Source organism: Triturus cristatus, chromosome 1_2 (assembly GCF_964204655.1).
Source record: "Triturus cristatus chromosome 1_2, aTriCri1.1, whole genome shotgun sequence".
NCBI classification, from domain to species: domain Eukaryota; kingdom Metazoa; phylum Chordata; class Amphibia; order Caudata; family Salamandridae; genus Triturus; species Triturus cristatus.
Genome location: NC_140580.1, coordinates 1045629553 through 1046167983, shown reverse-complemented (window position 1 = coordinate 1046167983; position 538431 = coordinate 1045629553). Strand labels below are relative to the sequence as shown.

At 45.2% G+C, this 538431-nt stretch overlaps 3 protein-coding genes across 4 annotated transcripts; 2 read left to right on the top strand and 1 right to left on the bottom strand.

The window, feature by feature from the left end:
- Positions 1-56262: 56262 nt before the first annotated feature.
- Positions 56263-257157, bottom strand: RBM18 (RNA binding motif protein 18). The gene is made up of 6 exons (XM_085612214.1): positions 257036-257157; positions 247119-247237; positions 172364-172490; positions 155859-155945; positions 107413-107498; positions 56263-57718 (listed from the first exon to the last, which is right to left on the bottom strand). Exons 2-6 carry the CDS (start codon positions 247229-247231, stop codon positions 57559-57561), a joined length of 573 nt encoding a protein of 190 aa, XP_085468340.1. The 5' UTR covers positions 247232-247237; positions 257036-257157; the 3' UTR covers positions 56263-57558.
- On the top strand, positions 156569-158430 carry LOC146868632 (transmembrane protein 238-like). The gene is made up of 2 exons (XM_085614218.1): positions 156569-156587; positions 157970-158430. The coding sequence occupies exons 1-2, from the start codon at positions 156569-156571 to the stop codon at positions 158428-158430; spliced, it is 480 nt and encodes a 159-aa protein (XP_085470344.1).
- A 69-nt stretch (positions 257158-257226) lies between the features above and the next one.
- Positions 257227-399016, top strand: MRRF (mitochondrial ribosome recycling factor). Of its 2 annotated transcripts, none has more exons than XM_085612193.1 (8): positions 257227-257363; positions 317174-317242; positions 329318-329518; positions 334675-334830; positions 335760-335878; positions 385876-385967; positions 388507-388666; positions 398711-399016. In XM_085612193.1, the coding sequence occupies exons 3-8, from the start codon at positions 329341-329343 to the stop codon at positions 398786-398788; spliced, it is 783 nt and encodes a 260-aa protein (XP_085468319.1). In that variant the 5' UTR covers positions 257227-257363; positions 317174-317242; positions 329318-329340; the 3' UTR covers positions 398789-399016. The 2 variants fall into 2 exon arrangements, with proteins under 2 accessions (XP_085468319.1, XP_085468328.1); XM_085612202.1 differs by lacking the exon at positions 257227-257363 and adding an exon at positions 309243-309294.
- Positions 399017-538431: the final 139415 nt, after the last annotated feature.

Genomic DNA, 538431 nt, shown 5'->3' with positions numbered 1-538431 from the left:
AGCATTTAAGGGCAATTAGAAATAAGGATAAAAGTTATCCGGTAGCACGTCACATACATGAGCATCACAATGGGCGAAGTGAAGATTTGCAGTATTTTGTCATCAATTCTGTACCGAAGAATAGGAGGGAGAAACAGAAAGTTAAACTTAACACAGCTTGAATCAAAGTATATCATCATTTTAAACTCCAAAATTCCCTCAGGCCTAAATTCGGATGAAGAACTGTACATGCATACTGAAAGAAGGATCATAATTGAATACACGCTCTGAGTCCTGTTAACAGGACACCAAGTTTGAGTATGAGACATGAGGAAAAAAAGTTATCATATAGTTGAATATTTAGATGCACATTGGGCACTTTAATTGAAGCAAAAATATGGAGAAGGAAAAAACAGCTAATACTGTTAGATTCTATTCTTGATTTTCTTCTTTTTTACAATTCTTTTAATCTCACATATTTAGAAAAGACTAACATCTTAACAAACAAACAAGTATTATCAGGTTCTTGTTAGTATGATCTGTTGGGCTCCACTGTGGACTTTATGGCTAATGAATTTTGACATGTGAGCAATGTATACATAAGTAAAGATGATCTGTATATTGTAAGAATTGCATAGGAACAAATATCAATAAGCACTAGCATTGTATTCTCATTGAATATAATCAACTTCTTGTGAATGTTGAATTAGGTACAAGCATTTGCTACAAGCTTTGTTTGATCTTTTATTGTTGATTCCTATTTTACAGGCTTTACAGCTTTGGCACTTTTTTTGAACCCAGTTTGTTGTTTTTCAAGCCAATTTAGTGTTTTAATGGTGTTTGTTTGGAAATGGCTTTTTATTATTGCATCCTAAAGTGATGGAGCTTTTCTAAATGTGATTGATGGCTGATTACCAACAGTTTTTGCAATGTCCTTGTCTTGTAGGAGCAACGGCCAGGAGTTTTGGGTTATTTGTCGGATTTTGTGTGCCTCCTTGCTGTAGGTTAGCACAAGTCTTGGAGCTGCCTGTTCTGAATGGGGTAATTTCTCTTCTTTGGACTTTTGTTTTGCTGTTTTTTTCACTAGAATTTCAGTTCGAGTTAGTTTCTGAATTTTCTTAAATTTGCATTTAAGTCTCTTTCTCTATATCCCCTTCTTTTGAGTCTTTCCGTACAATTTGCTATTTCTTTTTCAGCTTTATTGTCTTGGGAACAATTACGGCGCATTCTAATGAATTCTCCAAAAGGAATACTTCTCAAAAGAGGTTTCGGATGGAAGCTGTTGGCATGTAGAATGCTACTTGTTGCTGTCTTTTTTCTGTGTAGTGTGGTTTGTATTTGAGACTTCTCAATATAGACTGTGATATCTAAGAAGTCTATTTTGCTCTTGCTTACTGTACAAGTGAATGATAGACCAACATTGTTGTTGTTGAGTTTGTTTAAGTATTCGATGAATTCCTCTTTTTTGCTGTTCCAAATGAGAAAGAGATCATCCATGTAGCGTGTCCAACGTATGATTTTGTCCAGGGCTTGATGATTTTCTAAGCCCCAGGCAATTTCCTTCTCCCACCAGCCCATAGTGATGTTAGCATAGTTTGGGGAGAAGGAAATGCCCATGGCACAACTACATAGTTGATATAGTTCATGATCGAAGAAAAAGATGTTATTTGACAGACAGGTTTCAATCATGGATAATAGCATGGCTGAATGTTCTAGTACGCTAACGTTCCGTTGTTTGAGAAAGTATGCACACGCCTGCAATCCTATTGTATGATCAATGGAAGTATATAGAGATACTACATCGATTGTAGCCATTATATATGATGGATTTCATGCTATGTCTGATAGTATACGCAAGAAATCCCCTGTATCTTGAATATAGGAGGTCAAATTTTGAACAATTGGAGCGAGGTAATGATCTACATAAGATGAGATATTTTCATACAATGAGTCACATGAGGATACTATTGGTCTTCCTGGTGGATTAATTAGTGTTTTATGAATTTTAGGTAGGAAATATATTGTTGGAATTGTGGGATTCTCTTTTAGTAGAAAGGAATGTTCTTCATCGTCAATCAATTTGTGTTTGTGCCAGTTATCCAAATCTTTTTTGATGTTGTTAATCATTTTGTTGATGGGATTGTATGACAGTTTTTGGTATTTCTCTGGATCTTGAAGTTGGCGATATGCTTCTTTCTTGTAGTCTGTTGGATTTTGGATTACAATGTTTCCGCCTTCGTCAGCAGGTTTTATTATTATTTTTGAATTTGTGGCCAGGTCTTGTATCGCATTGATTTCTTGTGTAGTCAAATTTTCTCTTTGTTTATGGTTCCTGATCTTGTTCATTTTGTCAATTTCATTCATTACAGCTTCAGAATATGTATCTATTTTTTTTCCGGGTGATAGCTGTGGACAATAGCGGGATTTGTTCTTAAAGCCGCTTGCTTTGGTTTTTTTTTTGTTTCCATATCCAAATCCTGCAGCATCTCTAGCTCAGTTGTTGTCTCTTCTTGGAATTCATTGGCTGGATCATACAAAGTTTTTAAATGTGGGATTTCTGCTATGGTGAGCTCCTCATTTATGTTTTGATCATGTTCCGTGTCTTTTTCTTGTGTTGTCTTATTTTCATTGTTTATCGATGTTTTGGCTGCATGTATTTTTTTAAGTTTTAGTTTGCGCACATATTTATAGATATCAATTTTCGTATCAGTGTAATTGAAATGTTTTTCTGGACTGAATGAAAGGCCTTTATTTAGTACCTTATGTTCAACAGGTGTTAGAGTGTAATCAGAGAGATTAATGATCAAGTTTTCCTCCATTAATTTTTCTTGGTTCTGTTTCTCAGGGGATATTGCCTTTTTGTGCCTGGATCTTCGTGTTTGCCTTGTGCTTCGGAAGACTTTGAACTGTTTCTTCCATACCCTCTGCCTCGACCCTGGCCTTGGTTCTGATTTCGTGACAGGTTCTGGTCCAGGTTCACGAGGCGCATTTCATCTAAAAAAGAAATAGTGTTTGGTACAGCGTTACGGGCAGTTGACTCCGGTTCATTGCCACTAACGTCTGATTCGCTTTCTGTTTCACATGTTGGTTTCAAAATTTTGGTTGCATAGCTCGTCTTGAGTGCATCAAAGCGCTTTGCAAATGTTAGGATTTGACCTTGATTATAATCTGTTTCATCTCTAATATATTTTCTGTGCTTACGTTGTTGGATTTCGTCCTCATATTTTTTTAGGCGATCATCCGTTTCCTTGCGTAATTTTGATGTTTCTTCTTTGTCACAGAGACCAATTTTGGCCCCAAGATCTTTTATGGTGGAATGAATAACCACTAAATCCATTTCTGTATATTTAATGAGGATCCGCATCACATTTTTGCTGCATTCCATGTTATTTGTTCCCCATTCTTCTAGCATGTCAGTGCGTGTATCAGGGTGTGTTTGGCATAGTGAATATTCTGAGTCCACGTGGAACTCTGTCTACTTCCAGATATTTTTGGAGTGCCAGAATCTCCAAACTTTTGCTTATTTCTTTTTTGTATTTCTTTTCCACCTGAAAGATTAGCTGTTTCAATGTGGGATTTAGTTCCTCTGAAGGCATGTTTTTGGTTTGTCCGGACGCTGTTGCTTGGCTGCCGGTTTGGAACATTGTTGCTATTTTTTGGGCACGTTTGGCTTTGCGTTGTTCCATTTCCTCTGCTGGATGGCGCTGTATTAGTAACCCTTTTCTTTTTTTCTTTTTTATGGGGGCAGCTTGCACTGACCTGGTGCAGTGCTTAGTAGATTCTTATTCTTGTAGAATTTCTTTCATAATATTTGGTTGATCCTTATGATTTTTCCTTTGTTCCCCTTGATTTGTAAGCGTGATTCAGCAGGAATTTGATTTTAAAAAATCTGTTCATCCTTGTTATGATGTTTTTATCTTATTGGTTTCTAGCAGTGACACCTATTAGCGGAAATGTAGTAGAACGTTTCTATTCCGTTTGTAGTTGGTGTTTTGCTTTGCACTTCAAAGTATTTGCTTTAATCTTTATTCATTGGTGTTCGTGCTAATTATTTGAGAGTTTGCTTAATTTTTTCCCGATGGAGACAGTGTTGAGCTTTTTCCTCCAGAGTCAAATGGATTTTATGCGAATTGCAACTTCCTTTCCATTTACCGATGTTTTTTTCGTCCTGTTTTATTTTTAGGTATTTGAGTAAAGCATCGGTGCTTTAACTTGCATTGCCGAATGTAGTTTATGTATGCCGTCCTCAAGTAGTTTTTGTTTGCTCTTGACAATGTTGTGGGTCACGTTTTATTTAGGCTGTTTTACGTAACGCATCGATAATTCGACTCGCGTTGTTGCTGTGACGTGTGTTGTTTATGCCGTAACTCTCCTTGCACAATGTAAGTGGTTCACGTCTAATTTTTTCTTAGTTTGAGCTTTTTAAAAAAAATGAATGCCAACAATGTTTGTTTGTGAATCAATCTGATTTTACATCGCTAGATTATACTGTTCATTTGTCTTAGTTTTTGAGCAACCGATTTTCACGAGGGACAGATGGCGTTGGGCTTTTTACTTAATTGGTTGACGTTGATTGTAATTTAAACTCGATACTTGGATATTGTCTGTTGCCTTGAATAAAGAGAACAGTATCACGTAGGGTTACTTCACAACGTGTTATTTCGTTTCTATATGGTGTATTCGGCTGTGATACAGTTCATCTGTTTCTTAAACAATACTCCCCCTTTGAACGGTATTCGGAAGCGGCACTAAGCTGATAGATAATTTAGCGGTGCCGGTTTCTATTTTTGACCGCTTTACAAGTCGCTTCGCGATAGAGAATTAGTGCACGTATTCTTATGCCCAAGGGCAAAACTACTCACATTTGGGGAGACTCCTGTACAGCCGGGGCTCTCTACTCCGTCCTTCAGCGCTCTACCCTCGTGAGTCTTGTGATTTCACGGTGTTCTCTCAATCGGTTGCTTCCAGCCTATATTCAATTTTCAACAATGTGGTCCCAGCTGGAGCACGCAGCAGCGGGTGCAGGCGTTGGGCCGAACCAGTAGCCAAAATTGTTTTTTTTTTTAAGCAAAAGACGCCGCACTCTGGAGTATTGTACTGTATCTGTTTAATTTGAATACAGAGCCAGTCTGTCTCACCGACGCGTTTCGGCCAACCCGGCCTTTTTCACGGTAGGGGGCACTACTTTCATCTCTGTATATATGTCATTTCCTGTGAGCCCAACTCCCATAGACTTCTGGGAGTTGTAGTTAAATTAAAAAGAAAAATGCTCAATCCCTATTTGACAGACTAAATACATGTAGTTTTTGAATTTTAAACGTAACTCAAACTTAATGTTCAAAGTGAAAACAACATTGAAAGTAAAAATTACATTCTTGCTAAGTAGCCATTGTTATTATGCCATGTCCTTATTTTCTAAGACAATTTTTTGCAACAAAGCGAAGATGACGGTGGACTAGAAATCCTGCACCTCTGTACCAATATTCTCTGCTGTGTTGTCCCGCGCGACAGACCCAGACACCAACCGTCCTATGGTGCCACTGTGCTCCAGATCCTTAACAGATAATTAGTGGTGTGTGCAGGAAAGAATTTAAATGTCCAGAAGTTAGCCGTAGAATTTTCAATGTTCTTTATTAGTCAATTTTGATTCAAAAAGGAAAAGATTCAGCCAACGCGTTTCATTCTCGAAGAGACCTTCGTCAGGGCTTCTCAGGGAAATATCCCCTCTGAAGGAAAAATAACATCAGATTGTATGCGTCATAAGTATTCACATACACCATGGACAGGATGGGCACCGTACATCCATAAGGAATTCTTAAAGTAACGAAGATTATAGGATTATCACGGTTCCACAAATACCAACATCCACTAGGGTTCCTTATAGTGACGAAAATCATACAGTGGTTACGGTCCCACGCTCAATGAAATTATATCCAATAAGATTCTCTGTTGAAATTGAAAAGAAACACACTCCCAAGAAAGGAAGTTCAATATAGCTCCTAGGCAATGTACGTATAGGATGAATCTGTGTAATAAATTCACAGGCAAGTAATGTATTTGGAGCTCCCGGCAATAACACAGGAGTCAGAGGGGAATTAACCCAAGGCCAAGATAAGGGCCTAAGGGACGGAGGTTCCGTGTCCAAAATGCTGATATAGATATAGATATATTCCATATGTATTATACTTTGGTTATATAGTAGTTTTGTGTAGAGGCAGACTAATAGTTGGATAATCGGGTATTTGTACCCAGTATTTTAGACTTTCAGTCATCGTAAATATGACTAGAATTTTTTCATTTTTTCATTTTTTTATTCTCTATTAGTGTCTTTACACCAACCATAGAAGTTTCTTGGTGTTTTACACCCATTGACCGATTAAATCCATGTATATTGCAAATATATTTATCGTCAAGTAGATGACCATTGAGCCTATTATTCTTGTACAATGATGTGTTTGGTAATTTAATTTCAATTCTGAGATGTCATAACATTGTCCTCCATGATTCTGTTGAGATTATGATATTTAATGTATATATTATGAGTTTGCACGCAATAGTATTTTTTCTATTTCTGTTGCAATGCCATCTAATTGTTTACAGGTGCTGGGTGTTGTTTTCTATTTATATGCACTGTTATGCACGTAACACAGTCATGTGAGCAAGGGCCAAGTGGCTCGAAACGCGTCATGGACTAGGCACGAAATTTAATTTCAATAAATACCTTTTTCCAGCATTGGCGACTGAAGTTGTCCGTTCCTGTTGTTGTGCGTGACGGCACAATTTGGGAAGTTTCTTTGATATATATATATATATATATATATTTATATACACACACATATATATATATTACCTACTGGCGGTCGCCAGTAGGTAGTTATAGTTAGGACCCCTTTTCCATAGGAAATCCGCAACATTCTATTTTGAATAACTTTGGCGCCGGTCGACGAATCCTCGCGAATTTCTCAAAATAGGTGGGGCGCTACGCTCCGCTCCTACCCTGAAAGTCTCGGGGGGATACGTCAAGCGGGGGCTGAGATAAAAGGGGGGTCCCAAAACGCGTTTTTCCCATGCATTTTTCCATAGGACCTTTAGAACGAGCTACAGCCCGAACGGCTGAACAGAATTACTAGAAATTTGGCAGAGAGGTAGTCCCTATGTCAAGGAAGTGCCTTTTGTAGGTTTGGTGTAAATCTGTTCAGTAGATTCTGAGAAAATAGCCTTTAAATCAATATATATATCTGAGCCCGCTTACGGTACGCTTACCGTACGCTTACGGTAAGCTTACGGTACGCGTACGGTGGCGTGCGCGAGCGCGAATCTGATTGGCTCTTAGATCTTAGTAAACATTCGAATCGGCCAAAACCAGGAAGCGGCGTCCGCCATTTTGTCTCTCGCACTGAGTGTTATTTATCAAACATGATGCCAAAAAACATGTTACGGGGCTGTTTTGACAACTCCCTCCCACATAGTCATGTTGAGGGAGTCCCCAAACATCCCCCAAGAGCAAAAACGGTTTTATTTTTTTTTCGGCAATTTCGCCGAGTACGCTTACCGTACGCTTACGGTAAGCGTACGGTAAAAAATAGAAATAAAAAAAACACTATCCACACTTACCCCACCCCCTGTGCTTTTGGTGGCCGTAGGCCACCAAATGTACAGGGCTTATTAAATCAGTAAAAAAACTATATTTTGGCAACATGAAATTATAAAATCGAAATAAAAAAAACACTATCCACATTGACCCCACCCCCTGTGCTTTTGGTGGCCGAAGGCCACCAAATGTACAGGGCTTATTAAAGTTGATAAAAACCGTGCACGGAGCGCACTGCGTTAAGTGGGCGCGCACGCCTCGAATGGCGTAAAGTAACTTAGCATTTAAAAAACCGTACAAATTCACTGAAAAAACCATAGGTTTCACACACGTTATAGTTAGGAATTAGCATTTAAAAAACCTTGCAAATTCACTGAAAAAACCATAGGTTTCACACATGTTATAGTTAGCGGAAATTTTACTGATAAAAAACCAATGAAATTCCCCCGTTATAGTTAGTGCAGGCAACTATAACTCACGCGACCGCAATCTTCTGCTGATGACATATGTGTCTTTATGAAAAAAAAATATTTGTAATATATGTATAGCTAAAAATGTATGGAAGAAGACATGGGCAAATAAGTGTCTAAATACAGTATTAGCATCAGCAGAGGATTGCGGTCGCGTGAGTTATAGTTGCCTGCACTAACTATAACGGGGGAATTTCATTGGTTTTTTATCAGTAAAATTTCCGCTAACTATAACATGTGTGAAACCTATGGTTTTTTCAGTGAATATATATATATATATATATTAGTTCTCATAGGGGTTTTTGATTCCAATACAGAAAAAACAGCAGAACTGAATCACACCAAGCTTGGCATGACGGTCAAACTTTAATCAAGGAAGTTACTTTTTTGTTTGGTGTACATTAGTTCGGTTGTTTTTGAAATGTTAGCATTTAATAAACTATATTAAGTTGGGCATGAAGCTTACATTTTAGAGATATCTGGACTGGTCTCTGTGGGGTTCTGCAAACCCGGGTTCGTAGAATGATGCAAATCAAATTTAAAAAAGGGCTTACATCTGAATACTAGAAGGAGTATTTCCTTTTATTGTCCATTTTGGCTCCATGAACCTATAGTAGGGATTGGTGAACGGAAGTCATCTGATTGGCTTGCTGCAAAATTAAAAGAAAATGTTGCAGTCCTCATTAAAGGACGTGGGGACTCGGTTTACGCATTCTGAAAAATAAACTTGAAGGTCATATAAGGGGTCAGGGAGAACACACCCTGACTGCCAGATCCATGTGGCTTGGGACCCTAACTGGACCTCCCCCCGTTATTTAAAATAATTAAAAAATTTAGATTTTGCAGCTGTGTTCATGAATCTCAGATTCATAGACCACGGATAGGGTCTGCAAACCCAGCACAAGATTCATGGGCATTGACTTCAAACCTAGGGCAAGATTCAAAGCCCAAGAGTGGTCACAGACCTCTGAATTCTAAAAATAAATAAAATAATAAAAACAGACCTTGTTCTAAGACCAGGATATCTAGGCAACCTCTGTGTTCAGTGGCCGTTGGGTGCAGGGCCTGGTTGGAGGCAAAGCTATATATGCAACCCGGACTTTGCTCAGCCCGCAGCTGGCCAATACCACTGCACACACTCTCCCTCTCTCAGGTTGATGGCCCTGCAGAGTGCGAGTTAGTTGCCAGCAGAAGGATGAATGCAGGATCTGGCCAGTGTGCACATTAAAGGTTGGCTGCCAGCAGCAGGTTGAATGCAGGGCCTGACTGAAAGCTAGACCCTGCAAAACACCACTGCTGCATACTATCTGCAGCTGGCCAATATCCGCTACATCCACTCTCCTAATTAGGCCAAAGGCCATGTGCAGTTGGTGTGGCTACTCACAGAGGTTTGGGTGCACGTACTGGACGGAAGCCATCAGTGGTGGTTGTGAGGAACTGGCCATCAGTTATTCATTAGATACAAGGCCTGGTCAGAGGTCAGACCCCAAGCCCATGCTGGCTATGCATGACTGCAGGCCAAACACCATGGGGAGCGATTGCCCAAAGAAGGTTGGGTGCAGGGTCAGGCCTCCAGCCAGGCCGAGCAACCAAATCCCACTGTGCACTGCTCTCAGTTGGCCAGACTGTCACGAAGTCCAAAGGCCATGCTCAATGAGTGTTGGGCACTCACAGGAGTTGGGTGCAAGGCCTTTTTAGAGGCCAAGTACTACTCCCATCCCACTGTGTAGGGCCTGCAGTTGGCCTATACCTACTTCACACACTCTCAACCTCAGGCAAAAGCCCATGTGCAGCAGGGGTTGGGGGCCCACGGATAGTTGGGCCTGGTGAACAACCCTGCCCTATGGCCTGCTCCCAATATGCAAAGCCAAAGCCATGCACATCAGGAGACAGTAGCCTATGGAATTTGGTCGAAGGGTCCCGCTATAAGTAGGCCAGCTGTGCACAGTGGGTTTGGCTGTCAGCATCAGGTTGTGCACAGGCTCTGGTCAGAAACTGGGCTCAGCAGCCCTCCACACGCTGCTCATAGGCCACAGCTGGATAATACCTGCTTTACTACAGAAAATACTCTCTGTCAGGCTGAAGTCCATATGCAGAAGGGGCTGCAGCCTGTGGATAGTTGGGTACTGAGCCTAGCAGAAGACCATGCCCTGTGGCTGACTCTGCTGTGCATAGCCAAAGCAATTGTACAGCAGGAGCTGGCCACCTGTGGAGCAGTGGGCACAGATTCCGGACAGAAACTAAACCCTGCGAGCAACTCCCACTGCACCTAGCCTACAAGCTGGACAATACCTGCTCTATACACTCTCATACACAGGCCAAAGGCAGAGGGAGCTGGCCACCAGAGGTGGGCTCGGCCTAGGGCCTGGTTTGAAGCCAAGTCCAACAGCCAACCTTTTCTACACCCCGCTGACAGCCATGTGCAGAAGAATTTGCAGGCCACAGAGGGTTGGGGACTGGGCCCATCCTAGGGCTAGGCCAACTCCCATAGTGCATGACCCACAGACCTACTACACACACTCTCTAACTCGGGCTGAGGCCTGTGCACAGTGGGAGTTGGTCACCTGTGGACTGTTAAGTGCAGGTCTTGGCTGGAAATCAGGCCATCTAGCTAACGTCTATTGTGCATGGCCAAAGACCTGCACAACAGGATTTCGCTTCCTGTAGAAGGTTGGACACAGGGCCTGGCCGGAGGCAGACCCAGGGTGACCACCTCACTCCCTGTCATCACTGGCAATATTTCTAGGCCTGAGCTTTCATGTGACAGCCTGTCGCATTCTGGTTGTTGCAAGTCTTGGTTTGTCCCAATTGACACACCGAATAATTGATGTCTAAGGTAAAAGAAATAGTGACATTGATAACATGGAGTGAGGTAGACTTCCTAGGCAGTCTGAGGCCAGACCCTGCAGCCAAACTCTAGTGCACACAGCCCACAGCTGGCCAGTACCCACTGCATATGCTCTCTCACTTTCTCACTCATCCATTATCCCACTTACTCCCTCTTCCTGACACCCTACTTCACTTTCATTTGCACTCTCTGAGTCGCTCTCAATTTCACACACCCACTCATTCTCTCTTCCTCACTTCTTCACTTTCACATACTCTTGTTCACTTTAACTCACGCACTCTCCTTGTATTCATCACTTTGACTCACACACACAACAATTAACATATATTTAAATTTATTAAACCATTAAAGTTGGTTCAGGGTGCATCCCAAAATATCCAGTCTGACCATATTCCAGTTTTTCACTTCCTTCTGCTTCTTGTTTGGATGTCCTCTATCCTGTGTGTCTTGTTCAGAATACATCAGAATAGCAGATATTATTTTGCTTCACTAAAGAAATCAAAATTACAGTCCCCTTTGCTGTAGAGCTCTCCTATTGCAAGGAGTACAATTAAGTGCACAAGAAAGCCAAGAACTATTCAAATGTGGAACAAGAGTCTCAAGAACCAATCAAACATCTGCAGTTGTGCATGAGGATTCAAAGATTCTATGCAGATCCTGGGAAAAGGCATGGTTGAATCCCTTACCAGTTCCAGGAACCACAAATTTCACATTAAGTAAAACGTGGAAAAATTTAAATTCAAGACTACACCTGTGACTTTATTTTGCTTGTGCCTAGATAAACCCTATTTCCAAGCATCATATTATAATTTGTGTTTATATCAAACCAAATTTTAAAATGTTGCTGCACAACTTATAATTTGCTCAGGTAACTATAATTGCAGAATTTCTATGGTTTTGTGAATGTACAATCTGATCCTAACTATAACGCTCCTGTAAATTTCGTTTTTTGCAGTGAATTTCTATGTTTTTTTAAATTCTGTTTCATAACTATAACATCCCTGTAACCTTTTTTTCCAGTGAATTTCTATGGTGTTTTGGAAATATTTCCGAATGGGCCTGTACCAAGATTTAACAATATTTGACAGGAGACCTGAACCTGCGGGTCCCCATGGAAGCAAGGAGGCGCACAAACACCAAAAAACATAGCTTATTTTGGCATCTGGGGTTGACAAAGAGAAATATAGCGAGGACTTTGGGGGCAGTCAAATCTACCATAGTGGCCGATTGGGTGACAGATCTGGATTAGTGTCAGCAGGCCGAGAAAGTGATTTATCAGAGTCGAGCATGCCCTAGAAAATGGGATAAGGTATGGGGACCCTGGGTCAAGTATAGGAATCAATATTGCCACACCTAGAGGATAGCTGAAACGGACAGGGTATCTGAAACAGTAACCAGGAACGGTATTGAAATGTGTCTCTCCTGTGGGGCTGTGGCATGTCGACAAGATTTACCTACCTTGTATCGGTCTCGGTGTTGTACTTCTGTCCTAACGTTACCATCATGCTCTCTGACTATCTATTGTTGATGTTATGTTGAGTAACTGTTCAATAAAAAGAAGTTTACAAAAATATATATTTCCTAACTATAAAGTCCCTGTGACCTTTGTTATTTCAGTAAATTTCACTCTTTAAAAAAAAAATATATATAAATTGTACTACAATTTCACCTATATTTAGTAATACTAATTCTTACAACTTTAAAAATAACATTTTATTCTCTGGTTTATTATTATTATGTTACATTTTAAACGCCACAATTCAAGGTAATTTAACATTTAGGGGCCTATTAGGATGGCGGGCGGACTTTAGTACTAGTATAGAGCGATGTTACATCAAGTGTCATCATCACTATGTCTTTCTCCCATGTTACATCAAAGATTTTTTAAAGAAAATTTGTCATGTCCTGGGAGTATGACGGAAACGTTTGTACTAATGGCTGTAAGGAATGGTCAACATATATTGAAGCCCTTTCAAAGAAGCCGACTATTGCTGCCAATATTGGTCTCCCTGGTGGTTCCTGGCTTTCTTTGTGGATTTTGGGAATTAAATAAAATGCAGGGGATTTGGGGTCGGTGTTTTTGATAAAACTTAATTCATCCTAATTCAACAACCCCATATCTCTCCACCCAAGGTGTTCATGAAAATCTTTTTTCGCTGTCTCTAGTTTGCTCTGCCCAACATTTGTGTAGCACTCTCTGTCATTTAACTGTGAATATGCTTCCTCCATGTATAGTTTCTTGTCCCATGGGACTACATTGCCACCTTTATCAGATCCTCTCACTATACAATTTTAATTTTTATTCCATTATTTCGCTACTTTTTTATACATTTTATTCTGTTTAAACGTTTTCTCATTTTCGAATCATTACTACATTGCAATTTTTTCAATTCTCCAACCATCAACTCTAAAAATTCTTCAATACTGTCATGTGAGGTCGGCGGAATGGAATTTAAATTTTACCTCAAATTCAGTATACCCCCCTTAATTTATGCTTATACTGGCCAAACCAAGTATTTGAGTACTATCCATTTGTAATTTCTCTTCAAGGGTCACCAAATGTACAAGGGAATCAATGTCTGAAACTTGTAGTGTGTCATGGGTACCAGTCTCATCTGTCCTTGTTTGTCTCGGGTTTGATTTGTTGAAAAAAAAAAAATTTAAGTCTTCATTTCAGTATAAACTTAAACGAGTCCAACCTTGCTTGGGCATAATCGAAACTTGAGACTGGAATAAATGAGAGGCCAAGCAATAGGATTTCTTCATCTACTTTAGTTAAGAGAATATTAGTAAGGTTAATTACCGTATTCCGTTGCTGTATTATTTCTTGTTGTTGCGTGTTATTATCACTTTGTTGTCGCTTCCTTTTCCCTTGGCCCCCTCTTTGGAATTTCCTCCTCCTTTTTCTTGAGTTTGTTTTCGGGGATTGTGGTTTGTTCTCCAGTCCTCGACTAAAAAACGATAAATAAATAAACTGATTCCCATTCAGACCCCATATCGGAGCTGAAGTCGCTTAGGAAGGCTTCCTTTCTTATCTGGCTCACTTCATTATAACGTTGTCTTCTCATTGTTTCAAACCGTCTTGCAAAGGTGAATATTTGTCCCCTTTGATAGTCTAGTCTGTCTCTCAGAAACTCAAGGGATTTCCTTTGTTTAACACCGTCTTCATGCTTTCTTAACTGCACTTAAATGTCTTTATTTTTTCTTGATTTGTGTCTTTTCTAATGTTTCATTGAGTTCCTTGATTTGGTCTAGTAGCATTTTTCTTAATCCTTAAACCTCTCTGGGATTCTCTCTATTTCCAAGTACTTTTTCAACGATGTCACATCCCACCACTTTGAGATTTCCAATCTAGTTAGTCTTTCTAGGTTGTAAAGTTTACTTTGTAGGTTCCCTTCACCTCGTTGATTGACATCATTTGTTCCGCTTTGTTCTGCTGCCTGTTTGCTGCTTGTGAACAGAGTTTCAGCTTCTCATGTCCTTGCAGCTACTTCCTCTCCCTCTACTGCCATTGTTTGATGTTTCTGCTAATCAGCACTCGCTCTTCGTTACCACTTAGTAACCCGCTTCGGCTCCAGCAAAAACTCTACTTTCTTCCCAATTTCCGGTAAAGAACATGTGCGACTTTCTTCGTGTACCTGGCTTACCGAGTGTTCTTGCGGGGTGCCCGATGGCTTGAATTTCACTTAAAGTTCGGCGTGTTGCCTTCTGGGCATCCAGAATGCCGACAGCCCACGTTGGCAGCACTTCGCCACGTGCTGCAATTGCAAACTTAAGTTTGGCTCACTCGTTATCTGAACAAACCCACGGCACTCCAGTGCTGATTCTTCATCAATTTTTAATATTCACACCCTCAAAAGACACATCAACGCGTTTCGGTGTATATACACCTTGGTCATGACGCTGATCGCAAATCATGAAAGGTTATTTAAATACTTCTTGTGTTTGTGCTTGTGGCAGTAACATAAACAATCAATCAGTTGTTTGTTAAGCACAACTACACACACATAAGGGTCTCAAGGCACTGAGGGTAGAGAGGGTGCAGGTTCCAGTCCATCAGGGAGGGGGTCTTTGGAAGAGCCAGGTTTTGAGGTTTCTGGCGAAGATGGGGAGCGAGGTTATCTGTCGGAGGTGGAGCGGAAGGGCGTTCCAGGCTCTGGCTCCGAGGAAGGAGAAGGACTGGCCTCCTGATCTTGTCTTTCTGGTGTGGGGTACCACGGTGTAGGAGAGCTAAGCAGATCGTAGGGTCCTTTGGGGTGCGTGGAAATTGAGTCGGCTGTTCAGGTATGCTGGTCCGGTGTCGTGGAGGGCCTTGTCTGTGTGGGTGAGCATCTTGAAGGTGACTCTGGCCTCGACGGGGAGCCAGTGGAGTGTGCGCAGGTGCTGGGAGATGTGGCAGTGTCTTGGCAGGTTGAGGACCAGTCTTGCGGCGGCGTTCTGGATGTTCTGTAACTTGCGGGTGAGATTTTTGTTTATTCTGGCGTAGAGTGCGTTGCCGTAGTTAAGTCTGCTGGTGACCAGGGCGTGAGTGATGGTCTTTCTGTGTTCGAGGGGTATCCATTTGAAGGTCTTACGTAGGAGGTGGAGGGTGTGGAAGCAGGAGGACGAGACGGAGTTGATCTGGTGGTCTATTTTGAACTCAGAGTCCAGGATGATTCCCAGGTTGTGTGCGTGGTCCGTGGGGGTGGGTGGGTTTCCGAGGGTGGGGGGCCACCAGGTGTCATTCCAGGCATCGGGATTTGGGCCAATGATGAGTACTTCTGTCTTGTTGGTGTTGAGTTGTAGGCAGCTGTTTTTCATCCATTTGGCGACGGCTTCCATGCCTTCTCGAAAGTTATGTCTGGCATTCTTGGGTTCATTGGATATGGAGAGGATGAGTTGGGTGGTGTCTGCGTATGATACAATACGTAGATTCTGACGATGGGGGGAGTGGAGCCATGTAGACGTCGAAGAGCGTAGGGCTGAGGGAGGACCCCTGAGAGACTCCGCAGGTGGTTGGTGTAGGGTCCGAGAGCAAAGGGGGGGGGGAGGGAGTCTGACCCACTGCGTTCTGCCAGAGAGGAAGGAGCGGATCCATTCGAGGGCCTTGTCCTGGATCCCTGATTCGAGGAGTCTGTGTATTAGGGTGTGGTGAGAGACTGTGTCGAACGGCACTGAGAGGTCAAGGAGGATGAGGGCTACCATTTCTCCTTTGTCCATTAGGGTGCGAATGTCTGTTGCGGCGAGGAGGGCGGTTTCCGTACTGTTGTTTTTTCTGAAACTGGATTGGGAGGAGTCGAGGATGTTGTGCTCTTCGATGAATGTGGCGAGTTGGCTGTTGATGGCTTTCTTGATGACTTTCGTTGGGAACGAGAGCAGGGAGATAGGACTACTAACATTTTGTTGAACATCTCCTCCATCTTGGAGTGTATTTTTCAATATATGCTTGCATTTACAAGTTTAACTGTAATTAAACTTGTATAAATTCATGTCACTCTCGGTCCTAAATGAACTTATATATACAATTGTATGTACATTTAAAATTCATAGGTATATACATCATATCATAATCCATTTAACATAGACTAATTTTGCCCAAGTGGGCTTTTTCATTCAAGCCAGTTGCTTCCCCCATGTGCCATTCCCTTGCCCTTTTTTGAACTGGTAATTTTTGTTCCCCTCCCAAAATATATATCTACATATATAGTCATTCCAAAAATCTATAGAAAAAAAACTAACAGTGCTTGTTATAACTACTTCATCTGGTCATAGAAAGATCAAACTACATGTTTTATGTTTTTGTGCAATTGTGTGTTTAAGTGTTTCTGAGTTTTTGTGCACTTATATGCATCACACCCCGCATAAGAGAATTTAAAGTATTACATGTGACTACTTTAATATTCACCAGGGAAATAAATGTATAAAGCATTAAAGTAGACAATAGCAAATGTTTTGTATGGGTGTGTGAGTGGATATGTCAGTGGCTGTATGGGTGTATCACTGCTTCTGTAAGTGGGTATGTGAGGAGGTATGGTCTATTAGTGGGTGTGCGAGTAGATGTCTGCATGTGTAAATGGGTGTGTCAATGACAGTATGGAAGCGTGAATTGATGTGTAACTATCTGTGTGGCTGTGCCAGTACCTCTGTGAGTGACGGTATGGGTGTGCAAGTAGGGTTGTAAATGCCTGTGTGGGTGTGTAAGCAGATGAATCACTGTGTGTGTGACTGGTTGTATGGGCCTGTGACAGTGACAGCATGAGTGCATGAGTTGGTGGTTCTGATGGATGTGATAGTAGCTATGTGCCTGACTGTATGGATGTGTTAGTGGGAATGTGAATGTATAAATAGGTGTGTACTTAGGTGTGTGACTGAGCGGGTGTGTGACTGGGTGTGTGATTGGCTGTATGGGTGCATGAGTGAGTGTGTGAGTATCTGTATGGGTCTATGAGTCTATGTGATTAAGTGTCTCCATCTGTAAACCGCTGTATGACTAACAATATGGGAGTGCGAGTGGGTGTTTGGTTGTGTCAGAACCTGTGTCACTAATGTATGGGTGTGCTAGTGCAAACATACATTTCTGAATAGGTGTGTAAATTGGTGCATGATTGTTTGACTGGGTGTGCGAGTGGGTGTAATGACGGCTGTATGGGAATGTAAGTGGCTGTGACTGTGTAAGTGGGTGTTTTTTTTAATGTACTCTGAAACACCGTCACAATATAAAGTAATACGCAAACACTGTAAGAACTAATTTGTAAACCAAATTACTCCAATAAACGGTGACATTCATCTGTAAACAAAACCAAAAAAAACCAAATATGGATTAGTATTAGAATTTATAAAATTATAACGTAAACTTAGAACTTTTAACAATGCATAACTTCATAACAGCAACAAATCACTACACATTAACCAATGCTGTAATGCAATGTTACAATAAGAATCAGCATTTCATATTCCCTTTTTACTGTTCTCAGATTTCATACTTGTTCAAGATAAATGATTTATTGTATAAAGAATCTTCCTTGGACAGTGGAGAAAAACAATCATATAGACTGTATAAAACCCACAAAAGTGCACAGTTGGTCACTACAAATAAGCAACACTGCGCTTAGCATTTACTGCATTTTTTTAAATGATCATTTTACCCATACTTGCTCTACTAATCCAAAGAAACATAAGCTGAAAATGGGAACGTCATCATTACAAGTACTCTACATATATAAGGCTCACCAGCATAGTCAAAACCTTGTAAAGACATCACTCTTTTTTGGCAGCATGATGTCATAAATCCTAATCATGCATCTATAATGACAAGACTATTCAATTTTTACAACTGTAATCCTCCTTAGAACTTTGGTTCTAGAAACAAAATGTAGGAATTTGATAGCTTCCAAGGCAATCTTTGCTTGAATTTAAGGTTCCTTTCATTACATTCTGTCCATCCATTTCTACTATTTAGCTAGACCGTGTAATAACCAGATCAAATATCTAACTCCTTCATGAAAAATGATAATGATAGTACTACATGTTTTACAAGAAATAGATATTTGTCCTGTTTTAAAGTTAGTAATCTCAGTTTCTAATTTTGTCCGAGCTGATCTGCATCATTGTAGCATTAAAATAACATACTTGACACTTCTTGGTACACGTAAAGTTAACCCAAGGGCTGTTCGACAATTTGGGCATAATTGTTTTCTGTAGCTTGTCTCAGCAATCTGTCAAAAGTCACACTTTTGATGTCTGGTAATGTTAAATAAAATAAAATAGAATAAAACACTCAAAATCAATTTCTGTAGTTAATCTGTGTGTGCAATCGTCACATTCATAGTTCCATGAATAACTAAGTCCAAAGAAGTCATCGATAGGTATTTTCTCTTCCTCTAAAACAGCAAACATCACCATTAAAAACTCCTGTGCATCCTCTTGAGTGTTTGGAGTAAACTGTACAGATCCACTACATATATCTATAAGGTCTCAAATGTGTGATGCACAATGTGTTTTAGTACTGTTACTACGCTGATATTGCAACAAAAAAAGGACACAGTGTAGAACACAATGCCTCTGTTGTTTGTTCAATTGCATCTAGAACATGAGGTAATGCAAACAATACGTTTAGCACAACATTAATATAGCAGTTCATACCAGAGGGGTTTGACAATTGATAAACAATATCTCCCTCATTCAAATGTTCTTTTTCTCGACAACGTCTTTGTTTCTTTCATTTCTTTCTTTGCAACACAATCACTACACCGCTTTGAACAGATGGAGTTTTTTTTTTTAATTGGAAACTGTCCTAAATGAGGAGTATAAAGACCTCCTAATCAGTTGCATTCTTTTACACAACTTGAATCTGCATTTACTCTGCTGTCATCAAATGCAACTAGATACAAACCAGACAATGTCCTAACTTGAAACAAGGATACAGATGACATACTTTCCTTAAACACTGTACTACTAATATCAATAAACACTGCATCTACACTTAAACCTTTTGATTTATGAATAGTAACAGCATATGCTAGAAAAACTAGAAACTGTTTCCGTCAAACATATACATTTTTCACAAGCAAAAAATTTGCAATACATAAAAGACAAGGTATATCACCTCATTTCTATTGGTAAAATTAACAAAATCAACATTACCCGTAGCACCATTAACCAAACCTTTTCAACTTTTAAATTTCGGTGCAAAATCACTCTACAGTTTTTGCATAGACAAACATTTCTCCAATAAGGCAGTTCATGAAACAGATTTTTCTAATGAATATAGTTTTGTTTGTAACTTTTCATTTAGCCGTACAATTACACCCTGGTGTTCAATTTTATCTATTCCCTCAAGTTGCTAAATTATTTCTTCTTTCTCCAATTTCAGCAAGCCATTGTTAAATGATGCACATTCCTCCAATGTAGGAATTAAACACACTATCAGTTTTCCTTCTTGTATAAAACTGAACTCTAGATCTGCTGCTGTCTCTGTTTTTGGATAAAGTTTAAAGAAAACGACTTTCTAAAACATGCCCTACCTGCTTTGATAGAATACCTACTAAAATATCTTTCAGAATATTACCATATTTAATGTCAGATGTTTTTCGCATATTCCTAATTAATTCTTTGTTTTCTAAATTTAATCAAATATTTACATTTCCAATTTTTTCCAAAGAATTCCCAGTTTCATCATGGGGCAGTGTTTTGAAAACAGGCTGACCCTTCACAGGTGTAAGTTGTAGCAGATCGCCACAAACAATCAAATGTTTTCCTTCAAATAGCACATCAGAATCTGTTCACAATTTCATGTATTCTCAAATGCACAAAGACAAGCATTAAATTTGAGACCATGCTCACCTCATCGATGATTACACGTTTTAACTATTTTAACACTCTTGACACTTCATGACAAGCTTAACCAGATAACATTTAGTGTTCCAGTTTGTTGTAATGTTCCACAGACCACATGAGCAGATTCTGTAAAGTAATACCTTTGATACTGGGCGTAGCTAATCCAGTAGGTGGTGTAACCACTCATGATAATACAGTCTGTAGTCTTATGTAGAAAAGCAGCAAGAACTTGTATTAAACAAGCATTGGCATAGCCAATAGGTCTTGCCTTTGGGACCTTATAAGTGTTCAGCCACGCAGCACCTCTCCTGACATCAATGTTTGTGGCAAATCATCTATGATATTACCTATTACCTAATACTAGCAGGCATTAAAGTCCTTCAACAGTGTTGGCATGTGTGGGAGCTTACAAACCATTAGCCCTCGTAAACCTGGACTACAAAATACTAGCAAAACTATTAGCAGATAAACTTACACCAATAATACCCTTACTAGTTCATTCAGACCAGAATGGCTTCATACCCTCCGGGAGTACCTCTTCAAACCTAAGGCCATACTTTAGGTTAGCCACCTACTCACAAAGTCATTGGCCACAAGTGGGGTGCCCGTTTCTAGACCTGGAGAAGGCCTTTGATTCACTGGAGTGGGGTTTTCTCCTTGTGGTTTTAAACAAATATAATCTAGGAAACTACTTTACCCGCATGGTCTGATTACTGTACGACCTGCCAACGATAAGGGTAAAAAAGGCCCTTACATATAAAGATATGCAGAGGGACGAGGCAGGGGTGCCCACTCTCCTCACTCTTGTTCGCCCTGGCAATTGAGCCGCTAGCAGAGGCCCTCAGAGTGAAGGTGAGAGATGGGATCACACTAGGAGATGGCATGCATGTTTTGTCATTATATGCAGATGACCTCCTACTGTACAGAAGGGACATACGCGTCTTCCACACTCGAAAGATTTGCCAATATATCAGGACTTGAGGCGAATGTCCCTAAATCCGGCCTGTATTTCTTTAGCGAACACAACACAGATCCTGGCTACACACTCACAGGAGAACAGGTTCAGTGGCATGAAACCACATTCCGCTATTTAGAGATACGGATATACCGCAACCTACCAGACCTGCTGGACGACAATCTGGGCAAGGCCATATCAGTAATCAGGTCCCAGATGATCTTCTGGAAGACACTGCTGCTATCAATTACGGGAACTGTGGCACTGACATAGATGATAATTTTCCCTCTGGTCTTTTATTACTTCACTAACCTCCCATTCTATGTCCCCCCATATTATTTTTGCCCTTAGAAGCCCTGGTCTGAGACTTTATAAGGGGAATCTCAAGGCATCGAGTAGCAATCAGAAAGCTATACTTACCCACGGATCAAGTGGGCCTGGCCATCCCGAATGTAGAGCAGTACTACTTGGCTACTCAGCTGCAGTGGATAGCCAGGTGGCTACCGGATCGGCACAGGGAAGACACAGCAACCACACTCCCTCTCATGCAGCTTTCAGAACTGTTGAGGCTATTTCATCCATGTACTAAAGCCAGTACCCCAAGCCCGTTGTTATTAGGTGTGGTGCATAAATGCTTCAGCAGAGCACTGGACATAACCCGAACGACCACACCATAAGCCCCCGCCCTCCCCGTGGAAGGAACACCCCAGGGCCCCAGTGTAACATCTGCAGCAGAACTGCAACAATGGTGAGATCTATACCTAGACGGGACGCTACGCCCATACACAACACTCGTAGCAGAGTAGGAACTGGCCCCTGGGCAGTCCCTACTACACCGTTCTCTCATAGCAGCGTTAACCACCAAATGGGGGGATTTATCCAAAGAACTAAGCATGCATCAGACAATACAATATATAAACATCATGGGTCGGGGGACACTTAACAAAATGGTTTGCGGCTTCGCTGCAACACCACACAGCTGCTGACTTGTCACCCCTTAGGCAGCATTGGGATGCTGAGATAGACCGACAACTCTCAAACGCGGAATGGAATTCGGTGTTGCAGAGTCCCATTTATATTCCCCGAAACGCATGCCTCCGACTGATCCAATTCTTCATCATGCATAAAGCATACTTGACGCCCGCAAAGATCAACAAATACTTTAGTCGCCAAGATGCAAAATGCCCCAGATGCACTCTCACAGATGCAGATCTACTGCATATGCTATGGAGATGCCCGCACTAACTGAGTATTGGACAGCAGTAACAGAAGACGTAGCACGCTGCACAAATATAAACCTCCTTCCAGACTGGTCCATGTATATACTGCATTTATATCACAGGAATCATAATAATAAATATTATATAAATAGTAGTGGCAAAGAGACTAATTACCAAGAAATGGAAGGCTCCCCTTCCCCCTAACATCAAAATGTGGAGAGATTCGATGCGCACCTGGGCAAAAGCAGAAAGTGTGGCACTTCATAGATAGAACACACTGGAGCTCCGAAAGACCCCGATTGCATACAGCTGGGATGAACTCCTAACAAGCCTCTAGAGCATCAATAATAACGACAAACCCCCCTCACCGCGCCAGCAGCAAGGACGGGATGAATAAAGACGCATGGCCAGGCAGGATTAGGCCGCCGAGCTGGTCAAAAAAGTAGGCAAACAACCAGCAACGCAGGGCAGAAAAAGCTCCCGCTCTTATAGTTCAACAAACGTTATGAAGTGCAAGCCAGACATGCACACCCGTGCAACCTGCGACACACAGCTAGGGCATTACAGCTACAATGTTCATGACCCAGTTACAAAGAAAACCATCATGTATCACCAGTCCTTGTTCTTTTATGACCTTTTCCCACAGTTCATTCTGTTAGCAAACACATATATGATAAAGCAATGGCAAAGATGTGCAAGCCAAGCCCATTTTAAGAAAACCTGGATCGAGCCCCAAATGTCACGAGTAGCAGCAGGAAGATAACAACGATGACACTGCAAGCAGCACAGTGGCAAAGTAGCGTCAAAAGTGTGACATTAATGGGTCAATACGAGTAGTGCTACCCCACTACACAGCTCCTTCAATGACACAGCCACACTTTGTGTTACTAATGTTATTGAACAGTCTAACCAATGTATGTACTGAAGCAATCCTAGCTAGCTCCAATTGAGTATGCATGTGAAATTTATGTACAACTTGTCATAATGCAAAATTTAAAAAACAGATTTAAAAAGAAATAACTGTGTTGGCATGTGTATTAGTTTGAGAGGAAAGAGATGGAACTAACTTGAAGAACACGCTGCCAGCCTGGGTAAAATATTTGAGCCTTTAGAGGAAAAGGTTCCAAGAACAAAAAGTAAACTCTTGTTGTACAGCTTCATGCTATCACGATGCACATTGCGACTGGTGTTTCTCCAGTACTGCTGCACTTGTGCCATGTTAGTACCAAAAAGGCTCCTACAGTGGAATCAGAAGTCAGATGGCTGTTAATTGGCGGTAAATAATAGCCAGATAACCTTGATAACTACAGGCTGTGTGAATATTTAGGGACCATCTGTCGCATACCTCAGTTGGAGATCCAAATTCTACATGTATTTTTATTATTTTAAACTGGACAAACTGACCATGTCTAACTAGAGGAACGTAGAGGTCAAATAATTAAAACCACCCCCACCCAACACCTTTGATATGGATGAGTGGATTCACCTCTCTGAATAGGCGTGAAACAAGCCCCCTCCTTATATTCATTCACATGAAGGGGGCAGAGGAATGTTGGAAAGCATGGTGTTAGGGGAGGAAAGAACTTGGCTGCCCTTTGGAGGCTTTAGAATTAATTACTCAGGTGAGATAAAATTAGGGTTAGGTTGCTATCTCCCTTAGCAACCACGAGTACCCAGATGAGGACCTAGAACTGGAGGGAGGCATGCGAAGGGATGCAGTGTACAGGTGAGATGCTGCACTGGACATATTGTGCAGTTGTGAGAAGGGTGGCAATTAAATGCTTTGGGATAGTGAAGTGTGCAGGTAAAAACAGGGGGAGAGTAGTGTGCAGAGAGAGAGCTCAACACAGGAAAAAAGTGGGGATAAGTTCTGGCTTGAGAGTTACAGCTGCTGCTTTTGGAACCAGTGAACTGGGTTGGAGTCCCAGCGTCAGTTCAAAACCCTGTGATTCTGGGCAAGTCACTTAATCTCCCCGTGCATAAATCAAAATTAACATGGCCTTGTATAATGTAAGTGTTGCTCTTGTAAAACGCAATGCTTCTGGTAGAGTTCAGGCTATATAGAAACTTTGGAAAGTAAACATCACATGAAAATGGACTAGAACACATAATAGTTTAACATACAGATGTCACTTGCCTCGAAAAGCTGGTCCTCTGGTCAGGTACGCATTGAACCTACCTGTATGTGACTAAGAAGTTGCCTCGGATAAGCGTGGAACAAGTTGCTCCAGCTCTAGGATAACAATATAACACAAGTATGATCCAATTTTGGGAATGCACTGACCCTTCAATTCCTAATCACATGCTGCACTCCTGCTGACAATGATTATCAAGCACCCATCGAGCCACCCTGCACAGCGTATTTGCATGCGGCAGAGTAAATGTGGTGTGTGGCTCCTTGCAGTGCGTTGTTGTAGTTTCCTTAAGACAGCTGCCCATAGCATGCTAACCTGGGCTGGAGCTGCAGGGGTCCAGGATGAGGAAGAGTGCTCTGGAGAAGCCTGAAACCATTCAAACTTTCTGGGGAAAGAACTACCTTTGGAGGTAGGGGACTCTGAATGCTCAGTCTCTGGAGTCAGGGCTTTACCAGGTAGGGGGCAAGGAAGTTTGCTGGTCTGCTTTCCTTGCGGTGTTTTTGGAGAAGTGTTTTTGGGAGTGGCTTGGATGGGTGTTTAGTTTATGTTGGCTGCGGATCCAGGTTGGGGAGTAGAGACCAGGATAGGGTGGGGTGTCATGCTGCTGACAAGCTGGTAATCTGGAGCAAATGAGGCTGGAAGAAGAGGAGCACAGAAGGGGAGGCTGATGCTAGCGGGTGAGAAATGAAAGCTGTTGCAACGTCCAGTGGCAACGGGGTGTGGGTGGGTTCTCGGCATTGGCTCTCCCCATGTATTTATTGTTAATAAAAAGGAAGAATGCTGTATGTGTTTAAAAAAAAATAGTAATAATGCCGTCAGCGGAGCACGTTTGTTTTGGAGCCAAGTCAAGTATCCAGTGCGTTTCTCACCCAAAAAATAGAACGTCAGACATGTGTTTTTTCTTTTTTTTTTAAGTAATGCCATCAGCATAGTGTTTTTGATTTGGAGCCAGGGCAATCAAACTAACCAGTGTGAACAAAGGAAGCCATCAGCTGAGTGAGAGCCGATGCAAATTACAATATTTACATGAGGGTAAGTCTCAACTCTGCCTACCTATTCCAAATCGCTTTTGTACGCATTGATTGCTTGGTCCTCAACGTGTCGATTGTTTGTGTATTATAAATGTACACTAACCTGATAGTCTCCTCAAAAAGCTGCACTTGGGAGTGGAGAAGGAGCGAGCATTGGCATATGTGAACGGATAAACTAAACAAGCAGGAGAGAGGAAAAGGCAGCTACTGTCCGAGGAGAGGGTTAAGAAATATCAAGTACGGCAAATGAGGTGGCTGCGAAGCTTTCATTAAGCCATCGCATGAAGTAAACAAAACACGGCCACTTTCCAAGAGTAGAGGCAGGCCAACATAAAAAAGACTGCTCTCAAATTATACTAAATAACCTGAAGAGTAAGAGCACATGTAACAGGGGCTGTCCTCATGGGAGGATACAAAAGTCCAGAAGGCGGGACTTCTAAGCATATTTGCCAAACAAAAGTCGGCATTTACAATAGATAATATGAGGAACCAAAGAAAAAGATGGGCGGTGCTTGAAGGCCATCTAGTAGATACAGCATGTCTTGAAGAGACAGTGCACATGCGCTGCCTAGGTGAGACCTAAAACCTTTTAACAGTACCAGCTTGACTGCTGAGGTACAACCGTAATGGCTTAAATATTAAACATGCACACTCTTTTCTGTCAAGAAACGATCCATGCTCAACTGTAGTTTTACTTCTATATATATGTCCATTTGCTCATCATTTAATTGTCCAACTAAATCTGCCAAATAAATAGTTTCCTGTCTTGTTTGTTCCTTTGCGGTCTCCACCTCATTCCTTTCAATAGCAGCCATATTTCAATGATTGGTTGTCCCACTGGGTATTGACTTTAAGGACCTGAACTTTGGCTGCTCTGTGAACTCTCCTTAGCTACCTCAGCCGCAATTATGTGTTCCGGCTGAAATTCCTCATTTGCAAGCAGTTTGAAAATACTGAGCACTCAATGCTATCCTTTGCAGCACTGAAAGAGAATACATAGCAGTCCAACTCTCTCAGTAATTCTGTTTCAGAATGTGCAGGTTTAAACAGTTGCAAGAAAAACAAATAGAAACATTCTCTTTCATCAGCAGTCTCGCAACTCAGTTTTCTTTGGTTAATTAGACTGGCCTTGCCATGTCATACCAAACACTCTTTACAACTAACTACTTCAAATTTACCTTCATCTACATTTTCTGTCACATTGTTTCTATATGTGTAGCACGGAGTACTTCATATAGACATATTTTGTAGATGTACACTCCTTTTTGGACAGTAAGCGTCACAGGTTTGTTTTCACAATGTCTGTACTATCTGGGTCAAATTCTGCGAGATATTCAATTTCTGGAAAATATTTTAAAACTCTATTTTGACTTGCTGCTAGTCCTTGACTCACCCAAACAAATATTTATAATATAAACTAGCAGAACTCAACCAATCATAGCATTCATAGGATCCAATTTCTCTTTGAGAAAGTATCTTCATACTGAAGATGTACAATTTTTTTAAGAGACTTTTCAGCAGAAATCTCTTTACACACATCATTCATCTGTGTCTTCTAAGATATTGTTATGTATGAAGTAACATAACGAGCAACAGCTATAGAGTTGTCTGTCACAAACTGAATATCCATATTGGCATTCCACATTTTCAAACTCACAGGATTGTAGTCATTAATATATTTTGAAGCCTCTGTTCCCCTGAGGTTTTATGTGTTTTTGGTGATTTCTGAGTAGGTGTATATCTCACTGCAGACATACAACTGTGCTCTTTTCATTTTGAGATAACGGGTCTTGAAAATCCAAAATAAAATTTGTATAACATTTTCCTTTTGCTCTGTACTTCTGCTGACAGTAGTTTCCACATCTATTTGATTGGAAACGCAGACCTTGCTGCTTTAAGCCTCTTTCCTCAGTCTCTTTTGGAATACTACATGTAATATATTCCACTATGAAAGAACACACAAACTCATCTGTGTCTGTTCCAACTCTAGTTTCATCTTTTACCCACAATAGCATGTGAATATGAGGAGCACCTCTTACTTGGTACTCTTTTCACCAAAAGAAATAAGCAACTTCTCAAAGAGGTGGATTTTTTTGTTGCAGATGAAGGACATCATACCTTGAAATCTGTGGTAAAATACCTTCAAACATTTCCAGGATCCGAACAGCAAAGTTCTCCTGGTGTCTTCAATTTGATGCCTTTAATGTTAGAGTTTGCTTCTCTCAAAAAGTCATGTAAATCATCCGATGCATACTCTGCATAACTCAGGGTTACTAACTAAGTTGGTGCACCTACATTTCCCAACATACACTTCAACTGACCATGACGACGATACCAATACTTATTAGACCCACACGTTAGCATGCCATCAAATTTATCAAATTATACTCCAGCTTCACATCTTTTCCAAGAATTTTGTTAATAAGGTCTTTTGCAGACATATTTTGTAAATTAGCTCCAGTCTTAAGAATATGACAGTCCAGACAAATCACTTTCAGGTAAGAGATGGAATATATTTGGAATACTTTGTCAAAATCTGGGATCCTCTCAATAGAACAGCTGAAGGTACTTGCACAGGACAGTCATCATACCATCTACCTATTCCAGTTGGAAATAGTTGAGGAAAACATTGAGTTTTTAATTTTCTCCCACACATTCATTAGAACTCCTTTAGCTTGTTTTATCTGATACACTTCAATAGCATCCCCCATAACCTCTTTTGAATGAAGTGGACGGATATTGTAATGCTCAGATATTTTTTCAGATCTACTTCTATCCACTTTTTCAAACTGTCCACTTGAAGGCAACATTTCTTCCTTAATGCAACTTACATGTGTGACAAGATCTATATCTTTATAGTACACCTTCATCTTTTTTAAGATAGAAAGTAGCTTTCTTCACCCTATTTACGTCCACAGTTCCTGACAGATTTTCTTTTTCTTTTTTTGTGGGCACACCATTTACTACAAAAACAAGTGGTTCTTACAAATCACTTTTTATTACCGCAGTGTCAATAGTGTGCTTAAAATCTAAAGGTAAATACACAACTCTACCTTTAAAACATTTCTGAAGCTTAGTCTGTGGTAGTTTCCCAGTCTTTGGTTCCATATGAACTATTACTTGATAAGCGGTGTATAGATTGTATGAGTATTGTTTCCTAAACATTTGGATGTCGAAGTTCCTCTGGAATTTCAACAACCTTTAACTTATTGTGCATTGCTCTGGCAGGCATTTTGTCGTCCTCTAATTTGTCATAGAAATACTTGCAGATGATCTGGTGTACTGACAAATCAAATCGTTCTTCCACAAATAAATACACTGCACATTCTAGTCACTTTTTTCTGCTTTCTTCTTCATTTTTCAAAGACATATCAACATTTTGAATTAGGCCTTTTGTAGTGGGTGTACTGACAATACAGACACAGTTTGGTTTCTCTTAGAAACTGCATTAAACTTAGCTATTTATCATCTGAACTTATCAGTACTAGTATCTTCAATTAACTAAATTCTTTCCAGCATATTGTGCCTTAGAAGCGCCGTGAAGCCAACCGGTGTACGTGTGCTGTATAAATTATTATTAACATTAACATCTGTGTTTTGTTCCCCTATACCTGAGCATACCAAGGCCTCACCTTGGCCAGACTTCACTTCAGGATCAAAGAAATGTAAATGAATATCTTCACAAGCTTTTTCAACCTCTGTTACTTTACTGTACAAAAGTGCTTTGTTCATTTCTCCTAAAAACAATGCAGGAATTTTTACAAAGTAAAGTCTCCTAACTGAATTTCTCTTCTTGGAATGATGAACAGCCAAGATTTGAAAATTACGAAAAGTACTTTGTCACACTTTCCTCAATAAACACGCCAATGAATGTCCTACATTAGTGTATTTCTTCACTTTGCATGGATCTAATCCTTGCAACACTGAAATTTTCTGCTACACATTTTTAGATGAAAATTCATGTAGCAAAGTTGTTAATGTTTCCATTTATTCCTGAAATATACCACAAATACTACTGCAGTTCAATTTATAGACGGGGACATGTCAACACTTTTCTTGTACCTCGTCAGCTACCTCTTCATCTACATTTCTAGGAACCATCTCCCCCTTTGCAATGGGAGTGCGTCTTTCACCTCCTAGCATCGGCCAGTTGTTTCAAGTGCATGCACTAATTCAACCTGTTGTAAATAGCTTTCTTCATTAAAGAAAGGCTCAGTACTAGACATATGCATCCATCCTCCTTTAAAAGTTTTGCAAAAGTTACTTTTATCAATAAGCCTTTTTTTAAAGGTTTTTTTCATCATAGACAACACTATTTTATCCAGTGTTCTCACTCGGTTTAGTACCAAAAGAAATAGTTTACGCTTCAGAGTAAATGCTTCATCACCCACACCCTCAATAAACAGTTTTTGCTTTGGTGCTGCTCTTCTCCTCTTACTCTCATTTCATTGCAAATTCTATATTACTCTACTTCTAAACATTCTTAATCGTATTTTTTTATTCCTTCAGCCTCCTTGTCAAATTAGGTGTTTTTTATAACATGTTTAACTTTTAATTTCACTTACTCTATCGAGTTTGTCGTTCGATTTTAAACGTCACATTTTATTCAAAACATTTTCCACATTTTTCATTTTCCTGTACACCACTTTAACAAATTCCTTAGTTCTCTCACCAGCAGCTCTTTTTTTCCAGCATATTCACCACATCATGTCTTTTAACTCTCCCTTTTAAGGAGATAGTACTCTTTCTTCAGTTCTTTTCTCCTCCGTGTATTGTTCGGCATTGTAAATCCTCCTCTTTAAACAGAAGTAGATCGCTAAAAAGCAAATATAGAAGACATTTAACTTTACGTTACATACTATTAGTTTACATACTATATGCCAGTACCTACAAAAATGGTTATGTCACTATGCAAGACCTATGTAAGTTTCTGACTATGCATGTATAAATGATTTCAGCTGGATCTGCTGGCTTAGTGTACTAATGTGTCCACTGTAGGGCCTGTGTTTGAACGCATGGTCACAGGTTCAAATCCCGGAACATGCCTTTCATCCTTCTAGGGTCAATAAAGTCAGTACCGTTGAGTTGGGTAACAATAAATATCTCTTACTCAGCACCAAGATACCCTTGTAGGCGAGCATTTGCTTTACAAAAACATGTCATATTAGTTCATATAAATATTTTAACGGGCGGGTGACTGAGTGTGTGAGTGGTTGAGTATATATGTGAGTGAGTATCAGTGACTCTGTGGGGATCTCACTGGATGTGTAAGTATCTCTGTGGGTGTATCACTGGGTATGTTAGTGACTGTATAAGTGTCTAAATGGGTATGGACACAGCTGTATGTATTGGTAACTAGCTGTGTTAGTGGGTCTTTGGTGTGTAACTGTTTGTTCAAGTGGCTCTATTAGCAGTGGATACATAAGTGCTGTGTGGGTATGCAAATGTATATGCAACACCTCTCTCACTGTTTGACTGGGTGTTTGAGTGGCTGTATGGTTTTGTATATAGGTATGTGAGTTGCTGTATAAGTGGGTGACTAGGTGTATAACTGGGTGTATGGGTACATGCATGTGATATTGCCTGATTTATGGGTATATAAATCACTGTATAGATGTGTGAGTGGGATTGACAGCATCTGTATCGATGTGTCAATCACTATGCAAGTAGATGTATAGGTGAGGGAATGTGAATAGTTTTATGGGTGTGCAACTGAGTGTGTCAGTCACTGTTTCGCTATATCAGTGGTGGGTATAAAAGTGCTTTTGTTGGAGTGTAACTGGGTGTGTAAGTGCCTGCCTGACTGTGAATGGGTGCAAATTACATACTATTAAATTACAAACTACAACTAAGCGCCCATTTCCAGTTTCTAACACATTCATTCATACTGGCTTAATAAAATAACTATACTTTCACTATAGCAATTCCTCGTCCTCCTTTGCTGCTCACTATGGGCCTCATGTAGGTAGCCATATACCGGTCGGTAACGGCCGATTTTCGGTAATTATACCGTTACCGACCGGTATATTGGCTATTGGTATGTAGGGGGTCAATTTCTGAAATCGGAATTTACCGAATCGGTAAAACTACCGAATCGGTAAAATTACCGAATCGGTAACGTTACCGATGTGGTAATTTTACCGATTCGGTAGTTTTACCGAATCGGTAAATTCCGATTTCAGAAATGATATGTAGGGGGAGTGTGTGTGTGTGTTTATGAGTCGGTATTTACCACCAACTTTTAGTTGGTGGTAAATAATTAATGTATGTGTGTATGCATTTGGAAGCGCGTAGCAGTGTGCAATGTGGCATACATACATGTCCTTAGGGCATGTATGTGTGCCACATGTGCACACATGGCCGAATCAGGGGTGCAACAGGGTGTCAATGTGACACCCTGCCACCCTTGCATTTTCTCCACCATTACCGAATCGGTATTTACCGATTCGGTAATGAGGCATACCTTCCCCTCAATGGGAAGGTATGCCTCATTACCGAATCGGTAAATACCGATTCGGTAATTACCGAATTGTAACGAATCGGTAAAAAATACCGACTCATTACCTACATACGAGTTACCACTTCTAAAATACCGATTCGGTATCGTTCGGTATTTTAGAAGTGGTAACTGGTATGCTACCTACATGAGGCCCTATGTGTTTAGGTAATATTCTCATGTAAGTTCCCATATATTTTGCCGATTACTGTAGTGTCTAGAAGCTACAGATTTTCTTTGCCCATATATAAACTCAGCTTCTTTTTTTTAAATATGCATTTTTATAGTACAACCTAAAAAAAATACCTGCAAAATCTCTTTGCTGTCGCGAAGTTTTATTATAATATATGTTAAAATCTGTTTTCCACTGTAATCTCTCAATTCTCTACCACTCTCAGTACAAAGGTACCTATAATGGCTACCCTTCCCACTGTGCTTTCACTGTACACCCATACTTAACAAATCACAGAGTCCCTTTCATCTTTTACTATTGTTATACCACTCCTAAAAGGTCATTATTTTTAAACCCTTTCCAGGTTTCCTATAAAGAAGCCCAATTTGGTAGTCTTTTTGGACGGATCTACCGCAGTGCTCAGTGCGACGCCTCGTGCAAAGCCACAATGGATCCGCGGATCCACACAGAATCCCTGTAAAGCATTCAACAATCTATTCTTAATGTTTTTCATTTATGTTTAATTTTTATAAATATTCTCAATTAGAAGAGATAAACTCCTTACTGAGCAGTTCTTCTACACCAGTCTACTTTCAAATGCCACACTTCAGTCTCTTTTGTTCCCTCCCCCCACACACTTTTAGCTTCGTTTCCTTAGTAACCATGTTTGGAAAACACTCCACTAGCACTAGGTCAAAAGTACACAAGACGTTCTCTAAGCAGTATAGTAGCTTCAAATTAAACTGTAGCAGTTGTGGTTGACTGTTAGCAGTTCCAAGCATATCCCAAACAACATAACTTCTAGCGTATTTTTCTGAGTCAATCACACAGGTAGTTACTTTTTGTGTTAGTCACTACCTAAATGTAGTTCCCTACACTTCTCCACCACCCAATTAAATATGTTCTTTTATATTTTACTTGCTATATTTCATTTTAGCTGTCTTTTATGTTCAAACCTGCCTCATTTTGCTGCAGCCGGTTCCTATGTGCTACTCCTGCTCGTCTCCAAAAAGGTCAGAGTCTCGATTGTGGGCCATAGTTTTGTGTTTTGGGCCACAGAGAGTGCAAGAAAGACTGGCATTGGCAGGGACCTAGGTTTACCTAATGCAGACATTACTTGGGTTGGCTTGAGAGGGTTAAAGTGGCATCAATTGCTGCCTTTGGTTGAAAGTATTATAGATTGCGAACATCCAGACCTCATGATTGGGCATTATGGTGGCAATGACATAAGCACAATTACTGGGGTAGGACTAGAAATCCTAATGAAGGATGCCTTTAGAAAATTAATATCACTTTTCCCATTTACAGCCTTGGTATTCTCCAACATTTGCCACAGACAGAAATGACCGTGTTCAACCAAATTTTGTCCACAATTAGAGAAATCCAGGAAACATGTCAATAAAACAGTTTCAGCATTCCTCCGAGACCACAGCATGGGCTCTTTATACCATAACAAATTACGCTTTGATAGGAATGTAATATATAGAAAAAACAGGGTCCATTTCACAGACTGAGACAACAGGGTGTTCCTCAACAACTTAAAAGACTGCAACTTGTTCTTTGTTTAATTATCATCTACAAATCATAAACACAAAGTCTATTTTGCCAGCCAAACTTTTTCCCAAACACTGGTTCATTTTGTTTTCAAATCCTTTTTTTTTTTTTTGTTTCTCACTCAGATCCACTGCGGATCCCCAATCAAAAGCACACATTAAACAACAAAACATTTAGGCCCAGCACCAGATCCATGGACACATTCCCAACCAAAAGCACACATTCAGTACAAAACAACACATTTTATATAGTGGGTGTGACTGAGTGGTTCTGTGAGTGGGTATTGGAGTGTAGAATTGGGTCCATGTGTGGATGTGGGAGTGGCTGTATGGGCGAGTGAATGCCTGTGGGATCTATGAGTGAGTATGTGAGTGTGTAAGTGGCTATGTTGGTGGGTTTATAAGTGGCTGTATGGGTGTCTCATTGGCTGTCTGAGTCTGTCTGAAAGCATGTCTGAGTGGCTGTATGAGTAGCTGTGAGATCTGTGAGCGGGTTTGTGGGTCTGTAAGTGGTGTGCGAGTAGGTTTGTGGGTCTGTGAGTGGGTGGATTTATAGCTATATGGGTGTTTTTTGTGTTTGTGAGCTGGTATGTGATTGATTGTGTGGGTTTATGAGTGGTTTTGTGACTGAGTGCGTGTGTCAGTGGCTGGATGGGTGTGTGAGTGAGGGTGCAAGAGCCTGGATGGGTGTGTTAGTGGCTGTGTGAGTGCTTGTGTGGATGTGTGATTATGTGAGTGGGAATGTGAGTGGTTGTGTGAGTGGGTGTGTATGCAGCTGTGTCTGAGTGGGTGTGTGAGTGGCTGTATGGACATGTAAGAGCCTGGATGAGTATGTGAGTGGCTATGTGAGTGTTTGTATGGATGTGTAAGTGGGTGTGAGTGTGTAGCTGTGTGGGTTTGTACATGGGTGTGCAAGTGGCTGCATGGGTGTGGGAGTGTATCTGAGGGATATTTGAGTTGGTGTATGAGTGCTTGTGTAGGTCTGTGGTTGGTATATGAGTGCTTGTGTAGGTCTGTGAGAGGGTATGTGATTGGTTGTTTGAGTCTCTGAGTATGTGAGTGGTTTTGTGAATCTGTGAGTGGGTGTGTCAGTGACTGGATGGGTGTCTTAGTGGGTGTGTGAGAGCCTGGATGGGTGTGTGAGTGTGAGGTTGTGAGGCTGGTTGGGTGTGTGAGTAGCTGAATGTGTGTCTTTCTGACTGGCTGTCTGAGTGGGCAAGTGAGTGGCTGTGAGGTCTGTGAGTGGATGTGTAACTGGTTTTGTGGGTCTGTAAGTGGGTGAGTAGTTTAATGGGTAAGTGAGTAGGTGTGTAAGTGGCTGTATGGGTGTGTGTGTGTGTGTGTGGTGTGGCTGTGTGTGTGGCTGTATGAGTGTGAGAGTGGGTCTGTGAGTGAGTGTATGAACACGTGTGTAGGTCTGTGAGTAGGCATGTGATTGTGTGGGTCTGTGAGTGATTGGTTTTGTGAGTCTGTCAGTGGCGGTATCAGTGGCTGGATAGGTGTTTCAGTGGGTGTGAGAGTGTGTGAATGGGTGTGAGAGAGGCCGGTTGGGTATGTGAGTGGGTGTGTGAGTTGCTGTGTGTGTGAGTGGCTGTATGGGTATGTGAGGGGGTGTGCAAGTGTCTGCAGGGTCTATGAGTCAGAATGTAATTAGTTATGTGAGTCTGTGAGTGCCCTTGTGAGAGTCTCAATGGGTGTGAGAGTGTTTATGTGAATGTCTAAGAGGATGTGTGAGTGGTTGACTGGACGGGAGTGGCTGGGTGGGTCTGTCCATGGGTGTGCGAGTGCTTATGTGGGTAAGGAAGTGGGTTTGTGAGTGGCCGTGTGGGTGTAGGAGTGGCTATGTGAGTGGCTGTATGGGTGTGTGAATGATTGTGTGAGTCTGTGAGTGGGTGTTTGAGTGCTTATGTGGGTGTGTAAGGGGTGTCTGGGCATGTGAGTGGTTATGTGGGCCTGTTCGTGGGTGTGTGATTGCTTATGTGGGTTTGTAAGTGACCGTGTGGGTCTGTGTGTGGGTGTATTCTTTTTAATTGGATCTGGATCCGTTGCAGATTCACACAGGGCCATGCAAAGAGCACAATAGATCAGCAGGGCTTCGCATGTGAAAGAAAGCATTTTTTGGCAATTTCTTGCCCATCATGGGTCCTTCAGCGATCCATTTATCACACCCATGAGGTCAGTGTACCTCTACCCACCCTGACCCCTTTTATGAGTTTTCACTATTCTTTTCAGGCCCCAGGACCATGTCCCAATATATAAAATGGCAGCTGCAACCTTCCCCACCGTTGCAACCAGTCAATTCAGGCATTGCTGGTGGTGAGTAGATCTGTGATGGGTCCGCATCCCTAGATTCTATAAATATTTTTTCTTTATTAACTCCAAAACTACTGAATGGATTTACACCAAATTACAAAAATTGCTCTTTCTGGAACAAGATCTAGCTTTCTGCCAAATTTGCTGTAATTCCATTCAGTGGTTTGGTCTGTAGTCGTGTCTAAAATCGCTATGCCAAATTGCAAGCGCAAAACCATTTTGGGACCCCCTTTTTTTCTTAGCCCCCGCTTCATGAATCACCCGACAGCTTTCCAGACAGCTCTAAAGTTATTAGCAAAACAAAAAACTGTTTGTCAATAGAAACTAGGTCCTAACTATAACTACCTACTGGCGACCACCAGTAGGTTATATATATATATATATATATATATATATATATATATATATAAATCACTTTAAAAACCATAGGTTTCACACAGGTTATAGTTAGGTGGATATTTCTCTCATAAAAAACCAATGAAATTCCCCCGTTATAGTTAGTTCAGATAACTACAACTCGCGCGCCCGCAATCCACTGCTGATGACGTCACATATTACATCACTCAAGACATGGTCAGTGGCATCACTCATGACATCACTGATGACGTCATCCTTGTGATAGAGTGGCGGTCGCGCGAGTTATAGTTATCTGAACTAACTATAACGGGGGAATTTCATTGTTTTTTTTATGAGAGAAATATCCACCTAACTATAACCTGTGTGAAACCTATGGTTTTTTAAGTGAATTTGCAAGGTTTTTTAAATGCTAATTCCTAACTATAACGTGTGTGAAACCTATGGTTTTTAAGTGAATTTGTACGTTTTTTTAAATGCTAAGTTATGTATTTCTTAATATATATTTTTTTGTAATTTACCTTGCGCGCACCCCGCGATTTGTTAAAAAAAAAAATGAAATGTTTTTTTCCCCCTGGGTGGTCCTTCTGTGACCCCCTGACAAAGGCTAGGGGGGCAGGAACTCTCTTCCCTGCCCCCTTTTCACGTTTTCCACCTTTTTTCCCCCTTTTCCTTTTCAGTGCGAGAGACAAAATGGCGGCCGACACTTCCTGATTTCGACCGATTCGAATGTTGACTGACATCTAACAACCAATCAGAATTTCGCTTGCGCACGGCACCGTGCGCGCACGTGCGCGCATATAGATATTTATATGCTTTTAAATGCTATTTTCTCAGGAAATACTGAACAGATTGACACCAGACCTGCAAAAGACACTTCCCTGACCTGAGGACTACCTCTCTGCCAAATTTCAAGTAATTCTGTTCAGCCGTTCGGGCTGTACCTTCGACTAAAGGTCCTATGGAAAAATGCATGGGGAAAACGCGTTTTGGGACCCCCCTTTTTTCTCGGCCCCCGCTTGATAAATCACCCCGAGACTTTCAGGGTAGGAGCTGAGCGGAGCGCCCCATTAGTTTTGAAAATTTCGCAAAGATTCGTCAACCGGCGCCAAAGTTATTCAAAATAGAATTTTGAGATTTCCTATGGAAACACGGTCCTAACTATAACTATCTACTGGCGACCGCCAGTAGATAATATATATCAAAAAACAAAGGCTAAAGTAACATTACAGTGAGGTAGAACTTTAGTGACAATGCAATATTTTAAACATACAAAACTACTGATATTCACCAGTATCTATAACTTGTACCCTAAAGGAACTATAACTCACAGCCCAACCATGAACAGTTTCCTCCTCAGTAATTAATTGCAAATGTTGCAGTGATATTATCAATGTTATCATAGAAGATGCCAGGACTGATGTAATATGTGGGGTAATTAGCAGTGCATGGCAAGGGCACAGGTAATAGTTACCTTAGAGCACGAGTTATAGTTACTTGAGATAAATGTAACTGGTGAATTGCAGTGGTTTTATACATTAAAAAGAAGGTTATTTTGTCATTGAAATTCTAATTTAACTATAACATTATTTTAACCATTCATGTTTTCTGTAAAAAAAAAATTTTTTTATTATTAAAGTAATATATTGTTACCGTACATAAAACCAACACCTATCAGGCCTTTGCCCGGCATCTACCCCTCGCAGGTAGCCAATTCCACACTGCACACAGCCTTTGGACGAAGAACCCAACCTGCGGCCATGGACTGCATCCAACTTATTATTGCTGCCCCCTTTCAAATCCACTTTAAGTGCCAGGGACGCCATCCCCTAATGTATTTGTTTTTTAAAGGGGATGGGGCGTATGCCGCTCCTGAGCATCTTTGAGTTCCGGGGTCCCCATCCCCTATTGCCACAAAGATATTTGTAAAGGGTAGGGAGTGCATGGCTTCCCTCGCCAAACACAAGGAGCCCCTGTGACCCCCAACCCCAGAGGCATTTGAGGAGACAGGGGAACACAGATCCCCCTCCCCAAGCCAATAGTGGCCTCAGTGAGCCCATTCCTTCGGCCCTTATGTTAATATAGGTGAGGTGGCGTGCACCCCCCTTTACCCAAGTCTTAATAGGTCAGAGGATACCATCCACCGAGGGAAAACACCATTAAAAAAGGGTCCCTCCCTCCCCCGAGTATCAATAGGCCCTGGGGACCCACCCCCGGGACAGATTGCCATAATATAAGAGAGCCCCTCCTTTATAAGTTTATTGGGCCCTAGAGACCCATCTTCCGAGGGCCTGTCCTAATTATAGGTGGGTGGCTTAGACCCCACCCGGATCACCACCTAGCAGCAAGCTGGGGGCTGCAGGAGGAACTCCAGCATCCCCGTGGCCCCAGTCGGCTCCTTGCGTACTGCTGGAGCCAGCATTGCTCCTGCCATTGGAACAGCTATTTTTCGATGCTTGTGCCGGGTGAAACCGATCTGTGTTTCACTGACTGCAGGAGCGCAAGCTGGGAAATTGAAGTCTGCTCCCATCTGGCCAGATCATTTTCAAATCTCCCGCTGAGTGGGAGCAGACTTGCCTCCCCTGCAGGCAGGGAAAGCATGTTTGCTCTCACCCAGCAGGAGAATTAAAAATGCTCCTGCTGGGTGAGAGCAAACACATACTGTGTCCCAGGGATCGGTTCCCTCAGACAACTCAGTCTGTGAGTTGGCCCCAGGGAATGGGGTTCCTCTTGCCTTAAGTGGCTCAGGGAGAGGTCCCGCTCCCAATTTTTGTACAATCCAGCTCTGAAGGATGGAGTCCCTGGGGTCTTTTAAGGCTCGTGGATGTTTTTTTTTTACCTCACCACCAAGCCTAGGGAGTCACGCTATCCCTACTCTGCCCCCTCATGTTTTTTTTAACCATTTTTGTTAGGACTTGGGAGTAAATCCCAGGTCCTAAGATGGCTGCTGCCACATTGTTGTTGATGGGGTGGCAGTCACTTGGATCTCTCCATGACATCTGTCGGGTCTGCAGATAGTCTGCAGCATTATATAAACACAACATTTTCTAGCATTAATTGCTAAAAGAATAACTGAACTGTTTTACACCAAATCACAAAAAGCATTCTTTCTGGACCGAGATCTAGCATTCTATCAAATTTGGTGTAAATCTTTTCAGCGGCTTGAATTGTAGCTATGTCTAAAGTTCCTATGGTAAAATGAATGGGGAAAATGTGTTTTGGGACCCATCCTTTTTCTCTGCCCCCACTTCATAGACCACCCATGGACAGGGGGGGGGGGGGAGGGGATTTATGTATGGTAATAAAATATTACTTTACAAAAAAAAAAACTAGAAATTCACTTAAAAAAAGGTTAAAGTAACATTATAGTTAGGTGAAATGTTTTGAAATGTTTAGTAACAATATTACGTTTTAAACTTTAAAAACCACAGACATTCACCAGTTAAAGTAATCTCACGTAACTATAACTCGTGCCCTAAGGTAACTATAACTTGCACACTTGCCATACAATGCTAATTACCCCACATATGGGGTGTGTGTGTGTGTGTGTGTGTGGGGGGGGGTGTGTATATATATATATATATATATATATATATATATATATATATTTATAGATTGTGTTTCCATAGGAAATACCTTTTGTGTGGTGCCATGAAACGTTTTATTATTTTTATTTAAAGTGCTACTTGCTTTGCACATGGAAAGTTTGGGGGTGATCTGTCAAACACAGGCTGAGGAAAAATGGGGGCGTCCCAAGATGCAGTTTCCCCATTTATTATTCCATAGGAAATTTAGACACAGCTACAGCCCAAACTGCTGAACAGGATGGTAGCCCCAAGGACTAATGAAGCTCAGGGAGGGGAGCTGCGTGGCCCCCTCCCCTTTTACATTGGTTTTGTGCCCAGGGAAATGGGTCCCTGGGGTCTGATAAGGCTCGGGAGGGTGCCACATGCCCCTCCCCTTTATATTCGGCCCCAGGGGATGGGGTCCCTGTGGCCTATTAAGGTTGGAGAGGTGGGTTGAATGCCACCCTCCTCTTAAGATGTATAGGTTTTGACCCTTGGGGATGGAGTCTTCAGGGCCCAAAGGCCAAACCAGAGGCTGGTTGTGGGTTGGCTCCCTGCGGGGGGGGGGGGCTTGACTACATGTGGGTGGGTTGGCTACAGAGCCTGGCCACAGGCTAGGACCTGCGGCCATCCTCCTGCCGCACATGGCTGGCTGGCTGCCTGCCGGGGTTTGGCAAGGGTGCAATTATAGTTACCTTAGGGTATAATTCTATATTTTTGTGAGTAAGTTCTGAATTTAACTATAGCGTCCTTGTAACCTTTGTTTTTTTGTCAATTTATAATGTTTTTTAAGCTTTTCTTATCTATAACGTCCCTGCAACCTTTCGTTTTTCAGTGAATTTCTTCTGCTTTTTAAATGCAGCAGGGGTTGGCCAAAGCGCCTGGCAGCTAACCTCGGAGGGAGGCAGGCAGCCCCCCTCCGTGGCCTGATTTTGGCCCAGTGGAGACCATAACCTGGGGCCTGACATTTTATTAGGGGAGTAGGGTACGTGCCTCCTCCCTGGGCCATATTTCAGCTCCGGGAACCCAATCTCCCGGGGCCCGGCCTTATTGTAAATAGGGAGGGGGCACACAGACCCTCTACCTGGGCTGATTTCTGGTCCCAGGAACCCAATCTCCTGGGCACAGCCAAATTTAGAAGGGGCACCTGCCCCCCCTTCCCTGGCCCATATTTCGGGCCCACAGACCCCATCTCCTGGGGCCTGGCCTTACTGTAAATGGAGAGGGGGGTCGCAGCCAATTTCTGGCTCCAGGGACCCCATATCCCAGGGCCCGGGCATATTTATAAGAGAAAGGGGGGCATGCAGCCCTCCTCCCGGGCCAATATTGGGCCTGGGACCCCGTCATCCAGGGCTTGTGCAATTAATATTAGGGGAGGGGCTGTGCAGCACCCCACTGACCCTGGGCTTGTGCAATTAATAATGGGGAGGGGGCTGAGCAGCCCCCCTTCCTGGGCCGATTTCTTGCCCAGGGACCACAACCCCTGGGGCCAAGCCAATGATTAATGGGAAGGGGGACACTTGGGCACCCCTTTCCAGGCTGATTTGGGGCCTGGAGAACCCATCCCCAGGGGCCCAGCCAAGAATTAATGGGAGAGGGGGGCCGCACAACCCCCCTTCACGGGCCGTTTTAGATCTCTCTATAAAAAGTCAAAATTAGCCAATTAACAATGAGAACCCGTTCACCGTGAACAACACTACAACAGTCAAAACGTGCTGGTGGTGTTCGGTGCGATGCAGATGATATTTGCCAATAAATAATTTAGAGACTAGAAGCCTTTGGGAGTGGAGCGTATATATATATATATATAGATATATTCCAAAAGAAAAACAAGCCCTTCTCTGTTCGTGCAATAAGGCCCATCCAAGCCTGCATCCCTAATAATCCTTTATTCAGGTATATCTCTTGGCAGAACGCGTTTCGACTTTTACAAGCCTTAATCATATGCAGCTGATAATATGCGTATGCATCCGTTTGGTCTGTTAAACGTAGCTTAACACAGCAATGAAGGACTACGGTTTTACAATACTGCCCATGATGTTTATAGTGGCACTGGGTAAATGATTAAAGTATTACTCACAAATTTCACCATGAAAACAGTGCTAATTCTGAGCATTTTTATGCAGATGTTAATTAATTTGAAATATAAAACTTTTCTTTCAACAATGTTCTTACCTGTTTTCACTTTTTTTCTCATAAATGTCCTATTGATAGTTACAGGACCACACCAACCATAGTGCTTTGCAATAGTGGTTCTCAAATGCCCATGTCCTTCAATGTCTTTTAGTTGTTTTGTTGATCTTTTTTCAATTCCATACACCAAACTCCCAGATCATGTCTTCAGAGGATCCAATCCCGTTTGCGGCATAGTCATTTATAATCCATGTAAAATCCAAGATAAAATCACTCATATTAGCAATAGGGGTTTGCCTGTATTTGGACTCATCACCACCTTATGTAAGGGTATACTACCCCCACAGACCCAGATTGTTCCATCAAGTTTCCCAAGTCAGGGCAGGCCTCTCGAAAGTTGTCCTGCCAACCTCACTCCATTTGCGTCATAGATCCAGCCGGTGGGCATCCCTTTCAAATATAATCCATAAGCAAGTGACATTGGGGACACCCACCCTCTCGGGTCAGGGCCTGTATGGCGCGTCACCACCCATATATTCCAAAACAAAAACATTTCCTTCTCTGTTCGTGCAATAAGGCCCATCCAATCCTGCACCCGTAATAATCCTTTATTCAGGTCAATCTCTTGGCATAACGCGTTTCGACTTTTACAAGCCTTAATCATATGCAGCTGATAATATGTGTATGCATCCATTTGGTCTTTTAAACGTAGCTTAAAACAGCAATGAAGGACTACGGTTTTACAATACTTCCCATGTTTAAAGTGGCAGTAGGTAAGTTAAAGTATTACTCACGAAATTCACCAGTGAAAACAGCTAAGAACATTGATGAAAGAAAAGTTTTATATTTTAAATTAATTAACATCTGCATAAAACGCTCAGAATTAGCACTATTTTCATGGTGAAATTCGTGAGTAATTAAACTAAGGTCAGTTAAAAACACACAATTTCAAACTAACAAGACAGCTGAAATTCACCAGTTATACTTGTCTCAAGTAGCTAATACTCGCACCCCATCCATGCACAGTGCTGTCATCAATGATGGAATTTCAGATGTTGCAGTGATGTTATCAATCCATGTCATGAAACCTGCCATAAGTGATGTGATAATGGAGGTAATTAGCAGTGCATGCTAAGGGTGGCACCATTCTCCTTTGGTCCCATCCGGCGGGAGCAAACTTGTGTTTCCTGACAGAAAACTTCTGTGTCCCAGAGGATGGGGTCCCCAAGAGACTGCTTGGATTAGGCCCTGGGCAATTGGGACCCCAGGCCTAATATAGGCCTAGGGAGGGGGGCTTGATGCTCCCTTCCCTGCAATGAACACTGACCCTGTGGGATGTGGCCCCAGTGCCCCTAATATGGCTTGGGGAGGAGGGTTACATGTCACTATGCTTAAATTGATAACACCCCAGGGGATGGGGTCCTCTGTGCCTTATGGAGGCTTGGGCGCATGCGTCCTTCCTCTTATTTTGTATACAACCCTGGAGGATGGGGACCCCTTAGCCTCTCAGAGACTTCAGAGGGGAACAGCATGCCCTCACCGCATAATTGTAAACATGGCCTTGGGGAATGGGGTCCTCAAGGCCTCTAGGAGGCTCAAGGATGGGGGCCATACGCCCCACATCCCCAAAAATGTAAATGCACCGCCGCAGCCCGGGATCTGGCCCACCTCAGGTTTTTTTTAATAAAGAGCTGTGGATTAACCACGGCATCAATAAACAAGCATTTGCAATGCAATAGGTCTCGCATTTACACGAGTTTAAGCAATTGGCAATGTAAATGACAATGCCTTTTATTTATGTTAAAAAAACAAAAATAAAAGGCATTGTCATTTGCAATGTCAATAGCTCAAACTCGCGTAAATGCGAGACCTATTGCATTGCAAATGCTTGTGGTGTTTTTCTTTTCTGTTCCCTAGAGACCGCACTGGTGGATCGCACACCTTCTAAAAAGTACAGAAGCTGTAGCTGTCTGTGAAAGGATTTGCTGATAGCCAGCCCCTGTGCCTCCTATACACTTTTAGTTCTGTTATTTTTTTTCTCGACAGAGTAAAGAAACGGCATCAAAGTGTTTAGAATGTGCACGCAGTGTGTTCTTAAGCATACTAAAAGCGTGAACGAAATCTGAACACTGTAAACAGAGTACATACAAAATTGTTAGCAATATATTTTTCACGTGACTTACTAATGCGCAGTGTTTTGTGAATTGCGAGCCATATAACGCAGCAGTAAAAAAACACTTAAATGTATCTGTGTTATACATTGCAAGAGATGTAATTATATTTGCAATGCGTGGTGCGCTCCGCGCTGTGTGCAGTAAGTTACTTTCATTATAGGAAGGGACAGGGGTTTTTTAAGGAATAACGCTACCCCCTTCCTCGCGCCGGGCCCCGGTGCAGAGAGCAGAGAGAGAGCTGTGCCCTTCCGGTAAAACTGTAATGCACTGACTCGTGTGCGAAGATGAACGTCTGTAGTCAGTATTGTAGTGCCGAATTATGATAAGTTGATGAAAGTTAGAGCAACCCTGCGTGCCCGTGTGCAGATTTTCTGTGAATAATGATATTGAGTAGAGTACATGACCAGCCTCACTGACTCACGAAGGATGATGAGATAGAGCAGTCCTGCCTGCAGATGCTAACTTTTATCATAAGAATAGACAGGTGGCCTTTTGCGGAATGACGGTACCCCTTGTTCCCCAGCTTTCTCACTCCCACTCAGCTCCAGTGCCGAGAGCAGAGAGAGCCTGCCTGGTAAAAATGTCAGGCACTGACCTGTGAAGATAAGCTTACTACAGTGATGCCCGTAAGATAAGACTGACACAGAGCAGCCCTGCACCGACAGGAAACAATACACCCTCCTGAGCATATGCATGCTGTTTTGAGAAGGTGTGAAATGCTTAACTGCGGCTCCAACGAGACTGCCATGGCTACGCAACTACTTTGAAGCGCTTTGTGTTCTTCTGCTTGTAAAGCACACAATGTGAAGAAGAACTGTGACAAGCGCGAAATATAATGAAGCGCGCACTTAGGACTCGGCCCCCCGGGCACCCAGGCACGCCCCCCCCTTGTTTGGGGATCGTGAGTAACAGGACGGCAACACGAAGAACTTCCGGGTCAACGTCGTGACGTCACTTCCGGCCGGGGTCGGCGCCCCGAGGGGAGGAGGGGGCGAGGGCCTATTTAGGGCAATTTGCCCGTGTCTTCGCCCTCTCTTATCTTGCTGCGCCGGCCCCGGGATGTAGGGGTCTCCTTTGAATCTCCCACCCACCCGTCCCTAAAGATAGAGATTGGGGAGGGATTGGATATGGAATAGTGTGTGGCGGTAAAGAGGCCACATAAATTGCCTTTACATTGATAAGGGGAGTCCTCTGGCATACCCCGTAGGCCAGCACTGAGGTGGAGAGACGGTAAGCTCACCCCAGAGAGAATGGGACACCGGCTGGGGGCAAGGGCGCCAGTTTAAAAATAGGGCATGGGGCTTCCGCCCCTGGGTATTCCCTACGAGCCCCGATGAGCAGTCTGGTGGTGGAGGGGTGGGCCCCTCAGGTGGCGGACCTAGACCAGATGACAGGGGCTCACCCCTCAAGGACGCAGGTGGGTTGCGCCTTGCGTGGTTCTCAGTTGGTTGGGTGAAGCGAGCCAGAAGGCCCCTTAGTGCTGGAGCAATAGACAACGTTTTCCTGGTGAATAAATTGAGTTCTGCCCGACTAGCGGAGGGAGCACGAAGCTAGGGGCAACTTGAATATAAATATTGTTTAAACGATTGAATTTGATAAATCCATATCGTATCAAATTGTATGATTTATATACTGTCATGTTTGTGTGATTTGTAATAAACATGGCCTTTTTAACTCACAGCTCGGGTCGTCAAGCATTGATTTGTGGGTTTGGTTGGGGGCTGGGCTGGGAGCCATCCTGGGGGGTACGAGTCCTATGAATGACTGGAGTGCGGCTTTAACACGAACCTAAGCAGCAAGTTTAAATGACGTGTTCGTTTGTAGTAGAAAAGCACACACTTCAATGAGACCAGCGAACTCGTTGGCTGCGGCTACTATTAAACAAGCGCGAAACCATACATTGAGTTATTAAACTAAGAAGAAAGAATGAGTGCGTAGGAAGCATACTATAGGAAGGAGCTGAAACATTTAGATTTTTCTTCAGATTAAACGCTGGGCTCAAAAACAACAGAACACATAAATAAGTCAGAAAGCAGTATGCGTGTGAGAATAGTTGTGGTCATTTCAGTGATAGCGCTGCCATATGAATCTATGAAAATTATTTGTGTTCTACTGTGTGCATACTGTAAACGTTACTACTTAGTACTGTGGCACTGTGTTTTTGTTTTGTACAGGGCACACTAATAGCACCTGCTGTAATTTTGGAGAGATAGCACTGCTGTCTCAGTCTCTGCACATTACTTGTGTTATTAGTACTATGGTTCCCAATTATGATAACTTCATGAAACTTTAATCAATCAACCCTCCGGCCCCGTGTGCAGAGTTACTGTAAATACAATGCTATTGGTCTGAGTGCATCTAAACCCGACTCACGAAGGATGATAAGACAGAGCAGCCCTGCGTGCAGAAGTAAACTTTTGTATGAGAATTGCCAGGTGGCCTCTGAGGAATGACGGTACCCCCTTGTTTGTACAAGGCATACTGATAGCACATGCTGCAATTTTGGAGAGCTAGCACTGCTGTCTCAGTCTTTGCACATTACTTGTGGTATTAAAAAGGATAGTGCTGCTGTCTTTGTGCTGAGATATTACTCTGCATGTCATAATAGTTATGGTATTATGAGCGATAGCGCAGCTATATTAATCTTTGTGCATCACTTGTGGTATACTGTGTGCAGCAGCACAAACAGGGAAATGAGAGTCCCACAGGTCTTTTGCAGCAGCCAGCCCCTTTGATTATAAAATTACATCTTAGATGTTGCAGATGTAAACCTGACCTTAAGGATAACAAGACACAGCCCCGCACCTTCATATTTAAGGTGCCTGTGTCTTGAATTAGGAGAGTTTGCATTTTATCTGCAATGCGTTGTGCGCTCCGCGCTGTGTGCAGTAAGTTACTTTCATTATGGGAAGGGACAGGGTTTTTTTAAGGAATAACGCTACCCCCTTCCTCGCGCCGGGCCCCAGTGCAGAGAGCAGAGAGAGAGCTGTGCCCTTCCGGTAAAACTGTTATGCACTGACTCGTGTGCGATGATGAACCTTACCAGTTAGTATCATGGTGCCAATTATGATAACTTCATGAAACTTAAATCAAGCAACCCTGCGGCCCCGTGTTCAGATTTACTGTGAATACAATGATATTGGTCCGAGTGCATATAAACCCGACTCACGAAGGATGATGAGACAGAGCAACCCTGCGTGCAGATGTAAACTTTTGTATGAGAATGGACAGGTGGCCTCTGAGGAATGACGGTACCCCCTTGTTTGTACAAGGCACACTAAAAGCACATGCTGTAATTTTCACTGTAGCAGTGACCTGGTTTGTTTTTAAAAAAAATAAGACCTTTGGCCTCACGCTGTTTGTTCATTTGCATCTCACTGATGCTGGGAACAAAGAGATTGCAATCTTTACTGCCGATCTTTACTGCCGTGCGGCCCGCGAAAGTGAAAGCAAACGAGTGCTTTCAGGCCTCCAAATGGTGCGCGCGCCCCGCCGGCGCACATGCACTGTATTTGGAGGCCTGAAAGCACTCGTTTGCACTTCCAGATCCCCCATCTACAAAAGCTCTTGCGAGAGCAGCGCTAAAGCGCCGTCTCAGGCGAGACCTAAAAAACTGGTGCATTTTTTTACGCAAGAGGGAATTCCTCTAAGACTCCCCACCAGACCTGAGGGGGCAGGATATATCTATGCTTGTATTCCTCTCATCAATACCGCCTCACCAAAAATCGGCTGGAAAGCGCTCTGGATTATTGTTAAGCACTTCATCATCGTGGTAAAAGGCGGGAAGACCTTTGCATACTACTAATGAAAACGTGGAATTTCGGCCCATGGGACACAATCCCTTGGGGCCTGGCCTACATTTAATGGGGGAGGGAGGTCTGTGTGACCCCCTCCCTATGCCGCTTTTGGCCTCGGGGAGCCCATCCCCAGGTCCTGGCCTAAATTTGATTGGGGGGAAGCGCAGCCCCCACCTTGGGCTGATTTTGGTCATGGGGACCGCAGCCCCCAGGGCCTCGACAAATTGAATGGGGGAGGGTCCAGCGTGGCCCCCTCCCCTAGCCAAATTCAGCCCCAGGGACCCCATCCCCTGGGTTCCAGCCACGACTCTCTGGGTGCCCTGGAGCCCTCCCAGGGCAACCAGCGTTCTGTGGGACTGTGGGGTGAGCCTCAAGGCCCCTGTGATCCCAGTGGACTCCCCGTCTCCTTTGGGAGCTTGCATTGCTCTCACACACAGGGAGCTGCTGGAAATGTAGCTCCCTACATGTGAGAGCAATACTGGCATCTCTTTCCCTGCCTGCAGAAAACTCTGCTTCCAACAAGCGGGAGTGGTGGTGGTTCCCCAGGGCCATATATGGCTCCAGGAGGGGGTCCACGATGCCCGCTCCTGTCTGATACATGGACCAGCCAGGGGGAGGTGGCTGTCACTGGGGCTGTATATGGCACAGGAGGTGGGGCACACAGCCCCGCTCTTTCATTTTTTAAAGTAATTGGCTCCCTCTGATTATTGTAGCGCTGGGGAGGTGGTGGTCCCTGGGGTGGGTCCGCACAGCACGCCCTATCTATTTTTCCATTTAAAGCACTGGGGAGGTGGTGGTGGTGGTTCCCCCCTGGGCCTAGGGGGTCCACGCGGCTCCCCCTGCATTAATATTAAAATGAACCCTGGGGAGGTGGTGGTCCCTGGGGCATAAATAAGCTCTTGGAGCCCCGTGCTCCCCCTCCATTTTGTTTTTAATTCTCTGCATGTACCGGGGTCCAGGCACACCTGGGGTGACATTAAAAACATAGCATGGGAGACCACGCTTGTTTTTTTTTTTCACAGCAATACTCGCAGATTTTGCTGTGAATTTTTTTAAAAACTTGATTTTTTTGCCCTTCCAGGGTCCCTCTGGGACCTCAGGACTAAAGCTAGGGGATTTTTACCCTGCCCCTTTTCTTTTGCATTTTTTTGGGGCACTTGGCTGAAGCAGAGTTCCAAGATGGCTGGCCACACTTCCTGGTTAAAATGTTGGCAGCCAATCAGAGCTCTGCAGATGTCTGCACAAGCTCGTCGATATTTGCGAAGGCTTCATGATTGCAGTTACACAAATGTGGATTTCCTTTAATTTCTCGCAAGCTACTGAACGGATATACACCACATAACTAAAAGCGTATTCTGCCGACCAAAAGCTATCTTTCTGACAAATTTGTTGTCATTCTGTCCAGTGGTTCGTGCTGACAGCATGTCTAAAGACTCTATGGGAATTAACATTGGGAAATGCACTTTTTATTGGCCCCCACTTGACGGATCACTCTGAGACTTGCTACGCACAACTAGAATTACCGACACACATTTTTGGGAGAAATTTCGCTAAGATTCCTCAAACGGCACCAAAGTTATAGGCAAGTCAAAAAACACATTTCATATGGAAACATGGTCCTAACTATAACTACCTACTGGCGACTGCCAGTATGTAATACACACACACACTTATGAAAAAGCTGCATGGAAAACCATAAACGCAGATTATATATGTATGTATTTGATTATATCTTAAATTTAGAGCCTGATTATGATGTTGGCGGTCTCAACGTCGACCCGCAGCGGCAGGGGGGACAGAGTGCTTTTCTAAACAAGCGGCCTCGCCACCTGCCGCATTTCAACTTTCCTGCGGGGCTGGCGGTTTCAGTGCGGCGGAGTGAAGACAGCAGTACGTGTCACTACGAGCCAGAATGCAATGCTGGCCAGACTGCTGGACACACCCACAACGTGATTCTTGCCAGTCAACTTTATGTGTACAATGTTGCAAGAGCTGTGGAATACATGGTGACAACGAACAAAAGGTATTAGAGTCCTTAACATGTGTACCTGTGGCAGTACACATGGCCACAGAATCATCCTCAGCACATTTTTGGGCACATTTACTGCCTTTCTGCCGACTCACGCATGGCAGTATTCTCGCCATGGAAAGGTTGGCGGAAAGGCAGTTCATTATACACTGCCATTAAAAAGGCTGGCGCCCCCTTCATGGGCCGCCTCTGCCTCTTCCGCCACAGTAGCAGGAATTTCGGTGTTCTTGAGGTTGTTTTCCTGTTGTGTTCCTAATCGAGCATTCACACTGCCAGGGAAACAGGCAACAACAGTTCTATTACTGCCATCATGGTAATAAGGCCCGGAGTCTGTAGATGGTCTCCGAACCTGTACTGGTGGAATATCAGCAGAAAAAGGGTCCAGTTATCTTTTACTTTTTAACCGTTTGAAGGTTCCCTCAAAGTATTTTTAAACACTTATTTGCTTAAAAATACTCAAATAATTTACACCAAAGAAAGTAAAGGCACTTTCTTGAGAAAATTTCTACTTTGCCAAGTCCGATGTAATTCCTTTAAAAATATATTTTTCTGGAACGGACAGCAAAGATTTCTAAGGGAGTTACAAAGGGTAAAGCCTCTTTTTTGATACCCCTACACACGCACACATCAGCATATCTCCTTTTTCCAGCGGTTATCTATGGTTGGAAGCAGTGTATTCCCAGCTCTGGGCAGTGAGAAGAGACTGGCTAATTGTGTAGTGAGCACCTCTCTCTTTTCCTGGGGGTTTTCGTAGTCACCGATTGTGGAATTTGCACATCTCCCTTTATTCTGGACTATGTCTTAAGGCTGGGAAAGAGCAGATGTTATTGACATCGTGTCAGGGCTGGTGTGGGGGTGAGATGGCGGGCTAGTAAGCATTAGCCTCTCTGCTATGGCCCCACCACCTTGTTTTTACCGGTCATGCGCCAGGACGCCCCTTAGCTGGGGCAGCTGTGCGCAATATAAATGCTCCTAACATAACATAACATAACTTATGCTGTAGAGTCCTGTGAGGGTATAGCGATGACTGAGGGTGTGGCCTCAGGTTACTGCCACTAAGGTGCGGCAAAGGTTGGGCTCAGCTTTTGGCGATGCCCTTTGTGCCGGATTGAGTGGCAAGTCTGATGAGTGTTCTGCCATGGGTATCCAAGGTGGGTGAGGGGTTGTCACCGATCCTTGCACCGATCCTTGCAGAGGGGGTGGTCGCCTTCAAGGGTTCCTGAGAAGACTAGCTTGGCAAAAACCAACAGATTGGCGAGTCTAATGGGGACTGGGGAGCAGGGACAATGGTCAGGAGTGAAACATGTTCCCCAGTCGAGCCCATGCCAGGGATTGGGTCCCCACATACTTTCAAGGTGTCAGTGGCAGGCGTCAAACCAATTCCTAATTCCCAAATGTCCTTGGAGGTGGCTGCAGTTCAGAAGACTTTGGCCAATAAGAGGGGTTCAAAAGATACTGAAACTCCCTGGTCTAGAGTGGGTCTAGATTCTGACCAGTCTGAGCATCTTTCTATGGAAATCTGGGAAAAGATTATCGAGGTTTCTTTTGTGGAAATCTTTGATTTGATTAAAAAATCCCCAACGGGGGATGAGGCGAGACACTGTAAGAAGTACTCACAATCTAATGATTGCTTGCGCAAGCAAAGGAAACCCAAAATAGATGGAACTTTAGCAAACCAAGTGATAAGTTTCACAATTTTTCAGGTGGTATTGGTTGAGGTTCTGAGGATTAGGATCACAGCTATCGTATCAGAACAAAATTGTCAGTGCGCAAGAAGAGTTTAAGGGTCATTGTTGAAGGAGTACAACAGGTCCTTTAGGAGGAAGAAGGCTATATGTGCAACTTTATTTTGGGATCCGACTAGTGTGGATACATGGCTGCTCCATAAGATGCTGAAGAAATCGCTGATTGAGTAATGAACAAATCCCCCTGTCCATTGGGCAATACCGGGTTGTGAGCGGAGTATTTGCAACACAGTTGTACAGGGGAGAGTAGATGACTGGGTAGACATCTTTCTCTTCATGGGTTATTTCTCGCTGGAAGCAATGTATTCTCATCCTTGGACAGCCAGGGGGAGTAACTGATTGAGTAATCAGCAACTCTCTCTTCTTGCGGATATTCATAGTTGGGGGATCAAGGGAGAATCACTGATTGTGAATTTAGCACCTCTCTCTTTTCTTGCGCTTATTCACAGTTGGACAGTCAGGGGACAGACGATGATTGTGTAATCAGCACTTCTCTCTGTGTAATCAGCACCTCTCTCTTTTCTTGCGATTATTCACAGTTGGACAGTCAGGGGACAGACGATGATTGCGTAATCAGCCCTTCCCTCTTGTGGTTATTCAGAGTTGGGCAGTCAGGGGATAATCACTGATTGTGTAATCAGCACCTCTCTCTGTGTAATCAGCAACTCTAAATTCTTGCACATATTGATAGTTGGGTGATCAGGGGAGAGTTGCGGATTGTGAAATCAGCACCTCGTAAGCAGCACTTCTCTCTGTGTAATCAGCACCTCTCTTGTGGTTATTCAGAGTTGGGTAGTCAGGGGACAATCGCTGATTGTGTAATCAGCACCTCTCTGTGTAATCAGCAACTCTCTCTTCTTGCAGATATTGATAGTTGGGGATCATGGGAGAGTCGCAGATTGTGAAAACAGCACCTCTCTCTTGTTTTGCGGTAATTCAGTTGGGCAGTCAGGGGACAGACGCTGATTGCGTAATCAGCACCTCTCTCTGTGTAATCAGCACCTCTCTCTCTTTTTGCGTTTATTTCCAGTCGGACTGGCAGGGGATAGAGTCTCTGATGGTTAATCAGCACATGTCCCTTTTCTCTTTGTTATTCCTGGCTGGAAGCGGTGCATTCCCAGCTCAGGCCTACTCGCGAGAGTCGCTGGTTGTGTAATGAACACGTCATCCTGTGCACCAGGTTATTCTCAACTGATTCGGTGTAATGAGCACACCCCTCTGCCCAGGCATTCCCTGAATTGTGTACCACACACAGAGAGCACCATTACTAGCAAAGCAGCCCACCAGTATCAGACCCCACTCAAGGAAGGCTACAAATGCCTTACACAGCAGAGCAGCAATCTGCATGTAAATGTATATGATATGACGCGCAAGGCCCCCCCCCCCCACCTCCCCCCCCCCCCGATTCTAATTAATATAAGCAGAGTTTATGATAAGACCGGTTATAGACAACAAAACGTTAGTAGCTGCAAACTATAAACCTAAATAAGCATAGCCCCCCCTAACCTCCCCCCCCCCCTTGTGAGGTGACGCTTCAGTGCCCTCGAGACCAGGAAGCGCGTATTAAAAGGTACAGATTTCACTTATATGTGAACTTGAGCCAGATCGCTGCAGAGTAGGGGCTGACCCGCATCCTAACTTAAATCTCACCGGACCGAAGGCACCTCTCGTGCCTCGAGCTAAGCCCTCCAAGGGACATTTAAAAATCATAGTTCCAAGACAAGCTCCCACGTCCGGACAGAGCCCCTGTCACTGATCGCAGGATCCTCGGTGACCTGCGAGTGTGACAGAACAGCGAGGGGGTTTAGAGAGGGCGCCGCACGATAAATGATTCATACTTCCTGCACCGAGAAACGGCGACATCTTCAAGGGCAATGGCATGTCGGAAGAAAGCTCAGTGAAACGTATGTTCACCTTGAAAGTAAAAGATCATTAGAGTAAAACAAAGTCATAGAAAGAGCAGATACAAAAAAGGAGAGGGGCAGACTCAAGACCAGACCTTTGGATAAAGATACAAGATTAACAATTACGACAATAAAAACGATAAAGCAGAACTAATGTATACCATAGAGATGTATTATAAAATAAATATATAAAGAAGAAATGCAACTAACGCAAGGAAAGAAAATGTATGCGCTAATTATTTTGCCCTGGTTATTTTTTGCAATAACGGAAACATATACGTCCAAGAGTAATACAACTTATTGAAGTTGGTATATTTATGTAATTTATTGTAATATCAGAATGCTATACAATGTACAAAATAAAAGCAAATAGCGCCTTCCTCCTCTGAGCTATGGTCGATGGGAGTACTGCAGACCCGGAGAGCACAAGGGTAGTCCTGGCGCCCCCTCCACAGTGGCTTCCGTATGGTGCCACAAAATAGCCCCCGCCACCTGAGTACCACTTCGACTTCTAGCCGCACAGCACGTCGGCTGCACCCGGCACGCGTACTATGAACAAGGCACCGGTTCATCGGTAACCCGATCAGTCGGACGCAGCCTGCTCCCCGCCCACCGCCGCCCCCACCTAATCCCCAATCAGTAAAGCGAGAGGCCCGGAGCGCCCCAACAGGGCTCGGCTGTTGATTCCTTCTGACAGTCTAATTGGGCCCGTTGACAGAACCAGGCGAGAGCCTTTCTGTCGGACACAAGTTCGGACTGTGTCCGGACCTTGAGAGTAAACAGCATCCCATGCCTACGGGGGACCCTCGACCCCGAGTTTATTGCGAAATCCGAAACACTCCATCGCCTTTAGAGCGCTGCGAAGGGATCCCGGCACGTGCTTGGTTAGAAGGATCCCAGCACACACAGACTTTGGTGAATGTCGAGTACTACGTGGGCCGAAACTGCGAATGTCAAAATATTTCAAATTTAATCTGCAAGTGCCGACATCTGAGAACACCGAATGCTTAAATTGCCAGGATGCGCACGACGAAATGCACTTGCACATATTTTATAGAATGTGTTGATATTTCATGAAGGTGTGCATTCTGGTTTATTTAGAGTGCATTGTAAGCTATATGTAAAACCACGCATTAAACAGTAGACGGTACCGGGCAACATTCCTTGGGGGGCGAAAGGCATTATAAAAGAACCGCCCCGGTCTTGGTAAGGCTCGCGCCAGACCTAGTGAGGTTTATAGTAAACATGGTGTATATATAATATATGTGTCAGGTAGAAGTTTACAAAGACAGCCATGTTATTCTCAAACATAACCCACGCTAATGAAACACATTACAAATAAAACAAGCGCCCAATTGCCCGAAACTCCAAAATATGTCAACACATTTGTAATTTCCAATTTCGGATGAGTACCGTCAAAACACGTGTCATATACAAGTGCTCCTCTGTCATCCAAATGCGCCCTGAGCTGCAGAACGCACTAACGTACCACCGTGAAAAGGAAAGTCCATCAGGCATAGTGTTAGATCAGAGCGGAAGAGACAGTCCTGAAGCCTGCAAAAGGCAGCTCCCCTATTCGAAACAATACGGCGCTTTCCTTTTCATCCCAAACTATGCTGGAGAGCAACAGACAACAAATCACAAATTAGGAAACATCACCATTTATTCTATTCAAAGAACACTCAAAACACAGTAAAATGTCGGGGGATTTCACACTTCAGAAGAAACATGTTTGATGCTTATGAACGTCACGTTCTCCCAACACCCCTGACGCAACCGTTTCTGGAACGCCGTGCTCCGGGAGGATGAACACACAGTGACAGCAACCGGTCAACAGACGGCCTGGCACCCTCTGCCCCCACGCACACTCCCCGCTCGCGCCTCTTTGGGGCCGGGTCAGAGCGTGGCAGAGGTGGGTAGCTGTGGCCCGCAGCGAGGATGGCACTGAGATGGTCTCACACAGGGGCTGGTTCAACAGACTGCGCGCGCACGTACACGCGCACACTGCTGGGATTCGTGGACACTGTGGTGTGCGCACCCTGCATAAACCACGCACACAAACTCCAGGATATTAAATGACTGCATTTTAATGTGTATTAAAAAATGCGCAACGTAGGACGCAAAAGGGTTACTGAGTCTTTGTCGTTCAAGATCATGGAAGTTTTTTTTTTTTTTTTTACATATTTGGGAGTGAGATAGATGGGGGGGGGGGGGGGCTTTTCACGTTCACAAAGTATTACCATCCGCCCCCCTCACTACGGACATGCGAAATGCTTGTGCCCGGCGCAGAGATCGCTCTTTTTAGGCACCCAAGAAAGGTGCACTGCATTTAAATACGGAGGCCCTTTCCCCTCGTGCGCGCTCGGCCCTATTGACAAGAGCTGGGGGGGGGGGGGGGGGGGGGGGTGTTATAACACGTGTTTAGGCCGAGGGGCGCAGTCAAACTCCACACAAATACCCGTCAATAGAAAACACACTTAACTACAAAAGAAAACCGAGTTTATTTCAATTACACATAATAATAAAAAGGGCAGTCAGGCAAGCTCAGCCACAAAGAGGTCCTGCAGGGTTGGTACCTCGAGGTATCCCTTTCATTAGCTCTGGTGCCACAGAGAGCAGCGTGCACGCAGAGAAGCTTCAGTCGGATCTGTCCGGAGGCCAAAGTTACAGAACCTCTGCTCTGGTCCGAAAAACGAACAGGGGCAAAACCATTTGCTATTCTTTTACCTGTGACGGGCAATGGACTAAACGCAGCAAACACCGATGGGAAAATGGACCATGGAACCTACGGTGCATGCTTTCTGCTCATAAATCATTTGACACGATGTAGGGATTTAAAAAAGAAACCTTACTTAGTGCGCGAACATGCCTGTTACTTTACAAACAGAAGTGAGTGAGCATGTGCAGCTTTTGCTACAAATAAAACTAGAACAAACTCTTTTTGTTTGAAACCTAGCCCACTCAATCATTCACATTTAAAAGGCGGAGACGAGTAGTTTCTCCACTTTGTAATGTTTAAAGACAACAAACCAATATGGATGATTAATTTGCGCCGCAATTACTCTGGCGCAAATGCTCTTGCGCCATTCCTTTTTCCACAAGTAACAAAAATGAATCAAATTGACTTACCCTGTATTTTATTTTAGCCCCACTCGGATAAACGGATAAAACGGATAAAACTGAGCAGCCAGTAGCCAGTGTAAGTAAGATCGGCACATCACGGAATCGTTTTGGGATGATCATTAAGGCCGTGATTTTATTGCCAACAACCTACAAAATGGCGGCTTGGAAGCACTCACTTGGGAGCAGCAGCATCTAGAAAAGACACACATCACCCGAATATAAGCTCCTGACCCTGGACCTAATAAATACTGAACTGAAAGACATGACTTGCCTTGCACTGAAACACACACCAGCATGCTCTGACACTAGTCACAGGTTTTTTTCTCCTACAAGTCTGCTTTCAGATCTGCGGTGACCAGAAGTGTATTTTCTTAACTCTTTCCGGCCCAATCTAGATTTCAGGCATTCTACTCTCCCATGTCCCAGCCCCAGCTGCTAACAGCTATTTCAGAAACACAATTTGTCTTTCTGTACACACAATACCAGAAAAGAAAACGTGTAAAAATATTAACATTTTGGTACAAAACAAAGTAACGGGAAACGGTTGTGCTGTCTGGGTAGATTCTTCCACCCCATGTGCAAAGGCGGCCCGGCGTCGGGGCAGGTCCAACGAGTCTGTTTTTATTATTACTATGTTGTTGGAGTGTCTTCCTGCTCATCTTCGTGACTTGCAGCCGCTCCTGGAGTACGGGCCAGCCCTCCTCTTCTCCGGCGGCTTGAAGTATGAATGGGTGGGCGGGCCAGGCTGCTCCACGTCCGGGTTTTCTGCCATCATTTTCAGCTTTGCCTCGATGGCTTTAATTTTTGCACTGACACTAGAAAGCAAAACAAGGTCAATTAGGGAGGAGTTGTGCACTTCTTGCATTCTGCGGTCACTCGGCTCAACAGCGATAGCACAATTTTGCAGCTGCCCTTTGACTACACTCTGCGTGTTTTACAAAGGCACGTTTGAGGGCCGCCAAGGCAGCACTTGGTATATTGTCATTTTATTCGCCTTCAGAAATATGACAGTCTGCCAGTTGAAAGCTATCTGCACGGAGAGGTGGTCTGGTACCGCACAGCCCACTGAGTGATCAGGGGACCAGAGTCCGAAACCTGCCTTCTCCAATCACTTACCCTCAAAGCAGCTCCGTTTCTTCAATTGGCAAAAAGGGTGTGCACTTAGAAAGCAGCTGAAATCAAATATTATGTACAAGGCTTTCATTTTTCCAATGGAGTCCAATTATACGGTGAAATCCACAATTTTGGCGTGCTACAGTGCGCCAGCATACGCAGATGGACACACTTCTTTAATGAAAAAATAAAACAAAGCTGGGTCTTTTTTTATTTAAACATGCTTAACACACCTGAAACTGGTAGAACAAAATTACTTATGTTACAGAAAATCACATCAGACTTTTTTCCAGGTTAGAAGTACTGTTCGCATATAAACATTCCATAGGTCAGTGGAGTATTGCTTTTGGACCGCCCCTATAGAAAAAGCGAATATTTGCTTCCATGCCTAAGTGCCTTAAAACATCCTAAAGCAGCCATTCTGGGAGAAAGTTAAGGGCGAAAATAAAAAAGTTGTGCGCACCCTGGCCTGCATGCCACTAGAAAAGTTTTGGGGACCCTGGCCTGCATGCCACTAGTGAAGTTTTGGGGACCCTGGCCTGCATGCCACTAGTCAATCAAGTATCTTTATTCGATTGTATTCTTTACAATCATAAAAGTTCATATCACAAATATACATACATAAAACAAATTTCACAAATAGACAATTAAAAAAGTTCATATCATAAACATACAATCATGGGCAAGATTACACAAATAAAAAGGTAAGTCCTCCAGTTCCCTTTTTTTTGAGCAGCAAGGTTATGAGACAAAATAAGTTGCGAAACTATTATAAAACCAGAACAGCAGACAAAACGAACCAGTTAAAAATATAAATAAAAATGCAAGATTAAAATAAAGGAGAAGTACAATATTAAGTACAGCATAATTAACCCTCCATACTATTCCTGAAAGTGATGGCTAGTTTCAGGAAGCTGCATATATATAAAGTGCAGTCACTATTTAAAAGTTGAAGGTAAAAAAGAGCTGGTTTAATCTGTGTAAAATTTAATTTTTTTAAACAAGGCTTTAGGTATAACTTCCGCGGTACTGTATAGTAAGGACAAATAAATAAAAAGTGCACCAAATCTTGCGGAGACTTCCCGTCGCAGCCGCAAGCAGGAAGCACTTGACCTCGGTGTGCCCCTTTCGGAGTTGCTAACAGGAGGTGGAATAAATCAAAGCGGAACCTTGTCAATAAAAAGCGCTCAAAGCCGGACATAGGCCATGTTAGATATGGTTCCATACTTAGGCTTGTTTGAAGTAAAGCATGTTTCCTAATACTAGCTTTCAGCAATTCACCCTCCTCCCGGGCAAAGTACCTAGTGAGTAAGAATGTTTTTTTCACAAAGGTTACATCGGCTCTAGTTATAGTCTCTGGGGCTGAGAACAAGTCAGGTCGTCCCAATTCCGTGAGACGGTCATTTATATACCTCAACCATGGTACCTTAAACCTGCCGTCCCAGGTTAAGGCTTCTTTTAAGATGTCATGAGTAAGTGGTATATCTTTATTTAGCCAGGAGGTCAGCCAACATGCCACTAGTGAAGTTTTGGGGACCCTGGCCTGAATGCCCTCACCCCACCTCCCCACCCCCTTTCTGGCTTCACGGGAAGTTGTGGATATCCTGACCAGACCCCACCGTGCCAGACCCTCCTCACCCCTTACTCATTGCTGTCCAGGAGTGCACTTTTCGGCACCCTCTCAGCCCCCCTCACCAAACCACGTCCCTCCTGCAGGTCATAAATGCAGGTCTGGACACCTCGCCTACTTCCTTTCTCACTCTAGCGGGATATGAGCCAGCTTTGGTACAACCTGGCCGGATCTCTCCACCCTCCCTGTAGCCCACACGTCGTGCATCTGGAGTATGAAACCAGTGACACTCGCCGAAGGGCCCTAACCAGACAGACAGACACACACACCCCCCACGGGCTACTTAGGCGCTGTCAAACGGATACATTTATGCCATTGCAAATGTTAGGAGTAAAATCCTGTATCTTGGGTCTACAGGTCTCTCCGTTTGTGAAAAGCCAGCATTCAAGCAGCACGACTCCAAGCTCTCAAGTTTTGCTTGGTACATTCACGGGTCGCAGAATATACATGGGAGGCAGGAGAGCACATGAAAGAGTTGTTGCCACCTGGAGTACATGGCAAGGGGTGGAGCCCGAGACCACAAATGCAAGCTGGAAAGTCACATTTGAAGGAGCAATAATGAGGTAGCTCTCTATAACCACAACAACCAGGCCCAGTAAACAACAGCAGGAGGGCTGCAAAAGAATGTCGGTCAAGCAGAGGCAGTACATTAAACTACATAAAGCAGGCGTCCAGTTTGGTTTCGGCTGTTTCCCGATTCACCAGAAAGACTCTTTTGTAGCAATAGCAAATATATGGATGTTGATGTGGTTACGATTTAGTAGTCACATTTGTTAGACTTTTGGGAAGTAGGTGCCAGGCATGGGTGGTGCAGCACCTCAGCCAATAACGGGTCCAGAGTACAGATGGTGCTGTTCCAAGATGGAGTTCGGTAGACTGTAGATGGGGCTGCTTCCAGATCCACAAGAGGACTGCTTGGTAGGGATGGCACCCCTGTAGGATCAATCGAATGGTTTCTGAGTATAGATGGATCAAAATAAGACTGCCGAATACAGAGGGTGCTGTTCCTGTATCATTAAAAAGGAAGGCCTCCAAGTATTGATGGGCAAGCTCCTGGATCAATAACAGATCTAGCTCAGCCTAGATGGTGCAGCTCCTGGATCAATAACAGATCTAGATTAGCCTAGATGGGGCAGCTCTGTGATCAATAACAGATCTAGCTTAGCACACATGGCGCAGCTCCTGGATCAATAACAGCAAGCTGAACACAGAGGGTGCAGCTCCAAAACCAAAGGTAGCTAAGCAAACATGGTGCTGTTCCTTGATCAATTACAGGGATCCTATTATAGATGGTGTAACTCTGACCAATAACAGAGCTAGCTTAGCAAAAATGGTGCAGCTCCTGGATTAATAACATAGCTAGATTAGCACACATGGAGCAGCTTCTGCGTCTATAAAAACAAGCTCAATACAGATGGTGCAGCTCCAATACCACAGCTAGCTTAGTATAGAGGGTGCTGTTCCTGGATCAGTTACAGGGCAACCTAGCATAGATAGTGCTGCTGAGTAAATAACAAAGCTAGCTTAGCATAGCTATCATAGCATCAATAACAGAGCAAGCTTAGCATAGATGATGCATGTTAGACCTGGCACCAATGGCGTGGGTCTCGCCTGCATATTTTGCCTTTGCCACCTGTGATTTTGCTGTGTGCTCGACTCCGTTTTGCTGGTCTAAATGCTTTGGGCACTTTGCCACTGCTGTTCAGCGCCAAAGTGAAAGTGCTCGATTTGTAAATTGTTGTTATGGATTAGTGATTCTATGATTGGCATATTTGATTTACTTGTCAGACCCTAGTATAGTGCACTGTGTGCGCCCAGGGCCTGTAAATCAAATGCTGCTAGTGGGCTGTAGCACCGATTGTGTCACCCACAGAAGCAGCCTGTAAAATGTAACTCTGGCCTGCCATTGCAGAGCCTGTGTGCAGTCTGGGACTGCAATGTCGACTTGGCAAGTGCACACACTTTCCAGTCCCTAAACCTTCCCTTTTCTACATATTAGCCACCCCTAAGGTAGGCCCAAGGTACCCCTGTGGGCAGGGTGCATTGTATGTGAATGGTAGTACATGCCCTGATGTGTGTGTCATGTCCTGATAGTGAACTACTGCCAATATTGTTTTTCACTATTGCAAGAATACCTGTTCCCATAGGAGAGAATGGGGAGTTTGTTTATAACATCTTATAAACAACTGGCCCTGGGAACAAGGTAGAAAAATAAAGTTTAGTATGCCTGAACTCAGAATGTTAAACTGCATCTTTTAGAGTGGGTGATTTTTACTTTGTGCTTGAAAATACCACTTTTAGAAAGTAGGTATTTTCTTGCCTAACCATACAGTGTGCCTCTGCTAGGTTTGTGTATTGCATGTCTGGATTTTGGATGACAGGGGCGGGAGAGGGGCAGCAGCTCCAGAAGTCTGATGAGTCAGGACTGGGCTGAATAGACCTGGGCTGCATTTAAAGTAGGGGGTGGAGATTTCCTTTCACCTGAATGGGCCTACTATGCCTTCAACAATGTTGTTTCCACCACCTGCCAGGAAGCTGCACCAGTGAGAACAGAATTGGTTTTGGATGGGTACAGACACTCTCTGCCTTCAGAGAACAAATGATTTTTGTGTATAAAAAGAGGGACCCAGACTTTTAGATCACTTCTGGTAAATCAAAAGGAACCTTTGTCAAGGACAACAGCCAGATAAGCTGAGGAGGAATACTGCCCCTGTGCTGTTTGGGGTTGGCCTGCAGTGGCTGCTTGCTGCCAAGGAAAGGAGAAAAAGGACTTTGCTGTTTGCTTTGTCACCTGCTTGAAGAAAAGATCTCCAAGGGCTTGAACTGAGCTTGCCTTCTGAAGTCTCAGGGACAAAAAGACTTCACCACCAGCTCCCCTGAATTTCCTTGCTGGGAATTCCAACTTGCAAAGAGGTGACTGCTCCTGCTTAGGACCTCTAGATATGGTTTGTCGCTGGGAGCTGGAAAATCGACGCAACATCGAAGAAGCGTGTCACATCCACACCGGTTTCTGATGCATCGCCGAAGAAACCGTTGCAGCACCTGCTGCGGCACGAGAAATCAACACACCGGGTGCAACGATCTCTGTAGTCAGAGATCACCGCACCGATCCCAACGCAAGCTAGCTGTGAGGCTGCACGTAACCACGCATCGTACCGGACTGAAGCATCGCGGCGCCAAGACTGTCGCATCACTGGGGGATGCAGTAAGAAACCGACACATCACCTCTCTACGCAGTAAGAAACCGACGCATCACCTCATTTCCGGTAAGGAACTGTCGCACCATCTCCCCTGAGCTGCAGTAAGGAACCGACGCATCACCTCCCCCGAAGCAAGGAACTGACTCATCACCTTCCCTGAGTGTATGGAATTGCCTCATCACCTTTCCTACGGCCATTTGGTCTATTTTGCATCTAAGGTACTTGGTGAGTAAAGTGTCACATTTACAACTTACATTGAACGGAACTATTTCTACCATTTGAAAGCCTTATTTTTAATACTGTATTGTGGATTTTTGTCATTTAGTCTTGTTTTGGTTTAGATAAAGATTACTTATTTTTCTTAACTGGTGTGGTGTCCATTTGTAGTGTTTTCACTGTATTACTGTAGGTGTTAACAAATGCTTCACACACTGCCTCTGAGATAAGTCTGTCGGCTCGTGCCAAGCTATCACGGGGGTGAGCAGGGGTTATTTCAGGAGTGTTTCCCCTCCTTACCCGGACTAGAAGCAAGGGTCCCTATTTGGACAAAGGTACCTACCTTTTCCAACTGGAGACACCCATTTCTAACAGTGCAGCTTCTGGATGAATACGAAAGCCAGCTTAGCATAGATGATTCAGCTCTTTAATCAATAACAGAACTAGCCTAATGCAGATGGTGCAGCACCTGGATCAATACCAAAGCTAACTTAGCCTAGATGGTGCTGTTCCTGGATCAATAACAGTGGTTCTTAGAGGTGGCAAGGCTCCTAGCCAAGGATCCGGGTTGCCTAGTAGGGAGGTGTGTTTCCAGGATCAATAGCAGGTCTGCCTAGTGTAGGTGTTGCTTTAGATGAATAACAGCGGCTTAGTATAGATTTTTCTACTCTTGGTTCAATAACCGGGCTGCCTAGTAGAGATGCTGCTGCTCCAAGGTCAACGACACAGTAGTCTAGCATAGATGATGGCGATCAGAGATCAAAAACATAAAAGGTGGAAGGAGTTTACAACCTATTCTCTTCCTCAACCACCATTTCAGATAATATCATGGCTTCCACCATTACATGCAAGAAAGGATCGAATCTCTGTAAATTTATACCACCTACTCTAGAACAGGTAACTAACTCACTGAGAGTAACTTCGTCTGGCTCTCCACATAATCCGTTCCCTCCAAAGATAGCAGGATCAGTGGCTGAGGCTATTGTGCCCCACTTACAACCATCTTCCAGATCATTACTTCGACTGGCCATTTTCCATCTATCTGGAAGAAAGCCTCAAATCTTTCACTTAAAAAAAAAGCAACTCTGGACCCTAGAAAATCACAACATATCATGGCTCCCTCTTCCTTCCAAGATTATCAAGACGTTTATAAACATTTAACTGAAGGACAATATTCGATCTAATGACCATCTTGACACCACACAGTTCGGTTTCCGCAGCAGCCATAGCACGGAAACAGGCTAGATCAAAGCAACCAAAGAGATCAGGCAGGTGCTCGATCAGAGCCGTGGGGCAGCAGTTATACTACTTGATCTCTCGGCCGCTTTTGATACGGTAGATCACAGAGTGCTATTACACCATTTATCCAAAATCAATGTCTGCGGCACTGCATGGGACCTATTGAAATCTTTTCTTTCTAACAGAGAACAGTCCGTCAGACTTGGTGAGTTCGAATCTCAAGCTTTCTTCTTTCCCTGTGGTGTTCCTCAGGGTTCTTCACTCAGTTCCACCTTATTTAATATTTATATCACACCCCTGGCAATCTAATTAAAAGCTTTGGCTTTTCCTGGACGTCCAGTGCAGACGACACTCAGACTGTCGTATCACTGGCCAAAAATGATTCAGGAGTAAGCGCCAGATTTTGTGACTGCATGCAGGTAGTAAACTCTTGGATGAGCAGGAATTGCCTCAAATTAAATGCAGACATAACCAAAGTAATACTCTTTGGAGCACAAAAATCCTTCTGGACACCATCATGCTGGCCAGCAGAAATGGGCCCTATGCCGGCTTCTGTTACCAAGGACTGAAATCTGGGCTTTCTGACTGAACACAAACTAACCTATACAAATCACGTCAGCGCCCTATCATACTCAGTATTTCTCACTTTGAGAATGCTATAAAAGATCCTGCCTTTTATCCCCTTGCACTTGCAAAAAACTATTATTGCATAACTAGTTGTGTCTAAGCTGGATTATTGTAATGTCCTGTTACTCACTGCGCATCAATAAATTATGAATAGGCTACAAGAACAAAATGCGGCAGCAAGGCTCGTGCTGAAGACACCTAAATATCAATCCGTAGCCATAGCCATCAAAAATCTGCACTGGCTCTCTATCAGACAGAGGTGCACTTTTAAGGCACTCTGCATTGCCTACAAGGTACTTCATGGCCTAGGTCCCACTTGTCTTCAACTAAGTTTTAACTGGTACATCCCAGCTAGAACTCTACGATCTACCTCTGCGAAACACATTGTTGTACCCAGATTTAAACAATCCACCTGCGGCGGCAGGAGCTTCTTTCTAGGCACTGCCAAAGCTTGGATTGCTTTACCATTACACATTAAAAATGTGCCCAACCTGCTGAGCTTTAGGAAACAGCTGAAGACTTGGCTTCTTAGCACTTGTTAGTGGATACATATCTGTTTAATCTCTCTCCATTATTAAAGCCAGCGCCAAGACACCTTTGAGTAATTGGGCGCTTTAGAAGACTTATTAACATAACAATAATGCACCCAATATAACCCAATTCTAGTTATAAAGGCCCATACTACTTTACACATTGACTTTACTTTCTTCCATTCACAGACTCACTCACAGAGCCACCTGTTCGACACCATAGTCCTAATATATCCAGGAAGTATTTGTAAAGTGGAGGGTCTGCAAACTGTATGGATCCATGATGCTGACAGACCAAAGGAGTAATGCTTATTCTCCCAATAACTGATCACCTTCCCAGTGCTTGTGTTCCACTGGCAGTGCCCACATGTCTGTCTGAATGCCCGGGTCCCAAAGGACCAACCTCCATGTAGAAGTGTCAGTGTCTGCTTTCCGAGGTTTCCTTGAGAGCCAACACTCCAATGTTGGAGTCCCAGAGGCCTGCTTCTCAATGTCCATCTGCAAATACACTTGCCTAGGTCTGCATGCCCTCGTGTCAGCATCTGACCTTCTCCCCAGTTTTACTTTCCTTCTTCCTTGGTACCAATACAATCAGAAAGAATAAAGGTTCTGTGGTGCATTGCATATGATGGCTTTAATCACAACGAGCTCCAGAGAACAGGAAGGGGTCTACTCTCATCAGCCTCGAAAATTACACCCAGCAGCTTCTGCTGGACTCGGTTAAAGGATTCCGTTGTTTTTCAATATTGTTTATACAAAATGTAGCTCCAGGCTGCAAGCAAGACGGCATGAACGATCCCACTTGTAGGCAGGCATTTCCAGAATAAAATTGCAGTGTTCAGTGTTTATGCCAGCGAACGAAAACATCATGTTATATTGCACTATCCAAAGGGCACTTAAGAATTCATCCTTAGTTCTTAACTTTGGCAATTTTAGACCAAATACAAAAAAAAACATGGATTTTAAATGTGCTCATCTATGCGCAGTATGGTGAACGCTGGGGAATACTTAAAACAAATTAAATACAATTTTAAAAAAAACTGTTTTTGCAGATATGGTTTGTAACACCCGATTCTACAAAGCACACACACAAGCACTGGTAATGCTACTACTAGCTCTAGCTTAATATTCAAAGTACTTCTTCAGTCATTGGTGAGTTTAGGCACTGAATAACCCACGATGCATGCCCTGTATCACTTATCCATAACATGCACTCTATCACTCATCCAAAACTCATGCTGCCATTCATCCACCAGCTCCTGTATCCACCAACTCCCCTATACACAAAAAAACAGAAGCTCATCAAAAGTGAAAAACAAATACTAAAGAAAAACGGCACCATCTAAACATAGTGGGCATATACACAAGCAACAGCAATGCAAACCGGTCTCACATTTACACAAGTTTAAGCTATTGGCATTGTAAATGACAATGCCTTTTATTTATGTTTTATAAACCAAAATATAAATAAAAGTCATTGTCATTTACAATGCCAATAGCTCAAACTCGCGTAAATGCGAGACCTATTGCATTGCAATTGCTTGTTTTAAAGGGGGAACTAGCACGGTGAAGGATAGCTTAAACGACGCGAAGTGTAAGTGTACTTTTTGGTACCGTTTAAGATTAAGGGACATTTAACAAAACAAATGATTCGCTGTGCCCAGCCAGACAGCGCTTGCTAGCAATACAAACGCCAAATAAACAAGAAGCACGATCGGGCCACTGAGACCAGACTCAAAACACAGACTTTATTGCAAATTTTAAAAGATTATCTGAAAGAGAAAGGGGACAATCCTGGAAGCCATGGCAAAAGCTGATTAAAAAGGATTAAGGTTTCCAGATGGTAAAAGCATTATAGTGCACAACTGTAGGGAATGCTGTGAGGAAGGAAACTCCTGCGAGAACTAACCAAGCAGGAGCTGCTCAACAGTTACCGAAGAAACCAAGCATTCCGCTGTGCCCGGGCGCAGACACCAGCACTGTCCCGTGCTAGACACTGCGGGCACTCGGGCCTCGCGGTACAAGACGCCCCTGCCAAGTGGGCTAAGCCATTGACCACTACAGTTGGATTCAGTAGTCATTCTTCTCTACAAAGAATCTTAAATAGTTTCGTGAATGTTTGCTGGGCACAATGCGCAGCTGTCAGTTAACACGACTGGACCCCGAGAGCACAAACATCAATCTGTTATTATGTGTCAGCAGAGCCTGTTGTGACGCGGCACCCCATGCACAAGAGACACACCCATCTCGTGAAGATCCCCCGCCACAAAAAAACAAGACAGCTCACACTAGCCATCTAGTTACACAGCACAAAGCCCTAGAATCCACCACATGCTAAGTGTTCTCTGCGGCTAAACCCCCTGAACAGCTATTCCTATTCCACCACCAACTAGCTAAAAGACACACCCCCAGGCTTCTCTTCCCTCATTCTAAGCCGTAACCTCCTGCACACTCCGCCCACTACCCCCATTGGGGGAGCAGGTGGCACAGTAGTTATAACCCTGCAAAGTGCACTCAAACATTTTGTAGCTAATATCCACAGCAGACCATGCAACAGTCACCTTCTGCAGTGGGAACATTCAATGCACTGCATGCTCTTGAACAGGGCCCACGACTACCCGCGGAAACCAGCTACTCCAAGCACAGCTCTGTGCAACTCCAATACGCACGGCTCAGCAGCCACCGACACCACACCAGCAACACTATGCCTCCAGACAAACGCAAGCCAACTTAAGTACCATCATAGACAACGAAAACATACATTAACCCCTTCGATGCTGCGCAGATTCCGCCGCTGTGCTGGCGGAATCTTGCGCGGGTGTGGTCATGACGGAATGGTTCCGTCATGAGCACAGCTCAACCGTGGGTCATGACGGAACCATTCCGTCATGAGCACCGAAGGGGTTAACGTGACAAAAACAAGTGCACACAAAGCATTTGAGAACCCCTTGCACACAGAGGCGTACATGCATGTGTAGAGACATGATCCCTTTAGATGTCAAGGATATCGATGCAGAGTATCCAATCTTCCCCAATACAGATTGTAAACAGTTGGGTAAGTGATTCTTACCACACACGCAGCAGGCTAGAGAGTGGCGGAAGAAGGGCAGTAGTTTGTTTATGTCAGAGAAGTGCTGTGGGTCCCCGGACTCATAGTGGAGCACCAGGCGGTTCGCGGAAATGTAGAGAGCAGTGGCATTCACCGGGTTCACTGCAGACGCTGCGGCTAATAGGAGATCCAGGGGAAGAAGAAATTCCATCTGGCGGAGAGCACCGGGCCCCGAGGGAAGCCTGGGTGGCGGCGCCCCATGCAGCAGAGGGCGGCGGCTCAGCGCCCTCGGGGCGGCGGGTCTGCTCGGTCTCTGGTCATGGCAGACCCACGCATCCATGGTCCACAACACCAGAGGTGGAGGCTCTTCGGCCCGGAGAGTTGGGGAGTGGCCTCTAGCCACGCATCCTCTGGGAGCAGGGGCCGATCTTCGGTAGGGAGACGCGCAGGCCGGCAAGGCAAGCCGAGCCATCCCCCATGGTCCTCAGCGTCAGGCGCCCGTCATATGAGCCCCAAGGGAGGAACCGCCCGCTTCCTTTTCCCGTCTCCTCAGTGGCAGCCATTGGCCTTGGCGGAGCAATCCGTTTCCCGTTCTTTTCCCGCTCCTCTCGAACAACTGATGGCCTGTGGGAATAAATATTTTTACATCCCAAATGATGAGGGGAAACAAAACTGAAAAAGAGCCCGTGCGGTGGTTAAACAAGAAAACCAAGCGCTCGCCATTCCCGCTGTTTATTTTTGCATCGCGCTTCCACTTTAAAGTGAAAGCCCGATGCAAAAATAAACATGCGGCGCCCTGTCTCCTTTTGAGACGGCCCATCCGGACTGGATCGCATGGCTTGTTTATACAACACGCCTCCTTGCGATAAGAAACTGCTTCACAACAGCCGTGAAACAGGCGATCCAGTCCGGGTGGGCCGGAACAAAAAGCCAAAGGAAGGCAACCCAGAAAGCTCATTTCCAATGGCAGGCCACCGTTTAGCATAAACTGTGACGCCAGCCAATGCAAATGAGGGGTGGGCTTCAAGCCCTCTTCTGAAAGTCCTCTCTTGCAAAATCTCTCACGGAGGCAGAGCAGCGCTTTGCACTGCAACGCCACGTGAGACCTAAACAAATAAGAAAAAATAAATGAAACAGTAGTGGTTGGCCATTTTGAAACGGCATTATCCATAGTTATATATATTTTTTAATTTCCAAACTGTTGGTTTGTGTTAGATGTAACACGTAGGTCATTTTGGAACTGTAAAACAATGGTGCACTAATCGCAGTCACTTTCCAAGATGGCTGCCTAGTAGTCATCACTTTCCAAGATGGCTGCCTAGTAGTTATCACACAGGAAGCAATCTTTAAACCAATTACCACAGTAACTGGCCTATTGCAGTTAACATATGCTTCACACAATAATTAAGCAATTAAGTGAGACCTACTGCCTTTGTCTGAACTTTTCATAACAAACAGATCAGACCCAGAACATCTGGCATAGAAATATCTCAGTGAACCACCCAGCTCTACAGGCTTTATCATCACTGGCTTGATACCATAACCAACTCAGGCTTATTAAATTGCACATTAGATTTCGCACAAGGCAGAAATAAGGCATAAGGCTATAAAATTAGAAATATGTACCAAATTGCTGTCATACAATGACAAATCTGTACAAAATATTAGGTGTCAAAACAATATACAACTGCTCCTAGAAGGCCTAATAGGGGTTTGCCCAGTGAAAACCTTCTACTCCTAGGATTTGTCAAAGGTGGTAACAAAAACAAAATCCTTTCCTACCATACTGAATTTTGAGAATGTAACAAAATTCCTCTCCAGAGGCTTTCACCATAGTGTAATAACAATCTACCCTTAACGGCCTGTTGGCTTCAGCATATGTGTTTCACAATAAATCAGGAGTACTGTCTTCGCCCTAACATTTTAATATAAACAGACCAAACTTAACAACGTTTTGTAATGAACCAATCAAGCCAACAGTCTTCATTATTGGTTTGTTACTATACCAAATTCAGACCTACACAAGGCAACATCCGGCTTACACTCAAAACTACAATTATGCACAAAATTAACTTTGCAAAGCAACGTACAACCCCATACTAAGCAAGCCTACAAAGGATTACCACAGTGCACACCTTCAAACCCAACACAAAAAACGTTAACACAGTGTAATAACAACCCCTTATTGGCTTTAAACACACGATTTGCTACTGCCTTTGTAGTAATGGTTCACAATAACCAAATTAGGCAAATGGCATCCGAATGATTCCCAGTTAACCAATCAGGCCTATAGCCCTTATTTGTGTCACATCACAACTATCAGTTAAGGCCCACTGTATTGAGCATAAGATTTCTCAATACACAAACATCAGGCTCAAAGTCATGACATTATAAATAGGTGCAAAATTACAGTTGGCAAAACAATATACAATTCCTTAAGAAGGCCCAAAACTATCAAAGTACAGTCTACCCCTGGGGTTTGCCACAGATGGGAACTAGCACCTGAACCTTGCCTATACTAGTAATCTGTGAGATTCTATGTAAAAAACAAAAACATACCCTTTGACTACCTTTAAAAGTGAAATACCGGGGGGCGTGGCTAGGCGCCCGAAGGAGATGGCGGCGCTGGCGTAGGGGCTCCGTCCGCGCCAGGGCTCCTCGGCGTTTCGCGTTCACCACACGAGCCATGAAAGGTAGCGTGTACCTTATGAAGGTATCAGGCATGCTTTAAACCCTTTTTTCACACCATGGCGGACCTCCTCTGACTTTGCTGCCTATTTTCCTTCCCGGTGGCGGCTCTGAATCGGCCGCGACCGCCATTTTGGATTCCCTCCTTCTGAACTGCCTCAGCAGCGCGTTTTATCGTGCTTTGTTTCTCTGGCTGTTACATGGTTCCTACGTTACTCCCAGCATTCTCAACGCCAGGGATGTTGTAAAACTACTCTTTTTCACCATCCACGCAGCTGTTCCATGGATTTAATTTACATTTTCTGCTCTCCTCAACTTTGGCAGCCATTTTGATTATTCATTTCTATTTCCTGGCAGTGCTTTTTTCTATTCTCTACGCCCAGCGGAACCTGCATAATACTTGTTTTTGTCTTTAAATTTGCACTTTTTGGATGCTTTGATGGCTGAAAGTTCTGGCAAGTTTCAAAAGCGCAACTATATTAAAAATTCTAAGCTCTTCACGGAATTGGCTCGTTTAGAAGCGTCTCAGTCTTCTACCAGTGAAACGACGTCGAATATGGAATCCTCTTCACAGTCCTCAGTAAAAATGACGCCTAAAAGGTTAAAAAAGGATCCGCCTTCGCCTCCTAAATCTTCTTCGACCATTTCAATGGAGCTACTCCTTGAAGAGATACGGGCCTTGCGTCCTTTTATGGAGGAAACCAATGCTAAGCTGCAGGTTCTTACTGACAATTGGGTTGTGATGGATGAAAGAATGTCTTCGGTGGAACGTGATGTCTCCTCTCTTCAAGATTCTGCAGCCAAGGTCACCTACATGCATACGCAGTTATCCTCTCTCCAGAAGCAGGTGGAGGACTTGAAAAACCGAAATAGACGCAATAATCTTCACCTTTACGGCCTGGTGGAGGGCTGTGGGGAGTGATCCCATCACTTTCTTCAAGTCTTTTCTTCCCAAGCCCTTGCACTTGCCTGAGGATACCCCACTCAATATCCAGCGTGCCCACAGGCTTGGTCGAGCATCCACATCTCTCTCCACACCAGCGAAGCCTAGAGGTGTAATAATGTATTTCTTGGAATACACAGATCTACTGAAAGTTCTTTCCGCGGCCAGAGCTTCTCCTCGCCTCACATGGTCGGGTTTCACCCTGTTCTTTGCGCAAGATTATGCCAGAGCTACGGCGAATCGTCGTAAGGCCTTTTTAGACATGAGACCTGAGCTTCGTTCCATCGGTGCTCGATATGGCCTTTTCCATCCTTGTTTATTCAAAGTCACTTATAATAATAAGACTACGACATATGAGGAGCCCACACGCCTTCGAAGTTTCCTGAATTCTTGTGGCCAGTCTGAGATGGAGCTTTCTGGTCCTTCTTCCTCTTCTCGTCCACCATGACTCTTTCCGAAGCTCTATTATGTTGCTTTTGTTTGCAGATTCTTCTAATCCAATTGTTCTTACGCATGCATGTTCTTATGATGATTGTATCTTTTTTACTGCAGTATTTGTTACTGAAGTTGAGATTTCTTGGTTTGTTCTATTTATTGCATGTTTTAAGCCCCTGTCGTCCGCCGTTGCCTAACTATGTTACCTTTCTTCCTCCCCTACAGATCACTGTTTGTGCGTTTCATCCTGTTTCCCTGGTTGGACGTCCCACTGACCCCGAGTGCCCTGCCTTCTTCAGTTGGCCCTACCTCCCTCCCCTTACCTCCACGTACGTCCTTGCTTATCCCTGCTCCTGATCGTATCTTCCTTGAGTTACCCCTTGTAAGTACCCCTTACTCCTTTATTGATATGTCTGTTCTTGTTCTGTCTCTCCCTATTCTGTTTTTTTTCTTCATCTTCTCAGGTTTATTGGTGTCAATACCTTTTATGTGCTTATTCTCTGCTTCCCTCTTTTTCTCCTTCCTTATCCTTGTAGTTTACTGGCTTTTTCGGTCATGCCTCTCTCTCTTTATACATCTCATTGTCGTTTCACTGATCTCAGTCACACCTTGGTTTTCCTCTATCTTTATGGTATCTCTAGATCTTCTCTTCCTCTTCCTGCTCTTGTCCATTCCACTTCTTTTCTATTCTTCTTCTTTCTTTCTTTTTCTTACGTCTTTTATTTTTCACGAGGCTTTCTCTCAATGTTTTACTCCCTCCTTGCATTATTCTTTTAATTATCTTTAATGTCAGTACGTATTGTATCCTGGAATGTTAAAGGTCTTCACTCTCCCATTAAGAGGCAAAAAATTATTTCGCATTTAGCCAAATTGAATGTAGACATTGCCTTCTTGCAAGAAACACATTTGTCTGATGTTGAAGCAGCTAAGCTCAAGAGGGGTTTGGTTGGTGATGTTTTCTCTGCCCCTGGGGATGGTAAACGAAATGGTGTGGCGGTGTTAGTTCGCAAATCTCTCTCTCACTCTCTCTTGTCTTCTGAGTCAGATCCCGAGGGCAGATGGTTGTATGTCAAACTTTCCTCGAAGGGTATTCCCATCTCCCTCTTCAACATTTACGCACCTACTGGTGGTGACCCCGCCTTTTGGAGTACAATGGCTTCTCGTATTTCTGAATACGTTGATGATAATTTTATTATGGCTGGAGACTGCAACTTACCTCATGACCCCTTTTTGGATAGGCATTCCAAAGCATCCTATGTCCCTAATAAATCTCATAAATTGTTTGTTCAGGCAGTGGCCCAGCACAAACTCGTTGATGCCTGGCGTTTATGCAATCCTACTACTAAAGAGTTTACCTTTTACTCCCCATCCCACCAATCCCAGTCCCGCATTGATTATATTTTTCTTTCCCATCATATCTCTCAGTCCCTCACTCACGCCGATATTGGCCCCATTTTGTTCTCTGATCATGCCCCTGTTTTGGTTAATATTGATGTTTTACCCAAGTCCACTGGGCCAAAGCGTTGGCGCTTTAATAACACTCTCCTCCTTGATCCCAAATTCACAACCTCCTTTGTTGAATTTACCACAGAATTTTTTGTCATCAATGATACGCCCAAGCATGTTATTTGGGACGCTTACAAAGCTGCAGCCAGAGGTTTCATCATTGATTTTGTAGCTAAAAAGCGTAAAATCGCTCGTAAGCGTACCAGTGATCTCCTCCTTGCGATAAAAAAACTGGAGCACTCCTTTTATACCTCCCATTCGCAGAAAAGTTTGACTACTCTTATTGAAGCTAAGATGCAATTTAACAAACAATCCACTGATGATGCTTCGTTATTTCTGTTGAAATCTAGTTCAAAATTTTATGGGGGTAAGAACAGAGCGGGGAAGGTTTTAGCCAACTATTTAAAAGTTAAGCAACACAAACTGAATATTGAGTCTGTTTTTGATGCTAATTCTGTTTTAAAACATACGGATGCTGATATTTTAGAGGAATTTTCCCGCTTTTATGCTACGCTCTACTCTTCTGAGACTCACCCTACTCCCCAATCCCTTGCTACCTTCTTTTCCAGCATTTAGGCTCCCCCCAATTTTCCTGTTGACTTATCAACTCTTGAAACACCCATTTCCAGCTCCGAACTACACACTGCACTACAGTCGCTTAAGAAGGATAAGGCTCTGGGTCCGGATGGATTTACAGTTGAATTTTATTTGCACTTCTCTAAATTACTACTACCCAGGTTACATTCTCTTATTGATTCTTTTGTCCTTAGTGGTACTTCCTCTGGCACTTTCTCAGACGCCTACATATGCATAATACCCAAAGAAGGAAAAGACGCCCAGTATTGCAAGAATTATAGACCAATCTCTTTAGTCAACATTGATTACAAGATATACGCTAAATCCCTTGCCATAAGACTAGACCCCTTTCTTCCTGAATTACTGGGCCCAGAGCAGTCTGGATTTGTTAAAGGTCGTTTCATCACAGACAATACTAGACTTCTGTTTAATGTCCTCTCCAAATCATCACGATTCCAGGACTCGTTAGCAGCAATCGCTTTGGATGCAGAAAAAGCGTTTGATAGAGTAGAGTGGACTTTTCTTTTTTCCGCCCTCAGATGGTTTGGGTTTGGTCCTAATTTTATTTCCTTTGTTTCTTTTCTTTATTCCAATCCCAGAGCGGCGGTCTGTGCTAATGGCCTAATCTCTTCTTTCTTCAACTTAGGCAGAGGAGTTCGTCAGGGATGTCCCTTTTCCCCTTTCCTTTTTAATCTGGCCTTAGAACCTTTCCTCTCAAAACTCCGTAAAAATCCTAACCTGCACGGTTTCCAATGTTCCCAAACCAACATTAAACTTGCTGCCTATGCGGATGATGTCCTTCTCTTTATTTCCAACCCTGCCATCTCCATTCCTGCATTTTTAACTGAAGTCCATGAGTACTCCCAAATTTCCGGTTATAAGTTGAACAATGACAAATGTGAAATCTTACCCCTCACAAAATTCACCTTCAAACCTGATTTCGTTGCGTCCAATTTCACTTGGAGTACCTCACATATCAAATATCTTGGGTTGCATGTTACCCCCTCCCTTTCAGACACTGTCTCATTATGCCTTAGCAAGTGTACCCAGAGACTGTCTGACCTTACTTCCAGGTGGCACCCGCTTTACCTTTCCTGGTGGGGTCGCCTTGACACGATTAAAATGATGCTCTCCCCAATAGTTCTTTACACTATTTCCAATATTCCAATTCCTATTTCCGCTAAATTTTTTAAGAAAATCAACACTATTCTTTCTTCCTTCCTCTGGTCAGGCAAAAAACCGCGTATGTCCCTGCATAGACTACAACTCCCCAAATCAGAGGTTGGGGTTAATTTTCCAGATTTTCCCACTTACCACAAAGCTTTCCTTCTACGACAAGCTTCCCTTTGGTTGCGAGAGCCTGCTGATTCTCCCCCTTTATGGCTTGTTATTGAGCGCCTTTCTCTATCCCCCTTCACTTTCGCTGAATATCTCTCATTTTCTCGCAAACCCCAGTTCATCTCCACTCCCATCCACAAATTCACCACCAAGCTTCTTCTTTCCACTTCCCCAAGCCCTCCCTCCTCTGTAGCCGATTTTCTTAATACCACCATTTGGTATAACAATAGCATTCTCATTAATCACAAGCCCTTTTATTGGAAATCTTGGAGACAAAAAGGACTGATCTGGGTATCCCACCTCTTTTCTGGCTCTGATTTCTTACCCTTCTCCGTTCTTTGCCATAATTTCAATCTCCCCTTCTCCTTTGCCCGTAAATACCTTACGCTGAAGAATGCAGTTATGTCCACCTATACCCAACTTTCCATTTCTCCTGCCCAACCCGATCCTTCCAACCCCACTCTACGCCTCCACTCCTTGCTTCGCATTCATAATACTGCCTCGTTAATTTATCACTTATTTCACAAGACTCTCACCCCTAGGCCAAAATCCACGGTAGAGGAACAATGGGAATCTGATCTTGATATCTCTTGGCCCACCTCTCTTTGGGATAAAATATGGACCAAACTTCGCAAATCATCCAGAGCTGCCTCCCTTACGCAAACCCTTTTTTAAATTTACAACAGACTTCTTTTCTCCCCTCATATGTTGAATAAGAGATTTCCTTTAGTCCCTGATCACTGTTGGTCCTGCTTGACACCCAAGGCTACTCTTTTTCACATGCTTTTTTCGTGCACTGTTGTGAACAATTTTTGGAAACAAGTTTGGGCTCAGATTAATGCCATATTTCACACTACATTTCCCTTCTCCTTTGTCAATGTTTTTTTAGGAAGTCTCTCTTCCTGCTGGGCAGATGCTGAGTTTAATGTGCAGATTGTTGACCTGTTGCTAGCTGTTGCTTTCCAGCAGATTACTGTAAATTGGAAAAATGTTGCAAATATCTCTTTTAGAGCATGGTGGTACAATGTATGTCATAATCACAGGCTAGATACCGTTCTTATCTATCCCCTTAATCTGGCTAAAAAACGACATGACCTTTGGCTACCTGTGACTTTGTACCTTGATATTTGCGCTAAGCGCTCTTCTCATTTGCCTCCCTTTCAGCAGGAGGTCCCCAAGCCTCCCTGAGTGACCTTTTTTGTTCCTTTGCATTTTCCATAATTCATTTTATTGCATATTATTTCCAGTACTGATTTGTGTTATATAGCCTCATTTAATTGTTATCTCTTAATTTCATGTTTATTTTCACGGACATGTTTATTCTACTTATCATATTGCTGTCATGTTTTAGTCTTTTCTTATGTATTGATACCTTTACTTCTCTAATAAAGACCTTTTGAACTTAAAAAAAAAAAAGTGAAATAGCAATCCGCCTTTAAAATTCTATTGCAAGTAACCAATGTTTTCATAATAAAGGAGTCATGCCTTTGTCATCATTCTTTTTATAAAATCAGACATATGGCATTTCATATAAGTCTTCCCAATTTTCAACCTAATCAACCCAGGCATACTGTATCGACCATAAGCTTTCCAACAATGCAAAATGTACAATACACACACTCTTCCAGTGGGAGCGTACATCTTCTACCCAATCAAAAGATTGTAGACGACACGTGTGGGCAGGGCCTAAGCCCCATTCTCAGTACAGCTTCTTAAAACTCATTATCTGGTGATCACAAACGGTCCTGTAACTGCTGTTCAACAGTTCAAAACTATTTACGGCACATTTCTCCAACTCGAACATGCACCTAGACATTGCGACCTGCTAACTCTACCTACTACTGTTATTTCTCTGGCTAGGTTATTTACATATCGCATTATCCTTTGCTACAGCTCTGGTCTATGCCCCAGCTTGAAGGTATATAGTTGAGGAACATGACCTTTCATTAGTAGGAGGTAGTATCATTATTTTTCTAGCAGATCCCTTTCCTGAGTTAGTAATATTAGTATTTTAATCAGCACTCTGGTTTTCTACACAGGGCAGCTAGGCCTGCCACTGTGAAAATAGCTTCTTGGGCCTTGTCACTGTAGAGACATGGTAATATACATTTTCTACATGTCCCACTTTTAAATATACATAACCCTGCAACTCCCTATAGCTGGTTCTTCAATCCTCTGCCCTTATGCCTTCATAAGTGAAAAATACATCCCATTAAGAATTAGAAGTGGTTTTTCCAAGCTGATACACCAATCCTTTTTCTTTCAGGATCAGGAGACTGTCTCTTCATTTTCAATCTTAGTTCCCCACAGTCTCCAGCCATCTGAGCAGTCCTGTGTACTTGGAAGAAGAAATAGGGGCTCTGAGGAGAATGCACTGCAATCCTTTTGCTCTCGCAGAGCGGATAGCTACCCCTAACCAACACCAACCTTTCCCCCATTGATCTACCTCACTGGCCTTGAAGTAGAATTGGCATCTGTAAAGATGCTGCACTGTTCTCCTGTTGCGCTGCAGTGGGGAACAGCAATGCATGGCTTAAAAAAGGTTACATCTATTCCAAACTCCAACATCCATATTTGAATCCGGTCAGTGGAATGGGTTTCCGTACAGTTCTCCCTGCCTTGCCTGAATTGGGGGAGTTCAGACGCGAGAAAAGTCTGTCCTCCACTCTGTGAAACCCCATCCCCCTTTTAAAGAAAGGCTTCCCCTTTCCTGCCGTCATGGTGGTCTTCATCTACCACCTGTGGCTTTCCTCGGTATCCACCCCCCTCCTACGGAATAAGAAGAAAATGTCCCTGCACTCGCTATCAAAAGGAACCAGTCGAACCTCCCCAGAAAATGTTAACCCAACATTCTACAGAGCGAGAAAATGGTGATGCTCAGGTATGTTGTCCTATCACAGACATTTGATCCTCTAGGGAACGGTGACTGATAAGAGAGAAATGGTCTGCCTACCTGACCGGTGCAAGCTGCACTATGCTCAGTGAGGGTCATCCTAGGAAGAGTTAAGAGGAGATAAAAAGAGTCTTTCTGTACATTCTGTACATTGGGCAACCGTTACAACATAGGGATAGTTAGCGGTGGGTCTGCATATTTACAAATTCCCTACCTCACTTGACCACTAACATTCGGGCAGGGCAGAAGAGGAAACTTTTGAATGAAATGTTATCTTAGAAAAGGCCTGAAGCTGTAGCACCAAAAAAACAAAAAAAAGAATAGCTGCAGAGCAAAACACGAACAAAGTACCCAGTGGCTACGCTTCTTGTCACAGGATCACCGCATGATCGGGTGCAAAAAAAATAGCAACTCAAAAAAATAGTACCAAAGAGCCCACCATATCACCAAATATTCGTTCTCAACTGTAGTATTTACTCTGTCCTTGGATGGAGTTGGTGGATAGAGAAGACCAGTCACCATAGTCCTGTGGGAGCCCCAACCAAGAGCCATATCATTCAGGCTTGGAGAAATCAAGAGAACTGAAGGCAGGGTTGGAGGAAAGAGCCTCACGAATAGAGCTACAAATGCATGCTCTTGAGCGGAACTACATGAACCACTGCTGGGAACATATTTGGCGGCTGCAGCTGGCATCTGTTGTTTGCGCAGCCTTTTGGGTGTTTCTTGAGAGATTCTGCTCTCAGCATACTGGGACTTCATATCCTGCCAGGCCACCGCACTGGTGCTCCACTTGCCTATCGTTGGTGGTTGAAGGTGGCGGCTGGTTGCTGGGGATTGTTAGGGGCCAATTTTGTGCCACAGCGTCGTTGCAGGGAGAGGAATGTGCATCTTGCGGACCCTGCCTCCCCCTCTAGCTTTATCCTGTTTGCAGCTTTGCAGCCTGGGCAATGGGATAAAATGTTGGAAAAAACCTTCGAAATGTGCAAATGAAACTGCGGTGATGTTTTGGACGGGACTAGAGAAAGTCACCATCGACATTGGTGTAACTCTGCTTGCCAGATTGTAAGATCATCAGACCACCAGACTGATGGGAGTACGAGCAAGAGCTTGCAAGGATTGGTCTGTTTTGATTAGCTAAGCATTTGCAATATGTTTAGCTAAAAAAAGCAGCACAGAAAAGGCTGACCAAGGGCGACAGTTCAGTGAGTCTGAGGATTTGTTGCATTTGTCTATTTTGAACATTTCAGGACTTGAGCTAAATAATCAAAAAGAAAGAACGAGTGATCAAGAGTCCACAGCACAGTCACCCTGCATGTATCTACCCTGGATGCATCTATCCTGCATGCATCTATCTTGGGGGAAGTGATTGTACTAGCTAAGAAGGGGTTTAACAACTCCAGGGACTGTTGGCAATGGTAATAGCATGTCAGTACACACAGTCTGCCAGAGATGTCGATCACTTACAAAAACCTTGAGGCACCACAGGTCCTGGATGGCATGCAAGACAAAGGCGATCAGTTGGTTAGCCAGATGGTATTGGGCACGTTCACACTCACTGTGAGTAAGGATGGATGGCCAAGGCATCTGTATTAGGATTTGGATGTGATGATGAAGACGCTTCCCTCTATTTTGTGTCCCTGAGGCAAATAGCATCATAGCTAAAACGTTAAGATACTATATCCTGGTCTCTATTGTCCCAGGTGCAGAATATTCAGATGCAGTTGGAGGAGTTGAGGAGGATAGTGGACGTCTTGTACAAGCACAATACCTCAAAAGAGTTTGGTCCAAAATAGCAGTACACTTTCCTGACATACTTGAGACCAATTTCTCGTCTTTAAGGACAGAGGATACAAAAAAGATTAGATTTGTACCATGTAGCCATGTGACTTGCTTGACTGAACTGAGGGATAATGTATAAAGCTACAGTCTCGGAATCCCAGGTAGGGGTTATACTAGCTGGGGTGTCAGAATTTGGCTTGCTATACCCACTGCATATAGCCCACCCACAACAAGATAGGGGACTTGATAAGAGAAAATGACCAGCTTTCAGCAGCAGCCACCTGCAGAAGAGATACAAGATGCAATGAGATGCCGAGTGATGCCTCTACAGCGCCCGAAGACACAGCGAAGGGAGTATTGGAAGATCACAACACCCAAGGTAGCAAATGGAAATCTTCTCGACTTGTAAACTGAGCTTGTAATGTACCACAAAGTGAGTAGATCACTGCTGTGCATTTTTCCTCTGAGGAGTACTTTTTTTTTTTTACTGCGCACAACAAATAATTTGAGGAAGCTGAGCAAAAAAGAAAAAAAAATAAAAAAAAATAAAAAAAAAAAAATCAAGAAATTGGGCCAAATCTGGCTATGGCATAAATAATGTACAATCCATCAAACCACCATTTGCCCTAATCTGATCCCACCAACCAAACAGACAACCTTCCCTACTTCCCTGTTGGTAATCAAGTTTTTCCTAACTTTCAGCTAGAAACTGGGAAACAAATTAAATGTTATTAGGGGAAGACAGTAGAAAACAGTAAACAGCAGCAGCTTAAAGTGCAGATTGCAAACAAGGATTTGTTCCTAGTTAGACCCTCAGTTATTCTTTTGCATCTAGCACCACAAGTAATGTGACTGTTACAGACCTACACCACATGGATCAAGAGAAGATCATCATAATCAATGGGCAGGAATGCCTACCACCGCTTCTGAAACCTGATTGATCAGACAACCCTAAAATTCAGAGATTACTTGAATGCTATGCTATAAATTCCTCTAGATCAGTTTCAAATGTATAAGTGCGTGGGTACTTTTTTTAACAGATCAACTAGATGTCAGGGGAGCGACTCATCCATTGATCAAAATTCCACCATGGATCATTTTATTTGTTTTAATTTCAGTATTTTAAATAGAAAACAAGCACCATCAATCACTCTTATAATGCACCCACGAATCAATAATGAAGCTTCTTAAAAGGCTTGAGCATACCACTTGGTCTCTTGCATATCTTTGCAAAGTTTCACAATGAGAACTTTGCTACACTACAGTGGGGACCAGCAGAAGAAACCAGTAAGCTTGCCCCTGCCAAAGCGTCTGCCTCATTGACTAGGAGTGGTTTTCCTTGTACATGAATCTGGTAGTAAAGGAGGTTAGTGATTGCCTCAGTGCTGCTAACAGCATAGGTGGGCATACAAATGCGACCCTCTTGCTTGCTAATGATACTTTATTGGTTTCCAAGACATGTGGCAGCCAACAAATACTTTTATATAAATGTGATGAGTTCTGTAGCCTAAAGGGTTTGGTTAACACCATCGAAGCTAAACTCATGATGTTTAAGTCACATAAATGGGTCAAGAATTTTAAAGTTGGTAACTCTCCCCTCAAGCCTGTGCAGGCCTTTATTTACATGGGCACTGGTACAATCCTATTTAAAATAGAAGAAATTCATATCACAGTCAACCTCCTCGCACAGCGAACATGGGAGAAAGGTGATGAGCCTGTGTCGCCTCTCAGGGGGTGCAGACCACAATGCCCGAATGCGGCATTATTTGGAGCAGACAAGGGGCAGCTCCAAAGTTTCCGAATTATCACTTTGCAAGAAAGGTGTTTTTTTTTTTAAACCCCAGTTGAGCTTATCCACCAGCACCCATGTTCTCAGACCTTTGAACGATGGACATTGTCTAGCTTGCTATGTTTGACCGTACCTGTACTGGGGTAGAACATAGGGGGTACCCGAGCTAGGAGTCAATAGTTTAGCCATCCATGGTGTTCGAGGACTTGACTAGTTCTGCCAATATCTTAGTCCTATTCCCCCCCCCCGCCCCCCCATCACCACTATCACCCCCACCCCCACCACCCTCCAGCTTAATACTATAAGCGCAACACAGGAGTTTAAATCTGCGTATAAAAGCGGCACTGAGACAATGATCTCAGATGCCTGTTAGGAAATTATGAGAGTGAGAGGGGGTTGAAGGGGAGATCAAGAGGCAGAGAGAGGGAGAGGTGGTGAGAGGGTGAGAGGGAGAGAGGGAGAGGGGCTGAGAGGGAGAGGGGCTGAGACGGAGAGGGAGAAAGGAGGAGAGTTTCAAGACTTAATAGTTATGTCTTTGATGATAAAAGTTTGGTGTTAAAAATGCAGGCGTCACTGTAACTCTTTAAAACTACAGTTTGCCTTAGACTATCAATAAAAAAAGTCAGAGTTGCGCTCCCTCTCCTGGACAATACTGAAAAGAATCCATGAACGTGTGCGTCAGACTGCCAAAAAGGTAATTGAGCCGTCTTCCTCTCTGAATGCCTTTGATATGCCCACTTGTCCGTTGCAATTAGAAGTCTTTTAAATCTTAGCACAAGAATTGCAGCGACACAAAAACATTACAATGTAGCATTTTCTCCTTTCCTGAAATGATGAACAATAGCCTGCGCCAACGACTGCAAAACGCTGGAGCCAACTGCTCTTGGCAGCCTTGGTTTTTAAAAAGAAAACTTTTTGTTTTTTTAACTTCGCTCTCAGCCTACCAGCTAGAGACGACGGCAATATTTTATTTGCCGTTTGGTGATGGAAGCTACTGTGCCTTCAAGTGACTTTTTATTCCCCTTCCCATTTAAAATAAACCCCCATCACATCACTTAAAATACAGAAAGTGAATTAACATGTAACTCCATAAAAAAGCATCTTTCAGTCTTGTGATCTAGGAACAGCACTTTCCTTTGCAGCCCACAGTCCCCATGACGGTCACCCCATTACTTCCACCTTTCAGCCGATGGACATAATATACACAACGAGTGAAACCACATCTAAGGTCGCTCCTATATCGGAACCTTGACTTATTCTTCCGGGCTGCCTACAGGGCTCTATAGGTGCTCAGAAACAATACTATCTGTGACAACTCAACCTTCTCACGATGGTCCACTACTTAACCTACAAAAAGTGCCTTGTAACCTTTGGTACGGTCGTCTCTCTTCCCAAAACCCGACCTAAGTTAGGAGGGGGGGGGGGGGGGGTCTATGATTTTCTTGCATGCCTCTCTAGGTTGGGATATTTCTAGTTATACACAGGCCAGATGTCATTTTTAAAAATATGTATGTTGATAACATGTTCCCCAGACCCCTCATAGCCTAGTAGCCTTTAGCCTAGTCACAGTGGAGATTTTAGACGCCCTTAAAACCACAGCCACACAACCAGCACGTCCAACATTTTAACTTCAGCTGATTACAACCAGACGGTAGTCTCCGTACTTACTAAGAAAACACTAATCATTATCAAATCATCCCAAGAAATCCAAGTTGAGGAGAGCCTTAGGAACGAACACCATTGTTACACTGGATTGGGAAGAAATATTTCTTGACTAGGAAATCCTCCCTATTCCACACTATCTCCAGGGATAGATGACAGACACCAGGCATGCCCCTAACAGGACAATACATTCAGTCAGTCGTGCATAGTACTTACTGTCTTTCCATGACCTCACTGTATAGGTCACACCATCTTCAGCAGACAAGTCTGGAGGCACCCCTTGAGTCTTTCTGGATGCACGGCAGTTAAAGTTAAATGTGCAAAAACCATTGCCACTTTGCCCATAACTCCATTTCATTCACCCATCCAACTGCTGAGCCCTTTCTGACCACAGCAATTTCTTTTCCAGGCTGCACTCTGCCAATGACTTAAATAACAAACTACTTACATTCAGTAATGACCATTCTAGTGCATACTATAGTTAACTGCAGATTCCACACCTTTATAATATACTCCAGGCGCTAGATTGTATCTGGAGATTTTTTTCAGCAGAGCTCTTGAAAGCCGGTGGCTCCGCACAGACTCAATATCACTCCAGAAATGATGGAGTGGAGACTCATATAAGCACCACCCCCTTATGCTGGTAATAGTTTCTTCTCTTTTTCCTTTTGACACCCTCAGTTGAGGAGTGCAAAACAATTGTGTGGGATAGTGTGCGGATTGCTAACTTGGGACCATTTCAGATGTTAAAGAGACCACTTCATAGAACAGGGAGATGGGAGGGCAGTGAGATATTTTAAAAAAATACAATATTGAGTTGATATCCTATGGGAAGCTTGGAAACCTACGCTGCGGGGAGTTGACATCTCATATAGTGCGGCGGCCCGCCGAGCGCGTGAAGCGGGATTGGTTCAGGCGGAGCGGGAGATTCGGGAGCTCAAGAGCAGTAGCCAGGGGGAATCCAGTGGGGCCATGCGGTGTCAGTTGCAATATGCCCAGCAAACATATGCCTCGCTCCTGCTGCACGAGGCGAGGCAGGCGTGGTTAGCTACGAGAAGTCGGGTTTGTCAGTGGGGAGACAAATCGGGGATCATGCTTTACAGGCTGTGTCAGGGGCAGCATCTTGCACAGACCCTCCCGGGGATCATAGATAGAGAGGGCCGGGTGCTGACTGACCCTGGCGCCTTAGCGGACAGCTTTGCGGCATACTACGCGGAGCTGTACGAATAGCGGGAGACCATAACCGGGGGGCTTGTGGATCGGTTCCTTGATGATCTTCCCCCTAGAGCCCTTTCGGATGAGGCGCGCGCAGACTAGGACCGCCCGCTCACGGTGGATGAGTTGGAGACGGCGCTGGGGAGCTTGTCCGTCGGGAAGGCCCCGGGCCCGAATGGGTTCCCGAGTGAGTTCTTCAGCAAATACTTTCTGCAACTGGGGCCCCATTATCATGCGGTGGTGGAAGATGCTTGTGAGCGGGGGGGTTTTGCCGGCATATTGGCGCCACGCGGAGATTGTTGTATTCCACAAGCCGGGCCGTCCTCCTGAACAACATGCCTCTTATCGGCCGATTTCCCTTCTGAATGTGGAGGCGAAGATTCTGGCCAAGGCCCTGGCCAACCGGCTCTTGCCTTATATTCCTACCCTGGTCCACCCGGACCAGCTCTTGCCTTATATTCCTACCCTGGTCCACCCGGACCAAGCCGGGTTTATGCCCCATAGGGCAACGCGCCACAACATCCGGCGTGCACATGTGGCGATAGCTGCGGTCCAGCGGCGTGAGGCTCGGGCGGCTCTCCTGTTGGCCGACATAGATAGAGCTTTTGACTCTCTTAGTTGGCGCTATCTCTTTGCCTTGCTGCAACGGCTAAATCTGGGGCCGCGCTTCTTATCCTATTTAACACTTTTGTATACCGATCTTACAGCCTCGGTTCGGGTGGCGGGGGCGGCCTCGGCGCGATTCCCGGTGAACCAGGGGACGCGACAGGGTTGCCCCCTGTCGCCATACCTATTTGCCCTGGCCATGGAGCCGCTGGCCGCTTGGGTTCGTATGGATGCGCAATACACAGGGTTTGAGTGGGAACATGGCCTATCGGATCTCATTGCCCTATATGCCGACGACGTGTTGTTCTTCCCGTCGGATCTCGGTAGAACCGGACCGCGGCTGCTTCGCATGATGCAGGTCTTTGGAGAGACGTCCGGGCTATACATGAACCCGAGGAAATCCACCCTGTGGGTGCTGGGCGGTCGTGACGTGCAGGGGGAGTGGACGACGTCTCTGCAGATTGCGGCCGGAGGGCTGCAATATCTGGGGGTCTTTTTGACAGACGTACCGACGACCGCCTGGGAGTGCAATGTGGTGCCGGTGTGGGAGAAAGTATGTTGTGATGTTAAGCTCTGGGCGCGTATGCCTCTCACCATTTGTGGCCGTTCTGCCATCTTTAAGATGGTGGCGCTGCCTCGACTTCTCTACCAGCTCCAAAACCACCCCTATGAGATTCCTCTCAGTTGGTTTCGGAGGGTCAATGCGGTGCTGAGTCACTTTCTGTGGGAAGGGGGATTGGCCAGGGTGTCGCTGAAGGTTTGCTTTTTGTCCGTGTACGATGGGGGACTGGCTACCTCCGATATCTTATCCTATTATTACGTCTCCCATCTAGTGGTCCTCAACGAATGGTGGTATGGAGATAGGGGAGACCCGGCATATGCGGTGGAGAGGCGCCTCATGGACCCACATACAGTGCATACCCTACTCTACGCGACTGCGTTGCGGGCGGCACTGCCACCGGTCACTCAAGTGGTGTTTCGGGTGTGGAGCCGGGCTCTGCGTCATATTGGCTGGTGGGGTAGGCTTACCCGGGAGACCCCGTTGTGGCAGAACGGGCTCCTCCCTCAGTTAGCGACCCTCTCTGGATTCAGGGACTGGGACAGAATTGGTGTCTCTACGTTGGGATCGGTGGTCCAGGGCTGTGTGATGAAATCCTTTGAGGTCTTACAGCATGAGTATCAAATGCCACGGACGCAGTTCTTTAAATACCTCCAGCTGTGCCATGCCCTCGCCCCTAGACTGGAGGGTCTCCAATCCATTCCTGAATACAGTCCCCTTGAGGCTCAGGTGTTTATGGGGGATCTCCAGGAGAAGAAAGTTTCTAAAATATATCGGTCCTTGGTGATTCATGGGGCCCCATCCCTGCAGGGTCTGCGGGAACGGTGGGAGACGGATGTCGGGCCGTTGGACGAGACGGACTGGAGGGAGGCGCTGGCCTCCCCCGTGAGGCTTGTATAGCGATCCGCCTGCGTCTCGTCCAATTTCGGTATTTGCACAGGACCTATTACACGCGACAGCGGCTGTGGCGGGCGGGTCTTATTGCCTCCCCGGACTGCCTTAGGTGTGGACGAGAGGTGGGGTCTTTGGTGCACACGGTCTGGCACTGCCCTGCAGTGTATAGGTTTTGGGGGAGAGTGCTGGGGTGCTTATTCGAAGTGTTGGGCTGGGATCTCCCTGTAGACCCCCGATTGGCGTTGCTCCATGTTATGGCTGATATTGGGGGCAATATTTATAAGCGCCACTTGCTGCTTCTGGGCCTAACGACAGCCAAGCGGGATCTAGCTCGTGCGTGGAAGGCCCCGGTGGCTCCCTCTCTCAATGTTTGGAAACGGGGTCTGGATTTCAATATGGGTTTGGAGTTACCGATCTTTAGGGCGCGTGGGTGCCCTCGGAAACACTTCAAGATTTGGAAGCGGTGGGCTGATTATAGGGGCATTTTCCTTGCACCGGTCCCTGCGGATGGAGATTTGGGGCCTACTTGAATGCCATGCGTGGTACTGCATAGTCGGGGGGAGGGGGTTGGGCGTTGGGAAGGGAGGGTTTCTTGATAGATGCCGTATGAATAGCTCTCCATCGTTCCTCTATACGACAAAATGTCAAGTGTTGTTGCTATTTACTATGTGGCAGTTTCCCCTGGTTTGTCAGGGGCCTGCAGCCCTTGCCTACTTGATTAATAAAAAGTGTTGTTAAAAAAAAAAATATACAATATTTTTTACTGAGCAACCTCGTTATATATAAAAAGTTAACACTGATAAATAAACTATTTCTTTAAAGTGACAGTGCTAATCATAATTTATTTGCTATACAATTTAGTCAAACATCAGCTTATCCATGAATCATCTATCAATCTCGCGTACAAGTTTATCTTTTTCTCTGTTGCTTCACTAAGTAAATTAATGTTCCAGGTTCTTAATTTTGCCATTCTTTGCTGCATTTCTGTATCCGTATAAGCAATTTGGCTACTCGCCCAACCCTGGTGAGTGGAAGAGATTTCCATATTAAAAATAGTTGACTGACCTTCTTCATTAACGGGACGTAGTTGTTTACAAAAAGATTCATGGGAAGTTGCATAAAAACGCTCCTATATATCTCTAGGGGTTATTATTGTAATTGCCTCTTTAACTTTCCAGCGTAGTGTTAAATGTTAGCGATTCTGTTTGAATTTGTTAATTTTGTAACCCCAAAACTGTAAAGTATTGTTCAGTTACTTGCAAAACCAATTGTATGTTGGTAGAATCAGGTGCAAAAAACAAAGTAAATATCATTTGCATACAATTCGAACTTCGGGGCTTTGAAAAACAGTGCGGAAACTGAGTTTTTACAGTGACCGTATTGTGCCACATGTTCAATGAACACAGTAATTAGAGTTGGAGAAAGAAGACAACACTGACAGGTGCCTCTGTTGGGAAAAATGTGGCCTGCAGTTTGATTGTTTATTATTAACTGCCCTGACAAGCCCTAATATAGTATAAGAATCGACCTTGTGAGCTGGGATGGTAATTAAAAAATTACCAAAATCTTAAATGGAAACTTCAAACTCAACAAGGTCAAATGCTTTTTCCTCATTCAATAAAATGATACCTGGTGGTATTTGATTCTAGGTCGCTAAATCAATGAATTCTGATATGTAGTACACGTAGTGTGTAATAATAGTGCATCGGTTTTAGCAAGTTATAATTCTGTTTTGATATAAATGTAGAGAGTGAGAGACAATAGTATTTATACAATTGGCTTTAATCTGAATTAAAATTGTATACATCTGTATTAAGCAGTTTTATAGATCTGTAGAACTGCTTAATACAAATTTATAAAACTATGACTAGTTTATCCCTGCAAAGCTAGAAAACAAAATTAAATAACTTTTTGAATGGAAAAAATGAGTCACAATTCTCATCGTTACTCTATGCTTCATTCTTTTATCGTGTCGACCCTTCATTTTCTGTTTTGCTGTCCCCTTCCCAACCGTTATCCCATGTACACCCAACTTCTTTCCCCTGTTCCACTCTGCCATCCTCCTTTAAACCCCTGCATGCTACATTTGGGATGCTCTGTTCAAACAGTCAAGGCACACCTAAAATACAGCCATGTGCTTGTGAAAATGTTTGTGTAATTGCATACCGTGATTCTGCATGGATGCCAAACACGTGTGGGCTTCTACCATCTCCGAGAAGATGTGGAAATGGTCTGACCAGAGGATCTTGAGCTTGGCTGGTTGAATGAGCTGGGTCTGAGTGCCAAAGTGCTGACATTTGTCTGAAATCCCATTGGCGCCGAGAGGTCTTGTATGACACAGCTGGAAAGATTTAAAAGTAAAGTCATCATGTACTTTGATTGGCTTTAGTTGGATTGCTTTGGTCAGAACCTTTTCCCTTTCATTAAAATCTGATAAAGTTTCGAAATTAGTCCTATAACTGCTTCGATCATCTCAAGGATACTACTCTGCAGACCCCACCAATGTTAACTTAGATCTGCGTGATCGGTTTTCTAAATATAATTTGTTTCTGGAGTTGTCCAACTAATTTCGCAGCAAAAGTTATGTTTTTTGATACCGTGAGTACCTTCCTGTGCAGACACTCTTTGTTGCACACATCTATCATTTAAGCCCTGCAGCTTTATAATGGTTGCTTCCAACTTATTCTCTAGCTTTGCAGCAGTTTCTTTTGTATATGGGTGGCTAGTTTCTGCAGTCGAGAATTTACGATGATTATTGCTAGTTCAGAGGGAGCACAGCCTATTAGTTTCATGAGCAATCAACTGAGCTAGGACGTTCCCTTTATCTAATGGGGTGATGGTCCTTGCTTCCATGAGCGCTTCTAGAAGTGATGGGCTACTGGTAAAGTCTCTAACAGATTATTACACCTGCTCAGAGCCAATTTTACATGACCTATTGTTAAAGAGTATGAATATCCTTTCTCATAACTAGTGTACTGCCTGAACTACCTGTCCCATAATGCACCAGGAGGGTAGCATACTTGTGTACTTTCCCACACTGCACTGGGAATTAAGCAGCTGACTTGACCGACTTATAAGCATTCAGAGAAGGTTCCCAGGTGCTTGGCTTTGTTTCCTGGCGGTTGAGCCACGCCCTAACCGTGGATTGCTCTGAACCTGTTTTCGCTGCACGTCGACTCCGTTGGGTGTAACGAGGATTCCATAATCCCTGAAGAACTTTGTGACTTCGAGCGCGAGGACGCGCTGTTTCCTCGGTTCCCTCCTTCCTCCGTTGATTGCTGAAGCGCGAGGTCGCGCTGAAGGTCTATCTGAGTTTTTCCTTCCTGCTTGTCCTGCCAGAGCGCGAGGACGCGAGGTTTTGAACAAGGCATTTGTTTATTTTTTTGTTTCTCTACAATAGCGCGAGGACGCGCTAGCGGTTATACCGCTCCCCATTGAAACTGGTGACATTTACGAGCGAAAACTACTTCCTTTATTTTGTGTTGGCTGCACTAAGGCATGTTCTACAAGTCAGTAACTTTGCAGCCTTAAAACCGCGCTAAGGAAGCGCTGAAAACATTAACCTTCACTCCTGCAGCAAGTGGGGAGAAGCGTGCTGTTTTGCTTTAAGCTCCCTTTGATATCCAAAAGCTACCAGAAGACGTGTGAGTACAATAATCTGAGAAGAGACATCTGGGCCTTTACTTCTTTTTTTTTGTCTCTCTACTTGCAAGTATGTGTGCTAATGGTGATTAGAAGGTGCAAGACTTTTGCGTGCTAGAATCAAGTGCACCATCTGTTTATATCTCTGTGGAAGTTCTGGTGCTCGCTGTACTTGTTTATTTATTAACACACCGGAAGGGTACTATCCGGAAAATAAGGAATAAGCACTCCATTGGTTCCAGTTTGTGACGCTTACCCTTTTTTGAACTCAGTACGAACTCCCTGCCATAGTATTTATGTGTAAGTGTTTGAAAGTACACAAGAGTGCCTTATAGATGGGGTTAGCTACACACATAATAGATAGTCACATGTCTTAACCTATACCTTGTGTTTGTTTATCTTCCTTACTATAGGTTCCATTATCGCACTGACCTGCTTCCATACAGAACACGTGAGAAACATCCTGGTGGCTCAATCCGGTCTCTGCGCTCCCCGGAGATGGCTCCCCTTTTCTTGCTATATTTAATAGGCAAGGGGTGAGAGGTATCTGGGGAGAGGAAAGACATCATCTTCGCTCCCGTGGATTTTGGCCCGCTCTGATCTGAGAAGCTCAAGGTCTTCACACCTATTTAGTACCTGAAGGTCAGACTTATTGTCCAAAGAGGAAAGTGTTTTATTGCTTCTATATTTGAAAATAGGATATTAAGAAGTTGGATAACTGGGAATTTTGATCTTCTACTGTAGGCCTTAAAGTTGAACGGTTGAGTTTTAACAGTTTTGTATTACAGGTGCTTAACTTATTCCCTTTAGTCTCTCCCAAATTGGACAGATCAAACATTCTACTGTTTTTCACAGCAGTTTCATTTGTGCTTCTGTAGCTAGAGGTCAACGGAATTTTGCTCATCAATTTCGCAGAGGATGCTTCTCTTTCTATGGTGCTAGATGAATCAGCCTTGCTTAAATCAGGTATGATTTTTATTAAATTATGCGTACCAACAATGACAGTATTTTTAGGTTTTGGATCCGAGGTCCTTGATAATTTTATTTTAGGTATAATTTCATTGCAAACTTTAAAATTGTTCATTTTGGCACGGTCTTATTCTGTGATATGCCGAAGCATGATGTTGTGCATTAGAGCCTTTTATCAGGCTGGTCTCGTTCAGGTTGGATGTTTTTAATTGAGGCAGATTTAGTGCTCCTGGTGGGCTTTGCTCTTTTTTCCGGGTACAGCTTTGTTCTGCACGATTAAACACATTCAGATTAGTGGATGACGACCATAGAGACAATTCAGTGACAGAGTTTAATCAGACATACCTGCAGCACTATGCATTACTATGTAGTGCTTTGTAGTCCTGTACAGCATTAGTGTGTCAGGAGTTGAAGCAGCTGCATTCTCCTGTTGAACAGAAAGATCTCTTTTGTTTTCCCTTCTGTTTTGTTTTCTTTCTTTGCAGTAACTCCTCAGTTCTCTTTTTCTCACAAGAAATAGCCAGCTTTAGCACCTTGTATGCATTGTTTAACAAGAACGTATGTTCTTAAATCAGAGTACAAAGCGGACGCCGCTCACAACGAAGGAAAGGGCTGCTTCAAAGGGCCTTCCACATTTTTCATTCACATCCCACTCTTACTTCTGCACAAATGTCTTCTCAGCTCCCTGAGCAGTCCAACAAGGAGTGGGCCAGGGCCTGTCTGAGATGTTTAGTGGGATTCAGAGCCTCAATGAGGCAGCCATGCGCCAGTGTTGCAGGGAGCACTGGCACAGCAGGTGCAGTGGCAAGAGGGTTCTTCGGGGAGCTCCACTCTTACACATCACACAGGGCTCACCTCAGGCCCATGCAAAGCCATCATCTGCCTTAGTGAAACAGAGTTCTTCCTCAGCCCCTGCTGGCTGCAAATATGCTTCACTTTGTTTTGTGCTGTAGCGAGTCACCTAGTATTATGCCTCTGCAAGAGCGAGATAGGACCTCAGCGTCTCAGCTTCTCGACGGGTGCTCAGCTTGGGACACCAGACAGAGTCAAATACAGTGTTGGGAACAGCTGTTGGAAGCCAGCAGTGAAGAATCTGTGGTCAGATAGAGTATTTACCAGAAATTGTGTTACTGAAGGTATGCAAGTTCTTCTGATGGATACTCGTAATTCCTTGGCTTTAGAATACATGCTGAAACAGTCACTCCTAATGGTAGAGTGCCTGTCAAGTGGGCTCAAATCAAAAAGTCCTGCAGCATCGAGTGGACACAGTGACCTTCCTGCTGGAATTGGCTGTCAAGGTGCTAGCACTTCGGGAATGTATTGACTGACACACTCGTTGACCATGCATTAATATTAGCCTTAGATCTGGTAGAATGGGCCCTAAAACACTCTGGGGGCTGTTTCTTGGACAGAGCAGAACAGATCTTGATGAAGAGGACTCTCCACTTTGACAGGGTCTTCATCTGGAAAGACATCTCTTTCTTCACACCACCATCACTACAACCCAGCAGTTGATTATATGCTTGATGACCCTTGGTTTGATTGATATAAAAGCTTATAGGACAGCTTCTCATCCTTCGAGGAGTGAAAGGGGGAGAGGCGCAAAGCACAGAGGTAAAAGAATGCCCAACATGGAAAGGAGTCCCAATCTTCGGAAGGAAGGATGCCACAGTCTTCAGTGCCAGTTTGCCAGAAAGGTGGTATAGAGTGGTTGAACTGAAAGGAGGAGCACAGCCAGAGAGGCACAAGTATGTTGTGTGTGTTGTTCCTGGGATGCCCATCACAATCATACTCAGATAAGAAACACACAAACAGCATCTTTGAAGAAATTATTGCTCAGAAAGTTGAAAGAAACGTGAGCACAAGCCTTGCATGTATAAGAAAGAGGTAGGTTAACCAAAACATCACATTTCAGATCATGGAGAATCAGAAGAATACCCTACGCAAGCAAATATCTACTAACAGCTATTATAATAAAGTAACTGGTTTTTAGATTAAACAGAATGGAAGAAAAACTAGAAATAAATGTGTGGAGGACACAGGCAAGACTGGAAAATGTCAAAATGAAGAAAAAGGTGAGCCACCACTTTTTAAGAATATAAAACAGTGACCAGGTTCTTTCAACCCAAATAGTAGCTTAGGCATATACGTAGAGGAGGTTTCCACCCTACGGGACTCAGATATGTTCACAATTAGGGCCTTATCAAAGTTGCCTGTGGTAAACAATGGGGCAGTAAAGGCATTGCATTACTCCATATTTATCTTTTTTTCGAGCAAGTTTCTCCATGCTCATTTCCCCAGGTCTTTCCTGGCGATAAAAGTATTACTTATGTGTATTTTTTCCTTAACAAATCGAATTTACAACAGGAGTTTGAATGAGGTCCCAGTCTCTGGAACAAAATCACTGAAAAACAGAGCCCTCTGTCTTTATTAAGGAGTGTCACAAAAGTGCATTATAGTTTGCCATCTGACAGAGAAGAGCCATTCCTATGAAGCCACAGTTCAGACTTAATTTCAGGTGAAGAAGGCTGCTGAAAGTTTGTGGAAATCCAATCACCCACAATGTACTAATGTTTAATACTTAATCAGGTTTCTACTGATTCTGCATAACAACAGCCTTTGTTTGCAGTACTAGGTGAAGTCTACCCATAGATTGAGCTAGAGAAATTGAAGATTAACCCTAGGTACGTCTGGGTCTGCAGACTTCGAGCATAGCTTCCAAGGATGGACTTGGGTTTCTACTTACTTTAAGAATAATGGTCTTAAGAATTCTATCCAGCTACTGTAGCTCTCCACAAGCCGTAGAATCCATTGGGAAAATAGGGAATGTGTGTTCCCGAAGATTAGTCTGGGCACTAATCAGTGGTTGACTAACCTTTCCTTTGGGTTAGAATCTGGACATGGAACAGGATAATGAGGATTTTCTAAGGACCGCTACACTTTGGGCCTCATGTAGGTAGCGAAATACCGGTCGGTAACGGCCGATTTTCGGTAAATATGCCGTTACCGACCGGTATTCAGACAAGTGAGATGTAGGAGTCCAAAAACCACTTTTCGGTAAATATGAGGCGGTAAATACCGATTCATAGTTACCGAATTCTAAAATACCGATTCATATTTACCGAATACACAATTAACGAATCGGTAAATATGAAGTGGTAAATATGAAGTGGTAAAAATCTAAAATGACATGTAGGAGCAGTCGGTAATTAAGAAATCCAGGAAAATCGGTAAATAAGAGTCGGTAATTAACACGGATGGAAAGCAGGTGGTAACCATCAACAATGCACATAAGCAATCCCAAAATGCAACAGCGTGGACAACATGGCCGCCATGTACGTCATTGCAAGGCGCCTACGTCTACAGGCAGCAGGACTGAGGGTGTGGCGACGGGAGGAACAAATCTACAGACAGCGCATCACACTATTCCAGCTGACTGATGCAGAGATACATGAGAGGTACAGGCTACACCCCGAAACCATCATGGACCTGATAAGGGACCTGCACCCACTCCTGGACCAGCCAACAAGAAGGGCGCACGCCATACCACTACATGTGCAGGTGCTCTGCAGCCTACATCTACTGGCATCCGGCAGTTATCAGGTGGTGACAGCTGCGGTGGGTGGTGTATCCCAGAGTTGCCTGTCCCGTTTCTTCAGGAAGTTCCTGGATGCCATGATGCAGAGAATGCACCACTACATAAGCTTCCCAAACACACAGGCTGCACTGCAGAAAACAAAAACAGACTTTTATCACATGGCACAGTTCCCCCATGTCATCGGCTGTATTGATGGTACACACATCCCAATCTGTCCACCAGCTGATACAGAGCACATCTACAGGAACAGGAAGTCCACCCACTCCATCAATGTGCAGGTGATCTGTGATGCAGGGAACATCATCACAGATATTGTTGCAAAGTTTCCTGGGAGCACCCACGACTCTTACATCTTCCAGAATAGTGGGATATACACACGACTGAGTGCCGGAGAATTCGGAGAGGGATACCTGCTGGGTAAGTAACAGTGACGCCCCTTGAAACCTGCAAATCAGAGTGTATAGAGGCATGTAACTGATGGTTCCCTTTTACTCATCCAGGCGACAGTGCATATGCATGCCGGTCATTCATCCTCACTCCCTACCTACACCCAGCAACCCAGAGTGAGAGACGATACAACGTGGCCCACAAATCTACACGCAATGTGGTGGAGCGCACGTTTGGACTACTGAAGAGCAGGTTCCGCTGCCTCCACAAGAGCGGAGGCGCACGCCAGTACAAACCCATCACCTGCTGCAAGATAATTGCCACTTGTGCAATGCTGCACAACCTTGCCACGAAAAAAGGTACAGATGTGGAACTAACATATGTTGAGGACAACGAGGATGAGTCAGGCCAGCCAGAGGGCAGCGCAGCTAGAGTGCCAACTGCAGTCGATGGGAGAGAGAGACGGGCAGAGATCACATGCAACTATTTCTGAGTAAGTGAGGGGACACAGCGAGTTGTGAGAAGTCATGACGTAGTTTAATGTGGCACCACGCCATGAACACATGAACAGGCCAATCTGGCAATATGCCATCTATACAATGAGTATGTCCAGGGTTACGTCACCCAATGGCAAGTGGATAAGCAGGGCCACATCAATGTTTGCGCATACGCGCTGCAGTGGTGGATTGCACGGCCTGTGCATCCTCACTAGAGCCAACCCCAAGCCGCCTGCTGCTCCTGCGTGCTTCGGGGACGGGGGGTGTGATGCTGCTGCTGGTGTCGATGCTCTCCGCAGCATCCCCTGCAGCAGTTGTCGACGCCTGACTACTCAATAGCACCCCTAGTGCACTTGTCACCTGCACCATCCCCCGAGACAGGTCGCTGCAGCACTGTGTTAGGCCCTCCTGCATCGTCACAGAGCGCCGGCAAAGTAGGGAAGTCGCAGTTGCCAGACGGTTGAGTGCCCTGCTGGTAGTGTCCCTTCGCTGGCGTTCCCGGCGCCGTGCTTCGATGTCAGCATCTAATTTGCTGCACAACTGCTGGATTGACTGGGACATGTCCCGAATGCCCGCAGCCATGCCGCCAATGTTTGTGTCCATGTTGACTAAGCTTGTCTTCATCACCCGCATGTGCCTCTGGACTGACATAACTGCCTTTGATTGCAGGCGCTGTTGCTTCAACATTTGGCCCTCGAGCCCCAAGAAGACACCATGGCCGTCAGTGGGTGCTGGTGGACTCTGGACACGCGACCTGCGGCGCCCTCTTGCTCCCGTCTGTGCTGCCTGTGAGGTGTGGGGCACAGTGGGATGGCTCCCTTCCTGGGGCCCGGTGCGGTCTTCTGGGCCCATGCTGTCGTCTGACGAGGTGTCTAAGGCTCGTAGCCTGGCTGCTGGACGCCTCCTCATTCTCACACCTGCAAGCGGAGATGTGGCCGGTGAATCGAACATGAGTGGCGATGCTGGCTCTGGTGGTGGTGATGCTGGCTCTCGGTGAGGTGATGCTGGCTCTGTGTGCGGCGAGGCTGGCTGCGTAGGTGGTGCGGCTGCAAGTGGGCCTGCTCCCTGGTCTGAACTCGTGCTGGCTAGAGGTGATTTTTGTGGCCGGTGTGCCGTCTCCCCTGCAGCATGCCCTGTACTGCATGATGTCACATCTGTGGACAGAAAAACAACATTGGCTCAGTGTCCCCGAAGGGCTGCATTGCAAGCGTCACAATAAATAATTTCACATTCCAATCTGTCCTCTGTCTCCTTGTGCCTCGAGTGCGTGACATGCCTTGTTGCCCTGTGACATTTACGTCATGGTTAGTGTTGCCCTGACTACATCTCCCGGAATGCATTGCCTGTCTGCACTGACACGTGTGGACTGCAGTGTGATTCTCGTTTCACAATGGGGGATGTGGGATAGGGGTAGGGGAGGCTACATTGCTGTGCTTTCGTCTTACCTTGGTGTGTTGCGGCTCTGGCAGAGCTGTCGGCGTCCCCAAGACCCACGACGCTCTCTTGCTCGAGTGTGGCCGCCACCAGCTCCTCCAGTTCGGTGAGGGCAGGTGCCCTGTTGGTTCCACCTCCGGTCTGGCTGGCCTCCTTCTGGATGTCGCCCATCTTCCTCTTGGTCACAATCCTCAGGTCATACCAGCGCTTTTTGAGGACCTCAATGTCCCTGTGGGTCACTCCCACAGCATTGACCTGCGCCTGGATGGCCAGCCATATGTTGCGCTTTTCGGCCTCAGGCACTTGCAGGGATTGCCTCCCAAACAGCTTCTGGTGCTGCTTCACCACCTCCTCCACCAGCACCTGGAGTTCCTTGGGGCTGAATTTGAGCTTCCTCCTCCTTTCCCCTCCGTCTTTCTGTGTTCTCTGGCTGGACATGCTGTTCGTTTCCCGCTCGCACATGCAACTGCTCCCTGCCTCTCCTCTGCACTCCAGGCCTCTCCAGGGTCGGCTAATTATGTACACCTGCCTGGGTGTGGCCACTTCGGCTAATTGTGTACACCTGCCTGGGTGTGGGCAGTTCCTGGTTGGGTGGGCTGTCGTTGCACAGGATTAGCTGTTTCGTCAAGTCATGTGATGTTATTTACCGAATCCGTACGTACCGATTCGGTATTTTCCGAATCGGTAGATACCACCTCGGTATTTTCCGATTAGGTAGATAACACCTCGGTATTTTCCGAATCGGTAATTATCACCTCGGTATTTACCGAATCGGTGAATTCCGATTCGTATTTACCGAATGTTACCGAATCGGTAACTGTTACCGAATTTTTACCTACATATAACTTACCGATTCTAATTTACCGATTCGGTACGGCTCGGTATTTAAGAACCGGTAAAATTTATTTACCTACATGAGGCCCTTAGTGTCTTCCAGGTAACATATTTTACCCCATCTTGAAGAGAAACTGGAAGGACCTGTAACCAGAGAGGACCTAGCAGGAACCTTACTGAAAATCAACCCCTTCAGAATAAATTTGAAGCAGGAACACAATATAAAGGGAAGAGGACAAGAAGAGAGAAGTCTCGATCTCTGAATACAGGAGGCAACTGTCCGCATTGCCACGCCACTTCCCCCTGCACACAGTTATGTACACAATCCTGTGTACTGAAAGGAAAACTGTGACCATAAAGTTCGTAGCTAATTCTGAGTAATCGGAAGAAAATTGGTGAATGCTTTGTATACAGGAAAGGTGATCTCACCGGCTTCAATTGCCCTTTAAAGCTGTACACAATCTTAAATTACGTGGGAGAGGATTTCTCACAGTGGGAAATTTTAATGCAGATTGACAGATGGTAGAAAAGTGTGTTGAGAGTATGAGTGGAAGATAGCAGCAAAAATGTATGGGTGTGATAAAATGGAGTATTGGATTAGAGCGTGGTAGAAGTGGTCTCAGATGGATCGAATTTACTGTATTCTTAATATTTGGGTTTGTGTGGCGTGTATAAATAAATGGGAGGAGGTTGTAAGCGCCTTGTGTATTTAATTGAGAATTTTGCAATGTTCAGCAAGGTAAATTTTTAGATAAAACAAATATATACGACTAGAAACTATAGATAACAAAATTAACCATTATTTCACTAAAAAAAAAGCATGTAGCGATGGGCTCCGGGGGATCTAGTAAGAACAAAAGATGCTAAACAAACCCTTACACATCACTTTGTCTCACAGTGAACACTGAATGGGTTCAAAAGGTGTGCACATAAAGAACGTAAGGACCAAATTATGGGTGCGACATAACAAAGGGTGCAGGAGAAAATGTACTTGAGCACCTTCAAAAAATGTATCACAACTGGTTATTTAAACAGAGAGCACTGATCAGTCAAACACGGAAGGACCGACAAATGACAGTGCTCACAGAAAAGCCCTCTGGACTAAAGCCAGAACAAACAGGAAAACATTAGAAAGCATTGATTTTTACACCTGGCAATAAACTTTACCCATCCATCAGAACAGATTGAATTTGTAGACAGATGACGTACTGACAAATATCACATTTACCACTTCAGCACGCAGAACAAATCAACTCAGCACATTCCACTCAGTGTCCAGACATGGAGATACATTGTGAGGTTCAGGTGTAGAACATTGATTGCCCTGTTGTCGGGAGAGCAGATCATCTCAATTATTAGACAGAGTGGGGGGTTATATGTTCATGCTCAGCAGATCAGAGTGTTAGACCCTCAAGCCTGTTCCAGGGCTATCAGGATTAGTTGAGTCCGCTCCTCTTCAGGACTTAGGGAAGCAGCCCTATAGAGGGGAAAGTATAAAGAAAACCGGAGTCCTATTCAAGGTGGAACTCGTCCAACAGGAAACTCTGAGGTTGAAACTCTAGATTGAAAATGGTTTGAGAATAAGTTTTCTTGGCAATAACAAAAACATTTACCCAAAGTATGTCCCACTGGCGAATACCCCACTAAAACCCTGCAGATGCAGACACCATCATGGTTGGCTAGATAGCATCTGCTGAGCTTGTCTGCCCTGGCATTTAAGAATCTTGCTAGGTGTTCGACAGTCAGAGAAATCTAGTTGCGGTCCAGCTAGCATCAAAGACTCTGTGCTTGCTGGCATAGGATGCGACCCAACACCACCTTGTTTGTTGCAGTACCACATGGCGGTAGTGTTGTCTATTATGACATGCACAGTGGTGCCCATGATGGAAGGCAGAAAGGCCTTGAAGAGCAGCCGAATGGTACACAACTCCCAAAAAATTGTTTTGATGCATGCACACCAGAGGCCACTGATCTCCACCTCATTCAGGTGGGCCTCCCTAGCCTAGACTCAAGAGATATGTCAGCACCATGAGCACTACATTGAGTACAGCAGTGGGCTGCTGAGGTTCAAGCTGGTATCCCTCATCCACCAATGGAGGTTCTCCACCACCTCATCAGACTCTTAAATGTTGCCCAAGAGGCGCCTCTAGTGCTGGGCCCATTGCAGATGGAGGTTCCAATGCAGAACCTACATGCGTCAAAGGACATGAAGCACTAGCAGGATATAGGAGTTTAGGGAACCAACAAGACTCAACCATCCCCACTGAAACACAGGATGAGCCTGAAACATAAGGAGCTTATCTAAATGTCCCGGATTCACTGCAGGGGAAGCCACCATGTCCAGTATGGCTCCTACGAAAGGAATCCTCTGCAATGGCAAAAGGTGGGATTTCGGCTAATTGAAAGGGAACCCCAGGGAGGACAGCAGTAAGACGGTCGTGTAAAGGAGGCCCACACCTGACTATGCCAAGTCTCTTTCAAAAGCCAGTCACGGAGGTATTAGAACATGCCTCCCATGACCTATGAAGAAAGGCTGCGAGCATGGTAATCACCTTCATCAATATCAGAGGGCAGATGTGAGGCTGAAGGGCAGGTCGGGGAACTGAAAATGTTCCTACCAGACAATAAAGCAGAGAAAATGCTATTGGGACTGCAGGACAAGTATATGAAAGTATGCATTCTGCGAATCTACAGACATCATCCAATCCTCAGTATTTAGGGTATAGAGGGCCTGGACTAGAGTAAGCATTTTGAATTTGTAGTTTACATGAAGGTGTCCAAGAACCAGAAGTGCAAAAGTGACCTCAGACCCTTGTTTTTCTAGGATACCAGAAAGTAAGAGGAGTACAGGAGTGGCACCCCTTCAGACCTCTCCTTAGGGACTTTGTTGCCCCCTTGGCCAGCGATGACAACTTATTTAAAAAATATTACATTTTATCATGCCAAAGTCTGGGTGAAAATAGGAGAAATTGTGGGGGTGGCAGGCAGGTGGGGGTTGGGGTGGACTGGTAGAATGGTGTACCTCTTGTGAACAACCAGCAAGAGCCACTAGTCCCAGGTAACTGCATGGCAGCTGGGAAGATAAAAACATATTCTGTCTCCTAGTGGCCCCAGTAACTCCCAAAGGGGGAATCAGAAGGCTTGGGGACAGCAGGGGAATAGAAAGTGGAGGGTTGTCCTTTTTGTTAGTAGCACAGTCCTCTGCCACCCCCATACCTCCTGGTGCCTCAAAAGGACTCAATTGACTACCAGACTGAAATGGGTGCCTCTGGCAGTAAGCAAGGCCCCAGGCGTAACCCCTGAAATTCTGGTATTGTTGCCTGTACTGGCAGGCCATGATGAGCAAGCCCCAATAGTGGGCTTGTAGCAGGCTTTTAGTAAAATGCAACAGAGCTGAATACCCCTCACCTCCAAACAGCTTGGAACCAACAAAAGGCATACCCATGGGGGATGCCTGCACAGCCCCAGAAAAACCTGTGTTGCATATCCTGGCGTCATGGTGAATCAGCACACTAGTACCTATAGCATGGTCCACACAATCTTACAACAGTCTAAGTGAAACATTTCAGAACTCCTTCCGGAGGGCAGGCAAAATGTCCTTCTCGATATCCCAAAGGACATGAGTATCTCCCAACGAACCAGGAAGCATTCAGAGACCCCAGGGCCAAACTGGGATAGGAGAAAAACCTTTCACCAAACTCATCAATGAGCTTTAATTGTCTGTCAGGCAGGTATGTAGGAAAGGTAATTCTTAAGCCTTAATGACTTAAGCCTAAACTACTACTGTAGGTTGCTACATTAAAAAGGCCAGATCAACCTAAGGCACCTCTAGATGGGGGAACGTACCAGTGTCGCCAAATGACTATCACAATGCAGCCGTCAGGGTTTCTGTAAGGGCTTGATTGAGAAATATCGAAGGATCTGAAGTTGAAAGGTCAAGTGGCAAGACATCTGTAAACAAATTAGCTTTATATATTTCCACAGTTAGCAACTGTGGTTTCAAACTCTTCTGTGGCTCTACGGACCACAATCTCAAAGAAGGTGCTTCCTTCAGTAGGCGTTCCCCAATGGGGAGCTCAACATTTCTCTGGTGTGGTATCAAGGCCACTATTATTTTAAAGGTCTAAATATAAGCCAGAATCAGAACAATGAGAGGGCAACAATAGGTCGGCTTCCTCGTCATTTGGAACATTCTGAAGGTCCTGAATTGCATCAGGGTTCAAGACGGACAAACTCTCAGCGTGCTACAAATGCTGCTGTCAAGCGCAAAGGCACTGCCTGAGAATCCTTCCACATCACTATTAGTAACTTAGTAATCTCAATATGAGACAATGGCTAAGATCTAGCTTAACTCTGTTCCAGATCAGAAACAAGCACCTGGATTGGGTCCGAACAAGTGCGTCTGGAGCAGAGGTGTGTGTCAAACCAGTCAGTACCAGTGTGAGTGTGGCATTCAGCAAAGGAGCAGAAGTGCAGCTGAGCACTGGGATGGGTGGGGGTGGCATGCAGAGACCTAGCAGGGGTCGGTCAGCACAAAGAATGGCGCTGCGACTGAAGTCCAACTTGAGGCCCCAACAGATTCATGAGGCCAGAAGGTGCTCAACAGGGACCAGGGATCGTTTGAAAAAGCTGCAGTACTGCCTCGTTGAAGGCCTCTACCTGCTGCAAAACTGAAGACAGCCTGGGAAACTCAGGATGAATTTGGCTCCAGCTGTGGAATGGGGCCAGAATTGAATGACTGGTGCAGAGTCGGTCCTTTTGAGAGCTGGCTACATGATCTCTATCTGGAGCGACAGCAACGAGGAAAAGACTCCAATCTGGACTGCTTGTTTTGCACGGAGATTTGTCCTTCAACTTCATCTCAGACTTATCCAATGGTGGATACCTGGTCCAGGAACAAAACTGGTAGTGTGCCAGAACCCCTTTCAGAGGGCCACAGGGCACGCAGGGGTTAATGGACCCAACTGTGGTGGTTGAAGCCTTTTACTCTTGATGTTCCAGGGCACGACCTACAATGGATGGCAAACACTGGGCCAAGCACCTCTTATGCACTTGGCTCCCAGTGGTAACTGTGGACGTGCAGTCAAAGGCTCCCTCAAAGCACAAGTGCATATATATGTGAGAGAAGAAGTCTCGCGACTCAAAGTGCACACAGTACTGTGAATAAAACAGTCAAAGGATTCGATCCTCCAGCTCCCGACCCAAGCCCATCGAGGGGATGACTTCTTCTGTGGCATCCTTCCTGATCCTTGGTGGAGTAGGGTGGGGGGGGTTTGTTATGGGGCAAGCCTTGGTATGCATGCTTGGCCCACTGGTCACAGCAGCAATCTTCCTTCCAGGTAATGAGTCGAACTTCCTGCAATTATGGTACCAGCAGCCCCTTCTGGCATACGGGGTTGCCGTGGTACTTTCCGGCCTAGGCGCAGACTCCTCCTGTTCAATCACCTACACCACAGCGACCCCTTCTGGCATATGGGATTGCTGCTTATGGTGGGCACAAGTCTCGACGCACTGGCAACAACAAATTCAACGATGGCTTCCTCTTGCATCGGGGTTCACCGCAATGAGGCGATGTGGACCGGATGCTTAATGCATGGCGCTCAATACAGGGCTCAGGTCACGGCAGCCCTCTCTTCGCTGGTGCTCAAGGATCCAGGGCAAGTGATCTTGGTTTCCCTGTGAGATGTTCCCCTCACCCAGAAAACCTTTGCCTCCAGTCCTGAGGGACAGACAGAAGTCTTGACGAGCTTCCCCTTCTCACACAGCCCATCTTAGACACCAAACACGACTTAGGGTCTGAGTCTTTGAAGTTTTTGTTGGGGTTCTGCTTCTTTTAAAGTGTACACTTTTCTTTCTCTTCATTCCTCTTGAAAGGCTGTCTTTCACTCCAAAGCCAAATTGTCCCACAACACCAGCCATGGGAGTGGCTAGAGTTCAAACCTGGATGTCAGCCACAGTGCTTTGTACATCAAAAGGTCAATCCTGGGCTCCCAGCCCTACTCTTAATGATTCCCTTTTCAGCCCCATCTCCTTGCTGGGATGTGTCCAGGTTCCTTATTAGATATCACAGCCTTAAAGAGCCACCCAGCTCACATGAATGGAGTAATACACAAATCTGTCTGGGGGATTCCTCTACTCATGTCTTCACCAGGCAGGGCTTCCCAAAATGGAACTCAGAGTACTCAATTCAATGTACCATTGCAGGCACACTTGCACTCAGTGTACTTTCGCAGCACACATAGTCTCCAGTACTGTTACCTCGATAAATTGTTCCACTACAGACTCACATACATTCAGCACCCATTTTCAATCCGCGTGCACTGCTCAGTACTGTAGCTTTTCTGTATAGTACCAGGGTGTCCTATTTGCAAGCACACACACTGCCAGCACACACACACACACAGCATGTGTGTGCTGCACAACACTTCACCCTTCACATACTGTACTTCTCAAAAGCACAAATACACCCAGCACATGCTTTCATTACACACGCACTGCACAGCACTACATCTCATGTAAATAAGGTATACACACGCAGTGCATGTACAAACCACACATACTACACAGCACTGCTCTACCTCTGTACTATACCCTTCCCAGGCACACATACACCCAGTGCAGAGTCACTACTCATATGCTACGCATCACTCTACATCTACCTGATGTAGGTTAAGGGTGAGCTAAGCACTAGGACTTTAAAAAGGTGAGCGAGCCTGCAAGCCTCACTCCCGTGACTCAGTGTAAAAATGACCTATTCACTTCTACTGATTACTACACGGTATGCTGCCACCAGTGGGCTCGTGCTGTTTAGCTCTTAGTGAATGTGGTAGCCTTCCACCACTATAAGGGTAGTGCTTTGGGTAACCCTCCGGGTCCAACAAGACCGCAGTTCATGGGACAGACCTATGTCATGGCGCACATGTTTGCCTATGACAAAACAAATCAACATTAGGGAGCCACAAACTGTACCAGTTGGGCACTCAGGGCAGGAGTACACATCTCTTACCATACAAAGGACATTTCCATCCCAACAGAAAGGCAATGGGCCTGTGATTCGGGACATAGAGGCAAGTGCCAAGGAGTGGCCGAAGGAACTCCCTTGCCACACACTTTAGACTCAGACTGCTTGAAGCTTTCCTGCTGTCAACGCCATGTGCCTCATACTTCCCGCCAAAACTCGAGGCTCACAAGGAGGCCGGCAACGAGCTCTCTCTCAGATCTAGCTAGCACCCTGACCCACTGACAAGTATTTTCTCTAAGAAAGAAAAAAAGAAAAAGGACTAATCCAGAAGGTAAACTTTCCACTGGACAGAACCTGGTCCCTGTAACTGACCCGCATTCCATCGCAGTCAGCCTTAACATTTGACTGTCCTGGTCTAGAGCAACCAAATAACCGTGACAGCTGCTTTGCACTTTTTGATGCTAGAACCATCTAAAACTATAAAAAAAAAATCATATCTTCGGTGTCATTTTTTTTTTGTCCATTAAAATGCTCTCAACTTTGATAAGGTAGAGCGGGACTTGTTGTGTTTTCTACTTTTTAACTATGTTGTTACTGATACATGCTTTACACATTTCAGCTAAGTTCAGCCTGTCTGCTCTGTGCATCAGCTGCTAAGGGTTGAGCTTAGGTTTAAATTATTTCTCACAACTTCAAATCATGCTTGGATCTGAGGCGGACATTATACAGTTGTGAAACCAACATCTGCTTCATTCAGGTGCAGAATGACTTGAAGCCTGTAGTCTTCAGGAATAAAATGTCCCTAACACACAGTCACTGAACAGTCATTTTGGAAGTCAGTAAAGAACTGACGAATTCTGGAGCAGAGCTCGAGGGGCATGGAAAAAACGGGAACTGATGTCAGCATGCAGGGGTGGCAGCTATATACCGATCTATGCAGTCTCTTCTGGAGATGGCTCGAAACTGCTGCTGAGTATTATAGTGCCACCTTCGGCGTGCGAGAGCAACTGCTAAAATGTTTCTAGATCCAGTCTGGCACCAGAAGGAATCCAAAAGGTGAGGAATATATTGTAAGAAGCTTCCATGAGAAGCACATATTTTGAGTTTAGGTTTTGTTAAAGCAAATATGAAAAAAACTATCAACTTGGCAATGATTTTGATAATTTACACCTTTCCTGAAAAAACATCTACTTTAAGTGAACCATAAAAATCCCAAGGGATAATACCAAACTGATTAATAAAAATACCTATTTTGAGCTTTATTTTCCAACGTTCGAGTACTTTAGAGGAATGTAAAATAATCAACACAATATCACTAGAGTATTTCAAGTCTCCAAACCCATATTCATGGGGTGGAGCCTAATGTTCGAGCGTAAAGTTACTTCTTCTAGCTTTTTAAAAGTAGGCAAAGATCTCTGTCACTGAGGTGGAGATATCCACCTAGTAATTTACTACTAAAATGTAGGCATACATGTGCTGAGATCGCTGCACAGATTAATTTATGCGAGGTGGTTGTGGAGATCTACACATGTAAGTTAGTGCACAGCATTTTAAAGTACATGAGTAGTACTACTGTAGTGAATATGCCTCATGAACTAAAAATTCAATTATTGAAAGGTGTTGTGTGAAAAAAAAAAGTATTAATCATAGTCCGTTTATACTGATAACTCATTTTGCACAGTTTTGTCAGGATAGATTACCTTAAATTAGACTGCGTTGGTTCAGTACTGGACGAGGGCTCAAGGCTGATAGGAAGAATCTTCTCACTCTTGTGGTTATCGTATCTCTACAGGAAAACAAAAAAAAAAAGTGTTTTTCTACAGTTTCAGGTCCAAAGAAGAATCCTTAAAAAACACATCAAAATGCCTGCAAGTGTCCTAATTTACCAGGTACTAGCTCTGCAGATGCGTATCTCTCGCTAACTGGGAGCATGCATCACTATGGGTCACATCATTCTCTTGAACACAGTAACTAACATGGCTGAGATGTAACAATCAAACTTGAGATACTTTTTTCTAGCCCACCAACAGGGACTGCTCAGCCAAAGAATTAGATTTTTTATTTATACAGCGCAACAATCACCCTGAAAGGCACCTTTGCATTAAAAAGAGCACAGAAATTAAAGGAAGAAAAAACAAAACTTGGAGAACATGGATAACCCTGAAATTGACAAAAGGAGAATCGACAACTCCGAAAGATCGCAAGTGCTTTCCTGACAGCTGTGGGATTTGGAAAGCAACAAATTTAAATTAGAAGGTTGCTCCAATGATTGAAAACTCTAGATCAAATTGTGAGACATCCAGTATATGAACATTTTAATTGCAAGATCTACAGTAAGAAAAGCTTTACTTAGGTCAGTGGTCTTTAAGTCATGCATAGGAGTATAAGAGTTGTCATACCCATATTATGTGCATTCAGATCCTAAAACTGACCCTTTGTTACACCGGGAGCCAATGCAGTGCTCTTTGAGATGTGGATATATGTCTGGAATGCTTTGTCAGGTTTGTCATACTCACAGTCTTTCTGGTCAGTGCCTGCCTTGTACCTGTTGTCCCGCCATCCCCACACGCCGACAGGCTCATTCTACCGGAGGACGACGGCGGGACAACAGGTACAAGGCAGGCACTGACCAGAAAGACTGAGTATGACAAACCTGACAAGCCTCCAAACAACAAACTGGGTAAGCGCTTCTTTCCTCACAGGTCCCTAACCCCTACAGCCTATCTCTTTTTCTCCCATAGGGTCATCCCCTTACCGCTTCCCTCCAGGAAGCCTTGGCTAATAACCCAAAGCGTAAGAACAATTTTCTTGCGCCCTGTCACACTAAGTCAACTCCTTTCAGTGTGATTTCCGTGTTTTAGCCACACCACGCTCCTAATTATTCGCGTATTTTCACTCTGATGGCACCACCAGTACCCTCACACCTAGCCGACTATAGTCCTCTCACCTTGCACTATAGATCCGGCCACCTAAGCATTGTTGACCATATGTCTAAATTGACTACTGACTCTCTCTGTAAATGTTTTGTCCTTGTTCTTAATGTTTGTTTGTACAGGTATGCATGAGAAGGGAATCCCCCTCTCACATATAGAAAAACGCCTTAGTGAGTGTATCACATAGTCTGTACCACAACACTAAGTCTGTTTCATTTCACCACACCTTTTTAAAAAAACGGTCCTGAGGAAAGCCAGAATACTCTAAGGCACTGGCTGAAACATGTCGACCATCTGAAGGACGCAGGAGGCAGTAACTCGCCACCCTCACGCGTCCTGTAGCCTTACTTTTAACCGCTGGTGACGGCCCAGTTATTAAAATTTTATTTACCCTCGGGTACTGGGACCACCACCAAGCCGTTTTAAATCACAACTCACCCAACCCCACTGCACTCTCAGCAATATAGCAGCTCCGCTGTAATCAGGCGTCGTAGCACACCCGGGACATACTAGGTGTCACTGGGTGGGCCCGATGATGAAGCATGCCACCAACTAGGTTGGTGGGTGAGGGCTTCATGAATACACCAACAAGGTGCCCGTGACAGAACTAATTTGAGTACTGTAACACTTTGGTCAACTTAAGCTAGTCCTCTTTGTTTAATCACATATAAACCCTCGGGGACTCGGACTAGCTAACTAGTCCTCTCTCTCCCTCTTGTTACACGCATTTCTTCAGACAGGAACAGTAAGATCAATCTTAATAGGCTCAGCATCTGTAAATGAAAAAGACTTCGTGCTGCATGTACTAACCAACTTTTTGGAAACAAACACTTCGATTTGCAAACTAGCAGTGTTTGTGACCACAAAATTGATATTTCTTATGTGTGAAAGCCATTTTAGGCAACAATAGACTTTTACTGAGTCCTAAAATGAGCTTCTGAATGTGCAATGATTCACAATTTTATTGAAAAAAAGTTATGGGCACCCAAGTTTGGGAGGTAGCCGAATGTCAAAATTTAATGGGTCCACTTTGTATCCCTTCCCTTTTTGAACTGGTATAAAAGTTTCAAGGTTAGTAAGAAGTGATCCAAGGGACGTCCAGCAACTCTCAGTGAAAATTTGTATTAAATACCCAAAACATTTGTATTTTTATTTTGAAGCAGCCCTATTTTCTTAATGGAAATCAAGTTGCCTTAAAAGAAGAAAAGGTTTACTTTATTTAAAATCAATCACAGACATTGTGGTGTACTGACCCTTGCAGGCCACCATTAGTGTGATATTGCCCAATCTGACGGAGTCACAATTTGCGACCAATCTAATTCATATTAATTAGATAGTATGGACTGAGACTCTCTCCAATGTCTTATTTAGTGAACCAACCAACAAGTACATTGGCCGGTTCATTAAAAAAACTCTCTAGTCACAAAAAGGCTGGTCGCATATTTCAACCAAAATAGTAAATCTGGCTTTCAGTTAATTCTAGCTTTGAGGGAAAAGTTTCTCAAACAAAATGATACCTAAAAATTCCGTAATGCAGGGGGTTAGAGGGCATCTTTTTGGTATTTAATATCAAGACGTTGATGCACAACTGCTATCGAATGCCCACCAGACCGTCATTCAAATTAGATACAGAGGTAAGGGCATGTTGGTCCAGCCACACAGTCAGTTGTGTATTATCTGCACTGGACACTGAAAACAGCTATAAGATCTAATAAGCTGGGCCAATGGTGACACTAACACATTAAAAAGCATAAGTGACAATGAAGAGCCACTACAAATGGAAATGCTATTTGAGTTAAATGGGAGAAAGGTTAGCATATGTGAGCCAATATACTGTTCTGCAATAGTGCCAGCCATTCCAACGTTAAGGTCTATCAATCAGGAAGGAGCAATCCATTTAGAAGGTGGTGACAGATCCAACAAAATCCTACCTGCCGCATCCCTGTTACACAATATGATCCTGAGTTCATACACAGCTATCAACCAAAGTGTTCCTGTGTGAATGCAGAGCTTACTGAGGGTCTGGAATGTTAAATCATTATTAGAAACAAATTCTATCTGCTCTGAGCTCTCGCTATCTTGTTGCTCAGAACTAGAGGCAGTGTAATAGTAATAAAGAAGTGATGATGTCTGCTTTCACTTGAGACAGGACTGACCATGAATATAACAATAGATGAATTACATCTGAGTCGACCTGACATTGCAGGGACAAAATATTTCAAAACTAAAACTGCTAAGAGGACATCTGGCAAGCCAGGTTTAACTTCTTGAAACAGCCTTAGGGTCACTTACTCTCAAGTGGGAGAAAAGGCGGACACTGTATTTGAGAGAAAGGGACCACTAGGAAAACGGAAGAGTCTAGGGGGGACAGGTCTGACCTCTATGCTAGAGTAGGATTCAAAATCGTAGTGATAAAGAAATATGCCAGCTCATCATAATAAGCTTGAAATGTAGTGATTTTACTGCTAGAACAGGATCATCCCAGGTAGGATTTAGATGCATTGACCAACAGATAAGAGAAAGTATCTGCCATGTGGAAACAGAGACAGTCACGTTTACCTTGGCAAAGGGCCTTTCAGATGTGCCTTATAATGTTGGTCATCCTCACCAGAACATGGGTTTTGCCACTTGTGTTCCAGGGGATTAGTAAGAAGCTTTTCCCTCAAAACTAACTCAGTGAGGTTTTACAACTCTGGAAAGCAGATTTCACAACAGGCCCATGGGATAGTATCTCTTGGATACCCAGTTTAGACCCTTCATGGTATCATAAATATTAGCATAACAAAAGTATGTTGAAAAAAGTAGAGAAGGAAAATTAAGTTACTCATATTCCTAGTTGTTCACCATGGATATTCTCTAAGGAATCATAAAGGGTACAATAACTCTTTACTTGTATGAGATTTCAGAGCACAGCGTTCATTTTGTTACATGTTTTTCAATTAAAACACAAGCCATAAATGACAAAAATACTACATTTATGGTTTTTCCTTTTGCTGGAGTGTGTGGAGGTTAAACAGTGCATAGATATGAGAACATAGCACCATAAACCTACCACTATTCTTGTAGTTAAAAAAAGTGTATTTATTTTTAAATCAAATAAAGAAACAATATATAGTTAGCACAGTAAGAGTAAATTTAGATACAATTTGAATAGAGTTTGCTATAAACTACTTACTTCCCAGCCTATCATACTAAAGCTATTGTTTTGCTGTTCTAGTTCAGGAGATTTGGAGTTGTCTTTTGAGGGACTCACACTCTCTTTTGGGATTATGACACCAAAAACCCATTTCATGTCTTTATCTTGATATGTTGGAATTTTGGTAAAGCTCTGACTGCGACGCTCAACCTAAAATGATTGCTAGTGGAGAGCACAAATGTCCAGATGACAGGATTCAGCTTTCACTTTAAACACATTGTTCCCCACTGTAGAAGATCAATGCCAATTTTCACCAACATTGTGGTTCTTCATTATAAAAGAATTACTGTGCACGTAGGCAGATGATATATTCACCTGTTAAGTTGAAATGCAAGAGAAATGAATATGCTACTTACCAGTATGCATCTGTTCTTGGCATGTAGGGCTGCTGACATTCATATCTGTGCATAGATCGCCGCCTAGTGTTGGGTCCGGATGTTTGCACGTTGTTGTCCTGGAAGAGTCTTCGAAGTATCCTTGGATAGGTGACTCCTCCCCTGGACTACAGTGCGCATGGGCATCCTCTCCATCCTCAGATTGTTTTTCGCCATTGTGGCAGTGATGGAGTAGATACAGAAAGTGATGACCATGCTTACAGTAATTCTGAGAGCTGCAGCTGCTACAGGCGCCGGGGAGGAGGGAGGGCGATATGAATGTCAGCAGCCCTACATGCCAAGAACAGATGCATACTGGTAAGTAGCATATTCAGTTCGAGGCATGTGGGCTGCTGAATTCATATCTGTGCATAGAATGTATAGCAGTGCCCTCTATTAGCGGCGGCTACCAGTGCCAGCTGCAGCGGTCTGAAAAAGGGTTTTGAGAACAGCCTGTCCTACAGCTGCTTGCTGTTTTGATTGCACATCTACACAATAGTGTTTGGTAAACGTGTGTGTAGTGGACCAGGTGGCTGCTCTACATATATCATGCAGGGGAATATTTCCTAGGAAAGCCATGGAGGCCCCTAACTTACGTGTTGAGTGGGCTCGTGGGGGAATAGTTAATGTGCGTTTTGCCTTTTGATAACAAATTTGGATACACTTAACTATCCATCTGGCTATCCCTGCTTTGGAGATGGCGTTACCTTTGTGGTGTGGGGCAAAGGCAACGAACAGTTGTTTTGTCTTCCTAAAGGGTTTGGTCCTGTCGATGTAATACACGAGGGCCCTTTTGACATCTAGTGTGTGGAGTGCCCTTTCCGCGACAGTTTGTGGGTTTTGGAAGAAAACGGGCAGTTCAATAGTTTGATTCATGTGGAACTGCGATATTACCTTGGGCATGAATTTGGGGTTGGTACGTAGTACGACCCTGTTGGCATGAACCTGTATAAATGGCTCTTGAACTGTTAGTGCCTGGAGTTCACTAACTCCTCTTAAAGAAGTGATCGCTACCAGGAAGGCTACTTTCCAGGTGAGGAATTGAATCTCGCATGAGTGGAGAGGTTCAAAGGGTGGACCCATCAGGCGTGTGAGGACCAGGTTGAGGTTCCACATTGGAGCTGGTGGGTGGCTCGGTGGAATAACTCGTTTGAGTCCTTCCAAGAATGCTTTGATGGCAGGCACTCTGAATAGAGAGAGGTGCTGCCTGGTTTGTAGATAGGCTGATATTGCGGTCAAATGGACACGTATAGAGGTGTACGCTAGATTGCATCGGTATAGGTGTAGGAGGTAACAAATGATGTTTTGGATGGATGCGTCCAGCGGGTTAATGTCATTGTTACCGCAGTAAATAACAAACCTTTTCCATTTGGCTGCATAGCAAGCTCTTGTTGTGGGTCTTCTGGCCTCCTTGATGATGTCCATACAATCAGGTGGCAGGTTGAGGTAGCCAAACTCTAGGACTTCAGGAGCCAGATCGCCAGGTTCAGCTGTTGCGGATCTGGGTGCTGAATCTCTCCACGGTTCTGCGTCAAATGCGCGGGTTTGATCCGCAGCCTTTGATGCGGCACCACGGAAAGTTCGAGGAAGGTGGTGTACCATGGCTGGCGTGCGCACGTAGGAGCAACCAGGACGAGTGTCAGGGAGTGTTGTCTGAGTTTGCGAGCCTCCAGCGGTATCAACGGTGCTGGGGGAAAAGCGTACGCAAATCTGCCGGACCAGTTCATCCATATCGCATTGCCCTGCGACTGCGGATGTGGGAACCTGGCGGCAAAGCTTTGGCATTTTGCGTTTTCGCTTGTCGCGAATAGGTCTATCTCTGGATGACCCCACTGCTGGAAGTACGGTTGGAGTACTGATGGGTGTAACTCCCACTCGTGCATCTGGTGGCTTTGTCTGCTGAGCAGATCCGCCATCTGGTTGTCCTTGCCGGGGAGGTGTTCTGCCATGAGGAACATGTTCCTTTGAATGGCCCACTTCCACATGCTCTGAGCCAGATGAGACAACTGTGGAGAGTGTGTTCCTCCCTGCTTCTGTATGTAGTACATGGCAGTCATGTTGTCCGTCCGGATCAACACGACTTTGTTGCACAAGTGTACTTTGAATGCTTTCATAGCGAGGAAGATTGCCATCAGCTCTAGAAGGTTGATGTGCATCTTCTTTTGTTGTTGTGTCCATAGTCCCTGCACTGTGTAATGGAGTACATGAGCTCCCCATCCCTGGAGAGACGCGTCCGCCGTTAGTATTATCTGTGGGACAGGCTCTTGGAACGGTCGGCCCTTGCAAAGGTTTTGTGGATTCCACCAATGCAGAGAGTTGTATGCCCGACCGCTCACCAACACTAGGTCTTTCAACTGTCCTTGAGCCTGATTCCACTGACGTGCTAAGCACTCCTGAAGCGGGCGCATATGTAGTCTCGCGTGGGGGACTATGAAGATGCAGGAGGCCATCATGCCTATCAACTGCATGAACACTCGCGCGGGAAGGGAGTGTTGTGGTTTGAACTTTGAAATCAGCATTTGCATGCTGTTGATTCTCACCAAATTTGGCTGAGCTGTGGCCGCCAGAGTGTCTATAGTCGCACCTAGGTACTGTTGTACGTGTGCGGGCTGTAGATGGGATTTTGGGTAATTTAGTGAGAACCCCAGACTGTGAAGGAGGTGAATGGTGCGGGACATGTGGCTGGCACATTGCTGGGCTGACTTCGCTTGAACGAGCCAGTCGTCCAGGTAAGGGTAGACGTGTATGTGCTGCCTCCGTAGATGTGCCGCCACAGTAGCTAGGCACTTTGTAAACACCCTTGGTGCCGTTGTCACGCCGAAGGGAAGGACTTTGAATTGGTAGTGCTGCCCTTGAACAGTGAACCTGAGGTATTTTTTGTGTGATGGGTGAATGGGTATGTGGAAATACGCATCCTTGAGGTCCAGTGTGGCTAGAAAGTCTCCCTGCTTAAGCAGCGGGAGGACTTGCTGTAGAGTGAGCATGTGAAAATGCTCGGAAAGAATGTATCTGTTTAGGGGTCTCAGGGCTAATATAGGTCTGAGTGACCCGTCCTTTTTCGGTATTAAAAAGTACGGGGAGTACACCCCCGTACCTTGCTCGTGGACGGGTACGACCTCTATTGCGCCTTTTAGAAGCATACTTTGCACCTCCTGCTGTAAGAGCGTTAAGTGCTCTGAGGACATAGGACGGTTTTTTGGAGGTATTGTGGGTGGAGTGGAGGTTAGTTCTAGACAGTAACCGTATTTGACAATATCTTTGACCCACCTGTCCGTGGTGATGGAGTTCCACGTGGACAGGAACCTTTGTAGCCTTCCCCCGACAGGTGTTATGTGGTCGGGAGGAAGGGAGAGGGCGTCACTGCTTGTTCTTGGGGGAGGACCTGGTGTTGCCGTAGCCGCGTCCTCTGCCCTTTGTACTGGAGCCACGATATCCACCCCGGGTGTTTTTATCGTAGGTGGTTTGTGTATTGCCCTTGTTGTATGTTTGCTGTGACCCCTGTCCTCTACCTGCTCCTCTATTTCCGGGGCGACGAAAGGAGCCGCTCCGAAAGGACTGAGTCTGGAGAGCCCCCATGGACTTTGCAGTGTCTGTGTCCTTCTTTATTTTCTCTAGGGTGGTGTCAACCTCCGGCCCGAATAAATAGTCGGGGTTGACAGGCTGGTTGAGTATGTTGTTTTGCACCTCAGGTTTGAACCCGGAGATTCGCAACCAGGCATGTCGTCGCAGCAGGACGCTTGTGTTTATGGCCCTGGCCGCCGTGTCTGCGGCATCTAGTGCACACTTGATGGAAGCATTTGTGAGTAGCTGTCCCTCTCTGATAAGAATTTCTGCACCTTCTTTGAACTGGTCAGGGAGATGTTGGAGTAGTTGCTCCATTGTATCATAGTGCGCTCTATCGTAGCGAGCGAGGAGCGCTTGAGTGTTGGCTATGCGCCATATGTTGGCAGCCTGGGCGGCAACTCGCTTGCCAGAGGTCTCTAAAACCTTGGACTCTTTGTCCGGGGGAGGAGCGTCACCTGTTGATTGCGAGTGTGCCCTCTTGCGAGCATTCGCATCGACAATGGAGTCGAGAGGTAATTGGCCTCTGATGTAAGTAGGGTCCCCAGGTGCTGATCTGTACTTTTTGTCGATCCTGGGGTTTATCACCCGTGCCCTGGTGGGTTCCTTGAAGATGTCCTTGGCTGGTTTGAGGACTCCTTTCAGCATGGGCAGAGTCTTTACATGCCTTTCCGAGGAAGCGAAAGTGTCCATAAGGAAGTCGTCTTCCACGGTGTCAGAGTGAAGCTGCACGTCATGATTATTTGAAGCACGTTCAATAAGAGCGTTGAACGCTGCAGTGTCCTCTGTTGGAGATGTTTTCGCTCCATAGAGTTGTGGGTCCTGTGCATCTAGAGGTGCACTGGGGTCTGCAGGGTCGCCCCAAGTTTGATCAGGGTCCTGTTGGTCATCAGGGTCCATGTCTCCGTGGTAAGGGACTTGGTCATCCATATAGTCTGCCAACGCGTCCGTGTCGGAGTGTGTGGGAGAGAATGATAGTGGGTCCTGGTAGGGCGAGTCGAAAGATTCGCACAGCACAGGTTCTGAGTCCACAGGCAGCTTTCTCTTTAGTGGGATCCTGAAAGGGTCCAAGGGTGGCTCTGAAGTTATCCTCCGGTCATGGATAACCATCCTGCCGGTGTTGGCGTCGATGTAACGTGACGGAGACGTCTCAGCAGGTGTAACCGTGGTGTGGGCGACCCGTGTCCTGAGTTGGAACATTTTCGGGATCGTGGATGGCGGCAGGCCAAAAGTTATGTTGGCTGGCGCCGAAGAGGCTGTTTGAGCTTTTAGTGGGCCGGAGCCCGATGTGTCCTGGAGGACCGCTTGGGTTTTGCTGCTTTGTGCTGCAACGGTTCGCGCGTGAAGCGCTTTCGAGGCCTTAGCGCCCACCAGGTTTGTAGAGGCGGCCGTGGACTTTTTCGGCGCCGGTGGGTCATCGGGTCGAGGGGCGGAAATGGCCGTCGACGTCTTCGATGCAGGAGGCTTCGGTGTTGCCGTGGAAGCGACGTGAGACGCAGCAGGTGGTATGACTTTTGGTTTAGGAGTCGATGGCGTCGGCGCCGAGAGCCGAGCAGGTTTGATGGCACCGAGGGCCTTTTTCCGAATGCCGACTCCGGCGTCGGCCGCTTCAAGTTCGGCACCGAAGTCTCGCTTGGTGCGCTCGGTGCCGATGCGTGTCGCTGGCGTCGAAGGTGTGGAAGGCCTCGATCCGACTAGCGCCACTTTCGGTTTCGGTTTCATTTGTACCGGTGCAGCTTTCGGTTCCGGTTTGGTAGAAGGGAACCCAGCCGGTGTAGGTAATAATGGCTGCCGCTGAACGTCCGAGGCCGGGCCCGAGGGCGGGGCCGAAGAACCGCGGGATAGGTCTCGGGTAAGGCCCGAAGGCGATCCCTCGACCGGAGCCAGACACTGTGGCACTGGGCCTTCGTCAGTCTGAACGGGTAGGCCTTGCTCGTCATTGGAGCTACTCTCTTCGGCCCCTAAGGCCTCATCGTCGTCTCCTACCTCGGCGTTGTCTTCATCTCTGCGAAAGAGGGATTCGTCGACGTCGTCCGAACCGGAGTCATGTTCGGAACCGGGATTGGAGGGTAGGATTTCCAACTCCTCGACATCTTCGGCGTTGAAGATGTCTGCCGGGGCCGGTGCCGCGTGCTGCGCTTCGAGTCTCGCCGCTCGACGATTCCGTAGAGTCTTCTTGGAACGGAACCGGGCACAGGCCATGCATGTCGATTCGTCGTGGTCCGGCGACAAACATTTGTTGCACACCGGGTGGACGTCGATATGGGGATATTTCGCATTGCATACCGGGCACCTCTTGAATGGTGTCCTCGACTCCATCGTCGGTGTCGTCGATGGTCAGGTAAAAAGCGAAAAGTTGTTTCCGAAGTTAGTAAGCTAACAGGTAGGGTCGAAACCGATCGAGTGAACAGTACCGACGCGAACTAAAGGCCTTTTGGCCTCGACTAACTTTTTCCTAACTGGAGTTAAGATAGCACATCCGAACCCAATGGCGGAAAAAAACAATCTGAGGATGGAGAGGATGCCCATGCGCACTGTAGTCCAGGGGAGGAGTCACCTATCCAAGGATACTTCGAAGACTCTTCCAGGACAACAACGTGCAAACATCCGGACCCAACACTAGGCGGCGATCTATGCACAGATATGAATTCAGCAGCCCACATGCCTCGAACGGAGTGATTACTGATAGATACTCCTCAATATCCAAATGGGCAAGAGAAAATGTTGGCGCAGACTGACTTACTAACTGGTGAGCCATTCTTGTAATGCGATCCACTGGGAGTGGGTGTCATGTGGTATCGCCACCTCTAGAGGAGGGTGAGGTGGGGGGTTTGGGTAGTGGTGGGATTATAGGGGTGGGGAGAGGTCTGCATGACAAACCAGGGGTTCTCTGGGAGTCCCACAGACCCCAATTTTGCTACTCTAAATCTAGCAAATTTTGCATGGATGTACCCCTTCCACTTTGGTATTTATCATGTCAATCAGTGATGGAAGTGGTCAAAGTTGCACTAGCATAGGGAAAAACCCTATGCATGTGCGGTACTGTTCAACTGCGGATGTGAGCGGTGACGGTTCCCACTAGTGGTGTAATGCGTGGAACCTACCACCACCCGGTAGCAGCCTATTTGTGGCTTGCACTTAACTCCGGCTAGATAGATGGGGACCGGGGAACAATGTTTTACTGTAATCTAAACTAACCATAAAAGAGTACTCACACTATTAGCAGAGGGTAAGTAGATTGGACTGCGTAACTTTAAAAATGGTATGGTGGCAATCGGAGAGTGGATGACAGACAACTGTCTGAAACTTAACTCCGATAAAACGGAGGTGCTCATTTTTGGCTCTCTTTCCCCGATCTGGCCTATATCCTGGTGGCCACCAGCCTTTGGTACTCCCCCCAGCCCGACCCTCAAGGTCAGGAATCTGGGAGTAACTTTTGACAACCACCTTAATTTCATGGCACATGCAAACAAGGTAGCAGCCACAGCCCATCATAAACTCCGAATGATAAGGAAAATCATTCCTTTTCTACCAGACACTGCCGCTAAAACATTGGTCAGTTCTCTAGTTCTTTCATCACTAGACTACTGCAACTCACTTTTTTTAAATGCCCAAGCTAGGGTAACAAAAAAACTGCAGACAATACAAAATGCATCAGCACGTCTCCTGTCCAGAACACCCAAGTTTGCACCTATCGCTGACACCATAAGAACATTTCACTGGTTGACTATCCAAAACAGGATTAAGTTCAAATCACTTTGTATAGTCTATAAGGTGCTTCACGATCAAGGACCACGCCTCCTTAAGGACAAGCTTATACCTTACAGACCGTCGAGACAGCTTCGTTCTACAACTCTGAATCAATTAGTGGTTCCGCGCTCCAAAACAGTGTCCTGGGGTGACCGTCGGTTTCTAGTCGCAGCCCCAAAGATATGGAACACCCTACCTCAACATATTAGAACCTGCCCCTCACTTTTACAGTTTCGGAAGAAACTGAAAACTTGGCTGTTTAATCAGTATAGTACCCTTGTCTCCCGATGTTACTCATACCTCGGGTAGAGACAGCTACTAAGGTCTAGCGCCGAGACGCCTACGAGTATTCGTTCGCGCTTAACAAATGTCAGAAATAAATAAATAAACTGGAGAGGTGTCTTGATAATGGTAGTCAAGAACTAACCTTGCAAATCCAACTCACTGACTATATCAAAATTACAGAGAAATTACAGCATGAAAGGCATATACTTCTGCACTGTGACCAACTGCGAGAATCTTTCACTCCATGGCTATCAGCTTTTGAGTCACCATAGGACCACCAAAAAGGGTGGCATCTTTGCTGCGCTGATTTATTATACAGAAAACATTACTGTAATTTATAAAGAATGAGGGAGCCATCAAGAAACTGAATCACCATGCTCTTCCCTTGTTTGGAAGAGCAGGTGAAGCCAGCACATTAAGTCATTCTTCTTGAACAAACTGAGTATTAAAAATCAAGCTTGCTGTTACTCGAAGAAAAAACTAGGCAATGTTTGAGAAGCATTAAATATGCACCAAAGATGCATATTTCATGATGAGTATTGAATTCCACAGCCGACCCTGAACTGAATTAACAAATATCACCTATAGCTGGAGAAAAGTCACTGACCAAAACTTAATGTTGACCTGCAGCATGATCGGGTAAAATCTTTGACAGCTTTCCAAAGTAGACTAGAGCACCCCATACAAACTCAAGGTAGTAGGCACATAATCAGATCATGCACTTGGCAAGTGAGGGACAAAGTATTTGTAATTAGTAACTCAGAGGTAAGGCATGCACATCACAACCAAGAGTGGAACAAACTTGTAAGCATCCATATGCTCTTTTCAGGCTAAGGTTGTATTAACCTTAATAGAATAAGGATGGATAAACTACATCTAGAATCAGATAGTGTTACTACACTCTATGCCAACAGAAAAGACCTTACTATGGGGCAAAAGTTTCTGGCACAGAATTGCATATGGTATCATACAAAGTAGGAGGATATTGAAGAAAAACAACTATTAAAAATAGCATGTGTCCACGTATGCTCTAAATACAAAAGACTACTATGCATTTTATCATTTTTTGTAATTTTCGTTTTCATGAGACAAAATACATTATTCCATCAATCCAGTTCTATAGTTTCAGGAGAGGCTGGCCAGCTTTTAAAAAAAGATATATTTTATTTCTATCCAATTGTTTGTCATGCTTTCGTGTGATATCTGGGGTCAGTTCAAAAACAGAAAAGGTTAATAGTATTGATAGTCTGGTTAGTGCCATCCTCCAGGATGGGGGAGGGGGTGAAAGAAGAAACTTGGTTAATTGCTTTACTCTGAGAATATTTCTTTCACAGTTTGTTTGATTTGCCTGTGGTGTATTTGATTATTGGGATTACTTTTTTGTCCTCACTTTTGGGAACATTGTCCATTAGCTTTAGTTCCATTTGTTTGTCTATTGTAGTGATTTCGTGGCTTTTCATATTAACCAAAACATACAAACCGATTGATTGTATAAAATATCTCGATGCGTGGACTTCATAGGCCATGAAAATGTTCACGACTTTAACTTTTTGCTGCCTATGGGCGAGGCAGTAATGGTTGTCTATGGCTTCTCTTGAGATGGGAGAGAAGTTGAATTGTGAAATGCATCATGAAAATAGAGCAAAATCTATGTTTGATGAGCACCATTCTTCAGTGCACTAATTTAAGCTTCACTAAAATACACGTTTCAGGCATGTAATCCCAAAGTAAAGCCCCTATGGTCTGACTCCATTATAAGTAGGCTCCGACTCCATCAGGTAATGGTAATTGTCATTTTCTCAATTTTAGGTAAAGGGAGCCACCACTTTCCTCAACTTAAGCAGAATCGCTGCCATGTCTGCATTTGACACAGATGTCTTCTGACCTTATAATTCCAAGACCTGTGAAAGTGTCAAGTAATTCAGACAATGATATAGATATACCACCTGATACAACATCAGTCAGGGACAAATGTCTAGTTATCACAATGTCAAGGGCAAATAAGAACACAGGCATATAGCCAAAACATTGTACCCTCAATGGACATCCATTTACCTTATATGTTCATAAGGATACGTCTGGGACATACACCTTGATGCACATAATCTGTGTCAGAAATTCCTGAAACTTAAGTCAGAAATTCTAATCCTTGATAAGAGATAGTATAAAAGGGCTGCCACTTGACCACTTGCCATGAGAGGTCCTTTGCCCAGATTATCACACAAAATAATGCAGGAGTCAGGCTTGACTGCTGCCAGCGCACCAAGAGGATGCTGCATTGCACTTGATGCGGATAACAAGCGGAGTCCAGAAGTAAGGGTGCTGCTGCAGCGTGCGTTTTCCTTTCACAGAGAACACGTCCTTCAATCTTGACTGATAACATCTTTTGCGGTCAACAAGGTATGCAGTGCGTTGATTCTCCCTATGAAAGTCGAGATTACAAGTTCTACTGTAATGCATAGAAGTAGGTTTTAGGGGTAAGGTTAAAAAAAATATTTTAACTATGTTAGAAATGTTCATTTTATTCTTGTTGTTCACAAAGTGCCTATTTGCTGTTTTTGTGATATTCTGTGTGCTTATTTTAAATGTGCTGAGAAACAGGTTTGCCCTGTTTCAATAAACACTTTTAGTTAAGTGTCTATTCTTCTTCGTACCATTTGGGTGTGTGCTATTGTAAAGAGCGAAATAGTTTTTTTTCCCATACCACGGTGCCCCAGATCCCGGTTCAGGGATTGTTAGTAACCCAAAAGCAATGATTCCACCTCACAAATTTATTGGGTGGGGTTCATCAGGGCTACAACAATTTGTTTTTCACATTCAAGGTTAGTGCATTGAACCAAGTTCATCTGTGTCACCCGTGGATGTGAAAGCAAACCTTGCAGCACTACACCAGAGTTGTAGTTTGGGCTACAAAGACAACTTTTGTTAACATCTGTATCAACCCGGATTTCATCAGCAACACTCAGTCAACCAAATTCTTGCCTTGGATAACTTTAAAACTACACTCTCTACGTTTTACTTTTGATTATTATTCAGCAAAGTGATTATGTTTGGCAGTAAGGTGCAGGCATGCACCAACATTTTTCAATAACAAGCCACCTAGGTTTCATCATGTCTGACATTTCTGGGCTCGGCTTGCCTTTCAACATATTCTCAATGTGTTTGTATCCGTAAAATTGGTTTATCTTGGCATATAATGGACCATAACTGCTGATTTTAATAATGGCCATAAACTGTGTTCTCGTTGAAAGTCTGTTCTTTGAGAGATGGTCGTGTTTTCTGCAAATGAGAGATTTACAAAAGTGTATTCGTTATCTGATCTAGATTCCATTGATCATTCTGCAAGTACTTAGCCCTTGAGAAAATAACTCATAAATCTTTAAAGTTAAGGGCATACTTAAACAACTGGTCTTTAACCCCTTCAGTGCCCATGACGAGATAGTCTCGTCATGGAGCGCGGTTGCGCTGTGCCCATGACGAGACTATCTCGTCATGAACCCCGCCCGCTAAGGAAACGCCCGGCACAGGGCGTGGAAAGGGCGGGGCACTGAAGAGGTTAAAAACAAAATCAATTTCCTTGAAGCTATTCACCCAAATGCGAATGGTTCACAAGGTCGTGAATTTTTTGTTACTTCCAACTGCTAACCAATTGATTGTGAGATGTGCTCATTAAAATAAATCCAACATTTGCCAAATGGAGCTAGTGAAATTCTCATACCATTTTCTTCCAAAGATATAGCTAAAGCTTATACGTCAGGTAAGAATTATCACTCGTATTTCCCGTTAGCATTAGCACTTCTTATTTGGAGGCTAGAGCACTTCATGAAGGTCAAAATTTAATTTCACGTGAAAAGGGGCTGACATACAGTGTGTGCATGTACATATGTGTCAGAAAGGTAATGTCCACATCAAAGAAAAAAAATAACCTTTCACAAACCAGGTGAAGACTAAATACATATGCAAAACAGGGGGCTGAGAGTACGCAAAGGGCGTTAGGGTGCGCAAGATAAATGGAAGCCTGCTGACCACCCGCAAACACTAGTGCACACGTGTGCTAAAAAGGAAAAATACACACTGCACCTGGAATTCAAAGTGACAATCTATAAATTAGCACAGCAGTCTAGACAAAGAAAGATACTTTCTCAGCTAAAGTCAGGACTTTAGCTGCAAAGGAAGGAACCTTCATATGGCCGGTCTGCAAAAGCTAGCCATACCAGGGTTAGTTTCTGTGCTGGGGCAGAAAGGGAGAACAGTGCAACTTTTATTTCATTTGTAGGGCATGCAGTCTGTATTCTCCTAAGTGTATGTCATTAACACATAGGAGCTCTATCCCTGTAAGTCTGATTGAGAATGCAGCCAGTACCAGAGGGGCATCTCAGTGGTCTTGCATGGCATGCCAAAGCTACACCAAGACACAGGATGCTTTGGCTCGGGAAAATTGATAGATGCAATAGGGCAAAGAATGTCTTGGTCATGTAATGTGTCAATCTGCAGTTGCAATAACCGCACCCTAGTTAACAATTATGTGACTTCCAACACAGAATTTTATATGGTTTAGTAACCTTGAAACTAAAGAATTTTTATAGCGAAATCACATATTTAGATGGCATCAGGGACGATGATCAGAAAACAATTTTCTCAGATATTATATGGTTCAAAATTAAAGCAGTGCCACTTGTGATATCCTTGGCATTTAATATTATTTTACTTTTTACTGGGGAAGTTTGGTAAAGGATCATACAAAATACAATATAGACATAGAAATATGACCATAACACCGAATTTAGGATAGATAATATACAAAGTACTAAACTATAATATTTAAATAAATAAATCAGTGGAAAAGCACAGAGTCAAGAATAGTTGATAAAATCTCTACAAAAAGTCCTGATTAAGTTCAGTTTATGGTAACCAAAGAAGGGACAGTAGGCTTTTGGACAGGTCCAGCACAAGGGTCCAAGGATAGTAGTTTCAACAAAAAGATTGTGCTGTTCCTATAGATTTGAGAGACCGAAACACAGGGAATGATGAACCAACCTGACCACTGGGGTTCAAAGTTGGGAATCCATTATATTGGATTTTGTTGCCCTCACACACCCTGCCGGGTGTCATACTTCATCATCGGGCTGCTCCTCGTCAGGTCGGCGGTGCAATACCCGACGGGCTCCCTATAATAGGGGCTCTTTATCGGAGGTCTTTTTCCACTAGCCATTTGGTGAAGTGCGGGTGAGGGGGCCTTGTGTGTGTAGATGTTGAAAGTGAAAATAAAATAGGGTTGGGAGTACCTAAGAACAACTTTAATCAGGGGGTCTCCTACCCTAAGTAAAAACGAAATTATAAGGCGCAAGGCTGAGGTAATGTCTCAGGTAGTGGCGCTCTTATAAATAGAGGGTCAACATGTTTCTCGCCAACATGAGTAATCTACAGGCGATTCGTCAGGACTAGAGGGTGAATAAACTATCTACAACTAAAAACGAAAGAACTGGTGTTGTGGCTACACACTCACATCAACCATCGGACTTAATAGCCGAGTACCAGGTAGAACTGGAACTACCTGTTAGGAGAGAGTATATCACATAGATCAGAGTAATACAGTTGCATTGGGTGGATGCTCTCATTTTATCTGTGGGTGGTGATCTCTCTGCAATCATATTGTGAGCATCAAGACAGCTAAAACCATTAAAAACCAGGGTGCCACACAGTGAAGATATTAGGTGATCAAGCATAGAATTTCACCTAATGTGGCACACTTTGGAGCAGCAGCGAACGGGGACTTACCCAGAATAATTCACTAACCAGGCTTCTCAGTGCCCGGTAGGATTAAACACACGAGGGGTTCCCCATGTACTAGGAAACAAAAAAGAACAAAAAGGAGAGAGGGGGGGGGGAAGAGAGACAATACGTCGATGTAAACAACAACCTTTATGTCGGATCATGTTTAGCGACGTATTCATTCATGATCTATGCTCCCCTGTCAACTCTAGTAGTCCCAGCTCCATTGTGGAGTAATGCATAGAGTTAAATACAATCTGGTAAGTGTCACTGCTGGTAGTCTGGTGTACGCTATATAGGCGGTGAATCTGTATAATATGTGGCCATGAAGAGCAGGGTAGTAGGAGGCACACCGGTGTAGTGGACCTAGACTGCAAACGAAATGACAATTAATGAATGATATGTTATGTTTGTTGCATGCTCCAGGTGGAATGGAGCAGGCATGATTCGTTTGCTCTGTTACCCGGTTTGCTATTCATAGAGATGCACTTTTCCCCTGATTATTCCAATAAATTGGTCATGATGGAGGTGGCTCGTAATGCAGTGTAGCGCTGGTTATCACCGGATTAAAAGAATCCTGTCCGGTGTCAGATGAATATAAGGGGTGATAAAATCCAGGGCTGGCGTGCTCCTCCCTGCTCTACGATAGCAGCATCTGATACAGCCAGGCAGGTCTCTGCGGTGGATGATGGTCAGCTCTCCAGTCTGAAGAACACGGCAATGCAAGGAGCCTCTCCCGAGTGGGGTGACCAATTTTGAAACTATTACAGTCAGGTAAAGCAATTGAATTACTTAACCAGGGGGGAGTGGGGGACTGCAGGTCCATCGCCAGAGACTCAGGTGGTAGATGCGTCACTGGGGGCGATTCTCCCAGGTCAGGAAGGGATACCAAAACCGAACTGTGGCACGCTTAATACTTCGTAGCACTCAGTCCCACCCACCAAGACAGGCAACAAACGCTTTGAGTCCCAAAAGGTAGCGCTATCTAATATGAACATTCAAGCCACACTGAATAAGACTGGTGGGACCACCAACTCTTGCGTATGCTTGGCGGAACAACACGCTACATGCACTAGTGATGAGCTTGTGATCCCTCAGCCACATCTAGAGCCGTTAGATATAGCTCAGAAGCAGGTCTCCAACGGTCTTAACACCAGCATGGAAGGTTCACCTTTTGCAGATCTTGGGTTAGGTGCCAGGTTAGATGAGAAGGGGGCCTGGGCAGACATGATCGAAAACAATCCTGTGAGACACCTTCACCTCCACGAGAGAGCACAGTGGTTCCTCCTCTCTCTGTCTATGACGATTCCACCTTTAGCAGCAATATGAACACTACTATTCCTGCAAATGATGATATGAGTCTATTTGTCGACTCTGCAAGTTCATCTCCTGGTAAAATGAAAAATAGAGCTAAAATCACTATGACTCTCAAAAGGGGGACTGCCCATCAGGTTGGTTTGCAAGACAATAAGGTAATAGCTGTGAAGCCTGGCATAGTTAGTAGTCCTTTGCGCAAGTGGGTTACTGTAAAGGGCGAAGTTAAAAAGTGGATATCCTGGTCCAGACCCGGAACTGGATCAGATTCAAAGCATACCACTAATGTTAGTAGTCATGACTCATCTATTATTGCGATGAAAGACTCTACTATTCATGCTGATTTGCTAAATCCACCATGCTTTTCCTCCCTTGCTTCCCTGGCCTCTATGGGTAACATTGAGTCGACCTCTCTTGCGCCTACCTCCACCACTGTTGAGCCCCCACTTTCACGGATCCTTCAAGCATTACAAGCTCAAAAAGCAGAAGTGCAGGAACATTATGGGCAGGCTAGGGTTGACAGCCTTTCAATCAAGCAGTCTCCTGCATTAGTAAAATGCAAGGTCGCATTACTTACATCAGACATCATGGAGCTTCAGCAGCGGGTCGCCGACACGGAAGAATATGCCTTCAGGTCAACTAAAACTAAAGAAGCACACGATGCCCAGCTCACATTTTTGAAGTGAAAAGTCGAGGATTTGGAATTTAAAAAAAATAAATAAAAAAAAATAAACCAACAACGCCGTAACAACCTCAGGCTTTTTGGGGTTCCAGAGGGCAAGTAGGGAACTGATCCTCGTTCAATTGTGGTACAGCTGCTTCAAAAGGTTTTTCCAGATCTGGCAGACTGGAATTGAGACTGACAAGTACAACAAGCTCACATACTACCAGCGATTTTGAACAAACCCGCTAGGCGATATCCTCAGCCAATTCTGGTCTTCTTTGGGAATTTTCTTTTGAGGCAGGCGATATCCATCAAAGCTCGACCTACCTCTTCCATACAAGTCAACTCTTTCTCTATTTTTGTCAGATCAGATCTTTGCAAGAATACTATGGCCAGGCGCTGGAAACCACATCAACTTATTGACTCACTAAAAACGGCAGGGGCACAGGTCTTTTTGCAGGTACCTGCCCGCCTAAAAGTTATTAAAGATGGATACTCTCAGGTGTTCTTTACGGAATGGCAGGCTCAGCAAGCTCTTACTAGGTGGCGGCAGTAGGCTACTAAATAAATTTCCAATGCTCTTTATGAGGACCAGCTTACAAAGTCACCTGTTACGACATTAATCTTTATTTTAAATTAAACTGTGTTCTCGTTGAAAGTCTGTTCTTTGAGAGATGGTCGTGTTTTCTGCAAGTGAGAGATTTACAAAAGTGTATTCGTTATCTGATAGATTCCATTGATCATTCTGCAAGTACTTAGCCCTTGAGAAAATAACTCATAAATCTTTAAAGTTAAGGGCATACTTAAACAACTGGTCTTTAAAAACAAAATCAATTTCCTTGAAGCTATTCACCCAAATGCGAATGGTTCACAAGGTCGTGAATTTTTTGTTACTTCCAACTGCTAACCAATTGATTGTGAGATGTGCTCATTAAAATAAATACCACATTTGCCAAATGGAGCTAGTGAAATTCTCATACCATTTGACTGATTTAATTGATTTTTATTCACCTTGACTTCCAAACATATAGCTAAAGCTCATACGTCAGGTAAGAATTAGCACTCGTATTTCCCGTTAGCATTAGCACTTCTTATTTGGAGGCTAGAGCACTTCATGAAGGTCAAAATTTAATTTCACGTGAAAAGGGGCTGACATACAGTGTGTGTATGTACATATGTGTCAGAAAGGTAATGTCCACCTCAAAGAAAAAAAAACTTTCACAAACCAGGTGAAGACTAAATACATACGCAAAACAGGGGGCTGAGAGTACGCAAAGGCGTTAGGGTGCGCAAGATAAATGAAAGCCTGCTGACCACCCGCAAACACTAGTGCACACATGTGCTAAAAAGGAAAAATACACACTGCACCTGGAATTCAAAGTGACAATCTATAAATTAGCACAGCGGTCTAGACAAAGAAAGATACTTTCTCAGCTAAAGTCAGGACTTTAGCTGCAAAGGAAGGAACCTTCATATGGCCGGTCTGCAAAAGCTAGCCATACCAGGGTTAGTTTCTGTGCTGGGGCAGAAAGGGAGAACAGTGCAACTTTTATTTCATTTGTAGGGCATGCAGTCTGTATTCTCCTAAGTGTTTGTCATTAACACGTAGGAGCTCTAGCCCTGTAAGTCTGATTGAGAATGCAGCCAGTACCAGAGGGGCATCTCAGTGGTCTTGCATGGCATGCCAAAGCTACACCAAGACACAGGATGCTTTGGCTCGGGTAAATTGATAGATGCAATAGGGCAAAGAATATCTTGGTCATGTAATGTGTCAATCTGCAGATGTAATAACCGCACCCTAGTTAACAATTATGTGACTTCCAACACAGAATTTTATATGGTTTAGTAACCTTGAAACTAAAGAATTTTTAGAACTATAGTGAAATCACATATTCAGATGGCATCAGGGACGATGATCAGAAAACAATTTTCTCAGATATTATATGGTTCAAAATTAAAGCAGTGCCACTTGTGATATCCTTAGCATTTAATATTATTTTACTTTTTACTGGGGAAGTTTGGTAAAGGATCATACAAAATACAATATAGACATAGAAATATGACCATAACACCGAATTTAGGATAGATAATATACAAAGTACTAAACTATAATATTTAAATAAATAAATCAGTGGAAAAGCACAGAGTCAAGAATAGTTGATAAAATCTCTACAAAAAGTCCTGATTAAGTTCAGTTTATGGTAACCAAAGAAGGGACAGTAGGCTTTTGGACAGGTCCAGCACAAGGGTCCAAGGATAGTAGTTTCAACAAAAAGATTGTGCTGTTCCTATAGATTTGAGAGACCGAAACACAGGGAATGATGAACCAACCTGACCACTGGGGTTCAAAGTTGGGAATCCATTATATTGGATTTTGTTGCCCTCACACACCCTGCCGGGTGTCATACTTCATCATCGGGCTGCTCCTCGTCAGGTCGGCGGTGCAATACCAGACGGGCTCCCTATAATAAGGGCTCTTTAGCGAAGGTCTTTTTACACTAGCCATTTGGTGAAGTGCGGGTGAGGGGGCCTTGTGTGTGTAGATGTTGAAAGTGAAAATAAAATAGGGTTGGGAGTACCCAAGAACAACTTTAATCAGGGGGTCTCCTACCCTAAGTAAAAACGAAATTATAAGGCGCAAGGCTGAGGTAATGTCTCAGGTAGTGGCGCTCTTATAAATAGAGGGTCAACATGTTTCTCGCCAACATGAGTAATCTACAGGCGATTAGTCAGGACTAGAGGGTGAATAAACTATCTACAACTAAAAACGAAAGAACTGGTGTTGTGGCTACACACTCACATCAACCATCGGACTTAATAGCCGAGTACCAGGTAGAACTGGAACTACCTGTTAGGAGAGAGTATATCACATATATCAGAGTAATACAGTTGCATTAGGTGGATGCTCTCATTTTATCTGTGGGTGGTGATCTCTCTGCAATCATATTGTGAGCATCAACACAGCCAAAACCATTAAAAACCAGGGTGCCACACAGTGAAGATATTAGGTGATCAAGCATAGAATTTCACCTAATGTGGCACACTTTGGAGCAGCAGCGAACGGGGACTTACCCAGAATAATTCACTAACCAGGCTTCTCAGTGCCCGGTAGGATTAAACACACAAGGGGTTCCCCATGTACTAGGAAACAAAAAAGAACAAAAAGGAGAGAGGGGGGGGAAGAGAGACAATACGTCGATGTAAACAACAACCTTTATGTCGGATCATGTTTAGCGACGCATTCATTCATGATCTATGCTCCCCTGTCAACTCTAGTAGTCCCAACTCCATTGTGGAGTAATGCATAGAGTTAAATACAATCTGGTAAGTGTCACTGCTGGTAGTCTGGTGTACGCTATATAGGCGGTGAATCTGTATAATATGTGGCCATGAAGAGCAGGGTAGTAGGAGGCACACCGGTGAAGTGGACCTAGACTGCAAACGAAATGACAATTAATGAATGATATGTTATGTTTGTTGCGTGCTCCAGGTGGAATGAAGCAGGCATGATTCGTTTGCTCTGTTACCCGGTTTGCTATTCATAGAGATGCACTTTTCCCCTGATTATTCCAATAAATTGGTCATGATGGAGGTGGCTCGTAATGCAGTGTAGCGCTGGTTATCACCGGATTAAAAGAATCCTGTCCGGTGTCAGATGAATATAAGGGGTGATAAAATCCAGGGCGGGCGTTCTCCTCCCTGCTCTACGATGGATGATGGTCAGCTCTCCAGTCTGAAGAACACGGCAATGCAAGGAGCCTCTCCCGAGTGGGGTGACCAATTTTGAAACTATTACTGTCAGGTAAAGCAATTGAATTCCTTAACCAGGGGGGAGTGGGGGACTGCAGGTCCATCGCCAGAGACTCAGGTGGTAGATGCGTCACTGGGGGCGATTCTCCCAGGTCAGGAAGGGATACCAAACTGTGGCACGCTTAATACTTCGTAGCACTCAGTCCCACCCACCAAGACAGGCAACGAACGCTTTGAGTCCCAAAAGGTAGCGCTATCTAATATGAACATTCAAGCCACACTGAATAAGACTGGTGGGACCACCAACTCTTGCGTATGCTTGGCGGAACAACACGCTACATGCACTAGTGATCAGCTTGTGATCCCTCAGCCACATCTAGAGCCGTTAGATATAGCTCAGAAGCAGGTCTCCAACGGTCTTAACACCAGCATGGAAGGTTCACCTTTTGCAGATCTTGGGTTAGGTGCCAGGTCAGATGAGAAGGGGGCCTGGGCAGACATGATCGAAAACAATCCTGTGAGACACCTTCACCTCCACGAGAGAGCACAGTGGTTCCTCCTCTCTCTGTCTATGATGATTCCACCTTTAGCAGCAATATGAACACTACTATTCCTGCAAATGATGATACGAGTCTATTTGCCGACTCTGCAATCTCCTGGTAAAATGAAAAATAGAGCTAAAATCACTATGACTCTCAAAAGGGGGACTGACCATCAGGTTGGTTTGCAAGACAATAAGGTAATAGCTGTGAAGCCTGGCACAGTAAGTAGTCCTTTGCGCAAGTGGGTTACTGTAAAGGGCGAAGTTAAAAAGTGGATATCCTGGTCCAGACCCGGAACTGGATCAGATTCAAAGCATACCACTAATGTTAGTAGTCATGACTCATCTATTATTGCGATGAAAGACTCTACTATTCATGCTGATTTGCTAAATCCAGCATGCTTTTCCTCCCTTGCTTCCCTGGCCTCTATGGGTAACATTGAGTCGACCGCTCTTGCGACTACCTCCACCACTGTTGAGCCCCCACTTTCACGGATCCTTCAAGCATTACAAGCTCAAAAAGCAGAAGTGCAGGAACATTATGGGCAGGCTAGGGTTGACAGCCTTTCAATCAAGCAGTCTCCTGCATTAGTAAAATGCAAGGTCGCATCACTTACATCAGACATCATGGAGCTTCAGCAGCGGGTCGCCGACACGGAAGAATATGCCTTCAGGTCAACTAAAACTAAAGAAGCACACGATGCCCAGCTCACATTTTTGAAGTGAAAAGTCGAGGATTTGGAATTTAAAAAAAATAAATAAAAAAAATAAACCAACAACGCCGTAACGACCTCAGGCTTTTTGGGGTTCCAGAGGGCAAGTAGGGAACTGATCCTCGTTCAATTGTGGTACAGCTGCTTCAAAAGGTTTTTCCAGATCTGGCAGACTGGGATTGAGACTGACAAGTACAACAAGCTCACATACTACCAGCGGTTTTGAACAAACCCGCTAGGCGATATCCTCAGCCAATTCTGGTCTTCTTTGGGAATTTTCTTTTGAGGCAGGCGATATCCATCAAAGCTCGACCTACCTCTTCCATACAAGTCAACTCTTTCTCTATTTTTGTCAGATCAGATCTTTGCAAGAATACTATGGCCAGGCGCTGGAAACCACATCAACTTATTGACTCACTAAAAACGGCAGGGGCACAGGTCTTTTTGCAGGTACCTGCCCGCCTAAAAGTTATTAAAGATGGATACTCTCAGGTGTTCTTTACGGACTGGCAGGCTCAGCAAGCTCTTACTAGGTGGCGGCAGTAGGCTACTAAATAAATTTCCAATGCTCTTTATGAGGACCTCCGTAGTCGGCATAGGTCTTGGTAAAAGGCATCTTTGTATATGCTTGTAACTTTTCAACCTACTCTTCTTTCTCTTATCCGCTCTTTTCTTCTACTGGATTATGTAAATAATGGGGCAACCCAGTATCCCTCAGAACCTGGGCATGGATATGTAAAGTAAACAATGGTTCTGTTGGGTATAAAAGATATTTCTTATATAGACAATCACATTTCAAAAAGTTCTTTTTTCTTTTTTCAAACGTTCATATATAAAACTTTAGAACAAGGAACACACATAAATCATAGAAGTAACACAAATTGAAGGGTATTCTATTGTTTTATATAAATTGCGTCATTTATAAATACCCAAACAATTGTAAAAGCTGCCAAACACAAGGTGAGGTATAAAGTGATATGTGATCAAGTGACATTGTGCTCAGTGATACAGTTGGTGCATATTATGTACAAAGTTACTAAAATATGTACACGGGGAAAGAGGCCAGAAAAGAGGGAACAAATGGCTTTGTTGGCTACACGGATTAGTTTTTTGTATGCAAAGCCTTTGATCTGGACCAGGAAAGATCGCTGACGTTTAAGAACAGCACTACTAAGTAGTCAATGCAGGTCTTCATCAGGACAGAGGGGGGTCGGGGGATGAGAGCCTACAGATGCTCAGTTGAGCCACTAATGCGCATAAGCCTATGCGCTAGCTTGGCCCCATCGTTGATTCACAGCGGCTTGCCAGGCCTAATGTCTGTGCATGCCATGCATATTCAGAGGTGGCCCTGCCCCTCTGACTGCCCATTCGCTGCCCCTACCTCCCACCTCCCACCTGCTCCTCCCTACCACCTCCCCATATATGGCATCCGCGCAGCAGACGCGCGAAGGCGCGCCTAAGGCAACCCCGTCTGTGCCCGTCCGTGCCTGGACCGCGCCCAGCGCCAGGACCCCTGGCCCCCGCGAATGCCATGACGCCCACCCCCATTACGACTCTAGCACCCTCCACACACTCAATGCCGGACGATCACGCACCTGCTGCCTGGCCGCCCTGAAGCGCACCCAAGGACCCTTCTCCTGCCGGAGCTGCAGCTTCAACCGGAATCCGGCCCGCCAACCCACCTACCAAAGAACCCAACCACCTGAGATGCATCCTTCTCAACACCCGCTCCGCATGCAAACACGCCGTGGAACTCTGGGACCTACTGGACTCCAACACCCCAGACGTCACCTTCCTGACGGAGACCTGGCTGAACCGCTCCTCGGCACCCGACATCGCCATAGCCATCCCGGAAGGCTATAAGATCACCCCCAGGGACCGCACCACAGGAACACTCTCAAAGTCTCAACCAACACCGACGACACCCTCAGCACCGCTGAACACCTGCACTTCCAGATCCACACCGATCCCAACACCACCCTCAGAGAAACCCTCGTCTACAGACCCCCCGGAACACAAGCACAGTTCAGCGACTCCATCACCAACCTAGTCAGCACACACGCCCTCGCCTCCACAGACTACATCCTCCTCGGGGACCTGAACTTCCACCTCGAGAACAACAACGGCACCAACTCCTCCACCCTGGTCGCCAACCTCGGACTCAGACAACTCATCACTACACCCACCCACTCCGCCAGCCACACGCTTGACCCCATCTTCTCCGCAAGCTCCCATGTTTCCTTCAACCACACCACTGAGCTCCACTGGACCGATCACTGCTGCATCCACTTCACCTTCCGGAAACCCACCACGCACCACCGCACCCAACAGATACCGCGCCGCTGCTGGTGCAAAGTCACCAAAGACCAGCTTTCCACCACCCTCGCCCGGAGCCCACCCGCAGATCTGACTGACCCCGACACCGCCGCTCGCAACCTCAGACAGTGGATCAATGACTGCGCCAACACCCTCACCCCGCTCAAGTAGCCCTCCAACACCCACACTAGCAAGAAAGCCAGCTGGTTCACCGAAGACCTCCAGGCCTACAACCGAACCTGCCGAAAACTCGAAAAAAAACTGGATCTGTGAACAAACACCGGAAAGCTACACAGCCCACAAGAACGCCACCCGCAGACACCACCACCTCATCAGATCCGCCAAAAGGACCTCCTTCAAAGACCGCCTAGAAAACAATGCACACAACAGCAAAGAGCTCTTCAACATCATGAAGGAACTCTCCAACCTCAGCTCCAACACCATCCCACCTTCACAAGGCCTGTGCGAATCGCTGGCCACCTTCTTCCATCTCAAGATCGCAGACATCCACGACAGCTTCAATGCCGTCACCACCCCGGCAACCACTGAGACCCCCGCTCCCACGACCACCACCCGCACCAACCGCTTGATCGCCTGGACCAACATCAACGACGACGACACCATCAAGATCATGAACACCGTCCACTCCAGATCCCCGGAAGACCCCTGCCCACACCACATCTTCAACAAAGCCAGCAGCACCATCGCACCCCATCTCCGGAAAACCATTAACATCTCCTTCGAGACAGCGACCTTCCCGGAGAGCTGGAAGCAAGCAGAGATCAGCGCCTTACTCAAGAAACCCAAGGCGGACCCCAAGAACTTCCGACCCATCTCCCTGCTCCAGTTCCCGGCGAAGATCATCGAAAGGCAGACAAACAACTGACCAGCTTCCTTGAGAACAGCATCCTAGACCCGTCCCAGTCCGGGTTCCGCAGCAACCACAGCACCGAAACTGCCCTCATCGCCGCCACCGATGACATCAGGACCCTGCTAGACAACAAAGAATCCGCGGCCCTCATCCTCCTGGACCTGTCAGCCGCCTTTGACACGGTCTGCTACCGCACACTACGATCACACCTCTACGACGCCGGAATCCAAGAGAGGGCCCTGGACTGGACCTCTTCCTTCCACTCCGGAAGAACACAGAGCATCCGCCTCCCCCGTTCCGAAGCCACCGAGATCATCTGCAGCGTACCCCAAGGCTCATCCCTCAGCCCAACGTTGTTCAACGTCTACATGGCACCGCTCGCCCACATGGCACGACGGCACGACCTCAACATCATCTCCTACGCTGACGACACCCAGCTGATCCTCTCCCTCACCAAGGACCCCCACACTGCCAAAACCAACCTCCACGAAGGAATGAAGGCCATCACAGACTGGATGAGGAACAGCCGACTGAAGCTGAACTCGGACAAGATGGAGGTCCTCATCCTCGGATCCAACCCCTCGGCCTAGGATGACTCCTGGTGGCCGACTGCACTAGGAACACCTCCAACACCCACAGACCACACACGCAACCTAGGGGTAATCCTCGACTCTACCCTCTCCATGACGAAGCAGGTCAACGCCGTCTCCTCCTCCAGCTTCAACACCCCCCGCATGCTTCGCAGGATCTTCAAGTGGATCCCCACCGAAACGAGAAGGACGGTCACCCAGGCCCTCGTCAGCAGTAGACTGGACTAGGGAAACGCACTCTACGCAGGAGCCCTGGCCAAACTCCTGAAATGGCTTCAACGCATCCAGAACGCCTCCGCACGCCTGATCCTCGACATCCCTCACCGCAGCTACATCACACCCCACCTGAGAGACCTGCATTGGCTCCCGGTCAACAAGAGGATAACCTTCAAACTCCTCACCCACACAAGGCATCCACAACACCGGACCAGCGTACCTTAACAGCCGACTCAGCCTCTACACCCCCACCCGCCAGCTCCGCTCTGCAGACCGTGCCCTCGCCACCGTCCCCCGCATCCAAAGAGTGACCGCCTGAGGCAGATCATTCTCCCACCTCGCCGCCAAGACGTGGAACACCCTCCCCATCCGCCTACGGCAGACCGAAGACCTTCTGACCTTTAGAAGACTTCTCAAGACGCCCCCCCCCCCCCCCCACCAGCGCCTTGAGACCCTCGCGGGTATGCAGTGCACTTTTCAAATGCTATGATTGATTAAGAATTCCCTCCCCCTCCCACCCCCCAAAAGAAAGCTCCAGAGCGAGCACATTTAAAAACGGGTCCTTTAAGTACAACGTATTGGAATCAGCCTTGGAGATACATCGCCAGCTTGTAAGCGCGTGAGCACGCTTCTGAAGACGATTTCACACATTTACTGCTCCCGCAAACACACAAACTTTGGATTGCCATGACGGGGCCAAGCTAGCGCATAGGCTTATGCGCATTAGTGGCTCAACTGAGCATCTGTAGGCTGTTCAGTTTTTTTGTACATAATATGGACCAACTGTATCACCGAGCACAATATGTCACTTGATCACATATCACTTTATACCTCACCTTGTGTTTGGCAGCTTTTACAAATGTTTGGGTATTTATAAATGACGCAATTTATATAAAACAATAGAATACCCTTCAATTTGTGTTACTTCTATGATTTATGTGTGTTCCTTGTTCTAAAGTTATATATGAACATTTGAAAAAAGAAAAAATACCTTTTTGAAATTTGATTGTCTATATAAGAAATATCTTTTATACCCAACAGAACCATTGTTTACTTTACTTTTCTTCTACTGGTTTGTTTTTGTATTGGCACATTTATATTGTGGCGCAGGACTTATTTATGGAAGTGGGGTGGCGCTCCGGGTGGGTTGTCTCTCGAATGCTGTTCATTCATCGGCATCACTGAGGGGGGTGATTCTTTCCATTGGGCACAGGGTGGACACAGGGGGTGGGGGGGTTTGGGGGGCTTGGGGAGGGTTTACGAATTGTAAAAGGCAAAGGGACGTCACTATTGGTGGCAAAAACACGGCAATCTATAGACAGAATGCAGGAGTGACTATACTTGAATCCGTTAGGTTTAATAAAGGTTATATTCTGGAAGCTATGCATTTGTTAGGAAAATATATACCTATGTTAAAATTCTGAACTACTATGGGGCCAATTAATTGTCTTGGAATGTTTCGGGTTTGAATGTACAAACCCACATGGTATTTTTAACTCAAACCCATTTGGCCTACAAGGATCGGGGACTGCTTAGACAATTAGGTTAATAAACAATCGTCTGTACATCCCAAAGCATCTCTATTAGAGGAACTGCCATATTAGCTTGTAAATCACTGTCATATAAAATACACAGGGTTTTAGCAGATCATAGGGGTAGATGGGTAATTGCCCAGCTTGAAATATCGGGCATGAAATATGTATGCACTACTATTTACGGAACTAATGCTGATGATCCTGATGTATTTAACTCTCTAATGTTAGAACTATTGGACTGGCAAGGGATGCTAGTAATCATGGGGGATTTCAATTGGGTCATGAATTATCCTATTGACTCTACCAACCGACAAACGACTTCAAGAATGTCGAAAGTACAGTGATCCATTCTTGAATTAGCTCGGTTACATGGCCTAAAAGATGCAAGGAGAGTTTTATATCCAACTGTGCCGGGATATACATATTACTCTGTTATAAACAGTATTCCAGGATTTATATGGCCATTGTTGATGACTGTATACTCCAGACTGCTGTGATGGAAGTCTGCCCTAAGATAACATCTGATCACAATCCCATATTGCTATCCTTTCAATCACAGCCAGTAATTGAACCTAGACACCCATTTTCATGTCCACGTCATTTATTGACAAATAGCGATTATCTTCTACACACTCTGAAATTACTGACGGAATTCATACAATTTAATCTTAATACTGCCCCCCGGGAGTCAATGAAGGCGTTTATAAGGGGCATTACCCAACAATTTGTTCAACAACAAAATAAAACTAGGGAAGCTTCTACTAGGGCTGCTTATTCAGCTTTAACCAACTTAGAATACCATCATGCTGCAGCTATTAGACAAAAAGGCCCAAATCAGGAACAGTTATACATTTCTTTAATAGAAGCAGGATCATCTCTAGGGGAGACATTTAAGGAAAAAGTAGCTGCTGGTTACAATAAGAACTGCTCTCTTCAGTATGAATATGGGGAACAGGTTGTGAGGGTGTTGGCATATCAGCTGGCCGACAATAAATCTAAAACCCAAATTAAGGCTATTAGAGGCACGGATAATACACTTCATACGGACTCATACGTAATACTGGAGCAATTTTCTCAGTTCTATCAAAGCCTCTATGCACAACCAGACTCAATAGACACGGAAAATCTTTCGATATATCTGAAGAAGGCTGAGCTGAAGAACAGTCTGTCCTTTAATGCCAAGATATCATACCGGAAGACATTTTAGAGACTCTTTACCTCTGGCAAGGCTGCGGGTGATGACTCAATACCAATTGTGTTCTACAGGCTCTTTAAAGATATCATAGTACCAGTACTGGTCAAGGTTATACAAGAAATAGGGGTCACTGGAATAGTACCACCATCCTGGGACATAACAAATATTGTATTCTTCCTAAAAAAGGGCAAGCCACCCTAAGATTGCAGCTCCTATCCCCCGATATCCTTCATTAAAACAGATACTAAAACTATGCGATTGTCTTGGCTAATCGAATGGCTCCTTTGATGCCAGGACTAGTTTCCAGACAACATGTGTTTATTTTAGGTAGGGCTACTTTGGCCCATACGAACACTGCCATAATGGCTTTTAACTTAGCAAAGCAATGTGCTAGAAATCTGGGTAAGATACTCCTAGACCTCGAAAAAGCCTCCGACTGAGTGATTTGGGGGTGCTTATGGCCAACTCTTTAATCATTTGGAATTGGCGGACGATTCTTCATGTGGATGCATGCCTTATATCACAAGCCACAGGCTAAACTGCTTTATGCTAGCTCCCAGTCTACATCAAATCACAGATATATAGAGGCACTCGTCAGGGATGCCCTCTTTCGCCGCTATTATTTGCATTATATATTTAACCTTTTTTACGTGCATTACTTAATTACACAAATATAATACCTCTACGAATGGGACCTTCTGACTTAAAGGTCACTGCCTATGCAGATGACATTGCTATTTTACACTTGATCCTGCCACTTCTTTTGAATTTATCATACACGAAGCGGATACATATGGCTCTTTTTCCCGATACAAGCTAAACCCCAATAAGACACGTGCTCATCAATTTTAACCCTGATAGGCCTATTTTGGGGGGTACGCTCTACTGTTACCTATTTAGGGATTCGTATCTCCTCCCAGATTTAACATATATTCAGACTGAACTATAATCTTTTGCTTCAAAATGTCTTTAAAAATCTGAAAAGCTGGCATAAATTTTCAATCAGTGTAATCGGTAGATGCAATATTATAAAAATGACAATACTATCAAAACTTCTCTACCTATTCCGTTCTATCCCTCTAAGTATTGCTAACTTTTTTTTTTCTTCAATTGCAGGGCGCCTTAAGTAGCTTTATATGGGGGAACAAACAAGCACGCCGTGCAATACATTTTTTTAATTTCAAATATAATCAAGGCGGTCTGCACCTTCCGGACTTTAAATTATATTATTGGGCTGCGTTTATGGGTTGATTGCATTGCGTTCTATCAACCGAGGGCCAATATTTCAGTCATCAGTTTGCTCTTGGCCATGACAGCAGACAGTTTCTTTATAGGATTAATGACCCGAATTACTACAAGAGTGTACGGTTCAAGACTATTAGAGACTTATTTACTATTCGGCGTGAAATCTTGGCCAAATACTCTCTGCCAACATTTCATTACAGATTTTCCCTTTGGGACAATCTGCTCCTTAAAGAGATTGTCCATGACAGCGCCTAGAGGAGATGGGCTAAACATGGGGTTTACTGATTGGCACACCTTTATGACTATAATGGCTTTTGAACATTTCAAAGTTTACAAACTTCTTTTTACTTCCACGCCAATTATTTTTCAAATACCTGCAACGTAGGGATTTGTTTTCTGAGAAAACAAGGGGTAAAGACTGTGGAGACATCTGATATAAGGACATGACTGCATGATAAATCTCGGAAGCATGCAATTCGTACAGCATATCAGTATCTTTGCCAGGGCAGAGATGATCCATGTCAGAAGCTTGCTTCGAAACGGAGTAATGTGTTGGAGGTAGATATCACCCCCACAGCGGTTAGTAATGCATTTTCAACCCTGGAGGGATTGGTTTGCTCGATTAACTTAAAATTACAACAACAGTTTTGGACGATATGTATGTTATACTACACTCCAGAAAAAATTGCTAGTTGGGGACAGCAAGAGGGAAGACATGGGAGTAACAGGGTCAACTGTTTAAAGTGGGGTCTGTTTGCCGCAAATATTGTGCACATATTTGCCACCTGCCCTCTGATGAAGACATTTAGGCAGGAAATTAGACATATCTCTAAGGTTCGTCTTGGGTTGGACTGGTCTCTTAATCCACAGGAGATCATGCAGGGACACAAGATAGAACTTGGCTCTGCACGACGATCCCTCTTTTCTATCATTTTAGTTGCTGCATGGCTTGCCGTAGCAAGGGCATGGGGTCTCTCCATGGCCCAGCAGCGCTGCAAAATGGTGGGCTATCGTGATGGAAATTTTTGAAAGAGAGAAGGCACTGGCTAGAGTCAGAAGCGAGCGCTCTTTGGTGAAATTTAATTCTATCTACGGTAGACTGTCACAAGATCACAATAATACTGTATGATTTCTCTTAGATTTTATTTTATTCATCTACTCACTCATCTTTCCTTGTTTTATTTGTAACTTTCAGCTTTTTAATATGAAATACCAGCCGTGTGTTGGAAATGCCACATTGTAATTCTTCTATGTTTTACGAATGTCTCTTTTGCCATTAATAAAAATAATTTGAAAAAAATAAATGAAACCCCTAGTCAAAGCTGAATGTGCTCTGAAACGAACATTGGGTGAAACTTGTATGCAAATTCAACTAGACCTAAGGAGAAGTTCATACTCAAATATTGAGAATGCAGATTGGAAAAAAAGAGGTATACCTACTTGTAGAGCGATTTCACAGACGACAAACACCTTTTTGCGGTTATAATAAGAGGAATACTTTCTTGGGTCTTAGAGATTCAAACCTGATGACCTGGACTAGAAGTGCATGCGGGAGACAAAGAAAGTAATCCATTTGCCACTAAATCCCCACCCAACAAGACCACATGTTTCCTGGATCATGGGACAGCTAAAGAAGGGCCATCAGCTATGAAACTGAAAGAACAGGTAGGTTCTATGCCACTCTCTCAGCTCAAGGACTTAGCGTGAGAGCAGGAGAGAGAGAGGAAAACAGAGGCAGGAGAGAGAAAGAGCAAGAGAGACAGAAAGAGAAACTGAGCACTAGATTGAAAGTAATAATAATAATAATAAGAAGAAGAAAGTGCTGTTGACTGGTCTGGAAGATGGCTGATGCCCCCAACCAGAGGCTAGTTTTTCTTCTTGTTTTGATATCTGATGTGTGTTTGCTAGAGCAACACAGCAGTATACCTGTCTGCTCTAGGACTGATACTTTTAAAATACCACTATAAGTTCACCTCTTACAAACGCCAACTGATTGCTCCAATAGGTAGGCAGCAGGCTTGTTTCAATTACCACCTCACCCTCAGCAAATGCGGTGTCAAGGAGAAAAGTATTTACAATTCCAATTCAGGGATGTTCAATAGCCTCCAGGCAGCTATTATCAGCCTGACCCAATCCTAATTGGATAAACGTTTGGCCCACACCTGCACTCCACCCCAAACTACGACAGACGCCAAGAGAGCGGCAAGCAGCCTCCAACAATGGATTGCCAACTGTGCCAACACTCTCGCCCCCTCCAGAACACCACGAGACAACACAACAAGAAAGCCAACGGGTTCACCACGGATCTCCGAAAATCCAAACGCTCCTGCCGACTGGAGAAGAAGTGGAGAAACAGCAAAACCCTGGAAGCACGCTCTGCCTACAAGACAGCCATCACAGCACACCACCAACTCATCAAACCAACAAAGAAAAACTTTATCCATGACAGAATCCTTCCCAAGGCCCACAACTCCAAGGAACTCTTTGCCATCATACAGTACTTTGCCAAACCCAACAGCGAAACACCCAACAGTGAAACAACCAAACAGCGAAACAAACAACGTGCCTGCCTCCCAATACCTCTGCAACAAACTCAGCTCCTTCTTTCACCTCAAGATCAAGACGCTCCATGACAACTTCGACGACCAAGACCATGGCACTGCCTCAACTCCCACCCCCAACGACGCCACCCAACAGACCCATCTCACCTGGAGCCCTCTCACCACAGAAGATACCTTAAAGACAATGAAGAGCATCCACTCCAGAGCACCCCCGGAGCCCTGCCCCACTGCACATCTTCCACATGGCTGCCACTGCCATCGCACCTGAGCTATGCCGAATTATCAACTGCTCCCTCAACACAGCCACATTCCCTGACAACTGGAAGCAGCCAAAGCCAACTCCCTCCTCAAGAAGGCCTCTGCAGACCCGACGGACCTCAAGAACTTCAGGCCAATCTCACTGCTTACTTTTGCTGCCAAAGCTATCGAAAAGGCCATCAACACCCAGCTAACACACTTCATAGAAACCGACAGCATCCTAGACACCTCTCAATCCGGACTACATACAACCACAGCACCAAGACCACCCTCCTCGCCGCCACTGACGACATCCACGCCCTCCTCGACTAAGGGCACACGACAGCCCTCATCCTCCTGGACCTCTCAGCAGCCTCCGACACCGTCTTGCTCCGCACACTAGCCACCAGACTCCACAACGCCGGCATCCAAGGAATGGCCTTAGACTGAATACAATCCTTTCTCTCAGGCAGACCACAGAGAATAAGACTCTTGTACTTCCTCTCAGAACAGACAGAGATCAGATGCGGAGTATCCAAAGGATCCTCCCTCAGCTCCACACTCTTCAACGTCTACATGGTGCCCCTTGCAACCATCGTTAGAAACCATGGGCTCAACATTGTCTCCTGTGCCGATGACACCCAGCTCACCCTCTCCCTCACAAAGGAATCCGACATCACCAGACACAACTTCCAAGAACGGACGGACTGACAGCAATATATATATATATATACACAGTATACACAGTACATAATATACAAAACAACACACACAGTGTGGAGATAATATAGGAAGGCAAAAGAAATAACACAGTGCCTTTGACAGTAACAAATACATTTTGAAACACCATCATCAGAATTGTAGGTATACAAGGGTGGACAACGGGGAGGCAGGTGGGTCAGTGAGGAATCCACAGGCAGATACTGTATCCACCAGAAAAAGCGTTACCGAAGGTACGTAACTTGTTCTTCTGATGGATACATCTGCCAGTGGATTCCTCACCTTGTGAAAAGATTCCCACAGCAGTCCCACTCCCGGAGGAGAGTGTCCACCCTTCTATACCAGAAAGTCCTGAAGGACGGAACGAGCAAAGTGTCCGTCCCTCCTCACCTCGGAATCCAAGCAGTAATGCTTTGCAAAAGTGTGGAGGGAGTTGCCGCCCTACAAATGTCCTCCACAGGAACACCTCTAGATAAGGCAGATGTAGAAGACTTTGCCCTGGTAGAGCGAGCCCTTATACCCTCTGGAGGTTCCTTACCGGCCAAAGAGTAACAAATCTTGATGCACAAGATAATCCATCTGGAAAGGGTGCGCTTGTGCAACGCTCTGCCTTTCCTGCAGCCAACAATGCCCACGAAGAGCTGGTCTCCACTCGAATGTCCTTAGTCCTACCAAGGTAGAAGCTCACAGCCCTCTTAGGGTCCAAGCGGTGAAGCCGGTCCTCCTCCTTGGAAGGGTGAGTGGGAGGATAGAAGGTAGGAAGGGTAATGGATTGCCCCAGATAGAAAGGAGCTATCACCTTAGGCAGAAAAGCAGCCCTGGTCCTGAGTACCATTCGTTCAGCATGAATAGTCAAGAACGGGGGTTTTGAACTCAGAGCTTGAAGCTCACTTACCCTCCTTGCCGAGGTAATAGCAACGAGAAAGACTGTTTTGAAAGACAACAGCCTCAAGGGACACTTGTGGAAGGGCGCGAAGGGAGAACCCATCAAGTAAGTTAAGACAAGATTTAAGTCCCATTGAGGCACAATAAAAGGAGTAGGGGAAACTTGGTTGTAAGGCCCTTAAGGAATCGTAATACAATAGGTGACTTAAACAGGGAAGGCTGATCCGGCAAGCAAAGAAATGCCGACAAAGCCGACAAATATCCCTTAACAGTAGCTACAGCAGAGCCCTGCTGAGCAAGAGAAAGAGCAAACTGAAGAATGTTGGATAAACGAGCCCTCAAAGGGTCAATAGACTTCTCTCCTCACCAAAGAACAAATTTGGACCACCTATAGGAATAGATAGATTTGGTGGAATGACGGCAAGCAGACAAAATTACATCTACCACATCTGGCGGGAGAGAAAACTAATTCAGGTTGACCCCGTTCAATCTCCAGGCATGAAGGTGTAAGCTCTGGAGGTGGGGGTGTAGAACCTGCCCCCTCCGACTGCGAGAGGAGGTCTGCCCTGAGAGGTAGACGGAACGGAGGGCACGAGGAGAGGTGGAGAAGATCTGTATACCACGCCCTTCTTGGCCAATCCAGGGCGATCAATAGGACTTGGGCTCGGTCTTGGCGAATCTTCCTCAGAACCCGAGGAATCAAGGGTATGGGAGAAACGCATAAGGAGATGCGTCCCCCAAAGCTCTCTGCATCGGATACTGGAGACTGCAGAATGACGGGCAGTGAGCGTTCTCGTGAGTGGCAAACAGGTCCACCCGAGGAGTTCCCCACATCCGAAAGATGTGCTGAACTACATCTGGATGAAGCCTACACTCGTGGTCGGCGGAAAACTGTTGACAGACTGTCTGCACGCACGTTCAGAACTCCGGCCAGTTGATTTGCCATTAGACAAATCTGATGATCCTGAACCCAGGACCAGAGACGCAGAGCCTCTCTGCAGAGACAATGCGACCCCACTCCTCCCTGCTTGTTGACATACCACATCGTGGTAGTGTTGTCCGTCAGGACTTGAACGGACTGACCGCGAAGGGGAGGAAGGGAGGCCTTGAGCGCCAAACGTATCGCCCGTAATTCCAGAAGGTTCATGTGAAACAACCTTTCCTCTGGGGACCAAAGACCCTTGATCTCCAGATCCCCCAGATGCGCACCCCACCCTAAAGTGGATGCATCCGTTTTCACTGTGGCCACAGATAGAGGCAGATGGAAGGGTTTTCCTTGAGACAGATTGCCCTCCACACTCCACAAAGACAGATCCGCAGCAGCTTCTCTGGAGATCCTCATAGATTCCCTGAGATCTCTCTTGTGCCGATACCACTGCCTGCAGAGGCACCACTGGAGCGCCCTCATGTGCCAGCGTGCATGGTTGACCAACAGAATGCAGGAAGCGAACAGACCGAGCAGGCGAAGGGAATCATTTCCTGTATGTCGAGAATCCTTTGTGGAGGTGGGAATGCTCGACACACAGTAGTGTCCAGTACCGCCCCTATAAACAGGTTGCGCTGAGAGGGCACCAGGTGAGATTTGGGCACGTTTATCGAGAAACACAATTTGAACAACAGCTGAGTTGTAACCTGCAGATGATGAAGCACCTTCTCTGGCGACTCCGCTTTGATCAGCCAGTCGTCCAGATAGGGGAAAACTGGAATCCCCGACCTTCTGAGATGGGCTGCCACCACTGCCATCACCTTGGTGAAGACTCGAGGTGCAGTAGTAAGACCAAACGGAAGGACCGCAAACTGATAATGTTGCGACCCTACCGTAAAACGGAGATACTTCCTGTGCGACTTCAGGATGGGGATGTGAAAATAAGCATCCTGCAAGTCGATTGACACCATCCAGTCTTCCTGTTGCAGCGCTTGAAGAACCTGCGCAAGGGTGAGCATCTTGAACTTCTCTTGCTTCAGAAAAAGATTCAAGATCCTGAGGTCCAGGATTGGACGCAGCCTGCCATCCTTCTTCGGAATCAGGAAATATCGGGAGTAGCATCCCTGACCCCTTTCCTACTCTGGAACCACCTCTATCGCACCTTTTTTTTTAGCAATGTTAGGACCTCCTGCTGCAGGAGAAGAAGATGGTCCTCCGAACAAGCACCTTGGCAAGGAGGGTAATTCAGAGGAAATTTCCGAAAGAGAAGGGCGTACCCATTTTCTAAAAGATCTAGAACCCAAAGGTCTGTAGTAACCGATTCCCAATCTTATAGAAAATGGGTAAGCCGGCCCCCCACTGGACCAACATGATCCAGAATGGTGGATCTAGGGCTGCTTTGCAGTGGTGGGAGGGACGGAGGGCTGCTTTGCAGTGGTGGGAGGGACGGAGGAAGAGAAAGAGCAGGAGGAGAGCTGCCGACCTCGAGCACGACCTCTGATTCTGCCCCTGTAGCTCTTATACAGGGTGTTCTGTTGCTGTTGTTGCTGGGGCTGCCTGTAGGTCCGAAAGGCTGATTTTCCAAAGCCCCTGTACCTCCTAAAAGAACCCCTAGGTTGTGTCTGCAGACCCAGAGAATTGGCCGTGGCTTTGCTTTCTTTAAATCTCTCCAGTGCAGCATCAGCTTTTTTACCAAAAAGCCCAGAGTGGTCAAAAGGCAAGTCCAGAAGAGTTGCCTGCACATCAGGGGAGAACTCAGATGACTTCAGCTACGGACTCCTCCTTGTGGCAACAGAAGAGCCCATGATTCTAGCGACAGAGCCCGCAGTATCCAGGCCACTCTGGATAACCTGACGTGCAGCCGCCTGAGTGTCCGATAGCACCTCATTAAAGTTCTGTCTATCCTCCTCCGACAACTTAGGGGCCAGTTGTTTTGCTGAAACCATTAAAGCAGGGGTCTTCAAACTGTGGGGCGCGACCCCCAGGGGGGCCGTGGAGTGATGCAAAGGGGGTCGCGCCTTCCCAGTCACACTTCTTCCCAGGCCCAAGGGCTTCAGCCCCCCCCCTTCCCCAGGCCTGTGTCTCAGCCCGGGCTGCTGCAGTGAAACTTGAGCTGCTGGGGGCTCAGCTGGGCAGTGTCTGGATTCTTATCTCCGGCACCCCGTGTTTTTTCACAGGTCTTTAAAGACCATTTAACATGCCTTTGTAAACTGCTTACAGAGGCTTAGGTTTTTTTGCTGGTTCCAGTACCCCCTGGGTCCCCACTGTGCCTATTCCTTACATTTGGATTTTACATTCACTGCGGTAGTGTGAGAATGCATTTCATGGAAAGGAATACAAAGTTGGCTTCCTGGGGGCGCCGTGTGTGAAAGTTTATTGTGCTTTTGAAGCACCTGCTGCAGCGTTTCTTTCCCCGGCAATTACCCGGCCTCACATAAATGTCAAGATAACTCGTGTGATTAATTATCTTCCTGGAGAGAGATCAGAATGTTGTATAGTTGAGGTTTTGACTTGGGTGATGTTAGTGCAGAGGGTTAATATGCCTGCTGCAAAGTACGTGTACCAAGTAGATTACAGAGTGCGTATGATGTGAAGAGATCAGCAGGTTACTGCTTTCAAAAGAGACATCCTTTTGTTACTTGCAATTTATAACTTAACGTCCTAATAGAGAATAGTGAGCTATTAACTTTCATCCTAGAACAGCATACACACTACAAAGAATACATTATTAGACCATTGATTAATGTTGCAAAAAGGGTTAATTTGGCACTATATAACTAATTCAATGCATCTGAGAGTGTGGGGTTATGGAGACTTGGTCACTGTTAAAGGGTGCTAGTGAGAGAATCCGTGGTGGGGGTGGTCATTGTGGGGGGCACCAACAAACATGGTCGCACAGGGCACCACCAGCACTAAAGCCGGCCCTGGGAAGTATGCACAGATAAGCGCTGAAAATACCGCTTTAGGTGACTGTTTTTTTTTGTACCGACTGTGCCACCAAAATAATCTGCTGGCAACCCTAACCATAGGACTGGAAGTTTGTTGCAGGATCAGCACATTATTTATTTCCTTCACCCTCGATCCCCGATTAATGCCGCAATAGTTTAACTTAGATCTTAAAGTCTACGCCCCGTCAATAACATGCTGAGTTACTTCATGGGTCTGGGAATGCACCCTGCATTCAGACAACTCATTCCTCATTCTCGCCCTTCATTGTCACGCTCACCCTGCACTCACAGCGATCACAATGCACTCACACTGATCACCATGCACTTGCACCATTCACCCGCTCACCCTGCACTCATAGCGATCACAATGCACTCACACTGATCACCATGCACTTGCACCATTCACCCGCTCACCTTGCACTCACAGTGATCACAATGCACTCACACTGATCACCATGCACTTGCACCATTCACCCGCTCACCCTGCACTCACAGTGATCACAATGCACTCACACTGATCACCATGCACTTGCACCATTCACCCGCTCACCTTGCACTCACAGCGATCACAATGCACTCACACTGATCACCATGCACTTGCACCATTTACCCGCTCACCTTGCACTCACAGTGATCACAATGCACTCACACTGATCACCATGCACTTGCACCATTCACCCGCTCACCTTGCACTCACAGCGATCACAATGCACTCACACTGATCACCATGCACTTGCACCATTCACCCGCTCACCTTGCACTCACAGTGATCACAATGCACTCACACTGATCACCATGCACTTGCACCATTCACCCGCTCACCCTGCACTCACATTGATCACAATGCACTCACACTGATCACCATGCACTTGCACCATTCACCCGCTCACCTTGCACTCACAGCGATCACAATGCACTCACACTGATCACCATGCACTTGCACCATTCACCCGCTCACCCTGCACTCACAGTGATCACTCTGCTCTCAAAATGCACTTGTCCTGCTCACACTATACCTCAACCTGCAGTCACACGAGTACACTACTCATCCTGCACTCATGTGACACTTCACTCACCTGTCCCCCTCACTACTCAATATGCAACTCACTCAAACAAGCCCATCAGTAATCATACATTCATTCATCCCATTCTGAACTTGCATCCGCACCCAAAATGAGAGAGGACAGCAAGGGAGTGAGAGAATTTGATTGAAGAGGTCAGGGATGAGGAGAAATGTGAATTGCCGAAGAGAAGTGTGGACACGCAAGAAGTGAGTGTGATCCAAAGGTGAGGGCTTCTGTTAGAACAAAGGGGAGATGTGAAAGAGGAATGGGGGGACTGGAGAGGTGTAAGATACAAATAGACAAAAATTTGAATGAAGAGACGAGGTGAATGAGAAGTGCTGAGGGGCACGGGAGGTGACAGGGCCAGAGAGGCCATGAGATAAATGTGAGAGACTGTTAGAGATGAGGGCAGTCAAAGGACAGAATGGCAAGAGGTGATTAAAGGTGAAGTGAGAGGTTGAATGGGGAGAGTTCAGAAGTTGTAAAAAGGGGTGAAAGAAAATGACCTGCAAAGTGAGAGAGGGATCCGGCGTTAGGAGAGGAGAGAGGGATGGAAGGGAGGGGGTGAGAGAAAAGCTGCATGGGTAAAAGGCTTAACTCTACACAAAACCGCCAGGGTTTTAAGGGACCCCTGCTTCTTCCGGTCAGGGCCAGGTGAGCTTCTAATGTGGCAGCACGTATTGCTGCAGAGTGGAAGGCCCTTCACAAACGTTGACTTGAAATCTTTCTGATGATAATTGCTGTATTTTGGTTATAAATGGGTACTGATTGGGTGAAATCTTTCCTCAGCGTTACTGTGTGTAACAAATATCAAAATAATGAAGCAATGCTATCCCAAAATACGCGGCATCACATAACCTTATTTACATTTTCATCTCACGCAATTTAGTCAACAGGTTTAGACATTTTTGTCAAGAGGGGGTCCTTACGCCTCAAAATGTTGACAGGGGGGTCTCGGCATCCAAAAGTTTGAAGACCTCTGCATTAAAGCATGGATATATCGGCCCAAAAGACAGGTGGCATTTGTTGATTTTAAAGCCATACTGGCAGAGGAGAAGACTTTCTTGGCAGATTGGTCAAGTTTTTTAGCATCCCGGTCGCTAGGGACCTGAAGATCTTTTAGAACAAGCAGCCTGAACCACTAGACTCTCCGGAGAAGGATGGGAAGTCAGAAAGTCTGGGTCTCCTGGAGCCGCCCTATAACTTCTTGCTACAGTTTTAGAGACCGCAAGAGCTGAAAAGGGCTTACGCCATACCTCCATTACCGGTTCAATAATGGCGTCATTAAATGGAAGCAAGGGTTCCGATACAGAGGAGGGAGAATGTAAAACCTCTCTGAGGATGTTCGGCTTAAATTCAGCAGATGGTAGCTGCAGATCCAAAAGCTCCGCTGCTTTTTTAATAACGGAGTGGTAGGGAGCCACATCTTTTGAAGGAGTATCAGCTGGAGGAGTAATCTTTCACTCTGGTGACAAGTCCAAGCCACTAGATTCTTTCAACTCCTCAAACAAATCATCAGACTCCATGACCTCACCCTCTTCCATCTCCTCAACCTGGTACCTTTGTTCTTCCAGTACCCTTTGAGCTTCTCTCCTGGATCTAATTCTCACAATAGGAGTCGGTGGCGCCGTAACCGACTCCGACGGAGCCGGAGTCGAACCCGGATCCAGAGGAGCCGCGGGAGTAGAACGAGGTCGAGCCGGAGAAGATGGAAGTGGCGTCGATGTCCTCGGCGCCGGGAAATGCCAAGACGGCGTCGCCGGGAAAAAAGGCATAAAAGGAGCTGGAGGGTAAGCTTGAGGAACGCCCAAGTTGAAAGCCATCGGACCCAAAGGCGCTCCAGAGGGGTACATTGCTCTAGTGAAGACCCCATACATCGCATTTAAACCCCATACATCGCATTTAAATAATGCGTTGGATCTTGACCCGGGCCTGGAAAGGGAGGATATGGCTCAGGCTAATGCATAACCGGACTCGGGCCGAGCGGCGCCGACGGTGGAGACAGCGGAGTCGAAGACACGTCCGGAGCCGGAACTTCCTCAACTGGAGCCGGAGAATGATCCGGCGTCGGAGATGGAGCCGGAGAATGCTCCGGTGAAGCCGCAGGCGAGGTCAGGCCAAGAGGAGAGGCAGGCACAGAGACAGGAGAAGGAGACACAAAGTCCTTACGACGTCGAGAAGGTGAGGTCGATCTCGGAGCCGCATCCCTATCCGAACGATGTCGAGAACCATGCCTCTTCTTCTTCTTGTGCTTCTTGGACTTCGAAGCATGCCCGACGTCGACTTCGACCTCGATCATCTTCGACCTCTCTTCTCCTTTTTCATTCTGGCAATTAATAACTTGGCCTTTCTTTCCTTCAAAGCTTTTGTACTCATCTTGCAGCAGCAAGAGCATCCCTCGATCCGAGGAGAGGCACCAGACAGTCCTCGTGCGGATCCGTGATGGACATGTGCTTACCGCACTCCCTGACCGGCTTGAATCCGGACTTCTTAGTCGACATTTTCTAACAGGAAACAAGAAGAAAACAGAGACACGAGCAGAAAAACAAAGTAACCAGCCAAAGCTACGGAGAGTCCCAGAAAACCGTTAGCGTTGGCGGCGCGGAAAAAAGGGAACTTGCGTCATCACGCCGATGTGGTCTTCTTATGGATCCAGTGACGTCAGCGGAGCCGTGCCTCTGTGACGTCGTCTTTGTCCTTGTCGGCGTGGAGAGCTACAAAAGTTTCCGAATGTTGCCGGCGCAGGGGATATTCACAAGGTGAGGAATCCACTGGCAGATGTATCCATCAGAACGCCACAGCCAGACTCATCCTTGATATACCACGACACAGTCACATCTCCAACACCTCCGCGACCTCCACTGATTCCCCGTCGAAAAAAATACAACCTTCAAGCTGCTCACACACGCCTACAAAGCCCTTCGCAACACCGGACCCCAATACCTCAACGACTGAATCTCATTTCACGCCCCCAAGAAAAACCTGCGCTTAGCCAACCTCACCCTAGCCATGTCCCACGTTGCTACAGGACCACAGCAGGTGGAGGTTCCTTCACTCACCTCGCAGCCAAGGCCTGGAACAAACTCCCCCTTCACCTCTGTCAGAGTCCAACACTGCACAAATTCAGAAAGGATCTCAAGACCTGGCTCTTCGAATGACCCCAACGGAGCTACGCACACCCCAACCTCAGCGCCTTGAGACCTTCACAGGTGAGTAGCGTGCTTCACAAATACTGATTGATTGACTGGGAGCTTGTGCCTGCTGTGTCTAACCCGGCAACGCAGCTCTGGTTTGAGACTCCAGTGCGCATGTCGGTTTGGCCGTCTTAAGACAGCCATCAAAAACCCACATGCGCACTTTATTTTTCAAGTTTTGCATCTACTTGGGGGAGGTTTGGGAGGGTGGGGGGGGGGGTACATGTTCCTTCGCAATAACGGAGGAGCCACCACTGCTAAAATGTAACCTTCACAAACAAGGTTTTCTTGGATGCTCCCTCCTTATCACTGAAAAAAACAAGCATTGGCATAGCCAATAGGTCTCGCTTTTGGGACCTTATAAGTATTTAGCTATGCAGCACATTAGCCTTGGTGCAACAACATCAACTGTTGCATGGCTAAACAATTATAAGGTCCCAAAGGCGAGACCTATTGGCTATGCCAATGCTTGGTTGTAAATGGAGAGAACAACACTGTCCCAGCAAAAGCACAAGTTATTGATGGTGTTTAAGTCATCTTAAGCAAGGATGTCAGGATTTCTGTCCAACTATATGCATCTTTTTTTTTAGCACTGAGATGGGGATTTCATTCGAGGTCTGAGCATTAGATTATCTCCCCTTAGGAATGACATCTGAGATCTGTGCTGGGGTTGGGCACCTAATTAAAGGGCAGAAGGGTGTTGAGGAGGCTGACAAATGTATACTCAATCCATTCCTGCTGGAAATGGAGACTGCTGGCCTTACGAATTTCGTTTCTAGTTTCCGTACAATCAACTGGCAAAATTTACAATTACTCATATATTTGGAATTACGCTGGCGAGACCACCAGAACCGATTTTCTGCATTTTATAAAAAAATACATAGACTTCAAGACAGTCGGACTATTTTGCGAATCAGATTCATTATAGTGAATGGCTGGGGGACCGGACTAAGCCGGCATTTGTTTATGGTGCACTGTTGTGGTTCAAATTAGGCCCTACCATAAGTGATAAAAGTTAGATTTAGGAACCATTAAAGAAAGGGGCAAAACAAATCAGTGCATTCCAAAGAGGCTTTGCATGTTAGACTAGCCTCAATCTACAGCTGGTCAAATGTATGTTTGATTAACAGCAAAAAAGAAGAAAAAAAAAACGAATATATCACCACACTAAGCAATATAATTACAAAAAATCTAATACAAAACAAGCATATACAGCAACACATCACATACATGACACTTATTTAACTTGAAATATCGAATAAACCAATCTGAATATTCTACGGGTTAATAAAAACAGGTACAATTAAATCCGTAAGTCTATTTCTTCATCAGTTTTCATCAACATGAAGTTTCCTCTTACCAACATAAAAACATCTGCATACACAATAGCAAACATTTTTTATTTTTGCATCCAACAGGTAACATGAAGCATTGAGCGCCCTTACAACACATCAATCTTTAAGCACTGGCAAAAGCAATCTTTTATAACCGTCCCTATAGGCGTCCCATAAGAATGATTTATACAATATATAATCTCCTCTAGCTCTGAAAAACCTCACAGATTTTTTTCCAGTTAGGGTTTTTTGTCGGACATCATTGTCATCCAATAGTGGCAACCGACCCAAATGAAATAACAAGAGACTTAAATCTGGGCCAGGAAGGTTTGAAAGATAACGTTGTCCTGGGGCATACTTCCAGTAGCCTGAATGCTGTTAAGCGGAGGTTTTCCAACCCATACTAAACGGAGACACTGACGCACACACATTCAACCAATGTACATAAATATCCATCATTTTACTTAATTGAAAAGGTGTTTTTCCAACCCAAATTATTATCGTCAACATGTCTACTCTTAGCCTCAATGAAATAGTGCAAAAAAGATGCCTGGATTGCTGGATTGAACAGAATGTAACTAGAGCAGAAAATATTGTACGCCACTGATTTACTAGGCAATCGACCCAATACCAGAGTCAAGAGTTGGAGGGGATCAGACCATTTCTCACATTGGTCCGGTCTACAAAAGCCTGCGGCTGCAAATAGAATACAAGCTGAAGCAAACCACCTGACCACACCATATACAAGAACTTATTCTCTATAAGCTTCAATTTGTGGTTGAAAAGTCCGGTCATCATAATTGCGATTAATAGCTGTGATAACTTCATTATAGCAAATGTTTTAGATTTGAAGGTCCCAAAGAGAGCCGGAACCAAACATAATGGCAAAATATATGTAGTCATGAACTCACCAGGCTTCCACAACTAATTCTCCAAGTAAAACAAGAGAGAGTATAAAGGGAGTGGTGCGTGCGCGGCCACCGTGCAACGCGAAAGTGATCGCGATTAAGCGTGCGGCGAGCGATGTGCTCAATGAGCATGAGGAATTCCATATGGCGCCTCTGCTCAAGCGCACGCACGCGCACATGCACTGCAATCTGTAGCCGGCGGTAGCATTTTTTGAAGCCCTTACAAAGTCTCGTCAGACCAGCGCAAGCGCTGGGTCAGGCGAGACCTAAACAGAGGGCACTATACCAATGTACACAAACATTCCACAGAACAGCAGGTGAAGCAAGGGGACAATCAACTGTATAGATCTGACAGAGTAACGTCAAAGAATTCCACCCAAGATCAATCTATTCTCCCACACCAGACAAGGCATCTACACCCATGAACTGCAAAGACTTATTTTATTTTTGTGATTGGAAAAGTAGCTGGAACATACACCAAATGAAACTTGGAAAAGCATCCTAGGTTGTAACCTAAGGGATCTTCCCAAGTATACCAAGCATACTTACCTTAATTTGTGCATGTGCCCATCGCACTACCAACTTTTTGGAGAGTGCCAGCTTTCCATTCAAACAGTGTATTGCTTGTTCAGCTTCCTGCGTGTAAAAGGACAAAACATGGTAAATGAGAGAGAACAAATGACTGACGGGATTAATACTTCAAAAGGGGCTATAGCGGAAAAGCAGAAACATCTTCCGAATATGGATCAGTTTAATGATAATAGTCTATAAGAGATCAGATGGACAGCTTGAGCGTATATAATATTCCTATTTTCTTTTTACCCTGAGCTGCGCCCTCAGTTCAGCACTTTCTGCCATTTAAAAATTACTACTTTTCAATCCTTCTTAAAAACACTTGCGTAATTAATAACTTTCCCCAAAATATTCCACGACTGGAGTTAGAATGCTAAATAAGCCTCAGGGAATATTTGGGGCAAAGTTGCAGTTTCCCCAAATATTATGCGACTAGAGTTAGAATAGTAAATGTAACCTTCCAGTGTCTGCCACGTCCACTGCTGCCCTGAGGGCACGATTCATGGCAAGAAACACAAACAAGTGGTTTATACACTAGGCATGGGTGAAATATGGATTTCGTCAGCGTAATGTGTGTACTTTGAGAAAGTTTACAATGCGGTTCATAACTTCAGAAGCGAAATCCTTGCAATTACGCCATTACTTCACTACGGGTAATCATGCGCCAATCATGGTAAAGATTTACCATGAATGGAGCAATTTTAGGTAATTCACGAGAAAAACAGAATGTAAGTGGCTGCTGTTTGCGACGCTTTTTAAAAGCATCCTTGGGCTTGGGCCAAAAACGGAGACCAAGGCGCATTTCGTGCTGAAATATGACATGCACACGGTGCTGCATTTAGCAGCAATGGCAGCTTACACGTAAAACAGACGGCACACTTCTTTGTTTAAAATTCCTGAATATGCCAGGGCTCATATTAGATTTTAGATTTCAGCAAGATTTTAATTTTGCCACATTTCTGCAAATCTACATAGGCCTCGATTAGAGCCGAGTGGAACTTCCTTATGGAATTCCACTCTGCTCAATCTTGTGCGAGCAAGTGTTCCTGCACCGGAGACCCAATTTTACTAGTAGGAAAAGCCAGCCAGTAAACGGACTTTGAGAATGGGCTGCATTGCAGCCTGGACTTGTTTAACTGCCACGATCCAACCCTCAACCAAGACACACAGAGAGCACATAATGCTGCTCCTTGCCAGACTACACTCTTGCGTTTCCTCCCTCACCCTCCTCACCATCGTTCCTACTTCACCTCACCCTGCAGCAGCCCCCCCGAAGACGTTTTCCACCTGTTCAGAGCAAGTGGTAAATGGTAGCGGTAACCCCCACAGAAAAGGGAATACTGTGCGGAATTCCAGTCAGTAATACTGGTCTGCACAGTTATTCCCATTCCATGGGGATGCACTAATGATTGCATGGTACCGGTTTGACGGGTGCAGATTTACTACCCCGCCGGTACTGGGCAGCCAGTAATATGGCCCTAAGAGCGGCTGACAGTTGGGGGAGGATGTGGAATTTCCAGTGGTGGGATGCCCTGCGCGTCCATGCACACCTACAAACGTACAAGCTTAAGGGTATTCACCACCTTCTCCAGATTTTTTCCACATTGATTAAGGTTGTAAATCTACTGCTCACAAAGGCAGTAGTACAACTTTTTAGGTCGAGGACTACCGGTCTGCCGAAGGCAGAACCGGAAGTCGAGATTTAATGTTTCCTAGAGTGGCTCCTTAGCCCGCCTCTCTTTTTGCCTCTCCTCCATTGGCTGGCTTCCTAAACGGAGGCCCGCCATTGGAGGAGAGAGCCGTCCCTCCAAATAGGCTCCGTCTTTTTCAGATTCGGGGGCGTGTTCCTTGCTGTTCTTTCCACTTTTTAGCCACGCCCTTTTAGAACAGCAGGAACACGCCCCCGAATCCGAAAAAGTTTCGGAGCTTCTATCCGCCATTGTTTTGCTGTCCTCTGGCCGTGAGGATCTTCGTGCTGTTGTGAGTATAGTTGGCGGCGCTGCCCTTCGATGAGCAGGGATCCGCACCGTGCCTTGGACGCCTTTCCCCCTTGTTTTGTCATTGCAGCTTGTGTGGGGTGAGATGAGGCGAAACAGTTAAAGCCTGCTCGCCCCCTCCGGCACTATGTAACGTGTTCGCTGTTCTGATGGACCTGGTGGGGGTGGCCTCCCTCCTGGTGGGCATCTTCGCCCAGCTGCAGATCAACGGGAGAGACTTTGGTGACTTGCTGATATACACCGGCGCCATTCTGGTTTTCCTGAGCCTCATTGGTTGGATCTTCTGGTACACGGGCAATATCGAGATTTCCCTGGAGGAGCTGGAGCGAGATTATGTCGTCAAAGGGGGCACACTCGCCCACCTGGCCCGCAAGATCTCCCGCCGCCTCTCTCGCCGCAGTGGCAAGCCAGGGGGAGGTGGAAGGAAGAAGGGAGGGCCTCACAGGGGTATCGGAGGCGCGGGCGCGACGGGGGAGGACAGCCTGCAGCTTCCACGCATCAAGGAGCCGCCCACAGAAGACGAGGCGTCCCCGAGGGGGTCCCCGGCGTGACCTGTTGGGGGTAAGTCAAAGGCTTAGCCCCCGGCGTTCATGGCTTCGGTCTACTGCTGGCGACAACAGAGTTAATTCTGATGGGTAGAAGTCAGTCCGATAACCACCTGCCCAGTTTTTCCGATAGCCATGGTAGGAGGCTTAAGGTCAGGCCCCTTGCAATAACTCCTGCCCGGTAGGGAGATAATGTTAGAACCTACAGTGAGTTTGTACAATTTGGGCTCACACTTGGCCAGGTTATTTATGCTCTAAATGTACACAAGCCCAGTGTGGCTTCAGACGTTATTTACCCTAACATACCCATTTATGTAATCCAAGTGTTTCAAGTCACATTAATGAAGACTCGAACTCCCAAAACGCATTAGGTTGTAAATAAGTGAATGGGTGGTAAAGAAGGTGCTTCCTGTGACCTGGAGTCCTGGCTAACGACTCACGAGACTAGGGTGCGCCCCACCGCCTGTGGAGTTAGTCGAAAGTCGCGGGTGTGTACTCATTCGGCCAATACACACTGCATGCGTGCAATGCGGGGAGGGAGGGGGGCTCTTTGCCTCCTCCTCCTTTCTGCTGCAGCGGGGGGGGGGGGGGGGGGGTCACACCTCGTCTCAACCGCCGATGCTTGGTGTGATCCTAGCAGCGTCAGATGCTTCCCAGGCAGAGGCGCAACTAGAGCCAAATTTCGCGGCGGCGGGGAGGGGGCGGGGGGGGACAACGGAAACGGAAAAAGAGGTGTTTTTCGGAAGCATTGTTTTCATTTCAATGCACCGGGTTGCAAGGTGGATATCTGTAGCTCTGAATATTTGTGTGGATAGCTCTCTGTGTCTGGCTGACTCTGTATGTGTGGCTCTGTATGTATGTCTGGGGGATACACTTTGTATGTGTGTGGCTCTGTGTGGGTGGTTCTGTATGTGTGGGGGGTTGGCTCTCTCACTACGTCACTCTCTCTCCCAAACTCACTCTCACTACCTCACTATCTCTCACTACCTCTCACTATACTACACTCTCTCTCACTACCTCTTTAGCTCACTCTCTAACTCACTACTCAACTCTCTCTTTCTCACAGCAACACAATATCACTACCACAGTAACTATCTCTCACTCTAAAACACTACTTAAAAACTTCACTCTATCTATCTCACTACCTCACTCTCTATCACTACGTCACTATCTAGTTCTATCTCACTCTCACTACCTCACTATATCACAACACACTCTCTCAAAACTTCACCACATCTCTCTCACTACCTCACAACTTCACTCTCTCTTTCTAACTCACTAATTCACTCTCTCTATCTCACTACCTCACTCTCTCTCTCTCAAATACACTAAGTCACTTACACTCACTCTTTCACTACCTCACTCTATCTCACTACTTCACTACATCACTCTGTTTCTATCTTAATACCTCACAACATCCCTCACTACCTCACTCTCTCTTTCACTACCTCAATCTTTCTCTATCTCACAATATCACTCACTGTTTCTATCTCACTATGTCAGAAAATACCTCTCACTCACTCACTCTTTCACTACCTCACTCTCTATCTACCTCACTCTCTCTCACTACCTCACTCTCTATTTCACTACCTCACTCTCTCTCTCTATCTCACTACCTCACTCTCTCTGCTAATGCAATAGGTATCACATATGCAAAAAAAGCTAATGCCAATAGAAATGATAATGCCATTTATTTAGGGATTCAATAATGATAAAAAAATAATGAGCAATAACAATAGCTCTACCTATAATATTGCCGAGACCATTGCATTGTAAATGCTTGTTTTCATGGTGGAAGAAAGGGGGTGCAGGAAATGGGAATTTGCAGTTACTCAGCAAATGTTCACATGTGCAAATGTACAGATGTTATGGAAATCACAAAGGTTTGCAAGGAATATGATTGCCAGACTTACTTCCGTAAACTGTTGTAAATTTGTGAAGCAAGTAAATCTGCACTAATGAAAGGCCACATACCAGTAGGTTTACTTCGTTGACTGTTTTTTAAAAATACTGGCATGCAACCACTATTCACTAAATGATACCTCAGAGAAATGGTATTTAAATTGGCACAGTAAAATCGTGAAACTTTTTCAAGTTGCCATTTTTTGTGTTAACATTTCAATTTTTAAAGCAATTGCTAATCTTGGTTTCATGCTTTTGAATGTATTTACAAAAAAATCAAGGCACAATCCGGGCACATTATAACGTATAGGTAACTTCACATTATTACATTTTGTGAACATACAATGCTTTTGTATTAATAAATCATAACTAAAAGCTTGAACAACTTGCAAACCTTACCATAGTGACGGATAATCCACTTTAAAAGATCTAGACTGTTGGACTGTAAACTGTCAGCCAAAGGGTTTATGCTGCAGGAGGGGTGGGTCTACTTGTCCAGTGGACAAAATAAGCATGAAAACTTGCTGTCCTTCATTCCAAACAATACGTCCAGGGCGACTGTTTGACACTGCTTTGGAGGCCAACATAATTTTTCCTACCTGCCTAATCACCTGGGTGTTGTCCCGCGAACTTCCTTTGTCTCCCTCCCGCCGCCGCCATCCTAACGCGGCCGCTGTGCGGAGGGGGACTACCTTTCCCAGGATTCCTAGCAGCGGACAGGAAGCTGAACTGGAACCCGCCTCCTGTACTCTCGCGCCTGGAGGCGCTTAAAAGCAAAGGGAGCCACCGCCTCGCGGGTCCGCGCGCGGGCAGCGCCGGGCTAAGCCCGGGCAAAGGGCGGGCCCTCTGTGGCCCTCAGAGGCCAGAGGAGACAGGGCTGGGCCACGGACCTTGTATTCATTCGCTGTAGAACTTGCTCATTCACTACATTGTGATTTTTATTGTGCTTAACTTTATGTGTCATTAGAAGTTAGAAATACAATAGGGACACCTTGACAAATTTGCCTTTGCTGCCTTTGCTATTTGGATTGCCCGTGGATTCCTTGCATTTCGACCAACGCTTCGCCGAACCCGTTGCGCGGGTCCCGCTTCACAGAGGGGTGCTCTCCTTTGTGGGCTGTTAGCTGCTGCTGGGGTAAGACAGGGGGTGAGGGCTGCGAGCAAGAGGGCTGGGACTACTTTTCCCAGGAGTCCCAGTAACCCCGCCCGTTCCACCTGGGCTGCTCTCCCTCCCCGCCCCGCCCCGCCCCCAACGACCGGGTGGTCACCGTAAGAGTCATAAATCAACGTGTGAATACCGCTGCGCGGGAGCGCGCGGGAGCTCGCCGGGGGCCGAAGGGGGCCGGGCTGGGCCATCCCCCTGACAAGTATTCTACGGTTCCTTCTCCAGTAAGTGAACTCTGATATATTGTATCCTATTGGTGTGAAGTAGGGCAATGTCTGCCTCAACAAGTACCGCCAGCGCCCGTTCAACTACTTCACCGGTTGAGACTGGTCCACTGGCAATTGGCCCTTTGGATAAATTCTTTTTTAACCGTTCATCTTCAATTGACAAAGAGCTAACCTTGGCCGAGAGGCGCGCAGAGCGCAGACTATCAATTGAACTGCTTAAAAATTCTACGGACAAGTACTTAACTCTAACATATCCCACTCTGGTAACTCCATTATCTTCTGTAAATTTTCCAGTTGCCAACGAACAACCTGAAGGACAGGCACAAATAATAAATAAGGAAATTGTTACAGATTTGAACAATTCCAGTGGGAGTTATATTCATCCTATATTGCTTCCTGACCCAGGTGCTCAGGCTATCCCGACTCAACCTAAGCTTGGGTCCAAAAGGAAAAGAACAGCCCCACAAAGAAAATGTAAAATTGTGGCCAAACCCCCTCAAAAGCATAGGAAGCTACACAAAACTGTGATTACCAGAGAGGCTGTTATTGAAGAAAACCATAGCATAGGAAGTGTTCAGAACTTAAACCTTGCTCCTTCGGGTAGCCTAGACTCTCAAGAGAAAATTTGCCCTGAGTCTGCTTTATCAATTAACGATAAATTGCTACCACTTGCAAATCTGCTCCCTGAGCTAGAAAGATTACTTAGATTAATACTTATCCCGATAGAGGATAGAATTGCCAAGCTTTCTGATAGGTTAAACCACTTTGAGCAGGCAACACTAGATAATTTTTATTCTACAAAATCTTTGATTAAAGCTAATGCCAGGGTGGATTTAAGTACAAAGCCCTATGACAATATTAACCTTGTCACTCAAGATAAGGGAAGAAGGCCTCAAAACAACTCCCCTTTACCCTCTAAGACAAGTAACACCACTGTCAACACAACTACCAAATCTACTGATTTGGTATATTTAGGCCCTGTTCAACTTCAGCCTAATACTATAAATCCATCTCAGTCTATGGTATCCCAGTCACAAAATTCATCTCCTGTTGCTGGTTTAGGGGTTACTGTATGCCCTTTAGTGGGTAAAGCTCCAGTACCCACAAAAGCAACCAACAAGCAGATAGTTCGAAACAATCTTGCGGTTGGGAAAGGGGCTAATGTATGTCCTCCAGCGGGTAAAGTTCTAGTACCAACCCAACCAACTAATAATCAGTTGGTGTTGAAATCTGCACCCCGTCCTGATCCTATAGTTTCCAAATCAATCCCACCTCCCTTGATAAAGCCAAAACACAGAAAACCCCCAGTAAATCTTACTCCGGATTCCTTCCCCTATGTAGTAGTCCTTATAAATGTTCCACCACTTCCCATAGGGCAGAGAGAAACCTTCCAGATGCTCAAAAATAAGATCATGCACTGGTTAAGGGAGAATCGACCTCTCCCAGGAGACATCGATGGGTTAATCATAGGGGTAAGGAGAATAGACTGGATAGGGTATACACCGAAAAGTCTGGGTGGGGACTGTGTTGTGGTCAACTTTCAAGATCCAAGGGTGGCGGGATGGATAACTAGGCAGGGATGGGGTGAAAACAATGGAGGTATTAGAATTGTAGATCTTACCTTTTTCTACCCCCGCCCAACCAGTGTACTGACTAGTCTGCTTAATGAACCCCTGAACCCTTCTACTGCACCATGGCCAATTACTTCCACACCAGCTTCATTATTTGGTCAGAATTATACCACATGTATAAACTATAATCCCCATGCTGGATGGCAGGACCCAGGGTGGGGATATTGACAAATTATTAGAGAGTTGAACAGTAGTAATGGAGGGAACAATAATGAGTCCAAGGGGGCCTGTGAAGATCATGTTGGTACTACTGTTACAATCTTAACTGTTGGTTACACAGAGAAGGGGAGTTTTGTTGTAGAGGGAGGTACTGGGATGGAAAATATAAATGCTAGTACTGTGAAACTACCCTTAACAACAGCTAATATGATTGTTGACCCCACTGATGATCCTGGGAAGGTCGTTAATAACATCGAAAGCCCAATGATTTCCCGAGTGTCTTCTTATACTAACAATTATGATGGGTCTGAGTCTAGCTTTGGTACGCTTCTATCCTGGAATGTTGCAGGGTTGAGTAGTAAGTTAGACTCCCAACCTTGGGTGGACTATATCTGTGGGTTTGATGTTTGTTGTTTCCAAGAAACCTGGGCTTGTGACCCCCTGTTTTGTTTCGGTTACTTAAACTTTCCGATACCAGCATCGAAAGGTGGAAGGGGTCGGCCCATGGGAGGTCTTACTGTATGGATAAAACAAGACTTGGACATTACCATCAAAATATTGGACCTGGGAACTAGCGATTTACAACTGCTAAGAATCTCCACAGATAAGGGTCCGTCATTGGATTTGTATAACGTTTATGTAAGAGGCAGTAATACAACCAATTCCTCCACCTTAGAGTTGTTGTCTGCCTGCTTAGAGACCAAGTCCCAAGATAGCAGGGTAATAATAGCCGGGGATCTTAATAGGACTTTTGAACCTTTAGACTGCACAAATGATCCCTTAGGGAAGGATGAGGACAATCTTTGGGGAGTACCATCTTTATGTTTAAACCCCGTCCCAAGGTCGACAAAAGACATCCTACTACTAAATGCTATTTGTATGGAACATGGTCTAAGAGCACTGAACGGGAGAACCACAGGGGACAAGGAGGGTAGTTGTACCTTTGATAACGGTAACAGCAGGAGCAGAATTGATTATATAATATGTAGTCTCCAGTTGTGGCAGGGGGTTATTGATATGGCCATTAGGCCTAGAGTAGAAAGTGATCACAACCCCCTTTGTGTGACCCATAGGTGGTGGAATGTTGGAGTGGGAAACTTGCACCTAAAGAATGATCAGATTCCAGTCATGAGCAATGACGAACGTAGGCTAAAATGGCCAAGGGTATTGGCTAACGTGGAAACCATGACCTATATCAACCATGAGGTTGATAGTGCAATTACCGCAATAGAGGCGGCTGACCCAATAGTTCCTGGGGTTAGGGATATCACGGATATCCACAACAAGTTATTTTCCCTCCTCAAACCATGTTTTTTGACCAAGAGTAAGAAAGGGAGGAAAACCCAGGATGTTGGAAGGTGGTTCAATCGCCAATGTAGATCTACACGACTAGAATTGGGACAAGCCATTAGGAACAGGGACCGCGTTGCAATAAAAGAGGCAAGGAAACTGTACAAATTGGCCATTTTCCAAGCCAAAAGGAAATGGGACGAAGACCACTGGGCTGAGTTAAAAGAGGCTTCTAGCAATAAGGACTCTAGGACCTTTTGGAAAATTATTAAGTGGGGTAGAGGAGGTGGCCCAGCAAAGCCTGATAATAATGTAGCTGAAGATGCCTGGGTTGACTACTTCAGACCACAATATGCCGAAGTCATGCGCCCCGGGGTAGGTGAGGGCATAACGCCAGTCTATGCTATTGACAATTTGTTCTCCCCCAAAGAAGTAGAAATCGCGATTAGATCCGTGAAAAGTGGGAGAGTGCCAGGGCTAGATGGGATACCCCCGGATATCTTCAAGTATGATATTACGAGATGGGTGAGGTATATCTTTTTAGTAGCAAACGCCCTAGCCAAGGGGGGGGTGGTCCCCGACCTTTGGAAAGGTGCAATTATTATTCCCATCCATAAGAAGGGAGATCGCTCATTGCCTGCCAACTATAGGCCCGTAAGCCTAATAGCAACCATGCAAAAAGTAGTGGGAAGAATGGTTGCAAACCAGCTTATGGACTGGGTTGACGCCAATAACGCCCTTTCCTTATATCAAGCTGGATTTAGGTGAGCTACCAGCACCATTGATCAGGTCTTCCGCTTTACCATACTGCGGTGGAAGACGGTTTTATTGGGAAGAGGCTGCCTGTATGTCGCGTTTGTCGACCTGCGGGCGGCATTTGATTTAGTCCCCAGGTTTAAGCTATGGTTGGTTTTGCAAAAAATGGGAATTCCTATTGATTTGCTTACACTAATCATGCGTCTACATGAATCCAATTTCGCAAGAGTACAGTGGGGTGGGAATGGCGAGTTTACTTCGGACTTCCCCGTGGAAAGGGGTGTCCGACAAGGCTGTTCCATGGCTCCCTTACTCTTCTCATTATTTATTAATAGGATTGTCAAGCGAATGTTGGAAGCAAGCGTAGACGCTCCTTCGTTAGCGGACGCCAGGGTCCCGATCCTGATGTTCGCTGACGATACCCTTATCTTGTCTAAAACCCCTGTAAGGCTGCAACGTGCATTAAATATTTTTGATATTTTTTGCACAGAGCACGGGCTTGAAGTAAACGTGGGGAAAACGAAACTAATGGCCTTTACCCCAAGCCGTAGAATCTATCCCAAGGTAACCCTAAATAATTGCAAGTTAGACACTGTTAAGGAGTTTACATATTTAGGGGTACAGATAGCAGAGGGCGCTGGCTGGTTGCATCATTTGGAAAAAGTGGCCATAAAACATCAACAGCTTTCAGGTGCTTTGAGGGGAGAACACCGCAAATCCAAGACAAAACCGATTAAACCCGCACTTATAGTGTACGATGCAAAGGTCTTAGGTGCCACTTTATATGGTGCGGAGTTATGGGCTTGGGACAATCTTGCGGCCCTACAGACATCTGAGAACAAGTTCCTCAGAGGGATTACAGGACTTCCACAGAGCACCCCCCTAATACCATTGTTCCTGGAGTTGGGTAGACGCCCAATTACCGATAGAGCGCGATTGCGCCCTGTTCTCTACTGGAGACGTCTTTGGACAACTCCAGAGATCAGACAATATGCAGAGGGTTTTCTTTGGATAATTAAGGAAGACATCTTCCACAAGATAAAATGGCTTAAAAATCTAAGGGCCATGCTAATTAACTTGGGGTTTTCCAATCTTTGGAATAACCCAGTGGAAGAGGAGTTCCCAAGCAAAGAAGCCCTCAAATCACATTATTGGGATTGGGTGGGTGGTAATCTGCTGAAAGACGTTAGGTCTGACTCTATGGCTGGTCGTTTTTTGGAGACAAAATTTTTTCCTATCCTAGAAAATTATTGGGATACTATTACGGTACCAATGGATAGGAAGCTAGTCTTCCAGCTAAGATCCGGATCTATTCCCCTAAAAAAACTAACGTCAGGTTGGCATAGGTCGACTAGTAGGTTATGTCCAGTTTGTGAAAACGCAGAGGAGAGTGTAGGTCACTTTCTATTTGTATGTAAAGCCTACTCATTACCCAGGAGATTATGGCTCACACCTGTATGTAAAAACCTGGGGACACGTGACAGTGCAGTGGCTTTAAGAATTTTGTGTACAACAACTCATGAATCGATAGTCATTGGGGTAGCTAAATACTTGGGATGGGCCTGGGTCATCAGGCGACGATTTCTGGGGGGGATTAGTTAATCAGGTTTTCCTTTTATCTTTATTGTCTAATAATGTAAAATTACTTGTTACATGTAAATTTTTTACGCTAATATCGTATGAGCTGCACAGAATGCCTATATGAATTTATATTTGTAAATGTTATGTTTTTATTCTGTAATGTTTAATTTTATGCTGTGCTTTTATGAGAAATAATCTCGAATAAAGCTTGTACAACAATACGTCCAGGGCGGCAAGTGATATGAATTTCACACCTCTGCCTTTAGAACATCCCCATACTCTAGACTGGATCTGGAAGATTTTTCAGCATTGTCCTAGAACGCCAGCAGGTGATGTTGTGCAGCTCCACATTGACATCACTCTACCCCAGAAGTGATGACTGTAGCTGCATAAAGGCGCTATAAAGGCGCCACCTAAGTACGCTGATGTCAGTTTCCTTCTGCGCCATTGGATACAGAGCCAAAAAAAAAAAAAAAAATGAATTGTTCATGCCAGTGTGGAGATCTCTAATTTTGGCCCTATTAGATAGAAAATAGTCTATTCCACAGAACAAGGGGGTGGAAGGGGGGGGAGGTATGTGCCGTAAAATGGAGAATCTACTGGTAAGAGCGTTACCGAAGGCAAGTCATTTGCTGTTCTGATGAATAAGCCTAACCTGATTCCTCACCTTTACAATAGATGGCAAAGCAGGTGGTGATCCTGTGGAATGACTTGCACCCAAAAAGCCCTGCAGGATAGAACGGCCAAAATGCTCTTCCACTTGGACCTGGCTATCATGAATGTGTGCTTGATGAATGTGTGCACTGATGTACATGTTGCAGCATACCAAATATCCAAGACAGGCAGTCCACATGCTAATGCAGTGGTTGCAGCATTGGCCCTGGTGGAAAGGGCCCTTAATCCTTCTGAAGGCTGCTTTTCGCCCATCAGATAGCGTCAAACGTTTGTGCACAAGACACGTTTAGGAGATAGAATAAAATAGCAAGTGAGATCAAACTAATCCCCTTTTTGTCTTCATTTCAGAGGCAAAGGTGTTCAAAATTACTTTTCCAGTAAACCTCTTTCCTCAGATCTCTTGAAACCAATGTTTTGTGCCTCCACAGTGTGTATATTCAAACACTTGGAAACATCAGAAACCACCAAACAAAAACAAAAAACAGCACTCTCTCAGGTGGAGCTCGATTTACAGCATAGTTTATGTGGTGCAGCCTTCATTTTATATAGTGTTTCATTAAACTTCCAATATTGCAATTCAGTACACTAGCATTTTAGCATTTTTCCTCTCTTTTTGAAGAGTTCACCACGGCAGAATTCCAACACTATAAAAACAGGACCTGCATGTCACCAAACAGCTCTCTTCAACTCCCTCGTGCACAGTGCCATCACTGACCCTGTGCACGAAGGAAAGAGTATGTCAAGCGCAAGGGAACAGAAAATGGTCAATCTGTACTGGACTGGCCACACAATGATTGCCCATGTTCTGTGAATCTCATCCACCGCGCCGCTCCGTGTGCATGGAAGCAGGCTTACTGCCACCCGGCACCTGAACCAATCCAGACACTGCTCTCATGGTGTTTATCTTATTAAATAGCATAAGAACAACAACAGGACTGGTTGGAGCAGGCAAACCCAGCGCTCATCAGGAGACTGGGTGACTGTTGCTGTGTTTCCCTGGCTTCCTGACATTGCACAGGTATGAGAAAACATGAGGGCATGTCGGGCTTGACAGTAAGTTCATCCACCATGGCATTTAAAAATCCTGCCAGGTGGTATACAATTAGGGAGATGCCCCGTCAATTCTTCCAGGTCCAGCGGTGCAGTGTCTTTGTACAGAGTCCATTACTCCACTCCACATTGCTTGTAGCAATACCACATGATGGTGGTGTTGTCTGTGAGGACATGAACTAATGTCCCCTTGATAGATGTCAGGAAGGCTTTCAACGCCAAGAAAATTGCTCACAACTCCAGTAGGTTGATGTGGAGGCAGGTCTGTGCTGGAGACCCGAATCCTCTGATCTCCACGTTTTCCAAACCTGGATGGAGTCCATCAGCTGCCTTGCTGCTGGGCCCACTGAGACTTTAGATCCAACTGCAGAGCGCCTGCAAATAGCACTTGGCAAAGTTGACGAGCAGTATGCAGGCCATTATGCAAAGAAGTCTCACAGCCATCCTATGTGAGACCCAGGACTGAGGCTGGAATATCAAGATATTAGCTCTAATATCCTGGACTGGCTGCTCCTGAGGGAAGGCCTTTAAGTGCACCGCAACTACGATGGCTCAAATGAAGAGGAGCCACTATGAAGGAGCCTGCTGTGACTTTGGAACATTGATCATGAACACCAACAATGTAAGGAGGTTCGCTGTCATCTGGAGATGGTCCACGACTGACTGTGGCGTCATTGGTATTCCTAACTTACAAAAGTACGCTGTGGTCACTGCCATTACCTTCATAAACACCAGAATAGCTTTGGTCAGGCCAAATGAGAGCACAGCAAACTGCAAATGCTCATGGCCTACCTTGAACTGCAGTGTGTGCTTGTGGGCCTGCAGGTGGGGGATATGGAATACCCGTTATGCAGGTCCAATGCTACCATCCAGTCTCCTGAATCCAGAAGTATCTTGAATTTATCCTTCCATAGGAAGAAATTGAGAGGGTTGAAGATCTAAAATAGGGAAACATCCAACAGCCTTTATAAGCACTAGGAAATAACGGGAATCCACTTCCAATCTCCAAGACCGGGATCCTCTCTTATGGTTCTTTACTCCAGAAGAGCATGATCCTCTTGCAGCAGAATAGACAAATGGACCTTCAAAAGCTGCTCTGAGGGAAGAGGTGGCAGAACAGAAAGGAATGTAGGGTGTAACCCCTCTGTGTTATCAACAGAACAACTTGTCTGAATTTACTTCTTGCCACCTGTGGAGAAAATGAGTAATCCTGCCTTCCACAGGGCGGTCAAGTAACACTAAGAGCAAAGTAATGCAGCTTGGAAGCTGTGGTTGGATGGGGTAGAGATTGGGAATGTTGCTGTCCATGCTAGTCTGGATGTTGTCTGCCAGATCCCCTACCCCGACCCTGAAAGGACTGGCATGCCTGTTGTTGGGGGCAACATCACATACAGCTGCACCTACATCTGGTGTGGAACACACCACCACTAACACAGGAAACAGCACCTTGTTCACTCGTCACAAACTTTACTTGCACCCGTATCCGCAGAACACAAACAAAATCATTAAAGGAATGTAAATGACAAATGAGCACCTAATAGATACAAAGCAATGAAAAATATCTGGGGATATGCCTTTTTTTAATGGACAAACAAATTGCTCTTAGTCTGAATTAGAACTTATTTGAGGGAAGCATGGAGGAAGAACACCTGCAACTTGCATGTGGAGCATTCGATTATCAGAAATGTGATGTTAATGTCATATCTAGGGTGATAATTTCTTGACAAAGACAGGGATGAAATAGACTGCTCTTTTCATTGAACTGTGAATAAACTGTGAAAGGTTAATGGATATGGACAATCAAATGGTCGTATTAATATACTGCAGGATTCAAGCCCAACCACAGTGCATATATAACACTCGGACGACATCTGGATGATCCTTGACAGAGGAGCCATGGCATCCCTCATTCTTCTGGCCCTCTCTCAGCAATTGACGGTTTCACACCCCTTCCTCATCAGGCGCCTGTACAAGACTGGCATCCAGGGACCTGCTCCCCACTGGAGCCGCTCCTTCTTAATGGATAGAACGCAAGCAATCTGCTGGGCACCTTAGTCCTCGGAAGCCCGCAAGCTCATTTTCAGAAAGAGCATCGTGGTTCATCACGGTGCCCCACCCTCTTCAACACATACAGGATCCCTCTGGCCAATATCATCCCCACACACTACATCAACATTCTCTCCTATGTTGACAAAATGCAACTCATACTCTCCAGCTCTGACAAGACTCCCAACACAGCAAATAAGTTAATCTCATGCATGACCGAAGTGGCTAACTGAATGAGCCAACTGTCTCAAGCCCAACACGGACAAGACAAGTAGTGATCATCGGCAAGAACCCCTCGCCATGGGACTCCAACTGGTAGCCGTCAAAACTTGTACCCACACCTGGAACCTCAGAATCGTCATCAAAAGCAAACTGGACATGACCGCACAAGTTAACGCGGTCACTGCATCCTGCTTCCACACCCCGAAGATGCTGAGGAAGATCTTCAAAAGGTTCCCAAGCAATATCAGAAAAACCGCCACTCTTGCCCTAGTCACCACAAGCTGAACCACGAGAACACCCTCCATGCCAAGATCACCAAGAAACTCAGCAGGAGAGTGCAAACCATCCAGAACTCTGCAGCCAGACCCCTCCTAAACTTGCTACACAGATGTCACATCCCACCATACCTCAGGGAATTCCACTGACTCCACATTTCAAACTCTTTAAACACACACATTCAAGGCACTACACAACCTAGGCCCCTCCTACCTGAAAAATTGCATCTTCTTCCAACAATCACCCTGACACTTCCTACTCGCACACATTCCACGCATACACAAAACTAGATCAGGAGGGCAGGCGTTCTCTTACATAACTTTCATAGTATGGACAAACTCCTAATACATATCCAACCCTCCTGTTGTTCTCTTCTAAAGTTGAACACCTGGCTTTTAAATTAAATCAATCTACCCGAGGCAAGGCTAGGCACAAGCACCTGCTCAGCGCCAGGATACACTTGTGGATGAGGAGGACATTACACTTTACAAATTCACAAAGTAACAACATATAGCTATCTCTTGTTATCTGCCTGTACCCCAAGTAAAATCAAAATGATCTTATTTTTTATGTGTTTACCATTATTCAAGATTATAAGCTGGTCGTAAAACAAGTTCTACAAGAAAGTCATTCAGATCTATAGAACTGATCTTGTAGTTGAGGATTTCAGCCATATAGGGAAGTATTCAGAGTAGAAAAAAGTCACTATAAAATAGAACAAGGACACATTAAAGAAAACCTTAAAAATTCTCATGGGTTACTGGGAAACAGTTTGAATAACCATTCTCCAATAGTACATACATGCACGACGATGTTAAAATTAAGTTGTTAAAGGGGCTAGCCACTTTATTTGAAAGTGATCACAGCAAAAATATCAGTGGCTCACTTTATAAATTATCTGAAACATTTTGCTAGTGAAAGAATCACAAATGATTACTAGTGGAAGTAAAAATACTCACCTGCTTGGTTTCAAAATTTACAAAACAGTATCCTCGAGGTTGCCCCTCTAATGGTCCAGACTTGTGGAACAGAAAGTCAAACTGTTTTACATTACCAAACTTTTGAAGGAGTTTCAGAAGGTGGTATCTACAGAAAAACAAAGAATACAACCGTTCTACATCTGTATATTCAAAGGCAGGCAATAATAAAAATATCAAATACATCTTTTTATTCATATAGTATAAGAAACAGAACTGTATTGGAGTATTCTAAGAGTTGTGTGGGAGGTCATGATTTGCCAAGAGAAGATCACGAGTATGGGAGACTGTGGATGAACATTTTTAGGAGTAAAAGTGAGAGTTAAATATGAGGACAGGAGAGGAATGTAGGAGGTTTAAATAACAGAATTCTTAGGGGTTGGAATATGAAGATGGACTTAGTATGTCTATTTCTGAGGGTAGAGAGACAGAAGGAGAGTAACCAAGAGAGGCCAAGAACAAGAGAGAGAGAAAAAAAGAGAGAACGAGAGACCAATTAATCCATCACTGGAATAGTGAATATCCTGAAATAACAAGGGTAATCTTGAGTGTGCCTGTATAACAGAAAGAGAGAGTAGACAGATTGGAAGATTTTAGTTAAGAGAAGAGTTGTGAAAATATGTCAGAAGATCAAATCATGAGCTTCCCATTGCTGTAGAAGGTGATGTGCAAGTTGCATTCCTCAAGGCCAGAGAATGAGAGTTTCCGCCATTGGGAAATTTTGGTACTAGAGATGGTAACGTCAAAAAGCAGAAGACCAAAACGGTGCAACATTGGTGAAGAAATGAACACGAATATCATTTCAACTGATGTGGTAGCAAAATATAAGTTCAACTGACTTGGCACAATGGCAGTTGGAAACCATGCATAATAGCTAGACGAAAGATCCATGTAGATACACAGCATTTTTAGAAGGACCTGAAGAATATTTTACTTCAGCAGTATTATTACAAGAGTCAAATAGCGATAATTATGAAAGGAACGAGTGGGACTTAAGCCCAGACGATATGCTGGAAGAAAAATTAGGTGGAATATATAAAAAGATTTAAAACCAAAAGGTCAATATAACTGTATGTAGTATGTAATTAATGTCACACAAAAACTGTAATGTGACAGACACTGGTAACATATGAATGAACACGGCGCATGAATTTAAGCAATTGCAAAAAAGTCTCTAAACCAATTTTGATTCTGTAAAGAGGAATAAGAATTTCTCCTTTTCAATAGACCAAAGATAATGCAACAATAGACCAACATAAAAGCATTAACAACTCATACCAAAATGGTACAGGTCTTACATTTCCCAGTACCTGGAAAAAGTGACATTCAAATGCCAATCAACTCTCTGTAATGTCCTCAAAAAGTTCTCTTTCCTGCCATTCGGTCCTTAATCTCTGCTGCTCAGAATCCTCAGATAAGAGCCTCTACATTCTTTTTCATAACAGAAGTCGTTATATTGAGGTTAATAGACACAATGACATTACACAAAATTGCTGAGAAATTGGAATTGGGTGTTGTGCTCTCTCCCACAAGTTGACCATGTTGGGGCTTTGTGGTGCTCCTGAGACTTCCATTATTGTGTGGTGGCCTTAAATAGCTTAAGAGAAGCTCGGGGAGAGGGTTGGGAGAGGGTTTGATAAGAATTTCATACCTAAGGAAATTAAGGTTTTTTCTTTCTTACTGAAGCAGTTTGGTTTGCACTCCCTGGACTGAAATTGAAGATTGACAGGGGCCCATAATCACGAAACACAAAGTTTGAGATCAGCGTAAGAGGGCATTGTGGGCCTGTGGAGACATTAAGCATTCCTCTGAATGTGTTGCTAACGCCAAGTGCTGGTATTTCACATATGTTTTTAAGCAAGAAGAGGACAAGAGAAAACTCTGTTTCTGATCTTAGAAACCCCGCCCTCCCTCACCCCAAACAAGGTCAATATTCAAGACTTGCATGCACATGTCAAAAAAACTACGGGTGTGGGCACTAGCATCAGCCATTTCAGACAATGGTAAGAGTCCCCTGATCACTTTAGGATACTGGTGTGCTGGCCCACAATCAGTTTATGTTTGGGTGGGGGGACGTCAAATATCAGAGGGGTGATAATATTGGTAGTTTTGCATTTATAAGTGGAATGTCATAGCGTAAGAACAAACCACACCTCAGCCGTAAGGAACATATAGAAGAGGAATAGAAGAGTTATACTGTGAATGTGGATGGGTTGAATGATACAACCACACATGCCTTAACAACGGGGTCTGAACTACGACGGTATTTTACCGCACATGCCTTTACAGCAAATTTGGTTGTAAAAGCATAATTGCTCAAGGGATATGAGTGGTAAATTGCATATTCACATTGTAGCTTGCCCTGCATGCACCCATAATATTGAGAATATCTCACATGTTCTGTTTTTTTGTCCCGCCTATTCTGTATATAGAAAACGTTGGTTGATCCCTATTTGCAGGAATCTGGGATTCTTGCATTTTACACAGGCATGCAGGATACTGACCTACGATACTCATCCTCCCATTGTGTTTGCGGTTTCCCGCTAGCTGTTGTATATGTGGCGCACTAGGCAGAACCTTTTAATTCAATTGTCTTAATTCTTTTACTTATTGTCTTCTTTTAATGTTTCTTGTACTTTTTATGGTCTTTTTGACCGAAATAAAGTTATTACAACAACAAAGCATATTCCAACCCACCTGCCCTGCACCCTAACACCGGATACCCCTGCCCTGTAATCCACCTCACCCCACCCCTTAAATCTACCCTAACCCTCCTTCCGTGCTGAGGCTTAAAACCCTGCCCCCTGCCAAAAACTACCCCGAACCCAGCCCTCCCCACCCTGAGCCCTAAAACCTGCCCCCTGCCAAACTACCCTAAACCTCCCGCCCCAGCCTCAGCCTTAACACCGATCCACACCCCTAATAACTAACCACCTCTCACCCCCCATAATCAGTCTCCATCCCCACTCACCTGCCCGCATCCAGAGTTTCCTGTCCTGATGCTTCCTGTTCCTCTCACCGCCCATCCGGACATCTAGACTATTGGATGCCTTAACCACGCATATACGTGGTTCAGGCAGATGCGTGGTTCAAGCAAGCATATTCCGATTGCTTGGAAATGGCACGCATGGCTCAGCCCGCACTGTAAAGGCTGTTTACCATGAAGATGTCTCAAAAGACATTGGTTCCAGGAAGAGTATGCTCTGCTATCAGTGCTTAAACATCTTGGCAACCTCTGAATGATCTTTGAAATGGAAACGGAGAAAGCTCCGTTCCAACGCACAGCGCACTGCGAGCAGCCCCTAAGGTTTCTATCTAAGGTGTAAACATTTAACTTTTTTCACAAATCAATTAAACATAGTACACACATGTGATGTAAAAAAAAAAATCATTTGATAACTTGTATTTCGTTTCATTCAAATGTTATCAACAGACAAGATGTCTTCATCACAAAAGAACATATCAAAAGAACAAATATAACTCATTTGAATAACAATATGCTCAAAACAATGTTTATCATTCGATTAAAGCGGACCCAATGCATTTCGGATTGTTATACCCTTCATCAGGGGAATATGGTTCTTTGCTTTAAAATTAGATTTGCGGCCTCCTGCCGGAACAATGGAAAATAAAATAAAGAGGAGAATAAACAACAATTCGCTCATAGTATGTTGTACAATATCTTCAGGCTGATTCAAAATATCTGTGCAGGTCCTCAAGCTCACAGCAGCACGCATTGTTTGTCAAACACAATATTAATATCCAGAACTTTTGATAACGACTTTCTAACCAGGTGTGCAGGTTGGAATCAACTCTTTGTCTTATGATTAACCTTCTAATGATGTCACTGTCTGATATACCCAATTGACCCCGCATCTGGAAGGAAGCAGAAATTCAAAAACCTGAGGTCTCAAGAGGCAAGGGGCCCAAGGATGTCCCTGCTAATGTTAAGATAGAGTGTAAACACACAGAACATGCAGACACTTTCTAAAAGCTGAGGAAATTCTTTATGACAAGTACACCAGACACACATCTTGTAACCTTGGGCCTGGAGGTGGACCCCACCAGCCAAGAGGTGGACAAATCCAGTCAGCTTCCCATACAGGAAGGTTCTCCCTGTTTAAGATAGTGGTGAACAATGACCTTTTGACTGAGTAATAGTCGGGTTTTGAGAAAGGTCACTGCTGGCATCTAGATGACAACTTCAAAAGAAACGGCTATGGCTAAGAGGTAGGTCAGGAAGACTTGTTCCCAGGTTATTTAGTAGGTGAAGTAAGTGAAGAAATGTACAATCCTAATGAAATATATTATCCAATATTGTCTGGATGGGCCACCACTGAGAAGTTATCACAATATGTGATGGCATGAATGCACAAGCGTCTTGACAACGCGGTTACAAACAGACTAGGGACTGAATGGCCCAAACCATTCCTAGATGGCAAGGTGGCACACATTCCAGATATTGACTCTAAGATGTACACGTTCCTTATGGGGAGAGTGGCAAGGAACAAAGATGGTTTGGGAACTTCTCCCCTTCTAAAAGCAATTCAGGTCTTGGTCACTTCCAGTGAGGAAATGCAAGAGAAGGCTGTTAAACAGAAAACTTCACTGGAGCCAAGTTAGATGAGAAGCGTCCAAATGTGGATTGTCTACAAGCTGACAGGGCTGGGGATGTCTTGGGTTGTTAGGGTTCCACACGGGGCTCAATTATATCTAGCTCAAGAATACTTAATTGGAACGGCATGAAGTCAGGTAACGAGTTGAAGGAATTTACTTTTATTAAGTTGTACATCAAAACTTGTCTCGAGTCCCAACATAACATTGAACATTTCATAGGTATTACAAATGAACATTTCAATTCTACTAACGACTACCTGGTATTGTGGACTTAGGAATGCTTGAACCCTCCCTTGCATGCTGTTAACTTATTTTTATCACATTTGGATTCAGACTTTATCCTTGTTTGGAACATAGTTAATTCTGCATTAGGTTATTCACTGTACCAGAAGCAGATTTTAGTTTTTTGCAGAATCAAAGCAGTAATAGGAATAGATGTGATGGTTTGGAAGGCTAATAGTTTGAGTTATTAGGCCTTTGGCTGCAAAAAAAGTACAAAACTGGATGAACCTTTGAGGCCACAATTTAGGGTTTATTGGTCTTTAAATAACGTGGGTTCAAGTTTCCATGCGAATATGGGGAAATGCCGCTCTGGTATTTTTATGTTGAGGTAACTGGTTTTTAGGTCTCAGCTACGCAGCGCGCATGCGCTGCATAGAAGGGCCTCTAGCCATCGCTCTGCTAATTTTCAAGCACACACTCGTGCTTGTGGTGGCATCCACCTTGCGGGAGTGAGCAGGGGCGCGCCACAAGCATGAGTGCAGTGCTTGAAAATGAGCAAACTGCTCTCCCAAGCGCGTGCCTCTCTCCTCGCCCACACGTCCCGGCCACTCACTCGCTCCGCCTTCTCAGTCTTCTTTTTGCTCCCGCTTCTTGTTTTGTTTATCTGTATGCTCACATGCTCTCTCTGCTCATTTTCAAGCACACACTCGTGCTTGTGGCAGCATCCACCTTGTGGGAGCGAGCAGCAGCACGCCACAAGCACGAGTGCAGTGCTTGAAAATGAGCAGATTGCTCGCCCAAGCGCGCGCGCACCACTCGCGGACTCACCTCCTGCTCCCCCTCTCTCACAACCTCTTCACGTGGCCACTCCTCTTCCTGTATGCGGCGATCACCGGGCCGCGCTTGCTGCCTCATGGTGTAGTTTCTGTGAAGGACAACGTACAACCAGTGGCGCCATTGCGCCTCTAAACACGGTGCATCCCTCCCGTGTCAACGATCCCGTGTTGTTCGCGGGATCGTAGACATTGGCCGATGTCTGAGTCAATTGTGGAACTTCCCCAATAACTTTTTGCCACCAGGATGTAACCTTCTGCCTGAGTACTCGGATACTTCCCTGATGGCGGCCAATGGGAAGCCTCCTCTATGCAGGCACTCTCTGGGCTCCCTCTGATTGTACTATGCGCTTCAGCTTCGAGGCACCAACTGCTCGTCCCTTCTAGTTACCGTTTGTCCCCAACAGCCGGGCCATGGGCTTATTACCACCTTGGTGATTGGGTGGACGAAATAAAAACTTATCACCTAAGCAGAGCCACCCCCGACTGTGTTTTTACGATTTGCTTAACTGCAGTGTTGTCCGAATGACTCCCCCTGCGTTATTCATTCATGTTGCTATACAGAGCACCAAAACATGCTGCAAGACAGAAGTGGACACTGGGATTTGCAGCCATTTTTTGATTTCTGCTTGACTAAATTCGTCTTCTTGTGCGCACTGCTTGGTTCACTGTTTCTGAATTCATGATGTATTTAATTCTGGCTGCATCCTCTTCATGGAGGAGATGTTTGCGGTTCCTCGAAGCACACAACAAGGGCACCTTTCGGAGGCCTCTCTGGGTTCCCAATGGATGATTCGGCATGAGAAGGGCCTACGGGCTTCATTGACTAGAAGAACCATACCCGCTCACTGTGGTCTTAGAAAAACCAGGCAAGCATGCAGCCTACTTCATAAGCAACACGCATGCACCGATCCGTGCACTTCCTATGGAACTGCTGACGTCCGGGAGCCACCTTAGTATATAAATGCTGTGATAATAGTTATGCCAGAAACAGATGTGCTCCTGCTGTCCCTTGGAAGCGGCCTCCTTGCTCAAGCTAGGGGAGTTTATGTTCAAAGGCAACTCACTTTCTACTCTATTTAACAGAGACTGACGTGCGCGAGGTGAACCCACAGTGGTCCGCTCCCACCCTACCCTTCACACTGCTCGTGAGGCACTGCTGTTCGGAAAGCTTGCTTATCATCATGAGCATAATCTTAAACTCCATGTCCTCAATAGAAATTACATTTCCTTTTATGTTAGCTATGTAATTTCATTCTCTAGTCTACAATTAGAGGAACCACTAATGAACATAAATTTAAACACATTAGCACTGTGGCCAAGAATAAAACATGTTTTCATAGTAAACAGAAGAATATGGCTGATGTACAACAGGGAATTGTTAACATTGTTACGCAAACATGGGTACCTGTAAAGAGGGATCTATGCTCTCTATAATGTGCCAAATTTTCGTGACTAGGTTGTGGACTTTGTTGGTGTGGGGGCAGAAGGTGGTAAAACACACTAGTCTGTCTAATAGTGCTTTGACTTTGGTGGCCAGTAGCTCTTCCCTAGGGCTGTACCAGGGGTACTTAGGCGCTGTTTTAACCATTTTTTTTAGAGTAACCCCTGGATAGTAGTCTTGGTTGCAGTGTGTGAGCCTCTCTGAAGCAGTCCTCTTTGAAAGTGCAGTTCCTGCGGAGGCGCAGGAATGGTCTGAACAGTAACCCATCCCTCAGAGCCCTGGGGTGGTAGCTGCTATAGGCCAGAAGAGTATTTCTCTCGGTCAGTTTCCTGATGAGGCTTGTGTAGAGTCTGCCTTCATCCAGTGTGATGGCGAGATCCTGAAATGCAAGCTCTACTCTGTGTGTGGTATACGTGAATATGAGATTTTTTTGTGTTGTATGTATAATTGTAGTGTTTGCTTTCTTTTGTGTTATTTGTTTCTTTTTCACATGGGACACTATGCACCTTACTTATTAGTATTGCCAAATACAGTTTATTATTCTTTTTGCCACTTCCAGTGTTGGACTACTTTGTGGTGCTTTCCTGTTCTCCATCCTTCAAACAGTCTCATCGCGCAATTGTGCTTAGTATTCCGATAGGACCACTGTTTTTTGTAATTGTGCTTCTGGTTAAGCACTTTAATATGGTCCTTTAGAATACATGTCGGAAACCTGGTTACAGCCTTCATCACTGATCCTCAAACATCACACACAAGCTATTTCTACTGAGAATTCTTGTTAAAAGCACATCAGGGTGAGACAAAACTAGCTTCTTATTCACTTTACCTACATATAGATAACAAGTTTGATTGCTTTATCGAACAAAACGCAGTGGTTTCAAAACTAATAATTTAGAGGGATGATTTCATATCTGATTTTTTCCATATTTCCAATAATTACAAATTCAGCAAGGGGTCATATGTGTAGATCCCACAAGGTTTTCTTAAAGAAACTAACTGTTGAAGTAAAGAAATATCTATACGAGTAAGAAAAACAGCCATTTGCAACAATGTTTTTGTCTGTAACCTTTGGTCACGATGGCCGATTTACAAAAGCAATGTACCATTACGTTTGCTAGACCCTTTTGGCTGTGGGGAATATGTAGGGTCACACAGCACGGTTTCAAATATGTAAGAGTCTATGTAACAAAAGAAGGAGGAATTTCGCAAACTAAAAACTTATTCAGAATTTTAACACAGTTCATAATGATGTCCAGCTTTGGCGAGCGCTCCCGCTGTCACTCATGAGTAGGATAGCAATATATCTGAAGAGTGCTTAGGTATGCTGCAGGTGGTTATGGTTTCTCCATTGAAAATCTTTCTCTCTCCTTATTCAAAAAATTGTATGAAATGATTAAGGGCCAGATGTGTGACCCTTATTTGAGGCCGCAAACGGGAGATCCTCCCGTTTGTGACCGCAAAAAAGGGTAATGGCATCTACACATGCTATTTTGCGAGTCACTGACTCGCAAAATAGCATTTGTGACTCTCGCTATTAGGAAGGGGCGTCCCTTCCTAATAGCGAGTCACCAAGCCATGTACTATTGTTTTGCGACCACATTTGCGGTCGCAAAACACTTGCAGTTTACCACCTTCAAGTAGGTGGTAAACCACTCACAAACGGGAAGGGGTCCCCAGGGGACCCCTTCCCCTTTGGGAGTATGTGAGAAAATATTTTTTAAGGGCCGGCAGTGGTCCCTGGGACCACTGCCTGCCCTTAAAAAAATAAAACTGAAAAGTTTTTTTTCTTTTTTAAATGCATCCCATTTTCCTTTAAGGAAAACAGGCTACATTTAAAAAAAGAAAAACTGCTTTATTGACCAAACAGTCCCAGACATGGTGGTCTGCTGACCCCAGCAGGCCACCATCCCTGTGAGTGCCAGTAGGGCCGGACTGGCCGTAGCGGGCACCGGGCGTTTCACCGGTTGGCCGCTAGGGTGGGGGCGGTTTTGGGCACCTGGGGGCCGTTTTTGTTACCGGGGGTCAGCATTACCGGCCCCCTGTAACAAAATTGGCCAAAATCGGCCCTAGCAAACTGCTCGGCTGCACCTCCCCCTCACCCAGGAGGGGCCGGCCGAGCAGTTTGCCAGGGCCGGTTTCAGTTCACAGTCCGGCCCTGAGTGGTAACCATGCCCAATGTGGTCGCAAATTGGCACTGCCTCCTTAATATTAATGAAGCATGCAATTTGTGACCGCATTGGGAAACGCAAACAGTTTGAGACACTGTTGTATATTCACATTTGCAAGTCGAAAATTGTGAGTCGCAATTTGATGCAATTTGCGACTCGCAAACGAGAATGTTAATACATCTGGCCCAATGCTCCCTTAATGTTTGTATCTGCATCAGAAATTGCCTTACTAGGTTGCAGAGATCTTTGATTTAAGAAGGAAGACAAGATGGTTTCCACACTTCTATGGATGAGGGCCATGGGAGAATTTGCTTATAGACCTCTAAGAAGGGGCTATATTGTAATTGTAAATGGTAATTATATAGCACTTACTACCCCTGATGAAGGACTTAAGTGCTTTGCGGAGAGTAGCACAGTACTATGTAACACAAGATAAGGGGGTTAATAATTAGTAGATGAATTCATATTTTTTTTTTGTTTTGTTTATTAGTTGCGTAAGGATAGGATGATGGGAATGGTTTTGAAAAGGGGAAGTAGTAAGTTGTTTTTGTAAGTAGTGGTTCTGTGTGGCTGTTAGTTGGATGACGGCTAAAATAGATGGGGAAAGTTTGAGAAGGATGGTTAGGGGTTCATAGTACTCAGAAAGGTTTGGGATGAGTCAGAGTGAAGATTGATGGGACAAACGTTTGATTTGTTTATAGCATAAAACTGAAATTGTCTTATATATACATATATGCACATGACATTGGACAGTGACATAGCACTACCTAACCTATGTAAATACTATTGGGCATCCTAGTTTGTTCTGATACACAAGACAGCTTTTGCCCATCAATCCAGGGTGACAGGTTAGCCATGGGCGAAAATGGATATCAGGCAGCATGGTGCAACACATATTTAGTGCCTAATGAAACACAAGGCTCGAGTGGTCAGGGTGTACAAAGTGGCCATGATAAAATTGTCATGGAAACAGAGGCTGACTGAACTCGAATACCCATGGGTGAACCGTGCACTGGGGGAACTGAGACAACTTGATGGATTTTGGAGTAGGCACCAGATAGACATTTTCACTCTAGGGAACACTGGTGCTTAGAGGGTTTTTTAATCATTTGAAACACTCACTGATGAGTATAGTATGGCAAGAAATGAAAATTTCAAACAAGGTTTAAACATGGGACATAGGTTTCTCTTCCAGATGGGACCCAACTTAAAAAGAGTATTGTTCGAAAGGTTGGTTTCATTGCTATATAGGATGCTGGTCAATAACACACTGATTGACTTAGTCTGTTTAAGGGCCAGATTGACCGCCCTGGTCTATACAGATGAAGTTGAGTGAGATGAGAAATTGCTATCCCCATGAGAGGTGGACATAACACCAATTCAAATTGGTACATATAACAATACAATATAGAAAACAGGATACAGATGAAACTTAATTAATACAGTACTAGAAAGAGTACTAAGAACATTCATGCAAATTGTCATTTTAACATTTAAAAAATTGTAAAGTGCAAGGTTGTGTAAAAGCAAACGATCAATCGACTGTCATTGAAATTCACAAGATTTTGATTGAATGAAAACACTACGTAGCATTTAGATACAATGAGTGTCTTCTCAGTTAATATTCCAGAGTTGAGTTATAAAGTGCAGCGTGCGAAGTCGAGACAATTGTAATAGACTAGTAGACAAAGTAGATGTTCTCGGAAAAGTATAAATCTGATTAAGTAATAGCCGGACAAATTTAAAGATCAAACACACTCCAATATTTATCATATTTTTTGAGAGCCCCTGATCTAAGAGCATATTTTCTTTCCCTACCCTGGATTCGGAGTAGTTTGGTCTTCCATGCCTGAAAGGATGGAACAAGATCTGTTTTCCAGGACTGTAATATGAGGGATTTAGATATTAAAGAAGCTATAAAAAGGGACTCATCGTGTTGGGTGTGGATAGGAGAGCAACCTAGGAGGGGAATTAGATCATCAAATACAATATTAGTTTTGAGAACGATTGAAAGATATTTTTCTATTTCCTTCCATAAAGCCTGGATTTTTGGACACTCCCGGACAATGTGTTTCCAAGTGCCTTTTCCATCACAATGGAAGCCTTTGTCGGCTACTTGCGGGAAGATATTGTGTAGAAAGGACGGGGTTCTATATATTAACCATTTGTTTTAAAATTGTATACGTTTAAAATTTGCTCCATGAAAGATGGTTTTATTGAATTTATTTATTTTGTCCCATACCTGTTGATTAAATGTAATATCTTCCCTCTTCTCCCAGCTTTCAGTAATCTTGCTATAGAGGTCATGGTCCTTGCTTTCTTTTAATATTTTAATCCAGATACTCATTTTCTTTTGTATTTTATTATTAAGGATAGTGGAAATATTTTCTTTATTGAATACATTTCCTATATTGAGTTCTCTGAGTTTTGGATTTATCCTTATAAAGGACCAGTTCAGTATTAAGTGCGAGTGGATTAACTGGCTATGAATTTCGTCCCAAGATTCCCACCTATTTCCCAGCAGAAAGTCTTCAATTTTCTCAAAACCATTCTCCTTCTAAAGAGTTAATATATTGTTGTCCATACAGCAAGCATCTCCCAAGCTAAAATTTATTAAATTCGTCTTATTACTTAAAATGGGTAAGTCATAAAATTTAAAAAACTGAGTTTTTACCTTGAAAATCCACTGGAGGGATTTATATCGTACTTTTTTTGGATCTTTCGTGGTTCTGGCCGGATCATAGATTTTGAATTCCAGCAGCATCCTTTTCATAAAAAAATTATCTGTCTCATGAGAGTCTAAGAAAACAAACCTGTGGCTATAATGTGCAAAAGACACAAAATAATACTCTTTGATATTTGGGAGGGACAGCCCTCCTTGTGTAGATGATAAATATAAAGTGCTCAGTGCTAGTCTGGGAGATTTTTTTGCCCATAAGAAAGAGGAGATCAGAGTTTCTATTTTTTTAAAGTAAGAGGCCTGGATTGCGCAGGGAATTGCGCTAAAAAGGAAACTGAAAAGGCGTAAGACCGACATACGAATTAGCGATGCCCGCCCCATAAGAGACAGGGGTAGTAAATTCCACCGATCTAAAAGTGAGCCCACCTTTTTTAATAAAGGTAAAAAATTAAGTGAAAAGAGATCGTCTGGGCTATCCGATATAAGTATTTCAAGATATCTCTTTGGATCCGTGTTGTATATCCGCCTAAATTCTGGAACTAAAGTGTCTATAGTGCAGTTAAGTAGAATAATTTCCGTTTTGTTTACATTAATTTTATAACCCCCAAGCTTCTGAAAGTCAGAGAAGATTTTTAAAATCTTCAATTGACTTGAGGGTTTAGAGTCTATGAAAAGGGCAATATCGTCCGCATATAATTTTATGTTTGTCATTCCTAATATTGGGGCAGTGTCAGCTTTGATATTCCTGATGGCGATCGCTAGAGGTTCAATAAATAATGCAAATAAAATAATGCAAAACAAGGGGCATCCTTGTCGCGTGCCTCTAGTAACCTCACAGGACCCAATATTAGTGTTATTGATGATAATTTGTGCCCTAGAATTCATATACAATTGACGTAAAAGAGAAATAAAAACATTCGGGAAATTAAAACTACGTAAAATTGCAAACAGGCAATCCCAAGACACTAGATCGAAGGCTTTCTCCGCATCTAAAAACCAAATTTGAGCCTTCACCTTATTAGTTTTAAAATAATCTAGTGCCTCCAGTAAAAATGTAGTTTTGGAATGGAGTTGCCTGCCTGCAATAAAACCACACTGATCATGTGCTACCAGAGATCCTACTATTTTATTTAATCGATTTGCTAAAAGTTTTGTAAAGATTTTGTAGTCGGTATTCAAAAGGCTAATCGGTCTGTATGAGTTTATATTTTCCTTGTCCTTTCCTTTTTTTAAAATACTGACCACCACCGCTGTATGAAAGGAGTCCGGTGGGGGACTTCCTTGAAGTAAGTTATTCATTAATTTCAGAAGTTCCTACGTAATGTTCCCCAAAATTTTTTTAAAAATTCAATGGGAAGGCCATCCTCGCCGTTTGCCTTGCCATTGGGGAAGGCCTCGATCACTTCATCTAATTCTAATAGTGTAAAATCCTGTGTAAGGTAATTCTTACCCTCAGCATCTATTTTAGGTATTTCAAGTGGCTGTGGAAATTCCGTGATAGAGTCAGGTGTAGCACCCTCAGTCGCTTGATATATCCCCTCATAGTGATTTAAAAACAACTCACCGATGGAAGTGGTGGTCTTAACTCGTATTTTAGTGATGGGATCTATTAGCTGATCTATTCTTGCCTTGAGCTTGGGAATTTCTTTAGATGTAATTATTCCACGTAAAGTGGCTTTAAATGCATCCCAGATTATATTTAATGGGGCTGTACCTCTATTCTGTATAAAAAATTGCTCTATCTTTTCATTAATATCCGTGCACCATTGTTGGTCAAGAAGGTTAAGTTTATTAAAAAACCATCTACTTGTAGATCTTGCTTCATAATTCCCCAAATTGACCTCCATGCAGAGAGCTGCATGGTCTGAAAAAGTGTTAGGTAGATAGGCGTAATTATAAAATTCTAGGTCATGTGATGACAGAAAAAAATCTAGCCTTGACGCAGAATTATATTTTGCTGAGTGGCATGTATACTCGCGCTTGGTAGGATTTAAGATACGCCAATGGTCAGTAACATCTAGGTCAGTTTTGCAACTTTGGACAGCTAAGGCAACTTGAGGTTTATTCTGTCGGCGGTCTTTCTTGGAAGAATCCAATTGGGGGTTTTGTAATAGATTAAAATCGCCCCCCCAATTTATCGGTCCAGAAAGACCGGTTAATGCCTGCTTAACCTGTAGAATAGCTTGAGGGTCGTCCAAAATTAGTGCATAGATTGTGGCAAGAATAACATTAACATTGTTTAATTTACCGTATGCAACTGCCCATCTACCTCTGGGGTCTATGGACGACCCTTCGAGGTTAAAACCTACATGTCTCCCTATTAATATGGAAACTCCTCTCTGGGCCATCCCGGCAGGAGCAGATATGTTATAGCCCGCCCAGCTTTTGAAGAGTTTAGCGGACTTTGCCTGATCTTTGTGATGGGTTTCTTGGAAATAGATAACGTCTGGTATAAGGTTTTTCAACCAGCACTCAATAGCGTTCCTTTTATGAACGTTATTCAGGCCATTAACATTTAAAGAAATACATTTCACCATGTTATTTGATGTTCAAGATAATAGACGTAACCCTCAGCTAATGTGCAGATGTGCAAATGGGCAAATGTGCAAATGTACAGACCGCAGCAGCAACATATGTAACTAATAAATAATATATAAATATATAACAGTAAAGAGCAATACATGCAGAGTCTAAATTTCAATGTGCAAATATGCAAGTGAGCAGCTAGAATGCAAGGTGATGTTATATGAGGAAACGTACCATTCAATATGCAAGACATGGACAACGCATTGTAGAATCTGACCGTATGAATATATAATATCGTCATGGACAATGCATTGTAGAATCTTATCTTATATAAAAAATAGACCGTATGGAAATATAATATCGTCAAATAAAAAAAAGGATACCGTGGTCTGTGCAAATATGCAGATAAGCAGCAAAAACAGTACAAATAGCAGCACGGGCTTGAAGGTTTTAAGCCCCCCCTAGTGCAAAATAGGCAAATATACTTATAGGGTCTTGTCATCTTAACGTGATCCATGTGGACAAAAGTGACGAGTGCGAGATATTATTTGTGCAAGATGAGAGGGGAAAAAAAAAAAAAAAGGAAGAAGAATAACCTTACTCATACCGTAATCAATAAAGTGTGAAAAAACATATTGCCTTTGTACTCTCTTTTTTCCCCCCCTTGCGACACCCACCTTCACCCCCCTTGAGTGGACGGAAACCCCAGTGACCCACTTCGCCCTTCTCTGTTGTATCTTCTTTTTGGATGCCATCTCATTGCATCCTTGTGTGCTTCCTGTTTCCATCAAGTGTCCGCCCTAGGGTAATAATAACTACAGCAAGATTCAGCAACTTATTTGATTACTACCCCCCCCCCCCCCCCCCCCCGAGGCCGTCGAGGAATGTCTGGGCTTCGTGTAGGACCGAGAATATAACAAATTTTCCTTTAGCCAAGACTTTAAGTTTCGATTGCTGCACTATCATGGATTGGGCTCCCTTGCTCTTAAAGGAGTCGATTAGTTTCACAAAGTCCCTGCGTCTGTGAGCAGATGCTGCCGACATATCGAAAAAATATCAGAAAATTCGAAAGTTATTCACCCCCTCCACATTAAAAGTTCTTTTAGAAAATGCGATATTTAGAATTTTCTCTTTTACCCTAAAGTCTGAAAAATTAAGCAGAATTGTACGGGGGTATTTCAAGTTATTAGGTTTATGAGCAGGGACTCTGTGCGCCCTTGTGATAGTCAGGTCGCCTTGTAGTTAAGGGATAGCTTTTTTCAATAAAGAGTCTGTCCACATGACTACATCTTTATCTTCAAGGCCCTCTGGTATGCCTACAAGTCGTAGATTAGATCTCCTATTATAATTCTCAAGGTCCTGTAGTTTTTCCTCTAAGTGGGATTTCTCTCTATTAGCCTCCACGAGATTTTTCTGAATTGTAGTTAAGGAGTCCTCTAGAGAAGATATCTGAACTTCGGCTTCAGAGACCCTCAAAGGAATGTTGCCAAGGCACTCCTCCATCTTCGTAAGCCTGCTGTGTAGGAGTGAAATTTCCTGAGCCTGAGAGGATTTAAAGTCTCTGGAGGATAGTGACCAGGATATCTTCCATCGTGTTTGCTTTTGTAGCACTCGGAAGAGCAAGCAAGCCGTCATCTTGGGAGATCGTGGAGGCTTCTAGGCTTAGGGCTTGACTTGGAACTATCATGGTTTGCTTGCTGCTTGAGCCTGGGCTTGAACTTAAAGCTGGTGGCAGCAGAGGATGGAGGGAAAGGGAAGTGTTGGAGGAGATGACAGTTGGAACCGTTGGTGTGGGTGATGCAACCTCTTCTAGCCATGTCGGTATCTTCTGCGTTGTGGGGCTGCATACTTGACCTCCAGTGTTGAAAACATCATGCTCTAAAGTGACACTTACACTCCCCTGCTTTAACCCCCCGTATGTAGGAGTGCTTGAAGACTGTCCCTGCTGAAGAAGGGGTTTTGAAAAGAGAGGGTATTTTTTCGGGGTAGGGTGACTCTCATGACAGGTAGTAGAGGACATAATAGCAGCCATGACCGTTTTGACCGTTTTTTCCATACTTTTACCCCCCTGGACCATTCTTGTTCCCTTGTCTTTCGCACCTTCCTCTTCTTTGTCGCCAACAGCAAGCAAGCTCAGTTCTGCAGATAGCTCAGACAAGGTCAGGCTCTCTACCTCTTCTTCTTCTTCTTCACCCTCCTCTTGATCATTTTCATCGTTGTCGTCATCCTCAGCCTGTTTCCTTAACACATTATACTTATTTTTCCTGTATAAGTCAGTGGATTCCAGCGCCTTCTGTTTTAGGGCTTCTTTTTGTTGATTTTTCCTTTTGCTTTTTCTCTCTCCTTTTGTGGTTGATGGAGATCTGGTCGGAGTTGGGAGCTTAACCTCCTTTCCCAGCTCTAGCTTGGACTGTTTGCCCCTCACTCTTGCCGCCATCTGAAACGTATCTTTTAAATACGCTTATAAATGCATTGGACCAGATCGCTACTAAGTGAGAGAGGGAGGAGCAAAGTTCGTGGGGTATGAGGAGGGTCAGCTTTGCCCCTTCACAGTTTTTCACAGCTTTGCAATCACCATCAGGATTACATTCAATGCACCGATGAGGAGTCGCAAGGAGGGCACAAGAAGGGGGCGGTACAGCAGAGTGAGCGCGAATTGGGTAAGACCCAGCGCGCCTTACCTCACAAGCAGATCAGCAAGCCAGCGTCCGGTGGCCAATGCCCCCAGTTTCCAGTTATTCGCCGTCAAAAGGTGCAGCGGCTTTAATCATTCCGTATAACTCCGTATAACAGCTAACAGGGCAGACGCCGAGCAGGGACAGCAGCGTTGCTTTACCCCTTCACCCCCTTGCAATGTTGATAGCTTTGCAACCAGCTTTACAGATAGCACACCAGCATGGAGTCTGAGAGGAGGGTGCAATACGAGCATAGCGAGCGCGAACTGGATAGAAAACCCAGTGCGCCTTACCTCGCAGAGCGGAGCGGACCAACGTCCAATGTCCAGCGGCCAGCGCCCAGCAACCAGTGCCCCCGGCTCCCCGGTAGTTCGTCCCCGTAGGTGCCAGCAGCACTCTAAGTATTTTCAGCTGCTCCGGGACACGAGACACCGAGCAGAAGAAGCAGCGCTGCAAACACCCACGGGCACGTCAGAGACACCGCCAGCTACGCCCGTCAGTAGAGCAGAATCCCGCAGTGTAGTCTCCCGAACTCAGTTCGGCTCCGGCATCCAAGCGAGAAACGACAACGGCAGCGGCGGCGCTCTGTCCATGTGGGCGTGACCACAGAGAGACCGCGGAAACAGGAAGCACAGCGGCGGCGTGGGTGGGTCCACGTCAGCCGTTCATCAGAAGTGGACAATGTTGAACAAAATGGGAAAACTAGTTTCAGATCTGCGTGACAGAGGATGTCCTCCAACAGCAGATTTAATGCACATATTATGACTTTGCCTACAGATACAGGTTTATTAGGAGGGGGAATGCCAAAATCTGAATAAATGAACAGGAAGGTAGTAGGCATTTGATGCCATAGTGGCACTATTGGGCCTCTGTCAGGGCAGTCCCTTCATACAAAATACCAAAACACAGTATAACTTGGTTCCGATGGTTTCCAGCAACAACACCTCCAAACTTCGTAGCACTTTTAGAGATGCAAACATATCTGAATGGTTTATGAACTGATGCATACCGACTGAAAAGTATGTTTATAAGGGTAGGTGGGATGTCCCAGAAAATCTGGAACCCCTAGATGAATTTTAGGAATGGCTCACAGACAGAAACCTATATGTAAAATGCCTCTGTAACTGTAAGGTGGTATTCTAATATTGCATGGAAAAGAAAAAGAAACAAGCAATGGAAATTCAATAGGTCTCACATTTGCTTGAGTTAGAGCTACTGGTGTTGTAAATGGAAATGTCTTTTACCCATGTGTTCTGGAATGTATGTATGTGGTGTGTAGTGGAATTATGTGCGTTGGATTGGAATGGTTAGTTGTGGAATTGTGTGGTGTGGTATTGTGTGATGTGCAGTGGATTTGTGCAGTGGAATTATGTGGCATGGTGTGCAGTGGAAATATGTGGATAGTAAATTTGTGGTATTGATTGTACTTGAATTATGTGGTGTGGGGTGGTGTGTTATGGAGTGGAATCATGTGAAAAGGCGGTAGTATTGTAGTGATGGAAACTGAGGACTACAATAGAAGAATATATAGTCTCCTAAATAATAATCAGCACTACCTAAGATCAAGTAGGGAGCAATGGAATGCACTTTCGGAAAATATCAAAAGGTTATTGAATTTTACAAAAGAGGATGGCATCATATGCTCTGATTAATTCAACTTTATGTGCAATACAAATCCAACTATACCTGCACTATATGGGCTTCCAAAAGTACATAAAAACATAACAGATCCACCTATGAGACTCATTGTCTCGAATATAAACTCACTAACTTAGCCCCTTAGCAAATACGTTGACATTTTTACAACCATTGGTTATACAACAAAAAGCATATGTCAAAGATACTACTGCCATGATCCAAAAGATTGAACATTTAGATTATAATCCAGAGAATCAGTGCCTCGTTACATTAGATATCGAGGCACTGGGGGCGTGGCTTGGCTGCGAAGCGGAATGGCTGCCTGAAACCGCAGCTCCGCCGATCGAGCAAATTAATCTGGCATTAATCCGTCAAACCGGTGTCTGGACTCGGATCTCTCGACCCCACCAGGACGCACTGTGAAGGGGCTCTGCCGGAGGGGATCCCTGCTCCAGTGGGTAGAGCTGCAGCGAAGATCGGCTTGGCGAGTGGAGATCGGCGGTGAGGCCTGCGACGCTCACGGACGCCGGGGACTAGCGTGGGGCTGGTGCCCGAGGGAGTGCCGGCTTACGTAGAGGCGTACATCTGGTCAGCCCGGACCCGGGTGCGCGATATACGACAGGATCTACCCCCACGGGCGGTGCCATAGTCCGGGGGCGGCGTGTCCTGTGCTGCGGACCGCTGCTGGCGGAATTGAAGTGCAGTGGGGAGAGAGCTCTCTGTGTCCCCGCGATTCGAGCAGTTGGAGGACATCCGGGAGTCGAGGAGCGTGGGCCTGCGCCGGCGATCGGTGGACGCTGCGGGACCACGTAAGCCGGGCTTGCTGTGCCGGACCTCGAGGTGAAAGGAACCGCTTCGCACCTGCGGGGCGCCGAGCTCCCTTTGGAGCATTGAAACCTGTACCGGGTCTCGGGGTCCGAGGCGGAGGGCGGCCATTGTATCCAGAACTGCGACACCGCAGCTGCCTGCAAAAAGGTACCCCGCGACAGCGGACTGAGTGAAAGTATTGACAGGGGTGTGTGTCCACTGCCCGGTCCCGGAGACTACGCGCTGCTGTGCCGCGGCCCTTTGAGGGCCAGTGTGTCCGCCCGTGGTGACGGGGGACGGGCGGCGTTGGCGCCTGGGAGGTGACATGCGAGCCGCCATCTTGACGGGCGCCAGGCCCGACGGGCGACCGGGTTGGAGCGCTGCTGCAGCTGCACGGTGTTAACACGCGGCCCAGACCCGAGAGTCACAAGTGAAGCTGCTGCGCAGGGGGCGGCTCGAGATTGGAGACCCGTGCCGCGACTGTCCCGAGCGGGCGGATTGATCCACAGTGGGCATACCCCGCTGCGGGGGACGGTGCTCCCCCTGGCTGCTGGCGACGACTGTCCGATTTGCTGACTGCCGCGGAAGCCCGGAGCAGAGTGTCTGGTGACGGGAGGGGTATCGGGGTCAAGGCTGCTCCGGTCAATTGATTGCGCTGTGAGGCAGAAATGGGTAAGCCCGATACCCGTCAGCCAAGACTGACGTTCGACAAATCCAAGCATAAAACGCCGGATCCCGACACTCGGGACTCTGAAGCTGCGAAGGACGACCGGAGTGGCTCTCAAGATGTGGACATTAAATCAATGTTCCAAGAATTAAAGGCGAGCCTGCAGGGTATTGATGGCAAAATGGACGCGCTGGCGGAACGCATGGATGGCATTACGACGAGAATGGACAAACAAGAAGGCAGGGTAGAAGTGTTAGAAACACGCGTAGCCGAAACGGAAGAGAGCCAGTCTGATCTCGTCACACAAATGCGGGGCATGGATAAAGTATTGGCTCTCATACAGCAAAAGAACGAGGACTTGGAGGCGCGCTCGAGGCGCAACAACATCCGCGTCACGGGGGTGGCAGAATCAACGGACATTACCAACATGGAGCAGTATGTTGAACAGATGCTGAAAGATCTGTTTGGGTCAGGTCTCTCGCCAATGTTCCTCGTCGAGAGGTCGCATAGGACATTGGGACCTAGGCAAAAGCCGGGAGCGCCGTCCAGGCCCATTATTGCACGCATCCTGAACTACAGGGACCGGGACACGATATTGCGAATGGCACGAGACATGAAGGACGTGCAATACAAAGGCAACCACATCGCACTATAGCCGGATTACACTCTACAGGTCCAGGCCGCTCGCAGAGAATTCATGCCGGCGAAGAAAATCTTCCAACAAACGGGCACGAAATATTCACTGATCTACCCTGCAAAGCTCAGGGTACAGGGCCCGGGGAAACCATCTTTTTTCGTGGATGCGAAGGCAGCCCTGCAGTATGCGAAACAATTGGCCAGAGACCAAAAGAACCAACCACTTGCAGAGGGGCCGGCTCTGCAGGACAGGCTAAGTGATATTGAGTGATTGAATACGTTGGGTCTATGGTGTTCCGTTATGGCCTGCCTGTATTGGCTGGATCGGAGGCTGGTGTCTGCTGGGGGCATCGGGGGTTACCTTCATGTGGCTGGGGAGCTATACATATGACTTTGGATCTAAGGGAGGGAGGTCCTCGAGCCGACACGCTGAGCCAGCGCTCGATCGCCCTGTCAAAAGTACGGGGCTAGTAGGTGGCCAACCCGCGCGCCTCAGGGGACGATTCCCACTCATTGGTTGCTGCCAATGGCCTTAGTTAAAGTTTGTGGGGTAGGGAGGGTGACCTGGGGGGATTTTGCACAACCTAATTGGGGGGTTGGTGCGGGTGGGGATTTTGGTATTGTGTGTTTGGAGTGTGATGTTGTTGTTTGTTTGTTTTGTAGCGTAGGATCAGAGGAAGCGAGTTATTGTGATATACCAATTACCGTAAAGTATTCACTGCCATGTTGTCCGTCAACTTGCTCGATGTGCTGCGCTCACTCCCGTGCTTGGTTGCTCGTCGGGCCATTGGGTTTTGACCCACACGTCTGCGGGAGGTGGGAGTGTGGCGTGCTGAGTGGATATGGGCTGCTGTTTGAACATGGTTTTTTGATGTCCCTGTCGCCGTGCAGAACGTGAAGTGTCTCACTTGGAATGTGCGGGGTATGAATGACAGCCGCAAAGCCAGGCTAGTGCAGGCCTACTTACTTAGGAAAGACATAGACATCTGCCTCCTGCAGGAAACCCATTTAACTGCTAATGCGGCGCAGCTGCTCCAGTGTAATAGATGAGTAGAGATAGTGCACGCGTCGTATTCCAATTACTCCAGAGGGGTGTCGATACTGATCAGAAGAGGGCTTCCATGGACCACACACGAGGCAATTAGGGACGCTGAAGGCAGATACACAATACTTGTGGGGTCGTTGTATGGCATGAGAGTGGTGCTGGTGAATGTTTATGGCCCAAATGATGATAACCCGGACTTCTATGGGGACTTATGGCATAAGGTGCAGACCCGGGGACCGGCAGCGGTACTGTGGGGGGGAGATTACAATGTGGTGATATCAGACACTATGGATCGGCAGGGCGCGGCCAGGGACCACCATCCTAGAGCGGCGGAGGCGCTCGGCTGTATTATACAGGATGCGGGGCTGGTGGATTCCTGGAGGCTACTACACCCCGGGGACCGCGTGGGCACATGCATAACTGCACATAGAGCTGCCTGGTCCAGGCTGGATTACTGGTTGTTATCCAGAGATTTACACACCTCAGTACTAGAGGTGGAGCACCTGCCGAGGTCACTTTCCGACCATGCTCCGGTGTTCCTGTCCATGGCCACCCCCTCCCAATATATTACACCATTTAGCTGGCGGTTTCCCTCCCGGGCGCTGTGCGACCAGGTATTTCAGCAGGGACTCCGCGAAAAGCTGGAGGAGTACTTCGAGATCAACGAGGGCTCTGTGGAGTCACAGGGCACGCTATGGGAGGCCTGTAAGGTGGTTACGAGAGGGTACTGCATGTCGCTAAAGACAGGAGTTCTGAGATCCATACGAGATACGCTGCACTCCTTAGAAACTGAGCTAGCGCAGCTAGAGTCCACTTTGATTACTGCGCCTTCAGATAGCGTGCGGGCTGCATTTCGATTGACGCTTACTAGGTACCAGGAGGAGGCTGACCGTGAAGTCTCGTATTTGTCTAAAGACTGTCAGGCCAGACGGTATGGCGAGGGGGACCGCGCTGGCCGCACGCTAGCAAACTTGCTGCGAGCGCCACGAGGGGCGGACCATATCCTGGAACTACAGAGTGCAGGGGTGGAGTGGTGAGGGAGCCACCGGCTATACTAGCCACCATGACAGACTACTATAGAGAATTATACACTTCCAGGGTGGAACCAGATGACAAGGTTCTCCACGATTACCTAGATACTATAGCTTTGGCATGGTTCAATGACAGTGCCAGACAGTATATGGATCTCCCGTTTACGCCAGACGACATACGGGCGATAATAACTAGCTTGCCACCTTGCAAGGCACCAGGCCCTGACGGGCTGACGGCGGCCTTCTATAAAGAATATGCAGACATCCTGGTTCCGAGATTGCACAAGGTATTGGAGGAGGCGGTGGAAACGGGCATCCTCCCCCAGTCGATGCGTGAAGCGCTGATTATCACGCTACTTAAACCGGGAAAAGACCCCACAAGCCCGGACTCCTATCGTCCACTTTCATTAATAAACCTTGATGCCAAAATCTAAGCGAAACTGCTCTCCGACCGCTTAAAATTTATGTTGCCACAGATTGCGCTGTCTGATCAGTCGGGATTTGTAATGGGGAGGTCCACCTCACATAACCTGAGGGTGCTTTTTGGGCTCCTGCACTACCTGGATCCCAGGGTGCAGGCGGCGGCGTTATTGGACGCGACCAAAGCATTTGACTCCCTGGAGTGGAAGTTCTTGCGGACGCTGTTTACCCGAATGGGGTTTAGCCTGCCATTTGCCAGGCGTATCGGCATACTTTATAATGACCCGACGGCAAGAGTGCGGGTGAATGGTCGAACGTCTGCACCTATATGCATAACCAGAGGGACTCGACAGGGTTGCCCGCTGTCGCCGTTGCTATTCGCTATCGCCACGGAACCACTGGCAGCTCGCTTGAGGCAACACCATACTCAGCGTAGCATTGTATTCACGTCGCGTGGTCTATTAATATCGATGTATGCTGACGATATTACTATATACATGCTGAACCCGTCAGAGAATTTTGATCCGTTGATGAGAGAGGTGATACGCTATAGTGGCCTCACCGGCATAGATATAAACTGGTCAAAGTCGGTGATGCTACCGCTGACGGGTGGCACGGCCGTGTGTCATACGGAATTCCCGATCGAATGGGTCACCGACGAGGTCAAGTACCTAGGTATCAGGATGAGCCGCTCAGTTCAGGACATATGGCTGTCTAATTTTGGGGTGGCCATGGAGTGGCTGGAAAGTAAAGTGAAGAGATGGAAAACGCTGCCGCTTTCTATGTTGGGCCGCATTGCTATCGCAAAAATGGCTGTTGTGCCTAAATTCCTCTATCTATTTGTAAATATCCCCTTGCCGCTAACAAAAGCATTCTTTCGCCGCCTTCGCTCGGCCATGATTGAATTGGTCTGGGCAGGCAAGCAGCCTAGAGTGGCTTGGAACCTCCTTACATTTCCCTTCCGTCAGGGGGGCCTAGCAGCCCCGGACTTCGAGCTGTATGCATACAGCGCGCAGGCACAATACCTGCACTACTGGCATCACCCGATTCCTTACCAGTCTCATGTGGCGATAGAGACGGACGTGGTGGCACCCTGCCCATTACGGACAGCGGTGTATCAGAAATACAAACGGCCTAGGGAAGACATTGACACTGTGGAGATGGTGCGCTGGGCTTGGTCGGTCATTGCTAAGCGCGCGGGCATATCGGACCTCTACGCCCCGAGCATGCCGTTAGATGGCAATCCCCTGCTGGGTCCGCTGACGGACGCGGCAGTGGCGCGCCGGGCCCGTGCTTGTGGCCTGACGGTGGCGGGTGACCTGTATCCGGATGATACTTTCCTTGCACTGCAGAATATGGCTGCGGCTTCTGAGCCGACGGCATCGGAGCTGCTACTGTACTATCAATTACGGTCGGCCTGTAAACAGAAGTACCCTACGTTCCCAGGGGCCCCGCGGTTGCTGGCGGCCTTGGAAGACGTACTGTCGAACTCCTCCTCGCGGAAATTGATAACACGCATATACAGGGTTACACAACACGCAACACCTGTTGCGCACGTGGATTCTAGGGCACTGTGGGAGGGTGAAGCAGGCATACGTATCACGGAGAAACAGTGGGAATTCTGTTGCGCCCAACTTGAACAACTGTCGCCTAACTATAGACTGCGGCTGGTACACTTTAACTACTTGCACAGGACGTACCGTACACCTATACAACTTTTCAAATGGGACTACAGGCTGACACGAAGTGTTGGAGATGTGGCGAGAGGGAGGCTACGTTCTATCATCTTGTATGGACGTGTGGATCCATAAATAGATTCTGGGACGCTGTCTTAAAAGCCGTAGGTGAGATAGTGGGCACGGCTATTGCTCCAGACCCACTAGTGGCCCTCCTGGGATTTGTCAAGAATGTACCTAATGCGTCGCGACGACTGGTGGCCCTTCTTTTATTGCTCGCCAAGCGTCAACTGGCGATACACTGGAAGAGGAAGGCCCCGCCGAAAGTCGCGGGATGGGTGAGATCCGCGATATACTGCAAGGAACAACTCACTGCCTACTGGGACCAGTTGCCGCAGCGCTCACGTCCAGTAGACATATGGCAGCCGTTAGTGGACTGGCTGGCGGGGGCGGACGTGACTGGCGAAGACTGAGGTCGTGTGCGAGTTGACTGGTGGTGTAGCATAATTGGGATGTGGGTCTGCGTAGGGGGGCAAACGAAAGTGGGGGGCGCTGCATTGATCACGGATGCTCTGGCGGCTGGACTGCGCTGTGCATGGCTGGGTCGTTTGGTGTTTACATGGATATGGCGCCACAGGGACACAGGACGGTAACGACAGAGATATTGGTCTTTAACGTATGTCACTGTTCCTCGACTATCGCTTACAGTTGTTGTTGTTGTGAATTATGAAACGTATTGCTTTGGGTATTTTGCTTAGATGGACGACATGGATAAGCTCCAGCGGCGTGCCGCTACGTAACCAAGCTGCCTGCCTCCGGGTTGTTGGCTGAATAGCAGTGTACATTTTGAAGGAACAATAAAGGTTTTGGAAAACAAAAACAAAAAAAACAACAAAAAAAAATAGATAGAGGCACTGTATACTAATATTCCGCAAGACAACACTATAAAGATGATAGAGGATCTTCTTAGAGTTGAGGATGAAGACCTGTCACCACACGCAACATTCATTGTTGAATGTGTCACTATAATCTTAAAAAACAATATTTATTTGTTTGAAAGTGACTTTTATAGACAGATTAAAGGCACCAGCATGGGAGCTACCTGTGCTCCCAGCCTGGCTTGCCTATATGTGGCACAATTTGAAGAGATACATATATTTAATGAATTGGCGCCTTTCTTTGCAAACATTACAAATTGGTCACGATACAGCGACGATGTATTTTTTATATGAACTGGACCAGAAGAAATGCTAATTGAACTCATACAATGGATTAACCTTGGTGGCTCCAATCTTAAATTTACGTCTACCAAAAACAAACAAGAATGTGAATTCCTAGATATTAAGATCAAACATGTTAATGGGTCCTTGAATGTGGAGTTATTTACAAAACCCACTGACCAGAATACCATGCTTCATTACAACAGCAACCACCCTATTTGCCAAAAGGATAATATTCCTTTTGGGCAATTTTTATGTCTTAGACGAAATTGCACAAGCATGAAGGACTATGAAAAACATGCCGACAGTCTAACTGAAAAGTTTCTAAACAGAGGTTACCCTAAAAGGTTAATAAAACATGCTTATAAAAGATCTAAATATTTCAATAGGGATTCTATCTTTGTAAACAAACCCAAATGAAGCTTGGAAAACCCTCCTTTAATTTTTGTTGCCAATTACAGTAACATCAGTAACAAAATTAAAAATATTGTAAATAAGAACTGGTATCTAATCACAAACAACAAAAAGGAGAATTTACCCAAACCTATGTTCTCTTTTAGGCGAAACCATACTATCAGGAATTGCTTAGTACACACTCAGAGACAACTATGATGATAAACAGCTTCAAATACCGAATGCCCCGTTACACACAGGCACTTTTGCCTGTAGTGGTTGCAATAACATTATGAAAGGACCAACAATATCTCTCAATGGAGTGACTCACAAATTCAAGAGTTTCATGAATTGTCGCTCTAAAAATATGATTTATTTAATTTTGTGTCCATGTCATTTAGGATATGTGGGGGAGACCTCAAGAGAGATAAGAACAAGAATTAACGAACTCAAATCAGCAATTAGATCAGACAAAAAAACTGCTCCACTAGTAGAACATTGGCTGAAAGTACAACATAAAATCGATGACCACAGGTGGTGTGGTATTGAGAGTATTCATATGAACATGAGAGGAGGTGATGTAACCATTAAAAGAAAAAAGCAAGAACAATGTTATATGTCCGGCTTTAATACCTTTAGAAAAGGACTCAATAGTAAAGAGGATTGGGAGAAATTAATTTGATCATTTAAAATGTCTGGTCTCCCACATAAAATGAGCAAAGAAGTTTATATATACAAATCCTTTCTAGTGAGGTAGTAGAGCTATATAAATACAGACGTATTTACCCTATAGGCTTTAAGTAATGAAACTAGATATTTTTCGGTCATTTACTAAATGGCAATCTTAATTGATTGTGTTTAAAATAAACATTAGCATCGCTTCCTAAAAGAATTATGAATAGAAAGTCTTTTGTGAATTCTAATTTAATATTTGGGGTTGATATGAACATACTATTTGTGCATTCATAATAGATACCAAGGTTACCTTGAGCAAATAAGAAGTGAGTACCCTTTCCAAAATGGCCGCCACTTTGTACTTTTTCCAATCAAAAAGATAGGCCAGTACATCTATTTTCACTTTAAAATCTTCCTCCGAGTTATCATGCGAGGATCGAACTATTTAGAGTTCGAATTCTTAAGCACATAAACGTATTAGGGTTTCGCACTTCAAAAAGAGATTTTATTTTTTTAAATTTTTTATAAGTGAGTTCCCTTTCCCAACATGGCCGCTACTTTTCACATTCTCGTTCATAAAGACGGGTTAGAAAATTGATTTTTATTTTATTTTATAATCCTGATTTGAGACACTAGGTCTTAAAAACAATAATATTTAGTATCAATATTCTTCAGTGGAACTTTGATTGCTTTCGGCGTTCCATTAACGGTATAAATTGTTAAATATATCACGTGATTCGATACCGTTCACGGATATAAAGCGGTTCCGGGTGAGACACTAATTCGTATCCTAACCCGGAACTCATTCGTTGGTTGCAAGGATGCCGTTGTTAAATGGTAGCGGCAGTCGTAGTCGATAACCTTTCAAGTATTGCCCGGCGGTAATCGCCTCTTATACCATTCGATGCTAAACCAACAAAGAGGCAGGCGCCGGAGACTGGAAGGCAGGAAACAAGGTTTTATTCTCTCCGGAGGAGAACACATCAGGTCAGACAGCAAGGTATCGTCATGAGGTGCTCTAACTGCATCTCTGAGGCCTGGCCTCTTATACACAGGTTTATGACTTTATTGCAGGTTTATCATACATGGCACATTCTTGAGATCGCTTTGATACATGAAAGAACATCCTCAGAATTCCCACTTCAAGCTCGTTCCCACACATATCTACAGTGGAAGTCCCCACCCCACCCACAGTAGGAGATGGCTATCACACAGCTGGACATTCCGCCAATTCCCGGGGGTGTGTGCGACCGGTCGGGTCTCCGGGGGTGGGGGGCCTTGATCTACTGTAATCCCTTTGATGTGGGGTGTTTCCCTTACAGTAGGGGCAATAAACTGCATCCGCAGGGCTAGGTGATGGCCTGGGATCGGTTCGGACAATTGGGCGCAGAGGAAGGGGGTTATCAAAGAGATGCATGACCATGTATGGGATGTCGGTCAGGCGTGGGATGTGGTTCCATGGCAGGGTCGCGCAGAAGGAGAGGGTTTATGGCCCGTGTATGAGAGAGCGGGGGTGGCCGGCGCGCGGGGGAATGCTCGCAGCGCCAGGGGGACGCGCTGGCGATCGGCAATGAGCAGGGAGAGACCAGGGTGCCTAAAATGGCTGCCGTGCGCTTTCCTGTGTGTCGCGCTGGGGAGAGACAAGATGGCGCAGATAATGTTCAGTTCGCAAGCTAAATTTCCACACCGTATCACCGTATGCAGGTAAGCAATACCCTGTAGGGGTGTTTAGAGGGCTTTAGTATGTAAATACTTTACATTGCTAGTGAAGGACCAATACAAACCATTTCCCTTTAGACTATTGTATTTTCAATACGAAGTTTATTGCAACAACGATTACCAACATAGCCGTTGATCATAGCATTTTTGTTACCTACAAGAATATGGTCCGGATAGAGGCTATATAAATATCCCTCTTTGACAGCAATAAATAATTTACCATTAATGATGTGTTATCGAGTTTTGATGCAATCTCTTGAGCAATTATTCGCGGTACTAGCTCCTCTTTGCGCAATCGTCTTTATAGGATAATATGATAAGTGACTAGTAACAGAGGATTTATTTTAACACTACGTAATCCCACTGTTAACTATTTCGGTCCCTAGCTGTGCATTAATTTAAATATGAATCCAAACATAGATTCAGCAACATTTGTGAATGTAAGAAATAAATGACAATATAGAAGGTCATTATGGACCACAAAGTTCTTCTAAAAATTATACACATCCCCATAATACTATGTTTTCATCATAGGTTTTTAATCCCTGGGAAGCGCGAAAATCAAAGCGACTATATAGGGTAATAACCTAAAACAAAATAAATCACTTAATGGATGAAATTGTTCCATGCGCATTATGGACGGTTACTCTATTAAATGTTGTCCCCTAGCCCAGGTACCCCACGAATTCTAACTAAGAGGGTGAAAATGTATATGTGAATACCACAGCATCTATCCTACTGCTCACCAGTATTTGTATATACTTACCTGCTTTTTTGGTAAGCCTGCTCCATTAGTTTTGGGCTTATTGGTCTTAACAAAAGAACTTGTGTATTTATAAATAACAGTGTCTCTTTATCAGTTGTCAAATAGAGACTCTTAATTTGAATCGGTGGAACCAACAAACACATTCAAAATCATTGGCCGGTACCTGAAGGTATATATAAAAATGATTCCATCATAGTGTTGTTTTTTAATAATAAAAAAGACTTTCTGGAGCTACCGATCATAATCTTATAATAATCTGTTGCTTTTTAAAAAGGCTTATTGTTGAGTGGACCATTCTCATTCCCTCAAAACTTGACAAGCTTCATGTCATGTCAACATCCTTAATCGATTGAATTTCGCTTACGACCTAAATTCGCTTACGACCTAAAAATGTTCTAGGTATGATATTAAATTATCAATGTACATCTTTAGCAACATTATAGACATAGCTTATATGTTTAATGCTTATGAAGTCATATGAGCATTATTTATTATATCTTTTGTTGAAGTTGAGTAGTAACAAATGTTTTTATAGTCTATTAAATAATATAGTACATTTTTATCGATGTTGAGCATAATGTGAGTCAATAACAGAGTAACGACCATAACAATATGATGTCTCTGTTATTTAGAAAACTGTCCCGAGGAAGGTGAACGATCCACCTCTCACCGAAACGCAGCGTCGACTTGTTGTTTTCTATATATTGTATTGTATAACATATGTATATTTTTATATATAATGTTTTTAATTTTGAATGTGCACCAATTTGAATAAATTTTAATTATTTAGCTATTTTTGTGATTAGTTCTCTATACGTGTTTGACTCACTACAATTGATTCCCATTGTAATATGTAAAAATTATGAACTACTTTGTCACACATTTTTTGAGTTTAAATTGTTCTTGAAAGCTTGAGCTATAATTCTCTTTGTTCTTGGGACTTTGTGTGTTTTCCCGTGCAGTGGATTTGTGCAGTGGAAATATGTGGCATGGTGTGCAGTGGAATTATGTGGATAGTAAATATGTGGTATTGATTGTACTTTAATTATGTGGTGTGGTGTGTTATGGAGTGGAATTATGTGAAATGGTATTTCGTGGAGTGGTATGTAGTGGAGTTTAATTAGGTGTGTGCTGTTGAATGTTGTGGCATGAAGTGGAATTTTGTGGTGAGGATTGGATGTATGCAGCGTGTTGTGATTTTGTGGTGAAAAGGGTCAAATAGGTAGGGGCTAAGCTCCAGATGTGCGTTGAGGGTGTTAATAAACAAAACAAAATGTGCGATTTCACCATGCATTAAGTAATACGGCTGAAAAACCCTTGTACTGATCAAAATTATGTTGCTAGCGAATTAAAACGTCAGCAATCTTTTTACTCACCCTTTGCTGAACTCGCAATGTCAACGAGGAAGCAAAATTCCATCCTTGTATCAATTGATAGAACAATTATGCTAGATGGAAATGTTTAAAAGATATGCTTTACCATACATTCCAATATAACATGCACCTAGTTTCTGCACTGTAATCAGAAAAAGTTACACGACAGAATGTCAGTGTGACCCCATAATTTATATTTTTTGTTTTTAAAAAGGACAAACAGGAGACTTATTAGCCGTGCAGAAGCACAACCACTAAACACCGTTGGTGGGAAAACTAATTTTTTTTTACCCGTACCCATTTTCCAAACCGGGCACTGAAGAAGATACCAACAACGTACAAGTGTGCGGTAAAAATAATAAAAATAAAAAACACACTTTATTTATGTAGATGGGAGGCTGAAGGAGATAGCGACAATGTGCAATTGCAATGAAAAAAAAGAGAAAACACCCTGGACACGGAGATAATACCTAACCCAGAGTTACTGATTGTGTCTCTTGGATGTGTTAAAAAACAAAAAATGGAAAAAAAAAAAAAAAAACTCTTAAACACCACTTACCTGTATTCGGCATGGTTATATGACCGCCAAGTAGGTTCAGCATGCGGACAATGAAAAGGGATGACAGCCAACCCCCTTCGTTATATAATACTCGTCGGCCACGCCCCCATAAACAAAACGCGTAGAACGTGTATTGCCATTCAAATACAAGTACACATGAGCATGGTTAAGATACTATTTTAGACAGGTCCCGCAATATACACTCAAGGAATGAGACATTAAATACATTAAATACAAACATGCAGCATTCCCACGCGATCTCCCTAGCATTAGCCTATTTGTCCTCAGTAATCGTCCTTCAATGGAAAACAGATTCCGTGATGCGGTCTGACAGAATGAGAATAAGAACAATATGCTCTCATTGCTCATCTATTGCTGTGCATATCGCAGGAATATCCAAAAGAAAGCATGTATTCACAACACGGTTCCAAATATGCACGTTTCTACGGTGTAGCAAATCATTACATTGCTAAGTGGGAAACGACTCGGACGTGATATGGATATGAAAGAGGGAAAACCAACGTTAAAAAAAAGAGTTCCTTCAAACAACAGCTAAACACTGCAAGCGTAAGGAAACTGTATTTGGCTTGTGCTCCTCAGCCTTGAATGAAAGTGAAGTTTAGGCTGAAGGAACCAGTTAGGAGGCAGTAAAGAAGAGCGACGGTGGAAGCAACAGGTGGGAGCAAAGTCATGGTATTGAATACAGCAGGACTTGCAGACAGCACATGCGCGCTGCCTATGCTCGACTTAAAAATGGATAGAGGCCCCTTCTCCCAGCAAAACTCCCTTGGATCGAAATGGGATTCACACTGGCTCAAAGAGAACCTCTCACATCTCTCCAGACCTTAGAGCCCTCAACTGGCTACCATTTGAATCTAGAATTCATCTGAAAATCGCATGTATGGCGCACAAGGCCTTACACCACAATTCTCTGAACTACCTAGCTCAGAAACTGGTGCTCCCTGCTGGCAATAGAGCCTCCAGGAGTGCCAAGACTCTTCTACTGAAACCACAACGATTTACCAAGAAAAAAAACCTACAACCGATCCTTCTCCGGAATGGCTCCCAGGATCTGGAATGCTTTGCCCACAGAAACAAGACTCAATCCTTCCACTGCCTCCTTCAAAAAAGAAGTGAAAGCGATTCTCATGGCTAAACTCACACGTGAATTTACTGACTTATTACTGTATTGTAATTACTAGTCTGTTTTATTGAGCTCCGTACTTTAATCGCTAGTTTTATACTTTCTTGAGTATCGTATATCTGAATCATCTATGACTGTATTTTCTATGTCTATACTTGTTTCCAACATCTGACAAGTAAAGCGCGCTGATACCCGCAAGGGTCTTGTTCGCGCTATATAAAACCTTAAAAATAAATAAATAAAATAAATAGAGTCTCTCTTTTTCAATAATGGAACAGAGCATGCTAATAATACTTTGAAGGAAATGTGAATTGACCCTTTAATTTATGTTTATGTCTTGAATGATTCATATGCTGAACTGAGCTATCGAAAATATATATATTTTTTTTAATAAAATACATCATGGCACTGTTTTTCTCTGTTCTTCCCCTTCCTATCTAGCGGAGTACCAACATCAAGCTGTTCTTATATTGTGAAGTAGACTGGTGACAAGCATGTGGTTTTAATTTGGAAGAGCGAGGCATCATTCTAGGACCATATGCTTGTTATTTCTGAATGTATTCTTGTTGAGTACTGTGTAAGGATTTTTATAAGACTCATTCAAAATTGGAATATTGCTGCTTCTAAACAACAAGCTTCAATTAATTCAGAATGCTGTCCCTAAACAAGTTTTCGGTCCAGTGTGGCTAGCCCTGAAGGCCCACCATTGGGCACCTGTTGCACATGAATTCTATTTAAAATTCTCTGCATCACCTACACAGCAATCCATGGCAGAGAGCCCACGTTTCTACAATCCAAACTCAAGCACTACACCAAAAGGAGAACTTGAAATCTAGAATGACACCAATACTATTCATCTGTCTTTTCAGATGAACCCTGTTAGGCAGAATCACCTTCTCTGTACACCACCTTTTCCCATAAAGTTCAACCCATATTCAATTTCCGTTCAAACAAGCATCTGAAGAGTACATTGGGAACGAAGAAAATCAGTGCACATACCTGACCTATAAGGAGTCATGAAGGGCTATATAAATCATATATAGCAAGTAGTTACTTAGTCATCATTAAAAAATAAATGCACTTTAGGTCTCACAAGAAGTACAAAACCACTATTTAAATAACCATATACAACTCCAAACATTTTTCAAGTTTTCAAGTTTTAACATGCTAAGCGCCGGACTATCTCTAGCACTGGCACTATAGCCAATGTTAATCTAAGGGTTTGCAATCAGAAGACCTCTGTACATGGCATGGTTGTAAACTTTTTGTAAATGAAGATTAGTCAACAAAACAGGGGTGTCAGGCAAAGGGATACAATGAAGCAAGTTACCGCTGTTATTCTATATCAATCGCTTCTTGACTCAGAGCTCAAGACCCATAATTCAGTGGGTTTAAAACAAGCTTGTAACTTTACAGGAAAAATAGCGTCAAAATGTCCAGCACAAAAACACAACAACCAAACAGCAATGGTAATGGTTTTGGGAGGTAGTGCAGAAAGTTCCTGGAAAAGGTCAGTCTGTTGTTCATTAACTGGGAGATACCAGAAGGCAGTCATTGCAAAGTTCAGATTTCAAGAGGGGAAGCTTTATAAAATTAATTACAGGTTTTAATTCCAATACTTTTCTTCAGTTGGAAAAAAATGTCAGTAAGCATAGACTAGACATTTTTATGGGGCTACCAAATTTAAGGTGCTTGGACCTGGAATGGCCAGTTGGGGGTAAGAAAAGGTTCCAGAATCAAGACATAAGTCACAAGTCAATGGAGTCTGATCATTCACCAGGGCAAAGAACATTTATGTTCCTCAGTAGTGATGGAGAAAGCATCCACAACCCAGGAGAGAAGCTTGTCTGTAGCCTTCATCTGGTTTCCAAGCCAGCATCGATTTTATAGTGTTAGGGCTTTGTTGGCTCTTTTAGTTGGTCTTCATACAGATCTGATGGTCTAGGTACAGGTCTTAGAATGGCTGGGGACAGCTTTTCTTCCTGCAAGCCATCCCATGTTCCACAGGCCATCATACCAACTAAGTGACTTCAGGGCTCGAAAAATCCACACGCCCGCTCGCATTTGCGAGTAGGAAGACAAACTGACACTTGACCTCTGCCTCTGAAATCAGAGCAAATGTGACAAGATAACAAGATTTAAAGGCATCTTTATTGCTCACAAAGTGAATGAGCAATAAAAATGCTTTCAAATCTTGTTAACTTGTCACTTTTGCTCAGCTTTCAGAGTCAGAGGTCAAGTGCAATTCAGTAAGGTCCAGTAGATGTTTCACATTACTAGACCTGCAGATCTAGTGCAATGTTTATGATTTTTCAAGCCCTGAAGTGTTGAGAGAGGTACTTCTTCTAGCAGATGTTTTGTCCTTCCAATGCATCTGTCCAAAGGTGAGGCATAAGTATCCCTTAATTTCCAGATGATGTACAATTTACTGATTCAAAGAAGTAAGTATTGATCAAACATTGGTACCCATTTCACAAAGCCTTTTTTCGACCAAAGTTATGTTTCATTCAATATCCAAATCTTTCCTCCACAAACTAGATAAAAGTATGTTTACGTTCTTTGGAGCTTTAGCAGCCTTTGCAAGCAGTCCAAGTTAAAGTGATTATGGTGGAGAAAAACACATTCGCCTATAGAGGCCAGAAGAAGGCTGCCATTGCTAAGTGTCAACCACCAACTCAGGAATGGGGGGAATGGAAAGGTTTTTGTCCCACTCCACCATCTGGTCATAAAAGGATAATGGGAGGGATATGCAAGCTGTTATACAGCCTGGACAAAGAACACCCTGCAGGGAGGCAAGTATCTTGGTAACCCTGCAAAAGGTATGCCTTTGGATGCCACCATTACCTTCACATTATAAAAACAAACACATTATGTCCATGCATGCTTCATACACGAGGACAGGCAGGATAACCCATTAATGGGAGATTTGACAAATAATCACAGGGGAAGAGCTATTAGGCAATCTCCCTCCCCCCCACCACCTGCCCAAGTAACTAATGGACCAAGAAGTTGAACCCATCAGTAGATATTGCTCATAACCTCTACTCGCAAACTGGCAGACCTATCAACCACAGATTGGCCAGCTAAGGTAGAAAAACTACAATATCTTCTCCATCACCAACTAATTATATGAATTCAAGAAGGCTAGACTGTGGAAATTTAGCTTGCAAACTGAACATTATCTGCGCCATCTTGCCTCCCCCCCAGCGCCACGCATAGCAAATGTACGGTCGCCATTTTAGGCACCCCACTCTCTCTCCCCGCTCACTCTCGATCGCCAGCGCTTTCCCCCGGCGCTGCGAGCATCCCCCGCGCGCCGGCCACCCCCGCTCTCTCATACAGGCCATAAACCCTCTCCTTCTGCGCGACCCTGCTATGGAACCACTTCCGACCGACAACCCATACATGGTCATGCCTCTCCTTTGATAACCCCCTTCCTCTGCGCCCCATTGTCCGAACTGGTCCCAGGCCATCACCTAGCCCTGCGGATGCAGTTTATTACCCCTACGGTAAGGGAAACACCCCGCATCAAAGGGATTACAGTAGATCAAAGCCCCTACCCCCTGAGACCCGGCCGGTTGCACACACCCCCGGGAATTAGCGGAATTCCCTGCTGCGCGATAGCCATCTCCCACTGCGGGTAGGGTGGGAACCTCTACTGTAACCATGTGTGGGATCGGATCTGAGCCGGGGCTTCAGGGGATATTTCCCCCGCGCATCAAGGGAATCTCAAGAATGTACTATGTATAATAAAGCAATAAACCAGTGTATAAGAGACCAGGTCTCAGAGATGCAGTTAGAGCACCTCGTGACGATACCTTGCTGTCTGATCTGATGTGTTCTGCTCCGACGGAATAAAACTTTGTTTCCTGCCTTCCAGTCTCCGGCGCCTGCCTCTTTTATTGGTAAAATCATCGAGTGGTATGAGAGGCGATTACCGCCGGGCAAATACTTGAAAGGTTATCGACTGAAACTGCCGCTACCATTTAACAATTGGCGTCCCAAACGTGGGGCCCATCAGCGACACGTGGATCCAGTGGGAGAGGTCCCGACGACAGAGTGAACGACTGCAACGATCGGGAGAGCTCCTGCCCAATAGACCCTCGTCTGGCAGCCGATCATCCGAACTTCACTGGTTCCGAGCAGACCTCTCTCGAGTGATCTACAGTCCTGACTGGGAACCATCAGGAGTGCCGCGGCAAATACGGAGAGTAGAGGACGATCGGGCGCTGGAGGCGGAAGACGAGAAACTGTCCACGCGGTCCGGGTAAGGTCGTGATACACGACAAATTGAGAAATAATTGATTGATTGTTTGATGCTTTGGAAATACTAGTATTGCTCATTGATTGTGCTCATTGATTGTTCTCTTTGAGATATTCGCGGTCTACAAACGGGGAGGAGTAGAAATACTCTCTCTCTCTCCCTTTGCAGATAGTGAAGGGTAGGTAACGCAGACTTTTGTCCCCGTTGAAACCCGTCGTGCCTATCTTTATCTCCCCATTGATTGATTGTCCGAACATTGATTGTTTTGGAGAATAGTGCTTTTTGAGATATTCTCTGTTTGCAAATAACGTAGAATAGGAATATTCTGTCTAGTCTTTGCAAATAGTGAAGGGTAGGTAATGCTGACTTTTGTCCCCGTTGAAACCCGTCATGCCTATCTTTATCTCCCATTGATTGATTGATTGATTGATTGTCCGAACACTAGTTGTTCGATATTGGTTCTTTGTAGGTATTCTCTGCTTGCAAATAACGAAGAATAGAGATATTCTGTCTAGTCTTTGCAAGCAGTGAAAAGATAGGTAGTGCTGACTTTTGTCCCCGTTGAAACCCGTCATGCCTATCTTCTCCCCACTGATTGGTAGTTGGTTCTGCCCGGACCGCTTATTAGAGGTGAACCATCCGGCTCCACCGGAGGGCACCCCTAATAAGGACATGTTCACTAAATATGGACTAGTCGCCGTAGCTTATACCAAGCTATGGCATAAATATACAAAGAAGAACCCCGAGAGTCAGTGGCCACTGATGGGATCCTTCGACGACCATAAGATAGAAGCGCTAGAAATAGCTCTGCGTAGCAATAAGACGACGCCTACTATGCTTGACAGTATCGGCATGTGGCGCAAAGAAGCGACGCAACGGAAAAAGAGGGAAGAAGTAAAAGCAGAAAAGGAATTACGAAAGGCAGCTCACCTTGCCGCTAGAAAGTTAGAAGAAGACATAAAGGAGAGAAGGGAAACTAAACTAAGACAGGAGCCCGAAACCTCAGGCCAGTACGCTGTTAGGACCCCTTCTTTGCTCTACCCTGAGTTGTCCTCCAAGCAGCGAACGAATGACGAGTTACTGTTAGGTCCCCCGATCATTTACATGCCCCCTCCGTATGCACCCTCCCAATCAATAGTGCAACACCCACAACCCCCGAACACGAGCGAAAGCAGTACAGGGGCCTCGGCCCTCACGGCCTCCGCGCCGGCTGAGCCTCTTGTGCCGAACCCAACGTCGACTACAACGCTAGACGACCATGAGATAGGAAAGAAAGAGTCCACCAGAATGAATCGATTAACTAAGGATGAACGAACAGGAATCGACAAGATAGTAAAGGCACTGGTAGGATCCTTTTTGACCTTACAAAAACTAAAATAACGCTAGGAGTTAGCCCTTTGTGGGACATATGAAACCAAGGGAAGGAGTCAAGCTCACGGTCGAGACGACCGCGAGGTAGCCCGACTCCATTACTCTCGCTACCTAAACATGTCTGCCCTACTGCCCACCCCGCCCAATAAGCATGACAAAATCCCGCACAAACGGAAGCCTGCTGACACCCACCATCGACGTCACCAAACTAGGGCTAGATCGCGCACAATTGGGCTATGTTATTTTTCCGATTGCACAGTAACCTCCTTGTGCTCGTCATCAAACTACAAATATGTACAAACACTCCAACGAAGTAATGTAGTTATAACATTTTAATAACTTATAGGATATAACAAACACACCAACAGGGTAAACAGGTTAAAACACGTTTTAAAACAACTATTTACATGACAGTCTGCTGCAACCTCCATCCCAAAGCCTTAACGTCCACGTGACACCGTCCTCGCCTCTCCTTCCTCGAAATCGCAACATTGGCCTGTTTTGGGCGGTCCCTCTTAGTTGACTTTGGGCTATAAAAGCCATGCAAAAATCCCTTGACATCAGTGGCGGGCAATTGTGCGAATAGGCCGGAGGCTATACGAAGCGCCGAAGTTCTGGCAACACCAAGGCGGAGCCCGCCACGCTGTGCGGGCCTTTCCACTTTCTCTTCTTCTTTCTTTAATGAGGGCTGGTGCCCTGGCGGGGGGAGGCGACGCGGACGGGCCTCCCCCACCTCCCCAGGTGGAGGCTCGCCGGACACCCCAACCGTCTTTAACTCGCCGACCAGCTAAGCTGCACCCAGCCATCTTTTTCATCGGCCTGCTGAATTTCACCCTGGCACGCTGTGCGGATCTTCCTAGTCACTTCTTCCTTCAATAACGGAGGGTGCCCTGGCGGGGGGAGGCGACGCGGACGGGCCTCCCCCACCTCCCCAGGTGGAGGCTCGCCAGCAGATGAGGGCACCCCAAACCACATCTTTCACACGTCAGCCAGCTGAGTTGCGCCCTGCCACTTCATTCGCCGTTCGGCTGAGCCGGCACCCCTGCACGCGGCCGCCAGGCAACCACCCAAGCACCGGGTTCACCAGGACTGCCGCTAGCACCCGACGTGAGGAGTGGGCCCCCGCAGCAAGGTAATCGGGGACCCACCCCGGTGGTGATACCATCCAAACTGCTGTCGTCACTGCTACTGGAATCACCCCGGTGGCAGTACCATCCGGACTGCCGCTGTTACTGCTGCTGGCTCCTCTCCGGTGACTGTACCGAAGAGCTGCTGCTACTGCTGCCCTTGAACTCCGGCGGTTGACCCCTCCGGTTCCAGGCCTGTCCCACCGTGAGACTATTCTGGACTCGAAAGCTTGTTTGCTAGGGCATGGGCCCCACCCTTGACAGAACGCTCCCCTCAGCCTTGCAGAATTGGTTGGAGTCATTTGACATTCGACTCCTGCGGACTTCCGATAAGGACAAAACCACCACCATTGCTCTTTTTGCCCCCGGGCGGCAGCCACCTTGCCTCCGCTTGGTGCAGTGAGACAGTAAAGCGTCGGCGGAAGAACCCGCCTGCTGCCCCGCCCCAAGAACAAACCGTGGCATTGCTACAAGGTTGCAGTGACGCCATGCTGACGCAAAGTTGACGCTAACGAAAGTTCTCGAACTACCGAAAGGAATTCTGGTTCAACAGCTAATTCATGGAAAGACTTAGACTGTGCACTGGCCCGACCCCGCCCCAAGATGGCGCTGATGTAGGAGTGGCCTACAACTCCTTGTGGCGTGACATTTGTGTTAAAAAGAGATATATAAATATATGTATGCGATGCTTTCACACATGATGGTGGGGGAGAGGGGGGGGGGAACCGATTTTTATGTTAATCTAGTGTTGCTCATGTTGCTCGACGCCTCTCGCACCGTGGCCGGCCTATAGCGGCTGTAGGCCCGTATTTCTACACTGACATTGTTTTAAATAAAGGGCTTCTTAAAAAGGAATTACGGAATCAGTGTCATGACTAATCATCTGGGTTGTTGAAGGTTTCTCTTTTAAATAAAAGATTGTCACTCCTAAGCGAAAGCATACAGATAATACGGACTCAATTTGCCTAAAATATTTTTGTTTAACGGAATTTGTACCCATCACGCCTGCCCCTCCCCCTTTTTCCAAGAATTGTCAAATCAATAATGAACTATAACTTAAGGTATATGTCGCACGCAAGGTATGGTATCCTGCACCATAATACATGACCAATTGAGAAATACATGCACGACCAGGGAACCCGAATTTAGGAGATGAATGAACTAGAGCATCTTTGCCTCGAACTAAAGAATAATAGGTCCGTGGTATTACCCACCCCTGCGGCTAGCCTGGTACATGGTAGGTAGAACTTTTCGTGTCTGCGCGCGCTGGGGTATTTTGAATACTGCACCTCCCCTCCCCTCTTATTTTCCCCTCTATAGGTCACGACGAAGTTCCGACTGAAGAGTGGAGTGGACATGGACCGCACCAAGTTCAATATCAGGGAAAACATAGACAAGCGTTGTGAGATAGTGCGTAAAATTACAGACCACCATTGGGAACATGAAAAACTGTATGATATGATTGTGTGTGTGTACTACGATTATACAATATGAATGTGTATGCATTTCATGTTCGGGTCACTTGAAGAGAGCGTCATCGTTTGATTGAGGTGCTCGTCCACCGATCAAAGGGAGGAGAATAAAGGGTCAGACAACCCATAAGATAAACTACAAAATGCTAAAGGTACGCAGCATGCATAGGAATAGAGGAAAGGAGAGGTCCCCGTGCTCGACGCAGCCCTGAGTCTCCGTCTTGATGCATGTACTGTCACACCCTATCCGGCATTTGTGTGTACGTGGTCACCGAATTTATGTATTTTCCCCGCTTGTGTTTTCTTACATGGAACAGACCCATGCTACTCCATGTTGTGTGTGCACCAAGTGGCCTATTATCTTACCCATCTCTCTCGTTTTGTGTCGTATGTATGCCAAAATAGCCTACTTGATGCATCTGCATCTCTCTCCCTCTCTCCCTCTCTCCCTCTCTCCCTCTCTCCCTCTCCCTCCCAAAAGGCTCTTTCTTGCCCTCTTTTCTTCTTGAATAAATTAACGACATACACCTCTTTGGTAAGTGTATAATTGGCCTGAACACAGTGGTGTTCGAACAAATTGACAGAAACAAAAACGACCATACTTTACCACGTTACTACCTCTCCTTTTTACAAACGTTAAGCCTAATCGGCTGAGAAGGAAAGGACAGGTAAGACGACTGATGTCTCCCAATCTGACCCTCAACACGGGGACTATATGTCAGTGGTTTTTGTTCTTAAGGGACACCATCTCCACCGCCCAGAATTACCCCTGACCAATTAGCCCGAAATAGAATGTCTAAAGCACCCTGTTCTCCCAAAGATAACTCCAGCCCTATACTAGCCGTCTCAGAGTATCCCGAACGAAACAGCTGATGGTCCTGTTTTAAACTGATAAAGGGTCACCTACTGTATGAAAAGGATACTCGTGAACGCATGACCGTAGCACCTCGCACTTACGGGTATTACCAAACCTTGTATTATAAGGCGCAGAAACTGACACCTAGAAGGCCAGACGATGGACAGGGACACCCAGAGAACCCTGCACCACAGCAGTAATTAATAGATTAGTAACACGCACCTTAACATCAGAGTTAATAGACACCAATCATATAGTAACAGATAAGAGCATTTCCGCAACTACTCAGTGGTTGGGAGAGAGAATGAAGTATGTAAATGTCTTCCCTGCCAAAATCCCTAAGACTTTCGTTTCTTATAACCTATTCAAGGATAACCCGCAGCCATCGGAAGAGAGGGGTCGGACGTGACGCACAGTCTGGCTGCGGATCATAAAGCATCTATGACATCGACCAAGGGGGAAGCGACGAAGCAAAAAGGGTGTGAGACGAGACACCATTATCAGAACGATAAGCGCGAAGGGCTACATCGAGGCCCCTGCTCACTGACCAGCGTGCCTGAAGTCTCAACCCGTCGGGCCCGATTGATGGGCCCAGTGCTGAAAGATTCTGCTCTCCTTGGTCCGCATTTTTGATCCGATCCCACGCCACCCCATTCTCTCTTCCTCTTTCATTTGGACTATGACTTTGACCTACTACCGAGGAACAAAAGGCCGGCACCCTGTCTCAAAGTGCCTGTGGTGAACTGTGTTAAGGAACAGGACTGTGATCAAAGAACAGTGAGTGGTCACACCCTGCCACGTGAGAAATCGGATTTGAGCTGGACCTTAGCTCCACCGCCGGTGCTCAACAGTGCCAACGAAAGAAGGACAACAATGAGAGCTTACCAGTGATAGCTCTTTATAAAACAAGGACACTGGAAAGAAGGACCCATGTCAAAGTTGAAAATCCTCTCCCAACCACCTTATTATATTAACTATCTTCTTCATGATGTTGCATCAATCACTTCCGACTGTACACTGAGAAGTTAAGAAAATGTAACTTTGTATAGTAACATTCATACAACACCAGCCATGTACACGACTATACTGCAACTTTGAATGTACTTCCTCCTCGCCTACTTTATCAAACTGTATGAGACAATGTACAAATGTGTCAGATTACTCCTGCCTACCCTTAAGACTCTGTATCTTTAAATGTATGACGAACATTGACGATACTGTAACTGAAAGGCTAACGAAGGTGAATATTGGCCGGACAAGCTGGCGAGATATGTTAAAAGGGAGGACTGTGGAAATTTAGCTTGCAAACTGAACATTATCTGCGCCATCTTGCCTCCCCCCCAGCGCCACGCATAGCAAATGTACGGTCGCCATTTTAGGCACCCCACTCTCTCTCCCCGCTCACTCTCGATCGCCAACGCTTTCCCCCGGCGCTGCGAGCATCCCCCGCGCGCCGGCCACCCCCGCTCTCTCATACAGGCCATAAACCCTCTCCTTCTGCGCGACCCTGCTACGGAACCACTTCCGACCGACAACCCATACATGGTCATGCCTCTCCTTTGATAACCCCCTTCCTCTGCGCCCCATTGTCCGAACTGGTCCCAGGCCATCACCTAGCCCTGCGGATGCAGTTTATTACCCCTACTGTAAGGGAAACACCCCGCATCAAAGGGATTACAGTAGATCAAAGCCCCTACCCCCTGAGACCCGGCCGGTTGCACACACCCCCGGGAATTAGCGGAATTCCCTGCTGCGCGATAGCCATCTCCCACTGCGGGTAGGGTGGGAACCTCTACTGTAACCATGTGTGGGATCGGATCTGAGCCGGGGCTTCAGGGGATATTTCCCCCGCGCATCAAGGGAATCTCAAGAATGTACTATGTATAATAAAGCAATAAACCAGTGTATAAGAGACCAGGTCTCAGAGATGCAGTTAGAGCACCTCGTGACGATACCTTGCTGTCTGATCTGATGTGTTCTGCTCCGACGGAATAAAACTTTGTTTCCTGCCTTCCAGTCTCCGGCGCCTGCCTCTTTTATTGGTAAAATCATCGAGTGGTATGAGAGGCGATTACCGCCGGGCAAATACTTGAAAGGTTATCGACTGAAACTGCCGCTACCATTTAACAAGACCAGAAGCAGTATCATCCAGAGGAATGTACAAAATACTTTCCAAACAACGCTTTTAAGAAAGGCATTAGGCAATATCAACAACATAGATCTAATTGTACCTTCCGGTCTGCCACACCAAATGGATGATGCAAGGGAAAACCCTGAAGAGATCTGAGGTTCAGATATAACCTCAAACGATCATCGTTGCCCAATACCTATATACAAAACATCAATGAGGAGCTAATAATACCTTTAAGCTTACCAATTCATCCATGTGCAGCAGCAAATAGATCACAGGAGATGACTTGATCAGACGTCACATCAAGAACGTTTCACAGCTCCCCGCATCCCATTCAGCAAGACCTATCAGTAGGGCAAAACCAACTAGATAGCACAACCTTTCACTGAAAAGAAACACTCATCTACCATGCATTCTAAGCAATGCCACATCACTGAGAAGAAATAAAACATCTAAGACATACTAACCAAAATCTAACCAGACCCTTCATCACAGAAACCTTGCGACATCCACAAAGCTTAAGGCATTTCCCAACTGATACTTCACCTTTACCGAAACAACTAAATAATAGGGCCAGGAGATGGTGGGCCACAAAAGTACACTCCTCACATTCAGAATTAAAGGTTTCACTGCTGAAAAAGTATGTTGTTGTTTGTTGCTCTCCTCTGCAAATTGGCCAAGCCTACAAAACCCTGCTTTTGTAGATGCTCTTCTGGACTCAATGGCAGACATTACACTGCACTACCCAAATATTTGCACCCTAAAAGATCTCACATTTTGTTTGAGAAACCAACCTACGTAAGGCCTCATGCTTGTATGCCAACTCTAAAACAGCAAACTTACACCACTTGGCTGCAGAATCTACCCACTCGGATGGCCATACTTGCAATGCTATCCCTGTGCCAGGAAGTCTAATCTAAATCCCAGGAAACAAACCTATTACATAGAATTACCACCACAATTCCGACTTAAGCTCAACCTTTCAGCAGCAAGTCAAGCACCTGGAGACCCTAATACCACAGGTAGTAGACCCTGGAAGAATTTTGACAAACTTTTTTCAAGAAAAAGCAAGCATTTCTGTCCCCTTCAATCCAAAAATGCCTATAAAACAATTCTACCAATGGCTAAAAAAAGGCATGTGACATGGTGTCTCGCTCAAAACACAGCTATCATGAAACAGAAGAAAGATAGGTTCGTTCAACTCACAAATAAAACTTTGAAAAACAGAAACTATGTCCTTCGAAAGACAATGACGGAAAACCACAGCGAAAAACATAGTCATGCCAAAGGCAACAGAGGATTTACCGAATCACCATCAAAACAGGCAAAAGATAACACTAATCTCAACAAATCTTACATGTTACTTGCCCAACCAAGGGCTCTTCAAATTATTCAGCGAATTATGCTCTCCTTCCTGCACCGAAAGAATCAAAACATTCACAGGAACTATGAGATGCCTTATAAAAACTGTTAATTGAAAAGGGTGGAATCTTACTTCCAGTGAAATGCCAGAAATGACACCCTCTAACCGCCTTCCCAGCTGATCTGGGCTACCTCAAGCACACATCCTAAACTGTGCTTATTAGCTATCAGCTAACGAAAAAAGACATCAAAGATTTAATCAAAGGCATGAACTTGGCAGTGCCCTCGGTGAATCATTGCCATGGAAGCATTTTTCTAAAACCATGCTCCGCTTACCATCTTCTGTCGTACCACCTCACTATAAACTTGTGAATTCACAAGACTTGATAACATCTTACATTAAAACCAATATTAAAGCAGCAGGTGCTTGACCAGGTTGATCCAGCAAGCTATGAATCAATATCAAACTAATCATTGTTAGCAAGCTCCTTTAGAAGGCAGCTTTCTCCCAGATTTAAACCTTGATCAAACAAAACAGATCATTGTCCAGCAAAAGTTATTTAGACCTGGAAGAACCAGAAAATTAACACGAATTTCCTAATGGGAGGACATCAAAAACTGTTAAAGCTAATGAAGCAAGTGCCCTTCTCCAACATCCACTATTGTTAGCATTTGAAACAGTGAACAACAACTTCTTGCCTAAAAGTCTATATGACATTGGGATACAGGGTACAGTCCTCAACTGGATAAAATACTTCCACAAGTACAGATATCAAATTGCGTCACTGCCTACTTTCTACACTTCACCTGTCAAGTCGGAGTACCGCATCAATCAACAATCGCCCTCCTACTGCTTAATGTTCAGCTAGCACCTAGTTCCCGATTTCATTAGCTCCTTCTACATCTTCTTCTAATATTATGCTTATAACACTAAGAAAGTCTTAAAACTGGAGTGACCTTCGAACATCATTGCGTGCGGACTCAGAATCCCCAATGGCAGAGGAAAAATTGATGGAAAGTAAATGACTTAAACTTAACTGCTCTATAACAGAAATACTCACTCATAGATCTTGTCTTGCCTCTATTGCCTTTCGGCCCAAGGTAAATGGAATAACCATCAACTAGAATGACTGAAGTAAAAAAAAAAAAAAACGTTATTTGATAATGTACTCTAACGTTGCCCTCCAATGTCAAGTCAACAAAGTGATGAGAGACTCAGGCTCAAAGATAATTTCATGAAGTATCTTCCCCTGCATAGGCCGCTTACACAGGATACAGGTATTACTAGCCCTAGTGGAATCAGGTATAGATTATGTAAATGGTGTCCAGAATGGACTTAGTAGAAAATTAATCCATAAGCTACAAAGAATCCAGAATGCGTTGGAGAAGTTCTAAATATAAATAGATGGGATCACTTTACCCCTGCTTTTAAGGTTTACATTGGTTGAAAGTAGCAAGAAAGAGCACCTACAAAGCACTTGCATGGCACTCAAGGAAGTCTATGGAATAGGTCCAACCTTCATACAATCCAAACACAGACTGCAGAGCCTAAGGAGGAACTTCAGATCGAGCGTAGCCTACTCCCAATAGCAAATTTATTCAACTCAGAGGGAAACTCATTAAAAAAAATAAATGGCAAGTGATAATCAATATAAATGCAAAATGTTTTTTAAAAAATGTTAAAATTGTAAACTACCTTTTTTCATTCGCTGGTTTAAATAACAATTGCAATGCATATTTTGACGAGTACACCCCATATTTAAAAAACAAAGGTTTCAGCAAACAACATTGATTAGCATGCAATACAAGGCATACAAAAAGAACAAGATTGAGGGTTTCTGGAGGGCCCCCAGAAAGATCACCGTCTATTCTCTGGAGCAATCTCTCCACAAGCCCATATAACACATTTTAATGGTAAAATGTTTTTACAGAACAATAAAAAGAATCGAACACCATGTTGCAATTTCCACTTTAGATAGGGTTGGGGCAGCGCCTCCAGGCGAGTGGAAGCTATAATCTCCATTTTCCTCTTCCCCTACACTGCATCATATCATGATTCAATGAACTGGATCTATTATAATGTGTCAGATAGTTCTTAAGAGCATAGTAAGACATTTCCATTAGATCAGTGACTCTACTCAATCTAAAGTACAAAAGTGCTTGGCTAAAATTCTTGTACAAAGTGGATTCTCTGCTACTTTGACTCAACCCTTCTAAGCAAAGTAGGCCCCTAAAAGATTGCTCCTTACTGAGCATGATTTTATGATCCCATGGAAAAACTGCAGCCAGTCCCCTGATACAAGTGCTTGAGAGATTCAATTCGAGGCACATAGCTTTGTTGGGGGAAAGTGTATTTAAACTGCGAATTTTCCGAAATATTTTCTCCTCTATTTTATGTAAGAAGTTCCAATATTTAGTATCAAGAACTTCAATAGCATTAAGTAGGGTTGGGGAGTTTTTGCACTATTTACGGAGATAAGATGATTAAAAGGTCTGTGACCTGATGGGGTGTGGCCAAGAAGGCCAACATGGCAGTCGCACTTTAGCACGGCTATGCCATAAAACCTTTTTCATCCGTAATAGATCAGGCCCTACAGCTGCCATCCACCGCTTCCTGACACATTAGGGGGCCGGGATTACGGAATCGCTGCCCTCCTAGCTCTCTGCGGCCTCCCCGACGAATTCTAGCAACCAGCGAGGCCGCGAGACCTGTGGGGGGCCCTAGCTGCCACGAGGTGCAGAATGCCGTGGACTGTGGGCTCCCCTGACTTTTCACTGCTTCGGCGCCATCTGAGGAGGAACCCGCTGCGGCGGCCGACATGGCGGGCTGTGACACGCGCCGGGGAAGACCCAGAGGAGGCACCTGGGGATGGGAAGGCCCGGCTGCCGGCGAGACACCCTGAGAAGCTGTTGGTGCGGTTAGATCTTGAGGCCAGCACAGGCCAGAAAGGTGAGGGCCCCGCTGCACCACTGTTTGCTTGGTGTTTCTTTTGGGTAGGGGGTGGGAGGAGGAGGTGTTTGCATGAGGCCCTGTCCGCGGGAGTCGGTGCACCTGCCTGAGAATTACTGTGTGCCCCCCCCCCAACTTGGACCCAGAGACTGGCAGGGAGCCGCAATCCTATGCTTCCGGGAGATGCGGGACGCCACGGGCTCTCCTGCCTTTGCACTGCTTCTGCACCACCTGAGGAGGCCCCGCTGCTGAGGTCAGTGTGGCTGGTCGTGAGGCATGCTGGGGAAGATCCGGAGGAGACACCTGGGACCGTGAAGGCCTGGCATGAGCCACTGCTGGCGTGACTAACGATCTCGCTGTGATATTTCAAGTGATCCAGACTTCGCAGGCGGTGGTGGAGACCAAGATCTAAGAATTTAGAATGGATAATACGCTGCTGCGCCAGGATCTCCGCAACGCCACAACTTGAATCACGGAAGCCGTATCCGGGATCTCCTCAGCTGAAGACAACATCTCGACTCTCAAAGGCCGGTCTCCACTTTGCTCACTCGAAAGGCAGAACTCCACAGGCGCGTCAAAGACACAAATAACCGTTCTTGGTGCAACCACGTCTGCCTGATTGGGGTCCCAGAGAGGGTGGAAGGGGCTGACCCACAGCAGATGGCGGATTACATGGAGCGCTGGGTCAAATCCTGGATGCCAACCTATCATCTATCCTCATGGTTCGCCATTGAAAGAGCACACCGAGTCCTGACACCTATAATAGCTTGCATTCTCAACTACCGGGACAGGGACACCATTACTAGTGAGGCTTGACAACACCTGACCACCGTTGTGGAGACACTAAAGTTCTTCTTTTCCCGGATTACACTCACGAGGTCCGCGTTATCCACCTCAATAAGTCTAATTTCTTTGATATTCCAGACTCTGCCTAGCAGTGGCTAACGGAAGATTACCCACTGCGTGGATCTTCCTCGCCCTCTCACAACACCAGAGGGAGCCTGATACCCTGGGATCACATGTGCTGCCAAAGCCTCGTAGATACCGCACCCGATCATGGAAGGGTCATAGAGCTGGTCGGTCCCTCTCACCCATGAGGTGCCATTGAGAGCAGTCGCAGTCACCCTCAAGACAGGCTTCCAATCCTGCCTCTGAGGCAGAAGATGAAAGAGGAGGGACTGATGGACAAATCACTGTACTCCCTGATCGGGCTACTCTGCACACAGACTCAGACTTGTCCCGCAGCCCCACCATTTAATCGATTTTGACATCTGCTGACAGCGCATCCTCCTAACCTGGGCCTTACCTTGATTGCCTATCAGGCATCAAAAAATCTACTCGCCCACTTGCAATTCGAGTAAACTTATCAGGTCGAGGTACTTTTAGCACCTACTAGTCCCATCTGGCGAGTAAATATAGGCTGGAAAGGAGAAGGTGTTCTGTTCATTCAGAAAGAGAACGAGCAATAAAGATGCCATTAAATCTTGTTTTTAGCTTGACACATTTGCAGACTGTTCAAGGAAACAACTCAAATTTAAGGTTTGTCTTTTTGCAAACTGCTGCTTGGAAAATGGAGTTTATTTTTCTCTCTCTTACTAAAGTTAGAGGTTTTTGTCAAGGGAGCGGTCTGACGATAGCAGTAATTTTTCTCCATCACATAACATTTAAATAAATAGCCTGTTAATTAATATTACAAATATTTCAAAATATATCAGGAATTCTTAAAGAATTTTTTTTTTTGTAATTAAAAAGTGTGATGCAAACAAAGAACTAAATAGGAGCAAAACAAACCAGAAAACTTTACTTGGTGACATGCAAATTACACATATTTGCAGTAACTCTATTTCCAAACATTGTTTGTACGCTATATAGTTTTATCAGTGAAACTGCATGTCAGTGGGAAATCTTGTGGCTATTTCACTGTAAAATCTGCTGATTACAAATGACAGTGTGTTACCACTTCATGCTTTAGTTATGTATTTATTAAGTGATAGTTTTTAAACATGGTTTGAGAAAAATTCCTGCCTCTCGTCGAACGGGCCGAATGGCCAGCTTGGCCCAGACCACTCTGCAGCCCGACAACTGGATATAGCTGGACTCTACTGCCTACATTAATTCTAGCTCTCGATGCGGTGTTATCTACTGTTTCACCACGTTGTTTACCAATTCCTTACTTACATCCCAGATTTGCTTTACATTCAGGGGTCTCATATCATCTTATGTGATGGCGTCTTTTGTCTCAACGACTTCTCCTGCAACAATGGGTTTTTTTCCTCCCTTACGATGCTCATGAGGTTATGGCTATTTGTTTTTTCAAAAAAACTTTTTATATAGGGCGATAGATACTTCCAGGGTAGAAGTGTGGGGAGGGGGTGGGAGTTGGGGGCTGGGTTTTATTTCCACTGTTGGTCGATATATTGGTTAGCCTTTTGTCTTCCTCCTTAGGTTTTGACACGCACACTTGCTTCACTCCTGCACACAGTCCTGGGGTACCACTCACCCGCAATTCACCACTCGTACACCCTTCTTTGTTCCATCGGACCCAGCGGGCCCCACTTATGGGTCCCTCATCCGCTCCCCACAAGAATACCCACCTCCAATTTATAGGACTATTCAGGTTTTGTCATGGAATGTCAACGGTCTACTAAAGCAAGCAGCGGTTTTCACCTTTGTTCACCGGCATCATCCTGAGGTCCTGCTGCTACAAGAGAACCATCTACTTGGGGAATACAGTCCATTCCTAGCGCGTCAGGGCTATGATAGAATCTTCCACGCTCGCTGGGTACTCCCGGGGAGCCAGGGGGTTGCTATCCCTCCATGCAGTTCCTTCCCCCTGTTAGCTACGCATGTGATTCGCAGGGACATTTTATTGCCCTGGAGGATACATTTGAGGGGTAGTGGTCTCACTGGTATGTATTTATGTGGCCCTGCCTCTCTGGCCTCCGGCCTTGGGGACCTTTCACACCTTCTCTCACGCCTTTCACAGGGGCTCACAATAATAGGGGGTGATTTTAATTCAGTGCCTGACCCTGATCTGGATATTATCGGAACCCCCATGGCAGCCAGAAGGGTTGGTGGCTGCCATCTCACAGATTGGACCATGGCCCTGGGTCTCTGCGACGCGTGGAGATCCTGGCACCCCGACGGTAGCAATTCACACATACATCAGCGGCTTACCACACCCACTCTCGAATAGATCGACTTTCTCCTGGCCCTTGATTGCCAGTTGTTGACTCAGATCCAGATTTTTCCTGCGGAATTTCAGACCATTCTCCTTTGCTCCTCCACCTTGGGCACCCGCCTACAGGACAGTTTTCCATGTGGCTTCTAAACGCGTGGTTCCTCCATGACAAGAAATCTGTCCACACACTTGGGTCTAAGTTCTGGGCTTATTTCCACAACAATGAGGGCTTGGTTACACAAACGGGAACCCTATGGTCTGCCAGTAAAGCGACCCTGCGGGGATCTGCTAGGAGTTATGGCAGAGCCCAGGAGCGCGGTCGCTCTGCTCTTCTCACTCATTTAAAGGCCCAAGTGCTTCACCGGGAGCAGGTGTTGGAGTCTACTCCTCAGGCAGAAGGTACTCAACACTTAGGTCTCATCCGCGAGGACGTTTGTCTGCATTCTCTTAAGGCAACCAAGCACCTCTGGCAGATCACGGTGGCTCAGATTTACTGCTGGGGGGACGAAAACTGGAAACTACTCTATTAGTTGGTCTCCCGTCAAAAGGCCAACAGGATTGTCCCCGAGATTTTGAATGACTCTGGTCGTACCTAGCAGTCCCTCGCTGAGATAGCTCAAACTTTCGCCACACATTATACACCAGGCAAGCAGATAGAAATGCAGCGGTGTCTGGATCCTTCCTTGATTCGGCCCCACTTCCTAGGCTACTTTCCTCTGACGCTCGCCTGCTAGATGAGCCTTTTATGTAAGGGGAGATCAGAGAGGGACTGTCTGGTAGGACACCAGGTAAAACCCCAGGCCCAGACGGCTTTCCTATGGAATACTATACAACGTTCTGAGAGACCCTCGTCCCTTATCTTCGGTCGATATACAAGGAAGTCTGCCACACCTGGTTCTTCCTGTTGGAGCTGGCCTCGGCCACCATAGTAGTAATACCCAAGACACAACCTCCATCCACATTGTGAGCGCTTACTGACTGATGTTGATCCTCAACTGCAAGGTTAAAGGTTTTGCTGCGATACTCGCTAATAGGCTCAAACGCATTCTGATTGAGTTAGTACAGCCAGATCAATGTGGCTTTATGCCATCCCGGAGCACGAGACACTGTATCCGTCGGCTGCACATGGCTCCAGCCCATCGTCACCAACTACTATCAGACATAGCCTTGCTCCATATCAACTTTGAGAAGGCTTTTTTATACAGTGCACTGGGACTACCTCCAGTTGGTGCTGATTCGCGCTGGTCTCGGGCTGAAGTCCCGGAACATGGTTTGGGTCCTCTATTCCCGCCTCACCGCCTGAGTCAAGTTAATGGGGTCCTTTCTGACGCCTTTGCCATAGATCAGGGACTCAGCTGCACTGTCCCCTGTATCCCCTCCTCTTCTCCCTGTCGATAGATCCCCTAGTCCAGCTTGTACGCACAAACCCCCAGTACGCAAGCTGGGCCTGGAGCGAGGGACACGAGGATCGTATAGCACTATATGCAGACAAAGTATTGCTCTATCTTGTCACCCGGCTGTGAGGGGGCCAAAATGTCTCCAGTTGCTGGAACACTTCGAGAGAGCACCCGGGCTTCAGATGAACCCCTCTATGTCGGTGCTGGTTTATCAGGTGCCGTTCAGGGATTGCTTCAACAGGCAGACAACTATTCCTCCCCACCGGTTTAGTTTTAAATATTTGGGCATATGGGTCGCTTTACAACCAGAGCTCACTTGGGCCCTCAACCTCCAACCCCTGGGCAAAAAAGCCAAGTCAGCCCTCATTAGGTCACGTGCTCTACACTACATCATTCTGAGGCATGTTGCCCTTTTCAAGATGAAGATTCTCCCGCGCTTTAAAAATGTTTTTCAGAACTTATCACTCAATTTGCCTCAGACGTGGTTCTGTGCTTTAGACGGCACCTTTAAGGCATTCCTGTGGTGGGGTTCGCAGGCACGTATGGCCTTCTCACATTGTCAGCAGAGCCCCTATGACGGTGGCCTGGGAAAGACCAATTTTCACCTCTACCATTTGTCCTCTCACCTTCTCGTCCTCCACGATTGGCTTAAAAGGGGATGGTCTGACCCCGCCTACAGCTTGGAACTCTCATTGATGGGCTTCACACATCTACAAGCTATGCTCCGAGTCCCCAGCCTCTCTTTCCCTCTCTGCCCCGGTGGTACTCCTTGCGTGGAGAACTGCTCTCTGACATGTACGATAGGAGGCCAGGCTCAGGCAGCAGACACCGCTCTGGCATGGCACCTAGTTGAAAGAAGTATTCTCGCTCCAGTTTCCACCCTTGGGATCTCATTGGTATAACGCGGTTGGGAGGATGTATGGTCGGGGACGCACATGAACTCCTTCCAAGATCTTCGACAGACATGTAGCCTTACACATACCCAATTTTATAAATATCTCCAACTCAGACACGCTCCCTAAGCCCACACCTTGCCCACCGATGCACTACCAGAATTCAGCCCTTTAGAAGCCAAATTGATCATGGGAAGCCTAGGCCACAGTGTAATCTTTCAGATCTACTGCACGCTCATATTAACTCCCCTGGTTCACTAGACCACCTTAGAGCCCGTGGGGGAAGAACTGGGTGGGACCTTTAGAGGACGAAAACTGGCGGGATGCCCTGATGGCTCCTCGTGAACTTATCACCTCTTCCAGATTGTGGTTTTTCAAACCTACTATCTTTCATTTGTATACCTCTCTCCAATTCGCTTGTATCAGGCAAGCTTATGCCCCACCCCCACATGTCCTCGTTGCGGAGTCGATCCAGCAGATTTTTGTCACATGGTATGGGCTTGTGTGGTGGTACTTCAGTACAGGACCATGGTGACCTGTGGGCTATCAGATGTGCTGGGATGGAAAGTTCCCCTTTTCCCTCCATTGATTCGCCATGGGGTGTTTGAGGGCTCTGGGGTTACGAGAGCTAAGAGTGAGTTCCTGGGCACTGCCTTCCTGGCGGCGAAACTAGACATTGCGGCGTGATGGATGTCCCCTGGGCCCCATACCCTGCTGAGGTGGGGAAAGACGTGTAGATTGGTGCGCGCAGAAGGAGCATGTGGTTTTCGAAGCCCGCAGTGGTCTCCAGAAACATGGGCGGGTTTGGGGGAAGTGGCTGGCTCAACTGGCTTAATTACCTATGGATTTGTACGTGGTCATTATTCATGTTTACTGTGATATATCTAGGACATGTCTCTGACTTGCATAGACTATATCCCATACTTTGCGATGTACTATGTGTGTGCCATGTATTCACCTATGTCAGCTCTGCAGGCTGGAAAAAAATGTCCATGACCTTATGTGCTATAAAGTGTGCTGAGAGCATTAGCATGTGCCATCGCTGTACCAGAGAGGTGCAAAATGTTTTTCTTTACAGAGAGATTAGCAGAGAACATGTTGCCCAAGTAAGAGTATGTGTCTACACTTTCTAGCTCATCTCTACCTATATGCCATTTATATTTCCTTGGTTTACAACATCCCTTAGCTTTGAAAATCATTACTTTACTCTTATTAGTAATAATCTTTAAAAAGTGGTGTTGTGTGTACCTACGCAGACAATTTAATTGGTGATGTAAACCTTTGGGGTTAGGTCCAGTATCACAATATCATCAGTATGACAATATCATCCACATACAGCAACGTAGCTAAATTGCGACAACATAACTTTGGTGCACCCCTTTCCAATTCATTGAAAACCGTTGGTAGATCACAAATACACAAAGAAAATAATAAAGAAGCTAACAAGCATCCTTGTTTAAGACTACTATTGTAGCCAATGATCACCCCAAGCAGTACATGGCACCAAGTAAAAGAATAAAGTGCAATTATAAGCTTAAAAAAGTGATCTAGGATTTTAAGATTTCTAAGCTTTTGCCACAAATTAGGTATATCAACATGGTCAAAGGCCGTAGAGAAGTCAATGTATGCTGCATGGGCCGGCATCCATTGTGACAAAACACCAATTACTCCAAAAAAACCCTGTAGAGCAGTGTTGTTATCCAAAGAGGAGCTGTCTGGTTTAAAACCAGCTTGTCTCAACAGTATGATATTATTAGTATCTGTCCAATCTTTTAAGAGACCAAACAGGGTACAAGCAAAAATGTGTCCAATGGAGTCGAACAGTGTAATCTGCCTATAACTACTAGTGAGGACATAAAATATAATGCGTTTTTTTAACAGAGCAAAACATGTTTTTACTACTACTCTACCTTCTGAACTAAATCGACATGTTCTCTTCTTTTGACTAAGACAACCAAACAGTATAAAACATTGCTTCCCAAACTTTTTAGAACCATGACCCAATTTTTAAAATGGCAAACGTTTGCGACCCACCTACCTTAACTGGATGTGAAGCAGGGCGATTTTTTTAATGTAACTAAAGTATCGTGTGTTAGCACATTGTCATTTACAGACAGCACATTTTCTATTGAAATGGTTACTAAATTTGCACTGATATTAGATTTATTGACTGTTGGACCTAAAGACCTAGGGTAGCTTGGCTCAGATGGAAAGTCCTCATTCCAGAGGACATGTCGTGCTTGCATCCCACTCACCTCGGCACTCCAGTGTATCACCACTAAAAACGACACTACACCAAGGAGTTAGAAAAGCTTTATCTTTCTTTTTATCCGGTTTTTCTTTTCTTTCAGAGGAAATCAATCAGCTTTCATTTACATCTCATTAGGGTCATAGACATAGCCCTGCACATAGTAATTTCATTGCATTTGAAATCAGGTCTTAGATATAGCACTGCACGTAGCCATTACAATGCGCTTGAAATCAGGTCATTAACTATAGCGCTTCCCATAGCCATTACAATGCACTTGAAATCAGGTCATTAACTATAGCGCTTCACATAGCCATTACAATGCGCTTGAAATCAGGTCATTAAATATAGCGCTTCGCATAGCCATTACAATTCGCTTGAAATCAGGTCACTAAATATAGCGCTTCACATAGCCATTACAATGCGCTTGAAATCAGGTCATTAAATATAGCGCTTCACATAGCCATTACAATGCGCTTGAAATCAGGTCATTAAATATAGCACTTCACATAGCCATTACAATGCGCTTGAAATCAGGTCACTAAATATAGCACTTCAGTGGAGCCTCAAGCATAGTGCTGCATCTATCCAAGCCCTAGCGCTTCCGAGCTGGGAGTACTTTGTTGCCTGAACTCTGGCCTCACATCAGCTCCTTACTCGTGGTTAGTTGTGGCAGCCCTATCGGGTTAGTCCCAGAAGAGCTGAACATACGTTCCCTGAGCGCGGCTCCGCACAGTTCCCCCCAGCGCATCTCAGCGCCAACTTGGTCTGGGGATCCCGGTGCGAAGGGTAGAGGGGACTCTCAGCAGACTTGACAACGGGCTTCCCCCGGGGGAGGGGCGAGCTTCGGGCCTCCCGCCCTCCTCCCCTTGGGGATACCTTACTCTGTGGCTCAACGTTGGCCCTGGCGAGGGCTCTCCGGCCTCCCGGCGATCTCCGGGTCGAGGGCCTCCTCCTTCCGCGATACCATCGAGTTGGTGGGGGATTGGAGGCGCGCCCGCAGCTGCCGTTGTCAGCGCGGCCTGCGGGGGTGCGGCCTCTACGGCTTCAGGAGTCGGCGGGGGCGGCGTCAGGCAGCCCGCCCCCGTCACGTGATGCGGGAGGCTGGTTTCCAAGCCTAACGCGGTCTTCTTCAAATTACGGCGGCCCTCTCACAAGATGTGCTGCGTTACTGAGGCTGCGACGGCAGCGGCAGGGCCCCGGTCCTCTTCGCGGGCCCCAGAGACCATGAGGGTGACCTTTCCGGCCCCGGGCCGCAGCGGTGAGCTATTCTTTGGGGGCAGCCCCGGCGATGGTGATACACATTAAGGGGTGGCCTGCAGTTCGGGGGTGGCGATGTGCTCGGAGCCTAGCGCCCCTTTTTCCCCTCACAGCGACGCCCTGGCTCAGGGCAGGTTGGTTGGAAGGCGGCAGGCCACACGCCAGTGGCGGAACAAGACAGGGGGAACCCAGGCACTGTCAGGAAAACGGTGGACAAGGTTGGAGATGGCCACTCTCTCCCTCAGTTCCCCTCAGGGGTCCTGTCTAGGCGGGAAGCACAACCAGTTAATGTGATCCCAGGTCAGAGGTTGAAGGCAAGGCTAGGTCACGAGGTAGGGGGTAGTGTCAACCAAGGGGGGGGAAAAAGCAGGCCCTAAGAACAGTCAGTTTCCCCCCTTCTGCGCTCCCACCTCCCCACTCAGGTGCCTTACTCCTGACTACCTCACTTCACACCTTCTACAAAATGGCCGACGCACCTCACCTCTATATATAGCCTGGGCCCTGACTGGCCAGAGTGGCCCAGAAGGTTCTGGAACCCCTCATGACAGCCTATGGCCCAGGTTCTGAGGTGACAGTTTTGGCCACCATTTTGTGGAGGAGCTTTTTCCCTCCCTCCATTTTAGGGAAGCACCTTGCGCCACACCATCAATTAGTGATAATGGGGCACCCAGAGCCTCTAAATCAACCCCCAAAAAAACTAGTGGACAGAAAAATTAGAGGGTAAAGGAAGAAAAAATAAGGAGGGAACAGCCAAAGGGCTGGCAGGTCTAACACGCGTCCCCCCAGCTGAAAGTGGGGAGAGCTACCCAATCCCTTGGGAGTTCCCTTCACTAAGGCGGAAATACCTGGAGAGACCGTCAGCATTGGCGTGGTCCACTCCTGGGCGATGTTCCACCCTAAAGTCCATTCCCTGTAGGGAGATGGACCACCTCAACAACTTAGGATTCTCGCCCCTCATGTGCATCAGCCACCTGAGGGGCCGGTGGTCGGTCTGAACCAGGAAGTGCGAGCCAAACAGGTATGGCCGCAACTTCTTCAGAGCCCACACCACCGCAAAAGCCTCCCTCTCAATTGCACTCCACCTCTGTTCCCGGGGGAGTAGTCTCCTAGATAGGAAGACCACAGGTTGGTCCAGACCCTCTTCATTGAGCTGCGACAGCACCGCCCCGATGCCATGCTCCGACGCATCCGTTTGGACGATGAACTCTTTGGAGAAGTCAGGGGCCCTGAGGACAGGTGCCGCACACATTGCTTGTTTCAAGGTGTCAAAGGCTCGTTGACACACCTCGGTCCAGATTACCCGTCGAGGGTGCTTCTTTGATGTAAGCTCAGTCAAGGGAGCCACGATAGTACCATACCCCTTGACGAAGCGTCGGTAGTAACCGGTGAGGCCCAGAAAGGCTCGGACCTCCGTCTGAGTCTTGGGGGGTTCCCAGGCCATGATGGTTTCGATATTGGCCTGGAGGGGTTGCACCTTGCCCCGACCCACCAAGTGACCGAGGTACACTACCGACCCCTGCCCGATATGGCACTTGCTGGCCTTGATCGTCAGACCTGCCTGCTGCAGGGCCTGAAGGACAGCCTGAAGGTGACCCAAATGATCCTCCCAACTGCTGCTGAAGACAGCGATGTCATCCAGGTAAGTAGCCAAGAAAGCCTCCATCCCGGAGAGGTCCCGGTTCACCAGCCGCTGAAAAGTGGCAGGGGCGTTCTTAAACCCAAAGGGCATCACGCAGAACGGATATTGACCCTCAGGTGTGGAGAAGGCTGACCTTTCCTTTGCTCCATCTGTTAGGGAGATCTGCCAGTACCCGGAGGTAAGGTCAAAAGGTACTTCGGTATTGGGCAGCTCCCAACCGGTCAATGAGCTCATCCGCCCTCGGGATAGGATGAGCATCAGTCTTCGTCACAGAGTTCAGTCCCCTGTAATCCACACAGAACCTAAGTTCTGGGGTAGTGCCCGGCGGGGCAGCTTTAGGTACCAGTACCACCGGACTGGACCAGGGACTGCTTGAAGGTTCAATCACTCCCAGCTCCAGCATCTTGGTGACTTCACCATGGATGCTAGCCTTCACCTTATCCGACAAGCGGTAGGACTTAGACTTCACAGGTGGGCTGTCTCCTGTGTCCACATCATGGGTACACAGATGAGTCCCTCCCGGGATAAGTGAGAACAGTGAAGCATACTGCCCCAGGACCTGGCGGCAGTCTCTCCGCTGTTCGGGAGTTAGAGATGGTGAGAGGATCACTCCCTCTACCGACCCAACCTTCTCTTGGGACGCAAAAAGATCAGGGAGAGGTTCACTTTCCTCTTCCTCTGACCCATCAGTCACCATCATCAAGGTGACCTCGGATCTCTCTTGGTGGGGCTTGAGGCGGTTGACATGGAGCACCCGATGGGGCTGCCTGGGGGTTTTAAGATCCACCACATAGGTGACCTTGCCCTTCTTCTCAATCACCTCAAAGGGGCCTGACCAGCGATCCTGGAGGGCGCTAAGCTCTCCAGGCTCCATGACCCACACCTTCTGGCCAGGCTCCAGCTCCACCGGGTGAGCATTTTGGTCATACCATTCCTTCATGACCGTCTGGCTGGCTTCTAGGTTTTCGGAAGCTTGCTTCCACAACCTAGCCATTTTGCTACGGAAGGCCAGCATGTAGCTCACCACATCCGGGGGAAGTTTTCCAGGAGTCTTTTCCCATCCATCCTTCACCAGGCTAAGGGGTCCACGAACAGGGTGCCCATACAACAGCTCGAAGGGGCTGAAGCCCACTCCCTTCTGCGGTACTTCCCTGTAGGAGAACAGCAAGCAAGGCAGGAGGACGTCCCATTTCCTCCGCAGGCTCTCGGGCAGACTCCTGATCATGCCCTTCAAGATTTTGTTAAACCTCTCCACCAGACCATTGGTCTGGTGGTGATAAGGGGTGGAGAACCGGTAAGTGACTCCACACTCCTTCCACATAGCCCGCATGTATGCCGACATGAAGTTGGTACCTCTGTCAGACACAACTTCCTTGGGGAACCCCATCCGGGTGAAAATTCCCATCAGGGCCCGTGCCACCGCGGGTGCGGTAATGGTCCTCAGAGGAATACCCTCTGGGTACCGGGTGGCATGATCCACCAGAACCAGGATAAACTTGTGACCGGCAGACGTTGGTGGATCCAATGGCCCAACAATGTCGATGCCCACCCTCTCAAAGGGGATGCCAACGACAGGCAGTGGTTCCAGGGGAGCCTTCAGCTTCTCAACTGTTTTCCCACTAGCCTGGCAGGTGACACACGTCCTACAAAAAGTGTCGGACGTAATCCTCATCTGAGGCCAATAGAAGTGAGGGACAATCCGAGCAAAGGTCTTGTCCTGTCCCAAGTGTCCTGCCAAGGGTATCTCATGAGAAAATTCCAAAAGGAAGGCTCGGTAACGATGGGGAACCACCAAGGCCTGGGATGATCCATGCACGGGAGCCTTGGGTTCGCTATAGAGGAGACCATCTTCCCAATATATGTGGAAGTTCCCCGAATCGTTACCCGCTGCCTGGGCTTCGGCCTGTCGCCGTAAGCCCTCAAGGGTGGGGCACTCCTTCTGGGCCCAACAAAAATCCTCCCTGGTAGGTCCTCCCTCCACCTGCCATTCTGCAGGGGTAGGTAAGCCCTCTAGGGAAGTCACATCCCCCTCTGTGGACTCCGGGACCACCTCAGTTGCCCCATCCATCTTACGAGGTGCAGATGCCGGGGCAGGCTTCCCCTGTCCCCGTTTACCCTTTTTGGCAGCTGGTTGGGCCTTTGTCCCAGGCTCCAACCTCCGTGAACTCCCCCTCCGGGCAGTCACGGACCGCGTGTTGGCACAAGTCCACTCAGGCTACCCCAACATCTCCATATGAGCCTTGAACTCGACCTCCTTCCAGGCCGTATGTTCAAGGTCATTTCCCAACAGACAGTCGACCGGCATTGCAGGGCTTACCGCAACTCGAAGAGGACCCGCAACCCCTCCCCACTCAAAGGGAATCTGAGCCACCGGATAGTGACCCTCTCGGTTGTCAGCCATCACAACCGGGTGGACTACGTTGGGAATCACCTGCTCTGGGGACACCAGCTGACTCCTTACCATAGTCATGCTGGCTCCTGTGTCCCTCAGAGCCTCCACCCTCTGGGCATTGATGGTGACCCATTGCCTGTACTTGGTAGTATTTGAGGGCACATGGGTCTTAGGAACCATCTCGCAATCTCCCAGGGACACTAATGTTAGCCCTGCCCACTCACCTCCCTTATCTAAGGGCAACTCCTCCCCGAGCACTGCACTCACCACCCCAGGGGTCTTTCCTCCAGTGGGAGGGTGTGGTCTCTTGGGACACTTGGTATCCCCCTTCTAGTGCCCAATCTCGCCACACTCATAACAACGGACAACCCTAGGCTGCTGACCACGGTCAGGATAAGAGGGTTTGTGGGGGCCAACCTTAGGAGGGAATCCTGATCCCTTTCCCTGCGAACTCTTTTGGGGGCCTTTAGGGAACTCCTTCTTTTTGTCTCCCCCCTCTTTCTTCTGGGGAGCGCCCTGACCAGTCCCTTGGAAATTCCCCCCCAGTTCCTTTTAGAGACACCCGGGTACTAGCCCAGATGTCCGCCTCCTCTGCAAGCTTCCTAGGATTAGTCAGCTTGCTGTCCACCAGGTGTTGACGCAGCTCCGGAAAACTTTTCTCGAGGAGGTGCTCCCTCAAAAACAGGTTATACAACCCCTCGTAGTCCTTTACCTCACTGCCCTGCACCCAGCCCTCCAAAGCTTTTTTTGCGTAGTCCAGGAAGTCCACCCAATTCTGGGCGGCCAGCTTTTGGCTACCCCGGAATCTCTGCCTGTACTTCTCAGGGGTCAGCTCAAATTTCCCAATCAAGGCGACCCTCATGGTGGGGTAATTGGTCTGCTCCCGTTGTTCTAGGGCTAAAAGGGCATCCCTCCCCACCGGAGGCATGTACCTGTACAGACCACCCCCCCACTGAGCTTCCGGGATCCCATGGGCTCGTAAGGAGACCTCATAGGCAGCCAACCACTTGGCGATGTCGTCCCCAACACCGTAGCTGGCAACTACGTCCTTTGGTAAGTGGGGTCTAGGTTCCCTGGGAACTTCTTTCTGTACGCTGCCACCAACAGGACTACTGGGGGGTCCCTAACTGAAGGGCCTTGAGTTCTAATTCTTTTAAATGGAGCTCATGAAGGAACCTCCGCTCTTCCCTCTCCTTCTCCAAGCGGGCTAATTCCATCCTGAATTGCCTCTCCTCCATTCTGTCAGCTAAGTCAGCTGAAGACAGGCTTTCCCCCGAAGCGCTACTACCGGCGCTTGAAGGCGCCCTGAGTCCTGCAACCATATTGCTGCTCTCAGTGGGAAGAAGTGTCTCTGCCCCTTCCGTGGTGTCCGGTCCCGGTCCCTCCTCCTCCTCCCGTCCCCCGCTAGGGTGGGCCATCACCCAGGCTCTCAAGCTAGTCTGGAGCTCTTCTCTCTTTGCTCCCCGCTTGAAAAATACCCCCCTCTCCTGACAGAATTCCTTTAACTGGGTTACAGTGTACTCTTCTAGACTACCCAGCTCAAACTCCATCCTGCCAGGTGGGGCCCTAAACACTGCGGAAAAGAACTCTCAAAGTAAGAAGAACCATCTTTCAAAAGGAAGCCACACAACGGGACAGAGATAATTTCAAAAAATTCCAATCAGGGAGACAACCTGGAGAAAACTCCAATAAAAACAAAAACAAAAATCAGGTGTAGGGTGCATGGCGCACACTGAATTGCTGATGAGTGGACGCAAGCACAAGCTCAGGATCCCACCGCTGAACACCAACTTGTTGGACCTAAAGACCTATGGTAGCTTGGCTCAGGTGGAAAGGCCTCATTCCAGAGGACATGTCGCGCTTTCATCCCACTCACCTCGGCACTCCAGTGTATCACCACTAAAAACGGCACTACACCAAGGAGTTAGAAAAGCTTTATCTGTCTTTTTATCCGGTTTTTCTTTTAGAGGAAATCAATCGGCTTTCATTTACATCTCATTAGGGTCTTCGACATAGCCCTGCACATAGTAATTTCATTGCACTTGAAATCAGGTCATTAGATATAGCACTGCACGTAGCCATTACAATGCGCTTCAAAGCAGGTCATTAAATATAGCGCTTCACATAGCCATTACAATGCGCTTGAAATCAGGTCACTAAATATAGCGCTTCACATAGCCATTACAATGCGCTTGAAATCAGGTCACTAAATATAGCGCTTCACATAGCCATTACAATGCGCTTGAAATCAGGTCATTAAATATAGCGCTTCACATAGCCATTACAATGCGCTTGAAATCAGGTCATTAAATATAGCGCTTCACATAGCCATTACAATGCGCTTGAAATCAGGTCACTAAATATAGCACTTCAGTGGAGCCTCAAGCATAGTGCTGCATCTATCCAAGCCCTAGCGCTTCCGAGCTGGGAGTACTTTGTTGCCTGAACTCTGGCCTCACATCGGCTCCTTACTCGTGGTTAGTTGTGGCAGCCCTATCGGGTTAGTCCCGGAAGAGCTGAACATACCGTCCCTGAGCGCGGCTCCGCACAGTTCCCCCCTGCGCGTCTCAGCGCCAACTTGGTCTGCTGATCCCGGTGCGAAGGGTAGAGGGGACTCTCAGCAGACTTGACAACGGGCTTCCCCCGGGGGAGGGGCGAGCTTCGGGCCTCCCGCCCTCCTCCCCTGGGGGTTACCTTACTCTGTGGCTCAACGTTGGCCCTGGCGAGGGCTCTCCGGCCTCCCGGCGATCTCTCGAGTTGGTGGGGGATCGGAGGCGCGCCCGCGGCTGCCGTGGTCAGCGCGGCCTGCGGGGGCGCGGCCTCTACGGCTTCAGGAGTCGGCGGGGGCGGCGTCAGGCAGCCCGCCCCCGTCACGTGATGCTGGCTTCCAAGCCTAACGCGGTCTTCTTCGAATTCCGGCGGCCCTCTCACAAGATGTGCTGCGTTACTGAGGCTGCGACGGCAGCGGCAGGGCCCCGGTCCTCTTCGCGGGCCCCAGTGACCATGAGGGTGACCTTTCCGGCTCCGGGCCGCAGCGGTGAGCTATTCTTTGGGGGCAGCCCCAGCGATGGTGATACAAATTAAGGGGTGGCCTGCAGTTCGGGGGTGGCGATGTGCTCGGCGCCTAGCGCCCCTTTTTTCCTCACAGCGACGCCCTGGCTCAGGGCAGGTTGGTTGGAAGGCGGCAGGCCACACGCCAGTGGTGGAACAAGACAGGGGGAACCCAGGCACAGTCAGGAAAACGGTGGGCAAGGTTGGAGATGGCCACTCTCTCCCTCAGTTCCCCTCAGGGGTCCTGTCTAGGCGGGAAGCACAACCAGTTAATGTGATCCCAGGTCAGAGGTTGAAGGCAAGGCTAGGTCACGAGGTAGGGGGTAGTGTCAACCAAGGGGGGGAAAAGCAGGCCCTAAGAACAGTCAGTTTCCCCCCTTCTGCGCTCCCACCTTCCCACTCAGGTGCCTTACTCCTGACTACCTCACTTCACACCTTCTACAAAATGGCCGACGCACCTCACCTCTATATATAGCCTGGGCCCTGACTGGCCAGAGTGGCCCAGAAGGTTCTGGAACCCCTCATGACAGCCTATGGCCCAGGTTCTGAGGTGACAGTTTTGGCCACCATTTTGTGGAGGAGCTTTCTCCCTCCCTCCATTTTAGGGAAGCACCTTGCGCCACACCATCAATTAGTGATAATGGGGCACCCAGAGCCTCTAAATCAACACCAAAAAAAACTAGTGGACAGAAAAATTAGAGGGTAAAGGAAGAAAAAAATAAGGAGGGAACAGCCAAAGGGCTGGCAGGTATAACATTGACAAACCTATATGGCACACAAAGAATAACGGAAAATGGGTTTCTGTGAATATTTATCAATTGTGTATCACCAAGTAAAGTGTCATGGGTTTGATCCTATTCAAATCTCTGGTTCCAGCACACTTCAGAATGACAAAATACGTACTTTATTTTTGCCTCCCTAACTGCTGAATGTATATCGCTCATTTAAAGGTATGTACATTTTGCTGTGTTGCAAAAATAAAACTGACATCCTACACTTTTTCCTTTCACGGTTCCTGTAATCCAGCAAGACTGTAACATAATTCACTTTAAAAAATACTCTTATTTTACTGTCAAAGAAAGAAAACTCTAATCCCTAAGTTAAAATGATAAGCAACAATAACAGCAGACATAGCCTGACATTTGACCTCTATCTTTGAAGCACCAGGACATATGATAAGATAAACGTGAAATTTAAAGGCATCTTTATTTGTTGCTCTTTTCCCGACCCACCAGAAATCTGTTAGCGTCCCACCATTGAGTCCTGACCCACAGTTTGGGGAACACTGCCTTACGGGTGTTTGCAGTCATTGTTGAGAACAAACAGGGATATTTTCAAATGTTAGTTTTTATTTGTAAAGCATTCAATAAAGGCATTCAGTTCCTGTCCCTTTCCCGGGGATAGGGTACTCATGGAACAAGGACTGGCAAAGCCAACAGGTTGCACCTTTGAGTCCTATTGACTTTGGCAATGGTGTTTAGTTATGTTGTGACGATGAGTACTTGCAAACATTTTCAACGGGCCAAAAAGTATGGTCTGGGGTGTGGCTGAGGGCTGCATGGATGCGAGCAGTGTGGAGGGTAGACAGGATGAATGGTAGACAGGTGGATGCAAGGTGGGCATAGGTTGAGCGAAGCACGTACATTGTATGGACTGTAAGCCATGGAGTTATTTTGAGGGTTTCAGTTCATGCTGCCCTCTACATTATGCCCCCTAGGCGTTAAGAGATCCAAATTTGACAATACTGTTAGATGCTGTTTTGAGACACTGCCCCTCAACCACACCATGCGGTATGCCTTCTCTGCTTTCTATTGCTACCTTTAGTGAGTCAAGTGAACACAGGAAGTAACTGGATTATGGAGTTGGAATATAATAGCATCTTACACTTCACAGTCTCCTTATTCCTTTAGTCTCTTACCTACAAACATTGAGATGGTTTAGAAAAAAGCACTGTTAAGGTAGCAAGTTTCATATAAAAATCTTTGAAAAAGACCCCGCCCCCTCACACCCCACCAGCACTTTGTTGAAACTTGCTTTATAAGTGTTGATGGTAAAAATAGCATGTTGGGCGTTTTTTCGAATTGTTGTTTGTAATGTCCATGCACACACTTCCTTTATTGCTTTTGATTATATCACTGCAAAGATTTAGATTCTTGTGAAAAGTCCTTTGAATGTGTCCCTGCAATGTTTTCAGCGGACCCCATTAACATCTGCTATAATGTTTGGCTGAGATGAGAATTGCAGATGATAATATAGTAATCTGTATATATACTTCAATGAGAAGGGAGTGCAAACTATTTGATTTATTTTTAAGGTTTTATATAGCGCGAACAAGACCCTTGCGGGTATCAGAGCGCTTTACATGTCAGATGTTGGAAACAAGTATAGACATAGAAAATACAGTCATAGATGATTCAGATATACGATACTCAAGTAAGTATAAAACTAGCGATTAAAGTACGGAGCTCAATAAAACAGACTAGTAATTACAATACAGTAATAAGTCAGTAAATTCACATGTGAGTTTAGCCATGAGAACAGCTTTCACTTCTTTTTTGAAGGAGGCAGTGGAAGGATGGAGTCTTGTTTCTGTGGGCAAAGCATTCCAGATCCTGGGAGCCATTCCGGAGAAGGATCGGTTGTAGGTTTTTTTCTTGGTAAATCGTTTTGGTTTCAGTAGAAGAGTCTTGGCACTCCTGGAGGCTCTATTGCCAGCAGGGAGCACCAGTTTCTGAGCTAGGTAGTTCAGAGAATTGTGGTGTAAGGCCTTGTGCGCCATACATGCGATTTTCAGATGAATTCTAGATTCAAATGGTAGCCAGTTGAGGGCTCTAAGGTCTGGAGAGATGTGAGAGGTTCTCTTTGAGCCAGTGATGAGTTTCGCAGCAGAGTTGATAGCGGCTCTTAGCGGGGCTGTCGACGACCTTGGGAGGCCACTTAAGGTTACAGCCCAATATTCCACTCTTTGGATTACTAGGGCTTAAATTGCTTGTTTGAAGTCGTAAGCTGGCAGGAAGGGTTTCAGTTTTCGGCAGGGTCTTCATGTGGAAGTTAGCTCCTTTTGTGGAGGCACTGATATGCTTCTGCATCTTTAGGTTACTGTCCAGAGTCACACCTAACGATTTCGCTGATTCGACAACGAGAGTTTGTCCTTTGAGAGCTGTTAGGTGCTTCATCCAGTCCAGGATAGTGGATCCTTTGTTGGGGGTGGGGAGCGATTAAGAGGAACTCCGTTTTGAGGGAGTTTAGTTTCAGATGGTTTTCGGCCAGCCATGTTTGGGTTTTTTGTAGTGTTGTGTTGAGAGATTGGATGTCCTCAAGTGAGTGGATGTTGATGTAGAGTTGGGTGTCATCTGCATACATATGGAAATGAATCTTGGAGAGACTGAGAAGTTTGGTGAGTGGTTCCATGAAAAGCTTGAAAAGTGTGGGTGAGAGGGAGGAGCCTTGCAGAACTCCTAACGTGACTGGCAATGGGTTGGACAAGGATTGATTGACCTTGAACCTTTGAGATCTATTTTGGAGGAAAGAGGCAAACCAGGTTAACACAGCTCCAGGTAATCCCATTCAGTGTTTCAGGAGCTCTAGCAAGTTGCCATGTTTGACGGTGTCAAATGCTGATGACAGGTCGCGTAAGATTAGTAAACAGGCTTCGTTTATGTAAATTGGTTGTATTAAAATCTTTGTTTCCACCACACTTCAGAATTACAATAAATTTATTTTATTTGTGCTTTCCTATCTGCGGATATATTCTGAAATATTTGTATAGTTCATGTACCAGTATTTACATATTTGTGTGCTAGAAATGAAATCACACAGCCTGTCCTACCTGTACCTAGCAAGACAGTCACTTAGTTCACTTAACAAATTCTTTCACTTAGCAGTCAGAAACAAAATGCAAACACCAACCTCCCTTCAAAAGAAACAAATAGCAATTTGGCAGAAGACAGAGCCTGACATATCATCTCTGTCTTTGAACATACATCAAATGTGACTAGATAAAACAAAGTAAAGGCCTTGTTATTGCCCATTTGACTTCTGAACTCCAGCATGGTTATTTTGGGTATGCTGCAGTACCGCAAGCACCCTTTCAGAAACTATGGCATGGACGTTAAGGTGAGGAAGAGGATCATTTAAATGATGCTATTGGTGAAGTGTACACATTTGCTACTAAGAAGTACAAAAAAAAAAACAATTCATGTATGCAACTTCCTGTTACATTGTGTGTTCAATGATCTAGTACCCCCATTGGTATCTTTTTGTATACATTTTAAAACAATTGGTGAGAAATAGAAAAACAGAAAAAAAATTTAATAAATATATATTTTTGATAAAAACTTACTGGGGTGTGGTACATTTATAAAAGTATAGTATAAAATCATTATTGATTGTGAAAGAAATAATCAGGTTCTGATCTAAAGAGGAAGCTTTGTGTGAAAGTGGCAATTACAACCCTGCCTCCTCCCTTAGCTCTGTAGTGGATGACTGTGCAAGAGGAGGAGTGGCTGGGAGTGACTGAGAAGAATGGAAAAACAGAAGGAGATAAAAAGAACTGCTTGATGGACACACTTAAAAAGGATAACATACAGACTTAAGTATGTGATTTAAGGTATATTTTTCACAAGTTAAATAGTCCCTCATTTGCTCCAACAGAGGCAAAAGGATACACCTCAACATCCAACAGAAATAGGGTGAAACTAAAGTAGTCCTGCGGGCCTATCCCAATTTGGATTCTGAGCCACCGAAGCAAATGGCTAAAGGAGACGGATCCAAACAAAGGGCCAGATGTACAAACACATTTATTTTCCCCATAGACAGAGAATGGCTAAAACTGTTTGATACATCTGGCCCAAAGTCCCTTAGAACATGGATATAGAGTATGTAGTGAATATAGTATCTTTCTTTGAATTTACTTGTCAAAATTAAAAAAGACAGCACCACCACAGACCTCATTATGGTTAGTATGGCAAAGCGTAATCCTTTATATTATGTTTATTGTAATATTGCACTTGTTGCTGGTGCTCAAAAGTCTAGCTTTTGGAAGCTGAATCCTGTCATAGGTAGAAGCTGTATTAATTAGCCATGCAGGATTTCAGACTAAAAAGAACCCATAAGAAAATAACTCTCCTTGGCAGACACATGGGCAAGAGAGCAGAGGAGAAACAAATACAGCATCACTTAGTGAATGTTAGTCACATCCAAAGAAGAACAGTCTCTCTCAATATCATGCATTGAATACCAATAGCACTTGTGAGTGAGTATGAACATCACGATCACTTCTTTGATGCATGATCAACACATTCCTGCACAGCCTGTGTTAGTGTGTGGGTACCAAGCCTTGTCATTCTTTGGGAACAAATCTTACTTCTTGAAGCAGAGACTTACTGAGAGAAAGTCTCACGGCCTTCAACATTTGATAGGAAACTCAGACTTTAGAGCAGTCTTGTGCGAGTACCATGCTTTTTGAGAAGCGTTTCACGGATGGGTACGAATGTCAACTCTTGGACCTCAATGTTATCCACTGACTGACAGTCTAACATCTTGGAGCGTACTCTTGTTTACTGGGTGTAGGTATAACGGCCTGTATCACAGCCGGGAGTCAACAGCATGGCAGACAAGGAAAGAAGTGGTGTAACGCAAAATATGTGCCCCCACATGCAGAAGTAGCCCTACAGTCTATAATATCTCACATACATTAATGGGCACTGCACTGAGTGGGCTCCCTGAGAGGTTGAGGAGACCCTGAAGTGTTGGGCGCCTGAAATTTTGCCCTATCGAACCTCACAGGCCTGTGTTACGCCTCTGAAGGAAATCTGAAGGTAGGTGAAGTACAGCAAATAGGAGTGTGTAGGAACCAGGTTTCAACCACATTGTTAAAACGAGCCTGTCTCCACAGTGACAACATGCCGGTCATGGAGTGTAAAACGTTACTATGACAGCCTGTGCAGAAGGTGGGAATGGCAGGGGCCCAGAAAAAAAATACTACAAACACAAACAGGCAGTAAAAGTAAGAAACAAGCATTTGCAATGCAATAGGTCTCGCATTTATAAGAGTTTGAGCTATTGGCATTGTAAAATTACAATGCCTTTTATTTATGTTTTGGTTTTAAAACAAATAAAAGGCATGGTCATTTACAATGTCAGTAGCATAAACTCGCATAAAAGCAGTGTGTGGAGTGCAGCAGTGTGCGGCGTGCAGCAGTGTGCGGCGTGCAGCAGTGTGAGGCGTGCAGCAGTGTGAGGCGTGCAGCAGTGTGAGGCGTGCAGCAGTGTGAGGCGTGCAGCAGTGTGAGGCGTGCAGCAGTGTGTGGCGTGCAGCAGTGTGTGGCGTGCAGCGGCGTGCAGCACTGTGCAGCGTGCAGCAGTGTGCTGTGTGCAGCAGTGTCGTGCAGCATGCAGCAGTGAGTAATGCAGCAGTGTGCAGCAGTGTGCGGCGTGCAGCAGTGTGCGGCGTGCAGCAGTGTGCGGCGTGCAGCAGTGGGTGGCGTGCAGTGGCGTGCAGCAGTGTGTGGCGTGTAACAGTGTGCGGCGTGCAGCAGTGTGTGGCGTGCAGCAGTGTGCGGCGTGCAGCAGTGAGTAGTGCAGCAGTGTGTGGCGTTCAGCAGTGTTTCGTGTAGCATTGTGTGGAGTGCAGCAGTGTGTGGCGTGCAGCAGTGTGAGGCGTGCAGCAGTGTGAGGCGTGCAGCAGTGTGAGGCGTGCAGCAGTGTGCATCAGTGTGTAATGCAGCAGTGTGTAATGCAGCAGTGTGCGGCGTGCAGCAGTGTGCGGCATGCAGCAGTGTGCGGCGTGCAGCAGTGTGTAATGCAGCAGTGTGTGGCGTGCAGCAGTGTGCGGCGTGCAGCAGTGTGCGGCGTGGTTTGTAAAGGAAGGGTGGGAGGGAACGAGCATATGGGGTGTGAGTTATAACGAAAGTTCATTGTTGTAAGAGGGGATGCAGGAAGTGAGGCAGAGCGCGCGCTGGCGAAAGCAGTCTGCCGCTTTCAAGTCCGATGCCAGATGCCAGCTTCGCGCTTGAATGCCTCACATGCACTGGCCATAAACCGCATTCCTAAGGTCTTGTGCCCCTTACTAAATCTCTCTGAATGCGTGAGGCGGTGCACGCGCAGAAAGTAGCTTGTGGTAAATGGAATGCGCGTGGTTGTGCGCGTAACCGCCACCCAATCCGCCTGGGAAGCCTTTGGGAGCATTTTCTGAAGCCCCTACATAAGTCTCGCTGAGTGCGGCGTGCAGCAGTGTGTGGCGTGCAGCAGTGTGCGGCGTGCAGCAGTGAGTAGTGCAGCAGTGTGTGGCGTGCAGCAGTGTTTCGTGTAGCATTGTGCGGAGTGCAGCATTGTGCGGCGTGCAGCAGTGTGTGGCTTGCAGCAGTGTGTGGCTTGCAGCAGTGTGTGGCTTGCAGCAGTGTGTGGCTTGCAGCAGTGTGTGGCTTGCAGCAGTGTGTGGCTTGCAGCAGTGTGTGGCTTGCAGCAGTGTGAGGCGTGCAGCAGTGTGTAATGCAGCAGTGTGTAATGCAGCAGTGTGTAATGCAGCAGTGTGTAATGCAGCAGTGTGCGGCATGCAGCAGTGTGCGGCATGCAGCAGTGTGCGGCATGCAGCAGTGTGCGGCGTGCAGCAGTGTGAGGCGTGCAGCAGTGTGAGGCGTGCAGCAGTGTGAGGCGTGCAGCAGTGTGTGGCGTGCAGCAGTGTGTGGCGTGCAGCGGCGTGCAGCACTGTGCAGCGTGCAGCAGTGTGCTGTGTGCAGCAGTGTCGTGCAGCATGCAGCAGTGAGTAATGCAGCAGTGTGCAGCAGTGTGCGGCGTGCAGCAGTGTGCGGCGTGCAGCAGTGTGCGGCGTGCAGCAGTGTGCGGCGTGCAGCAGTGGGTGGCGTGCAGTGGCGTGCAGCAGTGTGTGGCGTGTAACAGTGTGCGGCGTGCAGCAGTGTGTGGCGTGCAGCAGTGTGCGGCGTGCAGCAGTGAGTAGTGCAGCAGTGTGTGGCGTTCAGCAGTGTTTCGTGTAGCATTGTGTGGAGTGCAGCAGTGTGTGGCGTGCAGCAGTGTGAGGCGTGCAGCAGTGTGAGGCGTGCAGCAGTGTGAGGCGTGCAGCAGTGTGCATCAGTGTGTAATGCAGCAGTGTGTAATGCAGCAGTGTGCGGCGTGCAGCAGTGTGCGGCATGCAGCAGTGTGCGGCGTGCAGCAGTGTGTAATGCAGCAGTGTGTGGCGTGCAGCAGTGTGCGGCGTGCAGCAGTGTGCGGCGTGGTTTGTAAAGGAAGGGTGGGAGGGAACGAGCATATGGGGTGTGAGTTATAACGAAAGTTCATTGTTGTAAGAGGGGATGCAGGAAGTGAGGCAGAGCGCGCGCTGGCGAAAGCAGTCTGCCGCTTTCAAGTCCGATGCCAGATGCCAGCTTCGCGCTTGAATGCCTCACATGCACTGGCCATAAACCGCATTCCTAAGGTCTTGTGCCCCTTACTAAATCTCTCTGAATGCGTGAGGCGGTGCACGCGCAGAAAGTAGCTTGTGGTAAATGGAATGCGCGTGGTTGTGCGCGTAACCGCCACCCAATCCGCCTGGGAAGCCTTTGGGAGCATTTTCTGAAGCCCCTACATAAGTCTCGCTGAGTGCGGCGTGCAGCAGTGTGTGGCGTGCAGCAGTGTGCGGCGTGCAGCAGTGAGTAGTGCAGCAGTGTGTGGCGTGCAGCAGTGTTTCGTGTAGCATTGTGCGGAGTGCAGCATTGTGCGGCGTGCAGCAGTGTGTGGCTTGCAGCAGTGTGTGGCTTGCAGCAGTGTGTGGCTTGCAGCAGTGTGTGGCTTGCAGCAGTGTGTGGCTTGCAGCAGTGTGTGGCTTGCAACAGTGTGAGGCGTGCAGCAGTGTGTAATGCAGCAGTGTGTAATGCAGCAGTGTGTAATGCAGCAGTGTGCGGCATGCAGCAGTGTGCGGCATGCAGCAGTGTGCGGCATGCAGCAGTGTGCGGCATGCAGCAGTGTGCGGCGTGCAGCAGTGTGCGGCGTGCAGCAGTGTGCGGCGTGCAGCAGTGTGCGGCGTGGTTTGTAAACAACAAGAAAAGCGGACATCAAAGGAAGGGTGGGAGGGAACGAGCATATGGGGTGTGAGTTATAACGAAAGTTAATTGTTGTAAGAGGGGATGCAGGAAGTGAGGCCGAGCGCACGCTGGCGAAAGCAGTCTGCCGCTTTCAAGTCCGATGCCAGATGCCACTTCGCGCTTGAATGCCTCACATGCACTGGCCATAAACCGCATTCCTAAGGTCTTGTGCCCCTTACTAAATCTCTCTGAATGCGTAAGGCGGTGCACGCGCAGGAAGTAGCTTGTGGTAAATGGAATGCGCGTGGTTGTGCGCGTAACCGCCACCCAATCCGCCTGGGAAGCCTTTGGGAGCATTTTCTGAAGCCCCTACATAAGTCTCGCTGAGCGATCGCTTACGCGATAGCCAGGCGAGACCTAAAAAGGACAATGATAAATGAAGACCAGCAGAGGAACAGTGGTACAGACAAAGAATCACCTACATGAGCTGAAACAACATAACATCTGCAGAAACAATACTAAAAAGACAGCAGCAGGCATGGACATGGAGATAGAAAGAGAATATGGCATCGTAAAAGGAGGGAGTGCAGGTTTGAACTAGGAAACAGAAACCAGGAAATACACTCTGGTAGCAATGCCTCTAGCATACGGGTAACATGAGAGCACTGGAACCCTGGGATCTAGGAAGCAGTTGAAGTGGTATAGGTGGGAGCTCACTGAAGCGTTGGCATGCTCTTTTCAAGTGATGAGGCCCTGCGCTATTCAGATTAAATGATGATGATTAATTATGTAGCAAAAAACAGAAACTGAATAGCCTTTAAAAGCTCGCATAATAGGTGTTCTTAACGCCTTCCATAATTAGATTTGTTTTAACAACCTGCTGGGATTTAAACTTGCAACCTGCAGAATTTTGGTCAAGCATGCATCTAAATCAACTCCTTTCTGCCTTTGTTCCAGTCATCATCATTTCGATAGGCATGTTTTTAGATGAAAAGTTTAACTTCCTTTAATTTATCTAAGCAATACTTGTTAAATAAAAATGATTCTAATGTATCTTTAAGTATAAATAAACTACTAACAAACGTGTGGCAAGTGCAGATATATAACTCGCAAAAAAATATTTCAACAAACATTATCTTTATTCAGACTCCTAATCTACTGTTTTACAAGTTAACAGTGAAGTACGACTTACTCAGTTATTTTGGGATCCAAATTGCCAATCCATAATCGATGGCCCTCCTGTAAAGAACCTTCTGAAAGAATTGATGCGTTCTCCAATGGCAAAGCTTTAGTCTCTTCCTCCATCGAGTTCTAGTCGCCAAAGAGAAAAACAACTTTTAAACGACACAAACTGAATGACAAAACGGCAAAAATCGAGTTGCTCGAAAACTAAAGAAACGAACAGCAACAATTCTAAGAGGCGGATAGGTTTTAATTAAGGCTCCCTGTTTTCCGTTTTTACTGATTTTTACAGATAAATACAGACAGAAAACCATTTATTTTCGTGTCTGTATTTATTTTTAAATGTGGATAAAGCGGAAATTGGGTTGTTTTTGAGTGATTCTGAATGTTGTCAATCAGGACTGCAAAGATAAAAGCTGTGCAGATTGACAGGCAAGGGGATTACAAAAATAAAGACATTTTAGTGAAGAGCCTTAAACAACAGTAGATTTGCACAACCATGATACTAAAATGTGCATGTTTTCTTATAAGTGCATCTTTTATCATCCGAGTGTGTATATATATATATATATATCATTGAAACCTGTCATGCATTCAAGCACGAGTGTACTTTAACTGGTTAAATAAATGCAGAAATATACACATTTCAGCTTCATTTTTTCACAAAACCTAAAATTAAAATGGATAAATACAGGCAAAATAAGCAAAAAATAAATATGGATAAATACAGACAGAAATTACAAAAATATAAATACCATAAAACCGGGAGCCCTAGTTTTAATACAGCAAGTAAAACACGAGAGCTCACAGCTGAGAATGGCACAGTGTGTACAGGGAGGGGAAATTGACGAGAGCTTTAAGATATAGACACACAAATCTAGGCAACCTTCTGGAAGTAAGTGCAGATTTGACGACAGATCACGAAGATACTCACCTCTCAAATCAACAAGGTTGATTTGGACACAGGGTGTTAAAACTTGGCAAAAGGATTACTTTTTTCCGCTAGGCTTTTCCTCTCAATTTTGATAACAAGCGGTCAAAAATGAAGCAAATTAGACGACAACAATGGTCCTGATATGTGCCTTTCGTTCCTGTACACTAACATCCCCCTTATGTTGGGGGGTAGGGCTGATCGGGCACCAGTTTATGATGGGGTGAAACCACATCTCACATTCTGTTTTACCGACACATTAGACAACGTGCTCATTGGAAATTGTGAGGAAATCGAGTTTCTTATAATGCTTACAGTTTTCACTAGGGAGCTCGAGAGAGAGGTTTATTTATTTATTTTGAAGGTTTTATATAGCGCGTACAAGACCCTTACGGGTATCAGAGCGCTTTACATGTCAGATGTTGGAAACAAGAATAGACATAGAAAATACAGTTATAGGTGATTCGGATATACGATACTCAAATAAGTATAAAACTAGCAATAAAACAGACTAGTAATTAAAATTCAGTAAGAAGTCAGTAAATTCACGTGTGAGTTTAGCCATGAGAATCGCTTTCACTTCTTTTTTGAAGGAGGCAGTGGAACAATTGAGTCTTGTTTCTGTGGGCAAAGCATTCCAGATCCTGGGAGCCATTTCAGAGAAGGATCGGTTGTCGGTTTTTTTCTTGGTAAATCGTTGTGGTTTCAGTAGAAGAGTCTTGGCACTCCTAGAGGCTCTATAACCAGCAGGGAGCACCAGTTTCTGAGCTAGATAGTTCGGAGAATTGTGGTGCAAGGCCTTGTGCGTCATACATGAGATTTTCAGATTAATTCTAGATTCAAATGGTAGCCAGTTGAGGGCTCTAAGGTCTGGAGAGATGTGAGAGGTTCTTTTTGAGCCAGTGATGAGTCTCGCAGCAGAGTTGATAGCGGCTCTTAGCGGGGCTGTCGACGACCTTGGGAGGCCATATAAGGTTACAGCCCAATATTCCACTCTTTGGATTACTAGGGCTTGAATTGCTTGTTTGAAGTCGTAAGCTGGAAGGAAGGGTTTCAGTTTTCGCAGGGTCTTCATGTGGAAGTTAGCTCCTTTTGTAGAGGCGCGATATGCTTCTGCATCTTTAGGTTACTGTCCAGAGTCACACCTAACGATTTCGCTGATTCGACAATGAGAGGTTGTCCTTTGAGAGATGTTAGGTGCTTCATCCAGTCAGGATAGTGGATGCTTTGTTGGGGGGTGGGGGGCGATTAAGAGGAACTCTGTTTTGAGGGAGTATAATTTCAGATGGTTTTCGGCCAGCCAGGTTTGGGTTTTTTGTAGTGTTGTGTTGAGAGATTTGATGTCCTCAAGTGAGTGGATGTTGATGTAGAGTTGGGTGTCGTCTGCATACATATGGAAATGAATCTTGGAGAGACTGAGAAGTTCGGTGAGTGGTTCCATGAAATGGTTGAAAAGAGTGGGTGAGAGGGAGGAGCCTTGCGGAGCTCCTAACGTGACTTGCAATGGGTTGGACAAGGATTGATTGACCTTGAACCTGTGAGATCTTTTTTGGAGGAAAGAGGCAAACCGGGTAAACACAGCTCCAGATAAGTGGTGAAGGTGTATACGCCTAAATGTAACCCTTTCCTCAAGCAGCACTTGGGACTGTCATTTAACCGCTTTCTTAGCACTAGCAATTTTGACAGATTAGCCAGCTAAAGACAGGCAAGATTAAATGGTTTATCCCGGGTCATATAACGGATTCCAGAGGGAAAGCAAGAATATCATTACAGTCCCTTTTCAATGCAGATGACTTAACTGCTGCACCACGGCCTACATTATGAAAACAGTGGAAGGATATCGCAAGCGAGAACCAGAATTCAGCGTTAAACGTGTCCCCTGCCCATTATGAAATGATACTAAGTGCTTTTCTGGCGAGAAACCACAAATTGATGCTCTGTCTGAAGGATTCCGCAGAGGAGAGATAGATCATCACTAGAGCTCCTTTTACCATTCGAGAGGCTGCCATATGGTGGAAATATGGTAGATGTGGTTGTAAGTAACAATGGAACACGCAAACAAACAGTGGCAACAAAATACATGGCACGGTTACAGCTAGCTGGGTGGCTCCTCTCTATGTAGGCAGAATGCATGGTACACTTAAAGGGGGTCGTGGCCTGTACAACATTCCTCCTATGAATTCCTGCTTTAATTCAATCTCATTATGATACTGGTTCTTTTCCTCATTAATGTCATTATTATTAGCTGAATTTTGCATTCAGCTATTGCTGCTAGGTCGAAGGATGTTCAGTTATCTCCATACAAGCACTTTCTTCTCTTTTTCAAGATATCCCCTGTCGATTTTATGGCTGTGGTTTTATCTGTTACAAAATTGTACTTTCACGATATGCTGCTACTTTTTTTTATCCCTCTAAAAAGTGAGTGATTCGTCTCTTGTGATTTATACGAATAATATTCTACTGTAAAGGTCTATTTACACAATGTAAAATGTTATTTTGTCGTGCTATTCTCTTGTAAACTTTTAAGTGGACCTCTTTTCGAGTTCCATACCTTAATAAAAAATTAATTGAATTGCTATGACAGCTGCAGGGGTGATGCTAATGATACAGGATGCTCTGTGGGCGAGGTGCCTGTTCTCACCCAGTAGGGTGAATGTATTTGTCATAGGGGCTATATGTTTTCTATTCGTTTTTATAATATGTTCACATCATGCAGTCATGGCAGTAATAAAGGATTCAATACTTTTTTTACAATAAAGTTTTGTATAGCGCTAAAATGACCCTTACGGGTATCAGAGCGCTTCACAATTTTGGGTGAGAGGGATACAGTATAGGGAAGCAAAAACATTGGTTCATTACATGATAATACAAGACATGTGCAATAATCTAGTAGGTGTCCGAAACCTTCACAGGAGGTGAGGGCGGATACAGCAATGGGTGAAGAACATTAAAACATATACAAGTAGAATGCATGCTAAATAATGGTATTCCCGGGTATATAATCATGTCCAAAGTCAATCAAGATGAGCAAATAGAGGGTAGCAATGTAGTCTACTAGTCAAGGCCTATTCAGGCAGGAACTTGAGCATTAGGATTTTTTTTTTACTTTTTTGAAGGAAGTAGTCGAGGAGATTGTACGGATTTCTGGAGGAAGAGAGTTCCAAATCTTTGGGGCACAGCCGGAGAAGGCACTGTTACTCGATCTCTTTTTGTGGAAAAGCTGTGGTTTCAGGAGCATTGTACTTACACTTCGTGACGCTCTTCAGCCCCCTGATAGTTCTAGTTTTTGAGCCAGATGGATGGGGGTCTTGAAGTGGAGGGCTTTGTGCGTCATGCAGGCAATTTTTAGGTGAATTCTAGCCTCGTATGGTAACCAGAAATGGGGCGGCAGTTGTTCAGATCTGAACTGTCTGCGTTAGGTTTTTTAGGATAGGGGAGACCTGTGCTGCTTTTAGACAGTCCGGGATTGTGCCTTGCACTAGAGAAGCATTGACAATCGTGGACCAAAAGAGGAGGATGGAGGCTTTTATTCCCTTGAAGATGGGAGGGGGAAGAGGGTCGCTGAAGTGGTTAGACGTCTTGATTGCGATGAGGGTGTTGTAAATGTCATCTTCATTGAGGTGAGTAAAGGTGTGCCAGGATGCAATGTTTTTGAGGCTTAAACTAGGGGGGATGAGTGGCTCTGGGTGGGTAGGTAGGGCTGTGGCTTTATATATTGGGAGAAGGGCCCTCTTTGATTCAATGTCTAAATTGATGCTATTAGTTTTCTGAGAGAGGAAGGCGGCTAAGTCGTCACAGGAGGGAGAGCTGTCAAGGTCATGGGGGTTGGGTGCCTTGATCGATTGTTGTTTAATGAGTTCAAATAGTTTCTTAGGGCGGTTGTTAGCTTGATTGAGTTGGGATCTGAAAAAAGTCAGTTTTTGCAGTCTTGACTTTTTTGTTGTAAGAATTCCTAATAGCTCTAAGCAGCTTTAAATGTTTGGTGGAAAGCATGGATCTCCATGATCTTTCGGCCACCCTCAGCTTACGTCGTTCGGAGTTTAGGTCGGAATTGAACCAAGGTTTGGAAATTGTTTGGGAGGCGTTTTTTTGTTGTAGAGGGGCAATAGCATCCATGATATAAACTCCCGGCAATGGAGTTCTAAAATTTCCTAAAAATCAAAACAGCCCTAACAAAAGCCAAACTCTCGCCAGCCATCCCGTCAATCACGCAGTATATGACAAAAATCAATAGAATAGGCCATCAAGTATCACACCTCTACAAGCTACTCCGCCCAAACTCCACCAAACTTAACGACAAGACAGCTAACTACTGGTTAAAACAAACCAATACCCCACTCAGTGAGCAGGAGCTAGCTCTCCTTTGGGCCTCCCCCTTGCGTAACAAAATTTCGCCAGCACCATCACAAACAAAATTCTGGCTCCTCCACAAGACCTTCTGGACCCTCGCTCGTTTAGCCTCGCTGGGCCTTAGAGAGAACAACATGTGCTGGAACTGCAGCAGCGAAAAGGGGTATCTAGCACACTTCATCTTCTACTGCCCAAAACTCAAAAAGTTCTGGGAGGAAATCTTTGACTTCATGAAAAGGCCACTGGGGTGTACACTTAGACCGGAATTCTCCTCCCTCACCACCGCATTCATAACCGCACAACTTCCGGCACAGCAGGACAGGGACCTTCTAGTCCTCCTACTGACCGCGGCAGTTAAATTGGTCCTGTCCAACTGGAAGGATACTACTAGGCAGGGAGGTGGAATTCCTATAGCCTGACGCCCGGGGCATATTGTTTGGGGTAAAGGGCAACAAGTTTTCATGTGTATTTTGTCCTTGGGACAAGTAGGCCCAACCCCCTACAGCACAAACCCTTTGGCTGCCAGTTTACAGTACCACATTATGAATCAAGGAATGGTATTGTCTGTAGTTAGTGAGTCCATGTGTTAACACTGTTCAAACCTGTATTGATGGTTCAATAATGCAAAGCCTTTATTATTAGGGTGAGCACTAAAAGAAAATGTTGTAAGCTCGACCTGCACTACTGACCGTGTTTCCAGTATAAACGTGTACAACGTTTTCAAAGTTTAGTAATATGAGGCTATGTGTAATGCTCCCAGAATGCTCTCTGATCATATGCAAATATTTGCAGAAGCTTGAAAGCAACAGTGATGATTCTTTGCTTTCAAAATAAAATGTTCACAAAAAAAATGCAAGTAGGAAAACACATTTTGCTAAACTACTGTAAGATTTTAGTTACCATATCTTTGCAGCATCATTTAGTAACATATTGTTGTATGCTTGTATTTCCCAAAAATATTCATAATGGAAAATCAGTGTAACCAGTTAAAATATGATTGTGGGAAACACAAATAAACAAGCATTGGCAAAGACAGTAGGTCTGAAGTTGACAGACGGGTTTTTGGTTTTGTCAATGCGTGACTTGTTTTGGCATGGTTTTTATAAAACCTTATCGGTGTGGGAGCTGCAGGGCCCTCACCCTTCTAACAAGCATTGGCAAAAGCAAAAATTGGTTTTGGTCTCAAAAAGCACACATTGCCACAGCAGTTCCAAGAACTGAACAAAACTACGTTGTGTGCCAATATGCTCTTTGTAAATTAGCAGAATATGGTCACTCACAGTGTAGCCAGCTGATAGACCGAGAGAAGGAGAGAGAGAGAAAGACAATTTTATTAAACACAAAAGGTCATGGTTAACGCCAGGCTTAATTAGAGGCCCAATTATTAAAGAAAGTCTCAAAAGTCCATCCATAGTATATATCCTTGCATTAAGTGCACATATATACAGTTTCCGTGAATTCACAAGAATTTAGAGAAGTAGGCCAAGAAATAGTACTACGAGAAAATATTTGTGAACTGCTTTTTAACATGAGCAAATGTGCATGTGTAGTTTGCTCATGTGAAAATCTGAATGTTTCAAGTTCACTTTCCCCCCACCCAGTTTTTTCCCAACCCCGGAAGAAGTTTTACGTCTGCCACTGTCGGGAGTACATTTCCAACTTTTTTCAGTATGGGAAAAGATTAGAAAGGAGTTGGTAAAAAACTTTAAAACATGCAAGTTAGTAGGTTTGCATAGACTCAAAAGGGCATTCCAATCCTTGAACTATTGCTTACCACTATCTTCAGCCCCAGTATATAGACCTGCAGAAACATAGCAACATAAGGGAATTGCTAGTATTCAAACCCTACTATTGTACGAGCCCTGGCATAATTAGAGAGGCTTTATCAGAACTCTTACATAATGAGATTGCCGACTTAATTTGTCGCCAGATTACATGGCACAAAAGGGACAAGTGGATTTTGTTACAGGACAAGTAGATTTATGAAGCAACCTGCCCCATGGACAAGTAGATATTTTATTAAATTCCAACACCCCTGTACTAGGACATCATACAAATGCTGGTTTAACTGGGTAACATACCTCAGAGGCGCAGATAGCACTGCCCTGCAAAACTCACCCTGCAGACCAGCTACCAGGGGGATGTGGAAGTCGCTAGACATGCTCCTGGACTCCTACGAACCCCCGTGAGCCCACTGGGGGGGGGGGGGGGGGGGGGGGGGAACTCGGCCTTCACACAGTTATACAACCCAAGACTATGCTCATAGCGAATTAACACTTCTTGTACCCCTACCTCTACTCTTTCTCTCCTTTCTTCTCTCTTCTTGCTATCCTGTCTCTAATTTTCCCAGCTAGTCAACGCGGAGAGGACCAGCTGGACGTGTACAAAACAGTATCATGTAATTTCTGTAACACCAACTACGTTTATCTAGACACCCTTAATGAAAATGCGAATGTACTTGTTCTGTAAAACTAATAAAGATATTTTGAAATAAAAAAAAAAGAAATAGGAGGAATTATAAAAATCAGTGAGGAGTTGACCATCCTTCAAGTCTGCATGTGGGGACAAGGTATTTTTGCAACGGGTAGCTAGTTCTTCAGTGTTTATATTTCGGAGGTTCCTTTTCCTTTGCTTTGTTTTCATGGGCTGGACCCCCTTTACCGATACCTTCCTGTTGATGAAGAAGAGGATGTAGAAGTGGTCAGACCAATCGCATGGGTTAATGGAGTCCAGAGTGAGGGTGTTACCTTCGGCTATAATGAGATCCAGAAATTCACCTTTATTGAGAGTTGAACTATCACAGAATTGTGTAAGTTCATGATCCGACAAGAAGGATTTCAGGCAATACACTACATGATCATTAGGGTTAGACCAGTGTAGGTTAAAGTCTCGTAGGAAGATTTGGGACACTAGAGGGTCATCATTGGAAGAGATGATTTCCATTAAGTGCTCAATGAATGGAAGATTGTCTCCTGGGGGGTGGTAGAATGTATGTAGTTTGCAAACCAGGCGGGCTTAGCACGCAATAGTGATACATAGGTATTCACAAGAGATTGGAGTGGGGGATTCTGATTGTGAGGCCGAAAGTGTGTTCCTGTGTATACAAGCTATTCCCCCACCCTGTTTCAGTGATCTGTCCATACGAATTATATGTCATAACTAGGTGGGACTAGAAGATCAAGGTTTGGGGAGGAAGAGCAATTTAGCCAGGTTTCTGTGAGGATAATGATATCCAATTCATTGGTCAGGATGAGATCACAGATATTCGTGGCATGTTTACTAGCTGATCTGCAATTGAGAAGTACGCATTTCAATTGGTTGGTCAACTGGGGAGTCAGGGTCTGGAGGGTGTTAACTCACTTGAGGTTTTTGCTATTTATAGATCTGGCATTGTAGACAGGTTCTCTGTCAGGGTTAGCGTGGATAGTTTGGATTTGACCCGGTAGGGACTTGTCAGGGCCAGGAAGGAGGGAGTAAGAGATGAGTAGATCTAGGATCTCAATAGCAGACAGATGGTCCTTAAATCTTCTGGGGCGAGAAGAGGCATTAGGGAGGGGTGACGTTTTAGAGGTGTTGCGAGGAGTGTGAGAGACAGGGGTGGGATTTGTGCTAATCAGGACGCTAGTTTGGGTCCCTAGTGTGTTAAATGTTCTGGGTAAGGGGAGATGTTCGATAGTAATGGCTTTCAGTTCTCGGAGTTCATTTGTGAGAAGACGAAATCTCCTCAAAACGAGCGACCTTACGCTTCGAGGGGTTGACTACACCTCTAGGCTTCTAGCCGAGGTAGTCAAGATGTTACAGGAGCATTAAGTTAGAGGATTGCGTGCACACGAAGAAGGAAAGTAGAGGACTTCAGTGTATGCGACTATTGGGCTTGAACTGCAGGACAGATATCAAGGCCAAAAGCAACGGTGACATAGTCGAGATTAAATGATTCAGTATGACCTACCATAGCTTATGATGATGGGTTTGCCCATATGAAATAATACAAAGTGCTTCCCCGGAGGAAAAACCGACATTGCCATACACCACGGGTAGGACTGTGATAGGTAAGCAGCCATTCAGTGTTATGGTCACAGAAGCCAGGGACATATTGAGGTCCACGTAATGGGTTGGATGTCATAGGGGGATCAGTGTGTAATCAGTGGCCTATGTCGAAATGGAATGTACGCAGCGGTTACATGAGCCAGAGAAGAAGTCAGTCCTGAGCTATGGTGTCTTTGCGCCATAGGGAATGAGGGTGTAAGGGTGCTAGGAAGACGTGTGATAGAAGGCCGAGCAGAATTGATGACACGGTTACAAAAGGTGAAACTCATCCCCTAAGATTGCATATGTAAACTGCTAGAGAGTCTTATGGTGTTAGGTATGCCACAAAGGTTTCTACGTGTGTGCGTGTGTGTGCCTGTGATTAAATGAGTGTCGTGGTTGCGCAGAGCCAGAGGAACAAGCAAGTTCCAATGGTGTTAAGTGACTTTGTGTGAAGTAGTCAATTGCATCGCACACTTGTAGTTTCGCTTTTAATATTATAAGAACCGGAACAAAAATACCAGCACGCAAAGCGCTGTAACAAAAAAGCCATTATTTATATAAGGTGTACAAAAACTATGAGCCATTAAAAGTAAAGGGTTCGCCGGCCTCCTACTTACACGGACCGTCCATGAATTCAGCCTGCTGTTCTTTATCCGTTATTGATCTTATTAATGTATGACATTTCGCAGTATTGTTAGCACTTCCGGGTCACCCTCCAGCCAATCCCACGGTTGAACACATTCTGGGACTGTTAACATGTAAGGTAATTTAAGAGTGGAGTATCGGAGAGCAGCGACCAATCGCAGTGCGCAGCATTGAATTGCCAAGTGCTGATTGGCTGCAGAGTTGTGAATGTGTTTCTGTTACGGTACAATCGCTGCAAGTCGGCATGTGCCGCCCACTTTAGAGCGGGGTGGACTTGACTTTGGTGGTAGGGATATTAAGGTGAGTTAGTCGCGACACCTAGGTGAATGAATGCCCTTTCAGAAGGGCCAGGTGTTTTTGCTGCCGATCGCGGTTGTAAAGGGGCTGGTGAGGGTTAGAGAGTTGGGGCGGCAGCTCGAGGAATGGTTGATGCGGCACGGTGAGAGTGAGCAGTGGTCAACCCGGTCACTGGTCTCTCTCTGCGGCCTGTTGGATGACTGACGAGCCCATTCACGAATGACAGCCGGCCCGGGGCTCATCAAAGAAGCCCCGACTGGATGCTGTCAATTCCCTGGGCTTTTGCTGGGCCCCTGAATGCCACGGGGACCGAGAGCCAGCAGAATACGAGGCGGCTACCCTCGTTGGGGCATGTGTCATGTCCAGCAATTTCTTTTTGCTATTGGATATTCCGGTTATTTACCACAGGATTGATGTGTACTCCTCGGCTGTATTGACTGCTCCTTGGCCTGGATATAAGTCACTGCTGGAATAGATGCCAAGATTTCATACTGCTTATGTGTGATATTTTGTTTTCAACGTGTTTGTGTGTAACGTTTCGTTGCACAATGTGTGACGCAAGCAGGTATAATTTTCTCCATGATGCAAACATTCAAACATTAGCTGTGTTAGAATTGGTTTTAAAAGCTAGCATTTGTTTGCTTGGGAGTTAAGAACTGCACCATAGACGTTATAACCTTGTTTTAAACATGTAAATGTTTTATCAATACCAACAATAAATGTGATTGTTGTGATGAGCGTGGGGTCTCATATGGGGGAACTTTCATGCGAGGAGCCTTTATGAAACGTCTACATTCTGTGAGTTTGAACAGGGCAGTTCAGTTGCTGGCTGTGTTTTGGGTTCTCTCTGTTGAAATAAATATCTCTTCGGTCATGTGTGAGGCATACTTTGTTCAATTCACTACAATGATCACATATACATGCACGTGCAGCTGCTCTAAACCGACAGGCGATTGAGTCTGACGCATTTAATACAGCTGGATGAATCGGCATTCACCTGATATGATTATCAAACAGTCTACCAGTGGAAATGAGTGCAAATCCAGAATGTAAAGTGATAAAAGCTACGAAACTAGGGCGGACTTCAGTCACAAGTTATCTGATGATCACGAAAACACTCCAATTTAAATAATGGTTCTCAGTGAATTACATACCCCCATCTCAAAGAAAATGTAAATCCACATATTCATCAATTTACTCAAGCTTTCTTTCGAAAATAACATTTGGACGTATAAACATTTTTGTCTTACACTGCTGAAGTGAAATTCGTCGTACATTCAGATTTTAACACCCTAAAGGCCCACTGCTTTCACTATGCTTCTCTATAAGGAGTTGGATATCTTGACTCTTACCTTTGCAACAGTATCCTGTCTTAACAAGGTAGGGCTTTGATGAAGTGCTGTCATGTGTAGCGGCTACAAGTAACCCTTTTGTAGTGAAGTAAATGAGGATCAGGTTCACGTAGGTTCTTGTAGAAATGGTATTTATTTAGTAGATGGTACAAGGTATCAAGATGTTAAGTATGATGGAAATAAAGACCAAGAAAAACCCCACCAGGAGCTGTGTCCCTACAGCTCAGCCCCAAGCTCCCAACTGAATCTACTGAGCTAGGAACCCAACATTCTAATGTGTCATCATGAATATCAACATTCCACATGGTGACAGCAGAGGATGAGCAAGACAGGATGAGTGGCAATCACTACACCTTTCCGCCTCAACTTGTGTGAGCTGTTCAGACAGAATGTTTTTTTATAGCCAATAGCATATTGCATCCTGAAACCTGTAGTTTTGCATGCAATTTTCTCACGCACTGGAAGAGCATCACAGTCTCCCCAATATAATATTACTAAACTATTACGTTTGAAAATATGTTTTTTGCGTTAGAGTTAAACACAATCAAATACTACTGTAAATTCGGAAAGGAGATATGTTAGGATAATGATATAAAACAGTGTTAGAGTAAAAGGGAGGGGAAGAAAAAACAACCATTTGCAATTCAATCGGTCTTGCATTAGTGAACGTTAGAGCCATTGGCATTGCAAATGACAATGTTTGTTAGTTATGTTTTATTGTTTGCAGCAGAGTGATCATTTGACCTATCTAAAAAGACAGAAATGAGAGAGTATGGAGAGGAAACAGTGGAAAGTAGGGGTGGTACAAGTAGTTCTTTAAAAGAAAGAGGAAAGATGGATCCGTAGCATAAGGAAGAAAAGAAAATCCACGAAGCAAGGAGAGGGTGCAGTACCATAGGCTGTTACGCGGTGTCTGTCTGGAGTTCTTAAGGGACCTCTGTTAGCCACATAAAATACTACACCCTTAATGCAGCTTACTAAAGGATGTTGTTCCTGCACTGTTTCCTGCTGAATGCAGAATTGGAGGCGCAATGCTTAAGGTCTCTACGAACCAACAGCTTTAAGTAACGCAAGTGTGGCCGATAACATCAGTGACGTCTTTTATAGCGCTGCCGAATTTTGTCCTGTTTGCCCAACACAGGGGTGTGCTTTTTTACACAGCACTGTGCATCTGAGACGTGGAAGGGGCACCTGATACAGGACATGTCTTAAATCCAGATTTGCCACAGCGCCCAGCAAATTATTGAAGACACTCGGATTACATCTTTTGTTACAAAAATATAATCCAGCTTGGATCAGAAAGCCTTTCAGGAGACTAAAGGCTGACTGGAGAGCAGCTCCTGTAGGCTTTTAGCTAACAGAAATAAAAAAAGAATAGACTACAAACAAAGTCACACAAAAGGGAGAGGCTTTACATACCGGTGTCCTCTGTGCTGATGACCAGCTGTGTGCCAGAGATACTAGATGGGATAGGAAAGGGGGGCACGGCTGTGGAGCTGGTAAGAGCTGTGCTGCTGGGAAATATGTGCTTGACTCATGTAAGTTATATTATGCCCTCAGTTTCTCTTTCTTCCTCAAGTGGCTCTTATTTTTATGATGGATTTGTGGTGCAATGGCATGTATGAACATGTAAAATAAAATCCTGAGAGTTCTTTTTTCTAAAACTAAAATAACCAGTGCACTGCAAGAGCTCTTATCGTCCTATAAAATAAACAGCAAACCAAGCCTGCAAAAAACTTTTCATTGCTGCTACATCAAAGACCTCTCGAACGACCAAATAAGGCAACTCTGTGCCTGTCTACACCTCTCTCAAATCCACTTGGTTGCCATTTTGTTTGTTATACTGTTTTGGGATTTAGTTTGCCGCAATATCTGTAGAGTAATAGCCTGCAACCATAGATCAGAGGCAGAGCGAATCAAGCAGGGCTTCAAATGTATAGCCCTCTTCCATCAACACAAATAAAATATAATCAGACTCTCCTAGGGGAGCCTTCAGCCAGTGAGTTGCGGCTTCGAAGCAGTGGATAAATCATTAATATCCGCCCTTGCCATATGCCCTGCATCAAAACAGCCTCTCTGGTTACAACAGCTAGACAAGCTGCGTTTTGAATCCTAAGGCAATGTGTGCTCATTGTGTCGTTGCTTTTTAGGTCTCGCCTAGGCAGCGCACATGTGCTGCTCTAGGAGGGCCTTTAGCCATCGGTCTTCACTTTTCAAGCACTGCACTCGTGCTTGTGGCGGCATCCACCTTGCAGGAGCGAGCAGCGGCACACCACAAGCATGAGTGCAGTGCTTGAAAAGTGAAGGCTGCACACGCACACACCACTCCTGGCGTTTCCCTTGCGGGAGTGAGCTTTGGCACCATCTGTCTGTAATTATCTTGAAAACAGATGGTGCCCCTGCTCGCTCCCGCAAGGGAAACGCTGTACGAGTCTCGCTCGTTGTTTTATGCAGAGGTAGTCCTCTTCAAGCTGAGTTATATCCATGGTGCTCAGCTTCCTTGTGCTGTCAGCAGCAGGCTCTGCCGTCGGAGAGTGACTCACCGACAGAACGTGTCCCATGCACTTGCAGGCATTCACCATCTGCTCCCACAAGGCACTCAGAGGCAGACAGCAGCAAGACACTGTCTCTGCCCTCGGTTGTTTACGATGTGCAAATAAAGTTTAGAACATTCAGGAACAATTTGAGCGAAGTACGTTTTCCCGCCGGGCACACACTGCTTGCTCTGAACGTCTCTCGGTGTTCCCTCGGTGCGGGGTTGTTCGCGTGCGAGCGCCAGGCTTCCTTCAAAACCGTATCAGACTGGCCCGAGCTTCCTAGTTTAGAAGCCATGAGAAGTACCATTCGGAGACTGCTTTTGACATTGGGCTGAACACACCACTCTTCGCCACTTAAATGCAGCAAAATATAAACCGGCCTTGCATGCGGGAAGGAACACACACAATGGGTGCGTTTCAATTTTCACCTCACGCTTGTTTGTTAGTCGGGACAAGCGTGTTAGAAATCTGTACTAGCACACACAAGAGAAATACACTGCTATGCCACATCCACCGCAGGTGTAGATTTGTGCAAACAGCCTTATCTTTCTAACATTTGGTGTTATGTCCATGATCCTCGAAGGGCTCCTAATGCACGGGGTTCGCAGCATCTGCTCCAATATTATTCTTCTCCGGGACAGCAGTCGATCGAAGGCATTTGTGTAGCGTTCTTCCGGTAAGTGGTAGCCTGTCTCACTGGACGAGCTTCATATCTTACCTTCGGCAAGCCTTTGAACTTCCACCCTTCCCCGGCGGAATCTCGAGTCAAAAGAGACACGTTTAGGGCGGATGGTGATTTTTAAAAAATTTTTTTTATCATAAATAATTTTATTGGAATTTTCGTATTTGTACAGTTTACATTTTCTCTTGTGGAGACAGTATTACTTATTCTTCAGCCACTTAACGTTCACTCATTTGAGTGAACTACGTAGCCACCTTGTATGTCTTGGCTGGTGCGTGTATCCCCAGCAGGCACCTATCGATGCTCCCGTGCCGTCCTCCCTGTAATATGACCTAGTTTATCGCGCCCTGTGTTCTCAACAATGTGCAGCACGGGGCAGCTCCCAAGCATATGTTGCAAGCTGGTGGTTTGGCTTCTGCTCTTAGGGCAGGCGGATGGTATCGTGGGTACAGGTTTTTGGGTTCAATGTTAGATGTTCACTGAATGAAAAGGGCAAGAGAAAGTGACACTCCAAATCAGCGCACAGTTGATAATAGTGTAGAGATTGTGAGGTTCCCGTATGTGCATTGTTTTAGTAAAAAGACTTTGTGATATATATATTTTTATTTTATTCCAAACACGTTTTTATTAGCATTTAAAATAAATGCATTGCATAGTAATCAGTAGTGCAATTGGCGGACGCCACGGGATAATACAAAAGAGGCCGAGCCTGAACACCGTGTCCTATACATTATATCTAGCATTACTATCTCAGCAGGCCTGCTTTGTTAAGTTCAAGAGCATTGCGCAGTATGGTATAGTACAGTGCTGTCAAAATACAACGTCATACAAACATGTCTCTGGCGCAGTCGTCTCAGTGTTGTGATTGTCTTGCGACAATAGCTAAGTCGCTAGGGCGCAATGCTGTGTGCGGCCTCTCCAGGGCTCTTTCTCCAAGAATCAGACCCGAACAGTCTAAAGGCGCCGCCAATAAGGCTGTAACCAAGATATCGGCAACTAAAACCAATAAAAAATGGGGAGGAGGGGGGGCTATGGGGAAGGGGAGAAGGCATGGCAGGGGGGTGGAAGCAACATGACAGTGTACCTGGATTAACTCACATTGCTGGGAGGCGCAGCGGCAGCTATGCTGTTTAATGTCGCTAGCAACGTGCAGAGTGGTGCTGGAAGTAACAGCTGCCGAGGTGCCAAAAACTACGGGAACCAGGTCTCCTCGGGTACTTAAAAATGTATCGTAGGTTGGTCAGTCAGTGGGGTTCCAGAGTCTATCTGGGTCTGTGGAGTGGACGGCATAGTCAAAGATGTGTAGAGCCCGCAACCTTGGTGGCTGCAGTCTAGCGTTCTCTAAGCGTCCTAGGTGATCCACCAGTGGTTTCCACAGTTTCGTATATTTAGTGTCTTGATACTGTAAACGCGCTGTGAGCAGTTCCATTGCCACTGTGTGCCACATGCGGGTGAACCACACGTTTATTGAGGGCGTTTCTGTCTTTATCCAATAGAGGGCAATAGTCTGTGTGGCAGCTCCAAGCATATGAAGACTGAGATGCCAGTCATGGCGAGTATAGCTCGTACGTTCACCGGCCTGAGGCCCAGAACAATCGTGAGTGGGTTTTCAGGTAAGGGGTAGCCTAACACCCGCTTAATATGGCTGAGAACTTCTTTCCAGTAGGTGGCCAAGAGGGGGCACGACCACCAGATGGTTATGAAATCTCCCAGTGTGTGAGCGCAGCGCCAACAAAGAGGTGATGAGTTGGGGAACATTTTATGTAGCCTGTGGAGAGTATAGTAGCATTGGGTCATTACCTTGTAAGCAGATTCCTGCTGGGGGATGCTATGAAAAGTCTTCGGGATGTCGTGCCGAAGGCGTTTCCACTGGGAGGGTGCAATGTCGGCGTCGGGAAGAGACTGCCACCGCTGTTGGTAAGGGTGTGAGTTAAGGCGTTGCGAGTGCTGAAGGACTTAGTATATGCAAGATATTAGTCCCTTAGAATTGTCAAATGTACGGGCCAGCCCTTCAAACGGTGTGAAAGGTCGTGTAGCCGCCTCTGATAGGGAGGACGCCTGTATCTTCCCTGCTGCTATTCGCTTTATGAATTGTGTGTGATGCCATTTTTGAATCTTTTAATTGCGTTTATTTGCACATGTAATGTTTGCCATCTGAACCTGGGACAGTTTTAGCCTTACCTCAACTCCGTCTTCGGGGTTTCCTCACATTCGGTGTGCCAGAGAGAGGCGCCATTTTGTTTTGGTGGGCGCTCTCTAGTCTTCTGGCCACCGCTGCTACTTAAATGCACGCTGCGCGTTCGCGCAGCGGACGCGCCTAAGGCAAGCCCGTCTGCACTCGTCAGCGTCACGTCGGCGGCCGGGCCAGTTATGCTGCTCCGCAAGTGTTGGGTGGATCAGGCCGTCGGTGCTTCTCGAGTGAGTCGCTTAAACGTTTAAGGGGAGTATGCTGTGACAATCAGACCTACCTTAACTTAAGGGGGATGCAAGACTTTGTGTGCAGGGTTTGTGGGTTTCATCTATGTTTGGAGCCTATCGCCTCGAATAGGTCTTTAAGGACTCCTTCTATTGCAGCGGCGCTGATAAACGTACGCTCTCTGAAGAAGCATCACTTGGAGGTGTTTGAGCTATTGGATGACAACTCTCTGGACCTTTTATTTATTACTGAGACTTAGTTGGACAGCTCCTCTGATCCTATAGTGCTGATGGCTATTCCTGTGGGCTACAAAATTTGTAGATTAGATCGGACTAAGGGGAGAGGAGGGGGGGTGGCTGTTATTTTTAAGGAGAAGTGGGAGCTCTGTAAGTGTGAGCTTAGCAATTGGGGTGGATGTGAAGCCCTGGATTTTAGTATTTGCTTTTCAGCTCACTTTACGCTGGGTGGGTCTTTGATCTATCGCACACCGGGCATGGCTAAATCTTTTCTTCAGGCCTGTGATGAGGCTGTATCAGCGCGGGCTCTTCGGTTCTCCCACTTTTTGATTCTTGGAGACCTTAATATCCGTTTGGATCAAAAGGATTCAAGGGACATGTTAGAGCTCCTTGATATCTGCCAATTAGCGCAGCTCTCTTAATGGGTCTTCCAGGCGACCCATCAAGGGGGTCACACTCTTGATCCCATCTTTTAGAATTTTCCTATTAAAACTAAGGTACCACTTCCTGTCTCGTGGTCAGATCATTATCTAATCTGCTTTTCATGGGAAGTAGCCTCCCCGAGTTTTAGATCTGTAGTTTGTCATAAACCCCCTTTTAAGAAAATTGATCCCGCCAAATTCGCTAGGGCATTGGAGGACAACAGGCCGTCCCTGCCGCAGGACCTGGATGGGAGCCTTGCAACCTTTTCTATCTGGTTGCAGGGCACCATGGCTGCTATTGCCACTCCTACTTCTTCTAGGCGGTCTAGGAATTCTCCCTCTAAACCTTGGTTTACAGCGGAGCTGTTACATCTGGAGCAGGACTGTAAGAAATTGGAGAGTTCTTGGCGCCTCAGTAATTTTTGTCGGGTGTCTAAGGGTCGGCTCAGGCAGGGCCAGAACATTTATTATAAGGCTATCTCCTTAGAAAAAAGGGAGTATTTTGCCACTCGTATCGACTAGGCTCAAAATAACTCAAAAGAGATTTTCGCCATCGTACAGAGCTTTATGTCCCCTTCAGCTCGGAGTAGCATTATGCCTGCGACGGTGGCTTGGTACGAGACGCTATCCAAATTTGTTTTGGATAAAATTCAAAGGATACAAGGTAGCTTCATATGTCCTGCTGCTCAAGATTGCTTTTCTTTATCTGAGGTGTCTCGTGCTCCCTTTCCTGAGGCTATTCCTTCCAATCACTCCTTGGTTAATTTTTCCTCTGTCGATTTGTCCTGCACGTTGAGAATTTTGAAGGGTCTGAATTCCGGCTCTCCGGCTGACCCGTGCTCGGCAAGATTATTGGCTTCTGTGGCAGAGGTTGTGAATGCTGAAGTCAACTACATCATTAATCTGTCCTTGCATGATGCTAGGGTTCCAAGTGCCTGGAAGCAGGCTAAAATCCTCCCTCTCTTGAAGAAATCTACTCTCAATCCCTCGATTCCGGGGAATTATAGGCCCATCTCTCTCCTCCCGAGCCTTGCTAAAGTTTGTGAGAAGATAGTAAACAGACAGCTGTCGGAGTATGGGGAGAGGGTGGGGCTATTACATCCAGCTCAGTCGGGCTTCCGCCCCTCCTTTAGTACGGAAGGTGCTCTGGTGGAAGTGTCAGAAGCTATTCGGGAGTGTCTTGACGCCGGCGGGAAAGCAGCCTTTGTGCTGCTCGACCTGTCGGCTGCTTTTGATACGGTCCCCCATCCCTTACTGCTAGACAGACTGGCGGAGATTGGTGTGGCTGGCTCAGCCTGGGGCTGGATTAAGTCCTTCTTGGAGGGCTGGGTTCAGCAAGTATGGCTATCTCCGGCGGCCTCTTCACCTCAGCGGGTCTGCACAGGGGTCCCCCAGGGTTCATCCCTTAGCCCTCTTTTGTTTAATATCTATCTTACCCCTCCCGTTAATTTGGCGGAGGGTTTGGGAGCTAAGGTGATTGCTTATGCTGACGATACTCAGCTATTGTTTACCTGGGATAAGAATGTGGCTACTGTGGCCCCCGTGCAATCGTGTCTTTCTTCGGTTTTCAAGTGGCTGGCGAAGACCCAATTGAAATGTAACGAAGATAAGTCAGAGTTTCTGTTGTTTGGTGACTTTCCGACTGGGTTTAGAGACTTGATCTGGCCAGCTGAATTTTTACCTCCATTTAAGAATCTGGGAGTTTGGTTTGATGGTAATCTTTCCTTCTCCAGTCAAGTGAAGTGACTGCCGGGCGGCTGCTTTGGGCTCCTCAGAGTCCTGAGAAGATTACTTCCGCTTCTTCGGCAGGCTGCACGTGAATCTGTGGTGCGTTCGCTTATCCTGTCCCGTCTGGACTACGCTAATGTGCTTTATGTAGGGATTCCAGCTTACTCCCTCAATAAACTTCAAGTGATCCAGAATGCGGCTGCCCGCCTCTTGGGTGGGATCTCGCCTAGGGAGAGTGTACGGGGATACCTCCGTTCCCTGCACTGGCTTCCGGTTAAGGCGCAAGTGGTGTTTAAATCTCTCACCATAGCCCATCGGGCACTACATGGTCTAGGGCCGGGCTATCTGCAGAAACGATTCTCCTTTTATGTCCCGGGGAGGACTCTGCGCTCCTCATCCCTTAGGCTGGCGAAGGTCCCTGGTTTCCAGCGGCACCGTCTGGGGGGCGCTTCCTAGGCCGTTCATGCGGCCTGCGCCTGGAATGCGCTTCCCTTGTCACTTCGCTGTGTGGAAGATATTGCTGCTTTTAAAAAAATTGTTAAAAACTCATCTTTTTATTTAAAGTCAGGTTATGCTTTGTTTTCCCCTTGCTCGCGCCGGGACACTCCTTGGAGTAGCCGTGCGCGCTATAAATTCAAATAACATAACATATCCAGTGCCGGAGTTGTATGTATTGAAATCTCTCTCTCTCCGATAGTTGGAATTCCTGTTTGCATTGGGCAAAGGTTTTGATGCTATCGCCTATAAATAAATCATGTATCGTTCTACAACCCCTATCTGTCCATTCTGCAAAGTAAGGCGAGGTGAAATTGCTAGTTGCGAGCAATTGGAGTGTGCGGAGACGGGAAAGTGGTGAGACCCCTGCGGATGGCTAGTTTGTCCCAAATCTCGAGTACAGTCCTGGTAGGGACCGCCATGTAAGCACTGCGAGAGCGTGCTTCATGAGGGAGCCACGCATGGTCCCAGATAGGGCGGCAGGTGACCGCCCTGTCCATATGGAACCACACCCCCTCGCTCTTCCAGGTTGTCTACTCTGGCACAAAGCGGAGGTGAAATGCCCAGTAATAGTCTAACAGATTAGGGCAGGCGAGCCCACCCTTATCTCGCGGAAGCATTAGGATTTTGCTGGAGAATCGTGGTCTCTTTCCTCCCCATATGAATGCGTCAAGTTCGCGTTGTAGACCCTGATTTTGATGTTCTAGGATGGGCGTGGGCAGGGTCTGGAATAGATAGAGTATCTTCGGGAGGATGGACATTTTGACTGTATTGAGGCACCTCAACCAAGAGAGCGGCAGTGATCTCCATGCCCTTAGGTCAGTCATGACGGCAGTTTTATATTCCTGCCAGTTAGCTTGGGACCAGGTAGCCAAGTCAGGGGTCAGGTTTAGTCCCAGGTATCTAATAGAACTAGTTGCCCACTGGTAAGGGACGAGAGCTTGCAGGGCCGCAACCTCGTCTGTCGGAATCGTAAGGTTGAGAGCCCATGATTTCGTATGGTTGATTTTAAGCCCTGAAACTTGCTCGTATGACTGGAGCAGGATGTGTACTGCTGGCAGCGAGCTAGTCAGGTTGGACAATGTAAGAAGTAGGTCGTCCGCGAAGAGAGCAATCTTGTGATCGATGCCCCCGAGGGTAAGACCGTGAATATCGGGCGATTGACGGATCATGATGGCGAGTGGCTCTACTACGAGGGTGAATTATAGAGGGGACAAGGGACACCCCTGTCTGGTGCCCCTGATAATGGAGATGGGTTGCGTGAGTTGGCCATTGACTCGTACCCTAGCAAGCGGGGAATGATAGGGGACCATGATGCGCGCTATCATCTGTGGGCCTAGACCTATTTTCCGCAGGACGGCTCGGAGAAACGTCCAGTCCACTCGATCAAACGCTTTTTCAATGTCCAACGAGAGTAAGCAAGAGGGTATCTTCCAATGGTGCGCTTTCCCAACCAGATACGCGACTCGGCGCACATTGTCTTCCCCTTGGCGTTGGTGAATAAAGCCCACCTGATCCGGCTCGATAAGGCCGGGCAGATACATGCTGAGGCGTTTAGCGAGTATTTTAGTATAAAGTTTGAGATCCGTGTTTAAGAGGGCGATGGGGCGCAAGGAGGGGCAGAGTGTGAGGTCCTTCCCGGGTTTCGGGATTAGCACAACTTCAGCCATAGCCATATCTGCGGAAGGACCGATTTATATCTGTAAAAGAGTTAAAAAGGCGTAACGTGTGGTTGAAGTTGTGGTAGGAAGGCACGGTAAAACGAGACTGGGAGTCCATCTGGGCCCGGCGTTTTGCGGAGTGAGAGTTCTTTGAGCGCGCCGGTTATCTCCTCTAGTGTGATCGGTTCTTCCAATAGTTGGGAGTGGTGCGTGCTAAGGGGGTTCCTTTCGCAGGCATCTAGAATAGCCGATATTTGATCAGGATTGGGCGTGTCTCGCGTATAGAGGGATGCATAGTGATTTTGAAATGCTTGGAGTTTGGAGGATTCTGCAATGGCCCAAGTCCCGTCTCCCAACTTTAGTTTAGCGATGTGCACCTTGGCTGCCCGCGTTCTCAGGCGGCGCGCCAGGACGGTGCCCACTTTGTCCTCTCCTTCGTAGTAACGCTGTCGCAATGCAAGAAGATCATGTTCGGTCTTATTAGTTCTGTGTGCCCGGAACTGGCCCTAAGTATGGCTAAACACCGCTTATGTATTGCTAAGAGACGCTCCTGATCTAGCCTCTCAAGCGTTTTGATTTCACGTGTGAGCTTAACTTCGTACAAGCGTGCCTCCCGACCCCAGGCAATAGCGATAGATGTGAGGGTGCTGCGAATCTTGGCCTTGAAGCGCATCCCAAAGGACAGGGAGTGGTGTTTCCGGGAGATCGTTAGTTTCAAAATAGGATGAGATGGCGGCCTGGAGTTCTGCCACGTCTGCGGGATCTCTAAGGATGTGGGGGGAAACCGCCATCTAGTAGGCCGCTTGGGGCGGGAGAAGTGCTCGTGAAGAAGAAGCTCAACATGCGCGTGGTCAGAAATTGAGATATCAGACATAGTGGATGATAGGGCGTCTTTGACCAGTGAGTGTGAAACGAAGAGATAGTCAATGCATGAGTAGGAACGGTGTGCATGCGAGTAATAAAAATAGTCGTGGACCTCGGTGGAATGGTAACGCCAAATGTCTACAAGACCCAAGGTGGTGAGACATCTCTTTGTTGCCGCCGACATGGCACCCACCCCATGAAATGTGCCCCCACTGCGGTCAAGTCCCGCATCCCACACTAGGTTGAAGGCACCCCCCAGAATGAGATCTGAGTCTACTTGTGCTATGTGTTCCCGTAATAGTTCTCGCAGGAAAGAATCCTGGCCCTAATTTGTTGCGTAGGTGTTGCAAAGGGTGAGAGTGCGATTCCCCATATTGACCACCACTTTAAGAAATCTGCCCTCTGCGCTACGGATCACTTTAGCATCGCCCTGGCGGATACCTGCCCGACAGAGGATAGCTACACCCGCAGTCCTAGTGGATGCTGAGCTCCAAAACTGGAGGGGAAATCGTGGATGAGTCATGCGTGGTGTGGTATGTCAGCCCTGAGAAGTTGCGTCTCCTGTAGGAAGACAATGTCTGGGTTTTGTAATAGCAAATACCTCCATATCTGGCGCCGCCTATTGGGAGAGTTAAGGCCCTTCACGTTAAGGGATAAGAGCTTCAAGCAGGGTACAGAGGTCATAGTCGCATGTCGTCCGTTGCAAGCGCTATCCCAGTTAGAGGACCCGGAGCATTGTACAGGGCCAGCGGACTGCAGCCCAGCAAAAGGCCGCAGAGCCCCAGGGGCCTGAGTGTCACTGCATAGTGGGAAGGGGCAGGTCGTCCAGTGTAAGTCCCTCCGAACGTCCGAGGAGCCCCCCGCCGGGGGCTTGGGTAAGAGAAAGGGAGAGGAAGAAAGGGACAAAGGTAAACAATGCAAACCAAGTGAATTAATGGCCAACAGAGCCTATTCCATTCCAGGGAGAAACCAGGCACAGTGGCACAGGCTATCCCGGAGATGTCACTCTCCCAGAAATAGGTGTGGGGTTTGGTCATCGTTTTGTAGATTCAAACGCCCCGGGCCACCGTCCTAGCATAGGTCAAGTTTCATATAGTGATGCCTCTTGAGTCGTGAAGGGGAGGCAGAGTGGCAGCTACGTAACGGCAAGAGGCCCGTCTAGAGATGAGAGGTGTAGAACCCGTTGGTCCTCAGGCATGTTGTCCAACTATCTGTTGGCAGATGTGTGAGAGCCCGAGGGTGACTGACCTCCTTCTAGAGATCGTATATGTTGAATTATGTCCTGCTTTTCCTGGGAAGAGAAGCTTCGTTCTTGGGAGGATGGATGCCTGGCGTGACGCACTGTGGTCCACTGCGGCTTCAGTGGGACTCGAGCCTTGGGTGGCATGCGTGATGGACTTGTCGGGGGAGTGTCAGGAATCTGAAGGAGTTGGGCCGCCTCCCTGTAAGATCGCAGTACGTGACGTTTGGATTCCCACTGGAATATGAGAGCAAAGGGATGCCCCCATTGGTAGTGGATGTTGGCCTCTCGGAGTTTGTCCGTGATGTGTCGGAAATCCCTGCGGCGTCGAAGTGTCGCGGGGGCCAGGTCTTGAAACAACTGGATGGGCGTGCCCCTGAACAGGATCTCAGGCTTTTCCCTGGCTGCTTTGAAGATAGCCTCTTTCTAGGTAAAGAAATGGACCCGAGCCAAGATGTCAGGGATGAGGCTAGGCCTCCCAGAAGAACCCGACACTCGGTGTGCGCGGTCCAGGGCAGGCGGTGAGGCGTCGTAATCTCCCCGAATGTCGTGAAGCAGGTCAGCCATGAAAGTCATTATGTCAGAGCCTTCTGCCCCAGTCTGAATCCCCCGCAGGCATATGTTGTTCCAGCGCCCCCTATTTTCCAGGTCCTCCTGCTTGATCTGTAACTCGATGTGTTGCTTCTCTAGAATGGCAAGTCGTTACCATAGGTGTTCTTGGTTTTCCGTACGGGCATCAAGAGTCTTCTCAAGGTCGTCCACTCTTCCACCTAGCTCCCCCACATCTTTCCGGAGTTCCTTTACACAGGCTTGGACCTCTGTGCGCAGAGACCCTATTTCAGATTTGAGTTCCTGCAAAAAGAGGGTCATAAAAGATTGCGTTACCGGTTCTGAGAAGCCCCCGGGTGCTGACGTCACGTCCGATGTTTGGGCAGAGCCCGGTGTGTTCCACAGGGCCATGACTGTAGTGTCCTTAGGGGTTGTTGAGGGCCCCTTTCCGGACTTTGAGCGAGTCATGTTCATTTAGTAGAGATGGCCGCCAGCAGCTATCGATGTCCAGTAGTGCCTACTCTCTCAGTTCCAGGTCCCCGGAGGCGTTGAGAAAGAGCGCGGTAAGAAGAGACTAGGCACTGTTCTTCAGTGACGCAGGGCGCCGCTCCAGGGTTCTTCAAGTAGGGGTAGAGTCTAAATGGGAATAGGCCGCAAGTGGGGCAGTGCCCGGGTGAGACAAACCTCAGTGCACCCTTCCGTGTTTACAAAGCCAGTAGGGCCCAGTCGTCAGCAATCAGGCAGTGTCCATCAATATGCTAGTCACCCAAGGTACTCTTCTAGAGGGCAGTGGAGCAGCCTTGCAGGTATGTTACAAAGTGGTGGTCACTCTGCTAGTTAAGAATGAGCAGGACAGAGCTCCGTAGTTCTCCATCTAGTGGCCAGTATATCGGGCAGCAGAAGCGGAAGCGCCAACACTTGTTGTCAGTGGGGGTGTACAGAGACTGGGGGTGTACAGAGACTGGCGACGTCGCGGTTGTGTGGCGATGGGCTCCGTGAAACCCCAATGAGTTGTGCAGGCAGCAGCACCCCCGATCACTGTGTGACCCGCTGGCAGCGGCCCAGAGCCCACAGGTTGTCCTTCGGCGTGTAGGGCCTCCCTAGACGATCATCAAAGCGCCCCCCAGCCAGACACGATGTTTCTCGATGTTTCAAGTACTCTGACAGGCCTATGGCCCCACCGTCTACCCAGCAGTTGCAGCCGGCGTTGCTGTCCTCTCGCATCGACTCGACAGTTTTTCTTTAGGGCCTCAACTGGGGACACAGGGGGAGGATGTTAGCTCGCAAAGGGCCCCTGCAGGTGTCAAAGGCGTGGCGGTGGCAGCGGCTTGAGAGGATGCTGTGTCCAGGCCCGGAGGGGGGCGATCTGGCCCGCTCCATGCGTCCGTGTAGTTGGCGTGGGACAGCTGGGGGGGATTCTTGCCAAGCAGGGTAGGGGCGCCGCCACCGGGATATTTCCCAGGCCACAGGGGGACAGCAGACGAGCAGTATCTCAGATGTCTCAATCCCTCAGAGTATTCCCCCCCCCAGCGAAGGCGGCAGCACCCCCTCGCCCCCGTACCTGAGCTGTCTCTGTGTGCAGAAGCTCCACCGCTGGGGGCCGCCCGTCCAAGTCGCTGTGAGGCCCGCAACCCTCCTTGGCAGCAAAATGGCAGGTGCACTCCCTGCTTGGCGGTGTCTGTCCTGCCTCTTCAAAGCGCTGCCAGGCAGAGTGGAGGACCCGCAGCTCCCGGCTCCCTCCGGGTCAAGAGCACCCCTCCGCTGGTGCTGGTAGATGACAAGGCCACACCGCAGTCCTGCAGAGTCAGAGCGGTCAAAATGGCGGGTGTTCTTCCCGATTCGTCACGATATGGAGCCTGGGCTGGGGTAGCAGAGGACTGGCGGCGTCGGGACTCCTCTGGGTTGTGTCCTCTCCTCACAAGAGCTGTGTAAGCTGTGGTGCCTCCTCGTCGCCCCCGGGTGCCACCAGGGGTAACGGCTTCAGGTACACGGGCTCCGGAGATTTAAGATGGCGGCGGGCTATCGGATGCCAGGCCGCTCCTCTTCCGCGGCTTGAATCTTGGCCGTCCGCAGTTACAAATGCATTTCGAGCCCTGGAAACGCTGCTCCAACCACTCCGCTTGTCAAGCGCTCCCGGTCAGAGCACTTTTGGAGCCGTTATGATGCTTAAGATTGCCAATAATAGCGGCGGCGGCCCGGAGCTCAAGCGGCGTGCGTTTCACTCCATTTGTAGCGAGACCACGCCCCCCGACTTTGTGATATTTTGAAAAATCAGGAAAAGTCACCCACCCCTCTATTTTGGGACATTTGGATTTTAACTAGGACATACGGGATGGAATAGATTTTCATGTAAAATTTAAGAGCAATATTTGAAGGAATGTTGGAAATGGTGTAGAGAATGATGGGTACTAGCATCATCTTAATAGTATCTAGGCGGCCCCACCAAGATAGATATAGAGGATGCTATCGACTGGTTAATGAGGTTATCTTATGGATGAAAGTTCCATGTTTGTGGAGATGAAGATTTTAAGGGATTAGGTAATTGAAAGTCCAAGATATTTGATTTGTTTCGACTGCCACGTGAAATTAAAAGATTTGAAATCATGTTTAAAAGTATATTTATTTAGAAGTAGTATTCCACACTTTTTCGTTGTTTAATTTGTAACCAGATACCTGAGCATAATAGATGACTTCTGATGAAAAAGTGGGGATCAAAGATTGGGATTGTGAGAGAAAAAGTAAAATGTTGTCTGCGTATGCAGCTAATTTGATCCGTTGAGTTTTGTGGGTATATCCTAGCATCTTTTTGAGTGGTCTCCCCTGACCTTTTAGGCTTCTGACCTGCTGTTTGGACCTTGTTTTGCTGGCGTACGATGTTGAGCGCTTTTGACACTGCCATTCAGTGCCAAAGCATTGTGCTTGTCATATAAATACTGATGATTGGTTTTATACATGGTAGGCAGGTTTGAGTTAGCTGTAAGTCTCTTGTCTAGGGGTAAGACATATACCTACTTCATGTAACTCAAATGCTCCTCTGTGTGCCTGCACCACTGGTTGTGCCATCCACGGAGTTGGCACTTCAAACGTGCCACAGGTTTGCCATAGCGGTGCCTGTGTGTGCAGGATACTGTTACTCTGCTGGGCATTTAAAAAGCTACTTGCCAAGGTTATGCATGTCTCTTGCTACATCGGAGTACTCCCTGGGAGCAGATTGCAGTGTCTGGAAGAGGCAGGGCATGGGTGTGTGTGCACTACATGCACTGTTAGTGAATGGCACCGAATGGTGTTACGGTATTGTGGAGCCTGCTTCTTGCATTGATTAACATGGGGGACCAGTGGAAAGGCTGTTGAACAGTATTTCCTACGTGCAGAAGAGTAGCAGTATAGAGTTTGATATCGATGAGATAGTAATGGCAAATCCTCTCCTGTAGTGTGAGTAGATTTGACATTAGTAACATGGAAATGCCACTTTGGAAAAGTGGGCATTTCCGTGCTCATGGCTCTGTGTGTCTGTCAGCCTGTCTCCAATCCATATCTGTGTGCTGGACGGACAGCTGCATCTGTGCATTCCTGATAGAAGGTCATAAACTAGATGCTCAAGGGAGACGGCAGACCTCTGACTCTGAGCGGCCTTCCTGGGACGGATACTAAGGTGTGGAATTGGCACCTGCATTTCAAGGGGCAGGATCTTGGCCCCACTGAAGATCTTGATTGAGCCTCCCGGAGTAGGATGGCAGACAGGACAGAATTTAGAGAGGACACGTGCATTTCAAAGGTGGCCCTTTGAACTGATCTCATCTTCAAAGGCCATTGTGGGTATAACTACTAGGGCTGTACCCTCAGGAGTTGCAGACACTTTTGGGATTGGAACCATACTACGCTGGTTCGACCCATGGATAATGACAAGAGCACAACTTGGGGCAGGAGGAACTGCAACTGGATTATCCACAGACTTGTGCTGGCCTGGGGTTTGTCCTGCTCCAGGAAGTGGTCCCGCACTTGTGTAGGTGCCACTGGATACCAGAAGGCATAATCATTGATGAATGAAACCACGTAACTGTTTCCATTTATTTAAGGTGGTCCCGACAATCTAATCCAAGTGTCGTCAGCCGGTTCCACGTGTATCGTTGGCTGGTGTACTTTGGGGTGGCTAAGGGACTGGGTCACGAGGCGTAGTAAAAATCTGTGATTTCTTGACCATTACAACTGTATGGGGTATGCGACATTGGGAATGTCGTGTTGTATGCTAATGTGTTTGCGGGAAAGTGGAATACCTCTGAACAGCTTGCATTTTTGATGAGGGAGGAATTGCTTGGATCGTGAACACCTTGTGGAAGTATGTACATGGTTTCATGTTGTTTACGAAGTGGAGGGGATAGCGCGACAGGTGAATACCTATGACTAGGACATATATGTTCATGCCGTTTTTCAACTAATGGGAGAGTTCGACAGTTGCATATAACTGTAAATCATAAATCCAATGAGTGTGTAGTTTTGATTTCAATGTGTGTGTAGTACAAAGACCAGTGTTTTATACATATGGTTGGAGTCTTTTTGTACTTTACTCAGTGTGTTGCAAGGGTGGTGTTGTGTCAATACTTTATACTTTGACGCTGAGATAAGCCTGACCTTTCTGTGCCAAGCTACCCAAGGGTGAGCACAGGTTATCGGACAAGTTCAACGTATTCATCCTACCTGGGACGGTGGTCTTTCTGGCTTCAATGCATCCTAACCGGCCAGACACAGCTGGGTCTATCAGTGCATTTCCGGATTTTGGCTTAATTTTATAGGAATGGTTCTAAGGCCAAGTTAAAGAGAATAGGTAATGTTGGTGGGGGAGGGGCGTCCTTTGGCAAACTCCTATACTCAGGAAAATATCTATGGGAGGCAAGCAGGTGTATTTATCGTTTAAATAGTAATTAAAGACTGTTCATGTAGAAAAGACTTCGGGGCAAACCTTGAAGCTGTTTGAGGCCAAAAGCACGGTGGGCACACAGCTATTCAACTCCTGTGTGTATTCCTATTGATCCGCTTTGATCAAAAATGACAGGTGCTTCTAATGAGATGAAGCGCATCGCCATGTTGCTGAGCTGCGCTTTTATCCCAGGCGCTGAAAAAGTAATGGAAATGTGGCATGCCCTCTATCGAGTACAGAGGCTTGTCATGGTGAGTGCGCAGCTGGGAGAACACTGCTGCCTTGTCTCCTCTATTGCATATCCTGCAGAGCGTCACCTGGGTTACTAAACTTTAAGACCAGAAAGTAGTTGAAAAGGTGTTTGAGAGGGCTGAAATATTTGCCCACACCTTTGAAAAACAACCCCTTGTCATGGCTGTATTCTCACCCTTGGCTCATTTTCTATACCATTTTAATGTTCTTTTCCAAACTCTTGCATGGATGTAATTATGTTTCTGTTTTCTGAGTTTAAATAGAGAAAAACAAACATGCATATTTTCATTATTTCTGTTAACTGACCTTTAGTTTTTTCTGCAAATTGAGCCTTAAACGTGATGCTTACTTCCCACTCAGCAAGCTAAGCAAATTCTCAGGGGTGACGTTGAATAAATAAAAAATGTTCCAGCTAGCGCGTCAAGAATTTTCAATTCTATTAACCCCTTCGCCACGGCAGGAATTCGCTGGGGGGGTTTGGGGGCAGTTGCGGGTCTGCTGTGCTTGTGACGGAACCACTCCGTCACGGGTGAGCTGTGCTCATGACGGAGTGGTTCCGCCACGTCTCCGCCCACTGCGCTAATCGCCCGCACAGGCGGGGGATTAGCACCGCGTGGGCGGAGCGGCTGCCAACGGCCGCAGCATGACGGAACCACTCCGTCATGAGCACAGCGCACCCGTGGCTCATGACGGAGTGGTTCCTTCATGAGCACGGAAAGGGTTAAGGACACGGAGCCGAGGATTATGCTCCTCTTTACTGACATAAACAGCAGCCAATAAACTTTAAAATAGCATAACCCCGGAAGGACAACCCCCTCCATAGTATGCACTAATCACCTAGCGCCCATTGGTATATATGTCTATGGTGCTATACTGCTTCCTATTTCTTTACGAAAACCTTCAAACACAGTCCTTAAACTTGACCGTAGAACTGTGAACTTTGCTGATTCCCTCATCGACTTGAGCCCGAACTTAACCATATGAACGTGTTCTGGATCCGAAATGGATTTCCTCTTGACTCCTTAAGCCGGTTTATTCTGCTCCCCTGAAAAGAGAATATACACCATAATATACCATTCACTGAATGTATTCTCAACAAGAATACAGGCAGGAAGAAACCCAACATCATAATACATAACGTTGTATAAAATCACATTTGTCAATATGAACAAATCAAACATCATATTGTATAATACAGTTGCTAGGGAGGTATAATCCTCGCCTCCGTGTCCTTAATAGAATTGAAATTTCTTGACGCGCTAGCTAGAATTAATTTTATTCTATGTCATTCCATGGAGGCTTCAGAATATGCTAGTTTAAAGTCGATCCACCACAGTAGTTGATACATCTACAATTGGTTTATTATAAAACACCTTTAAAGTAGAATCAGAAGACCAATCCGCCGCAGTCATAATATCTTCCAATCGGGAAAAGTTATTTTAGAGATATTAAATGAAACCCCCGACGAGGTGAATACCCTACCTGCTAAGTCCAGTGCTCGCATGTCAGACAATCGTCTACATGAAATTAAACATAACAAAAGTGTCAATTTTGCAGATAACTGTTTGAGGTAGACCCTCATTTGCTGGACAATTCCTCTTAAAAACGTAGAACTATATTCCCATCCCATAATTGTGAGTATCGTGGTTTTGGAGGATACACCAACCTGATGCCTCTCACCACCTTACACACCAAAGGATGTTCCTCCACTGGTTTACCATCCACGTGAGGATGACCTGCCGAAATCGCAGATCGAAAATTGTTAACCGTCCTATAAGCTAAGCCTTTACTTGTCATGTCTGACAGGAAATTAACTATCGTATGGATTCCGGATCCCACGGGATCCCCCTGTCGTTCAGCACACCAACTAACCCACTTATGCCAGGCCGACTCATATCGCTTATGTGTAGCAGGGGCCCAGAATTGAGACAAGAAAAACATTGCGTTCTCAAACTCCCGGCATTTGCCAGTGTCTCCTGAAAGTCTCCATGCCATTAGGGACAACTGCTCCTGAAGTACTAACAGATGAGGTTGACCCAGAGGGTCCGTCAACAACTCTGGGAACAATAGCAGATGTATTGGAAGTGCACACGACCGGGCCAGCGCTGCTGGGAACCACGCTTGTGCTCTCCAACATGGGGATATCAACATCACCTCCGCTCTCTGCCTGCGAATCTGCACCAAAACTCTTTGAATCATGACGAACGGAGGAAATGCATACAGCATACCCGTCGTCCATGATTGAAGGAATGCGTCCAAGTTGCTCGCCAGAGGATCTGGTCGGCAACTGTAAAACGAAGGCCGTTGTGTATTCAGCCTGGACGCGAACAGATCTATCGCACAAGGGCCCCACTTGTCGTTCAGTTATTGTAATATTCTGGGATGAAGCTGCCAATCGCTGGAATCTCAAGGGAAACATGAGTTCCAATCTGCCACCACATTGGCGGTGCCCCGAATGTACTCCACCGCCACCGATATGTGGTGAAGGAGGCAATAAAACCAGAAATCCTTGGCTATTTCCACCAACAATTGGGATCTTGTGCCACCCAGATGGTTGATATATCTCACTGCCGAGACATTGTCCATCCGCAGGAGTATACAACAACTCACCTTCTGAGGGGAAAGCGTCCTAATAGCAAATGAGCCTGTTCTTCTCCCCCCCCCCCCCCCCCCGGTCACCACGGAGCCACAACTGGATCCCCAGCCCCATCTGCTGGCTTCTGACTCGATCACGACTTCTGGGACTGACGCGAATATGGCCTTGCCATTCCAGGAATCCATGTGTTCCAGCCACCAGGAAATTTCTGTCCTGTCTTCCGCATTTAGCAAAATCTGTTCTGTGTAGCTCAGGCCCTTGCGTAAATGCATAATTTTTTACCTCGCGGGTGCCCTGTAATGCAGGGGAACCGGGAAGATTGCCTGAATCGAAGAGGCTAACCGGCCCACTAACCTGGCCAGCGCCCATAAGGATATAGTGTGAGAGGCAAATGCTCTCCTCAATTCCTTCTTGATCGCAATTCTTTTTTTCAGTGGGAGCAATAACTGTGCCGCTACCGAGTTAACCTGGAACCCTAAAAACTCCATCGACTGTGCTGGAGTCAGTATAGACTTGTCTGAGTTGATGACGAACCCCAACTCCTGTAGGAGTTGAGTCGGCCACGCTAGATGTGGAAGGACTGTACTCACTCTGAGCCATGATAAGCATGTCGTCCAAATAAATTATCAGACTGACTCCTCTCTCTCTCAAGAACTGAACTACAGGTTTAAGGAGTTTGGTGAAACACCAAGGGGCGGACCATAGTGCGAACGGCATTGCGGAAAATTCGTACCATTTGTTTCCCCATTGGAACTGAAGGAACCTCCGGTGAGGTGGGAAGATAGGTACTGCAAGGTATGCGTCTAAGAGCAAATCTTGGAGTAAATGTATGCCGTACATCTTGAAGTGGTGATACACTACCCAAGAGTTGAACTCCCTGAGATTTACCACAAGCCGGAAGCCCTGATCCTTCTTAGGAACTAGAAACACTGTGCTGATAAAGCAGTGACTGTGAGGTTCTGTCTCTAGGTTTGCTCCTGTTTGAAGCAATGATGCCACTTCGTTGTAGTGGTTGCGGTCTGTGATTCTGTTTTGGAATTGCATAAAAAGCTATCTGAAAACCTTTTACTGTCTGAAGTACCCAAGGGTCGTGCGTCAGGTTCTCCCACCTGTGTATAAACCAAGCAATCCGACCCCCCACTTTGACATCCCCACACTAAATCAGGTTTACCTGACTAGGAAGCGTCTCTGTCGTTACTCTGTCCTCGATAGCCTCCCTTCTGATGTCTGCCTCTACTACCGCGATTTCTGGTGGGATAGAAGTTGGATCGCTGGGCACCACCACGTCCTCTCTGGTCAAAGCCTCTGGAGGTCCGATTAAATCCATGGCTGGGCGGTTGACCTCTAAAGCGTCCAGCCCTGGTAAAAAGGCCAGTGTGGAAAACCTTTTTGATGTTACTTTGGGCCTTATCCAGTGCCTAGATTGTCGCCACATATTTCCCCAACTCCTTTACAAATTTGTCACCGAACAGTAACCCGTTCGCCAGGGTTTCAGCTTCGTCGTGTCCTTGTCCGCAAGTTGTGGGTCAATCCTCATTAGGAATGATCTTTTCCTCTTGTAGATAATGCACAATTTGCATTGCCCAGGAAACAGAAGGCCCTCTGCGCCCACTCCAATATCTCCGCCACGTCTAAGGGGGTGTTGGAATCCTTGGCTTGCACAGCCGCATCGAGGATTTTCGTGAGCGGTCCAGAGACATCTAGTAACTTATCCTGGCACCCTCTCCATGCCCTGTCCAAACTCTTTTTAGGATCTTTGGAAAACTTCTTTAGAAAAGTGGCCATGTTAGGGTCTAACTCTGGCATGTCCGCTACTTTGCACAGTAAGGCTGGTCTAGGGCATTCAGACATTAGCGTAGCGCGCACCTCGCGCTCGATGTCCAAATCTGCATTTATTCTCCGTGGAAGGAGCCACCCCTTAATCTCCCCTCAGGCAGTGCCTTTATATGCTTATGCACCCTGTCGGGCATTCTCTGGGACTGAGGATAGCTGCAGAAATGGTCGCTTATGCGAGGAAAGCCAATCAGTAATGAAACTCCGCTTCGGCTTGCCCTCACATGCGTGAAACGCGTGCAACAAAGAGTCCGTCCCGCTCCCTCTGCACACACAGAAACTGCCACACGGAGCACCAGAGCACTAACCCGTTATTAAAATTAAGCGCGTCCTTTAAAGATTCACCGCACAGCAAATACACATTGCAAAGTCACACGTGAAATAAATCAGCATGCGCAATCACATTAAATCTTATAAACGTCCATCACCAGTAAGCAATAAATCATTCAGTAAGAAATATAAAGCCACTTAACTCGCTGCTGCTGCAGCAAAGAAAGCGGAAGCAATATTGCGCCAGAGACATTTATCCCAATGGGTGCTAGGTGATTGGTGCCTACTATGGTGGGGGTTGTCCATCCGGGGTAATGCTATTTTAGAGTTTATTGGCTGCTGTTTATGTCAGTTAAGTAAAGAGAAGCAAAATCTGAAGCCTCCACGCTGTTATCTCTACAGTCAGCCCTAAGCCATCAAACACCCTCACCGCAACACCCCTTAGTGAATAGTCTTAACAGTGGTCCTCACACTGCTCTCCATCACACTTGGGCCTTGACGGCTGGCAGCATGCCAATCATCCTCTCATTTATTCGTTTTTTTGCATTTAAAACCATAAAGTCATACAAACCGCAATAAACATGGTCATTTATATAAAAGAAAAGCCAATGCAATAAAACCGTAATGACCCCCTAGTTACAGAGAGAAAAATGTATCCCACTATCGAGTTTAGTCACAACTGGACCTAAGCCGAATGGCGGCCCTTGAAGAGCTAAGCGAATACAGTACAGAATCACTTGAGATAAGTTGTACAAAAAAGCAGGTCTGACTCTCTTAGAACAAGCTTTTTTAAGGATACGAATAATAATGGACTTTCTGGGAGCCACGTAAAAACCACAAAATCATGTCCTGAGGAGACTGTCCTTCGCAGCCACAGGGCATAAGACACTGCCCTCTGGGGGCGCCATGTGGTCTGGCCAAAAGGTAATGAAAAAGATCAAACTGAAATCTAGTCATGGTTACTTTTAACCCCTAAAAGATAAGGTTCAATAGTTGACACAGTTTTCCGGGCAATATACCTGCGCACACTAGACTTTCTCAGCTCTGTTTCCGCTCTATCCCAAGGGCGCCTTTAGATAAAACGCTCTTTCAGTCAAGTTAGATCCCTCCTACATATCGCTTCCGGGTTGTGAAATAGATCTGCCCTTCCTAAGCTGTAAAAACGTTTTCTAACGTACTTTAACCAACAGATACGTTTGAAATAATCAAGGGAAAGGCAATCTCTTGAAATGTCCTTGCCCTGGGCGTTTTCTTTCTTGGTCCAAATCTTCATCTACAAAGCCAGAGGACGAAAGGCCAGCTCAATAGTAAGAAAGGGCATCCCCAGCTCCTCATGCACAACATACGACGGAGTGCTCTGCAGTAAAGAGAGCACCCATCTCAAGAAGGTGTTTTTAATGATTTAGAGTGCCTCCTGCCCAGTGTAGCCCCAGATCTCGCTCCCATTAGAGACCACTGCAATGCATTTAGCTCTGTAGATCTTCAGGAGGGCCTCGATCGGTTTTCCACCCAATCTGGAGGCAAAGTTAAAGACTGCAGGAGTCGCTCTAGGCAGGTCCTCTTTCTTTGGACTAATCAAGGGCCGTCAGCTCAGGGCATTGTCCAACACTACTCCCAGATATGAGAAAACATTTGTCTTGGGGATTGACATATTTCCTATCTTGAAAGTATAAGGATTAATTTAGCGAGGACCCACCTGCATTACACATGATTTACTGTGGTTTCCAACAAGTCCAGGTCCTCTATAAAATGTACAAAAGAATTCAACAGAAGTTGTAGGCCCCTAGCTCTCCTCGCCATGAGAACAACATTATCTACGTAAAAAGGACCGGCAGACTACGCTTACCCACCTGGTGGCAATCCGCTTTTAAATTGAAGAGTACCTTCTCCAGGGAGTGAATATACAGATTAAAAAGGAAATGTGCCAAAATACACCCCTGGCGCACCCCTCTCCTGATGGCATATTTGCGAGTCACTTTGACATCTTTTGAATAATGGTCAACCGCTTCTGAATCACTATGAAGGTCCTTTAAAAACAGAACAAGGTCTCTTGTCAATACCAATAGAAAGCATAGTCTGTCAAAGCTTTGATCTATTCACACAATTGAATGCTGAGGACAGGTCCATGAATGCTAGGTGGATGAAGCCTCCCCCCACACATGTTTTGATGATTTAGATTTAATGGGGTTTCCCACAGCTCAGTGTGCAGTTGTCTGCTCTGTTGCTCTTGGCGCCACCGCTCATGTCCTTCCCCCACGCATTTTCAGAGATGATCTGAAGGGCGTCTGGTCCGGGTGCCTGCAGCTCCTTAACTAATCGTCTTGTACTAACAACTTAACGGGTGACGACGTGAGCATCACTTTCAACTTCTGAGCTCTTCCCGCTGTCAGCGCTTACGAAGTTTGATGTTTAATTGTTAATGGCCAGTTGCTTTTCTCAGCGTCGGCTTTGCTGGGTTTGTTACGATGCAGCAGCGCGAAGAGACAGCGTGTGAAAATTACTGTGTGCAATTTGCAAGCACAGCGTTATTCCATCTGCACAGATTAATCTTGCTCAGAACCCGTGCTGACGCCCTCCTTGGCAGAGAGAGCTCCTTTTTAAAACATTTTTTTTTACTTTGTGTGGTGTGTTTACTGTGCCATTGTTGTGGCCGTGATTGATTAGGTCTTGCCTGATCCAGCGCATGCGCTGGTCTGGCGAGACATTTAGTAGGTGGGTTTCGAAGTGCTACCCACACTTTTGTGCTGGCTACAAGCTACAGTACACGATGGCGTGCACGCGCACAGCTGCTGCTCGCATTCCCCCCTCCCTTCTCGCCCAGCCATCTGCCTTTCCTGCGCCAGCCTTCAGCACCATGCCCCTCCCCCTGCTGCTTTAGCGCGTCATCGCGATCACTTTCGCTTTCAGAGTGATCGCGATTGCGACGACTTTCGCTTTTACGGCCGCGCGGCGTTACTTTTACTGCCGCGCGGCCAATGCTTCTTTTCATTACTTTATTTGATTGTTTTTAAAGCTGCGACTTTGCAAAGGTTCTCAGGGCGCCTGGACTTTACATCGACGAGGGCTGAAGATGTGGGTGGTGCATCAGTCTTGCTGCTTGCTGTTTCGGGACACCCGTGGCGTAACTTTTCTCCCACGGTGTTACTCGACTTATAAGTGTTGTCATTGGCTCACTACTGAGACGTCACTAAGGTAGGAGGTAAGCTCGCATTGGAAGCGAGAGTCACGGCTGACAGAGCTCAGGCGGCTCCCAGGGCGTCTCTCTCTCTCTCTCACTCTCTCACTCTCTCACTCTCTCACTCTCACTCACTCTCTCACTCACTCTCTCACTCACTCTCTCACTCACTCTCACTCTCTCACTCTCTCACACTCTCTCTCTCACACTCTCTCTCACACTCTCTCTCTCACACTCTCTCTCTCACACTCTCTCTCTCACACTCTCTCTCTCACACTCTCTCTCTCACACTCTCTCTCTCACACTCTCTCTCTCACACTCTCTCTCTCACACTCTCTCTCTCACACTCTCTCTCTCACACTCTCTCTCTCACACTCTCTCTCTCACACTCTCTCTCTCACACTCTCTCTCACTCTCTCTCTCACTCTCTCACACCCTCTCTCACACCTGGTTCTGTTTGCCTCTAGTTCCTTCTCGGTTCTCTCTCTCCAACACACAAACATAGAAATTCTCTCTCACGCCCTCTCACACATATAAACACAGTCTTTCACATGCGTTCTTCTGCATGTCTACACACACGCGCTCACACACTCTTTCCCTCTCTCATTCTCTCTTTCACACACACACACACTTGCACTCTGATGCACACACCCCCTACCTCTTTCTTCTTCCACATCGCGCACACACACACACCCCAGTAGGAGAACATGAGCGAATGTATTTTTCAGCATGTGCTTTAGCTATTAGCTGTAAACTGAGAACATTAACAAGATGCCACGGGGACCTCATTACCATACACATCTGTATATATTTATTGATTCCCCCATCTAATCGTCACTGACATGAACTGCTCGTTTGCGTCGTGATGGCAAAAAAAAAGTTTCAGAGTGCTGGCACTTTTATTCACCGGGAAATGCAGTTCCCATTTTCGTGGCTTGAACATAAATTTTCTCAAATGATAAAGTGGGGGTGCCTCCGGTCCCCAAGAACCAGAAGCGGCATTTACACAACAGTTGTTTTGCTTACTCTGAATCCGACCTGTAAGGTAGGGCACGTGGACCTCAGGAAGTGACTCAAGCTCACCACTGAGAGACCCCCCCCCCCCCTGCCCCCCCATAGCCCAAGGGCCTGCCGCGTCAACTATACACAAATGACGTCCTTTGGTGCCAGTGAAGTCTAGTGCTTTCACTGGGACGTTGTTCTGGGCACCTAGAAGACCTGGCAGTTGTTACTTGAGTCACACTGGTGTGGTGGTGTTAAAGAGAGGGGCACTGCTTTCAGAGTCTCTTTGGCCCCTAAGAGGGGACCTCAATCACCTGCCAGCTCTTTCACGGGAGCGCAACATTTCCATGCCCTCCCATCTGACCAAGGCTTCCATTTCAGACCACAGACCCCGGTGTCTCACAGAGGATCTGGAAATAGCTTCTTATAGCTTCTCCTCTACGCTCGCCCAGACTGACTGCTTTATTATCTGTACATATAGGGGCCGACATGCTTGCGTTATTGAACAAGCATTGGCATAGCCAATAGGTCTCGCCTTTGGGACCTTATAAGTGTTTAGCAATGCAACAGTTGTTGTTGCACCAAGGATATTGCGCTGCGTAACTAAATACTTATAAGGTCCAAAAAGCGAGACCTATTGGCTATGCCAATGCTTGTTTTATGTGGTTTCTTACCTGAAATGGATGGGGTAGAACGCACATTACCGTGTTTATGGTACTCATTAGCATGCGATAAGCCTGACGTCAGGACCATTGTATTCTCAGTGAATTCCTTCTCTTTCACCATCACACTTCTTGGCTTGCTAGCCTAAGAGGAAATGTTCCACGCTTCCCCCAGATCTCCACTGCTCATCTGTCTCACTTCTCAGAGCCAAGTTGATGTATCTGCTTGTGCTTATCCTCCTGCCTTCATGAATTCCTAAAGAAGTCACTTAAAGGTTTTTTGAGGACGGTAGTGATGATTAGGTGGTTTGTGGTCAAGTACTCCAGGCAAGGTACAAGATTTAGAGCTGGTTAGCTTTATAGTCCCGTTTGTAGTCAAATAAGAGAAATGTGGCTGTCAGAATTAGTCGGGATCGGTACCACAGTGGAGTGACAGCTTATAAAATAACTCGATCTCATTTAAATATCTGCTCTCCTACCTCTGTAGATGAGGGATACCAGTCAAAAAGGCAGTATATTTTACGTTAATGTGAGCGCAAAGGCCCTCCAACGTCTCTAATTACACCCCACTCCTTTGAGAAGCCTGTGCCTTCAGAATGCAAAGAACAAAACACATATACTAAAAATAAAATCAAACAGATTTATTTCATATGCCTTCACAATCAACACTGTGTGATGTTTATATATTGGTGCAGTTTTCTGTAGCATAGCTCAAGGACGTTGCATATACCACAAATATATTACAGAAACTACAGTTGACAAACATTTTTATAATGCAGTTTCAAGAAGAGCAATTACAAGCATTGGCAGACTATATCATGTGAAATACCAAACAAGCATTTGCATTGCAATAGGTCTCGCATTGCGAGAGTTTGTTATTGGCATTGTAAATGACAATGCCTTTTATTTATGTTTTAAAAACCAACACGTAAATAAAAGGCATTGCCATTTACAATGCCAATAGCTCAAACTCTCACAACTGCGAGACCTATTGCATTGCAAATGCTTGTTAAAAACAGGGACAATGATTGATAGGGCCCAAGAGTCCAGGCGCCCAGCCAGAACCAACGCATTTTAAGTACAGGCACCCAAGTTTCCGTATTCGCAATGTAGAGGTCTGGCGGGATCCCCCCGGGGCCTGGGACCTTGTTTTGGGAAAGTCCTATAATTACCTCCTGTGCTGTAAATACAACCTTGGATTTACCTTCCACACATTCCCACTCTTCCCTGGAGGTTTGGTCAGACTGGAACATGCCCTCAATTTGACCTACCCAATCATCCTCTAGTATGTGGGCATCCATTAAGTTGCCAGTGTCACCTGCTAAAAAGGGGCTGTTAATGATGCTCCAAAACTTAGAACTGTTGCCTAAGGTACTGGCCTCTACCAGTTCTGTCCAAGTCTCTTCTCTCAGGGCAGACGTACAGTTTGCAAGGGCAGCCTTGTAGGCTCTTCGAAGGCTCTTAACAAACAAAAGGTCACAAGGTGTCACTCTGAGCGCCTCTTTCAATTTCCTAAAAACACGGGAGCACTCGGAATTAAACAATCTCAGTTCTAAGTGCGATGAGCCCCTGCCCGGAGCCCGCAATAGATTCGCTAAAGCACCAGACATTCTTTCAAAACCTCAATGATATCCAATGGTTTGGCCTCACTGTCTAAACAAATAGCAAAATCCCTGTTACACTGAGTTAGAAGGGACTCATGGAGCTGCTCTGGGACAATTTGACCCCACTTCAATCTCTTCCCCCAGACCCTCCTTAATTTGCCTGATTACGCGGGGCAATCCTGCTGAGACGCACACAGGGTTATGATCGCTGTGTGCGCTCGCCTTAATGGAAAAGTCCAGCATATAAAAATAAAATGGTGTAGAGACAAAGATGATGTCAATAATGGTCTCACACCCTCTCCCGGTAAAAATGGGGTAAATATCTGTTTTCTCCGGAGGCAGCTTGTTCATAGCAGATGTTAGGTCAAATTTGAGCAAAATAGCATTTAGAATATAGCCCTGAGGAGTATGTTCCATGTACAAACCAGATTGGGGCGCACAACCGATGGCGTTCACCCTCCCACGCCTAATGTCCCTGCACATGTGAATGTTAATGTCCCCTTCTGTAAATACATTAGAATACTTCTGCCCGCTCGAAGTGATATTCCTCAGTAAGGTGCCCAACTGTGTGATATTATGCTTTCATTTGGGCAATTTCCGCATTATAAAAGTTTGAAAGCAGGAGCTTGTTTGTCCCGCTAGATGATAATATTGCGTGTAAAATGGAGGAGGTGTGGGACAGTCTAACAAGGCTGCCTCAAACTGCTAATGAGAGAAAAGTTACCAGACCACCCTTCGCTATTCCTGACATGGAGGGGGTAGCTGACACGAAAAAAGTTTTATAGCCTTTCAACAAATCAGGTTTCCTGAAGGCATATTACATCATAGCCCTTAACAAAAAGCAACCAGTCAGGATCATCAATATTACTCACAAGCCCTTCAATGTTCCAAGAAATAAACTTGCACCCCTTAAAGACTTGGGAACCCGGGCCCAATGACCGTAATGCCCCCTGGAATGGGAGTACAGCTAGATCCAGTGAGTCAACACAAAGTCAATCAATGGATTCTAGTGAGCTCAGCGGCGTAAACCTGTTTGACAAGCTTACACCTAACGTTGGCTCATTCTGAATCATATGACTGTCATCATAAGGCCACCCCTTTGAGTTCCCAAATGAAGGCAGTGGATGGTTCAAGTTGTGCAACAGAACATAAAATACTATTTACCATAAAAGGGTTATTGAAGTTGATCATAAAGCAAAACCCAGCCAAGCCTTTCTTGGCACTGCCCACCCAAGATGTCCTGTACAACATGATGTGATTTTCCACCCTGGGGCAATGTTTGAGTTTAACTAGTGCACAATCTTGTTCTTCAATTGATCAAAGTCTTCCTTGGTGCCCGGGTCACGCCAGGGAATGTTAGCAAAAACCACTACAAGCGGAGTCGACTCTGGTGGCAGGTGGACAGGACCCGAATTCTGGGTAAGGTTGCCGGGTTCTCCTGGAAACATCCCATCCCGCCTTTCATCAGGAAAGCTGTTTGACCTGCTACCTCCAGGGCCTTGAGTCTGGTGATTCAAAGAGCCTCCCACTGTGCGGTTTGCTAACTGTGCCAATGGTTCTATACTGTTCAGAGCTGAAGCTGCGGTAGCAGGGAGTGCTTTAAGCACAGGATGACTCATTCGCTGCGTAACTGCGTCTGTCTCAGGCCTAGGAAAATGCTTGGGGCCAGGCTCCAATCCATTTCCACATTGAACTATTTATCCTGACCCTTTAAGTTGGAGAACATGTGAGCGGTGTCGTATAATCCCATTGCAGTGAAGCAGTCAGTTTGGTCAAGTTATTTTCAATTGCAGATAAGCGAATTAAAATTAGTTCTAATGTGGAGTCTATCACAGATAGTAATGCTCCCTTTAATTTATCGAGCAAAAGTGTCAAATTCGTACTAGTCTCTGCATTGGACACTGTCGAATTAGAATGTGGACCTTCCTGTGCTTTGCAAGGCCCCCCCAATGAAGGGCACTTCCTCTTTGCTCCCCCTGCTCCCTTCCCCAAACTTGGGACTATTCAAACCTTCCGAGGCGCTGATGACTGAACACTATCCTGTGTAGGGGGGATTGACATATGCAGGCAAGCAGCCCCGGCCAAAACTTGTGCAACATCTGTCTGACCATCACAAAGAACTTGTGCTGGTACCAGTGCTGATGACACTGGCCGTAAGGGAGCAAAATAACTTGGTGAGGACGGGTAATAGGGGATCGAGACAATCGCCAGGAGGCCAGTTCAATTTCTTTGTCCAGAACCTCGACTGCTCGCCGCAGAAAAAACTTCCATGGTGGTCACCGTGTTCACGGGTCATCGCGTTCACGGGTTCCTTTATGGTGGATCCCGCCTGCCTACGTTTGCCCATTGTAACAGCACACAGCCCAACACCCCTTTCAGGAATACCCCCAACTAGATCCAAAAATGCCCAGTGGGCCAGCTGACAGACTGACTGAATGAAAGTTGTTGGGATCCCACAAAGGGAATGGGCGTTCCACTGCAAAGTGAACACCAAGAGCACCAAGAAGGGCTAGAGCCAGCAGGTCAAACATAGAGCCCACACACAGGTATGAGAAAAAATGGGGCTTTTACCTGCGCCGGTCTCCAAGTAGAACCTTCAAACTCTAATTCTCCGGATGTCAATCCCGGCAATCTTTCATAGGTCCAGGTCCTGGCCCAAGTGTCGAGTCTCCAGGGGCAGAGAGCAGAAAAGCCAAGAGGGGTGGCCCAGCTCAGCCACCTCCGGTCGCTGACTGGTGTCGATGGGCCCGCCCTTGGCGCCGCGGTAAATGTCCAGCACCTTTATGTTGCGTGGCATGGGTCAGCTGGCAGCTGACTCCTCCTCCCTCGTGTGGTGTGGCAAACAAAGCAGGCAGCAGACAACCAAACGCGTCCCGCGCCATGGGAAATGTCAATCAATAATTGCCCCTGCTGTGGTTGGGCGTGGTGCAAGCAGGAAGAGGCACTAGATGCTTATGCTGACACCAGTTCTTGGAGGCCAGGCCAGTGATCCTATAAAATGCCACAGTCAAGTTAGGATGTTCCACAACCCTAACTGACAAGTCACTGTGGGGCGTATGAGGCATTCAGTTTCTGTGGGGGACAGGGAAAGTCTTGGGGACTTTCGATTGACCTTACACAAATTGCCCGTAGTCCGCAGGTTCTGATAAATGTATAAAATTGCATACTTTTGAAGTGAAATAGAAAGGCAGGCATCTAATCAGTGGGCAAGTATATTTTATTGTAATTTACAAGTTATTTACATTCTGCAAAGTAATTGATTTAAATGTGAATAAAACATGTTTCTATTTATAAGGGTTCTGGGTGTTAAGGGGTTTTAGGGTTCAGGTGTGGGTTAACGAAGAGGATAGTAAGAGCAGTAAAGATATTTTTAGCATTTAGGGGTGGGTAGGGGTACCAGATAGCATGGGTTTTAAAGGATTTTTAGGGTTCAGTGTTGGGTAGGAGTAAATGGTGGTATGATTATTTTAGGCTTCAATGGGCATGTAGAGATAAAAGTAGGTAGAGGGTGTTGGAAATTTGCCCTTTCTGCAGAGTCACCCAATTTTCTTTTTGGCTTTTTTGCTAAACTGAATTTCTAGTGGCTATAGAACTGTATGCACTTTACTACTGCTAACCAATCGTAAAATGCTTATGCTCATCCTTTCAACATGGGAAAATTGGTAAAACATGCCTAATTGGCTTACTTACTTTACCTATACGTTATGTTATATTGTTTTGTAAAGCGCACAGCTACTCAGCAGTGTGTCCCGGCACTAGGCAGAAGGAGATCAAACAGACAACTGGATTAGCTGTTTAGGAGGCAGGTTTTTAGTTTCGTCTTGAAAATATCCAGGCTGTGTACTAGCCGAAGTTCTAATGGGAGTCTATTCCAAAAGAGTGGTCCCGGATAGGTAAAGGATCTCCCACCTAGTCTGAGGAGACTGATACAGGGCACCCTTGCCAGAAACGCCGAGGAAGAGCCATGGGTGCATGTAGGGATGTATGCGCTGATTTTCTTACTGAGATAGGTCACGCCCGTCCCATACAGGGCCTTGTTCATAAGGACCATAGCCTTAAAGACCACCCTCTTTTTTACCGGGAGCCAATGAAGGGCCATCAGGTGAGGGGCATGTGGGACCTAGGTGGGAGTCTGAGTAGCATCTCACCGTCGAGTTCTGCACTACTTGCTGTCTCTTAAGGAGAAAGTATGGGAGACCGAGGTACAGAGCGTTCCCATAGTCGAGTCTCGACGTAATCGGGGCCTGCACTAACTTTCTCTTCGTCCCTAGTATATGATGCCCACAGAGTACCTAGGGCTTGTAAGTTAAATGTCACCAGTGTGTTGCAGCACTCGTTGTGCCAACCACTTCAGTGACAGAGTAAAGCCTGTTTCCAGGCCTGCCACTGAAGCCTGGCTGTGCTGTTTTAAATTAACAGTTGGACCTGTCAAACTAGACCCTTTAGACAGGCCTAAACCTTCCATTTAAATAATAATTAGTCACCCCTAAGGCATGTCATATTGCCTATAGTGTATGGTGCAGGCCATTTAAAAGTAGGACATGTAGAAGTTTAGCATCCCACATTTCCTTACAGTAAAAAGCATAAAAGCTATTTTCACTGTAGCAAGGCAGGTTGCTTCCATAGAGAAACACTGAATTATATTATTACACCATATAAATCTAATTCCAGATTGGTAATAGCTAGAGAAATATTTTAAGCACTTTTTTTAATAGTTAAAATCCAATTTAATGGTAAAGTCTAATAATGTCTAACTAGTAATGAAAATTACCTATTGCCTACCTAAAGCCTCCGGAGACCTTTCTATAAGTATTTAACCATCACCTGGAAGCTTGGTGACTCCTCGATGGCGAGGTGTGAACTGCTCCCAGGACAGGAGCATTGAGACTTGGGTGTGGGGGTTGTGGTCCTCTACTTTGGCAGGATTGCTTGGGGGCTCTGCCCAAACCCTTGGTGCACTTCAAGGGATCCTCCACTGTCACAGGCAAATCTAGCTTACAGCTGGGTCTACCTCTCTTTCTAGTATGGCAGGCACCATCCTCAGCAGGAGGGAGAGCTGCCCCGGAACTTGTTTAGAGCAACTACTAAGGTAGGGTTGTAAGCATCCTCTTAAACATTAGAGTGTCAAATCTGATTGAATGTAACATCCTTCTAGATAGTTCTGCTGGGGTTTCACATATAACATTTGAGGTGCACTTCAAAGAAGGGAAACAGAATGCCAAAACACGTAGTTTGTATCCACTGTCTGGTTGCTGAAAGCTTAGCTTTGATTTTACAACCCTTTTGTCTCTGTGTTTGATAGGGGGCAGGCAACGGCTAAAACTGGATTTTGGTGTTGGAGTACAATGGGATTGCAATAGTATACTCGCTATGCACACCCACAGACCTCAGATCCCACATATAGTGCAGCCAAAGACTTCAGCCATCTTGAAAATACCCAAAGTGGGTAGGGTTAGCTCAGGGTGTCATACCCAATTGGTTAGGGCATCCTCAAGGGTCCTTTTCGCCTACAAACTTGAGCCAGGCATAAATGTGAATTCTCCAGCAACCCACGTCCAAACACTCTTTGACCTATGGAAGATCAAAAGAGGACTGAACTTGCTGTCCGAGACCTGAGGAGAGACCTAAAGGACTGGACCTCCTCCCTCTTGTACCAAGACAAAGAAGTGGACTCCAAGGGTCAGAAGGCTGGGCTCCTGTTCAAGCTATAGGGATACAACAAGCTCCAATAGACCTTTCAGGCAACTGTCCAGCTGATCAGTGGCACCTCCACTGGTCTCTGTGTGCCATCTTGTGAGTCTCTAAGTGCCTTTCCTGGTGTCCGGGGGGGATTTAGAAGTGTAATAATGTGGTGGACTAGGACTTTAAAGACTAAAGTCACAAGGTAAAATCTTTGACAGGACAAACCTGGATGGTGTTTCCGACCTGCGCTCCATTGTGGTCAGCGTCAAATTGCGCCTAGGTCCCAGGCTACCACTACCATGACTATCATTGGCACTTTCTGCTTCTTGGTGCTATTTTTACTTAAAGCTTTAAAAAATCATATCTCCAGTTCCCCTTATTGGATTTTGTGATGTTGGTGTATTATTGTTTATTACATTTTACTCTATTTTTCTAATCATTTTGGAAGTTTTATTGTTTCAACTTTAATGCTGTTTTAGTACTGTATAATTACTTTACACATTGCCTCTAAGTTAAGCCCATTTTCTCTGTGCCATAGCTACCAGGGGTGAGCTCGGGTTTAATTAGTGAGTTCAGTGGTTTACCCTAACAAGAAGTGATTATTTCTTGAGGTGCGTACTTACTCCCTGAGATAATAACCCAACTTTTACAGGGTGGTTTTAGGGATTAGAGGCAGTTTGTGGTAACGTTTCTTTAGGATTCAGGGGAAGAAGAGGTAAAGAGAGTTAGGGTTTTTTAGGGTTCAGGAACTGCTAGAGGTAAAGGGAGGTAAGGGGTATTTAGGGTTCAGGGCTTGTAGAGATCCAGGTAAAGGAAGTGTAGGAGAGTAGGGTCTGCTTTCTATGTTCACCCCCACTTTTTGCTTTTGCTTTACTGGTTTTCGACTTAGATGTGGCTGTGGGCCTGCTAATCAGACCCACAGCCCTGCTGTTCTCTCTCTAAATTAATACTATGTACTTTAGGTGCATAACCCATTTGGATAGGATCACCTTATTGGCCCCTGTACAGTGTACCCTAGGTACCCAGGGCATAGGTGTACCCTAGGCCTACCAGGGGCTGCAGCATGTATTATGCCACCCCTGGCCTGGCCTTCCATTTTGACACAACTGGCTGATCACTCAGCTGGGGCAAGGTCGTGTAATCACCCCTTGCTTAGGTGTAGTATTCCTATACCTAACTTACATATAGACACATGTGTACCTATCAGTCACTCCTATGGCAGGCCTTGACAATCCTGGAGGCAGAGTGCTTGGTAACATGTGAGATGGTGCTCTAGCATGAGCTGAGCCTGTCTGCAGCTTTCGGAACCTTGTCCTTATAGCTGTTCTATGATATAGCCTACCATATACTCTTAAAGTGCCTTATAATCTTAGACGGTTATGGTAACTATGGTTTGGCTTTATCGAAACATGTTGTGTAAGGTGTCTAACACTGTGGAATAATACCCCCATGCCATTTCTGGACATGAGAATATTATTCCCCCCTTCTAGAGGGAAAGACATGTTAAAATCATACTTCAACTGTTAGCCTCTGACCAAAGCCTCAGCATCACAAAATGGATGCTGCTGCCACGACACAAGTCTGACCTCCGGCAGCTGGGAGTGATCCCAGCCAGGGAGGCCTGGACAATAGGTTTCCTGCTTGGGGAGGTGCTAGCACCTCCCCAGACAGCCTTTAGTGTATTGGGGCAGGGTGGGCTGAAAGGAATGAGACATGCCTGGGGCACACAAGGTGTTCCTTGCATAGTCCAGTTCAAACCGGCGCTGGGGCACTCCAGCCCCAGCTCTGGCGCGAAACTGGACAAAGGGAAGTGGGTGTAACCACCCCCTCCGAGGTCCCACCCATAAGGCGTGACCTAGCAGGTATCCCAGCCCCCCAGATTAGTATAAGAGTGGGAGTTGGGCCTCAAGACTTTAGATTATCCTAAACCTGCAAACTTGAACAGAAACTCTGGACCTTCGACATTCGACGAAAGAAGAAGACTGAAGAATCTCCCTTGTAGCCAAGGAGTGGCTACCCTGTGCAAACAGGCACCATCAAGAGACTACCCTTTGCTTTGCCCACGTTCTACGAGGAACCGACTGCAGAGCCTGACCAGAGCCTTGACTTCCAGACTTCTCCGACCCTGATCCACATCTACAGCAGAGCTGAGATCCGTGGAGGCGACGAGCGACGTGGGACCGGCTACCTGGAAAAAGTGGCTAGTAACTTAAAGCGCAGCTTCTGAGGTACCCTCGAAGTTGTGCACCGGGGATTGAGAAGCCCCAACCCCAAGCACCATCTGCACCGAAGATCAGCCCCCCACACTCCACGAGTCCTGCGTGGGGCCCTTCAGCATTTTCCTGCTTGCCGCGTCTGTCCGGTTGCTTGCCCGCTGGCTAGTGGCCTTTGTGACGACGCACCCTGAAATCTTCTGCGCTGGTTTGGGCTCCTCCAGACTGGCTCCCGCTTCTCTGCAAAGAAGAAGCACCCCAGACCTTCCTGGTCTGCACCAGAAGCAAGTCCTTCGTTCTTCGTGGGTTCCGCTTGCCAAGGCTTGGTGAGTCCTAGTCCAACTTCGACGCCGCCGACAGCAAGAGCCTTCGTGGGACAGCTCGCCTCCTGGTCCTGGTCGTCCTCGACGCTTCCTGGTCCTCCTGGCTGCAGCGACAAGCTTCACCTTCACCTGCAATCTTCACGACATCGCCTGGTTCCTTCCTGGTTCCACGTGGTCACTGGCTAGTGACCTTGACTCTGTCCCTTCTGCTTGTAGGTTTCTTCTCTTCTTGATCCCAGCCTTGGGATCCACCGGACACTCTTCACTGACTGCCTGTCAGCATCTTTCTTCAGGCATCCATAGGAGTCGACGACGAAAACGACGCATCTTCACCCCTATGCACCCGCAGCCTGTGGGCTAGGTAACTTGGGTACTCCGGTGCTCATCAGGATAGTGACTATCCTAGTGTCTAGTTTTCAAGTCTCAACTTCCTAGCTACTCCGGAAGTGTCCTAAATCTACCGTTTTCTAAACTGTACTATTGCTATTGACTTTTACGCATTACGCGTGAGTGTTTCCACTCTGCACACGAATCCCGTGGGCCTCCCACTTCCTAACTAACGCTAGTGTAGTGTAGCCCCAGCGATTCCCTAAGCCTAGGCCTATTCTATTTCCGTGACAGTGGTTCTTATACCACTTACTTAGTATATGGTTTGCGTGGCCCCTAGGGCCTAACTGTATTACTTACCTGTGTGACTTAATGTATGCTTAAATAAGACTGTGTTGTACTTACCTCTAATCTCATAAAGAGTGCTGAGGGTTGCTTAGAATAAATACACTTTATTTTATATATATATCTGTTGTGGTGTCCTTTCATTTGGTATTCAAGGGATTATATATGGTATCACAGCTGGCTTCACATGCCATTCAGAGTTTAGCCTAAGACTGTTCTTGTCCATGCTACCACTAGGATAGCTGGTCTATAAGGTTGACTTTACAACCAATCACCATAAGGGTATTTGGACTGATATAAGGTGTACACTATAACTAGTGACATCATACATCAGGCCAACTTCTCACAGGAAGGTAAGAGGTTTTTACAGTTCAGGGGTGGGTAGAGATAAAGGGCGGTAATATGATAACAGGCTTTAGCTGTGAGCAGAGGTAGAGGAAGGTAAGGATTTTTTTTGTGGGTGGGTAATGGTAAGGGTGTTTTAGGGTTCAGAGGTGGGTTGTGGTAAAAGGAGGTAAGGGGGTTTTAGGGTTCAGGGAGGAAAGTGGTAACTGGTCCCAAGGGATCTTAGGGTTCTGGTGTGGGTACAGTAAAGGGAAGTCAGGGGTTTCTGCAGTTCTAGAGGTAAAGGGGGTAAGGAGTTTCTAGGGTTCTTGGGTGGGTAAAGATAAAGGGAGGTGCGGTGTTTCTAGGGTTCTGGGGTGGGTAGCGATAAAGGGAGGTAAGAGGTTTTATGGCTCGGTGAGTACAGGTAAAGGGTTTTTAAAGTTTAGTGGCGGTTAAGGTTTTTTTTTTTAGGTTCAGGGGAGGAGAGACGTGAAGTATGCCAAGGGGGTTTTAGTGTTCTGTTGTGGGTAGAAGTAAAGGGGCTAAGGTGCTTTAGGGGTCAGAGGTGGGTACAGGTAAAGGGTTTTAAAGGTTTAGTGGTGGGTAAAGGTAAAGAGCGGTAAGAGGTTTTTAAGGTTTTGGGGAGGAAAGGGGTAAAGGATGCCAAGGAGGTTCTAGGTTTCAGGAAATGCTTTAATGTCATCTTTGTTTTATGCTTCAATACTGACTTCCATGATACAAAGTCTGAAAATAAAACACAAAAAAGTATTCGCATTGGTTTGAGCTCCAAATTCAAATTGAATTGTAATTGTTAACCATTATGCAATGATGCATCATATGCGAAAATATAAAGACTTATACCTTACTGATCATTAGCCAATCAAAAAGGGGATCTCATCTTGTAATTTATACTACACGTAACAGATCCCATTAGAAGATCTTTAAATCCAGACTTTCACATTGTCCAAGGTAGGGATTGAATCCACAGCCCCTAAATTTCGAAGCTGCTAACCAGTTCATTGGCGCCACTATCTTAATCAAAACCTCTGCACATCATGAGCTATTTAGAACTCCTTCATATATTTAATATTAATAAAGGTGCAAATAAATAAAGATACCATATATTTTATATTGCAAAACATCACAACGTGTTTACTTAGTGGTCAAAGACAATCCACTCATAATTAAAAATGCATAATTGATTCAGCATTAAAGATTCAAACTCCATTAGATTTAGTAAAATGAATGCTCCTTAATACATAGAGCTAAGCATGACTCAAGTTGCCTCATTAGAAGTCACACATCATCAGATTGGATGACATGCTAATTTATTAATTACATAGATCTAATCAGGACTACAACAGACAATCTATTATATGAATTACGTATTAAAAAAGATGTGCAATTGCAGAGCAAAAATATCTCATTTATACTTATTAAGAAACCACATTTTGAAGTAGATTTGAATATGCAATTCCTGAACGTATCAGTGTAGTACTCCTCTTTCTTTAATTAGATTGTTCTTACATTCACAGTGTCTTAATATTTAATGGCAAACAATAGAGGGGCCAATTGATCGGCAGACATTACTATACCTATGGTACATGATTCATTAAACTTGTGTTTGCTGTTATTTACCAACAATGTGTATAGTTTACGGTCTATATTTAACTCACATACAGTTTTCTCAAGTTGTCAATCCACTACGTTCCTTTTATTCTTCGTTTTTGCTGATGATCCCCTCTTGTACGACCTGATATTACTTGCTTTATGCAAAATAGTTTAATCTGACCAATGTCAGTGTTGAGATGATTGGTCATAAATTGTAAAGCTATTGGCAAATCAAATACTCGAGCCAACACATGCTTATACCCTCCTGTGCTTACATTAAATGTATTTATTTGCAAGTGAGAATTGGAATCTATTTCAGACAACTGCCTGCCTTTCTTTATAAGACTGAAGGGGTTTTGTGGTATTATCAATAAAAAGTCAACTGACTTTTATATTATTGCTTTACTTTTAGATACGTGTGTGTGTGTGTGTGTGTGTGTGTGTGTGTGTGTGTGTGTGTGTGTGTGTGTGTGTGTGTGTGTGTGTGTGTGTGTGTGTGTGTGTGTGTGTGTGTGTGTGTGTGTGTGTGTGTGTGTGTGTGTGTGTGTGTGTGTGTGTGTGTGTGTGTGTGTGTGTGTGTGTGTGTGTGTGTGTGTGTGTGTGTGTGTGTGTGTGTGTGTGTGTGTGTGTGTGTGTGTGTGTGTGTGTGTGTGTACATGTACATATATACTCTTTCTCTCCCCTGTTTCTCCATTATGTAGCCCAGGACAAGCAGATTAATCAGCAAAACACATATTGGCTGTGCTGTAATCTTGTGCTAATGGTCTGTAAACCATGCGAGCAGAGTTCACTCACCTCGATGAGAACTGAGTACAGCTGAAATTATGTATCAAAGATGAAAACAACTACTCTGACACATTTTTACCTTTAATTATACCCACGCTGAAGTACAATGTGAAAGGGGACTTTTTTGAATCATGTAATATTCTTAGAGGATGCAATAGTGTTGGCAAATAGATATATGTAGATGGAATCTAGTTTAATGTTATGGAATTACTATATAGAGAAATTGCATTTGAATGAGTTTTGTATTACATTTTTATTTTTGAATTTATTTTCTATCACATTAATACCTGGTGTATTTCTAGTATTCTGTGGGTAAAGGTGTGCAGGGCAACTGTGGCCATGTAAATCCAAACTGGTTTAAAGTTAATTATAGTTTATTTTGTGATTTAGTTGGAACGCTCAGTGCTTTCTAAATATAGTAAACGTTTAGCAAAGCTAAACTTCACCCTTGGCTTGTCTACTTTTCTGTAGAGAGCAATGCAGTGGGTCTTCTCCACAGGTTGCCTTTACTGTGTACCAACTGTGCGTCAGAAGTAGCTAACTGTGCCCTAAAGTAAGCAGCACAGGGATGGAAGTACTGTGCAGAGCAAAGAATGTGGCTCAGTTGCTCCCTCTAGATATATTAGTTAAACTAGAGATCGGTGGCCGGGAACTACATGCTTTCCACATGTGCACTAGCAATCGAAACAAGTCACTAAGTGAAACTATTTGGAAGCACTAGCGTCACATACATTTCATCTAAAAGCCTTGTATCTCTCCTGCCTCCGCTTACACCAGTTGATAGAGGCCCTCCCCTATGTTATAGGCAGGACCACTAGAATTATGCGCCAAGGGATGGCCAAATTATGTGACTGGGTTGAGTAAATTATGCAGCAAGAAGGCAAACTATGCAGCATAATGCGGCATATTTTATGACAGTCCTATTTTGTCACTTTTACACTTTTTAACACTGATGGACATTGCTTGCATGTCATTAGCACCAGTTTACACCCAACTATAGCAACATAAAAGGGACCAGTCAAGCTTTGCAAAGGGCCTTCCACTGCACAGCGGCACGTTGCTGTCTTTTTAGTAAGTTTTGAACTGTTTGAGTTAAACAAAATACCTTTTTTTAATTTGCTGCAGATGATGGATTATGTAGCAAATGCATGAAGTCTATAATTATGCTGAAAAACGCAGCATCCACACAATCGCATAATTCAAGAGACCCTGGATACATGATTGTTGAAAGATAGCTTGTGTGTTGTCAAGGTTACAATGTAATACATAGAGAAGGGCAATTACAGCTTTGGAATTTTAAAAAACAAATCCCAAACATTTGGAACAGCTTCCTGGAATGCGTTTCTAAGGTTTAGTAAATATTGAAAGCATTCCATAGTTAAGAAAACAATTATAGTCAGTGTTGTACACTTTTTAAGAACGTCTGTAATATCAAACACATCAAAAGAGAGTGAGGTGAAAATTGTCAGTGAAGATGAAAGCCCGCAGCTGTGCGTATCAACCATCTAATCCCACCATTATTTCATTTTGTCCCATTCCTTAGTGCTATACTTTTTATTTCCGGCTTTTCTTTCACAGTCCCCTTATGTAAAAAGTATCCCCAATCAAGATCTTTAATGCTCCCTCTGGTGGAAAAAAAACCCTAATATGGTTTCTTCTCCACATATGTTTCACTCTCTTGACCCCCTCCCTTACCCAAGGTCATGGTTAGTGGCAGCAGAATAGTATGTTGCCAGGGATTACTGTAATTGTGCCAGGTTCAGCATGTTTCCAGTCATAACTACAAGTTTGCTCTGTGATTGCAAGCGTTTTACAACAAATCGCCAACATTGTGGCAGGACTAGCATGTTGCCAGGCCTGCATTTTCCCAGGCTTTACAGTAAATGTGCCAAGATAAGCATTTTGGCAGAGATTAATTACCATCATTGTCAGGGCACTAAAAATGTTACCAGACCTGCAGGTCTAGTGTCTTGAATATTCTACTCAACTTAACTGTAATGCTCTTGAACTATAAACTGGTCTCAAACTGTGCAATCCTGAGCAAATATTTTTAATTTCACTGACCCACCTTGTTCTTAATTATCAAAAATGTGAGTCAACATGCCTGCTGCAAAAAAACTATTTTGTTTGATTTAATGAACTAAATGTTTGCTCCATGTATACTACAAATCTAGCCCACATATAGGGTACACATGACACCTAACTTGCCTCTCAGTTCACTAACCGCATTGTCATCAGGACTGGGTCAGCAAGGAATGTTTCTCAGTTAATGTTAAAAAAACTGTCACTCTTAATAAATATATTACAATAACATGATATGCTGACTGTAAATGATCGTGCACTACCTCATTTTCCATTGAAATGGCCACAAAAATCCCACTGGCATGTAGTTTCACTTATAATTGTTTTGATTGAAAATCTGTTTTTCTCAAAATCACGTAAAGTGTTCTGATTTGCTTTGATCATATTAAAATGTTTGTTTCTATCATACCTTTGTCATTTACAAGCTATTTAAATGCTGTGTTAGAAAGAATACTGATATCCTACAGCCTTTTTTGTTTCACAGTGATTGTCACACAGTTCACTTTTCCAAATACTCTAACTGTGCAGTCCGATAGAAAAGAAAAGTAAATACCAATCTACAGGATAAAATAAGCATCAATTTGTAAGAAGACATTTGACTTCTGTCTTTGAACATACAATAAATGTGACAAAATAAGAGCAAGATTTAAATGCCTTCACGTTCTGACTGAACAGAACAACTATTCTTTGCCAGCTCAAGTTCTCTCGCCAGAGCAGGCCAGTAGGCCCTAAAAATAGCTCACCCTCATAAAATATGAAACGTTATAGCGAGTGGACAAGTAGAGTTTTCGAGGCCTGATTGTACTAGGATCAGTGGGTTGCCAAAATCACCATTATGTCAGTTCCAGTGTTTTTCCAGAGATTGCCACCCATGATGCATTTAACAGAGAGTTGCTATCGTTGAACCAGGGACAGACAGAATGTTGTCAGGAATTACCACCTTTCTGCTACAATCGATATGTTCTTAGAATTACCACCAGTGTGTGAGAAGTTGGTCTGGCATATGCTGTCCACTAGTTATAGTGGGCACCTTGCACCATTCCAAACAATCCTTATTGAAGATAGGTTTAAAGACATCCTTTATTGAAAGCTATCCTAGTGGTAGCTATGGAGAGCAGCCTTCAGGCTAAGTCTTGAAGGAGTGTAAAGCAGCTTGGTTTACCATATTATAACCTCTTGAATTACTAAATGAAAGAAGAACCACACAAGGTATATACGAAATATATGAATTTATTTCTAAACACTCACTACTAATCTCTTTATGAGATCAGAGTCCAAGATACACAATAATACAGTTCTAAAACGACAGTAAATATCACAATATACAGTGGGCCCTAGGGGCGGACCAAACCATATATTAAGCAACTGGTATAAGAACCACAACTTGACTAGACACAGTGCCTAGAGCACGTAGAATCGCTGGGACCCCAAGGAACCACCCAAGGTAGTGACACAGGAGACCCTTGGGGGATGCGTGCAGTGTGAGAACACAGGCGCGAGCCCCGTACTATTCTATGGGAAAGTCGCGGTTGGGATTTTAGAAGTTAAGGACACTTTGGAGAGGACCTTGAGCAAACCCCTTTAGACTTAGGGGGTTCTAGGGCCAGCACCCACGGGAACACTGGAGTACTCGAGTTACCTCACCCAGGGAAGCCGGGTACATAGGTGTCAAATGGTGTCGGGAATCGTCGTTTATTTCAATGGCGATCTGTTGCAAAGTGCTGCTGCCGGGAAGAAGAAAAGTGTCCGGTGTGATCCAAGCCTGGATCGAAGATCAGAAGAACCTGAAAGCAGAGGGGACAGAGTCTGGGTCACTTGCCAGTCACCAGAAGCACGATAGACGAATGCCCACCGATGTCGGGTGTTTCAGGTGCAAAGAGGTGAAGCTTGACTCTGCCGCCACGAGGACCAGGAGGCGGCGACGACGACCAGGAGCTGGATTCGAGCTGTCCCACGAAGGATTCGAGTGCTGCGGTGTCGGTGCCCGGATTGGACCCAACAAGCCTTGGCAACAGCCACCCACGCAGGAAGAGAAAAGATGCTTCGGTGCCGACCAGCAAGGTCCTGGGGACTCCCCAAGCGATGGAGAGTCAGGGCACATCTGGAGCAACCCGGTAAGTCCAATTAAAGTTAAAGTTGCCTTCACAGGGAGCCACCAGTCGACGGACATGGAATCGCGAAGGGACCTCGAGAGAAAACACAAATGGCCAGCTCACGGAACACTCGTGGAGTGTAGGCGGGCAATCTTCGGTGCAAATGCTGCTCGGGAGATCCCTTTTAATTTTGCCAGGGTCTTATAGCCTTTCCCAAAGATTTGTACCACTTTGGTTGGACTGGAGTCAGTTTATAACAAGCACGTCATTGCAGAAAGTTCAGACCACACCTATTTATTGGGAAAAAACAGTTAAACATCTCCTCGCTTCCAGACAGGTCATGATACCAGACACAGCACCGTTTATAACCTTGTACAATAGGACTTCGAGGTCTACCTTTTCCCAGGTAATTCCCATTATTATAATTTGTTTTAATTTTTGCTCATTGATGTTCTTGACCATTGTCAGTTGTTACTGTCCAGGTTCATTGGGCCTAATTACTTCCTGGTAAGATTGGGTTTCATTACTGCCTACTGCCATTATTGATGCTTCTTAATGGCTGGCCACATTGTTACTCGTCACTTTGTCTTTTTTTTTTTTTTTGTACTTCTGGACTGCCTCAGGATGTTTAGTTTTATTTTGGTATTGAAATCCAACTTTCAAACCACTCTGGCAGAAAAATGTCTCTTTTTAATTTGGATATATTTCAAATGCTAATAATACATTTTAAACTAAGAACTCAGAAAGCTTAAACTGCAGCCTCTTTCTTCGTTGGAAGTTTATTATCAATCTGTTAAGTGGTTTTCCGGTACTTTTGTGCCAAGATTTTTCTATAATAATTTTATTTGAATACTTCTCTAAGCCACGTGCCCAACTGACATTTTTGCCATAGACTTATCATCCATGCCAACACACCTGACTGGAGACCGATGATTTTTGCTTTTAAGACAAAAATTACTTTCTTTAGATATCTCCCGTGTAAAATTGGCTCCTCTCCTTTATACGTCTATGTATTTCCCTGGTTTTTTTCCAAATATCCCTCTTTTCTGTTTCCTAGAGACAGAAAAATTAACCATTTAACATCCACTTTATTTTGGAAGTACCTTGAACAGGTCTACCTGTTTCTCTGTATGGTCCGCGAGCGACCTGGGCCACATTAGTAAATCTACCTTTGCCACAAGTCATGTGCAGTTACTCCAAGAAGACCTGGGGATGTATACTGGAGTGCAGTCTACTATGCATGTGGAGGAAGGTGGCAATAGGGATTATGTGTATTTGTTTCCATTGCACAAGTCAGTCCAGCTCCACTAAGGTGGGGTGGAGGAGGGGTTGGGGGAATGGGCAGGACCCAAAACATTACTGACTCATCTACTTGCGGAGGCCAGTGTATGTGTGAGAAGTAGCTAGGCACCTAAAGGGGTGCCACTACACGTAGCACTTGTGTAAATTGTAAGTGTATATGTCTGTGCCTGTTAAATGTGTCTGTGACGTATTGATTGGCAAGGTCCATCATTTTCTGATCAGATGTCCTTTGAAGTCACTGTTGTTGTGTTGCTGGACTGCCCCTTTACTTACTAGTTTTGTTGATGGTCTTGGCATTGGTTTTCTGTGAGCATCCAAAAATTGGAAGTGTCCTGTTGATGGCCACGTCCTAGTGCATGCAGCAGGTCCCATACCTTTAGTGGCAAACTTGGCTCCTTCAAATCCCTCGATGCAGGCACTAGAAGCACTATTTGAGTACCCCAATTTGTGTTGCTACTCCTCTCCTCCCCGTTGGCTGGGCTGTGTGGCTTAGCATATGTTGGAAAAAGAAAAGTATCCTTTGAGAGCCATCGAAGGTTTACCAGAATGTGAAATTATTGCATTTTTAAATTAAGAGTTGGATATCTTGTCTTCATGTTTGATTTTGAAATCAGTAAATCAGTTATCTTGTCCTCTCGCTCTAAACACTGGATGATCTTCTAAGATTAGCTACCAGCATCCTTGTTAGGACAACCTTACTTGACCCAATGTGAACTATTTGGAACCTTTAAAATGGGAGATCCACTTTATTATTCTTGGTTTGATTACTGCATAACTCCTCCTGCCTGAACCTTCTATTCCACACCCCACAGACAAGTGCAGTGGCATCAACCTCTTCTTGAGAAATAAAAAAATACTAAATATCCGACCGCTCACCAACAACAATAAGCCTGCGTTTCCTCTTTTGTTCACCTCTTGTAGCAGTGGTCATGCTTCAGAGCCCCATCTCTTGCAGGTCTCAATAACGTACTCACCCCCTCCTCTGCCATATCTGTGAGAAAAAAATGAAACAACTAGCCAAAAAAGAAACTAACTCAACTAACCAATGTAACATTTAAAATAACTAGCCAACACAAAAAGCTGAATTCGTTAGTTGCAAAAGTAACTTGCTAAGTTGTATAGGATGATGTGTGAGGTGATCCTCTGAGATGCCACTCACGTTACCGAATGTGCCACATTCCACAACAGAAGACACTTCATAAATTGATACAAGGTGGTGATCCTCAGAGATGGAGGTGACATTAAATAATGTCTCAAATTCCCAACAGGAGACAATGTATACATTGATACAGCATGTTAAATAGTAATACTTTGCTTAGCCACAAAAAAATCTATCCGAAGTACCATTCCTTGTTAGAACGTTGCACCTAAAAAAGTTTCAGTTCTCCATCCTCAATATGTATTCCTATTTCATGTTCTTTTTTTTTTATGTGGACACTCACATGAACTTCCCTCAATAAGAGTATCAGGCACCAGACCTGCGTCCTTTGTTTCGCTGTGTCAGCACCAAAGAACAGACTCATCAACTTGAATTCTCGTTGCACTCACAAAAAGCTTGGTTCTCTGCATTCTGTCTTGGCATTCAGAACATGGATGCAGGTTTCCTGCGGTATAGTGACGTGAGTAGTGCATCTCAGTGCATCGAGAATGGTCGGTGTCTCCAATTGCTCCTATGATGTCACAGGTTGTAAAAATGTTCTCCACATTTAGGGACAGGATTACAAGGATTCTTGTGATAGGCTCGAGCTCCTGCTCTTCACATTGAAATTAGCGCGTGCCACAAAGGGCCCACAAGGTAAATGCCAATATAATGGTGGAGAACTTGAGCTAATATGTGCTAGTAGAAAGAGTACACAGGCTCTTGTTGACTAGAGATAACTGGTTCAAAAAGTCAGTCACTATTTTCCAGCAATAAGTACCAAGGTGATCGTGAAGGGTTGGTGGCATAATCCTAGCCTCTGGCTAGAATTAATGTATCCTAAATGAAAGCGTCACTGACGGTAAATCTAATTTAAAGGATTAATTACGAATATGCAATGAATCCCAAGCAGACAAGCTAGAACTGCCTGGGTTATCAAATACAACCTTCATAGGTATTGCACATTTTTTATATGAAATTTGTACAAAACTATAACGTAATTTCACATAAGGGTTTGGTTGAAAAGTGGTAATAGTTTTGAATGCACTCAACACTGCCAAAAAGATTTTGAGAGGCTCAAGGATGATATAATGGAAGCACCAGCACTTTAGGGATTTGAATCTAGCACATAGAACATAACTACTGATACCAGTAAGCTGAGATTGGGTGCTGTGTTGAGCCAGAGGACCAAGAACGGTAGTGAATAGGTAATTGCCTTAACATCGCGTTCCTTATCACCAGTAGAGGGGAAGTATTCGGTGATTTTACGTGAGGCATTGGCATGTTTGTGGCTTTAGACCATTTTAGAACGTTTGTATGGTGTAGGCAAGTAGAAATCTGGAGGGATCATAAACCTCTTGTTCGGTTATTCTGAAGGGTTGGTACATACATCAGTGATGTTAGCTCGTATGTCAATGCGTATGCAGGATTATATATACCTGGGAAGAAAATGTGGCAGGCTTCCTGTCCAGGATGCCCTATAAAACGATGGAATGTGAACATGATGAGCGTGAAGATTATCAAATTGCTTTGATGTGTGATGGGAGCAAACCTGCTATCAGGCTAAAGGCATTGAATGATGGGTATGTGAATGACAAACTATTATGTGGAGTGAGGGAGTATATTGGGTCAGGTTGGCCGAGGAAGAAAACTGAGTGGACAAGTGAGAGTGTTTTGGGAGTTAAGGGATGAACTTTCTGTGGGAAAAGAACATATTGCCTGGAATGAAAGAGCAGTTCCACCTAGTATTTAAAAGCATATTTTATGGAGGAGCAAATGCACAAAGGACATCTTAGAATTGTGAGAATGAAGCAGGCCATAAAGAATCTTTATTGGTGGCCTGGCATGGATATGGCAATTGAATGTATGATGAGAGAGTGTGTTAAGTGTGCTTTGACAAAATCAAGACTACCCATGTGTGATGTAAGGTGCCCGGAAGAACCATGGGAGAGTATTGATAAGGACATTATGGGGCCACTGGGAGTGCAACATAAATTTGTTTTGGTTGTAATGCATTTCTTTGTACAGATGGCCAGTAGTGAAGGTGGTGGAAAAAGCAAATGCTGCTGAAATTTTTGGAGGAAATATTTTTCAATGAAGGAGTGCCTGTTAGCTTGAGAACTGATAATGGTGTACAATTTTTGTCTGGTAAGTCTAAAATGTTTTTGGAAAATTATGGTGTGGTGCATCATACTACATCGTTAGGTAATCCCCACAAACATGGTATGGTGGAGAGAGTTGATACGTTTTTGAAGGGGATTATTCAGTTGTCAGAGAGGAGTGATCCGTGTTTGGAGGCACCAGTAATTAAAATGGTATAGTCTTACAGGTCTACAGTGTGGAATGCCACAGTTGATACTTCTTTTGAGTTGATGAAGGTCATTTTCCGAGATTTAAATGCAATCTTAGTTGGTTGTTTTCAGAAGGGTCCACAGGGAGTGAGTGGTCATGGGAAAGAGTGAAAGAAAGGTTGTGTAACGTATATTGAGTATTTTGAAAAGAAAGGAAGGTGTAAAATGACAGTTGTTGAGATTGGACAAATTATGAGATTGAAGAAGCCTATTATAGTACCGAAAGGTGTTCGCAAGTTTTATGAACCAATGAAGGTGATCAAAGGTTTTGCGGAATTCTGTACAGTTGGAGTATGATAAATGTTGGCACATGAGTTGTGTAGTGGTGTGTTGGAAGGAAGAAATAATGTCCAAGTGTGTGAATGCTTCTCAAGGGTATTCGTTTGGAGCAGACAAAGGTAGTGTGGTGATGGAGGATGCTGTGAGTCGTGGAGCTATGAGTGATGCAGAAGTTGAGGGTGAGGATGCTGTAGATGGTGAGGGTGAGGATGGAAGTCTGCATGTTGTTGTAGAAGGATGAGATGTAGTACCAGAAGTGGCTCTTGATTGTCCTCCAAGTAATAATCCTGTTCCGGATTGTTTCCCAGGAATAGTCCCAAAGGGGTGGAAATTGCTGTATCTTCCAAGGGAAGGCCAGGTAAACCAACAAAGTGGTTATGTGACTATTAGTGTGATAAGCAGATCTCTGTGTAACAGTACTGGGTTTGTTATCACTCATTATGTACATGTAAAGTTATTTTGTTAGTACCTTACATAATCTCCAGTTTTTGTGTGCATAGTTGACAGTGAATCTTTGTTTTTTTAAGGGGAAAAGATGTGTTGTGTTGATAGCTGTGATGTAAGAAGGTGCGATCATGTGGAAGGTATGTGAAGATTCTGGGAGGATATTTAGGGCGGAGTTGTGGAATGTTGGGGGGATTTGGGCTGAGGGAATAGTAGTTGTATTCAGTGCTTGCCTAGAGATATATATATGCTGGAATTTACCAATAAATCCACGAGCTGAACCCGCCTGGTGTCCTTAACACTACAGTTTCCATGTGGTTGTAGGACAGTGTTTTTGGTTTTTCAAGCCCTGCTTTATGAATCGCACCAATGGGGTTTAATTTAAATTCTGCATCTCGTTTTGTGCACCTTTTTGGTTTTGGCCTGCCTGTCAAGCCGCATCATTAATGGTTTAAGTTCCTGTTTTTCAGTTATTTCTCAATGGATTATCTGATTTGAGTATCTTTACTATTGAAATTCTCCATGTAGACTTTGAACACCACTTTAATCCTTAGGCATTAATAGGCATAGCATACCTCTCTATCTTAAGATAAGTTTTTTTAAGGGACTGAGAAAGAAAGTGCAGATTCAAGCCCAGTTTCAGAACGATGACTGTAGGTGAACAATTGTCTCTTTTTCGTCCCGAAACAACGGCCTTTCCCAAACTGTAATTTCTGTGCATTTGTGAACAAAAAGCTCCAAAATGCAAAATCCACTGCTTTGGCATTAAGTAATGCAACTTGGGAGGGAAACACATGCTTCTCGTTTGCTTTCTTTCTGATTAGGTTGCGTTTTCATTGTGTTTATGTTATCATGGCTGGAGGAACCTTCTGAAACACAAAACAATAATGCTGTGGTGACAGCTCTTGCCAGCATGTTCGGTGTATCATAAATCGGTTTCAGGATTGTGCTGGGTATGTTTTCTACGTTTAAGGGAAAGACAACTGTGTTGCTCTGTAACAGTCTATGAAAACATTTTGAAAACCCACTTTTTAAAATGTTTTAAAGCCAGTGTTGACATGTTATCCCGATGTGTTTAGGATCGTTAGTACTTTTCTAATCGGTAAACTTGCATCGTCATGTATTTTCTAAAGTCGACTCCATTTCTGCAGCAGATCATGTATATGTGTACCTGTAAAGCGTGCGGATTGCCATTCATTTGAGATGTATTTAGTTTTCTTTATTCAGGAAGTGAGGTTTCTACTTCTTGAACATCATTGACCTTGGACATTGTTTTCTAACTGCCTTCTAGATATATGCATGTTCCTTTCCAGATCATTCCTCATATAGTTCAGATGTTTTGTAGCATGCTGCAACGTCACCGTTGTTGACACTAAGGGGCAGATGTAGGTAAAAATATATTTGCGAGTTCTTAATAGCGATTTTTACCAAATCGCTATTAAGAAATCGCAAACCGCCATGTAGATAAAAAAAAATCGCAAATAAATTGCGATTCCCTAAAACTCGCAAACCCCCATACCGAATCGGTATTACCGATTCGGAATTAGCGAAATCGCAATTTTAAAAAAAATCACAATTTTGCAATTCTGCCGTTCAGGTGCATTCCGATGACATCACACACAGGAAGTGGCCACACCCATGCTGTTTCTGAGTGCCTGAGGCTGTGGGAGAGGCAGAAAGCAGGAGCACACACCCAGGAGCTGTACAGGAGTGTTCAGGCAGACACCAACTGGCAGGATGGACACACAGGAGCAGGGAAAGGAGCCTGCAGAAAGAAAAAGGAAGCAGAAGTTTAGTGAGAAGGAGTTGGAGGTCCTCATTGAAGATGTGTTGAAGACACATGACCAGTTATTTGGAAAGAAATCCCTGCATGTCCCTGAATCCCAGAAGAGAAAGATCTGGCTGGAAATGCAAGGCAAGATCAATGCCATTGGGGTCACCCAGCGCTCAATCGACGACCTGAAGAAGTGCTGGTATGACTTGCGCTCCAGGGCGAAGGAGAGGGCAGCAGACAGGCTGAAACTAGCAAAGAAGAATGGTGGCGGACTATCCACAGCGCCTGCAACCACACCATGATTTGGTGGAGTCCACCCTCCAGCCTGAGACCATCAAGGCATAGAAGACGTGGACGGCTCAGCCCGAGACAACACCAGACAAGGTAAGATGCATTCACAGTATGGCCTGAACCCACACCATCCCCAATCCCCCATGAGCAAGTTAGAATTCCACTCCAGTCCATATTTTGCAAACAATCAGCAATGCATCATGGGAGATGTTGTCCCAAAACCCAAATAACATACCAGTGAGATTTGTCAACACAATTGCAGGGGCCTCACATCAGTCAATTACCAAGCGGAGGACTGTTAGTGTGAATAGAAACTCATGTAATTTAATGTAACACAAATGCTGCAAGGCAAGACAGTAAATGGACAATCTGTATCCACAGGCGAACATGCGCCCCAGACAGAAGAGAGGGAGACACATGAGGCACCTGGGCAACAACATATTCAGGAGGAAGAGTCCCAGACACCCACAGATGTCACATCTACACCACCACCCAGACCTAGGAGGTACACAGTGGAAACACAACAGGAGATGGACGGGGTAGAGGAAGAGAGCACAGGAGCTCCACAGACCATGCACAAAGAGCCTGCACAGTCTCCCGAAACACAGTCATCCATGCAGCGTAGCCACACCCGTGGTCTCCGACACAGACCAAGGGCACACACTCCGTCTGAGCAGGGTGATGAATCCAGTGTCTTCGCAGGTCTTGAGGGCATCATGATGAAGGTGCAGCGCCTGCAAATGAAGACAATTCGATTAATGCAACGGCAGCTGGTGTCCATGAACAGGAACATGAGGGACATTAAGGAGGGCATCAATGGACTGAACACCACTGTTGCTGAGGGCATGTGGGACATGACTGAGGCAGTACGGCAGTTATGCAGCAAATTGGACTGTGACCATGGCGCATGTCGGAGGGAAAACAGCGCATGGAGGGATACACAAAGGCGGTCAACTGCCTATGCAATGCCACATCTGTCCTGAGCAGACGCACAGTGGCCATGCAGTTGGAAATGGCCCACTGCTGCCAAGATGTTGCTAGGGGGTTGGTGCAGGTCACCACTGCTGTTGAACTGCTCCAGATAGCCAACATAGCTGCCACAATGTCTGGGTATGGTGGAGGCAGTGAGTAGGTCACCAGCTGCAGCAGCATAACTCCACCTGTTGCTGAGCCCAGACGGCGTAGTGCAAGGGAAGGGCCATCAGCAGAACAGTCCTCAAGTGAGGGAAGTGTGCACACTGAGGCAAGCACTGCTGTGCGTGGCCGCAGGAAATAAGTCCATGCTGTTGCTGACGTTCGCTGATGGGTGAGGTAACCCATGTGACCCAATCAATCATAGCATTTGTAGAGCGCACTACTTACCAGTGAGGGTCTCAAGGCGCTGGGGGGGAGGGTAGGGGGGGGGAGCTGCTTGAGAAGTCTTCTGAAGGTCTTCGGTCTGCCGTAGGAGAGTGGATGACAATGTGCATGCAGTGTGGGCATGCCACGCTGGGCAACTCAAGGCACACAGAGGCCAGTATGGTGAGGCAGTGTGCATATATATTGCCTGATGTAAGGACAATAAAACACCGTTAAACAATTGTCAGTAACGGCTTTGTGTCATTACTTACTTAGAAATAGTTGCACGTGATCTCAGCACGTCTGTGTCTCCCATCTGCTGCTCCTACAACACCTGCTGCACTGTGCAGTGGCCGTGGACATTCTTCAACCTCTGAGTCTGAATCGGTGATTTCAACTGGGGTTCCCTTCTTTGTGGCCAGGTTGTGTAGCATGGGACAGGTAGCTATGATTTTGCAGCATATCTTGGGGCGGAACTGCCGTGCACCTCCACTTTTGTGGAGGCAGCGGAACCTGCTCCTCAGGAGTCCAAAGGTCCACTCCACCACATTCCATGTATACTTATGGGCAGCATTGTATCTCCTCTCACTTGGGTTAGATGGGTTGAGGAATGGGGTGAGTATGAATGCACGCACTGCTAATGCGCTGCGCAGTGGGAAAGTATGAAACATCAATCACAGGCAACAACAGATGCATCCAAGGTATACATCAGAGTGTCACATGCATTTACCTAGCAGGTATCCTTCTCCAAATTCACCCCCAGCCAGACGTGTATAGATTCCACTGTGCCTGAAGATGTAGGAGTCATGCGTGCTTCCTGGGAATTTCGCTACTATATCAGTTATGATGTGAGACGCATCACAAATGATCTGAACGTTGATTGAATTATATGATTTTCGGTTCCGATATACATACTCAGTAGCAGAGGGGGGGCAGATTGCAATATGTGTCCCATCAATGCACCTAATGACCTGGGCCATCTGATAAAAATCCATCTTGGTCTTATGCAGTTCCATTTGCGTGATGGGAAACTGGATGTAATGGTGCATTTTTTTGAAGCATGGCATCCAGGAAGGTGTTGAAGAAGCGTGACAGGCAACTTTGTGAGACAGCTACAGCTATCACCCCCTGGTAGCTACCTGATGCAAGTAGGTGCAGGGAACAAAGGACCTGCACATGTGTTGGAACTGTGTGCGCCCTGTGTGTCTGGTGCTCCAGGATTGGGTGCAGGTCACGGATCCGGTCTAGAATGTTAGTGGGGTGAAGCCTGTACCTCTCATGAATTTCTTTCTCTGTGAGATGGAAAAGGGTGATGCACGCTCTGTATATGTGTTCCTATTGCCTCCTCATCCTCTGTGCTGCTGCTTGCATCCGCATCCGCCTTGCAATGACATGGAGGGCTACCATTGTGTTGAAACTGATGCTTTCTGGGGCTGTTTATATGCAGTGCACCTGGTTAACACCTGCTTTGAGTTGGTGGTAATTTGAGATTCGCTAATAGTGATTTCCAGAGAAATCGCTATTTGCGATTTTTCTTACATTTCTTTGCGAATGTATTTTTGCGATTTCACAAATTGCAAGGCACAATTTGAGAGTCGGTGGGTCAAAATCGCAAAATAAGGTATCTCTGACTTCTCTGGTTTTTAGTGATACCTTATTTTGCGCTTGGCATTTTTCCCCTCTACATTTCACAGGGCTCTTTAGCGGTCGCAAACGTTGAAATTCTGCGAATTTCAGTGTTTGCAATCGGTATTTCGCTTCCTACATCTAGCCCTTAGAGACCTAGATTGCAAAACAAATAAAAACCTGTTAGGAGTTCTGGCAGAGCTGCTGGGCATTCTCTCATTCGACAAGGCTGGTACATCACCGCATGGTGGGGGAGAGGGTGGCTCGGGAGTGGCCTAAGTCCACTATAAAAACATGTGAATTGTGGCAGGAGATGCAAATCTGTGGCGTGGGGGTGGATAACAAACGCTGTGGGATCAACGAGGGTGATGGGAATAGAAGGAGCCATGAGCCTCCGTATTTACTCTTAGCTGTAACATTTTTTTAAAAACTACAAATTCCAGAATGAAAATTTCTACTAGCGAAAGATCTAAACTGGGGTTACATGTCATTGGTGGCATGAGTCATTCTGGCAGCTTATTTTGGTTTTATGTTGGGATGGGAGGAAGAAGTGAGGTTGCCAGAATGGTGCTCGCTGAGAATCCCACTCGCCCATTTGTTCTAACTGGAATGCAGTATGAGAAATATATCTGTTAGGAATCTGGGGAAAAAGGCGGGGGAGGGAGAGATACCAGAGATATTGGTTAAGGGCAGGCACTGAATATTGACTCGGGACCTTCACCAGACCATCCCTATACTTTTTAAAGGAAACTGAAAGGACAATTGTTACTGTTACTATAAGTACTAATATATTAGTTACCCCTTAACGATTTCAGGGTAACCCACTTTGTGCTATTTCCCAAAGAAGGAATGGATTTGCGAGAGCTGAAACCCAATAATTTACGCACCCCGATTGCTACCTTTGGCAACCCGGCCCCAGCATTCTGATTGATCTAGCGGGAAAAAACACTACCCTCCCCAACATTAAACCAACCTTTATAGTAAAATCAGATAGGAACTGGGACCACCCAATAACTGAGTTCTAGTTTAAAAATAAGTTTAAAAGATTTTTTACTGAATTCTTAATATAAGCCATACAGAATAATGACTCGATTGCCATGAAGGCTCAGATACAAAATACGAGATCATGAAACAGAGTAAAAACCCTTGTTTGAGCTGTTAAATCTATCTAGATTATAGTGTCAAACTTGCCAAGAGTACTGACAACATTCTGTGGGAGAAGAAGAAAGTCTCAAGTAAAATGGACAGTCTTGTGAGGAAAAATTAGAAGTTGTTCCCAAACCTTCAAAACTAGGGAGTTTTATATATTTTATGCACAAACAATTAGCAAAACTGAGGATTCAGCATGGCATGATCATGGTTAGATCGCACTGGCAAATCAAAATCAACTTTGTGATGCTTAAAACTCTTAGCACTAACCCATTTCTTAAGGTAATAACGAATCTTCAGTTTGCCTCCTCAGCAACTGCACTCTGGTGATGTACTATACATTATGAAACATTTCTCAAACAAAAGCTCATATGTTCTAACCATAGGCCCACATCGGAATTTCCAGCAGTGAGTCTCTGATAAGGAGGGGGAATAAACAAGAGCAAGTTGAGCAGACCACCAAAAACTTTATCCATTCTAATAAAATGTAGTCTTGTACCAAAATGTGATATGACTATACTAGATTATTAATCACACTTCTAATCATAATTTAGTTGTTCCAAGTGTATCTTCATTTTTTCATCGCTTGCGACCATATACTTCACTAATATTACTAATTTTCATAAATGATTTGCCACCCAAAAGCTGCACATGAGAAAAAACGTTAACGTCTTGCTTCGCCTGGTTTGCTGTGCAATGTGCCACGTTTTTCTATATGTTGCTTGTCAAATGAATTCATGTCACTACCCAGTATCTGGGCATTCCTCGTGCATGCTAGAGTGCTGTGTGAATTTAAATAATGCTTTCCACGTGTGTATATAGAAGGATGGAATAAGAGCATGATGAAATTATGATAATCTACTCTTATTCTTACTCGATAAATAGGCAGTCACATGTTTCCTGCATTGCAGCAAGGTGGTCTGCCTGTCTTCGTGTTTTTGTAATGTCTATTTATAGTGAATCTGACTGACATTAAGAGGACATTTATAGGTTCTTAACAAACCCCATACGGGGTAAGTAAGACCTGTCCTGACGAAAGTCCAAGATCCTTGTGAACTGTTCATAGTAGGGTTAAAACATGTCAAACAAGTTGAGTAGGGTGTATGGAAGATAAGGGTACCCTTAAGATTCCAACACTTTTGTAACCATACGTAGGACATCAATAATAAAGGGAAACTGTATGTTCTTAAGGTATTTTTATACTATCAGACCCCATCAAGTAATACCCTACAGTGCTCCCGGGAATATGATCGAGCCCATCCTGGTTTATAGGGACCAAGATGAGACCCGATGATGAAGCATGTCACTAATAGTGTGAGTGAGGGTCTTTAAAAAAAAAAAAAAAAAGGAACAAGGATTCCTGATAAAGTTTTCTCTATTCTTGGTCCATTTGCAGATAAGTAGGACTGTATGATACCTGTTTGAGTAGTATTGAACTAGGGAGACTGTACCGTATACTCCCATATAAAGTCCTCTCCACCACTGACACTTGAGCCAGCTCGGTGGGATTTCGTGTGATCTTATCCTGTATCTAGACATTTTCATCATGAACATTATTCAGATTGGAGTAAAGAAATTTCTTTATGGCGTAGTCACATTCCCCGAGGGGCAACAAGGAATTGACCCTCAGAAAATTGATATCTTGATAGATTATTGATTTAGGCACTTGCAGCAGAGGTGGTCTCACTTCCGTTGAGTAGTTGGTGGTATACCTATTTGTGAATGAAAATTCAGCTGTGGAGTCGGAATCTGTTGTAGCTTTCCTCTTTACAATGTTTTTAAAATGGAATTTTATACTCCTTGTGTAATGATTATTATTTTTCTTTCTCTTTTTCTTGTAGGGATTACATGGGAATGTAACACTACTTAGAAGTGGCACGACAGAATACTTTAAGAATACGGCGACATAGGTATACCACAGATTATTGGTTTACCGTTATGGATTGATATATGAATTTTGGACCAAATTAAATGTTTGTTTGTTGCAAATTTACATCTATTTTATTAGAACATTTCCCACTTGGGCTTAACTGGTTGTTACCGTTAACATTTATATACACGTTATTTTCAGCTTGACATTGGTACCAATCCATTAGTACATTGCCAACCCTGAAGTATTACATGTGTTTGCCTCCGGTTTCGACTCTCTACTTTTTTAAGATGTTTGCATTTCATTTTTTTCTTTTTTTTAAATTCTTTTGATTGATAATACAAAGAGACAGCGGCATAGCAATAGAGAAATACAATATATCAATAATCTGCAATACACATATAGCAAGTTCCAGTATTACGTCGTAAAACAGTTTCATTGCTTGGACTTACGAAGACAGGTCCGCTTCTTCTGTTGGTCCAAAGGTGCCTCACATATCTCTCTGTAGGCATTCCAGGCGCCCCAAATCGAGTACCACTTTTTTGGACATCCCCGTGCAATACATACAGTCTTTTCCCTAAACATGCACCAGTCAAGGTTTTGTTTCCATTTTGATAGTGTAGGTGGCATGTCGGACCCCCAGTGTTGCGCTATGTCCCTTTTTGCCGCTGTAAGACCCAAGGTTACCCAAGTCTTCTCGGACGTGTTAAGGTCCGCAGGCTCCCATATGTTAAGGAGGCAGCATTTAGCTTCAGGGTGTATGTTTTTGTGCAGGACCATCCTAAAGGTCCAATGTATAGCTTGCCAAAATCGTTGGATATGGTCGCATTCCCATAGGACGTGCATAAATGTGCCGATCTGCCCACACCTGAGATCCGGTCCTTCCAACCCTCGGTCCATCGTAGTCCCCGGATTGAAGCATCCCTTCGTATCCAGGCTGCGAGTGGTTCAAGGGAAAGTGCGAATAAGAGTGGCGAGAGTGGACATCCCTGTCTGGTTCCCCTTCCCAGTGTGAACACGTCCGAGATTTTGTTGTTAACCGCCAATTGAGCCAGTGGCTCCGCATATAGTAGCTGCACCCACCCTATAAAATTAGGGCCGAAGCCCATCTTTTTAAGGACAGCAATTAGGTATGCCGATTCCAAAGTATCGAACACCATTGTCGCGTCCAATGAGACCAATATCTCGTCTTCCTGGATGCTGGAGCAACGCCCCAGCACTCCATGGAGACGCCGCAGATTGAGGGCCGTATTTCGGTGTGGCATAAAGCCCGATTGGTCTGGATGTACCAGCTTGGATATGACCAGCCTCAGTCTATTGGCCAAGAGCTTGGCAAGTATCTTGGGTTCTGCGTTTAACAGGGAAATCGGTCTGTATGATGTGCATTCGTCTTTTGGCTTCCCTTCCTTGGGAATGGTGACCAGAGTAGCTATACGCTGGTCTCTTGGCAGTTTCCCCTTTTTCCTGCTATCCTCCTACATACTTTTTAGGTAAGGCGCCACCCTATCTGGCTTAAGCTTGTATAGTTCAATGGGAAGGCCATTAGGGCCCAGTGCCTTGCCCGGGCTTTGGCTAATTCGTCACTTGTGAGACCACTCTCCAATGCTTCACTATCGTGCCCGGAGAGGACAGGTAGATGGATACCTGTTAAGAAGTCAGATGAGGCTTCCTCCGTGAGGTCCGAACCCCTCTGATACACTTTATCGAAGTGCGCTGCGAACTCTCTAGCTATGTCGTGTGGTTCAATAAGAACCCCCCCCCCACACTACTTTATAGTTCCGATACCACTCTTTGCGCCCCCTCTTTTTTGTCCAACCAGGCTATCATTCTACCTGCTTTATCTCTCTGATCATAGAACCGCCCGTCTTTCTCTCTCGCAAGGGTTTTCGCAGCGTCAGTCGCAATTGCTTTATATTCTTCCACTCTTATTTGCAGTTGGTGAGATATGGCTGGGTCCGCGTCGTACCCTGCTCTCTCCTCAAGGCGGAGGAGGTCGCGTTCAATATCGACCAATTGGTTTTCTTTATCCTTGCGCCTTCCCGCAATGGTTGATATGGCATGACCCCGTAGAACCGTCTTAAACGCTTCCCACAGAGTAGTGGGGGAGTTCACCGTACCCTCATTGTCTAAGAAATATTGGTCGATTGCGCGCACCAAAGTGGGTTTGGTATCTTGGTCTTTTAAGTACCAGGGATTTATCGGCACGGCACAGCCAACTTTCCTGTCTCCTATAGTGAGATGGACCCATATGGGGGAGTGGTCCGAGACACCCCTCGCCAAGTGTTTGATTTCACTCGTGGCTAAGTAATCTTGAGGGGGTGCGAGCACGTAGTCAATCGTCGAGAGGGTGCGGTGCGCTCCTGAGAGAAAGGTGTACTCCCGTAAAGTGGGGTGGTACAGCCTCCAAAGATCAATGAGGCCAAAAGCCTCAAGGAAATTGGGGAGCCATCGCTGCCCTGTGCCAGTGTCTCGTGGTGGGTGTCTGTCTAATGTCCCGTATGCGACTGAGTTGAAATCTCCCCCGATCACAAAATGCCCCTCAGGCAGGGCGAGCAGAAATATACCCAAATCCTTATATGATTGTACCTGGAGACCTGGGGGGATGTAGACCACCGCCAATGTGAGCGTGCGCCCCTCCCACCTCCCCGAATCCGCTGCAAAACGTCCCAATGGGTCGGTCCACGTGTGCTGTACACTGAAGGGAAAGGTGCGTCGGAGAAGGATACCCACCCCTCGGGACCCGGATGTGAAGCCGGCATGTGCCGCCATTATGTAGCCCCATCTATTAAGCGCCTTGCAGGAGTTACCGATTAGATGTGTCTCCTGGAGCAGTGCCGCGTCAGGCAAATGTCTCTTAAGTTGCTGCAGCACTATACTCCTTTTTATTTTGTCTCCCAATCTGTTGACGTTCCAACTCATGAGTTTAAGACTTTTGTCCCAGTGCATATCAATTACAATAGTAGAAGTCTCTGAACAACCCACAAAGCCTGTGACACAACCCCCTTGTAAAGGACCATAAAGTGCATGACCACATTAGAAACTCCCCCCGTTCCCTCCCCCCCGTACCCAACAATAAACAGTTTAAAACACCCAACATTCCCGAGTCCCTTGGTTTCCCCCCCCCCCCCCCCTCCCTGCTACCTTGCCACGTAGGTTTGAAACCGCCCACATCCCCAACTAGCAGAGTGCCTATCGCCCTTGTAACTGGTCAACTGTGATGTGGGGAAGTGGGTTAGAGCCAACTCCAGCCGCCCGAGGTTCCCCCCTGTTTTACTCAAAGAAAAGTTTTTGTCAAGAACGGGATCCAAGGATATTGGCCCAGCCTATGAGGCAATCATGTTGTGCAACCCTGGAATTTATTTTACGCATAGCATTGAACAATTTAGAATCAGTCTAGTGTCCCGGTGATTGTCCAGCATTGCAAAAAGTTCCATCAACTTTAATGGGCCATTTTTCAGTTCAATCAGGCCCCAATGTCTGCCACCCCCCTTTCTAGTAATAAGACAATTTATACATTATGGTTTGGCGACATTGTCCCCTGTTGCAGTTCTGGAACCCATGTTCCTTCAGTCTCTCTGTGCCGCCGGCAGACACGGACTGCTGGATCTCGATCTCCAGGAGCGCGTGTTGCGCCTTTCTGTGTCAGACCGTTCCCTGGGCGATCCCGGCCCGCAAGTGTTGGGCTCCTTCCGGTCCCTCCCAGTCCCAGGCGGCTTCTTCTGCTCCACTCTCCCGTCCAACCAGTCCTGTACATCAAGCGGGGTGGTGAAGAAGAGTGACCGTCCATCCGCGATTATTTTTAGCTTCGCTGGGAAGAACATCATGTACTTAAGCCCCCGTTGCCGGAGAGCCGCCTTCACCCCTTCGAATGATCGTCGTTCTTGCTGGACTTTGAGGGTGAAATCTGGGAAGAACCGGATAGTGGCGTTGTCATAGCGTAGGTCTCCCTGGATCCTTGCCGCCTGCAATACAGCGTCGCGGTCTCTGTAGTTTAGGATCTTTGCGATAATTGTCCTAGGGGCTGCACCTGGCTTGGGCTTGGGAACCGGTGCTCGGTGGGCCCTCTCCACTGTGAAGAGCGAAGAGAGCCGTTTCGGTTTGAGGTTATTTAGGATCAGGTCTTCAAGGAAGAGGTCGACGCTCGGTCCCTCCAGTCCCTCCGGGACCCCCACCACTCTAATATTACTGCGGCGCGCCCGCCCTTCCTGATCCTCGAGCTTTAGGGCTATTTGGCGGTGTTGGTGAGTCAGAGTGCTGAGTCGCTCTTCAAGCTTTTTGGTAGTTGTCTGGAGTTTGTCTTGACTTTTTCCGCCGTTTTACTCATGTCGGTTCACATCAGATTCATTTTGATGGACATGTTGTTCATTTTTGTTTCGAGGGTGGTGCCCAGTCCCTTGATGGCTGCCATTATAGATTGGAGAGATGGTTCCGCTTCATTCTGCTGGTCTCCCTGCAGCCCCTCCTCCAGCGTCGTCGTTTTCGGGACTGCATACTTATCCAATTTATTAGATTGCACTGTTGGGGCATTTTTTGGTTTGATGATGGTGGTCCGCAGGTTGGGTGCGCACCCTTCCAGGGGGCACCTTTCCTCTTGAGGCGTTATTCTCCGCTTAGGTGTTCCACCGCTCTCGACCCCGTCTACCGGACTCCGCCCTCCGCTGTGTCAATCGCGGGCCGCAGGGCCAGCAAGGCGGTCCCCACCCGAGAGCCGGAAGCTTCCGATCTGGTGGCCAGGGTGGCAACGCCGTCCAGCTGCGTGGCCAGGTATGTATGTGGTCAGATCTTCCCTCCGGCGCTCACCTTACGGCGGATAGGGGAGTGTGAACGGGCACAGGTCGTATTCAATCTATCTATTGGTGGGGCGCGTATCACCCACCTCGACCGCTCCAGATGCGTCACGTATGTTTAGCAAGGTGTGGCTTCATCAATTTTCACCTTTGTAGCCCCTGGCGAACGCGTCCTCTCAGTTAACGGGTGGCTGGCCCCCCTCCCTCCACCCCCCGGTCTAGTTGGTTTATGTGTGTCTCACACCTCCATCTGCGCTCTTCTCAGTGGACATTCAGCTCTCAGGTAGGGTGCCATCAATGCTATCTGCTACATGTGCGGGGTCCCTTCCAATCTGGCTCCAGGAGTAGTTCAGTAGCACCCTTCCAGTGTTAGCTTTTTAAGGGAGCCATGTTGAGAATGTACTGCCTCTCAAAATATATATCGCCCCCTAGGCTATGTTTCACGTCTCAGTCTGGATTCATCCTGTGTGAGAACGGAGATAAATCAGCTGCAGCACGGGAGGCGAGATGAGGCCAGCCTCCCGCTGAGCCGGTGCCGGCAAATACCCCGAGTCTCTCACTCCAGGATGTAGTATCCGGCTGGATACGTTCTAGTGTTCCAGTTGACATGTAACCCACACTGAACACCCACCCACCACAGGCGTCACCAGTCAGGTGACCCTGACAATAAAAGGGGCCGAGCGCACGTGCTCGTGGCCAGTTTGCTGTACCAGTCATCCGGTGTCTGCGTCCTTCATTTCCATACATGAGGGCCTGAGGGCCCAATTACCACAATGGCGACGAGTGGGTCCTATCCCACGTGTGCGGTGGCCTCGCATCCCCCGGTCCTGGTGGGGGAAGTTTGAGGCCGAGGAAAACGGGGGAGAGGAAGAGAGCTGCCGCGTGGAATCGCCCCCCCCCCCCCCCCCTGCGAGGAAGGTGCCAGCGGCCGGAAGGCCTGCGGAGCATGTGGCGAGCCCCGGGCCTGTAGTAAGAGACCGAGGTGACCGGGAGTCCACCCCGCACCTCATGAGCCGGCCGCCGTGTCCCTGGTGGGGTATTGCCCCGAGCGGAGCCCACCCGCAGCGGCCGCCACGCTGTGACCCCTGCAAGAGGAAGTCGGGTGCCCACCCCGACCCCGTCGAGCCGGCTGCGGTGCCCCTGTGGGGAAGTGCGAGCTAAGCGGAGCCCACCCGCGTGAAGGCGAAGGCCGCAGGTCGAAAGTGGGGAACTGCAGAAAGTAAGTCACCGCCGCACAGCGGGTGAAGGAGAAGCGCCACACCGAGACCCCTGTCGCCTCCGCCTGCTCTCCGCGCTGAACGCAAGCCGAGTGAGCCTGCGGGGGACAGCGATGAGGAAGCGAAACCAAATGCGGAGCCCACCCGCGACGCCGAGCTGTGACCCGGTCTCATCCGCCCCAACTCACTGCCCTGCACATCGGCACCACCACTCCCCACCCCGAGCAGCAAGCGAATGAAGAAGCTGCTGCGGGTGGGGAGAGCATCGGACAGGCAGCGGATGGCCAGCGGCGCAATGAGGCGCGAAGACAGGGGAGCAGCGTGACTGTGCCTGGAGGTGAGGTCCGTCACCGCATGAGGTGGCGCCAGCCCAGCTTCACACACACACACACACACCCCCCCCCCAGGGCCCGAGCAACGAGGAGGGGGCGGGACAGATCCCAGATCAAAGGCGCATCGTAGCGCGGACCTTATTGAAGTGTGAGGAGCACGAGGTGCCCCATGTGGGGACGTCTGCAGGCGCCCAGCGCTGGCAAGCAGTGAGGAAGCGAAAGCGGAGCCTACCCGCAGCCACAGCACCACTCCCCGCCCCGGTCAGCGAGCGAATGCAGGTGCTGCCGAAGGGGCGGGAGAGAAAGGAGAAGTGCCCCGATCACGTAAGGAGATGTGCCCCGATCACTGGTGCTGGGGAAGATAAATAAAGGTAAAAGACACTGAGCCAGCCGCCATCCACACAAGGAGCATTTCTCCCCCAGCTAGTGATGCCCCTGTGCAGCGCTGTCAATGCCTGTGGCCCCTCTGCCTTAGCAAATAAATATAGGAAAAAAGAGACTTACCTGCTGCCCAGCCCCCGTCCTGCACTCCACTGCTCGGCTGTGGCTCCTGCACTCCACCGGAGCCTGGAAAGGGAAAGAACATTCAAGGAAGAACAGGTTTGCAGCAGAGAAGGTTGCTGCTGAGAGAAGTAAAGTGAAAACCCTGCACTGCCATCTAGTGGCCGGAGAGCAGCATTGCACCAGCTGCAGGAATGGAATAGAGAGGCATGGAGAAGAGGCAGCGAGGCATGCACCGCAAGGTCAGACTGATGCACAATGGTGAGTGCACGGGAACGCGACGGAGGCGCGCAGGAATGCGCCAGAAGCGCAGGAAGAAGAGACAGTGTGTCACCGGGATGCCGCGCCATCCCACAGCAAGACAAGGTGAAAGAATAATGGTGTCAAGCCACATCCACCCCAGCAAGGACTGTGCTGTCGCCGCATCAAGTGGAGCGGAACCCTCGAGCGAACTAAAGGACTCAGCGCAGATGTACCCCGGACGCGGAAGGTACACAGCAGCGCCTAGGAAGAGGAACCCACTGACGAGGATGCGCGCAGCAAGAATCCGACACTGGCGGGCTAAGGATGAAGAAGTACACCCAGTGGCGCCAAGAAGCCACCACATCAAGAAATCACACAGCGCAAGGAGCAACGCGACTCTGAAGATGTACCGCGACGGTACGAAGAGAAGCATGCACCAGCACTCGACCACTCAAGCAAACACAGGTAGTCGCACGACGTGACGCACCTCGTGAAGCCGGCCACCCAGATGGTCGCGCGAAGGTTGCCGGCCACCCAGATGGTCGCGCGAAGGTTGCCGGCCACCCAGATGGTCGCGCGAAGGACGAAGCCGGCCACCCAGATGGTCGCGCGGAGGACGAAGCCGGCCACCCAGATGGTCGCGCGGAGGACGAAGCCGGCCACCCAGATGGTCGCGCGGAGGACGAAGCCGGCCACCCAGATGGTCGCGCGGAGGACGAAGCCGGCCACCCAGATGGTCGCGCGGAGGACGAAGCCGGCCACCCAGATGGTCGCGCGGAGGACGAAGCCGGCCACCCAGATGGTCGCGCGGAGGACGAAGCCGGCCACCCAGATGGTCGCGCGGAGGACGAAGCCGGCCACCCAGATGGTCGCGCGGAGGACGAAGCCGGCCACCCAGATGGTCGCGCGGAGGACGAAGCCGGCCACCCAGATGGTCGCGCGGAGGACGAAGCCGGCCACCCAGATGGTCGCGCGGAGGACGAAGCCGGCCACCCAGATGGTCGCGCGGAGGACGAAGCCGGCCACCGAGATGGTCGCGCGGAGGACGAAGCCGACCACCGAGATGGTCGCGCGGAGGACGAAGCCGACCACCGAGATAGATGGTCGCAAGGAGGACGAAGCCGACCACCGAGATAGATGGTCGCAAGGAGGACGAAGCCGACCAGCAAGATGGTCGCAAGGAGGACGAAGCCGACCAGCAAGATGGTCGCAAGGAGGAAGAAGCCGACCAGCAAGATGGTCGCAAGGAGGACGACGCCGACCAGCAAGATGGTCGCAAGGAGGACGACGCTGACCACCAGTTGGTCGTAAGGAGGATATAGACCTACAAGAGGTCGGAGAGTGCACTGACCTGCCAAGAGGTCAGAGCTGAAGAGAAGAGGAAGTCCGAAGGGACGTCATTGAAGAGGACCCCATGAGAGGTTCACAAAGAGGACCAGGAGGAGTAGGAAAAGAGGTCCAGTAACATCACTCAACATCAGAAGCAACTACGAGACAGAAGGTCGCGATGATTGGTCCAGTCACAGAGCGAAAGGAAAACAGTGTCCGAGTGGCGGGACAAGACCAGAGGGAAACGCGTAGAGTGCACGCTACACGAGGAAGCCTGGTAAGGACGAGCAAACAGGCAGGAAGACTGGATCACGTCGCAGTGGAAGGAGAAGGAGAACACCCGAAGAGGAAAGGAGAAGAGCACAGAGGTGTGCGTAACAGATCAACACGCACACGCCAGAAGGAGAACACCCGAAGAGGAAAGGAGAAGAGCACAGAGGTGTGCGTGACAGATCAACACACACACCAGAAGGAGTACCCGAAGAGGGAAGTGCGAAGGTGCATGGGCACCCAGACCTAGTACCTGGAAAACAACATCAGCCCCACTGGGAGTAAACGTCGATGCGTAAACCCGAAGGTCACCTGGGGACGACAGACACGAGCAGGCCGGTCCGTTGGTAACAACCACCTCTGGGAAGTCACGGACACAGGACCGTGGACATCCAAGGGGCAGAGGCCTCAGGGACACCGGTGGCAGCGGGGCCCCAAGACGAGAGATGGACTGTTGAAGCTGGCTTTGGAGATCCTAGGAGAACAGAGGCAGAGCGTGAAGGACCAAGTGCCAACAGCACCCTTTTAGGTGGAACTTCGGACACGGAAAGAGGACCCGTAGCGACTCCTCCAACGCGATTGGAGCGACAAAGCGCGGTCAACCGTTCCAGTGGAAGCCTGGCAACAAAAGGGCCTCCGGGTCGTCCCGTGAGAGGGGACACCCACGAGAGAGGGGTATCCGTGAGAGGGATATCCTGCAACGGGGAGTCCTGTAAGAAGACAACTACTAGTTGGAGGAAACACCTCTACCAGGGCATACAGCGGAAGGTCGAATAACGAGGGTCCACCGTCATTCCACCCACACTTCCACCGACGGCGGTACAAGAAAGAGACTGTGAAGCGCACTTCCACGTTGTAAGTCCCAAATCACGCATCCCTAGAGCACTTGGACATTGTGCCAAGGAGACAGAGTGGTCCCGGCTGTCAGAACACCCTCGCCGGCAGTCGACCATCAGCAAAGAGACGACGTGGAAGTCCTGCTCGCCAGTCAATGGTTTGTTTGTAACTTGTGCGTTTTCTCCCACATGTTCGGACTTCATTTTGGTTCAACTTTCATTAAAGTTTGGGAGGGATGTAGTATCCGGCTGGATACGTTCTAGTGTTCCAGTTGACAGGTAACCCACACTGAACACCCACCCACCACAGGCGTCACCAGTCAGGTGACCCTGACAATAAAAGGGGCCGAGCGCACGTGCTCGTGGCCAGTTTGCTGTACCAGTCATCCGGTGTCTGCGTCCTTCATTTCCATACATGAGGGCCTGAGGGCCCAATTACCACACAGACGGCAGTCTAATTTCGGGCGTGTGGGGAGGGGGAGGGCTTACCAGGCGTCGGAAGGTCCACGGCCTCTCCCCCTTCAAGTTTCGATCCACTCCCGTCTCCTCAGCCAGTCGGGTCCCGTCCAGCGCCGCGGGGCAATCCGCCGCTCCTCCGCTGCGCAACAGACGGAAGCGCATCCACGGGTTTACCGGACAGCAGGTAGTCGCCTGCCAACCCACTGCCGGTCGTCCCAGATCGGGGTGTGGGCCAATCAGCATTCACCTGTTCCCAGGCGTGGCGCTCGAGAGCCGGATTCCTCCTCGATCTCCCGACAGGCCGCGTCTCGCCTCCTAGTCCATCGGCGCCGCACCCCCTGGCCTTGCGCTTCCCTCGACGGCGATTCAGCTCTAACTTTTGCAGGTTACGGGTCCGTTACTATTGCTCGGGTGTCGGGCTCAGTTGTGATCGCGTCTTGAGGATTATTGAAGGAGATTTAGGGGGATTTGTGCCCCGGCAATGGCGGAGCTACTCGGCTAAGCGGCCATTGCTGTTGGCGCCAAGCCACACCCCCCCCCCCCGTTACTATTTTGATGTAAGATTTATAAACCGAAAGAAGTTGCACTGTTTTCCCTTCCAGTGTGAGTGAGACTTTTGCCAAAATACTTTATCAGTCTCTATTACTTTGTTGTCTATAGTAAACAAACATTTTCACATGACATTCCCTTTGGAGTGTTGATGCTTATTTTCCTGAGAAGCATTTATATTGTAATATTAGGCAATACCTGGGAGCAGTTTTGCACTAGGCTTGGAGAGCACAGACCGGGTGAAATTACTATGCGTATTCTCTGAGAAAGGCGAACACTAATCGTGATATTCACAGGTAGGTGTTGGGGAAAGCAGGCATAATGACATATTGGCTGCTGCTGTTCAGATGCTTGCCACATGTATAGCTATAAATGCCCGAGACCGATATTGGCTGACAAGTAGTCAAGGCAATCAAAATGCTGCGTTTTGTTAGTGTACCGCTGCTGATTCACAATGATAAAGCTGAACTTGCGCAATGCCTTCGCCCAATTTGGACTCTGAGAAACGCAAATGAAGTAGGCAAAGCTTAGACCACAAATGGGTGTTACCTTTATTCATGAAGCCTTCCTGATATCCTTGCATTGGTGGAAATGTCACCCTTGAAGAAAGGCTTACTTCTCCCACCAATGACATTATGCAAAAATCTTTGAAAACCAAAACGCTTCGTAGATTTATGTTTGAAAACTCATGTGCACGCCTCCTTGTGGAACTCCCTCCCACTACATTTGACGCAGGGGAATGACATCGTTCGATTCTGAAAATCGTTATGCCTCATCTATTCTCCCTGGCATTTAGATAGCGCTACCATCTTCTTGTAATACTTCTTAGTTATTCCTTGAAGTCCTGGCTTGTTGGTCATGTAAGACTTATATGCTGTCCTTACACGTAGCTCTGAGAACTTTTTACCGCATTGTCATTTTTTTGGTCACATTGGGTGCCCTTGGCACTTCCCAAACCTATGGGATGGACAACTGGTTAGCCATCACCAGGTTCTCGTAGAGCACTGTCCGGCAACCCACTAAGCTTTATCTACCCACACCTCCATAGTGTCCTGAGGCCACTGCTGATTAGTTAATTATGGTTTACTAAAAAACTCAAATAAATAAATACTTAAAAATATATATATATTTCCAACATTTTATAATAATCCTCCATTCCATAAATGCTTTTGCGAGATTAGTGACCTGCATTTGTGGTATATGAAACTTTGTGTGTGCGTGTTTGTGCATGCACTTTTTCTTGATTCTGTTGTGCCTTGTACTTCCGTTTGTCTTATAGTTGTAACTGAGAGGCTACCCATTGAATTTGGACTTAATTGCAACAATACAAGTTAGCTGTCAGTATATTACAAAGTTTGTTTACATGCAAGGTGACGCTCATTTTAGGCCATGCTGTAAGATAGCTTGCTCTTTGCTGGGGTGATGGAGATTAATTGTATAAATCTAAAAATGTTATAAAATGCAAGTGGTAACTTGCTATGACCAAACAATAAATATGTCCTTATGTGTGTTAGAAATAAATCTCATAAAAGTAAAAATGTCTAAGGTATCATGACCAAAAATGTATTGTGACTTACTGATATCTTTTACAGGAACAATAAATATCACGTCGAGCATGGCCTTACGATGTCTAAGCCAGATGCATACTGTTTTGTGTAAATCTCGTCCCCTCCTAGGGGGACCGGCTTTGAGAGCACATGCAAGAACCACAGCCGACTCCCTGAATAGCTGCCGGCAATGTGTCGGCATCCAGGCCATTCAAGCAAGGCACCTGGCAACCAAAAAAAGCAAAGGTAACCAAAGTGTTAAAAATTACGTTTTCACAATCTCTTCATTGTTGTTCTTGCCCCTTCCATATTTTAGTGTCGCGCTCAGTGTGACCACCTGAAACCTCTTGTGCAGGAACCTTGTCTACTCCTCGCCTTAATTCTAAATGTACCTCTGTCAGTAGTTGTCTGAACCTTCTTCCACATGTAACTGGAAACTGTGGGAATCCTGGATCTTGTGTACCTTAGTGTTCACCTCTCATCCCTTTAAGCATACCAGGTAGGCAGCAGTATACCCAAGTTATGAGGCGGAGCCCTTCGGGTCAGGATCCCTAGTTAACTCCAAGGGAATCAGTTTCAGCTACTGGGGTATCTCTTAGACCAGCAGCGCTGTTGACATCTCTATAATCTTTAGCTCCAATTGCTGCAGCTCTCTGTCCCTCACTCTTCTCTTCCAACTCAATCTCTCAGTATGTGTTTGATTCGCCACTGCCACACTTCTGACGCTCCTTAATGGTATTGGAGTGTGAAAGATAAATCACACTAGCAGTTTGTCAAGACAGAGCAGTGTCAAAATATTATGAAAGGGGTGATTCTTATGCGCACCGTTTTTTGTTTTGTTTTTAGTTTTTTTCCAAGAATGGCTAAAATGGGCTTCTCATCCAACTTTTCATGTCAGGATAAAATTTATATTGAAACTGAAAATTTTACATCTTCGACACGTGTTCTTATGTGATCATTTTCAAAAATTGGAATTTTATGTTTTGAATATTGTCCTGAGATGCCTCATATAAACAGAAATATTTCTGAAAGATAGAATGCATCCCTGGTGGAACCTTTGGATTACAAGTAAGCAACCATTCCTTGCAATGTACTGTGAAATGAGTAGTCTTTTGTTGGAAGGAAAGTTTAATGATGGGGATGAGACATGTCTTTGCTGAACTAAGCTCCAGACATACAAAGAGTTGTAGATTTTCTGTGTTACGTTGCATGAACTGGAGAGAAAAGAACTGTGTCCTAGCTACAAATATTTGGGGCAGTTCTACTCTCTCCCTGCGCTGGCACACTTTGTTACCTTCCTGCACAAAAGCGTAAAGTAAGGCGATTTATTTTATGCATGTGTTCGTGATGTAAAGGGTAAAAGAAACAGTCCTAAATTACGATATTTCTCCTCAATACGACAGCCTCGGGTTACCACACGATTTTGGCTTAAATCCATTCTTACAAGCCTTTGTAGATATGTGTTTGCATTTAATGCTATGGGTGGATGCACAGGAACTCTCATGCACAACCCATAGAACACCTCCCTGCACCAAAGTTATGTGAGGCAGAGCGTTGCACTACGTTTAGTTACAAATCAACACAAATTGGGACTTGCTTTGGTTTGTAAATCCCAGCAGAAGAATTTGCATAGAGTCTTCATTGAAAAAGTAACACAAACTCTTTGTAAATCTAGGCTTGAGTTTCAAAGGTGTGTACAGAATAAAGGATGACATGCTTTATATCACACATAAAACAAAACTTTAACGGAGGGTGTGCACACGTTCTGTCTGGCAAAAAAACTAACAAATAAATTTCTGCTAAATGTGTAACAAGCAGTAGGAAAGCCAATATTTCCCTCCTATAGGAGAGCTATTGGCTTTGTCGATTTCTGTACCATAGCTGAAAGTTAGAACAACAAAAGCGTTTCAACGTGGCCAGCACGGACCGCGAGGTGCAGTGGTCTAGTATGGAATTATTTTCTGCCTTCACAAAAAAATGTTTAAGTATCTTATGTCCAAAGTGAAATGTGCCATATTGGCCTGGCGAGAAGACTTCTCCAAAAGGGCCATGCAGAGAAGGGACCTCAGCGATGTCTGCATCTTTGCAGCTTCTTGGAACCTGTTGGTGGGACTTTTTTGGGCGCTTTTTTTCCTGGCGGGACTGGAGCAAGCAAGCAATGAAGGGGGAGTGAGTGCTGTGGGGACGGGGCCAGCAACAAAAAGAGAAGGGTGGTCCGACCAAGCAATAACACAGGGGGACATGTGTGCAAGTAAAAGGAAAAAAAGTACCTCTGAACGCAGTGAACAGTGGACGGAAACTGGTCGAGGGAAGCAGTACTTGTGAAATGCTCCAGAGTAGGGACAATCACATGACGAGGAAGTGAATCCAGTACTTCCTGCCCAAAGAAGAGCAAGGACCTGAGACTGATGACTAAGCTAACCAATGGTAAGCAGTGTGTGGGCCCTAAGCCCCAATAAACAAAATGTCTTGCAGCTGACTGCGAGACCTAAAGTATACAGTGTGCGAGTAAACTGTCAAACAGGCGAATGTGTCATCCTAACATACTAAAGGTCATTAAACAACCGACAAGGTCCCCTAAACATTTAGGGGAGCTAGAGTGAAGGTAGGAGAGTGTTTAAGGAAGGGGCAGGGATGTGTCCTCCCCGACGTGGTAACAGACTTCACAACACAGGACCTTTGCAACGCAGTCTTTAAAACACAGGTAAGTACCATGCAGGTATATATTTATACTATTACCACGCAGTACTTTAACATATAAGTATCTTTTTAAATACATACTTTTTATGCTATTAAAAGGTGCAAGGAGGTAAGTGACTTTAGGGTTCAGGGGTGGGTAGAGGTAAAGGTAGTTAAGGGTGACTTGAGGGTTCAAGGGAGGGTTGAGGTAAAGGAGGTGGGAAGAGGTGTGGTGCCGTGGCCAGGGCGACTGATGCTGGAATCTGAGGCTCACGGTTTGATCCCCAGCACTTGCGGCAGGTCAGTCCAGCACCATGTGACTCTGGGCAATAGCTTGTTTAATCTTCCCGAAGGCCCCCAGTGCCGGGATGCCTTCGGGTAGCTGTTCGCGCTTTACAAACACTGGATTTTACTTGAAGGCTCAGGGGAAGGTAAAGGTAGGTGACGGTGACTTGAGGGCTTAGGGGAGGTAGAGGTAAAGGGAGATGAGGCAAATGGCAGCAAATTTTAATTCACAAAAACATATAGGGCCTGATTAGGAGTCTGGTGGTCCATGGACCGCCAGGCTCATGGGGGGACGGCGGTGGGGCTCTCCCGACCGCCCTATTACGGTTATGGCAAGTCGGACCACCACAGTGGCCAGGGAACCACCGTTCCTGGCGGTGTTGCAGTGGTCAGGAGGCTGCAATATTTTAGCGGGACCGTCTGGTCCTGCCAAGCATATTATGCGTTTCCTCTCCGACTGCAGTGTCATCTCTCCAACGGCAGTATCATGGAGATTCCTCCTGGTGGAGTGGAAACAAAGAGGTGCCTCCTCTGCATCGGTATGCATGTAGGGAGGCACAACATGTGCCCCCCTGTATGCATGCACTCCAGTTCCTGGACTAAACAGTCCATGCCGTGCAGGAACTGTTTTTAGCTTTGCCAGTGCCATGCCCATTTTCAGGGCACTTCCATGGGAACGCCCAAAAACGCCAGACAGGAGGAAACTCCTAATCTGGCGAGCAGCCCGACCACGGCTTTGGCACTTCGGCTGCAGAGCGGACCTGATGCTGCATCACCAAAGTCGTAATCAGGCCCATACTGTGGGGCCATGGTCTTTGACGAAGCAAGTATGTTAATGGCTTCGTCATCAGTTAAAGCAACAGGCAGCAGAATGTGTGTTTCGGAAATTGGTCACATGCCACAAAGTTTATTTATTGCTAGTTGTTTGCATCGAGCTCCTGAAAATACTAGGAAGCGCTAGATTCAAGTCAGCTGGTTTCAAGTTGTTTTCCAAGCAATACTAAAAAAAAGAAAGTACCACTATCCGAGTGCAAGCAGTGCAGAAGAGCACTTATCAGAAAATGAATGAGTACTTGGTCCATGCTCCAGGGAAGAGAAAAAAACACAGTGATGCTAAGGGAAGTAATCACCCGCTGACACGCATTCACTAATGGAAACAATGCAAATAAGAGTGACAAAGATGCCAACTAATGGTAAGTAATGGGGGAGGGTGCTAAAAGACCATTTTTAGAGGTTTTAAAAAAAAAGAAACCATGGATCGTTACAAGCGGCAGCGCGAGACCTAAACGGTATATTGCAAGCCTTCTCCTAGCACATTGTTTTATGAAGTTGGTAGTCTGTGCCACTACACAAAATGTTTAGGTGTCGTTCATGAAGAACTAGTAACATATGCAAACGGCACTACCATGCGAAGAGTTGCAAAGTGGGAATCTGCAGAGTTTTGTGCATGAATGTCCATGTACGACTGCTGCATTTCCACTACTCGTGTTGAAAATCCACACTCACTCGGTGTGAAGAAAATGTTTGCGGCATTGATTATACAGTGCTCAACATCAACCGAGTCTTGACATTTTTAGTATTTTCAATCATTGATTATAGGTTTACAAACTTTCCTGGCCTTCCGAACATATATCTGCAAAAGGCACACTTAAGTAGTGCAGTGAGTAAGAACGTGTGTATACGTTTCCCAATGTCTCTCTGTGTGCCCAGGAAGTAAATTTTTGGCAAGGAAAGTTGGCCATTAAAAGTGAAGACCAGACCTATATCTGTTAATCTCCGCCTTCCACCCCTAGTCAGGGGCGTAGCTTCCACCGTTGAGCCGCACCGGCGCCGAAAGGCCTGCGTGGGCCGTTGAACCCTCATTGTTGCTTAGTTCACGGTTCAGTCAGAGGCCAATAGGCCTCTTTCTTTTCTCGCAGTAGGCCTCGTGCCACACTGGCTATGCCACTGTCCTCAGTCAAAGCGCATTTGTCAAGAGTGACTTCACCACTCCAGGAATGAGATGGGAAGGGCAGGCTATTGGGCGCGAGTGCCCAACAAAGTCCACGTGAATCCTTTGTACAGAAATATATTTCCAGTGCAAGAAAACCATTTATTGTGCCATTTCGATAGAATCGCTGTCCTAAAACTGCTTAACAGCCACGGTGCAGACAATCCCTGGTAGCAGAAGTGACCTAGCAGTACGCCAGGTATGAAAATCGTAGTTTTACCTTGAGGGTGCCGGAGGCCTCTGGGTCAAATTTGGGGTAAATTGTAGATCTCATTAATATTGTAGCCCCTCAAATGTAAGATTGCGTTGTGCTTCGTGACCTACAGCATCGTGTTGCAGGCAGTATTTGCGTTATTTATATGTATTTTTCAGTTCGAAGTGCACGTCATTTCAAAAATAAAGTTTTGTTTTTATTTGCGGCCAAACTTTTTTTCCTCATTATTTTCAGCAAAAAGTAAAGGACACACACAGGCGCGAGTCAATGTCAACGCTGCACTGGTGCAAGACATCATCAACATTGAGGCGGTGAACGAGGAAATGCACGCGCTCACGGAGGCCCTTAAGGAAGATTTTAGCAAAACCCTCAACATTCGAACCTCCCCAGGTGAGCTGTGGACGTCATCAGTGCACCGCAGTGCTCCACATGAATTTCCTTTTTTCTGCATTTGAACTTTTTTTTTATTTGACTGGATTTTGTTCATAAGGCTAGATTGGCGAATAGGGTATAAGAATTTAAATAAGTGTTATGCAATTAATTCTCAGGACAGTTTCACGATTGGAAATGCCTGCTAATTTGGAAAGTTTCCCGAGATAATTGTTCCCTCTTCATCGGTTGCTGAGGGAAATACATTTTTGGGCTACCTAAATAAAGGTTGAGAGAGAATGCATGCCTGGATTCCGTGTTTCCCAGTGGATTTACAGTCTCCTATCGCGATGCCAAGACTTTGTTTAGTTTCTGGTTGCCTAGGCTTTTCGGAATAAACGTGTGCATTGATACTGCTTTCAGCTGGATGTCAAAAACAAATATTGTTTAAATGTTCTGCCACTTTTCTGTGTGTGCGCGCGTGTGCGCTATTCATAGAACACAAACCCAGCAGGAGTATTTGCGCGATCGAGCCCTGCCTGGGCATCATTTCATGACCTCTGCTGCATGCATTTTGTAGTATGTTCCTGAAACGACTTAGGACCACCAATGCTGGTCTTGGAAGATCTATTGAAATGGGGAGGGGCCTGTGCATAGAAGATGCAGAACTGCAGGCAAGTGCTGACGGCACAATATAGAGCGAAAAGGGCACGGGGCAGAGAAATTAAAAGGACGTAGACTGGAGCAATAAGTAGATCAAAGATATCGACAGGTACTGGGCCAGCAATCAAGGCTCCCACCAGAGGGGAACACACAAGTAGGTACAAGCAGAGGATAAACGGTGACTGTGATATGTATGTATTTGATATGGTCATGGCCATTGAGCCCAAACTTGGCCACAGATTGTCTGCCGCGGGACATTTGGAGACGAAATATTTCTCTCTTTGCAGGTGCCCTTGATCACATCACAGTTGTAACAAAAGATGGGAAGTTTCCATTAAATCACATTGGGCAGATCTCTTTAAAATCACCTCAGCTAATCATTGTAAATATGACGAATTTTCCCGAGGTGAGTGGACATTATTGCTATAAATTATTGTTTATTTGAGGAATATTGTATGTTGGGGAAACATTTCAATCATTTGGAAAGTATTGTTTCATCAGTAACAAAGCTTTCATACACTCTTAACTAACCACGTGCAACAATTACAAGCAACAGGTTTGTTTACCACGAGTATGTGTGTGTGTGTGTATATATATATATTCACTTAAAAAACCATAGGTTTCACACATGTTATAGTTAGCTGTACATTTCACTCGTAAAAAACCAATGAAATTCCACGTTATAGTTAGATCAGGTAACTACAACTTGCGCGCCCACAATAAACTGCTGATGACGTCACATATTACATCACTCATGACATGGTCAGTGACATCACTCATGACATCAATGATGACATCTGAAATTACACATTGTGGATTGCATTTTTTTTTCTGGTTTTTCACTGTGCGCACACCCTGCATTGTGGTCTTCGTAGTGCGCTTGATGATGTGCAAAATGCTATTGTGGTACACGCCCGAAACATGTTTGGACATTAATTTTGACCGCCCGCGCTTCGTTTACAATTAGCCCCCGGGGGGGCAAGTCCCGGGGGCAATTTTTAATAGTAATGGGGGGCCCAGAGGGGCCTCCCAGCCCCGGGGACGGTACCCCCCGGGGCTTCATTATGGTTGGGAGGGGGGGCTCATGGCCCCCCCGCAGCCCCGGGGACCACCACCCCCTGGGGCTTGTTTGCTTTTTCTTTAAAAAAAAGAAACTGTGGGGGGGGCTACCTGGTGGGCTAGTTGGCCCCATGGGGTCCTCAGGATTGAAGAGGAATTAATTCCCCAACTTAAAACGTGCCACAGGGCGTGTTTGCACACGTCACCTCAGGCCCCGCCCCCTTCCTTCACCATTGTACAAATATTCCTCTAAAATCAGCCGAACTACGAATTCCGATTTACTCACCTGTTATCAAAAGAGAACCCAGGGCTGCATCTTTCAGCCCAGCACTGACTCTGAAAAGTATTTCTAAGCGTACTTACCAGTAACTTGTATTTCCTTCCATAGGAATGTGTGGCCAGTGCTGCATCTTTTCCCCCAGCACTGACCCTGAAAAGTATTTCTAAGCGTACTTACCAGTAACTTGTATTTCCTTCCATAGGAATCCATTGTGTGGTTTTCCGCAGAAAATTTTCGAAGTGTCTATTTTCACAAACTAAAAATATTCCTAAAAAATCATCTGTATGACTTAAACACATTCTTTCAACTGTTTACAGGAGGTTGGCCAGTGCTGGATCCAGGATCCACCACTGAGTAAGAAAAAGTAACGATAACACTACTTACCTGCTAAGTGAATTTTCTGCCATAGGATAACATTGGTGATTCTATGTGAAAATTTTTCGAAGTGTCTACTTTTAAAATACAATAATATTCCTTAAAAATAACTACTGTAACCAAAACGCTTTTACTCAACTGTTTACAGGAGATGTCCAAGGACTGAATCTAGGATCCAGTCCTGTGGTTAGAAAAGTAATCCATAAAGTAACTAATTGCATTTAACTAGACATTCAAATTGAGCTCAATGTTGCTTTGTGTTTGAAATTGTGTTGCCCATTGCAACAACTGTAACTACTGTATTTCTGTTGCCTATTTGCCAAGTATTTAAACTAAAGTAATTCATTCTGAGAAAGTATATTTTGTATTGTAATGTATAATGTAATTAAAAAAGATATACCTAAAAATAAATAGTTTAAAAAATGCAGTAAATCAGTATAAAAAAAATCAGTATAACAATTAATACATTAAAAAATTGTCATTTACAAAACCTTTGAAATTCACTGAAAAAACCATAGGTTTCAGGCCTGATATAGTTAGGAATTAGCATTTAAAAAACCCTTTGAAATTCACTGAAAAAAACCATAGGTTTCATGCCTGATATAGTTAGGAATTAGCATTTAAAAAACCTTTGAAATTCACTGAAAAAACCATAGGTTTCAGGCCTGATATATTTAGGAATTAGCATTTAAAAATCTTAGAAATTCACTGAAAAAACAATAGGTTTTAGGGGTGTTATAGTCAGCTGGACATTTCACTCGAACAAAACCATTGAAATTCCTCCAATATAGTTAGTTGTACCAACTACATCTTGCGCGCCCGCAATCCACTGCTGATGATGTCACATATTACATCATTCATGACATGGTCAGTGACATCACTGATGACATCTCAAATGACATCACTGATGACATCACTGATTAAATCATCCAGGTAATGTGGTTTGGTTCGTTATTTAAATATGTATTATATATATATATATATAGCAATTTGCATTGAAGAAAGAGTGGATATATAAATATAAATATCTGGATGGAGGATTTAGTAGCAGCTAAGTTATAACACCCCTAAAACCTATTGTTTTTTCAGTGAATTTCTAAGGTTTTTTAAATGCTAATTCCTAACTATATCAGGCCTGAAACGTATGTTTTTTTCAGTGAATTTCAAAGGTTTTTAAAATGCTAATTCCTAACTATATCAGGCCTGAAACCTATGGTTATTTCAGTGAATATATATATATATATATATATATATATATATATATATATATATATATATCAATCTCAAACGCCCTGAAGCTTTACAGAGCGCACTCGGCAGCCAGCCGGCCTTCTCTGACACCTCGTTTTCACAATCAGGAGTGATTAGGTTGCCTGACGCGTTTCAAGACCTTAAGTCTTTTCCTCAGAGGCAGCTTCTGACACGTAAGTACGAGGTACTCCAATTTATTCAAAATATGCACAACACATGATTGCTGTTGGCCCTCAGTGCAGCGCAGCGAGCCAGACGCAATAATCTCGCTGGTAACATTCAGGATCCTACCAAGGAAATTAATTTGACTTTTTAATGAACTCGAGTACGGAACCAACCTTGGGAATACTGTTTTTTACTCTCATTTAGGACTACAAAGTCCATCATGCATTGCCTCGATTTTTAAATTGGGTACAGCCCACTGAGGGCCAACAGCAATCATGTGTTGTGCATATTTTGAATAAATGGGAGTACCTCGTACTTACGTGTCAGAAGCTGCCTCTGAGGAAAAGACTTAATGTCTTGAAACGCGTCAGGCAACCTAATCACTCCTGATTGTGAAAACGAGGTGTCAGAGAAGGCCGGAAGGCAGGCTGGCTGCCGAGTGTGCTCTGTAAAGCTTTAGGGCGTTTGTTCATAATCTAATTCACACGGCTGCCCCGCCGTGACAGAGCTGCACCATCTTGAGGAACCAAGAGGCTGGGGTGAAAACTGCTTTTGCCTGTTGCAGCGCAGCGAGCCAGACGCAATAATCTCGCTGGTAACATTCAGGATCCTACTAAGGAAATTAATTTGACTTTTTAATGAACTCGAGTACGGAACCAACCTTGGGAATACTGTTTTTTACTCTCATTTAGGACTACTAAGTCCATCATGCATTGCCTCGATTTTTAAATTGGGTACAGCCCACTGAGGGCCAACAGCAATGATGTGTTGTGCATATTTTGAATAAATGGGAGTACCTCGTACTTACGTGTCAGAAGCTGCCTCTGAGGAAAAGACTTAAGGTCTTGAAACGCGTCAGGCAACCTAATCACTCCTGATTGTGAGAAGGCCGGAAGTCAGGCTGGCTGCCGAGTGCACTCTGTAAAGCTTCAGGGCGTTTGTTCATAATAAAAAATATATATATATATATAGTGAACAAGCCTGCAGGTCAGGCGAAACGCGTCTAGCATTTTCAGCTGACATTAAACTCATTCTTTTGCACAGACACGGCGTCGGCTGCTTTTCTTGGAGAAGTTTGGCTGAATATATATATATATATATATATATATATATATATATATATATATATATATATATATATATATATATATATATATATATATATATATATATATATATATATATATATATAATATTATATTTTATCTACTGGCGGTCACCAGTATATAGTTAGGACTGTGTTTCCATAGGAAATCTCAAAATTCTATTTTGAATAACTTTGGCGCCGGTTGACGAATCCTCGCGAAATTTTCAAAACTAATGGGGCGCTCCGTTCAGCTCCTACCCTGAAAGTCTCGGGGTGATTCGTCAAGCGGGGGCCGAGAAAAAAGGGGGGTCCCAAAACGCGTTTTCCCCATGCATTTTTCCATAGGACCTTTAGGCGCAGCTACAGCCCGAACGGCTGAACAGAATTACTTGAAATTTGGCAGAGAGGTAGCCATAAGGTCAAGGAAGTGCCTTTTGCAGGGCGTGGTGTAAATCTGTTCAGTATTTCCTGAGAAAATAGCATTTAAAAGCATATCAATATCTATATGCGCGCAGGGTGCGCGCACCGTGAGAGCACCCTAACGTGCGCGAGCGTAATTCTGATTGGGGGTTATATGTTAGTCAACGTTCGAATCGGTCTAAATCAGGAAGTGTCGGCCGCCATTTTGTTTGATTTCAGTGCGAGAGTGAAAAAGGAAGGTGGCGAACGTGAAAAGGGGGCAGGGTAGAGAGTTCCTGACCCCCTAGCCTTTGTCAGGGGGTCCCTGAAGGACCCCAAACGCAGATTTTTTTTTTTTTTAATCGCGGGGGTGCGCGCACGGTGAAAACAAAAAAAAAATAATTATAATTTTTAATACGTAGTTTATTGTAAAATAAATATATAAAAAAAATAATACATAAATAAATTAGCATTTTAAAAAACCGTACAAATTCACTGAAAAAACCATAGGTTTCACACACGTTACAGTTAGGAATTAGCATTTAAAAAACCTTGCAAATCCACTTAAAAAACCATAGGTTTCACACATGTTATAGTTAGGTGGATATTTCACTCGTAAAAAACCAATGAAATACCCCCGTTATAGTTAGTTCAGATAACTATAACTCGCGCGACCGCCACTCTATCACAAGGATGATGTCATCAGTGATGTCATGAGTGATGCCACTGACCATGTCATGAGTGATGTAATATGTTACGTCATGAGCAGTGGATTGCGGGCGCGCGAGTTATAGTTATCTGAACTAACTATAACGGGGGAATTTCATTGTTTTTTTACGAGTGAAATATCCACCCAACTATAACATGTGTGAAACCTATGGTTTTTTAAGTGTGTGTATATATATATATATATATATTACCTACTGGCGGTCGCCAGTAGGTAGTTATAGTTAGGACCCCTTTTCCATAGGAAATCCGCAACATTCTATTTTGAATAACTTTGGCGCCGGTCGACGAATCCTCGCAAATTTCTCAAAATAGGTGGGGCGCTACGCTCCGCTCCTACCCTGAAAGTCTCGGGGGGATTCGTCAAGCGGGGGCTGAGATAAAAGGGGGGTCCCAAAACGCGTTTTTCCCATGCATTTTTCCATAGGACCTTTAGACAGGGCTACAGCCCGAACGGCTGAACAGAATTACTAGAAATTTGGCAGAGAGGTAGTCCTCAGGTCAAGGAAGTGCCTTTTGTAGGTTTGGTGTAAATCTGTTCAGTAGATTCTGAGAAAATAGCCTTTAAATCAATATATATATCTGAGCCAGCTTACGGTACGCTTACCGTAAGCTTACCGTACGCGTACGGTGGCGTGCGCGAGCGCGATTCTGATTGGCTCTTAGATCTTAGTAAACATTCGAAACAGCCGAAACCAGGAAGCGGCGGCCGCCATTTTCTCTCTCGCACTGAGAGCTAGGTTGTTAAATAAAACCAATAAACATATAAAGGGGCTGTTTAGACAGCTCCCACACACATAGCCATGTTGAGGGAGTCCCCAAAGACCCCCCAAGGCCAAAAATGCAATTTTTATTTTTTCGCTAATTTCGCCGATTACGCTTACCGTACGCGTACGGTAAAAAATGTAAAAAAAGAAAACACTATCCACACTCTCCCCACCCCCTGTGCTTTTGGTGGCCGTAGGCCACCAAATGTGCAGGGCTTATTCAATATGTGAAAAACCAAAATATTTTAAACAAAAATAATAAAAGAAAAAATTAACAACACTCTCTCCACCCCGTGTGCAAATGGTCCCCGAAGGGCACCATTTGTGCATGGCTTAAAAAATTACGAAAAATTAAAATATTACCTTTCAAAACGAAGTGCATCATATGTCCTCCATGTGCGCACGGTGCGCGAAGCGCATCGTGCGTACATGGCCCATCTAGCGTAACGTGGGCACGCGGTGCGCGTAGCGCACCGCGTGCCCACCGTGCGTGCACGGCACTAACTGCGTAAAGTGGGCGCGCGGTGCGCGAAGCGCACCGCGTGCTTACTGTGCGCGCACGGTGCGCGAAGCGCACCGTGCGCGCACGGAACGAACTGCGTTAAGTGGGCGCGCACGCCACGAATGGCGTAAAGTAACTTAGCATTTAAAAAACCGTACAAATTCACTGAAAAAACCATAGGTTTCACACACGTTATAGTTAGCGGAAATTTTACTGATAAAAAACCAGTGAAATTCCCCCGTTATAGTTAGTGTAGGCAACTATAACTCACGCGACCGCAATCTTCTGCTGATGACATATGTGTCTTTATGAAAAAAAAATATTTGAAATATATGTATATCTAAAAATGTATGGAAGAAGACATGGGCAAATAAGTGTCTAAATACAGTATTAGCATCAGCAGAGGATTGCGGTCGCGTGAGTTATAGTTGCCTACACTAACTATAACGGGGGAATTTCACTGGTTTTTTATCAGTAAAATTTCCGCTAACTATAACATGTGTGAAACCTATGGTTTTTTCAGTGAATATATATATATATATGTTTGTGAGGTAATCTGCTTGTACTTGGGGCATTCCCCTTCTGAGATTTGTTAATATATGTAACAACTAAAAACACCCCTCGGAATCATCATCAAAGACTTTTATTCAGTAGCTTTGTTTAACTTCTTAGCACTCCTTGGATTTTCTGCCTCGGACAATAGATGCTTCTGCAAGTGAGGCTCTAAGTCCACAACTGAAGAATTTTGAACCCCTAAACAGTGAACTGAAACGCACTCTCTTCTGGACACGTCACCAGGGGCTCCCGTTCAATTGTTCCATGGATCCATAACTTGCTGGAAGAGTTGCTCCTCCTCAGTTACAGTGTGTGTTGTCAGACCAAGAGGTTTTTCTTGACGCTACAGATATCTCTACACTGCTTTAAAATCTGCCTTTTTCTTTCAAACGTTTAGAATGACCAGTACTGTGCCAATTTCATCAGTGTACCTAGCACAGCTTTCTGCTCATCTTCTTACTGGTCAACTTTATACATGGAAGAGAAACTGAACTGATTCCTAATGACCTTTGCTTCCTTGCGAGTAGGGACTAGGCTGGTTTATCTTGCGTCTGTCAGTTGGGATCAGCGTCATGATACACAACATTCATATGTCTCCTGATCTTTCCAACTCTGTCCCCTCCTCCCTGTTCTTGAACAGGAACATTCTAGCAAAGGCACATCCCTGAGGTATTGAGTCCATGTCAGCTCCCCTAGCTGTTGTCCCAAGCCTTCACTGTGTTTTTGTGACCAGCTGTTTAGTCTCTCCATTAACTCTGCAAATCAAGAGTACTCTCCAACCCAATCATAAAGCAATGGCGAGACATCTTGGCTTCCAAAAACACCATTACTCCCCTAATCACCTCCTACCCTGTTGCTCTGACTCTGTCAGTATAGATCCACCGTAAGTAGGGGTAGCCGAGCACTCCACGTTGGCCGAATTATTACATGGCTGCAAGTTTTATGGTCCTCCATGTATTTTTAATACCTTAGACCGATTTATATAATGGTACTCGCGGTGAAGGGCTAGAGAACCATTCACTTTCAGGTTACCAAAACAATTTCAGGTGCACTACAAGTAAGGAATGTATAAATGTGATCTTCAGAAATTAAAAGTGCATTTTTAGATTGATTTAATATCTCGCTGGTGAGCTGGGCTCGGGCCTATGATTTAATATCTCGCTGGTGAGCTGGGCTCGGGGTCTATGATTTAATATCTCGCTGGTGAGCTGGGATCGGGGTCTATGATTTAATATCTCGCTGGTGAGCTGGGCTCGGGTCTATGATTTAATATCTTGCTGGTGAGCTGGGCTCGGGGTCTATGATTTAATATCTTGCTGGTGAGCTGGGTTCGGGGTCTATGATTTAATATCTCGCTGGTGAGCTGGGCTCGGGTCTATGATTTAATATCTCGCTGGTGAGCTGGGCTCGGGGTCTATGATTTAATATCTCGCTGGTGAGCTGGGCTCGGGTCTATGATTTAATATCTCGCTGGTGAGCTGGGCTCGGGGTCTATGATTTAATATCTCGCTGGTGAGCTGGGCTCGGGGTCTATGATTTAATATCTCGCTGGTGAGCTGGGCTCGGGTCTATGATTTAATATCTCGCTGGTGACCTGGGCTCGGGGTCTATGGAACAGCTGCCCATTTCATTAAATTGTAGTCCGATTTCATCTTTACCTTAGGTTTCCTCTGTGCATGGTTGTGAGCGGGTTTGACATTCATCTTAGTAGGATTATCATATAAAATGTATGCTGAACATAAGTCACAAATATTTCTGATAAACTCTAACTTTATATATAATAGCTATCTATAATCGTTGTTAAATTATGCTGCATAATTAACATTGTGTGTGTAATTTTCAGTATACTTTAGGCGCTCTTTACATTTATGTGGATTTAAATAATTTTCAAAAGATTACTTTGCTTGCATTCCTATTAAGTATGAACTCAAATTCATTTAGCAGAGGGATATTTTTTTGAACATAGTTCTGTATTCGGATGTTCTTGGACCCTGCTGGTTCTCTTGTTTATAAAGGAGGGCATCTGTCAAGAGAAGGAAATGAGACCTGTTTCCAGTTTTCTTTGTGAGGTTTATATATCTGTAGATTTTCCGAGCAAAGTTTCTTCTGTAAATGCAATGGAGTCTCCTGTCTGTTCTGATAACATTCTCTGTTTTTATAAATGCAGATCCAGTTTATAAGGCAAATACAATGCCTGACTACTTATATTGTTTGTTTTGTCTATGTTTGCTTTTCCAGCCACATTTTAAGGCAACTTATACGTGACTTTTTGTTTAAAACTGAGTGCATTTTTCTTATACCTCATTGTGTATTACAAAAATCCTGATTAGAGCCCTCTATTAAGGCGATTAGTATGTTCTGCAGCCAAACAGTACCACAAAGTGTAGCGTATAAACTAGTATTGCCAAAGCCAATTGCTCTCGGCTTTTGGCTGTACCAGTGGTGTTGTCAATTCTACAGAGCATCGGCAACAATATTTAAAATAAATAAATAAAATAGTTAACAGCAGTAACTAAAGAAAAGCCTAGCACCGTTATGTGAAGGTGTGCATGTGTCACCCTGCGTGTGCAAGTGAGCATCACGCTATGACTGCCCCAGGATGATGTATACAAGACATGACTGGCATTACATTTTTTTTTTTTTTAAGATTACTGTTCCAAGATGGTGGACGTCCTTGGGGTGGCAAATAGAGAAAAAAAAAATAATAGTTGCACAGCACACTAGTAAATTGCTGCTACTTTGATTTCCTAAAAAGCTAAATGCATACATATGTATATCGGACTGTAGGGGTGAAGAGAGCCGGTAAATGCAGCCAAAGTGCGACAGTGGGGTTGTGGGTTATTAAACAAACATACAGGACTTGGAGAAGTGCGGGAAGCAGACGGTGTGTCGGGGTAGGAGCCCAAAATGGATAGAGTGAAGGGGTGGGGACTTGAAGGGAGAAGCAGCTAGCAAGGGAGAGGCAGTAAGAGAACAGAAGCACTTCAGGGGTGCTATAAAAACCCCAGAAAAAGTAGTTAACCTCAGTGTAAGCAGTGGAATGATAGAAGTCTCCATTCAAAAAAATGGTAAAGAACCTATAGTCCAAGGGTTGGACGAAAAAAAAGAAGAAAAAGGAAACCAATAGAATTAGAGGTAAGTAAATGAGAGTGACTAGAAAGCCAACCAATGAAAAGCAATGTGCTGACCTAACACAATCTTTACATATGGATTAATTCTTTTTTAGCCAATAGAATGCAGCAAGTTTGGCTGCCGCCCTTCGCCTCATCTCTGCGAAGCTTGGCGACAGGGGTTCCTCAGGTCTCAACATTGAGCCCTCTTCTGTTCAATGTTTATATGACACCCATTGTCTATTTCGCTGAGGAGCTGGGTGCCAGGATCATAGCTTATGCTGATGACACCCAGCTCCTCTTCACGTGGAAGAAAACCGATCTCTCCCCAGCGATTGCCAAAAACGGTTTGGCGGGAGTGTTTAAGTGGCTAGCCCAGGCCCAATTAAAATGTAACAAAGAAAAATCAAAGGTGCTTCTTTACGGATCCTCCCCCACCCCCATTTTAGAAAAGACAACTGGCCGGTGGGCTACCCCTTGCCTAAATCGATGGGGAGCCCGGGCAAAAAATTTGGGAGTATGGTTCAGTGAGGAATTGAGATTTCTGCCCCAAATCAACAGGTTGGCCGGTGTGTGCTTTGGCACACTGAAACGTCTTAAAAAGTTTCTTCCACTTTTGCCTAGAATGGCTAAAGAAATGGTGAACCGTGCCCTCATTCTCTCACGCCTGGACTACGCAAATGCCTTATACATCGGCCTACCGGCTTATCAGTTAAGAAAGCTGCAGATTGTCCAGAATGCGGCAGCCAGAGCCTTACTGAGTATGCCGGGAAGGTCCAATGTGAGGCAGCTTCTTTGGGATCTGCACTGGCTTCCGGTCGACCAACGCATACTGTTTAAGGCTCTCACGCTGGTACATGGTGCACTTTACAAGTCTGGACCTCAATATCTTAGAAGTCGGTTCACGTTTTACGTGCCACCCCGACAGCTATGTTCTACTGGCCAATGCCTTGCCCTGGTCCCCAGGTATAGCCTGGCTAGAATGGGAGGCAGCTCCCTCTCTGTCAGAGCAGCCGTGGCCTGAAATGGCCTGCCCTTTGAACTGCGGAACACCGGCGACCTCAGACTGTTCAAAAAGCACCTGAAAACGATGCTGTTTAAGTAAGGTCTCAGTCTGGCTCTGTTCATCCCTCCCTCTTCCATTTGGCTCCCGCGCCGGGACACTTCCGAGTAGCCGTGCACGCTATAAATGGAGGATAACATAACATATTGGCGTTGTCCACAATGAGTCTTTCAACAACAGACCGCTAAAGCTGTCTATAGGCGAGACATACTGATCAGGCACTTATTTATTACTCCCTCAACCTGTCATTAGCTCACAAGGCTGCTCAGTGAGCTTGGGGTCAATTGCCATTATCTGTGCGACATAAGTTCAAATCCTGATTACGCATTTGCAGCCTTTCTTCCTTCCTAAGGCAAACAAAATGCCCCCACTGAATTGCTATTAAAAGGCTAAACTTAAGTAGCAAGCATTATAGGAAAAATAATAACAGTTACTATTATTAATATTACCGTTGTTTATTTTTGATTGTCTTTGTTCGTGTTGTTGTGTTCTGGATAATGTAACACAACACGTCTCTGGACTAAGTTTATTGTATAAAATGTTTCATTTTCAACACTGGTTGCTTACTGCACACATTCCCACTCTGGATTCTTTCATGATTTCCTATGTGTCTATTACTCCAGCATCATCCTTTTTTCTCCCATTGTACATCCATCTTGCTTTAAGTCTACAATTCATTGTCTTTCGTCCTGGTTATGCAATTGTGGTTACTGGCAGTAAAGTTTGATAATCCATGCCAAATGACAGCCCTTCTACCGCTAAAGGTATATTGTTGCTGTCTTGGCATCTTATGGTCATCCACAGGAGATTGTCTGGGGGAAGGAGGGTGGTGGTAGAATGAGAAGATGAGAGTAGGAATCGTCTCCTAAAATAAGATTAAAATAAATGATGCATATTACAGCCTCAACCATAAGCTCGCAATTGTATTGTCATTTAATTTGAATTATATAACTCAATAGCCCCGAAGAGGCGTTTGAGAGTTTTATGGCAGGTAGGATGCTACTCCCTATCCCAAAGTTGGTAACTAAACTAGTTATTAATATTGTTGTAAAATTCCTGCTTATTCTTTTGTGTTCTGTACTCTGAGGGCACTAAAGCATTTCCTCCAGTTTCTAGTAGTGGATTAAGTTAATAGAAATGAGGTGTGAATAAAAAGATAAATTATTAGGTCAGTTAGAGATTGTATGAGTGAAAGAAGATGTTACACAGAAGAAGAAATTGTGATTTATGGGACTGGACTGAATATATAGGTTAAAAAATGTTGGGTATTGCATGAATGGTTACTCAGAAGGAGAGTTTATGAGTTTTAAGAGGGGTATGGTTAGTTTACTGGAGTTTATCAGGGAGTAAGGCAGCAGCCATGTGATAAAGCAGGGTACACTCAGATACACAAAATCAGGCAACTGGTGGATTGTAAGTATAGAAATATTTGAATAGAAATGATGAGCAAGAAAAATCCCTAGCCATAAATCAGGGTAATTTTCATGCAGGGTTTTCTAGAATATGGAGTTAGGGTGCTATCTGAGTAAGTACAACGAGTAGAAACAAAGTTTGAAAATTGATTATCTGTGTGCAGGTGATATATTGTAATTATATAGTTCTTACTACCCCTAGCGAGGCGGTGAAGTGCTTTTCGGTGAGTAACACCAATTTGGGATGACAAAATGGATTAGTGGTGAATTAGGATAGTAAAATATAAGTTGTTAATTTGAGCAGTGTACGTGTGAGTCTGTTAGTTGGATTTAATAGGATAAAGCAGTGATGGAGGAAGGTTAGAGTTTAGAAAGTGTTATTTGGGATCTTGTAGTAGTAGTAAAATGAGGTTTGGGATGAGTAAATGGAGGTATAGAAGAGGGAAGAGTCTAGAAAGGATTATTAGGGAGATAATAGTAAAATAGGTTTGGGATTAGTCAAAGAGGGATAGAGGAGGGAAGAGTCTAGAATAGGTTATTAGGGAGATCATAGTAGTACAGTGATGTTTGGGATGGGTCAGAGTAGAAGTAGAGGATATATTGAGAGAGGTATAGGATGAGATATAGAATAGTGCAATGGAGAGAGTTGAAGGCCTTTTTCTTCTTTCTTTTTACAGGAGGAGTAAAGTAATAACTATACAGATACAAAACTACCAATAATCCGCTCCAAAGGTAGTCTGATCCAGGTTTTACATTCCTTCAAACAACTATCAGAAACTAACTTTATGGATCTTGTCAAAGCATGAAGGCTAGCCAGCTGCCCTTCTGACACTTGTAAAGCACACCTTTTCAAGAACATTCTTTTAACTACCTCTGCTGCCACACGAGTCGGAACAATCATCAATAATTCAGAAGATTTAACAAGGCATACATACGCCTATTATTAAAGAAAACAAACCTGGACTGACATGACCCAAACATCTACAGACTGATTACAAATGGACCTTTCCTGTGCAAACTGATAGCTAGAGCAGCCTTCACCCAGATGTCACAGTTCATTGAAGATAGCTCCATACTTTCTGACTTCCAAACAGGATTCTGTCCAAACAGGATGACCTTAAAAACACAGTCGACTGGAACGGGATTGCTTTGTTTCTTCACTTGGACCTTTCAGCTGCCTTCGATGCAGTTGATCATGACACTCTAAAGCCTCTAGTCAGCTGGCATAGGGGGGATTGCTCTAGAGTGAATTGCATTGTACCTTAAAAACCATACAAATGTCATCCATACTACCCCTTTCTCACCCAAACCGTACTTCAGAAAAGCAGTGGCCCCTCAAAGCTCTATCATCTCACCCATGCTTTTCAACATCTATATCAAGTCATTACCGATAATGATCAATGAATTTCAGCAGATGACACACAAATACGTTTTAAACTGGAAAGCCCAAAGACATTGGCAACTCACAAATCTTCAGTTGCCTCAGAGTTATTGATGAATGGATGACATGGAACCACCTTAAACTAAAGGCTTCCAAAATGGAAATACTCACATTGGCGATTGGAAAAATTATGACCCACTCTGCCCCTGGCCTGATGACCTGGGACCACCTCTAAAACTATCCAAGGAAATAAGAAACCTTGGAATTTCCATGAACCACAAGCTGTCGATGAATGCTCAAGTGGCTACATTAGCAAGATCAAGCTTCATTACTATGAAAACTCTGCAACACATCTTCCCCCACCTAGGATTTCCACAAAGATCCAGGCTACTGTCTCTCTTGTACTGTCTAAACTTAATTACTCAAATGGCCTTTACCATGTATCATCTTTATCCACTATGTAAAGACGACAAAGAATTCAGAACTCTGCTGCCAGACTGCTCCTACATTTAAATCCACAAGCCCACATCTCCGCTGCCTTGAGGCACCTACATTATTTGCCAGAAGATCCACCTTCAAGCAGCCTTGTATCACCACAAAGCAGTACAAGGAACAGTACCACTTTTCATTACAAATAAATAAAACCAATACATTCAACAAAGGAACCTCCGCTCCAGATTGGCACCTCGCCTCCAAACCTCAGCATTCTAGAAAAAAACATGGGTGGCACATCTTTCTCTGTTCAAGTAGCCAAACCAGGGAAGTCATTACCGCCAAACATAAGATCCACTGATAACTCTTATCTTCAGAAGACTATTCAAGAGTTTGCTCTATCCTACCTGACCACCATATTCAAAACACAAATGTACAGCACATACCTGTGTATGTAAACATGCATAATTTGATTATATGTATGTTTTTCGGTATGTACCTACAAATATATGTACTATTTATGGTTCAAAAATATATAGATATTCTTGCAGGTCTGCTTTAACAAATGTATATATTACTTATGCTTAAATTATATTATGCATGCTTAACATGTATGGAGGTCACTACATAGTTATAAGTTATTTGATTAGATGCTTATGGGTCCCTGTTGAATTTTATTTTAACTATCACAGTGTGTAAATATAATATCAATTGTAGCTATAAGTGCTTCACTACTAAAATATTGGGGGAAATCTAAAATAAATATAATTAAGTTGCCTTATGTTTCGTTTGACTGTTGATACAATCTGTCTGTTTTATTCAAATTGATATTGAAATTGTTTGAGTTGGTACTAGTTTTTTTAGTATGTGGTACTGAGCTATGTGGTATGACCACACAGTGTATTGCTTAGGTTTTTCTGGGGCAATTTTGAAGAGTGGACAATCCCTCGGGTTTGCTTGATGATTACTTATGTGCTTGTGTAAGAGAGATGCATGTGTAGTAAGGTTTTAATGGGATGTGGTTCTCCATGATATTACTGGTTGTTTGTAAAGGGACTCTACTTATTTAGCAGTTCTTCAATCTTAGACAGTCCTTGAGGGTATGTATCAGTAGGCAAGAATTGAGCTTTATTGTATTCTTTGTAGGCCCACTTTGGGGAATATCCAGGCCTTAATCACACTTATGAACTCAAAGTGGTTTTTCATTGCCTCTTATATTTGGAAGTAGGGAATTACATATTTTTGCCAATTCAATAAAAAGTATGCCACCGATGGTTTCTTCCTTAAGCAGGAATAATTAAGCACTGTACCAGTCTTGAATGTAAGTTCTTGAGCGGGGAGTATTTTCTTTCTTATAAATTTTGAAATTGTGCTTGGGTCCGGGTGTATAGTGAATTAGAGGACTCAACAAAAAAAAAACACCATTTAGTCTTGCATTCTGTCTTGGCCCTTGTATCCCAATTATCAAAGCAATACACATTTGCAAACTTCTAACAAACCTATCACACTGCGATAAATTCAAATCCAGGTTTGTGAAGGGGCTAACTTTTGATTTCACTCTTAGCATGCTGCAAAATTACCCTACTTGCCCTCTGTAGTACTTCCAATGGAAGGGATGTGAAGCTGGACTCTAAGAATTGAAAACAATGTCCCTGTTAGAAATATCTACCCCCAAACCATTAACAGTCACTTGATACCTCAAATCTGCATCCCCCTGACTCCTGTTCAAGTACCAGATCCTTCAAGTCGTTCCGTCCATGCATCCTAGTCCTAACCTACATTCTTTCCACGTGCTATTCCAGTTATGCTATCAAATGTAGCAGTTCAAATACACAGCATTCCTAACCTATCATTTTATCCCAGCACTGGGAAAATGATTATACTTCTTACTCCAAGTGAAGTTACAGTTCTCTTAAATACTTAACAAAATTTTAAAAAGACACTGTTTGTGTAGTACCTCATCAGTATTTATATTCCTGAAAATAAAGGACTCAATTAAATGATGTTACGTACGTTTTTATTAGACGTTATATCCACTATATGCGTGAGTGTTGTTGAAATAGTCCGCCATGGCGCACAAATATTTGACCTGTTTGCTAGAATAATGTTGCTGAAATGTGCTGACCTGATAGGGTTGCTGCACAACACGCCTAGGTTCGTCCCAGTTTGCCTGTTCGAGGTGACCAGTATTTCCAACAACCAGAATGCTGACTGTGACAGGGGCCTGCTTGTTGTGTCAAATCTGTTGTCCAAGGTCTCCTATTCAGTGCCTTATATCCAGTGGTTCCTGATCCTAAAGGTGTGGGCTCAACTCGGACAGAAGAGCTGGCCATGATTGCCCCCATTATGTGAAGCACACATTGCCAAATCAGGCCATGTTCATGCCGTTTTGCATGTTGCCATTAAGGAAACGTTCCATATGATTCTGATATGTGAAACTCCATTACCATGCCAGTTGTCGCAATGCCCCATTACCCATTTCAGTGCTCCTCCTCCATGACTCTCCCCTCCCTGTACACCCCAATTAAAGGTTGAGTGTCAATACTTGGCTACTTCTGGGTGGCTACTCGCCAAGGCAGAACTGTCGGAGTCTGTGCAGACTCATCAGTGCTTGAATATTTTGGCCTTTCCCTGTGTGCCAGAGGGGTGTCCGCCTCCAGTCGTGCCCGACACTCCATTCGACACCTCCACTCTGCCCATGAAGGGAACCAGCTGTATGATTTAGTTTCTAAAGTGCTTGGTGCTCATGTTCGATAAAATTGCTTGCTTCATGAGTCTCAGCTTTTTGTGCTCCCTTTCCATCGGTGTTTAGTTTAGTCTGGGCTGAGGGAACCGCTAGCTGCAGTTCACTGGGCTGGTATGCTCTGGCTAGACGCAATAAAGAAGAGGAGAGATAAGGCAATGCAGACCTCAGCCCATGCAGACCATCTCACCCAGCACCATAGTGGTCCCTCAGTGCCCGCAAGTCCAGCCCAGCCATGTTTTAAAATAGTTTTACTCTGTGCCTCTGATACCTACATGTAAATAGTTGTTGCTAACCTTTATGCAATTTTTCTAAAGAAGCAGCTGTACACCTGACACTGCGTCCTGTAAAGAGTATCTTAGTTATCTTTAAATTAATGATCTGTTATGCTGCTGAGATCTAGTTCTGAGTGCAGTATTGGACCAGAAGAATGGGTATTGTTCACAAACAAAAGCTTGACCGTACCATCCATTGTAGACATTCGCTCCTACCCTCATTCTCTTCTCCCTTTAAAAAAAACATTTTCGACTTGCATCCTTATAAACTACTGTTACCTCTAAATTTCGGTGCATTTTTCGTGAGAACTATCAATACACATTTTACGAATACTCAAAATATGACTGTGGGTGTATACAAAATGTCTGCATGGTCACTCTGTCCCACATATCTGTCTTTTTTTCCCTCCACTACATACCTGAATGTTGCCAATTCTGCTTGCCTTTCATGATTCCCGCTACTGTTGCCTTCGCCTGTGTCATATGTTCATGTAAGGTGATGCGTGCATGTATAGAGGTGATCACGCTGGACCACCATAGTGTTATGAAGCATAAACGTGCATGTGCTGTGATGCACCTGCCTCCATCATGCTGGACCTTACTATCTTTCTTTCTTTTTACGTCTCGCCTAGCTATTGCGTTTACGCAATCGCTATGTGAGACTCTAGTAAGAGGGGCTCCCAAAAGTGCTCCCAAAAGTGGATTGCATGGCGAGCACGCACACAATCACGTGCATCGTGCCGCCATGCAATCCGTTTGGGGAAACACTTCAGCCCACTGGCGCGTGCACTGGCGACGGGCGTGCGGTTACGCGCACAAGGACGAGCAGAGGCGCCATATGGCTTTCCTCTCTCGTCATGGTGCGCGCACATCGCACACCACTCGCCAGCCAGCCTGTTTTCACTTTAGCGCCTCAGTCTTGCCTGCTCAGTTTCAATGCTCCTCCCCCACCACAGAGCGCGTCTCGCGGCCGCGCGTCTTTTTGTTGCTTGTTCTTGATTCCGGCAACTACATGGAAGGTTCTGTGGATTTCTTTGAAAGCCAGTTAATGCAAATCTTGAGTTGCAGTGCATTGTTCACCTACCTCCAGCGCTCACATTTGCATAAGTCATGGGTCATGCCCTCCCCCCGTCGAGTTGCCTTCACTCCCGCCCCTCCCGTTGTTCTAGTTTATCTCCTTCGTCTACTTGCTTTCAGAGGATTGATATGTGTTTGACCCCCCGCACCCCATCAAGCTCCTCTATTCGTCCGCCATATTGGGTGCTGCACCACAGGCTTCCAGCTGGTCTTTCTCGCGGTAAAGTTTAATATCAGCTATGCTTCCATAAAGAAAACTGTTTTACCAGAGCGCCGTTCCCCTGCTGATCATACATGGATACAGAGGTACTGGACGCTGCGATGAGGCAGGGTGGTGGAGGTAGGTCTTTTCCTCATTCCTTCCCTTGGCCCTCCCCAGCAGTAAACTTTTCCATTCTCCAAACTTTTAGTGAATGGGCGGGTTAAAGTGCAGTGTTTTCTTTGTTTCGACCAGGGGCATACTTTGCGCACTTTGCTTTAAGGGACATGCTTCTGTCTACATTGCATGCGTTGAACACATTGTTTTACATTTGTGAACATAGAATAAAGCCCCCATCTTATCAGAAATGTGCCCGCCCTCCTCCATCGGGCTGTGCTCTATGCAGTATCAGTAGACCCCCCTCTAACACCAGCCCCTCCTCTCCAGCCTCTGTTTCAGAGAGTCAGGGCTCCTCTGTCAAAATCTACCATTAATTTATCAATAAGGACTGTTAAGCGTTTGGAAGCTACATTTGTATTTATTTTCACGACATGCTGTCTGGTTTCTGTAACTCTTGTATTTTTTAATGTGAACTTGCTGTTGGAGGTAGGGTATGTTTATGCGCAGCTCTTTTCATCATCCCTTTTCTTCGCTCCCCCCTCGCACGTAAATATTTCCATTCTCCAATATTTCTGGGAATTCGTGGGTTAAAGTGCAGTGTTTTCAGTCTTTCATGCGGGGCATACTTCTCACAATACCGTGCTACTGTCTACAATGTATGCATCCTCCCCCCCCTCACGTGAATCAAGAGCTCACCTATATGTGGGAATGAAGTAAACTTTCTATAGCCAGGACTGCGGGTTGTGTCGAAGGCGGAAGTGAGTGGATGTGGGTGCAAGTTTACTTGCTACAGAGTTTACGATGTGCACTCCCCCAGCCTCCCCACATGCTTCAGTCTTTTGTACACATAAAGGCCCCATGCGATACCTGCACCACTAATTATCGCACTCGAGTGAATAACAGCTGGAATAAAATCATGCAGCGAATGCATTGCTAATGTAATGCATCCAATCTTTTCAACGAGGGCCAAGCGACTATAAAAAGCAGATCCCCTTTTTAATTGAATAAAATAATTAGCGACTGCAGTTAAATATTTATTTTCTGGGAAAAAAGCTGCTTTAACTATCGAAATGAAGGTCATCTTGATTGTGATAAATAAATGAAAGGCGTTACCTTTATCAACAGCTTGGCATGTAATACCGTGAAGGTCGATATCCGAAAACACCAAGCATTGGCATAGCCAATAGGTCTTGCCTTTGGGACCTTATAAGTGTTTAGCCATGCAACAGTTGATGTTGTTGCACCAAGGATATTGTGCTGCATAACTAAACACTTATAAGGTCCCAAAGGCGAGACCTATTGGCTATGCCAATGCTTGTTTAGCTTGTGCCTTCACAGCGCTTGTGCTGTGCTTGAGAAATCTATTGTTTTTAATATACACTTAAAAGGGATAACATCTCACCTCCTCTCTTTCCCGGCTTCTCATTGGTTCCTGTATGATCCATTTAACTTTCCTCCATTTCTATTGGCTGTAGCTTATTTTCCTGCATTTGTAAATGCTTGTTCCTTGTCTGCTTCCCGCCGCCGAAATATGGTTAACATCCTCTTTGGTGGAACTATAGTTTCATAACGTTTTGCCTTTTACTCTTGCAGAATATTTATATAACAATTTATCACCCACAGAGATTAAGTGATTTGCATAAAATCACAAGATGTTACACAGCGCTGCTGAGACTCGAACCGGGCTCCTCAGCTCTCGGGTCAGCAGCTCTAGCCGCTGCGCCACATCGTCTCCACTCCTGTGTTATCTGTCAGAGAGCTCTTTCCTTCTCCCAGACGATGGTTGAGGAAAATATCACTTTATTCAATATATAGGCGAATCCAATGCTTCTTTTAAATGCTCTTCAGTATCTGCAATAATATGTTTGATGATTAGCGACCGCATAATGCATTGGCAAAGCCAAAAGACAAGACCTATTGACTTGGTCATTGCTTGTTAGTCAACCTTGTGGGTTTAAAGTCTGCAGGTTATAGTCATTAGTGAGTAAGTATAAGACTTATAGAGGGTGCAAATTACCCAAAGGCATTTTTGGCGCAAGCATCAGACAACAATCCCAGTGGGAAATCCCAGTGGGAAATCCCAGTGAGAGAGAGATTGCGCGAAGAGAAGTTTTAAACTGCTTCCTAAATTGTAGTAAATGAGATTGGGCTCTGAGATTAAAGGGCAAAGAATTCCACAGTTTACATGTGGAGAAATAGAAACGTCTGCCACCCCCAACAGTCCTTGTTGAATCTGAGAATGGCCACCATTTCAGCTGCAGTACATCGAAATGTGCGCTTGACAGTATACCACTGGAAGGTCTTTCTCAGTCGCGTCTGGCATGAATCGCGGGTGGAGGACGTGTGGGGAGGGGGTGGAGGGTTAATTTAATAAAAATAAAAATTTTAAAAAACTTACCTTCGCCTCTGGTCCCGGACTCCCGCGTCCCGTCTCCTGCTCACAAGAAGCAGAAGCAGGCAACCTCTCTCTCTTCCCCTAAACCAATCACAACTCTGCAAAGGCAGTGTTGTGATTGGCTAGGACGCTGTCCTTACAGGCGTCTACAGGGAGGCCGTTCTGCGCAGCCTGCATGAAGGAAAAACAGAGAGTGCTATGTCTGGTTTGGTCTGCCCTGGGGCCCACCAAACAGTCAGCGCCCATAACATTGGGCTAGCCACTCCTCCCTGACCCGACCTCCCGCCCGCCCCCGACCCAGCATACCCTACGTCTGCTTTCTCACAGTGCGAGAAGCAGAAACGTAAAATGGTATTTATACTATTTTATATTTCTGCTTCTCGCACTGCAAAAAAGCAGTGGGGGGACGGTCCGACGCCCACGTGGACGAGCCACCCCTGGTCTTTCCGAAGTATTCAGGGCCAGCATTGTGAAGGCCTTTGTGTGCCATTCATAGAGCTTTACAATTGACCCACTTAAGAATTGGAAGCCAATGGAGGTTAATTATGGCTTGAGTGACCTAGCAGATGGGCTGTGGCATTCTGGAGAGTCCGGAGTTTACTCAACAGACATTGTTGGCTACCCACATAAAGAGCATTGCAAAAGTCAATCCTAGAGATGACTAAGGTAATAATAACCTTTTTTGGGGGGAATGAAAGGAAAAATCTTTTTCGAGATTCTTAACAAGATGAAGCAGGATGCAGTGAAAGCCAAGAGTACCTTTTCATATTCTTCTGCGATGTGCATTAAAAGTTTTTAAAAAATGTACACTTGCATGCTGGGCAGCACTTGTTATGTTCTGTTTCAATTATGTGTAATGACGATTTTCTAATTTAAAATTGTTATTGTAAGCATATGGCCAAGCACAAGGGTTTTGCAGCAGCATGTTTTTTCTTTTTGGAATGCATTTTTGAAAAAAATTAAAACAAATGTAACAATCATACCAGCTTGCCTCATGCAGGCCCAATAGCTTTGCCAATGTGTGTTCACCTGTAGCTGTCAAAAGTGTGGAAATGTTTCAGATTTGGGCCCACGGAAAACACTAATCTCATAAAATATATCAATATACTATTTTGGCTATTAAATAATCTATTTTCTTGAGTTTGTAACGGAATAGATCACTTCACGAGTCTCTCAATGAAATATTTGTGAAACCTTACGTCCTCTCTACTAAAACAGTCCTTATTTACAGATTGTTGACAAAACTGCTTTCCAGGCTAACACTGGATCCACTTAAGCGTGGTTTAAGATCACACTGCAGAGCCAAAGTTTACTCATCCACCCAAGGGAATTGGGAAAATCAAAATGTAAAAGCATTCTGGTTCAATGTCAAAATGCATCTATTTGAGGATAAGTTTCATCCACGTACTCCATCTGCAAGCACTCCATTCAGCTACATAGGACTGTAATTTGAGAGCAAGAAATTGGATATTGATCGAATTTTTCCATGGAACTTTTGTAGAAGTGCGATCAGAGCGAGCCATGAAAGAGGGTCTTGATATTCAGCCTACAGAGGGAGAGAGCAATTTTCTCCCAGGACTGACAGTCCACTCTAGAGCAGGCAGCAGTGTGTGTTCTATGAGCCTGACCCCAGAGGAGCTGGAGGATAGGAGGGACGAGAGAAAACTAAAACTAGAGCTTGCTAAGCTTGAGAAAGAGCAGGATCTAGAAGAAAGGAAGATAGCCCATGAGCTTTGCCTCCGAGAGCTGGATATCAGAGCCCTCCAAACGGGGGCCAGCAGCAACAATAATGATGGCAGCATACTTGCAGTGTCTTCACATGAGTCCAGAACCCATATTCCAAAAGATATGGTGCAATACTATGTAGTGGTGGGGGGGGGGTGACATAAATAATTGGCTGGCAGCCTATGAAGTGTCTTTGAAAGTGCACAGGTTCCCAGAGGATGTTTGGGAGGGACACCCTCCTTATGCTAGAGGTGGAGGACAAGACCAACTGCACAAACGTGAAGACATTTTTAGTCTGCACGTTTGGGTTGACACCTGAGAGGTACCAACAAAGGTTTAGGGTTAGTCACAAACTCGCTACACAAACATGGGTGGATATTCTGCATTATGTTGGTAATGCACTGAAGGGCTGGGTGAGGGGGAAATACAGTTAATGATCATGAATGGTTGTACAACTTGTTTTGGAAGGAGAACATTATTGATACATGTTTTCCAGAGCTGCACCAACACCTGGTTGATAGCAAGCTTACTGACGCCAGGAGGCTTGCTGAGAATACAGACCTCTGGTGGGGCAGCAAAATGGTGGTCACGGTCCTCGCCTGAAGAAGGAAGGCTGATATAAATGGACTGAGTTCTCTAAAAGCACCCAAAACTACTAGCAGGGAAAAGGGTCTGGTTCACAGTCCCAATCTGGCTACCAGAAGAAAACTTACCCTGACAAAGTTCAGCAGTCAAGCCCATCAAGTGCTATGAGTGCTACGAGTAAGGGCACTAGAAAGGGAATCCAAAAGTGTCCAAAGAGAGTACCACTTCCCACTGGAGGAAATATTCCTTTGGTGGGTTGTATAGTGCTTGGGGAGGAGTTTGTCCCAGTTAATGGGAGGAGGTTTACATGGGTTACACTAGTGTCCCTGGGTGACCGGCGGATGGTTCTTAAGATCCATGTGCACTCATATACTACAAAGTATAGGCAATGGGTCACCATCAGTGCACAAGCTATGGGGACTCTGAGAATACAGGAGCCAGTATGACTATGGTAAGGAGTCAGCTGGTTTCCCCAGAGCAGGTAATTCCTGATGCATTCCACCAGGTTGTGGTGTCCGACAACAGAGAGGGTCACTATCCTCTGGCCCTGTTTCCATTTGAGTGGGGAGAGGTTTCAGGTCTTCTGAAAGTTGCAGTGAGCCCTGCCATGCCTGTGAACTGTTTGTTAGGTAATGACCTTGAGCACACTACCTGGAAGGAAGTGTAGCTCAATGCTCTTGTGGAGATGTTGGGGTTACCTGAGTGAATATGTGCCATGACAAGGTCCATGGCTGCCTGGATAGGGAGTCAAGAAGGGCTGGAGCCTGGAATAATGGCCCAGCCAGCTGCTAAGAAGGGCAAAAGCAGAGGGCATGGTAATCCAGCCCCTGAATGTGCCTCCAGTGAGATGGATGGGGCAGCTGCAGTGGCCGCCCCAAAGTCCACTGAAGAGGACATTACTTCGCTTGGTGACCTGCCTGAGCTTGCCGGATGGCATGTGGAGGAAGGACCCATCAACAAGGAGTTCTGTAGGGCGAAAAGGGAGTGAGCAACTCTGTGGGAATGAGACAATGGGCTGAAGCCCAAGAAGCAGGTGATGCCTCTTGTAGTCACCACTTTTACTAGGAGGACAAACTAGGTAAGCGCCGCGATACTGAGGCTGCTCATGTTAGAATCTATATGCTGCTACTAGCGCAAGTATAGCGCATTTTAAATGCGAAAAAAATTAATTAATTCGCACCTTTTAAAATTGTCTTTTTTTCTCTCGAAGGGTCCCGTTTTTCTGGTGGGGTTTGAATTAGGTTACACCCACACTCTAATTGGAGATTGCACCGCTGTTGAGCGGGTCTTTAGCTGCTTTCTTGGGCTCTTGGGGCGGGAGCCATCTTGGGGGAGGAAGCGCCGCTTTGGGACGCCATTGTGGTTGACAGCCTAGTTGCTGCCTGGCCACCTTGCACGCTCGAGGCTACTTAACCCTGCCACCATGCAGGCGCGCAGCGTATGCGCGCAGCGGGGGGCACGCCGGAGGCTCGCCAGAGGCAAGCCCATCTGTGCCCATCAGGGACCAGACGGGACCCGGGGCCACGACCCCTGGTTCTCGCTTGGTATACACCAGAGGTGAGTTGGAGTCTCTGAACACCTGCAATTTTGTTATTAGCCCAGATTGTGTTGATATTCTTGTGCGTGAGAGAATCTTGTCCGCCCCCACTCCCCAGCCGGGTCGTAAGGTCATGAGTCAGGCCCGCGGCCTACGCTTTGGCCTCCTTAACACACGCTCCCTGCAACGACATAATTTAGAGGTGTTTACCCTTCTTGAAGAAGGAGAATTAGATCTCCTGGGACTCACCGAGACATGGTTAGAGGATTCCTCTATGCCGGATCTCGTCGCCTCCCTACCATCCGACTTTTCGGCATTTTCCTACAATAGATCTGGAGCCAAGAGGGGGGGAGGTGTTGCCCTCCTATACAACTCACACCTATTGGCTGAAAGGGTCTTGACGGAAAATTTGGCAGGCGCGGAAGTGATGGGCGTTAAGTTGCAATCAGGAACGGATTGTCTGCTGATTCTGTTAGTCTATCGCCCTCCGTGGACCTCGCCTGATTTCCCTGACTTGTTCACAAGACTGGCCCAGGACATTCGCTCAAGATATGACAAGGTAATGATAATGGGGGATTTTAACTACCATTGGGAGAAGGTCCCAAAAGATGGTCAGGCGTTACAGATCGACGAGGCGCTAACCTCACTAGATCTGGTTCAGCAAGTACGAGGTCCAACACATGCTAAGGGACACACCCTAGACTTGGTGTGGACGACAGCTCCTGTCCAGGACATGGCTGCGGCTCTGCCATGCGCATGGTCTGACCATTACTTGGTGAGAGGCAAGGTTTTGGCGGACAGACCGAAAACAACAACCAAAGGAGGATGGAAGGCAGTTAGGAAGTGGAATAAGCTTGATGGGGATAAAATGATAAATTTACTTCGCACCAACCCCCCTGCCAACAATTGCCCCCTCAACCCAGAGGCCCTCTGTGGGGCACTCCTGGACAAACTTCAGAATGCCATAGACAAAGTTGCACCAGTCTGTAGGGTGAACCGTACGGATAGGAAACGAGGGGCCCCGTGGTATAATGACCTACTCAGAGCTCAGAAACGTGGGCTACGCAAACTGGAAAGAACCTGGCGGAAAAACTACAGCCCGGACTCTCGTAGTAACTATCTACGGGCTCTCGCTGATTACAAGCAAGCGATTATAGCCAGGAAGTCCGAGTTCTACGAGGTGAGGATCTCTACGGCCACGAACCCTCAGAAAGAAGTCTTCCGAGTCCTCACGGAGCTCAGGAAGAACAAGGAACAGCCCCCGGATTTTAGTCAGGAGGACTGTCAGAAGTTCCAGGACTTCTTCACCAACAAAGTTATTGATTTGGTCACTGAAATTACGGCAACCCCGCAAATTGACTGTCCACCGGTAGATATCCCAGCCATACCACCAATTACAATTCCGCTCTCTAATCTATCCTTGATTACAAAGGAGAGCTTAGTTTCCCTCTCGGGACGGGTCAAGTCCGGCTCTAGGGCGGATCCATGTCCACCTGAAGTCTTCAAACTCGCACTCCCGGGCATTGAGGACGATGTGCTGAGTCTCTTGAACCTCTCTCTACAAACTGGTCAAGTGCCATCTGCCTTCAAGGAAGCCCGTCTGATTCCCTTGCTAAAAAAACCGGGGGCAGACGCAAAATGCCTGAAGAACTTCAGACCAATTTCCCAGTTACCATTCCTGGCGAAGGTCCTGGAGCAGCATGTCCTTATCACCCTTTCAGAACATCTGGAAAGCAACACGCTGCTAGAGCCGAATCAAGCAGGCTTCCGTGCGAATCACAGCACGGAGCTGGTTATGTTGTCAATCGTAGACGAACTTAGGAACAGAGCGGACAAGAAAATCCCGGGGGCCCTGGTGCTGTTGGACCTCTCCGCGGCATTTGATACCGTGTGTCATGAACAACTACTGTCGCGGATGAGGGACTTCGGCATTCAGGGCATAGCACTGGCATGGTTCACATCCTTCCTTCAAGGGAGGGTGCAGAAAGTGCAATTAGGTGACATGCTCTCTACCGCAACCTCGATCACTTGCGGAGTCCCACAAGGGTCCGCTCTGTCACCCCTATTGTTCAACATATACCTACAGCCTTTGATTCGAATGCTTAATCAAATGGACTGTCAGGTATATAACTACGCAGACGACACCCAGATTATCATCCAGCTGGAGGATAGCCAGAATGCTTTTACCAGATTGCAAAATATCCTGAGAAGTACAGCTAACTGGATGTCCGGCAACTCCCTAAAAATCAATCCGGACAAAACCGAGGTGTTGCCGATTACCGAATCACTGACACAATATCGAAAGACAAAAAATCGACCTACAAATATATCGATACAAAATAATCGATCACATTATTATCGACATCATATACTTATTTAAAACATTACAAAAATATCGAACACACAATTTCGAACTACATAAATATAGGTACACAAAATATCGGCAACACAAATATCGAAATCCTAAAATATCGATGCTCAATAATATACATATACTTCATAACAAAATATCGTAAACTAAAATATCGACCACTAAAATATCTCCATTTTACTAATATCGACTATATAACATTTAATGAAAACCTAAAATCAAACTACATAAACACCAAATAATGTCTTTTATCTCTACACAAAATTATTATTAAACAATTATATATTTACTACATTTAAAAATGGATTTAAATAATTAACTCTTTACTAAAACATTATTAACAACATTCCTACATTAAACAACTATATTATTAAATTATACTTTATCAATTCATGCATCCAATACATAATATAATGTTTAGAAAAATACATATAGAATAATACACCACAAAACCACTAATTAGCGTTTTCCTTATTAGGAAACTAACTACCAGAAAAAAAAAAAAAAAATTCGAACTAACCAATAAAAACACTCCGAATTCAAACTGACCAATAAAACACATATTACAACATCCAAAGCACTATAAAAAGAAGTTCAACTTCATTCACAGTCCAAAACCAAAAAAACGAAATTGAATGAAGAGGAAAATCGACTGGATTGCAACTACAGATATAAGAAAATCAACATACAGGAAATGTTTAAAACTATCAAAAGTAAGTTAACTATATTATTCTCATGAAGACTCAAATAGAATAAATTGTAATTACAATATACATACACTATAAATAAATTAATGTCTTCTTTCTATTTCATGTTTTCACTACAGGAAACTCCAAAAGAAACTAAGAAAATACAGAACAGCACCAAAAAAGATACAACTAAAAAGTAAGTATTTCACAACCAAAAATCAACTAATAGATTAAAATACCACCCTAATTAAATCCCAATTGCAAATCCCCTAACCATTCCCTATAAAAATATAGAAACAATTATTACAACACATTTCCTTTTCTTTTCCAGACAAAGAAAATACTAGAGGAAAATCCCACAAATAAAGAATCAGGAGCATTCTACTCAAACACATCAAAACCAACGTTGTAAGTATATAGTAACTAAATCTTGTTTTTTTCTACTGAAAATTAATATAACATCATATATAATAACTATAATATATATTTTTCATAGATAAAGCTACATCAAAATGACTGAAGGAGCTGAATTCATAACAAGCCAGAAGGGAAAAATGTTACTATGCTATATGGGGTACACTTACACACAGGAAAAAGTGTATGGTTTAAAAGTTAACTGGAAATGCACTAAATACTACTCTAATAAGTGCTATGGGCGTGCTACAACACGACAAACAACAGTACTATACACTAGAGAACATAACCACCCACCAAACATTACTGAAATCGAAGTCAGATCTGCTTTAGAAACTATAAAGGAAGCTAGCACAAGTTCTCAAAAACCTACCAGTGTAATTTTAAAAGAGCAGCTTCCCAAAATTCCTAAAACTGCTACTACACAAATGCCATCTGTAACTTCACTCAAAAGAACTATTGCACGTACTAAAAAAACCACTACTACTTCAACCCCAATTCCTCACACATACAGTGAAGTTATTCTAAGTCCAGAACAAAGTATAACTTTCAACAAAGAACCATTTGTCATTTTTGATAATAAAAACAATGACAAAAGAATAATAATATTTGGAACAGCTAAAAATCTCTGTAAACTACAAGAATCACATAACTGGATGATGGATGGGACTTTTACCATATGTCCCAAACCATTTTTCCAACTATATACAATACATGTCATATATCACAATTGCAATATACCATTAATTTACACATTATTACCAAACAAACATAACTCCACATACACTGAACTATTAAATATAATAAAACAAAAAACAAATGACTTTTCCCCACAAAAAATAATCCTAGATTTTGAACATGCAATGATTAATTCTATATTAAAAACACACCCCCATACCTCCATACAAGGCTGTTACTATCATTTTAATCAATGCCTATGGAGACACATGCAAAAATCAGCCCTAAGCATTGAATATGCAACTAATTCATCTTTTGCATATCAAATAAAAAAACTCATAGCACTAGCTTATGTACCTGACACAGACGTAACAGAACATTACAACATTTTAATAGACAGCGCCTTCTACAAACAAAATGAAGAAAAACTAAGTTCACTATTGGACTATTTCGAAGATACATGGGTCGGCAGACTACATAGATCTGGCCACAGAAGAAACCCTAAATTCTTAATTCCCTGGTGGAACGTATACAGAAGCACCTTAAATGGAGAATCCAAAACTAATAACGCAGTTGAAGGATGGCATAACGCCTTCCTACAATCAACAGGCAGAACAAAACCAACACTAGAAAGATTTATATCATGCCTACAAAAAGAACAGAGTTATCAAGAGTTCCGAATGGAACAATCCATAACTCAGCTAACTCCAAAAACCTCAAAACAAACTAAACAAATGTATAAATATCTAGAGCAACAAGTAAAATTGTACCCTACTACCAAAGGCCTAGAATACCTAAACATCATAGCTAAAACACTTCTTTAAAGTACAAATACAAATAAATGACTAATTACCCATTTTCAATAATATCAAACACATAAAATATATGTATCTTATTACAAAAATAATTACTGTGTGTAACATATTTATACATATTGTCAAAAATATATTAACACACATTAATAATATTTGTAATAAAATAAAAATGAACAATAATATTAAACAATACCCACCCACAAGAAATAATAATAAATTAACTTACCACGTTTATTCCAAAGTCTGAAAAATCCATTTCCTGCTTACACAATCCAAACATTAAAAAAATGGTTCCCAAAAAAAAATGCAAAAATACAACTGGCGATTAAATCCATAAGCCATTCACCAAATATCCTTCGAAAATCCATGAAAAACCCGAAAATAGCTAAAAATATTAAAAAACGATCCATGAAAACCGAAACATTTAAAGTAGTGTAAAAACCATATTGTTCAATAAAACGAACACACACTTCTTTAAAAAAAAAAAAGAGTCCATCCGAAACGAATAACCTAGAAAAGAAATAGTAAAAACAAAGCAACTGACATTCCCACCCACATAAAACAACACATAAACACGTACTAACAATAATACTAGATTTAAAACACTTCTAAATATACATTAAACACCTTAAACCTAACTTTCGAAACATGCCTACACATCGTTAAAAACACGTAAAAACACAACACGCAACTCTAACACATAACATTTCCAAATATAACTAATATATGTACAGCTACACTAAACATTATCTAACTAGGCTCAAAAGTAAATTTAAAACCATCTAAAACACATAAAACAAACCTTACCTTTCACGACGCGAAGTAACTCCCAACCGCGAGCTTCCCTTCAAACCAAATGACCCAAAACAACATTACCCGGTTACAAAATAGAGTGTCCAAAACATAATAAAACATTTAACTATACTAAAAAGCCCTAAATAAATCAGGTAAAACAGTAAATTCACACACAAATATTTTATATTATTTAGTAAAAATATACCTATTTTTTTAATTTACCTACAAATTGTCAACAAATGTTCCTAATTTGTAAAATTATATTAATAAATATTTTAAAATTTAAAATATTTATTATTATAATTTCTAAAAAGATAATACTACAGAACAATGTATGAAAAATTGTTAAATTTTTTTTTGCATAAATGCTAAAATTTTATTTATGTTAAAAAGATGTTTGTTTCGAAAACATTGTAAAAATAATTAATATTAATATTTTACATATTAATATTAATAAAAAAGGTATAACATGTTTGTACTACAAATATTAAAATGTTTATATATGAAAATATTTGTTAAAAGTTTTGTATAAAGATTTACAAAACCTATTGCTATGTTAATTTTAATTTAAAACACTACATTGTACAACATTATTAATAATCTTTATAATTTACTTAAAAATGTTTGAAAATATACTTAATGTACATAAAATTTGTTCTGACCTATATTCAATATGTTTGAATGTAATTACAATGTAAATAATACTATTTCTGAATGATCTTACTCAAATGAATAAACAATAACAAATTTAAAAAACTACAATAAAAACCATGTTCTTGTCTTATGAATTGTGTTTCTCTGATTATTAATATTAATCTTCTATTATGAATATTTAACATATAGAATAATTATTTTATAAAAAATTACAAATCAATCAATATTATAAAATTACAGAATGCCATTACCCATTATTCCAATACAAAATATTCATATATTTTTCCTAATAATAATATTAAATATTCCAAACATATCAAATTAAAAGGTTACATGTATATATTATCCTAAACTATAAATATAGAATTAATTACTACAAATCCAATATATAAACATACAATACAAATAATATTCACTTAAATATATTTTTATAACTACTATATCAATGTAATTTAATTAAATTAAATACCAGACAGATTAGAGTAGTTGCTGGACACTGACCATAAACAATTTACTATTCCCACTCCACTCTATAATAAATAAAAGTAGATGCTTGACACTGACCATAAATAATTTACTATTCCCACTCCAGTCTATAATAAATTAGAGTAGGTGCTGGACACTAACCATAAATAATTTACTATTCCCACTCCAGTATATAAAAAATTAGAGTAGGTGCTGGACAGTGACCATAAATAATTTACTATTCCCACTCCAGTCTATAATAAATTAGAGTAGGTGCTGGACACTAACCATAAATAATTTACTATTCCCACTCCAGTCTATAATAAATTAGAGTAGGTGCTGGACACTGACCATAAATAATTTACTATTCCCACTCCAGTCTATAAAAAATTAGAGTAGGTGCTGGACAGTGACCATCAATAATTTACTATTCCCACTCCAGTCTATAATAAAATAGAGTAGGTGCTGGACACTAACCATAAAAAATTTACTATTCCCACTCCAGTCTATAATAAATTAGAGTATGTGCTGGACACTGACCATAAATAATTTACTATTCCCACTCCAGTCTATAAAAAATTAGAGTAGGTGCTGGACAGTGACCATAAATAATTTACTATTCCCACTCCAGTCTATAATAAATTAGAGTAGGTGCTGGACACTGACCATAACTAATTTACTATTCCCACTCCAGTCTATAATAAATTAGAGTAGGTGCTGGACAGTGACCATAAATAATTTACTATTCCCACTCCAGTCTATAAAAAATTACAGTAGGTGCTGGACAGTGACCATAAATAATTTACTATTCCCACTCCAGTCTATAATAAATTAGAGTAGGTGCTGGACAGTGACCATAAATAATTTACTATTCCCACTCCAGTCTATAATAAATTAGAGTAGGTGCTGGACAGTGACCATAAATAATTTACTATTCCCACTCCAGTCTATAAAAAATTACAGTAGGTGCTGGACAGTGACCATAAATAATTTACTATTCCCACTCCAGTCTATAATAAATTAGAGTAGGTGCTGGACACTAACCATAACTAATTTACTATTCCCACTCCAGTCTATAATAAATTAGAGTAGGTGCTGTACACTGACCATAACTAATTTACTATTCCCACTCCAGTCTATAATAAATTAGAGTATGTGCTGGACACTGACCATAATTAATTTACTATTCCCACTCCAGTCTATAATAAATTTGAGTAGGTGCTGGACACTAACCATAAAAAATTTACTATTCCCACTCCAGTCTACAATAAATTAGAGTATGTGCTGGACACTGACCATAACTAATTTACTATTCCCACTCCAGTCTATAATAAATTAGAGTAGGTGCTGGACACTGACCATAAATAATTTACTATTCCCACTCCAGTCTATAATACATTTGAGTAGGTGCTGGACAGTGACCATAAATAATTTACTATTCCCACTCCAGTCTATAAAAAATTACAGTAGGTGCTGGACAGTGACCATAAATAATTTACTATTCCCACTCCAATCTATATTGAATTAGGATTACTATATATGTTAGATTTTTTCAAACAATTACTAATTTGTAAACACTACCCACCCTTATCCCCTATAAATCCTACATCACTCTTATTAAATGAATTATCTTCTTAAAATTGTTAAATGTTAATTAAAATAACATTTCTAAATGGAAATAATTTTTTATGAATAATAAAATTTTGATATATTTATAAAACACTCCCCACCCTTATCCCCTATAACCCCAAAATACCACTTATGAAATTTTTTTTATTATTAAAAATATTAAAATTTACTTTTATTAAGAAATTAGAACTTTGCATTATATTTTTCAAAAATAAAATATTACATATATTTTGAATGCACTCCCCACCCTTATCCCCTATAACCCCCAATTCCCACTTATGAAATTTATTGTATTAGTAATTTATTTAATTTTAATTTTTAAACTCAAAAATTAAATTTCTATTTTTTTTTTATAAAATATTAAATATTTCTCAAAAACACTCCCCACCCTTATCCCCTATAACCCCAAAATCCCACTTATTAAATGTATTTTATTAGTAAAATGTTTAATTGTAAATTTTAATACAAAATTTTAAATGTAAATTTTTTTGAATTCAATATTAAATAATAAATATATATCTAAAACACTCCCCAGCCTTATCCCCTTTAACCCCAAAATCCCACGTATTACATTTATTTTCTTATTACAATTTTCACATGTAAAATTTTAAAACTAATTTGAAATGTTTTTATTTCTAAATATAATATTTCAAAATTTATATCATAAATTATTAAATTTTATTACTAAAATTTTTAATTTTAAATTTTCATACCAAATTTGAAATTTTTTTTTTTAATTAAATATTAAATATTAAATATATATCTAATACACTCCCCACCCTTATCCCCTATAACCCCAAAATCCCACTGATTACATTTATTTTATTATTACAATTTTCACATTTAAAATTTAAAAACACATTTGAATTTTTTTTTTTTTTTTTAAATATAATATTTCTAAATTTATATCCTAAAATATTAAATTTAATATTTATTTCCAAAACACTCCCCACCCTTAACCCCTATATACACAACATCCCACTAACAATATTTTTTTTCATTATTAAAATTTAAATATTACTATTTTGTTCAAAATTTAAATTCAAATTATACAAATATTTATTAAAATATTTTATTTCTAATATATATTTTTAAAACACTCCCCACCCTTATCCCCTATAAACCCAACATCCCGCTCCTAAAATTATATATCCAAATTTAAAAAATTATATTAATAATAGTTAAATAATTATATCCTAAAATATTAAATATAATATTTATTTCCAAAATACTCCCCACCCTTAACCCCTATATACACAACATCCCACTAAAAATTTTTTTTTTCACAATTAAATTTTAAATAATTGAATTTTGTTCAAAATTTAAATTTAAATTCTACAAAAATTTATTAAAATATTTTATTTCAAATATATTTTTTTAAAACACTCCCCACCCTTATCCCCTATAAACCCAACATCCCGCTCCTAAAATTATATATCAAAATTTAACAAATTATATTAATAGAAAGAAAATTGTTATTTTTAATACACTTAAATAAACATTTGCTGACACTTCTAAACAATAATTTTTTACAAATCACAAAGTGACTTAATACTATACTTTTTCGATATTTTTACTACACGATATTATGTCTTTCGATATACTATACCTCGATATTTTACTACACATCACAATCTCGACATTTTTTACATCGATATTGTTGACAGAGATATATTGTTCCATCGATATTTTGACTTCGATATTTCTGTATATCGATATTACATTTCCGATATTTTGTCTACTCACCCCGATTACCATCGCTGGCAACCCTTGGTGTGACCGTTTCTGGCCTGGGGAGTTGGGCACGCCTCCAGAACCGGCTGAGGTGGTTAAGAGCCTGGGCATCCAGGTGGACAGCAAGCTGTCCATGAAAAAGCAAGTCACAGCTGTGGTGGGCTGTTGCGTCGGCCTCCTTCGCCAACTCAGGAAAGTTTCCCCGCTGCTCTCTTTTTCCACCCTCAGGAGCGCGGTCTCTGCAATGATTTTGGCTAGGTTGGACTATGGCAATTCATTGTATATAGGCCTCCCACAGGGCCTTTTAAACAGAATGCAGACGGTCATGAACGATGCTGCCAGGCTCATTTTTAAGAAGTCGAGGAGTACCCAGGCATCCCCCCTCCTGCGGGAACTCCATTGGTTGCCAGTCAGGCAGAGGCTAATGTTCAAGGGGCTCTGCATTGTACACAAAGCGCTTCATGGCAGAGCACCCACCTATCTGAAATCTCGCCTGTCCCTTTACAAACCAGGGAGGGTGCTTAGATCTGCTGATTCCATATATCTGGTTCAGCCACGCTGTAGACTGACCACTGTGGGTGGGCGCGCTTTTTCACATACTTTGCCAGCTATGTGGAATAAACTACCGCTGAAACTCCGCAATGAAAAGAAACTAATGCCCTTCCGCAAGCAATTAAAAACTGTGCTTTTCCAGCAAGCGTGGGGTGGCCGCTAAATTTTTAATTTGATGCATCTTTTTATTGTGTAGCTGATCCTAACAAAGCGCTTAGAGACCCCTGGGTTATAGTGCGCTATACAAGTCACATGAAATAAATAAATAAATAAATAAACCTCCTATACAGTAAGCCTAAGGCTCCTGGGAATGAGACATAGGTCCCTGGTGGTCCCTCCATGCTACAGGGCCTTCCTACTGGAGCTGGCTCACAAGATTCCCATGGCAGGATTCCTAGGCCAAGACACAACCTGTGCAAGGCTTTTCCCCCACTTCAAGAATTCCTCAGATACGCTGTATGGGGCTTGTGTGACCTCTCAGGCAAGTGAAAGCCCCCTTTAACCCACTGCCTGTCGTTAGCACCCCATCTGAGAGGTTGGACATCGACATTGTAGGGTCTAAGGATCACCAGAGTGCATCATGCACCAGGTTCATCCTGGTTTTGCTGGATCATTGCACTTGGTACCCAGAGGCAATCCCTCTGAGGACTTCTACTGCATCCGCAGTGGTAAAGGCCCTGATGGGGATTTTTCCCCCAGTGGGTTCCCTCAAGGAAGTTATGTCTGACAGGGACACAAATTTCATGTATGCTTATATGCAGTCAGTGTGGGGTAACATACAAGTTCTCCGCCCCTGAACATCCACAAACCAATGGGCTTGTTGAGAGGTTCAACAAGAACCTAAAAGGCATGATCAGAGGACTGCTTGAGGCCCTGAGGAAAAAGTGGGATATCCTCTTACCATGCCTGTTATTTGCTTACCAAGAGGTGCCACAGGGTTCAGCCCATTTGAGCTGTTGCATGGGGACCCAGTAAGAGGACCTCTGAGTCTGGTAAAAGAAAGGTGGGGGCAAGCTCCCAGGACGGCACCCCAGGATGTGCCGTCAGAAGCCAGATGGCTAAGTTATGGAAGCAAGCTTCTAGTAAACTTGAAGCCAGCCAAGAAGTATTTCAGTGCCTTTGATCTTACATCGGGGTACTGGCAGATCACCCTAACAGAGGGAGCAAAGGAGAGGTCAGCCTTCTAATTTCCAGAGGGACATATATCATTTTAGGGTGATGCTCTTTGGAGTAAAGAACGCCCCTGCCACCTCTCAGAGGCTGGTGAACCAGGTTGTTGCTGGTATGGAGGTCATCTCTGCTGCTTATCTGGATGACATAGCTGTCTTCTGTAGAAGGACTACCTTTTCAACCTCCAGGAAATACTTCAGGCTCTGCAACAGGTACACCTGACTATCCAGGCAAGTAAGTGCCAGATAGGGCAGGGGTCTGTGGTGTGCTTGGGACACCTGGTGGGCAGGGGGAAAGTGCAACCCGTTCAGGCCAAGATAAAAACCATCATGGCCGGGCAGCCCCCAAAAACCCAGACTGAGGTCAGCACATTCGTGGGTCTCACTGGGTACTATAGGAGGTTTGTCAAGGGATATGGCACCATTGTTGGCTCCTTGACTGAGCTGAATTCCTTAATACACTTTTAAGCTGTACTTCCTGATCAGAGAGGAGTAGCGTTTCATGGTTCATATTTTTGGAATGGTAATGATAAATCCTCCTTACTGGTGAAGTTGGATTTAACATTACTGTATTAAAAATGCCACTGTTAGAAAGTACACATCCTCTAGGCAACCTCAAACGCAGGAAGGTGAGGCTCATCTGCATTCTGATAGGTCTTCCCAGGCAGGGAAGGAATTGGAGGGGCTGACACTTGCAGTTCAATAGGTAGTGTCCTGTCCACACACAAAGCACTGATTTATCCCCCACGTTAGCCTGTCAGACAGGACTGGTTTGAAAGAGTTCCTTGTGCACTTCAGAGAGTTCTTTTAAAGTCACCCCCTACATTAAAGTCACTTTTGGGTATAAGTACTGGGCCTCTGCCCTCTCCCCCCCCCCGAAACTTCTGGATCTTGAACTGAACCTCTGTCAGAAGGACTGCTGTGCTGCTTAAAGGACTCAACTGGAGTGCTTTTCTGGAAGGTCTATCCTGCTGCTCCCTGACTCTGCTGGAAGGACTCTGTCTTCCCTCCAAGTGATCTCCAAGGGCTTGTTGGCTTGCCTCCTGTTCTTCTGAAGTCTCTGGGACACAAAAGACTTCTACAATTCTGCTGGTGCTGATGTACTCTGCCTACTGTGTGTCCTACCCTTGCCTGAGGTGCCCCCTCCAAGTTCTAGTACTGCATTGGTTTTCATCAAAAACCAACGCAATATATCAACTGCATGGGAAATTCCCCTGCATCTTTCTTCGACGCAAAGGCTGCAGGACGACACCTGTTCTACAGCCTGCGCAGCTTGACGAGGACGCTGTGCGCGGCTTGACGACGACACATTGCATTCACTTCAACAGAGCACGATGCGGGACTCCCTTTGCATGCTTCAACAGTGACTCAGTAGACACTCAACGCCGACCAAAGCTCCATCCGAGGTATTTCTTCAGTGGGACCTGTCTGCGTCCTGGAGCCAGCCTGGCGTTAATCGGGGTCGGCCTGAACTTTGGATTTGCACTGGCCCCCGCAACCTTAAAAATTAGTATCTCGAGGGGCGTGGTTTGGACGCCAGGGAAGATGGCGGCTTAGCGCACTGCTCCTCCCGTGGTTGTGCAATCTGAAGCGATTTGGGAGGTTAAAGTCAAGCCATGAATACGGAAAATGACTGATTTGGCGATCGGAGTTCAATGCCTGACTCTGGTTCGAGTTTGAGACGCCTCGGCAGCCCTGTCAGTGAGTTCTTGCCGAGTCCCATGGAGACTGATCCCGAGCGAGACACGCGGCCGTAGGACCCTGCTGGCTACCGGGCGGATGCTGACGCTGCCGCTGCCGATACTACTGCACTCTTGGAAGGTCTGTCTTGGAGGGTCGGAGGGACTGCGCACAATAACAGGAGTGAGTGGGACCTTTGAAGGATTGAATAAGGTGGTGCTTCCCCGACAGGCGGGGTAACGCTGATACGCAAGATGGCGGCGACGGGAATCTTTGAAGTCCCGGTTTTGTTTATCGGAGCGCGAATCGGCTTCACCGAGGCTTAATTGAGGAAAGGTCAGTGCGGGATCACCGTTGGCGCATGTAAGCGGAGAGCGCCTTGTGGCATGTAGCTTTCACCACCAATGTACTGGGTTGGCCGTGATTCACCGATGTATGAGAAGACATAAAATGGGGGCGGCAAGGCTCCCCGGGGCCCCTGTGCATTCGTGAGGCTGCGAGGACGGCTGTGTTAAGGAAGAGGTCAGCGTGGGACTACCGATGTGGTACAAGACGGGCGAAGTAATGCTGCAAATGGCACTTAAGAGAGCAAATATGATTTAGTCTGCCGCGCAGGTCTGCTCCCTCACGGAATGGCGGTGGCGGCGGTGGATAGTGGGCTCCTCTGGAGGCGCTGTACTTAGCGGCGGGATGTTGGGCGTTCACTTATGCATGGAATATGAATGGCGACATAATGAGCATAATGAACATAATAAGCACTAATGAGCACTAATGAAGGCGGGGAGTGCTGATGATGCAAGGGGCTTCCTGGTTGCACGTGCGCCGACTGTGTAGCTAATGTCCGAGCAGTACATGGAAGCAGTAAACTGAGAGGAAGCGTGATTGTCGCGGATTTGCCGCTCCATCTGAGCGTTGGCTGGCCTCAAGCGGTGCGCTGATGTATGCTCTAAGGTTTTGGATTCCTATCCACACTGCTTCCGGGAGAGAGACCACCTAGAAGGATCCTTGCCGAGGTGAATATCTTCGGGCTTTGTAATTGAGCTTAGCGGCTTCTACGAGCGATCACAAGATGGGGGACAAAGAAACAAACAAAGAAACAAAGAACCTGAAAAGACTTAAAGCGGAGCCACCTAATCCGATCTCACCCGTCAAAGGTAAAAAGGATGTGACGGACACGATGGACATAATACTAAATAGATTGGAGGAGGTGAGAGAGATTGCGAAGTCTACAAAAGAAGAAATTGTAGCCATCCGTAAAGACATCAGAGACACTAATGCCAGATTGACGGAGTCGGAATCGAGAATCAGTCGCCTCGAGGATTCGGAGACCAAGACTTGTAGCTCCTTGAAGCGCCTACATATTTCCACAGAACAGATGTCAAGGAAGTTGTCGGAATTGGAGGACAGAAATCGGAGGGGGAACCTACACATTTTTGGGATACCAGAGGGGTCAGAAGAAACATACGGGTCCTGTGTCCCATTTTTGGAGGCATGGTTCTCGCAAGCAACCAATCTTAACTTTCATCACCCACTGGAATTTGATAGAGCGCATAGGGTTCCGGGCAGGATCATGCCGGGACAGAAGGGACCGCGACCTATTGTATGTAAACCATTGCGCTACCAACATGTGGAACAAATACTATCATTTGTGCGCAAAAATAACCATGTACTCTGGAAATCTAGTAAAGTGTACATATCACAGGATTACAGTAAAGAAACTGTCGACACAAGGAAGGCTTTTCTTGCTTTGCGACCACAGTTGAAGTCGCTGGGCCACCAATCTGGTTTTGTGGGTCCGGCAAAGTTCCGTGTCTTTATCAAAGGTTCTCCGCAGGTCTTCACGGATCCGTTAAAGCTCAGGCAATGTCTGGAAGGAGGCGAGGAGCTTCACATGGACACGTCATCGGCGGCCTCTACTTCCTCATCTAAGCAGGACTCTTTGTTTCCATAGCAGATTATTATGCCGTTGTGTCATTTGTGGTCATGTAATGTTGGGTCCTGATGCACTGCTGCACTGCTACAATGCTACAATGTTGGGCTCTATCCATGGATTAGAGGGGGAGGCAAGTCTTCTCTTCTGTGCTCTTGGGTGACTTGTGCTTTGTTCGAGTGTTGATTACTAGCCATGAATCGTTCATATCTACTAATCGCTCATTGGTCGGCTCGGATGTGCCTTTTTGTTAAAATGGGTTATGGTCAGTGAGGGTGGGTAATTAAGATTGATAATGTTGATTAATGTTGATAATCCCACTGGGAGGTGACCTAGCGTCAGCTTTATTTGTATAAGTTAGTTGTTGCCTGGATAGGCTCGGTTGTTTAATGGGCGCACAGGTTTGGGCTGTTTAGATGTTGGGTTAATTCCCGAATTGCCTACACAAATGCGAATTGTGACCATGGGAGGGACACTAGTCTTTCCGTGTCACCGTGCCTACTAGTTTATCTCGGGGTGGAGGGGTGGGGGAGGGTGGTTGGGAGGGTGAGGGGGGGGTGGGTGGATGGGAGAGGGATATTGGGGGGGGTGCGTGTTTGTTTTCTGTGTTAATTTTTATTTCTGTTGTTGCTTATGTCATGTTCCAGTGCATACCAGGTCCATTTTACTGCCAATGCCTATGTCGATTGCACTGCCGCGACCCTGCTAGTGTTTCTGTCATGTTCCAATGCACACCAGACTCAAACTCTTTCCACTGCCAATGTCAATGTCAGGGTTGCTGTCACGATCCTGATAGTGTTTATGTCCAGTTGCAATGCATACCAGGTCTAACATCATTCTCCTGTCATTGCCCTTGCCGATTGTACTTCTATCTTCATGCCAGTGCTGTGAGAGTTGGGGTGTTTTGGGAGAGAATGAGGGAGGACCGAGTAAACACTTTTAAAGGTAGTTTGTTAACAATCCACCATGTTGGCTCTTGATTAGTTATGTCATTATCCACTATTGATACTCCTATAGGCGTAACGAGAATGTATTACTTGAAAATACTCTCTCTCAACGTCAAGGGTCTCAATCAGCCAGTTAAGCGCCAGAAAGTCCTGGAGTATCTACGCAGGCAAAAAGGTGATATTGTGTTGTTGCAGGAATCTAAACTTGAGGCCTCACAATTTCATACTCTCAGGAATAAATTCTTTGTTGAGGTCGCAGGGTCTGAGGCGATAGGAAAGAAAAATGGGGTCCTGACATTGATTGCAAAAAAATCTAACGTAGATTTGCTCTCCTCCAACTCGGACTCAAAAGGGCGATGGGTCACGACCAAGCTGACTAAAGACGACACTGAATTTTATGTGACAAATGTTTATGCCCCTAATACCTGCGACCTAACCTTTTGGTCTGATCTGTCTAAGCAACTTGAGACTATCCCGGATTCAGCCATAAACATTATGGCAGGAGACTTTAATCTACCATTTGATCCAGTACTGGACAGGGATTCCAGATGCTCCTTTCGTAGCAATAGATCTCATAAGGCCTTTACTAATCTGTGTACTCGATTCCAGTTGGTAGATACATGGAGGTTGCAGAACCCTGATGGGAGGGACTATACCTTTTATTCTCCTCCACATGATTCATTCTCCAGGATCGACTATTTATTTATAACAAAGAATGGCATTCCCAGAATGGAAGGAACATCTATAGAGCCAAGGGTTTTATCCGATCACTCCTGTATTTCCTTATCCATCTCCAACGTTAAATCTTCTACTCGACAATCAATCTGGAGGTTTAATGAGGAGGTCCTTGATAAAGAACAACATAGGGTAGCGATAGAGACCGCGATTAGAGAATACTTAGAGCATAATGGTAGGGGAGATACTACTGATTTGATTCGTTGGGAGGCGCTAAAGAGTACAATAAGAGGGGTTGTTATTAAAATAAAATCTGCTATTAACAAGGAACACAATAAAGCTCTGGAGACTTTAGAAAGAGAAATTGCCGCGCTAGAGAAGAAACACTTGTCTGATAGGAAAGATGACACAATGAATAAACTAGCAAATAAGAAGTATGAATATAACAAAATAGTAAGTGAGAGAGCAGGGATTTGGTTGACTAAGAGGAAGCAATTCAAACTCTGTGCATCCAACAAGGCAGGGAAGAGCCTCGCTGCATACCTCAAATTTAAAATACAAAAAAATACGATAATTTCCATCAAAGATCAGGGGGAAACAGCACATTCTGACCCGGTCAAGATAGCGGAAGTATTCAAACAAGTTTATGAGCAACTTTATGCCAAGAATACGGAGGTAGTCAATTCCAAAATTGACGGTTATTTGGATGGCTGCAATCTTCCCTCCCTCTCCATTATAGATCTTGATGACCTTAACGGTCCCATCACACTCCAGGAAGTCGAGATGGTCATTAAATCGTTAAAATGCGGTAAGGCACCCGGACCGGACGGGTTCACTGCTAGATTCTACAAAGGCTTTTCCCCACTATTATCACGACCACTCTTACACTTATTCCAAGAAATCAGTACTATAGGGGAGGTGAAGGGTACGTTGTCGGAAGCCATTATTGCGGTACTGCCAAAGGAAGGGAAAGATCCAGCGCTACCAAAGAATTATAGGCCTATCTCCCTCATTAATCTTGACTGTAAGCTTCTAGCCATGATTCTGGCAAATCGGCTTCAAAAGGTCCTGCCCAAATTGATACATGCCTCACAGGCGGGTTTTTTGAAGCATAGACTGTCTAGCGATAATACCAGAATACTGGCGCATGTACTCGAAAGGGCAAGACTGTTATCTACCCCCACTGTTGCAATCACGCTTGATGCCGAGAAGGCATTCGACAGAGTCGATTGGAACTATTTGAATGCAGTCCTAAATAAGTTCAACCTGGGTCACACTTTTATAAAGATGGTGATGTCTCTCTACTCTTGTCCCTCTGCGAGAGTTAGAGCTGGCGGCTCATTTTCCTCCCCGTTTCAATTACACTAAGGCACCAGACAAGGCTGTCCTCTCTCACCCTCACTGTTTTTATTGGCCATTGAACCTTTTCTCTATCAATTGAGAAATAACGATGGTATTGCTGGAATCCCATTTGAAGATTGTATAATAAAGTTGACCGCATATGCGGATGATGTCTTAATAGTATCAGAAAGGGCGGAAGAAGCTATACCGGCCCTCATTTCTACCTTTGACGATTTCTCCAGGGTGTCAGGATACAAGTTGAATAAAGATACAACAGAGGTTAAATTGTTGAATAATTTGGGTAATAGAGAGATTATGGGGGACTCAGGCTTGACGTGGCAGCCAGGCTGCGTTAAATATTTGGGGCTGGAATTTGATAAAGATCTAATCACAACTTTGGGGGTGAACGAAAGCTTGATTCTGAAGAAAATATCTAAATTACTAGAGGGGTGGTCCCCGAAATTACTTTCATGGTGGGGCAGGGCGGAAACCTTAAAAATGATGGTGACCCCATTGGTAAATTATCTGGCGAGCATGTTGCCAATGACGTTCTCGGAGGCCTTCTTGACAAAGGTGGATGGGCTATTTGGTGGGTTCTTGTGGCAAGGGAAGACACCCAGGATATCAATGAAGAAGCTACAGCTATCAAAGGGAAAAGGCGGCTTGGGTCTCCCTAGCTTTAGGAACTATCAGACGGCCTTTCTGTGTAAGCAAGGGGCGCAGTGGCTGAACGAGGACGCGGACTACACCCCGCTGTGGATTGCGATTGAAAAATCGCTGATTGGTAATGCCCCCCTAATAGCATTACTCTCAATGGATCTATCCCATCTGCCCCACTCCAAATACATCCTACTAAATACTAGAAGAGCGCTTCTGAGACTAGATCAAACTCATAAAGTAGGTTTGTTATGGAGAAAGTCTACTATGGTATCGTTATGGTATAATCCATCGCTTAAGATGGTAGGGAAACCTATGCAGTGGAGGGGTTGGTCTAAGAAAGGCATTAACCTGGTGAAGGACTTATTTGAGGGAGGGCATCCATTGCCGTTCTCCTCGCTTCAGGCCAGCCACAATTTGTCACCAATGGATTTTTATGACTTTTTGAAACTCAAGGTCATTTTGTCTACTCGCTCCCTCGACTCGAGCGACCCTTGGCTTAAGACCCAGGTTCCACGACTTATGAAGTCGGATAACTTTGTCTCTAAAATCTATAAATTACTCCTCCCTGCCCCAAGGAAGGCATACAAGAAAAATGAATCCAAGTGGGAATCTGAGCCTAACTCTACCGGTTTGGTATTTGACTGGGACTTGATACATGCTGCTGCCCTAACGAATAAGATCTCCCCGATTCTGGCCCAAACCAAATACATGCTCCTTAACAGGACATACTGGATGCCAGAAAAACTCCATCGACTGCATCTGAGGGATAGCCCCCTATGTTGGAACTGTAATTCAGCGGTGGGTGACTTAGCTCATATGCTCTTTGGGTGCTCTGCGCTAGGACTATTTTGGGGAAAAGTGTTTGACTGCATAGATCATATTTTCAAGATCAAATCTAAAAGAGAGTTTGTCTATGTTCTATTGGGGGTGCTGGATCAAGAGCTTCATAATGACAATGACCGTCAGTTGTTAGATATTTTGCTTACTCTAGCTTGCAAGGTGGTACTATGTAAATGGAAGAGCGCCTCTGAGGTCTCATTCAGGGTTTGGCAGGAATGGCTCTCGTTTCTAAGAAGAGCTGATAACCCAGCTCTACACTCAACCCCGTGGCGCGCTCCCAATAGGAGGCTCTGGAAATCCCTGGACAGTTCTTCGTTCTCATTTGACCCGCCCTGAATGGAAGAGACAGAATTATGGCTGCTAGGCTATAGAATACAGGGCGTGGTGGACTCGGAAGGTACCACACATGATATAAGGCATTGGCTGGCATGGCGCTCACTCACCATAGCGCAATTGGAGTTTGGGGGACGAAATTGGATTCATGACATATCTTAGTTTAATTTAATTTCATTTAATTTCATTTCATTTAATTTCACTTCATTTGATACAAGTTCGTCCATGTTATTCGGACGTGAGGGTCAGAATTATAGTCCTGACTTACGGATCTTATTACTATGTGTATGAGGAATATGACTCCATATATGTCTGTGTTGGGGGCGACTCCCCTATCGACTTGCCAGTTTTCAGGTCCTATGGGTCTGTTTGTTCGGGGATTGCACATGTCATTTATTGTCATTTATTGTCATTTATTGTATGTCCTTGTCATCTCTTTATTTCTTTCTCAATAAAAAAGATTTGAAATAAAAAAAAAATTAGTATCTCGACTTCTCATGATTGGAATTGTCATTTTTGGTCTTATTTTGCTAAGATAAATGTTCTCTATATTTTCTAAACATTTGTGGAGTCGTTTAGTGGTGTATTCATTGTGTTACTGTGTGTGTGACTTTATATGTGTGTGTGTTGCACAAATACTTTACACATCGCCTTTGTAGAAAAGCCTGACTGCTGTGTGCCAAGCTACCAGAGGGTGAGCACAGGTTATCTTACTGTGTATTTAGCTTACCCTGACTGGAGTGGTGGTTCCTGCTTGGCCTGGATGCAAGCCTCAGCCAACCAGGATCCCATTTCTAACATTTCTAAAAATGTATTCTGGTTTCTCTCAATGGTAGCATAGGCATACCTCCATTTGCCCTAAGGGGAAAGAAAAATTAGGATTTCTTTTTCGAGGGGCTTAAGAATTAGAACCATTTAAATGCATGTTTGTTGATATGCGGTTTCAAATATTCGAGAGGTGCTACCAGTAATGCGGAGAGTCTTGATATTGGTGACCTGAACTAGCATTAGTCCTAAATCTGAAGTCCACCAAGATGAACGCAGGCAGATATTCGATTGCCCAGCATCAGCACCTTGGTCTTCTCCGAGTTCAGTGTCAAATACTTTCCAGACCTCCAGGATGCAGTTTTGAAAGGTTGAGGTAAAATTGGACCCATTGCCACCCAGGAGGACCAGCAATTGCATTTCGTTGTTGCCACTCATCTAAAGAAAACAAGCATTTGCAATGCAATAGGTCTCGCATTTGCAAGTATTTGAGCTGTTGGCATTGTAAATGACAATGCCTTTTATTTATGTGTTTTGAAAACCTACAAGCGGTGCGTAAACACGCACTTTGTACTTGTAGGCGTTGCTTGCGAGAAGCGTGGCTGGCAGTAAATGTGCCTCTTACTCGGTAGGCTATACTTAAAGCCTACCGAGTAACAACGCATGTAATAGGTGGTGTCCTCATGGGAGGTTGCAAAATGAGACCAGGCGGTGCTAAGGAGAGACTACTGAGCCTATTGACCAATGAAAAGCCACTATTTTCAAAGGACAATGACACAAAAATATGTGCGGAGCTTCAAGTTCATACCTGAATACAGTATGGCTCGCAGAGCAGCGCATGTCCTGCCCAGGCTTGAGCTAAACATTTGAACACAAAAGACCTAATCAAAATACATGTTTGATGTCTTTCAGTATCTTTAAGATTCAATACTGATCATAATATTTGGGGCTGACAAGACTTGTAAAGTGTGTCTACTTGTAAAAAGTGGATACTCTGTTGGTGATATCTAACTTCATAAAAATTCAAAGTTTTGGCAAACAAGGGGAATGAGGCACAGCGAGATGAATGGGTTTCTCCTAGATTACACAATGTGGCCAAGTGAAAAAGGTTGAATGTGATCGGCCTTCTCAACCAGGTTTATACTCTGGATTTTATTTAGATACATTTTGTAAAATCAGCGAAGTCCAATAAATTAAATGGGCTCCAACGCCAGAGCAATTTGCAATTCCCTTCCTCAGAAGTTAAGATAAGAAAGAGAGCAATACTATAATTAGAATTGGCTGCAGACTTTCCAGTTATGATAACTCTTAAATAATGAGAGTTTCGGCTTTTGGAGCCTGTTGGAATGAAATGTCACTCGCGTGGTCTTATTTAGACTGCCAGTAAATTCACAGCGTGTCACTTCAGATATTTTGATTTGTCCCCTCTAGAACACAACATTCATGCAAGCTCTTTCGGCTTCTCATGCACTATATATAATTGAGACCCATCTTTTCAGGGTGACTGGTTTTGTATAAACAAGGTTTGAGAGATAAGTAGGGGTGGCAGCATTAATTCTAGTGGAAGGGTCATTTTTGCCAATCATCTTTATGGGAGAGTTGCCCTTTGGCATCTACTGTTAAGTCTACCTTGTCCTGCTTCATCAGGTCCTTTATAGCATGTGTGTGGGATATGGGTGAAGATGGTGTGTTAACGAGGTAGGATGGTTGTAGAGATTGTGTTGTGTTTTACTCTGTAGTGACTGAAATACATTGTGGTACTTTACATGAATGGCCGGACAAATGGAGACTTGGCGCCTGATTATGAGTAGGTCGGTTAATTACGACCTGTGCATAAAGCCATGTTTACGCATCGATCAGAATTAAAATGTATTTAACATATACAATAATTATCGGATGTGTTAAATACCTGAATAGTTCAAACCTGCCGAAATTTAACGAGGGAAATGTGTATGGTATTTACCGTACTATGTGGATTTTAGTGCATTAAAAATCAAAATCTGCATGTTTTTCCCCACAAGCTGGTGATTGGCTCTATTTATTGCACCCAATGATTATTGTTATTTATCAGGTGTGCTAAATAGCACCTACAGTCTTAATCAGGGCCTTGGAGGCTGCACACGTACTTGGCCCTGGAACCTTTCCACGGCCTCACATTGCTGGTAAAAGGCTAGCAGTATGCTTGTGTAGAAGGACATACAGGGAGGGTGGTTAATGTAATGCTTAGACCTGTTCTACCACAGTGTGCATTGTTAATTCAAGTTAATTAAACTGTGTTCCAGATAGTCATACTTTCAAATGGTTTGCATATAAAAGCCCATTTTTGCCTAAGTTCAATGGGGCAGCACAGTTAGCCGATCCACAGTTGACATAATTCAAATAATATCCTCCGTGAAAGTCGTAGCTAATGAACCAAGGCAAGACATCAATTAGACAAGCCTTGTAGTAAACAAAATTATTCAGATGGATATGCAGATAGAGACTCAATGTGAATGGTCAGTGGAGGGCCTGAAATAAAATAGAGAGGGCAAAGAGAAAAGAATAGGTAAGTGATGAGTCAATTTCCTTTTTTAACATCTTAAACTTAACAAAGAAACTTTGTGTAGATAGTGCAGAATCCAAGGACACTTTATCATAGTATACTGAAGAGACATCACTTAAAGCTCAATGTCAACTTTAGCAAATACCGTCGGGGGAGAACTCTGATGGGGAAAAAAAGCAGTTGCGAATTAGTAATGCAAAACCCTTCAGGAAGACTCTGGCATCTCAAACCCGGGCTCTAATCAGTATGAAGGAACTGGCAAATTTGATTCAGCTCGAATACAGAAATGTGAGTTTCTACCACTTAAAAGCCAATCGTCGTTAATGTTATTTTGCATTCAGGGCAGATTTCGTGGGTGTAATAAAAAAGAAAAAACAAATGTTATAAATGTCGTGAATGTGAATTTCCTGGAGCATTATGATTAAAGAGATCTTTTTACTAGACATGATGAACTACATAGCAAAGTGACATTGATCCATCTAAGAATATGGTCGGTGGTACTGGCAGTCTCCACACTTCAGATCCTCATTAAAGGGATAGGAAGTAAATCACTTTGATTGTATTTCTTTTCTCCAAGCCAATGGTATTTAGTAGAAGGTCGTGAGGGAAGTAATTGTTTGAGACTTTGAGTCACATTATAATTTTCTTGCAGTGAAGCCCCATTTCCCATATGCTACAATGATATTTAGTGTGTCCTTGCAATCACTAGGTTGTTGCAGGGGGACTTGATACTGGCACTTTGATGTTGGGAAAGATCAAATCCAGTGATATCTCTCACATATGGCCATGTCCACAGAGGTCTGCCGGGTTGAAATCAGTCTGTCCAGAATGCATCTGCCACGATGCTGGTGCACCCCACTTGGTATTTATTTTTGGCTTTTCAGGTGAACACCCCCAAAACAGGCTACTTTTTCAGAGAAATAAACGCCCAATGACCCCGAAGCGTAGGCGGTTTTCTCTCTGCGCTTGCAGGGACATTGTTTGATTTCCTTGCCTGGTCCTTCATTGTGGACATGGACAGGTAAAATATGCACCTGAAAACTGACCAAAATGAAGCAGACCTCCTGATGATCAGCTGGTGGCGGCTATACGTCTGACAAGCTGCCACCTTTGATTGACTGTGGCTTCAGCAGTGGTCAAGTCAGTGATTCCTTCGCCTCAAATTAGGAACGGGAATCACACAGTTTGGTGGGGCAAGAGAACGGTCAATTTTTTTTGATGCTTTTTTCCTGCCAAGGGTTAACTGACCCCCACTATGTACGTTTGTTCCTGTATCTGTTTATAATTAATCTAATCTTTTTTTTTTTTACTGAGCATGCCAGATAAGTGTTGCCTCAATCAATACACTGTTCCTAATCCTAGACCATATTTTTGTGCTTCCTTGACCCAAGTGTGCACAGTTCAACCAGCAATCCAAGGCTCTCTTAACCAGTATTACCACTGTATCCAGTTTTGATGTCTAGAGATGATCATTGACTAACTTATATGCTGTGTCTTGTTGGTAGAGTACAGCTGCGGCAGTGAAAGCAATTCGAGAAAGCAAAATGAATCTTAATCCAGAAGTAGATGGGACGATTATCCGAGTACAAGTTCCTCCGTAAGCATTTATTTTTCTACTACTTTAATCAGTCTGTGATATTAGTTTTGATGGGAACATATCCAATTTAAACAACAAATACCCCCATTATTTTCTAGAAGGTGTAAATGGCAGTTAGGGAAAAAGTAACTACAACACTCAAATATACTCCTATGTCCAACCTCGTAACTGGTATTATGTTTTACTGTTTTCTACATTTCCACTCTGTAAAATGCTTTGATTATTATTTGATTTTATGTTCCCTTTTCAGCCACATTGAGAGACCTTTTTTTTCTCTTGTGCATGGCGGTCTGCATCTGATATGTATGTCAGTGTTGACTATAAAATCTTGCACACCGACTGCCTTTCCATTTGCAAGCTCTCCAGTGCCAGAAAGTTTTTTCCACTAATGTTATCAGTACACTGAAATGCCCAAGCACTTGACCCAAGGCTCTCCTGCAGAAGCCTTTCTCCAGAGTTAAAAGCCTTCAGAAGCCACCATCCTCTCATACGTAGCAGCAATGCAGTGATATGCAGCCAGTCTAATCACTTGACCATTCATGACACAGGACATCTCGTAGCGATGTCCTGCTCCTTCACTCCGTTGGACTTGATGGTTTCTGTCTAAGAAACTTTAATGCCTGTGCACTATAGTCTCTCCGCAATGTACAGTATTTCTTAGAAATACTAAATGAAACCAATAAATACCAACTCAAAGAATTACAAAATAAAATATACGAAAACCTTGATGTACGGTTGAAAAGCATAGGATCAGGTTCTGTGCTAAATCCATACCTTTATTACTCTTAGCTCATCAAGCTATATGGTTTGCTGATACGAAAGCTCAATAAGTTAAATGTTTGCTGCTGAGATAGCATATGTTGTACAGTTGGAATGTTTAAAAGTCTCAAGTTCTGCACAGCCATTCCTCCTCCCAGATGATTAAGTGAATAACCATGGCGATTGATTATAAAAATCGTATATGCTCTGTTGTATCAAAAAAATGTATGAAGGCTTTATACAATAACACATTCTAATTATAAAGGATGGTAACATTTATTGTCAATTTCTTGAAGCCAAGCCAATCTAGTTCAAGAACTGTCAATATTTCAATTTCTACTGTGAGATAAAAGTTGGAGAATGAACATGGTTAGCTCGTGAGGTGTTTCCAGCTTCAACGTCTATTTATGCTTGTAAGCCCAGTTCCAAAAATGAGGTCAGGTTGGCCTATTGTTGTTTTGGTTAATAATAGCTTAATCTGTGTTGGAAGACCTCATGTCATCAGTTCTTCCAAAAAGTACACTAAGAAGTACAACGAGAGAGTAAGCCTGGTATCCGCTTCCTTGAGTTATTGGCTTTCCTGTATTCTTCATAATTCACTATTGTTTGGATGAACTGTCCATCTAGGCTGTGGCATGCCATGGATTGTTCTGTTGTCCCATTTGTGTTGTCATTAGGTTTTAGTGATTCAGCAACAAATAGCCTGTTGTCAGACTAGGGCTAGTATGTGCTATTTGATATATTTACTTTGCTGACACTGCCATTTTAATTTCTGGTTTAGGAATTGTGTTCTGCTTGAATGCCTTAGCCATGAGGCAAATGCACAGTGCTATGTACTAACCTCCAAAATGTATTTGTTTTACCTTGCTTTCCTGATAACATGTTGAATTTAAAGCTGTTTTTGTTCACAAAGTATTGTATTGTACCACTGATTTAGCCCTTAGTACACATATGTAGGGTGCTGAAGCACTATCCTATATGGGTAGCACGCTATACCATGTAGTGTGTTTTTGGACAGTTGTTGTCTTGTTTGGATCCTATGTTAGAAGTTCTTCCTTGTCATACATGAAGAACACAAATTGCACTCAAGCACACACTATTCCAATTGTAAGATAAGTCTCATGTTTGTAGCCCATTATTATTTCCAGTCCACACAGATCAAGGTGTTCCACGAAGTTTTTTACTCCAAAAGCAGATTTCCATACAATGTTGTCCAACAATGCCGCAGCCGACATTTTTTTCTTCCACCTGGACTTTTTCAAGGCGATACGTTTGGTGATATATCCAAAGTAGGTTTGAGGTCTCTCCCAAAGTGTATTGATTGCAAAGTGTAGGCAAAAAATTCCATCTGCCTGGGACCTCACAAAATTGGTCGCCCCAATTGCTGGGCTGACTAGGAAATAATTCCTAAAGATTTATTGTGTCTGCTTCAGTAGTTATAAAACATAACAAGGGAAGGCACCACCCTGATGAGCGTGCCGGTCTGTAGGTTTCACTGTCCATGTACCGCCGTATTATGACCACTGAGCTCTTAAATGTACAATAGTGAGGTGCATTTATTTTATGGTACTAGTGGAACCCATAGACTTATTGAAGATACCTGGTTGCCCCCTGAAAAAGTGACTCTTGATGTTACATCATTTATAAACTGATCAAAAATTTCTAGAAACAGGTATGGTATTTACAAATTTCCATTCACTTGAAAGTTGTAAGCTGGAAATGACTTTGCATGCATGCCTATATGCACTCTTATATTCTTTCTTTGTTTTTTCTATTGAAGAGTCACAAGAGAACACAGAGAGAACCTAGCAAAACTTGCCAAACAAATTACCAATAAGGCTAAGGATTCCCTGAGGAGAGTTCGATCAAACGCTGTTATTGAAATTAGAAAATCTAAGAACAGCGTTTCAGAAGACACCATTAAGCTTTTAGAGAAACAGGTATTTATCTCCCCTAGAGAGTGAAAGATGTGAGCAAAAGTATTGTTTATGTGATTTAAGTTTTGTTTCTCTTGTTGAAATGTGCCACTCCAATAGCACTGTACACCAATACCCTCTGTAAGTCATCAAACACCGTTTGATCTATCACTCTCCTTACTGTTTTCAGTTTGTGATTTCCACATATACATGTACTGGAGAACATGTGCATGTTCTCCAGTACATTTGTAACAAGAACTGAATAACCTTAGGAATACCATACTCGGTATAAGGTTAGATAAGATTTAAAGAAACATGATAAGTCCATGGAAAGGAACAGTGCGTATAAGAGTTGGGAAACCAGTCCAGACTAAATGGATGAGCTTGTATCCCACGAGGTAAGAACAGAAGAAAAATTAAAGCAACAGAGTTTGGTACGTACTTCATACAAGGTAGGGGCAGTTACACTGGAAATCAAAATCTGGAACTGACTGCAAGTAAAGCTTCTTGGACAGAACAGTCAGAGTAAGAGCTCTAGAGATTCAAAAAAAAGGTTTCTTCATAGTCATTTTCCGAGCATGAGAGCATAGAATGAAAAGGAGGGACTCTATGTCAGTGATCAGAGAACTAGAGGGGAAGCGACAATGGGTGAGACTTTAAACATGATGGCAATGCTGTCTCCTTGTTTTCAAGTCAGTCTAGATAATTATTGGAAGTCTGGTGTGTTGTGGGAAGGAAAGGGTATTTTGAAGGTGTAAGTCATTTTTCAAAGATCAAAAAGTCAGGGATGTGAAATTCCTATAGCCCGATGCCCGGTACAAATTGTTTGGGGTCGAGGGCATCACGTTTTCATGTGTAATTTGTCCTTGGGCCAAATAGGCCCAACCCTTAACAGCACAAACCATTTGGCTGCCAGTGTGCAGTACCACATTGTGGATCAGGAAAGGGCATTGTCTGCAGGTAAGGTAATATTTTTGTCCATATGTTAATGCTGTTCAAACTTGTATTTCTGGTTCATTAATTGAAGGCCTTTATTATTATGGTGAGCGGTCTAAGTAAATGTTGTAAGCTCTGACTGCACTACTGACAGTGGTTCCAGTATAAAAATGTGTACACACGTTTTCAAAGTTTAGCAATATGAGGCTATATATAATGCTCCCAGAATGCTCTCTGATTTGATGCACACATTTGGAAAAGCTTGAAAAGCAACAATGATGATTCTTTGCTTTCAAAATGAAATGTTCATTAAAAAAAATGAAAGCAGGAAAAAAAACATTCAGCTAAACTACTGTAAAATTTCAGGTACCATTTCTTTGCAGCATCATTTAGTAACGTGTTGATGCATGCTAGTATTTCCCATACCTATTCATAATGGAAAATCAATGTAACCAGTTTCAATAAGAATTTGGGGTAAAAAATAAACAAACTTGGGCAAAGCCAGTAGGTCTGAAATTGGTGGTCACCTTTTTAGTTTTGTCAATGTGTGACTTGTTTTGGCATATTTTTTGTAAAACCTTAATGGTGTGGGAGCTGCCGGACCCTCACCATTATAACAAACATTAACAAAAGCAAAAATAGTTTTTGGTCTCAAAAAGCACACACTGCCACAGTAGTTGCTGGCACTGAACAAACTACTTTGTGTGCCGATATGCTTCTTGTGAAAGAGCAGAATGCGTTCACTCACAGTGAAGCCAGCCGATACGTAGAGCGAGACAGAATTTTAATGAACGCAAAAGGTCATGGTCAGCGCCAGACCAAATTAGGGGCCCAATTATTAAAGAAAGTCTCAACAGTGCACCCATGGTATATGTCCTTGCATTAAGTGCATCTATACGGCTTTCATGAATTCCCAAGAATTTACAGCATGAGGACAAGAAATAGGACTCCTAGAAAATATTTGTGAACCGCATTTTAGCATGAGCAAATATGCTTGTGTAGATTTGCTCATGCGAAAATCTGAGTGTCACTTCACTTTCCCTCCAACCACCTTTTTCCCAACTCTGGAAGAAGGTTTTCGTCTGCCATTGTCAGGAGTAAATTTCCAACATTTCTCAGTATGGGAAAAGATTAGAGAAGAGTTGTTGAAAACCCTTAAAACATGCAAGTTAGTCGGTTTGCGCAGACTCAAAAGGGCATTCTAACCCTGAAACTTACCACTACCTTCAGCCCCAGTATGTAGATCTGCGGAAACGTGGCAACATAAGGGGATTGCAAGTATTCAAACACTACTATGGTATGAGCCTTGGCATACTCAGAGATGCTATATCAGAGCCCCTATATAATGATATTGCTGCCATAATTTGTCCCTGCACTACATGGCACCAAAGGGACAAGTGGATTTTGTTACAGGACAAGTAGATTTATGAAGCAACCTGCCCCATGGACAAGTAGATATTTTATTAAATTTCACACCCCTGCTTTTAAAAAGTAATCCAGGGTATTCTAAAAACAAGTGATGAAAGGGCAATGTAATGCCCCAATTCAAACATTCCACATTCAATAGTGAGCAGATGTGGCAAGATGTTCACTGTTTGGAGGGGCAGAAACGTTTTGGAGAGCAAAAGTCTGTAGGCAAGTGAAGGGGCTAGAGCTCGGATTACTATTGTGTTGGAGAAGGAGGACACAAATACATCTCATAAAACATGATGTGATAGTGGAGGTGGTGGACGAGTTAGAGGAACTATGAGTCTTGAGGAAAGGCATATGGTTGAGCTGGAATACTGCAGGGTAGGTATGTTTGAATTTGTTGAACACAGTTCAGAACTCAAGATGGATGCAGTGGTGATAAGGGCACGGGTAGATTAGAATAAGAAAACAAGCATTTTTAATGCATTAGGTCTCACGTTTGTTGGAGCTGGAGCTATTGGCATTGTAAATGGCAATTTTTTAAAATTTTGTTTTGGGAGGAAGTGATTATCTAAAGAAAAAAAGTGCATGCTATACCATATTATAACCTTTTATAGCAACTGTACAGTAAACCTATGGCTATGTTAACGTAAAGGGGTGTGAATGGATGAATTAAAATACAAAAAATGAATCTTAAAATGCAGGATGGAACGTATAGCAGGTGACAGGAACTACCCATTATTTAATAAACAATACATATTATAAAAAGTGCTCACACACAGAGAATGTGAAATTTGCGCACTTCAGCAAAGTGGCTTGCTCCAGCTTGGTGACAGACACAGAAGGGTTCATGTTTCAGTAAATATACGTGCAAATGCACTATGATATGGTGTCCATTTTGTTTTAATTTACCAGGAGGCACCCATCTTGGAGGGCAAAATAAAAACTATACTTGGTGTAAACTGAACTCCAAATCAAAAGCAGTTGAATGCTTGGTATTTTGCAGTTAAAAAATCCCACTTACAAGCGAAAAGCAGTGAATTTCTTAGATGATTCCCTCTAAGACTCTTTCGTCTCACAATGCTTTACTTTGGCTTGAGTGTAATTGAACTATCTGTATTAACCATCTATATGAAGCACCTGTCACTCTGCACCGAGCAGTGCTTTTTTGGGCGCATATAAATTTGTGTAACCAAGTACATTGCCCTCACCAATCAAAGTCATCTTCACAGCTATTGGAGGGCTTGCTGAAGCTGTGGGAACCCACAATGTGAAAACGTTACAAGTCAAATTCTTTGAAAATCCTGCACATAAATTTGATTTGCAGACTTTTAAAGAGTGAAGAGACACTTATCTGTAACATATTGTTAACTTTTTTTTTTTTTTTTTTTTGTTTTTGAAACCGTTTATTACAAAATTCAAAAAATATACAAAGATGGGCCTACAACCTTCAGGCCGGCCGCTAGCAAGCAAAAGGAGCATGTGATACAAACAATAGCGCGCATGCCGCGGCAAAGGGAAATGCACAGGAGTTAGAAGCGGTGGTAGCCACGCCATCCGGACCCCTCATAACGGTTTCATTTTAATATAAATAACAACAAAAAACAAATCCACAAGGCAACCCACAATCGGAAACAGCAGCATGCGCTCCCCTAGAGGGGGGACCCTACCAATCCATAGGAGTATCAAGGGGGGGGAAAGGTCAAGACGGGGATTAGGTGGACTCAGTGCCCTGAACCGGGGAGATAAGCTGGCTAAGGGGACGGGGCCGGTGACGGATCGGGCAATAACGGCGGAGTACAGATTCCCCCGCGGTAGGCGTTCCAGGGGCCCCATACGTTCACCCATGTCCCAGGCTTACCTCTCGCAACATACACCACCTTTTCCCGAAACATGCACCAATCCATGTTATCCTTCCATGCCGAGACAGTCGGCGACCTCTGGGAGCCCCACAGTTGAGCAATGTCGCGTTTGGCCACCATATATCCCAGAGTCACCCACCGCGTCTGCGGCACCGAGTAGTCGGTTGGCTCCCACACATTCAGAAGGCATCTCCTCGCTTCGGGCAGCAGCGACACACGCGTAACCACCCGCAGGACCTCATGCACACCACGCCAGAATCGCTCCACCTCCGGGCATTCCCACAAAATATGGAGAAAGGTCCCCAACGAACCACACCCACGCTTACACAACCCGTCCACAGCATAGCCCATACGCAGTAGCCTTGGCCCCGTAACATAGACCCTATGGAGTATCTTGAGCTGGACGAAGCGAAGGCGGGCCGGTATGGCCACCTCTTTCGGGGAGGCCACCGCAGATACCCAGTCCTCGTCATCCAGCTCCAATCCATCGGCCACCCATGCCTCACGAAGGTTAGTTAGCAGTCCCGAGCGGTCATTGATAAGTTTTTTATAGATTAATGAAATCGTGCTGTCCGGTACATGTCCATCTAGCACTCTATCCTCCAGAGGGGAATACTCCGGGATGGAGGCAACGTCCGGGAATACGGAGCATAGCGCATGACGGATCTGCATATACCGAAAGTACTCCCTGTCCTGCAACTGGAATTCTGTCTGTAGCATCTCGAACGTTTTGAATCCCCCCTCGTCCAGAGATCACCCACCCTGCTGATGCCTATCATGTCCCACTTCTCAAAGCCCTTCGAGGTCCACAGGGAGCCCAACTGCTCAGATGCGTATAGTGGCGCCGCCCGGGTCAAACGATCTTTCCACCCCATCGCCACATTAGCCGTGTGCCACACTCGTACCATGACACGCGTGGGGCCCGTCAGACGTGCGTCAAGCGAGCTGGAGTAAAGCGCTCGGTTATAATCACCACCCGGCAGTAACATCTTATCCATTTCAAAAGCCGGGTTTAGAGCGGGCCCGTACAGGCTGTGATTAATCGCAGCCAGCTGGGAGGCCCAATAATACCGTTTGATATCCGGGAGGGCAATCCCCCCGTCATACCACGGGAGCGTCAGCTTCGCCAGGGCGATACGCGGTCTAACTTCCCAGAACAGTCGGCGCTGCAAACTCTCCACCTCGCGAAAGTAGCGCGCCGGGACGACGTCCATTGTGTTCTGCAGAGCGTATAGGAAACGCGGCAGCGACATCATCTTAAACAATGCCGCCCGGCCGAGCGGCGAGAGCGGCAAGCGCCTCCAACGCGCGACATCCTCCTTCAGGCGCTGGAGGGGGGGAAGCAAGTTCTGACTATATCGGGCCTCCGCGTCCAGGGTAATGAAGACACCCAGGTACCGAAATCCCCGCGGGGCGATCTGGATAGGACAGCCCCGCGGAAGGATAGGATCCTCCCCAGAGAGAACATAGACGCACGATTTAGCCCAGTTGATGACAAGGCCGGAGTTAAGACCAAATGAATGCAATACATCAACCAGTACTATCAGTGATTTACGTGGGGAAGCCAGGTACAGGAGAATATCGTCAGCGTATAGAGATACGCGGTCCTCATACTCGGGGGTCCAGCGGAGACCACGAATAGAAGGTTCCCACCGCAGCCACTCCGCCAGGGGCTCCAAGGCGAGCGCGAAAAGGAGCGGCGATAACGGGCAGCCCTGCCGCGTGCCCCTGCCCAGCTCGAACGGAGCCGACACTCTACCGTTCACAACCACCTGCGCCAGCGGGCCAGAGTACAACAATTTTACCCAATTGATGAATCCTGGGCCAAACCCAAACTTCGCGAGCGTCGCCCAAATATAAGGCCATTCAAGCGTGTCAAACGCCATAGTGGCGTCCAAGGACGCCAAAATGGCCGGCTCTCGTATGAACGGGACACGTGCGAGCACCCCATGCAAACGCCGCAGGTTAAGCGCTGTATTGCGATGAGGGATAAAGCCGGACTGATCCTGGTGAATCAAGTCACACACTACGCCGACCAGCCGATTGGCCAACACCTTGGCGAGGATTTTGGGCTCCGCATTCAATAGCGAAATAGGCCGATAGGATGTGACCCGGTCCCGTGGCCTCCCCTCCTTATGGATAACCACGATAGTAGCTAGACGCTGGTCTAGCGGGAGGGAACCCGCCAAGTGGGCCGCGAGGAACATAGCACGGAGATGTATTGTTAACTTTTTATTTTACGTCTATTTTTTGGTTCACTGCTGACTGACTAGATAGCATTTCTGTGACAGTAGGACACATGTTTATGATGCCAGAAGAAAGCAGCCGTTTGTCACTTAACGCTACTTACGGTCAATAATAATCCTGCTGATAGCTTCACCGTTTAGATTAGACCATAAAGAAGCAGGAGCCCTGCAGGAAAAAGCGTGCCACATAGTTTCTCAGTAAAGAAATTCACAAGCACGAACCCCTTTGAATATTGTAATCACAAGATGATTAAATGCCATGTCATCTTGAATAATGATTTTTTAATTGTTCCCCTAAGTCACACACCGTTCAGTGTGTTTGCAATCCAACAGTGTGCACTTATTGATTTCAGGCGTTAAGCTGTACACAGGACATTTTCCATAACAAGTGCACAGAAAACAAGTAGCATGACACGATAATAAAAGTTAAACATCAAGCTGGCAGAAGGCAGGCTGCCATACTTACAGAGAAAGCGCTGCGTCGCACGAGAATGAAAGTAAAACACCAAGCACAGGTCAATTTCTATATCCAGTGCAGACAAAACAAGTAACACAATATGAAAGCTAAACATAAAGCGTGGCTAAAGGCACCGCCGCCATACCTACAAATAATGCGCGTGCGACACGAGAATTAAACTAAAACATCGGCCACAGGACATTTTCCCTATCTAGTGCAGACGAAACAAGAATGAAAGTTAAACATCAACATCAAGCTTGGTGAAAGGTCCAGCCGCCATAGATACAGATAAGTGCTACGCAAACAAATGATGGACGGAATGCTGAATAAATCATACATTCACCCCCAGTCAAGAGATCTGGGTTAAATCCATCGTTCTTTTGCTCACCATGCCACCCCAGGTTAGACCAAGCCATATGCAAATCAGTCTTGACCCTGTGACACTGTATTCAAGCTAGTCTGGCTGATGAGGGGTGATGCCCCAAAACCGGTCCCAGGATGCCTGTTTCCAGTCCAGGGAGGGCCTGGCCTGGCAGTTCGTGCTGGACTGTTCCCAATGGGTGCAGGGTCAAGACTGATTTGCATTTGGCTGGGTCCGAACTGGAATGGCATGAGGAGCAAAAAAACGATGGATTTAGGCCCAGATCTCTGTACTGGGGTGAATGTATGACATTGTTCTGCATTTTGTCCATCAATTGTTCTTTTTGCATTTGTCACCCCGAGTGGGACGGGTATGCCCAGACGTGGGTCGCGTGCTCTCCATGCCACTGAAGTCAAGCTTTCCTGGTTGATGAGGGCTGAAAGCCCGAAACCGGTCCTAGGATGTTTGTTTCCAGTCCAGCAAGGACCTGGCCTGGCAGTTCGGGCTGGACTGTTCCCATTGGGCACACGGTCAAGACTGATTTTCATATGGCTGGGTCGAAACTGGAATGGCATGGTGAGCAAAAAAACGATGGATTTAGGCCCAGATCTCTGTACTGGGGTGAATGTATGACATTCTTCTGCATTTTGTCCATCAATTGTTCTTTTTGCATAGTTAACAGATAAAGCGCTGCGTGTGACACAAAAAAAGTAAGACATCGCTCATAGGACATTTTCCATATCCAGTGCAGATAAAACAAGGAACATAACACAAGAATAAAAGTTTGTTTGTCCGCATATGCCCTTAAGATGCAAAAGCTTGCCGTACACCTTGTCACAGCCCTGGGCGTGGCAGTGGTGCCGCTTGGCGAGTGTGCTAGGGAGCGCGGTACCGTGAAGGGGCATACCGGAAGCTGGGGTTGGCAGCCCTTCGGACAGGGTGGTGCAGCTGTCTGGGTCGCCAGCCAAGGATGCTGCGCTGTAATAAAATATTAACACAGTGCACCTCAACTAACAAACCAGTCCGGAAACATTAAGCACACAGTAAATAATTAAAGAAAACCCAATCGATTCTCACTGAAAGGCAGGCAGCCCAGCAAAAACAAAACTGTGAAGAGTACTTACAAAGAAGTCCGGTGCAGCTGGGAGCTGCAAGGTGGGAGGGAACCAAACAGTATATTCAGCTACAATACCATTACAGGAGGAGGGGCCATCACACGCTGAACAGTGCGATGGCCAAACAAAACCTTCATCGATTGAATTCACAAGCGAGGGAGCTATGCCCACAAAGTAGGGACATATAAACAAATGCACCAATAACAAGCCAGCATTTTTAAATGACACACAACAGCCAATGGCAATTGGTGGGTTTGCCAGAACCCCTAGACGAGATACAACACTTCGATCAGGCTCCACCTAAACTAGGTGGTACCCATGAGACAGTAAAGGTATTTTACAGTTTGCCATGCTGATTTACTGCAAACTCCGTTTTTCATGTTATCGTTTATATCACTACACAGCACGTTAGCAGTGAACTCAACAGCAATATAATTAAAATGCTTAAAAGAGGTGGAATAAAGTCAGTTATCCTCAATTACCTTGCTTATATGACTTTGCATTTGGTACAGTTGAAATTGTTGTCTTCAGAGTTGAATTTGTGTTCTGTGTGGTGTAACATATACCTTCCAAACAACAGTGATGCAAAGATTATTCATATCATGTTTTTAGTTTTTCTGTTATTCTTTCTCTGATATCAGTCCGCATTCAGTAAGATTTTGTGAGCACAAGGCATGCATTCTTCAATAGTTACCCTACAAGGGATGCAGCTCCAGTGAAGGTCTTGGTACCATTTGCAGGGGTTCAGAATTAGATTCTCTAGATGTTTGGGAGGGAGTGGATCTAACACAGGTGATGAGAAATGTGGTAAAATGTGTTGCATTTCTGCACTTCGGATACATGCGGATGAGGGAGAGTGAGAAACACAAATCTAAGCAACTGGAGTAGCTCAGTCTAGAGATTAAGACGTTGACTAACTTCACCCTGTTATGGGAAGATTGGGAGGATAAAGAAACAAGAGCTGAATGTATGATTGAGATGAGAAGATGGGTAAAGTCCCATGGATATCCAAGAGGAGCATGAGTGAAGATAAAACGGACGGACAACAGTGTCAAAAATTTGGACTTGTCAAGTACCACCAAGGAAACGTTTAGCATTTGAAGCGTGATGCATGTGATTTAAGATTTCAAGGGAATTCACTTCACTAGAGTAGCCTGACTGTAGGAAAGTAAGGAAGTTACCGAATGCTTACAGACAATAGGATACTTCCACAGATATTGTGTGGTGGCAGTGGTAGATTTATATAGATACCTAGATATAGAGGTAACAATTTTAAAAGTTGGTTTGTGTGTGTTCACTGTACTAGTGTGGTTCTATATTGATATGTAGGAAGAAGAACCTTATTTCTTCCAATAGTAATGTTGGACTATAACATTTGGATATATACAGATCTCATGCCACGTTATAAAACTCGAGAAAATGTTAACGCGCCATGTAGAATTAACACAATCACTTCTTCCACTGTTGGCACCTTGTTATGTTGGAAATGTCTATATTGCACTAGTTCAAGAATGGTTGAACCTTTTGATGTTCAGATGCTCTACAATAGGTATCTGTTAATCTCTCGACAAGATCATATGCGGTATCAACACATAATGCGGTCGCTATTGGCTTTAATTATTGCATAAAAGTTTCAAATTCGTAGTCATTCTAAGCAAGATGCTCTTATTTCTTGGTACAGGTTCAGCAGATGGCAGAAGACATCACAACAGAGATGGACAATCATCTAGTGACAAAGACCAAAGAGCTCCTAGGCTAGAGATTGTAAATGTGTGCCGCATCATGACGTCTGATTCCAATGTCCGTTTTTGCTTTGGAATCCTAATGTGGTTCTGGCAGTCTAGTTTCTGGCAGCAAATATATATCAACGATCCATACTTTGTCACAATTATTGGACTTACTGCGCTATCATGTAATACATTTGTATTTTGTTCAGATGTAAAATAAACTAAAAGCAATAAATTGTAAAAATGATTGTAAAAATAAAGTGTAAGTCCTATATTTTGAAATTGTTTTCTCTTATGGGTTGTGTCTGCTATTTTCTGTACCAAACACATAAACCTTAAGATGCGTTCTGGGCAGATCATTTATTTAATATGATTTTCATAAATACTCTTCACCTGTAGAATATGCTATGTCTTTCTGAAAACCAAGCATTCGCAGATTCAAATTGAAATTTGGATGAAGTATCCATTAGTTGCTCTATGGTCATGTAACTCGAAGCTTACATTTTCTGTTTGTTTTCACCCATGCAGAGTACCAATCTTGATGTTATGATTGATCTAATAAGCCATGAAATGAACTATGCTACTCTACCCATTGGTCAAATACATTTACCCATAAGAATGGTGAATTAAGCTCTGTCATTCTCCTAAATGGGTGAATGTGTTTCTCTCTTCCAGCTTCACAATCCAGTCTGCCTGAACTAGCTTCTGGTATTTTCGGCCCACAATTAAGTATTTATGTAGCATAATACAATGTATATATTTAGTTAAAATCCATGGCGTTGGATCCGCAACTCTAAATGCGGGTGCCCCTACCAAAATCATTGGATTCTAACCTACATGCATTGGTTTCCACTGACAGAACTGATGTCAGCTTCACCATTGAGAGATGTTAAATTAATAAATCTGCTGTTCTTTGTCAGATATTCTTTTGCCACCCATTACTAAAATTATTCTCTCAGTTTCACTAAGTAACCGCGCAGTGTTTATTGGCACCTCATGAAGCCTTTGTTTCAAGCAGTTATGTACACCAGCACGTCAGTGACAGGCTATTTCTGTGACCATTAGTTCAGATTTAGTTTTCAGAACTAATTAAACAACATGAGAGTTAAAGATTATACCATAATGGCTTGGTTACATTGCGCATCCATGGATCAGTGCCCTTCTGCCGAGGATAAGCAGGGGCGGTGCTCCCATAAGTCAAGCTAGCTCCAGCAGAAAATAAATGCAATTTTGCAAGGCCCGCTATCTAGCTTTCCACAATGTCTTTAAATAATGCTAATTCTTATACAGGGCCAGCTGACATTAAATAGACAAAAGTCATTTCACAGGCTTTTCGTATGCAGAACACTGTGGAACCTGTCCACCTTCTCTGATGATACATCTATGGTAAAAGTAATTCTCTAGTACATAAACATGGACACCTTTACCACTATTTGTTGGATGGGGTTTCTCTTTCTCACATAACTAGAATATGAAACGTATTATGTATGAATCTTGTATGCCTCCCTATGTGAATAGCAAGTTTGCACCTATCTGCATTGCACCCTCGCCTCAGGGTCTGCACCATACCAGGGAGTACAATGTGTGCTTGTGTCAGTATGTCTATGTATGCACGGATGTGTGTGTTCCTAAGCACTTCACTAAATCGGAATAAAAAAGTAACCGGATTAGGATCGAAGTATGACCACACTATCATCATTCCAGCAATCATTGTACACTTATAAGGATGACTTTTGCTCATCCCTATTGGATATTGACATAACCTCATCATTCATATATAAGAAGCCCAATCTCACTCAATACCCCATGTACCAGTGTTAGAGATTCTACTTCCCATTTGAATCTAATAACCACTATCTAAATCTGTAAAGAAATAAATATAAAAGAAGGCAACAAATCTCTTTCAGCATGGGTGCTCGGGTGTAGGTAAATAAACTTCTATAGAGGATGGTGGTCGGCCCACTAGCCCCTCCAGGCAGACGGATGCTCTCTATTCTGGCTACGCCTTTGCCCTGTAGAGGACAACCCACCCCGTTTAGGTATTCCTGACTTTCTTGTGGTGATTTCTTCTACTAAAGTGAAGACTGCCAGTGTAGCTGTCAGCCAACTGAATGCTCAGTAGTCTGCCATGTTTTTGCGGCCCGCATGTCATTGTTTTTTGGCTTTAAGAAAGAACCTTCCACAGCTGCTGTTTGTTTCTGGAAAGCACAACAAAAATGTTCCTGGTACTCTGGCAGACATCTTCCTACACATCAGGCACATTGTACTCTTTTTCCTGACCAGCAGCGCCTTACCTTTGTTTTCCAATATTGACATGCAGTTATACAATTAGGTAAGTGTTATTTAATGTATCATCACGTTTAAAAGGACACCTAAAATATTTTACGTGTTTCCCTTTGAAGAATCTTATGTGCAAAAATATAAATAACAAAACATTTTGGAAATAATTGTAGCGATCTGATTGGAATAAATTGTTTCTCTTATAAGTCTGGCATGAATTCCAACTCAGATGTGCTTTAGTGCGGTGGAACAATAATATGATTTTTTTTATCAGGAAGTTTCTGTCTGCAACTTATGCCACATAATATCAGTATGTTCTAGTTTATTCAAGGTTTAGAGGTTTATCAAAGAATGTATTTGATGTTTCATTGGAGAGAGCTTGAGAAAGGAATCTGCTGGAGGCACATTCGTGTTTACCAAGTTAATGCCAGGTGTGCAGTTACAAGGTAATATGTATTCAGCAGAAACGATGCTAAAATCCACAGTTTCTAAACCTAATGATGATCTTTTTATAGTATGTGTTCATCTTTTATGGTTGCGACTACTTCCAAATAAAGATGTACTTATTATTATAAGCCTACTGACCGCTATACAAAGGATATTTATGTTGGGCAGCAATAGATACAGAAAAGGGAACTGTGACCAGCAAAAATGAAACCAAGACAATGGCTGTCCTTACTATGCTTATTCCTACACCCACCTCAGGCTGCACAGCAGAAGCTTTCATATCTACAACTGATAGCTTTGTGTGTTTGCATTACAATTCACCTATCCTAATATGACATAAGACATACCTTGTAACTATCTCTGTGTAAGAGTCTGTCAATGGTTAGTTGAACCTCTGTGACTTCCTGGCACTGAAACATAAATGAAACCTTTAGGATGGATGTTCGAATTAACCAGAGTGGTAATATGCATTTCTATATAGACTTATACCTTCAGTGATTTATGAGTATGTTCTGTGATGTGGATGGTTTTCAATGCTACAAGTTTGTCAGCTGTAACATAATGAATTGTGCCTTTTTTCCTGACAGTATTTTTCATTTCTCTACCACTTGTTATATGTTAATACTATTTGTGTATCAAACGTAATATAAACAAAGTCTATACAAGTTGAGTATTCCCCTGAAGTAATAAGTGCAATAGAGTTTGTAATCCTTGGAAAAGATGACTACAGTATTAGCTTCCAAATAGAAGTCTAAATCCTTGCGCCCTAGTTTTATCCCAGAATATATTTCTGTATCCAGTAGTCTTTGAGAACTTCAAATGAAAGTGCACTGATTTTTAATCCTCTTGATACTTGATTCCAGGCCTAGCAAGCAATATTCTAATACACAAGGAGCTTATTCTCTATGAATCCAACATGGCTGCCACTATTGCAGGTCTTGCAAGTGTCATGTAGTACTCTGAGACATATATTCTGTCTTGGCTTCACTTGTGTGTGTCGTTTAGTGCCTCCCACAAAGTAGTGCCCACTTTAGGCGTGTACTGCTGACCTCTTCCACTGAAGATTTGAGCACCTAAGAAGTTCAGAGGAGTGCGCCTCTGTTCCCACCCGGCATGTACAGTTCAGTGCAGGCCTGGGTCATGAGTCATGACAAGTGAGTTTGAACCATTGATGTACATCCTACATTCTTGCTTTAGCCAGAGAGTCTTCTAGTTTGTATACTGAATATTCATTTGGGCTCTGTGTGTAAGAGGATGTGGTTTCTTGGCTTGTGTGGAAGATTCTAAGTGATCATCTAGTTCTTGCTAGAGATTACCATACACAAATCCAAGGACACAAACCTTTGAGGCTAACCCCTAAGTGTATGTTACTATAGCTTTGGTGTTTAGTGTGATTTTCACGATTAAAGTTACAATAAACAAAAGAATAGAACTATAACCAAAATATCAAGAAGAAAAGTAATTCAAGTGAGATGAAAAGGAAACATTTGTAACTAAAGCAATAATGAAATTGTAAAGATGCATTTAAAGCATACATGGTGCTGCACTGGTAATTATTGTGGGCACCTGGCATGGAAAGGAGAAGCTAAAGAGTAGTAGGTGGTGCTGTGTCACGGGGGAGAATTAATTGTTCCTGACAAATAAAATGCAAATGGTGGTCCTACGAGAGTCAGAAGGGTGAAGGCGCGGGTGAGTAACAGTATGGACACTCTGGTGAAAGTTCTCACAAAAAGTATGTCCTCCCCTTCCCCCACACCGATTTAAACCTATTGTAAAGTTTACGAAGAGTAAGGCATTCTATTTTATTTACTTTGTGGCTGTTGTTTTTTTGTTATTGTTTCTGATTGCTTGTAACCCGGTAGTTCATTTCTATATTTAGTTACTCAGTATTGGTTATTGATGCATTAGTTTTTATTTAATTCATTTTTATACCCTTCATTTAATTTTCTAAGAAATTTTTGTAATTACATCGCAATATTTGTTCAGTCTAATGCATATGCTGCTCAGCCACTCCGTGCAGCCTTTACGTGGCTGGACTTGCAAAATTGATGGTGCAAACTTGATTTGAGACATAAAAAGCATCTGCTTGCGAAAATGGACCAACATATGCCACCCCTGCCCAGTTTGAGAGAGATGTTTCAGAAGCCTTGAGTTTTAATATACTCCTCACCCTCAAATGTGGTAAAAACATTGGTGAGGCGTTAGGCCTGGATTTAATCTTGGAACTTTTTCCTTTTGTTTATGGCAACCTTAAATGTATAGGTGACACCTGTCGGCTTTGCAAATGCTTGATGACTACAGGAATTATCACCATAAGCCACTTACGTTTGCCAGACTCTAACTATAGCCTGTAAATATCAGGGTCGACTTCTTAAGATGGGTTTTGACATCACAGTCTACAAATGGCCACCTGATACCTGGGCTGGCCACAGCATGCAATGCAGGGCTACTGTATGCCACAAACCAATATCACCTTCTCACCCTCACTTTCCTAATCACACACACAGGTATTATACATACATGCAAGCACACACACGCATGCCCCACTTATTCCAACATTTCCCCAACAGTTTCTCATTTTTCTACTGTTTCCATTTCCTATTACCTTCCAGTGGGTTGTCACAAGGTTTGGAGAAAAGGGGGGGGGGGGGCGGAGGGGCGGGGGTGGAGGGATATTCATCCTAAATGGCCAGTGCTAGGGCAATCACTGGGTGGCTGGCTGACCTATGGCAATGGACCTGGCATGGATCTATATGAAACCCAGGTTGATCTCTTGCATCTCACAGTCAGACAGGCAATTACTTGAAAGGCCACTGTACAGTAGAACAAGGCGCTGCTGCAAATATACTCCTTGGCACTTCACTGTGGCATCTGGAATTACTGATACAGGGGGTGTCAGTAATTGAATGTTGTGGAATTACTAATAACCTGTAAGTCCCTATGGAATGGCAACTAACATGTAAAGGAACACTACTGCACCAATTTCCAAATTATATTACTGATTCACAGGCCTTTTAGTGAGAAATATTTGCACCAGGTTTCGCCTGGAAGTATTCTCCCTGGAATCACCTGCTTTAATACTGCATCCCATATTCCCATGAGAATTCTTAATACTTATTTGGACAGGAACTCCTGTTTCTAGCCAAACCCTGTTATTTAAAACATTGACCTACAACCCCTTACTGCAAAGCATGTTGCCATCAACTAAATTACTAACCCTATATCCTAAGCCTAGCCATAAACTTAGCCCTACACTCTAACTACAGTCCCTAAATCTACTCCCAATCCATACCTTCAGTGTTTTGCTTCTTGTGTACTTTTCTATTGTGGAATATTGGTGAAATGAAGTTTCTGTTCTTTAAATCTGGTGCTTTGGAAGGTGCCCTAGCTGCCGAAAAAACACAGGTCATAGGGACGTATTCGTCTGCGGTCACCAGAGCCACTTTGGTCGCCTGAGGCACGGTGGACTTTTCGAGAGGCCATACCTCCAGGCCTTATACTAAACTTTAATAGAATTGACCCCTTTATTCTCAACCCAGATGTTTCCTCTTGTGTGACAGGTGACACCTTCCAGAAATGGCAAAAAGCAAATTGGGAAATGGTGGGAGACTGCAAAGAATATATTTACATACAAGACATTGGATAACCCATGCCACCATTAGGATATATATCAGCAGACCCCTTGCACCCTTTGAGAAGTAGGTAGTTACTGAAAAAGATTATAAGTGCATGCTATCTAAAAGTGACAAAATCCTCAGAGGGAAAATACCCACGCATAGGAAGTGGGGGATCGAATTAAAACGCACACTCCCGATAAAGAATGGTCTGACATATTCAATGGATCATACACATCTGCAAACAGTGCCGCTGGCAAGGAAGTTATCCTGAAAACCACACTATATTGATATTACACCCCAGCACGTCTAAAACCATGGAACCACTTGAAGTCATGGCACTGTTAGGAGGGCTGTGGGTGCAGGGCATACTGAGCCATCTACTCTGTCACTGTCCCAAACTGAAGACCTTGGCAGGAAGCTCTCCTGGACATTAGAAAAATCTTTGACAGACATACCACAATTGCCAGCAACCATCCTGCTTGACATATCAAACAAACATACTCCCTGCAATCACACGGGGGCAAGACCAAGACACAGGCTCTGTGTTTGTCAGGCAAGTCGTCATTGATTATGGTGGCCTGGCGCTGTCCCAGAACATACCACATGGCTGGGCAAACTGGCAACTCCTTGTCACGGATATATCTCTGTTGCCATAGATGGCATAGTAGACCTACTTAAAAAGCCAATGGGGGTGTGTGAAGGGTGTCACTTACCTGTCCCAGGAGTTAAATGAACTTGCATGCCCAAAACACCTGTAGGTTCTACACATCACTTGTAGTCCAAATAGTGGACAGCATACAACATCCAACTCGTATATCTGTGCCTATTGAGCATACAGTAAAGCATGCTGTAATGCAAAACAAGATGTGGGCATGTTTTCAGTGGATATCGAATTTAACGCCACTTGATGCTCGGGAGAATTTTTTTTTGTTTTTTTTAGTTTTCATCTTGTTACTCATAAATATGTATCTCAATCTTTAGTCATCTGTTCCACCATTTCATTCTCATACATCTTGCCCCCCACCAGCCTTTGGTTGTTGGGGGTTGTATGTGTTCAATATACCAGTAAAGAGAATCAAACTACAAATCTGGTGCTTTAAAAGGCTCAATGACAACTTTTTCGGGCCTCAGCTGCTATTCCTCTCCTTGTATGTACATGTCAGCTAAGAATAGGTATTTTGTGATTATTGAACCAAGGTAAATCGTATCCCTTTGGGTAAGACATGGCAAATAGCAGTCTGATGGTTGTGCTATTTCTTTTGGCATTTCCAAAATAGTTCTTCAATCGTATAGTTATACACCATGTGTGAAGAAGGTGCATTACTGTATGCAGTGAAGTGTTTTAGAGTGCCAGCTAGTTTTGCAATCCACTGCACCTCGTAGTCCTCTGTACAATTCCATACATAATGACTTTATCTACACCTGTGCTGTGCATGAGGGAGTTTTCAAGCTGCCCACCTTGATAAAGTGATCTACAAAAAGAATAATTTTGCCATCGCTACAGTCTGTGAATGCGTAATGGGAGATGTTTTTCAGCAGACATTCTGCTGGAATAAATACAGCCAAATAATGAAGAACCAGAACCTTTTGGGCCTGGCGGCGCAGGGTACGCCCAATGTCTCCGGAGTTCACCTGTTTCGCTACACAGAGACACGGGACACTCTGTCGGCGTTAGAAGATCAGATTTATTTAGCTGCAGCTAGTACAGTTATCCTAGAAGTACACAAAGTAGGTTCTCAGGAGACTGCCACTTCACTCTGTGGCGCATCAAGTTAAATACCATACAATAACACAATCATTAATGAAATGCACTCCTAGAGCATACAAGAAAGAGCCAATAGGAAAGTTAGAAAACAAGGCGGAACCAATAAGAAAGGTTTGAAAACAGAAGTGTCAGATAACTTGAAGAGACCTCTCCTCCAACTGTGTTTGTCATCCCACCCTCAAGCTAATATATTAACGGATTCGTAACTAACTTGCAGGTGGCGAGATACGTTTGTGTGTGTTGGAGGACAGTCTTGAAACAAGAGAATGCTAGCAGGAGACAGTGAAGGCCAGTCGATAAGATAAAGTCAGGAAAGAATAGTGTGAGCCAACAGATAGTTGAAATAGGGATTAGAAAAGCCAGACAGGGATTAGTGTACTCGGCTAGTTCTAACACCAGCTTTGCAAATAGAGGCCGAGGGCGTATTTCGACACCAGGCTACAGGAAAAGCAGAATAGACTTTGTTCGCCGTGCTGCCTGAGTGATGGCAACACAAAATGGCGGCGGGCCACAAAATGGCAGGTCGATTCGATCGTGATCGAAAATCGAAGTTCCTCAGACCCTCCTTTTGCCAGAACTCAGGCAAGATAGACTCATGTTAATCTGAGTCCACGTCAATAGCCATGAGGTCATCGAGTTGTTGCTGTAACATCATTCTTATGTTTTCTGTTACTTGTGGTTTGGGTTTTGGGATGCACATAGTAGCACAAAGATCACAGATAGCGGGACCACAGTGCATGCAAATGCAACAGGAGAAGATAATAGTCAAGATTATACCAAGGAATGTTATTGCTTTCCAACCCCATTTAGACAGTAGTCCCCAAAACCATTCCGTTAAAGACCAATCTCCTTCGTCTTGATGAATAGACTCGGAGATTATGTGCAACTTGGAGATAGCTTGGTATACTGTCAGAGCGTCATTAGGTATGAAAATACAGCAACTTGACCCGATCAATTTGCATACTCCACCATGATCGGCAAGAACAAAGTCTAAGGCAACTCGATTTTGTAGGGTCATAAGACGATCCGCCTGTAGTTCTGCCGTGATGTTACTTAAGGATCCTACAGTGATGTCTATTGTAGTCTCTACGACACGGACCAATTGCCTTATATTTCTGCTGTTAGCCATTGGACCCCAGAAGGGAAGAAAACCTTTAAGGAAGTCTCCTCCCTCTTGTCCTGCTGTGTCCTTTGAATCAATAATCCCTCTGCCGTATCGGGTCTGGTGATGATTTGCGGAGGCAGTGTAAGTAGGGGGAAGAAGAAAGGCTATATAACCAGTACCAGAGAAACCCGTGGGTAACCAAGTATAAGCTCTATCATAGCAGATGAAATAGGTGTCTTGAGACGGCACTAGAGGAGGCGAGTTCTGAGAGGAATAAACGTATGTGTAGGAGCAGTTATTCTTTTGTGTAGTGTCAGAAGAGCGATCATTTATCTGTAAGCAGAAGTTGCCCTGATGTGGTATAGTCCAAATCGGCGAGGACTTTCCTTTTCCAACCTTACTATTAAGACTAGACATGTATTGGGTGACGTTCCAATTAGTGTATGCTTTTCTTTCGTCAATGGAGATTTTACTGTTTTCCATGATTTTAGCCATAACTACCATACACTTAATCAAAGAACTATGACTAAAATCCGGATAATTAATTTGTGAACTAACAGATCGTCTGAATTTGCTTTGATAGGCATTAGAGAAAATGACGAAGTAAGCCCAAGCAGAACCCTCATAAGAAAAAGGGAGAACTAGATATGGCATTCCTTTCTCTGTGGTATGTGGCATAAGACCACACACCCAACAATCAGTTGTATTAACCACTAATTGGTGCTGATGTAATAGTTGGATAAAGGAATTGTTATAGTATTCGGTTCTTCTGACGAGTTCATGTGAAGGAAGAGTATGAAAGAGGTGTGGAGAGATAGTAGAAGAAGGCAGAGAAGAAGAAGGGGAGGCATCTTTTGGCTGCAAAGCATAAATTATCCAACTAATAAACGCCAAAACAATACATAATGATATAATAACACATAAAGTTATACTGAAACGACTGTACATTATTTTACAGGATGCTTTCTTCATTTCATCTTTTCTTTCTTTATTACCTAGTGTAGTTTCCATCTTACTAATGGATGCTCACGGCAATCTTCCTCAATCACTAAAAGTCACGATGCTCTACTGTCCTATGACACTGAAGATCCTGCAGACCTATTGCCACTACTCAGGTAGTGACTTAGACTCCTACCGTGACCCTGCAACCGGGACAGAATACTACACAAGGGAGAAGAGTCTTAAATGTTCTTTAGCCTGGGTCTCAAATTATAGTGTTCCTTCCCCGGAACATTCTGATTTTGGAACAATGTTCGTGGTTCAGTCGTATTCAAGCGACAATGTGATGGAATTGCCTCCTGTAAAATGTCGTCGTCCTCTTTCTCAGACAGTGTTCCATTCAGGTGTGCATCACTAAAAGGCACGAATCGTGGAGTCTTTTCACTTTCACAGTCGCCAACACCTCTGCGAACCCACTGATCAAAAGGCAAAGGCACTTTCTTGCAATGCACACCGTGAATCCAATTTTTCTTTCCTTCGACTTTAACTGCTGTTCTCGTGGTCAGCAAGACCATCTGGGGCTCCCGCCATCTGGGCTCCAAATTGCTGGACCTCTGAAAGTTCTTCACGCATACCCAGTCACCTGGTCGGATGGAGTGACCTGGGTCTGTGGAAGCCTCCGGCAGAGCACTCTGAACCAGTTGATGGAGAACACGCAATTTAGTCGTAAGGTCATACAGATAATCAATTAACATTGGATATGGCAAGTCTGAGTATTTCTTAGGGCGAGGGATTCTCCATACGTTGGCCGGACGGCCAAACACCACTTCGTATGGGCTAAGTCCCAAACAAGAGTGTACTGCAGTTCTGGTGGATAGCAGAGCTAACGGCAAAGCATCGGGCCAATTGAGTCCTGTACTTGCTTGAACCTTTGCTAACTTTAATTTTAAGGTTCCGTTGTAACATTCTACTAAACCCGCTGACTGTGGGTGATTTGCCGCGTGGAACTTTTGTTTGATACCAAGACCTGCACAGACTTTCTGCATGACTTGGCCAACAAATTCGCTCCCATTGTCACTCCAGACAATGCGTGGCAAACCAAACCTGGGGAAGAATTCTTTTAGAAGGATTTTAGCTGTGGATAAAGCTGTTATCTTTTAGAGGATATGCTTCTATCCACCTTGAAAAGGCGCATACTACCACCAGAACATATTTGAGGTTGTTGCATCGTTCCATATGAATGTAGTCAATTTGCAACATCTCAAATGGATATGTCGGAGGAGCAAAGTGACCTGTTGGGGTTCCCTTTCCCGGATTGTACATTAAACAAACAATACAGTGCTTTACTACATTGTCTGCACATTTTGGGATTTTCTCATTCTGCCATACTGGAGCCAGAAGTTTACAAATGCCTTTTGCACTTAAGTGGGCTGGACCATGTGCCATAGTAACTACTGGGAGAACATAGGCATCTGGTAACCGCCAACGTTGGTGTTCAGATAATTCCACCCAACAACCCATCTCATCTAACATTCCCGTACTTTCTTTCCACTTGCTCTTCTCGCTCTCTGAAGCCTCTTTGTGAATCGCTTTTACACTTTCCACTGTATTCTCATACATTCCTCTCTCTCTGACCCAATTCGCAGGTCCTGCCACATACATTCGACTCATTGAATCTCTCGCTGTTTTCTTTGCTATTTCATCTGCAAACGCATTTCTTCGACCAACATCATCCGTAATCTTTTTGTGTGCGCTACATTTCACAATCGCTTTTTGGGTGGGTAAGGCAAGTGATTCAAGGAGATCAGTCACTAACTGACCATGTTGTATTTTGGTGCCATGTGAAGTAAGGAAACCCCTTTCCCTCCAGAGACGCCCGAAATTGAACGCTACACCAAAAGTGTATTGGCTGTCAGTGTATACGTTCACTCTTTTCTCTTTTGATAATACACAAGCTCTTGTTAGTGCTATTAATTCTGCTGCTTGCGCTGAATTGTGTCTAATGCGTGCAGTTTCCACAATCGTATGTAAGGTAGTTACAGCATAGGCCGAAACTGTATCTCCATTAGGCATTTTAAAACAAGAACCGTCTACCCATAGAGCCCCATCCGGATTCTCTAGCGGTGTGTCTCTCAGGTCAATTCTTCCTTTTGTCTCTTCCTCAGTACGGAAGAAACAATCGTGTTGATCCTCAACACTCTCCTCATTTGGAAGGGGCAACAGAGTAGCTGGATTCAGGGTATTACATCGCTTGATGTGTATGTGACTAGCCAAAAGTGTCAGCTCGTAACCAGTTAAACGAGCACTCGTAAGATGCTGTGTTTTCGTTTTGTTTAGTAAAGTATCCACTGCATGTGGCACCATGACAATGAGTGTGTTATCCAACACCACTCCAGCAGACTGTCGGATAGAAATTGCTGCTGCTGCTGTCGCTTTGAGACAACTCGGTAATGCTTTAGCTACGGGATCCAGCGTAGCCGAGAAATAGGCACATGGCCGCTGTTTGTCTCCAAATTGTTGTGTTAAAACTGACAGTGCACAACCTTCTCTCTCGTGAACATAGAGCGTAAAAGGCTTAGTGTAATCTGGGGTGCCTAGTACAGGAGCAGAACAGAGAGCGGTACGTAAGTCAGTGAAACTCTTTTGGCACTCATCAGTCCATGGAAGGGGCTGAGGCGTATCTTTTAAAGTGAGTGTCAACAAAGGTTTGGCTATTAGAGAGAAGTTAGGGATCCACTGTCTGCAATAGGAAGTAATACCCAGAAAGGCACATACTTCCCTTTGTGTGGATGGTACAGACATTCGCGCTGTGGAAATATGGATTTTTCTGGTCAGTTATGTCCCCTATCTTGGACCCCAACGGTTCCATGTGCATGTTACAAGTACATGTATGTTCCCTCCAGTTCCAGTTATGAAGACGCAAACACATGTGCGTCCACCGTCAACATGTCCTCTGTCAGATCCGCCATGAATAGGCCGGATATTCCATTCCTAAGTATGAAAAGCCACCGGCTTTATATGGTTCACCTATGCCATTTTACAGTCCAGGCAAGTAGGCCCTGATTCTGTCATCGAACTCTTCTTGCCTTCTGCCTCTGAAAACTCCAGTCTGAGCCTGCATCTGTGACCATGAACTTTGTCTCATTCTCTGCGCGGCTCACGAAGCCTGACATCAGCCTATTCTCTGCCAAGAACTGTATTTCACCTTCGAGTTATCTGCTTCACCCCTTAGCCGATGCATTCCTGTCTAGTAGCTTAAGTAAACATTCTTCCAGCTACCAAGCAAAGGCCCGACTTCTCTGTCTTTATGCAAGTAATTCATAGTCCTGTTACCATGGAATATTCCTACCCCCTCGCATTTAGTGTAGACACTTAGACGCTTGTACACGCACGCACAGTCAGTATAGAATAGATTCTGTCCGAGAGTCCTTCTTTTGTGGATAACATAGTTCTTTAAACATAGGATGTTAGATATGATTTGGGATTAGGTTGACTTGACCCCCCAGACTTTTCGTCTCCACATGTAGAGCTAAATGTCAAGTCCCCTTCACCCCCTAGTTGGACGTCAATCACACGTCATGCTGCTGCGCGCGCATCTATGCCAAGTATTATCTTATAGATCCACCTATATATGACATCATAACCAATTATGTTCCTTTTTACTCCTTATTACACCCATTTTCGGTTACGCATATGAATCGTCATTTTCCTTATCAATTGTTACGCCTACTGCATTCGCTTCATTGTAATGTATGTACTATAAAAGTCATTTCTTGTCAATAAAGTATGTACTTCACTTCCTGAACCTCCGTGGTGATGGAACTTGGAGCAACCGATTATAATCGATCATTGGAATAAAGCCCATTCCGAACCTCTAATACCACGGATTCTGCCTCTCATTTTACTGAGCTATTTTATTATGTTTCCGTATCAAATTAAGTCCCGGTAATGAATTTTATTTACCACATGAATGGCGCCCGAACAGGGACACTTTCTCATCTCACGCGCCGGCGGTGAGTTGCAGGCCCGGTCTCCTGCCACAGCTGGACGGACAATAACGCGTACCAGCAGGATTTCCTGTATCTCCCTCCGGTCAAGCGGGGGCGACTGAGGCTGCGATCAACACCCAGACGAGGCGGTGAGAAGTGCGAAGTATCCCGACCAGAGCCTAGCTGAGAGAGCAAGATCCGAGGTATACAGAGGCCCACCAGTTCGAAGTCGAGTCCAGTTTCCGACGAGTCGAGTCGAGTCCAGTCCGGTCCAAGTTCAGTTTCCGAGGCCTTCCGTTTCCGAAGCTACCCGGTGAGTACCATTGCTGGGGAGGCATTTCTGACGTGCACATAGGTTGTGCCGGTCAAGACGGGTTTGGGTACACAAATCCGGTCTGCACTGTTTTAGCAGTGTATATGTACTGTTTAGCAGTATATCAAGTATTCCGAAGTATCTAGTTAATGTCAAAGAATTATGCTTGGTGATTAGTTATGCAGACGATCATCATTGTTGGTTATTTTAAAGGTTAAAAAATGTTTAATGTTTAATGTTTAATGTGTTAAACGTCCTGCATATTGTGGTATGAATGGTTGTTCATTATTGTGCTTTTGTACTAAGTGTGTTCAAGATTAAGTATCAGATCAGTTCTCAATATGCCGCTCTTTTCGAAACTAAGACAGATCACTACAAGAAAAGGGGTACTCGAAGAAGCCGTTCCTATTCCTCCTAGGGACACTCCAGGGTACTTCATGTATCATAAACATGGCTTAGACGCTATATTATTTCTTGATTTATGGGTAGACTACACCAAGGAATTACCAGAAAGTCAGAGGTGGCCCACAGCGGGAACCTGGGATGCAGAGTGCATCATGAAAGTAGAAGAAGAGTTATGGAAAAGGAAAGTCAGACAGTCACAGAAAGATGCCGTTGAGTTATGGCGTAAAGAATCTCATAGACGTACAGAAAAAGCACGTAGACAGGAGGAGAAGAGTAAAGAGAATTCCAATAAAGTTCGAGAAAATCTATTAATTGAGGAAGGTATCCGAGTGAAATCAGAACAAGTAGACAGACAAAGAAATGCCCTTATGAATGGTATGTATCCCCTTCTGGCCGAAGGATTACCTAAAGCTACTCCAGAAACACCGAAAGACTTGCCGCCCCCATTATTTCCAATAAAGGTACATCCTAAGGGGCATCCTAGAACCGCAGAAGATGTCTTTCTCTCCTCATCTTTAGACGACGCAGCTCCCGAGTATGCTAATTCCGCCCCACATAGACCGCATACCAGGGAGGTTCAACGCCAAGACCCAGTACCCGTATCCCTACAGCAACAGATCGTGTCACAAGTTCCGGCAAGCACATCTGTTTCTACATCTGTTCCTACAGCTGCTTCTATAGCTGTGTCCACACCTATAGTTGCTGTGTCACGTTCAACGAATCCTTTCACACCCGACACCCCAGATGGGGCTACGGGAGGTGCTAGTAACATTTTTTCTACGCCACCCAGAATAAATAAACTTACTTTTCAAGAGTCAGCACATTCACGTACCCCCAAACTCATAAATGCCCGTACGCTTAAGGAACTTCTTATAGATTGCAGATATGACCCTGTGCCCGGCAAAGAGGACGAAATGACCCTGGCATCATTACGTATCAGACGAGCCGCGGTGTATCTAGGGAAGTTACCAGGAATGACTGCGCATCTAGATAATATATATCATTTTGTTCAAACAGGGCGAGATTCTGAATGTATTAACAGAGCTATGGAATATCAGAAAGTGGAGATACAGGGGGAACTGTTACGTTTCCTCATAAATTGTGTGATCAGAAATGAAGACCGACCGGGGGTAGACCCGGAAGCAATGCAAATTCTTACCAGATGGAGCCAGAATATATCAGAAGGTAGACATGATAAACAAAATTGTATAATAGCCATGTGCCGAAAGATCCGTAAAGAAATAGAACGCCTACACGAAGAAAGATTAGCGGTAGACGAGTTCGAACAAAACGAGGAAGAAGGATCAGGACTGCCCGCAGGACAGTCAGACACCATAGCCTATGTAGGTAGAGGAAGATCTTGTAATAGTAATAGATGTCCTATTGATCCGATACGTCCGATATGTCCAGATAATAACAGGAATTTCCAAATACCTATAATTAACATCAGGTCTAACGAGCATTCGTTCCAAGCCGCCGACAAACTACTCCGAGAACGAAGGGGTTATCATTTTCTCGATTCTATGGATGAACAAGATTTAGCTAGGGCAGCTGTCCATTGGGTGGACAGTCCCGGAAAATATAGTGATGATACAGTAGCACGCGCATTTTTGAATCTCACCCCAGATGAACAGCGGTTAGCTGGGATTTATATGATTCAACAACTCATTATACTATATCAGAGTCAGCATTCGGACCCTGGTCCCTTACCTGACATATTGACTGAATTGCTTATGAATAGATGGAGAGGTTCAGGTACTAAATTAATTAAAGAAATTCTAGAATCAAGAAAGCAGTATATTCTTTTTGTATGTTCAGACCGTGTCTCATTGCCCATCAAGGAAAGAACCACGTATTACATGGACAGACAGAATCCCTTACGAGAAGTGCACCCAATAAAGGGCGAGGACAACGAGTTTAAGCGCGTATTTGTATATACGCCCATATCAAAAATAGAATTGTTAGAAATGAAGAAAGTGGTACCCAGTCATGACAAAGATCCAGCGGGTTTTCACCGAGAAATTAAAGACATGTTACTCATGGGAGAGTATACCTATCCCGACATTATGACAATATTAAAGGTATTGATGCCTGCTGGCATTTATGAGAAACTCAGGGAAAAAGAGTGGGAGGTAGGAGACCAAAAGATAGAATGGTCAGTATTAGAAGCAGAAGAAAAGGCCCGAACTGCAGGAGCAGGACTCGGGGATAAAACTAAAGCACTACCAGGTTTATTAGTACAGGTACTGCCACGTTTATTAACTACGAAAAAGGAAGATTGGGGTACAATTTCAGCCTGTAAACAGAAGCAAGATGAAGACACTAGTGATTACTATGCCCGATTTGAAAAATGTTTTGGTATAAATAGTGGCCTAAAAGCAAGTAGCGAATCATACCCACATCTGTTTGTAACAAAATTAGTAGAAAATGCTCTGCCCCAAGTAAAGAATAGAGTATTAAAATTCGAGAGTACCTGGCAAGGTAACACTCCATCACAAATGTTACAAATGTTACAGTACCATCACAATAGAATTAGAGAGGAACAAGAACATGAACACAGACGCATGAAAGACACAAAAATGAAAATGCTAGTTTCTCAGACAGTTCCAGCTGAAGGACATAAAAAGGGTATGACACATTCCGGTGATTCAGCCGGACCTGTAAAAGGGACATGCAATTATTGTAAAAAGCCAGGTCATTACGTACACGATTGTCCAGTTTTGAAACATAATATCGCCATAGGTAAAACACAAGAAAGACCACGGCCACCTAGACAGGACCAGAATGAACAAGGAGCTCCGCAGCATGCACAGTCCATGCCAGCTTCACAACAGTCTATACAGTTTGTGCCAGCTGCACCAGCGCTGCCTGTTGCTGCCACACAAACCACGACACGACAACTGTACCAGACCGCACAGTACGACTATCCTGATTATCAACGATACGCATGAACAAGCCTAGAGAGGGAAGTTGACTTACCCCTTATCGAGATCCCTGTAGATCAAGAAGGACCTTATGTACATAGTGAATTATTAGGGCAAGACAGAAAATTTTTACTCGATACAGGGGCAAGTCGAACAACCATAAAACGTAGTGAAGTTCCAGGGGCACCCCTCTCAGGCTCACAGAATATTTCCCTTGGTTTTTCAGGAAAACCTATTGTTAATGAAGTATCACAGCCTCTCCCACTTACGATAGGACCTTTGACCCGAACTACAGATTTATTGCTTACTAAATCATGTCCAGAAAATCTGTTAGGAATAAAAACACTGAAAGCTCTAGGAGCTATAATATGTTGTTCTCCGGAAGGAGTAAGGTTGTTTTTACGTGATTTTAAAGGTCATTATGTGTCTAGAGACATGGATCTCCGACTGCAGACTTTACCTACACATCTATGGGCACAAGGCCCTACTGATGTTGGATGCATGAATATTACACCATATCGAGTCACATTAAAGGCAGGAGTGGTGCTACCACGAATGCGACAATACAAGTTACCACCAGATGCTGTAGTGGCTTTACTACAAATCATTGACGAGCTCATTACCCAAGGAGTAGTTGTAGAAACAGACTCCAATGTATGTAATTCACCGATAATTCCGATTCTTAAACGAACAGATCCAAAGGCCCCGCCAGTATATCGATTGGTTATTGATCTGCGCGAATTAAACAAATGCATTGTGCCACAATTCCCTGTGGTCCCTGATATCTCGTCATTATTGACAGCCATTGATTCCGAAGCAACATTCTTTACTGTAATTGATCTCAAGAATGCCTTTTTCAGCGTCCCAATAGATCCGGAAAGCCAATATTTGTTCGGATTTAGTTTAAATGGACGTAGCTTTAAATTCTCACGCGCACCTCAAGGATTTACAGAAAGCCCCAGCATCTATAGCCAAGCACTGAAACGAGAACTCGACAGTATCCACATGCCAGTTAACACTGCTTTGCTTCAATACGTCGATGATCTGTTGATCACCGCGAGAAGTGAACCGGAATGTGAAAAAGCATCACTGACAGTTTTACAATTTCTAGCTGAAAAGGGACACAAGGTGTCCCCTTCTAAGCTGCAATTCTGTGTCCAGCGAGTTATTTATCTTGGACACTCGCTGTCCAAGGAGGGAAGGCAGCTTACACCCGACCGCATTCAGTTAATAGCTAACATGCCAATACCCAAGACACAAAAGGAGGTGCGGGCTTTCATAGGCCTCACGTCATATTGCAGGCAGTGGATCCCTCAATATGCATTTCTAGCAAAATCGCTCATTCAGTTGACAACACAGGAGGCAGCCACATCGACTGTTCTCCCTTGGACTCAGGAACATACACAAGCTTTTGAAAGCTTAAAGAAAGCTCTATGCCAAGCACCTGTTTTAGCAACGCCATGTTACAGAAAACAGTTTACACTCTTTGTTACAGAACGCGAAGGTACTGCCTTGTCAGTACTCACACAGGAACAAGCAGGAGCACACAAACCATGTGCTTATTTTTCTAGTACATTAGATCCCGTAGCTCAGGCTTTGCCTGCATGCCTGAAATCAGTGGCAGCGACAGCTTTAGCAATACGACAAAGCGATGCCATAGTGTTAGGACATCCATTGACAGTTCAAGTACCACACGCAGTAGAGGTTCTTGTAAATAGAACGCAAACACAACACTTGACTATAGCGCGACTTACAGGGTACGAACTTACATTGTTTCAGCCACATATAGAAATCAGACGCTGTAACACATTGAATCCTGCCACACTTTTGCCAGTAACCGGAACAGACCCACTAGCCCATGACTGTATTGAAGTTATTACAATAACGACGAAACCTAGACAAGACTTAACCGATGTCCCATTGTCAGACCCAGACCTGACATTGTATGTAGATGGTTCATGTATGAGAACAAATACAGGAGAGTTGGTGGCTGCTTACGCAGTCACAACAGATACTGAAGTCATTGAAACTAATCGTATAAATACTTTGTCAGCTCAAGCCGCAGAGCTTATTGCTCTGACACAAGCCTGTATTCAAGCCACAAGTAAAAAAGTCAACATATACACTGATTCACGTTATGCATTCGGAGTTGTACATAACTTCGGCGTGCTGTGGCGAGAGAGAGGTTATTTAACTTCCCACGGTGCCCACATTCAGCACGGACCCCTCATTCATGCCTTATTAGATGCAATACATCTACCTACTGCAATATCAATTATGAAATGTAAGGCTCATACGAAGGTTACTGATATCATTTCTCAAGGCAATGATCTAGCCGACAGAACAGCTAAACAGACTGCTCAAACCCAAACATCCGACATGACAAAGACAATAGTCCCGATGCCGACACATTGTATGACAGTTAAAGATCCTACCCTTGACGTAATAGACATACAGACACATGCTACACCAGACGAAATAAAGAAATGGACTGAATTAGGAGGGATCCAAACGGACCAAGGATGGATGATGAAGGAAACGTCTGTGTGGTTCCTTCCTGATTCAATGGTCCAAGTTATAGTTAACACTATACATAGTCCAGCACATCTAGGAGAAAAAGCTATGCTAGACAGCATTCAACACATTTGGTTCAATAAACATTTACGAGCAGCAGCCAAACAAAAGGTCCGTACCTGTATGATCTGTTGCCAGTTCAATCCAGGAAAAAGCGTTCCCGTAGAACAGGGTGGATTTCATCCTCCTAATCACCCTTTTGAAGTACTCCAGATGGATTATATCCAGATGGAACGATGTCGAGGATTCAAATATGTTCTCGTAGTTGTCTGCGCTCTGTCCCGCTGGACGGAGGCATACCCGGTTTCAGATTACACTGCCCCGACTACTGCCAAACAGTTAGTTCGAGAATTCTTCCCACGATACGGTTTACCACGTGTTGTTCACTCAGATAACGGCCAGCCGTTCTCATCCGAATTAATGAAACATGTTTCACTTCTGTTAGGTTATCAGTGGAAATTTCACTGTGTCCGACACCCCGAAGCAGCAGGTCTCGTAGAAAGACATAATCAGATACTGAAAATCAGACTGTCCAAAATATGCAGAGAGAAAGGTGTCGACTGGGTAGTAGCGTTACCAGTTGCACTCTTCTACATGAGAATGGTAGCACACTCTCGAACAGGGCTATCCCCGTATGAGGTGATCTTCGGCAGACCACCAAATATGTGGGGGACGCCTATACCACGCAAAATAACTGATATTGACTGTAATATGCTGACAGATTACTTGGCTTCCTTGATGTCTGCACTACAATCTTGTCGTTCACAGGTAGCTGCAGCCTTTCCCGACAACACTGAGGTGAAACCCCATGACGTAGTTCCGGGGGACCTTGTGCTTGTGAGAAATTTCGACCGAAAGACTCAGCTGGAGCCCAGGTGGAAGACACCCCAGCTGGTCCTGCTGACCACAAGGACAGCCGTGAAGATCGAGGGCAGGAAAGGATGGGTGCATTCAAGTCATATCAAGAAATTTCATGGACTTCCTTTAGATGTAAACAGCCCACCTCGTGTGTCCTCACCAATTGACTCAAAACTACCTCTGGCTGAGGCCGACAGTAAAGAACTTTATAAACTAAAATTAAGGCCTAGGCCGTCGGACGATTTGATTGTTTAAGTCCTCTCCTAGGTGAAGCGGTTGAATCTGTCTCCGACATGTATCGCCTAGACCTGAATCATGGACAGTCGCGAAAAATGATGAAACGACAGGCGTATTGTAAATCACTGCGTAGCCATTGCATAGTGACATTATTAATCTTGTTTTTCTTAAGTCTTTTAATAATTACTGCAAGTATATTGTTGCACATATATTACCCTATTGCCAGAAACGTTTACAATGTTACTGCTGAACATTCTTTTAGTGACTTACCCCCGCATGAATTGTCTTATAGACTTGCGCTGCGCAATAACACTTTCATTAGTATGGTACATCATTCCCATCAGACTAGTAATGCAACTAATTGTTGGGTGTGTGGCCGGCTCCCTCCCTATCAGAATTATGAAGGAGTCCTGCCTTTCTTTCCACATCCGTTTACACATAATGGCTCCTGTGGAGCATGGTTTAGTTTAATCAATTCCATAGACTCAGATACAGCCGTTTACCAAGACCAGTGGGTATGGGGAAATCTGAACCTAGTTTTATTCAAAGTCTGTTACCCTGACAAGGAGGGTCGCCCCAAAGGAACAGGAACTGATCTAGAAAATGAAGTATATGGATTAGGTAACTTTACTCCTAATCTCATGGTTCTAAATGTCGAATCCGAAGTTGAACTAGTTTTACCAACCATGTCAGTATTCCCAGCGAAAGGTGAATTGTGTGTAAGAAAAGTTGGTTCCATACATATGGGCCATAGTAAATGCACTACTACAGTAGAATTCAGTGATCAAGGCAAATCTTCATTTAGAGCTTATCGCCACTCCTACTTTATATGTGGTCAGACTGCATATATGCGTCTACCTCTAGATTGGGATGGTACCTGCTACATTGCATTCCTTTTGCCACCTGTTTTCCTAGCTCCTCCTGATTATTATAGAAATATTCATTTAGTACACAACAGAGAGCGGAGAGATCTCCCAATTGTCGATTACACTGAAACAGCATGGGAAAAATACACAGATTTCAATAAAGGTTTCTTTCCCTATATAGGTACAGTTACCAATAGTAAGCTGATACGTAGATTAACCAGAACCCTTGAAGCGGTAGTGAATGAAACTATTTCCGCCTTAGGCAATTTAACAGAAGAGCAGTCTGCTATGCGGATTGTTGTGCTTCAAAATCGTCTTGTCCTTGACGTCATCCTGGCTGATAGGGGCGGAGCTTGTAGGGTCATCGGATCAAGCTGCTGCGTATTCATACCAGAAAATTCGCCATCTGTATATAAAGCTATAACTCGCCTTCATAAGATTGTAAGCCAGATACACCAGAACCCAGGCACTTGGACTTGGTCCGGTTGGTTTTGGAGTGTGATATCAGCCTGGGGATGGAGAGTTCTATCATTCCTAGGTATTGGCCTTCTCATACTATTCAGTTGCTGTCTATGTCTACAATGTGGACCAGCGATCTGTGGTCTGTGTGCCACATCGTGTATTCCACCACCAAGAATTCATTCGTCACGAAAGAAGAAAGAAGAACAAATGATGTTATATGAACAGATCAATGGATTGATGAAGATTGATATCTCTTAACGGGCAAGTAGGGGACAAGGAGGGAATGTGGAAATATGGATTTTTCTGGTCAGTTATGTCCCCTATCTTGGACCCCAACGGTTCCATGTGCATGTTACAAGTACATGGATGTTCCCTCCAGTTCCAGTTATGAAGACGCAAACACATGTGCGTCCACCGTCAACATGTCCTCTGTCAGATCCGCCATGAATAGGCCGGATATTCCATTCCTAAGTATGAAAAGCCACCGGCTTTATATGGTTCACCTATGCCATTTTACAGTCCAGGCAAGTAGGCCCTGATTCTGTCATCGAACTCTTCTTGCCTTCTGCCTCTGAAAACTCCAGTCTGAGCCTGCATCTGTGACCATGAACTTTGTCTCATTCTCTGCGCGGCTCACGAAGCCTGACATCAGCCTATTCTCTGCCAAGAACTGTATTTCACCTTCGAGTTATCTGCTTCACCCCTTAGCCGATGCATTCCTGTCTAGTAGCTTAAGTAAACATTCTTCCAGCTACCAAGCAAAGGCCCGACTTCTCTGTCTTTATGCAAGTAATTCATAGTCCTGTTACCATGGAATATTCCTACCCCCTCGCATTTAGTGTAGACACTTAGACGCTTGTACACGCACGCACAGTCAGTATAGAATAGATTCTGTCCGAGAGTCCTTCTTTTGTGGATAACATAGTTCTTTAAACATAGGATGTTAGATATGATTTGGGATTAGGTTGACTTGACCCCCCAGACTTTTCGTCTCCACATGTAGAGCTAAATGTCAAGTCCCCTTCACCCCCTAGTTGGACGTCAATCACACGTCATGCTGCTGCGCGCGCATCTATGCCAAGTATTATCTTATAGATCCACCTATATATGACATCATAACCAATTATGTTCCTTTTTACTCCTTATTACACCCATTTTCGGTTACGCATATGAATCGTCATTTTCCTTATCAATTGTTACGCCTACTGCATTCGCTTCATTGTAATGTATGTACTATAAAAGTCATTTCTTGTCAATAAAGTATGTACTTCACTTCCTGAACCTCCGTGGTGATGGAACTTGGAGCAACCGATTATAATCGATCATTGGAATAAAGCCCATTCCGAACCTCTAATACCACGGATTCTGCCTCTCATTTTACTGAGCTATTTTATTATGTTTCCGTATCAAATTAAGTCCCGGTAATGAATTTTATTTACCACAGCGCAATAGCTTGAATTCGTTCTGGTGTCAATCGTCGTCCCTCCTTTGATAGGAGATGACCCAAGTAGGTAACCTCTCGACAAACATATTGTAGTTTGGAAGGTGAAACCTTGCGATTCAGCTTAAACAAGTGGCGTAGCAATGCAACAGTGACATCTTTGCAGATATCTTCTGAATCAGCGGCGACTAACAAGTCGTCCATATATTGAATAAGAGCAGCACCAGACGGCAAATGAAAAGTATCAAGATGACATTTTAAAGCTTGACTGTAAATGGAGGGACTTTCACAATAGCCTTGGGGTGCGCGCTTAAACCGGAAACTTCGGCCTCCAAGAGAGAAACCAAAAATGTCCCTACTCTCTTCTGCAATGGGAATACTAAAGAAGGCATTCTTTAGATCGATAACAGAAAACCAAGTTGCTGTGGAAGGTATCATTGTCAACAAAGCAGTGATATCTGGAACAACAGGAAATTGTGGAATCACAATTTTGTTTACTTCTCGCAGATCAATTACGAAACGGTACACAGGAGGCTGAGAAGGATCAGTGCGTTTAAGAACAGGAAGAATAGGACTATTGCATGTTTTACCTCTTGTTTCTTCAACCACACCCTTCTGAATCAGGTTATGAATGATTCCCAAAAGCGCTTTCTCACCTTCAGCAGAAATTCTATATTGTGGGATGCGCGGTAGTTCAACATTGGACTTGAGAGTGACAACATAAGGCGGAATCTCAAGACAACCCACATCATTCGGACCCGTGGCCCAAAGTGCTGTTGGAAGAGAAAGTAATTCAGGAGGAAACTGATCTTTGGACAAATACATTGGGGAGACCAATTTCTGACCTAAAGTAAGATGTACACCAGAAGGAGAACAATATATTGTAGCATGCATTCTTTTTAATAGGTCTAGACCCAACAGATTTTCACCGCAACCATTCGTTAACAGAAGTGGAGCTTCCAAATCATAAGGACCAACTAAAATAGGCAAAGGGCAAGAAACTGGATTGCGAACAGGGACGCCAGAAAATCCTACAGGAACATTCGTTAAGCCAGACAAAGGTGCCCCAGGGAGTTTAGAATGAATGATAGAACTTCTCATTGCTCCAGTATCCAGAAGAAATGGCTCTGAAACACCCATTGTAGTGACGTTAACATAAGGTCCATTTTGATCTACTGGGATTGGCACAACTTCCTTACTTTGTCCATGGCTGTCCTAGTTAGTATGAAGACTCTCATTCTCGCCTTCGACATAATGGTCTTCATTGTAAAACTGTGTAGACCTCACAGTTTGCTGATCAAAGTAGTTCATGGAATTGGGAGAAGGAAAGGCACGCTGTTCTTGAGTCAACACACCCCGACCTCTACCTCAGTTTGCTGACTGGAGGCCAGCACGACCTCATGGAGCAGATAACGTTCCATTGCGCTGCAATAAAACCGGACAACTACTCTTAAAATGACCTTCCTCTCTACAATAGGCACATTGATTAGGACCTAACAAAGGTCGCGAATTGTATGGCTCAGGTTTTTGATACAACCTCTGAAACTGCGGAGGCTGCTGAATTTGAGGCTGAGCATAACGTGGCAGATAGGCTTGTTGCAAGAGAACCTTCGTTTTTAAATCTTTCGTTTTTTTCTCTTGCTTTTCTTTTTCTTCCTTATCTCTATTCTCATAATATTGCGCAGTAGCCAATATCTGGGCCGAAGAAGAAACAGCCCATGAACTTTCTGAATCTTTTAATTTGTGTGACAGCTCGGGAAGCAAATTAAATACAAATTTGTCCACGAATAATCGCTGTCCACCCTCTGTAGCCATGTCTTGACCACTGTGGTCGATGAATGTCTCCTCGAAACGAGTAAAGAAGTCAGAGACACTTTCATCTTTCTTTTGTTTGCATGCTGCTAGTTTATCCCAATTAACTCTCAATGCAGGCATCATAGTTTTCATTAACGTAATGATTCTACCAGGGAGTTCCGAGATCAGAACGTCAGGCTTTGCGCCACCCACTTGGTCTCTATCTGTATTAGTTATAACATCCCAAGTAGCACCTAGTTCCTGTGCGTGATCCTCTCTACGAATTGTAGCCCATATTGTCTGTGGGACTACATTCCCCATTAGCATGTCAATATCTGCTAGGTTCATAATGCAAGCATCAACTGTCTGCGATAATTCTTTGTAATAACCTGCAGGGTTCTTACGAGGATCTGGTAGAGTCTGTTTAAGGGCCAAAACTTCAGATCTCTTCCAAGGGACATGTACCCATATACGTTGGAAATGAGCAGGAATAGCTGCATTGGCACCTGCTGCTGGAACCTCTTCCTTCCATACTGGAGGAACCTCTCTCATAGGATAATTTTTCGACTTCAGTCTAACAGACGGATCGGAATCAAGGAAAGTCTGAGAAAACAATAAGGATCTATAAGAGATAAGCGTCCTTACAGCTTCCTCAACTTTAGAACCCACAATAAGTCCTTTTTCAAAATCAGTTTGAACATTTAACAGATCTTGTGAGATGGGACTCGAACTCACATCTTCCCATTCTTTAATGAGAATGTTGCACATTACATTAAAAACGTATCTTTGCGTAGGAGCATTCCATTGCAAAAAGGTAGGCATAATATCAAGCACACTATATTGTGGATCCTTCTTGATCCATCTTCGTGCAAGAGAGTCTAGCTTCTCTCGTTCCTCAAAATCTGGGAACTGACTACGAGATTGTCTTCGAACAAAAGCCGGAGACACATTTAAAGCTTCAAAGAAAGGAGATAGAATACTAGTGACAGAGTCTGTGAGACGCTTGCGCACAGACGGAGAATTAGACATAAGAATTGGAGACAGAGTATTAGGAGAACTAACAGGAGAAGAACGGATATCTGCAGGAGGAGCAGAAGGCAAAGGAGAGCTAAGATCAGGGGATGAAAGCAAAGAAGTTGAGACTAACGGTAAAACCGGCAAGGGCGGTAATACTGGAGGTGGCAAATGCGGAAGAGCCGGAACCGGCGGAAGTACCACTGGCGGCTGAACAGGCTGTAACGGTTGAGGTACATTGGCATTTTGCGCATAAGGCGGAGGCAACCTTAATAAGTGGGACATTAGGGGATCTTCTTCTATATCTTTCTTATTATTAGAAGGAGAAACATGCAACACCGGATAGCATTTATCTATCGCCATACGGTGTTGTCTTTCTGAAATTTCAGTCGCATTATCAATTTCATCGTCTTTGAACTGATGGGCAGCCTGTATGATTGTCATACCCTGTGCTTTCCTATCTCGTTTTGCTTGTTTAATTTCTTTCTGTTTGGCTTCCTTACGCCAAAGGCGGAAAGAGTCAAACATTGCCGGCCGGGCTTTTCTTTTAAATAAAACTGCTTCCAAATTATCTAGCACATCAGGATCAAAACTACCATTTTCTGGCCATTTGAGAACACCATCTTTCTTCGTGTATCGGGTCCATGTCTCGTTAAAGGCAATGGGGCCGATACCATGTTTCGAATAGAGCTCATATGTAGGAGTTCCAACCGAAGGAATCGGACAAGAGTCCTCAAGTCGGGAGTCCCTATTACAACCAAGACAACAAATTCTTCCAAACTTAGTCAGACCAGGCATCTCGAGATGTCTCCGGACTGTTCACAAACTTCAAGGGAGTAAAACTCAGTTTACGCAGCACAAATGCACTTACCCTCAGCTTTATCTTTTGCAAGAGATATCTCTAAGAAACCAAAGAAATTAATCACAAATAACAAACTTGTGGGCGCGACCCACGAAGATACTTAACTAAGGACGTCTTCTTCCACCAACAGAGGCCCGTCTATCGTCTCGCCTTACCATACATCATCAAAGGAAGGGCCAAAGCAGGGCGGCAGTCAGGGCAGCGGTCGTCAGTAGCCGTCAGGAAGGAGTAACCACGCTGCAAAAGACCTTCGGACCACTTTCGACATACAGGGGTCGCTTAGTGTGGCTCGCAAACCCTCCGGAATTTTCTTGCGGGGTTCCTCACGACCTTCGAGCAGAACCGGTACCACTGAAGCCGCCCCACAATGGGCGCCAGTTGAAGAACCAGAACCTTTTGGGCCTGGCGGCGCAGGGTACGCCCAATGTCTCCGGAGTTCACCTGCTTCGCTACACAGAGACACGGGACACTCTGTCGGCGTTAGAAGATCAGATTTATTTAGCTGCAGCTAGTACAGTTATCCTAGAAGTACACAAAGTAGGTTCTCAGGAGACTGCCACTTCACTCTGTGGCGCATCAAGTTAAATACCATACAATAACACAATCATTAATGAAATGCACTCCTAGAGCATACAAAAAAGAGCCAATAGGAAAGTTAGAAAACAAGGCGGAACCAATAAGAAAGGTTTGAAAACAGAAGTGTCAGATAACTCGAAGAGACCTCTCCTCCAACTGTGTTTGTCATCCCACCCTCAAGCTAATATATTAACGGATTCGTAACTAACTTGCAGGTGGCGAGATACGTTTGTGTGTGTTGGAGGACAGTCGTGAAACAAGAGAATGCTAGCAGGAGACAGTGAAGGCCAGTCGATAAGATAAAGTCAGGAAAGAATAGTGTGAGCCAACAGATAGTTGAAATAGGGATTAGAAAAGCCAGACAGGGATTAGTGTACTCGGCTAGTTCTAACACCAGCTTTGCAAATAGAGGCCGAGGGCGTATTTCGACACCAGGCTACAGTAAAAGCAGAATAGACTTTGTTTGCCGTGCTGCCTGAATGATGGCAACACAAAATGGCGGCGGGCCACAAAATGGCGGGTCGATTCGATCGTGATCGAAAATCGAAGTTCCTCAATACCAGTATATTTCTGTTGATATGTATTGGATATTAATTGCATTTCCAATAGAGACACTAGAGATACTGCAGTACAAAAGAACTGTATGAATTTGGGTGGGCACTTCTAAAGGTATAGATGAGACTGATGTATCAGGATATGGACAGAGACAATAACATTACTACTTTATGTACATAACGTATTAGTTTGTTTCTTAGTGGTAGAGGCATTAACAGCAGTTCACTTACATTAAAAAAAATTCTACATCATCTTAAGGCCTTCATCAATAGATTACAATTGTAATGTATCAGATTTGTCAGTCAATATGGTAATTTAAAAAGGCAAAAGAAATGTAAGAAAAGTATATATTTTTTTTAATTAGGCTATTACCCTTTGGTTTATACAGCTAACTACTGTTAACCTTAGTGACCAGGGATGTGTCTACTCCTTTCTTTTATTTACAGATTTACATATTGGTGTCATAAAATTTCTTTAAAAAGAGAACACAAAGATTGTTTTCTTGTAATTATATTTAAGACCATTTCCCATTAAGCAGTGCATATAGTGTACATTGTAAAGATTTCCCAAGGAAGAGTTTCTTTAAAAGATTAAGGAATTCCACTGTGACCTATGGTATAATTTTTACGTATAGAGAAGGTATTTTATTCTTTATAATGTATTGTCACATCATCACTGTTCCCACAAACCGCTTAAATTCTTGACATCTTACTCTTTCAGTTGAAAGAGATAGAATGGTTGCAGATATGAATAGGACCCGGACCCCCCAGGTTGTCCCCGGCCTCACCCCCATCAGAACCCACAAATTAAGACTTGACGACCAGCGCTGTGGGTAAAGAGGCCGTGTTTATTATCAACGAACACATATAAACATGACAATATATCATCAATACTATTCAAATTTCATCCGACATATATTTATCAACTTTGATCACTGAACGATATTTTATTTATGTTAATCATAACTTCATAGTCTATCAGCCGAAATGACAGAACTTAATTTATCGACAAAGAATGTTCTCTATCGCTCCAGCCCCCAACCAACTGAGAACCACGCAAGGCGCAACCCACCTGCGTCCTTGAGAGGTGAGCCCCTGCCATCTGGTCCTTGTCCGCCACCTGAGGGGCCCACCCCTCCACCACCAGGCTGCCCATCGGGGCTCGTAGGGAATGACCAGGGGTGGATGCCCCATGCCCTGGTTTGTAAACTGGCGCCCTTGCCCCCAGCCGGTGTTTCCATTCTCTCTGGGGTGAGCTTACCGTATCTCCCCCTTAGTGCTGGCCTAGTATGCAGGAGGACTCCCCTTAACAATGTAAGGCAATTTATGTGGGCTCCTTACCGCCACAAGGGCGACCAGGGACAACCGCCCTTCGCCCTCCCCACCACCAGGCAACTCCTGAACCATCAAGTTCCCATCAATCCCCAGGCTCGGAGCCATGTCAGATTCAAATTCCCAGATCAACCAGTCTGGGTCCCAGGTACACGTGGCCCCCACTGCAGTGCCCCATACGATCCCCATGCCTAATTTGTAGTGCATTACCAAGCAGGCCCCTGCCCCAGGCACCGCTAGGCCATTCCGACCTCGAAGGCCCTCGGCCAAAACATAAAATGCTACCTGACCGTAGTCTTGGCCCCCAATTTCGCCCCGGCACTGTGAGACCACGCTTATCCAGGGAATGTCCGATCCCAATTGGGCAAATCTAGACAGGGCCTCCCTCGGGGCCCCTTGTCGCGGCCCTAATATATCCTTACTTCCTAAACGTATGATAACTAACTAGGGGAACCGCAGTACCCCATGGCATAAGGAGTCTTCCACACACTGGCGAATGTGTGCGCTCTGACGGTCCTCTTCCTCCGTTAAACGAAAGGGAGACACTCTCTGAGCCCCCTAGCTTCAAGGCCCTGTGTCCAAGCCTACACATAACCTAACCCTCTTGATAAAGGATAACCAACTCTGGGAACTGCAGTCCCCCATGGCACCCGGAGTCTTCCACCTGCCTGTGAATGTGTTTAGTTTAGTTAAGGGAGTGTTTGTGAATGCGTGTGATCTGAAAGGCCCAGAAATCGATCAAACCATACAAGGGAGACACTCTCGAAGCCCACCAGCCTCAACTCCCGCAGCTGTTGTAGACAGAAAGTGGCCTGTTGTACGACCAAGTGACTCAGTACCCATCCCACTTTGGAAGACATACCGCTGTAATTTCTTCGGGCGAAATATCTGGCCTGTAGCGCCTGTCGCAGCACCACTCCTGTTTTGAGTGATTGACTAGCTCACTCCCCCCGCTGCGGTAGGTAGACCCCAATATGCTATGAACAACCATGCATGAGTTTGAACCGGAGGAAATGTATGCCCCCCATGCGCATCTACAGTCCTACTCTATCCCTTTTTCCGCTTTGAGTATCCCCTTTCAAAAGGATCAGGTTTGATCCCCTTTGAGAGTGAGCCTGTGTGCACGTATCCCAGTGACCGGGAACAGCAGACCTCTCCAGTATGCCAAGTCGCGCTGCCCCTACCAATCTGACCCCTCGGAAAACCCCCTAAAATTGCCACAAACAGGTGGCCGAAAATACGGCAATTCCCACGGAGAACTTCCCCCTAAGTGGTAGATAGCCAACATGTCTCCAACTAGAATCTAAATCACCAAGAGGAATTGCCCTCCTTCTGCATCCCCTCAACTTGGCGACGCAAACGAACAAACACTGTCCGATGCTGCGTCAGGCACCCTCCTGTCTAGTGATCTCCACCATTGCAAGCAGCCCTGCGCGAGCCTTTGGTGAACAAAGAGGGAGGGGCCCTGTAAACCATACGTTCTTTCGTATGCCTTCTGAGTGTGCTCGCAGAGCATGCCCCCCTGACTATGATAGGGCCAGACCCCAAAGGCCCAAAAATAGTGTTGAGAACCTAGCCATCTAATCCCATCTGACATTGTTGCCCAGCACAAACCGCAAAAGGGTGTCAGTGCAGCTAACAATTCTTCCATGTCGAAACCCTCCTCTGGACAAGTACACTCTGCCTATTCTGTGGTACGTAAGCGTGGAAAATACCGTATACAGGAGAGATGGGGCTAATCCCCTGAACTAACTAAATACTTAGATGCATGGCCGAGCAGGACACCTTCCCTACTTATGTGCAGAACGGCAGCATGACCCCTCCCCCTAGCCTCCCAGAGAGGAGTCTGATCCACGCCTTGGGTGGGGCAGTGCTCCGGGAACCCTCGAGGGGCTTACCGGCCCTAGTTCATAGCCCAGATACAAGTAACCACCCCCTACCTAGGTACTTGAGAGACTTAAGTCCCGGTGACCCAGAAGCGGCGAAGCAGTGCGACGCCTCCGTTTACACCTCAGACCCCATAACCTGCCAGGGTCTCAAAGAATCGACCAGCGTAGCCTTGGCGATGCTGCAGAAACTGCGGTGGAGAACTGCCCACCTCTACAAAACTCCCATATTCTCCCCGACCAAAGCATCCCCCTAAGACGTGCAGAAACAGTAGAAGTCATAAATCCCCCTTTCACATCAAACGCAGGCGACACTAATGGTACAACTATGACACGTGATCTAGCGTGAAAGGCACTGGAGTAAAGGATTACATGAATTTGCTTGTCCCGAACGTAAGCGATCCAGCCACAATTAAGAATCCGGTAGGAGGTCGCCATAGAGGCACGAGTGTTTATGCTGAGCAACCAACCACGTACTGCCCCATCCGCCCTATACATGTAGGAGACGCAAGTCCCGCGCAGAACTGTTCTACCCCCCTGGATAATCAAAACCGGAAAGCGTTGTGGTAACAACCTCACGCACCCCTTTCAGCAGACGCAGAGCCCCCGTTTCACGGACGGAGGTGAACCGCAAGGGGAGGGCCTCCAGGGCCGTGTTTGTAGGGGATTACTCCTAGCGTTTCCCTTACTGCAAATGGAGATAGTCCTGGTTATATCACAAACACTCTAAATTCCTCTTAGTTGGCCGCAGTCAAGGTGGTTAAATGGTAATAACACCAATTATAGATTTGTGCGGATCTACGCATATGCTCACACAGAGTGTGCTACCGACCAATAAGGAGCCAGACACTCTTAACTCCAAGGCAGATCCTTGATCCAACCAACATAAGGGTGTGGCGTTTCTAACCAGCAATGTAGGTGATGCCACCATTGAAAACTTAACTACGCTGCCTGAACAAATCTCGGCCTTACTAAATCTGTGCGTAACACTTTGCAAAGCACCTGGTCAAGCTGCCCACAATGCAGGAATATGGACACAGGATGCCTCCGATACTAGAGGGGGGTGCAACGTAACATCCAAATCTGTAGGCCTGATGACCCAAACCAACGGGAGCAAGTACAGGCTAGAACCTGGTCCCCCAGCCCCAAAGTCAACAGCACTGGCTGCAGGGCCACCAGCTCTCCTGAACCCAAAGAAGGTTGTCTATGCCCCGTAGTAATAATACTGGCTCAGCCAGAAATTACCGAGGATGTGCCATCCAAACAAGGGAGAGATGAGAGGATCGACATTGAGTGCACAGGGACAGCTCTCAGAAAAACTACGGAAGTCCCTGACCACTGATAAAAGGAAATTTAAGCAGATTCCTCCTATGCAATACCTGACAGACCACCGTGCCAGCACCAAATACCCCAGCCAATGGGATACCATCAAGGTGCGATGGCAGTATAAAGGGGGACTATCCTAACATTCAAACAAAACCAATCACTTCAGAACCATCATCTCTAGCTCAAATTCAACATGCTTAGATGGAAACAAGTACCTTGTCGACTCCAAAGTTCCATGCTCCTGTCAGATTTCAAACCCGGCTCCTCAGCATCACGGACGACCAAATTGCCCCTAACATCGTGCGTCGGAATCACAGGATCTGCATGCCCCGAGCTCTTGGTCCCAGCCGTCGGTGACCCCCTTTGATACCACCACCAGCTACCATCAAAAGTACCCCCATGCCAGATTGCCGAGGGAACCGGGCACCTGTCCCCTCACCTCGTGCCCGTTGGCGCTCCCACTAATATTACCAACTACCGAAACTGGCAGCGCCTAACAGACGTGCACAGCCCCCGCTCCCTAGCACGGGTACCACGCCTAGATGCCTGAGCCAGCGATCCCCCTCCGAGCTCCCCGGCAAGTCAACACCCAACCCTGCGGGAGAAAGGCGACAGACCCCGGCACCTCCCATAGCGGATGGACTGCCGAAGTTGATGTGCCTACTGCACAAGCACTGCCGTCAAATTATCCGCCAGTACCAAGAAACCATACAAACTTCCTTAAGTGGGCCCTAGGTGAACAACACAAGCCAGGCATGGCTGACAATACAATACACAATTAACAGAGTGGGCCCTCGGTGAACTGAAGAAAGCCAGACATGGCGCAGGGAGGACAATCCAATACAATGCTAAAGAAGTGAGCCCTTGGTGAACTGAACAAGCCAGGCATGGCGCATAGTGGACAATCCAATACACTATTAAAGAAGTGGGCCTCTGTGAACTGAACAAGCCAGGCATGGCGCAGGGCAGACCAAACAATACGATATTAGCAAAAGGAGGCCCTAGGTGTACTGCTCCAGCCAGGCATGGTGCAGGGTGGCCCAAACCATACCATATTACTGAAGTGGGCTGCCCCAGCTATGCTAAGCGCAGGGCGGGCCAAGCAGGAATAAACTCCCCCCACCCGCAACGCCTGCCGTGAACCCGTCGTAAGCCTTACATTAAAACGAAGACTCCCGACACTAACTCTCCCTCTCCCCGCCCCCAGCCCACCAGAAGAGGGGGGGGAATGCCCACCGGTCCCTGCGGATATCAAACCATACCGTATTAATGAAGTGGGCCCTAAGCGAGCTGCACAAGCTATGCTAGGTGCAGGGCGGACCAAGCAGGAATTCACTCCCCCCCCCCCCCCCCCTACCCCGCCAGCAACGCCTGCCATGAAATCGCCGTATGCCTCACATTAAAAACGAAGACTCCCGATGCTAACTCTCCCCGCCCCAGCCCACTAGAAGAGCGGGAGGGAGGGTGCCCACCGCTCCCTGCGGATATTCTACACAACTCGGCCCACTAGGCCCGATCGCAACCCTGGTCCAGCGCCATGGGGTCAAGAAGGGTCCGCAATCATAACACTCAACTCATCCCGCCAAACAATCGGATAACGGCGACAAACCGGGCCAGCCAGCTCCCGTATGGAGACTCTACCGCGAGCACCTCACTCGAACTAGGCAAGACCACCTCGAGCAACCCCCGCAGCGGCAAGGTGAAGTCGCAATAGTTAAAGCAAGAAAGAGGACAACTCCGCCCGGATTCACTGCCATCTTCTCTAGATTCCAGCGTTGTGAGGAAAGAGGACGAGGGCCTGGGCAACGTGGCCTAAATAGGCCCCCAGCCCTTTCCCCCCCCCCCCCCTCACAACCGGCCCCGGCTGGAAGTGACGTCACTTCACCCTGGGAGTACTTCCTGCCGTTCGCGGCGACCAATGCTTCAGCCAGGAGCCACGAGGGCGTGGCCGGGAACCCGGGGGCCCGCGGGCCCGCGTCAAAATGGCGCGCTGCCTTATAGTACGCGCTATTCAGAATAAAAGGGATGTCTGTAGCACAAAATTAAACCCAAGAAAAAGCAGTTAGTTTGTTCCAAGATAATAAAGGTTGTAATCAATTTTATTTCAGTTTAAAAAAATGTTTTTACTTAGACCGTGTAAAAACATATAGAGACTATAATGTACAAAAAGGAAACATTGCCATAAATATCGCCTTTCTGCTGATCACTGTTCATTTAAGAGAAACATTTGACAAAGGAAGAAGCAGTTCTCCTTTTTGTTGATTAACCCCTTCCATGCTCATGACGGAACGATTCCGTCATGAGCATCGGTTGAGCTGTGCTCAAGACGGAACCGTTCCGTCATGGCCCCGCACGCGCTCGAACCCTTCAGCACCGCGGGGGAATCTGCGCAGCGCTGAAGGGGTTAAACTGCAGTTAAGTTATGCTCTGTAACCTGTTTTCAGAATGTCTGCTGGCAGCAGGCATTGTGCCATCACAACTCAACTTTCATGAGTTATTTTAGTTGAACAGCTACATAATTTCGATAATATAGATGAGTAGAGACATCAGAACTGGACAGCAATAAGGAATTTAGAGACTGACCTTTATAAATGGTTTACAAGCTCCCAAGTATAATTCGCTTCAAAGAAATGGATGAACCGGTTATGTCTGCAACACTACCTTGGTAGTGCAGTGGATATTGATGGTTCGCCCACCAAATTATCAAAGAAGATCATTTTGGACGAAGCGCCAGACTGATTTTATGAAAAAAAAAGTCAAGACATACGGAGGTAAGCTTCCCTTTCCTCCCAAATTTGATTTTTGTTTTACTCAGTGTGACTTATGTGCTGATGTCACACTGATGTGCTGATGTCACACTGATGGAAGGAAAACTAGTCAGCGCAGACTGGAAATAGAACAGAATGTCTTTTCCAGTGGATCTTTCCCAAGTGGGTCCCCACTCAGCGATAGCGCCAATACCGTGATCCCCAAGCAGAGATCCACGCACTAGACACCAGGGATAGCTTGAGGGCGGGGGCGAAGCAGCCCCCCCCCAGGGCAATGTCCCAAAAGCACACTATATCCCCAATTGCCATTGAGGGGCCAAAAGCCCACTATTAAACCAGTGATAATGTTTTAGAAAAACACAAAATAAAGAGAGGAGCAGCATCCCACCATCACATCAGGACATGACCCCACCCTAAAAGGGGTAAAAGAAAACCCACATTTTTGCCCATCCCTGGGGCAGATGGGGACACTTTTTCTCAGTGTGCTTCTGGGGGGAAGGGGGGGGGGGGGGGGGCGGTAAGCGGGGAGACAGAAAGTCTACTAGATGCCAGAACAAATAAGTTGGAGGATGGTCCGCCACAGCATTGGACTATATCTCCTCCACAAAACTTCCCCAGAAGTATTTCTGTCCCCTGCCCCTACCCAGGGGGGCAGATTTTAGGGGTGGTGGGGGGGGGAGCTGCCCGTCTTGGAGGCAGAAAGCTTGCTAGACACCTGGGTATTATTTAAAAGGAAAAAAGCTTATGGTGGCCCACCCAGGCATCAGGCTGTGCCCCACCGCACAAAAGGCATGAGCCTTTCAAAAACCATGTTAACTTAAAATGGTCACACTTTTCTTTTGTTCCTGTCGCAGGCGATAGGCCCTGCCCCACAAGGGTGTTGCTGCCTTTACCAGGAGAAGTGTGGGGACCCACGGTGGTGGGAATTTTATGGAGCTCTGCAGATTCAGAATTCTTCCTCACAGAAATGCATGATTTTAGCCAAATGTTATGTATTTGCAGGGAATTCTGGGTAAGAAACATCCCTGTAAGTCTCCCCACTCTCTAAGTTCTACTGGTTATCACACAAGTCTAGCTTTGGTAGGATTCCCTGACTGGTGGCTGAGCCTGGGGCCTAATTCCTGAGCAACTCACATCCGTGAAATAGGTCGATTTTCATGCTGATAATTTGCTGTCTCCATGGTGTATTTTGGGGCCTGTTGTGTTACATGGGATAGAACCAGCGACACATGCTGAGTACCGTTTTTATCAGGAGACATGTGAGTACACAGAATTGTATAACATTTGTTATTATTAATTTAATTTCTCTCTATTTTTGGCTTTTAAATGTGATCCACTGTGCAAGAACCCATTTAACAAAATGCCATCTGAGTAGCATGATAGCATGAGTAACTTGGAGTCTAGTACCCACTGTTAGGAATGGGTACACCTCCTTTCATAACCCCGCACTTCAATCCCTTAGAGGACGGCCATCAGGAGTTTTGGCAACATGGGTGCAGACAGATTTCCAGTGCTCAATCTAGACCCTACCTGTCGATTCCCTGGATATGTTGGACATTAGAGTAGATTTTAATTGTGGCAACTCCTTGTTGTTGATTAATGTCAATATACGGGTTGTGAAGAGGAAAGAAGGAACTCGGGCGCTTAGTCTCTTAGAGGATTTTCTGATTGAGCATATGACTGGAGGGGAGCTCATTATAGCAGGGGGGTTGAACGCCACCTTCAAACCACTCATTTCACTGGACTCCGACTTACTGACTGAGATGGATAAAGATTGGGGAGTCCCATTTATAAATCCCCCCTTAAATGGTCTCCAAGGGCAGCCCAGATATTTGCACTAACTTTACATTTTGATTTAAGAACCACAAATGGCTGGACTCCATCTGATGCTGAAGGTTAAATCTACCTTCAACTGCCTTGGGAACTCCAGCCAGATTGATTATTTTTAAATTGGTTTGTAGAGCTGGAAGTGTGTGCAAGTCATGGTGGTTGTGGAAAGGGTCGATAGTGATCACAACGCCCTTAGTTTGACTTTCCTGGGCTCCCTTGCAAGTACTCCATTTGCCCAGTGCCATGCTCAATTAAGAGGCGTAGAACTTTCCAATAATGAGAAGACTTTCAAATGGGGTTGGGTCAAAAAACACCCAGAAATTGTGGAGCTGGTGAACAACATAGCCAAAGAACAGTGAGAGATGTTGAATAACCTTGCCTCGGAGGAGAGAGTTGTTTCTTGCCAATCACAAGTCCCTTTTTAGGTCGATCCTGGACAGCACATGCGCTGCTGCAAGGCACGCAGTATTGAAATATAGCTTTGAAGCCCCGCCCACTCTCCGCCCATATTTTTAATTGGCTTGTGTCATTTTCCTTTGTAAACTCTGGCTTCCGAGTCGTTATTACGCTTGTTAGTCCCTCCTTTGTACCTCCTTGTCTGCATTTGTAACCTTCCATGGTGACTGGCCCTTTTACATCTGTTACGTCATGGTATGTCTTATTTAGTCTGTAAGCACTATTTTCTTTAATGAGTTTTTCCTACTGCAGGCACGATGTGCTTTCCTTACGTTCAGCACGCCATGCGCTCTTTCACTTTCAAGCAGCCCCAAAGAATGGCGGGCGCATCTTTGAAGTGAAATAGGTCTCGCATTTACAAGCGTTTGAGCTATTGGCTTTATAAATGACAATAGCTTAATCTCTCGTAAATGTAAAGCCTATTGCATTGCAAATGTTTGTTGATAATATACGGGAGACCTTGGCGCATGACTTTAAGCATCCACACAAAAGCCTGAAGGAAACACCATGGCATACAAAGGCATGTAGGGTAGCCAAAACTCAACTACTGTTAGCTGCCAAGACCAGCGACCGGTTACAACTTGTGTTATGCAGAGCAAACTGCAAGAGTGAAGTGTAAAAGGCAAAAAAGGAGTGGGAGAACTCCATTTGGGATGAACTGTCCCACTCGCTGTCATCTAAAGACTATGTCAAATTCTGGGCCATCTTGGCATTGAGATCAAATCGTGGTAAAAGATCTGCGAGCACTTTGTACAACCCAAGGATTGCATATCCCACTTTAGCAAGCTATACTCGCGTATGAATGTCATGGCGTGGGTCAATGTTGACCCTGGGCTGGCGGCAAAACTTCAGTACATAAATAGTCTAGAAGTAACCCCGCGGGGGACTGAGTAAGCAATTAGCTCCACTTTACTACGGAAAGCACCAGGACCTGATTGAACACCAAATGAGCTTTTTATATTGTATTTAGGTGTCTTATAACTCTATATGAATCGTCTCCCAATTTCCCTCCTAAAGGGTATGCTTATTCCTGCATCATGTTTTTTGGCAGAAATTATCCCAATTTACATGAAGGGCCAACATAGTGTCCCTAGTAATTATAGACCAATCAGTCTAATGGACACAGCCCAGAAACTTTTCTACAAACAAATCCTGAAGCACCATGCAGATTGGATTAGAGATAATAACTAACCCTGGGCGTAGTTCGCGAAGTAGCACTACGCGAAGCTACGCAAAGTGCACTTCGCACTACGCGAGATATGTGTAGCACTTTGCGAACTGCGTAGTACCCTGTTCGCACTGTGCAAGATGCCGTTTTCAATGATTGCACAGTGCCGACAAGCATCCGGAACTGTGCAATCATTGAAAACGGCATCTTGCACAATGCGAGCTGTAGTTTTCTGACGCTCGAGTAGATTTTTACTTGAGCGGCAGCTTTCTCAACGCGGACTGGTAGTTTCTCATCGCGAGCGGTCGCGAGCATACGCGACCACTCGCTATGAGAAACCTGACCTCCCCGCGTTGAGAATCTCGCCGGGATGTTTATATTTCATGCTCGCGTTCGGCAACTTGATGTTATTGATCGCGAACAAGGAAAAAGTCTCGCCGGGATGTCATTTTGCTTGCTCGCGGTCGCCAACTTGATGATGAGGACCGCGAGCAAGCCAAAAATGACTGCTGCACTACGCAACGCTATGCTACACATGTTTGCAGTGTGCTACGTGCAATTCTCGTAGTGCGAAGTAGCGCAAACTACGCGAGCGTAGCGCTGTGCCCAGGCTTAATAATAACGTGCTATAAGAGTTCCAGCAGGATTTGGAGGAGGAATTAATACAGTAAACCAGGTATTTTATTTTAATTACCTCGTTTGGAAAGCTGTGATGGTCAGTAAGGGATGCCTTTCTGTCCCCTTTGTCGAGCTACATGCAGCCGTTGGTTTGTTATCAAGGTCCCTGCTATGGACAACATTAGATAGGATGGGAGTTTCATCAAATCTATTGGCAAGATGGGGGAAAACGGGGAGCTCACCAAACCAGTTAGCATCAGGCAGGGAGTTAGACAGGGATGTATATTGGCACCCACCCAGTTTTCTTTCTTTATTAATGATACTTTGAAAAGACTAGATAGGAGTGGATTTGATGCCCAAAGACTGGGGGACAGGAGAGTGCCTGCTCTGCTTTTTGTAGCCGACACTCTCATGATCTCCAAATCATTAAAGGGTCTACAGCAGCTGTTAGACGATTGTAATACTTTCTGCAACGAGCTGGGACTGGAACTTAATAGTGCAAGAACAAAGTATATGGTTTTTAAATCTATTGGAGCTATAAACTATAAGTGTACACTAGTTGTCAATTAGGACCAAATCGAGCAGGTAACCTTTTTTTGAATATTCAGGGTTAAGGCTTACACCTAGCCTAGATTGGTCAATGCAAGTCCATAAAGCTGACTGCACGTTAATACATCCCTCGTCTCAATTGTTAAAGCTTTTTAAGAAAATCTTTTCCAAAAACGTTGCACTGGTGATTGAGATTTTCAATACAAAGGCTTTGGGGCAGCATTATAATGAGCGGAGATATGGGGTCATGTTAACTATAGCATTCTATCACACACAGAGCACAATTTCAATAGGCAGCATTGCACTCCCAAAGAATACACTTCTGATTCCATTGTATTTTTATTTGGCACTAGAGAAAGTTGCTTGGAAAGCTGAGCTTAGACTCTTACTCTACTGGCATAGTATTGGAACCTTGTGTGCCCTAGATCCTATAGAAGTCGCCTTAAAGATATATTAGCTCAACATGATATTCAGTTGTTACCTTGCTTTAAGTACATCAGGTCCATATTCAGGAAGCTGGGTCTGGAAATGTTTTGGGCAGTACCAGAAGATCTCACCACCGGTTACAATATGGTAATTAAATCTGCCTTTTAGAGGGGTGTATGTGAAGCAGCCATTGGTAGCAGTAGAGGTACCTCGACCCTTGACTTCTTGGAGTTTAGGTTGAGCTCTATTTATGAGGGTGCAATTGATGAGATTACTCCCCCTTAACCAGGAAATTGTTTCTGCAATTTAGATCCCTGTCTCTACCTGTCATGGCCTTCTGTGCGAAGTGGGCAAATGCGAAATACAAGGGTAGGGAATGCCCAGTGTGCAGGGGCCCTCTTGAGGCTAAACCCATATTTCCTATTCTTCTGCCCAGCATACATTTTGCAGAGGAAAAGATGGCTAGTGCCACAGTGTAAGACTCTGGGTGTTAGGAGCTACCTTTAGGCTGCTAGTATTCTATGAACCGACACATCGAGGCTGGTGGTATACACGGTCGCCCTCCAGGCAGCTTGGATCTGGCGGTCCAAATGTGTTTGTGCCAAGGATGCTAGTGCATGTTTGGAGAAGTGCTAAAGGGGGCAAGTTGGTCCTTTGCTTTTTGCCACGATAGCCATCTTTTGACAAACACCATTGTTCCATTTGAGAGCCTTTTTGGCGAAAGTCCCAGTTGTTGCTCTAGGCCATTCTTTTGTAACTTTTAAGAGAATTATCATGTTTAAATTGTATTGCCTGTGCATGTACTCTTGAATAGTGATAATTGGTTCTGTTATTTGAACATTTTATAAGGATGTGATTTTATACAAAGTTGAGTCATCTAGTACTTCCCATGTGTTTTTTTTTTTTAACTCCTCAATGTTCCTATTTTTATTCTTCATCCTCGGGGAGGATAAAATCTGTTGTTTCTATGTATAAGAAATGTTATTCTTCTATGCTCTGATGCTTCGGCTCTCATACTTGATTGCAAATGGTTTTATATCTTGATTATATATTGTTGTAGTGTTACATTTTATTCGCTTTTATGACTAATTGTCGAATAAAGCTTATTGAACTGAACTGAGTATGAGTAACCCCAGATTTTGGATTGTACAAGTAGCCACTATTGCAAAGCTCTGTATCTTGGGTATATTTAAAAATGCATAGGTTTCCTTCATACATATTTTTATTCATTAGATTTTTTAATGAATTGAAGCATAGCTGGTATACACTGTAATAGCTTTTCAGTTGTAACTCAGTTTTGACTTAGAGTATCACATGTATTTGGACAATCAGTATATACTATATATCCCTGTCACCAAACGGATCTGGCAGACGTAACAATATATTACTTTTGTAAATCGACTATCAGGACAGAAGAATACTTTGTGACCTCTTTCTGGTTATTCCGACTTATTTTTATGACTTTTATTTGAACCTGTAGTTTCTTTGGGAAAACAATGAGCGATCTCCAGAATTGACTCCTTGCTGAATTCAGAATGCGGTCCAGTTTTCAACAATGCATGGTTGCCCAGGTTCACTCATGAGGTTTACACCTGTTGCTACCAGAACCTTCAAGTAGGTGGAGATTACAAAAAATAGGAAAAGGTAGAAAAATGCAACCACTGTAATAAAAAGTGTGTTTTTGTTACAACTCGGCTTGTTCATGAAAATTGGATTTTTTTTTATTTTAGCACAGCAAATCTTTTGGTGATGACATTTTTTTTAAATTCAAAATTCTACAACTGGCAGTGTAGGCTTAGAACAAGGGCGCACTGGTGTAGTATCAAGATAATTCCCTCTACACATTTCCATGCTCAGCTTTATGCGGTCCCACTGCCCCTGGGCCACGGTAATGCAAAGTTCAACTTTTGAAGAAAAGGAGCGTGTAAAAGTCCACCAATAATTTTCATTCCAAAATTCAAAGAATAGTAATCTTCATTCCATAACCCTTTTCAGTCCTCATTCAACAAATAATCACTTCGGAGTCTAGTGTTGCTTAAAGTTGATCCAAATTTTAATCAATCATTGAAGCAGTTTATGCACCCCAACCAATGCATTTCGTCCCTACGGACATCATCAGGGCTGTAAATCAAAACATATATATCCTATAAATCATCCGAATTTTGATCTAATAATTTTCATGTCTACCAATATACAACCTTATCTCTTTAAAATCATCAAGCTACCCATAATCCCCCCCAAAGACTCCCTACCTATATACACTCTGATATAAACATTATGTCCATTGTTATCTAAGTAACATATTAAAAATGTTCAACAGCATATTCAATTATCAGTTTAACATCCAGACTTATTTCAATCACCATTGGACAATAACTTCTCATTTTATTATGAGCACCCTCTGTTTCTAAAACATCTGGTGTGCTTTCTTCTTTTCCACATCATCCTCAATGACCATTTAGTGATACAGAACCCCCATCTGTTTACGCCACAATCCTTTATTCCCTCCCCTTAAAGGATCAAATATCCCATTTCCAACTGCGAGCATTAATGAATAATCATTACCTTCAAATCGTGCTTCAATCAGAAGATTCGGTTATTCCTTCTGTAGTACATGTCAGGGTGCAGCTCAACTCACATAATGGCGTGAACCCTCGCTATAAAAAAGAGATACTAATTCAAACCCAGTTGGTGACTATTAATGTCAGAACACTGTCCTTTCACCTGAATTAACCAATGTACACACGCCATCTGCCCATTCTGTCATAGCAAAATTCATCCATTCCTCCAACTATCCTCTTTTTCATATTATATAAACAATTCGCTCAAGCAAATATCCCTCCAAAGAACAAGGCTAGTCAAGTCCTTACCACCTCCCATTCATGTTAAATCTCAACAGATCCTCTACAACCGCACCCGAACAACTTTCTCTTCATATTCACATACCGTATTGTCAGTCCATGGACCTTGTTCCATGTGACCTCCTAACCGTTGCTCCTCATGAATCCGTCTAGTAGACGTTTAGCCATAGTCTCCAGTCCTCCCTTATTTAAGTTAGTATTCACCCAATCACAGTTCACCATGCTTTAGTTGCAAAAAAGTTCCCTATCTGGTCCTTTCCCTCCGAAGCCAATCAGAAACCTCAATCACTATCCAACCAAATATAAACCAGTATGCAACTGTAGAGTTAAAATTCTGTCTCGTCCTCTCCTTTAGTAGCCAATTAGGGACCTAGATTAAAATCCCTACATTAGTTTAAGCTATTAGTAGTCACATTACAGAAAATCTCTATCCAATCACTACTGTCAGTCTCAGTGTGACACTGAAACTGACAGTAGTGATTAGAGTAGTGAAATGTTTGGTCGGGCATCCTAATTGTTACAGAAATAGGAGATAAAGAGGCTTCCAAAAGTTTCTAAAATGAATTTTCCTCCTTTGCATGAATTGTGTAGCATTACCATCTTAATTTTATTGACAGTAAATAAGACATTACCTTTTGCACCCTTTTTCTGTAGATATTTGAAAAAAGGGGAGGAAGAAATTCACATCAGTAGACTGGTGGTCGAGGGAAGCTATTTGCCATATTAATATATATATATATATAATTTCTTTATTCGGCTTTACACATTGGAAAACCATAAAAGCAACATTTGATAATACAATTTCATATTAAAAGAGAGATCATCTTACAAGATAAAATTCAGACAGACACAGATTAATATGTTAAAAACAAAGAATCAAGTTATTTCGTTACGTCGTCTGGGACTAGATCCAGCATAATTTTTACAGATTTTTCCTATGCTTCATAATGCATTAAAAAAAATTAAGGACGTGATAGCACACCGGTTCAGATTCTAACAGTTGGAGACGTAGCATTGCGGGGCGACATTGTCTAAGTCCCCATCACCTTAATAGTGGTAGTAGCCAAATTTTCCGGTGTGGATGATGGAATTTACAAAGCAATATTGTATGTAAGTTGGTCTGTATTGATTCTTCATCACAGGGACAAGCAGTGAGAATTGGGTCCCACCTATTTCTCTCGGGAAAAGCTACTAGTCTATGAAAAAAGTCTAATCTGAATCTTGTCAATAACATTCTATCATACGTATTAATCTGTAGTGTTAAATAAGGCTGGATAAAGTAAGTGGTCTGGATCATGTTGGCATGGAGGACCGAGGATTTTGTCGCCTCAGAGGTCAGCCTCAGGGATTCTAGGTGACTCAGAGCCAGTTGTTTCAACACTCTATTTGGTAGATCAATAATATCTTCGGGTTCAAGATAATACTTCTCCATGCCAAGATCTTTGAGGAAGTTTTTGACATACCGAAGCCATGTTATTTTTAAGGATTGATCAAGAGCCATTGAGTCCGCCACGATTGCCTGTGTCAGCGCATTTTTGTCAGAGGTCCAGAGCAATAATGGTTGGATCCTTAACAAATCCTCTAAGTAAGGGATTCCAAGTTCCAAGTGGGATGCGTAGATTGATGTACGTCTCGTGTAGCTAAAAGGAAACTGAGGAAGGTGTTTTCTGCCACCTGAAGGGCGCTAACATCTATGTGTCCCCAGACTCCCGCCCCATACAGCGCAATCGCCTGACACTTGGCGCTATAGATTTTTAGTAGCTCCACTGGTGCCCTCCTCCCAGTCTCTGGGAGAATCTCATCAGGACCACTATGGCTCTTTTAAAAATATGGCACCTGGCCTCTACTGCTGGCCTCCAGTTCAGCCTTTCGTCGATCATGATACCCAAATACGGATACTGGGCAGTTACCTCAAGTTTTTGGTCTTTGAGATAGATATCCTTTGCTCGATTTTTCCCACTGCCTGCTACCATGACAAACGTTTTTTTGACATTCACATGTAGGTCCAGCCCACCCATAAAATCCGCGTACCTATTCAGGGACTTCTGTAATTCACGCGGAGTACGCGCCAAAATGACAGCATCATCTGCATAGAGCAGAGCGGGAATCAGGCGCTGTTTTACCCGCGGGAGATCCTGGCCCCCCCTCAACATCTCTTCCTCCAAGCCATTCGTATACAATGAGAAGAGAAAGGGGGCCAGGGCACACCCCTGCCTGACTCCACGCTCCACTCCGAAAGACGCTGTCAGCTTCCCCTTCACGCCAAAGCGCACCCTCGCAGAGGCTTTAGAATAGAGCTCTCTCCAAAAATCTAAAAGAGGGGAATCCACTCCCATTTGTCTCAAAACCATCCAGAGTTTTGCGTGTGAAACGCAATCAAAAGCAGCGGACAGGGGGAGGAGCCTAGCGCTTGACCAAGATGGCCGCATGAGCTTAGAGCTCCCGAGACCCTCGCGCCCTCCGTCGACAATCCTGTCTCTAATCCTGTCAGCATGCATGGCATCGTGTAGATGATTGGTCAGGGAGGCGATTGATGCTACCTGCGGTCGGATCGTCCACCGGGAACCGGACTTACACCTGGCGGAAGATTGCGGCCTATCTCCCGGGGAAGCCAGGGGCTAGAGTTGGCTGGAGGCCCGACTCCTAGTTGAACAACAACGGCCAGGCGAGGTGTGAACTGTCGGACGGAGGTCCCCGCACTTTCACTTTCGATTTCGCTCCCTTTGTCAGCCCTGCTACTGGAGAGCTCTGGATGGCTTTATTACCCCGGGGACGCTCCGCAGGCTACTCTGGCGGTCCACGGTAGAACTGATCACTCCTTATTCCTCTCCTTGAGAGGGACCCGTCTTAACTGAACCGATCTGCTTGGAGTCAACCATGTCGGGCAAAGCAGAAGGGGATCGGCAGAAGCCTAAGTCTACCAGGCGGGGAACCTACACCCAAGTCAACAGCATGGACCGATATGCTCTGCAAAAGGGATCACCGAGTGGATCGAGCCAGGTGCCGGATGCCCAGAAGGAGGACTCGCCTGTGGCCCCGGAGCTCTCCCTGCAGGATGTCATGGGCGCGCTTGAAGGGATGCAGACTTCGATTGGGAGACAGTTTGAGGCCCTGGCGCATAAGGTGGATGCCATTTTGGTGGATGTCAACCTGATCCGTGCGGACTTGGGCAAAACGAATGAACGGGTTAAGACCTTGGACCTCAGGACCACGGGCCTCACTGATGATGTTACGGAACTGCAGACCGAGGTTCGTAAGCTGAGGACCGAGAGTGATCTCGTCGCCCGCCGGCTGGAGGACAATGTGCGCGTTATCGGGGTCCCGGAGTCCTCGGATGAGGCTTCGGTTGACCTGCTTGTTGAAGACTTGGTCCTCAATCATCTGAAGCCCAAGGGCCTTGGGAAGTTCTTTGCGGTGGAAAGGGCCCATAGAGTGCCGGGCGGGAGGCCTAAGGCGGGTGCCCCGCCGAGGCCGATCGTGGCCCGGCTCTTTCACTTTCGAGATCGGGACGCTATTCTGCAGGCATCGAGGGTGACTGGCCCGGTCCCCTTCCAGAACGCGTCGGTGAATTTCTATCCGGACTTCACCCAGCAGGTGCAGAGGCAGAGACAGGGCTTCCTGGGGGTGAAGCGGCGGCTCCGGGAAAGAGACCTGAAGTATGCCATGCTCTTCCCTGCCAGACTGCGGGTGGTGCACGACGATCGGACATTCTTTTTTGACTCTCCTGTTATGGCCGACGAATGGCTGGACGCTTTGCCCCGGCGACGGACGGGGGACGACACAGCCGATGATGGAGACAGTGGCCGGGATGGGCAGGGCTGACATCTCGGAGCCGGTCTGACTTGATTTGACTATACTTGAAGACTTGCATAGAGTGCAGTAGCTGTGGAGGGTTGCGGGAGGACGAGGGTTGCTCTTTTCCTCCCTTAGGGTACTTTTTGTAGACTTTTTGTTTTTGTAGGGCGACAGGCACACTGCAAGTTGGGGGGGCTTTGTAAGCTGCAGCAGGGGTGCAGGGTGGGGGGTGTTTTAGGGATTTTGGGGTTGTTGTTGGGGGGTTTATTTCTGCAAGGCATGATGCTTATATCCAGGGCTGTTCCATGGTGGCTCCTCGGGTGTGGGGTGGGCCTCTTTCCGTTTGAGGATGGGGGTAGGGGCTTAAGTGTTATAAGCTGGAATGTTAATGGGTTGGGGGATCGCATTAAGCGGGGGATTGTTTTGCAATTTTTGAAACGATCAATGCCGGATGTTGCCCTGCTGCAGGAGACGCATCTTATAGGAAATACGTGCTATGCCCTGAATAGGAAGGGGTATAAATTCATTGCACATTCAGGATTCTCATCTGGGTCCAGGGGTGTGGGCATCCTAGTTAGAGCTTCGTTGCCATTTGAGGTGGACTCCACCATTGTTGATGATAGGGGGAGGTTTGTGGCGGTGGCGGGGCGGTGGGAAGGACGGACTGTGGTTTTAGTTTCGGTTTATATCCCGCCGGCCCTGCAGGCCTCCACTTTTGCAGATCTGGGTAGGGCCCTGCTGGATCTCCCGGGGGGAATGCTTGTGGTGGGAGGGGATTTCAACGCTGTTTGCTCCGGCCTGCTGGATAGACACCCTCCCAGAGACACAGGGGGGGCTCAGAAATGGCTTCCAGACTTCCTAGACACGCTTGGTCTGATAGACTGCTGGCGGCTCCGGCACCCCACACAGAGCCAGTACACGTTCCACTCCGGGGCACATGGTAGCCTCTCCAGGATTGATTACCTGCTCACTCTGGCCGCGCATGCCTCGTTGGTATCCGAGGCGAGGCACATGGCGCGCGGTATATCTGACCACTCGCCAGTGTGGATCCGGCTGGATCTAGGTCGGGAGGGAGGAGGAAGGGTGGCCCCTATCAACCCTTGGTATTTCCGAGACCCCAAGATGCGCAGCGCCCTGGTAAAGAAGGTAGAAATTTTTTTCAAGGACAATCAGGGAACCGTTGACTCGGCAGTGTCGCTGTGGGAAGCTTTTAAGACCGTGCTTCGGGGGGAGGCCCTCTCCCTAGTAGTGGCTGCCAAGAGGCGTAGAGATGGTGAGATTCTGCAGGTGGAGGAGGAGATCGCGGCTCTGGAGGGAGCGATGGAGGAGGAGGTTACAGAGTCTTCACTGCATGAGCTTTGTTTGAAGCAAACTGAGTATAAAGACCTGGTGACGGACGCCGCTAAGACCCTCAGTAGGGAACAGCAGGGCCGACTGTATGATGTTGGTGATAAGGCAGGGAAACTCCTGGCGTGGCTGGACAAAAAAGAACGGGTCAATAGAGTGGTGCCAGAGTTGACGGGAGAGAGGGGAGAGGCGATTGTGGACCCTGAGGGGATTGTAAAGAGCTTCTCGGACTATTTCTGTAAGGTTTATGCCTCTGCGTCGGATAGGCCAACCGAGGATTCGTGTGACCTCCTCCGTGATATCGAGTTGCCCTGCCTCTCTGCTATAGATAGGGACGATCTAGATGGTGAAATAACGGTCGACGAGGTGGCGGGGGCTATCCGCGCGTTAAACTCGGGTAAGGCCTCGGGACCGAACGGCTTGCCGATAGACCTGTACAAGCTGTTCCCGGATAGGGTCGCCCCTCACCTGCGCGCCATGTTTTTGGAGGCGCGGGGGGGTGGGGCCCTCCCGTTGGATCAGCGACTGGCGTCGATTGTGGTCATACACAAAGAGGGTAAACCCCGCGATAAGTGCGCCTCATATCGGCCTATTTCACTTCTTAACGCGGAGCCGAAAATTCTGGCTAAACTCCTGGCGACCCGTTTGATTAGGGTACTTGGCGACTTAGTCCACCCGGATCAATCCGGCTTCATCCCGCACCGAAACACAGCGCTGAATCTTAGGCGTCTTCATGGCGTAATCGCCAGGGCGGGCACGTTGCGTGAACCGGCTATTGTGGCGTCTCTTGATGCCACGATGGCCTTTGACACGGTGGAGTGGGCATACTTGTGGGCCGTGCTGGCCAAGTTCGGTTTTGGCAGCGGTTTTGTGAGCTGGGTGAGGTTGCTGTACGAGGGGCCGCTAGCTAGTGTGGTGGTGAATGGTCGGGCGTCGACTCCGTTTCAGCTTGGAAGGGGTACTCGGCAGGGTTGCCCCCTGTCGCCTCTGTTGTTCGCCCTCGCCCTTGAGCCGCTGGCTGCGTGGATACGTTGGCACCCGGATATACGGGGCCTTCGGTGGTCGCCTGAACACGAGGACCGTATTTCGCTCTATGCCGATGATATCCTGTTGTATCTTGCCTCGCCCAAGAAATCACTTATAGTGGTCTGTGACGTACTCACATCTTTTGGTAGGAATTCGGGTCTCGTCATCAATTGGAGCAAATCGTACTTGTATGTTCTTAGTGGCGAGGTTCCACCGATCCCTAGAACATGTTCGATACAGATCGCCCAGCAGGGTTTCGTGTACTTGGGGATCTTTATCTCCATGGACTCGGCTGTGCGCTATGAGAAGAATCTGCTCCCCCCCCTGGCACGCCTGAGGCGCGATGTTGAAGGGTGGCGGAGGCTGCCGCTCTCCCTCGTCGGGCGTGCGGCCCTGTTCAAAATGATGTCTCTCCCCCGCTTTCTCTACGCCTTACAGAATACCTTGGATTGGGTGCCGGCCAAATACTTTCGGGAGGTCGAAGGCCTCCAACGGACGTTGCTGTGGGATGGGCGGCCGCGAATTGCTATTGCAAAGCTGACGCTTCCATGGTATGACGGGGGCATTGCGCTCCCAGATATCCGTCGGTACTATTGGGCCACACAGCTGAGCGCGATCAATCATGGGCTTTATGGCCCTGCTCTCAGCCCTGGGTATGCCATGGACAGGTGGTTGCTGCGTGGTGGTAACTATTACAGGGCGTTGTACTCGCGATCCCTAGACTCGTCCCTCACGGGGCCCACCGCTGTGGCAGTGCGGGTGTGGAAGATGGCAACTGACTCGCTGGGCTGGAAGGATAAGCTCACCCTCGCTACCCCGTTGTTTGAATTGGAGAGATTGGGAAGGCTTTGGCATTCAAAAGGCTTTGATAAGTGGGACCTGATTGGCATCTCCAGGGTGGGTGATGTGCTGCATAAGGGGAAGGTGAAGTCCTTTGAGGAGTTGCAGACTGAGTATGAGCTGGGGCCCTCCGAGTATTTCAGATATATTCAGATGCGCCACGCCCTCCGATCAGTCCTCGTGGAGGGTGAGAAGGTGCCTGAGTCCTCTCCCTTGGAGGATCGGGTCCTTGATGGCCACCTGCCCGAAAGCACGATCTCGCTCATATATAAGAAACTTATAAACGTCCGGGCGGACATGCTTCTGGGGCTGAGGGACCAGTGGACTAGGGATGGCCTCGAGTTAGATGATGAGGATTGGCAGTCAGCTGTTTCTTCCCCTAAGGAGGTCGCGATCCCGTCGCGCCTGAGGCTGGTGCAGCTTAAAATACTGCACCGAGTGTATGTGACGGGGCCAAGGCTGGTCCACATGGGGTTCTCGGAGGACGGCCTGTGCAGGAGGGGGTGTGGTATGGTGGGTACTTTCCTGCACATCATTTGGGAGTGTGGTGTCATTGTGGAATTCTGGAGGAGAGTCCATGCAGTAATGGGGGAGGTGACAGGCATTGCTCTGCAGCCGGAGGCGCGGTGCTGTCTCCTGAATATCTGGGGGCCCACTGATCTCGATGAGGCGCGGACCCAATGGGTGACACTGGGTAACATGGTCGCTAAGAGGGATATCGCGCGATTGTGGGGCTCCTCGGGGCCCCCCACACTGACTGCGTGGAAAGAGAACATGGACTGGAGCATGTTTAGGGAGAAGACAGTCTACTGCTCTAGTGGCCGCCCCCGGAAGTGGCACGCCATCTGGGGGCGGTGGAATCAATACAGGGGGGGAATATGCCTTGCCCCTGATCTGGAACCGCCCGAGGGACAGCTTTCCCCCTGACCTTCTTTCCAGCACAGTCTGGTTTGTGAACTATTTGGGCCTCTTCCTCCTTACACTATCTTGTAACCGGTAGATGAGTGGGGTCCGGCCTCCCCTGGGGGCTCTCACCATGGTTTTTAATGTTCTTGCCTTGCTGGGGTTTGCTGTGCTTTTTGTGTTTGTTTAAAATTGAACCTTTTCACTTCTCTTTGTACTTTACTGGGGGCGCATCACTGTTTCTAATCATCGATGCTGCCGAACCTCCGGGTTGTCGGCTGAATAGCTGTGTCCTGTTTTTAAAAAAAGGTTTTTCAAAAAAAAAAAAAAATAAATAAAAGCAGCGGACAGGTCTACATACACCATATAGACCGTGTCCCTTCTTTGCTTGGATATATTTACCCACTATCAGACTAAGATTGAGGGCCTGCTCCACCGTTCCAAACCCCTCCCGGAATCCAAATTGGAGATCGGAAATAATGCCTCCCTCCTCAGCCCACCTCTGGAGTCGCTCAAGCACGACCCTGCCAACGACCTTGCCCAGAGAATCCAGCAGTGAGATGGGGCGGTAGTGAGATGGGGTGGTGACCACGTAGGTTCTGCATTGTAATCCACTAACTCGGGCACACCTGTCATTACAACTACAAAGGGACATGCTTCCGGTGGCATATCAACAGCGAATCTAGCTTCGGGAGGTCCCCTAGGGTCACCTCTGTTGGATACTGGGGCCAAAGTTTTTGGGGCAGGTGTTTTGGGAGCCGGAGTTTTAGGTGCCGATTTTTTGGGTGCCGATGTTTTAGGCGCCGGTGTTGTTGCTGACAGAGCATTACCCTGGGGTAAGGTTATGGTAGCATTAGTGGAAGGTTTCGGTACTCTGTTAATATTTAATGTTTCAGGGAGTGTTGGTTTAGGTGTTACATTTAAAGGTATAGGTACATTCTTTTGTATGGCTGCGGGCTTGAGAAGAGTCTGTTTGTTTACCCCCATTTTTGGGCCCCCGGCACTTGCTTGGACTTTGTGAGGTTTATAAAATTAGATAGCTGGTTCTCTATCTGTAATAATCTTGCTTCTACCGGTGCAAGGAAAGATTTCAATAGATCTGCAATATTATTTAGCAGTTGTGAGTTATTGCTATCGCTTATTTCCTTCCTACAGGGTGAATGAGTGGAGAATTCCAGGATAATGGGGTCTGGAGTATCATGTGCGGACTGATTTATGATCACAGAATCTACTACCTGTTCAGCTCTAGTGGGTGCGTTCTCTTTCCTACTAGGCGTGTCACTGATCTCATTGGGGATGGGATTTTTCAGATCATTCTTTCTTTTCCTTATAGCGCCCTCCCTCCTCCCTCCTCCCTCTTGCTTGCCTTGTTTCATCCGGTGTGATTTGGGGTATCAGCTTTCTAAGTCTGAGCTTATCTGGAGATCGGAAAGCTGGGAGGCCGACAGGTCCACATTGTTTGGTAGGCTACGCCTACCCTCACAAAGCATCCTTCGCCCAGAGTTGTTGTCTATTACGGGGGTTCTTGCATCCGCTAAGTTGCCCATGGAGGATCTCTTAGCGAGCGCTAAATCCAAAGACACCCTACCTTCCATCAGACTAATACTTTGGTCTATGAATGAGTTTGCCTTGGTGATGAAGTCGTCCATGGGAACTAAAAGCTTGCCCCCACCCCCGATACTTTGGTTTTATTTCCTCTAGTTAAGACCATTGTTCCTGTTAGACCAATACAAGGAGTTAACGTCTTATATAAACAGCTAGTCAGTAAAGCTGAATCTTTGGGAACTCACAGGTGCAATGTCAATAAGGTAACAGTACGTCCGATTTTAATGTAAGTTCCGGATGAATGGAAGTTAGAGAGATGGCCCGGTCCGGTCTCTCCCGTCCTCGAACGGCCTCAAACGGCCCGCCCTTTGCCCGGGCTTAGCCCCGCGCGCTCCCGCGCAGCGGGGAACTACGTTCCTGAAGTAAAGAAAATAATGAGCTGTGGGGGCGTGGCGGTCAGGGAGAGCAGCCCAGGTGTGACTGGTTGGGCTCGCAGGGACTCCTGGGCAATGGAGTCCCCGCTGCTCGCAGCCCTGGTCAGGATACACTCGCCCCAGGTATCAGGCAGCCCCTTCTGGCAACTCCCGCGATAGTCTGGCGCGCTGCGGGACCCGCGCAGCGGGTCCGGCGAGTTGCTGGCTGGAAGACGACAAAGAAGAACAAAAGGACAACCCGACGGCAATCCAAGGGCCTCAAGATGCGGTTAGTGTCCCGCTGGTGGAGGGTTGACAGTCCGCTTTTACTCCCGTGGGCGGGGGTGCGTGGCGGTCAGGGAGAGCAGCCCAGGTGTGACTGGTTGGGCTCGCAGGGACTCCTGGGCAATGGAGTCCCCGCTGCTCGCAGCCCTGGTCAGGATACACTCGCCCCAAGTATCAGGCAGCCCCTTCTGACAACTCCTGCGATAGTCTGGCGCGCTGCCGGACCCGCGCTGCCGGACCCGCGCTGCGGGTCCGGCGAGTTGCTGGCTGGAAGATGACAAAGAAGAGCAAAAGGACAACCCGACGGCAATCCAAGGGCCTCAAGATGCGGTTAGTGTATATATATATTATATTTATTTATTGCAGATTTATAATGCGCATGGCTGCCCCAGCAACGGGGCGTCCCAGCGCAATACAAGGACCAGAGACAGAGACCGAAGCAAGTTGACACAGTTAAATAGTAGAGGTAGGAAAAAGCCAAGTCTTCAAAGCCTTACGAAACGGCAGATGGTTAGAAATAGTTCTGATAGAAGTTGGAAGAGAGTTCCATAATTTTGCCGCCAGCCAGCGGAACGAGCGCCCCCCTGCCCTAGCCCTCCACACACGCGGGGTGCAGACCATAGCTAGGTCAGCGGAACGCAAGGGGCGCTTGGGTGTATAAGCCTCCAGCAACTGGGGAAGGCCAGGCGGGGCCTGTTTAGACAGAATCTTGTGTGAAATACACAGTGCTTTAAATTGTATTCGTTTGTCCACTGGCAACCAGTGAAGTTTGGGGAGAACCTGTGCAACTGAACAATGTTTGGGTAGTGAGACCAAAATCCGTGCTGCTGCGTTCTGGACCCTCTGGAGGCGCTTAACGCTGGCTCTGGTGGCTCCCAAATAAAGGCAGTTGCCATAGTCCAGTCTTGAGAGAACAGATGCCTGGACAATAGTCTGACGCACTGAAGGAGGAAAAAACCCAAGCAAAGGCTTTAGACCCCGCAGGTGTCCAAAACAGACCCCCGCAACCGTTTTGGTTTGCTTCTCAAAGGTCAGTCCCTGATCGAACCATACCCCAAGATTTTTTACAGTTTCCTTCGGAAGTGGGGCAGGTTTTAATCGATCCGGCCAGTATAGGTCTGACCACATCTCCCTATCCTTTCCAAATAGAAGGATCTCAGATTTGCCAGAATTAAGCTGGAGGCAATTAGTTGCCATCCAATCCGATATAGCTAACAGATCGTCCTTAAAATTGTCTAAGCTGGAGGTACATTTCCTGGAAAAGGATATCACTAATTGGGTGTCGTCCGCGTACGACACCAACGACAGCCCCCTCTCTTTCGCCAGCACTGCTAGAGGGCTGACGTATAGATTGAATAATAAAGAGCTCAAAATGGAGCCTTGTGAAACCCCCTGGTGTAGTGCAAATTCCTGTGAGGAAAAGGGGGGTGCCAGGACCTGGAAGGATCTGTCCAATAAAAATTATTTAATCCAGGCCAGGGCTGAGTCCCTGATCCCGATATCCTGCAGACGCTTGAGAAGTATGGTATGGGACACTGTATCGAAAGCAGCACTTAAGTCCAAAAGGACCAAGGCCGCTGAGTCCCCAATATCAAGGCTGCTCTTAACCCCTTCGCCGCGGCGGGAATTCCGCCGCGGCGCGGGGGGGTGCGGGGGGGCAGCGCGGCGGGCCTGTGCTCATGACGGAGCCGCTCCGTCATGAGCCACAGTTGAGCTGTGCTCATGACGGAACGGTTCCGTCATGACTCCGCCCATTTGCGTTGTCGCCCCGCACAGGCGGGGAAACAGCGCCGCGCAGGCGGAGCGGCCGCCGACAGGATTGCCATGACGGAACCGTTCCGTCATGAGCACACGGCAACCGTGGCTCATGACGGAACGGTTCCGTCATGAGCAGGGAAGGGGTTAATGATTTCTGACACAGCCAGGAGGGCGGATTCAGTGCTGTATCTGTATGTATATAACCTACTGGCAGCCTCCAATAGGTAGTTATAATTAGGACCATTCCCAAAAATGTCCACCAGTGATTCTTGTGCATGAAAAGTTTCAAGGTACTCCATCAAGCGGGGTTGATAAAAAGGGGGGGGGTCAAACAAAGTGGGTTTCCTCTATTAATTCCCATAGAGTCTTTAGACTTGTCTGCTGTCTGAACCGCTGGACGGAATTACACCAAATTTGGGAGAAAGTTAGGTTTTGTTCCAGAGTGCACTCTTTTTATTTGGTGTAGATTCATTAAGTAGTTTTGGAGCTATTAAAGGAAAACAACATTTGTGTATTGGGTGGAGCATAAGCACAGATCTCATGGTGGGATCTGACTGGCTGCCAACACTTCATCCAGGAAGTGTTGGCAGCCATCCTGGGACCAATATATATTTTAGCACCCCATTGAAATGCATTGTAGTGAATGGCAGGGTTTGAGGGTCACAAGAAGAACGTATAAAGGGTGATAACAGATTTTAGTTACAATATAAATAATTTGTTGATGGTACCATACAAATTTTAGGAATTGTGGTGTGTTCTAAGGAGATTTCACCCTTTCGGAAAAGCCTTCTGCTGGGATTTCATGATTCATGTTTGAGAGAAAACAGTTTTCTCATGATTTTCCCATAGAGCACATGGAAGGTGCTCCATAAGCTAACACAAGAGCATGTTTTCTGTAAATTCACACTAGCTTTCTCCGCTGTATGAAAATGAAGTCTGCCATTCTCAGTGAATTATGTGTGTTTAACAGGAGCAGCCAGTCAGTTGATTCCCTTGTGTTCTACTGTAGCCTCCCAGAGTGTTCTAAAGAACAACTACAGCGCTAATAGTGTTAAGTATGACAAACGTATGTCACACCTGAAGTCATGTTGATTGAGTCAAACTTGTAAAACTTAAAACATTTAATTTATAAAGGAACAACATAAGGGGGTTCAGTTTGTCATATAAATTAAGGTTAGTGCTGTAGAAATAAAAATCATTTTAAGTGAGTTTTCAAATTACTTCCTCTTCTATTTAATTAAAACATTCTGACATGTAGACTCAAACATGCACTTTCAACACCAACAGCAGACTGACAGTTAACTCCCTGGTGATCAGCAGCTTTACTACAGTGTTCTAATGAGCTACTAGAATGCTAATATTCTGAATTTATGCCAAGCGTATGACACATCTGACCGACATCTTGATGGAATTGAGGGGAAAACTAAGAGCATTTTCTACTGAGGATACTGCAGTAAATGAGGATATTAGGGAGCTTCATAACAAATAAGTCTCCCAAGATGGCCACCAGAAAAAAAAGAGCCCAAATATAGCACAAATACCACCCAAATGTAGCCCAAGTATAGCCCAATGACAGTGCACAAAACATTTCTTTTTGTTCTTTTGCAGTTTTATGTGGCGCAGACTTGATCTGAAGGTATTGGAGTGCTTTACATGAGCATCAGTTACATGACACAAGGGTACATTCATTTTACTTTTAGGCCTGGGGAGATTAAGTGATTTGCCCAGAATCACAGGATGTCGAGCTGATGCCGAAACATGAACCTGGTTCCCCAGTTGAAAAGTCTACAGCTCTGGCCGTAACGCCACATCCTCTCCCTTGAGTGTGACATATAATCAAGTGATCAACTGGATGAAAAAAACATAGATAGCAAAATATTTAAAAGTGCTTTGTTGCTATTTGAGAACTCAAAAAATATGTTGTCATTTTATTTGTTTAGATCACTAACCATATTTTTATGGGCATAAGACTGTCTCATGGAGGAGATTGTAGAGGCAACAAGTTGACCACGTTGGGCAGGCAGGAGTGGCAGTGGCGGCACAAAGGGACCACGGAGGGCAGGGGAAAAGGGGTGCAGGGGCAAAAAACAACTATACATTACCGGAAACAGAGGCTGTGGCAATATAAAAGACTATTGAGGGTAGAAGGAGGAGGCAGTGGCAGTACAGCCTTACATGCCAACACACCTGATTCAGGCAGGAGACTCCCAATGTTTTTAAGCCCAGCTCAAAATCTCCCTCTTACCAGGTTCAAAATGTTGGCAAGTAAGGTACAGTATATCACAAAGGGCAGGGGGAATGGGGTAGGGACATGGTCCAGGTGACAGAGGGCAGGAGGCAGATGGGCAGGGGCACTAAACTAGTAGGTCAGGGGTTGCAGCAACACAATACACCACACAGGGTAAGCGGGATGACAATGCAGCACAACAGACCATGGAAAGCAATAAGGAGGAGACAGGTCCATGCATATGGACACTGGCGTAACGAAATGCCCCGCAGCCCCTGCGGTGCGGTGGCCCCCAGCTCCTAGTCACATGGGCGGCCCCCCCTGGGTGGTAGTCAAAATGCAAAAGAGGCCCAGGGTATTTCTTTCTTTGAACATGACACACAGAATCGCTTCACCTTAGTACATGAGGTTAAGCGATTTACACGTTTCATGTTTGAAGAAAGAATTACTACCCATTTTTGCATTTTGACAACTGCTGGATGGATGCCCCTGGCATCCACTTAGGGGCTGGTCGTCAGTCAAAATGCAAAAAGGGTATTTCTTTCTTTTAGCATGCCATGTGGTATCACTTCGATTTATGTCCTAAATTGAAGTGATTCTACGTGCCATGTTTAAAGAAAGAAAGACCTTTTTTTGCATTTTATAACTGCTCGGTTTGATAATATCTGTGTAGCTTCCATCGAGCAGTCCTCAAAATGCCAAAAGAGTATTTCTTTCTATAGTGTGTAGTCTCTATGAAGCTGCTTTCCTAGGAAGGATCTTGCTGAGGCCATGTAGGTGAGAAGAGAATGTTACAGAATTAAATACTTCCTTGGTCTTTCCCAAGGCAGTTGAATTTTACTTCAAGACTTGCATTTCTCATTTCTGTGTCTCAGAACATCCTTGCTGAAGCTTTGATGGTGACTATAGTTCTTTTAAGTGAAGTGTGCCATAGTTGTCAATGCTTCAACATCATTTTAGAGTGTAGCACATGGGCAGGGGTCAGGTGGGCAATGTATAAATGCTGGCGAATGTTACTTGCAGAAAGTTGAGGTCAATGGATTTTCCTGTTTGTTTACTCCCCCCTCCCCCCCCGCATGAGGCAAATAAAAAATCTCACTGTCATGTGGTGAAGACCAATTAGATGGTAAAAACGTATTGCCCTCCAAGATCTATGCAATGTGCAGTCTGGGTTATAACTAAATCCAGGCTTACGTTTTTTTCACTATCCTTCGAGTAAAAAGCCACGTGAACCTGCATCGAGTGAGTGGTGGCAGGCCAGAGTAACTTTTATTAATTAGACCATGTCCTGAGATGTGTTAAATAGCCAGTGAGCTTCACTGCTTCTGTGACTCTCGAGTTTGAGCCCTACCAAAATCAGCAACCTCTCAAACTTCAATGAATTGAATACAATTGGCTTGGATACTACCAACACCTGTGCTGCGCTTGGAAAGATCAAATATGAACTGTTAAATAAAAAAACTAATTATTCTGAAAGAAATCTCCCTTAAAGCTAGTTGATGTGGAGCGCTTCACAATATATGTCTGGTATGTGAGTGTTTATTTGTATGCAAGAAGGATAAGGTACAGGAAGATTTACTTCCCGTGGCCTACTGAAGACACTAATGAGGTCATTAATATCAACCTACAATAATGTTGCATCCATTATAGAAACCTACCACTGTATTGTAAAGTAATTATATATTTGCTGTTCAAATCTCCACCCCTACTTATCTTAGGACATAAACATAAGTGGAATTATAATGAGTAAATATATGTATATATATCCTTACAGTGTAGTGGTTGCAAAACAATTCACATCCAATAGTTATAGTGACCCACCACAGGCCTATCTCTTAACCATGTGCCATAAACTAAAAACAGCAAGTTTCCTGTGAGTGCACAAGTGTCACCGGGGTGCAAGCAATCCAATGTAAGTGAATCACCTGTCTGGTTTGTCTAGCCAAGAAAAAGTGCTGTGAGCCTATTTGATTTGCAATATTGAAATCGCTTCGGTGATTAATTCGTTCATTCAGTTTGTCCCTTTTAAATGTGTAAAACATATTGCCAGGTCACTACGTTGCACTGCCGTTTATACTCAGTATGGGTGTGAGATGCCAAAATTCTCAAAGAATGCAGCAATTCCATAAATTGTATTGATATCTAAACATAGGCAGCACAATGTCGCAGACAATGAACTGGAAGATTCGTCTGGGCCTGCCCTCAATGCCTGGCCTTGGTGTCTCCTTTGGTTCAGGGTGGAGTGGGCCATTCATAGCCATGCACAGTGTAACTGCATGTGAAACCATTCACATGGCACGAGCCACAGCCCAACCCACTGCAAGTCTGAGTACTGCAGACGCCATTGTCAACGCCTTTTAATCTATCTATCTATCTATCTATCTATCTATCTATCTATCTATCTATCTATCTATCTATCTATCTATCTATCTATCTATCTATCTATCTATCTATCTATCTATCTATCTATCTATCTATCTATCTATCTATCTATCTATCTCATGCACGTCATTTAAGGGAGGGTCATCAGGAGCTGCAGCAGTGACCCCTGGCTCTGGCTTGCTCTTTGTGATCTGTGGCCTGAGATGTCAAAATCAGTGCCAGGAACTCATGAGCTTATTGTCCTTATGGTGCCAATTTGGGCTTTAATCTCCTGGTTTTCTAGAATTTTTTTGTTACACTAATAGTGAAAAACATCGTTATTCACTATTAGTGTAATAAAAAGGTGAGTACGATTAGCTGGAATGGGACCTCCTGGCAGCTACGGTAGGTAAACATCTTTTTGCATGTATGTTGTGTGACTGCTTGTGGGTGAGGGTGTATTTGTGTGAGAGAAAGTGTCTGTGTGTACCTGTGTGTGTAATCATTAATGTGAGTGTGAATGAGAATGGGAGTCAATGACAGGTAGTGTGGGACAATGTGTGAGTGTCAGTGTGTATGAGTGAGTCAGACTGAGTGAGACTGAGTAAGAGTCACTGCAAGTGAGAGAATGATTGCGTGAGGGAGTGCTAGAGAGTGTGAGAATCAATGTGAATGAGAATGAGGGAGAGAGACAATGAGTGAGTGGGTGTGAAAAAAACGATTTAGAATGCCTGAGTGAAAGTATGACTCATAAAGAGAAAGTGAAATTTGAGTGACTGTGAGAGTGTGAGTCATAGCGAGTGAAAAGTGAAAATGAGTGAGAGTTAGGAAGTAAGAGCTTGTGCAAGATAGTGAGTGACAATGAATGAGTTAGTACAATTTGGTCAAAATGAATAAGTGAGTAAGAGGACACAAATGAGAATGATTGAGATTGTGATAATATGCTTGTGAGTCTGCTGTTTGCCATGGCATACTGAAGGTAATTGTCAATGGAGACACCCATGGCAAAATGCTGGCACTGGCATACTGGAGGCAGTTATTAGCATGACAGGCATCTGTGACAAAGTAGTGGCATACTGGAGGAAGTTGTTGCCATAACAGTATTATGCTGGCAATGACATGATAGAGGTAATTAATTCTGAAGGTAATTCTTGACTTAATGATAAAATACTGGTACTGGCATACAGGGCACGGAGGGAAATATTCTGTAGCTGGCATACTTGATGGAATCTTTGGCATGGGAGTATCTGTGTCGAAATGCTGGCACTGTTACATTGGAGGTAACTATTGTCATAAGTGAGGGCAACCGGGGTGCATGAAAGGGGCAACCACAACAAAATGCTGGTCCTGACATATTGACGTAAGTGTCACTCATGGTGTAGGGATGGCATAAATAACAAAACTTCTGGCTCTGATATATTGTTTGGCCTAAGAGGGCACTCATGACAAAATGCTGGCACAATAGAGGTATTTTTTGATATATGGGGGCACCCATAGCACATTTTGAAAAAATGGTGTCAACTTAAGGGGAGTGTCTGGTTCCATTGGCTTGACACACCATTTGAGGACTTGGATATTTAACGTGTCCTTTAGAGACTATACCATTGTAGCAAAGTTATGTGAAAGTTTCCTTTAAAATGCACTATTTGACCCCAATTTTTTTTAAATGTTCTCAGTGGCAGCCCCCCAAACCCTCTTAGGAGAGGTCTGGGTCACTTGCTTCACTCGGTCACTACAATTCAGGGCTAATATTATGCCCTACAACTTTAAAAGATCATTCACCACCCTAATATATGTGGTATCTAAAATAGACGTGTATGTGTTGCGTTGTTACATAATCATACAGCAATTATGGAACTTCAGTAATGTCACTTATTGTTTTGCCACCAGAGTTAAGGTCATGTGACATGATCTCCTCAAAAAAGTAAAAGGTCATTCCTGTGATTTCATCAAGGCCAACAGGCGCTTCTCATCATGTAGGGTGACAGAGCGCTTTACATCACACACATATTATAAAAAGACAATAAATCATACAAGTGTGTACAATCAACATAAAGGAAATGCTACATAAGACAATGAGGTTTAAAAGATGTAGGTGTCAGAGTCACTTGTTTGTCATCAATACTAATAGATATCATATGCTAAGAGTCCTTGGTCTAGAGAAAAACAAAATTAGGTGTTAAAACTCAGGATTAAAAACATAACAAAGTGGTTGGTGAACTGACCTAACGAGAATTTCTAGACTACTTTTAGAGAGTAGGGAAGGATTGACGAAAAAACAGTGCATTACTAAGCCCGTGCATTTGGTTTTCACATGCTCTTTCATGGCACTTCATAACTCTGACAGCCCTGAGTGGGGCTCCCCCCCTCCATGTACTTTGCGGGGGGGCCCCATCAGGTTTTGTTACGCCCCTGCTTATGGACAACAGAGAGCAGAGGGGAAAGAGGCAAGGGCAGCAAACTGACCATACCAGACAGATAGGAGGGACAGATGAAGCATAACAGACCATGAAGGGCAGCAGGGGAAGCGCAGGGACACAACAACAAACCAGACATGGCATGATGGATGGGATAGGGGTCCTCACATGGATGACGGAGGGCAGGAGGAAAGGGGTCATTGCAGGAGCAGCAAACTGAGGGCAGCAAGGATGGACACTGGAAGCACAACATACCATGGAGGGCAAGAGTGAGACTAAACTGGCATACACACAGACAACGGAAGGAAGGTGGGAGGCGGTCAGAGGCAGCAAGCAGACCACACAGGGCAGGAGGCTGGTGCATGAAATTGGACAACAAGCATCTGAGAACCCCGCAAGACGTGACGCTACGCGTTATAACAAGGTACTGGCCTCTGCTTGAATTTAATTAACAGCAAGAGAACCATAGAGATTGCGAGAAGTAATCTGAAAGAAACACATCATATGGAATACGATTGAAAGAGCCAAGAATCGAATACACCTTTATTAATGTCCAAACGGTTTTCATGAACTAGTAATCAGTATACACGTACAAATATGAACAAGTATTGAGGATTCATCATTAGAAGACATGAGCGTAATAACTAGGGATGAAGTGAACTGAGAGACTCTCCCTCGGCTATCTATAATAACGAAATTGAAGCCCCATTCTAGTATTTAGTATTGTTTTTAATCGACAGTGAGAGCTGTTTTAAAGTGTTGGTCCTGAAGAAGGTGTTACATATTAGATATTACACCGAAACGCGTCGACAAGAGGACAAAATTATATTTGCTGTTTTTATATCTCAAAAATTGTTTTGTATTGTCTATTTCAATTAATTGTTTTATTATATGTTTAATTTAATTATGTGTAATCATTGATTAGAAATGTTAAATATGTGTATTTTTATGGTTTTTGATTGTATGAATTTCAATTGTTGATGGAGACTGCATAACACCAAGCAGTCCTGGATGCAATATTGTAATATAATTTTGTGATATAAGAATTTTTAATAAAAAAATATCATATCCTATTTCTGTGGTGCGATAGTCTGTAGATTTCTTATCTCGGGTTCATGATATAGTGTATGCGACTCCATGATTGGATAATTCTAATAAATACAAAAGGGAAGTTCTTTTTGAATGCATGAAATTGGACAACAGAGGGTAGGGAGGAGGTGGATGGGGGCAGCAAGCTAACTGTTTTGGGCAGGCAGGAAGGGCAGTGGCAGAACAATGGGCACACACGGCTGTAATGCGGGTCCAGGGTCATGGACTTGGACAATGGATGGCAAGGAGGCGGTGAGGAGGAGCAGCAAGCTTGGGTTGGGGCAGCACAATGGCAGGCCAGGCCTATGTACAAGACCCCCCCTCCCCCAGGGCATTGCGATGGGCGTCTTTCTTAACAATTAAAATACCTAAGAAATTCACTGAAAAAAACAAAGGTTACAGGGACGTTATAGTTAGGCTCAGATTTCACTCGTACAAAACCAGTGAAATTCAGCAGTTATAATTATCCGAGCTAACTATAACTTACGCCCCTACAGTGCACTGCGTATGTCCTCACATATTACAACACTTATGACATGGTCAGTGTCATCACTCATCACATCTCAAATTATCTCACTGATGACATCATCCAGTCATTGTGACTGTTTTCTAAATGTTTATGAGTGTTAAACATATATTCTAAGTACTACAAAAGTTAAATTACTATACTTTGTGAACTGCTAATGAGTAAAACTATTTCTAACACCCTTTATGTGAGTGGCTTTGTGACTGTGTATCTGTGTCTGAGTGGATGTCTGAGTGGCTGTATAGGTGTGTGAATGGGTATGTAACTGGTTTTGTAGGTTTGTGAATGAGTGTGACAGTGAGTGGTTGTATGGGTGAGTGGGTGGCTGTATTGAGAGACTGTATGGGTGAGTGGGGAGGAGCAGCTAGCTTGGGTTGGGGCAGCACAATGGCAGGCCAGGCCTGTGTACAAGACCACCCCCCCACAGTGCATTGCGATGGGCGTCTTCCTTAACAATTAAAAAACCTTAGACATTCACTTAAAAAAAACAAAGGTTACAGGGACGTTACAGTTAGGCTCAGATCTCACTCGTACAAAACCAGTGAAATTCAGCAGTTATAATTATCCGAGCTAACTAAAACTTATGCCCCCGCAGTGCACTGCGTATGCCCTCACATATTACAACACTCATAACATAGTCAGTGACATCACTCATCACATCTCAAATTATATCACAGATGACATCATCCAGTCATTGTGACTGTTTTCTAAATGTTTATGAGTGTTAAACACATATTCTAAGTACTACAAAAGTTAAATTACTATACTTTGTGTACTGCTAATGAGTAAAACTATTTCTAACATATTTTATGTGAGTGGCTTTGTAACTGTGTATCTTTGTGTGAGTGGATGTCTGAGTGGCTGTATAGGTGTGTGAATGGGTATGTAACTGGTTTTGTAGGTTTGTGAATGAGTGTGTCATTGAGTGGTTGTATGGGTGAGTGGGTGGCTGTATTGAGAGGCTGTATGGGTGAGTGAGTGGGTGTGAGAGTGACTGTATAGGTGAATAAATGGGTATTTGAGTAGCTGTATGGATGAGTGTGTGGCTGTGTGAGTGGCTGCATGGGTGAGTGACTGGTTGTATGAGTTGCTGTATGGTTGAGTGGCTGTATGAGTGAGTGAGTGGGTGTGTGAGTGGCTCTATGGGTGAGTGAGTGGTTGTGTGAGTACTTGTATAGGTCTATGAATGGGTATCTGAGTGGTTGTGTGGGTGTGTGAGTGGGTGTATATGGAGGTTGTACTGGGGTGTGAGTGGGTGTATGAGTTATTCTGTGGATGATGTAATCAGTGCTGTCATCAGTGATGTCATTTGAGATATCATGAGTAATGTCACTGACCATGTCATGAGTGATGTAATATGTTAGGTCATAAGCAATGCATTGCGGGGGCATAATTGATAGTTAGCTCAAGGTAACTATAACTGCTGAATTTCACAGTTTTTTTTTTCAGAGGATAGATCGATAGATAGATAGATAGATAGATAGATAGATAGATAGATAGATAGATATTTTTTATCTGGTGGCCAGTTGTGTATGCAGGAAGAATCAGGGGTTTGAGTTCAGATACATCTTATGAGACTGGATGTACACTTCACACAGAGAGATCAACAGACGCACATCAGAAGCACATCCCTTGCAGCCTTCTTAGGTTTTCCAAGGCAACATTAGCCTTGTAAATAGGTATGATTGGGGTCCTTGGACAGGCACTAAAATTGCTCTAGCATAGGCCCAGTCTTTGATTGTGCACAGCACAGAACATGGACGGCGTGTCAGAGTTTACAACTTGCATACCGTTTTACCAGGGCGCGCTGTAGACTCCATCAGAGTAATCTCTGCCTCCCATATTCAGTGTTGATTAGACACTATTTCTGCCTGGTTTTTCAGAAAACTCAAGTACTTTTTTAATCACTACAGAAGCTCATTACTGCTTTTCAGTGACTCTTATGCCCTTCAGCTTTCCTTTTAGATTAGGTTCTGTAGTCAGATGAATATTGAATGATTTCGTTGCATACAAATGCAATCAACAGTTTTGCATAAATCTCTCCTCTTTTCTTGAGATTCAATTGACCTTAGCACCCATGTAGGCAGGCACAATAGAAATGGAAATGAGCTGGTTCGGCGATGAAGCAATGAAGATACAGACACAGCAACAACAATCTATCATATAATGCTCATGATTTGTAAAATACATCTTTGGGAATAGGGAATTTAGAGAACATTAACTAAGCATCAGATATGTATGCAGCAGATTTTTAGTTATGTCTTGGAAAGGTACAGTAGATCACAATGTTTTCGCAATATCAATTTACTGTTTATGGTAATGATCCTATGCCTAAAAAACATTTAAATTCATAACGCTGCGAAAAAACATACATTTTTGGTTCTTGAGAACTAGACAACATATATTTCTGCACGGAAATTTTAACTTCCATTTAAATATTCTGTACCTATCTTTCCGGAATAAAATTCATAAACCATGATATAAATTGTAATATCAATCTTCTGGAATCATAATGTGTCTATTTGTGTCCAAAAAGTACACGTTAAATTTATATTGAAAACATTACATGCATATTCCTAATCATTTACATTTGTTTTATGAAACCGTGGCTGCGGATACCCCAGTGGCTTTTATGTTTGCTGCAATGGTGTATTGCAGTCCTATGATGGCACTATGAAACTACATGTATGAAATAAATGTAGAGTTTATTAGTTGTTTAAGGTATTTAATCATATTAATTGGCATGCTGACCTTAACAGGGCCTACTTCAGCATCTTCAGTTTTGTTTCTCTTCTGTCATGCCCATAGAACTCTTACCACCAGGGTGGCACTGGCACCACGGTCCTTTTTAATTTCTGGTTGAGGGTCTAGCGGTCCCTACTTGTGCTTAGGGAAAAACATAATTTTTAGAAAGCGCTCCACTGTGTGGAGGTTCTTGGATACCTCCGTTGTTGCAGAAGGATAATGTCACAATTTGGCGCCACTGGCCAATAATGCTTCACATGATACTAAAAGGAGCTTTTAGATGTTTTGTGTTGTGCAGCACTTAAACTGCAGTGTAGCATCGGGTGAATTTCTCTCTAATGAAATAGGACATTGAACATAAAAGGACCTGTGTGCAATAATTGGTATTTTAGCACCAGTCGTAGATGGCAGTCTCTCATCAGGAGCAAGCTATATATATATTTTTTTCCTTTATCAGTACCTAAGAAAGTGACACAAACGGCACCTACTATGCAGGGCACAGTATCAATGCTGGCATGCCAGCAGCTTATGTAAAACAGCCACAGAGAAATGAGGGTTGGTGTGAAAATGGCTTTTTGGACAAAGGGTACACCAAAAGAGTAAACCATAGGCCTATTAGATAGAGAAAACAGGGTTTAACGCACAGCTCATTTCTATGGCCCTAATACTGTTTGCTGCTCTAGTAACATTTGGAAAATGCTATTAACAATAAACAAGACTTGGTACTCTCTTCAGGGTCACCCCCAAACGTTTTGACTTCATCACTCCTGTTTTCGGGAAACCCGTTTTTGTTGCATTTAGGACTCTGCACAATTTGCCACAGCTAACCCTTGCTAATGTGCCTGTGCTCTCTCCTTCAAACATGGTGAAATTGGCTTGCACCATATAGGCACAATTAATGTACTAGTAAGTCCCCAGTAAATTGGTACTACAGGTACCGAGGGCCTGTAAATTAAATGCTATTAGTTGTCCTGCAGCACTCAGTGTGCCACCCACTTGAGTAGCCTTTTTAAATATGCCTCAGGCCTGCCTTTGCAGCCTGTGTATGCAGTTTTAAACTGCCATTTAGACCTGACAAATACATTTTTTGCCAGGCCTAAAACTCTCTTTTTGATACATGTCACCCCTAGAGTAGACCATAAACAGCCCATAGGGCAGGGTGCATTGTATTTTAAAAGTTGGACATGTTCATTTTAGTTTTACATGTCCTAGTAGTAAAAAAATCCTACATTCATTTTTCACTATTGCAAGGCCTACCTCTCACATAGTATAACATTGCTGGCCTCTGCTGGAGTTACTGATCCCCTAGAGGTGCCCCCGGCAAAGGTTTTGGACCCTTTGTGTGGCATCAGTTGAGCTCCTCCTTGAAGAAAGGAAGAGATCCTGAAGTTTGGGGATTTTTGCAACTGCGAACAGTAGCAGCTGGTGTCTGGTTAAAACGGTGGCACAGTGCAGGTGGGGGGTGGAGGGAGGCAGTTTCAAACAAACGGAAAAAACCACATACCTGACGCTCGGCTCCCTTCTCCTAGCTGCTTTTCTGCTCCTCTGGACACAGGCTCCCAGATTCCCCTGCAGCTACCCCGACTCTGCACTCACCATGAGAGCAGCATCAGGATTGGATGGAGCACACTGGTTTTGTGTCCCATCTGGAGCTGGGAGCCTGTGCCTGCTGGTCTCTCCACCCAGAAAGGCAGCTGGGTTGGAGAGAAGTCAGTGTGCATGATGGTTTGGCCGTCCTAAGACGGCCGGCCAAACCGACATGCAGGCTGACAGAAGTGCCCAACACACCCCCTCCCCCTGCTGCAGTGCTGTGGCCGCGCCCACAGGACTCAGACGTACAAAAAATAATATGATAATCATTTTATATTTTGTCTGCCTCTGCGGGCAGGGGAGCAACGCTCCTCCGCCATAGCAGAGGAGCCGCAGCTGACTGCGAACCGGCCAGTTTGTGCCAAGATCTTGCCACCCATGTCGATCACCAACGCATAGCTCAGGTGAACCCGACTCTTCACACTACAGCAACCATCTGCGATGACCGGCAACAGAAAATCTGCACTTTTCACTACATTATCATCAGCCCACAGTGACTGCCAACACGAATCTCCAGCAATGATCATCCGCAATGCCGGGCAAGTTCTTTAGGCTACAATGACAACCGCCCACGACACTCTGCCTGTTCTTCGTGCCACAGTGACGACCATCCATGATGCTCTCCCAGCTCCTCCTGGCCCCCTCCACCACAAACTGGACTTTTCATGCTAGACTTTAGACAGTAACTCTTTCAGAGAGACTAACCTGGTTCCTGTATCCGGTCCACACTCCATCGCGGTTGGCCTCAACTTATTGATTATCATCTGGTCTCGCACAGCCAGATAACTGCGAGTGGCACTGTTATACTTTTTGGCACTATGCTTACCTCAAATCTTTAAAACTGCATATCTCTGGTTCTACTGATGGCATTTTTGTCATTTTGTTGTGCTGCTACTGCCCTTTCCGCCTGCCCAGCGTGGTGAACTTGTTGCCACTTCACTCTCCTCCTTGCCCTCAATTATCCAAGTCTGTGCCCCTGACATCTGCCTCCCCAGAGTATTCTAATGAACAACTAGATTGCTAACATTCTAGATTTATTACAAAAGTGCAGCACGCCTGACGACACCTTGATGTAATTAAAACTGTAAAATCATTTGCTTTAGAAATTATAAAAATGAGAGGATCTTATTCCCATTGAAATTATGGTTAGTGCTCTAAAAATCTAAAATGAGGACATATATTCTGAGTTCTTGAATAGCAATAAAGCACTTTTAAATTATTTGCTATCTTGATGTTGTTTCATCCAGTTGATCACTTGATTATATGTTCCAATTATGGGAAAGAATGTGGCGTTGTGGCCAGAGCTGCAGACTTAGCTCCTGGGGAACCAGGTTTGAGTTTGAGTCAGCTCGGCATCCTGTGATTCTGGGCAAATCATTGAATCTCCCTAAACCCAAAGGAATGTGTCCTTGTGTAATGTAAATGATGCTCATGTAAATCACTTCTGTCATTGGCCTATACTTGGGCTACATTTCAGTGATATTTGTGTTACAGTTGGGCTCTTTTCTCTCCGGTAGCCTTCTTGGGAGACTTATTTGTTATGAAGATCCCTAATCTCCTCATTTTATCTCTGGACCGGAGGCGAGGATTATGCATTACTTTATTCACCTTTATTAAACAGCAGGTTCAAAGTTCAAAAGTAAAAACAAAACTACACTAGCACTACAACTCCGATGAACCACAGGGAGTAACCAAGGCGACCAAAAGCCAATCATGTAACAGTCCGTGAGCCCATATAACATAAACCACGTTGTAGTCCTTCCTTTTTCTTCACTGCTACGCATCAGTTAAGTCACATCTTTTCCTTATCCTGACTAGAGTACTACAGGGGTAGATTTCGGCTTATTGACATTGGAGTTTTGAGTAATATATGAGCACTTGTGTCACGGTTTTAAAATGCTCTCTTTCTGATGGGTTTTACTGCACGCGCAGTAGGCTACCGCTGAGTGCGTGTCTTTGGTACCGCGTGGGTACGCTAGGTGGTAATATTTAATGCTCCCTATCTGCATCTTAAATGCACTGCACAGCAGCTCCGTTTAGCGCTCTTGTGACCGCGTTGCCCTGGAGGAATTCGATCGGCCTCACTGTGCCTTTTTCCCCCTCCAACCCCTGCTTTACACCACTTTGTGGTAGGTTTTTCAAAGGCCAAGCGCTTTCTCTGTTTACTCGAACTGAATCTTTATGAAACAGTTCAGAGCACCAGCGGAGAGGCTGCCCCTTTTTAACAGTACTGCAGGGCGTAAGAGCCTCACCTTATGAGCACGCAGTCCCCAGACCTTTTGCCTGATGTCTTCCATAAGAGTGCACACATGCTGAAGGATGCACCCTACCTAAAGGGAGGAAATATCGAGATAACCTGACACAACGTCACAGCAGACTTTGACCATGAGGAGGGTTTCCAGATAAGGGGGAGGGTGATCTAGAGGATAACAATGTTTCATCTGATGAGACCCAGAACTCTGGTAGATTCTGACACCCAAGTTTGGCCGCCTCAGAGCCATATGAGGGGGGATGCTGGCCCTAGTGACATGTTTGACCCTGTGGGTATGTATAGACTTCACTCCACGGAGTGGGTCCCTGACAGAAAGGTGGCCGAATACGTGCTGTATAAGATCTGCTAGCCCCTTAACAAGAAGTTGTGAGCCTGTCTCCGAGTGCAGTGTCCTAGACCATCATTGGGGGATAGGGTCACAGCTACCCCACTTATATTGACCCTAACCTGCGATACTTTTTCACCAATTATATGAAGGACCCCAAGAAGGGGGATTGACCACTCCTGGAGGGCATTTCAGGATAAACTTTTTGATGTGGTGGGGCCCATAACTAAGATAATTGAACTGGCAGAGCAGGCAAAGCAGCAGGGAGACCCTTCCCCACAGATGATGTAGCGGGCTGGGCGCAGAGGGCGGTCTGCCTCCTCAACAACGCCATCTGCGCCCTTTCCTTGAAACGACACCCTCCCTTCTGTTAAAAATAGACCCCAAGTTGGGGGAGGTCTAATCGTCAGAGGTGGGGCCTATAACGCAGGGCACGCTGTTTTTCAAGCCTTTAGTCAAGGAGTTTGGGAAGTTTGTCTTGACTTTTTCAAGCCTTGACAAAGCCCAGTCATCAATGAAAAAGATCTTCCGGGGAAGGTTTTTGGAGGAGCCAGACGAGAGTCCAGACCAGGAGAAACAACAGTTGGCACAATGGCCGTCAGGGCACATTCTACCCCACCCGCAGTGGTGGGCGTGGAAAGAATAACTGGGCCAGTGGAGTGGCCAGCAACAGAGGCAGTTACAATGGTAAGCCCCATCCTTTCCTTGCCTTTCCGGCTGGTGGGGGATGGACTGCGCTTGTTCACAAACAAGGGGCAGAAATCACTTCAGGCAAATGGGTGCTGGAGACTTGTCAGGGGTACAACAAAGAGTTTTATGGAACTCCTGTCCAGTCAGTAAAGCCCCACCCACTGTATTTTCCCCACAGGACTAATTTCTAATTGATCAAAAGGTTCAGGACCTACCGGCCAAGGGCACGATACGGGCATCCGCTCTCCACCCCAGAGGCTTCCTCAGAGATCTGTTTCTGGTGGAGAAAAAAGACCAGGACTACCGTCCTGTGATCAACCTCAGATTTTTCAATGAATGGCTGGTTTAACGTCATTTCAAGATAGAGGGAATCCATCTCCTCAGGGACCTTCTGCTTCACAATGATTGGTAGCGCATCTGGACCTCAAGAATGCCTACCTAACGGTCCCCATTTTTCCTCCACATTGCAGGTTTCTCCAATTCGAATGGAAAGGACAAATCTTTGTGTTTCTGATCCTCCCAATTGGCCTGTCATTGGCCCCATGGTGCTTTAAGAAGCTCCTCAAACCTGTGATGGAACATCTTTGAACACTGGGCATCAGGTTTATAATCTATCTCAACGATCTCCTCCTTATGGATCAATGACGCGATCTTCTGGTGTCTCACCTAGACACAACCATTACCTTGCTCCAGAACTTGGGTTTTGTATCAACCATCAGAAGTCAGATTTGGCTCCTCAGCAGAGCATGACATTTCCGGGCTTTCACATAGTCTCCAGAGCGGCAACCCTGAGCTTACCAGGCAAGAAGATAGTCAAGATCAATAACCCACTCGCTTTTAGCGAGACTCCACCGGTAAGGCCAATCAATAGGCGCCATCTTTGTTTGGGCTTGAGTGGCTGGGACTATTTAACGGGGGAATGCAAGCGCGCCAGCCCACGACTAGAGACTTTCAGCCGAAACAACTGCAGAACGCTCTCATCAAAGGGGGAAGATTACGAGGGTTTGAAGCCTAAGCACAGCGCTTTTTTAACTCTAAACTTGCTGCTAATAAAACTTTTTTAAATTGTTGTGTCAGGAGACCTTCGTTTTAATATTTGTTTCAAAGCTTGCACTGTCCACTTACTTGCACCTTAAAACAAATAACCCACTCGCTTTTAGCGAGACTCCACAGGTAAGGCCAATCAATAGGCGCCATCTTTGTTTGGGCTTGAGTGGCTGGGACTATTTAACGGGTGCGCGCGCGCAGCGGGCGCGCCGATGGCGCGCCGGAGGCGCGCCAGAGGCAAGCCCGTCTGCGCCTGTCCGCGCTCTGACCGCGCCGAGCGCCAAAAATGCTGCCCAATTTGATTCAGCCCGTCTCCACTACTCCAGGGACGCCCTACTTAATATCGGTAAGGGGAAGTTATGGGTTCCTCCGCATGCGCTAATCTGTGGGTTGGTCAACAGTAGATCAATGATAAAACACTATCAGGAGATCCACGACCTGCTGGAGGACCGAGATCTGGACCTACTATTTATTACGGAAACCTGGATCACCCCTGACTCCTCGGTGGAGCTGGGACTTGCATGCCCAGTAGGCTATAAAATTCTTCAAAAGCCACGCCTGACGGGGAGAGGAGGAGGGGTAGGGATAATCTTTAAAGACAAATGGGACTGCGTCCCTTTGACGATAAATGCCATAGCAGGGTTTGAACTCCTGGGTTTCTCCTTACAGGAGCCCAAGGGGAAGGTGCTGTCGGGTATGGTCTGCTATAGGCCTCCGGGCATGGATTGTCACTATCAGACCCTGCTAGACACCATTACCACCTTGGCTCTTTCACACTCCAGACTGCTGCTCCTCGGAGACTTTAATCTGTGGGACACAGGGAACCTAGGGAGTCACCTGAAGGCCCTGAGTCAAACTTTCGAGAACTGTGGTCTGCAGCAGATTATTCAAAAGCCTACTCACAAGGGAGGTAATACTCTGGATCTAGTCTTCGCTAAGCAATCTGAAACAGAGGTACTCAGCATAGTGCCAATGAACTGGACTGATCATTTTTTAGTTCAAGATAACCTTGCCAAGAAATAAGCTGACGGGAAATAACTCAACCACCTATCGGTGGGGGAGAGACTGGGCGAAACTCTCCAAACTAAGCCCCTCCCTCCTATCTCATTGTCAGACCATACTTAAACCTGGGGAAGCTGTTGAGGAAAGTTACACCAGATACAGTAACTCTATTAACACCATTCTGGAAGAGCATTTCCCCAGGAAAAATCTTAAGATCAGAAGCCCACCCTCGGCCCCCTGGTTCAATGAGGAGCTGAGAGGGCTGTGTTTAGCCCGCCGGCAGTCTGAGAGAAGGTGGCTTAGGGCCTACCAAGAGTCTGACAAAATAGCCTTAAAATCAATTCAAGCTCAATATAAACTGGCAATTAAGGAGGCCAAGGCACAATTCTACGCAAGCTCCATCCTACAGGCATCCAATAGCTCCAAGGCTCTCTTTAGTATTGTCAGAGATCTTGGCAACCCTGGCTGCCTGGCCAACAGAATCCAGCCATCGCAGAACCTGTGTAATGAGGTCGCCTCCTTCTTTACTGACAAGGTCACTAAAATCGTAGGCGGACTTGACTGCAGTTTAATGGATATGATGCCCATCAGTGAGGCCGTTAGGACAGACACCTCTCTGATCTGCTTTCCATCCCCCACAGAGGAGCCCTTTGGTATTATAGCTCAGCAAATTTCATCTGGCTCGCCTCTCGACCCCCTTCCTCATAAAATCTGGAAGGAGTCTGGCCGTAGTCTATTTCCTGACCTCTGGCATATTTGTTGCCAATCCTTGAATGAGGGAACAGTACCAGACTGTTGGAAACGGGCGATAGTCACCCCCTTGTTGAAAAAGCCTTCTCTGGACCCTAAGCTTCCCGTTAATTTCCGTCCCATTTCTCTACTGCCTTTTCCAATCAAAATTCTGGAAAAGGTGGTTAGTGAATTCCTGTCAAACTATCTGGAAGCGAATCAACTGCTGGACAGTGACCAGTTTGGTTTTCGACCGGGACATGGAACGGAAACTGCCTTGACAACGGTAATGGACGAACTTCGTATGCAAGCCGACAAAGGAAAGTCTTCAGTACTAGTGCTGTTAGACATGTCGGCCGCGTTTGACACGGTCAGCCACGCTGTACTGTTGTCAAGACTGACAGAACTAGGGGTCAAGGGAAGCGCCCTGGAATGGATGCGCTCCTATTTAGAGGGCCGGCAGCAGGCAGTCATGATGACTCCCTTCACCTCCCCCTGGTCCCCGGTCCGCTACGGTGTACCCCAGGGCTCGGCAATCAGCCCGATCCTTTTTAATGTATACCTAAATCCACTGATCCCCATTATAAAATCTTTTGGGATCAAAGTGGTTAACTATGCGGACGACATTCAATTGTTGTTTTCCCTTGAAGGTGAAGATTCGGTACCCATAAGTTCCTTTCAGGAATGCATGGGGCTGGTCATAGACTGGCTAAAGGCCAATTCCCTGCAGCTGAACGCCGAGAAAACGGAGCTGCTGCTATGTCATGCTGCCAGAATACCTAACCCTCTTCTGGGTGAGTTCAGGCTCCGACCAGAGGATATCCCTATAGAAGCTGCTAAAACGGTCCGCAATCTGGGGGTCATGGTAGATGAGAACCTCCAGATGCAAACTCAGGCCAACAAAACCATCAGCACCTGTCTCTCCTTGCTGAGAGCCCTCCGCCAAATCCTCCCACTCTTACCTAGCGAGGCGAGGCCTTTAGTGGTCCAGAGTGTAATCCTGAGTAGACTGGATTATTGTAACTCCTTGTATTTGGGTGCTCCCCAATACATTGTGCAGGGGTTACAACGAATCCAGTCTATGGCAGCCAAATTGGCACTGAATCAACAGCGCGATTCCTCTGTGCAACAGGCACTGAGGGATCTGCATTGGCTGCCTGTAAAAGACAGAATTAATTTTAAATCCCTGGTCCTGGTCTATAAGGCCCTACACAATACTGGGCCGCTTCCTCTGCGAGAGCGCTTCTCATGGTATGAACCTAAAAGACCTCTTCGATCAGCCAGTCAAGGCCTAGCCTCCATCGCTAAAATCAAATTAGCTAGGATGGGAGGCAGGGCTTTTAGCATGGCAGCCGCACGTCTCTGGAACAAGATCCCCCAGGACTTGAGGCTGGCCGGATCCTTGATGGGGTTTAGAAGAGGCCTCAAGACTTGGTTATTCGCCTTGAACAGACAGCAACCCCTTGTTTAGCTGAACTGACTACTCAATACGTTCCTACCACCTTTGTCTCTGAGCGCCAGGATACCCGTTGGGTGATAGTTGCGCTATATAAATGCACTATACAATACAATACAATACAATACAATACAATAAGGAGCTGAAGAAAGTTCTCAGGAGGGCCAGGATCTCCCTGCAGCACTTGGCCAGGATTGTTGGGTTGTGATCTTCCTCGATACAAGCCATTTTCCCAGAGCCACTCCATTACAGGGCACTACAATGACTGAAGGTGGCCCTTCCTCAGAAGGGTCTTACATATTCGGAATTGGTTTCACTGATGCTGGAGGTCAAGACGAAACTACAGTTGTGGATAGACTGCATGGGGGCATGGAAAGGGTAGGCGATTTTCATTTACTGTTTGGACCTAGTGATAGAATCGGACACCAGTCGCCTCGGCTGGGGTGAAAGATGCGGCTCAATCTCCATGGGTGGCAGATTGCCAGTGGAAGTATTGAGCCTACACATCAATTGTCTAGAGTTACTAGCGGGATTGTTTTCTATTTAGTGCATCACTAGGGACAAGGTATTGTGCTATGTACTCCTGAGAATAGACAGCACAACAGCAGTCCAGTATATCAATCAGCTCGGCTGGACACATTCACAAGCTCTGGCAGAGCTAGCCTAGGATTTTTGGCACTACTGCCTCCAACTGAAAATTTCTATGACAGCGGAGTATCTTCTGGGATCTCCAAACTAGGTAGCAGACTGGAACTCCATGAGGCTCGACCTGAGGATCTTTCAGGCTCTGATGGCGCGATGGGGCCCTTGCCAGATGGACTTGCTTGCTTCCTGATGGAACACAGAGCTCCCCAGTTATGTCAGCTGGGGACAGTATGAGGGAGCTGGGAGCTGGGGCCATGGATGCCTTCCTCCAGGACTGGTCGACTGATCAAGCTTACGCCTTTCCACCCTTTCTACTAATTCAGAGTGTGGAGGCTCAGGTCAGGAATCTGAGGGCATCTCTGGTACTGATCACACCTGTATGGAGATCAGAAGCATGGTTCCCTTCTCTCCTGGAGCTGGTGTGGGCCGCTCCAGTGTGCCTGCCATTGTTTCCCGAGATTCTGACGGATCCCCTGGGCCATCCACATCCTATGGTTCTTCAGGGCCATCTTTCTCTCATGGCATGGAGGATTTCAGGTGATGCTGGAAAATCTTCAGGCTTTTGCAGGGAGCGGAGTTCCTCATCCAGCAGGCGTTAACTCTGGGAACTGGCCAAGAGGTGTAGATCGGCATGGAGGAGATAGGTTCATTGGTGTGTGGAGAGACACCTGGATCCCGTGGGCACCAGGGTTACTGACATCTTGAATTTCCTTGTGGAGCTCTTCCAGGATGGACTAGTATATTGCACTATTAACTCATTCAGATCAGCTGTTTCAGCGGGCTATGTGGCGTTGAACAATATTCCGGTGGGTGAACTTCCTTGGGTGAGTAAGCTTCTCAAAGGCATCAGGATATCTCGAGCCCCCGATCCTCGGTATCCGGCCTCTGGTACACCAACTTGGTCTTATGCCTGTTATCCTCCTGGCAAGACAACCAGTACCTTTCTAGGAAGGAGATCTAAGCAAAGCTGGCTATGCTGCTCTGCCTTATATCTTGTAAGAGAGCTTCGGACGTATGAGCCTTGGATATGTTAGCTCGGATCTTTCCCCAGAGGAGGTAAAGCTTCACCATCTCCAGGAGGACAAAGACAAGTACCAGGTCGGTATCTTATCCAGCTTTTCTAGAGGCCTCCAATTTGTGTGTGGTCAGGTGCCTGAAGGCATATGAGGACATGACAATGGATGTTCGACCTACGGGGGAACGGTAACTGTTGATTGCCTTCAAGAAACCATTCAAAGCGGTGTCCTCTCTGACTGTTGCCAGGTGGGTAAGATGGGTCATGGCGGAGGCCGGCATCGATACCATTGTTTTTGGGGCTCATTCAACTAGGGGAGCTACGGCTTCCAAGGCTGTCCAGGTAGGTGGCAAGCTTGAGGAAATAACAAGTGCAGCGGATTGGTCATACGACTCCACCTTCAAAAAGTTGTATTTTAAACCAATCTATGACACAGACACATTGGTAGTAAGTAAGCTTTAAACATGCATAATCCTCACCTCCCGTCCTGACATAGAGTGAGATATTTCCTAGATATCATGAAGGAAAATTTCAATTCTATTAAGGAAACAGAGGTGAGAATTATACCCCCCTTAGCATGTTCCCTCTCTGCTCTCCCGCCCTGGAGGAGTTACAGGGATAGCTATATTATTATCTTGAGTCAGTGAGGTGGCTACCGAGATTAACAGGAAAGTACTGCTGACTTTACTCAGAGACAAAACTGTAATTCTCTATTGCTTGTTGGATGTTATTAGTTTACATTGCAAGCTTTATTCCGAATTTTAGAGACTAGAGTTAACGGATGTTAATGACATTCATGTGATTTACTGAAGGTTGTTAAAGTTGTGACTTAAAATGTCTATAACTGGGACATAATATGTTGGAGGTGTCTTAACGATCTTTACATTTTTTTAGGTTCTGATTCAAAGGTGGATTGAGGTCCCATGTGCTTAACTTCCTATAGTGAAGAAGAGGAAGGACTATAACATGGTGTATGTTATATGGACTCATGCACTGTTACATTATTGGCTTATGGTCGCCATGGTTACTCCTTGTGGATCATGGAGCTTATAGTGCTTGTGTAGTGGTATTTTTACTTTTGAACTTTGAACCTCCTGTTTAATATAGTTGAAGAAAGTAATGCCTATTCTTCCCCTCCACATCCTTAATAGAACTGAAATGTTCCTTCATGTTAACTAGGACATTTTCCATTTACTGCAGTATCCTCAGTAGGAAATGCTTTCAGTTTTCCACTTTGATTCCATCAAAAAGGTGGTCAGATGTGCTACACTTTTGGCATACATTCAGAATGTTAGCACTCTAGTTGCTCATCAGAACACTGTAGTAAATTGCTGATCACCAGGGAGTTAGCTGGCAGTCTCCTGCTGGTGTTGAAAGTGCATGTTGCAGTCTGCATATCAGAAAATATTAATGAAATAGAAGAGAAAGATATTTGAGAACTCACTTAAAATGTGTCCTAATTTTTCTTTCTACAGCACTAACCATAATTTCAATGATAAAATAAAACCCTTCATTCTGTTCCTTTCTATATTAAATGTTTCAAGCTTTACCAGTTTGATTCAATCAAGATGGCTTCAGGTGTGCCACACTTTTGTCATAAGTAATACTGTTAGCGCTCTAGTTGTTCTTTAGAGCACTCTGGGAGGCTGCTGTACGACACGAGGGAACTAACTGACAGGCTGCTCCTGTTGGAAGTAATTGTTTTACTGAGAATGTCAGACTTCATTCTCAGATGGCCGAGAAACATGGTGTGAATTTACAGAAAATATGCTCTAATTTTTGCTTCTGGAGCACATACTATAACATCTGCGGAAAAATCATGAGAACACGGTTTTCTCTTAAACATGATTCTTGAAATCCCAGTGTAACAGGATGATGGACTAGACCACAGAAGTGTTAGTGGTATACTGATTTTTATTGATATAATGTTTAGTGACATTCCAATAGGGCCGAACTATGAGACATCTTGACTTTCTCCTCTTCCTTTCTACTTGGTTTCGTCTTACCTCATCTGGGACAGCAGGCGGAGGATGCCCTCAGGGAGTAAAGGGCATAGGCCTCAGTAATCTGGCTCTTATGCATATATTAAACCAGACACCACACTGTTTTGTGGTTCTTCCCAACCTTTGCTAATGCCAGTAGTGGTATAGGGAATGTCTGGAGTTGTCAATAAGCAGGACTAGAGGAGAGATAGGATGAACTTAATATCGAGACAGCGGTGCACATAAAAGAGGAGGGGTAAATTTGAGGTATAGCCCGCAAGAGAAGCGCAGAGGTAATGTTATCTTAAAACCCCGCCACAAAGTCCTGTGCAACCTCCCACCAAGACCCTCCCTTTGTGCCCTTTGCTGCCACTTGTCTGAGGCCACATCTCTGGTGCAGAGCTGCGGTCGCCTGGTCCAGAACGCCTTTTCCCGGGGAAGCCTTACGCTCCTTGACTTCCCTGAACACCAAGCTAAGCTGTCTCCTCCTCCGACCCGGCTGCTGTTTCCTCACCACCTCTTTCCATCTTGCGCCCACCTCTCTCAACCCATCGACTTCCCCCACAGATGGATCTCTAAAGGGGATTCTCTGGTCCTGTAGTGATCCTTTAAAGCCAGCAGCTCCCTTTTGCCGACATTGTTTCTCCTGCATGCCATTCTTCACCACACCTTTCTTCACGCATCAGCTTCGGTTCCAGGTCCTTGATGTCTGAAAGCACGTTGTCTCTTACACCCAGTAGAAGTCTTTTTCATAGGGTAAAATCATCTTAGAACACACCACAATTCCTACAATTAGTATTGTACCATCAACAAATGATTCATATTGTAACCTAAATCTGTTATCACACATTATACTCTCTCTTGTTTGTGACCCTAAAAACCTGCTATTCACTACAATGCAGTTCACTGGGGAGCTATCATGTATATCGGTCCAAAGATGGCTGCCAACACTTTGTGGTTAAAGTGCAGTCAATCAGAACTCACCATGAGATCGCACCAGTGGATCCGTGCTTAGGCTCCACCCAGGTATACAAATTTGCATTTGCTTTAATTTCTCTAAAACAACTAAATGGCTTTACACCAAATAACAGAAAATGTGAGCAGTGGAACAAAATCGACCTTTCTGCCAAATTTAGTGTAATTCTGTCAAGCGGTTCAGACTGCAGCCATATCGAAAGACGCTATGGGAATGAACATGGTAAATGCACTTTTTTTTAACCCCCCCTTTTTCTCAACTGCCGATTGACAGATTCCCCCGAAACTTTCCTTGCACAACTACAATTAGTGATGCACTTCTTTTGGAAAATTTCGGGAAGATTCATCAAACGGCACCAAAGATATAGGCAAGTCAGAAAACGCTTCTCCAATGGAAACATGGTCCTAACTATAGCTACCTAGGTAATTACCTACTGGTGGTGGCCAGTAGGCAGTTATAGTTTGGACCTAGTTTCCATAGGAAAAGCTTTTTTGTTTTGCCAATCACTTTGGTGCCGTTTGACCAATCTTCACAAAACTTTCAAAACGAATACCTTGCTCACTTCAGTTGCTATCTTGGAAGTTTTTGGGGTGATCTGTCAAGGGGGGCCGAGAACAAGGGGGTGCTTAAAATTTTCACAAAAAAAGGAAGGGGTGCCTTCAGGGCCATTTAAGACCCAAGGATTCCATCCCTCGAGGCCTGTCTATTTTATCTTACTTTATTTTTTTTAAAGGGACAGGCCCCGGGGATGAGTACCCAGGGCCCAAAATGATCTAAGGAAGGGGGATCACGTGGCCTGCCTTCCTAAAAAAAAGCAATAGAAAGATTTTTTTAAAGCCGGAAACTGGGGGCATGGCCGGGCAAGATGGTCGATCGGACGTAGACTGTCTCGGCTCCCGGTCCACGTGCTGCTCCGGCCCGGCTTTGAGCGACTGTAGAGCTTTCTTTGCGACACCTATGCTCCCTTCCTGAAGCAGAGAGTTGGGGGCATCTGCGGAGCTGTCTAGATTGTTTCTGAGGTCACGAGAGCGGCGGCAATCTGCGGCGTGAGGGAGAGAGCAGCGGCATGCAAAATGGCAGACGGACCCTTACCGAGTACACCACTGACAGAGATCCCCTTCAGGAGGTGCGTCTGACGACTGCATCCCACTGCCTTGCGGCGGCTGCCGCTGGCTTTGCCGTACCGCGGGGGCCCGTTGATGATTGTGTACTGGAGGCAGCCCTCACTGAGCTGACTCTAAAATGGCGGCTGGCAGCGAAAAGCAACTGACAATCGGCACCTTCTCTAGATCGCCTTAGCTCAGTACTCACTGCCTCCCTGCACTACAGGCTGCCCCTGACACTGTCACCTTCCTCCAGTTGGAGCTCTGGGCCTGAAGACATCGCTGGGCTACCCTGGGACCTTGCGGAACGTCACCGGATCAGCTCTAGGCCTGCCTGATGGTGGTGACACCGGTCCCGAAGTGGTACCACGCTCCAGAGGTGGCTTCTGGCTTTTGTGTTGTGCCCCACGTCTCTTATAGACGCCAGTACTTCACAGTCCGTCCCTGATCTGCACTAAATACCCTGGGTGAACTTTCTCCTCACTTCAATCCGACTGGGCATGTTATAGATTTTACTTCCGTGCAGCAGGATTACTCGCACTCGTACATAGCGATGCTGATACCAACTAGACAAGGCACGTCTCCAGCAGTAAGTTCCTAGTCCGGGGGCTGTCTACCTCTCGCAGTTGCCGTGTCCGGTGGCCCGGCAGCCTCTCTCTGTCTGAATCGCCCCGCTTGACTGCCTGCAACCTGGGGCATAATCACCTTTGCCATCTCTGCTGGCTTCTCAGGGGCCAGCCTGGTCCACGCCATATGCCACCGAAGAAGACGACGAGCAAGCAGACGGGTAAGGTGTCAGATTTCTTCGTCCCTCCTGACAAACGCCCGACGCTGAGGGGAGACTCGGAAGCCACAGCCATGGCGATCACGAAGGCAGATTTAACGGCTATGTTCAAGGACTTTAAGGATGAACTTCGCAATGACCTGAGCCAGGACATCAAATCCTCTATATATCAGCTAAAGACGGATCTAACGGAACGCCTGACTTCCCTCCAACAAGACGTAGACTCCGTGGCCACCATAGTCCTCGACCTGGAGACGAACTCCCAAGAACAAGAGACGATAACTACTGAATTGCGGGAAGATGTACGCCTCCTTCAGGACCTGATCCACCAGTCTCTGCTCAAGGCGGAGGATCTTGAAAATAGGTCACGGAGGGAGAACGTACGTATTAGAGACCTGGAAGAGGGTTCAGAGGGGCCTGCCCTGGCGGCCTTCATAGAGGGGCAGTTTGCAGAAATCCAAATCCTTAAAATTAAGCTGGACAGGGTACATTGCGTGGGTAACTTACAGCCTGGTGAGAAGAAAAAGCAGCGCGACATCTTGGCGAAGTTCCATTCTTTCGCAGTGAAGGAGGCGGTACTGCAGGCTGCCAGGACAAAGAGCTCCATCTCCTTCCAGAATCACCCATGCTTTATTTACCAAGATCTGGCACATGCAACTCTGGCACAGAGACAGCTGTTTAGAGACATTACTACCAAACTGCGGTAGGAGAACATTAGATACAGATGGACATTTCCATACGGACTCAGTTTCGATTTTAAAAACAAACATCGCCATATCACTGATTTGAAGAAAGGGGTGGACCTTTTGGGTCTCCCGACCGATCAGTGGCGTAGCTAGAGCTTGTGGCGCCCGGGGCTATCCCTCAGATTGCCGCCCCCCCCCTTGGAGGGGGGGGGGGTGGGGTGGCATGCACCTCAAAGAGGTCAGAGAGTCACGTAGTATCGCCGCTAATAGTTACCTTGATCATGCAACTTACATGCACATACATGACACGGTCCAAGGCTACACAGTTGAATACAGCGGTGACTGGCAGTACAAAAGAGAACACACAGACTGCATGATCTATCTTGGGACTCAGAAAAACCGCATGTGACATCCATCAGAGAGCTGCGTGAACAATTACCTGGTAATCCCCTCAGCACAATGCAAACATGCACATAGATGACATTGTTCATGTAACCTTCATCTACAGCTGACATTAAATGACCATACATCATGGTCCCCCCCATTAAAGCAGTGGGGACCTGCACAAACGTGATGTGCTCTGTGGACCCAAAACTAACTTAACGAAGCCTGTGATTCTTTATCTTTCAAAAACAGCAAATTAATTATTCACAGGGAATGACTCACTGTGTGCCCTTAAAACTAAACGCAGCACAAAGGGGTCAGTCAGCTCCACCTTGCCAACACAGACCGGATACAAAGCCCACTCTGGTGGCCCAAAGGCAACAACCAGGGGTCGCTCCCTGTCATGACTTCCAAGCAGCAGCAACCAACTCCCTGGGAATGAAAAGACATGTGCTCTTGGTAGCCAAAACCAGCTTGTAATAGTGCATCTCTCCTTCACAGCAGCCTGAGCACACACATGGTGCACAGCCTGCCTGGGGGCCCAAAGCTAAAATACAGGGAGGGGCGACACATTATGATCACAATCCTTAAACACAGTTGTGGGGGCAATGGGAACTTGTTCAACTCTATCCAAGACCCGGGACAAACTGTTCCGGCGCTGCGGCACTCCTTGAATATTCAGAAGAAACAAGAAATATTAAATTTTTCTGCGATTTTGTTTTCACATTACTTTCATGGTAACCAACAGTGTTAAAAGTCTACAAGAGCAGTAAAATCATAATAATGTGTCAAGTACGGAATGGCAAGGCTTGCACACTGCCGGGTGGGGTTTACCTTCAGCCCCCTGCTGGTGTGTGAAGGGAGGGGAGTGGAGGGTCCATCGACCGGTTAACTGCGGAGGATTAGGACGGTGAATCAGATCTTTTTTCAATAACCTGTCGTTCGGTGCCAAAGACCGCTCTGGCCTCTTCCCAGATGAGAGGCCTGGGGTCCCGCATGCCCACCTCAGAATCTGTACCCCAAACATGGCGGGAGGGCCCCCTGCACAAGAAGGGTGAGGGGGGGGGAAGACAGACATGAATTCATTATAGTAAATTCACTGAAAACAACACTAAGGTTAATATGACTTTATTATTAGGTCTTGTCATAATATAAAAAAATATTGTTTTAGTTAGCAGCCCCTCTTAATACACACCAAAAATACAACAAAAATTCAAAATGATGTATAGGAAAGTAAATGAAAACACTATGTTTATTTTTCAAGTAAAACTTAAAGCCAACATTCTAAAATGTTATTTTTCTTGCTTTTCTATTGGCAAAATCATCAATGACATCGTCGAAGTCTACTTCATCACTCAGTTGCTGTTCTATAGACAGTATGGCAAGATTTCTTAAACGTAAGGCACTCATTGTAGATCTTAGGTAATTCTTAATCAATTTCAATTTAGAAAAACTCCTCTCACAACCAGCAACACTTACAGCAATTGTGAGGAAAATTCGCAGTAGTATTACAATATTTGGAACGGAGTTCTCAAGACTGTATTTTAGAATAAACTGCAAAAGTTCAAGGGGACTGTCCTTCCAGGTCTCTGTTTCGTGTTGCGTAGCAGCAACAGAAATAAAACTCTGAAGTCTTTTTCTCTCAACGAGGAACTCTTCCTCATTAATGTCATCATGATAATGATTTAGTTGACATTCGTATTTATCATTCAAAAGATTCGATGGAGTAAGGAAAGCATATTTTTCAGCAAGAACATGAAGTTGTTGAAATCTTGTGGTGATTTCTTGGATCACTCTGTCCAGTGAAGAAAACATTTCTCTCCTCAATTCAGTTTCGTATGTCAATTCAGCATCTCGTGATTCTTCACCTGCCATTAGTTTCTTCTTTCTACACCGACGATCCATGACTATCCCAAGATCATCACAAATTTCTTTGGCGTAAGCTACTGAATTGTTGACTAATTCACACCTATTTTCAGTTAGAAATGCTTTTAAAGCATTGAGTTTTATGTCACATTGTTGTATATTCAATCCTTTGGTTTGGAGGTAGACCTGAGTGTCGTTAATTTCAACAAGGACGGATTCCCACAGGCCAAGAAAGCACAGGAAGGAAAAAGATTGTAAAGCAACAAGCAGCACACCAGCATCTGACCTGGTAACTCTATTTTCTTCTTCACCAGTTAAACGTTCTACAGCACTTAAGATTTTTGAGTAATTTTTTTTTTACAACATTCACAGCATCTCCCCGTGCACTCCACCGAGTTTCTATTACACGCTTGACACTTTGGCCAGTGACTGAAGTCAGAATATCCCAGCGATGGGTCGAGGAAGAAAAGAACACGAACAAACGCTCCACAGTTCCAAAAAAGGTAACAGAATTCACAGCAACAGAAGCTGCATGTACACCAGCCAAATTCAGCGAGTGATTTGTACATGCGACAAATTCTGCTTTTCCATTAATTTCCCTGATGCGTCTTTGAACGCCAGTATGTTGACCAGCCATCACAGCAGCATTATCGTATGCTTGTCCTCTACAATTTTGAATATCAATTCCGTTGCTTTCTAAATTCTGCAAAATCATAGTTGAAATATTCTCAGCAGTTTTACCTTTTGTTTCAAGGAAATCGACAAATGATTCCACAACCATCACTTTATTTCCATTGATCATAACATAGCGTAAAACTTGGCTCGTCTGATCCTTATGAGAAATATCAGGGGTGCTGTCGAATATCATAGAAAAATACTTAGCTTCTTTCACTTGCTCGATAACTTTGCTTCTTACTTTTTCTCCCAAAAGTTCTATAAACTCATTCTGGATAGTAGGCGACATATAGGATTTAGCATACTTTTTTCCCAGCTTAATTCTTACAGTATGCTCACGTAGCACTGGATCGTATTTGGCCAACAAATGAACTAATTCTAGAAAATTTCCTCTATTTCCTGTAGATTCAGGTTCATCATCAGTCTTGCAATGAATTCCTTCTCGGTGACCCCGTAAAGCCAAATTTTGTTTAGCTAGGAATCTAATGATATCCAACAATCTTGAAAGTATCTCCCTCCACTTCTTTACTTCGTTTTCAACTTGTTCTTGTGCCTTTTTGTCAATTGTTGCTCCACATCGGATTCTAATTTCCAACTCCTTCCATTGTGTGAAACATCGAACATGGGCCACACTAGATTCATGATCACAAATTTTAGGATTGAGTTTCCACCACGTGTTGAATCCATCTGTAGAATCAAAATTTGAATGACTTCTGTCTGCAAATAGTCTGCAACAAAAGCAGTAAAGAGCTTTCTTGGAAGGAGAGTACACCAACCACGATCTCAACATTTTTTCATTATTTGGCAGAGTTTGAAAAAACCACTCGCGTGTAAGTTTTCTGGTTCGTCCTTTGATTAAAGCACCCTCACGAATGACTTCACCAAAATCAGAATCTAGATGTTGAACCACAGACGCCCCTTGTCCTACCAGTAAGATACGCGTGTCATCTTTAATCCTACTTGGCCAAAGACCAACATCTTTTAAGTCAACAGCTGGAATTTCTTGTTGGTTACACCCCTTATCACTTGTTGAAGTTGAAGGATCACTTGACTTTGATGATGGTTTGAATTCAGATTCGGAAATTGCTTCAGTAACAGTAGTAGTAGTACTAGTAGTTTCTGTTTCGCGACTGAGGTATTTCAGTAGTGCACCTTCATGCTTTTTTAATTGTTCCTCTCTGGCCTTTTTCTTTTTTCTAAAGGCTGCACCACTTGGTTTTATTCGCTTCATCTCAAGTAAGCTTGAAAGAATAAGAAAAAGAAAGATATTCATAATAAAAAGAATAACGGATAAATACATCCATTTTAAAATGTTAGCTTGTAGTCTGCTCTGTTTAAATTGCGATAAAATACAGTGAGCTAAGAAGGGCATGCGACTCCTAGACCTTGTAACCCTCACTGTCTTGTTATCTGACCATTCTGTACATTGATGACCATACGGAGGGGGGCGTCACATCACGTCCCAGCTGTCATAGCGTGGCAACTCGCCGGCGAGGTACATTTTGTGAGCAGTGCAGCGCTTGCGGGCATAGATATAATTTAGCTCCTGCTGGGCCCCCAGAGTAAATACAACAGAGGAAAACAAAAGCACACAGCTGGTTATCTCTTCACAGGTACTTAAGAGAGGCATGCTTTTGACTTTGTTTGGCCCCTTTATGTAAGTGCATGAACTGTAAGTATCTCAGATGTGTTGGTCTGTCCCAGTATTTAAACACAATTTAAATAGCACTACTTTACTTTCTTTTATAACGCTACACATCCCAAGGCAGGGTTTCAGAGCGATTTACATAACATACAGATTGAAAATAAATCATGCAAGTGTGTAAATCAGTGTACAAGATGTGTTGCATGAGTCAGTGAGGGTTAAAAGTTGTAGCTGTCGCATATCCTACAAAGCTAACGGTGCTAGATTAAAAGGCTTACTATTTATGAACTGCAAGTACCAAACGGATCTCTGTTCAAAGCAGTAACCTTACCTAGCTACATTAAAACAAATCTGTTCATCTGCATATTACATGATGTGCTTTGCAGGCACATTTACCTTCTATGCTACTTTGAGTCAGATCTGGGACTACACATAACAGAAATTTCTCCAAGAAATACTTTAACCTCCAGGGTTCTTCTCACCAATTATTATTGCCTGATTATGATAGTTACTGGGCACCTCTGCAGCAGATGCCTTAACCCTATAAAAATGCAGACTTTGTAACCAATTAAGCATAAAAGATCTACTAACATGCTTCTCCTTGTTGCCAATTTCTTTGTGGCAGGGTTTTAAAAACAAATTAAAAGTAATTGAGGCCCTGATTTTGCATTGGGATTGCGCCACTTTTTTAGCACAATCCCAAAGCAAAATCAAATTTGTTAAATCTCATAATGGGCTTAAATGCACTCATGATATACCTTATAAAAACAAATGTGTGTGATCATAATAGCTGACTGGCGGATATTAAATAAACAAACAAGCACACAAGAGGCCACGAGAGCCTGCTACAGAAAGGCAACAAAGCAAGAAGATGTCAGGAGATTAATAAATAGGTCTTTCACAGCGATACTCGCACTACCTAAATCTGCTGGTCCAGAACAGCTCTGCCTGGTATTGTGCATATTCTTTCTCGCACAAGAAACACATTGTCCTATAATACGATACCAGACACAACTGGAGATGAGAAGAGAACAAAGAGAAAGCAATTAGAGGAGTGAAGGGGTACTAGGGACGAGAGGGTGTCTAGAAAACAACGAATGTGAGAAAAAAAGGTGGAAGCGAGAGGAAAACAGGAATGTGATAGAATGCAAGTTCTAGTTGCACTCAAGAGGTAAAACCAAAGGAGATGGAAGTGAGAAAATTAGACTCATAAAGATGCATTTGAGATATAGGCAAGAAGAGATTAAGAGTTTGACTTAATGTTGAATGGAGTAGAGCACTGTGAAGCATGAAGGTGACGGTAGAAGATAGGTAGGCGAGCATCTGAGCTGTAACGGAGTGAAATTCTCTGAGAGCCGAGGGAGGAGCCTAGCGCGCAACCAAGATGGCCGCGTAGGTGCGAGGCTCCCGAGGACCTCCGCGACCTCCTGCATAAATCCTGACCGAATCCTGTCCTAGATGAGGGGACTGTGTTTGTGAGCCCGAGCTGAGGTGACACCCGTTTTCCGTTTCCAAATTGGACCTCGGACACCGGCGGGAGCACCGATTGAGGTTTGCGGCCTTCTCCACACCGGCCCCCCGAATTGCAGTTGTGGGGCGATCCGGAGACAAAGTGAACAACAGCGGCGGGCAAGGCTGGGCGACTCGCGTGCCCCGCACTTTCACTTTCGCTTTTGCGCCCTCCTTGCTGCCGGGCGAGGTGGGATTGCGGGGCGGTGTGCGGTGGTGTGGCCTTGTTGGGGTGCCCTGCCGGCCCGCCGGCTGGGATCCGTCCTGCGGAGCTGTGGTCGCCCCCCCCCGGAGCCCGTGAACTGGTTTATCGGCCTTTTTTGAGGAGATTGGCACGATTTGGGGACTGAAACCATGTCCACAAAACAAGATGGCGACCGGGCAAAGGTGACATCGACCCGCCGTGGCGCAGCCCATCAGTCCAACATCATGGACCGCTACACCCTCCAGAAGGGATCTCCAGAGGCGCCGCGTAGGTCCCCTGCGGGCCCGACTGATGCTCCTGCTATGCCCACGGATCTGACCCTCCGAGACGTCATGGGCGCCATCGCCGAGATGAAGGCCTCGGTGGACCAGCGCTTTGACACTCTGGCGCAGAAGATTGACTCGGTCCTCGTGGATGTGGGCCTGGTGAGGGCCGATCTGTCCAAGACGAATGACCGGGTCGATTCTTTGGCCCACACTACCTCGGGCCTCACAACGGACGTGGCAGCCCTCCAACAGGAGGTGCGCCGGCTTGGCCAGGCGAGCGCCCTGATGAATCGTCGACTGGAGGATTCCGAGGGTCGGGCCCGGAGGAACAATGTCCGCATTATCGGGGTGCCGGAGGGACGTGAGGCGGAGGCGGCGGATCTGTTTGTGGAGGACCTGATTCTCACCCAACTCCAGCCCCGGGGGCTGAGTAAATTCTTTGCGGTGGAACGTGGCCACAGGGTCCCCGGAGGAAGGCCTAAGGCCGGAGCCCCTCCGAGGCCTCTCATTGCCCGGATTTTCAACTTTCGGGACAGAGACGCTATCCTGCAGACTTCTAGGCTACAAGGACCAGTCCGACTCGACAATATGGACATAAACTTCTATCCTGATTTTACTCCGGCGGTCCAAAAGCAGAGACTGAGTTTTCTCGGAGTCAAACGTCGCTTACGGGACCTGAACCTCAAGTATGCGATGCTTTTTCCAGCTAAGTTGAGGGTGGAGGTGGATGGCCGCACGCACTTTTTTGATCGTCCCGAGGCGGCCGGGGACTGGTTGGACACTTTGCCCGGGGATCGGGGCCGGGGGGGTGGGGGGGAGCGGTTGGCGGGGAGAGCCTGCCGGATCAGGACTGAGGGACTAATAGTAGGCCTTGCTCTGGACTACGTTATTGTCACCAGTGACTGTTCGTGTAAGTTCCCCTCCTGTGGAGGTCGTACGGGGTCTCTTGGGGGCTCTCCCTCCTCCTCTGGGGGACTAGTTAGTTTTCTTATCTATGGGGCGACAGGCACACTGCACTTTGGGGGGGCTGTTTGGGCTCATGCAGGGGTGCAGGGAGGGGGGAGTTTTGTTGGGACGGGTGGGTTGGGGTGGGGTGTTGTTCGTTTTTACCGCAAGGCAAACCCTTTACTGTATTGGTGTTTTTGAGATGCTCTCGGGGGGACAAATGATGGCTTCTGTATGTGATGGGGGGTAGGGACCTGACTTTGTTGTCCTGGAACGTTAACGGACTGGGGGATAGGATTAAGCGGGGTGTGGTCCTGCAGTATCTGAAACGGATTTCGCCTGATGTGGTCTTTCTGCAGGAGACACACCTTATTGGTAACTCCTTTTGTGCCATGAATCGGCGTGGCTATCGTTTGGTGGCCCACTCGGGCTTCACGTCGGGCTCGCGGGGGGTGGGCATTATGGTCAAGAACTCGCTCCCGCTAGAAATAGACGAGGTGCGCCATGATGAGAGGGGACGCTACACTGTCTTGGTGGGGAGAATGGAGGGCAAAGTAGTTGTCTTTGTATCAGTGTACGTCCCACCGGGGTTACAGTCTACCACTTTTGCGGACCTGGGGCGCCTCCTCCTTGACCTTCCGGGGGGGCTTCTGGTGGTTGGGGGGGACTTCAATGCGGTGGCTTCTGGGACCATGGATCGTTACCCCCCTAGGGACCTCCCCGGGCACAGGCGTGGCTGTCCGGCCTCTTAGATACACTGGGATTGGTGGACTGCTGGCGTTTAAAACATCCCACGCAGCTGCAGTACACCTTCCATTCGGGTGCCCATGGTAGCCTCTCGCGGCTTGATCATGTCCTTGTCCCTGCGGCCTATGCTGGGAGAGTGGGAGAGGTGCGCCATCTGGCGCGGGGTATTTCAGATCACTCCCCGCTCCTGTTGCACTTTGATGTCTTCCCGAGGGGGGAGGGCAGGGTAGCTCCAATCAATGCCTGGTACCTGCGCGACCCCACTATTCGTGCTGACTTGATTAAATCCTTGCAGCGGTATTTTGAGGAGAATGTGGGGTCTGTCCCTTCGGCTATCTCCCTGTGGGAAGCCTTCAAGACAGTTCTTAGAGGGGAGGCCCTCTCCTTTATCTCCCATGCCCGGAGGCGCGAACAGGAGGCGGTGACCCGGGTGGAGGCCGAAATTACTGAATTAGAGGGTGATCTGGGGAGTGGGGTGACGGATGCTGCGCTACACGTTCTACACCTTAAGCAGGCGGCCTATAGGGCCCTCGTCACGGAGGCGGCCAGGGGCCTCAGTAGAGAGCAACAGGGGCGACTGTATGATGTGGGTGATAAGGCTGGTAAATTGATTGCGTGGTTGGATAAGAAGGAGAGAGCGAGTCGTGTGGTCCCGCTGATTGAGAGGATGGATGGTGTACGTGTCACCGAGCCGGAAGGCATTGTCTCTTGCTTCGCGGATTATTTCCGCGAGGTATATTCCCCGGTTTCTCCCTGCTCGGAGGAGGATTCCCATGCCCTGCTGCGAGATATCGCGCTGCCCTCCCTTTCGGTGGAGGACATGGAGTCGTTGGATGCCGCTCCCACCTCGGACGAAATTGCCCTCGCCATACGCTCGGTCGCGTCTGGCAAGGCCATGGGCCCGAACGGCATTCCTATCGAGTTGTATAAGCTGCGACCGGATGTACTGGCACCCCACCTCCGCGCGATGTTCCTGGCGGCCCACTCGCGGGGCTCCCTCCCGCCGGACCAGCGTCTGGCTACCATCGTGGTGATCCACAAGGAGGGGAGACCACGAGACCGGGTTACATCCTATCGGCCTATCTCGCTCTTGAATGCGGAGCCCAAAATCCTCGCCAAGGTGCTCGCCAACCGGCTGGTCGGCGTGGTGGGCGATCTGGTCCACCAAGACCAGTCCGGCTTTATTCCCCATCGCAACACGGCCCTTAATCTGCGGCGCTTGCACGGGGTGCTCGCGCGTGTTCCGTTCGTGCGGGAGCCGGCCATCTTGGCGTCCTTAGACGCCACCATGGCGTTTGACACGCTCGAATGGCCATACATTTGGGCGATGCTGGCGAAATTTGGATTTGGACCGGGATTCATCAGCTGGGTCAAATTGTTGTATTCGGGCCCATTGGCGCAGGTGGTGGTGAATGGACGAGTCTCGGCCCCATTCGCGCTGGGACGGGGCACGCGACAGGGTTGCCCCTTGTCGCCGCTCCTGTTTGCACTGGCCTTGGAACCCCTGGCGGAGTGGCTGCGGTGGCACCCTTCCATCCGTGGTCTCCGTTGGACCCCCGAGTATGAGGACCGCGTGTCCCTCTACGCTGACGATATCCTTTTGTACTTAGCCTCCCCGCGCAAATCACTGATTGTCCTGGTCGATGTTCTGCGCTCCTTCGGCCGTAACTCAGGCCTTGTCATCAACTGGGCTAAATCATGTGTCTATGTGCTTTCCGGGGAGGCTCCCGTCCTCCCGCGGGGCTGTCCGATCCAGATTGCCTCGCAGGGGTTTCGATACCTGGGTGTCTACATTACGCTGGACCCGGAGGCCCGCTACGAGCGGAATTTGCTTCCCCCCCTCCAGCGCTTGAAGGAGGACGTCGCGCGCTGGCGGCGCTTGCTGCTTTCGCCGCTCGGCCGGGCGGCATTGTTTAAGATGATGTCGTTGCCGCGCTTCCTGTACGCTCTCCAGAACACTATGGACTTGGTCCCGGCGCGCTACTTCCGTGAGGTGGAGAGTCTACAGCGCTGCCTGTTCTGGGACGGGAGGCCGCGTATAGCCCTGGCGAAGTTGACGCTCCCGTGGTACGACGGGGGGATTGCCCTCCCGGATATTAAGCGGTATTACTGGGCCTCCCAGCTAGCTGCAATTAATCACGGCCTCTATGGGCCCGCCTTAAACCCGGCATTTGAAATGGACAAGATGCTCCTGCCCGGTGGCGACTACAATCGAGCGCTCTACTCTGGCGCGCCCGATCCCCGCTTGACGGGACCCACGCGTGTCATGGTGCGAGTATGGCACGCGGCTAATGCAGCTATGGGATGGAAGGACCGTTTGACCCGGGCGTCACCGTTGTATGCGTCTGAGAGGTTGGGCTCCCTGTGGACCTCGAAGGGCTTCGAGAAGTGGGACACGATAGGCATCAGTAAAGTGGGGGATCTCTGGACGAGGGGGGGATTCAAAACATTCGAGACGCTGCAGACGGAGTTTCAGCTGCAGGGCAGTGAATACTTTCGGTACTTGCAGGTCCGTCACGCACTGGGCTCCGTCTTCCCAGACGTTGCCTCCATCCCGGAGTCTTCCCCCCTGGAGGATAGAGTGCTAGATGGCCACGTTCCGGACAGCACGATCTCCCTCATTTACAAGAAATTGATTAATGACCGCTCGGGCTTGCTGACTGGTCTCCGCGAGGCTTGGGTTGCCGATGGGCTAGAGTTGGACGACGAGGACTGGATTTCCGCGGTGGCCTCTCCGAAGGAGGTGGCCATACCGGCTCGCCTTCGCTTCGTCCAGCTTAAGATACTCCACCGGGTTTACATGACGGGGCCAAGGCTTCTGCGTATGGGCTATGCCGAGGATGGGTTGTGTAAGCGTGGGTGTGGTGCTTTGGCGACTTTTTTGCATATTCTGTGGGAATGCCCGAAGGTGGAGCGATTCTGGCGTGGTGTGCATGAGGTCCTGCGAGTGGTTACGCATGTCGCGCTGTTGCCTGAAGCGAGGAGATGCTTGCTGAATGTGTGGGAACCAACCGACTACTCGGTTCCGCAGACGCGATGGGTGACTCTGGGATATATGATAGCCAAGCGTGACATCGCTCAACTGTGGGGATCCCAGAGGCCCCCGGCGGTGTCGGCCTGGAAAGAACACATGGATTGGTGCATGTTCCGAGAAAAGGTGGTGTATGTGGCGAGGGGTAAGCCTGGGGCATGGGTGAAAGTATGGGGCCCCTGGAACGCCTACCGCGGGGGTATTTGCGAGCCACCACTGCTGCCTGCTGCCTCACCAGCCCCGTCCCCCTAGTTGACCCCCTTCCCCAGCCCCGGGCACAGGGTTATCCCAGTCCTTGATCTGTTCCCCTTCCCCTCTCTGGATTCCTGTGGATGGTTGGGGTCCCCCATTTGAGGAGCACGTGTTGTTACTTTCGACTGCGGGTTGCCTTGCGGGTGTGGTTTTTTGTGTTGTTGTGTTTGTAAAAAACGAAACCGTATTGTGGGCTCAGAGTCATGTGGCCCACGTTGTTGATACCTCCTGATTTAGCGTCTCTGCAATGCCAAGTGCCTTATTGTATGTATGTCATATGCTCCTGTCATTTTAGCGGCCGGCCGGAAGGTTGTAGGCCCATACTTGTATATATTTGAGATTGCAATAAACGGTTTAAAAAAAAAAAAAAAAAAAAAAAGAAATTCTCTGAGAGAATGAAAGAGTGAGGTATAGGACACACCGGAATGGGAAACTGGTGCAAAGGGGAAGATTTTAAGGTGAAAGGAAACTCAAAAAGATAGATGTGAGGGAAAGAGTGGTGAATGTAAGATAAAAACAGAGGCTTGGGATAATGTGAAAAAGAAAATGGAACAGTAGGTAAGAGGTGCAGGTCAAAGAAAGACAATGAATTGTTGAGAAGAGAAACTGTATAGAAGTGAAAGAGGGTTGCGGTAGGGTACGATAGATGGAAGTTCAGCAGGAGACTGTAAAGAAATGAAAATAAGGACATTCAAATGGCTAAAAGGCTCCCTAACCTTAGCTCAACGGGGAATGTTTTGCGCTGGCAGAAAACTCAGTTGGTTGATTTGATCACTTCAGATGTCTAAGTCTGTAGCCGGAGGGTCACTGATTTGAATCTCTTTCTAAATATTATCACTTTCCATGTAATGTTCCTTTGATGGGAAGAGGAGGTTTCTGAGGTGGGAGTATCAGGCAAGTGATACTACTCAGGCTCCATCTGTTCGAGCCTTCATGGAGGATCCCTCTTCATTACTACCTCCACCTGACCCCGGACTTGGCAACGCTCTCCCTTACAGGCTTGATTTTCCACTACTCCTCTCTCCAGTGCACCTTATCTCACAGCTGACCTTGGGCCCCAGCCCCATTTCAGGCACCATCGGGCTCCACTTTGATTTTTTCCGGTAAAAACATTACTAAAATCACCTTCAAACTTAAAACATTGAAAGTAGCAGTAAATATAATTAGCATGCACTGTAAAGTATGTTCCACAGTAGCCCTGATGACCCGACTGCTAATTAAATAAACAAAAACAGAAAGGCCATGACAGGGCCGGCTTTAGCGCCGATGCGAAAGTCTTTTTTGGGGCCCCTTTAATAACCTCTTTCTCCGTAAATACCTTTACTACCACCTTCCAACAGTGCCCCTCAGTGATGTCACGAAAGGTGGCTTGCACCATCAGACTCATTGCCTCCCCTCGCTCACCCCTTAGATGCCATTGCATCAGAGAAGCCAGCGCGTGAGCAGCGTTCTGAATGAGCTCCGATCTCGCCCCAGAGAGGCCAAAGAGTAAATGTGTGGCTCCATTTGCTCCAGTAATCGATCTCCCGTTAAAATAAGTGAGGGACGCTATCCATCCGCCTGGTACCCCGACTCAAGCCCTGCAGTCACCCTCCACCAGTGCCCCTCATCGCTCCACAGCCCCTCCAACTACCTCCTCCTCAGATTCCCTCACTGCCACCCTCCACCAATGCCCCTCATCGCTCCGTAGCCCCTCTCTCATATGCATTTGTTGTTTAGCGCTACTCATATCAGTGTAGTGTGTCTGCACTTTACACCACGAACACATTATACAGAGACAACGAATCATACAAGTATGTAAATCAGTCTACAGGGAATGTCACATAAGCCAATGAGGATTACAAGGTGTAGGAATCTGCTGCATACTTAGAAAGAGGACACAACAACCATAAATAAAGATATTTCTCCCCTTTGTGCCTCTGGTGGGGAGGCGTACAATTCTGATACATTCCCAGGTCTACTAATGTTGGTGAATCTGGGAATGTGTCAGAATCCATGGTTAAATGTGCTGGAACACCTACACTCCACCTGAGGCATGCCTCCCTGCAGCAGATTAACGCAAGGCAGCGATTGCGCTGCCTTGTGTTACTCTAGATTACTCAAACCAAGGTGGCCTTGCGTGACTAGATGAATCGCATTCAGGTTTTGTGACGCCGTTTTGTGCCCTTGCGACGACGCAAAACCTTGATAAATATGCCCCTGTTTGTCTTTTCTTGTCTCTGCAAAGTGTTCACATTTGAATTCATCCACACCCTCTTTCATCTTGTTTCATTGCTACAGATACAATGATTTCGTTGTAATGTTAGCACAATGGAATTAAACATGTTGAGGAGGGAAGCAAAAGTGTGATTTGTTATGAAATGTCTCTAAAAACCTCCCCAATAAAAGATTATTCGCAGCAAAACACTCCAAGTGTTGCTTTATGTGTATGCTATTTCAACTGCATACACTCCTGCTTGCTGCAAAAACCTAATACCTTTTTTCTTTTTCAATTTATTTTGAAGCCACATTTAATTATTAATTTGTGTGATTCAATGTGAACTGTACCTGACCAGCTACAAACGTATTTCATTGAATCTATTACCCTGCATTATCCTAGTAACCAGAACAGCATCATCGGTGATGGCTGGGCAGCACCTGCCAGTATGGATAAACATCATACCAACACTTAAAAACTCATGCTAAGTAGAGGTGTGTGTTCACACTCGTCGATTTGATGGGGACATGGATTGCTTGCTGTACTCTGTACTGTTTTCACCACAGTGACCATAAGGCACACTTAGACCTTGCCTTATTTCCTCTGAGTCATGGTATTGGACTAATTGCAGTAACCAGCCGTAACATGCCATGAAGGCCAAGCAACATGCCCTGTACCCTCTGGGGATGCTGTCTTCTCTGCGTTCATCTCATCTCAGGTGAGGGTGGTAAGTGTGACTTTAGGAATGAAATTGTTTGCCGCGGGAACAGAGTTGTTACAGATAGACTATGGGTATAGTGGATTGTTTGTTACTTAACCTTTCAATATGCACGTTGCCATCCAGTCAATCCATGGAGTTGACTGGTGGCAAGGGGCTGTGGGGAGCTGCTCGGTATCACCTTTGGGAGCAGTGGGTGATGGCCCATGATCTTCATGCAAGGCAAGGGCAGTGCTTGTAGGCTGGCTTCTGCTCTACGAGGATGCAGTCTCGTCCATCCCTCCCACCTAGCCTGTGTTCTTGCTGCACACCCCACCAACACGTGGGCTATGAACCAAAGGCACAGCATTTTGACAGAGCAGGTGATGTTGCAGGAAGCCCCTGTAGTGCCGCTTCTTCCTTATACCCCTCTTCCTTTTGTTACTACCCACTGAAGGGGATGTCCAAGTGATACAGGGTCCACATGCTTAGAATACCAAGTGCTGATGCTGCTAAAAGAACATTTTTACTTCTCTCTAACTAAGAGCCATGAAGCTCATTCATTAAAGGCCCACATTTGTGAACAGTCATGGCATTGTACTGAAGGTCCCAACTCACCCAAAGTTGGGATTTTCATGCTAAAAGCAATGAGTGCAAATCTCCAATGTAAGACCACATATGTACCCACATGTGTCTGTTCTTGTGTGTGTGAGTGCGCAAAGATGATCAAGCAATGTCCATGCTAATAGGCTTGTAACGGAACGTGCCTCTTCAGTCACTAATTAGTTGAGGCACTCAATAAGTCATCCCACTTTCTTTCACTTTGTGCCTCATCCTTGCACTCATACATCAACACGCTGACTAATTCGGTGACGGATTCATTCAAGTATTTCCGTCGATTTCCTAAGTGAGACACCTAAGTGTCGTAAGCATGTCCTATTTGGACCCCGGCCTAGTTTGCTCTTCTGTTGGACTCAGGCTGCACCCGACCCACCCCACCCCACTGACGAGGCCCGCCGCCCGACAAGGCCGAACCGAACGTACAATGTGTACAATCTGATTGCATCAACTCACATATGCACTGACTGTGCACGTGGCATCAGGCAAGCGTAGTTCTCACCGCCAGACTTCCATGTTGAGCAGACACATGCCCCTTGGGCTTGCATTGATTTTACAGGAGCTCATGAAGTATCTATGTAGAATCTGGAAATAAGACTAACTCCTGGCCTGAGTGACATACTTTAATAGTGAATTACAGTGGGAAACCCCCCAGGCCAGGATGAAAAGATAGGGGAAGAGGCGGGTGTGTTTGAAACCAAGGACGGCCTGTAGAGGTAGGGGGACGGGGCAGCAACACTGAGAAGTAGTGCGTGGGAGGGGAAAGATGCAAAACGGGTTATGGTTAACAAAAAGTCCCTCAATCACGGCACGAGTAGCGGAGAGACACTAAAAAGAATAAATCTGTACTTGATATGTGCACCTGAGATGAAACAGGAAGTGACGCCTGGGCTGCACTGTCCAATTAGGAGGCAGCCAAGAAGAATGACTCTGAAGTCAAACAAATGTTAAGAAATGGGCAGGTTCCAAGCCCTTTATGTAAACAATAGTAGCACCTGCTGCTCACACTGGCTCGACCCTAAGTCTGACCCTGCTAAATATTATAGATTTCCTATGAATAACTCCAATGAAGTGATATTTTTGTCAGCAATGCTTAGGTCTTGATATTTATTCCAGGCGCTATTCTTCATTGATATTCTGGCACTGTACCCTCTGCACACAGCACACAACTCTTCAAGCGTGACCCATCGACAAATTGGCAGCAAATAGAGTTAAAGTCAGCCCTGCACATGGCTCCTCCCGGCATAGGTGAGGAATAAAATAAAACAATGGAATGAATTGAATAACCCCGACTCGAGTCAAAGCACTGGCTAGGATAAATGCAACCATTATTACAAATCACTGTATCCCAGCACAGACTTTTTGGTGGTAACTTGTTTCTTGTTGCAGGCCCTGGCTGCTACCAATTCTCTAAGGCAGGCGCTGCGCGCAGCAACCCACTGAGCTTCCAAACAAGATTGGAAGATGTAAACTAAACTGTCGGTATTCTCGCGAAGCATCTGCGTGATGTCACAGTTTGTTGGTTAGAAAAATAACCAAGCTGCATGCATTCCCCGTCAATGAGAAAATGACGGGCTGTATTGATGCCCGCATTCATGCATTATTCATCCGTGACGCGGGCCGGCTGACAGCTTATCAGCATGGCATGGCTGGACTGGGGAACCAAAATCAGTCCTCTCTCCTGTTCTTCCTAAAATTCCTGAAATGCACCTGGCGGCGCGGGGCAGTAACAGAGGCACGAAGAGCTGCCTTGGGCTTCCAAACCGGCCTCAATGGGGTTCAATCCACCTGGGAAATGTCCTGTCCTGTGGAATAAAAGGTCTGCCGTGCCGCCCTTCCCTGCGTATCAGTCTGTGTACCGGTTTGACCGTTTGACGCATACACTTGCTGCCTATGACCGAAGTAGGCCCTAAATGTGCGTTCACGCATTGCTTCTCTGTGACGTCACAGTTTGACCTCCTAAATACAGGCTGCAATCATAATTTCATTTTCTATTGCATTACAAACACCATGTACGTTTGTAAACAAGTATGACATATGCATTTGACATAAAATACAGTTCATCCAGTTATTTGAAAACCAACAGACAAATAATTGCTCTCCACTAGCGGATCATTAATCACCAGTGTTATTGGGGCATCTTTTAAATTTATTGTCTTATTGTTGTCCTGCATCGGCCATGATCAATAATGATAAAAAATGAAGCGCACAGGAAGTACGTGTCCTGCTGGGCCTGCCGCCTGCACATATTTTTAAAGAAGAAAAGAAACACGGAACCCACTTCCGACTGTTTTCCTCTCTCTACTATATCTTTCTTTTGTGAAAGACACGGCGACTGCAAAGCGCATTCGTGTAGAAATCAGGGTAAAATATAGCCTTAAAGTGCACCTTTGTTGGGCACCTACCAGTGTAGTGTTTTTGCTGATGATGTCACAAGCGTCCACTTTGCCCACTTCCGGGTTGGTCATTTGACCTACTCACTGCCGGAGGTGGTACCTTCTAGATCTGCCGAAGGGAGCTGGGCTTCTCTAATGACAAATGTAACCTATGTGATGTCACCGGAAGTGACATCACTGGAAGTGGCACCCCTTGACGTGGCCCTGACGAAAGTGGGAAGATATATTTGTTATGTGGAACTGAGGCAGCCCTAGGGACTCTAGTTTTCTTAAAGGGTTTAGGCTTTACAACAAATATTTTAATACACCAGCTGGACTCAGGCTTTCAAAGTCATTGTGATATGGTCTGTCGTACTTTCTCCATCTCTCTCGCTCTATCAGGCCCAATAAGAGGTCAGACCTATAATACTGGCACTGTAATGGAAGGTGTGATCTGAAGCATGCCTGCAGCAGGCGCTTAACCAACTTAGGTACCACATTGGGTCTGAAGCCTCTAACGTGCAGGTGTCAGTTTGCGGCATGCCCTTAACTCATCCCTGATTACTACCAGCGACCCCATAACTGTGTCATACAAACTGCAGAGACCCCAGTACAAGGTTGTGTAAACCGCACAATGTGCGGTTAACACCTAAATATGGACATTGGGGACTATTATTGCCCACCAGGGCATTACATTCATAAAATGATATTTTGCTGTAGGTTCCACGAATATTCTTTAGAGAACAGCACCATTCATCACATCCTCAATAAAGAGATCTTAACATGGCAAACAACCTTGGCTAAACTTTTGCCATAATGTGCTATAGAATGGAGTTTTTCTCAGATCCCCTAGGAATAAGACGAAACCTCCCTGTAAGAGGCTGTTCGTGTTCCTGAATCCGTGGATTTAAAAAGCACTATTTTGCTTTCTTTTTATGGAAAGATAATCGAAGGAGCACGCCCAGACTCGAGCTCGGTTTTAACTAGGGGTGGGCGACAATTTCCGTTCCGCTCCCGGAAATTGCGACAATTCGACATTTCCGCGTTCCGACCGGAACGCGGAAATGCCGAATTGTCGCAATTTCCGGGAGGGAACGGAAATTGTTGCCTGCCAACCACAACAGGAAGCACTTACAGATATAAATAAAGCAGGGGCCCGAGTGGAAGCTCAAATTCAGTAACGTGGCGACTCCTTACCTGATGTGCAGCCATGACTTTCTCGAGCGCAATCCCCGTGTAGTTCCTGACACCAGGAGGTTCTGTCTCCTCGTCTGCTGCTCTGATCGGTCTCTGGCCCGCGGCATGTGAACTGCATGGAAGCCCCGCCCCACACACCAGCGGTGGGCAACGTCTTCCGCCCTTTCCCCCACTACGATGGACAGCTGACTCGAGGGACCCCAGGGACGTCGGCGCCGTGGCAAGTACGCACACAAACTGTAGCGGGCGGCAGCGGCAGGCCAGAAGCACCAATTTCCGGGATCACGGAAATATCGCGTGATCGCGGAAATTGCGTGCATTCTCGCGAGAATTGGCGGAAGTGCCTTCCGCCAATTCCGCCCACCCCTAGTTTTAACATCCTCTCAAGCTTGCAACCATGGAAGTGTCTAAGAGTGCTTCCCAGATGCACACTAACATGCAAGAATAAGACCCCTGATTCGGGGCATGGTTCAGGCATACGAGACCCATCCGGGTATTGGACTTGGAAAATGCCAGGGTTGTGTTGTCCCGATTATGACCCGTCAAATTTTAGCCAAAATTATTGGCCATTTTCCTATCTATCTCACCCAGTCGAGGGGATTCATTTCTCATCCCTCCCTAAAAACTCCGGCAGAAACACCCGGCATGTGGAGAAGATGACAAGGAGGCTGCAAATCTGTGAAGGCAGGCCAGAGGCCCAGAGAGGACGAGATGAAAGTATTTATAGTGCACAGTGTGCTCGTCTCCCTGTTACTCTCTCACAATCCTACCCTTCATCTTTCTGCTCTCCTCTTGGTCTTTGGCTCTCTGCTTCTTTCATATGTCTCGTTCATCCCTCTTTTCTCAACCTGCAATCCATTATCTTGCACTTTCTATACACTCTTCATTCCATTACTGTTTACATCAATGTTAATCTCTCTGCTTTACCTTTATAAACATATCTCTCACAAAATCTGTCATCTCTTGGTTTTGTTTCTGAAAATTCCACCCATCTTCACACTTATTGCCACTGCACACTTTTCTATTGCTCTCATTTTTCTGTATTTCTGAATTACCTTATTTTATGTTTTTATGCTTACCTATCTTTCAACCTCTCTTTTCTCATCTATCTTACTTTTTCATTCTTGTTTATTTTACTCTCTAGCCTCAATTAATTTCCCCGGCCCCTCTACTCTAATTTCCATCTCCATCGGTTCGCTTTCCTGTGCCTTCCCTACTTCCTCTGTCAGGTTCTGCCTCCCGTTTCCCTGCCGCCTCTTCCCCCATTTTTCTGCAAAGTCTACTTCACCCACAAACACAGAAGCGGCGCGCTCCTCACACAGGGACGGTACTATCTGCAGAAAATCTTCCTTTTACTTCTGCCAATCAAAGCCCTTCACCTACTAGGAAAGATCGAGGAAGCACGTTATTATGGGGTGATCTCGGCATCTCGCGCATCTCTCAGGTAAGGATTTATGATGCTGGTAGTAGTACAACAACCAATGAAATCCTGGTAGGTCTATGTGAACTATGAGTATTTGATGGGAAAAGGATACAGGTACAATTTAAGCCGAAAGCCTTACCTACTACTACTGCAGAACTGCACACTGTCTCCTCAAAATGAATTATCGGTGACGCAGCAGAGACTGCCAGTGCCCGTGCCCCCAGGCCACAAGGTCATCACGAGAGTGCGTAGCGGTGAAGCGCGTGACGCGTCACCGCTACGTTCTCATCGCGAGGGCTGGGCAAAAATGTAACCCAGGGCCGTCATTGGTAGCGCTGGCGCGCTCTCCAAGATTGACGGCCCTGGAGCAGGCTGCAGGCAGGCTGGGATGGGCCAGTGAAGTCACGTATGTGCGCGCCGGGGCGGCGCCGCGGCCGCGGGCAGAGATTAACGTTAGGTAAAGTACGGTAACAACAGACGGTCATGATCATCATCTTGATTTCATGTGCAGCAGTGGCAAATAATTCAGTCCTCGGGAAATTGCAGGCAGCCGCCCTAAATATAGTGCCGCCTGGGGCGGTCCGCCCCCACCGCCCCCCCCTAGCTACGAGCCTGCCGCTACGTTCTCATCGCGAGGGCCGGGCAAAAATGTAACCCAGGGCCGTCATTGGTAGCGCTGGCGCGCTCTCCAAGATTGACGGCCCTGGAGCAGGCTGCAGGCAGGCTGGGATGGGCCAGTGAAGTCACGTATGTGCGCGCCGGGGCGGCGCCGTGGCCGCGGGCAGAGATTAACGTTAGGTAAAGTACGGTAACAACAGACGGTCATGATCATCATCTTGATTTCATGTGCAGCAGTGGCAAATAATTCAGTCCTCGGCAAATTGCAGGCAGCCGCCCTAAATATAGTGCCGCCTGGGGCGGTCCGCCCCCACCGCCCCCCCCTAGCTACGCGCCTGCGACCGATGACCCAAATCCTGCACAAGACAAAAATGGAGACCACTCTCGTGGGCCGCCATCAGCCTCTGGATGGTCAGTGGGCACACGGAGGGGCCGCCGCTGAACTTCTGAGGCCCGCTCCTGAGACGTTAGACTGTCTAGCCTCTACACTTGAAAGGGGTCCCGGAATACCACAAATCCATTCTTCCTGTCGCAGTCGACAACTGGGGAGGAGCGCAAGGCCAACAGTTGACCCCTGGTTACTGTCCAAGAATTTTTGCCACCAAGACCTTCCTAGGACTTTACTTTTGAGGCCCCTGTTGTCCGGGGGAGGATCAGAGCAACCATGGTCTGCCTTCCCTCCATATGTAAGAACAGTGCCTTTACCTTGTTTTTACAACTGCTCTAGGATGTCAGCTGGTACCATAAGGGCGTGATGCTCCTTTATATTCACCAGGGCTTGAATCATGCCTTATTCTCCTTTGTATGCGATCTGTTTGTAACCTTTTTACGGGAGGGTCCTGTACTTGTTACTGTTTCTCAGTTGCATTTAGAAGATGTTAAGTTTTTTCACAGGAGCTTGGTGCTGGGGTGGGCGTGGACGGGGACCTCGGACCCGTTGTCCCCCCTGGTATCCGTGGGGGTTTTGCACTCCCAACGGAGCGCTGTTAGCAATTCTTGGAATCGCATGTTTGTTTTTTCTGTGTTGGGGACTGGGGGGGAGCGGGGTGTGACATGGTGGCGGCTTTTTAACATGTAGCTCTAATGGGCCTTCTGACATCTTTGCACCAATGGTAGTCATGAATGGCTAATACAAGCTTCCCACGGGATTGGAGGGGACACGACACACACTTGGAATGGGGGGGCTTTTAAAGAGTAGATATATTTCCCACTGATAGTATGACGCTCACCATTGGAACCTGGAACGACAAAGGTCTTAACTCCCCTGAAAAACGCCAAAAGGTATGGAAGTATATTATAGATCATCATTTGGATGTAGTGGCGCTACAGGAGACACACCTAGCTAGAGCTGAAGATACACACCTTAGACACAAACAATATCCATTAAACTATAGATCTTCGGCTCTTACAAAGCATAGAGGAGTGGCTCTTTTGTTTCGCTCTTCCATACAATTTCAACCCCTATATGTTCTTAGCGACAAAGATGGCCGATGGATTATGGTGAAGGGACGTCTGAGAGGGAAAACTTGTACCTTTGTAGTGACATCCGCGCCCAACTCTGGGCAGACACCATTCCTGCACACACTACTGGGGAAACTGCTGGATTTTGTGGAGGGACAGATAATCCTCATGGGCGATTTTAACTTGACATGGCAAAGGGAACTAGACAGCACGCACTCACAGCGATCAGAATGGGGCTCCTTTTTTACTGATATTCAACAGCGAGTCCAAGACCTGGGTTTGCTAGATACATGGCGTACTCTTTATCCCCTCACCCGAGACTATACCTTCTATTCTCATGTTCACCATACTTACTCCAGGCTGGATTATATTTTTATCAGTCAATCCCTGCTGGGTGGCCTTCAGAAAGACAAGATATTTCCTCTCTCAGTGTCCGACCATAGCTTGGTCTCTGTCTGCTTGTCCTGGTGTGGGGATGCTCCGATCACTCCCAGGTGGTACTTCCTGGCTTCGCTGGCGCAAGATAAAGAATCTTGTGCTAAACTCAGAGAAACTATTACGGAATTCTTTGAAATGAACAAACCAGAAGATACGTTGGAGTTTACCACCTGGGACGCATTCAAAGCAGTCTTTCGGGGGAAGTGTATTGCCCTTAACTTAGCACTGAATGCGCAGCGCACTAGAAAAAGGGAGCAACTAGAGCAAGAACTGACCTCTGTCAAAATTGCCCACAAACTGAATCGCACTCGGCAAACTCTTCGCAATTTGACAGCTCTCTGCGGCACGCTTCGTGTTATTTACAACAACAGAGCAGAGTTCACATTCCTTAAACTCCGCCACTTATCTTACTCCCAGGGTAACAAAATCGGTAGACACTTAGCTAGGTAACTAAGGGCCAGATGTAGGTGGCTAAATACCAGTCGGTAACGCCGAAATTCGTTAAATATCTGCGTTACCGACCGGTATTTAGCCATGTGCGATGTAGGGAATACCGAACGCCATCGCAAATAAGGAATCGGTAAAAATAAGGGAAACCAGTTACCGATTCCTTATTTAGAGATTAGCAGACACCGAATCCCCTAAATACCGAATCGGTAAATAAGAAATCCTTAAATAATCGCAAATACGATGTACCAAAAATCGGTAATACCGAATTTTCGATTTTTCGGTATTTAAGAGTTGCTAATTACCACTGACTCAAAGCAGGTGGTAATCAGGTGCACTGCATATAAATAGCCCAAAAATGCAACAGTGTGAACACAATGGTGGCCCTCTACATGATAGCAAGGCGGCTACGTTTGCGAGCAGCAGGACTGAGCATCTGGAGATGGGAGGAGCATGTGTACAGACTGCGTGTTACACTGTTCCAAATGACTGAGGCTGAAATACATGAGAGGTACAGGCTACACCTCCAAACCATCCTCGACCTGATACGGGACCTGCACCCACTCCTGGAGCATCAGACACCAAGGGCGCACGCTATACCAACACATGTTCAGGTGCTCTGTAGCCTGCACCTACTTGCATCAGGAAGTTACCGGGGTGATAGCTGTGGCAGGTGGTGTGTCACAGAGTTTCCGGTCCTGTTTCTTCAACTCCTTCTTGGATGCCATGATGCAGAGAATGTATCACTACATACACTTCCCCAGCACATAGGCGGAACTGCAGCAGAGAAAGCTTGATTTCTACCAAAAGGCACAGTTCCCACATGTAATAGGGTGCATTGATGGGACCCACATACCAATCTGCCCACCTGCAGCTACATATACATATACCGGAACCGCAAATCTACGCATTCCATCAACGTACAGGTGATATGCGATGCGGACAACATCATCACTGACATCGTGGCCAAATTTCCCGGGGGTACCCATGACTCCTACATATTCAGGAACAGTGGGATCTACACACGTCTGGCTGGGGGTGAATTTGGAGAAGGATACCTGCTAGGTAAATCAATGTGACACACCCAGATGTATACCTTGGATGAATGTGTTGGTGACTCTTATTAATGGCACTTCCTTTCCCATTTAGGTGACAGCGCATATGCTGTGCGGGCATTTAACCTAACTCCATACCTCAACCCTTCCACCCCAAGTGAGTGAAGATTCAATGTGGCACATAAAAGCACGCGCAACGTTGTGGAGCGCACCTTTGGACTTCTAAAAAGCAGGATCCGTTGCCTCCACAAAAGTGGAGGTGCACGTCAGTACCGCCCCATCATCTGCTGCAAAATAATAGCAACATGTGCCATCCTGCATAACCTTGCCACAAAGAAGGCAACACCAGTGGAACTAACTGACTCTGAGGACGAGGGTGAGGACTGTCCACCGCCAGAGCACAGCGCAGCAGGTGTGGCAGCAGCACCAGATGGGAGACACAGACAGGCTGAGATAACACACAACTATTTCTAAGTAAGGAGACACAACCAGTTACTGTAAGTGAGTGACGGTGTTTAATTATCATAGCACACCACCACAACATGAAGGGCGTCACATGCCAGGCCTAATATAAATGCAGTTTCTAAAACCAAAACGGGTTACACCATGTGGTGGCTGGCATTACTTCCTGCGCCCATGCGCTGCACTGCTGCGTTCCTTGTGCACACTGTCCTCACTGCCAGTCTGTCCTGCGGCAGCGCTGTGCCTTTCGCTGCGCCTCCTGGACTGTGATAGGTGGTGTGATGCTACTGCGGCTAGTAGCCTCTTCACTATCCCCCCATCACCTGTAGTAGCTACCTGGTTGGTCTGTAGCACTTCTAGTGCACTGGTCACTGTGACCAGCCCCCTTGCCACATCGTGGCTGCAGTGGGCCATCTCCTTCTGCATGGCCACTGAGCGCCTGTAGAGCAGAGAGGTTGCAGTGGAGAGGCGGTTCATCGCCTTGGTGTAGTTCTCAAGTTTCTGCCTCTCCCTGCACCTTGCCAGACGGTCCTCATCGAATTTGCTGCACAGCAGCCTCACTGCCTCGGAGATGTCCCTCATGCCCTCAGCCACTGTATCGTTCATGGAACAGATGCCCTTCTCTATTCGCAGCATGTGCCCATTCATCTGTACCATCTGCCGCTGGACTGACCTTATGGCTTTGCCTTGCAGACGCTGCACCTTTAGCATGTTCCCCTCAAGACCGGCGAACACACTCTCATCATCGCCCTGTGAAGCTGGACTGGCAGCCCTTGCCCTGCGGCGTCTGGCACGTGTGGGTGCGCTCTGTTGGGGACTGTGAGCCTGCACCGTTGGCATCCTCAGCCACCGTGGACTGTTGTCCTCCTATGCTGTCCTCCTCGGACACCTCCATCTGCTGGAGGCTGGCCACTGCAGGCCTCCTGGCTCTCAGTGCTGGTGACGTTGATGGTGGCGGTGGTGGTGGTGGTGGTGGTGGTTTCTGATGGTGGTGGGGGTGGTGGGGTGGTGTGCCCTGCGGGCGACAGGACCTCCTCCTCTTGTGTCCTCTCTGTCCTGGCTGCCTTTCCTTTGCTCCCCTCTGCAGCCCTGCGCGATGGCTCACCTGTGAAGACAGAATGTACATTTGCTCACTTATCTGGCAGCATTAGTATGATAATACATTTCATGCCTGCCAATCAAACTGACTGTCCTCTGCTTGCTAATTGCTGATGTGTAAGTACAAATAAGGTAGTAGTGTTCCCCAAAATGGGTGAAGAACCGCACATCAATAGAACCAAGTTAATGAGAGCAGTAAAGCAATTTGAAATGAATGTAGGCAATACAGTGTAAATATTGCGGGGTGCTAATGAAGCTGTGGCACTTACTACCCAAAAGTGCTATTGGTAAGTCGAAAGATCGACTAGTCCATACAATTATTGGGAAAGAAATCAGCTTTAAAGCACACCCTACTTGTAAGGTAAAGCTAGGAGTCTATCAAATAAGTCTAAAGACCAATTCTTTGCGATAAATGAACAGATTGTTATGGTCACTGAACGATTTGTAAATAAAATTAACCGGACAGGATACAGAAGTTGACAAGTTTTTCCAAAATTGTATTCTTCTTTATTGATTGTGGATCAGTTTCCAGACCAACGCCGAAGGCGTTACCAGGCGCTTTCTTTAAACAGATCACTACTATCCGGTTTCACAACTACTCCACACCAGATTGCGGTGTGCTGTACACCTGCTACATAGTGGATTGGAATATACCTTTTCTTGGTTCTGTACCAATTGACACCGTATTGTGGTGTTTTCGCCGTTAAATTGTTTGGACTGGTTATGATACAACCTGCATATCAATTCAAGTATTATCTTGCTAATTTCATCACGTGTTTACTAGTGTCCGTATATATTACCACTCATTGGACCACGGAGTTGGTCTATTTGAATTGATACCTACCTGGACTTATATATTGGATTTGTGGACCATCCGACTATATTGTGAGCCTTGAAAAAGTCACTGTACAAATACAAGTACAGACGAAACACGTGTCGGCTGCTTTGGCTGCTTTGGATTTTTGACGTTGGTCTGGAAACTGATCCACAATCAATAAAGAAGAATACAATTTTGGAAAAACTTGTCAACTTCTGTATCCTGTCCGGTTAATTTTATTTACAAATCGTTCAGTGACCATAACAATCTGTTCATTTATCGTAAAGAATTGGTCTTTAGACTTATTTGATAGACTCCTAGCTTTACCTTACAAGAAGGGTGTGCTTTAAAGCTGATTTCTTTCTCAATAATTGCTGATGTGTGTCACATGCCTTTGGGTTCAGTGGACTGACTGTTCTAACATGTGTTACTACTGACTACATCTCCCATAATGAATTGCTGGTTTTTAGTAAAACATGTACTGGAGTTGGATTCACAATGCCTCATTGGGGATTGGGGTTAGGGAGTGGGGGGCACAGCAAGAAGTGCATGCATCTTACCTTGTTTGTTGCCAGCTCTGGCTGAGCAGTCTGCATCCCCAATCCCACTCACACTTTCCGGCTGGAGGGTGGACTCGACCAGGAGATCCAGGGCAGTTGGTGCAGGTGCAGTGTTTCTCCCTCCACCTGTGCGGCTGGCTTGCTTCTGCCTCTATGCCAGCCTCTCCTAAGCACGCTTACTCAGGTCATACCACCTTTTTTTGAGTTCCGCGATGGAGCGCTGGGTTACTCCAATGACATTTATTTTTTCTTGTATGACAAGCCAAATATGCCTTTTCTGGGATTCAGGCACGTGCAGAGACTGTTTCCTAAAAAGTTTGTCATGGTCCTTAGTGACATCCTCAATAAGGACCTCCAGCTCCCGCTCGCTGAATTTGTGCTTCCTCTTTCTTTCAGCTGCATCCTTCTCCCTCTCCTGGTTGTCCATGGTTGCACAGTGTTGTCAGGAAATAGTTTGTTGAGTTGGTCCTGGCTTGTTTGCTGTACTCCCTGCCTCACAAATAGCTTCAGGATCAGTGCAGCTGCATGGGTGTGGCCAATTCCTGTTTGGGAGGTAATGTGGATGCACAGGATTGGCTGATTCAACAATTACCGATTATTTTACATTACCGAATCCCTAATTACCGATTCGGTATGAAGGAATCGGTGTTACCGATTCGGTAATGGGGAATTGGTATTTATTTTTACCGATTCTTTCCGAATCGCTAATTTTTACCGCTTATTACCGAATCGGTAATTTTTACCGATTTTTTACGTACATCTGTAATACCTTAATAGTGATTCGGTAAAAATCGCTAGTAAGGACTTGGTATTTCAGGATTACCTACATCTGGCCCTCAGAGATAAACGGGAGAGGGATTACATAGGCGGAATTCAGGGCTCCTCCGGGGAGGTTACACACAGGGATGAAGACAAAGCCGAGATGTTTGGCTCATTTTATGAAGCTCTTTACTCTAGAGACGACTTGGATTTGGATGCCCAACAGGAATATCTCTTGGCAATGCCCCTACCTCAGGTCTCCAATGAATGGAACAAGTTACTTTCCGCGCCCATTACTCATGAAGAAGTCACTCTTGCTATTAAAGCCCTTAAACCCCATAAATAAACCCCAGGCCCGGATGGGTATACTGCTCTTTTCTACAAAACCTTTGCCCCTGACATCTGCCCTTACCTCACGCGGCTCTACAAGAAGCTGGCGAGTCCACTGCATCCATGACCGAGGCCATGATCTCGGTGATACCGAAACCCGTAATAACGCCCCATCGCGCTCCTAAATTTAGACGCTAAATTGTATTCCTTCATTACAGCCAAACGACTGAACGACCTCATGCCTGACCTCATACACCCTGATCAATCCGGGTTCATTTAAGGCCGCCAAACTCACGATAACACCCGTAGAATTACCCACCTCATTGAGAAGGCCAACAGACGTCAGATACCCGCTGTTTTGGTGGTCCTGGAAACGGAGAAAGCCTTTTATCGGGTCGACTGGACGTTCCTGTTTCACACCCTTAAGGCATTCGGTTTCTCCTCTAAATTTCTAACCATGATTCGAGCTAATTATCTGCAACCTCGCTCTAGAGTGGTGGTCAACGGGGTACGCTCATCCTCCTTCTTCCACTCTAGAGGCACTAGGCAGGGGTGTCCCCTCTCGCCCCTGCTCTTTGCCTTTAGCATTGAGCCCCTGGCAATGGCAATTAGAGCTAATCCCATTATACAGGGAATACCATTCACTGGGGAACCCCATACAATTTCCATATTCTCAGACAATGTTCTCCTGTCTCTATCTGAACCGTCCGCATCTCTTCCAGCTTTGTAGACGGAACTTGAACATTACGAATCAGTCGCAGGTTTTAAAATAAATTTTTGTAAATCCTATATCCTCAACCTCACATTACCGCAGGCGGTGGTACGCAGGCTCCAACCTCTTAGCCCCCTCCCATGGGCCTCCTCCTCCATACAATACTTGGGAGTCCAATTGCCACCGAAGGTAGAAAGGCTCTACACGGCTAATTTTCCTCCCATTCTCACTCGAATCCAGATGGAACTCACAAAGTGGAAACCCCTATTCTTATCATGGCTCGGACGGATACATGCAGTGAAAATGACACTCCTCCCTAAGCTTCTTTATCTATTCCAGGCTCTGCCCATAGAACTAGAGAGAGATTTCTTCCGCCAAGTTAAAACTATGATCCTGCATTTCATTTGGCAAGGGGGACGTGCCCGTTTCTCCTTCTCACTGCTGCGGCGCTCCCGCACGAGGAGTGGAGTAGGCCTCCCAGACATTCAACTATACTATAAAGCAGCACAGTTAAGAGTTTTGGTCGAGTGGTCAAAAAGGGAATCCGACAAACATTGGCTACATATGGATCATAGTGTGACTGGGAGGACTATCTGGGATCTGGCCTGGCGCCCTAAAAAAGATAGGTCCAAGAACGCCTACATTGCGACACCCACACGCACCACACTGAAAGTATGGGACGCGGTAGCGGGAGACAACAGATGGACTTCTTTCCCTTCACCAATTACGCCACTGCATTTTAACCCAGCATTCCCACCGGGCATTCAAGAGGGACCTTTCGATGCTTGGAGGGAGGGAGGATGCCTTGCTTTGACTCACCTTTATCACAACTTTGACTCCCTCACCTTCGATAACTGACAGCGAGATTATGGCGTAGGAGATACAGAGCGATACCATTACACCCAATTGATGCATTGGGCCCTTACGCCGCAAGTACGTGAAGCGGCTACCCGCCCTCTCACAAAGTTTGAATCCCTCCTCACTAAGACCACAAGTATGAGGGGGGCGATTTCATTTATATACAAATTTCTTCTCACCACTACACTTTCCCCGAGACCACGATATATGTCAATGTGGGAAAATATCCTACAACGGGGTATCTCTGACATTGAATGGGAACACCGATGGACAGACATTACACGATTCAATCATTCCTCCGAACTACAGGAGGCCCATCTTAAGACTACGATGGACTGGTATCTCCATCCCTCTAGGCTTAGGCAAATCTTTCCCGCTACCTCTGACAGATGCTGGAGAGGATGCGGGTTGCTAGGATTTCCAACACATTTGGAAGGACTGCCCAACTATCCGCCCCTTCTGTGAAGAAATACTTGCACACATTAAAGATTGGCTAGGATACCCTGTCCCGACCACCATAGCAGGGGTCCTTCTGGGACTTTGAGACCCGGCACTAGAACACCAGACCCGAGCAGACAAGAAAATCATGTGGCTGTGTATAGGAGCGGCGAAGGTAACCCTGGCAGCCGCTCCTATACACAGCGTGGGTGAATCTTTGTCTTTATGGTTCCTATGGGACAGGATCTCTTATTCAAGTGAAGATGAAGAGGAGACATGCTGCAGTGCTTTTATTGTGTGCTTCTATTTGTTTTTGGAGTGTGTACAGTAGACTGTAAACCTCTACCTCTCTCTTTTGTGTGATACATCACCACTATAACATGTCTGTCAGTTGGAAAACTTCAAATTCGACCTGTCAAAATAACCTCCTTTAACAGGCCTAAATCATCCTTTTAAATATTAATAAGTCACCCCTAAGTTGGCCTAAATGACCATGAGGCAGAGTGCTTGGCATTTAAAAATAGGCCATGTAAACGTTTAATGTAAATATATTCTTACATTGACAAAGCCCCCAAAGCTATTTTCACTATAGCAGATTTAGCTGCTCCACTGGAAAGCATTAATATATAATATTACAATTAAATAATATTCTCTCCTTCTAGCAAATAGCTAAAAAGTTAATACATGGTCTTTTTAAAATATTTATTACTAGCCCACTTCATTTTGTAATAAATATTTTGCCTAATGTAATTTTAAAAAGTCATGTTCTACCCACCTAAATCCTCTAGAAGCCCATTTGTATGAGCTTCCAACTATCACCCGCGAGTAGAATAGCCCCTTGCTCCCAGAGTTGAGACAAAGGTCTTTGGTATGGGAGGTGTTCTGTTCCTCTGAGAGATGACCAGCGCTGTGGACTTGTTTGCAATAGCGCAAATAGGAACTGCTGCAAAAGTGGGTAGAGTTACCAATGGGGACTTGATCCTGTTAGGAAGCAGCCATGAGTTACCTACTTATGAGACCTGCGAGGAGACCTGAAAGGCTGGACTTGCTCACACTTGTATACAAGACAAAGAAAAGGACTCCAAAGGTCAGTTGGCTGACCTCCTGTTAAGATACAGTGACACAAAGCTGCAAGAAGCCCACTTCCCTGGTACAGCCGAGCTAACCAATTTCAAGAAGACCTTCCCTGGCCACTGCTGTGGCTTCTGTTGAAGTGAGTCCTGACCACCAAGTGCTGTTACTGAGGTCCTTCTATCCTTTGCTGTGTCAAAATAGTAATCCTAACATCTTGAAAAACCTAGTCCTTCAAAACATTTTGGCTGCAGAAGAACCCTTCAAGACTGGGAAAATCCTGGCATGTCAATCCGATAAAGGTGCGGTGCTGCTGGGCCAAAAATTCAGGTTGCTCCCATTCGGAGATTTTCTGCTGCAACAAATCCACTTCAAGGGCATGTTGTGGAGAAGGAATCTGGCCTTGAGGAGCACTGTTCAGCTACAGCCTGCAGTCTTGCTCTACTGAAGAAACTCAAGCTCCAAAAAAGTGAATACATCGAAACTGAGATAGCTTCACAGGGTGAAGGCCCCAACTGGCAAGGGACTTTTCTAGGACACAAATTTTGAATTTTTACAGCTTGTAACATTTCTGATAACAATCAACAGCTGCACCAAGCCATCGTGTGACAGTTGTCTGACCTCGTGGGCCCTTCTTGACCACATCCTGCTGCACTGCCCCACTAAGAATTTTTGGCTTTCATTTCAGAGACTATGTCAGAAGGTAGAACTTCTGACAGGGCCAAGCTTGGTTTCTGTATCCTTCCCATGTTCCATCGTGGTTGACCTTAATTCACACCTAGGTTCCCGGTCAGGCACAACCGGGTCACCTCAGTCGGCGATTAACACTTTTAAAGATTCATATCTCTGGCTCCCCTTATTGGATTTGTTTGTTTTGTTGTAATTTTGTTCATACATTTACCCTTTATTTAGGTACGTTGGAGTGGGATTTTCATTGTGTTGTGTTTTCAACTTGTTAACTGATTTGGTGCTTCTAAATGCTTTGCACATTTTCTCAAGATAAATCTGTCTGATCTGTGCTAAAGCTACCAGGGGTTGAGCTATGGTTTAAATTACTGAAATCTTTACGGGATCTAACTAGAAAAGTTAAATTGTTACTTGTAGTGAACTATAATCCACTATGTTAGACCTGGAATCCTTGGCATGGTTTCCACTGACTTTTTTAATTCAGACCTCCTGTTTTTGATGACTTAATTGTTGCTGGCTTTAGGACTCTGGGCACTTTACCACTACATTCAATGTGCCCAGGGCCTGTAAATTGAATGCTACTAGTTGGCCTGCAGCACTGATTGTGCGACCCACTTACGTAGCTCTTATACTGCCATGTTAACCCTCTTGCCAGGCCCACACCTTCCTTTTTATACATATAAGTCACCCCTAAGGTAGACCTGGACTGCCCAAGGACAGGGTGAAGGGTATCTAAAAAGTAAGACATGTACTTTTAAGGTTTACATATCCTAGTAGTTAAAAAGATCTTAACTCTGTTTTTACCTACTGCAAGGCCTATCTCTCCCATAGGTTAACATTAGGATTGCCTATTTATATCTTACAAATGTAATTTCTAATTGGGAAGACATGGGACCCCCAAGCTTGGTGTTTCTGGAATCTTAATGTAAAATCCTGAGTTATGGTGCAGTTCGATTTAAAATTGTCATTCTGAAAATGCCACTTTAAGAAAGTTATAACACCATTACAACGGGGCGACTTCTAACCCCAACCAATCGCACTGCTTAGTTATGCCTACCTAGGCCACATCTTCATAAACATATCCCTTTTTTTGTTCCAATTTTATAATCGTTAATTTTACTCGTTATTCTTTTTTTCCATTTTTCTTATTTTCAACATCGCTTAAATTCCACACGCGGAGTGAAAATGCGATTTCCCAAGTTTCTGATGTTCCCACTGTGTCCATCCGGACCTCTCTGAAAGAACACGATTAGAGCATGCTTCATTCAGGGCAGCTTTTATTCACTAAAAACCCAATGCATTTCGTGCATGAAAGCACTTCTTCAGGGGTCACTACAATCAATAAAGAATAGTCATCAGTTAATACAATAACTATCACTACACACATATTTTGCTTTATGCTCAACTGTTTCAATACATTATACCCAAACAGTCTTTTTTTTTTAAAAACGAAACACCTCCTTTCTTTCAAACAAGCAACAGTTTACCCCTTACGCTCAAAATGTGCCAATATCACAACCCTCACTCCCTCCTGATTCTATCATTCACTCCCTTCATACTGGTACAGACCTTGTTCATCCCTGCTTCCTAACAGTCTCAATGCAGTGTATTTAGCTTAACAGCTCCCCTCCTCCCCTCTACTAACAAACCCTTTTCTAAACATACACCAAACATTGTGTAACCTACCCTTCAATCTCTTGTAACCCTCCCACATCTTCCAATAAACACATCCTTGTTCTTAGACCCACCATCGATCCATACGTTCGCCCTTATCAACTTCTTCCCAGTACATATTAACTTAATAATGCTCTCGATTTACTCCCCTCGACCATATTCTTGCTAGCGAACTGTACACGTACCTGCCCTGAACCGTTAAAAGCCTTCCATCCTCAAAGCAACTACAACCCAAGCATATCTACGCCCCACCCTCCCTCTAGTTTTTAACCCTTCCTTCTACCCACTGTTGCTGGTTTGAAAGAAAGGAGGGGTTTCATTTTTTTTAAAAAAAGACTGGGTATAATGTATTGAAACAGTTGAGCATAAAGCTAAATATGTGTGTAGCGATAGTTATTGTATTAACTGATGACTGTTCTTTATTGATTTTAGTGACCACTGAAGAAGTGCTTTCATGCACGAAATGCATTGGGTTTTTAGTGAATAAACGCTGCCATGAATGAAGCATGCTCTAATCGTGTTCTTTCAAAGAGGTCCGGAAGGACACAGTGGGAACATCAGAAACTTGGGAAATAGCATTTTCACTCCGCGTGTGGAATTTAAGCGATGTTGAAAACAAGAAAAGTTGAAAAAAAGAATAACATGTAAAATGAACGAGTATAAAATTGGGACAAAAATGGTAATGGTGTTATGATCGAAGGGTGCTTTTTGGGCATTGCACTCACCAATCTGCACGCAAAGAAAGAAGCAGTGAGCAAGTTTTGGAAAAACTTTAAGAAAAGGTGTGCATCCTGGCCCCACATTTGATGACTTTTAGAAAGTTGGCATTTTCTTACTTGAACCATTTGGTGCCTTCTGCTTGTCTCTAAATACACGTCTAGGGTGGGACATCTGGGGTGGGTGACAACTGGGCTTTGTGCATTCCCTCTAAATAACCACACACAAAGGGAGCTTAGGTGTGACTGATGGGCCATCCACATCCTGATGGGCCTTCCTCGGCAGTATAGGAGTGAGGAACTGACACTTACACCTGAATAGGCTGTGTCCTGTTCCCACACAAACACCTGAATACCCCCTGTAGTGAGTCTGAAGCCATGGCAGAAAGGTCAGGGACTCTCTGCACTTCAAAGGCCTCTCTTTGAAGGCTCCCTCACTTCAAAGGCACAACTGGGTATAAGTACTGGACTTCTGACACCACCCTACTCAGTACACGTCTGGACCTGTGGATACTCTGCAAGGAAGAAGGACTGCTGTGCTGCTACAAGGACTGCCACTCTGCTGGACTGCTACTCTACTAGACTCCTGCTTTGCTGACCTGCTGCCTGTTGCCCTCTTACCTGGGAGTGAGAAGCACTGAACCTGCATCTCTCCAACCCAGAACCAAAGTGACTGCAAGGGCTTGCTGGCTTCCCTTCTGATTTAAGTCGCTGGGACATAAAAGACTGCCAACTCACCTGCTACAGCACATGGACTCTGTCATCTGAGAGTCTTGCTTGCCAAATAGTGGCAATCCAGTTGTGGACCCTTAGAAGTGGGTATAAAGTGCTTTTCCAGTAATAACCCACACATTGACGTCCTTGCATGGTTCGGAACCGGTGGATCTCCTTCGATGACGACACTTTGCCACTGCTACGAGATCTGACGCATCTCCTCTGCTGCAAGGATCAAGAACATTGTATCCCTGATGGCGCGGAGCATCACCTCCATTCCAGATGCATCTCTGACTTTGTGCGGTTCGGAGCAACGCATTGCCTACATCCTGGTCATCTATCTACACCGATGCCTCACCTCTTTTGCTCCTCGCATCTCGTCCTTGGCATCGACACAACTGCAAACCAAGGTACTGTTTCTGTGGACCAAGGCTGGTCCCTGAATCCGACCCATGCTCCATCGTAGTTGGCCTGAACTTTTCCATATGACATGGTCTAGAGTGACAAGATAGCCGTGGGTGGCACTTTAGGCTTTTAAGCACTACATTTCAGTTTATTCTTTAAAAATTCATAACTCTGGATATACTTATTGGATATTTCTGGTTTTGGTCTTACTTTGTTCAATAAATTAAGATCTATTTTCTAACTAGTTGTGGTATCTTCCTGTATGGCGATTTAACTTTTTACTGTTTGAAGTGCTGCACAAATACTTTACACATTGCCTCTTAAGTTAAGCCTGACTGCTCTGTGGCAAGCTACTAGAGGCTGTGTAGGGTGTGTATCTGACTTATACTGACTAGGATTGTGGTTCTGAACATTGGATGCATTACACACACTTAGGTTGACAAGAGTGAAGCCCACACTCTGGTATTCCCCTATTGCATGTTTCCTTAGTCTCGGACATATAGTTTTCACTTAGCACCATGTTAATGATTGCAAACATCAAGCAAAACACACACACATGCATGCATGCATGCACACACACACACACACTCTTTCTCTCTCTCTTTACCTCAATTCATGAATCCTTTGGCACATAGAACATCTTCAGACTTGTAATAGTCCATGTGGCACCATTTTAAGGATTACAACTTTTGTATAAATCACAAACACCTCTGGTCGGCATAGGCAACACCCATGTTCAGATGGGTCCTGATTACATGTCCTTAGAACATGGAACATTCTTTTCCGAAATATAGTGTTTCACTATGACCACATGAAACATCACAATTATACTAATTGTTGGTCTTGGTCCTTTTTTGCTAAAGTTCCCTAAACTTTTTGCCCTCCCCCTAGACCTTTTGTCTGACATGGTGTTGCCAACTTAGATGCTTTGGGCACTTTGCCACTGCTGATCAGTGTCAAAGTGCAAGTGCTCCCTGTATAAAGTGTTATGGTAATTGGTTGTCCATAATTGGTATATTTGTTTTACTAGTAAAGTCCCAAGTAAAGTGCACTTTGTGTGCCAGGGCTAGTAATACAAATGCTACTTGTGGGCCTGCAGCACTAATTGTGCCACCCATATAAGTAGCCCTCAAGAGAGAACTCAGGCTTGTCACTGCAGTGCCTGCAAGCAGTTTTCTAACTGCCATGTTGTCCTAACAAGTGCACCCACTTGCCAGGCCTTACATCAGACACCCCTATGGTAGGCCCAAGGTACCCCCCTGGTCAGGGTGCAGTGTCTGTGAAAGGTGGGACATGTACTGAGGTGTGTGCCATATCCTGACAGTGAAATACTCTCCATTTCGTTTTTTCACTGTTGCAAGGCCATCTTGCCCATAGGACAGAATGGGGAAGGCAGTGTAATATGTTTCCAGCCTATCTTCCCATAGGCTTAAGATGGAGAGGTGAAGTTTAGTGTGCCTGAACTCACAATTTAATAACACATCTTTTTGTAAAGGTGGCTTGAATTGTGTGTTTAGAAACCATGCTTTTAGAAGTGGCTATTTTTTTTGTTCTAACAATTCTGTGTGTCTCTGCCGGGTTGTGGATTGTCTGTCTGAATTTGAATGTGATAGGATCTGGGAAGTGTCTTGACCCGGGGGAGGAGTAGGTGAGACAGCAACAGGCTGACCTGCAACTGGAGTGTAGGGGGGAGGAGTAGCCCCCTGGATGTGAAGAGGCCTGGGCTGCTGCCATAAAAGAATTGTTCCACCTCCTGCTGGGTGTCTGAGGAACCAGACCTCACTATCAAAGGAAGAAGGTGCCACTGGCAGGAAGACACCCAGAACTGGTTTGGACAGGGGTCAGTGCCCCCTGAACACAAAGACTTCAAAGACATTTAGGGGTATAACTATGAGAGCTGAAACCCATGAACTTTGCACTGATCAAGACTGAAAAGGATTGAAACTACTTCGTGGTCAAGAGGAACCTCTGCCATGGAAGAACAGCTGAAGAGACTGAAGAGAAGGAATGACCCTTGCTGTGTGTTCTGGGGCTGGCCTGCAGTTTGCTGATTTAATTAAGGAGAGGCTAAGGGACTTTGCTGTGTGCTGTGTCCCCCTGCTTGAAAGAACCTTGCTGTGTGCTGTGTCCCGAAGTAACTTTGTCTCCAAGGGCCCGAGGAGAGCTGGCTCCCTGTTGTGGAAACTCAGGAACATCAAAGTTCCCAAGTGTGTCTCAGCGACGCTGTGGGCGTGTGCTTTTTGCAGCCTGAGACCATCGTAAGCATTGCCCCGGGACTGTGTGGCCCGAAGCCCAACTGAGTCTCAGCGACACTTTGTGCATGTGCAGCCTGAGACTGCCGTAGGAGCCGTGGCGCTGGTTGGAAAGTGCCCCATGACTGCAGTGCCCCCGCAGCGTGAATTATCATCCACGCTGCTGTGTAGCTGTTTATGGCCAGAGGCGTCATCGTAACTGAGGCTGCGGATCAAGATCGCCGCCGCCGGCCCGAGCCTCAACGTGCTAAAGGATTTCGTAAAGCCCAGGAAGTCGTGAGGTAATCGTGATCATTCATTCAGTTGTGAGTCAATTCACTCCTTCTCAATTAGGTTTAAAGGACAAGAAAATCAGTATAGATTGGTAAGTCCAAATTATTATTTTATTTGTTCAAGCGAAGGACTTCTGTTTCAGGTAATCAAATCATTCAGGATTATCTTTTTCAAATAAAGCGATCAAGCACATTTGAAGCAGAAGTAAACAGCCGACACGTGTTTCACCCTTATGGCTCAGTATCGGGCCAGGGCTTTCTCAAGGCTTAATGTTCAAGGATGCAGCATGGTACATTAGCTTCACATTTCACTATTCAAGGTCACTGCACAATACATTAGGTCAGACCTTTCAGAGTCAGAAAGTCAGAGTCTCGGGATAATTCCAGGCGCTTATTCTTCCCACCGAAGTATAGACTATAGTGCTAAAGGATTTCGTAAAGCCCAGGAAGTTGTGAGGTAATCGTGATCATTGTTCGCAAGAGGAATCTGCACAAGATCGTCAGTAACGGAGATGGCAGTGCCGTAACCTGTCCGGCTACAGCATCGTCTTGCATCGGAGCTGCGTCGTCATCGGGAGCGCCCAGCAGGACGTCCGATGAGCGGGAGAGAGTGAGGCAGCGCATCCCCCAGGTAAGGCCTGGACTCCGGTCGGGAGCCGCAAGCGTGTGTGGCCTGGGGAGGCGTGCAGGAGGAGTACAGGAGTGCACCCGTCTCTCTCCTGCTGTATCGCGTTAGACTTGCTGAGTCCTTGAGCGTCCCCGACCTGTCCCGCAGTACCGGGGCCGCCCTCGGAAGTTCAGGACTGTTGACTGTGGTTGGGGCCTATTGTTGCCCGTGCCAATACCGTCGATTGGCCTGGTATTATTCCTACATTACGAACTGCCTTATTACTTGCATTGAAGGATTGCATTATTCTTGCATTACGAACTGCCTGATTACTTGCATTGAGGATTGCATTATTCTTGCATTACGAACTGCCTGATTACTTGCATTGAGGATTGAATTATTCTTGCATTAGTCTGACAATACGAACTGCATTGCGAACTGCATAGCATTGCATTAGGACTGCATTTGAACGGATGTATGTCGTTACAACGCACACTTTTACAACGCATGCACTTACAACGCATTTTTTACAATGCATAATCCATTACAACGCATGACATTACAACGCATGACACTACAACGCATTTTTAAAAACTACCTTTACAACGCATTTCCATTACAACGCATACTACCTTTACAACGCATACCATTACAACGCATAATATTAAATTGCATTTAAGGTAAGTATTAGATAGTATAGGGGTAAAAGTTACTTTTCTAACTCCAGGGGGTGCAACAGTAGGGTAAGTGTTGGATAGTATAGGGGTAAAAATTACTATTCTAACTCCAGGGGGTGCAACAGTAGGGTAAGTGTTGGATAGTATAGGGGTAAAAATTACTATTCTAACTCCAGGGGGTGCAACAGTGGGGTAAGTGTTGGATAGTATAGGGGTAAAAATTACTATTCTAACTCCAGGGGGTGCATCAGTAGGGTAAGTGTTGGATAGTATAGGGGTAAAAATTACTATTCTAACTCCAGGGGGTGCAACAGTAGGGTAAGTGTTGGACAGTATAGGGGTAAAAATTACTATTCTAACTCCAGGGGGTGCAACAGTAGGGTAAGTGTTGGATAGTATAGGGGTAAAAATTACTATTCTAACTCCAGGGGGTGCAACAGTAGGGTAAGTGTTGGATAGTATAGGGGTAAAAATTACTATTCTAACTCCAGGGGGTGCAACAGTAGGGTAAGTGTTGGATAGTATAGGGGTAAAAATTACTATTCTAACTCCAGGGGGTGCAACAGTAGGGTAAGTGTTGGATAGAATAGGGGTAAAAATTACTATTCTAACTCCAGGGGGTGCAACAGTAGGGTAAGTGTTGGATAGTATAGTGGTAAAAATTACTATTCTAACTCCAGGGGGTGCAACAGTAGGGTAAGTGTTGGATAGTGTAGTGTAATATTATGCGTTGTAATGGTATGCGTTGTAATGGTAGTATGCGTTGTAATGGAATGCGTTGTAAAGGTAGTTTTTAAAAATGCGTTGTAGTGTCATGCGTTGTAATGTCATGCGTTGTAATGGATTATGCGTTGTAAAAAATGCGTTGTAAAGGTAGTGCGTTGTAAAAGTTGCGTTGTAAAGGTTGTTTCCCCATTTGAACATCATGAACTGCTCATTAATACCGCAAGAACCTACAAGTGTTTGTTGGCCTAATAACCGGCAAAGCGAAATATTACGAATACGCATATGTTGGATATTTATCGTTTGGTCTTACCGTATTTTTCTTCTTGATAAAGATACCGCTATTTTCATAGATCAGTATGGTGTCCATTTGTGGTGTTATCACTGTGTCACTGGGAGTGTGGTTGGAAATACTTTACACATTGCCTTGAATATAAGCCTAGCTGCTTGTGCCAAGCTACCAGGGGGTGAGCAGGGGTTATCAAAAAGGGTGTCCCTCCTTTCCCTGACTAGAAGCAAGGGTCCCTATTTGGACTAAGGTAACTGCCTCTGCCATCCAGAGACCCCCAGTTCTAACACTAATGTTCATGAACATATTTTTAAAAATCTCTAAAAACAAGATGTCTATTTTTTCACTACATTTTAGAACCATAAGGGCTTTGGGCAGTAAGGGGATCCAGTAAAAGATGGACTACCCTTGCTCTCTTCCACTGCTCATGGGGCATGGAGAATGATGGTTGAAAATAACATCCTCCCACTGTCATCCATTACACCTGAGCAGAGTGTCACTTGACAGATGCACTGGACGTATAATGCACCCTTCTCAATAAATATGACAGCCTCTTCCCAGAAATGAGACTGCCGATTTAAAAGCATGCACAACATGTGCATCAGCATTATCGCCTGAACCACTCTAGGTTCTGCAGCCTGTTCACCAGGGCCAGACTGGCCGTAGTGGACATCGGGCATTTCCCTGAAAGGCTGGAAGGGTGGGGGCCGATTTTGCAGTGAAGGGGGCAGTTTTTGTTACTGGGAGCCCCAGTAACAAAAGCAGCTGGGAGGCTGGTTCGTCAACATTGCCAGGGCTGCTTCAGGTTCCCAGTCCGCCCTGCTGTTCACATTCGCATGAGCGTTTTCAGCAACTGCTTGTCCTGTCGGCTTAGTCATCATGTAAGCAACACACCGACGCAAGGAAAATGCCTCCACAATGCAATTGGACCTGCTCAGTACAATGACTGATCAGCACTGAGTTCCAGGTTTCAAGTAGTCTCTCTTCACTGCAATCACAAGAGTCACAGTGATTAACAGATAAACATAAGTATGTATAGTTTTCCCACAATATTTATTACATACATAAATATTGTTTTAGTCTAAAAAAACATTGTTATGTAATGGGGAAAATAAGTTTATTATGAATTTATATGTTAACATATTCACACGATAAAGGACAATAGAAATGGTGAAGAAACAGCTCCATCATACTTTAAAAGATCACCTCATTCATACTAGCTCATACATATCCTAATTCACACATTATACAACAACATACAATAAAAAACACATCTTATTATTAGAGTATTGTTCACAGAGATAATAACAATTGATATCTGATTTTCATAATCATCAAAGAACAATGTGGCACAATGATCACAACTTGTCATTCTACTCGCGTTTCGGCACAGGACCGTGTCTTCGGCAGGAAAAAAGGGGCCACAATAGATCAGAGGGGATTTCTTATATCTCTGAGTTAAAATACTCAGGGGCATATCAGCAAGGCGAGGCGATAAAATTATCGCCGCTTTTGCAGCCGTTTTCGGCCGAAAAGGGGTGATAATTTTATCGCCTAATTAGCAAGCTCACGCTAACGCGTGAAAACTTTCGTTAGCGTAGGAATTCCTAACGCCCAGCTTTGCATCTCCAATGAGATGCAAAGTGGGTGTTCCTGACCTGACATGACAGGAGTAATGTCGCTAAGCGACATTTCTCCTATCATCAAGCCCCACGCTATGAAGCATAGCGGCAAGAAAAGTAGCGTAACCCCTGTTATCGCTACTTTCCTTACGCCTGCTTCAGGACTGACTTAGCCATGATATCCTATGGAAGGTGGATATCATGGCTAAGTTTGTGAGTCCTTATCATCAAGCTAACGCCATATTGCGTGATAATCTCATGTTAGGCAGTTAGCGTGAGGATTTTTATCGCTTTTGAGATAAGCGTTGCTGATAGCACGCTATCTCAGCGATAAAAATCCACGCTAGCCGGCGATAATTATCCTAGCCCTAAGTGCGCTTAGCGATAATTATCGCCGGTTGTTGCTGATATGCCCCTCAGTTCTTTTCTGTTGCTGTTGAGGCTGTGGAGCCTTCACTGTTTATAGCCAGGTACAAAGGAGGACTTAAATTGTGAGCCTCCAGTGGAGAGTGTATTATGATATAGCTCTTCAGACCCAGAGCAATATAGTGATAGCATCCAACTCTGGTTGGGTCGTCCGTTATAATCTAGTTTCAGTATATTTGGCTACTAAGTAGATAATATATTTGTTTGATGAAATTGGACAGCCGTGTAAGGGATTCCTCCTCACGCCGCACTATCTTTGTTAAACTTCCACTCCTCCAGTGGTCTAATTAGCTTAAATTGTCTTACACCAATTGATATTCCAGCAAGGAAAACATGTATATATGGTAATCAGAACTGTTCAATTGATTATGCCTTCATGTACGCTTGAGCCCATAAGTATGTGTTTGAATTTGAAGTTCTTCAAATGGGAGGTAGTGATCACCATTCGTTACATGTAGTGTGAAAGTTGGGAACACGTCATAAAAGAGAGTTGATGCTCCCACTAGATATGCATTGTCCCAGACGCTTAACAACAAAAATAAATTAAAGCATTTAACCTTGCAAAAAAATTATCAGCATATTATAAAATGGTAACACAATAAGAGGTACCCGTACATTTTGTATGCTGGTTTGAACAAATAATAAACTAGATGGTAGCATTTTTGAGGGATTATTAAACCAGGGAAAATAACAGGGGAAACGACAATCATGCTTGAACACCGGTTTGATGTAGAGTGTTGGAGCCTTAAAAGGCAGATAAGAAAAATGGAAAAACAAACAAGGCTCCTCAGACATACTGAGGCCAAAGCCCTACTTACTAACCTTGGAAGAGAGTATAAAGGGTTAATTGGGAATAAGAAAAGGATCCACCAAGAAAAATGATGGAAAGTCAAGATAGTAGTGATTAAAGCTACAATACTAAGGGGCATATCAGCAACAACCGGCGATAATTATCGCTTAGCGCACTTAGTGCTAGGATAATTATCGCCGGCTAGCGTGGATTTTTATCGCTGAGATAGCGTGCTATCAGCAACGCTTATCTCAAAAGCGATAAAAATCCTAACGCTAACTGCCTAACGTGAGATTATCGCTGGAAACCCAGCGATAATCTCACGCAATGTGGCGTTAGCTTGATGATAGGGACTCACAAACTTAGCCATGATATCCTCCCTCCAAAGGATATCATGGCTAAATCAGTCCTGAAGCAGGCGTAAGAAAAGTAGCGATGACAGGGGTTATCGCTACTTTTCTTGCCGCTATGCTTCATAGCGTGGGGCTTGATGATAGGAGAAATGTTGCTTAGCGACATTTCTCCTGTCATGTCAGGTCAGGAACGCCCACTTTGCATCTCATTAGAGATGCAAAGCTGGGCGTTAGGAATTCCCAACTAATGCAAGTTTTCATGCGTTAGCGTGAGCTTGCTAATTAGGCGATATGATTATCGCCGCTTTTCGGCCGAAAACGGCCGCAAAAGCGGCGATAATTTTATCGCCTCACCTTGCTGATATGCCCCTAAGAGTTTTTGGGATTTGGTCCAGCACGGGCTTGGTAAGACAGAGGCAAAGTTCAGGTGTATAGTAGGAGAAGATACCGTGATACAGTTTCTGGAAGAATTTACAACACCAGGACTTCAAACAGTCCTTGCCCTTGTAGATTTCATGTAGAAGATGACATAAGGAAGCAGTTTTCATTGAGGACAATCAAGGCAACCATATCAGGACAAAAATTGACAACAGCAGTTGAACTGGATAATCTACCGGGGGAAATTGTACATTGGAATCATTGGTGATCCAGCTTGTTTTACCTGCTATTTCAAAGAATTATAAATACAAGATGTTTTCCTACTAGTTAGAATGGATCGGTGAATAAACCCATCTCTAAAAAAGGTCATGCAACTGCCCTTAAAATTTATAGGCAAATAAACCTCTTAGATTTGGGAGGGAAAAGCTCCTCAGGATTCTGTTGGGGATGTTGAAAGAATGGCCAGAGACCAAATTTATAATCCCCTTGAAGCAAGGTGGTTTTAAGGAGGTGCACTTGACTATTGACCACTGTTTCAGCTTGTGGGCTATGACGCATAAAGCCATGGAGCAAAGAGAACGTTTGTACTGTTGGTGTGTGTCTATTTTTGATTGGCCTTTGATACGGTTGACTGGGAATTACTATGGGAAACCCTGAGAATGCCAAGTGGTTTGCTTTTAATCTTACAAGAAATACTTAGGGATAATTGGGCTCAATTAGAACTTGATGTGCAAAGCTCATTGTCACAAAATATAAATATATATTAGGAATGGCCTTAGGCAGGGCTGTGTGTTGGCGCCACTGCTATTTTAATTTTTTCTAAAATATTTATCCAAAACACTAAAAATAATAAATAGTTTCAGCCCAAAGATGAACGATGATGATTTGATCATTATGGAGCTAACAGAAACTGGTTAGCAAAGAAAACTAGATGTGTGCTCTAAATATTGTAAAACGAAAAACATTTTAATCATCCTGGATAAATCTACAGTGCTCCCGTTTGGAAAAAAGAACTATAAGCATAAATGGTTGCTCGGTGGAGCAGAAATAGAGGTGGATAACAAACATAAGTGTCTGGGAATGTGGTTAACTGATAAATTCACATGGAGAGACCACATTGAAGCATTACAAGCAAAAGCACTTTCAAACCTAAGTGGCCTGAAGAAATTTAGTAAAGCATATGGAGGGGCCCTTCTTAAAACCCGTCCTAGCCGCCTATCCAGCTGATTCAGCCCCAACTCCAATATATGGAGTGGAAGTGCTTAGCTTGTGTGAAAAAACTAATTGGGACCTGGGGGAAGGTAGATGCTTGAAACGTCTTTTGACTCTGCCACCCTCCTCGATGATTCAGGCTGTTCGGATGGAGATGGGCTTAACAGCTTGGAATTATTTAGTTTACGCAAGTGTGATTAGAGTTTGGAGAATAAATGCCCATGGTGATTCCTTAAAAATCTCACCTGCACGTCAAATTAAAATAGTGAATTAAAATAGGCAACGTCTGTTAGGCAAAGGCTACACAAAATCTTTAAAAGATTAGCAAATATATTAAATGTACAACAAGAATTAGGAATTTGCGAAGGTGAGCTGAGAATGTTGACAACATATATAGCTAGGTTAGCGGATTTGAAATACTTGCCGAACAAAAAATCTGTACGCCACATGAGGACTTCCTGTATGCAAGAAATAACCTTTCCGTACCTAGGAAAGCAGACCACTGAACATATAAGATGGAAATTGCTAAGGATTAAATGTGGGGGTGAAACCAGTCTTAAACTCGCCTGCAACAATGTTTTTTTTAGAAGATAACATTTTTAAGTGTGGATTAACAACTAAATGTGATCTTCTGCACTTTATTTTACATTGTTTCTGTTTTTATATCAGAGGAAGACCTTACTGAGCCCTAGTCTAGGGAAACACAATGTGAAGGAGAGGAGACAAGTAGAAACGTTCCTGATGGACATGATGTATCTGGATATAACGTGCATTAGGGAGGTATATCACTTGAGTAAAAGAAGTGTTAGCGAGGTATACTATGAAATATGAAATGTGCTAATACCATTATGAATTAATCATGCAAATGTTTTAACAGCTTTACAGAATGTCATATTTATTGGGCATTCACTGTGATCTGTTTTCATGACATATTTCAGGGATATATATAACATTTATAAAGGAAGTGTTAGTGAGGTTGTATTTATGAAATACGCAAAAACTAAAGATGACGTAATGCTGAACAAATCAAACATTCACCCTAGGTCACATATCTGGGTTTAATCCATCTTTTTCTTGCTCACCATGCACCTCAGTTTGGACCCAGTCATCTGCAAATCAGTCTTGACCCTGCCCCCAATGGGAACAGTCCAACCCGAACTCTCAGGCCAGGTCCTCCCTGAACCAGAATCAAGCATCCTGGGATCACTTTCAGGGCTTTACCCATCATCAGCCATGCTAGCTTGAATCCATTGAGCATGAGACCCACATCTAGACATACCCTTCCCACTTAAGGTGACAAAAGCAAATAGTACAGATGATGGATGGAATGCTGAACAAATCAAACATTCACCCCCAGCCACAGATCTGGGTTTAATTCATAGTTTTTTTGATCACCACCCCAGTTTTCACTCAGCCATATGCAAATCAGTCTTGATGACCCTCCTCCCCAAGGGAATAATCCAGCCTGAACTGCCAGGCTCTGTCCTCCATGGAATGGAAACAAGCATGCTGGAACTGGTTTCGGCCTGGATTGTTCCCAAGAGAGCAGGGTCAATACTGAGGCTCATTAGGCCCTGGGGACCCCATCGCCCAGGGCGCTATGTATTTTCAAGAGGAGGGGGGCCAAGTGGCACACATACCTGAGCCTTATTAGGCCCTGGGGATCCCAAACACCAGGGCTGGTTTTTCTTAAAAGAGGAGGGGGCACCACGGTCCTCGAGCCTATTTTGTCCCCAAGGACCCCATCTACCGAACCTAATGTGGTTAAAAAGGGTTCCATTCAACTGGGGCATGTTTTTTTTTAAAGGGGGGGCAGTGTGGGCACCCTCCCTGAGCATTGAAAGGGCCCTGGGGACCCCATCCCCCAGGGTCACTACTCACTACTTAAGTATAAGGGGAGAGGAGTATGCACCCCCCTCCTCTAGCCTTTAAAAGACCCTGGGAGCCCCATCCCCTGGGGCCAGTAGTTAAGTTTAAGGGGAAGGGAGGGCCGCATGTCCCCCCTTGCTGAGCCTTAAAAAGGCCCTGGGGACCCATCACCCAGTGATGTAGTTTTTTAACGGAGAAGGGGCTGCATGGCCCCCCCTTCCTGAGACTTTTCCGATCCCGGGGACACCCATCCTCAGGAGTCTGCATTTTTAAAGGTGGGTGCTCTGTTGCCCACCGAGGGCACCCACCGTACACTCGCTGGGTGGATGCGGGGGAGCCCCAGGGCCCACGTGGCCTCAGCCGGCTCCTCGGAACCCGCATTCCTCCCACCCACAGAGAGCAGCTACCTATTTCTTTATCTGTTACCCTGCTTACGTCACTGTGGGCACAGAAACAGATCAAAATTCTGCTCACAACTGGCATGAAGACCCTCCCCCCCACTGGGAGCAGACTTTGTGTTTGCTCTAGCATGGCAGGAGATCAAAAAATCTCCAGCCAAGTGAGAGCAAACCCAGGATTCTCTGCCTGCACCAGTGCAGGCAGGAAAACCGCTATGTCCTGGGGGTTGGCTCCCTGAGACATAGCTAGTGAGTCTGCCCCAGAGCCATAGAGGGCTTAAAATGTAATAGCAGACCCGCGGAATGAGGTCGTCTCTCTTTTTTGGAGCATTTTGCCCCTTGGGGTGGGCTCTCCGGCTCCTATAATGGGTCCACGAGGGGGAGCATGTGGCCACCTCTTCTTTATTAATGAAATCGTTCCAGGGTGGGGTCCCCAGTCCACATGTTCCCCCTCCTCTTTTATGCAAATTTCAGTCCCAGGGGTGGGCTAACTGGGGCATTTATTGGCTCAGGAAGGGGGGGCTGTACGGCCTATAATTGAGCAATGCTGTTGCAGATGCGGATGTGCCGCTGGATCACAACAATCTTGGCTGATTTTAGGCCCCAGGGGCAGTGCCCCTGTACCCCGCGAGGCATAGGGGAACAGGGTATTCCATACCCTCTTCCCTTATTTTCTTTTTATTTAACACTTCAGGACAGGGGACTAAGTCCCTGAGCTCCGTAACGGCTGCCAGCAACATTTGTCTCATGTTGCTGACAGCCAATCAATTTGCTCGCTTCCACAGGAGTCAACGAATTGGCCCACCAGGCTCCCTGGGATAACCTGAATGCTCTATTTCTGTAAAATTGGGTTAAGTAGTGTCCCTGGCGGATGGAGTTCCTAGGGCCTAATAAGGCTCGTGATGAGGGCTATATGGCTCCCCTCCTCTTTAATTGTTGTAGGGCCCAGGAGCGGAGGATGGGGTCTGATAAGGCTCGGGGGCCACGCAACTCACCTCCCCTTTCATAAAAAAGGCCCTGGGGGATGGGGTCAACAGAGCCTAATAAGGCTCGGGAGGGGGAGGCCACACAGCACCCCTTCCCTTTAATTGAAAAAACAATCCCCGGCGATGGGGTCCTCATGGCCTAATAAGGCTCAATGAGGAGGCCACTTGGACCCTTCCCCTTTAATAAAAAAACATAAGGTCCTGTGGCCAACCCCTCCCCATGGGGGGTTGGCTTTACGTATGGTAATAACACTTTACTTCCTGTAAAAAAACAAGAAATTAACTGAAAAAAACAAAGGTTAAAGTAACGTTGTAGTTGGAAGTGATAAAAAGATCTGGTTTTGTTTAAAGAAAGAATCTTAGAAAATCACTGAAAAAGTCAAAAGTTAAATTAACATTATAGTTAGGTGAATATGTTAGTCACAACATTAATGTTTTGAGCTAAACCATACCCACAGAAATTCACCAGTTATTGTTGGCAGAGCTAACTGTAACTTGCGCCCCGCCATGCACTGCTTATGACCTCACATATTACATCCCTCATGCCATGTTCTATGACCTCATTTATGACGTCACTGATGACATCTCAAATGATTTCCCTATGGGGGTTGTATGTATGAAAGCAGTAATAAGCAAGCACAAGGAGATGATAGACGGAGTGCTGAAACTTTTCAGACACTTACCCACAGTCACAGATCTGGGTTGAATCCATCATCGTTCTTTAGCTCACTTCGCCACCCCAGTTCAGACCCAGCCATATGCAAATCAGTCTTGACCATGTGCCTCAGGGGAACAGTTCAGCACGAACTGCCAAGGCAGGTCTTCCCTGGACCAGAAACAAGCATCCTGGGGCCAGTTTTGAGGTAACATCCCTAATCAGCCAGGCTAGCTTGAATCCAGTGCCAAAGTGAGCAAGGGACCCACGTCTGGGCATAACCTGCCAACTTAGGGCAAAAAAAGCAAACACAAGGAGATGATGGACGGAGTGCTGAAACTTTTCAGACACTCACCCACAGTCACAGATCTGGGTTGAATCCATCATCGTTCTTTAGCTCACTTGGCCACCCCAGTTCGGACCCAGCCATATACAAATCAGTTTTGGCTCTGTGCCTCACGGGAACAGCCCAGCCCGAACTGCCAAGGCAGGTCTTCCCTGGACCAGAAACAAGCATTCTGGGACCGGTTTCAGGGTAACATCCCTCATCAGCCAGGCTAACTTGAATCCAGTGGCAAAGTGAGCAAGGGACCCACGTCTGGGGATACCCTGCCAACTTAGGGCAAACAAAGCAAACACAAGGAGATGATGGATGAAGTGCTAAAACTTTTCAGACACTGACCCCCAGTCACAGATCTGCGTTGAATCCATCATCGTTCTTTAGCTTACTTCGCCACCCCAGTTCAGACCTAGCCATATGCAAATAAATCTTGACCCTGTGCCTCATGGGAACAATCCAGCCCCAACTGCCAGGCAGGTCTTCCCTGGACCGGATACAAGCATCCAGGGACCGGTTTTGAGGTAACACCCCTAATCAGCAAGGCTAGCTTGAATCCAATGCCAAAGCAAGCAAGTGACTCACATCTGGGCGTACCCTGCCGACTTAGGGCGAAAAAAGCGAACATAAAAAGATGATGGACAGAGTGCTGAAACTTTTCAGACACTCACCCCCAGTCACAGATCTGGGTTGATTCCATCATCATTCTTTAACTCACATCGCCACCTCAGTTAGGACCCAGCCAGTAATGATACTTCATAATATTCTGAGCTATTTTGCACATACTTTCATAACTCTAATGCTATACCTGTTTATAGAACAATGTGTACAATAGAAGCTTGGATGATGTCATTTTAGATGTCATCAGTGATGTCATTAATGATGTCATAAAACATGTCATGAGTGATGTAATATGTGAGGTCATAAGCAGTGCATTTCTGTGTGTTTTACGTTCCAACCGTTAAAATTGTCACTGACATATTCACCTAACTATAATGTTACTTTAAACTTTGTTTTTTCAGTGAGTATATACACAGTGGCAATCACCTATGTGCAGTTATAGTTAAGTCAGAGTTTCCATAAGAAAAGTGGTTTTTTGGCGCTGTTTGACAAATCTTCATGAAACTTTCCCCCAAAAAAGTTCATCCACCATAGCTCCTTCTTGGAAACCTTTGTTGTTATCTGTCAAGTGAGGGCAGAGAAAAAGGGAGTGCCTCAAAACACGTCTTCCCATTCAATTTCCCAGAGGAACTTTAAGAAGCATTTTAGAAAAAACAGCATTACACATTTGGTAGAAAGCTAGATCTTTACTCACAAAGCATGCTTTTTGTTATTTTTTGTAAATGTATTCAGTCGTTTTTGAAAAATTAAGGTTCAATAGTTAGTGAAATCTGTATGGTTGGTCCCACTGAAGCCTCGCGGTACACTCCAGGCACCACAAATTAAAAAATAAATAAAAGATAAATCTGATGAGGGCTTTTCCCATTAGCCGCTTCATGGCGGAGGTCCAGTGGTACTCCTGTAATACCTAGCAGGGCTCCTGTGGTGGTATTGTGAGGCTTTTTTGGGACCCAGCCAAGCCCTCCGGTGTGAACCCACTAGAGCACTGTGAAAAAACTAATTTTGAACATTGAGGGGTAGGGTCCGTGCTGGGTTACATGACCGTGGAGTATTGGTAAGCACTGAGCTGTTGGGTGCCCGTGGTGGAGTGGCTGCCTGCTGGGGGTTGTGGCCAGACCATTTGGCCATACCCAGGCTGCCCATAGCCAAAGGCCATGCATTGTGCGATGTTGGGCAACCTCGGGGTGTCGGGTGTATGACCTGGCTTCAGACCAAGCCCTGCAGCCAAGCTCATGTCGGACATGGCTGAAGTCCTTGCACAGCGGGGGGTTGGCCTCCTAAGTGGGGTTTGGCACAGGGTCTGAACGAAGAGCAGATCCTGCCTTCAACCCTCCACTGGCATGGTAAAAAGTTATGTTCAGTGAGGCAGTTAGGTGATTATGATAAATAAAATCACAGAAATATTCTTAAAAAACCAAAGGTTAAACTGACGTTATTGTTAGGTCTTGCAATAATATAAAAAAACAATTGTTTTAAAACAAAAAAGACACTGAAATTCAGCAGTTATATTTTCCTGAGCTACCTATAATTTGCTTTCCTGCTTATGACCTTACGTATTACATCACTCATAACATGTTATATATTATTGACAACAACACTGATGACATCTCCCTTGACATCATGTAATCATTGTGACACCGTACAATAGGGTTGTGGCCTTGAAGTAATTCTACACACTACAGGTGAGGGCAATTTTCTATTCACACTTAATGAGATTACCCACTTAATTATTTCTTGTGATCCACAATTTTAAGTGAAAAGGTTTACAGGTATACATTTGCCAATGTAAGGACACTTTTCTCCAGGCTCTATGGACTACACTTCGTAGTAAGATACACTCCACTACACACATTCCTTAGATGGCCTCAGGGGCATACAGCATTAGAGCCCAGGTAAAAACACCAGTGAGAGATAAGGCGCTTCTAAGTAGGGCACTATTACATTGTACATTATTTAACAATCAGCGATACCTCAAAATCTTCTCTGAAATTCTGGAAATAAGCATCCACTCTTTATAAACGTCCTCTGTTTAACAAGGCATAATACTTACATCCCAAACGTTAGTGATTTGTAAATGATCCAGCACATCACCTTCACCATGCATAACTAAGCTAGCATCCAGGGCTTACGCTATTTCCATGCCATGGATCAACATTTGCAGACTCAGTAACTCTAAGCTTCATATGAAAATGGTGTCATCAGTGATGTCATCAAAGATGCCATCAGTGAAGTCATTGATGATGCAGTTCATTTGTGGATAGCCACAAAATCTATCCAGCACCATGGGCTTGTTCCCTCCCCCCTCCCCCCCCCTCAAGGACACAACATCCAAAAAGCATCAACCCAAAATTCATAGAAATTATTCTTTCTCAAAGATCAAGCAGCAGCCATCTTTACATCCAAATTAAATATCCCGGGGTTACTGTCACCCCTGGAACCAACTGTCATCAAACAAGTCACCCCATCCAACCTTTCGCAAGATGACCTATTTCCCCGCATTCAAAATTCAACCTTTTAACTAGTGGAGCAGCAGTGCAACCAGCTGGTGACACATCCACCAATACCAAAGATAGGATGAGCGCAATTACCTTCAGTCAGAATTCCACAGAACTGATAAAATACATCTCTTGGTCTTTAAAAAAGAGTAAACAGAGCAAAAAAGACCAACCTCTGTTCACTTTCTCTGCACAAGTACACATAGACACAGATAAAAAAAGACAACTAATCGCAGCCATCCGACTCCGAGGAGAGTGGAGACCCATCCCTCATAATTAAAGCAATGGAAGCCATGGAAAGCGGAGCTATTCAACACCCATTCTCTACTCCTACAAATTCCTCTTTGTCGGCCCGGGGGACAATTATTTGTAGTGAAACAGATTCTCAGTGAGACAAAAGCATCAGGGTAAATGACACCCAAATAAACGTTCAGAAAAACAACTCACAAACAAATACCAGCAGTGTCTACTTAGACAGTCCAATTAAATCGGATGTCTTGAAAACAAAACCATCACAGAACTCTCCTTCTCTTTCCTCAGCAGAATGGCAGACAATGATAGTCACACATGGCAGAAACCAGCTGGATCTTTCAAATCCTAAACTGAGAACCATGAACCGGTCTATGTGAGTACCATGGAAAAATCAACTGAATCAACAGATGTCTGGCCACCTTTGCTAAGAGGACTGCAACTGATAGTTGAAGCTCTCAACTACCAGCCCATAAAAATTGATTCCCAGATCAAGTTTCTGATTACCATGGCAGTGTTCACCTTTCCGATCAACACAAAGATAGCAAATCTAAATCATCTCATACCTACAGCTATAAAAACTGTAGAAATGATGCAACCGATTGGTCACTGTTCCCCAATCCTGAACAAATTGGAGTCACTTACTGCAGTCTTAAGAGGTATCCTCAGTGACCTCAAGAAGGCCTCGAAGCCTGTAAATCTGGTATATAAACGCATACCAGACACAACCTTGGCCATACAAGTCCCAAGTGACCCACTCAGGTTGGTTCACCATCAGCACACGAGGCCAAAGAGAGCATGCTTAAATGCTGTAGAGGCCAAACTCCCCAGGAACCGCCAGTTTTTGTGAGCACTACAGCCCTGTTAGAGAACACCTTGGGAACCTCAGCAAACCATCTCAACCATCTCTCCACAGACAGGGCTATCTCCAGCATCAGCAACAAGACTTTTGATGAGAACCAGGAAATTCAAATTGCCCTTGACCAAAGACCAGAGGGTCCACGGAGGAAGAATCGTCCCAAAGCATGAAGGCAGAAGGCTAAAATTGCTGTCCAGAAAAACATCTACTACTTTTTCAACACCTCAAATAGCAATCACAACTTACGCAGTAACAATAATCCTCAGAAACAAGTAACAAAACCCAACTCTGCTCTGGTCGACCACATGGCAACCCAAACAGGTAACCCTGGCACCATAAAACCCCAGGGGAAGCCATTGCAGAAGAGGATAAAAGGGAGCTTGCAGAACAAGTAACCAAACGGAAACCCCAAGCATGCAATCTGGATTCCATGAAGACTCTGATGGACACTATTGCAGGAGAAGAAGTCAAAAGAACACTCAGCACAGGCAACCAAGTGAAACCACAAACAGAAGGCTGCCCCGTCAGCTAGCCCAGCAAAAATAAAGTAAGCCCCCGCCCTGTGACTAACAGTATATAACTAGAAGCAAGACACATAAAGCCAAGTTCGGAAACAGAACAAGAGATGCTGGCGCAAATCATTAAGCTCAATGGGGGCATTAAAAGCCCAATTCAAGGGAAAAAAGTGCTCCAAGACCGTACCATGTTTTCCACTCTCGCTTTCTAGTGATAGTCGTTATTGTGGTGCAGTCAATTAACAATGGGTAATTTCTTTTGCAGAAAATATGAACCACTGTTAGTGACCTAAGCAATGGGCATTTAGGCTGAAATCAATCATCTAAGAGGGAACATTTTCAAGCTGCTCAGTCAGCTGTCCAAGTCCTGAGAAGCCTCACATTCGTCCTAATAACCCCTATTTAAAATATTGTGCTTCAGTCCAGTCAGTTTATCACAAAAGGGGCCTCCCGACTGACCCAGAACCAGGGGCAATGAAATCTAAATGAACAACAATGGTTCCAGGTAAAGGTTAACTGTTAGACAGTCAATAAATGTGAAAATACTATAAAAATAACAAAATAAAGTGCCCACACAGAAATTCAAAAATATAGTAAAATATTATGAGCAGAATTAGACATAACAGAAACAAAATATAAACAATGTGTACATAAATTCTGACCGGGAGAGTCTCTACAGTGATTTCCAGTCTGAAGGGGACACGTTGGGTAGCATACCTCGGAGCTACCAGAAGATACGGCCAATAATTATTGTTTGGCGCCATTAATTTTCCCATTGGGGCCTTCGCGTGAAACCCGTGAACTTTTCCTTTTGATATTTTGTTGGCAGGATTGGTTGTGGGTCAAATTTAATAAGCCCTTTTCATTGATTGTTTGGATATTCTATGGCTTGCTCAAATATATATTTTTTGTCCTGATGCTCAGGGACATCTTAAGGATTCTGGGGGCCCTGGGCCAAACATATTTTGGGGGCCCCTGTTCAGAACAGCTTTGAATTTATGATCCAATTTGAGCCCCTGTTTCCCACGCAGTTTCAGCTTCCTCAGCTGCGTTAGCGATCCAGTTTGCATCATAGGCATTAACCTATATATTCCCGATGTAAACGGGCGCGTGCAGCTGGCAGCAGTAGGATTTAGTGTTTTCTGCCCAGCTACTAGGTTTTTAATACTTTTAAAATTGTATATGTGTGGCTGAATTACTCTGTGCTTTTCAACAATTTCTCCTACCTACGCGCACTTGCACTTTACTTGATTCTGCTTGCCTATACTTCCTTACCTGCTCCGATTCGCATCTCGCTTTTCCTCCAGTCCAGGTCCGCCGCGGCTGATACGCCGATTGTGTGGAGGGCTGGGGCTTCTTTCGGGCTCCTCACTTCCACCCACGCAGTTTCTGCTTCCTCAGGTGCGTTAGCGATTCCAGTTTGCATCATAGGCATTAGCCTATATATTCCCGATGCAAACGGATACGTGCAGCGGGCACGCTGCTGGAGCCCCAAAGACAGGTCCGGCTGTGCCCGTCAGCATCCCGGAGGTGTCTGGCACCGGCTATGCTACCCAGTTCTCCTCCGGTGAGTTTCTTCCACTTTATTACAATAGGGAAAAACTGCTTAGCCTTAGGCGGCTACCATTACGTCAGTGTACAGCGGTTGATCCAAGCCTGGAGGTAGACTTTCGATGCAATAAGTGCAACTGGTCTTCCTCCACCCCAGGAAACTTGCACCCAAGATCTTTCCACGCAACAATAAGTGTAAAAACGATAAGAAAACAGAGGACTTAAAGGCCACCCTTTTGAATTGTCACTCTATGCAAAAGCATGAACCACACATGTCACCTACTTTTAGACGAACAGCCTGATCTTTTACTTCTCACTGAGACCTGGCTGTCTGAAGCCTCCAACCCTACTATCACCTCGGCCATC

Bases quoted from the DNA above. Each gene is read 5' to 3' on its own strand.
- RBM18 (XM_085612214.1), bottom strand. From the start codon at position 247,231: ATGGAGGAAGAGACTAAAGCTTTGCCATTGGAGAACGCATCAATTCTT. The intron at 107,499-155,858 runs GTAAGTATGCTT...GTTTTCCTGTAG, and splicing joins GGGCACATGCACAAATTAAG to AGATACGATAACCACAAGAG. The intron at 57,719-107,412 runs GTAATCTATCCT...TTTGCTTTCTAG, and splicing joins CCAACGCAGTCTAATTTAAG to TGTCAGTGCAAAAATTAAAG.
- MRRF (XM_085612193.1), top strand. From the start codon at position 329,341: ATGGCCTTACGATGTCTAAGCCAGATGCATACTGTTTTGTGTAAATCT. The intron at 335,879-385,875 runs GTGAGTGGACAT...TCTTGTTGGTAG, and splicing joins ATATGACGAATTTTCCCGAG to AGTACAGCTGCGGCAGTGAA. The intron at 388,667-398,710 runs GTATTTATCTCC...TTCTTGGTACAG, and splicing joins TTAAGCTTTTAGAGAAACAG to GTTCAGCAGATGGCAGAAGA.